Genomic DNA, 497479 nt, shown 5'->3' on the forward strand with positions numbered 1-497479 from the left:
ACTCTATATCTACCAGTACTGTAGATTCTCCATAAATCTTTTTTTACTTACATGTATGATAAGCAGTTAACAGATAACCCATCAGAGCGATACCAATATTGATCCTCTTCCTGGGAGCCAGATCCTGGGAAGTTTTTCCAGTGGGAAACTATCTGTACCAGGGTAAGTATGCACAATCCAAAACTAAATGATCAGTGTGTGCTTGTATGTGTGTTTGTGTATGTGTGTATATGTATATATCTTCACATATACTTGCATATGTATATGTATGAATATATATAAGCAACACTAAATGGACTCAGCAGGTAGTATTTATATATTATTCATTTAAACACACAAACACACATATATGTGGCAACAATAATTAAAGAAAAAAAGCCATGAGTAGGTGAGAAGAAATGTGGGAGAAATCTGAACTAGGAAAAGGGGAGAAAATGATATAAACACGGTACACACATATGAAATGCATAAAAGAATAAATGCAATTCTTAAAAGTGGATAATTTCTTTTCCAGTATCTTAGTATTAATAATGAGAGCAGGTATTGTGAGACATGGAGTTCTTTAGTTTGGAATTCTTAGTGTTCGTTTAGAATATGTAAGGGGGAAAGTATGCAGAAGGGCTGATGAGATAACGTGGTGGGAAAGGTGCTTGCTGCCCAGGCTGACGTACTGAGTTTAATTCCCAGAACCTACATGGGAGTAAGAAGGAACTGACTCCCACAAGTTGTGCTGCATTCACACACACCACACACACCACACACACACACACACACACACACACACACACACAGGCAAACCACCCAAGATTAAAACTTCTACAGGGTGTCATCTGGCCCATGGCTCTCTCTGCCTTCCCAAGGAGGCCAGGGGGGCCATAGGAACTTCCAGGATAGACCTCTCCCCCACCAATTCCCTGCCTTCTGGGTCCACCTGAGCTCAGACAGCAGAGGTGAGTAGCAGGATGTTCCCTGAGATTCACTGTCAGGCTCATGGCTCTGCCTTCCCCCCTGAAGAGTCTTCCTGTCATCAAGAATATCCAGCCAACAACAAGGAAAAAAAAAAAAACAGATGGCTAACGAACAATGTAGAAATATAATCAACAAGAGCCAACAATAGAGAACCACCAAACCCCAGCTATCCTGGGGAAATGAATAGATCACTTAATTAAAGAAAGAAAAATACAATCAAACAGGCGAAGAAAATGAATAAAACTGTGTAAGAACTGAAAATAGAAATAGAAGCAATAAGCAAAACACAAACTGAGGGAATCCTCGATATGGAAACTCCAGTGTAATGGCTGTTCCTGGCTGTCAACTTGACTATATCTGGAATGAACTACAATCCATTAGAGGACACACCTGTGATCCAGATCTTGAAGCTGGAAGACACAAGTTTCTGGCCTGGATCTTGGCATGAAGGTATTGAGGAAAAGTAGCCATGAAAAGCTTAGACCCAAGCAAGGTAGTACACGCCTTAATCCGAGGAGACTGAAGCAAAGAAACTGAGTTCAAGGTCAGCCTGGGACAAAGCAAGTCCCAGATCTAGGCATAGTGATATACATCTTTAATTTGGACCACACCTTCTGCTGGAGGCCTATATAAGAATATTGGAAGAAGGGAGATTCACTCTTATTCAACTGCTTACTCTTACATGGCAGCACATCTGTTGGAACCTACTTCTACAGAAGACCAACTTAAACAACTGGCCTTGTGGGACTAGCAACTACTAGATTCTTGGACTTCCCATCCATAGCTGCCCATTATTGGGTTAGTTGGACTACAGACTATAAGTCATCACAATAAATTCCCCCAATACAGAGAGACTTTCCACAAGTTCTGTGACTGTAGAGAACCCTAACTAAAACACCTAGGGAAGAGAATAGGAACTACAGATACAAGCATCACCAAATCTCAGGCATAGAAGATATAATTGAAGAAGCCAATACATTGAAAGAAAATGCCAAATCCAAAAAGTTCAAGACACAAAATATCTAAGAAATTTAAGACACTATGAAAAGACCAAACCTAAAAATAATGTAAATAGAAGGAGAAGAATCCCAGCTACAAGGCCCAGAAAATATTTTCAACAAAATCATAAAAATTTTTCCCAACCTGAAGAATATGCCTATAAACATTCAAGAAGGTTAAAGAACACCTAATAGATTGGACCAGAAAATAAAATTCTCCCACTGCATAATAATCAAAACACTAAATGTACAGAACAAAGAAAAAATATTAAAAGCTACAAGAGGAAAAGACCAAGTAGCATAAAAAGGCAGACATATCAGAATTGCATGTGACTTTCAACAGTCTATAAAAGCTAAAGGAGCCTGGATAGATGTCTTGCAGACTGACAGTTGATAGCTCAGATTACTATACCCAGCAAAATTTTCAACCAATAAATGGAGAAAAGAAAGCTATTATGAGAAAAAGTCAAATTTATACAATATCTATCCACAAATCCATCTCTACAGAAGCTATTAGAAGGGGAAAAAATCCCACTCAAGGAGACTAACTATACCCAAGAAATCACAGAGGATAAATAACCTCACACCATCAAATCAAAGGAAGGAAAACACAGAACACACCTACCACCACCACCACCACCAACAACAACAACAAAATAACATGAATTAACAATCACTGGTCATTAATATCTCTCAATACCAATGGGTTCAATTCCCCAACAAAAAGACACAGGTTAACAGAATGAATGTGAAAACACGATCCATCATTCTGCTGCATAAAAGAAACACATTTCAGCAACAAAGGTAGACATTACCTCAGAGTAAAGGGCTATAAAAAGATTTTTCAAGCAAACAGACCCAAGAATCAAGCTGAAGTAGCCATTCTAAGATCTAATAAAAGGCACTTCCAACCAAAATTAATCAAAAGAGATGAGAAGGTCATTTCATACACATCAAAGGAAAAATCTACCAAGAATAAGTTTCCATTCTGAACAAGGGCACCAACATTTGTAAAAGAAACATCGCTAAAGTTTAAATGATACATCTGACCCCACACAATAAGAGTGGGAGACTTCAACGCCCCACTCTCACTAATGGACAAGTCATCAAGACAGAAACTAAACAGAGAAATAATGAAACTTACAAACGCTATACCTCAAATGGATCTGACAGAGATCTATGCAACATTTCTTCCAAACACAAAAGATAATACCTTCTTCTCAATACTTCATGGAACCTTCTCTAAAACTGCCCATATAGTCAGTCACAAAGCAAGCCTCAACAGAAACAACAACCCCTTGTATCTTATCAGCTCACTACATTAGGTTAAAGCTGAAATTCAACAACAGAAACAACAGAAAACCTTCAAACTCACAGAAACTGAGCAACTCTCTACGGAGTGACCACTGGATTGGGGAAAACATAAAAAAGAAATTAAAAACTTTATATAATTCAATAAAAATAAAGGCCCAACATACCCACACTTATGGGACACAATGAGAGCAATAATAAGAGGAAAATTCGTAGCATTAAGTGCCATCATAGAAAATAAGGGAGATTTCATACTAGCAACTTAAAAGCACAAATGAAAGCTCTAGAACAAGAAGAAGGAAACATACTCAAGAGGAGTAGACAGCAGAAAATAATCAAACTCAGGGCTGAAATTAATACATTAGAAACAAAGAGATCAATATAAAGAATCAATGAGAAAATTGAAACTTTGAGAAAATCACTAAGATGGGCAAACCTTTAGCCAAACTAACTAAAAGGCACAAGGCAGTATCCAAACCAACAAAATCAGAAAGGAAAATAATAACAGAAACTGAGGAAATCCAAAGAATCACTAGGTCATATTTCAAAAGCCTATATTCTCCAAAATTGGAAAATCTAGTATGATTTTCTCAATAGATACCGCTTACCAAAGTTAAATTAGAATCAGGTAAAAAATTTAAATAGATCTATAACCCCTAAAAAAATAGAAGCAGTCATTGAAAGTCTCCCAACTACAAAAGCCCAAGACCAGATGGTTTTAGTGCAGAAGTCTACCAGAATTTTAAAGAAGAGCTAATACCAATTCTCTTCAAACTATTCTACAAAATAGAAACAGAGGGGTCATTGCCAAACTTATCCCATGAAGCTACAGTCCCCTTAATATCTAAACCACACAAAGAATCAACAAAAAAGAGAGTTTCAGACCAATTTCTCTTAAGAATATTGATACAAAAATACTCTATAAAAATACAAACTGACTTCAAGAACACATCAAAAACATTATCCATCATGATCAAGTCAGCTCCATTTCAAGGATGCGGGAATAGTTCAAAATACAAAAATCCATCATTTTCATCTAGCATATAAAGAAACTGAAAGAGAAAACACAAGATCATCCCATTTGATGCTGAAAAACGTTTGACAAAATTCAACACCCCTTCCTGTTAAAAATCTTAGAGAGATAAGAAATATAAGATGCATACCTAAACATAGTAAAGGCAATATGCAACAAGCCAATAGCCAATATCAAATTAAATGGAAAGAAACTTAAAGCAGTTCCACTAAAATCAGGAACAAGATACTGTCCACTCTTCCCCTATTTAACATAGTACTTGATGTTTTAGCTGGAGTTAATAAGACAACTGAAGGAAATCAAGGAGGTATGAATTGGAAAGGAAGAAATCAAAGTATCACTATTCACAGATGATATTTTAGTATACATAAGTGATCCCAAAAATTCTATCAGATGCTCCTACAGCTGATAAAGACTTTCAGCAAATTGATTGGATACAAAAGTAACTCAAAATACTCATCCCTCCTTTATATGAATGATAAATGGGCCAAGAAAGATATTAGAGAAGCAACACCCTTTACTCTAGCTACAAACAATATTAAAAATATCTTGATCTAACTCTAACCAAGCAAGTGAGAAATCTGTATGAAAGGAACTTCAAATCTCTAAAGAACAAAATTGAAGAAGATCTCAGAAGATGGAAAGATCTCCCAAGCTCATGGATCAGTAAGATTATCATAGTAAAATTGGCCATTTTTACCTAAAGCAATCTACAGATTCAATCTAATTCTCATCAAAATTCCAACACATATTTTACAAACCTGGATTCTCAACTTCATATGGAAAAACAAAAAGCCCCAAGATAACTAAAACAATCCTGAACTTAAAAGAACTTCTGGAGGTATCACCATCCTGATCACATATATACATATATACACACACATGGTATTGGCATAAAAACAGAGAAGTTGATAAATGCAATAGAATTGAAGACCCAGAAATAAGCCAAATACCTAACAACACTTGATTTTTTTTATAAAGAAGCCAAAACTGTACAATAGACATTTAATTGGGGCTGGTTTACAGGTTCAGAGATTCAATCCATTATCACCAAGGCGGGAACATGGCAGCCTCCAGGCAGGCATGGTGCAAGAGGTAACGGATGGTTCTCCATCTTGTTCTGAAGGCAAACAGGAGAATACTGGATCTCATGTGGTTAGGAGGAAGAAGATTTCATTGCCCACCCCCACAGTGATACAGTTCCTCCAATAAAGCCACACCTACTCCAACAAGTCTACACCTCCTAATAGTGCCACTCCCTGGGCCAAGCCTATTCAAACCACCACAAACAATTAATAAATGGAACTGAAAAGTTTTTGTAAGACAAAGAATATCATCAATAGGACAAAACAGTAGCCTACAGAACGGGAAAAAAATCTTCATCAACCCTACATCTGATAGAGGACTATTATCCAAAATATATAAAGAATTCAAGAAATTAGACAGCAACAAACCAAATAATCCATTAAAAATTGGGTACAGATCTAAACAGAGAATTCTCAACAGAGGAATATTGAATGGCTTGGAAACACTTAAAGAAATATTCAACATCCTTAGACATCAGGGAAATACAAATCAAAACAAGTCTGAGATTCCATCTTATACCTGTAACAAAGACTAAATTCAAAAACTCAAGTGACAGTACATGCTGACAAGGATGTTGAGCAAGGGGAACACTCCTCCATTGCTGGTGGCAGAGCAAACTTGTACAACCACTTTGGAAATCAATTTGGCCATTTCTCAGAAAATTGGGACCTAGATATAATACTCTTGGGTGTATACCCAAAAGATGCTATACTATACCACAACGACACTTGCTCAACTATGTTAATATTAGCTTTATTCATAATAGCCAGAAACTAGAAACAGACCAGATGTCCCTCAACCAAAGAATAGATAGAGAAAATGGGTTACATTCCTGACAATTGCTTTTATTCATGGCTTTCTTCTGTTCTGTTACTATAGAAAGTTCATTCAATTTACTCTGCTTACACATGGCATTTGGTGCAACCTGACTCCTTGTTTTCAGGGCACCATTAGTCATATTTGACATCAGAACTATCTCTGATTACCTTTATGGTGAGAGTTGTGTTTTTATATTGACATTAGCTAGTCACCTTGTTTCTAATATTTTATGACAGATGAGCCGGTGTTTATATTAAAACCTTAGGAATAAATTTTAAAAACTCCTCTGCTATTGTCCAGCTTTTTGTCAGCCTACTCCTCACAAATATCTGAGAAACAAGATCCTTGATATTTTCTTCATGTTCTCCACTCATTTTCAGCAATCCCTTTGAAACATTCACAAGGTCTCAGGATCATAAATTGATAATGATTGGGGAGTCTGGAATCTCATGTTCCAAATAAAGATTCCAGATTACTTTGCAAGTTTCCAGGTGTTTCTCTTTGAATCAGAAAACTCTTATATTACTGTACTGATCTGAGATTTTGACCAGTGGAAAAAAGAAAAGTAAAGACAGTATGATTAATAAGTCATCATAAGGCATTTGTCATTTTTTATCATTTTTAAGATAGAGAGTTAACTAATTAAAATGAAGTGTTTTTAATTCCTGTGTACAAGTATTTTGCCTGCATGTATATCTGTACAGCATGTGCATATGTCAAAAACAAATCTGACTTCCAGACCCCATTTGGATTTGCTAGACATTTGCTAGGAGATGTCCTGGGAAACCCTCACTCCCAACATCAAGAATTTTCTGCACAGACAGCATATCATACATGCAGCCATGACTGGCTACAAGTGCTTGAATATCCCACTAAGAAGGTAAGAAAAGAGAAGCCCTCATAAGATAGATGTTCATGGAAGCAACATAAGGAAACGTCTGTCAGATGACAGGTCTGTGGTAAAGGATTAGTTGGTTTCTGATTGAGATAAATCCTCTAATTAGAAAGTAGCCGATGGGAGTCGGTGTGCTCTGGTGAGTCCAGCAGGCCCCGGCAGGAGCCTTCAGGTGTCTGCTTCGGGATCTGAACAGCCTGGACCACAGCACTCGGTCTCCAGGAAGTGCAAGAGGCCTGGTGTGCACCCGGAGGCAGACTGGGAGCACACAGCTTGCTCCGGTGGGTCAGCACCACAGAGCTTAGGTTCCAGTCCTGAGGCCTCTGGCGGGAGCCTTCAGATCTCTGCTTCTGGATCCAGAACAACCTGGGCTACAACACCACATCTCCAGGCCCTGCAAGAGGCCAGAGGGGCACCCGGGAGGCCGGCTGGGAGGAGTCAGTGTGCTCTGGTGAGTCCAGCAGGCCCCAGGCAGGAGCCTTCAGGTGTCTGCTTCGGATCTGAACAGCCTGGGCCACAGCACCCTGTCTCCAGACAGTGCAGGAGGTCAGCTGTGCACCAGAGGACATCTGGGAAGAGGCAGCTTGCACTGGTGAGTCCAGCATTGACAAGACCAACTAACACCAGTGAGAACTAGATGGCAAAAGGCAAACCCAGGAACGTCACTAACAGAAATCAAGGCAATATGGCAGCATCTGAACCCAATTTTCCATTAACAGCATGTCCTAGATACCCCATCACACCAGAAAAACAAGGATTGGATTTAAAAATCACTGGTCATGATGCTGGTAGAGGAACACATGAAGGACATACTTAAAGAAATTCAGAGCCAGGCAGTGGTGGCGCACGCCTGTAATCCCAGCACTCTGGGAGGCAGAGGCAGGCGGATTTCTGAGTTCGAGGCCAGCCTGGTCTACAGAGTGAGTTCTAGGACAGCAAGGGCTATACAGAGAAACCCTGTCTCGAAAAAACCAAATCCAAAAAAAAGAAAGAAAGAAAGAAAGAAAGAAAGAAAGAAAGAAAGAAAGAAAGAAAGAAAGAAAGAAAGAAAGAAAGAAAGAAAGAAAGAAAGAAAGAAATTCAGGAGAAAATGGATCAAAAGTTAGAAGCCCTTACAAGGGAAACACAAAAATCATCGAAAGAAATTCAAGAGAATACAAAAGCCAATAAGGAGGAAACGCAAAAATCACTTAAAGAAATACAGGAGAACTTTGGTCAACAGGCTGAGGTCATGAAAGAGGAAACACAAAAATCGCTTAAAGAATTACAGGAAAGCACAAACAAGCAAGTGAAGGAGCTAAGCAAAACCATCCAGGATCTAAAATCAGAAGTAGAAACAACTAAGAAAACTCAAAGGGAGACAACTTTGGAGATAGAAAACCTTGAGAAGAAATCAGGGAACATATATGCAAATATCAACAACAGAATATAAGAGATAGAAGAAAGAATCTCAGACACTGAAGATACCATAGAAACCATGGACTCAACAGTTAAAGAAAATGCAAAAAGCTTGTAACCCAAAACATCCAGGAAATCCAGGACACAATGAGAAGACCAAACCTAAGGATTATAGGCATAGATGAGAATGAAGATTTACAACTTAAAGGGCCAGCAAATATCTTCAATAAAATTATGGAAGAAAACTTCCCTAACCTAAAGAGAGAGATGCCCATGAATATACAAGAAGCCTACAGAACTCCAAACAGAATGGACCAGAACAGAAATACCTCCCGTCACATAATAATCAAAACCCCAAATGTACTAAACAAAGAAAGAATATTAAAGGTAGTAAGAGAAAAAGGCCAAGTAACATATAAAGGAAGACCTATCAGAATCACACCAGACTTGTCACCTGAGACTATGAAAGCTAGAAGATCCTGGGCAGATCTCATGCAGACTCTAAGAGAACACAAATGCTAGCCAAAACTACTATACCCAGCAAAACTCTCAATCACCATAGATATTCCATGACAAAACCAAGTTTACCCAATATCTATCCACAAACCCAACCCTACAAAGGATAATAGGAGGAAAACACCAATACAAGGAAGGAAACTTCACCCTGGAAAAAGCAAGATAGTAACCTTCTTTCATCAAACCCAAAAGAAGTTAACCAATCAAATTTTAAAAATAACATCAAAAATGACAGGAAGTAATAATCACTATTCCTTAATATCTCTTAACATCAATGGGCTCAATGCCCCAATAAAAAGACATAGACTAACCGACTGGATACGTAAACAGGACCCTACATTTTGCTGCATACAGGAAACACACCTCAGTGTCAAAGACAAACACTACCTTAGAGTAAAAGGCTGGAAGACAATTTTACAAGCAAATGATCTCAGGAAACAAGCTGGAGTAGCCATTCTAATATCAGATAAAATTGACTTTCAACCCAAAGTCATCAAAAGAGACTCTGAGGGACACTTCTTGCTGGTCAAAGGAAAAATACAACAAGAAGGACTCTCAATCCTGAACATCTATGCTCCAAATGCAAGGGCACCCTCATTCATAAAAGAAACTTTACTAAAGCTCAAAGCACACATTATACCTAACACAATAATTGTGGGTGACTTCAACACTGCACTTTCCTCAATGGACCGATCAGGAAAACAGAAACTCAACAGGGACACAGTGAAACTAATTGAAGCTTTGGACCAATTAGATTTAACAGATATATATAGAGAGAGAACATTTTATCCTAAAGCAAAAGAATATACCTTTTTCTCAGCACCTTATGGTACCTTCTCCAAAATCGACCATATAATTGGTCACAAGACAGACCTCAACAAATATAAGAAGATCGAACTAATCCCATGCCTCCTATCAGATCACTATGGAGTAACAGTGGTCTTCAATAGCAACAAAAACAACAGAAAACCCACATACACGTGGAAACTGAACAATATTCTACTCAATGATACCTTGGTCAAGGAAGAAATAAAGAAAGAAATTAAAGACTTTTTAGAACTTAATGAAAATGAAGACACAACATACCCAAATCTATGAAACACAATGAAAGCAGTGCTAAGAGGAAAACTCATAGACCTGAGTGCCTCCAAAAAGAAAATGGAGAGAGCATACACTAACAGCTTAATGACACACCTGAAAGCCCTGGAACAAAAAGAAGCTATTTCACCCAGGAGGAGTAGAAGGCAGGAAATCATCAAACTCAGGGCTGAAATCAATCAAGTAGAAACAAAGAGAACCATACAAAGAATCAACAAAACCAGGAGCTGGTTCTTTGAGAAAATCAACAATATAGATAAACCCTTAGCCAGACTAACCAAAGGGCACAGAGACAGTATACAGATTAACAAACTTAGAAATGAAAAGGGAGATATAACAACAGAAACTGAGGAAATTAAAAAAATCATTAGATCCTACTACAAAAGCCTATACTCAACACAACTGGAGAATCTGGAGGAAATGGACAGTTTCCTAGACAGATATCCGACACCAAAACTAAATCAGGATAAAATAGATCATCTAAATAGTCCATAACACCTGAAGAAATAAAAAGGGTCATAGAAAGTCTCCCAACCAAAAAAAGCACAGGACCAGATGGCTTCAGTGCAGAATTCTATCAGACCTTCAAAGAAGACCTAACACCAATACTCTTCAAACTATTCCACAAAATAGAAACAGAAGGAACTCTACCCAACTCGTTCTATGAAGCCACAATTACGCTGATACCAAAACCACACAAAGATCCAACAAAGAAAGAGAACTTCAGGCCAATTTCCCTTATAAATATTGATGCAAAGATACTTAATAAAATTCTTGCCAACTGAATCCAAGAGCACATCAAAACAATCATCCACCATGATCAAGTAGGCTTCATCCCAGGGATGCAGGGATGGTATCAATGCTATCCACTACATAAACAAACTCAAAGAAAAAAACCATATGATCATCTCATTAGATGCAGAAAAAGCATTTGACAAAATTTAGCATCCTTTCACGCTAAAAGTCTTGGAAAGAACAGGAATTCAAGGCCCATACCTAAACATCGTTAAAGCAATATACAGCAAACTGGTAGCCAACATCAAACTAAACGGAGAGAAACTTGAAGCAATCCCACTAAAATCGGGTACTAGACAAGGCTGTCCTCTCTCTCCATGTCTTTTCAATATAGTACTTGAAGTTCTAGCTAGAGCAATTAGACAACATAAGGAGGTCAAGGGGATACAAATTGTAAAGGAAGAAGTCAAATTAGCACTATTTGCAGATGACCCAAAAACCTCCACCAGAGAACTCCTACAGCTGATAAACAACTTAAGCAAAGTGGCTGGTTATAAAATCAACTCAAGCAAATCAGTTGCCTTCCTATACTCAAAGGATAAGCAGGCTGAGAAAGAAGTTAGGGAAATGACACCCTTCACAATAGCCACAAACAATATAAAGTATCTTGGTGTGACTCTAACCAAACAAGTGAAAGATCTATATGACAAGAACTTCAGGTCTCTGAAGAAGGAAATTGAAGAAGACCTCAGAAGATGGAAAAATCTTCCATGTTCTTTGATTGGCAGGATTAATATAGTTAAAATGCCCATCTTGCCAAAAGCGATCTACAGATTCAGCGCAATCCCCATCAAAATCCCAACTCAGTTCTTCACAGAGTTAGAAAAAGCAATCCTCAAATTCATCTGGAATAAAAAAAAAACCCAAGATAGCTAAAACTATTCTCAACAACAAAAGAAATTCTGGGGGAATCAGTATCCCTGACTTCAAGCAATACTACAGAGCAATAGTATTAAAAATTGCATGGTATTGGCACAGTGACAGACAAGTGGACCAATGGAATAGAATTGAAGACCCAGAAATAAATCCACACAACTATGGTCACTTGATCTTCGACAAAGGAGCCGAAAGAGCCAGCAGAAAAAAGATAGCCTTTTCCACAAATGGTGCTGGTTCAATTGGAGGTCAGCATGCAGAAGAATTCGAATTGATCCATTCTTATCTCCATGTACTAAACTTCACTCCAAGTGGATCAAGGACCTCCATGTAAAACCAGACACACTGAAACTAATAGAAAAGAAACTGGGGAAGACCCTTGAGGACATGGGCACAGGGGAAAAGTTCCTGAACAGATCACCAATAGCTTATGCTCTAAGATCAAGAATTGACAAATGGGACCTCATAAAATTACAAAGTTTCTGTAAGGCAAAGGACACTGTTAAAAGGACAAAACAGCAACCATCAAATTGGGAAAGGATATTCACCAACCCTACATCTGATAGAGGGGTAATATCCAATATATACAAAGAACTCAAGAAGTTAGACCCCAGGGAACCAAATAACCCTATTAAAAAATGGGGTACAGATCTAAACAAAGAATTTTCACCTGAAAAATTTTGGATGGCCGAGAGGCACCTTAAGAAGTGTTCAACATCATTAGTCATTAGGGAAATGCAAATCAAAACAACCCTGAGATTTCACCTTACACAAGTCAGAATGGCTAAGGTCAAAAACTCAGGAGACAGCAGGTATTGGCAAGGATGTGGAGAAAGAGGAACACTCCTCCACTGCTGGTGGGGCTGTAAGATGGTACAACCACTTTAGAAATCAGTCTGGCGGTTCCTCAGAAAACTGGACATGACACTTCTGGAGGACCCTGCTATACCTCTCCTGGGCATATACGCAAAGGATTCCCCGGCATGCAATAAAGACACATGCTCCATTATGTTCATAGCAGCCTCATTTATAATAGCCAGAAGTTGGAAAGAACCAGATGTCCCTCAAAGGAGGAATGGATACAGAAAATGTGGTATATTTACACAATGGAATACTACTCAGCAATTAGAAACAATGAATTCACAAAACTTTTAGGCAAATGGTTTGATCTGGAAAATATCATCCTAATTGAGGTAACCCAATCACAAAAGAATACACATGGAATGCAATCTCTGATAAGTAGATATTAATTAGCCCAGAAGCCCTGAATACCCAAGGCACAAATCGCATAACAAATGACTCCCATGAAGAAGTATGGAGAGGGTCCTGATCCTGGAAAGGATTGATCTAGCATTGGAAGGGAATATAAGGACAGAGAAAAAGGAGGGAGGTGATTTGAGAAGGGATGGAGAGAAGAAGGTTTATGGGACATATGGGGAGGGGGGATCTGGAAAAGGGGAAATCATTTAGAATGTAAACAAAGAATATTGAAAATAAAAATATTTAAAAAAAAAAAAGAAAGTAGCTGATGTTATGTGATACATACCTGTAACCCCAGCACTGGGAAGGCAGAGAGAAGAGGGTGGCCAGTTGGCGGCTAACCTAGGCATAGGCTACATAATGAGTTCCAGGCCAATATAAGCGACCCAGCAAGAACCTTGTCTCAGGAGCAAAAAAAGTTAGCTAGTGGTTTATGCTTTGTAAGCTCTCTGGTTTCATTGTACTTTTCCAGTTAGTTTCAAGGAGCACCATCTACAACTCTGACCCAAGCTCCTAAACCCTGCTCCAAAGATTGCCTATTGAACTCAAGACATTGGAAGATAAGTCATGGGCACCTTCTAACCCTACAGAAGGTCTGTTCTTGGCCTCAGAATTTATACCTATCCCTAACTTAGCTAAGACCACTTCTGACACTCCATTTACACATCAACACAGAGTGCCCTGAAACTGAATAAGTGTCTCCAGCCCATTCACTCAGGATCCCCAAACACCGGAGCCATGTTCCTCTAATAGCCATCCACTTAAAGCTTTTTTTTTTTTTTTCATTTAGACAGGGTGTAACTATAGAGCTCTGGCTGGCCTGGAACTTGCTATCTAGACCAGGATGGCTTCAAAATCACAGAGATCCACTTGTTGCTGCCTGTCAAGTTCTGGGATTAAAGGTATGTCACAGAATCTAGCCAACATTTTCTTTTTAACAGCACTGAGTCTAAGTGCTTATTGGGTCCACTGGACAACACAGAGCGGCCTGAAGACTGAATACCAAACACTGTTCAGATAGAATGTAACCTGGCAAATAGAAGCGCACACTCAACAAAGGCAAGACGAAATATCCACAGTAAAGACATCACCAACGACCCAACTGCAGAAGCCTATGTCCCCATTACAAAACCCTAAGTAATATGAGCAACCAAAGCAGTGTCTTCTCCAGAAATTAGTGCCTCTATCATATGACATTTCCTAAGAATAGCAACTTGGCTGATGCACAAGACCATGATGTCAAAATAGTTATTATACATATGTGTCCAGAACTCAAAAGAAAGCAGGCGTGAGTTCGAGAAATGAAAACCACCGAAACACAAACCGCAGAAAGAAATAATGACAATAATTTGAGATATGGGAATAGAATTTAAGGAGAGAATATCTCAGAGAAGATGAGCAGAAGAAATCAAGCTTGAAATGAAAGCCTCCGAAGGGCAAATAGGAAACTCAGAGGGAAGCCTCACCAACAGAGAGAGTCAATCGGAAGAGGAGACATCAGGTCTTGGAGGCAAGGTAGAGGAATTATACCACCCATTCCAAGAAAACATTCAGTCTTAAAAAAAAAAAAACAGGAATGGAACACTGAGCACTACCGCAAGACTGCACCACAGAGTTATAAACATAAAAGGAGAAGTTCGAGCCAAAGGCACATAAAATATTTTCAACAAAACTATAGAAGAAATGTCCATAATTTAAGGAAAGAGATGTCTACCAAGGTAAGCAGGGCATAAAGAACACAGAACAGACAGGACAAGAACAGAAACTCAGACAGGTGATGGTGGCACACACCTTTAATCCCAGCTCCTGGGAGGCAGAGGCAGGCAGATCCCTTGAGTTCAAGGCTAGCCTGATCCACAGAGTGAGTTCCAGGACAGTCAGGGATTCACAGAGAAACCCTGTCTTGAAAAAAAGAAAAGAAAGAAACTCCACATTTACATAATTATCATAACAATAACATATAACATTTCAATGGAAACTTTTAATGACAGAAAGGCCTGGACTGATGTTTCACAATTCTTGAAAGACCATAGATGCCATCCCAGACCATTTAATCAAGACAATGAGTCATAATTAAAAGAAAAACATTCTGTGACAAATACAGATTTAGGGAATTTCTGACCATGAAGCCAGATCTATTAAAGACACTAGAAGTAATACTTCAGGCTAAAGAGGAAATTAAACATACCCAGGAGGGCACAAAGAATAAACAGTTCAAGAGCAGTTAATGAAAAGAGAGCTAAGAAGTAAATACAACAGCAAAATAATAAGAATTATTAAACATCCTTCAATAATAACTCTCACTATTAATAGTCTCCAGCCCCCAGCAAAAGACATAGGCTAACAGATTAGATTAGAAAATAAGATTCATCTTTTGCTGCCTCCAAGAAACAGATCTCACCATCAATTACAGATAGCACCTTATGATACAAAGATGAAAAGGGGAATTCTATTTGAATGGAATTGGGAAACAAGCAGACATAGCTATTCTAACATCTAACAGCAGATTCAATAAACAGAATTCAATAAAACTAGTCAGGAAACATAGGAAGAGACATTTCATACTCATTAAAGGTAAAATTCAACAAGAGAATTTTTTACAATTCGAAATATTTATGCACTAAAAATAAAGGCACCCAATTTCATAAAAAGAAACACTATTGGATCAAAAACCAAAGATTAAACCCAAGACTACTCGTAATAGTGATTTCAGTAGCTAACTTTCACTAACTGACAGGCCATCCAGACAAAAACTAAACAGAAATTTTGGAGATAAATGACACAATAAATCAAAAAGAGACATGTACATAACATCCAAACACTAACAAACACACTTTCTTCTCAAGCGCCCATGGAACTTGGTCCAGAATTGGCCATGTATTAGACCACACAACAAGTTTCAAGAGATTAAGAAAAATTGAAACAACATTCTGCATTCTATCTGGCCACAAAAGAATGAACCCGGAGTTCAACAAAAGTGAAAAAGACAAAAAGTACACAAACTCATGGAAACTAAACAGTAACTAATGAGTGAAAAGTGGGTCAAGAGAAAATTTAAAAAGAAATTAAAATGTTTGAGAATTAAAAGCAAATGAAAACAAGATATTCAGAAATCTATGGGTTACAATGAAGACAGCCCTAAAAGTAAGCCACTAAGTGTCTAAATTTTAAGAAAAAGGCTTGAGAGAGCTCATATTACTAACTTAATTTTATATATCAGTAGGCCTTGGAAAAAACAACAATAAACAATACCAACAAGTAGAAAAGAAATAACATGAGGGCTGGCATTAATGAAATAACAAAAAATATGATGATTCGATGGAATGAAGAGTTAGTTCACTGAAAACATTAATAAGATTGACAGACCTCTAACCAAATTAATCAAAGAAAGAGATTAGGACTTTTAGCCAAAGAAAGATCCAAATTGGTAAAATCAGAACTGAACAGGGAAACAATGTTACAAGGTCGTCCACTCTCCCACTTCTTGTTCAGCATGGTCTTAAAAGTACAGGGAACACAAGATGGAAAGGAGTTAAAATATTTGTCTATGATATGGTTCTGTTGACCATAAAAGAACTCTTCTCCCCCAGAAAGCCCTACTGCTGACTAATGCTTTTAGAAAAGCAGCAGGATACAAAATTAACACATACAAATCAGTAGCCTCCCTAAAGATATCAAAGAAACAGGCTCATTCACAATAGCCTCAAAAAAAAAAAAAACTTTTAAAAACTACCCATCCTACAAATACCTATTTACATATTTGATGAAATCCCCATTAAAACTCCAAAGCAGTTCTTCACAGAAATTGGAAAGAAAAGAAAAACCTAAAGTTGTTTGGTCAGAAGAGTCCAAACAATTCTGAACAGTAAAAACACTGTTACTCATATCACCACCCCTGATTTCACATTTTAACTATAGCAACCACAGTAATAAAAACAGTCTATATAGGCATATAGGCAAACACATTTAACAATGGAATAGAATTGAGAGCACAGTCCGTGCACCCACAGTAACATGATTCTTGACAAAGAAGTCAACCATACACACTGCAGAAAAGATAGCTTTCTCAACAAATGGTGTTGGTCAAACTGGATGGTTGTGTGTAGAAAAATGCAAATAGATCTTTGTCTCTTTCCAAACAGATAAAGGATCTCAACTTGAGATCCGGTATTCTAAAGCTGAGAGAGGAAGAAGGAGGGAATGTAAGACCCCCAAAAACCGAGGGTGCCCCAGCACCCCACTCCTCGGAAGGCGACACCCAAATCACTCGCGAGAAACAGTCTTGATGCAATAGCATGAGGATTTCTTTATTCCAGAATTCTGAGTTCCACAGCCATAGACCGAATCTCCAAATTGGAAGCGATGTGGAACTTCTCTTGAGTAGGCCTCCCGGAGCTGCTTCCACACTTGCTGCCTCACCCACTCGAGGGCCTTGAGCCTAGAGAACAAAAGCCTGAAGCAAAAAGGGTAGGAGAGCTATCTAATCATTAATACCAGTCTCTATGGTCAATTTGGTGAGGGTTTCTTTCATCAGGGTTCCAGCAACAGTTCCTGAAGCCTTCTTATACAGATCCAGTCACCTGTCTGGAAGCAGTGAGGAGTCTCTGGCATGCCTGGAGTATTTAAGGCAAATCATATATAGTGGGACACCTCCTGGGAGGGCCCCGTGGACACCAAAGGAGTTGGGGTATCAAAGAGGATCTCTAGGGGGGGGGGGTCAGGTTAAAATGGTAGGGGCTCTTCAGAAACAAGGGGAGAGGCACCACCCAGCCTGAGCCAGTCTCCAAGGTCAATTTAGTTAAGGTCTCTCATAGCGTTTTGTTTATTCTCTCTACCTGCCTTGAGCCCTGGGGACAGTACATCCAATAATGTTTCCAATTAGTCCCCAATATCTCTGTCAATTTCTAACTTACCTTAGAAACAAAAACAGAACAATTGTCTGATCTAATTACCTTGGGCACTCTGAAACTTGGAAAAATTTCTTCTAACCTTGGCAGCTGTTTCCTGCTTCAACTCTAGATGAAAGTGTCTATAAATGCTATAAGATATTTTATAACTATATTCTGCTGCCATAGCTTTTATAAAATCTCTTAATATACTCTAGGATGTTCTCTTCTAGGTCTTTTGCCCTGTTTACTCTTTACTGCACAAGCATTTGCTTGCTGGCATATCTTACACTGTTCTATTAATTATCTCTCTAGCCTAAAACCTGAGTCATAAATATATACGTTTGGTCCCTTAACTGCCAGGACAAAGTTTTGTTTTTTTTTTAAGTCCCCTAAATGAGTCCATCTGTGCATTTGGCCTAGTGTGTCCTTGGCTTACATTCTGGGGAGTATAGTTCTCCCTTCTTGTGTGCACCCTCTCTTGGTAATAGTTGGTAGGGTGGCTAGCAATCTCAGTCCTTTTTAAGTGAGGCTCTTCCTTAATTTTGTCCTATTTCCCAATGGGTGTCTCTTACAGACCCATAATCAGTATAGGCTCCTGCATATCCATTCCTGGGGCCACTTGCTCTGTCTGGCTATTGCCCATTGAGTCTTTTCCCTTTGCACATCCTGGGCAGTGAATACTCACAGTGGCTGACTTCATTAGGACATCTAAGAGGTCCAAGATTTCCTGTTGGTTTCCTCTGATGTGAGCAGTCCTCTTGGCATATATCCCTGTGGGTGTGAGCTGTGGCAAAGGCATACCTGTTATCCATGTGGCTGTTGATTTTCTTGCTGCTTCCAAGTTCCAAGGTCTTGGTGAGGGCAACGAGCTCCACTTTCTGCATTGACATGCCAGGGGGTAAAGATTCTTCTACCCAGATGACATTTGTGCCATCCACCATAGCAGCACCTGCTTCTATCGTGGAGAAAACTGCTCCTGTCTGTAGCAACTTTCAGCAGGGGTCAGTCTCTCTTTTTGTGCCAGTAAGCTGCAGCCCGTTAGGCAGGAAGCATATCTGCCCCCCTCCCCATTTTGGAGAGTATGTCTTACTCCAACAGAGAGTAGGAACAGCCTAGGGTGACCCTAAATGAATGGGCTACCCATCCCATCCCTAGGTCCACTGTTCTTTGGGTAGTCCATGAATACATTTTGGTGCCAGGGGCTTCTTGGATCCAAGATCTTTTCTTGGAAACAGCACCATTGGCTTGGAAGACCGAGTGTTGGGCCCCTGTGTCCACCAAGAACTGAGTGGGTTTCTCTTTCACTCCCACAGTTATCCTGGGTTGGGGGAGGTGGTCAGAAAACCCATCTCCCCTAGTCGCTGTCTTCACCCAGGGCTAACACCTGGGTTTGCCATTTGGGGGCACTTTTCCCAAGACCTGGGAATTCCTGCTCCCAACTTCTATTTCTTAGGGCACACTCTGGCTCAGTGGCCGCTTTCTTTATAGTATGCACATTGGTCCTTTTCTGTCTCCCTTTTCTGCTTTTCTTAACTATTATATCCAGGATTCTCTGTAGCTTCCTTGCTTCTCTGTCATTTTCTTTCTTTTTCTCCGTTTCTTCTCCTCCTCTGTCTCCCTGTCTCAGCAAACTACTAAATCTCTCTACAGACTTTCTCAATAACCTACACTACTAAATCCTTCTACAGACCTTCTCAGCAACCTACACCAAATCCCTCTAGCCTCTGAAGTTTTTTCCTGATATCTCTACTAGCCCTGTCTATAAGAGCCATTGTCATAGTAGCTTTATATTCCGAGCCCCTGTATTCATAGCATGTATATTGGCAGAATGCCTCTATGAGATGCTCTAGAAAAGCTACAGGTGACTCATCTGGTCCCTGCTTAACCTTACATACCTTGGTCAAATTCGTGGGCTGCCATGCCCTTGAGACCTGCCAATGGAGTCTGGTGTTGGTCTGTCAGATGCCTCTTACCTTTTGTCTGAGGGGGTAATCTTTTTGGCTTCTTGTATTACAAATAAAACAGTCTCAAAGAGATTAGTTTCTTGGGAAATATACCCTTAGTGAGAGAGCTACCATGGTATCAGGATAGGTTGTCTCAGGTCCTCTCCTGCTCCACTCTGTGGTCCTCTCCAAATATCAATTGAGCATAATTATAAATTATAAACTACAAGACAGACATAACACCTAGTTTATCATCCCTGTCAATTAAACAGAACACTTTTCATCTGTATTATCTTAAAAGACTGTCAGAATTAACACTTAAGAATTAACATTGTAAGAATTGACTCATGTCCTGCCTTTAAATTTTATGTCACCTGAAAATCATTTATTTAAATTTATAACAGTTTTCTCAAGATTAAATAGCTTGGGCTGTCTGTGAGACTAACAGTCTTCAACCCCAGAAATCTAAGAGTGACCAATATTAACTGAAAACATATAGAAAGCTTTACATAGCTTTTAAGACATAAACATCATATACCATGGATTTTTGACGTTTTTGAAAACCTACTATGTAAAGTAATGTGGACTGTTGTCTATTAAACTATCTTCAGCTATTTCTGATTAAAACCTAGAAAACACCCTAACAATAAACTCAGAGCCTTATATTTCTATTTAGCCCTAAACTCATAGGCTTAAACATCTCAGATCAGTAATAATAACAAAGAACTGGGTGTAAATCCTGTACTTTCAAATTTAGTATTTTTACCAATGAAAGCCTTGATTTTGTATCAAAATTAAACCTGTATCAAATAAGAACTTATGCCTTGAACTTAATAACAATTATAAAGATTTTAGTATCACAAAGACAGATTTTTTTCACTTAATATTTTAGAATCTAGTCTTCTGGAGGTCTCCCTTATTTTGACCTCTCTCCCAGAGGAACAATATAACCACAAAGTTTAACATCACATTGATCATAACAATTTAAACACGTTAAAATAAAAGAAATAAACCATTTGTACCAACTTAAACCCAAAATTCTCGTACCTGTCAGACTGAGCATCTTGTTAAGACTTGTTTTCCTTTTCAGGGGGCATCAGAGCCCAAGTATTTTTGTTCTAAGTTGGCGCGCTTGAGGCACGCTAGAGTCAGGTGACCTGATTTTGGCGCCACAGAGTTGTTTTTCAGTCAAAGTCAAAATAATATCATCCGTCTAAGTCCAAGAACACAAAACACGATACAAAACAACATCACATAGACAGCCTGACCCTGCCACCATCAGGCCTCCAGATTCAAGAACACAGAGCAAGGAAAATCACACAATTTGCCCCTAGAGGGACCCAGTTTCAGACACCTGGCGTCCCTGAACACATAGCAGGGATCAGATAAAACAGATTTCAGCAAAGCATGGCTTCCACCATTACTGACTTGCTGTTTACAGATGGAGGAGACCCTTATTCAGCTTTCTCCCGGGTCTAAAGCTTCCTCCAGACCCTAACGGTCTTGACTCTAGCAGCTGCCAGTCGAACGCACCACACAAGAAGCTTGCAAGCAAAACCAAAATTTTCAGAAAGGCTTATAGACTCAGACTTTGACACACAGTGAGACAGACAGAAAACAAACCGCAGCACCCGTCTAGTGGTCAAACTGTAGACAGAGACACACAAAACTGACAAGTATTTGCCTCCACTGAGACGGACAGAACTAGATCAGAAAGCCAGATGGCCAGGAGGGTGTATAAGTTCTCCAATTCAGTAGAACTACCGTGTCCTCTCCGAATTTCAGACGGGAATCTTCCAGGGTCTCTGGGGTTCCCCCAAAATACCCAAGAATGTCTCCCCGGGTTGCAGCTTGTGGTACAGAGCATGTGTGCTCACCACGATCCTCTGGTTCTCACGAACCCGAGAGGACAGCTATCTACTAAAAACGCGCATCTCCTCAGATACAGAAAACAGATCAGTACAGACATTCAGGACACAGACACCACCCACACACACACATTCCAGAGGGGATCCCCTTTACCTCTGAGTTGGTTCTCACATGTGAAGGGAAATCGCACTTCCCGGCCAATGCACCAAAAAATGTAAGACCCCCCCCCAAAATCGAGGGTGCCCCAGCACCCCACACCTCGGAAGGCGACACCCAAATCACTCTTGAGAAATGGTCTCGATACAATAGCATAAGGATTCCTTTATTCCAGAATTCTGTATTCCACATGCCATACACCATGCAAGGGTAGAGGACTGAGGACCCTGTGCAACTGAAGTCAGGGATATTTAAAGGGGAAAAATCACAAGACAAGGGTTGGAGGCCACAATTCACAAGGCAAGGGGTGGAGGACAAAACATGCATGCAAGGAATGGGGAAGTACAGAATGAGGAAGTAAGGAAGGTTAGAGATTATCTGGAGCAAACGTCCTTGGGGCACTGTATAATTAAACATTGAAACTAGAACAGGGTGGGCTATCTTTCTCAAGCTGAAAACAGAAAAACAAGTTACTCTGTGATGGGCTAGTTGCTTAGAGGTCTAAAACAATTGAGTTGGGGGGTCTCTCAGGAATAGTCTTGAACATACAAGCACTGGAAAAGATTTTTTGAACCAGACCGAGCAGTTGTCAAGAACAATCGACAAATGGAGACTATGTGAAACCATCATTCAAACGAAGAGGCGGCCTACAGGATGGGAAATAAATCTTTGTCACCTGTAAACGCAACAAGGCATTACTATCTAGAGCATACAAAGAACTCAAGGCACTAAACATCCAGAAAACAATCAATCCGATTTCAAAATGAGGCATGGAGCTAAGTGGAGGCTTCTCAGAGGAAAACAAATGACTGGGTATAGCTGTCCCGCAGCCATGGAGAACCACATATACCTGAAAGGGAGGTTGGAAATGAAAAAGGACAGGGGGGAAGGACAAGAGATGGATGAAGCCAAGACAAAGTTTTCTGATCAAGGCTCAAAGTTTAATTTTCAGCTCTGCAGTTTATAGAGGTGAAACCCACAGACTCATCCTTTGTTTCAGCTGGATTGAGCTGCAAATCAGCTCAGCAGGCAGTCTGCTCCTGTAGGCAAAAGAAGGTGTGGCAAGGCTGAAGAGTCTACCCTAGGTCTGCTAGGTCTGCTAGTTCTGCAAAAGACCAACTGTGGCAAACAATTAAGGTCTATTTAGCCTGTTCAAGACTGGGGGAAGGGACTGGGACACACTTTCGAGATATCCAACATCCTTAGTCATCAAGTTGATGCAAATTAAAACTGGTTTGAGATTTCATCTTAGCCCAGTCAGATTGTTAAGGCCAAAAAGACATCATAATAGCAAATGTTGGCATGAATATAGAGAAGAGGGGACACTGGTTCACTGTTGGTGGGAGTATAAACCGCTGCTACCATGGAAATCAGTGTGAAGTTTCCTCAAAGAGTTAGAAATAAATCTACCAAAACCCACTTACAGACATGGACCCAAAGGACTCTATATCCTACAATGGAGATACTTTCTCTTTGTCATTGCTGCTCTGTTTACAGAGATACTTGCTTATCTCTGTGTTTGTTGCTGCTCTATTTACAACACTCAGAAAATGGAAACAGCCTAGATATTCACCAACTGATGAATGAATAACAAGTGTGCTACATTTATATAATGGAATTTAACTCTGCTGTTAAGAAAAAAAAAAAGTAAAATTAAAACCTTTGCCAATAAATGGATGGAATTATAAACAATCAACCTGAGTGAGGTAATGCAGACCCAGAAAGACAAACATCATGTTTTCTCTTCATATGTGGATGTTACTTTGACTCTTAAGTTACATATGTTTCATTTGGAATACTCATTTGTTAGAAAACAGGTAAGGGCTGTTGGGAATGAATGGGATCTTTCAAGGGAGAAGAAATAGAATACAGTGATATAAAGAAGGGGAAAAGAAAAAAAAAGCTGGGAGGTGGTGGTCTATGCCTTTAATCCCAGCATTCATGAGACAGAGGGAGGTGGATCTCTCTGAGTTCAAGGCCAGCCTGATCTACAGAGTATGTTCCAGGACAGCCAGAGCTACACAGAGAAACCTTGTCTCAAAGTCCTGCCCCAAACAGGAAGAGATAGAAATAATGGATAGAGATGGATTAAATGATTAAATGGGGTGGAGGAGGGGAGGTGTGTAGCAGAGGGAACACAGGGAGGGAGAACTAACACTAAATGCCTTTTGAAAAAGTTGTACAAGCCGGGTGGTAATGGCACACGCCTGTAATCCCAGCACTTGGGAGGCAGAGGCAGGCGGATTTCTGAGTTCGAGGCCAGCCTGGTATACAGAGTGAATTCCAGGACAGCCAGGGCTATACAGAGAAACCCTGTCTCAAAAAAACCAAAATCAAAAAAAAAAGTTGTACAGAAACATACCATTGTAGTTCTATAAACTACCTAAATATATAAAAGTTTAAATAATAATGTTTTCATACATTATCATACAGCAGGGAAACAATACCCAACTAGGTACTGCATGATGGCAAATAAAAGCTTCAGTACCAGGAATAAGTTGCCTCCTTTGGAGTTGGTAGCCAGTTTGGTCCCATAGAACCCTTCCTCCCCTACAGCCCCCCCCCCCCAAAAAAAACCCATCATAGGCTATGGCCATTGCTCCAGAACCACACACTCATAAAAGATCCACTACCGTGGTACAGCTGCCCTCAGAGCCCTCCTGATGTCTTTACTATTCTCATCTGAGGTAAGTACAGTGGCTTAAGTACAATAAAATATTGCCTGTGGGCATGTCACTCCCCGGGATCCCCTCTTATGTAGTCCCAAGTTGAGTGGAGCGGTGTAGACTCTGGACAACCATGAGCTATATCAGGCTTTATACAGGCACTACCAGCACTTATTTTCTTACCAGTAAATCTTACCTGGGATTTCCCATACCCATTTCTCCCCTGCTACACCCGTGCACACCCATAGACATGCACAAGATAGGCCAGAGTTCTGATACAGGCAGCCTAGAACACAACTAGCCCCATGTAGCAAACGACTGGAAGCCAACGCCGGCAAAGACAATCAATGACTTAAAACAAAACAAGACATGATGACTTTTCAAACCCCATATGCTTTGATTTGGAGACCAGTACGTGTCTGGAGTATGATTTCAAACAAGTTGCTTAACCCCCAGGTAAAACTGAGTAATATTTATCTGCTTTTTAAGGTGGGTGGAGAACTGAGTTAGTCCTTCTAAAGTGCACTGGGCATTGCAAAAGTGCACTCATAACATTCTGAGAACCTTTCAAGCAATGAGAGATAGAGAAGAATTCTCACCTGGGGCTTCTTGAGTTTACCAACAAGTGGGAGGACAGAACAAAACAAAACAAAAACCTATTCACTGCCACCTACTGGCATGAAAGAGTTTGACATTTAACTTTTTCAATATGTTTTACCATAGAGTTGAAAGGATGCCTCTGGCCAGGAACCCCGAGACTACACATTGTGGGCTCATCTCCTTTGGCTTGATTATGCTCTTTTCTTAAATTAGCTTTTCTCTGCTTAGGATTCAGAACAAGAAAAAAGGCTGAGCAAGGTTGCAGAGCAAGACAAGACTCTGCTACCTACTTGGCGTTCGCACAGATTCCTACCATAGGCGTGACTGTAAGTAGAATCCAGGTGAGAAGGGAATCCGTACCTGGGCAGCCTCCTGCCTTACCTTTGCTCAAGGAGCAGACCATATCCTGCCAGATCGAAGCCACCTCCAAAAACCATACTTAAAAAATTCCATACAAGGAATTGAGTGTACAAACTCAATACACATCTGCACCTCTACAGAAATGGGTTAAAGTTATAACGTGAGAGGGCTGTAAGAGGGAAGAGGCAAGAGATATCAAGGAACTAGAACTTGGAATGAATTTCTGAAGTTGGAAGGTCACAGGGTAGACTGACGGAAAGGCTAGTCTGAGATAGCCACACTCCACAGAAGCAATCGCTGGTGACAAGTGTTGGAAGTCAAGGGGATAAGAGAGAAAACAGGTGCCTATCTACAAAACGAGGCATAGCCTTCTCTACTATGTTTCATGAAATGTACTCCGTAGTGCAGAATCGTGCCTCTGAGTACCAGCATGAGTGACAGCTAAGCTCTGACGGTACCACAGCAATGCCCTTGTGCTGGCCCACAAGAGTATGTCCAGTCTGTTAGCCTGTTCTCAGTCTAAGCACCCTTTGAGTAAAGTCTGAGAGTTGATGTACCCACACATTGAGCGTTACCCAACCTTTATGCTTCACCCTAAAGGGCTGCAAGGAAGCCGTGCAACACTCAGTGAAGCACGCCAGCCTTTCGTTCACAAGCATTAATGTAAATTCGAGAGTCACCCATCGCTTGATGGAGGTGAGTTATACACAGAGAAAAGAGCACGGGGACTCATGGGGACTTGCAGAGATCAGGGAGCCTGGAGGAGTCTGGGCTTAGTCCTCTGCATACACCTTATGGCTGAATAGCTTGCTGTTCTGGTGGAAATCCTAACAGTCGAAGCAGGCACTGTCTCTAACTCTTTTGCCTACTTGGGGTACCCTTTTCTTCCTACTAGGTTGCCTTGCCCAGCCTCAATATGATGGTATGTGCCTGGTCTTATTGTTGTGCTGTTTGGTAGATGTTCCTAGGAGGGCTGCTCTGCTCTAAGGGAAGGCGGATGGGAGGTGGATCTGAGGAAGAGGAGAGGCACACAGGGCAGGGGAGGCTGGGAGGAGGGGAAGGAAGGGAAACTGGAATCTGGATGGAATATATGGGAGAAGTATTTAAAAAGGAAGGAGCATTATAAATAAAATAATTGCTTTTGAAAAAGCAAGCGTTTAGAGTAGCAAGTCTGAATTTGTTTTAATGGGGGGGGGCGGGTGGGATAGACAGTGTATGGATCCATGCATTCAAAAATAAATAGGGTGCTATGAAGCGGAAAGAACAAGCAACTAAAGCAGCAGATCTGGGGTTTTAAAATTCAATGCAAAAGTGATTGTATATGCCTGACATCCTAGCACTTGAAAGGCTGAAGCGAAAACTAGTCTGGCTTACACAGTGGGATCTAGTCTCAGTTGACAAGAGAAGAGAGTAGTTGTTCAGAAAACAGGAGGGGGGGGGGAAGGAGGGAAGGAAGGAGGGAGAGAGAGAGAGAGAGAGAGAGAGAGAGAGAGAGAGAGAGACCAAAGAAGAGAAGATAATTTCCATCACAAAATACTTTCTATGACAAAGCTGGCATTCCTAACCGTCCCACCTTCCTTTCTAGCCTGTGATTCCATCCTGGTACAGAGCTTGAGCCATGAATTAGCCTTAAAATGAGACAGCACTACCTTACAGCATCCTGCTGAGGTCCACACCAGCCAGCAAAGGCTTACCTCCAGACTTCTTCACTACAAAAGAGAGGTCTACTTTGCCCTCAGGTCTATCCCAGGCTTAGAGTTTCTGTGTATATAATGGAACAAATTCTAACTCTATCCAGTGTGGTAGTCAATAACCACATGCTATTACGTGAAAATTATAAAATCCACGCCTTCAGTCGCACTGGCCTCCTTGTTAATGTCTAATTGCTGCATATGGTTGTGGTTGCTCTAACACACAAAGCAGAGATGAGCCAGTGTGACTTCTGAAAGCACCTGCTGCCCTACTTAATAAGTCACTCCCACAAAGGTTCCAATGATCTCATAAGGAACACTTAAAACTACTCTCTGAAATAGCAGACTAGACTACAGCTGTCAATGGGATTCACTGACAGACGGACATCCGACTCACAGGGGCATGAACAAGATGCTCCCTGAAGATCTGCAAAATGAAGAACTCAAGTTGGGTTCAGAGGAGTCCAATGTCATTGTTGTGGAGGATGACTGAAAAATTAACGGCCATTCTGGAGATGTTTGCAGGAAAACACTGACAGAATCACATACAAAGCCTGTCTCAATGTGCAACTTTCAAGACCAGTTTGGCCTATAGGCATGTCTTGTGTGAGGGAGTTTTTAATTAGGTTTTTCGAGGTAGAGACACACCCTAAATGTGGGCAGCACCAGCTCACAGACTGGGCCTGTACTGAATGAAACAGAGAAATGGAATTGAACACTAGCCTGCATTCATCCATTTTCTCTGCTCTCGACTATGCATGCTACTTGCTTCAAGTTCCTGACATCTTGCTTTCCACACAATGGTGCTCTGTTAGCTAGGGTTGTAAGCCCATTAAACCCTTTCTCTCCTAAGTAGCTTTTGTCAGAATACGTTATCACAACAACTGGACACTGAACTTGAACAGTGTGTGTGTGTGTGTGTGTGTGTGTGTGTGTGATACCTCATAACACACAATGAGGTATTATTCAGCCATGAAGAAGAATGAAGTTCTGTCCTCTATACCAAAATGGATGGCCCGTGAGAATACTACACTAAGTGAGATAAACCACACAGAGAAAAACAAGTCCTAATGTTCTCTCATACGTGAAAGGTTAAAATAATAAGCCAACCTGAATAGTATGGTGATTACTAGAGGCCAAGGAGCAGAGAGAGTGGGTGAAAGTTGAGCTAATTTGAGTGTATATTGTATGCAAATGGAAATACCGCACTGAACCCTATTAATGTGTACAATTAATATATGTCAATCAGAATGTTTTTATTTGCTGAGTCAAAATCGCCAAAATGTACGAGATAACTGAGAGAAAAATTAGATATAAAAAAAGTAAGGTTGCTAGAGATATGATCTCAGGATAAGTCTAAATGTGTGACACGGAAAAGAAACAGACAAGTTTGGAATGCTTGCATGGAGAAGAGGGGTCGTAAGTCAGAATAGGGAATTTTACAGAAGCCAAGAAAAGTTTTCAGAGGAGACAATAGTTGCACAAGAGGTAAGATGTTCAGAGACAGAGAAGACTGCGGAGATGGTGAGCAGCACTCACTGATGTGGTGAAGGTAAAAGAAAACTAAACAGGTGAGTTAGTGCTAAAGAAAAGCGCAGTGCTTTAAAAAGCTTTTAAAGCCCCCGATGTCATGTCGCACAGGTCCCTAGCTCTATTTCTCAGTGTTCATGTTTTTCTAGTTACATGATGCTAACAGATATCAAGACGTACTCAAGTGTCAAGTTGGGGGAGCATCACTTACAGGCAAAGCTGCCCCTCCCCCTGCCACTGTGCACAGAGTGTCTTATCAACATGTAAGAAGGCAAATAGGAAAAATAAACATCTGGTCATGGCTTTTCTTTAGAACCGAGATGGAAGGGCTTAACAAAGTTTATTTGTCCTTCAGTAACAGTGGTAATGTAATGAGAGAGAGAGAGAACGAGAGAACAGGGAAGCAGAGAGGAGGAGGAAGAAGGAGAGAGAGTAAATGAGGGAAGTAGAAAGGAAGGAAGAAAGGAAGGGAGGGAGGGGGAGGGATGGAGGGAGGGAAGAAGGAAGGAAGGAAGAAAGGAAGGAAGGAAAGAAGGAAAGAAGGAAAGGAGGGAGGGAGGGAGAGGGAAGGAGGGAGGGAGGGAGGAATGAAGGAAGGGAGAAAGGAAGGGAGGGAGGGAGGGAGGAGGGAGGGAGAGAGGAAGGGAGGGAGGGAAGAGGGAGGAAGGAAGGACACAGAGAATGGGGAAAACACACAGCAAGTTCCAGTGTGAAAGATCAAAATTAGATGACTTCGCATGCACAAGGGAGAAAGAAGATGATGTAGGGAGACAGTCTCAGGCCTGACCATCCTGGGCTTGAGTTCCTCTTATGAGATCTCCTGATTAAGTGAATATCTTACTGAGACATTGTACCTTTAACACAACTGACTTCCAGTTCTCTCCATCCCTGCCATATAACACAGCTCCGGCCCTGGTTCTCACCAGGTCCCCTAGCTTCTGGTCACAGAAAGTAAAATATTTAACCTTACTATCGCTGTAATGAAACTCCCCCATGACCAAAGCAAGCTGTGGAGGAAAGGATCTGTTTGGCTTAGCACTTCCGTATCACTTTCATTATTAAAGAAAGGGAAACCAGAAAAGTGAAGGCAGAAACCTGGAGGCAGGAGCTGATGCAGAGGCCATGGATGGGTGCTGCTTACTGGCTTGCTCCCCATGGCTTGCTCCCAGTTGACTCCTGTGGAGGCATTTTCTCAGTTGACTCTGATTGACATAAAATTGGCCAGCACAATTGACCCCTCGTTAACTTGATGCACAATGCTTTATAAGACATAGCCTTGAAGGGGGGATTAATAAGTATCACAAATATGAAGCATATTACAAACTTTCAAGTTCCATAATATTTGCCAATTCAAATACTTTAAAATTTTCTGTCTCTTTTAAAAATACCTTTTAACTCTCCTTTAAAAATCAAAATCTCTATTAAAATCCAAAGTCTTTTAATGTGAGCTCCTATAAAATGATAAATACGCTAAATATTTTCTTACTTCAAGAGGGAAGAGCCAGGGCACAGTCACAGTCTGAAGAAAGCAAAACCACACTCCAAAGGTGTAAATGATTCAATTTCCAATATCTGGGATTCAGTCATCATCCTCTGGGCTCTTCCAAAGGGCTTGGGCCATTTTTCCAGCTCTGTCCTCTGATGCACAAACAGTTAGTCCTCTAAGCTGAAGCCAGCTCCACCCCACCACTGCTGCTGTCCTTAGCAGTCACCCCATGGTACTAACATCTACAAAATTCTGGGGTCTCTGCGGCAACGGGACTGCACCATCACCAACAGCCTCTCCCGGCCTCTTACAGTGTTGAGCCTCAGCTGCTTTTCATGACCCCTTCATGCCTTCAAAACCAGTACTACCTCAGTGACTCTTTACCAAATTAAGCTTCCAGTGTGAGATACATACAACCCTGGCTGCCTCTGGAACACGACAACTGTATGCAGACTCTGAAGAAACACTTTCCAGAAGTTTCCTCTCCATGATGCTGGCCTCTTCTTAATCACTGCTAATTTCTTAGTGGTAACCAGCTGACCAGCATTCATTGTACAAGTAAAGCATTGTTTTTTCTTTTTGGGTTCTGATCTCTTGTTAATTACAGTCAATATTTCATCCCTACACAACCAGAACCACAGATTCTTAACTCAAACTCTGCAACATCGCTGATAGAGTCTTTAAGGCACTCTCGGGCTTCCCTCCATCACCTGCCTCTCTCCCAACCACTTATCTTCCAAGCTCCCTTAGAACAGATCAACAAACTCTGAACACTCAACGACTTTCAAAGGCCAAAGTTCCAAAGTCCTTCTGCCCCTAAAGTAGCATGGTCACAACAGTCACAACACTACCTCAGAATCCTGATAGCGATTTGTCTTCAAGTTACTATTGTTGTGATGAAACACCGTGACCCAAAGCAACGTGGAGAGGAAAGAATTTACTTAGCTCACACTTCCACAGCACTGTCCATCATCAAAAGAAATCAGGGGGCTGGAGAGATGGCTCAGCGATTAAAAGCACTGACTGCTCTACCAGAGGTCCTGAGTTCAAATCCCAGCAACCACCTGGTGGCTCACAACCATCTGTCATGAGATCTGATGCTCTCTTCTGGTGTGTGTCTGAAGAAAACTACAGTCTACTCATAGAAATAATAATACATAAATAATATTTTAAAAAATCATGACTGGAACTCATATGGGGCAGGATCCTGGAGGCAGGAGCTGATGCAGAGGCCGTGGATGGGTTCTGTTTACTTGCTTGCTCCCCGTGGCTTGCCAAAAGCCAAATACTATGGAGGCATTTTCTCAGCTGGGACCCTCTCCTCTCAGAGGACCCTGTTTCAAGTTGACAGAAAATAGACTACAGATCAAGTCTCTTATTTCTGGCACAATGTCGTACTCTTATCCTCTCACCTTGGCTGGGATCAGATGGCTTTGCCGCCCCATGCTCACCTTTCTTCTGTTTAAACTTACATAGTCATGTCTCGTCACTTTATAGATCTAATATGTCCTCCTTTTCACATGTTAAAGGAATTCTTAATGAGAAAGGAGGAAACAACCAGACATCTCTCGATTGCCTAGGAGCGTTTCTGGACTCGCCCTGCTACCTGTTCCTGGGCTGTAATGCATCAAACCCTACCTCCCAGCTGTGTAGGGTTGTGCTATGTGAATTTATAAACTATACAATGTATCCTTCTCTCTCTCACACACACACACACACACACACACACACACAGGATAATTATTCTTGGCCTTTCACTCCTTAAAAATATAATGGCAATTCTGGTCACACGCTTGGCATTATAGTACACATAGACACGGTTTGTGAATACTGAATGTTCAGGCACATAGGATTTCCCTGGCCCACCTAGACATGAGGAGTGAAATTGAGTAAGAAAAGAAACTCACCTGTATAAGCCAGGCGTTAGATCTTGAGCAATCTCGTCCTTGAATAGCCAACTGTAAGAGGCTCTGCTGATTTATTTTTAGCATGTAGCGTGATAGAAAAGTGAACAATAAGCTGTTGTCATGTGACCTTGCTGATACTTGAGAGCCAGCGTTTCTTAAAGTGGGATCTTGGACTAATAGTTTTGGGGAGCTTGTTAGAAACCCGAAAGCCCAGCTGGGAATGACAGCACACACCTCGGGAGGCTAAGATGGAATGTTTGTCCTCCCCCACTCTTCTTCCATCTCCAGTACTTCCAGCCCCATACTGAGCTTATAATAAGTGATTGTCCCAGAATAATTATGTACTAGGACATATTTTCCAATATAGAGTCAAGTATAAAGTTTATTTTATTTGTAAGAGTAATATAATTTCAAATGTCTATACTACAAGCAATAAATGCTGTCAAGTAGAATTCACCAATGCACACACATTCTCATTTGGTAATACCTACCAGAAAGTTTCCAGAAAGATTAAAAAAAAATCATCCAAATCTCACATATCCAAATGGCCAATTCAAATGTATAGTTTAGTCTATCCATTTTATTAATTATATATATATTTATTAGTATAAGTTGAACCATCCTTCTGCTTTACTAACAATTTCTATGAACACATATTTTACAGCAAATACACTTCCCACAGAGACATACGGCTTAACATACAATACCACATGTTTGACATGCATGTGTATTCTTCTTTCGTTAAGGGAACTTCAGGCAAATACATTTCCCACAAAAACAGAAAGCTAACATCCAATGCCACATGTTTGACACGTATGTGTATTCTTTTTAGTTGTTGTTAAGGGGGCTTCATTTCAAGGTTGGCTTATTTGCATAAATATAACAAGTTACTACATGCATATATTTTCCCAAACATGACAACATTTGAACACAAGGGCTATTTTGTTTACATAGAGATTAAAATTCAGTTTTTAAATACCTTAATTGTAATAAGTTCTTTTAGTACCCAGAGCAGAGAATTAGAAAAGTGACAGTTGGGTGTCTAGATGAGCAGTGTGACCACCAAGATCAATGTCTCATTCTACCCCTGTGATCAGAACTAGAGTCACCTTGCTAAACCCTCAAGGATAATAGGCAGAAGATTCGACTTGGAAATTACAAACACTGTAAGTGCTTGCTCTGTTCAGACAAGAGAGGAAGCCTGCAGATAGCCCATGTCCCGGTGACATCCATGGCCACAGAGGACTCTGCTTTCTTTAATGGCTACAATGAGAGTTTTCACTTCCTGCGTGTGACTGTTCAGCAGCTATGAACAGGAAACATTTTGAAAGGCTAGAGGCTCTTTGTAGATCAGTTGCAAACAATCTGCTTGTTTTTGTAAAGATCTGGACATCTCATGCACCTTGCTGTTAACACCAGCACTGTGTGTTTTGTTTTGTTTTGTTTTTCTATGCTGAGCTCCTAGAGGGGTTGCTGATCATGCTCACAAGCTAATTATGACAGGATACTAGAAAGTTCCTCTGTTCTTACAATCTTCTATAGACAGGACCTATCTTACACCCACAGTTCACTGTGGGAAGATCTGTATGTCTGATGCTTTATGTATATTTTCTTTCATTTGGAAACATCCTAGATGTCAAGTATCCAATGAAAAAAGAAAATACTAATTCCAGCACACTACTTCGAAATGGAACCTGTGAGCTGTAAGAGCTCATACACTTCGCTTCAGATGAAGATCCCAAACATGACAACATCTGAACACAAGGGCTATTCTGTTTACATAGAGATTAAAATGCAGTCAAGCATGTTCTTAAATACCTTAATATAAAGGTCAAGATTTGTAGCAAGTCATTTTAGCACCCAGAGCAGAGAATTAGACTAGTGACAATTGGGTGCCCGGACGAGCAGTGTGACCACCAAAATCAATATCTTATTCTAACTCTATGATCTTCACTGGCATCCACGCGGCTCTGTTGAGCACAGCAAGTCTCTTCGAATCCAAAAAACTGCTCCGGAACTGGCACGGGTACCCTTCCTTCATGTTACTGTGTGTGATCCCACCCATGTGGATCAGTTCTTTTAAATAACAACAACAACAACAACAACAACAAAAATCCTACGTGTTTTTTCAAATTTTACAAGAAGTTCTCCCATTTTTTTTTCCAGATAGTTCTTTTGGCCATTCTGGGAGGTAAGCACAGAGGTGGGCCCTGGAGTGGAGTGAAGGACACACAGCCAGGGTCGCCAGGGTTAGTGTTTGAGCTTGCATCCCTTTCCTCCACTCCAGACTAGAGAAAATGGTGTGTCTTTGTTGTGGGCCGGGCCTTTGGTGATAGCTGGAGGCAGGTTAAGATGCTGCAAAGTGAGGAACTCTCAGACACCAAGAGCTAGTGAATGACTATGTGAGAGAAAGCCAACTTAGGTTGACTTTGGACATGTGATAAATGGAGTGGGGGGTGGGGGTTGTACCTAGAGTCCCCGATATGACCACCCCCAAATTTCTTGGAAACACTGACTTGAGTCAGGATTAAGACAGTGAGAGATATGGAGGTTTTCACAAAACACAAAGCAAGGTGTTTAGCATAGAAGTTTTATGTCTGAGTAAATACAAAACTATGATGGACAGGAGTATAGGTAGCTAAGGTTGGTCCCCAGACAATTCTGAATGCAAGCCAGAAGCCAGAAGTCTAGGATATGTGAGCTGTCGAGACACCCATAACAAATAAAATGGAAGTCTCAAATAAAAAGGAGCCGGATGGCTCTCCATTCCTGAAAAGAACACTAAAGGTGCACCCTGCAAACATGGATCTCGTCATTAGGAAAGCTGAACCAAATGCAAAGGCCACTGACGGTGACATGGGCCTCCACAGTGTTTCTTTCAATGACAGCTCATCCAGGAGGTTCCGCATCTCCTCGGGTCACTTACCAGGTCAGGCAGAGGATGGTAAAACCTCTGAAAAATGGAATGGAAGTGGGGGCGGGGAGAGTGATCGAAAAGTTAAGAGACTTGCCACAGCCCAGGCTCACCATGGAGACAGTTCACACGTGCACACCCCAAACAGGCAACTACCAAACTGAGCTGCAAAGGAGATCAAGAAGAACACATTTGAGATCCTTAGCGACCTTGCTTATGCCCTGGGGAACCTAATTGACTGAGAGATGAGAGCCACCGAGAGGGGGAAGGCGTTTAATACCTGCCAAGGAGCCTACAAGTTCGCCTGAATCCGTGACAACAGATGATCTCCTTTAAGGTCCTCCGCATCTCTTGGCTGCGGAGGGCATAGATGAGAGGGTCGATCACAGAATTGCACATGATGAGTATGAGATACATGTTGAAGTAAGACATAAAGCAAGAGCAATAGACGTTCTGGGGGCACGAGATCATTAGGATAAGGTGAAGGAAGAAGGGGGACCAGCAGACAATGAAAATCCCCAGCAGCATGGTGAGGGTCATGGCACCCTTCATGCTGGTCCTTGGCCTCACGGAGTTGTATCTGGGGGAAGCTGCTATCCGCTTGACATGGTTCCGGGCCAGGAGGAACATGTGTATATACAGAGACACCATGAAGAACAGCATGGTGAAGAACATGGAGATGAGGCAAATGATGACATACTTGGATTCATAGTAAATGATGAAAACAATCCCGCAGCTTATGCAAAAGGTCCAGATGCAGGCGATGATCACCCCCGAGCGCCTGGCTGTCATGATGTAGTGATAGCGCAAGGCATAGAAGATGGTGATGTACCTGTCCACCGCAATGGCCAACAAACTACACATGGAGGCCACGACAGAAATGCAGATCATGGAGTCGAACACATTGTCGATGTGGCGCACAAAGGTGTCTGCTATCACCAGGTGCTTATTATTTAGCAAGTATATGGTGATGGTCTCCCAAGCGTTGGACAAGCTCACGAGCATGTCGGCCACTGCTAAACTCCCCACAAAGAAGTACATGGGTGAGTGCAGGCTTTTGTTCTTCACTATGGCCCCAATGACCAAGATGTTCTCTAAGAGGCTGACGAGGCCCAGAGTGAGGAACACCTCCTCGGCAATGCCCATGTCTTCACAGGCTGAAGACTTGTTCCTGACATTTGGTTCTAAAATGGTGTCCTCCGAGGCGTTCAGGGTAAGATCCAATAAAGTCAGGCGAGACGAGTTCATTGCTGGAAGAAAATGCCCCCACTTCTTGGCATCGGGTTTACTGTAAGACAGGTTTGTTTGCCGTTGTTATTATGATCTCAGGAAGGTAAGAGTATACCACAGCACAGAATGTGCTACCGTACCAAAACCAAGAGCACCTGCAAAAATGGCTGGATAGACACAAGTATACTAGGGTCGTGGCCCTGCTGTTCCTCGCTCTGATTTGTGCTCCTGGTACCTGGTGCTGGCCCTCTAACACAAGCCTACTGTGTTCACTACTGTGTTCACTAGTGTGTTCACAGGGCTGCTCCCACACACGCCTGACTTACAGTGCTTTTGTGAAGCTTCCATTTTTATGCAAAGTACAACTTTAAAAATGTCTGATTTTTGGCTCCTAAGTTTACTCTCAGAGGATCCCCGAACCCTATCCAAACTCTATAACGAGTCCCAGGCAGTGTCCAGATTTTCACATTATTGGGCTATTGCATCCAATTTTGCTCAAGGGAGCCCAGGTTTCTGAAGAGCATATAAACATTCCATCAAGGAAGGCAGATTTATCTGTGTTCTTACCATTAACAAGGACTCTCCTCAAATCCTCAATTCATACTCTCTGGGGTCATAAAGGACTGTAGCAAAGGGGTCGCTTAGCCTGAGCATAAACACAAAGTTACTGTCTCCGATAGATAAGCTTACTTTGCAGTACATTAAGTAGAGAAAAACAAAAATACTTTCCCCTCAATAAATATTTCTCTTCAACTCTGAATGGTTGAAATTCACTGAGTCTGAATGCTATTTTTATAAGTCCCACACTAGCACAGTATGAGGAAATAGTTATGAAGACACATTCAGAGAGCCATCATATTAGCAGTGAGGTAAAACTATCGGATGGTAATCATTTGCAATGCATTTTATTTACACCTCAGAGGTATAAATAGACCCATCCTACTGTCACATTAAACACCATCCAGCTGCTTTAAAAATATCTCTAAGCACAAGCGGGCTCACCCATTCTGCTCTGCTCCACGCAAAGGTAAGCATGGTTCCTCACAGGTTCCAGGCGGTTTCTGGGAGTTGAATGTTTTGACAGGGAGGGCTCTGGTCTTGCATCCGGGCCAGGCGTCCTCACTGGACACTTCGCTCTCCTTGGGCACCTGATGTCCACCTGGGCGCACCTCAGCGAGTGAGTAGAGCCATCGCCAGGGCGCAGTCTCCTAGTACCTCACCACTCTGCCTTTAAACAGCCTCTGCCCGCCCAGATCACCGCCTCTCAGACTTTGGAGCTCAGGTCTCCAGAAACTTGAAGCCACCAGCTTGGGAGCCTAGGAGTCGTGTTTGCAGTGCCACCTAGTGGTCGACCACTAGGTTGTCGCAAAGCACAGTCGTTAGTTCCGAGGTGCTTCCACTTTAACAAATCTTTCCCCTTAGGTGCACACAGATGGATTTTTCCAGCTAAAGATTCTCTTTGTCTTCCCTCCGCCCCGCCCCTTTCTTCTAACTCACTGATTTAAAATCTGCCCAGTTCAATGACCTATCTACCCTATTCTTTGTCTTTCTGCTACAGTGGCTCACCAGTGTTCCTGATACTTCTCCGGAAAAGCCAGAGCCTGGAAGCTTTACTGAGATTCGGACACACACACACACTGAGAGACAGAGACGGGGAGATAGACATAGACAGAGACTGAGAGACAGAGAGACTGCGGAGAAGTGATAGACAGAAAATTCAGGCTTTAGGGGGAAGTCATCGTGTCTTGGGATGAGACAAACTTTGAAATCTGTGAAGAGGTTTCCTAACTTCAGACTAATCCTCTGTACGTGCAAAAGAGACTGGCTGGCAGAAAACACCCTACAATCTAAGTATTATCCAAAGTCCCCAACTCCGAGATCAGAGAGGGATCTGCAAAAGATGCGGGCTTCACAATAAAGTGCTGAAAGTGGAGTCTTCACAAAAGCCAGTTATCTGGTCCCCAGGCATGATGGGGTTAATCTGTGAGTGCAATATGCAGGCGCTGTGTGGAGTGGAGTTGCACTGAACTGTTTTTCTTAATCTTTTAAACTACGGCAAGTGACTGCTTTTGTCATTCCAGGCAGAGAGAGAGAGAGAGAGAGAGAGAGAGAGAGAGAGAGAGAGAGAGAGAGAGAGAGAGAGGCGGGGGACTTGCTGCTGAAGTTAAAGTTATTATAACTTAAAACCAGGCATGATGATACTTCCAGACTTTCTATTTTTGGCTCAGGATTGCTTTGTCTCCTCAGGGTCTCTGTACTTTCATGTTTGTTTGTTGGTTTGTTTTCATCTCTGTGAAGCATATTATTGGAAATTTGATGGAAATTGCAATGAATCTGTAGATTGATTTTGGTATTATAGCAATTCTCACAATATGCTGATATATCTTCCAGTGTCTTCAACTTTTTTCTTCCGTGTTTTAAATGCTTCATTTCATAGATCTTTTACTTCCTTGCTTAGGTATATTTTGGGGAATTTTTTTAGTCTGTTGCAAATGGGATTGTTTCCCAGGTTTCTTTATGGGATGCTTTTTACTGTTGAAGGCTGCTGGGTTTGATATGTTAATTTTGTATACTGTCATTTTACTGTTTTTTTTCCCCTGGACCCAGATTCTTTAGGATCTCTTACATACACAAGTACATCATTTACAAACAGGATAATTTGATTTCTCCCTTTAAAAAAACTCTGTATCAGGGGCTGGAGAGATGGCTCAGTGGTTAAGAGCACTGGCTTTTCTTTCAGAAGTTACGAGTTCAATTCCCAGTAACCACATGGTGGCTCACAACCATCTGTAATGGATTCTGATGTCCTCTTCTGATGTGTCTGAAGACAGCTACAGTGTACTCATATACATAAAAATAAGTAAATAAATTTTTTTAAAGAAAATCTCTATCCTTGTTATGTCTTTGTCTTTCTGTTCTAGCTGAGGCCACAAGTATTGTATGAAATCAGTATGGAGAAAAGCAGTCACTCTTGTTCTTGATTTTAATGGAAATTCTTTGAGGTTTTCCCCATTTAATATGATGCTTACTATAAGCCTGTCATGTATAGCTTTTATTATGCTCATGTAGTTTCCTTGTATTCCTACTATCTTTAGACATTTTACTACAGAGATATTGGGGTTTCCCAAAAGTCATCTGCATTTATTAAGAAAATCAACTGCTTTTCTTTGATTCTTTGAGTATATAAATATACTATTTATATAGTATATTACACTTTGATTTACATATATTAAACCATCCTTGTATTTATAGGCATAAATAAAAAAGAATTTAGAGGGCATTTTGATACAATGTCTATTTAATAGAATATTAGCAGCAGGTCACAGTAGGACCTAACATCTATTTGGCTATGAACTCTTGATTCAATTAACATTATTACCAGGCATGAGTTCTGCCCTGTGGAACAGACCTTACATTAAATCAGAAAGAAGTTATTAACTCCCATACTATTAGAGAAGTTACTAACTCTCATACTATTCATGCCACCATCACACCAATGGACATGTCTTGCCAAGCTGGCTGATATCATAGCTTGCAGGACTCTCAGCTGGGTAAGAATGCTGATTATTTATTCTCCACCAGCAGTGGTGAACATTACCCTATGACAGCTAGCCAATAGGCAAGAAGCTTCCAGGTGGATGCAGGCTTGCTTTCCATTACTTGAGTATGTGATGTCTTCCACATGGTCGAAATACAATGGTCTTACCATCAAGTTGCGTTGACAAAGTCATGGCAATGGCTTTTAAAGTTTTATGGGAGTCTGTGAGACCCCACTGGCCAACAAGTAGAAGAAGGTAGAACAAACCTAGCATTGGATTTTGTTGTGATAGCCTATGGCATACAGTGGAAACATTATTCCCCTATAATGCATGTATATTTTAAGAAGTTTATAAAGTAGCTGGTTTTCATGTGGCTTTTTTCCAAAGGGCTCTAGAGTTAGTTGTTCTTTGCTGCACTCCCTCTTTGACCCTGCCCTCCCATCCCTCACTCCACTTAACACATTCTGTGTCATTATTCCCCTTCCCCTCTTTATGTTCCTGTGTTCTACTATCTCTCTTGAAATCCCAAGGCTTTCTAGCCTCCTGACTTCTACAGGTGCTCTAATTTAGACATGCATATCCAAAGAAGGAAAGCTAGATCCACACAGGAAAAAGAAATGCAGTGTTTCCTTCTGGATCTGAATTTGCTTACTCGGTATGACTGCTTCCAGCTCTATCCATGTCCTTGCAAATTTTATTTTTCATTAAAGCCAAATAATATTCCACTGAAATAATACATTTTCATTATCTATTCACTAGTTGATGAACATTGTGGCTGTGTTTATTTCCTGGCTATTGTAATTAGAGCAGCACCCAACAGTGAGGAAGAAACATCTCTGTATAAAATGTAGTCTTTATATAGCCAGGGAGAGTACAATTAGGTCACATCGCAGATCTACACTTAGTGTGGCAGATCCATACTAATGTCCTTAGTGGCTGCACCAATTTTCACTCCCAACAGTGAGTATTCCCTTTACCCCACATCCACACCAGCACCTGCTCTCATTTGTAGACTCGTTTTTTGTTTGTTTTGATATTAGTCAATTCTGGCTGGGGTAAAATAAAATTAACTTTCATTTTTCTGATGGTTAAAGATGTTAAACATTTTAAGAAATTCTTACTAGCCACTCACACAGTTGTGTGTTTTCTGTTTTGTTTTTTTAGTCTAGATATTGAATGTCAAATGCATAGCTGGTATTTTCCCCCCACTCTGTAGTTTGCCTAGCCACCGTTGATAGGGTTCTTTGCTGTACAAGTATTTCGGTTTCATGTGGTCCCATTTGTCAATTGTTAAGTCTTAATTTGTGTGCTACCAGGGCCTATTCAGCACGCCCTTAAGTGCACCCGTAAATTGGAGTATATTTCCTACCTTCTCCTCTTAACAGATTCAAGGTATCTTTGGTCCATCTGGTATTGAGTTTTGTGCAGGTAGTTATCCAGTTTGTCAACAATTGTTGAAGATGCTGTCTTTTTTCCCCAATGTGTTCTTTTTGGACTCAAAAATAAAAAACAAGGTACCTGTAAGATGGGCATGTCTGGCTCCTCAGTTCTATTACCAATGTGTGTTTTTCTGCCAGTAACACAGTTTTGTTACTACAATGTTCCCTCCAGCAGTTGTTCAGGATTGTTTAGCCATCTTGGGAGTTTGTGTGTGTCCATATGGAATTGATAATCATCTTTTCAATTGCTGGAGATTGTAACTGTAGATGCTCTAGGCAGACATTTTCATATTAATCCTACAGATCCATGAGTATAGGCAGTTTTTCATCGTCTGGTGTGAATTTTTTCGCCTTTAAAGTTTCCACTGTCTAACTGGTGCTCTAATTCTGCGATTAGGTATATTCAATATAGGGGTGAGGATAGAGGGGGTAGCAGCTATTTTGAATAGAACTGCTTCCCTGATTTCTTTCTTGATGTCTGTCATTGTTATCTAGGAAGGCTAGTAATTTTTCCGTTAATTTTGTATCCTACCACTTTGCAATACTTTTCTGGTGGACTCTTGGGAGTTTATGTATAGAATCATCGGCAAGAATATTTTGACTTCTCCCTTTCCTATTTGTATCTTTCATTATCATCTCTTGTATTATTAGTCTAACAATTTCAAGTATTACCTGGAACAGTAGTACAAAGGATGAATATCCTTTTCCTGATTTTAGTAGAAATGTTTCAGGTTTTCTCCATTTAGCATGCTGCCTGTGGTGTATTATTTGCCTTATATTAAGCTATGCTCCTTGTATTTCTGGATTTTCCAGAACTTGTATGAGGGAGTATGAGATTTTCCCAGCGGTCTTTTCTGCACCCAATGAGATGATCATGTGAAGACTTATGCCCTCAGAGTCCATGTATGTGGTATATTACATTGTTGACTTACATATGCTGAAGTACCCCCTGATCTCTGGGAGTGAAGTGATTAATCATAGTGAGTGCATTCTAAAATTTGGTTCATTCTTTCCAGAACTTTTGCATCTACTATCATAAAGGAGCTAGCTTGCTCTGTAATTTTCTTATGTTTCTTTAGCTTAGTGTCATTCTGGCTTCATAAAAAGAATTTGGAGGTATAATTTCTTTGTTTCATGGGACAGTGTAAAGAACACTGGTCTTAGTTCTTTGAGTTTCTGGTTAGGTTCTGTGGGAAATCAGTGTGGGCTTGGGCTTTTTGCTTTGGATGGAAGGTTTCTTAAATGATGTTTCAGTGTCATTAGTGACACGTCTAACTTAAAAAAATCTCTTCTTGGTTTAACTTTGGTAGGTCATGTGCAATTAAGAAATTCATTCATTTCTTTAAGCCTTTCTAATTTAGAATATGGGTTTTGATGTGTTCTTACAATCCATGGAGTTTACTGATGCCCCCTTTTAATACCTCTCATTCTATTAATTTGGGTCTTTAAGGAAAGACACTTCCTCCAAGGCCACACCGCCCAAATCCTTCCCCCATCTACTCAAACATGCATTTAAGTCTCCATTCTCATTCAAATCCCAGTTGGCATTATCAAGAATGTAGGGCAATTGAAGCTTCTAGGTAGCTGATAATATGAATTGGTGCATGTACTAAGACTCTGGAATCTTATTCCTAGTAGGAAATGTAGATACCTACACAAAAACTCATTTCCTGGATAACTGTGGTAGTACAGTTCCCAAGCTAAAAATGAATCAAACCACCACTGTGTAATGTTGTTTATTCATACATGGAATACTGTACAATCATGAGAATGAACAACGTACATCTATTGAGAATAAGATCTCATGAACACTGCCGGAGTGAAAGCCAAAGAACGTATTTTAAATTTTATTCACATAATATTCCAAGCCAGATGCAATGGGTTTTGCTTAGAATTGGATGATGGTTGTGATGACATAATAGTCAAAAGGGAACGAACTTCTGGCTTCTGTATTCATGTACGTTCTTTCTCTGAAGAATCCCTGATTGCCTGTATAGATACAACACTTCAACAGAGTTTAAGCAAGCAAATTCACATAATTAGGCCTGCCTAACTTAATTCAGAGACAGCATCTTAAGAGACTGTCTTGCACTGATATATCCACACAATAAGGTTGGGGGAACACCATCACCTCTAATGTATACATTCCTCTGGTTAGAGTACTAGGTCTCCACACCATGAAGAATAATCTATCTCTATTCCTGCCAGGGTACCTTATTTCCTAAAGCACTTTACTCAGAATTGATACACCTAAGTCAAGGTGCCTTAGTAATTAACACTCAAAGTTGCAGGAACCACCTGCTATACCCTTGGAAGTATGTGAGCATGGGATTTAAGGCCCACTACAGAGCACACATGTTAATGGGGCTCTGATCTTGAGAAATTTGTATCATTTCTGCCAGTCATCAGACAGGTCCACTATTTGTGAGTGACTCTACTCAGTCAGTCTTGCTGATAAGAGTCAGTCTCTAAAGTGCTTTGGGGCGGGGGGCACTGAAGTTGCATGTGAGCCAGCTCTGACAGGCTTGAGGATCTCTGTACAGGTTATGTTACCAGAAGGATGGGGAGGGACTGACAACTCCTCAGCTTCTCTCCACTATACACTGGACTGTTCTCAAGTGAATTCTAGACCCAAACAATTCCATGTCAGAGTTCTAGGTCCTACTGCAGTGTAGCTGTCCCCAAGCCAACTATCTCCAGTTTGAGTTGTGTCATTTCCAAAAATAGTCCACATGATCGTTATTTGATTTTTATTTATGTGTAGTTATCTGCATGTATGTGCAGGTGCCAGCAGAGACTGGAGTGCTGAAGTCCCTTTAATTGGAAGTACAGAGAGTTCTAAGCCATGATGTGTGTGCTGGGAACCAAACTCCAATCCTCTGATAGTTGCAAGCAAGCACTCTTAGGCTGTAAGTCATGTCTCCAGCCCCTGATCTTCATTTGGAAACAACCTGAACATACAGTGTGTGGCAGGCCTGGGCACATCTGAACAGCATCTGCACCATTTTCATCACTGAACCCAAGAGAAGGGACTCTTTCTGGATGCTGCAATAAAAAGCCACACCTTTCTCATCAGGTACTACAAGCCATGACATAATTAAACATTTAGGTTCCAAGAATGCTGGCAAGGTCTTATTTGTTGAAAGAAACAATGGAAAAGGTCCCCTTCCCATTTTTGTCAAGAATCCATCCTGAGTCATGAACTTCTACAAGGAGCGGTGGAGGGATGGAGGTTCAACAGATAAGGACACAGAAGGAAAAAGGCCGCTGCTTGAACTGTTTCTGTAGGGTGACATCATGGGAACTCTCCTGTCTTTGAGAGCAGGTATAATGACTAGAGCCCATCTCAGACCCAGGCCAGTTTTCTGAGTCCTCAGGGAAAGGCCTAGAAACACTACATTTCTCTTCTTGCTGCTTGGGACAGCCATCAATTAGTCCACCCTTTAAGGAATTCTTCTCTCCTAAAAATGACCCATGGGATGGAATGGGAAGGGCAGAAAGGACTAAAAATGACGTATCACCTGGTAACTAAGATGATGAATTGTGACGAAGCTTTCTCTACACCACATCATCAAAATACTTACTGGTACTTTCCCAGGAATACAATGAGCCTAAATTTCTAAGAGCAAGAACATTCCTCCCCACCCCACAACCCACAACCCCTGCACCAGAACCAAACCTACCCTCTAATACTAAGAACAGTGACTATATATAAACTAGATTATGCTTTTACTTTTTTAAATAATTATTTGTATTTTATATGTGTGTGTATCTGCCTGCACATTATGTATATGTACTGTGTGCACACCTGGTGCCCAGGGGGGCCAAACGATGATGTCAGATCCCCGGAACTGGAGTTACATGGAGCTGTAAGCTGCCCCGTAGGTGCTAGCAACTGAACCTGGTCTTCTCCACGAGTGGCCAGCACTCTTAACTACTGAGCCATCCCTTTGGCCCTGAGCCTACTTTTAAAGAAAGTACTATACATTTTTATAGAAAATGGCATCTTTGTACTTGCTCTTAAGTTTCTTGATGTATCTAAAGGCTGCAAGTTTCTTCAGTGTGGCCTCAATTCTAGAAGTCAGCTCTATAACTGACAAATCAATGACAATCGTGATGGCTGTGAGACAGCAAGTAAAGATCTGGAAGCAGCTATGCTGACTACTATACCATTAACGCCTCAACAGTGAATATTTGAAAGACAATTAGACAGTGGGGTCTCCCTTAGGGAGTCCTGAGAGGGTGGGAGCTGCGTGTTGGGACCTGGAAGGATAGAGCATTAGTGAGTTCTACTGGTGAGGAGCCATCTAAAATGTATCTCCCGTGCTATTCTTGTTGCGCATGCACACATCAGAAAACAACATGGAACAGAACTAGAACATGGCATTTTCACAAAATCTTAAGAAAATCTAGCCATGGAATCACTGTCCAATGAAGAAAGTTAATCGTACCTTAATCACAACCTCAATAATTGGATATGCTAACTGCTATGGTAAGAAATTCTAAAGAGAATATCAAACCATTCCACATTAACTCTATGTTGCCATCTAAAATTTTCTATAGAGTCTCAGAATTGCAGTGTATTAGCAAATAGATATTTTATTGAAACACAGTCAAAATCTAGCCAGGTAGCTCTTATCACAATCTAAAATCAAAATTTAATCTTATAACTTTAGCAATATATATTGAACACTTACATTCAAGTATATAGAACACAGTCTATTAAATCTTGAAAAACACTGTAACAAAACTTGAAATGAGCGCACAGTGGCAACCTAGCGTTCCTTTGCCAGTTCTACAGTATTGTAAAATCAGCTCTGTAAACACATTCAGCACATCACTGCACTGGAGAGGTCAGTCGCTCTGACATGCCTTGCTATAGTTTTGACAGTAGAGGAAAACAATTCTTACAACATTACTTAAAAATAGATTTTAAAGACAACTCATCCTTATGTACACACATTATGCTAACCTGTCACAGACAGTAAATGTCAAATTTATACACTGGACTTTGTTGGCAGCATCCTACACATTTAGAACTTACTATTAAAATAAACAAACAGCTGTCGAATGTCTCTGAGATGGTCCGCTCCGCCTGGAGGATGGAGCGCTGCTCTAAAGCAGCGTGCTCACTGCTGCTTCTCAAAGGCAAAAACCAAGTAGATGCCTGGAGAAGAAAGAGAAGGGTCAGTCCAGGGACTCATCCTCGGGACGATTCTCAGGCGGCACCAAGGAAAAAGCGTCATTGAGTCTCTAAGTTCTATTATTTCAGTAGTTTCAGGGGTAAATAAAGGATCACTTAAGTGTATTTAAAAACAAAATTCTACTCATCCATTTAACACCACTAACACTAGAATCCCCGATTTTAGATACACAATCTGAACAAAATAATTGAAAGTCCAGATACTACTGGACACTCGACAACAGTGACAGTAGTACTTCTCAAGACTTTGCTAGTTTGAAGCTCTAACTTTCAACTTTCCATCTACCTTTCTCCTCTTCAGCACTCATAATGTGTCTGTATAACACTTGTTTTCAAGCACATGCTTCATAAGAGCCGTCCTTACTCTGCTGTGATTACTGTTCTATGTCCCCTTTCCTGTCAACATCTGAGTGACCAAATTAAGTAATATCCATGGAAGTACTGCATAAGCCAAACAATTCAACAGAATCCTGAGAAGACACAGGCAGCTACTCATTAACAAGTATGTAGTAAAATTACACATGCTCATGAAAGTATGTTCGATAGGTATTTTCTCTTGTCACTACACAGAAGTGCAAATGGAGGTGTGTGTATGTGGTATGTTTCAATGTATCAGCATAAATACAAAATATATCAGAAAAACACCATTTTCAAGTTTTAATGATCCCTTAAAACAGAGTCACAGAGGTCATCAGTTAGCTAGATGATATACTCACTTGTAGCTTCCCATTCGGACTTACTTAAGGTTCCCTAGAATTACAGAAGAAGGAAAGCTTCAGATTCAATACAGTAGTAAACGTAAGCTTATTTCTTAATGAGGCCAGAGGCCGCAAGACCTCCTAACTTCAGTGTAAGAGCACACACTGCACACAGTGTTATGTATACACACCTAAGAACAGCTGTAAGATTAAAACTTTCTGAAGAAAAACACACATTTCCTTACTGGAAGTTAATCTCCCTGCCTAGTAGTGGCTGGGGAAGGGAGGTAAGAACGGAAACAAGTATCCACCTTACACTTGTAACTTAGAAATGAAAAACTGAACAGTGCACTTTACCAAAGAACCACAAGGTATGTGCAGCTTTGCACAGGACACTGACATCATAAGATCTAGTTTCAGTTCTAGAACCTAATGTTAATTTGGAGAAATTGTGAGTGAAGAAAACTATAAGACATTAAGGGAAATGTCTGCAATATTCACTGGGACTAGTATAGCTTGTCTTATCATCATATACTTAATTTTTTTAAAACTGAAGAGCCTATGTCTTAGTCAGGGTTTCTATTCCTGTACAAACATCATGACCAAGAAGCAAGTTGGGGAGAAAAGGGTTTATTCAGCTTACATTTCCATACAGCTGTTCGTCACCAAAGGAAGAACTCAAGCAGGTCAGGAAGCAAGAGTTGATGCAGAGGTCATGGAGGGATGTTTCTTACTGGCTTGCTCAGCTTGCTCTCTTATAGTACCCAAGACCACCAGCCCAGGGATGGCACCACCCACAATGGGCCCATCCCCCTTGATCCCTAATTGAGAAAATGCTTTATAGCTGGGTCTCATGAAGGCATTTCCTCAACTGGAGCTTCTTTCTCTGTGATAACTTCAACCTGTGTCAAGTTGACACATAAAACCAGCCAGTACACTCTGCATAAAAAGTCAATACAAATAAAAATATGCTATTCTCCCATCTCCCATTTAAGTTCACAGAGCTGAGTATTCTGTCTCTGGAACTCTGAGTTAGCGAGGATTTTGAAAACCAAGCCTGTGACTTTGACCCCCTTAGTGGCCTCATAAAAAGCTCTGTATGCTACTCAGTGAAATAAACTGAGTTTATGTTCTACAGCATCAAAAGTCAGCACAACTAAGGGCAAACAGATTATTGCTTGTCAAACCTGTAATCTAGGAAGCCCAAGAACTGCAGGCACGTGAAATAAGCCCACGCACCTTTGCTGTGGCTATCGAAGCTGGGACTTACCAGAGGTAATCTCACTTGACTGTTCTTCATGTAGTCTGCTGCATGTGCGTAGTCACCCACTTTTTCAGAGGCAAGTTTAGAGTTCTCATTTGCAGGGTATGACTGTGGAAAAATGCAAATTCTACTTAACAGACCTCGCAGCAATTTATAAGTTTGACAGAGTAAACACTAAAAAATGTGATTGCTTTGCTGCTTTCTCCGGTTGTACTCTAAGCTGACGACCTCACACCTGGATCCCAGCAGGAGTGGGAAGAGGACTGCTTCAAGTCTGCTCTACATAATAAAGCCCAGGCCAACCAGTACCACAGAAAGAGACCTTGCCTCATAACAAACACAACAAAAACAAAGAAAAAAATAAGAAAAGAATATTAATATTCTAAACTACATGGACGCCTTGAGTTTCGCCTGGTGTAGCTCTAGTGAGTCGCTAGCACATGCTACTCTATAGCTGTGTAATAGCGGGAAAGGGAAGCAAGCAGTGACTGCAGCCTCACTGCTCTCCTCACAAGCAAGGATTACGCAGCCCTGGCCTCAGTGTATGACAAATTACTAAGGTGTCACCAGAGTCCTCACAGAACAAAATTATACCTTGGTCTAAGTACTTGCTCCCTAGGCCTGGCCAGGAGGGCGCTAAACTGCTGACCCCGTCATAAGAGAACTGTTGTAGACAGGGAGGTCTCAGTTTTACCCAGAAACATGCCTGTCCCTGCAGGGACACAGCTACTCTATCAGACCTCTACTAGGCAAAGGCAGGAGTGCTGCAGACAGAGCGCCAGCACACAGACGGGAGTCTTTCCAGTCCACAAGGCCAGTAAGTCTGAGGCTGAGAAACCTTAAAGTAGGCCTGACTACACAGGAAACAGAACTAGATTAGAATCCCACTTATTTATGCACCAGGTGTTTACTGACCATCCACTAGGGAAGTCTCTTCCTAGCCTCTGTTCTAGAAGGTAGAGAATCGACAGCAACCATAACCTGCACAGTTCATCTAACTAGGCAATGTGTGAAGAACGCCAAAAAACACCCCAAATACCAAACATATTCGCCATGTCCTAGAATCTTTAGACATTGTCTGTATACTTACCTCCAGAGCTTGCATTCGTTTTAAGAGCATTTTGTTTTCATTGTTCTTAATCTTCTCTTCATAGAATTCCAGAAATGTTTTTTTATAGATTAGTTTCATATTATATTTCTTTGCCATTCTGTCAAAAAGATTAATTAATGGAAACACTTTCAGATGTTTGTAATTTATTTTAAGAAAATTATTTCATAACATTTCTGTGCCCAAGTTGAGGGCACTGGCTCTCTCTTTCCATGATGTGAATCCCAGGGACTGAACTCAGGTTACCATGCCGGGCAGCAAGGGCCTTCCCCACTGAACCACCTCTCTGGTCCTCTCTCATACAGCTTAGTTTTGAAGAAGTCTACTTTTGACATCTGGGTTTAACTAAAAAAAGCTATTTACTTATGTTAACTGAATAATAAAAATGAAGAATAAGTAATAGTTTTCATGCCCATGAAGAAAGACGCATTCTAAATATCCATAAGCTTGCAGACAGGTCTTCCTCTAGTGTAGCAACCAACCATTCACAGAAGGGGCATACAGAGTTCTTTCCTATAAATTCTACTTTCTTTGCATTTCCACAGCTGCAAATGATGCAGCATCTTTCTTAAAGTAGTTTCATTTCCTGCATTCTCTGGCAAAATAAATATTATATTTTTATCAAAAGAATATTTTGGGTGGCTTTGCAGACCATTTTACAGGTTCCCCAACTTCTTTCTTTTTTTTTTAAATGAATATTTTTTTAAAGATTTATTTATTTATTATATGTAAGTACACTGTAGCTGTTTTCAGACACCAGAAGAGGGTGTTAGATCTCTTTACAGATGGTTGTGAGCCACCACGTGGGTGCTGGGATTTGAACTCATGACCTTCGGAAGAGCAGTCGGTGCTCTTACCCACTGAGCCATCTCTCCAGCCCAGGTTCCCCAACTTCTAAATGTTAAGGCTTTAAAGTTTGTTCCAGATTCTATGTATTTCTCTGGATCAACCACATGGGCTGTTGGAAGCTGTCTGGAATTCAACTTCTTGTGATCACTGTTCATTCACTCTTACCCTGGATATGTCAGACGCTCTAACTTCCCATCCGAAGGGTGACTCTTACAAGACTGCTTTGTGCCTGTTTTCATCACTGCAGTGAATCCATCTACCTTATTCTATAGTCCTTGTGGTCAATACATCAGAGCTCTCCTTCTCTTACCCACGTGTCTACTTCCTACCATATTCACTCACTGCCATCCTATACTGCGGGGCCATCTCCTGCTTCCAGTCCTACTACCCCTCAATGAACTTTCCCAGGTACAGCCAGATTCAGCTTGCAGATATACAAGGGTGGTCATATCACTACCCTCTGCAGGTATCACTTGGCTCCAGGATATAATCCCAAAGACTTCAGCACTGTCTCCAAGCTATTTACTTGGGAGGTTGGGGGGGAGAGGGGGAAGAATACTGCCTTCTCTCAGCAGCTGTGTTTTGGTTCAGCCCCACTCTTCTTAGCTCAGCCTTTTTGACACTTCCTGAGTTTTGTAGGAACAGCCAGCCTTCCTGTCTTCTACATTCACATCCCATTCAACTTAAAAGCTATCCTTATAGTTCTCTTCTGCCTCCTGTTAGCACACCTGCATTTGCTAAGTTTAAGCAACCCTGAGACATCACAGGTAGTGGGTAAAGGAAGACAAATGAACATATATACAAGACAAGGCTTGAGTAGGAGGGAGCAGTTGAGGGAAGAAGGCTGAAGGGATGTCAGAGGCTCCTGGCACTGGGATACTGCAATCACACTTAAGACTGTATTGTTATCTGAGCTACCCCTTCTTGCACAGACAGTATGAACATATGTACTTCTTTGATTCAAGGAAACTAGCCAGGCAGTGGTGGCACACACCTTTAATCCCAGCACTTGGGAGGCAGAGGCACGAGGATTTCTGAGTTCTAGGCCAGCCTGGTCTACAGAGTAAGTTCCAGCTACAGAGTGAGTTCCAGGACAGCCAGGGCTACACAGAGAAACCCTGTCTCAAAAGAAAAAAAAAAAAAAAAAAAAAAAAAGGAGAAAGAAAAAAAGGAAACTAAATTATAATAAATCTCCAAAACAAGTCACTAGAAACAAAAGCAAGTTATACGCAAAAAAAGGAAAAAAATTCATTATAAAGAACCCAATTTGTGCAATTTGAATGGGCTTTTCAATAAGTTAACTACATTATTGTTTTGTTTCTTAATTAAATGGCAAGAAACTAAACCTCAACATTTTTTAGATTTAAGATTTAGCTCACCAAATGCTTACACAAATACATTTTAAAAAATGATATATTAGGCAGTAACCATGCATTTTCTTGGTAAAACCACTGTGCCTCTCATTCCACGCACACTGCCCTTCCTTTGACTGAGCCCCAGAAAGAAGGAACATAAGCAGGGTTTTCACAAGAGGTCATTCTCTGTGGTTCTTGCCCCTCCAATGTGACACACTGCTGTAAGGTCCCTTTTCCACTCCCCTCAGCTCCAGAAGTCAGCCCAGGACTGGCCTACACTTCTATTAAGGTTTGGATGCCTCAGCCACACCTGAACCTGTCTAGGGACCTCACTGAAGCAATCACTCCCAGTGAGTATAATTAATCAATTATTGAAAAACCTATATTGGAATCAGCTGAGCATCACCAGTCAAAAACCAAAATAGGTATTTCATTAACAGAACTATGCGCTGCTTCTACTTAGGCTGAAACCAACCAAGTTTAGTTAACAGCAAAGGGAGAAACAGATGCCCACTCTACATAGGCGGACTGAAGAAACTCATATCAAACACACAAACAAACTAACTCCAGCTCACTAAGTCCCAACACAAAACTCAACAGGAAAAAGCCAGGAGGGCATGGGCAACACTAAGTGGACTTAACTAGCAGCAGCAGCAGCAGCAGCAGAGAGGGATATGGCTTTGTGAGGAGGATGCCAGAGGAACATGGGAAGAAGTGGATATGGGAGGGAGGGATTTGATCAAAACTGCAACTCCTACATGAAAGTCTCAAAAAAATTAATGATATGAAAATAATTATATATTAAAGAATGAATCTATAATTTTCTAAGTTTATTGTGTTCAAGCAATTTAAGTAGAAAATAATGCTACATTTGCTCAGCACTGAACAGTCTTTCACATTACTCCTTTTTTTTTTTAGCTGTCTACTAAAGCTACTAATTCTGTTAAGTAGAAACATCAAGCTAACATAAGAAACAAATGAAAAAAAAGAAAACTAATTTTTTTTATGAAATTAAAGGGCACTCTCTTTCCAAACATTTTAAAATAAAAAGCACATTGATTTAAACTTGTAAGTAGCATGGATCTGTAACAATGTACAGTTTGCTCATGTCCTTTTACTTGATTTGCTCTTGCCTTCCTCCCACCCTTTCTCCACCTCTCTCTCCTGCTCTCTTGTTTCCTTGTTTTGAGGCAGTCTTACATTGTAGCCCAGGATAGCTTCTAACTCACAGTAGTCCTCCTGTTTGAGTGTGCTGAGCAGATGGAGACAAGCATGGCACCTGGCTTTGCACTGACTCGTGGAAGGTTTACAATGTTACAAGATGACTGAGTCTAGATTAAAACATTCACCAGGCAAATCTAGGTGAGCAAAACCCCTCCTGCTTCCTCAGTTAACATTCAAAATAGAAGATGTTTGCTTTCAAAAAGTACAAAATGAAATTCCATCATCTGTATACACCTTGATCTAAGTTGGCTTTTGTTATATTCTCCTGGCAGGGAAACCCTGCAGATTAAGGTATACAGCACAAAGTCTTGAAGCCACAGCACATCCAACACCTTCAGTTTTTCCTGTTCTCAGCTCACCAGATTCTCAAAGAATTAATGTGCATGAGAGAAAACACCATGGATCAGGACTCTAATCTAGGCATGGTGGTGCACACCTTTAATCCCAGCACTAGGGAGACAGAGGCAAACAGATCTCTGTGAGTCCAAGGCTAGCCTGGTCTACACAGCAAGTTACAAGATACCCAAAGCTACATACAGTCAGAGACCCTGTCACAAAAGAAGAAAGATAAGGAAAGAAAGAAAAAGAAAGAAAGAAAGAAAAAGAAAGAGACAAAAAATGACTAGGCTATTCCATGGGCAATTTCAAAGCTAAACTGAAATACTGACTTTTGATAATCTCTTTCAAAAGAAGATCCTGGACTTATGAATTCTCATCTTTATATTACCAAAGCTGTGTCTGCTTCCTGTAGGAATCATTATCTTCACCCTTGAGCAGAAACAGTTGGCTCCCTTCCCTTAGGAAAGTTATTAAAAGTGAACACCAATTCTGCAGCTAAGGTTTTTTCTTGAGGTTGCATTTAAAATACAATATGACTAGCAATACTAATTTTGTCCCCTTAGGACAGGGATGAGGGGAAAGAAAAAAACCACAGATGAAGACATTCTTACTCAGTCAGCAATGGAAAATAGACCAAGAATTCAGGGACATCCACAACACCTTCCAAGTTAAAGTCATATTTGCAGCCAAATAAAGGATAATTTCCTTTCTTCTGGAATTTCACAGTGTATATTTCATTTCCAAATGATTCTGTTTCTGAAGCTTCGAGGCGTCTTCTATTGGGTTATTCCACAGGCAAAATAAAAGAATTATAATTAATATTTTTCATCCTATCAATCATATGCATGTAAAAAACTATATGATACCATTTTAAAAGATACCAGACCAATTTTAACTGGATTCAAGTTACTTACATCAGTTCGAAGCTATTGGGAGTGGTACCAATAAAATAGCCGCCAGGGTTAAGCCTTCCACAGGCATTTCTAAGCATCATATCAGCCTGTTCCGAGGACTCAAAGGAGTAATGGCAGGCAAACTGACAGCTGCAGATGTCAAAGTACATTTCTGGATCACGGAATTTTTCAACCAAAAGTTCCTGTAACAAATATAAATGGGTCAGTATTTTAAACTAATTAAAACATAGAGCAAAAGGTATTTTTAGTAAATTACTAGAATTTGGGGCTCTTAAAGTAGACATTCCCTGACAGTAATCAATAGTTTTTAGCAATCTTGGACTTATTCTTTGTCATGTATATATTATAGCAAGAACCACTTAATAAAAGCATTCTTTCTTACCCTGACCTAAAAAAATCTACAGGTCTGGGTAGATAGCACAAGTCAAAGTGAGGGACAGAAGCCATACACAGAGCTCACTGGCCAGCCAGCACATCCTCATCAAGAATCCCCAGGCCCCTTCAAGAAACACTATCTCAGGAAAAAGGAACAGTACCCAAGATTCACCTAACACCCACCCACTGACCCAACACAAACACGAAATAATCAAGATTTTGATTTTCATGGTGATCTTTAAAAAGTGGGGAATTCTGAAATCATGTTAAAAATGTGTCCAGCCAGAGAGATGACTTGGTAGGTCAAAGTCTCAGGCCCTGCAAGTCTGAGTCTGTGACCTTGGAATACATGTAACTCGGCATGGCAGGATGTGTCAGGGGCCTGACCATTCATATGGTGGGATGAGGGGGACACAGGAGAATCCTCTGGAAGCTCACAAACCTGAGGTGTAAAGGACAGGAGCAAACAAGAGGGCTTCCTTCACATGAGGGGAGGGTGAAAACTAAGTTAGGGCTCCTGACCTCTGGTGGAAGCTGTGCCACAGACAAAAGACGCCAAACACACTAGGCTCACATTAAATAAACAAACAAACAAACAAAAGTGTTGCATAACATTCCAGTTGGTCTTGAGAGCTAAAATAAACCGACGTTGGACAGTCCCTTGGGTCACTCAGCCCGTAGCATCCAAAAGAAACAATACTTAATTTCAGCTGCAACACACATTCATCCTCGTTCTCAAGGCTGCAAGCAACGTATGACTGAACAGGTACTGTTTCAAGGTTCTTAAATACAATCATTGAAGAGGATTAATTCAGTTGAGAATCTCAGAGGAACAATGGAAGGTGAAAGTATGACAGGACACCGTCCTCATAAACTACAAGATGAACAAACAGGCGCTTAAATCTGGTCTATTTTGAAATAAAGCAGCCTTTCATATCCTCAGGTTCTGTAACAGTGAAGCCAACCAATAATGGATTCAAGATTTATTTTTTAAATGAATATGTAGACTTTGTTTGATACTTATTTCCTAAATAGTGTGACAACTAGTTACACAACATTTTCACTATTTTTGGTACCATAGTAAAATCATCTAAACATGCTTTTAAAGAATACATGAATACCTGTGTAGTTATCCACAAATATGTACCATTTTAGATAAGGGATTTTGAGCTTCTGTGGACTCTGGGACTTTAGGAACATTAAGGGATGACCATCTGAAAACAAATCTTACCCAAATCAAAAAGCAAGAGACTTCAAAATATCCATTTATTAAAAGTAAAAATTGCCTAAAAGTACCCAAGGATTATTATAACAGAATTTCTAATAGAAATTGAAAATGCATGCCTTAGGATTTTTAATGTTTGTCTCAAATCACAATTTAACAAACAAATCAATCTCAAAAATGGGAACTGCAGCATGTGTGAGGCCCTGCATTTTGATCCCAGCACTGTAAAAAGAAAACACACGGTAAAAGATGAGGCTGGAGAGATAGCTCAGCAGTTAAGACCACTTGCTGCTCTTGTAGAGGACACAGGTTGGATTCCCAGAACCATGCAGCAGCTTAAAACTGTCCTTAATTCCAGTTCCAGGGTATTTAATACCTCATCAGTACCAGGCATGTATGTGGTGCACACTAACACAAATGCAGGCAAACACTGATATACATAAAAATAAACCTAAAAATTAAAACAAAAAATCTGTACCTTTGAACAGTCAGCAGTTATAAATTCTGCACTAAAAATATGCTCATTATCACGACGACATCTCATATCTTCATAACGTTGCTGACATTGTTTCATAGAAATATCAGCCATATCTGGAAGGGTAAATAAAGGGTGTAAACGTGAACACAGAATAGCAACTCAGTTGATAAACTGTGGCGCGAGACCAGGAGTGTGCTAAGGACCAGGCTGTATGGGTCTGTCAAGTTCCTTTTAAACCGAGGCTTTGTTTCCTTTGTCCATGTAAATGTTCAACTACACTCCATACAGACTAGGAAGCGTCTCTGTTCCTGTAGAGCTCTCTTAATGGTACTTAGCCAAGGCTAAGCTCATCAGCTTTATCATCACTGCATGTGTGGAAGTCAAAGGACAGCTTTCGGGAATTGGTTCTTCCCCTCCATCATGGGTTCTGAGAACTCATCAGGCTCAGACAGCAAGGGCTTTTATACACCGAGCCAGGTTCTAAATATCCATTCAAATGGGAGGCAGAAAACTCAGACTCCAACTTGAACTATAAAAGCTAACAGCACCTATCAGTTCATTTTGTGAAACACCACCAAGTCATTGTTTTCATACTGAAATGCATCTGTCCTCCTTGCTGTGAGATTTACATGTGGGACAGAGAAGCAATGACGGGTAAAGACAGCCCTTAGTCACACATGCAGAGCAGTGGCACCAAGTGGTATACGGAGGTGTCCTGAGTTCTTCACTATCATACACCAGTGGGGAAAGCCAGTTTTCACTTAGAATGTCCTCCCTAAAACAGCAGAAACTCAATCTTGACTGATTCCCATCTCCGAGCACTACCACGGGGAAGTAAGGAACAGTCTTTTCCTGCCACTAGCCGCACCCAGCACGTGAGCTGACATTGTCCTGTGCTCAAAGAGTCACCTAACTTGAAAGAATGGCTCTTGAACTCTATCATACATGTATTTTTGAAGATGAACAGGGTCATTTCAAGGGACACAATAAATAGTGCTTATTGCCAGAGATAAAATTTGACATTCAAAAAAAAAAAAATCAGAAAAAAAATTTCTATCAACCACCTTTGTGGCTGGTGATAATATTAAGAAAATGTGATTTCTTGGTGTGAGTCACAAGATAACTTCAATAAACAGTACTTTCCAGGTATTCTGAAACCATTCTGAAACTTTAAGGCAGATCAACAGGTCTGAAAGTAAGGGAATACACAGTGTTTGCCAGAAGGCTTCAGATCCCACACCTAATTCCCCTTACAGAATTCCCTGCTGCTTGACTTCTCCCCAATAATGGATCCACAATTATCTGAGAAAGGCTAACACCACCTTTCATTTATAACCACTTATTCACCAAAATAATAAAATGACCTGGTAAATGTAGAGACAGTTCTCAAAGTCTACTTGCCAGAATTCCCATTTAACTTCATTTGTACGAATTAAAATTCATAGCCTCAATTTCTAACATGTTCAAGGATCAACAGTTTTAGCCACACATATAAAATTATCAATTCTTCAGTAATTGTTTTAGTATATATGACTCATCAAACAAGAAAAATTAAGAAAATGACTGGTTTGGGCATCAGACAGAAAGATGACACCCAATAGAATAATAATATAATAGCAACAATATATTCTTTTTTGGGGGGGAAGGTCAAATTAACATTAACTGTATTACAAAACCACCAGAAAAAAGCCTTAACTTTTGTTTTGTTTTGTTTGTTGTTTTTCGAGACAGGGTTTCTCTGTGTAGCCCTGGCTGTCCTGGAACTCACTCTGTAGACCAGGCTGGCCTCGAACTCAGAAATCCGCCTGTCTCTGCCTCCCAGTGCTGGGATTAAAGGCGTGCACCACCACCGCCCGGCCTTAACTTATTTTTCAAAACACCTATCTATGCAATGTCTAAGGAGAGAAGGTGCCTTCAGATATCTTAGCATCATATTGGCAAAGAGGCCCCTTAATTTCCCGTTCACCTAACTGACCAAAATAATTCTGATCGTTTAGTCGTGTCATCTGTTTAGTTGTTTCATTCTCTTTACTAGCCCTGTACCCGTGCATGTGTGTACACAAAGGGGACGGTGCAGGTACCACCCCCCCCCCCCTCCTCCTCCATGCAGGTCCTGAGGTGGTGAGACCTGCACGGCATGGGCTTTCACCCATGGAGCCATTACACCGCCCCCCCCAAACAGCTTTTACATCGTCAGCATCTATCTTACCTACCAGCGCACACGAGCCTGCTAATTCTCCCCTTCCTCCACTTGAGCAAGTCTCCACCTTTTCCACATCCCAGGTCCAAAACAGTGATGTCACGGTTTTTTCTTTGTCGTACCTTTTCTAAAATTTCCCCTAAAAGAGAGAAATCAATCATAACACATCTTCTCTATTCTATTCTACTGCAACTTCTTTAAAACCCACTAACTTCTGTCTCACAAATCACATGGACTATACCACACTTATGTAGAGTTAGTATTAAACTGGTATTCTAAAATCTAAAGAGGAAGTCACATGATCCTTTATTACTGATGAGTACACATGTCACTTTAAAGGTTAAAATGATTTCTTGAAGGTATTCAAAATGTGAATTATTAAGTAGGTGATATTTAAGCTCTAATTTTAAATAAAAGCTGGTAAGAGAAAAACTAACTTGCATTTCTTATACCTTTTTCCATTGCTTCCCATAGCCCAATGTCTACCTGGGACAAACTCAAACTAAAGCAGCTGTGGAATGATAATAGTAGGTGCTTCTTAGTCTTCAGTCAGCCTGAAGAACTGGCCAAACTACACCTTTCACCCCAAACATTTGACATAAATGAGGTATTCAGTCTTACTGAAACTTGATACAATAATGAGTCTTACACTTATTTCCCCTATTTTGTTACTTTATTTAATGCTTTATAATTTGTATGGATACTATTTGTGTGGCTAAATATTCACTACCAATATTTCTGCCTTTCTTTTTGGATTTGGTTTTTTCGAGACAGGGTTTCTCTGTGTAGCCTTGGCTGTCCTGGAACTCACTTGGTAGACCGGGCTGGCCTCGAACTCAGAAATCCACCTGCCTCTGCCTCCCAGAGTGCTGGGATTACAGGCGTGCGCCACCACCGCCCGGCTTATTTCTGCCTTTCAATATGTCTTTCTGTCATGAAAAAAACCACCAATAATCACCAAAACAACAAGGTGATTGTGACATGCAGAAGCACTTGTCAGAATTACCATTAAACTTTATTTATATGAATTAAAATCAGACAAATAGGAAAAAACAAAGAAACTTCACTATAAAAATCCTTAAGATATATTCCTAAAATTTCTCTAAACATACATACAAGTCTGATTTAACTAGACAGAGAAAGCAATATTTACATTCTAAGTCATGTGAGTGTCCATAGAGAAAACACTAATTCCAAAGCTGTATGTCTTCATCAGTCCTCAAGGGAAACACTGTCCTCAAGAAATCATGGAAGACAGACAAGCTCTGTAACCAACACTGACTCAGTAAAAGCACACAGGTAGAGTCCTACCGCTGTCCTTTTCTCGACATAATAAAAACTCAGTGTTCAATCCAGCATGCATGTCACTAAAACTATTATGTAATAGCCTTGAGTAACATTAACTAAAAGAATAAAGGTATTTCACTGCTGGGTGAAAACCTGTTTAACTTAATATTAACTAAACATTATAAATGTCCCATACAATGAACTAAAAACAAATAGTAGAATAATTTCTCCCAAGGGCCTATTTCTGACTCTGTTACCTTTTAAAACCAAGTGTAAGCACCAAGGGGAGAGGAAATGATGGCCTTCAAAGCTGACATGCAATTAAAGGGAAGACCCACAGCAGGAGAGGGGCTGTGGGTGCAGCTTAGCTGCACAGCACTTCCAATGTGTGCACCCTTGGGTTCGGTGAAAAGCAATGTACCCCAATAAAAATTTAGATAAAAATTTAAATCTCCCAACTAAAGGGCAAAAAACAGTCATACCAATAAGAATACTTTTAATCCAATTATTAAAGTTTCTTAGGTAAAAAATTCGACTTTGACTACGCTTCGCCAAGCCAACTTCCTGAAGCTCATTATAGTGGGCAGCCACGGCTGAGCTGTGTCCCTCCTCCAGCTTCTGAAACTGAAAGGAACAGAATTAAGGATTAGAAAGGCAGGAAAAGCCTCAGATCACCTGACTTATGTTACAGATCAAGCACGCGCAACTCAAGCGTGCTTCACAAAGCAATGGCTGGACCCACAGAATAATACCAATTACTATCACCCCTAAGAAGGATTGCCCTGATTCTTTATAAAAAGAATCCCCAGTTTAAGGTCCTGACTGTGACCTTCACCTATATAATTTAAGACTAAATGTTTTAAGAAAACTACTGTGCTTCAGAGTTTTGATTTATTCAACTTAATAAATTGAACAATGAATGAACTTACTAAAGGGGAGTGAAAAAAGTAAGCTATTACATTTTAGTATCAGTAGGGAATTACTGTTATGAATACATAATGCATATGCGTGCGCGCGCGTGTGTGTGTGTGTGTGTGTGTGTGTGTGTGTGTGTGTGTGTGTGTATGTATGTATGTATTTAGTAAAATCCTAAGCATTCTACAAAAATTCCATAGTAGGTAAAAGCCTTCAGCCTCTGCTTACAAAGCATCTAATTCTTTATTTTATATATCAAATTCAAGGGTCAAATTTTACTTGGGAAAAAAAAGTCTTCCAGTGTAAGTTTAAATACTCAAGTTTAACATATAAGATTGCCTTTTTACAAGGACACTATTGGTCAAAGCCTGGCCTGCTACTTTCTCTTTCAAACCTGATAACAAAATGTTACTAACTTGCAAAGTATTCTCTTTCCAATGGCAGATTCAGCCTCGGTATCCTTCCCAATATGACGAATGTTTGTTATGCCTTGCTCTGCATCAGCCTCTTGCATCAATTTAACCAAAATTATGATAACTAAGTAAACCAGTCTAGAAGCTGGAAATTTTTATACTTTAGCACATTAGTAAAGGAGACTAAAGCTGGGCACAGGTTTGACACTTACTACTTTAAGTCATCATCTGTCTACTTGAAACACCCAATGAAAAAGGGCAAGCGTAAAACAACAAACAAACATCAATAGGGGTTAGAGATGATCAGTAGTAACTCCCTACTGATACTAAAACATAATAGCTTACTTCCTTCATTCCCTTTTAGTAAGTTCATCCATTGTCCAATTTATTAAGTTGAATAAATCAACTCAGCACTGACTGCTCCTCCAAGGGTCCTGAGTTCAATTCCTAGCAACATGGTAGCTCACAACCATCTGTAATGGGATCCTATGCCCTCATCTGGTGTATCTGAAGACAGCTACAGTGTACTTATTTAAATAAATCTTGAAAAAAAATAGTAAAAAGCAAACTACAGAAACTAGCTTTCAAGGTTCTGGTCAAACAAGAGAACAAGGTTCACCTTAATAACATTTTAAGAGTTAAGAGTGTATTATACTTTAAGATTATACTTATTTAAAAGCAAAACATTCCTAAACTATTTGTTTAAATGTGTCTATAATTTCTCTACAGCTGCTCCATCCTCCTAGTTAAATTAGAATTAAACATAAACTACCAGCAGCGTACTTTCCGCGGTGGCCCAGCATCAGCATCCTGAGGCTGCCGTTTTCTCTCTCTCTGGTTAAGCCCTCCAGAAGGCTGGTCTTCCGCCACATCGCTCCTTTCCAGTTTGCTTCTATTTGAAGCACCTCCATCATCCTCAGAGTGTTTTTCCTCTAAGAAGATTTCAACATCGAGTTTTCTTTTCTTGGATGGAGAATCTTGTACATAACTCGAAGTTTGCTCTACAAGATCATCTTCTTTCGGAATTTTCGGCTGATCTACTTGCTGGCATGTAGGAGTCTTTTCAGAAAGCCTCTGCCCCGATGCAGCGGTGGTTTCATTAACACTCAGAGGAGATTCTGTTTCAGAATCTACAGATGCTTTTGCAGAACTTTCCATCTCTGGTTACTTGAACTGACAGCAAAACCTCATTAATCAACACTGGAATAGTCAAAATAATAAAGCATGATTTATACATACTAATGATAAGACTCTAAAAATAATCTCAGTCATGCTGCCCAAGACATTTACGACCATTCACTATAGACAGGAATGTAGCCCTGTACCACAAACGTCACAAACTGAACAGTACAGTTCTCAAGCACGAGCTTTCTAACGGCATTCTTTAATAATGTCAAAAGGCTGTACACACCAGAACTAAAACAATGATTATATATGCATCATATATGAAGCTATAAATATATAGTAGTATTAATTAGAATGCCTCCAAACACCTACAATTTTATTTATAAAGTCAATAAGTACATTTAAAAAGACAAACGAAGTTAACATACACAAATACAGGTTTGGCATTTAGACCTGAAGTCCTTGGATTAGCCATCAAGTATACACTCCATTACCAAGCAGCTTTGTTCAATCAAGAATTCCTTCTATTGTTATATGTATTAATTTTTACACAGACATAAACTTGTTAAGATATACTTATTAAATTATTGAGACTAAATTATTTAATTAATGAACCATTAAGGCATTGCTTTGGGTTGGAAATTATTTGAATAGGAAATTGTTTGAATTATTTGAATAGGAAATTGACACTCACAGGCTTGGGTGTCAAATGCATGGTTCCCACCTAGTAGTGCTATTTTGGGAGATTATGGAAATCTGAGAACATGGGGACTAGTGTGGAGCAAGTAGGTCACTGAAGAAATACCACTGAAGGTTATGTCCATCCTTGGTAACCTCCCCCTCTGCCTCTGTCCATCCCTAGGAAATGAAGCTCTTTAGTCACACACCACTGTTGTCATGATATTCTGCCCAAGTGCAAGGAGCCAATCAATCACAATCTGAAACCTCAAAAAGTACAAGCCAGAGCAATCCTTCATCCTTTAAATTGCTTTCTCTGGCATCTGGTCAAAGTGATGCAAAAGTAAGACTAGAAGCAGAGGTGGGTTGCCATGCTGTGACTACCTGACAATGTTGTGCAGATACCTTGGAACATGATCCTGAAGCAATGTGTGTATGTAGGCTAGTATGTTGTAACACAGTAATATGATCACGCTTCATGTTTCTGCCCTTGATTCTCACTGTAAAGCTGGTAAGATGTCTGAGCATGGTCTCGGGTGCTTTTAATCCCAGCACTTGGCTAGCCAAGATCAAGGGATCTCTTTGAGTTGGAGCCAAATTGACAGTGTTCTAGGCCAGCTAAGGCTACCCACTAAGAACCCATCTCAAAAAGCAAAAACAAAACACCAAGGAATGTGGTCATTTCTTCTACTAGATTAACTAGTCTGTGACAAAGCTTCACTGCAGAAATAAATCTTTACAAATTCTTTACCAGAGTGTAATATGAATGACCTGTAGTCCAATTCCCCAAAACATCCTTGTTCCTGTCTCAGACCACTAAGCCTGGCCTTACCGACTGTACTCCTGTCGACCTTCTAATCTTCTAATTTCCCACCAGAATTACCCTGTAATTTTTTTTTTTTTTACTTTACAGGGTCTCATAGCAAAGGGCCTGACTTGAGTGTCGGAAATGTTAACATTAGTGAACAGCAGCACTAAACTGCTGAGGACTGAAAGCGGGCTCCGTGCATTTGATTATCAAATGATCACAGACCTTTGGGGCTGGAGCAAAGTGTCACTGTGTGGGAAACCCTGTACAGGTTTGTGGTGAGTGTCTGGTTGATTTTTCAGCTAGTAGCACTATGTTGAGAGGTCCCAGAGACTTAAGGAGAAAAGGCTGTTTGGAGGAAGATTGTAAAGTATGTGTGGTTGCCAGTAATTCCTTCTGGGCTCCCTTGAGGAAAACTGTCTCCTCCCTTACACTCTCACTAGCATAATGCTCCACATTACCAAGAGCCTGGAGTGATATTCTGCCTTACCATGGGCCCAAAACACCAAAATCAAGTAGTATGGCCCGAAATCTTCTACATTATGAGTTATTCTTTTCTATAAGCTGCCCCCTTACATGTGTCACACAGGAACAACCGAGTCAAAGAACAAAGAAAAAAATCAACTAGGAAAATAAATTACAGAATAACTACTATAAATCAGTATATAAAGGAAAACTGGCTACAGAGTTATAAGAACTCTTACTTCCCCTCTGCCATTTAATGCCTAGAAGAAACTTAGTTTTACAATCATAAAACCACAAGAAATGTTATCCTTAGCTGTAACTATTGCCTAAAATTAGCACTAGTGTTTAAGGGTGAATTTTATTCATACAGTCTACACAAAAATAATACAGGAAGTCAAGATGTTGAAATCTTTATTTCCTAATGAACCCTGTAATTACAGAGAAAGTGAAGAGTGGGACTAGCTTTAGAACAGCCTGAAGACTCATCTTTAAATCTCTTTCAAATATGTTCTGGAGCATATGCGTAATTTGGGAGGAAAAAGAAATCTATAAGAAATGAATTGTTATGGCCTACATATTCATTCAACTACTATGCCAACCTACTACTACAAAAAAAATGCATGTGAACTATCTCCACCAAATTTACAACTTTAATACTTCTACAAAAATATTAAGCTGTGTTACTGAAATAAATGGCAAACAGAAATCAAAAGTCAAAACAGTAAGAGACCCTGAAATTTCAGGTCCTAAAAGTAATGAAGACATGTGGTGGTCTGAACAAGAATAAGCCCTTTAGGCTAATATATTTGAATACTTGATCTCCATTGGTGCTACAGTTTGGTAAGCATTAGATACACGGCCTGGGTAGAGGAGGTGTGCCCCATGGGTAGGCTTTGAAGCTTTCTCAAGGCGAGTTTATTCACACAGCACTCTGCCTTATGCTTGTAAATCAAGCCACACTCTCAGCTACTGCTCCAGACCCATGCCACAGGCCTGCCTTGCCTGCCTACCTGCCACCATGTTTCCCTGACATTGATACTCATGGACTAGATCTAACCCTCTGAAATTATAATCCCCAGATAAAATCTTTTAAAAGTTGCCTTGGTCACGGTGTCTTATCACAGCACTAGAAAAGTAACTAAGACAAGAGGTTAAATTAACATTTAAAGACCTTTTGCATAAAGAAAAGATGAAATTATTTATATGAACAAGTTAAAAACAAGTCACTGGAAACTGGTAAGGATTTCAGGGGACATTAACTTTCATTAACCAATACTCCAAGCAAAAACAAGAACAAACAAGCAAACCAAAATGTGTCACACAGGAACAACTGAGTCAAAGAACAAAGAAAAAAATCAACTAGGAAAATAAATTACAGAGTAACTACTATAAATCAGTATCAAGGAAAACTGGCTACAGAGTTATAAGAACTCTTACTTCCCCTCTGCCATTTAACGCCTAGAAGAAACTTAGTTTTACAATCATAAAACAATGTGAAATGTTATCCTTAGCTGTAACTATTGCCTAAAATTAGCACTGGTGTTTAAGGGTGAATTTTATTCATACCATCTATACTTCCACAGATTAGCCATCATAAAAAGCATTCAATACTACAAAATGGTTAAGAATGTCTAGAATCCTGTGACAAATGCCTCCATGATGGAGCACTTTACCTAGTACACAGGAAAGCAATGGCTCTTACCTCAAAGGAGACAGGAGATAGTTTATTCTGGAGTCAAATTTGTGACAATGACTAAGGGACTCTGATGTGGGTTACTAAAATCCCATGTTCTAACATAGTATCCACTCCATTAAGTTATATAGTAGCAGAAGAAAAAAAATCATAAATCCAGACACTTCTCAAATACATAATTGGAACATCAGATAGGTGGGTCACAGAAAGGCAAGTAAATCTCAGCTACAGAAACCAGACGCATCTGACAGAATCTTTTGCCTTTTAGTTGGTCAGAACCAGAAATCTGTACATTCTAAAGGACTTATCTTATGGTCACAAAAATGTCAGGTCAAATACAGAGCAAAATAAGTGCCAAGGGGACTAAAGATGGACCAAGATAATTAGGATCTGGACTTGCAACATTCCACCTTATCCAAATCACTCAAGTTCTAAAGACCACCAAGATTCTAAAAACCAATTTACTGCTCTGTAGTCCCAGCTTCTTTCCAGGAATTCTTCTTCACAACGGCACGCTCTAGGCTCTGGGTTTGATCCCTAGCTTTGTATCAACAACTGCAATAATAAAACTATCAGCAATGGAAATGAAAATTCTTAGGAGATGTCCCGATAGAACAATGCAGAAGGGAGTTTATGGTAAAAAGTAGACTGCCAGGAAGTTCAGTATTTTTACCTACAATCACACTGTAATTTACCTCACAGTGATCAAGATATTCTAAAGGGATACCTAGATCTCTTGAGCTGTCAAATTGTTGGAACAATGAACACCAAGTTAGAGAGGGAGGAAGTGTGGGAGGGAAGGAGGGAGGGAAGGAAGGAGGGGGTGAGGAGGAGGGAGGAAAGGAAAAACTGACTATTCCCCTAGGAACTTTATGCTGAGATGGGAAGGAAGCACGCCAAAATGAGTACGCGACGGAAGCCCATGTAGGCAAGACCACACTTTGACCAGGTTGCATTTTTCTTGCCTTCTATTTAAACCTCATCCCCATTTCAAGACCCACAAAGATGGAGGGGTTATTGGATGGATCTCTCTGTGCCAGCTCCCAATGTCACACAAAATAAAATCTTTTTCTGCTTTTTATTATTAATTCAGCTCTTCTAACTGGCTGGCGGAAGTGTGCTTGTTGGGGTATGCACAGGCCAGGACCCCTCCATAGTTCAGTGACGGCTCTAAAGCAAATCATTTTTCTTGCTCATCTCAGTTTGTGCCTGCTAGCTAATGATCAAGCATGACCTCGACGGACCACCTTGACTGTCTACAGCGGGGTGTAGGACAATGAAACAGAAAGGGGAAAGCAGCTCTCCGACTAAGTTCATCTGTTTCCATCCCCGGCCCAGCTTTCTACTCAACCTCTGGTTCAGGATCCTAAGGCAGCGCCACAGACAGAACAAACCCTCTATGGCTCCCAACATGTCTCCGGCCCATCCCTCATCACAGCCCTTCGGCCCGAGCAGAAAAAAGCACAGGAGCTTGTCCTCCCGGGGCTAGTGTGGTCTGGAGGAGCAACAGCACCCACCGTGTCCAGACAAGTAGTACCCACACTGCTTCCGGCTACGGGCACAATAAATCCCACCGAGCAAGAACCGGAGGCAGGAGGCTAACGGGGAACGAGCCCGGCCAGGAGTCCCGGCGTTCGGCCTATCTTTGCTCTTAACACACAAGATTAAAGACAAAGAAGCAAGGAAAGGCCAGAACGCCGAACGCCACACTCACCCACACAGTCATCCACGATTCTGTTTGCGGAAACGCCGGCTGGAGCCACGCGTGCCTTGTTACGTCACTTCCGGGGAGTGAGCCCGGGACTAGTAATTCCAAAGCCAGGCTTGGAGCGTGGCTTCCTCCGCGTCGGAACTACGAGTCCCATGGTTCCTCGCGCGGCAGCGTGCCTCTAGCCCTGCGAGCGGGCACGGAGGGTCGGAGCACGTTGCTAGTGGGCGCGGCTGGCCTGGGCCGTGGAGGCCTAGTGTTTGCTCGAGTCTTGCGGTTCGGCACCCTGCCCTACGCTTGGCCGGGTCGCCCTGCTGAGGCAGGTCCTAACGGCCCGTGCGGCGGGATTCCGTGGAGACGTCTCCACATCCTGAGAGGTAGCCTGGGTCCATGTTTGCTGTGGGGCTTCGGGAGGGGGCTAGAGGGCACCTTCACCGCGGGCGTGTGTCTGACGGCAGCGGAACGCGCCGCTGACGACCTATCGCGGCCTCCCTCCTGACGGCGGGAGTCGTCAGCACTCCGGACCCTCCGCCGGGAGCAGTCGAAACTAGTCACCCCGGTCCCGGGTCCATCTGTAGTCCTGGCAAACCTCATTCCTCCTGGTGCTGTTTTACACCCTCTTGCGTTATGACCCTTAATGCCCTGCTCTTCCGTCCTTGCTAGTTGGAGTGTCCTTTGGAAAATGACTAACAGTTTTCACCTTTGGCTGACCACTTCTGATCGCCTTGTTTTTAGTCGTGCGGCACACTCAAGGGAGGCATACTGTTGCAGGCTTTCACCCCAAGATGAGGGTCAGAACGTAGAATCTACCTGTGGATTAAGATAGTTTACGCGCCAACACGTTTAACTTGCCTATCTCCCCTTCAAAGTTGTGCAAAACCACCATCAGATTTGCAATGTATTCTGACTTTTTCTTCAGCAAATTTGGTCCTTCCAAAACCGCTTTGAAAATAAGTTTTGGTAATCCACCTATTTGTTTGTAGGCAATTTCATTAACGTGATCGGGGGTGGGGTGAGATAGATTTGCAACATATCCTTCCCAGTACGATCGCTTGCAAATTGTGGAGATTAGCCCTTCCCAGGTCGTAGACCGGTTTATAAACCTTGAACTAAACGACTTCCTTTTAACAAGTATGACAGTATGACAAATCGATTTTAGATAACTGGGATTGTGTAATGTATTATATGCCATTATCCAATTTGAGAGTTAATTTCAGTTCAAATGCAAAAGGATTGGTCCTAGAGCCCCAAAGCTCTGTGTGCATATTGAAACACTGGAGTTTGTTGTATCCAATGATTGAAGTTAGGGGCATTGGGAGGGTGCCCCACCCCAGATAATTGCTGTTGTCACCCTAGAGAAAATAAACCTGATTTTGATTTTGACTTTAAAAATCTTTAACGACAGAATTTCAACATGTAACACAGGCTGGATTTAAACTCATGATCTTCCTACCTCTGCCCTCCCTAATGCAGGGATTACAGGCTCACCTGCCTTAAATCTTTCTCTTAATGGATTTAAACCTTAACTACGTGTTTATTCGATTTCCACAATGTACCGTTGTTATGAGTTCAAACTTTACATATAGGTAAAGATAGTCAAACTTTGTATCTTTGTCCGAGTGGTGTCTGACTCTCCAGAAATTCAGTTAAAACAATGATAGCTAATACTTTTCATATTTTTTAGTACCAAGCTAATGTTTCACACATCTCTTGCTCATTTTCTTGTGTAATCCAGTAGAGTAGTTAGGATTGTTTCAAATGAGAATTAAATTTGTTTGCCAAGGTCAGTCTGGTAAATAGTGGACCCAGGATTTGGTCCCTGGACCTCTATCAAACAGGGTCTAGACTGAAACAGGGTCAGAACTGAAAGTCGCTTGGCATGTAAATTTTCAAAAATATTTTCATAATTCTTAAACTTCCATTTACCATGTTGAGTGAAAATAGCTGGTTAAGGGTGTTGCTTTGCCAGTATATGAGTTTGACCCAGACTGTAACCATCATTTTCCTCAGGTTCATGAGGAAAATGACTGATTCTCTACTGACTGATTATCTACTGACTGATTCTCTAAGGGGGGGAGAGAGACCATTTAATTCATATTTTTTTTTAAAAATGTAACACAGAATTTATTTGAAACCATTTATAAAAAAGTGAATATGTTTCTTAAAGGAACACTTTTTTTTTCCAAAGATTTATTTTTTATGTATACAATGTTCTGCCTGTGTGCTTGCATACCAGAAGGGGGCACCAGATGGTTGTGAGTCACCAAGTGGTTGCAGGGAGTTGAACTCTGGACCTCTGGAAGAGCTGTCAATGTTCTTAACTTCTGAGCCATCCGTCTCTCTAGCCCCATAGGTGCGCTTTTAAGGTGTGGTTTTTTTTGTTGTTTTGTTTTGTTTTGTTTTTAAATTGAGTGTAGGTTTTGAAACATGATACTGTTTTTAAGAAGTAGATAAGATGCCCCAGTTTCTTCTTTGTTTTTATTTTTTGTTTGTTTTGTTTGTTTGTTTGTTTGTTTTGTTTTTTAGAGAGAGCATTTCTTTGTATAGTCCTGGCTGTCCTGGAATTCACTCTGTAGACCAGGCTGGCCTCGAACTCAGAAATTCGCCTGCCTCTGCCTCCCGAGTACTGGGATTAGAGGTGTGCACCACCACTGCCCGGCTGGTGGCCCAGCGTTCCTGTTCTTTGGCAACAGTGTAGAGCTTACATCTCCTTAAAGCACAAAAAGATTCTTTTAAAATTGCTTTCTTCTAGAGTGACAAGGGATATTGAATTGGGGAATCTATGTGTGGTGATTATAGTACCTAATATTTAATCAAATACTAATCACAGGGTTTATTAGAGCATTTTGAAGGTTGACTTTCAGGGTGATTATTGTCAATAACAACTTCTATCTTAACGTAGATGTAGTTATAAATGTTTTATTCTTGTGTCTAACTTTCCTGTTGGTTTTATATTGCTGGAAAAACCTGACCATATAGATTTTGCACTGAATGTTTCCGGAGGTGACACTTAAGAATACTTTTTATTGATGTAAAGTCATTGTCATTATGATGGATTCCAAAGACACTTTTTAAACTTCAGTGTGTCTTTATATCCTCTACCTGTTCTCCTCCTACCTGTCCCCTTCCTTTTTCTAGGATACTCCCATTTTGGCTTTGATGTCATACTCTTGTTTACATACATAGATGCATTTCTCTATAAAATCTAGAATCCACACATCAGCAAAACCACAGCAATATTGGTCTTACTTAGTCATATTTTACGTAACATAGTGATCTCCAGTTGTATCCAGTTCCTTGAAAACGGCAGTATTCTGTGTGTGTGTGTGAGTGAGTGAGTGAGTGAGTGTGTGTGTGTGTGTGTGTGTGTGTGTGTTGCATAGAGTGCAGGAAGACATATGAAAGTCAGAATATAGCCTTGGCAGTCAGCCCCTGCTTTCCACCTTGCTGGAGACATAGTCTCTGTCCTACCAGTGGCCTGAGCGTTTGGGGATTGTCCTGTGTTCACCCTTCTCATTGTAGGGTCACTGAGATTCAAGGTGGGCACCGAGGGGACCAGTTTTGCCTGAGTTCCACAAGTCTGACTCAGGTCATCACAAACATAGGCAGACACTTTACCCGCTGCGCAATCTTCCCAGTTTCATTCTATTAATATAAAAGTATTCTGTGTATGTGCCCCATTTCCCACATCCATTGATCTGTTAATTTATACTTAGAGTGTAACAGGAGTTCAGAGTTGGCCACTGTAAGTAGTGATTCAGTAAACACAAATGTGGAAGTATCCTGTAGTGTGTTGGCTTGTAGCTTTTGTTTTGGTGAGAGAGTGTGTGTGTGTGTGTATGTGTGTGTGAGAGAGAGAGACTGTGTACATACATGTTTACATTGTGTGCAGGTGAGCATGTTTGTGTGTGAATATGCATGTAGAATCCCAAGGTTTCTATTTTCATTGAGGCAGGGTCTCACTCATGTGAGTCTGGCTAGCCAGCTTGCTCTGAGGATCCCTCTCTCTGCCTTCCTTCAAGGATGCAATTACAGATGGCACACCATGCCCACCCAGCACTCACATAAGTTCCTGGTATCTGAGCTCCAGGCCTTACACAGACTCAGCCCTCATCCAACTCCAGTGTTTGTGTTTCTTTATTGAATTCCCTTTTCATATCCTGTACTGTCTTCCTTAGTTCATTCATCCTGCTGGATACTTATATTCTCTTTGAAATCATTATGTCATCTTTCATTTTGTTGAACATTCTTACAATCAATCTTTTGAATTGTTTGAGATTCCATATACATCACTCACAGTGGAATTCATTACTATAGAATGAATATGTTGTGAACTAGAAACGTTGCTTTGATTTTTCGAGTTTCTTATGTTTCTGCATTGAGGATTTTCTGGGATGGGGTCCATGATTAGGTGTTTGAATCATCCCAATTCTTTCAAGTTGAAGTGTTTTCCATATTCAAGTAGAGCTGGCTTGTAGTAAAATTGGGATGTACTCAACAGTATAGCTTGGCTAACTCCTCCACTCTGCTCAGGACATAGCCCAATCCCCAGCCCTACTCTAACATAGAATACTATGTGCAGGGAAAAACTGTAACTGATGAAAACACCCACTAAGAAAATGTAGTAATAGGCAATTAGACACAATAACGATACTCTGTTAACTCCAGTGACTCAGAGAACAAAGGAATGGCCACAGTGTTGTGCATAAGAGGTATTCCTTACTAAGGGAAGGAAAGGAGAGAAACAAGTGGTGTAAGATTGATGCTTAGCGTCAAAAAAGGGAGGAAAAATACCTGAAGGGAGAGAGAAGCCATACAGATCTTCCGTCTGTCCTCCTGACTTTTTTTGATTGTGTTTGTTTGTTTGTTTGTTTGTTTGTTTGTTTTCAAGCCTGGCTTTCCCACAGAGCATAGACTAGTCTGGGCTTATCCTAGCCTCGGTCTTCTGAAGGCAGGATTGTTTTAGTTTGTCTGACTGGATTCCTATTCTCAGTCTACCTTTAGTTGGAACTGCTTTATCTCCTCCTTTCATCTGCACAGCCTCTCCCTTCAGTTACAGGATCAAAATCCCGTGGGAGGTGGGCCTTTGGGTACACAGTAGCTTATTGATTTCATTAATGAGTTGGAAGGCTGCTCCACTGTGGACTGTTCTCTTGCTGGGATCTTGACTGTGTAATGGAGAGAGGAGACTAACCAGCAGCACGCATTCATCGCATTCATCCCTCTCCTGCTGCCTTTCTCAGTAGTCAGCTAGGATCCCAGGAGTGTAGCCTCCTCCCGCCCCAGGGTTTTCCTCCTTGTCACCATAATTCCCTGGCTTTTAACTGAAGGTAGAACTCCATGATGGGGAAGACTTTGCAATGACGATGGTCTAGAAGAAGTAACAGAGATGTTGACAGTCATGGCCGTGAAAGAGTCCACGGTGGGATATAGCTGTTGGTAATGCCCGTGGAGATGTGTGAAGTCTTTACAAAGCAGCGTGGCTGGGGTGTGTCATGGGGTGATATTACTAAAGATAAGAAAAAATAAAATCTTCAGTCCTGATTATTTCTTTCAAAATAAATCTTTTTTTTTTTTTTTTTTTTTTTTTGGTTTTGGTTTTTTGGATTTGGTTTTTCGAGACAGGGTTTCTTTGGTTTCTCTGTATAGCCCTGGCTGTCCTGGAACTCACTCTGTAAACCAGGCTGGCCTCGAACTCAGAAATCCACCTGCCTCTGCCTCCCAGAGTGCTGGGATCACAGGCGTGCGACACCACCGCCCAGCTTCAAAATCTTAACATGAAAGTAAGAACCTCTGATTTTTAGCTTCTAAAAGTACCATTCCTACTTTAGAGAACTTAAGTTTTCTTTTTTGAACATACCAAATAACTTTGAAATGTGATATTCTAATGCATTGGCCCCTGCTCATTTTCATACAAATTGATTAACCTTTGTATTATCAAAAGACACAATGGTATTTTTTTATGTTTGTTTGGTTTTGTTGTTGTTGTTGTTTGGGTTTGTTTTTTTTGGGGGGGTGTTTTTTTGCTCTGTCATCTAATTCAAAATAGATTTTTGTCTGACCTCCATACCCTTTCTTTTAAACAAACTTTGGATAGTAGATTTCTAAACATTCTTTCCTTTTTCTTCACAATATCTACAACATAGTTAGACTAGCTTTAAAACTAAAATCATTCTATAAGCACTGATGAAATTCAAAATTTAGACAACAGGTGGAATTAATATTCAAAATAATCTTTAGTTAACTCGTATATAAAAGACTTCAAATCATAAATGTTGCTTAAAGAGTCTAGCAACTTGAATAGGAAAAAAGAAACAGATGGAAATGTTGTGTGTTTTGGAGCACCACAGAGTAGGTGAAAGCTTTTCTCACTCCTAGCTTTACCAGTGAATTACTTTCTGCTTCAGATAGTGAAATGGACTTAAGTTGGCTCTAACAGTAACAGTAACAAAGAGTTTAAAGACAAGGAAATACTTCATGTTCTAGAGCTCCAGTTCTGCCTTGCCCATGCTAGGTTGGCTCCAAGGCAGGACACTGAAAAGTTGACAAGATCTCTGTAGTCTTTTTTGTGTGTGTTTGGTTGAGAAATAAGGCCCCACAAACTCCAGTAAAGTGTCCTCTCACAAGTCCACTCTGAACCAGTAACAGTCATCCCATGTTAATACCCAGTTATGTATTCAGTTATAACTCTGCTTGGACAGAGCTCCAGAGTACAGTCACACCAATAACCAGTGGACTTTTTATTCCACACACACTGTGTGTGTAGTAATTTGCAAGGATCTTTCCATGCACTCTGTCAGTTCCAGAGATCAAACGTGGATCATCAGGCTTGGCGGCACGTGCCCTTAGGATTCATCTTGCAGGTCCCCCACCCCCATGTGAAGTTTTCATCAGAGCTGGAGAAAGTAAATAAAAAAATGGGGCTTCTAAGAGTAAAAGGGGTTTTGAGTTGGCAACTAATAGTGTCAGTTACATTGACTAACCAAGTAGTTCAGTTAACATAGTTACCTATTTTAGTTTTTAGTTGTTCTCTGAAGTTTTGCTGTTTATAATAGCTTCAGGAATCTGCGATTTTTTTTTTTTATTGTAATGCTGAAATGTTTGGTACTTTTAGTCACTAGTCAGGACAAGTGTTGAGTAGCCTGCCTGTGAATAGCACTAGTCTTATTGAACATAGTGAGTGTAGACCAGTGCCATTGTTCCAGGAAACTACTACACAGAGCTGCTCTAAGTTCTTCAGGTGAAACGTGTGTCTAAATGTTTAGCCACAGATGGACACACACAGACCAAAACAAAACAAACAACCCTTATACTGGGTTTTATTAGTGACTATATGACTAGGAATTTATCCCATTTGAGAGGTAGAGGTTATTCATGAGATAATGCGATGTTTGTGGTAATAACAACTTTTAAAGTAACTGGGCTTTTTAAAGCCCCCTTTTCCTTGAAAGAGTCCAAAACTGTCTTTATTATCCAGCTCTTGCAGATAACATTTTGGTATTGGCCCTTGAAGTCTGAAGTAGAGCTGTTGTAGTGTGATTTTGTAGGGTGTAGAGCCATGGTAATGGCCCTCCCACACTTGCTTTCCTGAAACCCTCCTGTGTTCTTGTATCATCTTAGGACTCTGTATGCTGACACATTCACAGAGAATTAGAACTACATAACTGAGTAGTCAGGGCCATAAGATACTTGCTAATGTTGTAATTCTACTTATAGATACTATTTAAAGATTTTTATAGATGGGCAAATTTTATGTAATAGAATGCTGTTTACAATGCATTAAAATTGGAAACTCAAGTTTATAAGAATAAGTAATTGATTAAATCAGTTCTGGGTTTTCAAAATGAAGAAATTTCTTATCTACTCAGGCTGATAATTTGAGTAACTTTTTATATATAAACAGACTAATAGTAAATAATATGCCATATCATGCAATACAGAAAACAGTAACCCGAAATTTTAAATTCAAGTCATTCTGTTTTGTTGTCAGCAGGTTCCTGTGTACAAAACTCAAAGGGTAAAGACCAAGTGGTTAGATAATTGTTTAGGACAGATCTCTACAAATAAAATATAGTCTCAGGAACTAGCCAGTTCAGTTCACTTCCCCCATTCTGCTATATTTTTATCTGAATATTGCTTTTAACATAGTATTCATAATTTCAGGTTGTTCCTTGCAAATTCAAAGTCTCTTGTAATCCTTTAATGCTAGCTTTAATTCTCATCTCCCTTTGTTATGGTTGGAGTATGAAATGTCCCCCATGGGTGCTGCATGCTTGCTGCCCAGCAGGTGGTGCTGTTTTGGGAAGGTAGTGAACACCTTCCAGTAAAAATAGGTCATTGTGAAAAGGCCTTTGACAGTTGTGCCTGGTCCCCATGCCCTCTTTCTTTGCTTCCTGTGTACCGTAGGTAAAGTCTTTCATATGCTCCTATTGCCATGTCGTTTTGCCTCTCCATGGTGTGAAAATCAATGGCTCCGAGAACTATAAGTAAATTTCTGCAGCTATAAGCCAAAAATAGCACATTGAAAGGGATCTTCCCTATGCATTCTCTGTACCTTTCCACCTGCCATTTCTGCCTGAATCAAAAGTAACCACTGGCTTTATCTCCACTGAGTCTAAGTTGTTCTCCTAAACATATCTTGGGTGATCATCACATGATCATCACGTGATCACTAGAGTTCACACCATTTTCTTATTTTCCTCTATTTTTTCCTTCCTTAATATCAAGTAGGCTTATAACTCATACTTGATAAGTATTTTTCATATCATGGCATACTTGCCTTTCATAACTAAATTGAAGGCAGTGACCATATTTTACACATTTGTTCTTCATGTCAAAGGGTTACAGCTCTGTATACTGTCCAGTGCTTGGTGAATAAACACACGTTAATTCAGTTTAGTTTCATGACTTTTCCTGGGGAGACATAAGCAAATACCTAAAGTGAGGACAAAGAAATGGGGGCCTCCAACTGTCTGAGTCGGAAGAGCTTTCTCCCTCTAGGAATGAATCTTTTATCCATAAATTAAATAGCCACAGGACATCTTATGACTATTTTATTTTGGTATAAGAGGCTCAACAGAAAACAGTGTGCTCTGGTCCATAGACCTGGAAGGGCTACAGGAGTGACTCTTAAGCAGTATGAAGCAATAGGAGATGCTTACTAAGTATTTCAGGGTATTTTGCTGTAGTGACTTAAAGCAGTAGAGGGCTCTACTGTAGGAGGTAGATAGAGGTAGGACAGCAGCCTCGGACTGCAGGACAGGAAAGCAGCAGGGCTGCTGCTTCGGCCTAGGATTCCATCTGCTCACCTGTACCTGCTCACCTGTACCAGCTCGTATTACGTCAACATGATATAAGCTAGAGTCATGAGAGAGGAGGGGCCTCAATTAAGAAAGTGCTTGCATAAGATCCAGTTGGAGGCAAACTTGTGAGGCATTTTCTTAATTAGATGTAGAGAGCCCACTCAGCCCATTGTAGATGGTTCCATCCCTGGACTGGTGGTCCTGGGTTCAATAAGAAATGAGGTTGAACAAACAAGTGATCAGCACCCTCCATGACCTTGGCTTCAACTCCTGCCTCCAGGTCCCAGCCCTGTTTGAATTCCTGTCCTGACTTCCTTAAGTTATGATCTATGATCTCGAAGTGTGAGCCAAAAAAACCATTTTTCCCAAATTTGCTGATGGAGGACATTACCCAAGTATTTTCAGGAACCAGGGATATGTTTGTACTAATTCATTTCAGACATATTCAGATTTTACATGCAGACACATGGTATCAATTATAGTTTAAGAAATGCTGTAAAGTTAAAAAGACCTTAAAGCAGTGGTCAGGAAGAGGCAGACTAAGGAATATATCATGATAATGTGAATAAAAATACTATGCAAAGTGACGTTCTTACCCTTTGTCCTAGTCAGGGTTTTATTGCTGTGAAGAGACACCATGACTAAGGCAACTCTTTTTTTTTTTTTTTAAGATTTATTTATTATATGTAAGTGTACTGTAGCTGTCTTCAGACACACCAGAAGAGGGCATCAGATCTCTTTACAGATGGTTGTGAACCACCATGTGGTTTCTGGGATGTGAACTCAGAACCTTCTGAAGAGCAGTCAGTGCTCTTAACCGCTGAGCCCTCTCTCTAGCCCTAAGGCAATTCTTATAAAGGCAGACATTAATTGGGTTCTAGATCTTGATCCAAAAGCAACCAGGAGGAGACTGCATTTCATATTGGGCAGAGCCTGAGCATAGGAGATCCTCAAAGCCCATTCCCACAGTTACACACTTCCTCCAGCAAGGCCACACCTCTTAATATAGACACTTCCCATGGGCATACACTTGAGTTTATGGGGGGTCAAACCTATTCAAACCATCTCATTCTACTCCCTGCTCCCCCGCACCCCCATAGCCGTAACATAATGCAAAGTGCTTTTGGTCCAATTTCAAAAGTCCCCATAGTCTATCACAGTCTCAACAATGTTTGAAGGTCCAAAGTTCAAAGTCGTTGCTGAGAGATTTATGCTATCTCTTAACTATAATCTCCTATAAAATCAAGATCAAAAAGCAGATCACGTATTTCCAACATCACAGTACATTACCATTCCAAACGTAGGGAAAGGAGCACAGTGAGGAAATACTGAACCAAAGCAAGACCAAAAACCAGCTGGGCAAACTCCAAACTCCACATCTCTGACTGATGTCAAAGCGCTCTTCAGATCTCCAGCTCCGTTCAGCTTTGTTGACTGCTGCACATTCCTTCTCTTGGGCTGGTTCCACTCCCTGTTAGCAGCTGGCCTTGGCAGGTATCCCAAGCTCCGCATTTCCTAACAGCGCGGGGTCTCCAAGGCAACTTTAAGTTTACAGCTTCATGCAGTGGCCTCTATGGTCCTCCATGCAGGGACACCCCAGCCAACACATCTGGCCTCTCTGATTTTCCTTAAGTAGCAGAGGGTGATTCCATAACCCTTTCTATTCTTGACTCTTAAACCTAGAGCCATGTTGCCAAAGCTGGCAGGTTTTTCTGCTTGCTGGGACTGGAACGTAGCCCTTTGTTCAATTACATCTCCACTTTTCTGTTTTCCAAGGTTTCCTTCACTGCCTAAGCTTGGCTGTCCTGGAACTTGCTCTGTAGATCCAACTGACCTTGAACTCAGAAATAAGTTCAATGCATGTCTGTCTGAGTACTAGGATTAAAAGCGTGTATCACCCTGTCTTGGCCTAAGCTGTTCTTTACTAAATCTTTATAATAGAAGCATTACCACTGTCCATCAAGATCTGGATTGAAAGCATGTGTTGATCCAGATCAAAAGCATGTAACATCCCACATCAAGATCTGTATCCAAGATCTGTGTCTTCCAGACTCAAGATTCGGATCACGGGCATGTTGGCTTCTTGCCTCAATATCTGGTTCACGTGTGTGCCCTCCATTTCTAGATTGTAGTTCATTCCAGTTATGGTCAGGTTGATAACCAAAATTAGCCATCATAATCTACCCCTTGTCAACTTGACACATACTTCCTTATATCCAAATGAAACATGATATAGCTTTCCCATACAACCACAAAGGCTTTGTAAATTTAGAATAGATGGCAAAGTCCGTTGGGGAATATCCTCTTCACTAGATGGAAGCTTAACTTGTTGGGAATTCCCCAAGGTTACCACTCCTTTAATTCCCTTTCATATCTTTAATCTGTTATCTCCTAGATCACAGGATTTAGCTACTTTTCCATTTCTTGCCCAATGCTGACTTTGTCTAGGCATAAAATCACCACACATGGTTTATACATTTGGGGATCAAATGTAGGGGTGGGTTTTGGTTTGGTTTGAGACAGTATTTCTCTGGGTAGCTCTGGCAATCCTGGAACATGCTCTGTAGACTTGGCTAGCCTCAAACTCAAGAGATCCTCCTGCCTGTGCCTCCCAAGCTTTATTCTACTTTATTGAGGTTTCTTCATAGTGACTTCTAGAGTGTCTGCACCACTTTGCACCCCACCAACAGTCAATGTGGGTCCTTTTTGGCACAGCCTGCCAGTATGTGCTGTCACTGTTTTGATCTTGGCCATGTTGACTGTGGTGAGATGAAATCTCAACCTTATTTATATTTTCCTTTCCCTGATTGTTAAGAATAATGAATATTTTTGAGCTTTTTCATAGCCATTTTTATTTCTTTTTTTATTCGATATATTCTTTATTTACATTTCAAATGATTTCTTCTTTTCTGGCTCCCCACTCCCCCGAAAGTCCCATAAGCCCCTTCCCTCCCCCTTATTCCCCCTTCCCACTTCCCTGTTTTGGTATTCCCCTATACTGCTGCACTGAGTCTTTCCAGAACCAGAGGCCACTCCTCCGTTCTTCCTGGACATCATTTAATATGTGGATTATGTCTTGGGTATTCATAATATCCACTTATCAGTGAGTGCATACCATGATTGATCTTTTGAGACTGGGTTACCTTACTTAGTATGATGTTCTCCAGTTCCATCCATTTGTCTAAGAATTTCATGAATTCATTGTTTCTAATGGCTGAATAGTACTCCATTGTGTAAATATACCACATTTTTTGTATTCCTCCTTTGAGGGACACCTGGGTTCTTTCCAGCTTCTGGCTACTACAAATAGGACTGCTATGAACATAGTGGAGCATGTGTCCTTATTGCATGTCGGGGAATCTTCTGGGTATATGCCCAGGAATGGTATAGCAGGGTCCTCCGGAAGTGTCATGCCCAGATTTCTGAGGAAACACCAGACTGATTTCCAAAGTGGTTGTACCATCTTGCAGTCCCACCAGCAGTGGAGGAGTGTTCCTCCTTCTTCACATCTTCACCAACACCTGCTGTCTCCTGACTGGTGTGAGGTGAAATCTCAGGGTTGTTTTGATTTGCATTTCCCTAATGATTAATGATGTTGAACATTTCTTAAGGTGCTTCTCAGCCATCGGAAGTTCTTCATGTGAAAATTCTTTGTTTAGCTCTGTACCCCACTTTTTAATGGGGTTATTTGGTTCTCTGGGTTCTACCTTATTGTGTTCTTTGTATATATTAGATATTAGCCCTCTGTCAGATTTAGGGTTGGTGAAGATCCTTTCCCAATCTGTTGGTTAACGTTTTTTCCTTTTGACAGTGTCCTTTGCCTTACAGAAGCTTTGTAGTTTTATGAGGTCCCATTTGTCAATTCTTGATCTTAGGGCATAAGCTATTGGTGTTCTGCTCAGGAACCTTTCCCTGTGCCCATGTCCTCAAGGGTCTTCCCCAGTTTCTTTTCTATTAGTTTCAGTGTGTCAGGTTTTATGTGGAGGTCCTTGATCCACTTGGAGTTGAGCTTGGTACAAGGAGATAAGAATGGATCGATTCGCATTCTTTTGCATGCTGACCTCCAATTGAACCAGCACCATTTGTTGAAAAGGCTTTTTTCCACTGAATGCTTTCAGCTCCTTTGTCGAAGATCAAGTGACCATAGGTGTGTGGGTTCATTTCTAGGTCTTTAATCCTTATTCCATTGACCCGCTTGCCTGACATTGTACCAATACCGTGCAGTTTTTATCACTATTGCTCTGTAGTAATGTTTGAGGCCTGGGATACTGATTCTCCAAGAAGTTCTTTTACTGTTGAGAATAGTTTTAGCTATCCTGGGTTTTTTGTTATTCCAGATGAATTTGAGAATTGCTCTTTCTATCTCTATGGAGAACTGAGTTGGAATTTTGATGGGGATTGCATTGAATCTGTAGATTGCTTTTGGCAAGATGGCCATTTTAACTATATTAATCCTGCCAATCCACGAGCATGGAAGATTTTTCCATTTTCTGAGGTCTTCTTCGATTTCCTTCTTCAGAGATCTGAAGTTCTTGTCTTATAGGTCTTTCACTTGTTTGGTTAGAGTCACCCAAAGATACTTTATGCTGTTTGTGGCTATTGTGAAGAGTGTCATTTCACTAATTTCTTTTTCAGTCTGCTTATCCTTTGAGTATAGAAAGGCTACTGATTTGCTTGAGTTGAGTTTGTGACCAGCCACTTTGCTGAAGTTGTTTATCAGCTGTAGGAGTTCTCTGGTGGAGTTTTTTGGGGTCGCTTAAGTATACTATCATATCATCTGCAAATAGTGACAGTTTGACTTCTTCCTTTCCAATTTGTATCCCTTTGACCTCCTTATGTTGTCTAATTGCTCTAGCTAGGACTTCAAGAACTATAGTGAAAAGATATGGAGAGAGGGGGGCAGCCCTGTCTAGTCCCTGATTTTAATTGGATTGCTTCAAGTTTCTCTCCATTTAGTTTGATGTTGGCTACTGGTTTGCTGTATATTGCTTTTACTATTTTTAGACATGGGCCTTGAATTCCTGTCCTTTCCAAGACTTTTAGCATGAAAGGATGCTGAATTTTATCAAATTCTTTTCAGCATCTAATGAAATGATCATGTGGTTTTTTTTCTTTGAGTTTGTTTATGTAGTGGATAGCATTGATGGATTTCTGTATATTGAACCATCCCTGCATCCCTGGGATGAAGCCTACTTGATCATGGTGGATGATCATTTTGATGTGTTCTTGGATTCGGCGGGCAAGAATTATATTGAGTATTTTTGCATCGATATTCATAAGGGAAAATGACCTGAAATTCTCTTTCCTTGTTGGATCTTTGTGTGGTTTTAGTATCAGCATAATTGTGGCTTCGTAGAACGAGTTGGGTAGTGTTCCTTCTGTTTCTATTTTGTGGAATAGTTTGAAGAGTATTGGTGTTAGCTCTTCTTTGAAGGTCTGATAGAATTCTGCACTAAAACCATCTGGTCCTGTGCCTTTTTTGGTCGGAAGACTTTCTATGACCCCTTCTATTTCTTTAGGGGTTATGGGTTTGTTTAGATAATCTATTTCATCCTGGTTTAATTTTGGTATTTGGTATCTGTCTTAAGAAATTGTCTATTTCCTCCAGATTCTCCAGTTGTGTTGAGTACAGACTTTTGTAGTAGGATCTGATTTTTTTAATTTCCTCAGTTTCTGTTGTTATATCTCCCTTTTCATTTCTAATTTTGTTAATTTGGATACTGTCCCTGTGCCCTTTGGTTAGTCTGGCTAAGGGTTTATCTATCTTGTTGATTTTTTTCAAAGAATCAGCTCCTGGTTTGTTGAATCTTTGTATGGTTCTCTTAGTTTCTACTTGATTCATTTCAGCCCTGAGTTTGATGATTTCCTGTCTTCTATTACTCCTGGGTGAATTAGCTTCTTTTTGTTCCAGGGCTTTCAGTTGTTCCGTTAAGCTTCTAGTGTATGCTCTCTCCAATTTCTTTTTGGAGGCACTCAAAACTATGAGTTTTCCTCTTAGCACTGCTTTCATTGTGTCCCATAGATTTGGGTATGCCGTGCCTTCATTTTCATTAAATTCTAAACAATCATTGATTTCTTTCTTTATTTCTTCTTGACCAAGGTATCATTGAGTAGAGTATTGTTCCTTTTCCATGTGTATGTGGGCTTTATGTTGTTTTTATTGTTATTAAAGACCACTTTTACTCCATAGTGACCTGATAGGAGACATGGGATTATTTCGATCTTCTTATATTTGTTGAGTTCAGTCTTGTGACCAATTATATGATCGATTTTGGAGAAGGTACCATGAGGTGCTGAGAAAAAGATATATTCTTTTGCTTTGGGATGAAAAGTTTATATATATATATGTGTGTGTGTGTGTTTATATATATATATATGTTTATATATATATATATATATGTTAGGTGCAATGTGTGCTTTGAGCTTTAGTAAAGTTTCTTTTATGAATGAGGGTGCCCTTGCATTTGGAGCATAGATGTTCAGGATTAAGAGTTTTTCTTGTTGGATTTTTCCTTTGACCAGCAAGAAGTGTCCTTCCATGTCTCTTTTGATGACATTAGGTTGGAAGTCAATTTTATCTGATATTAGAATGGCAACTCCGGCTTGTTTCCTGAGACCATTTGCTTGTAGAATTGTCTTCCAGCCTTTTACTCTAAGATAGTTTTTACCTTTGATGCTGAGGTGTGTTTACTGTATGCAGCAAAATGTAGGGTCCTGTTTACATATCCAGTCTATTAGTCTATGTCTTTTTATTGGGGAATTGAGTCCATTGATGTTAAGAGATATTAAGGAGTATTGGTTATTGCTTCCTATCATTTTTGATGTTAATTTTATACTTGTGTGGTTATCTTCTTTTGGGTTTGATGAAAGAAGTTTAATATCCTGCTTTTTCCAGGTTATAGTTTCCCTCGTTGTAGTGTTATTTTCCCCCCTATTATCCTTTGTAGGGCTGGGTTTGTGGAAAGATATTGTGTAAATTTGGTTTTGTCATGGAATATCTTGGTTTCTCCATCTATAGTGATTGAGAGTTTCACTGGGTATAGTAGTCTTGGCTGGCATTTGTGTTCTCTTAGAGTCTGCATGAGCTCTGCCCAGGATCTTCTAGCTTTCATGGTCTCTGGTGAGAAGTCTGGTGTAATTCTGATAGGTCTTCCTTTATATGTTACTTGCCCTTTTTCTCTTACTGCCTTAAGTATTCTTTCTTTGTTTAGTACATTTGGGGTTTTGATTATTATGTGACAGGAGGTATTTCTGTTCTGGTCCATTCTGTTTGGAGTTCTGTAGGATTCTTGTATATTCATGGGCATCTCTCTCTTTAGGTTAGGGAAGTTTTCTTCCATGATTTTGTTAAAGATATTTGCTGGCCCTTTAAGTTGTAAATTCTCTACTCTCATCAATGCCTATAATCCTTAGGTTTTGCTTTCTCATTGTGTCCTGGATTTCCTGGATGTTTTGGGTTACAAGCTTTTTGCATTTTGCATTTTCTTTGACTGTTGAGTCCATGGTTTCTATGGTATCTTCGGCATCTGAGATTCTTTCTTCTATTTCTTGTATTCTGTTGTTGATATTTGCATCTATGGCCCCTGATTTCTTCCCAAGGTTTTCTATTGTTTTATTCCATAGCTGCCTGCAGCTACTACAAACTGGGTTGCTGGAACAGAAGCTGAGGGATAGATGGGGAAGGGGCGAAAAGAAGGAGGGCCAGGACAATATTCTACTGATTGAGGCCCCAGCTTTAATGGTGGTCAGACCTTTTAACAGTTTGGGCAAGCCCTTCCCCCCAGACTCCGGGCTGAGTTCCAGCGGAAGTCCTCTAGATTCTCCTGGTGGTCCTTGTCTGGACTGCTCAGGCTGCTGGTTGGGTCACCTGCATAATTCAGGAATTTGTAGACCTTGGAGGAACAATGAGCTTAACCTTCACTCTGAGCTTCTCCACCCTAGGATAAAAATTCCTGCTGTAACCTACTTGTCCTAATGAAGCCAGGGATTGTCCTTGGCTAATATCAAGTTCCTACTATGTAGTATGACTCCCCAATACTGCTCTGTACATTCTATGTCCAAAGTTGTCTCCCTTTGTGATTTCTTAGTTGTTTCTACTTCTGTTTTTAGATCCTGGAAGTTTTGCTCAGTTCCTTCAGTTGCTTGTTTGTGTTTTCCTCTAATTCTTTGAGAGATTTTTGTGTTTCCTCTTTCATGACTTCTGCCTTTTGATCAAAGTTCTCCTGTATTTCTTTAAGTGATTTTTGCATTTCCTCCTTATTGGCTACTAACTAATGACCCATATTCTCCTGAATTTCTTTAAGTGATTTTTGTGTTTCCCTTGTAAGGGCTTCTAGCTTTTGATCATTTTTCTCCTGAATTTCTTTAACAGATTTATTTATGTCCTTAATGTGTGCCTCTAACAGCATCCTGACCAGTGATTTTAAATCCAACTCTTTTTTTTTCTGGTGTGTTGGGGTATCCAGGACTTGCTGTTGTTGGAGAATTGAGTTCAGATGCTGCCATAATGCCTTGGTTTCTGTCAGTAACGTTCCTACGTTTGCCTTTAGCAATCTAGTTCTCACTGGTGTTAGATGGTCTTATTGTCACTTGCTGGTGCTTCAACCTCCTGTGGACCTTTAAGGCTATTTCCATGACACTGGGTGACTGGGTTTCCTCTGGCACAGATTGCTGATGTGCTGCCTTCCTCTTTTGTGCCTTTGGAGCCCTGCTGAGTCTTGCCTCAAGCAATGTTATACTTGGTTAGTCTCTGAACCAGGTGTTCCCAGACTGCTCTGTCATGGAGCAAAGATGGCATAGGATAGTCACTCCCTCTGTTGATCCTCACATAGGACACAGGCCCCACGACAGGCTGGCTGGCAGATGAACCGCCTATGTGCTCAAGTCCTGGGCACAGGCAGATCCCTGGTGGTTTGCACCCCTAGAGATCTTAAGCTCGGGATAATACAGTACCTAGTGATGCTTTTCTGCCCCGGCAGGCAGCAAAGATTGCCATTTTTATGTCTTACACTTAGAATTTTGTGCCTGCTAGTCTGACAGCTTTGCTACCTGCTTAATCCTGTTGGCTTGTTCTTCACATGGGATCTCTTTGAATGGCCCAGTCTAGTCTGGTTGGTTTTTGTATAAGATGCTATTAGATGAAAGCAACATGTCAAGTTTGAATTGTCTTCTCATAGAAGATCCTCGTTCTTTTCTCTCCAGTGTTTATTTTGGTACCTGTATTAAGAATCAGACGGCCATAGATATGAAGGTTTTATTTCTGGCCTCTATTTTGTTCCATTTAGTTTTGTGGCTTGTTTCTTTTAGGCATTTGTTTAAGTTTGTTTGTTTGTTTGTTTTATATGAGTATTTTGCCTGTGTGTATGTATATAGACATATGTGCCTAGTTCCCATAGAAGCCAGAGGATGTGAGAATCCCCGGAACTGGTGTCAAGGTCCAGGAGTCACCATACAAACTTACACCAATCTCAGTCAGACAAGGATAGTTTATTGAATACATACCCTAAGACTGATTGTTCAGAGACTGAGCTCAGACTCGGGAGCTGAAAGCTACAACCCCAAATGTTTTTCAGGGTCAGTTCATATAGACAAAACAAAACAAGAGTGCTGACTGCTCATCCGAAGGTCCTGAGTTCAAATCCCAGCAACCACACGGTGGCTCACAACCATTCATAACAAGATCTGAAGCACTCTTCTGGTGTGTCGGAAGACAGCTACAGTGTACTTACATATAATAAATAAATAACTCTAAAAAGAAAAAAGATTAACAAACCTCATAACATAATAGGGTATGTGGTCAGCATGACCCTGCTCTGAATTAAGCTACCTTTCTGTGTCAGTAACAGTGTGAAATCACAGGTAGGCTTAGAACAAAATGGCTACAAACTATGTATACTAGGGAGGCAGGCTTCAGCAACTAGAATGACAAACAGCTGAGTTGCCCTGTGGGTTTTGGGAACCGAACCTTGGGTGCTCTGTAAGACCAATCCCTGAGGCACCTCTCCAGTCTCATGGGTGTCTGACTTTTAATGAAAGGATCAAGCTGTTCTGATTAATGCAGCTCTGTGTTATTCCAACTCTCCTTCTGTTGAGTATCACAGTTCCTGTTTTGGATCTTACATGTTTGCTTATGAATTTTAGGATTGTACTTGAGAGCATTTAGCAGGGAAATATTGGGCTTTTTTTAAAAATAGAGATTCCACTAAATTGTTTTAAGTGCTGTAGAGATTTTAACAGTGGTAATTCTGCTGGTCCTTGATAGAAGTCTTTTCTTTTGGTATGTGTTTTTAATTTCTTTCATTAAAAGTTTTATAAGTATAAAAGCTTTTGTTTTTCTTCCTTCATTAAATATATTCTCAAGTTGTTTGTGGATTGTTTAGAAATATTTTAATTTTAATTTTTTCATACAATATATTCTGAGCACAGTTTCCCTTCCTGTAGCTCTTCCATATTCTCTCCACCTCTCTCCACACCCAGCTCCCCAGTCTTTCTCTCCCTGCAGCTAGCTACATCTCTTGGGGGAGGAAGACAGGCAAGCAAACAAACAAACCACCTGGGCAGTGGTGGGGCACACCTTTGATCCCAGCACTCAAGAGGCAGAGGCAGGCACTTCTCACATTTCAAGGACAGCTAAGGCTGTACAGAGAAACCCTGTCTCGTAAACACAAACCAGAATAAAGAATAAAAAGAACAAAGAGAAGGCAGAAGAAAAACAGAGATAAATAGACCTGTGTGCGCATGCGCGCGCACACACACACAGACACACACACACTAGAAAAAGGGTAGTCTGGCTAATCTTAAGTGATACTACATTGGACAAAACTAATTTTTTCTTTGCAAACAAATGTCATTTGAAGACAGCTTCTTGGTTAGGGACACCAGCTCATGCTCATGTCCCTCTCTCTCAGAGCTGGGACTTCATCTGGCTGGATCCTGTACAGTCCGTGTGAGAGTATGTGTGTCAGTCTGGTTGTTTTTGGAAGACTCTGTTTCCTTCGTTCTGTCCTCTGCCCTTTATAACCCTTCAGCCTCCACTACTCCCTGAGTCTGTGTAGATTACATTTATTGATTTACACAAGTTGAACCATCTGTGTACCTCTGGAGCAAAAACTACTTGGTCATTGTAGATAATCACTTTGATATGTTCTTAGATTCTGTTAACAAATACTTTATTAATCTATTTTGAATCCATTTTCATAAGGTATATTGTTCTATAGTTTTTTTTTTCTCTATTAAGGCATTCTGTGGTTCATTTATTTGGGTAATTGTAGTCTTGTAAAAAGAATTAGGCAGGGTTCCTTCAGCTTCTACTTTAAGGGATAATTTGAGTAGTATTGGTATTAATTATTCTTTGGTCCTAGCTGACTCTATCTAGTCCTGAACTTTCTTTAGTTTAGTTGTGAGACTCTTTTTTTTTTTTTTTTTTTTTTAATATTTATTTATTTATTATATGTAAGTACACTGTAGGTGTCAGATCTCTTTATGGATGGTTGTGAGCCACCATGTGGATGCTGGGATTCGAACTCATGACCTTTCGAAGAGCAGTCAGTGCTCTTACCCACTGAGCCATCTCTCCAGCCCCCTAGTTGTGAGACTCTTAATTACAGCTACTTCACCAGAGATTATGGGTCTGTTTAATTTGCTTATCTGATTTTAATTTAACTTTGGTAGGTCTTATATGTCAAGAAATATATTCATTTATTTTAGGTTTTCCAGTTTGGTTGAGTACAGATTTTTTTTAAAAAAAGTATGTTCTTAAGTTCTCTGGATTCCCCCAGTTTCTATTATGATGTTTCCCTTTATATCTCTAATTTACTTATTTGGATCTTTTCTCTTCATCTTGTAGTTAATTTAGCTAATGATGTATCAGTATTATTGAGTTCTCAAAGAACCAACTCTTTCTTTAATTGATTCTTTATATTTGTTTCTGTTTTATTTATTTCAGCTGTTCGAATATCTTATGCTGTCTACTCTTTTGGGGTATTATTTCTTTTTATTCTAGAGCTTTCATGTGTGACATTAAGTTTTTTTGTTTGTTTGTTTGTTTGTTTGTTTGGATTTTGGATTTTGGATTTTTTGAGACAGGGTTTCTCTGTATAGCCCTGACTGTCCTGGAACTCACTCTGTAGACCAGGCTGGCCTCGAACTCAGAAATCCGCCTGCCTCTGCCTCCCAAGTGCTGGGATTACAGACAGGCGTCCGCTACCACTGCCCGGCATGACTTCTGTTTCTATCATTTGAAAATCTGGTCTTTTCATAGTGACCTAGATTTCTCTGTGTTTTATTCCTGTTTTGTGGGTGTTGTCGTTTGTTTATTTTGTTTTGTTTTTATTTAACATTTTCCTTGACATCTATTTCTTTTGCTTGGACTTCAACACCTACAATTCTCTTTTCATGTCTTGTACTCTGCTGGTAAATCTTATCTCTGAGAATTTTCTTTAGCTTTCTCAGTTTTTCATTTCAGCTTTCTCTCAGTTTAGGTTTTCTTTATTTATTCTATTTCTTTGTTTAATTCTTTTATGTCATGAATAGTTTTCATTATTTTGTTCCACTGTTTCTCTTTTCACAGACTTTAATATGCTCTTTTCATTTTCTCTTTAATGTCCTCGGCATATTCACAATTGCTGTTTTGAAGTCCTTGTCTTAGCTTCAGTTATATTACCTTTCTCATGGCCTAGTTAGTAGGGCTAATGGTTTCTAGTGGAAGCATTTTGTTTTGGCTGTTAATACTTCCGTTTTGGGGGCTATTTTCAAGAAGGCATCTTGTAGGTATTGATATATGATCTTATCTTGAGGTAGGAGAAGGGGTTATTACAGAGCTGCAGAGGAACAGTGTAGATCCTAACGGAGGACAGGAAGGATAATGTGAATTGCTGGCCTTAGTTCCAACTTGGTATGGCCACTTTGGGTTCCAGGTAGAGAGTGTGTCTTGGTATCTGGGGGGGCAAGAGGGGGTATGGAATAGGGGTTTTCAGAGGGGAAACCAGGAAAGGGGATAACATTTGAAATGTAAATAAAGAAAATATCTAATAAAAACAAAAAACAAAACAAAAGAGGGGTTTGACATAAAGGAATGGGAATGGCTAGAAGGGAAGGTCCACTGGAAGGAAAATCTGGATCTATGCCAAGGTTAGGTGTAATTCTCAAAGAATACATGTTTTTAATTGATAAAAATGGTAGACTTTGAATGTTAATTTTTGTATCATGCAACTTATTAAATTTGCCATTTCTGCAAATCTATTGGTAGACACTTAGCTTTTTTATGGATCATATCATTGCAAAGAGAGATAATTTTACTTCTCTTCATAAGCACATGCTTCTTCTCTCTTTTCCTTTCATAAATGCTGTGGCTAAAGTGCTATATTGAAAAAGAGTAAATATCGTTGTGTTCAGATATTAGAAGAAGCACTTTATAGTTTTCCTCATTTTAGCATGGCATTGGCTTTAGGTTTGTTATATGTAGAATTTTTGTTGACTATTGATTTTTCCATACCTGATCTGTTTGAGATATTTATTGAATACATGCTTTTCCTATATAAAGATGTCTATAAAGATAATCAAAATTTTCATTAATTTTGTTGTTAGCTCTTTTAAATTTTCATATATTGAACCATGAGTGCACCCCAGTAGTAAATCTTACTTATTATGCTGTATACTTTTTTGACTGTGGTTAGAATTGATTTTCCGGTATTTTTGTTAGGGATTTTAATGTTCCTTATTCATAAATTATACTAGTTGTATCCTTGTCTGGTTTTAGTGCCAGAGTAGTGCTAACCTTGTACAATGAAATCTAACTTTAATTGGAGTATAGTGTCCAAGTCACCTTGAAATAGAAGATATCTAGTGTGTGTGTGTGTGTGTGTGTGTGTGTGTGTGTGTGTGTGTGTGTGTAAGAAGAAAGGGGGTCACATATTTGGACACAGAATGTTGATTATGAAAGTAAGGAGAAGGGGGAACGGTGGTTTTATAATATTACCCCTGCCCTTTACACTAGGATTTTGCATGGGTCAGTGAAGGAAGTGGCCATGGTTTGAGCAACTCAGGGGGAGAAGATGAAGAAGGGAAGCTACAATATATAGTAATATACTTTAATCATCACAATAATTACTATGACAAAAATATTAGTAGCTACGTTTTAAGGAAGAGGATAAAAGCTAACAAAGGCCTAGAGCTTGATTATTTCTCATAGAAAGTTCAGGTTGTCATCAAGATGTTACCTTCCAAAAGTGAGTTGACTCAAAAAACCATCCATTACCCCAGAGGAGATAGTGTTTATTATGGATCCAAATAAGAGTGATGATGTCATGGGAACCCAGATTACATGTTCCAGTTACATAATGGCTTCTTATTAACAGAACACAGGAAATCGTAAGTCAAGACACTTTTCAAATACACTGGTAGAAACGTGTACCGCCTGTAAATGAGGTACAGAAAGTCTCTGTTGTTTGTACAACAAAGCAGAAAGTCTCTGCTGTTGCCTCAAATACTCTCTGAGGACATTTGCAGACTGGTTTCTACCTGATAGTTTTTACCTGATAGGCATAGTTTTTATTATATCACAAGGAATGATTAAGAAGACTAAAATTGGTTCGAGGTAAATTGTAATTAAACTCTGGACCTGAGACTGTTATTGGTAAATCAGGGCTTCCTTCTTGGTACTATTGAGGAGTCCTTGTGGTTGTTAATCTTGATTTTAAAAAAAGGAGAGAAATTTAAGTGTAACTTTAAAACAGGCTGAGAAAAGTTCAAGGGCAGTTTTGTTTTTAAAGATTTATCTCATTTATGAATACACTGTAGCTGTCTTCAGACACACCAGAAGAGGGTGTCAGATCCCATTACAGATGGCTGTGAGCCATCGTGTGCTTGCTGGGAATTGAACTCAGGACTCTGGAAGAGCAGCTAGTGCTCTTAACAGCCGAACCATCTCTCTAGCCTGGACAATTTTATTAGTTAAAAGGAAACACACACACACACACACACCCATGCCCCATGGGGCTAGAGAGATGACTCAGTAGTTAAGAGCTCTTACTGCTCATACAGAGGACCCAAGTTCAGGCCTCAGCACATATACTCAGAGCGTTAAGCACCTATAAGTCCCGCCCTGAGGGTTGTGGTACCCTTCCTGCTCTCTGCCCACAAGGCATCATCCTGCTTGCAGGGACATATGTATACACACACACACACACACACACACACAGAGATAAATAAATAATAAGGTAAGCTTTTAAAAGGAAAACCTCATCCACTTGCCATCTGTAAATCTTGGTACCTGCCCAGGGGAAGAAGGTAGAGAAGAGAAGGAAAGTGTGTAATGTGTGAGTAGCTCCATGAGGTAGAGGAAGGCTTCAAAGAAGGAGTGGGAGAAGCCCAACCGAGAGAAGAAGACCAGTGTCTGAGAGACAGAAGAGAAGAAAGGGAAAGTTACACCACACAAAGGAGGGCAGACTGAATAGACCTTGATGGTGGTTCTGTAGCAAATGCAGAGAGTAGGGATTCTCAGAAGGAATAATCATTCCTCACATCTCTTTAGCATGACTTAAAGCATATCAGACCTGAATGGTCCCTTGACTAGGTGGTGGGGTGAGGGGTAAATTAATGAGAAAAACTAAGACCAGACGCCTCTTCAATTTTAGGTCTTACATGGTCATCAAATGGCAGGTACATATCAAACCAAGAGAGAACAAAATTAGGGCATTAGGGGTGTCTATATCTAAAGAGAATTAACAAAGTCTGTCAAGTTCTGTTTGGCAACTGGAAAAAATACCCTATGTAAAGTTCTTAAATTCATCATCCTAAATTTACAAAAGGTCACAGAGTTTCATTGGGGAGAGGAACAGCAGACTCAAACATTAAAATATTATTTGTGTACCTTGTAAAACCCTAGGGTACAATTAAGGTTATAAGTCATTATAGCACATGGCTATTTTAGATCAAGGAACATACATACACAACACAATTTCATTCCACTAAGATTCTGGAAAGCTAAGTTCCCATAGCATCAAATAAATAATATACTTCTTGAAAAAAGTATATAGCTAATTTAGGAGGTATGGAAGGATGCAAATTGTCAAACAATAAGGTTTATGGTACTGTTGTTCTACTGGATAAAATTGAGTCCACAAGTACTGGCAGGTATCCAAATTGGCCAGAAACATGTTCCCCAGAAAAAGTGCTTACAAAGCAAAGATATTGACTTCAGGTCAGGACTCCATGGAGAGGGGATCCACAAGTGGAGATAGACTTGCCAGAATTCATTCCAAGGGCAGAACATACTATCACAACATCCGAATAGAGTCCTACCTGGTCAGATAAAACCCCTAGTGGGTATGAAAGCTAAAGGAAAAATGAAATGGAAAGTTGCAGCCCTCAGACCCCAGAATAGTATGGTCCTAGGACGTTGAACAACACTGCACTATCTTGCAGGATGCAGGAAGTACCACAGTAGTACTTCCAGCTAGACAATTCATAATTGAAAAACAAACCAAAATTTATAAATGCACAAACCGGGAACAGTGACAAATGGTTTAGCTGTCACTGTGGTTCCACAAGTGAACCCCAAAATTAGTGTGAAATAAATGGCAAAGACTTTTGGCCATGTCAATATTGAAAAAGATTACAAAAAACCTCAACTGAGTATAACACAGATAAAAGCACTAATAAGAACATAAACATCTGTTGCAAGATATTTCCTATCCATTCACATTGAGGCAGTGAGAGGCCAGTGATTGGAGGGGAGAGAGGAGGAGAAGCTAAGAGAAGGAGGGATGGAGAGAGGCTGGTGGACCGAACGAGCAGAGCAGAGGAGGAGACATGGCTATCCAGATGGGTTCAGACGTATTTCTGGTGTTTCAGAGAGGTTAGAAATACTGGGATAATACTTTATCATTGTAAATTGGCATTATGAAATTGGGAATTTCTTATACATAAATATATTTGGTTAACTATTCAAGTTAAGAGTCATGCTTTACCGGGCATTGGGATGCAGGGCAAGACCTGGGACTTGGTGAAGAGGCCTGGCAGGGCAGTACTTTCATAGTTACTACCCACTACAAACATTGAAGGCAAAACACCTGAAGTTAGTTAGGACAGCATTACTATAAGCACATTTCTACCCATGACTTTTACAAAGAGAGAACAGGACACACTGGTAATTCTCAAGGGAATGGATAGGAAGCGAGAGGGGAAGGGAGGAATGGACAGTAAAGACCTACATGGTAAGACCTCCACTTGAGATACTATGTATTCAAAGGGCATAAGGAATATATAAGTAGAAAACGGTCTGGAGAGATAACTGGGCCACTAAAAGTACTTGCCAATCTTCCTAGAAGACACATGTTCCCAGCACTCATGTTTAATGACTGAAAACTGCCTGTAACTCCTGCTGCAGGAGATCTGACAGGTTTCTGGCTGCACATACATATTGAAATACAAATAAGCCTTTAAAAAATTAAGTGGAAGATAGGTAGGAACCAGAAAGTCACGTAGCATGAGATATGAAGGGCATAAAACTCCTGTAAAAGTGTAAATTCAGAATTCTAACAAATAACATACAGGCAGGATACTTCTAACTTCATTTTGTAGATAGACTACAGAACCAGTGCTCACAAAAAGTATTCAGTAACAATGTTTGACATTTATTCAGGATAAGGCTTAGCTTTAGCAAGAGCTAAAGCAGCAGTCTTTACAGTTAGGATATTAATGCTATAGGATGCTGCAGCAGTACCCCTTGATGAAGGGAGTATATGGTGGAATTTTCATTTACCATATCTAATACTTGATGTAAAGTCATTTACCATATAATACTTGATGTAAGAACCTGGAAGGGAGTGGTGTTGATTATTAGAGAGGAAATAAGGATGATCTTATAAGCTGGATAAAAGCTTTTCATTAATAAAAGCTTTTATATGATGGCAGATTTTGCTTTCTCTGTCAGCTGTCTACTCCAGATAATGAATCTTAATGTAAAAGTAGATGTTAGGAACTACTGGATTATTATTGAAATCTTACTGACTCTTCATAGTAATGCAACTTAAAATATAAAATCATCTGTTTTCAAAATGTTAAAAGGAATAAGTCGCTGGGATGAAGTAAGGACTATCGTAGTAGCTCTTATAATTCCATCTCCTACTGAGAAACATGCACTTAAAGAGGCTAATTTGCTCAAAAATACTATTAAGCTAAGGCCTTTCTTTTTCTGAAGTCTACATTCTTTTAAAATTATATCTTACCTTTCAGTAGAGTAGAGGGAGGTTAGTTATCTTTGCATTATGGTATGTGTGTAAGCTGCAAGTGTAGGTGCTGGGAACAGAACTTAGGTCCTCTGGAAGAACAAGTACCCCTATCTGCTGAGCCATCTCTCCAGTCCCTTGAGTTCTTTAGACAGAATCACCCTTTGTATTCCAGCCTGGCCCCCATCCTGTGATCCTCCTGCTTCCCAAGTACCTTGTCATTTCTGAATTCAACACTAATTCCAAGTCAAATCATGAGACATCTTTTTTTTCCTTTCTCCTCTCTTGATGTAGGGGAGAAAAGAAGATAAATACCAGACTGTTATCAGGCGGTTTCTTATCATCATCAATAGCGTATGTGATTTACAACTTTATTATTACTTGTTTGAAGGCTGTTATAGAATAGTTGGTACTGATCACAACTATTCAAACCTTAACACTTGTGAAAGTAACTTATATACAGAGCAGCTTTATATCAGGAGTAGCACGTGGTTCTATAAGAACCCTGTTAAAGTAATCATCATTTAACTTGTTGACTTGGGCTTGGACTCTGAGAGCAGAGTACATGGAATTATGTCCCCAAAAGATCTGTACTCAGATTTGTGCTCCATTGATTCTTTGTATAATAGAAGAGTTGTTACAAATATCCCATTTGTTATAAAGGTGCTTGTTAATGTTACCCTCTGAGATGACTACTTATGTTTAAAGAATGAGTTTTATGAAGTGCTAAAATCCCAGTGCCTTAAAACCATATACCTTACCATTTTTCCTACAGGTTAATTACTAGTTTGTCTGTCTTTTTATTTCTAATGGACAATAGTTAACTTTTAAGTAGTTTGACTTAAAATGGAAGTCTGTATATAATAGAATTTTTTTCTAACTCTAGTGTCTGTAGAAGCTGAAACCCATCACTGTCCTTCAAAATGCAATGGAATGTACCACGGACTATGTCTCGGCTGGCTCTCAGGACATTCTTGGAAGCACAGAAAGCCAGGCTCTTTGATCGCCATTGGAGCATAAAAGGACCATTGCTTGTGCATAGAGATGAATACAGAGTGGTTTGGACACCACACCTTCGAAAGCAGTGGCTACATTTATCTGCTGTTCAGTGCCTTGCGAAGCAAAGGAATCTGTTAGATGCTCAGCCACCTCAGCTGGGGGCTCTTCGCCATGAACGATGGGAGCAGGATATTTTATTCAAGAGGGATTTATCTTCCAGTTCCACATCCCAGGAAACATCATCAGAAAACAAGGAAGAACCAGATCCTTTGCAAGACAAATCTATTAGTTTGTATCAACGATTTAAGAAAACATTTAGACAATATGGAAAAGTTCTAATTCCTGTGCATCTAATAACTTCTGGTATTTGGTTTGGAACCTTTTACTATGCAACTATAAAGTAAGTTTTTGCTTAGTTGACTGCCTCCCACATTTTATCACAATACTAATCTTCTTGTTTATACTGATAGCCTTAAGTAGCTTTATTTTATTACCTGTACTATATATATATGTATGTCGGCAAGCATGTAGAGGTCAAAGGACAACTTGCAGGAGTCACTTCTCCTTTTGCCTTGTGTGCCCAGAGCTGAGCTCATGTCAAACTTGCAGGCAAGCACCTTTACCCACTGAACCATCTCACTGATCCTTAATTTTTTTTTTTAAGATTTATTTTGTTTCTAATGTGCATGTGAATGCAAATGCCCACAGAGACCAGAGGCATCAGCTCCCCTAAAGATGGTATTATAGGTGGTTGTAAGCTGCCCTGTATAGGTGCTGGGAACCAAACTGGCCCTGTGCAAAAACATCATACACTCTTAACTACTGATCTCTCTCTCCATATCCTCTCCCGCCAGTGCCTTGATAGACAGAGGAAAAGTACTTTTTATAGCTGTTTTCGCATTTTCTTGAGAATACCGAACATTTATTTATGGGTACAGCTTTTAACTGCCATCTCATTTACTCTTCCACCAACTAAATACAGCAAATAGTGCAGTTCTTCCTGCTTGTGAATGTGGAAGTGGTGTGGTCAAAGGGAAATAAACTAATTTGCTGGTAAGGAGTGGAGCCCACACTGAAATTGAGTAGGTTTGTCTGGTCTTTGAGCCGTCTCCTGGTCTCATTGCTGACAGTGTTGCATGTTTAGGAGGACTCAGAAGTAAGGTCATTATTTTATTACATTTATTTGTTGTTGGATAGATGAGTGAATGGCTGGGCCATGCATGTGGAGTTCAGAAGATAACTTGCAGGAGCCACTAATCCACCATGTGGGTCCTGGGAACTCAGATTTTCAAGCTTAGCAGTAAGCCCCTTTACCCACTGAGCCGTCTCACCAACCCCATGAGTTCTGTAATGCTGCTTCTACATATGAAAAGATACTCTTTGCTGTATGTGTATGTTACTGGTGGAAAATTCACAGGATATCTTTTGCCAAAGCCTAGCTAACATGAACTCACCACAAGCTAAGACTGTGACTTATTCACTTAGATTCATGACGTGGTAAGGAATTTTGTTCTAACCAGAAGTGAGACTGGTTAGTGTACCCTCAGGATGTTCAATATAAAATTTCTAAATACATTTTTTGTGTCAGTTCCTGTCTTCTAAGATAAGTTGTATTCATCACCCTGCTGGAAAGCAGGGAACCCTGCAGTTCTGCCCTCGGGGGCTGTGTGCCTGAGGAGTGACCTAGGCCCGAGAAGCCACGTGTTTACTCTTCTAATCAGTCTAGAGTAATGTTATATTTTACAAAGTCCACTGCTTTTAATGTCAGGTTATGTGTAATGGCTTCTTGTTAAGGCATTAACAAAATATAACAGTTGTGAATATGGAGTTCACCCTGTGGCATAAAAGCTGGTGAGCCCGATGAATATAAAATAGGTGCTGGGGTGGTGCCTAGGCTTAGGCCCTGAAATACACCAAAGTCAGGTGACGGTGGAAAGCAGAGAAAGCTGGATTACTCAGTATGACCAACATGTAGGAGAGGAACAAAGAGGTCTAGTTAGCACCAGTGCACTCAGAGACCTGGTCCCACTCTGGTACTGATGCAGGGTTAGGTTCAAATGGAAGACAGGAGGAAAGTGTAACTGAGCAGTCCTGGTCCAAGTGTGGGCTCAGCACTGACCACCATTGTGTGGTTTGCTTCTGCCCTTCATCTAGTCTTTGGCTGGCCTCTGCGCTCTAGCATTTTCTTTTAGCCAATGACAGACAATTTCAGTCCTTGGGGATCACTGTCTTACCAGCTGAGTATAGGAGCACAATTATCTTCCTTTAGAATGCCTTCCCTCCTGCGGGGATGGCTATAGCCAGTCTCAAGATGGAGGATATGATGTGCTATTCCTGGGGAATTAGAGGGTTTGGATATTCTTCACTGCAGTTCTAGAAAAACAGGTTTTCTTTATGTAATTGATGCTATTTTGTTTGTTTCTTTGCAATATCGTCTTAGTTAAAGACATTTTCTGTACATGTTTAATAGTTGTAGAAGTTCTCAGAACTGCACTATTTTTGACAGAAGGTATTTGGTTCCTAAGGCCATGTAGTCCTGCTATCTGATATGTGGCTTGTTGTTGTTGTTGTTGTTGTTCTTGTTGTTGTTGTTTTAAAGCTTGGGGATTCTTGACATTCAGTATTGTTAAGATTATGTCTTCCAATTTCTAGTCATGGGGGAAAATCTTATATCTTTATGAGGTTCTTGTTTGGCCTATTAAATGAACTTCCTCCTTTTACTTTCTTGTTTTTTCTTTTTCTTTTTCTTTTTTTTTTTTTTTTTTTTTGATAAACAAATTATATTATTGGAAAAGGCAGCCCCAAAATAATTTGGAGATAGTTGTATTTTAGATTCCTTTAGTTCACCTAAGGTAGTGATTTTGTCACCCATGTCTTAGTCTTATCTTAACGCTTTTTCTGTAAGATGTTGGGTCAAAATATAGATGTGAGATTGCCTGATTCTAAATCATACACTTTGGGCATCACAACTTGCTCTGGTTCTGTTGGTAATCATCGGACTCTGCCAGCCAGAACTACCACCTACTGCCCAGCATCACAGCCTGTCCTAATGGGTGCAGATTATACTTGATGCAAACGTTCATTTATTTCAGTGGAAGACTTAATCACAAGTAACACTTAGAAATACTTTTATCTACAGAAGAAAACGATTTGACACATGTTCCACTAGGAATGGTTTACTGTTCAGTTGAAGTTTTTTGTTTTTTGTTTGTTTTGTATTGTTTTGTTTTGTTTTTTGTTTTTCGAGACAGGGTTTCTCTGTATATCCCTGGCTGTCCTAGAATTCACTCTGTAGAACAGGCTGGCCTCAAACTCAGAACTCCACCTGCCTCTGCTTCCTAAGTGCTGAGATTAAAGGCGTGCACCACCACTGCCCGGCCCAGTTGAAGTTATATGTGTTAAACTCAAGTTTTTCATCCTGCTAACAAAAACATTGTAGTTCTGTAATGGTAATCTGTTAAACCACACTGAGCTCCTAGTTGGTGATCGCACTTCTCGTCACCTGCCACCACCAGAGTTCTCTGGATCCCCAAAAGGAAATAAAGAAATGAATTTAATGTGTCCTAACACCACAACAGCTGGGCTTCTCCCTAATTCCATGTGGCTAACCCACTTTCCCCTCCGATATTCCTTAGTTAATATTTATTAAATCTGTATTTCATCTCTGCTACCCCAAGCCCAGTTGGAGGAGTGGCCCCTGGGGCCAATTTCCTGACTCTTACATGGATGGATGATTTCTCTCTGCAGCTCTTAAGTCTGATGTCTCTGCTTCTCCATCATGGTGGTTCTGCTCCTTCTACCTTATGTCCCTTGTCCAGAAAATCTAAAAGTCCCGCTTCCATCTCCCCACCCAACTATTGGCTGTTACTTTGTTTACCAATTATAAACCAATTGGGGACAGGGACCCTCAGTGACTGAACACATAGATTCCCATGTGATTTGGAGCCAAATTAAGACAGAGCATCAAAACCAATCCTCAACATCTTACCCTTTATGTCCAATAAAAAGGACTCTTCTCTGAGACATAAATGGAGCACAACCATAGCAATTACGTAAATTACAAAATATGATATACAGATAGCATCTAGTCTATATTTGTCAATTACATAAAGTACTCTACCATTTATCCTAACTTGTTTACAATTCTATACCTGAATTGTGTTTTGATTTTAACTTGTATTACCATCTGAAAACCATCCTTTCACATCTGTATCATCTTCTTCAATATTAAACAACTTAAATTTGATTATGAGACTATAACTAGTCTTCAACCCCATCAGAAATCCAAGAATGAATTAAATATTACCTGAATATATAGGAAGCACAAAGTTAGTTTCCAAAACTTAAACAAATTGTAGAGACAGCTGACTACCTAGACAGTCCCCTATTCCTCAAAACAGTTGGAGCATCTGTCTTCAGCCTTCTAGTACAGAACCATCTGACAGACCTTGAATGAGGCAGGAACTATAAAGGACTAGCTTACTCTGTCTTGGCAGAGCCAAGCTGCCAACTATCCTGCATTGTGTGACCTTTCTTGGACAGTATTTTGTCTGTAGATGAATTAGGGCAATTTTTGACCAGCAGCTACCTTGCCATAACTGGAGCAACTCTATAGTGAGGTTTTGATGCTTAGTTTCTTCTTTGAACCATGAAGGAAATACTGTCAGAAGTAGACATGTCTCGAGTCAAAATTTCTAATGATAATGAAATGAATAAATGTCTTTTTTTTTTTTTTTTTTTTTTTTTTTTTTTTTTGGTTTTTGGTTTTTCGAGACAGGGTTTCTCTGTGTATCCCTGGCTGTCCTGGAACTCACTCTGTAGACCAGGCTGGCCTTGAACTCAGAAATCTGCTTGCCTCTGCCACCCAAGTGCTGGGATTAAAGGCATGTGCCACCACCGCCCAGCTGGATTCCTTATATTTTTAAAGACTCTCAATCTATATAAAGTATAACTGAACTGTTAAACCTTGACTGCTCTTAACTATTTCTATTTAAATATTGATCTTATTTAATATAATTAGATCAGAATGTAATATAACCATGAGTTTACTGTCTGGTGCCTAAACAGTTTATAATAGCAGCCATTAGAAGTACTGAGTATAAGTATAACTAAGATGCATAGGTACAATGCCTATCTAAGCATAGCAGTATTAATTTCAAATTTTGTATCAATATATAAAGATCTATACCAATGAAAACCTTAAATCTATAACAGTATATAACTTCTGTACCAATGTAAGAAATTATAACTTTAATTTTGTTACCAATTATAAAGATTTTTATCAATATAAGATTATGGCTAAGCCGGGTGGTAGTGGCGCACGCCTATAATCCCAGCACTCTAGGAGGCAGAGACAGGCGGATTTCAGAGTTCGAGGCTAGCCTGTTCTACAGAGTGAGTTCCAGGACAGCCAGGGCTATACAGAGAAACTGTGTATTGAAAAAATCAAATCCAAACAACTAAAAAAAAAAAAAAAAATATGGCTACATAATGTTTTGTTTAAGACTAAATTTAGTAATCAATCCCATCTATGCCCTCCCTGTTCAAAATTATGACCATTTCCAAATTATCCCATAAAGGGACAACCTATCTATAATTTATAAAATAACCATAGCCAGACACCCAGACCCATGGGATCAGGATGGCGGTATTCTACAACTTTGTCTTGTTGAATAGGAGCGATGGAAAATTTTTAAAGGGGTGGGAACGGATAGAAAAATTAGAAAATTTGGGTTGGCTTAAAAAGGCTAGTTTTAGTATCTGTTATCTAGACTCTGTTTGATTGAAGTTTTGGGATCTGTCTGAAAGGCTGGATGAACCGAGTCCATCAGAAACCAGCAGTAATTTCTGAAACTGTTCTGGAAGCAAGTCTGTGGTCAGCATTAGGAACAGGGGCTGGAATAACCGGTCATTTCAGTGTCCTCGCAGGTGAGTCTTGTCAGAGCTGTAATCTCAAATTGAGTCCCTGCGCTCCTGGACATCTAAAAATAACCATGTCTGCCTTCTTCACCATCCAAGGTTCTGAGAGGCATCTCTGGAGAGGAAGAGACTAGAAAGGAAAGGAAATGGTGGTGTTCTGGGGCAGTTCTTTCAATTACAGATTTTTATATTAATATACTTTTTTATATTAAATTTCCTAGATATGATAATTATAAGTTTGTGTCGATGATTCTGTATCCTGCTTCATATTATCTAGAGTTATAGTCAGGAAAGATTAGGATAATGGGTTATAACTAAAAGAAGAAACTAAAATTATAAAAGTCAGTATTTACCAACTAGGTTGCTCTCTCTACCCTCTTTTCCTCTGAGAATCTGTTGCAATTTGTTGTAATTATTCCTTACCTTCCATTTAATCTGATAAGAAGCCTACAGGCATACTTTTAGAATATGTTAAGCTCACAGAATCACTCATTCTTTGCATAATATTGTAGAAAAGATATATGAAAAGTAAAATTTAAGATCCTGAAATGTGAATTAGAGTATTCTAAGGAACATGGCGATTGGGTGAGGAAACCAAGTTCTGACCCTGCTCTCCTGCTTGACTTAAAGCCATTGCTTTAACTGACAGGCATGTGCAGGCTCTAAGTAGTCTAACTGGCCACAGGAGAGAGAGGCAGCAGAACTACCTGAGCACGTGCAGGGCACAAAGGGCGGAAGCCTCCTGCAGAGCCAGCTAGGCTTTGGGTCTGGTTTGGTTTCTTGTTTGGTGGTAGTGGTGGTAATTTGATTTAGGTTTGTTTAGTTTTGTTGCTGTTGTTTTGTTTTTTGAGATACATAGCCCAGGCTGGCCTCCCATTCCTGAGCCCTCAGCCCTCAGCCTGGGGCTCTTGAGCAAATAAAATTTAATATACATTATCCAAATTTGTAGTTTATGTTTTTAGATAATCTTCTGAAAATACTGTCCTTAAAGGTTTGCTTAATCATGACTTAATTTGTGTTTCCTTTGCAGAGGTGTGAATGTCATCCCCTTCCTAGAGATCATTGGGTTACCTGACAGTGTAGTAGACATCCTGAAAAACTCCCAAAGTGGGAACGCACTCACAGCCTACGCCATGTTTAAGGTGGGTTCCTCACTTACCTCAGACTGCATACTCCTTGGAAAACTCACATTTTGTTCTGACTTGTTTTTCCTTTTTTTATCATTTAAATATCCTATTTTCACCTATTGTATTTCTAATGAACATCAAGTACAAGAATTAAACTCTGGCTTTAGGAAGAAGTACCCTGAAAACTGGTAAGTGATCATGTGCTGGATCAGGAGGCCTTGGCCCCTCCCTGACTTACTGTTGAAATGTAACATTTAAATTATTGTTATGACGGTTCATCCTGTCTCACTTAGTGGGATTCTGAAGGCTTAGTTCCCAGGGGTTCTCATCTTACACAGCTCTGTAGCTTCAGGATGTAGGCACTATTGAGTTCATAGAGTTTCTACACCTGAGTGTCATCGTAGAAGGGAAATCTCATTGTAAATCATTGAATTTAGCTATATTAATCTCATTTTTTAAAAAATAAAAGATTCCATGATATCTATTTCTAAATGAACTTTTTGGGAAAGTAGGTATTATGTTGCATAAACGTACATAAAATAATGACTTAATAGTCATTCAGATGTAATTTTTTTTTCTGTCATCTTTTCTGAATCATCTGAAATCTCAGGCAGTTTTTCTCAATACTTAATTGCTCTGTTTTTCTCACATTATGGTATGTTAAATTTATAGTGTTTATAGCTATAATAGATAAAATTTAACCATTATATATTAAGGTATATGATGGTGGTTTCAGTCATTTTTCTGACTCCTTGCCCATGTGCTAATAACGTTTCATATTATCTGTTTTAAGTTTTCTCTAGGTGCTTATGAACTTGCAGGAGTTCAGGGGCCTGTGTTTGTGGTTTTGCTCTCTTTGGTGTACTTCTGGATACATCAGTGCTCAGCTTATTTGTAAAGCTACAAATCCTGTGGATCCCCACCCCACCCCCCATGTCCCTTTGTGGGATAAGAAATGAGTATGGTCCTGTTTTCTATAACCCACTGCTGCAGACCAAACTCAGCCGCGGGATACCCAGGATTCTTTTGGTCCAGGAAGGCACAATTAAAATGACACACAGACACTGAGGTGGTTTTTGGATCTGAGTGTAGTTTTTGTTTTAAGGCATGAGCCTTTAAGCATGAGGGATTTACATTTACATATCAAAAGATGTTTCCTTTAAAGCTGGCCCAAGGAACAATTAGCATAACCATTCGGCACAAGGAAGTATAAAATCAATCAGGTAAAAACGTTTTTTTCTGTGTAACAAATTTAGAAGCTCGAACACAGACAACATCAATCTTCTTGATAGAAACTTTTAAAGAGACTTTAAAGGACATTTAGTCAAACTCCCTGAGTCTAAATGAGTCTCCGTGAGTAATAAGTATCCTGAATCACACCTGGATAAGTTAAGAATGTTGTTTTGGCCAAAGATACCCCCCCCCCCAGGTTGGGTCTGCAGGACAAAAGCAGTTCCTCACCAGCTTCCTTGAGGCAGCTCTGAGCTTTGCATCAGCTCAGCTCAAAAGTAAAATTCTTTCTACCTTGCCCAACACCCACCTGTTCGGCTAGGACGTTGTATAAGGTTCTTCAGATGTAAATATCTTCTAGTCTGGATTGTTTCAAATCAACCTGTCCTGCGATGGTGACTGTGAAGATCAAAAAACAAAAGAAACTTGTATTTTTCATGTGTCACTAGTTAAACTAGCCTCTTCTTAATAACATATCTTTTAAATTATGTCCAATGACTTACAAGCCAATATACAGCCAAGACACGTGAAATATATTTATACCACTGTGCTAATTAATGCTTTTCATGCCATAATGTCAGAACCATACTTCATTTACATACTGTTGGGAGGTAAAGGTAATTACTGGAGCAAAGCATTGCAGAATTTTCTGGCTAGTGACTTACTTCAAGATGGATTCTTTTACATCTTAATTTGCTTGGTTTTTCTTAGTCCCAGCTACTAAGAAGGGGGACAGTTGAGCTAAGCAAATTGCCAAGTGAGATTTTTGGCTTCTGAATAGAGGTGTTCAGAAGGGCTCCAGGAGACATTTCTCGCTTCAGTCTGTAAAACTTTGTCTTACAGAGTTTACTGGAGCCTCTGCGGCAATCCACAATACCTTAAATAGAACAGCAGAGATACCTTTTCTTCTTTAATCTCCAAGAGTACTAGGTGGCTACCTGGGTATACATCAGAGCTCCCTCAGATGCCCTTTATCATGCACCTATAGTTTACTGAAATATATCCAGCTCTGACTCCATGCCGGGGACCAGGAGGAATTCACTAATTACAGAAAACATTGTTGGGCCAGGTATGCTGGAGCATGCCTTTTAGTTCTAGTACTTGGGAAACAGGAAACAGCTCTCTGAGTTCAAGGACAGCCTGGTCTACATGATGAGTTCCTAGACAATAAAACCCTTTCTCATAAAAATAAAAGACAGGAAAGGAAGAAAATAAAACACTACCATGAAACCCCCACCCCCCACATAAAGCACGTATCCTAGGAAGTAAGAGTGGGAGGGGCCATGGACAATTGGAGAGACAAAGAAATGAAGGGGTTAAATAGCGCACACACACACACACACACACACACACACACACACAATGTATGTATATTTAAATTATTCTAAATGTTAAGAAAGACTATAGTTAAGAGTGCTTGACGCTCTTGCAGAAGAGCCCCAGATTCAGTTGTCAGCTCACAACCATTTGTAACTTTGGCTGGGGGGGGTCCAGTGCTGTCCTTTGACCTCTGCCGGCAACAGCTCACAGGGAAAAGACTCATGAACAGAAAATAAATATTTTAAAATAGTTTTTGAAGGAAAATCCATATAAAGAGGAGTTTTGGTGTGTGTTAGTTTGGGTTTATTTTTGGTTTTTTGTCCATCCTGTCCCTTTCCCTTCCTCCTCTTCCTCCCCTTCTCTCCAAGATTGCAAATTTAGATGGGAGGTCTTTTAAGCAGTTAGCAGATTGATCTGGTAACTCTTTTGGGGGTGGGGGAAGCAGGAGAGGCTGTGTTCCCAGCAGAGGAAGCTTAGAGGGCTGCAATGCTAGACACTGTGGCTGGAATGAGCCAGAGTCTTGCCAGATTGGCCTGTGAGCTACAGGGTCTGCAAAGCTATTGAGTAGCTTTATGCTTGTGACCTCTGTTTCAGCAAAATCAGCACAACTGCTATGCTGAGAACCTTTCCCATTAGGGCCAAGTAAAAACAGAAGCCTTGGCCTAGGCCTTCACATGTTCAGCACCCTAGTGCTGTCAGGAGAGGCAGAGGAGAGTGGATATGTTTGCAAGAAATAATGATATGCAGTCTTAATGATATGCATGCAAATTACGTTAAAGAAACTCATTAAGAGCTATTCATTTTGGCCTGAGCAGCTAGAAGAACAAAGTTCCCTGTGCTGAGTAAGATTTTGGAAGAAGCAGGATTGACTGGGACAACTGAGGTCAGTGAATTTGTGCATATTAAGTTTTAAAGTGGATTCGGATATGCAAGTGAGGTAGGTAGTAGCTATACATTATTAGAATTCAGGAAAGGGGTTCAATATGGAGATGTAAATGAAGAATTCTTAATATACAGATGACCTGGGCAGGCCTACATGGGCGTGAGATAGTGGAGAAGAGTCTCCAGACGTTGATGGACAGCTAGAGTGAAGTGGCCAGTGAGCCTGAAGCAGCTGCGCCATGGTCCTGGCACCAAGTGCGGGACTCGGGCCGTCTTAGAGTGGGCCCAGGCTGCTCATTAGGTAATGGTGTGTGTGGTTTCACAGAAGCCATTAAAACTTCTAAGAGCAGGTTGGTGGGAATAGAGGAGCAGTTGTGAAAGATTGAGGGAGCATGCTTGGCGCCTTGCAAAGGCTGCTTGCGTGTAGTGTGCCTGCTTGACTCCTGGTACCAGGTGGCCATTTGCTTCTGTGAAGCTCTTGCACTGCTTCAAGTCTCCTGATTCTTTGTCCTTTTCTGATCAAAACATAGAAACCTAACTGCGTAGCTAGGGAGCGGTCAGCTCCAGACCCTGCAGTGTGGGACGGGAACATCCACACAGAGAGAGCAAAGAACAGGATTGTCGAGGACTTGTGACTTGCTCAGCCCCTCCCACTGTTGGACTCTGAGCTGTGCAGTGGGTGGCAGCGACCTTAGGGCACCGCTGTGTGCACACTCACGCCTTCTTTCTGCCATGTGGGCAGACTGGCCCTGTGCTTATTCGTATTCAGTAAGGGGGTCAGTGCAGCTGTCTGTAACAGGTAACCCTGAAATCTGAAGTGGTATCGGCTGCAGGAAAAGACAACATAGGGTGCTATACTCACCTCAAACAATAGTCTATACTGATTAGTACCAAAAGTTTAAATTTCAACTTAATTTTATTTAGTCCTACCCAGATGTTGATCCACCTGTTTGCCTTTCTTTCCCTTTAAGATTGCAACGCCTGCCCGCTACACTGTGACCTTGGGAGGAACATCCTTTACCGTGAAGTATTTGCGCAGTCATGGCTACATGTCAACCCCACCGCCTGTCAAGGAGTATTTGCAGGGCAGAATGGAGGAAACTAAGGAGCTCATCACAGAGAAGATGGAGGAGACAAAGGACAGACTCACTGAAAAGTTACAAGAAACCAAAGAAAAAGTTTCTTTTAAGAAAAAAGTGGAATAAGGGTGCCTTATTACAGAAAATCCTACACTTTAACCCTCTGTAGACACTGGGCAAAGAAAGTGTTTCTGATTTTTTTTTTCTTTTTTTTTTTTTTGGTTACTTGCCTAAATGTATTCATTCTCTGAGGGTTAAAGAACAAAGATAGTTTTTTTTTTTTAATTAAACAATAGGTGGGAGGGAATCAATGTTTTCCAAAATGAAGAAATGACCCTAGCATACAAATTTTTTATGAGTTGCAGCAATAAGCAATAGTTAATGTCCTTGAAATCAGAGTTCTTTTTGCTTCATTTCTCCGACATCTGCAGTAAGTGTGTGCTGGTCAGTCCACTCCTAGAGGAAAAGTCATTAAGTACCCAGTTCTGTGGGATTGAACATACACCATTCAGACTCTGGATGAGGAGACTAGAGAAGTTCCCTCCCACTTGCCATGTAGACCTTATTTCAAGGAGGTCATGTAACAGTCTTGCATTTATAAATAAGATATATTGGCTATGTACTGAAATAGATCTTTAAAATGGGTTTTAACTGGAGCTTGTCAACTTCACATTTTTTTAAAGCTGATTCCTTTTCAATCTTGACTGTGCTTGGTGGATGGTCACATGGACTGCCAGACATCCTTGTAATGTGTCTTCTCCAACTAATCTTGGAGAAAGTAGAAGTTTTATACTATTATTGCCGTCACATGCATCCGCAAGTATCAAACTTTGAAAGACCACTGATGATTTTGGTAGGAGCAAAAGTCTGTGACAGAATGTGGACAAGATGGATGCTCATGGGTGGTGCTTGTAGATAACCGAAGGGCAGTGCTCCATGTGGTTCATTGGTTTCTAAGATCTCTCCTGCTGCTGCTTCAACTCCTTTGGGATTTCAGTCTTTATCCCTGATCAAAACAAAAGAGGCCTGTCTGTCATGAGTACCATTAGTGTTGTGGCTTAGGTTTCTCATATTGGAAGGGGAAAATTACTCCTTAAATATTCTGCTTGATTTTTTTATAGCAAAAAGCTCACTGCTTGTAATCATTCAATGGCTGTAAGGCAAGTGCCATGACTGTAGTGTCTTTCTGTTTGGACACTGGGGCAAGAAATGCCTCTTTAGAGAGCATTGGCTTTGACTTAGCATCAGGAGAATATCTGAGGCCTTGTCACATTGCTATCCCAGTCACTCCCTGCTTCATGCCAGAGTTTATGTCAAATGCTGAATTTAGCCAAATTTAGGAAATGGGGGAATAACTTCACACTCGAGGCACTCAGTCATTATATTGAAACACCATTTAAGTAAAAATGCTGGGGGTGAATTCTTTCTGGGTTGGAAGAATTACAGAGGGGAATTTGTCCTGTTCTTTTTTCTGTTGCCAGCATGATTAATCTGAGGCAGAATTCACTGAGTGCACTGGTACAAACTGACTTGCAAATACAATGTAAACCTGGCACCACATCGAAGCATGCTTATTAAATAGGAAGATACTAAATGCTCGTGTGTTCACATTTCCTCCCTTTTAAGCCACCAAGAATGCTATGCTAACATGTGGTGTTACGTAGAATTATTTCTCCTAAAACCTTTTATCTGTTATAGCACATAATTGGACAGCTCTTAAGACATTGCTAATAATCATAAGACGACAGCTTTCTTGTCCTGAGTTGATATCTTCTACCTAGTCCGTTGGAGACTTATCACCGTCCAGTTTTATGTCTGGGTCATGTGTACTCAGTGCAGATGAGGAAATGCTTGTGTGTGCTTTTATATCCAATGGAAACATTTCTAAAGACCTCTGAAGTTACATTGTTACAATTTGGCATCAGTTATGTCATAAAAATGTTGTTGCCGGTGTATTATCTTTAAGGCAACCCTGTAATGTGTTGATAGCAGACAACAGTAACATCAACTTATCAAAATGTATAATGTATATAGATTTTTGTATATGCTGAACTATATTTATTTAAAGTAGATTTTGCATTTCTCTGAGCTGCAAGGGAACCCAGACAGCTCCATGCCTGGTGAGCACACCCATCCTTTTGAAAGATATACTCATGTCATAAATGGAGCTGTGACTGAGATTTAATGTTTTAAATATGAACAAAAAGCATTTGCCTAGCAAATTAGGTTCAAATGAAGGCTTAGTCTGATGAAGAATAAAGCAAAAAACCAGCCTTTTAGAATATCACATCATTACTCAGAGCCTTTTGTGCAAAATGGGGTGCAGTTCAATCTCACCAAAGGGAGAAGATGTATTGGGATTAGCTGCCTCCCCCAGTGAAATAACAAAACTAAGCCTTCAGTACATTCCCCTGAGTTTCCCATCATAAATCTGCTCTCCCTCCATCATCTTCACAGAGGACGGAGCTACATGCTCTATGCTCTGGGGGAAGAAGCTGGTTAGTTCCTTCTTTCTGTGGTCTTCAACCACGATTCTAGGAATTTTAAACATATTTATACTTTGGGCAGAAGAGGTGTTTGAAGAAAAGAAAGCTGTATTTTAGACACGCTGCTTCTTTTACTAGTCTCTGCACCGTGTGCAGGTCTTCAGGATTTCACAATGGCTTCAGATAGAAAACAAGCCATTATAGATGGTAACAGCAGGGAGGGGCTAGAATAACTTTACAAATCAGGGGGAAGTGGGAGCTCACCTTTTCTAGTTCTTTTTGAAATAAAGAAGATTTTTTTGCAATATATCCACACATTTTTTTTAATTATTAAAGGGCTCCTAAATAGAGGTTGTTATAAAATTAAAGGAATAATTTTCCTGGTAGCTGCAGCTCATTTGCTTGTGTATTTCAGATTTTCAAAACTTGAGTCTGCATATGGTAAATTTAAATGGTTGGAAGTTCTCCCTGACCTACTTAAGGGCCCTTTCTGCACACCATTTAGTTGTGGCATCAAGAAGTCACTGTTTAGTTGACGTAAGCAAGGACTTGGTGTCAAGAGTCATGCAGGCCTTGGCCTTGAGCCTGACTAGCACACTAGCATGTGGGGAGGGATGTGTGGGTCTCTGAGTTGAAAATTTGCAAACAGGGTCCGGGGAAGCAGTGAGCAGGGTTCTTCAGATAGTAACTGTGCTTGTCTCCATTGGCCCATGTGTATGGTGTTGGCCAATTTTGAACTGAGTAGGGTATCCATTAAAAAAGAGAAAGGGAAGGAAAAAAAGAAAAGTCATACACCCAAAGGACAGCAAGTCTGGCCCCTGGGTCTTTCCTGATGATTGGAATGGTCTCTGGACACTTCTTTCCCAGAATTCCTCTTTCACCGTGAACTCTGGCATGGCCTTTTAAAGAGACTGTTCTCTTATACTCTGAGCTTCTCACAGGAGAATGCTGAGTTAGGCTCTCTGGCTTGATTTTCCCTAGGAGGTTTGTTGTTGTTGTTTTTTTTTCTTTCCCTTTGTGACATCTGTGTCCTCTGTTCCTTCTAACCAGTCAAAACAAGTCGATATCTCCTGTGTCTCCAGGACTGAGCTTTGAAAATTAAGCTGTATTCTTCCCTTTACATCACTGATAGTCACTAACTGTAATTATAGATCCTGAGTATCCTGTGGCATTTATTTGGTTATTTTGATAAGAATGATCTTCTTAGTAGGAAGAATACACCCTGACTGTAGAACCCTTGAGGGCAGAGTGGGACCACACTTATTCTCTGGATTTGCTTGAATGGCCTTGATAAGAAGATTTCAGTCTCAGAGTGTGGCTTCATAGGAAGTGATCTATGGGGAACCACAGCCTGGCTGTTTTCTCTGGGAAATCAGTATAAGAACAAATGTCAGGACACCAGCGTGTGACTCTTCCCTCCTCTTGGCCACCTCCATTGGTCCAGTCTTCTCTGTCTTGAATTTTGCCCGATTTAAATATTAGTAAACAGTCCCCTGAACTGAGGAGGACACGTGCAGAGAGTGTCCCATGAAAGTCTGCTCAGCAGGGCTCAGAAGCTCAACTCCCATCCATCTGAGAGGGGCCTGAGGCGTCCTGCTGCAGTTTCTAAGGCAACAGCACTGAAACCTAACTTTTTTATTTTAACATACATATGGTAAAAGGCACTTTTTGTCATCTTTTGACAATTCCATAAAGATGCCACACAAACTAACAGCATCTCTGTATCATCCTTTTCCAGCTAAATATTTACTCTTAATCCTGGATTTGATTTTAGGAAGGGTAACGGCATGTTTGTGTAAACATAGGTTAGCTCTTGCCTTGTTTGCTCCTCTGAGTACTAGATTGAAGATTCTGTGACAAGTGTGTTTTTACTCATTTGACTTCATATTTCCTTAGGACTCTTACTATGGTGGCCAACTTGTCTCACGGTTGCTTTATTTCTCTCACACAAAGGGGGGCTGGGTGTCCTTACCTGCTCGGTATCTGGTGATGGCAGCGTAGAGTCATAGGGCTCTGTTACCCAGGATCTCAGTCAACATGTACACTGTTTCCTTGGAGAAGCAGAGGCAGGTTATTGCAGACACACAGCTTGTACTCTTTACCTCTTTTGACCAGTAACAAGCAAAGTAAAAAAATTATTGTCAAACAACTATGTCTACAAAACCTGATGCAGTGTTTGTTGAACGAGTGAGCACCTTCGTTGGTTGCACTTTAGGGAGGGGGCATTTTAGATTGTCACCTTTTACTTCTGTTCATACAGATAACTCCAAATCCAGGCTAAGGGAGCTATAGAATTTGACTCTTGAGGAGGTCATGTTAGGACACTGAAGCCAAGACCTGGGTCTGAAGTTCAGCCAGTCGCTATTCATGTGGTCCCTCCCCCCTTGTGGCGGGTACTTAGGTATGCCACTGAAGGGACAACTGAAGTCAGTAATACAGGGCCTGGCTTCTGCTGATGCCCTTCACCCTTTGGAGTTGAACTTCGCACCTTACTTTCTTTAGACTGACTCTGTTTATCTTATTTTTAGAGCGGCCTGAAAGGGAAACAATTAAACTATCCTGTGACCTTACTTTAGCTTCATTTTCCCTTCAGTGTGGGGTTGTGATGAGGTGGGAGTGAAAGACTAAAGGGCCAGTCTTACTCTGTCCACTGTGGCCATCTAGTAAAGCTGGCCTTAGCAAAGCATTCGAGCTGCAGCTTTCACACAACTCACCCATACGTGAGACTCTAGTTTCTCTTCCAATCATAAAATACCTTTTTGCCTTTTCCTAAATCCACATTTGATAGCAGTGAAAGAGAAAACCTCAATCAAATCTAGATTTTATACATATAAGTAACGTGAAATATTAAACATTAAATATCATGGAACATTTGGCCTCATGAAATTTTCAGTGTCTACTTGATTCAAAATGTGTCCACCTTTTTCTTCCTGCCCGTGTGTAACACCAGACAGTGGCCATGGTGTCTGAAGCTCTGTCATAGCATGCCTGAAGCCAGCTGAGACTTATTTTCCATTTAATTGCTGCCAATTGCCAGAACATCAGAAGGCACTGGAAACTGGTATTTATGGAAGATTTTGGTATAGTGAAGATCAAGATATCCTCAGGAAATACTAGGTTTCACCAAAAGAAAGTGTTTCCCCTCTGTGAGTCCCATGAAAACGAAGTTTAAAGCCTATGATACATTAAGAGGGCAGATTTCCCATGAAGTATTCCCAGTACCATAAAACGAAAACAACTGTGCAGCAAAGCCTGTGTGTTCTTCTCCGCCTTGGCAGATGTGTGCCTTGTGTACAGGGGACAGCATCCGCCAGACCTGCACCCAGAAGACAGTGTGGCTAATGTGCCCGTTCCTTCAGGTTGGAAAACAGGAACAATGGGATCTCATTGGCTAGCAGTTGTCACTTCACGTGGACACTGAGGATGCGGTGGGCTGCTGCCTCCGCCTTAAGTGGCCCCTGGCTCTGCTTGACTGAAACAACCATACATGCTCTGTAAGTGAGAGTTTGGAACTACCTCCAGCCCAGGACATTAATTATCTGAGGTGAGCTCTTGAACCACCTAATGCCTGCTGAGCCCAAGGTCTGAGCTGCTCTTTGCTGAATATAGGAAGCGTTTACAAAACCAGGCCACCTCAGAACCCCATGCCAAAGATGCTGTGGCAAATAGCATGTCCCAACTTACCTCAGGGTAGCATGAGATTCTCAGCACATGAGGACCAAGGTGGGCTGGCGGTCCCGGAAGAATGGGGTGGCATGGTTGTGCTTGGGTTTCACAGCCACACTTGCCGTTTGTTCAAGTGATTGTTTTATACTCACCAGTGGTTGACAACTGAAGAAATGCTAAGTGAGAACACTATCTGAAAGGTTAAATTACAGGAGCCACTGAACAGAACTGCTGTGGTATTGAAAGATCTTAAGGGAATTCTCAAGGCCTTTGGGGTGTGTAGTGTAGTTATCACTGGCGCAGTCACATTAACAGAACCGGCTTTTATTCTTACTTTTTTTGGAAGTAAAACAGCAAATGAAATTTGCGTTCTTGAGGCAAAAGTTAAAGTCTTGACAAAAATACAGCATTTGAAACTGAATTTCCAAATACAAGGGCTTTACAGTAGGGGCTGACGTTTCAAAGTGTGTGTTTTAATGAGAATCTATGTAAGCCAAACAGATGAAGACATTATAATGAGGAAAATGTAATGTGTTTTAAATAATGTAATTTAGGTAATAGGTTCTTATAAACTGTTAATGCACGTATTACCACCAAGAGAATTTCTTTTCAAAGGCCAGTGTGAGCTGCTGTCTGACCGGTCTTTGTTTTCTGCATCAGGTCTTACCAGAGGTCCTCAGAGCTTGCGAGGTCCTCAGCCAGGGGACCTAGGCAGAAGATAGTCTCACAAGGCATACTCCATTGTGAACTGCAGTCCCAGCCTCCTGCTCTGGGGCTTAGCCTTCCTGTTGTGTCAAAACCTGTTACTCAGCAGTGCCTCCTGGTATCCTCCTGCTTTTCCTGAAGCAACTGAGAACCTGGGTTAGATGTTTTTTTTTCTTTGAAAGGAACTCAAATCTGCCAGTACTGAAGTGATCTGTACCAGTGGTAAACTGGGCAGAAGGGGGAGCCTGACACCTGTCCCCCCTTGCTCACACCGGTGTTAGCTTTGGGAGATCTGGAGAGTGTCTCCAATGAGCTGCTGAATTGAGAAATTCCCTGAGAGCATAGTGTGGTTTTACTGGAGACTAAGGATGAGAGGCCCTATATTTGCTTAAGTTTTGTAAGCCCTTCACCAAAATAACCTCACTCTGAATCTAAGAGGATGTTAGGACTAGTATTTGGGCCCAACCACTATTCCAGTAAGGTCGTGGAATTTTGTTTGTTCATTAAAAATTTACAGAAATGGAAAAAGCATTCTATTCTTATGCTAAATTCCCCTTTTCTCATTAAGTGGCAGGTTGTGTGGGGTTAGCGCATCCTGGTGTCACTCGGAGCGCACATCAATACTGTCCTCTCAGTGTAGGTCACTGCACATCTGAAAGCCTCCACCATCAGGGAATAGTAAGCGTTTTTTGACAGGCCTACTTAGCTTGCTGTGTGACAGCCACCTGAAGCCCCTGTGGGGTCGATGTTCTCAGGAACCAGTTCTGAATGCCTTGTGTTAGAACTCAGGATTGAGAACCTGTGATTCTACCCAGGTTTCTAACACACAAAGTCCTTTTAAAAAGTCAGCGACAGACCTGTAAGAAAGGGACTGAAGGTGTTCACTGCCAAGAATGCTCTTGGAAGTCAGGTGGTAGACAGACCTAACCCGAGCAGGCTGTCCTCACCACACATGAGCTCTGACACACGCACACATATGTGTGCAGACACTCATGGAAATAGTTTAAAGCCAGTAATTAGGGACTGTTGAGCAGCAGGCTTGGGGTTGGTGTGTAGCCCAAGAAGAGCTCTCCCTTGGATGCCATCTCCACTACCACAGACAACAGGCATTTTCTGAGACTGATCATACACACATCAGTTTTTATGTGTTGTATCTGAAAAGTGAACAAACAACCCCAGGGAACAGATAATTTGTCACTGATTATTTTTTAATGATTTTGTGCTATGATTTGACCATGGCATTAAGAACAAGCAGAAAACCTGATTTCATAACTAACAAACAGCACTTGTGCAACATCTTTCATCAAAAGTATTGCAATTACAGACCTGAGGTCTGAAGCACATCGCCGCCTGAGCAAAAGACGCAGGTGGGTGACAGTTGTGAATCACTTCCCACATATTAGCAGGAGTTATGTTAAAGAGTAAGCATATGGTTGTTTAAACACAAAAGGACTCCGACTTCTGATCATCATAGCTCACAGAGATCGGAAGGTTCAAATACAATTGTATTTTTTTAGTAGATTGCTTTATAATAAAAATTAAATGAACTAAATGCTGTGGATACTGTTGTATATATTTTAAAACAACTTTAAACTCAACAAGGATATGAATTGAAATTGAGATTTCTGAAAGGCAAGCACATCAGACAGAACCAGCATCATTGAGAGGCTGGGTCTGTAGAAAGGAATCTGGTTGGTCACACATCTTACTACTGAGCTGAGAACATTGACAATCACTAGAGTGCCCATTTTCTGACAGTGATCAAGCCTCAGGTCTTGACCCTGGGACCCTCAGGGTGTGCCCTGTAGTAGACAGAGACATTACCTTGGATTTGGATAAAGACATAGGAGGTACCCACTGTCACATTTGCTCTGCTCTGTCAGAAGTGTTAAAGAGCAGAGTCAGAATTGTCACACAGTAAGCATCATTAATACCAGCTCGGAGCTTTTTTCTTCCTTTTTTTCCTGATTGGGGGATAGTTCTGTTTCTGACTTTGAAAATCAGCACATACCACAGAACAAAGAAAAACCTGGAATTACTCAAATGATCACCCAGCGACTTAACTAGATTAGCTTGGACTGAACGGGCAGGATTCCATGGATTGCCTTTATGGATAGCACTTAGTATCCATGGTGGTTTAATGGTCACCAAAGCTTCTGTGCTTAAAAAAGAAAAAATAGACAAAAATGCCAAAGCGACAATTGGATAATAAAGACTACACTGGGAGAGATATGACTTGACATGCACCTTAACATGAAACCTGATAATTAAACCTAATTGTCTTAGTAGTCAGGACTACCACAGAACACAATAGAGAATGGACCAGTCTATTCTCAACAGACAGTTCCCTAATGACAACTCAAAACATTTTTCCTGCCTTAATCATCTTCCCCAATGGGTCTTTTTTTCTGAGACACTCCCTACAAATTCCAGACAGTTCATTGGCTCCATAGCTTCCATTTACAAGACAAGGCACTAAGAAACATGGGACACAAATGGTCACAAGTGCCCTTAGGCTGAATAGCCTCTACTACAGGTTACTCACTTTCCTGACACCACGTGTGTCATCAGAGATTTGCACATCCCACTGAGGCCTGACACTGAACAACACATCGAGGGAAAAAGCCTGCACATAGATCAAGCTCAAAAGCAGCTTCCCCCCCATGACTAAAATAGAACCAAACTGGTCTAACTATTTCTAAAGGGATTAAAATAAAAATATCTTAGAAATTGCCAAAGTGTTTTCAGAGCATAGGTGCGACTTAATTCCTATGTATTTGCTGGTCATAAACGGCTGCTTCCTCCTTCAGACGTCATTCCATGGTGTTAATACGGTATTTAATAGGAAAATAAACTACATAGATTTTTATCTGTATGTAATCATTTGCAAGTTTCCTTACAAAAGATGGAGTACATAGGCATTCACAAATTCTATGCCATTTCTGTTAAAACTGGTATCTGTACAATATATTACAGTATTAATTTCTTGTTCTACCCATTGGGTAGAGTATGTGCATATGGTCAATGTATATACAGCACCTTACAAATAAAAGCAAACAGTTGAAGAAGCACCATTTCAAGTGAGGCATAACAGAGGAGAGCACTACACGCTGGGGCTGGGCCCTGTATCTCCTGACATCAGAACAAGGCACCTCAGCTACTTAGAGATGGACTTCCCGTGCGAGGGACCAAGAGCAGATGTGCTGCTGCATCACCTGACTAGTGCTAACCTTGTCACGTTACAGTATCTCCAGCATACCTAGGGACAAAGATGGGGTGTGGGGAGAAGTCCCTTGCTCAGATGTCCCTGTGTTGTGACATCAGCCCTGTGCTAGCCATCCAGCTGACAAAGCCAGCTATTAAGTGACATCTTTATTCCTAAAACCTATAGACTGGGGGGGAGAGGGGAGGTTCTGAGAATGCTGGAGTGATTTGTTCCTATCTCCAAGGCCCATGAACACAAGGCCCTGGAAGCCACACAACAGGGTTTGTTGCATTCTGTACAGTCTTAAGCCTTGAAGCTGCTTGTAATTTTAGGGTCCAAGTCTTGATGGGCAACCGACAGGGCAGAAAAGCAAAAGGTGACAAAGCAAATATCCTTTCCGGTTTGTTCCCCTCGCCTCTACTGCTGGGAGTTTTAGGAGGTGTACAGCTGCCATTCTAACCAAAACACTGGAAGCACAATCACTGTGTCTCTGTGGCCCAACTCCTGGAGTCCAGCAATGCCCATGTTCTGTCTAGCAGAGTGTCAGCAGACCTCAGTGGAGGCCACATGGGTTTCCTCAATAATATAGCCTGAGGGCATTTTAGGGATCGACCCCAGGAGCCTAAGAAGAACAGTTGGGTAAGGGATGTAAAGCCTACACCCGCGTGGGGAAGGCCAGCCTATGAATGGATCCTCAGATCAAAGCAGCTTTCCGAGTACTTCCTTTTGGTCCTGATAAAGATCAATTGGAGCAACTTAGAATTTAAAAAAAAAAATACTATTTTTCATATATATGCTCAAGTCCCGTTTTTGTGGGAAGAGACAGTCATCCCAGCTTATCCTCATCCTTGGCTCTCGAGTTTGAGCTAAAAATTACTAAGGAAAAGTGTAATTCTCACAGTATGCCTGTAAGTTTGAGTCACTGCCACCCTGTGACCTCTTGTGGGCTAGGTGTGTGTCTATGGTGGCGAAGGCATGGGGTGTGTCTTACCCAGTAAACATAATTGGGTGAGCCGTTGGCTTCATATTCTCTTCTATTAAATATTGCTGCTATGTTTATAGAATTTTGGAAGAAGCAAATAGCTGATCTCCAGGAGATGGATTTGCAGGCCTTATGTTTCACAGTCCTGGAAACTGTGAGACAACAGATGAATGACCTGCCCAGGACTGCTCCTTCTAATAATGTAAACCTTTCCTCAAGTGCCCCGTGGGAATAATCTGTCAGCACAACCTACAGTCAGTTGCCTAAATTCACCGCTTTCCAAACTGAACACAAGATTTCTAAGCACTCAGCTTCTTGAAAGACAACAAGCCCCACTGTATGAGCTGTGTCTTTACAGTAGCTGCTTAGTCAACATCTTACAGCCAGGAGATAGCATGGCATGGGCAGTCAGCTAGAAGGCTACAACCTAAGCCTCTCTGTGCTGAGAGAAATGGACTAATTTTTATGACCTTTGTGTGTTGGCTTTTATACTAATTTCCTTAAAGTGGCCCAGCCTCAAAATCTTATTGTGTGTATGTGTGTGATGATAAGAAAGCAACTTCTCCTTTGAAACATAATATACTTGAATTAGTTGTTTTGCCTATACTATTGGCATCTACAAAATATCTTTGTGCTTGCCGAGTTCCAAAGTTATTTACAAGTCTCTGATCTCAGTTCATTCTCACAACTGGTAGAAAAGGAAGGAAGAATAAAAGGAAGGACTGAGAAGCAGTTTGGAGCTGAAACTAAAAGCTGGATCGCCAGCTTCACCAAAAACTAGTTAGGATTTGGAATGACAAAACCATAACCTCGCCTTCCCCTGGTAGCCATCAATGCCAAGTCCAACCAGTGAGATCCCAGGGAGGACGGAAACCTCTCCTCTGCCACTGTGTCTCAAAACCCTCACGAGGACATCCTTCCAAGCAGCGTTTAAGACAAGCTGATGACTCCTACCTATCTGTTCTCTCTCCTTTTGGCTGTGATTATTCCTGTGGGTGCTACGGTGTAGAATTGAGGGATCCAATGGAGATTTCGAATCTCAAACCAAGCCAGCGGCCTGCCTACTAAGACAAGCAGAAATGCGGCCTGGGGCCAGACAGGACTCCAGCTTTGAACAATTTAGTTCTCAGGTAAGAATACAGAGTTAATTCACGAAATCACTTCTAAAAACAGTAACACACCACAGAGACAGACTGATTTGGTGTTAAAGCTGCCACCGAATTTCCATTCCTGTTCATTGTGTTGCATGCAGAGGCCAGACTTGCAGAAAGCAGGCCTGCCACTGCAGATGCCTGCCTTAGTGCTAAACCAGCTCTTCTATCTGCATAAGAAAGTTGTTGGGTATTTTTAATTCTACATTAGAAATATTAGAAATCATAAACTGACTTCAAATACCAGATGCAACTTTGCCTGCCATGCTTGTCCTGAGTCACACACCCTGACCCACCACCTCTAACTTACCACGGTACAAACACTGGCTATGCAGAAGTGAGTCTTTGGCATGAGTGTTGGTAGGTCTGTGCCGGATTCCCCTAACATGCAGCACTGGAGATATCTAAGTGGCTTATTATGCCAAATTTGTTCCTTTGTCAAGTCCAGGGGCATATTAAACATTACCAGCACGGCACTTAGAAAGCCAAGTGGCCTTGGGGACACCTGCTGGTGCCAGGTGCTGAACAGAGTACCCTCGCAGAACTCAACAGAGCTGCCTAGGAAAGGGGAGGGGCAATGGACTTGCTGTGACCCATAGTTCAGCAGTACACAAAATAGCCAGCTTGCATTTTAGATGATTTATTGCATAAAATAGGGTTATGTATCTGAATATATTTCATGCTACAGTGAAAAAAAGACTAAATTGCTGACCCTGCTGGGAATAAGACTAGCTTCTGCGTGACACTCGGTACACAATGCAAGTGTCCTTTTCGCTAACCTCTCCAAATACCTCAGTAGTACACTGCTTCTGGCTGCAAATTCTTGCGACATAACCACTTTTTAAATGTACGTTAATTTGGTAAACCCCAGGGTACATTCCCAAATGCCTTTCTTGCATGACTCTGTGGACACTCAGGAGTGCTCCTTGGGCCTGGTAGCCAGCCACAGGTGACACGACAACATACGGAACTTCACACGGCACGGTTCCCTCATCCATATTTTAAACATTGAGATAGTGCAACTCTTAAAACATACCATCGCAATACAAACCACTTCCTCTCAGTCGTCTAACTTCTCCAACTTTAAACCTTGGCACACAAAACAGGAGTTTTGACTCATATTTTTAAAACAAAATAAGTTTCACACCTTTGGAGAAAAAGCAAACTGGCTGATTCTTCCCCAGGATAATATATAATAATTCTCTTCCCTCTTTATTCAGTTAATAATAAAACGAGCCATTGTGGCCTCATTTATCCGCAGTCTCCTTTTGGAATTAAATATGTCAAAAATACCTCTGTGGGTCTTACTTTCATGATGTCTTCAAAGCAGCCTTTTCGGTTTCTCTGCACACCCCTCCCCTCAAGCTCAATACCATCTCTAGCCCTGTCTCCACCCCTGCCCAAGATGAACACTGTTTGTAGTCAAACCAGATGGAAGTTTGCATCGTGTTTCAGTCTTGTTTGCATGCAATTCCCGTGAAAGGAATCAGAAACGAAGACCGCGCTTGCACATTTGGTTTTACTCAGCTGAACCACCATGGAAAGCTGGACAACACCGTGGCAGCGGGGCCAATGGGGCGAGCGGGCCTCTCTCTCCCTGCTGAGGTTTCTCTCTCCTTGAAAAGTGCACTCTGGAGGGAATCAGACCAGGTCCCCAGGCTTCCTGTCTTTGCCCTTGACGGGTACTATTGTGCCCTCTGAGTTGTTCGGCTGGAACTGTGCTCTGCTGCCCCTGTGTGCGTTGCTATGCTGGTGATGGAAGAACGAGGAGCCTGGGTAGTGGCCCATCACCTCGCTGTAGGTCGGGGGCGGCTCCTCCATTCTTCCGTTACTGCTACAGGTAGCTGCGCTGATGCCCGAGTGGCTGCTTGGTGGGCATGGTCCCCCGTTGTACATAGAAATGTCTATCAAGTCACTGTCAAAAATGGTTCGGTTGGGCGGGGCCCTCACGGACTCGCGGTTGAGTTCCATCTGCTGCTCGGGGTCCCGGAGCTGGAGAGTGCAGGGTCCTTGGTAAGGAGGCGGCTCCTCCCCATCTGACAGGGAGATGGTGGGAGGCAAGTCAATCTCGTGCTGCACATAGGGGTAGGTGGGCTGGAAACGACTGAACGGATCCCGCTGGATGAAAGATGGGGTAGTAAACCTATCCCTGCCCCGTGGGGCACACATGATCTGGAAGGAGAAGAGAAAAGGTCTGAGGATATTCTCAGAACAACCATGACTGACAACAGTACAGAATGAGGGAAGCTCAAGCTTGCTCTGTGTTCCGCCAGTTTTCACACACACCACTCACACCATTTCCTACCTAAAACAGAAAAGAACATGTCCAGTGTGGTGGTTTGAATATACTTGACCCAGGGAGTGGCGCTACTAGGAGGTGTGGCCTTGTTGGAGTGGGTGTGGCCTTGTTGGAGGAAGTGTGTCCCTTTGGGGATGGGCTTTGAGACCTTTCTCACAGCTGCCTGGGAGATAGTCTGCTCTTAGCTGCCTTCAGAACAAGATGTAGAAGTCTCGGCTCCTCCAGCGCCATGCCTGCTTAGATGCTGCCATGCTTCACACAGTAGTGAAAATGGACTGAACCTCTGAAACTGTAAGCCAGCCCCAATTAAATGTTGTCCTTTATATGAGTTGCAGTGGTCACGGTGTCTCTTCTCAGCAATGAAACCCTATATATGACACTGAGATTCATTTTGTTGCATGTTTGTTTGTTTGTTTGTTTGTTTGTTTAAGAAGGGGGCAGGGCTAGACCTAATGTGTATTAGCATATCTGGGAAGTGGGGAATGATAACTAACTGAAGACTTGGTTGTACTGGAGGTATTTTTGGTCAGGAAACAAAGATGAGACCTCAGGGAGTGTAGAGAGCAGGGAGTGGGGGTGGGGCAGAGACCATGGTGCAGTCCTCTAGAAGCCAGGTCACAGGTGACTTTATCCAAGCCTCCTTGGCTTTACCCATAAAATGTAAGGCGATGTAGAGCAAGTCTCTTGTTTTCTTGGGACCTGACAGCTTTGGAACCCAAAACTGAGCAAAGGGATAGGGATCTCTGAGGTTAAATGTTCTGCAAAAAAAACCCTAAATAAACCAGAAATGTGACTTTTCTTCGGGATTTCTATACTTTTATGGGCATTTCAATATAAGTTTACTACAGTTATTTTTAGTTATTGATATGAAAACCTTTACATTTCAAGGTAAATATGATCGTAGTTTTTTTTCCCCCCAAAATGAACTCAGAACATATATTTCTTTAAAATTCCTCTCTTGGGAGACTTCTTGAAAATGGTCAAGTGTAGGTTGCCTCTGTGTAAGCTGGTGAAAAAGAAAATCAAAATGACAGGAAATAGACATTATCCCAAAGACAGACAAAACTTCAGAAATCCACAAATGATATCAAAAGAAGGGGGGGGGGACACAACATGGAGAAGAAAGTGTAACAGAGCCCCAGCTGCTTGGTTTCCCGGCTGGCACAGGAGGGAAGCTAGAGGAAGACTGGTATCACTACCCTCAGGACAAACCTCAGCCCCCGCAGGTCACAGATGCGGCTGCAAGCTTTGCCGAGCTGTGGATTCCTCAAGTGGTCAGATCATCATCAGAGAAAAGACCCCACTCAGTCACACTTTACAGCTCAGGGGACAGCACTGCTACCACACAGAGATAGGATCTACTGTTTAAAATGGAGCTGCCCCTGGAAACCAAGACCAGGGAACAACTGCAAGTCAGCCAACCTCAATGTGACCTGACCTAGGCCCTGGATAAGAGAAGACACAAAGAAGCAATTGTGGACATCAGGATGGGTAGACGAGGTAGGGAAGGTGGTAACGTAAGGTTAGGTTCATGCTAGGATGTATCTAGAAAGAGACCATTTCACCCTAGATGGCCTGAAAGATCTCTCTCTCTCTCTCTCTCTCTCTCTCTCTCTCTCTCTCTGGTTTTTGGAGACAGGGTTTCTCTGTGTAGCCCTGGCTGTCCTGGAACTCACTCTGTAGACTAGGCTGGCCTTGAACTCAAAAATCCGCCTGCCTCTGCCTCCCAAGTGCTAGGATTAAAGGCATGCGCCACCACCCCTGGCTGAAACAGATATCTTGGTGTCAGGAGCCATAATGGGACAAGCTAATCACTAGCAGGTATTGAGAACAACCTTAGACTTTAATCATTCTGATCACAAGGCAGGTAAATGGATAAAATGTTGGATCCACCTATCTGCCCTTTACTGCTATAAAGTTGCAGAGCTCTGAGGTTGCAGGGGTGTATGTGACACTACAAGCTGCAATCTTCCAGCAGGGTGAGGACTAGGAGATCTTGACGGGAGAGAACATAGATCCTCCACCCGGGGCCAACCTCAGTATTCTTGCTCATTTTCCTCCATTTCAGAGCGCTGGGGAGGCACACCCCAGTTAAAAAATTAAGCCACCCTAGGATTATGATCAGAGACTCGAGGGGGTGTTACAGCCTGCCCAGCCCTCCACTACAAAGCTAACTATGGCCACCAGAGACTCCAAGTAAGTAAAGACAGACTGACACGATAAAGACAGCTCTGTCAGACATCCTACACTTGTCCAGGACAGACTCAGCTGCCCCTGCCCACCTGTGCATCTAACTGACGGTCTCCAGTTTTCAAGGACCCAGAAACATGTTCCAATGTCATATCTTTATTCACCTTTGGGATTCTTTTTATAAGTCAAAAATTATAAATTTCATTTATTTGGGGTGGGGGGAGCAGTATGCGGACCTCTGCACATGTGTAGAGATCAGAGGACATCTTGGGAGAGTGCATTTTCCCTTCTACTATGCAGGGTGTGGGAATGGAATCAGGAGTCAGGCTTGACAGCAGACACCTCTACCCACCATGCCGTCTCATTGGCCCATGGTTCCCCTTTATCACTACACACACTGGGGTTTTTATTTGTGTCATGTTTTTAAAAATGTCCCATGCTTTTATTTCTCCCCTATATACGCTCACCTATTTTATTTGTCTTTCGATTATTGAGAATGTTTTCTCTTTCCTTTAATTTCCTTTTATTTTTCTTGTTCAAGTTTCTCCCTTCCCCACTCTATATTTAATAGTAGTTTGACTTCATACTATTTTAATGGTTTTAAAGTTATTATATTCCCATTACATGCGTACGCTCTTGTTTACACAGAGTCCACATTGGGGGGGGGGTCAAGAAAGACACTTCACAGGAGTTGGTTCTCTCCTTGCCATGTGGGCTTTTGAGACTGAACTCAGGCAAACACCTCTACTGTCTGAGCCATCCTGTCTGCCCGTAAACCAGTGGTTCTCAACCTGTGGGCCATGACCCTTTTAGGGGGTTGAACAACCTGTTCATAGGGGGTCACATGTCATATGTCCTGCATACAGATATTTACCCTATAATTTATAACAATAGTGAAATTGCAGTTATGAAGTACCAACTAAATAATTTTATAGTTGGAGGGTCACTACAACATGAGGAGCTGTATTAAAGGGTCACAGCATTAGGAAGGCTGAGAAGCACTGCTAATCACCTCCTCCCTCCCCTGCACTTACCTGAATTGGTTTTGAACTTATGCATTACTGAGAAATCTGTATTTTCCTCCTCCTCCTCCTCCTCCCTTGCTCTTTAATAACATTTTTTTCCTCACCTCTCCTCTCCTTCCTCTTTTATTTGATCTCGCTTCCTCTGGTTCTACCTTCTCCCTGTCTCCTTCCTCTGCCTCATACACTCACTATTTCTGTATTTACCCCAAGGAATTTTAAACCCATAGCACACTCATACTGTAAAGTTTTAGTGTTTTAGCTTCATATGTGGTCATTTAAAAAAAAAAAAAAGACATAATCTCTTTTCATAGCCCCAGCTTTCCCGAAACTCAGAGATCTGACCATCCCTGCCTCACAAGGCGTGCACCACCATGCTCAGCTTATATGTGGTCTTCTCAGTGATATATCAGAAAGCTATCAGAGATGTTAAGTGTATTTCTATATCGAGTATGACACGTTACAACAGGTTTTGTTTTTATTTTGTCCTGAATGGTGCTGGGGATTGAGCTCTCAGGAAAGGGTTGTTTGATGAAGACAACACAATTTTCCACAATGGAAATAACATCTAAACTAATATTTAGATGAAAAAGCAAGGCAGCATGATTCCACAAACCATTTTAACTCATCAACTGCTGAACTCAAGGGTACAGAACTATGCAAAATGCTGGATGAAGATTTTTACATTTTTTCTGGTAAAAGGGAATGCAGACAAGAAGATTAATACATTCTAGAACCCGGAAAGGAAAGTCAGCATCATAGAGAAAAAAGTCAACAAGGTGGACAAGAAAATCAATATATTTTTAAAAAGTCAACAATGTAGAAGAAAACTTCAAAAGGAAGCTGAACATTAGAGAGAAGGGGAAAAAAAGCTCCTAAATGATGAACGGGCAAAATCCAAGAAATCAAATGAAAAAACACAATAGAAATCTTTACCAATAAACTCACTCAAGCAAAAGAAAAATATCAGGTCAAGGTTGATGAAAAACTACTTTCAAACATAAATAAGATGGAAAAAAATGAACAAGCATGACAATAGCTAAGAAAGCTAAGAAAAATCCAGAATCTCCAGGATAGAAAAGATTTGAAATGAACACTAAAAGCACAGAGTATTCAGAGAAACAGAAATTGTCCAAATCTGGATAAAGAGACAAACATTCAAACAGCACAGGCATTAAGAACTCAAAACAGACATGACCAGAGAACTCCAGATATTTTATAGTCAAGACAGCAAAACTGCAAATTAAAGAAACAGTATTAATGGGGCTAGAGAGATGGCTCAGCAGTTAAGAGCACTGACTGCTCTTCTGGAGGTCCTGAGTTCAAATCCTAGCAACCACATGGTGGCTCACAACCATCTGTAATGAGATCTGATACCCTATTCTGGTGTGTCTGAAGATAGCTACAGTATACTTACATATAATAAATAAATAAATCTATTTTTAAAAAAGAAAAAAGTAAAGAAACAGCATTAAAAGGGAAAGATACAAACTCACCTACAAAGGCAGGAACATCAGACTAACATCAGATGTTTCCAGCAACCCTACAAGCCAAGAGATCGTGGGATAATAGAGTTCAATCCCTGAAAATAAAGAATGGCAGATTGGTATATCCAGAAGTTCTATGTTTTAAGATTGCCAGAGAAATAAGCACATCTCAAGACAAGTACAAACTAAAGCAGTTCGGATCTTTAAGCCAAACTACAGAGGAGACTTAAAAGGAATGTTATGACAGAAGAGGAAGAAACCACAGAAAAGAATCAACATCATGAGAACCAACAATAACTAGCTTGAATAACAACAGAAATGGTAGTCAGGAATTAGTAAACACCTCCCAATAACAACCTTAAATGTAATTGATGTAACTAATGAAGATGTAAAAACAAATATGGATATAGATGATAGATAGATAGATGCCCAAACTTCTCTCATCTCCAAGCAACATACCTCACAAGTGAAGGCACTCACACATTTCAAAGCTGAAGTCATTTTGCCATGCATATGGAAATCAAAAGCTGGTGTAGCTCTTCTAATGTGTGATAAAGCAGACTTCAAATCAAAATTAGAAGAGATAAAGTCATCATTAATAAAGGAAATATTAAGAAGATATAACAATACAGGGGGGTGTCCTAATTTCATAAAACATACAAAAAGTCAGAGATTGTGATACATTTCTTGATGATTTCAATACACCACTCGCATCTCCAGATAGTGCATCTAAACTGAAAATCAGCAAAGAAACCTCAGAGCTAAAGCATGCCACAAATCAATAGCCCATGCAACTGATACAGAATAAGTACTATTCTCAGGAGTCCACGAAATCTGCTCTTGATAGACCACATTATAGGTTACAAATACTAAGGAACTGAAGTAATTTGTTTCTTACCAGATCATAATGCCACGAAAATGGAAAGCAATAGCAAGAAAAACTACAAAACCCACACAAATACATAGAAATTTCTCTTTCTCGTTCTTTCAAAGAAAAGCTAACATCAGTGCTCCTCAAACTGCTCCACAAAATAGAAAAGAACACTACACCAAGCTCATTCTACAAGGCAAGAAATATCATAAGAGCAAAAGTATATAGACTCAACAGAGAAAGTAAACTATAGACTGATTTTCCTGATGAACAAGGATGCAAGAATTCTCAATGATATTCTGACAAGCCAAGTTGATTTCATGGCAGACACAAAATTAGATTAACAAATGCAAATCAGGGCATTTAATTTAGCACATAAATAGACTTGAGAACAGAATTACATCACCTCACTAGATGCAGAAAAGGCCTTTAACAAGGTCAACATTCCTTCATGACTGCAGCCCTGCAGAAACTAGAACTGGAAGGATCATACCTCAACATAGTAAAGGTTATATATGACAAACCTACAGCCAACATTATTCCAAGTAGGGAAACACAGAGAACATTGCCTCTAAAATCTGGAATGAAGCCAAGTGGCCACTCTTTGAACTTGTATTCAATATAGTGTTCTAAGTCTTAGCTAGTGCAGTAAGACAAGAGAATGAAGTAAAAGAGATACAAACAGGAAAGAAGCTAAGCTCTTATTTGCAAACAACATGAGCCTGTACTTTAAATAAATAAAACAGAAAACCCCTTTATAAAGAAACCTCTGAGGACTTGGTAAATACTTTCATCAAAGTAGCAGGTTACAAAATCAACATATAAAATATTAGCATATATATGTATATGTGTGTGTGTCATATATATATATATGTCACCCACTACAACAGTGGCTCCACCCCTCACCTAGGACTACCTGCGTAATTGAGGTTGCTTTCCATAGATTTCTGGGAGCCTGTAGTAAGAAGGTTCCAGGAAAGTTAGCTAGCTCTTATGCTCAGAAGCAAGCCCTAACCCTAGCCCCCCAGGTGATGTGGGACCCCATTTACACACACATCAACACCTAGTAGCCCCAAGACTGAACTCCAAACACCATTCTGCTGATCTATAAGCTGACAACCTGGGGTAACAGCAAACAAAGATCCAAATGTCTAGTCAACAAAGTTAGAGCAGATACATACCAAAGCCAAGCCAAGACAAAGAAACAAACACACACTACCAACAGCCTAATTCTGGGTACCCAGGTTCCATTGCAAAGCACAAATACCAACCAGAAATCAACAAGACACTATGTCTCCTCCAAATCCCAGCATTCTCACAGTTATGTTCCCTTGGAAAGGAAACTTACTTCAAAACAGTAATTATGAACACGCTGAAGACTGACTCAAAGGGGATATGTATAAAATATCAGGATGAAATCTCATCAGAATTACAAAAGCACAGTTGACAGACACAAAGAAAAATTCAAAGTTTGAAAATGTAGTCTAGTAAAGAGCATTTCTGAAGACCCAGCAGATAAAATGGTGAAATGAAAACTTCAAGCGAGCCAAATAAAAAAACTTGATGGAAAGCCTTTCTAACAGAATGATCTATTAGAAAGGAGAATGTTAGTGCTTGAAGAAAAGGGTAAGCAAATCAATCCTGAGCAATAAAAGAACTGCTGGAATTATCACCATCCAGATTTCAAATGATACTACAGAGCTATAGTAATAAAAGCAGCATGGCACCGACATAAAAACAGATACACCAATGTGGAGAGCCTTTGGAGGGGGCCACTTGTCAGGAATCTGACATTGGCCAAGGACAAGGATTCTGTGTAGGCCACAGAGTACTGGAGACCAGAAGGGGAGCCACCAGGACACCTTATTGTCCTACAGATGGGTACTGGCAAAGAGAGAGATTTGGTTTAGTCTGACTGCCAATACCTATGATGGGTCCCACAAATTTCATTGTTTCATGATCTTTGTACATCTAAGTTTTGTTATTCTTATATTTAGACTGAAATACTTAAAAATTCAGATAAAAACTTAAAAATTCAGATCCTCAGAGAACATTATGGCACATGCTTTCACCCCAGCTTGGGAATCAGAAACTGCTGCATCTCTGTGAGTTCAAGGCTGGCCTGATCTGCATAGCAAGTTACAAGGCCAAACCAGGGCTACGTGATGAGAACTTGCCTCCGAAAACTCATATTATTAAATTGTATATATGTGAAGAAGCCATGCTATCTGCCATGCATAAACCATGCCTATACTTGCAAAACTCAGTCGGTAGCTCTAAGAGAATCCAGTGTTCAGCAAAATTTAACCTATTCTCTGTATAAAGCTTAGTCACATGATTCTAAAGGGAAATCCTTATGTCCCTTTTAAGCAAAGTTAGAGACAATGACTTCATCCTTAAGTTGATTTTGAATCCAAGGCTGTGGCCATGACTCCTCCCCCCAGCCTCCGTCTTACCTCTGAAGCCCCTGGCCGCTGCACGGAGCTGTCAGAAGGCCACAGGGACCCTTCCTGGGGGTGGAAGGAGAGAAGAGAGGAACATGAGTTGAGAAAATCATGTTTTATAAGAAAACAATGTGCTTCATACAACTGCAGCAGTAGCCCCCCCCAAAACTTTAAACTCATTTCTTTTGAAACAAAAGTCACTTTGCTCTTTGGACAATAATAACCCACTTGTCTAAAACACAGAACAGGAAAGAGCTGACCTCATTGCATGCCTCACATCTAAGAGGAAGGCTGTAACCCAACAGTAAAATTAGGGACCTTAGATCCTGGTCTAATGGGGGTGAGGCCACAAATACTGGTTCATCTATGTAACCATGTGCTTCAAATGGCCATAGAACTACACAGTTGGTGCCTACACGCAGATAGTCCCTGGGTTAGACCAGCCTTGAGAGGTCTCCTCAAAGGAATGTATCATCGTGGCCTGCCAGGACCAAATGCCATAGCCAACCATCGCCACATAGCCTAAAGTCTGTGAATGCCACAGAGACATTACCCCCAATGCAGGTCAGCTCTCAACATTAATTGCAGTTTCCAAAGCCTGGATGACCTTCCAAGGTCTTCTATTGACTTTATTTTTTAGCCTGAATATTCACAGACATAATTTGATAAATAAGAGCTGTCTGAGAAGTGTGTGGCAAGGGCCAGCCAAGATAGGACAACATTTACTGCCAAGCTTAAAGACCTGAATCAGATTTCCAGAATCCTCTGCACATGCACCAGGGCACACAAACTTGCACACATACATACATACATACATACATACATACATACATACATACATATATACATACATACATACAAGAAAATTTTAAAAATTGTTTGGCTAGACTATCAAGGTGACAAGCATTCATTATTAGGACAGCTATTCTCCTATACCATGTTTATAAAGCACTCCATAGTGATATGCCTTTTGAGTTCAAATTATTGGCTATTCGCAAGAGTTTCCCAGTTTATTGTCATTGTTATTGTCAGAGTAAGATCTTCTGCAGGGGAAGACGCCTATATTTTTAGACTTCAGGGAATATGTATAGTTGGTCTCTGGAGATCACTGAGCTTCCCCAAACTGCAGAGTCCTAAGTAAAAACAGCCATGGTGAAATACCCAGACCCTCAGATGAAAGTGCACACTGTTCTTTCCTGTGGTCAGTGTTCCAACAGAAATACTCACTTCATTGCTAACCACACTGTTTTGTCCAATACATAAAACCCGTTCCTAAGATACTCCAGGACATCATGGACTCAGTAGCAAAAATATCAGCTGACCCAGCTGCTCGGAGGAAGTGTGGGCATAAGGGTCTGACTATAAAATTATGTAACGAACCATTGCAGCCTGTGCCTGGCAGCAGGCGAAGGAGCAAACTTAAATCAACTGATGTGATTGATTGATCTATCCCTTCCCCAGTACAGCAAAGAAGTGTCAGCACCAGATTCCAGAGCACAAGTCCACGGGTATTTCCGAGATCCTCTAGCCACTCTGCTCTTAGCCACTGCCACCTCTCTTCCCTCCCACAATGCTTAGTGTTGTCCAGCTCCAATCATTTAATGGCACCATCAAGAACTCAGGAATGGGGGCTCAAGTAGTCTCAATGGCAATGATTATTCCTGGTGGCTTCATTTTCCTGAAAATTGTCAGATCTGACCAAAGTGCTTGCGGGAAGGAGCCCCTAGCAGCCTCTCAGACATCCCTCCTCACTTGCCCGGCCATTGTAGGTGTTTGTTAACCTACAATGGAATTACTTAGTGGGGTCACTACCTGGGGCTCCCACCTGTGAACCATAATGGGTGCCTAATAACATGCTGACAGAAGGCCGAAGAATCTGCTTTTCTAGACTTCATCCTCTCCCACCTCACCGTTCACCCTGCCTAATCTTCTGCAACCATGGCCTCCTTTGTCTCTGAGGATAAATAAGGCCTATCTAACATAGGGAACTCAATGGCTTCTCCTCATTGTAGACATTCCTGCATGCACCCTTCAGAGCATCTGCTGTCCACTAAGGATGACCACGACCATGGACCTCAGTGTGGAATCTGCACCCATGCAAAGCTCCTGGGAGCAGGGGGACAGTGGACAAGGTCAGCTCCAAACATCGTCGCCAATTTGAGGCTTCTGGTATGCTTTTTTGGTTTTGGGGATATTTTTCTATGATCAAATCTGCACTGTGAATGAACACATTATTTTTTTTTCTCCAGATAATATGGTAAGATAGTTCCTCACCTTTGCTCACCAGAGTAGGGGAACAGTTTTCTTCCAGGTCTACAAGGCTCTGTGTGGGGAGAGCCTGAACAGTTATAAACACACTAAGTGAGAGGCTTTCCTGTAACAATGCCCCTTGGTCTATGTGTATAAAAGGCCTGTGAAAGAGATGTGTGTGTGTGTGTGTGTGTGTGTGTGTGTGTGTGTGTGTGTATGTGTGTGTGTGCGTGCGCACGAGTGTGCGCGTGCGTATGCATGCACACACAAGTGTGTGAGACAGACTGTACTTTCTGTACATAGATACAGCCTATACTATTGTTTGAATGAAAGATGTCTCTCATAGACTCATGTATTTAAATACATGCTCTCCAGCTGGTGGCGCTGTTTGAGAAGGTTATGGACCCTTTAGGAGGTAAAGCCCTGCTGGAGAGAGTGTGTTACTAGAGGTAGGCTTTGAGGAGTTACAGCCTCACTTGACTTCTTGTTCTTTCTCTCTGCTTCCTGTGTGCAGATGAAATGTGTCCTGCCAGCTCATTCTTTCACCACCATGCCGTTCCCAGCATCACAGAGCCCCTCTCAGGAGCCATAAGCTGAGCATTGTCGTCCTTAACTTTCGTTTGGTCACGGTATTTTATCAAAGCAACAGATAAATAACTAATACAGGTTATACTCTATAGTTTCCATATAATAAGCTATATATGTATGTGTGCACCAGTGTGCATGTGTGTGTGTGTTAAGCACACTTTGAATTGGTCTAGAACAGTGATTCTCAACTTTTCTCATGTTGCAACCCTTTAATACAGCTTCTCATGTTATGGGGACGGGACCCCCCACACACACACACACACACATACACACAACCATACAATTGTTTTGCGGCTGAGCTCTGGAACTTGTCTCCATGGACAATCTCACAGAGCACAGCGCGAAGAGTGGCTCACAAGGGCATCCTGGGACTTTGAACTTTTTATTCACATATCTGTGAAAAGAGATACAAGAAGTTTGCAGGCTTAAAGACACACATCTACTTTCTCCTTTATATTTGAGAAACCAGTTTCATGTTTTCTTCTTTCTGGTTGACCTCAAAACAGAAAACATCGATACCATTCCCCAGATCCCATCTGTTTGACACAAAAGTCTCAGCATCAGAGAAGATGATTATCTGATCTTTCAGATCTATGTCTTTATTATTAAAAGAATAAAAATGTGTCATTTGTAGATCTGGAGCACAAAGACTAACTTTTCCCCATCTGACACATTTTGGATGGACTGTGAAGAGGTAAGAAATGTTCCCAGTGTGGTGGTATCTGGAGAGGCAGAGACATAGTCAAGAGAATGGGCTCATTGTGAACACACGATCAGATATCTTATAAGAGGTCAGAGAGCTAGCAAGCTCTCCTGCCCAATACAAGAAATTATCCACCAGTCCAGAGGCAGGGGACACTAAGAGCCTGACCATGGTACAAGTTTCACAGTACTATGAACTCTGACATCCAAAACCCAGGACTGTGGTAAAGGAATGTCAAGTGTCTATAAGCCATGGTGGTGTTCTACAGCAGCCAAACCAAGACAGAATTTTAAAGTTTTAGCTCTAACATTGACATTGTTTAGAAACACATTTTAATGTTTAGATGTGCTGTAAGATCAGAGCTCCTTACTACTGTTCTGCGCATGGAGACCCAGCCTCCTACTTCGGTTTTGAAAACCCTGTTCTCCTCTAACTAAGAGCTTGTGGCATCCCTGCTGGCAGGCTCTTGGCCATCTTTGCTTCAGAGCTGTCTAATCTACCTCACCGAAGCACACATCATCATCCTTTATCCCAGTATCACACTGTTTTAATTATGGTTGCCTTCAGATTGATTTTTGAGGTCAAAAATTATAAAGCCAGTTCTTGGATCTGTTGTTCTCCTTTACAATATTTTTTAATATTGATGGCCCCCAGGGATATCATGGAAGCTGGTCAGATGGATTTGGTTTGATTTTTTTTGGTTTTTCTTTGCTTTTGTTTTTGTTTTTGTTTTTGTTTTTTTTTTAGTTTCTTCAGAAAAGACTGTAGATAATATATGGAATCTAAAGACTTTCAAAACCGTCACGATGTCGGTATTTTATTCATCTATACGGAATGCCTTTCCATTTCTTTGCATCTTGTTTATATTTTCTGCAGCAATTAAAATCACTGTGGATTGATGGGGTTATAGACAATCTTACTAAAGAATACATCTTTAGTCTCTTCTGTTAATTCTACTTTGAACTATTAGTAAGTCTTTTGTAAATGGAAATGTTTTCTAAAATTCCTTATAAAATCAGACTATCCACTGTTAAAGAAATGCAGCTGATTTATGAGCGCTAACTCTGTATCCTGCTACTCTGCCCCATTTTACTTATCAGTTACAGCGTTTTTCTCTTTGTTTCGGTAGACTCCTCAAGGTTTTCTACGTGTAAGATCACGTCATCTGATAACAGGGAACCTTTCTTCATCTTTTCTTCAGCATCCTGCAATGCTGTACTGGCTACTTTTTTATAACATATTGACACAAGCTAGAGTCATCTGAAAAAAGGGAACTTCCATTGAGAAAATTTATCCATAAGCTCAGGCTGCAGACAAGCCTACAGGGTATTTCATGATTAGTGATTGACAGGGGAGGGCCCAGCCCACTGTGCATGGGACCTGCCCAGGTGCTATAAGAAAACCATGATAAAGCAATGATGGAAACGCCTACAAACAGCTTCCTCCACAGCCTGCATCGGCTCCTGCCTCTGGGTTCCTGCCCTGACTTCTTCAGTGATGAACTGTGATATATAAGTGTAAACAAAACAAAATCTTTCCTCCCCAAGTCACTTTGGTTACGGGTGTTTCATCACAGCAATAGTAATCCTAACTAAGACAAATGTCTTTTATTTCTTTCGGTCAACTTTAGCTAGAACGTCCTTCAAATACTATGTTAAATAGATAAGGCAAAAGCAGTCATCTTTATCTTGTTCCTGATCTTAGAAGAAAGTTTTAGTATTTTAATACTGATTTTGATGTTGTCTGTGAGCTTCTCATAGATCAACAGAAGTTAAGATGTTGAGGGTTCCTTTTCCCGATTCACTTCATCGAGTAATTTTTATGTAAGGATATTGAATCTTATCAAATAATTCCTCTGCACTGAATGAGATTATCAAAGGCATTCTTTACTGCCTCTTCGTTATGTTGATGTGGTATTTAATATTGACTGATTTTTATATTCTTTTTTTTAAATATTTCTTTTTTTAATTTTATATATTCTTTAGTTACATTTCAAATGATATCCCCTTTCCTGGATTCCCCCTTTTCGACAAAAGTCCCATATGTCCTCTTCCCTCTCCCTGTTTCCCAATCACCCCCTTCCCGTTTCCCTATCCTGGTATTCCCCTACACTGCTGCACTGAGCCTTTCCAGGACCAGGGGCCACCCCTTCCTTCCTTCTTGGGCATCACTCAGAATAACCAAGAAACAATTCACATATCAAATGAATTTTATATTCTAAGCCAGCCCTACATTCCAAAAAAAAACCCAAATTTGGCCATGGTATAAAATTCTTTCAAAATGATGTTGAAGTCAAGTTTCTGTTATTTTATTGAAGCCTTTTATGACAGTATTCATAAAGGATACTGGTCTTTGCTTTGTGTTTTTGTTGTCCTTCAGTATTGGGATTGCTGGCATCTTAGACTGAGTCAAGAAACTGTACCTACTTTTTCAGTTCTTTGGAGGGATTTGAGGAGAGGTAGCAAGACTTTCATATTTGGTAGAGCTTCCCAGTTTATACATCTGACCTTCCTTTGTTAGGAAGGTATCTTAATTAAGAATTCCTATTGCTACAATTAAAAAAAGACCAAAGGCTACTGTACTGGTTGGTTTTGTGTGTCAACCTGACACAAGCTGGAGTTATCACAGAGAACTCCCTGAGGAAATGTCTCCATGAGATCCAGCTGTAAGGCATTTTCTCAGTGATCAAGTGGGGTAGGGCCCATTGTGGGTTGTGCCATCCCTTGGCTGGTAGTCCTGGGTTCTATAAGAAAGTAAGCTGAGCAAGCCAGGGGAAGCAAGCCAGTAAGAAACATCCCTCCATGGCCTCTGCATCAACTCCTGCTTCCTGACCTGCTTGAGTTCCAGTCCTGACTTCCTTTGGTAATGAACAGCTGTGTGGAAGTGTAAACTGAATAAATCCTTTCCTCCCCAACTTGTTTCTTGGTCATGATGTTTGTGCAGGAATAGAAACCCTGACTAAGACAGCTACCTAGGAAGAGAGGAGTTTATTTCAACGTATAGTTCCATATCATAGCCCATCACCGAGGGCAGGCAAGGCAAGAGCTCAAGGCAGAAACCCAGAGTCAGGAACTGATGCAAAGGACATCAAGAGGTGCCTCTGACTGGCTGCTCCTCATGTCTCAGCCTGCCTTCTTGTAGCACCACCTCCAGCCCAGGGGTGGCACCACTCATGGTGAGCTGGGCTCTCCTAAATCAACCATCAGTCAAGAAAACACACCACAGGCTTGCCCACAGGCCAATCTGGTGGGACTGTTTTCTCAACTTGGATTCCTTTTTCCCAAATGGTTCTAGCTTGTCTCAAGTTGACATAAAATTATCCAGCATCGGAAGTGTTTGTGTTGTTTTTCTTGGCTTAAAGAAACTTAAGGAAGAAAGATGTGCTTTTGGCTTGTGTTGTAAGGGGAAACATCCACTATAGCAGGGAAACTATGACAGTAGGATCAGCCCATGCCTATGTCAGTGAGAGCTGGCCCACACTGGGAAGCTCAGGGAAGGGCCCAAAGCAAGTCTAGGCTATAAAATTCAAGAACCACCCACAGCAAACCACTTCCTCTTTCTAGGTCTCACCTAAGGAGTTTACAGCCTCCTAAAAGTATCAGCAGCCAGAGACCTATTGCTCTAGAGCACCAAGGAGACCATAATAGGAGGCTTTTACTCAGCTCCCCCACCTTCTTACTGCTTAGAGGTATGTTCCGATCTCTTCTTTCTTCACAAGGCAGTTTTGGTAAGGTGTTTATAACCATTTGTCTGTTTTATCTAGAGAGTCCTGGCTGTGGCTACATATTTACCCATTGTCCCTTGTCATTCTCTTCATCTCTATACATCTTGGATAATGCTGTAAACCAGGAGAAGGCAGTCTGTCGTCGTTTCTTGCCTTGAGCTGTGGATCAGAGCCTGCTGCTTGTGTCCATGCATGCTGTGACCCCGTGTGGGGCTAACCTTGGACTTGCTTGCTCCTGTGTTCTCTGCTAACCTCTCCTTACCATCTGCAGACAGCAGTGGGGACCACCAGTGAGAACACTGCTTGGCATTCTGGCTTCTTTCTCAGAGGCTCCTTACCGTGATTGAGTGTCCCTATGGCTTCAAATCATTGCATATCTGTTTTTCTATGTGCTCCACGGTGAGAATTTCAAAGCAAAGGTAGAGGTGGTCTTCAGACAGTCAGCCACATCTTTACTTTCTGATAAGATAAATTCTTCCTGTTTTTTTTTTTCCCCATAGACCTTTCTACAACCCAGATAGGGCCATGCTGCCTTTTCCCCTCTAGGGGGCAGTAACAGCTTAGAACTCAACACCTCTACACAGCCACACATATTCTGGCAGCCACAGCCTCCTTTATTCCTCCTTGGGAATCTATCATCAGACTTCTTAAGACTCCTAACTCTGCTCAATCTAGGGCACATCCCTTAAGAGAACAGACAAATCTTCCAGGAAGATCTGTTGGGAGGAAGAGAATGTGGATCCTCCCCATTTGTAGAATAATGCAGCGGATTGAGAAAAAAAGCTACCAGATGCTTTCCCCCACCCCAGCCTAGAGGGAGAGGAGGGGGAGGACCACCACCCTCCAATAAAATCCAGGCAGAAATAAGAAAGCTTAGGGGACAGGAAGACTTTTCGGCTTTGGCAGGTTTCCAGCTCCAGTCCCTTCTTTGCCCAGAGGGGAAGGTTTCACTCATGGCATCGAGTTAACTTCTAGCCAGAAACCAGCCCTATTAGCATGGAGGCCTTCAGTAAAGGACACCTAGAATTTCAGAATAATTGAGAGACCTTTGAGACCTTTCCTACAACCATACCAAGAAAAAATTACCATATGATTTATGGCATGCCTTATAAACTTAAAAAGGTTACTAAAATCTTGTTATTTAATTGGAGGGGTGTGTCAAGTGGCTCAGTGGGTAAAGGGGCTCGCTGTTCAGGTGTAAGGAGCCGAGTTCTACCTCTGAAACGCACAGTGGCAGGAGAGAACGACTTCTGAGAACTGTCCCCTCACCTCCACACACGTCGTGGCATATGATCCTGCCTATAATAAATACAATTTGAGACTTTCACAAGTATTCTTTTAACATGTTATTTTTAAATACTATTGCGTCAGTGCAAACCAATGCCAAACTAGTTCCCTGGGATCTAAAGATGATCAGAACAGTATTGGATTTGCCTTCATCTTTTGTTATATGAAAAGAGGGTTTTTAATTTTTAAAAGAAAGGGTCTCTGTGTGGAAGTCCAGTTGGTCTAGAAATCACCATACATATATTTCCCATCATGGCTGGCTTTAAGATTTCTTTTTTACTTTTATTTATGTGTGCATGTGTGCATGTGCGTGCGTGCATTTGTGTGTGTGTGTGTGTGCTGGAAGAAGTATATACCTTATATGTATAGGTAAGTAGAAGTCAGAAAAGGGTATCAGATCCCTGGTGTTGGAGTTACAGGCAGTTTTGAGGCCTGCTTTGTGAGGACTGGAAACAGAACCCAGCCAGGTCTTCTGAAGAACAGCCAGTGTTCTTAAGCACTGAGGCTCTTCCCAGCCCCTCATCACGGGACAATGCAGCTGAGGTGCCATTGTCCCCGTAGCCTTCAGAAGCAGCATTAGTTTGCTGTGGGTCCTTTCTGACCCTCGTGTGGCTCGCCTCGTGGAGAGCATCATCTTCCCAAGTCACCTGGCTTCGAACCAGCATGCAATCTTGCACCATCACATGATCATCCACAGGACTTGTTCTAAATGGATTGTAGGTGATACCAAAGCTCAAATCTATCCTCAGAAAAGGAACAGAAAATGAAGATGTGCCATCATGGAGAAGAGGAAGAAAAGAGGTTTCCTTGATATGAAAACTGGAGGCCTGTAAGCCCTAACGGGAATGCTAAGGCTATTCTGAGCAATTAAGAGGAGGGTGTGAGTTACTCACGTGGCTTTCAAGGTAAACCAGGATATTAAAATGTCATGTAAGCTGCTTCACAGGGGAACTGGCTGCATCCCCACCACACTCTGCTTTCTACCCTCCCATACTTGAAGGGATGCATTGTGACTTTGAAGTAATCTGTTCTAGGGCTCCAGACAGATAGACCAAAGGGTAAAACCCTTTCGGTGGCCACCTGAAGCTCTTCCTGCTAGACAGTGTCACTAGAAAGAGGAAGCTGGTGCTGAGAGTGCGGGGTAAATGCTGACATGCCCTGCCTCGTGCCCTGCCTCGTGCCCTGCCTCGTGCCCTGCCTCGTGCCCTGCCTCGTGCCCTGCCTCGTGCCCTGCCTCGTGCCCTGCCTCGTGCCCTGCCTACCTGCTCGGTGCTTAGAGAGCAGAGAATAGGGACTGGCCAGCGTGGACACCAGCTCCATCTGGTTTAAGGGTGCAGGGAAATCCCTGTCAGGGAAGCTACCTCCTGTCATCATCTTCCATGCCATCAACTCCACCAGACCATCCTCTGCCTCACTTTTTAGGACCATAACAATGGCATCATTTAGTGAATATCCTACAGTAAATAGTTACTTCCTTCAGTTTGCGTATACTTTTCTAAACATGGTCTAAAGTAGGTAGAAAAGGAGGAGACATTCTTTGGTCACTTCGGGGTAAAATAGAGATGTGGTAGCCAGCCCCCCACTCCCTGTTCCCTTCTCTGTGGGTTTCCAATATCCCTATGGGTATGGGGCCCGCCTCAGAGCCTCTGCCTAGGGAGGAGTGATGGCGGCACAAGCAGGTTGAGACAGGCGCGCGCCGTGCTGAGCATGCCTGGAAGGCCCTGCTACTGCGACTGCTGAGTCCCACAGCTCTGAGACACCCCCGGGCTGTTAGCTACTGTCCAGCACTTCTGTCTTCCATCCACCTTTACTTCCAGAGGCTGCTGAGGCAGGATGAGCTGCAGGCAGCTCCAGAGCCCACAGTCCTTTGTTCTTACTCACAGGCTTTAGCCTGGGACAGAGGGGAAGGCCCTGTCCCAAGAAGATGACTAAATGGCCTGTCAGGACAGTCACGGGACGTGCCGCACTCTGCTGACACACACACACACACAAATGCGTCACTCCAGAAAGAGCAGAAATGGCCTTTACCTTCACAACAGCATATGTGCTGTTTCACTTGTTTTTGTTTGTTTCTGGAAATCAGAAGCCCTCTTAATTCATTTTTTGTTTTCTTCCTGTGCTAAACACGGTTTTCTTTAAAACAAAACAAACAGACAAACAAAAAAATAGCTCCCATGCCAGGTGTGGCGGCTCATGCCCATGATCCCCAGCACTTGGGAGGTTGAGGCAGGGGTGGCGAGCTCAAGTCCAGACTGGACGACAGTGTGAGAACCTGTCAAAAATAAGTGTTGAAGACCAGGAGTGAGAACTCGGCGGTTCAGAGCACTTGATGCTTTTACAGAGGACCAGAGGTCAATCTGAGCACCCACATGGTGGCTTACAACCGCTCACAACTCCAGTTCCAGTTCCACCTCTCATTTGGCCTCCTCTCACACCAGTCACACACAGGCATATACATATATATGTGTGTGTGCGTATGTATATATGTATATATGTGTATATATATGTATATATTATCATGTTTATGAGTATTTGCCTAATTATATATGTATATGTATATGTGTGTGTATATATATGCAGGCAAATACTCATAAACATATGATAAAAAATGTTTTAAAAACACTTCTTAACACGCCCCTACATACACACCTACTACAAGGCTGCAAGCCAGTAGGTAGCTACGGCATGGCTACAGGACTCAGGATCCAAATGCAACCCAGGATTACAACCACAGGTGTACACTGGCCCATTTCCTGGGACATCTGCTACAGAGCCCATCCTGAAAGGCCAGGACGGCCCAACATGGCGGAGAAGATTTAAATTCCACAATTTGTGTGATATCGCCCAATTCTTAACAATTGGGTCAACTTTTGTGTCAGAGGGGCACATGGCAGGCACTGACCATGCTCCAGGTCACATATATAATTTCCAATGTATAGACCTACCCCACAGCAAGGTGCCTGGGAGCTGAGGAGCACATTGCATTGACGGAGGCCTATAGAGGCCTGCTTCTCTTTCCCAGCATCCAGAGAGACAAAAGAAACAGCCTCGAGTAAAGTTGGACTGGTAGGCCGATGCCTGTCCTTCCCAAGCTGCTGGTGCAGAGTCCCTGTGCCAAACCCCAGGCATCTGACTCTGGACAATTGATCAAGCCCTTGTAGCAGCTGGAAATGAAGAAATGTGTGCCGTAACCCTGCTCATTAACTTTTAAATTGGAATTTATGTTTTTGCAAGCCAAGAATGGTTCGGTATATATTATCTCATATGGCTCAAGCGGAGTAAAACTCCTGCCCCTCCTCCGAAGCCAGCCACAAACCCGGGGCTGCCCGGATGTGGTTAGCAGGACACACCAGGCAGGAGAGCAAGCAGCTGTCAGAAAGGACCCCTCAGACCTCTCCAGCTGGAAAAGCTTAGACCAGCAGCTCTCGACAACAAAGGTCATGACCCCTTTGGGGATCACATACCAGATATTTACATTATGATTTATAACAGTAGCAAAATTATAGTTATGAAATCACAATGACATAAGTTATTGGGGGGGGGGTGTCACCACAACATGAGGAGCTGTATTAAAGGGTTGCAGCATTAGGAAGGTTGAGAACCACTGGCCTAGACAATTCTGGTGAATATCTCTTAGGGTTGGGTCTGGAATTCTAGGCCCTTCTATTGTTAGGGAACTGTTATTTGGTAGTTTAAGATAATGGAAAGCAATCTAGACGGTCTCTAAGCTCTAAGCCATACCAACAAGGCACTTGTAAACATGTTGAGGGTGCCCTGAGAAAAACAAATGAGATTCCTGTCACAAATCTACCTCCTGCTGCTGGTCATCCTTTGAGTCTTTACTTTCCCCTTGAATTTAAGCCTGAGCCACCTCGTTTTCATCTTCACCCAGTGACTTTCAGTGGCCAGTGTGATCCCATCCCCAGGCACACTCATTTCAGAGGGAGGCGGACAGGCCTCAGGGACACGGAGCCCTCCTCAAATGCCAAACCTGCATTGTATCACTCAAAGAATGAAGGGACGAGGGTTGTTGGCCATGAGAGAAAGGAAAGTTACAGAGGTAGGAGCAGCATGTCTCATCTCTGTGAGGTCCCTCAAGACTGTACTATCCAGAGAGGGGAAACTCATGGGCAGAGCACAGCCGGACTGCCAGCGTCTTCTCACAGGACCGTCCCCAGCAATCAAGACCAGTCAAGCTTTTGAGACCCTATTCTCTTCATTTTTCTAGTTTGATTTCTGCTATTGTTAAAGCAAAACAAAACAAAACAAGACCCACTATGTCCAAAAGCAATTCGGGGAAGAATAGGAGTAATGTGCCACCCACTTCCTGGTCACAGTCCGTCACTGAGGGAAGTGTTGGGGCAGGAACTCCGGTAGGAACTCGAAGCATGGAGGACTAGCACTGCTGGTTCTCACGCGCTCATGCTGTTAGCATTCATACACCCCGGGACCATCTGCCTAGGAATGGCACCACTCACCATAGACCCTCCTACCTCAGTAATAATCAAGACCAATCTGCTCGAGGCAATGCCTCAGTCCAGGATTTCCTCTCAGATGACTGACACTAGGCTATCAAACTGGCAGTTAGATCTAAGGAGAACAGTAATTTCACCCTGGCTTTTCCTTTGGTCCAAGCAAAATACGCACTAACGAGAAGAGAGGTGCCTCATGCTCTCTCAACCAGTTTAAGATGAACACAGCATTATGATTCCACTAAAGATCTCACATGGGTCTGCAGCATGGGGGTGAAAGACCCCAAACATTAAGTGTCTCTGCGACACACTCAGGTTCCCCGCTGAAAGGTTGGCAGGGACCTTTTGCACCTACATGCAGCCAAGAAGCAGGGTGTCTGAGGTGCTTGCCCATATTACTAGGGGAGGTGATCCTGGGGCTGTGGGTGCTAGCAACACAAGGGTGCTTCAGGATCTAGGAACAGGGCCTGGATGACAGATATGACACCACAGGACAGAGGCACAGTGGGCATACACATTCATCTTCACTTGTCACTCTGTCCCAAGTCCCACTAACCAACATCCCATCCAGGGGCAACCTGGCCAACTGATATGAGAACAGAGCATCCTCGCCTCTGTGATGTCACTGCCAAGCTTCTGCTAGCTCTTGGCAGGAAGAAGGTGAATACAGACTATCATATTGAGGGCCCAAGGGAGGCACCCTGGAAAAGCAATTAGAAGCTGTCCAGACTGGGCAATCACTGAAGTAGAGGAGACAATGGGTTCTCACTCACACTTCATTAAACCCAGGGACTGCTTTGACCTAAGCATTTCCAGTAGGATCAAGAAGGTGGTAGTGGAGACCTGACCTCAGTCAAGGATGGCAGTTGGCTGCTCTTGCCTGGTCGCTTTGCTGTCCTGGCTATGAGGAGGTCCGGGGAAGGGTGGGGTGAACAGAGGTGGATGGAAATGACTAGGGAAAGTGTCTACAGGCAGAGTCTCCTAACAGTTATGTCCTGGTGATTCAGGAGAAGCATGCCCTTTTCTTTGTGGGCCCATCAAAGCAGCCAGGAGCACTGTGTTCATGAGACTGTGGCCTTGTCTACAGTGTGCTTGGAGCACTGAGAGGTCAGTTTCTCTGTGTCACCTGTTGTGGAGACCCAGCGCACTATAGGATGATCAGACTATCTCTGGAGCATGGCATCCTGGGCTGTAACACCATACCAGCCTCTATAGAGAGTCAGACATATAAAGGAGTAGACTGCTCTGCCAGCCCTCAAAAGGGAACAACATTCCAAGAAAGGAGATGGGAGTGGGAGTAGAAAGGACAGAAACTGAGGTGTGTGGGGAGAGAAGGAAGGTTTCTCTCTCTTTTAGAACCATAAGCTATACAGATAGTCCCACCCAGGAAGCAGAGCTACAGTCTAAGACCAAAGCACATCCCCTCTCCCCCACCCCCTCCCTATTACAGTGTTGAGACACACCTGGAATTTTATGAACACGGAATCAAGCCCAGCCCTAAGCCGGCCAATATCTACTGTTGTGATTAACAGAGAAAGAATAGGGAAGCCCTGGGGAGGGATGGCACCCAGCTCTGGATCACTCAGAAGAGTGAAAAGAGTTACATGGGAGCTCAGGAGAACAAGCACACTAGCCACTTTATAAACACAGGTACAAAAGGCAAGCCTCTCTCCAGGCTCGCAGAACCCAGATCTCAGAACACAGAGATCTGAGATCTCTGCTAACGGAGCCCCCCTTGGTGGATAACATTCACCAAATAACTGACCATCTTCATTACTACTCAGTGTACATCCTGGAAGGACCTCTCAAAGTCTCCTTCCCACTTTCCAGAAAGGGAGGCCCTGCCAGTCAGCATGCTACCACTTCCTGGCCCGTGGTCCCCACACGTCCCGAGAGCCCAGCATAGGGTAGAGCACCAGGTAAAGGGGCAGCCCCTTCCCAAGTCAAGCCACACGAGAGCTTTGCTTCTTGCCCTGGCCAAGTTGTCTTCCTGTTTTTCCTCGTAGGAAATGCACAACCACGGTGCTTACCACCAGGATACAACACCTAAGGGTGGTGGAGCAAGAGAACACGGGGCCGGGGCTGCACTGTGGAGATTCAGAGTCACTCGGAAGCTGTTGTTACCCTCAGTCTAGACAAGTCCAAGACGACAACCAAGGGAGGGGCCTAGGCAAGGGACCCCCGAGTATCTGGGGACTCCTAGAGCACAAAGTGCAAGACGGGAAGATGGGACATTTTAGAGCTAGAAACTATGCTACATCTTAATTAGGGACTAGAGCTGACACCTGGGGCTGAAGCAGTGCTGGTAATTCATACACACCTGAGTGCACCAGCCTGTTGTTTGGTGGCAATGTGAGAGAGCGGTACCACCACATCTGCCAAGTCGTGGCTGGCACCCACGACAGTTATATAAAGGCAAAGACCCTGTGTGGCCCTGTAATGACTGCAGCCATGAGATTTTCCTCGTCTTCCTTTGAGCTCAGGATGTCAGATTTGCTCTCTCTTCCGAGATCTGAACTGCCCTTGCACAACGATCCAAGGGTCAGGGATGGATACCAGAGGACAAGCCCCAGAATGCCACATGGCGTATAAAGATATCAACCCAGCAGGCCCAAAGGAGCTGGCAGGCAAAACTGGGAACCAGGAGACACTGAGGAAGGCAGCAAGAGAAAAAAAGAAGCTGACAGGAAGAGGGACTGTCAGGTCAAATCCTGTCTGCCACCACTGTCCCAGCCTGGACTTCAGCTGTGAGGTGGATACAGTGCACACGCACATGCACGCGCACACGCACACACGCGCGTGCACGCACACAAATACACACACACATACACAGCGCACACACTCTCTGTTGTGCTTCCTCTGCCCCCCAAGAACCACCAGGCCATTAGGCTCCCTGGGCAAGAAAGATGCTGCCCTCTTGAGAGTTGGACAGGTACAACTGCCCTTCCACATTACCCATTGCAATGGTTATACCCCACACTCACAAAAGCCTTTCCTAAAGGCTTCCCTTAGGAAGTGATCAGATACCCCTGGTCCCTAATAAAAGACATTCCACAAAGTATGTCTCTCCTGCTACTCATAAAAGGATGGAAGAGGAAAACTAGAGGCCTCCTATGTCCTACACTGACATTAAGAATCTAAACTCAGCTAAAGGCACTATTTCCATGTCTCTTGCTAAAAGCCAACCAAATTTATGTACAGATTGCAAAACAGGTGGAGAACATGATGTCCCAGCAGCCCCTGGCCTCCCAAGTTTGATTATGGCTTAGCCATACCCCACACTGTTTTACTAAGGAAGGCAAGAGGTTGAGGACAAGAGATACAAGTCTCTAAAAGAGCACAAACTAAATGGCTTGTGGCACCCCGCATGCCTGGTTCACCCCATTCCATCTAAGGAGGCACACATCCCACTGTCCTCTCCAGCTGGGTCGCATTCGAGAACTGCTGCTAATGTATGAGGACACTACTTATCCCTGGACCAACTCCAGGACCTGATCCAAGCAAAGATCTCTCTATATAACACAGGGCTGCCCGGATGAAACCAGACACACAAGAGAAGGCCTGGGTGTGAAGGCCATGGCTAGCAAAACTAATTAGGGCTAATGGCCAATAATCAGGCAGTGGAGACTTTCACAGATGAAAGACCTGAGCAAACTATCAGAGTGCTTTATGTCACTTTCCTGGCTGGATACTGGTTATATGTGAGAAGTCACTTAGCCAGCCGTCTGCGTCTGCATACGATGTGTGCAGCAGGGTGCATGCTTTTCCCCAGTTAACGGTCAACCCAAATTCCTGATACCTCTGTACCACAGTGAGCTGACAGGTAGGCTATCCTACCCTCTAACCCTTGCCATACCCTGTCTGGGGGCATTCCCCATGGGCATTCAGATGGCCCAGGCCCACACACTTACCGGCTGCAGCCCGTCCTCCTGTCTCTGGCTCTGGCTGGGGCGGTTGATGAAGGAACGTGTGGAGACTTTGTAGTGGTTCAGTAGGCATACAACGACCACTACCATCACCGTCACCACCACGACAATGATGAGGACCTGTGCAAATTCCAACTCAGCTGCAAGGAAAGAAGAAGGATTGTGAGCAACGGCCCCAGCACCTGTGTGATGTTCTCACTACAGCGCCTGCAGCTGCAGGCAGTCATGACCCCTCCCAGACATCCGTGAGGGAGACAGAAGCTATGGCTACATTTTGGAAGAGAAGAAAATGCAGTCATAAACTGGCACGTGGCTGGGCCAGGGATGACACTTGAACTCTGCCTGCAGAGGCCCGTAGATCACTCGCAGGGCTTTGGTATTTTAACTTTTTTGGACAAAGGGAGATTCTGGGTGTGCCCTGTCCCACAGATCTCTGTCACTTAGCTTGGTGAAGTTCAAAGACTTCGTCTTCAAACTTTAGGCCTTAAAGAAAATGTTTTGCTGGCCCTAGCAGACTGCCAGGATTTTGGCTACAACCTCCCTCACTGACACAGTGGAGCTCAAGGTCAGCCCTGTGAGCTCACCACAGGCGGCTGTTAAACTGGCACCTGTTCATGCTGGGCCAACCTCAGGACAGCTCAGACTGTCTCTTCAATTCCCTTCCTGTCTGACAACACCCACCATCTCTCCATTCCAGCAGAGCTGAGAAAGTCTCTCATGACTGAGGCTGTCCCCACTATCACATCTGCATCTCCAAAAAAAAAAATGAACTCATCTCTCTACTTATGCCAAATTTCTCAGAGCACAACTGTGCATTTAAAGAGAAAATAAATATTAAGAGGCCAGCGTCGGCCTCCAGTCCTGGGAGGATAAGCCTTTGTAAGTGACTTAGAATGCAGAGCCCCATCCTGCAGGCTCAGTGTCTTAGTGGTAAGGTTCCCAGTTCCAACACTAACATTACAAATGAGTTCCTCCCATCTAATATGCCATGTATATGCATGTCTGGAGTCCCTCCCTGATTCAGCATTTCTGCCACGATATTGAGCCAAGTGTACAGTCAGTATTTCTCTCGACACTATGATCACAAGTCTGCCCATGGCTTGCATTGCGTTCTCAGTATCTAGCAGGTGGTGGTGCCCGGCAGGTAGTTTAATGATTTTAACAGGAAAAGGAAGAACAAAGAGTTACTCAGGGATATACTCAGGCCCAGAGAAGGTACTCATGGCCACGACTCCGAGGGGGCCCTTCCCTAAGGACAGCAATTACTAGCAAGGCAGACCTTCATGGCTGCAAGGGACAGTAAGTAAGAGCACCATGCACCCAGTCAAAAATCCAAGGACAGACACCTCTGTACACAGCATGAAGAAGGCAGGGAAGTTCAGGCCAAAGTAACTTTAGAAATGAAGATGGAATTCTAAATAATGTTCTGGTTTGACCAACTTTGCATTTTGTCCCAAAGGAACAACAGAATGGTCACAAACCGCCCTTCAGGGTAAGGCATGCCCCTCATGTTTACCAGTGTTTCCTTTTTGTCAAAAGATCATGTTGCTTAGCAGACTCAGAGCAGAAAGGGATTACAACCACAAGACGGCCTCGAGGACCTTCACTTGACAGCTTTCTACCTTTTCCTGAACGTGGAAGCCTGCTAAGGCCCAGCAAAGAAAACCAAGTTGTGTTTTCATAATTCCATGGGCCTCTCTGTGGGAACGAATCCTATCTGAAAACAATCTTATTATAGAAATGTTTAAAATACTTTAAAAGACTGAAAGCTTAAATATCATAGAAGAAAGCAGACTACTGTGGCTGAAGCCCTGCAGTCTTCCCTGACTGTATCCACTCCACACCATCCTGGTGGGAAGTCAGGTCTGGTTAGCATGCTTAACAAATAAATACTGCGTCCTTTTAATTATGACCAAATTACTGGGGGTGGAGAAGGAGAAGGGGAGAGCAGCTATGTGTATATGTGAGTACTGGCACAAATTTGTCAGTAATCTATCAAGAAAAAAATCCCTTCAAAGTGAAATGTCACTTCAAATGGACAACCATTTTTACGATGTGGTTTAAGAACCACCTTATGGAAAAGCTGGTCGTGTATGCCCTATACTCTCATTATCTCTGATAACTTGCCCTTTTCTTTTTAAAAAAATATTTCATTAAAGAATTATGTTTAAGTCGGGCGGTGGTGGCGCACGCCTGTAATCCCAGCACTTGGGAGGCAGAGGCAGGAGGATTTCTGAATTCGATGCCAGCCTGGTCTACAGAATGAGTTCTAGGACAGCCAGGGCTACACAAAGAAACCCTGTCTTGAAAAACCAAAAAAAAAAAAAAAAAAAAAAAGATTTATGTGTATATGTCTGTGGCTATGTGCCTGTGAGTACAGGTGCCTTCAGAGGTCAGAAGATGGCACTGGATGCCCCGGAACTGGATCTACAGGTGGCTGTGAGCTATACAACTCGGGTGCCAAGAACTGCCCTTTGGTCCTCTGCAAGAGCGTGTGCTCCTAACAAATGAGCCATCCCTCCAGCCCCTTGCCACTTACACCAATTTAATAGGCAAACCTGTGCACATTGCCAGGCAAGATGGTCAAACCAGGCACCAACCCGCCCAATGCTAGAGAGGACAAGGCAGGAAGATGCCCAGGTGGGCCAGCCTCCACGACTATGATGCGGCCCTGAAAAAAACCAAGCACCACCAACAAGCACCTCATCTCATGTTTATTTATTTTGATTTTGTGTTGTCTCCTCCAATTGCTGGCAATTTCTGATCTTTTCCTGGACTCGTGGTAATTCATGCTTCCCTTTCTTAAAATTAATTTGCATTAGTCTGTTCTGTGGCTGAAGCCCTGCAGTCTTCCCTGACTGTATCCACTCCACACCATCCTGGTGGGAAGTCAGGTCTGGTTAGCATGCTTAACAAATAAATACTGCGTCCTTTTAATTATGACCAAATTACTGGGGGTGGAGAAGGAGAAGGGGAGAGCAGCTATGTGTTCTTTTTTTCATGAACTTCTGATGCATTTATGAGAAATATTTATATTTTACGGCTACAAGATTTTGTTCCATATGTTGCAAATACTTTCTCCTTGTCTCTTATTTCTGTAAATTCTGTGAGTTTCCCTACAGGTGATAATTTTTATGGTACCAACGATTCATATTCTCTCTCTCTCTCTCTCTCTCTCTCTCTCTCTCTCTCTCTCTCTCTCTCTCTCTCTCTGTGTGTGTGTGTGTGTGTGTGTGTGTGTGTGTGTGTGTGGCTAATATTACCCAAACATTTTTTTCCCTTGAAGAATGTCTACTTTGTTTTTCCGTGTTTAGATCTTTTTGTGTTGTATTTTGTACTTCGGGTCCAAGACAGCACAGGGCGTTCTGAATGAAATGATGTAATAATGCATTACTTCAAAATCCAAGCAAGAGTGAGCAGGATCTCCACTGCACAAGCAGTACACGGCATCACTCCCTTTGAAAGGAAGAGTAACCCCTTCGGCCTTCTCCTGAGGGCCGACATTTCTCAGCCTCCATCCCAAGCTCTCCTGTGAAGCTGCCACTCGGACTGACTCCCTGGAACTGCCCTGCCCTGCCCTTGCTGAGCTGTCTGCAGTTGCACAACTTGCCCCAGGGTTTCAAACATGAGCTCAGAGTCCTGGCAGGGACATCTAAGGCACCAGGGCTTCCCAGCACCACCAAGAGTCCGCAGGTACCGGAGCATCAGGAAACTGAGGCATGTGTGGTAGGATGGGGTAACAGGTTTACTCAAGGGCTTTAGAAGCATAAAGAGGGTCCCTGGAGGTGGGACACTGGCTAAGACAACACCCTAACACTAGTGCCCAGGGGCACCCTGGGGCAATAGGAGACTGATGGGAATCTGAGCCACTCAGCCCAGGCATGAGCGGAGGCTCTTCCAGTTGACAAGAATGAAATCCAGGGTGCCCGGTCCCTAAGGCCAGAATCTTAACAAGTCATGGCTAGCAGCAAGGACATGTCAGAATCCCTGCCCCACCAGTTTACATAAGAGCCTTTAGGTGCAGGACCCATAGCGCGGCACCATAGGTACAGGGCTGGGGTGTGAAGGAAGGCTCAACGAAAGCCTGCCGATCTGTTGATCCCTGGAGGAGAGAACTGACTCCTCAGAGTTGTCTTCTGACCTCCATATGTCTGTCATGGCATGCACGTGCTGACATAGACACCCTCATCACACATATGCAATGCAGGAGATAACATCAAATTAAAATAGTTTAAAGCCTATCTACTCTTTGAAGTTGGGGCAAAATAGTCAATGAGAACAGATCGTCTTCTCATTTAAGTTGCAAGAGACAGAAAACTAGAGCTGGGCCGGGCGTGGTGGCACATGCCTGTAATCCCAGCACTCTGGGAGGCAGAGGTAGGTGGATTTCTGAGTTCGAGGCCAGCCTGGTCTACAGAGTGAGTTCCAGGACAGCCAGGGCTACACAGAGAAACCCTGTCTCGAAAAAAAATAAAATAAAAAAAATAAAAATAAAAGAAAGAAAGAAAGAAAGAAAGAAAGAAAGAAAGAAAGAAAGAAAGAAAGAAAGAAAGAAAGAAAGAAAACTAGAGCTGGGAAAATAGGAAGAATAAAAATATCTAGCGCTAGGGGATTCTCAAAGTGAAAACCATTAAGGGGGGGGGAGCTGAGCACAGTTCAGGGTCCTGCTCTGTGAAAAGCTGCCTCTGCTGCCCTCAGCACCTTCCCCTCCCTCCCCTCCCCCTCCCTAACAAGTCAGTCATGCCATTTATTTTAAACAGGAGCCTCTGCCCTAAATCTGCACAGCTTTTCTTTATGTGGTGGGAGATGGGGGGGTGCAATGTGAGGGAGCCCTGTGAGCACGCCACCAGAAGATGTTCTGCTTTTGCTGTTGTTTAGAGGGTGTCAGTTAGGAAAGGGACGTTGAGAAGAGAATGAATTCTGAAAGAAATACTGAGACGGGAATACTTTTTAAGCCCACAGGAACAGCAGCATTTCGAAAGGTAATAGGACGCTTTTGAGGTTACCAAGTTTTCATGTAACCAACTACAGATTCTGAGCACAGCCCCGTTGGTCAGGTCTCCCTTGGTTTCAACAGTTATGGATAGCAACAGAAGTAAGGCCACACAAGTAAAGGACTAGAGGTTAAACCAATTTTCTGAACTCGTGTTCCTTTTCCAGGACTGTTGTTCAAGGTGCAGTGCGTGAGTCATTACCACCCAAACACCAGAAACTTAATAATAAATTCAAAGCTTACAGGAAGGGATTACGATGCTTCGGTTTATTATCATAAAAGCAGTGCCGATGACGATAGTGATGATGGCATCTCTATCTGTATAGCAACATCTCCAAGAGATTCTAGGCTGCACAGTGCTGGGGACTGCAGGAACAGGCCTGTGTGGAGTAGGCTGGTCTGTTCCTTGGTCCAATGGGGCCCTGGACTGAATCATCCTGGAGGCGTGAATGTCTGGACTATTTTTAATGAACTCTGGGGAGATGTGTTTGTACTACCCTTGGGTTCCTAATATAACACTCACTTCTATTTGCGGGTGGCTAGCACCGTCTTCCATTCAGCCTTTCTTCCGTGAATACGTCCCCATCGGCGGAGGCTGAGGCTTCTAAATGTTTAATTAGTTTTAAGTTCCAGATGTGTGATATGTTCCCTCACAGACATCCTATTATGGGAGAACATGTCATGGGCTCCGTGGTTAGCCCTTCCTTCCACTAGCAAAACAGACGCCTTGGCAGCATGTGGGAAAGCAGCCATGACAGACACTTATGTCATTGCCAGGACCGGCCACTCCTCACAGATCTCTGAGTGATTCCACTCCTATCTTTACCAACAGCAGCCTCTCTAACTCACTGCCTGTCCTGCTCAATCTGGGAACTCGGAGCCTGGAAGAAGACAACCAGCCTGCCACAGCATCGCACCCTCTAGGCGGCCCCCTTCCCAGTAAGCCCTTCCAATTCCCTGCCGCTGCGGGAGACACGGGGACACACAGACCAGCCTCCTGCCTCCTGCCGTTGTACTGGTTTTGGTTGGTTTATGCATAATGAACTTGTGTCTGCATTTCCTTCCTGTGTCTGTCCTGCTCAGCAGAAACAGGTGTAGAGATAAGATGACAGCCATGGGGGCGGATGACTCTTTCTTTGTAGTTCTAAGACACCTGTAGAAGTCTGGAAGTTTCTACAGTCTATAAATTCTTTCCAAAACCCTAGAACCAAAGAGCAGTGGTAGCAGGAAGGTGGATGGGGCAGGAATCGGAATCTACTTAGCCTATAATTGCCTTGAGCTCGTGAACTATTAGGATAAAAATACTCTTGGCGATTTTAATGGTTGAATGAAAATTCACACTCATTAAACAGCACAGCTGAGGGGCAATCATCAGCCTCTGTGACAAAAATGACTTTACAGCTAAAAGTTTAGACGGCAAAACAATAGGGGCTAGAGCTTATGGTCAGATCACAATTTTTACACATTCATTTTCCTTTGTGGCCAGTCGGTTACTCCAATTTATTTTTTAATGAGAACAACAAATGGGAGAAATTAAAAATAGAAATAGAAAGATAGCCAAGTTTTTGCAACTGCTGACTGTATCTTCCATTATGAATTCCTCTCGGACCCGGTAATAACAGGCTTCTGACCTTTACTTGCTTCCTATTTGTGTGGATCCCATCCTGTACTCACCTTCTCTCATAGACCAAGCCCTGGGCTATAGATCTTGTCCGCCCATAGCTTACGGATGTGAAATTACTGTGTATTACATACAAGGTGATCAGGTCCAAAGAAAGGACTTCAGTTTCCTAATCTGTTTGTACACTGTCTCTCAAGGAACCATATTCTGGCAAACACTCAGTAACAACTTTAATTAACGCTAACATTTTTCAAAGATTTTCATAGTTTGCACCAAGTACCCAGCACAGATTGTTCCCAGAAAGAGGAGGCTCACGGTTGCTCTAAAGTACCTGCTTATATTCCTATTGTATCCCGATATGTACACAAGGCGGTTTACATACATAACAAGAATGGAAGTGGTATCCTATATTCCATCAGTGGAGAGGATAACAAGAGGACACCTTCAGTCCCAACCATGCACGGGTTGGCTGAGAGCAGAAGGCAGGGATTAGAGTAAGGAATCCCCAGAATACAGACTCTGCAAGTCCGTCCAGCCAAGGTAGCATCAGAGGCTGAAGTTTCTATCCAGTACAGCCACTTTCCTCTACATACATCATAATCCAGACTATCCTGATCTCTTTAGGATAACAAAAACAAACAAAAAATAACATGTTGCAATCAAAGATGGGTGACAAATTTTTCTTTAAAAACAAAAACAAAACAAAGCAGCAGACGAGGAAGAATATAAGTGTTAGAAACCTTTAAAAAGTAACCCATCCCCTGCCTTGCTATAAATGGGAACTGAAAGTACCTAGAACCATGATCCCCCTTAGAGGAGTCATTTAAAATCCACCCTCGCCTCACCTCCACATTATTAATTAGGAAGGTGTCAGAAGAAATACGGCTGCACATGTAACTGTCACATTCACGGTTTCAAGCGTGGCTCCTAAGTGCTGGCTCGCTGGCAGTCTCTCTAGCTCCCCGTTACTCTTGGAGTCCATTTCTGTTTCCCATTATCTCCTATTACCTTGATAACCCAAAAAACTCGTCAACAATCCAATTGCATGAAAAGAGATGCATTTTTTCTTTTCTTCAAATGTTATTTTCAGCAACTTAGGGGGGAAAAAACCTATCAGCCAAAGAGGGAAATTTTAGGGTATATGAAGGGGGGAAATATATATATTTCCTTCCCCTGAGAGTAACAAGCTTAATTGCAAACCAAAGAAGACAGAAAAAGCTCCCTTGAGATTCCCTCCTGACAGAGCCAACAGACTTCTCTGAGGCAAAAGAAACTTTTCTTTGAGGCAAGGTCTTGTGTATCCCAGGCTGACCTCTAATTCCCTCAACTCATGAAGCTGAGGAAAACCTTGAACTTCTGCTCCTCCTGACTCCACCTCTCAATTTCATGGGATACACCACTATTGCCAGGTTTGAGAAAAGAACGGCCTGAGAAGGACTTAACTGCTCTGTGTACACACACACACACACACACACACACACACACACACAACAAGCCCCAAGGACCCTGCACCACCCACAGCCACCCTTTGCAAATGTACCTTTTTTAAAGAACAGGTCTTTCAATTGAACCTCCTTCAGTGTGCTGTTGTTCAGCAGGTCGATGGACATAATCAAGTCCTTTGCAAGGGGGACTCCAACTGTGCCACAGCCCACCCAGTTCAAACCATCCTCCAACATCAGCCAATCTCCTCTCCAGGCAGCTGAGAGAGAGAGAGAGAGAGAGAGAGAGAGAGAGAGAGAGAGAGAGAGAGAGAGAGAGAGAGAGAGAGAGAGAAAGAAAGAAAGAGAGGTGGAGGGAGTTCTTATGTCTCTTTCTATTCTATCAGCAGGGGCCCAGCCCAGGTGCTAGACTCAAAGGCTGTGGCTCCAACCACAGACTATGACTACCAATTATCAACTGCCATCAACAGCAATCAGGAGGTCTGTGGCAGGAAACTGGCAATGTCACAGACAGTAAGCCCGTGAGCCTCCAATCCCAAGAGCACTCAGTGCTGTTGACGACAACATATATCAGTGATTAGTCTGCATTTCTCTGGGTTTGGCCTCACACCCAGACAGGTCACATCCAGACATGTCACATCCCAACATGTCACACACACACACACACACACACAGGCAAGCAGAATGTAGCTAGACAATTCACCTTATTACTAGTACATTTACTCATTTTTTTTTTTTATAAGAGGCAACCAGGCAAGCCAGACATAGAAGACAGAAGGATCTGAAAATCGCAACATAGTATCTTTTTCTTCCCTCTCTGCTGCAGGCTTTCAGAGTTGAGGACATACAATGTGAGCTTACCGAGGTAACAGGGCGAGCAGCAACATCAGCCTTGGGTATCCAGCTGCCAGCACCCAACACATCTCTCCTCTGGAGGCCAGACTACAGGCTATCGCGCTTGATCCTCCTCGCCACAAAGTCCCCGCCAGCTTACACCAGCTCTCCCAGCACTGACAGCTGGCAGTGCCTTACCACAGCAAGAACTGCTCACAGTCTCAGATTCCTATTCTCTCTTAGCAAGCTCTCGTGGCGAAGCAGCACAAATACAGCACAGAGAGAAGCCTTTAAAACCAGAACTCTCGATTTTACTATGCAGTTTGAGTTCAAGCGGTTCCGAAATTACAGAAAAATAACCCAAAGGATACAAAGGAGTCATTCAAACAGGAAAGCAAAGGCCTATCTCAGGAGGGCTCTTCCTTTTGTACAGAAGCCCCTTTTCTCTTGAGGTCTAGACAGTGGTTTTCAAATGTCCTTAAAACCTTTCTTATGCATCCTGAGGCTTTGTGGAGAGGTTGGGTGGATGGCTGTACTCTGTTACAGTTTTCAGAAGAAAGGAAAAAAAATCACCTGGCAGCCACAGTGAAAAGGCCCAAGTGCCATGGTCACACTGTAAATAACCCCAGGCTCAGGCACTGCACTCTGCCTAGAATAGCTTTTGTTTTTCCTTATTTAGGGTAAATAGGAATGAAGTGTGGGCCAGGACAACAGTGCTGGCTGTAGGAGTTGTCAAAGCAAAGCTAAACTGTTGGTTACCACCAGAGTTAGAAATAAAGACAATTAGGGCCAGCAGCCAGTCCCTGCCAAGGGGGGGGGGGGGGAGGCAGGAATGTCACCTGGGGCAGGACAGCAGGGTCCAGGCACTTCGGACCCCTCTCTCTCCTGGTCTAATTTTTTGAAGCAGGAAAGGAACCTGAGACCCACCAAGATCTTGGGGCTGTTTTCCATAGTTCAAAGAAGCAGAAGGTTCAACAAGAAAATTGGCATGAGATCAGATGGTCATGTCAAGGCGACAAGACAGTTCTTGAGTCATTTCTAAATGAAAAACACAGCTCCCTCCCTTAGTGATACTGGTCTTGACTTTTCTCAGGGTTACACTGCTGAGTGGAGAGTGGGGGGAGGGGGAGTTTAAGTAGATTCAGAGAGTCCCCAGTTCATGGAATGTTCTAGAACAGCCAGTTGCAAGGAGAATTAGAAACTGCTTCCATATTAAGTCAGCTTCTCTGGCCTTCAGATATCTCTTGTTCCTAGAGCCTGGGGATCCTTCAGTCTAGGGACAACAGTTTCCAGTCAGAGGCGGTTGGCATGATGGCTCATGGTGACACCACTCCACACAGGAGAGAATATGATTGCTAAGTCTCTTGTAATATTGGGGATTTGACAAGTTTCATGGGGTCTGAAACTCCCTTCTGTTTTTTTGCTATCAGATACATTTGCATTTTGAATTACTCATGAATAATCAACTTTGGAGTTTACATTTTCAGAATGTTATAAACACCTCACGTATCTAGAAATCTGTGGGGCGTTAGGGGCACATGGCAGGTGGATCTCTGTGAACTGGAGGGCAGCCTGATCTACCCAGCAAGCTCCAGGCCAGCCAGGGCTACATGGCAAGACCCTATCTCAAACAAAACAAAAGCAAATAGAAAAAGAATCAGCATAGTTGTCATTTTAATAGACACACGTTTGTGATGTCCAGTTGACTCTTATCACTGGGCATTTTGGTAACCAATTTGAATTAAGTTCTGATCATTCTGTTTAAAATGAAGCTAAAGACTTTTGACCTTATAGATGGATATTTATTTTAAACTTGCTAAGACAGACAGACAGACAAACACACACACACACACACTACTGTCTTGTATTCCTGTGGGATAGTCACTACAGACTGCTGAGCACAGTGTCTGTAGAAACAGGCTGGCTCTGCAGTGTGCTTAAAGCACAGCCTGGTTAATGTTCCGCAGAGCCCCACCATCCAGCATTTGCTGAGGGATATCTGTGTTGGTTCCACAGGTGAGGTCCTTTCTCTTGTTTTTCCTTCTTTAAACACACTTAAGGAAGTTTCTCCTGAGAGAAAGTTCAGAAGTCAAATCATACGAACCATAATGGAGGGGTGTGGCCTGTGACAAACATCTCATTCTGGCTACAATATGAAAACACTGGCCCTTTTCTTTTTTAATTACTTTTGTTTTTGAGAGTCTAATATGATTACATCATTTTCTACCCTTCCTTCACCCCCAAACCTACCATTTAGCCTCCTTACTTTCCTAAAAAAATTTGTAGCCTTTTTCATTAATTTTTATTATATGGTCACATACATGTTATATGGTCATATGCATATATATACATATATGTATATGACTATATATACTATATCCTGTATATATGTATACATATGTATACATACATATATGTAATCATATAAACACATTACATATGTGTATATAAATGCATATGACTATACATATATACATATATTCATATATACACATATACACATATATTCCCAAATACATTAAATACAACCTGCTTGGTCCATATAATGTTGCTTATATGTATGGTTTCAGGCGATTTGGTCCTAGATAACCAACTGGCGTGCTCGTCCCTTGGGAAGACTATTCCTCCCACTCTGGGTATTCCTTAGCTGCCTGTAGCTCTCTGCACAGGCTCCGGCCCTCGTGAGCTTTCCCTCAGCCATGCTGGCATGTCTGCTGAGACTGCCCTTGCTCAGTTCATGTGTGGTTAGCCGTGTTGGCGAGGCTGTATAGGTGCTGTGGAACTACTATGTGCAATGTTTCTTTTCCCTCAATTCTGAAGAGATGGCAGCACACAGAGCTGAAGGACATGAGAAAGACTAGAGTGCTGGCCAAAAGGGCACAAGTGTGATATAGTGCAAAAAACCAAAACAAAACCCTCAAAAACCAATTGCAACCACATGCTCGCCTACTGCAGCTTGGAATGACAGCTATACAGCAAGTGCTCTGGAAGGCTTTGCGGATGGATACTGGTTTTCTAGCAGACTTTGAAATGACCTATGAGCCTTTGCTATGCTCAGCAGAGGCTTGGAGCACGGTGCCAGGTGGGGTTCCCTCACACGGACCTTCCACGGAGCTGGTTGGCAGCAGTGAAGACACGTCAAAGCAGCACTAATGCCCTCATCATAGCTTCCTCTAGAGAAGTCTTCAAGCAACATAATCCATCTGACAAACACTTGTGAAATGCTTGCAGCCCTTCAGAGAAAACACGCAAGCCTTGACTATAATCCTACATATAGAGATGCCTTTCTAAGGCACCGAATTGTCTCCGGTTCCAACGGTATGTCATTGTGTCTTGAAGAACTGACCCTACTCAGAAGACTGGCTTTCAAACATGATCTGAATAGGACAAATCAAGGGAGCTGGAACCCAAAGAGACAGGGAGCTAGTATACCAAGCAGTATGCCTAATGGCTCAGGGTTGGGCTGGGGGAAGAAAGAATCCCTCCTACCCAGGAATATTTGTTTCTATAATAGCATTTAGCATGTAACCTACCCAGCCTCTCATTTATTTTTTTATTATGGGCTCCTTTGCCATTTCTGTTCTCTGCTCTACTCCGCGCACAAATTTTCACAGCCGAAGATCATTGAAGAGGTACAAATCCCCTTTCCAAGTCTATGGAACAGGAAACCAGCATTTATGAAAAATCTAGAAACTTCTAAGTTCTGTACATTTTTTTTATCTTCACACCCAAAAAGCATATTTTCTTGTTCCCAATTTGTTGATGAGGGATCCAGGATTCAATGGATGGTAGAGGTAGAGGTGGGGTAGGAGACGGACTATAGATTTGAGACTTCCTATGAACCCATCATTTTGTTTGGTGAGCAGTAAACTAAATATCATTCTTCAATATATGTAAAACTTCCTGAAGTAAACCAAAGGATACAGCAGATTGATGAGTGCTTGCTTTGATTTTTTTTTTACATCTTGATTGCCCATTTTAGACATTAAGAAATATATTATAACTCATAAATCCATTTCCACAAGGCTCTTAGGACCATTTTGTGTTTCAAATGCTTGCAGCCCCATTAAGAATCAATGGCCCTGACCAACATATTATATGTTCTTAGTCTTTGGGGGTTTTTGACTATGCAGTAATATTTTGATCTGAGATGAGTTTTTCCACATTAAAGTCATACCTTGGAATTTGATCTTTACAAACTGAAACTATATTTTAAGAGTTTGTAATGTTCAAAGGTTAAGGAATTAAGGTACTTTAAAGGAACATAAATACTATGTCCCTAAAAACACAAAACTAATAGTTTGATATTTGTGGGTATTAGCTTGCAGCCTGGAAAATTTTACTAATATATCCTTCGTGCTCAAAGAATGCAACACAGAGAGGTCTTTGTATAGAAACCTAAATACTGCATGTGTGTCCAACTAGGTCTATATTGGTATAAATGTAAATACATGTAAAAGTGTGTGACTCTATGTAGCCAGCAGGCCAATGAGATGGTTTAGAAGATTATTAAGTAGTCAAAATCAAATACCTATAAGATAACCTCTTAACAGGAAATGAACTCCATGTATTAACAAATTTTGGAGTTTACCTTACATATCATCGGTGCAACCACAGCACTATTTCTCTTCTAAGGAAAAAAAATTATTCCTGTTTATGGTGGTCCAGATTTGTATAATGCTCAAGCCATTCCCTTCTAAGTGGGATATACACTTTAGTGTATATTACTGTTGTAAAATTACTTTTCCAAACAGTAGAAAACACATAGATAGTTGAGATAGTAGCTAAATTCAGGTACCAGTTGTGCTTCCAGGGTTGTTACCTTACATTTTTAAGCTGAGCTGGATCCATTTTCTCTTCTGTAAAATAAGACAGAATAGTTCCTGCATATGGTGCTTGGGAGATGGAGATGCAAAAACTCCACTGATCAGTCAGTGCCTGGCCTCAAGGATCTGTAGCAGCTCTTGAAGCTCATCAGAAAGTCAGAATCTCAGTCTGAGTTTAACAAGGTCTTAGGCTCGGGCCAATGTGACGGCTCAGTGCGTACAGGTGCTTGCATGCAGGCCTAGCAACCCGAGTTCACTCCCTAAATCCTACAAGGTAGGCTGGAAGACCTGGCTTCTTAGGAGAGATGCCCCTGACCTCCACACTTACACACACATGGATGCACATGCATGCGTGTGCGCACACATACAAAATTCGAACAGATTAACTTTTTAAAAAAGAAAATTACTTTAACTATAGGATGACTCATCAGTATACCAAAACCCAGGTCTGTTTCCTGAGGTACGGGGGAAACTGTGTTCATCAGAGTGACGAAATGAGAACAGAATCCTAGTCTCCGGTTTTTCATGATAACTATTCCACGATGACTTTAAAGAACAGCAGTCAGCCTGCAAGTGTTTGTGTGCACATGGGTAAGGCTGCCTTCCCGGCCTGAGGGTAATATCAGTATCACAGGTGGGTGCTGTTCCCACTCACTTTGGGAGAACCAGCAGGGGTTGACAGTGCCACAGGGTCCAGGGGAATCGCAAACAAAGAGGCTCCTGTTGAGAGATGATTTCTTTGTCTTTGAATGCAGACTTTTTCATTTTATTTGTGTGCATGTGCCCATGAGGACTCAGAAAGGCATTGGCTCTCCCCAGGAATGGAGTTACAAGTAGCTGTGACCACTGGAAGGTACTAGGAGTTGCTGTGTGCACCAGACAGGCCACGTAGAAGCATAAAGGAGGGGCACATAACCAAAATAAATTCAGTCATGGCTAACACCAGCACAGTACTCATAAGGGGTCAGCTGACTGACACGTCAGAACTATTTGAGCTCCTGCGACTAGGTCGTTTAATTCTTATAACTACTACCCACTGATCCAGATGTTATCATCTTAAATATGAGTGAGGCAAAAGCACAGGAAGGTGAAATATGTTGACTGAAGACGCATTGTAAGTGGCAATGATTCCAGCAGTACAATCTGTTACTAACGACATGATCAGATAATCATACACATAGGGGGTCGCAGTATGACCCCAGAGCCAAACCCTGTTTCTAAAAGGAGTTTTGGTCTAGAAATATATCCTTTAAAGGAATCAAAGAATGACCTATTTCTCTAGGACAAAGGCTCTTGGGAAGGACAGGGCCATTAACTACACCATTTAGAAAGTTGCTTATCTTGGTTTCTTTTCTGTTGCTGTAAAAGAAGACCCTGGCCAAAAGGAACTCGGGGGAGAAAGGGTTTATTCTGGATTATGGTTCCAGAGGGGATGCACACGGTCCTGGCAGAGGAGTGTGAGGCAGGCCTGGCAGTCAGGAAGCAGAGCAGTCACGGTTCATATAGCCTAGAAAGCCTCGAGGCCTGCCTTCAGTTCTTCCCCCTAAGAACTGAAGGCTCTCTAGCTTGAAGGCTCCATAACCTCCCGAAGCTGCATCACCAGCCAGGAACCAGGTGTCCACGCACATGAGCCTAATGGAAACATGTCGGATTCAAGCCACAGCAAAGGTCTTTCCACCTCACAGAAGATGCTCTTGATACTATACAAAAAATTTTTTTAAAAAAAATCAATAAATAAAATGTTGGTTGAAAAATCAGTTTTCTCTGGTAGAACCACTCTGGAAATTAGTCTGGTGGTTCCTCAGAAAACTGGTCATGACACTTCCGGAGGACCCCACTATACCACTCCTGGGCATATACCCAGAGGATTCCCCAGCATGTAATAAGGATGCATGCTCCACTATGTTCATTGCAGCCCTATTTATAATAGCCAGAAGCTGGAAAGAACCAAGATGTCCCTCAATGGAGGAATGGACACAGAAAATGTGGTATATTTACACAATGGAGTACTATTCAGCCATTAAAAACAATAAATTGATGAAATTCTTAGACAAATGGATGGAACTGTAGAATATCATCCTATGTGAGGTAACCCAGTCTCAAAAGAACACTCATGGTATGCACTCACTGATAAATGGATATTAGCCCAGAAGCTCAGAATACCCAAGACAAAATTCACATATCAAATGATGCCCTAGAAGAAGGAAGGAGTGGCCCCTGGTCCTGGAAATGCTCAGTGTAGCAGTGTAGGGGAATACCAGGACAGGCAAGTGGGAAGGGGGGGATTGGGGAACAGGTGGAGGGAAGAGGGCTTATGGGATTTTCGTGGAGGGGGGATCCAGGAAAGGGGAAATCATTTGAATATATCAAATTAAAAAATCAGTTTTCTAGAAGAATAAAATCTCCCCTTTCCTTTGGTAGTATTTGTAACTTACTATATCCACAATGCTTTCTGACTCTAAGTTAGGGCTCAACGGAGCCTATTCCAACGCTCAAAATAACGATGTACCTAAATGACTGTTCAAGTCCACCTATTTAGAGAGGTGAGAAGTAATGAAAGCCAGAGATAATTTTTAAATCACTCTGATGCTTGGCATCTTTGTTTCTAATCTTTCTCCATGGCTGATGATGGATCAGCCGGCAAAAACTGGAGAAAGCTTGGTGTAAACACAACTCCCTTCATGGCCGCAAGATAAACATCCAGCCATTGAAAGTAATGCAAGCCAAGCTGGCTAGTGGAGCTAGGAGCATGCTCACCGGGCCGTGGGGGTGGGGGGGGAGGGTGGCCCTATTACTCAAAAGTGACCTTAAGGCTGCTATTCTCAACCACATTCACATTAGGAAATAAATGAGGCACAGAGAAATGGAGCAGCAGTTACAAAAAATGTCCAGAGTTTTCACAAAGGGCTTCAAAATTTAGAAGGGCAGACATGGTAATGCTTTTACCATTTTTTTCTATAATATACTTTCAGAGAAATTTCAAAATTAGTTTCTCCCATGAATGTTCTTTTTCTCTTCTCTTCTCTTCTCTTCTTTTCTCTTCTCTTCTCTTCTCTTCATCCAAGACAGGGGTTCTCTGTGTAACAGCCTAGCTGGCCTGGAATTCACTACCTCTGCCTCCTGAGTGCTGGAATTAAAGGCATGTGCCACTAGACCTGGTCTTCCCATGAATGTTCCTTTTTTTTTTTTTTTTTTTTTTCCTGAGACAGGGTTTCTCTGTATAGCTCTGGCTGTCTTGGAACTCACTCTGTAGACCAGGCTGGCCTTGAACTCAGAAATCCACCTGCCTCTGCCTCCCAAGTGCTGGGATTAAAGGCATGCACCACCACTGCCTGGCTTCCCATGAATGCTCTTACAGAGACAGAAATCCTGGCCACCACAGGCTGCAGAGAGAGGCAGTTAGTTCGGTTACACACACTTTTCTTGGCAACTGTCTTACTTGAACACATAAAAAAGGAAACGGTGAACCTTTCAGATTCCAGATACCTGACTTACATATAATTCACAGCTGAGCTGCTCTCCGCTGCTGTCCCACCACCTCCCAGCCACAGCTCCCCAACTAGGGGCTATGCTAACGAGAAGACGAGGGGACCAGGTATCAGAGGCTCTTTTCCTACTCGGGGACACCCAAGGTTTGGAACTGCTCACCTGTCCTCTCATTTGACCATTGGGATGAAATCAGTGTTCTGAACACTCTAATCATACCCTCAAGATGTTTTAAATGTCTGGATGTTACGTGTACTAATATTGACGGAACATAGAATTCTTTTATGGAATGTAACTACATTTTATAGTATTTATTCTCTAAATAAACATATCCATGAATAGGCCACCTCCCTGCCTCCCAGAGATCAGGCTATGTCCCCTCCCGTCTATCGTTTAGGGTAAAGAACTGACAGACAGGTGCCTGCTTTGACTCAGGTCTCCATGAGGCAAAGCAAAGTCAATCCCATGACCCAACCCAGAACACCAAGGCAGCTTGGAATGATGGTCCCCACTTAGTGCCTGCCTCCATGGTCAGACTCCTAGCCAGCCCATAGGCTAGGTCATTCCTTCCCCAAACCCTAAAGAGTCAGAAGCCCCTTTGTTCTCTAGATCTGAAGGGATGGCTCTTTCTCTCCCCCTTCAAGACTCCATTATGAATGTCTGTGATATATGATATAACACGATACATATAGTATGATATAATATATGGGGTAGTATGATACAATATCTCTCCCAATGTTCTAGAAACCACATTTCTCTCTCCCAGTAAAGCACATCTTTGGGTCTGAAGTCCTCTTTTTCCTCAGAATACCATTGTCTAACAAAGGTCTTCCACATGTTACATTGTGTCAGTTCCTCCATATAAACCTGCAGGTTTTTTTTAAGCTATCACATGTAACAGGTTTGACATGCTAAAGTTTTTAAATAACACCATTTTCCCTAGGTAAGTAAACTATTAAAAGTTAAATTTCAATGTAGCCTCTAATATTATAAAATGCTAGAAGTTTCTGTTGCCAATTCTGAAATGTTTACTAGACATAAGTTGGTTTCAATTTTGTAAGGAAAAATACTCATTCAACTGTGTTACACAGTGTTAAAAACAGAACATTAAAAATAGGCAAACTCACTTAGAAGAATAAATTTAAGAGCTCCACAGACCTATTAACAGGAAAACAAGCACAATTGGTAAATAAATAAATAAATAAATATAAAAAAGAAACTAAATAAAGTCTCTGAAATTTGTCTAAAGCAATTCAGTAGATTAACAAACATTTACTAAAATAAATCTATGACATTTTCATAAGAAGAGTGGGACCCTGAGGCACATGAGCCATAGCCCTTCCCAATGCCGACAGCACAGAGTTCACTCACAGTGGCTATGGACACAAAACAGTCCTCAAACCCCCAGACCTTGAGGCAGATGGTGGTACCCTCATGTAAGACCAGGCGACCGAGTAGCCTTTGACACAGAGTAACAGGTGACTTGTCAAGAGGCTTTCTTTGCCCTGTCCTCTTCCTCCTTCCCAACTCTTAGGAAGGACTTCACTGAGCATAGCAGGCTGAGAACATCGGGGACTCAGCATCACTCAGCCTGGTTGTCAATCAGGTGGAAGTTTGTGTTAGGAGAGGCAAGCTCAGAAACACTATCTCCGCCCATCTCTACTTTGTGAAGCAGGGCATGGGGTGTGGTGTGGTGTGGTGGGGTGTGGTGAGGTGTGGTGGGGTGTGGTGGGGGTGTTCACTGTGAGAACTGGCCCAGGGTTCCTTTGTCACCTCTGAAGTAGTGACTGAAAAGACCTTGTTCAGAGTGGAATTAGACAGCACAAGAGAGGGCTACACTGCCTCAGAAACAACTTATGTAGAAGAGAACAAGAGAAGCTCAGGCTTGAAGATGAATCTATTAAGAATAGAAACTTCAATAGTAAGTGACCAAGAAGTAGCTGTAACCTTGTAGCCAGAAAATTCTATAGAGAATGAGGTTAGACCACACCTCAGAGGCTAGCACAAAAATGGCTATTACTTAATTGGCTTAATTGAGCAATTTATAACCTAGCATAGTGAAAACAAAGCAATCAGCTAACATAATTAGTGGATATTTAGTGGAAATTATCAACCGGGTGTAATACCACTAGTGTAATAGGAATTTGGGATAAAATAAATGAAGGTCTCCCATGACTGTGGTCACTTGTGACTGAAGAGCAATGGGAGAGGTGTCACAATACAAGGTAGGGTTGAGTCAAACACTTCAGCCAAGTCCCTAAGTAAATGAGAAAGCAGGAGGTTTAGGGGGTGTGGGGGACTGGAATCTGCAGTTACTATAATGTTATCAGAAAATGTCCATGTCCAGTTTTCAACAAAATATAGAAGACAACACTTGACAGAGAGGCATATAGCAGTAATCCCAGCATTTGGGAGGCAGAGGGAAGAGGCTCAGGGGTTTGAAACTAGTTTGAGCTACTATGTTTCAGAAAAAAAGATGGGGGATATGCAAAGAAAGAAACAAGGAAGTGTGAGTGAAACAAGGCAGAAGGCAGACAATAGAAACTATGTATTGTCTAAATGTCAACTCTTAGCAGCAGACTGGGTAGCACCCAGCACTATTATGCTCAAAAACCTAATGGAAATGATATTTACAGCAATAAAGTATGAGCGTATAATATACATATACTGATGTGAGGTCATGTGCTGCTTAAGTTTATTGCAAGTGAACTCTGAAGGTGAGGAGGTCTCCTTATGTCTCTTTGAAAACCCCAAGTTCTGGGCCAGGCTGTGCCCTTGGCTCGGCAGGGGCAGAGAGAAAACAGCCAACAGATCAAGAGTAAAAGCTTGGGCCAGCTCACTAAACAATTTGCTTTCTCTAGGCTCCTTCTCATGACTCTGGTGTTGAAATCTTTTCTACCTGGAGATACACTGTAATGACAAAGGACACATATACCTTTAGGTCTACCATAATTGTCTTCCAGACAGCATCTTACTATATAGTCCTGGCTAGATGAGAGCTTAGTATGTAGACCAGGCTAGCTTTGAACTCGAAGAGGTCCGCCCGCCTCTGCCTCCTGAGTGCTAGTATTAAAGGCATGTGCCACCACACCCAGCGTCATTTATGAGGAATCCAGACCATTTTGATACGAACTTGTCTAAAAGTTAGGTACTTAAATATCTCATTCTGTGCAAATAGATGCGTGTGCACGTGTTTCAAAACTCTGAGGCTCTCCTTAAAATAAGACCATCACAATCATATGATGACATATTTGATTAAGAGAAAAAAGGTAAAATATCATAGCTCGGACTCAAGAGTCCTTCTCAGTTTCTATTCTTTGTTAGGTATATTTTCACCCTCTAAGTGGAAGAAATTACAGCATCAAGGAGTTTCCCACACATGGTTTTAACCCACGTGCTCATTTGCTGTATTGCATTGGGTAGCTTATGCATTAAGAAATGTGTCTGATCTTCTGTACTTTTCTCCTGCCCCTTCCAGTACAGGAAACTGAATAGAAACATGTAGCAGAGAGGCATGGGGATCTGGGGTAGCCACTAGAAAGCCCCAGACTCCAGGGAAGCAAGAGGCTCCCAGGAGCCAATGGCAATGACATTAGCTGAAATACCCAACAGAGGCAAGATGCAACCTGAAGAGACCATCCCCAGTAGATAGGGATGACCCCCCCCCAAGTTGAGGGATGGGGCTACCCATGCATCTCAAAAATTTTAAACCCAGAAATGTTCCTGTCAAAAGGAAAGTTAGGGACAAAAAAAAATGGAATAGAGACTGAATGAAAGGCCATCCACAGACTGTCTCACCTAGGGATCCATCCCATCTGCAGACACCAACCAAGCCCCTCTACTACTGCTGATGCCAAGAAGCACTTGCTGACAGGAACCTTAAGAGGTTCTACCAGCACCTGACTAATACAGATGCAGATACTCACAGCCAACCATAGTACTGAGCCTGGGGACTCCAATGGAAGAGCTAGGGAAAGGACTGAAGGAGCTGAAGGGGATTGCAACCCCAGAGGAAGAACAATAGCAATTAAATGGACCACCCAGAGCTCCCAGGGACTAAACCGCCAAGAAAAAGGATACCTGGAAAAAGCCAGGACTCCAGATACATATGTAGCAGAGGGTGGCCTTATCTGACATCAGTGGGAGGGGAGGCCTTGGGTCCTGTGGAGGCTTGATGTCCCAGCATAGGGAGATAGATGATAGAGGAGTGAGGTGCGGGTGGGTGAATGGGTGGAGGAGCACCCTCATAGAGGCAAAGGGGAGGGGTGTAAAAGGGGTAGGATGGGGGTTGGTGGAGGGATAAATGGGAAGGAGGATAGCATTCGAAATGTAAACGAATAAAATGATTAATTTTTAAAAAAGAAATACATCTGATCTTTTTCTTTAAGGAAAGAAGCTGGGGAGACCTGTTTCTTTAACAGTCAAGTTCACTTCGGAGAAATTTCATAACTAGCCACATTTCAGTTTTCCTAGTTGTTTTGTTTCCCTGGCTTGATTGATGAGATTCCCCTCCCCCACCCCTACCCCTGTAACACACAGGCTTAATATTTTACAGTGTATCTGCATATAATATGATCTCCATACAATTCCACACCAGTTTGTGTTAAGTAACAGTTTGCTCAGTGGAACAAGTGTGCTTACATTTGGAGAAAATCAGGGAAAGCAGTCATCTGCGCCAGGAAAAGCCATCACTATAATTAAATGCTTTAATTTTCCTAATGGGTTTGGAGGGGGGGAGGGTGGACCAAATGTGTGCTAAAAGATAATCTCCTGGAAGAGGAAGTCTGGTTGGAGGCTTAATCAAATCTGGGTCAGAAGTTACATTGCCCAAATCACTAACCATCAAAATAGCTCTCTTTCTCATTGGTGCATTAGTGAGTCTGGATTTCCTTCACCTGGAGCACGCTAGTAATCCCCCTGCCTAGGCATAATCTTCTTTGTATTCCTCAATATGAAAGGTTCTTAACAGACTCCTTAAAAAAAAAAAAAAAAGCTCATGAAATAAACTTAGAACCACAACAATGAAAAATTCAGAACATGCCGTTATCACCAAAAATAGCTTAGGGGCTTCCTGTGCTCTCACTGGACTAGAGAGAGCTGGGAACAGATTTCTTCCTGATGCGAAGCGAGCTCCTGTTTTCCCTCCAGGAAAGCTGATGTATTGGCTAGACAGGTAGACATTAGGTACTCAGGCTGTCTGGATGCTATGGAAACCAAATCGAGTGCATTTGACCATGGGTAACGGGGTCAGACAAGCATGAGGTTCAGTCTTACCCCAACCAGGGAAGAGGCCTCATCTGCATTTGCTTTTTTTTTTTTTTTTTTTTTTTTTGCGACACAGTTGCCATGTTTGTCAGTTCTGATATAAGACAAGTTCTCTCCTCGTTATCTGGTATTTTATCAAGCAGTGGAAGCAATGGATGAGGACAGCCTTTTTTTTTTTTTTTTTTTTTTTGTCTGCTCAGCCCAGCACAAAGCCTAAAGCCTGGGCAACACATGATTACATGTTTATAACAGAAGTTTAATCACTGCATTGCAGAGGGACGCTCTGAGGGGCTGAGGCAAATATGTAGGATTTATTCTGGGCCCAAAGTGAATCTGGAGAAAGATACTGGAATCCTCACCGCGGGGTTATTTTCACACAACATAACTTTCTTCACTGTGACATACTCTGACTTCTAATTTACCCTAGGTTCAGACACAATTAAAAGGAGTTGTAGGATATAAATATTTGTCCAGCATTATGAGGAGTGGATATGAGGAAGACGGGTGAATTTTGAAGGCATTCCTCTACCTAACCACACAAACCATCTGCTGGGTGTGTGGAGAGATGCTGGGGGAACAGGACAAACAAACCCCTGGAACTGCTTGGGGAGGAAGAACATGAGACACAAACTGATGTTTATCTACTAATGGCAAAGGTCTATGATTCAAATTTTACAGTCAGAAGGAGATACGGCTGGGCTCTGTGCATGTGGTGTCCATTGGTCCTGCCACATAGCAGGGCTGTAGAATTGACGATTACCAAAAGGCTAAAGGCAAAGCCAGACATGTTACGATGTGTCTTAGGGTTTTCCTGCTGTGAACAGACACCGTGACCAAGACAAGTCTTACAAAGGACAACATTTAATTGGGGCTGCCTTACAGGTTCAGAGGTTCAGTCCATGATCATCAAGGTGGGAACACGGCAGTGACCAGACAGGCATGGTGCAGGAGGAGCTGAGAGTTCTACATCTTCATCTGAAGGCTGCTAGCAGAATACTGGCTTCTAGACAGCTAAGATGAGGGCCTTAAAGTCCATACCCACAGTGACACACCTACTCCAACAAGGTCATATCTACTGCAACAAGGCCACACCTTTTAATTGTGCCACTCCCTGTGCCAAACATATACAAACCATCACATCACGCCTCAGCGTTTGTCTATGCATGAGCTTCTGAGGTCACTGCTGTGTTCTCAGCGTCTCAGGCAGCACTAGGCAGGTATGAAGTACCAATGGCGGTTTACTAGGTGAAGGAATGCATAAAACCACACTAAGAGTCAAGAGCCCAGTTTCTTACTCTGTAAGGACTCACCTTCATGCAAGTAATAGATATCAAAAAAGTTATCTTCTCAGCTAGGTATAGTGGTGCATACCTGTATTCCCAGGGTTCAGGAGGATCACGGCAAGCTCAAGGGCAACCAGAGTTACACAGCGAGCTACAGGCTAGCCTCAGCTACATGGATATGGGTATCTGTCTCATACTAAAAAAAAAAAAAAAAATTGATAGATAATTAGTCAGTTTATCAGTTGAAAGTGGTGGTGGTACTGTAATCTCCTAAAAGTGCTGGGGACCAAAATATTTTCTTTCTCTTTTGAAATTCAAATAAAATAAACTCTTTGGGTTTCCAGTTCAATGTTTTCTAGGAGTATTAGCTAGATTCTAAGTATCCAAAATTCAGTATTGAGTTGGAGAGCTGGCTCCATGGATACAAGTGCTTGTTTTGCAAGAAGACTTGAGTTTGAATCCGCAGAACCCACCTACATAGCAAAGCATGGCTATACATGCATGTAACGATAGGACCTTGGGGCAGGGTAGGCAGATGCAGAACACCCACTGGCCAGGCAGCCCAGCCCAAACAATGAACTTCCAGTTCAGTTAAAGAGCCTGTCTCACAGCAACTATGGGAGGAGCAATAGAGGAAATGCCCAAATCCTGCTCTGGCTTCTTCATGAGCAAGCATGAGCACACATGCATATAACACACTCTCTGCGTCTGCCCCTGTCTGTCTGTCTGTCTGTCTCTGTCTCTCTCTCACACACACACATGTACACACATACACACACACACACACACACACACACACACACACACACACACACACAGTGCATGGGCCTCTCCTTCTTTCCAGAGGTCTCAGTAATAAAAAGCAATTACCAGACACAAAGAGATCAGGAGAACATACCTATCTTATCATCCCGGGCTGGCTATCCTCGGTCAGCCAGCCTGTCTTCACCTCATATTGTCATTTGCAAACATTGTCATGAACAATATCTGACCTATACATTTCATAAAGCTATTTTTAGAAAAACAAGATAATACAGAAGGAATGCTACAATAGTAAATGATATGGATTTACATGATTCTGTGATAATATTACAACAGTATTAATCTTTAGATGACCACTCCGGTTAGATCATAAACCCAAGAACTACAACTCATATATATGGTGTGGGTCAAATAATGTGAACCATCTATAGAAGCGAGAAACCTTCTCCGTATGAAAGAATATCAAGCAATGATTCAGATATACATGAAAATGAAATAAAGCCATGTGCAGGTGGGCACCTAGGAGCTGGAATGAGGGTGAGGGCCAAGTCTGCCACCTTCTATGCTGTGCCTTTTCTGGGTCCCATGGACAAAGCAGAAGAGCTTATTTATATAGCTTGAGCACCTTGCCTGCCCTCTCCAACCTGACCAGCGTGACTGCTGGCTTCAGGCCACTGCCCTGAAAGAAAATTACATTTGTTCTGAAATAGCAAGCTCCCTGCAGGCAATTCACACCCAATGGGCAGCTCAGATGTCATTCTTCAGTTAATAGTGATGCTTTGAATAATAAGTTAATAGTAAAACAATAATTCAATATTAATACCATTCATAATTATATTTTATATAATATATAAGTATATATTCATTATATATCACATAATTATTAATCATGTCAATATTAATAAGTTAATAATGCAAAATAATTTAAGAATCATTCAGCTTTGAATGAATTAAATGTGAAACTACAACTATGCATCTATTCCTTTTCCTGTTCTCCTATGAAATGCTTGCCCTTCTAGGTAGTTCAAAGGTGAAGGGATCTGACCATTGCTGAAAACCTCTGGATTTGTTACTTTTCTGCTGCTGGGATCAAACGCTATGACCCAAAGTGATATATGAAAAAGAAATTATTTTGGCTTATAATTCCAGAGGAAGAGTCTGTAAGTGTGCGGAAGGCATGGTGGTGGGCGGGTCACAGGCTAAGAGTTGAAGGCTACATCTTCAACTGTAAACATGATACAGAGGGTAAACAGGAAGCAGGGTGAGGCAGTGAACTCTCAAAGCCTGCCTCCAGCGAGGTCCTTCCTCCAGGAAAAGGTCTACCTCCTAAAGGTTCCACACACTCCAAAAAGAGCGCCCCCAACTGGGGATCAAGTGTTTATAAGACATGCACCTATGAGGGGCATTAAACATTCAAGGCACCACAGCCTCTCCATGTTGGGCCTTGTGCTGACCAATGTAGACTTCTGGGTTTCCCTTCCCTTGTGGCAGAAATCACAACTGTTTTTTACAGAAGTAAATACCAAGGCTGAAGTGGGAGAATGCCACTTGATGAAAGATCACGGGTAGTAGGTGACTGGTTCCACTTCAGCCTAGTAAGGACTCAGAGGCCATGCTCAATGAAAAACTCTGACTTGATATATTTTAAAGCCATAAACCATCAAATGCTGCAGTACACTTTCTGTCTGTGCCCTACTACATATATAGGCCTGCAAAGTACCCACATGTGCATACATATGTACACATATGCACATACATGCAAATATGTGTAAAAATACAGTCCTGGTAAACATTGCTACAGAGCTTAGAACACTCAGATCTAGCGGTGTGATAAGTCCTTTGCCCATGTCTACGCCAATGCCTAACAGCACAGGCTCATAACTGATATTTTCAGCCCCCTGGTAAAGATCTAGGAGCCGATAGAAACCACAGAACTAAAATTACTAGGTTCAAGTTGCTGGGCAACCTTTAGAAAAGGATGACTAGAGAATGAATGGCAGACAAAACAGAAGCCAATGCTTAGAAGCGATTTTATATTTGGATGATCGCTAGTTTCTTTTTATAGCAGCATAAGTCCCCCTTTTCACATTCACAAAAAGAACTCTCCAAAGAATCTAGGAGAATATATCCAGAGCAGACAGAACACAAGTAGCTCAGACACTGAAATATGCCAGACCATTTTCCGGACAGTTCAGGAAGGAGATAGAAAACTAGAGACAGGCCTCTATAAAGATTGCATCATACGGGCGGCAGAGATGTCTCAGTGGTCAGAGAACTGACCGGACTTCAGAGGGCCCAGGCTTGATTCCCAGCAGCTCACACGCATCTGTAACTCTGTTTCCATGTAATTTGGTGCCTTCTTCTGGTCTCCATAGGCAACAGGCATGTACATGGTACACAGTAATGCATGCAAGCATTCCTACACATAAACATCTAATCACATAATTACGTGATGCTGCTTTTCCTTAAAGCCTTGCTTTTTAAAAAGTAAAGAATTCAGTCTATATTTTAAAACATCTTCGTGGCTTCATTAGCCAGGAAAACCCAGGATCCTGATTCTGTAACCTTCCTTGGGTAAAGCAGTAAGACAGTCAAGCAGGAGATGGGCGATCAGCCAGGAGAGGTCTGTGTTCCACCTCAGTGTTAGCTGCCCTTGCTTTCTGTAAGAGCCTTCCTAACTGTAGGAGGTGGGATCTTATTATTGTCATTCAAATGTCATCCAGTGAGGGGCGGGAATGCTCGCCCTGCAGCCACTGACACTCAGAAAGGACCATCTTATCTTCTAGGCTTCCCCGTTGGAAAACCAAGCAGATTAAACAAGTTCCAGGCCTCCCCTCCTACCTGAAGAGATGCGCTTCTATACTTTAAGGGAAGATACCCACCAACTAGCTCAGAAATCTTAGGGGACAGAGTTAGGGAACAGAAATAACTACCAAGTTCAAGAGAACAGACAGGCTACAGGAGACCAAGCAAGAGGGAAAAAATAAAAATAAAAATCCAGTCTTCCAAGTTGGGCTTGCTTTCTAGAATGGTGAGAAGGGCTATGCTCTGCCTGGGTCTGGGGCACTGCGGGCAGGGAGCTGGAGCCATAGCCTGTTGTCAAAGAAGAGCTGGGATATAGGCTTGAGGTTCAGAGTGGAATGGAGAACCAGAACTAGGAGGCTGTCAGATGTTCCAGAAGTTATCCTGAGAGTAGTTTCAGAGATATTAGACTCAAAGGGACATGCGTGAGAAAGGGATACTGCAGAGTTACTCACAGGTGGTGGTAAAGCAAGAAGGGAAAGACAAGAGAGAGTGGTAGAGGCCACAGGAAGACCTGATGAGCCTCGGTAGCCCTCGGAGCCCAGCAGCAGCCCTGTACAGGAACACTGACATTTGAACTTTGGTCACGAACCTATACAGCCACAGGTAAGACGCATACAGAATGCCCCAAACATTGTACAGAAAGCTCCGACTTAGAGTTGAGAACTAACTAATCTTTTTATTAAAAAATATTCACAACTGGTAGGGCGGATCCCAGGCTACCCAACACAACTCCCTTGATTCATGTATAGCTGAAAACAAAGGTATACACAAGTCTATTTACACACAGTCTTTTGTGACTTTGCCTGGGTAGCTAACTCCATATTATCATGTCTCTACTACTTGAAATCTGAAATTAATAATGACCCAGGACCCTTTGGCTAAACTGGCATGTACTCTTCCTAGCAATTACTAGCCACGATCATGCCCTTTGGCATATATATATATTTCCTTCTAACAAAGAATCATCACCCGAAACACTTCCCATGTGCAATTAGATGACTATGCAAAATATCAAATACTATAATCATTATTTGATGACAATACATAAAAATCAAGTGGTCATAGTTGGGTAATTATTTCTCTTGAACATGTTTTCTGGCTATTTCCTATATTCACCAATTAGTGTTGTTAATATAAACAAATGTCACTGTGTTGCCAACCCATAGAAACTTGGGATCCACTTTCACGACTGGGTCAGAAACAAAAACCAGACAAACCCAAATTGTACTTGGACATCTCTTGACCCACTCACTGTATTTTTGTGGCTTCTATTTGACCGACTTTGAATAATAAATACAAATATACTGATTCTTGTTGAGTTTCAGGTTGCTTTTCATACTATCAAAACCTGAAAGTTGAGGGCTGGAGAGATGGCTCAGTGGTTAAGAGCACTGACTGCTCTTCCAGAGGTCCTGAGTTCAATTCCTAGCAACCATATGGTGGCTCACAACCATCTGTAATGAGATCTGATGCCCTCTTCTGGCGTGTCTGAAGACAGCTATAGTGTACTCATATACATAAAATAAAACCTGAAAGTTGGGCCAGGATTAGAGATCTCAGAGGTAGAATGGTGTCTTCGTCTGTGTGAAGTCCTAGATTCATCTCCAGCACTGAAACAGAAAAGTTGCTTCCAGGTAGAGATATTCTAATTGGATAATAAGCCAGTATGAATCTTACTCAACTATTTCTATGTTGTGCAATGCCCGCCCACAAACTCTGTATCACAATCATCATCAGGAACGTGAATGTCAAAAAAGGCTGATGAAATGTGACAAAAAGGGACCTCTATACACTCAAGTGTAAATTAGAGTGGCCATTCTGGAAGTCAGTCTAGAAGTTTCTCCAAACACTGGAAATGACACAGCATATGTCAGAGTTATATCACTCCCAGACATATACCGGAGGACTATATATTCTGTTTTATCAATCTAAGTGCCCATCAAAAAATAAACAAGTATGAAAAGTATGGTACAGATATATAACAGAATATTATTTCACTGGAAGGACAAATGAAGTAATGAAAAATTCCAGGAAATGGACAGAGCCTCCCTTCCTTTACCCCCATGGCAATTCTAATTTGAGAGTTGGAAAGATGTAGTCTCTACTTTAAAAGCAGAACAGGGCAGCCCGCTGGGAAAGGTTACAATAGAGAAGCCCGGCGTGTGGTACCAGAGCAAAGGAAGAGTAGCAGGGAAAAGTGCAACACTGTTGCCACCTTTCCACCTAGAAACCAAGCGCCTTTTCGGGTAAACTGGCTTGCTTTCCTGAGAGGCCCGGCTCCAATAGGCAAATGATGTTAAATTAGCCTACCGCAAATCAATCTGCAACAGAAAAAGTGGTGAGCAATTTTCCTTATTAAGGTTCCATTTATTCATTAGAGAGAAGCGACATTGTGAGGAAATGAGACCTTTGAAAGCCCCTTTACTTTGCTTTTTATCATGATCACCAGAAAGGAATTCATGTTCTAGGTTTCTGAGAATAAAAACATCTCCATTTTCTTTGTTCACACTTAGGGCTGTCCTCAAAGGCTACTCTTTTTCCTAACTATAATCACATGAGTCATAAGTCACTCTGCCTACTTCTATAACATCAGCACATTTAAAAAAAAAAAAAAAGACATTGACTCCAATGTGCCAGCTCTTGTCAAAGGGCATTTCAGGTGTTTCATGGGAGTCTGTAAACTAATTCTAAGGCAAGCCCCTCAGTCTCAGGACTGTAATACAGAGCATCTTCACTTAGTTACCTCAGGTCTCAAACAGCAGTGAGAACACATCCTTTTCCCTCTTCCTTGCCCATTAAACAACAATCAGAGCACTAGTCTCTTTGCTCGAAATAATTAAATTCACATGGAGCAGCAGGTCCAAGGGTGTACTTTCCCGTTGTAAACTGAATTTATTTATCATGTCTGCTTCATGCCGCATGATCTGCAACCTGCAGAACCACAAAGTTAATATGTAAACATTTTTAAAATGTTATATACCACGGAGCCAAAACAAACAAACAAAAAGGTATGAGAAGGGTTATCACTGAGAACTTAGCTTTTTATGAGACTGGTCAGGAGACTCGAGTGACTTGATTTTTTTGTGTGTCTGTCTGGTTGGTTGGTTAGGTTGAGTTTTTTTGTTTGGTTGGTTAGTTTGTTGGATTCTTTGTTGTTGTTATTGTTTGTTTGTTTTATTTTTTGTTGTTTTGTTTTGTTTTTTTCAGTGGTCCTGGGGTTGAACCCAGAGCCTCAAAAGTATGTCAGGCAAGACTCAACCACTGAGCTATATACCACAGGCCTCCCTGTGTTGTTTTTGGTTTGGTTTTAAGAGTTAAACTCACTTGAATAACACAGTTCAAAAATATCTTTTAATTAGCATTCGAAGGTTAAACTTTATAATACATGGAAAGACCATTTGGTCAGGCCTAAAACTCAATAATAAAAGATGACAGAGACATATATAAAATATATTACACAGGGTTCAAACAAGTACATGATTACTTCATAGTTATGCCACTGTTTGAATGCCTCGTTTAGATGACTCTCTTTAACATTTGTCTGTAAGCCCACTAAGATTTAGGTGCAATGCTAAGAACACTTAGAGTGGTGTACGCCATGACGGGAATGGACTGAACCTCTGAGACTGTAAGCTACCCCCAATGAAATGGTTTCCTTCATAAGAGTTGTGATGCTTATGGTAACCCTTCACAGCAGTATCTTGGGAGAACTTTTCCTTACACTATATGAAGGGGTGTCCCTGTATTTTCAATTGTTGATTGCTATACCAGCAGAGAGCTAAGTGCTGGCAGGATTTTGGTTTCGTCATTTCTATGGTCCATCACCGGTTTTCTATTTGTAAATGTTTGTCCTCCCTCACCTGCCCAAAAGATGAAGGTCAGGCAGCCCTCAATGCCCGAAGGCAACCTAAGAGATGGAGCAGGTGTTGTCTTATTGCCACTTGGTTCAGACTAGGATGTGGCTTTTTTTGTATAATAAGGAGCTGATGGTCCAGAGCTGGAGCAAGAAGCATATAGGGGCAGGATTTCCTGGCAGAGAGTCAGAGAGATGCAGGCAGAGACAGTGCAAACTTGGGAGATTAAGGAGAGGCGACAGGAGACAGATGGAGGAAGCAGGCTGGGAGAACCACATGGGGAGACAGAATGGGAGTCAGGATAAGTTAGTAGCTAGCTGAGAGACTGCCCTAGCAAAAGACCAACAGCTTTCAACTATTTAGGAGTCTCTGTGCCTTAAATCAAAAGCAGGACCCGTGAAAGTCAAGCAATAATAGAAACCCTAAGACAGAAGTTGGTACCAGGGACTGGGGGATGGCTGTAATATGCCTGACTGTGATTTCATTTATAGAAATGTGGGCATCTAGAAACGTAGATGACAGAGGGCTTCAGTGGGCCATACTAGTAGGCGCCTGGAAGACAGTGTTGCTGAGGGTGATTTGAACTGTGGGAGCCGGACTCCAAAGGTTTCAGAGGTGAAGAATATTAGTATATGGCCTAAAGACAGTTTGTTCTTGTGATATTTTGGCAATGAATATGGTTGCTTTCTGCCTTTGTCCAAAAAGTCTGCCTGAGGCGAAATTGAAGAGTTATGGATTAACCATTTTGGCACAGGACATTTCCAAATAGCCTAGTAATAACTGTGTTGTGTGGCTACTAATAGCTACACTTAGGCAGATTCATAATGAAAAGGAGCAAGCAGAGCAAGGAAAAATACAAAATGTACAACCTGAGGGAGGGGGCACCAGGAAGTGGAATGGGGATAAGCTGTTATCAAGGCAGTAAACAGATTAAAGAAAAGCCTAACACTAAATGGGATAAAGGGGGTGTCAACCAGCAAGACCCCACCCACCTAAGCTTCCAACCTTTGAAAAAGAATTAAAGAAAAGCTTAGGGTATGATGGTGCACACATTTAATCCCAGCACTCTATAAGCAGAGGCAGGCAGATTTCTGAGTTGAAGGCCAGCCTGGTCAAATAGCCAGCTTCAGGACAGCCAAGTTTAGGCAGTGAAAGAAACGACTGCAAACAGAAAGCTCATGAAGATGCAGATGTAACTGAACGAGGAGGCTGTGTTCCAGCCCCAGCAAGCAGCAGAATTTGACAGCTTCAGCCACATGGCTTTGGCTTTAGAATCCTGGATTGAATAAAGGGGTTGTGGAATCTCCCTCTGTGACTAAGGAAAGCCACTGAGGCTGGGCATGTGTCAGGGGTGTCCCTGCATGGACGCCTAGAGAAGCCATTGTGTGAAGCTATGAAGGTGTACCCTGGATTAACCTTGGAGAGACCCCAAGATGTTAACGATGCCATAGCCATGAGATACCTGCTAGGGAAAGCTGCTAACAGGGAATGGAACTAACCCAAGAGAAAGAAGTGTGTTATAGTCAGCAAAGCTAAAAGGAGTGGCAACCTAAAGAACACTTGTACATCAGACAGAGATGCAGAGTTTGGAGTTTACTCAGCTGGATTTGGGTCTTGCTTTGGTCCATATTTCCTTACTCTGTTCCCTTTCTTCCAATTTGAAATGGTGCTATATATCCTGTGCCACTGTATGCTGAAAATATGTGATCTCCTTTCCATTTTGATTTTACAGGGAGTTACAGTTAAAAGATTACACACATCTCAGAAGAGACTTTGGACTTTTAAAAAGCATTGAGACTATTATAGACTATGGGAATGTTTGGAGTCAGACTGAATGTATTTCTTCATTATATTATGGCTACAAACCTATGGGGGAGGCAGGGAGTAGAATGTGACCGTTTAAATAAAAATTGCCCCTAAAGGCCCAGAGGGAGTGACATATTAGGATATGTGGCCTTGTGGAGGAAGTAGGACTCTATTCTTCCTGCTGCCTGATAATCCAGATGTAGAACTCTAAGCTCCTCCTACATCATGTCTGCCTGCATTCAGCCATGCTGTCTGCCAAGACAATAATGGACTAAGCCTCTGAACCTGTAAGCCAGCCCCAATGAAATGTTTTCCTTTATAAGAGTTACCATGCTCAGGGTGTCTCTTTACAGCAATAGAAACCCTAAAACAGTAGGACAGCCATTTTTTTTTTTTACTTTTTTTAATTAGATATATTCTTCATTTACATTTCAAATGTTGTCCCCTTTCCTGGTTCCCACCCCCAAAGTCTCATAACCCATCTCCCCTCCCCCTGTTCCCCAATCAACCCTCTCCTGCTTCCCTGTCCCAGAATTCCCCCACACTGTAGCATCAAGCCTTTCCAGGACCAAGGGTCTCTCCCACCTTTGGTGTCTAACAAGGCCATCCTCTGTAGCCTATGTGTCTGGAGCCATGGGTAACTCCATGTGCACTCGCTGGTTGATGGTTTTGTCCCTGGGAGCTCTGGGAGTACTGGGTGGCTCATATCATTGTTCCTCCTATGGCGCTGCAAACCCCTTCAGCTCCTTGGGTCCTTTCTCTAGCTCCCCCATTGGAGACCCTGTGCTCAGTTCAATGGCTGCCTGAGAGTGTTCCCCTCTGTATTTGTCATGCACGAGCAGAGCCTCCCAGGTGACAGCTATATCTGGCTCTGGTCAGCAAGTACTTATGGGCATCAATAATAGTGTCTAGGTTTTGTAACTGTATATGAGATGGATCACTAGGTGGGATAGTCTCTGGATGGTCCTTTCCTCAGACTCTGCTCCATACTTTGTCTTTGTATCTCCTTCTGTGGGAATTTTGTTTCCCCTTCTAAGAAGGACCAGAGTATCCATACATTGTTCTTCCTTCTTCTTGAGCATTATTTGATATGTGAATTGTGCCTTAGGTATTCCAAGCTTCTGGGCTAATAACCATTTAGTTTGTGTTCTTTTGTGATTGGGTTACCTCACTCAGGATGATATTTTCTAATTCCATCCATTGGCTAAGAATTTCATTAACTCATTGTTTTTAATAGCTGAGTAGTATTCCATTGTGTAAATGTACATTTTCTGTATCCATTCCTACATTGAGGGACATCTGGGTTCTTTCCGGCTTCTGGCTATTATAAATAGGGCTGCTATGAACGTAGTGGAAATATGTTAAGAGATATGCTTTTACAACTCTGGCCAATCTGCAGTTTTCTTTATGCTCCAAGAAGAGATGTGAGAGCTTGGACCAACAGCAAGTTTTGGACCTCTATAAAGACACCAACAAATCCTGCTTCTTCCAGTGTCTTCATCAAATCCCCAAAGACTCAAAAGCAAGTATCCCATGTTATCCATAAGCCCACAAGGTCCACACTGTTGGTAGGTGATGCACTCTTAGATATGTCTAGGAAGAAGGAATCACAATTGAGAAAATGTAACAAGTCTGTGGGGTGTTGTCAGTATTAATGACTGATATGGAGTCAATGGTCACTGAGGGTGGCCCTGCCCCTGGACAGGCCGTTCTGGGTGCATAAGGGAGCAGGCTGAGCAGACGGCAAGCAGCAAGTGGGCCATAAACAGCGCAGCACTCCTCCATAATTTCTGCTTCAGTTCCTACCCCCAGGTTCCGCCCTGGTCTTCCTCAGTGATACACTGTAACCTAGGAGTTGTGAGATGAAAGCACCTTTCCTCCCCTAGGCGCTTTTAGTCACATTGTTTTAGCATAGCCATAGAAACCCTAACCAAACAATTGCCAGCCTGGAAAAATCATGGCCTTCCTTTTCCCAAACCTCCTGACAGGGAAAGATGGCTACGAATGAGAAGGAGCACTTCCACATAGAACCCTGTGCTTCTATTTCTGCAAAAGATCCAGACTGCTTATATGTCCATTGCCTGAAGAAGTAAAGAACACCTGAAATTAGGTGAGACGACCGTCTTCTGCTGTAACTATGCCTAAAATACCAAAGCAGCGGCTCTCAACCTCCCTAATGCTGCGACCCTTTAATATAGGTCCTCATGTTGTGGTGACCCCCCCCCCCGCCATAAAATTACTTCTATTGATACTTCATAACTGTAATTTTGCTACTATATCATAATGTAAATATTTTGGGAGACAGAGGTGTGCCCAAGGGGTCAAAACCCACTGGTTGGGAACTGATGGACCAGAGTCAGGCATGGCAGAATTCACTCGTGATCTCTGCACCAGGAGGCAGGAGGGTCACAAGTTTCAGGTCATCCTTGGCTATACAACAAGATCCTATCTCAAAACTCCAAACAACAAAACAAAATAACCTATTACCCTCCACCTCAATCTAACAGACACTAAATTCCCACTGAGGATTTCTTAGCTTTCACACTGTCTTTATTTTGCCTATGATCTATGTCTCTCTGACTTTAGTTCCCATTCTCTCAATATCTATTGTTAAGAATGGTTGAGGAAAACTGTCCAGGAGAATTAGCGTGGAGCAAACTTTTTCAGAGGAGCAAATCATTTCCAAATGAACGTGCCGCTGTCTAATAGCTTCTTATGTGCACAAGGCAGCAAGAGTAACCACATAAAGACCACTCACACCCCAGACTGGTGGGGGTCTTCATATCTGATCTGGGGTAGTTCATACCCTTCATGTCTGTACTGTTATGTTAGATAAGATAATGCATGTCTTTCAGCTGCAGTTCCAACCACCGACACTGGTAAATGTCCACATCCCACGAGAGCAACTCCCACCTGTTTGATTGTGCCTCAGTGTACACTAAAAGAATCCAAAAAGTGAAAAAGGGGTTGAAAGGAAGTCGATTTGCTAAGAATCGCCTTATGCTCCCTAGCTCTTGACATTTCTGAATGCCTAAAGCCCATGCTGTTATGCTGGAGCCACGGAGCCCTGCCAGTGAGGACTAAAGGTCCCCAAACCTAGAGAAATAGAGAAATGAGTAAAAAGGCCAAAATGCCTTCTTTCTATACTAAACCAGAGTCTCCTTCTATCCCAAACTCAGGCTACAAAGACTGTTTGCTGCTGAGATCACTAAGGAGGAGGAGGAGGGGGGGGAGGAGGAGGAGGAGGGGGAGGAGGAGGAAGGGGGGAGGAGGAGGAGGAGGGGGAGGAGGAGGAGGGGGAGGGGGGAGGAGGAGGAGGGGGAGGGGAAGGAGGAGGAGGAGGGGAGGGGGAGGAGGGGGAGGGGGAGGAGGAGGAGGAGGAGGAGGAGGAGGAGGAGGAGGAGGAGGAGGAGGAGGAGGGGAAACCCTGTTAAACTTTCAGCAAACACTCATGAGAGTCAGCTGAGAAGCATCCACATAGACAGCTCAATAGACGGTTTGGCTTCTGTTCTAGAAGCCATCAGAAAGCAGTGTAACCTTTCGCTCATTTCGCCACTGCTGGCTTAGGCTAGATAACTAATCTCCAATATCCTTAATCTGCATTAGCAATGATTAGTTAATTACTTATGAATAATTTTAGTGCGAGCGCACACACATACACTCCAAACCCTCTAAGCAACTGACTGAGACTTCTCTGACTGCTAGTGATGGTGCTGTGGTGTGCGAGGGGCACTGCTATTCAGCAATCTCTCTATCCAGGGGCCACAGGTGGACAGAGATAGCATTCAGGAGACAAGTCTAGCTTCCCTTGAATTCCATGGGGCTTGGGAAGTATATCCAGAGGTATATGAACTCAGTTCTTCAGTTTTTGTTTTTTTTTGTTTATTTTTTGTTTTGCTTTGGTTTTTGGTGTTTGTTTATAACCACAAAGAGTTAGACTGGAGCTTCGGTGATCAGGAGCACCAAGCTTACACGCTTGCAAACAGCAATGTGTGTTTTTCTTAGGATGAGTGTGGCCTTCCCCCAGCCTTAAGCAGGCTAAGCAGACCTTAATTGTCTGTCACTGACGGTCTTCCCCTGACCTAGCCCACTAAGGATGGAGTTTTCTGAACTAGGAGGAAGTCTTCCTTGCCGCACCTGCAGTTCCCTGCTGAGCTTGCTTTGCAACATGGTCAAGCAGAAACAAATCAGCATAATCCAGTTGAAACAAAGGATGGGTCTTTGGGTTTTTCCTTATTTAAACGCAGAGCTGAAAATGAAACTTTGAGCCTTGATCTGGAAACCTTTGTCTTGGCTTCATTCTTCTCTCGCCTGCATTCCTTTTTCATTCCCAGCCTCCCTTTCAGGTACCAGTTCTCAGTGACTGCTGGACAGCTACAGATGAGCATGTACATTGTTAGCAGCAGATGTGGAAGGGAAAGAGGTATTCATCACCACCTACACAGTAAAACTCCGAAATAACCAGGTAGTGGTCACCCTGGTAGTCCTGGGCACAGCAACTCTCTAGACCTTGACTGAGGTGCCTGTTACATTTCCCTAGCCACCAAGAGCTCTGTGCTTATCAACAAAATCAGTAACATGTCCTTTAAATATCTAAACTATGGCTGTCATGAAGAAACTAAGGATGCAATGACTGAGACCATGTTCTTTCCTAGAAGGCACCAATGTGCCAGGGGAGGCTGGGTGGCACTACCCCCATTCCCACTGGAATCAGCTTCTCTCCTGGCTCTGACATACGGCACAGACCAGGATGTCTGAGCTCTCACATTGTAGGACTCTAAGCAAAAGCTGAGGGACAAGAGTGTGACACACTAAGGCAAGGCAGTATCTTTGAGGAGATGGGCCCCACAGAAGGGCTGGGCCACAGTATTCATGTCTGAAAGCCCTTGCTGTCCAAAACAAGGCATGAGGGTCAGTTTGCTGAATAAATAAAAATATCATCTTCTATCAGTTTTCCAAAGGCCTAAGAAGAAAACCACATGTATAAATCCTAGCCCTTTACCCAGTGCCCTTCCTAAGCTTAGATAGACACCAACTATCTTGCTTTCCTTATATACAATAAAGAATTATTTTATTAAAGTCTTTATTTCCAACTGTATATTTGCTCATATCAATGCTCTGAAATCAGTGATGTCATATGTTTATACATTAAGTTCCCACAACCAGCATCACACTGAGGGGAACAAGAAATAAAATGTACACACACACACACACACACACACACACACAAACACACAAGTTCCTGCTACAATTATCACTTTATATATCAAAAGATTAATGAGCCCAAAGCAATGCTAGTCATTAGAACTACTTTGTTTAAAGACTATTTTCTTCCCCCAAAAGATCCACTGAATAAATTCCTTTTCAAACAGGTAAAGATAAGCAGTCTCCATTTACAAATTCATTTGGTTCATTTATAAGAAATCTATCTTGCGAAGTATTTTTTACAAAAACAAGAGTCCATACAGCGGCATAGCCTGTGGATAATGACCCGCCCACTCATTCAGATATGAGTTTGACCTTCTAGTCCTATCAGGAGACCGGGTAGTCTGTGGAGGGCAGGGTCGAACTGAGCAGGATAAGTCAAAGGTCGGAGGTCAAGAGGGTGAGGGTGAGATTCAAATATGCTTCTTTGGTCAGTGTGTGCCAGACTTTTAGAAATTCAAACACTATCTAAGATGAGCATCTAAGAGAGCATCGAATTGCTGGTACAACTCTTACTTTATTAAAGTGTTTATTTCACTCGTATATTTGCTCATATCGATGGCCACAACCAGAATCACACTGAGGAGAACATGCAGTGACTCAGTTAATGGACTGGACCCGTGCAGGGCATGATGGTCTTTCCAAATGTGCTTGGGACAGTAATGCAAACTGATCTGATGTTACTTCCTGGATTGATGGGCTGAATGAGCACTGTAACTTTTTTGTTTTGTTTTGTTGATTTTTTTTTTTCGAGACAGGGTTTCTCTGTATAGCCCTGGCTGTCCTGAAACTCACTCTATAGACCAGGCTGGCCTCGAACTCAGAAATCCGCCTGCCTCTGCCTCCCAGAGTGCTGGGATTACAAGCGTACGCCACACGGGCCCGCTACGCTGTAACTTTTAAGGAGTCCACAGAGGGAAACAGGCTTTAGAGACAAAGCCTAGACCCAGTTCTCGCCGAACACGTTCTTTTATAAAACGTGGGACTGACATCATAATTAAGACATGATTTGATGTGGTATAAATGTCATTGCTTTTAGTTCCAACCCCTGCCCCTCCTTATCAAGGATGGACATGGTGCGGCTTCTCTTGTAGGTCGGTATGGCGATATGGCAGGGTCCTGGCCATGAGACAGTGACAGACATGTTGATTTGACTTCCAGGAGGATCCTTTGGAAAAGGAAAGGTGTACCATAGTTCTGCCTTCTGTTCTTACTCTAGGGTCCAGCTTAAAAGGTAGATGTTCTGGGGGGAATGCCAGTGGGAGACTCTGGACCATGAAGGAACTTCAAGTTTGGATGTCAAGTGCTGGGTAGCCGGAGACAGGGCGGGTAAGACCCTGTGTCTCTGGGGACTCTGTAGTCTACTCTGCAGCCTGCACTGCCTTTGCCCAGCCTTCGATGTGAGAGGCTTCGATGTGGCTTTAAGGTACTAGGCTCAGATGTTTGTGACTCACAATTACTAATATCTACACCCAACCCATAGCAATTCCACGTGTCAGATAACAAGGTATTTTTCAAGCTACAGCATAAAAAAATGGAATTTATCATTGTTTAATTCAATTTTTTAATGAAAAAATATTTCACTATTTTGGAACAAAAGACCTGTCGTTTCCATTTTAAAGGGAGAACTCTGCCTTTGCATAATAATTAGAACTTGTCAGGATGAGTGGCTAGCCACTAACAGGGCAATTTCGTCTACAATAAGGAGAAATAGAGAAGTAGCCAAAGCAAACTCCCTGCTTGGCTCTGGCCCTCTCTTAACCTTCACATTTGAGCACTGAGAAAATGTTTAAAGCTGTTGATAGTTTGTGGGATTTTGAATGGTCGAGTCTTCAGAATAAGTCCAAATTCCTCAGAACTGCTGCCATGTTGGGTGCCAGCAGTGTTTCTGGGCACCTGTGTCACACTGGCCACTCGGTACACAGCCTAGAACCAAGCAAGAAACTCATCCAATATCGGGGTACCAGTTCCTCAATTGATAAGTCCCCATGAAAGCGTCATTGTTATTCCTAGTATGTCTTACCAGGGATTTCAGGTTATCTAAGTACCTTCAGAGTCAGAACACAGAGGATGTCCCCTCTGCCTTCTTGCATAACATTGTCTTAGCAGCATGCATGGTGCCTCTCTGTCCCTCCAAAGTACTCATTGCACCCAAAACGGTGATCTGGAGGCAATCATCGCCAAGCGAGATGGAGCAAAACAACAGAAGATGGGAGAAAAGTCAGCAAAAAAAGACTGAGGGACATCACTTCCCTGGGGAGTGTGGGATGAGCTCCAGCTTGGTTTCTGACTGAAGACACACTAGGTCCTCTTCTTTTTACAATCACAAACTCATAAAACCATGGCATTTGTAATCCTCATTGTGCCAAGACATGTCTGGAGTCATTTGATGTGTGATAAGCATGTGATAACCTACCTGTGCTACCGAAAAGAGGGAAACCTCAAACCCATCGCTCTGGAAGGAAGCTTAGGGCTGAGTTTTGCTCTATTACGCAGGACAGGAAAGGAAAATCCTGGCCCTTGTAGTATTGTCCTAGACGCCTGTCCCCTCCTATCAGGGACCACACTCCTGAGGGCTGGGGCTACAAAAGACTATTTCTATATCTCTACAATGAAATCATGGAGGTCCTAGAAAAGAAAAGCACAATACAGATGCGCTAAGTGATTCAACCAACTTAGCGGGTCAGAGGGTAGTGTCAGCGCTTGGCTTTAAAGCTGCAGGGAACAGCACCAGATAGCTCACAGCCACGTTCAACCTCTGATAGACTGTTTCCCTCGAACACAAACCCATATCCAACAGAGCTCCATTTCAAGTGTGTGACTCTGCACACAAGGAGGAGGTCTTGTCTCAAGGGCAACCAAATCCTAAAACAATAAAAGTTCCTTACATTCTAAAACAGTAAAAGTTCCTTACAAGTTCCTTACATGCACTCCTGTGAGCCCAGCACTCTGGGAGGCAGAGGCTGGCAGATTTCTGAGTTCAAGGCCAGCCTGGTCTACAGAGTGAGTTCCAAGACAGCCAGGGCTATACATGGAAACCCTGTCTCGCAAAATCCAAATCCAAAAACCAAACAAACAAAAAAGTTCCTTCCTGGTACAGGGAGAAAGTTTCTGAACAGAACACCAATAGCGTATGCTCTAAGATCAAGAATTGACAAATGGGACCTCATAAAATTACAAAGTTTCTGTAAGGCAAAGGACACCATCAAGAGGACAAATCGGCAACCAACAAATTGGGAAAAGATCTTCACCAATCCTACATCAGATAGAGGGCTAATATCCAATATATATAAAGAACTCAAGAAGTTAGACTCCAGAAAACCAAACAACCCTATTAAAAAATGGGGGTACAGAGTTAAACAAAGAATTCTCACCTGAAGAACTTCGGATGGCGGAGAAGCATCTTAAAAAATGCTCAACTTCATTAGTCATTAGGGAAATGCAAATCAAAACAACCCTAAGATTTCATCTTACACCAGTCAGAATGGCTAAGATTAAAAATTCAGGAGACAGCAGGTGTTGGAGAGGGTGTGGAGAAAGAGGAACACTCCTCCACTGCTGGTGGGGTTGCAAATTGGTACAACCACTCTGGAAAGCAGTCTGGCGGTTCCTCCGAAAACTGGGCACCTCACTTCCAGAAGATCCTGCTATACCACTCCTGGGCATATACCCAGAGGATTCCCCACCATGTAATAAGGATACATGCTCTACTATGTTCATAGCAGCCCTATTTATAATTGCCAGATGCTGGAAAGAACCCAGGTATCCCTCAACAGAAGAGTGGATGCAAAAAATGTGGTATATCTACACAATGGAGTACTATTCAGCCATTAGAAACAACGAATTCATGAAATTCTTAGGCAAATGGATGGAGCTAGAGAACATCATACTAAGTGAGGTAACCCAGACTCAAAAGGTGAATCATGGTATGCACTCACTAATAAGTGGTTATTAACCTAGAAAACGGGAATACCCAAAACATAATCCACACATCAAATGAAGTACAAGAAGAAAGGAGGAGTGGCCCCTGGTTCTGGAAAGACTCAGTGAAACAGTATTCAGCAAAACCAGAACGGGGAAGTGGGAAGGGGTGGGTGGGAGGACAGGGGAAGAGAAGGGGGCTTACGGGACTTTCGGGGAGTGGGGGGGCTGGAAAAGGGAAATCATTTGAAATGTAAATAAATTATATTGAATAAAAAAAAAAGTTCCTTCCGCAAAAATAACCTGTAGGCACAGAACTCACTACAAATGAGCAAACTGTCCTTCTGTCTGCTGGAGAGGGTTCTGCTCACTGAGCGAGCCATTACGCCATCCCTCTGGTTTATCCGCAGGTTGAGAAGCAGGCTTGGAGGACGGGGAATAAAGAATGAGCAGTTGAGTACAGCTGGGCTGGCTCCCTTCCACAGGCCCAACCGGGCGCCAGGGCAGTCCAGCTGTGTGGCGCTGTTCATGCCAATGTCACAACGCTGCCACTAAGAGACTGTTCTTTCCTTCACCCTAGTGAGTGGCAGCCCTTGGCTGAGACTCCGCAGTCCCCTTTGCCTGATACCCTGGATGTCTGCCCAGGCTACTCTGAGACCAGTACCGCCAGGCTCTGACCCGGCTTTGTATGAGGACGCCTCTTCTTCTTTCTGCTTGGCCCCACACAGTACAAAGACTTGACCCAGGGGCTGTCTGGAAGACACTCTCTCTTCAGCTGTGGCTTAGATGTCCCTTGCCTAGCTCTCGATTACAGACGAGGGGAGAATGCCTTATTATTTTACAGAACCCCTTAGAGACATAACGACCTGGAAACTGTTTGTGTCTTAAGGGGAATGCTAACCTATTTCTTTGGTGATATCGCTTCGTTTTTACATTGTTGATCTGAGTACAAATCATAATGGGGTGTAATTGCTTTATTCTTCAGGCCATGGGATTCTGGGGAAAACGTTCTATGTCTCCAAATCAAAACATAAGGATCATTGACGGGTATGGGCAACTTTCACAAGTTTCTGCCACCCCGAGTGAGACTGGGGCTCGAGGGGGGTATTGAGGGAGGGTCTCACTCACTCTGTATCTTTCAGGCGGGCCTTGAACTCATGGAGATCCTGAATGCTGGAATTTGAGCAGAAAGCCCTCAGACTCAGCTCAGAGCCTCACTTTTTAAAATTACTTATTATTTATTATTTTATTTACTCCCGAATGTGGCTGCCCTCCTGGTCCCCCCTTGCAAAGTTCTTCCCCCATCTCCTACCCCCCCATTCACCGCTAAGATGGTACCCCCACTTCTAGCTTCTCCCTTCTCTGGGTTATCAAGTCTCTATAGGATCAGGCACATCCTCTCCCACCGAGACCAGACAAGGCAGTCCTCTGCTCCGTGTGTGTGTGTGTGTGTGTGTGTGTGTGTGTGTGTGTGTGTGGTGGGGGGCTTGGACCAGTCCGTGTAGTCAGAACCTCACTTTTAGTGTCTTCTGTTTCTGTTTGGTTTTCTTTGGAGGGGCAATGCATGCAAGAGACACAGGAAGTAAGAATTTAACACATGTTGCACCAAGCTTAGAGACTTCTAAAACACACCAAACTTTAATGACCCCCTAGAAGCTAGAAGCAAATTTACCAGGGGGAGCAGGTGACTGGAGGGCTGCCACCGAAGTGAAGGAAAAACACTTCATGCCAAGTCAGAAAGAAGGGGTGACATGGAGGACCAAAGAGAAGGGGCAGGAGCTGGGGACACTGCCTTTATCTGCCTTGACTGACAACACCAATCATGGACCATTTTTCTCTACATTTGTATTTATTTACTTTTGGAACTGTTCACACATTCTCAAAAATAAAACAAAAATGAAAACAAACAAGCAAGCGAACAAACAAGAGCCAGTAAAGGGGAGGCTGCTGACGCACTACACCCTGAGGTACCCGTGGGGAGGGCACTGCATTCTGCTGCCGTTTTCTAATCCAGGATCCTGACCCAATTAAGGGAGGGAGAAGGGAGAATACGATTTCTCTAATTATCACCAAAAGCCATAATGGGGGCAAACGCGGCAGTTTGAAAATGGCCTAGGGATGACCAAGCCACCCGAGTAACTAGAAGGGTTTCTAATGGCCATTCGTTTAAGAGTCCCTGAGAACGAGGATGAGCCCTCTGGCTATGATGGCTCCCTTGGGGCTCGGCAACTACTAAGTACTTAGGTCCTCCGTGGTGCAGAGAACTAGGGTCCTTTGTTGATCAGAACCAGCAGCTACTGTTCAGATCCCGGCCCCCTCCCCGGCCCCCTTCCCGGTCCCTCCCCCCCCCCCCCCCCATGATGTAGAATGCCAGGTTGAAGAGGCTTTCTGTAAGGAAACTGTATGCCCTACAATTCTATGGAATTGAAAGAATCCAGTGGAAAGTACATAGAAAAAGTGGCACTTATTTTGCCACTGAGCCCTGCACTCACACCGCCCCTAGCCACGCCCCCACATCGCCCCCTAGCCACGCCCCACACTGCTCTCCCTTTCACTACCTTGCTCTCTCATCAAGGTCTCCCTGGTTTTGTGCTTACAGGCCTGGAGAATGAATCGGGGTACTCTGCATTTGCTCTTGCTGGCCTCTGATCCAGTCAGTTTCCCCTTCTCTGGCACCTGTAGTCACAGCTTGAAAGTGTTTCATCTGAGGTACCTGGAAGGCATCTCTAAAACTCAGCAGGACCTAGCTACCTGCCTTTAAAAGGGGGCTATGGATTTTGTTTTAAAGGTTAATCCTGGGTTACGATCACATCCCACCCCCAAAATGCATTGTCACCACCACAAACAAAAATGTCTGTCATTCCTATAGATAAAAAAAAAAACAAAAACAACAACAACAAAAACATGTCTTACTAAAAAAGGAGAAAGACAAGAGACAGTAACCCTCGGGTGCATCTGTGGCCAGCTCCCAGGTCAGCCCGCAGGCAGTCAGAAATGGGAGGCAGGGAAGAGGGCCACAGTGTTAGATTTCTTCCTCTCCCGACAGTCTGCGTAGAGAGAGCACAGTTGCTTCAGAGTTCTCTCTTCCTTTCTCAGTCTGTTCTATTTTAAGGCTGCAGCAGAGGCGCTTGGCAGCTCAGTGTTTCCAAGTTAGTATGTCACTTCCCTACTTCAGATCACGTGTGAGGCACAGCCTGGGAAGGGGGGGGCGTGTCCTGGGGGGCAGGAGAGCAGGCACCATCTCAAAACTCCTGTATCTCAAAAACTCACCAACTCCCTGTTAGGCACCTTTATGAAGACTTTTTTCTTTTCTTTTCTTTTTTTAATCTCATTTATCTATGGATTCTTAATAAGTCAAGTGCAGTGCACACAGAGAGAAACTGGTTGCCAGGGGCTGGATTGGGAAGTGCAGAGACCCTGGAAAGACTCAGACTTTCAGCGGTGAGTTGAACAAGCTCTACAGACAGACTCACAGAGTAGGTGGCAGGGAATGTGTTAATTGTACTGTGGTCATCATCAGAAGATATACAATAATACGCTATCAAATAATCCTGTTGTATACCACAAATATGCACGGTCTTCATTTGGGAAAAAAACAGATACTTCTAAACATTTTTGAAAATAGAATTATTGATAACAAATTTGAAAGTAAAAGGCCTCGTTGGGGGGCTCGCAGGATAAAACAGGCTGAGGTTTCACTTGGGTCAGCAGAGCTGGCTGAGGATGATCTGGGAGGAGGGGTCAAAGGGCAATGATTTCTACGACAGTCCCTCAGTCAAAGAAAACACTGACTCTTACAACAAACACAGCACATGAAGGCAAGACATGGAAACTCATATACATGAAGGGATGTCTTAATCTACATGACCATAGGGTCCTCATTAACCCAGCCACCCAGACAGGGGGACTGCAATGTTGGGTGGCTATGGAAAATTAGGAAGCTCTATGACCTTTATTGGACACTGCAGGCTATAATTTATACCTTTTTCTTTTTATGTTCATCACTGTCCAACATCTGTTTTAAAAAATTTTCTCTAAAGTCAATAAAACAACAGTTGATATTACTGAAGGAGTCAACAATCAAAAAAACCGTTGAGATTCGACTTCTCCAAGATTGGGTCCAGTCCCAGTCCCACACTGAACGTTCCACAGTGGGAATATCACCAAAGTAAACGTTTGGCATCATAAAGTTCAGGAGCCAACCGCATAAGTCCTGCATCGAGTACAAGGTAAGATTGGGTGTCTTTGTCCGTGAAGGATTACCACGTTCTCCTTTGTTGGAACGGGTTCATGAACGACAATCGAGACGCCACTCGGGACGATGAAGTACACTCCCAGCCAATGGCTGCTCATCAAAGCTGTCAGCTGCAGCGCTTAATCACACAGGAGGAACTGTTCATTTCCTCACGCACGTCTCTTTCTAGCAATCTCTTAATTATCTCATTTGCTCCCGTATGAAACGGGTGCTCCAAAGTCAATTGAGTGGAAGATCTCAAGGAGTTTTAAAGTGTGTGTCTATTTCTCATTGAGAATTCCCAAAGGATGACATTTCTACGAAGTAAGAGCTGGTATTATGGTAACGGACAATAAGATGCACCAATAGAAGAGGCCCATTGTGGACGAAGAACAAATAAAACAGATTATCTACCTATTGCTGTTAAAATAATTTCACATCTTTATTTTGTTTTAAAACAAAATATTAAAATCTTTCAAACCGAGGCCGGAGAGAAGGCTCAGCAGGTAATTTTGCTCCTCTTCTAGAGGACCCCAATTTGGTTCTCATTATTTCACAGCTCATAAATCACTTTTAACTCTAGTGGCGCTAGCGCCTTCTTCTGGCCTCTGACAGCACCTGCATGCATTTGTGCATACACACAGGCACACAGGTAGGCATACACACATACACGTACCTTTCTAAAATTAAAAAAAAAAAAAATCTAACTTAAAATTTAAAAGCCCGAAGAATAACTAGGGCAGAGTTATATCTACATAGGATGTTTCCTGAGACAGTGGGAGGGAGAGCTGACAGTGGCCCACTCCATTCAGGTCATGTGACACCATCACAAGTAAGGAGGCAGAGAGCCACAGCTCCTGGGGTAACTGCTGAGACCACACCGGTTGGATGTAGAGAACTCAGGGCTATGTTTGTTGTTCACATTTATTTCACACAGTTTTAACTACAGCGCTGCACTGCCTTCCCTGAATGCTTAGCAGCCATATTAGCAAGAGCTCTAGCTTCCTGGGTACCTGATGATAAAACAGAAACCGGAGTTCTTCTCATTATTATCTTTAACATAGAAGGCTGAAGCTGGAAGTAGTCACACACCCTTTCACAGCAGGTGAAGTGAACTTTGACGGCAAGCTTACACACCCTATCTTACACAGTGGGGCAGCGTGAACCCTGAAGTCTGGTCTCTCAGCAAAAGATCAGATTCCAAAGTTTTAAAGTTTAAAAATTTTACAACTGAAAGTTCAGATTTTTTTTTTAAACTTTTTTTAATGAGAAAGAAATTGTCAATTCTTGCCCCTTCACAGAGGTAAAGCTCAGGTCTTTCACAAAGGCATCTCAGACATGTCTCAGACGCAAGGCCAGCTCACTGGCAGACATGTTAGCCTCATTTCCTCCCAGCAGCACCGAGGGTTCCCATCTCACGGTGAGAGGAACATCACCAGGCAATATTTACAGTCTAAAAGGTAAGAACATCTCATCCTTCAGGCCTGAGGATTTCTGTCCAGCTATGTGTCACACCCGGTCAATCAGCAGCCAGCCTGACTCGCAGTGATGCAGGTTGTCATCTAGTTCCTGTTAGCCCTCACCTATTTGGAAGCTGACTCATGCAGATATTCCTCAAAGCAGAGGGCCACTTTATATTTGACCTCCTGAGGGCCTGAGTTCACTGAAACACATCCCCTGGCTCCTTTATTTCTTTTGAACAACCTGTACTTTAAAAGAAAGAAAATGAAAGCAGAGAAGGAACTGGGAATTGCACATTTTCTTCAAACAGTGACTGGTAAAAAAGCTACAAAATAACAACAACGATAAGGAAACAGTATGTAAACAGCAACAGTAAAAAAAATGACCAGAACCAAGGTCCTGGGGGGGGGGGCGGGGAAAAGGGGGGAGGAGTCCTCCTTACTAGGTTTCAGATTATGAAATGGTAAGTAGGATACCATATACCCAAGGCTCTCCATCCCGGCTGGAAGGCAGGTAGTTAAGGCCCTGCCCAGACAACACACACAGTCTGCCCAGCTTACCTAATCCTGGGGCTGGAAGAGGCAGCACACATTTTAAGCCAACAGCTATGATTTGGAAAATGAGGTCAGAGAACAGGGGCTGACAACCTCAAGGTCACTAAAAGGGCATTTGCATAGTTCAAATGGTTTGATTCTGCAAAAATAGGAAGCAGTATACAAGTGTGTGTGTGTGTATGTGTGTACTGTGTGCATACATACATGTACATATACATCTGCGAACATTTACACAAATATACAAGCACATTCAAATATACCCAGATATGCACATTCACGAAATATCTAGATTTAAGTTCTAGAAAAATAGAGAGAAATCCTGTTATACTTCGTTTAGTCATTATATGTAACTAGCAAATTATATAAGTATCTTGGCTTATATATCCATTTCTCCCATGAATGCTTGTATACTATTTCCCAAGTAGCTAGCAACCTTTCAGGGACCCCCGTGATCAAGTGGCCATATAGACATTGTTTAATCACCTGACAAAATATATGTGTTTGTGATTCTTTATTTAACTACTATTTCTTTTCTTTTCTTTTTTTAAAGATTTATCAGCTAGGCAGTAGTGGCTCACGCCTGTAATCCCAGCACTCTAGGAGGCAGAGGCAGGAGGATTTCTGAGTTCGAGGTCAGCCTGGTCTACAAAGTGAGTTTCAGCACGGCCAGGGCTATACAGAGAAACCCCGTTTTGAAAAAAACAAATCCAAAAAACCAAAAAAAAAAAATTACCTATTTTACGTATATGAGTACAATTACAGCTGTCTTCAGACACATCAGAAGAGGGTATCAGATCCCATTACAGATGGTGTGAGCAATGGTAATTGAACTCAGGACCTCTGGAAGAGCAGTCAGTGATCTTAACTGCTGAGCCATCTCTCCAGCCTTTAAGTACTATTTCTTGAGGGGAAAAATGTCAGAAGAAATCTCCTTTTCCCTTAAAATGCCAAAGCCACCTTTATGGTCTCTAGTGATCGGTGACTGCCATCCTGTTTGTATGATTCATTTGTATCTAAAATGTTACATAGTTTGCATTGATAGTCTATAGACAGCCGATGCTTCTGAACTCTTCTCTCTCTCTCTCTCTCTCTCTCTCTCTCTCTCTCTCTCTCTCTCTCTCTGGTTTTTTGGATTTGATTTTTCGAGACAGGGTTCTCTGTGTAGCCCTGGCTATCCTGGAACTCACTCTGTAGACCAGGCTGGCCTCGAACTCAGAAATCTGCCTACCTCTGCCTCCCAGAGTGCTGGGATTTCAGGCGTGCGCCACCACCGCCCGGCTTCTGAACTCTTCAATGGTAGCTGACAGAAACGTACTTTAGTTGCTGGCCCCAACAGGAATGTCTGACAAAGTATTAACTGGATAGCTGATGTGCTTCCCAATGGCTGGCCCACTTACAACACCCTTGTGTAGCCTAGGGAGAAATCAAGATTATAGTATAATGTTTATTTTTTGACTAAAGTTGTTAATATAAAACATCAATGGTATAAGTTCCTATTCCTGTATTATACCATTATATATTTTCTAAGTTATAATATGTTTAATATAAAAATATTTTGCACTTCTAAGCAAATAGTGCTAGTGTAGAATATTACTCAGAAAGATATAAAGACCTTATGGGAGCCTTTAAGCTACCCCAAAAGCATTGTTTACTGAAGTCATATACCTACCCTACTAGAGAAAAACATTTGCTGTTCTCATACAAGGGAGTCCCTTGTCTGTTGATTAGTTGTCTATCTATAGATATCACTTTCTTCTCTGTTGCAGTAGCAGTGTCTGTGTGAGTCAGCTGGGGTAACTGTGGTTAAGGTGTTAGGTCTCACACTAGCCTTGGGAGGTGTTTCCTCCCACATTGCTTTGACAGCTTGCTTCTGCTTGTCAGAGAAGCCAAATGAGAAGGTAGAGGAGGGGGTGGGGGAGTGGATCTCTCAGAGATGTGTCTTCCTTCTGGGCAGAAATGTTTCCCTCTGGCACAGTGACACCTGCTGGGAAGTATGTGGGGAGCACAGCCTGTTCCTACAGTCTTCCTGGCCCACAAGCCTAAGGCTCTGATCAGCTGGGGTGAATGCACAAGTTATATGGCATGTAGATAAATTTGGCATTGGCTGTCTAGGAACTGACAGCATAATCAATAGACAACCTTCCAGAGGGTCACACTCCAACACCTTTCAGAGGGCTAACTAATATGTTTGCAAAACAGTTCATTTCAATATGTGAAATAGTCCTGAAGGCCTGGGTCATATCCTTATGCCTTTAAAAAAATGATTACATTTATTTCTGTTTTAATTTTTTCCTAATTCAAAGTGAAAACAGGGAGATTGACCACCAGGACTTTGAAGTACTGGTGTCCGGTCCCTGGGTGCTTCAGCTATCCAAGCTGGAGGAATGGGGTGGGAAGGAAGGGCAGCGATATGGTAGCTGAACACATACAGCAATTGTGTATTGCTGCCAAGTATCTTCTATTCTGAAACTCGATCTGTAGTAATTTTTGGTCTCTACATAGCGTGGGCTGGCCTGAAACTCAAATTCTGCAGCCCTGGTCTCCCTAGTCCTAGATTGTGGGTCTGTCCCACCTTACCCAGCTAGGAAAACACCTTAGGGGCTAGTTTTTGAGATCGGGCTCAGATTAAGGATACCTTTCACAGCATAGGCCAAGTCTAGCAGTGTACCATTTTCTTAAGCCTGATATACAATGTAGCATTGGCCGTGCCTCTCATCCCAGCACTTTGGTAGTGTATATTAATGACTCTTTAATAGGATAAACTTAGCTTGTTTCCTTGTTTTGTTTTTATAAAGTGTAAGGGACAGCAACAAACCCTGTAGCATCACAAGGCTGGTCGCAACAGTAATAAATCATGTTGATAGATGCAGCCTCAAAGATATGATTCATAAATGCCAGGATGTGATCAATAACAAGCAACTCCCCCATCACGGACCATTTTAAACTATCTCAACACGTTCTCCCCTTCCCTCAACCATATCCTCTACTTCTGAAAACATGGGTACTCTGTGACAGGATTCAAGAAGCTTCTTTGTTCTCTAAGAAAGAAGTCATTTTTTTCCTTCTTCAGCCAATCTGGTTATTTGAGCTAGGCTCACATACTTCATTTGATTTTTAATAAAGAGTCTCTGGACTTAGTCAATGCTAAGCACCATGCCTTATTTTCCTAGTACATAGACCTTAAATTCTCACCTATGAATTTCACATTATTAAAGAAAGGTATGTTGAATTAACCATGTGCCATTCAGGTGGCACACTTTAATGTTCTTTTCATCTGTGCCTTTGTCTAACTACAGTGAATTCATCCGAGACATGTTTGGCTTGTCTATAAGGACAGGCCTGACATCCATCACTTTCGTTTAATCATGAAGGGAAAGAATCAAACAAATCCCAATACAAGAGAATTCTACAAAAACACCCAACCCCTGAGGTATCGGGTGTACAAGAGGATGACTACAAAGTCTAAGTGCCATGTCACCACACCGTGTCACCGTAACATATGTGCAGATATTAACATCACTCACCGGTGAGTTAATGTGCTCTTTGATTATCTGCATTTATAACAGGGCATGTCAGGCTTCCCTGATGCTAAGCTCATCACCCCCATCCCCCACCTCTTTTCATTCTTTGCACCTGGAAGTCACTCTGTACAGCCCACCCCTAAAGCCAAGTCATACTCTCTCTCCGCACCAGGCACCGGAATATCCACAAAAATTACGGATCACCATTTGAAACTGTACAAATGTAGAAGTTATTCCCAAAGAGTCTACTCCTAATGATAAGATTCCTTAATGCTTAAATTCTAGTATAATAATCCTTGACAGACTGGTTTGTGCTAAAGAAGTACTATTAAATGGGAGAATAGTCATGGTAGCCCAAGATTACATAGACCAATTTGAGAACAGTTTTGGACTTTATCATACACAGAGTTACATGTACCTACACATTCTACACATAACCCCTTTAGGATCAGACATGATCACTTGAAGAACTAATGAGAAAAGGCCCTACTTAAAGTCACAATTCAAATGAAATAATTAACATAATGCCATTGAAATACTCAACACTTTATCCCACATTTCTGGACTCCTTTAACAAAAGCTTATAAAAATGAACCCATTAAGTTATCCTAACACAGAGATACTGCTATAAGTGAATTTTTTACTTTGATCTAAATTTAGAACAAAACAACTGATCTTGAACAAGTAGGTAAAATGTAAAACTTCTGAAATGTTTTATACTACATATGAATTGTTTGTTGGCCAATTGATATAATATGCATTTACAGAGTGCCCAACTGTGCTTCAGACATCAGAGGAGACAATAATATCATTATTTTATCTGTTCAGGTACAGGGCAGACAGAAAACAAGCAGGATAAGACAAAGGCACTATATACTCTAGCTGTGTGACTAGAATATTCATAAGAAATAAAACATACTGACGGAAAAAAATTGGGCCCTGAATAGTAGGCTTACTAATTCACTGAACACATGACAACTGCAGTAAAGAAATATTAACTATATTGTGTAAAAGGAGCAGTTCAGTAACAGGAGTAGTACCTGTTCTCAGGCAGGAGTTCTCAAGCTTGCTAATGCTGTGACCCTTTAACACAGTTCCCCATGCTGTGTGGCCCCTAAGCATAACATTATTTTTGTTGCTACTTCATAACAATAATTTTGCTGCTGTTATGAATCATAATATAACTATCTGTGTTTTCCAGTGGTCTTAGGGGACCCCTGGGAAAGGATCATTTGACCTCCCCCAAAGGGGTCATGACCCACGGGTTGAGAAATGATGCTAAGGTCAAAGCAGACACTTAAAAGACCAACCTCCATTGCCTCGTCTGTTAACACCACAGCAGAAAACTTGCATTAATCACAAACCGCAACACGCTGGTGCAGGGCCAACACTTTCATTTTCCTATGAGCGGCAGGCACACACTACCATCAACAGGATCTCGGTAATTAAGGTATCAAAGGACGAGAGATTAATTAAGACCCACCACTATTAATGGGCATCATCCCCTGTTCTTGGCATAGCTCAGGGAACATAATGTTTCAACTTCTGACGAGGGAAAGATAATGCTCAAGTTGTGCAAATAATTATTTTAGAAGAAACAAATGCTCTTAATTCAGAGCTTTTCTAGCCTCGTAGCTTATAAATTCTTAGAGTCTGCAGACATATTTGATGCCATTTTTAAAAGACTCGTCTCACATCTTCAGACATTTTGTGTCAAGATAGCCGATGTCTAGACACCCAAAGTAGGTGCTGTAAAGCCAGCAACAACCAAGATGGCCTTTCCTTCTGCTTTAGACGATGCATACACAAGGTCACAAACATGCAAGTGTACAAATATTTCCACCATGCACTCAACAGGAGACTGTTATTTACAGACAAAAATATTGATGTTGCTAGGTGATACTGAACAAATCACAAGCTGTCTTTTTTATTTTTTCTCCCATCTATTTCTCGCTCATAAACAATTTTAATACCGCTCCAGGTCTGCCCATATTTTGTCGCAACTAGAATATCGAGCTTACTACCCCGCAAATGTAATATCAAGACAACTTCGTTATCATTTTTAGGTCCTTCCTAAAATCTAAATGGGCTGAGTAAAGCCACAGTAAGCAATATATAAAGTAAATGAACAAGGCAGAATGATTATTAGCCAGCTTCAAGCTAACCCTATGCTTTTTTTTTTTTTTCATAGCAATTCCTCTGTCTCAGCCAAGGAGAAGCAAAAGTAAGGAAATAAAACCCAAAAGGTCCCAAACTGAAACTTAATAAACAATTACACACAGACATTTCTCATGAAGAGAGCGGCACACTAAGTAAGATAACCCAAGCTAAGGCTCTATCTCTTCCTTTCTCCTTCTAAAAGAGCAGCATCCTTTGGAATTGAGGCGACACAGGGACGAGGAGGAAAGAACTCAAAGGGCCTCCAGGTGCCACCCGGGCAGCTGTCAATCATCATGAGCTGGTGGGAGAGACATGAGCACCCGGCCTCCCACGACAGACACCAAATTATAGAGAGCTACAAGAAGACAGAGGGGGAGGGGAGCCTGGCCATAGAATCAAGATTCCTCAGGGGCTACAGAAAGTTAAAGATATATTTTTTTAAGATGCATAAGTCCAGGTCAAAAGATAGTGTTCAGTCCTTCCAGTCCGCCCAAGAAAGAAGAGACTGGAAGGGACTAGACAGAAGCAGTGCAGAAGGGGAAAGCGAGATGTCTCCCCACATCCCTGGGTCTCTATCCTATCAGTGGCTGTACTGTGCGAATTCTTACAGAAAGGGCTTGGGAGTTCCCTCTGCTAGCCAGTGGACACTGTGGACCTGGCTGTCACCTTAGCAATTGGTCTCACTCACCTACCCCCCACCAACCTTCCTAGTCAGAGGCTCCTTGGTCCGTTTGAAGAACATCACCATTGAAAGTAGGTTCTTCCCATTTTCCCATTTTTCTCCTTTGATCAAGAACTCCTGTCTGTCTCCATGCTTGTCCACTCCCCCCCCACACCCCCCATGCCCTTGTCAAGCACACTTTGATGCCTACTTCTGTTTAATCATTTTCCATTACTCATTTCCCGGAATGAGTCCATACTTTTACCTACTTGCAAATATCTCTCTTCTCTGTCTCTTACTCTGTCCACAAACCAGAGCTGTCAGACCATCTTCTGACCCCCAGCTTTGTCACCCGTGCTCCATGACAGCTATGGACTGGGCCATGTTCCAGCATTCACCCCTCTTCATCCACGACGAGTCATGGGCTGGAGCATATAAAAATGAACTTTGCACAGTGGGAGCAGAAAGCACACCTTCAGAGTAAGAAAGCCGGCAGCAGTTATTTATTCCATGCACCTCAACAAGGTGATATGGGATAGATCTGCCTCAGGCCGGATGGGACCTGCCTCAGTGCTGCTCACTGTAGAACAAGAGAGCCTTTGGGTAGCATAGGACGACCTGTTTTTTTCATTATCTACAGGAGGTGAGATAAAACAATTATATCCTACTAAGAGTTATGTGTGTGATTTCAGTGGCAGCAGAAATAGTTGGAGACACACAGAAAATGTATGTTGATGCATGTGGGAGATAAGAAATGTCAAGTGCTTTGCCAAGGCCAACTCTTAGACTAGGTTGGAGAGGAGGAGAAGGAAGAGGAGGAGGAAGAAGAAGAAGAGGAAGAAGAGGAGGAGGAGGAGGAGGAAGAAGAAGAAGAGGAAGAAGAGGAGGAGGAGGAGGAGGAGGAGGAGGAGGAGGAAGAAGAAGAAGAAGAAGAAGAACAACAACAACAACAACAACAACAACAACAACAACAACAAGCCACATTTAGATACCACTGAAAGGATGGAAGGAAGGGCAGTGTGGCAGTGTCCTTGGCTCAGAGTGACAACATTTTTATATCACAGGAGACTTGAAGATGGCCAAGAATGGGACATGTCAAAATGGAAACCAACCCAGGCTGGGTCTCCGTCATCTGGAACGCTTCCTTTTTTATCAACCACGGCACGTTTATAATATCCAAGTCATTCCCAGTATCCTCAGGCTTTGATTTATTCCAGCCACTCAGTAGCTCCCAGTGTTAAGTGTTTTTGCAGATTCATAACAAACTCAAGAATTTCATGTTTTTTTTAATCCATTACAATTCTATAAACACATTATTCTCACGTTCTCTTCATTACAGAAACTAACGGGTTCTATGAATGAAACCACTTGCTTATTAAATTTGAAGTGTGTTTCTTCAGGATTACATGTCTCACAAACCCATTGTCTAACTATTCATTTTCTCGCTGCTCTAACAATTTGTTCTTCAGCTCAAAACCAATGAGGAAACTTTTTTCTTTTCTAAATTAGAAGTACACAATCTGAGGTGGAGGCGGAGGCTCTGACTGATCGATCAGTGGGTCGGGATTCCCATCTTGATTTTATAGAAATGAACGCAGACCAGAAAAGTCAGGACACTGCACAAGTTTCTCCAGCTTCAACACGGCAGTTCCCAAACTTGAGCCTCACTAAGTGTAAGGTCAGAAGTGTCTTCTTGATCATTCTGTAACTGGTTTACACAGCAAGAAGAGAAAAGTCAGACACCTGTAAAGTCCACAGACTCACTAAGACCCTTCTAGCTAACCCAAGTTGTGGTTGGTGTGAATAACTTCCATGCAGGGATGCTACTGGCTCTTGCTTGTCTAAATTTCTTCTCCATGATCTCTGTTGTCTGTAGGTGGCCGCCCTCTTTAAAGTTTCCTTGTTACAGCTCAACAGCCCTGGTTTCTTCAGATATTGAAAACAGAACTATGAATTATTAAATCTAAATGCTTAGTAAGTACAATAAAGTGTTTTTGTTTCGGTTGATATTGCTGGGTTTGTTTTTGTTTTTGTTTTTTTGGTTCCTCACAAGCAGCTCCTTCCTTGGAAGCACTAAACCTACTGCTTGGATGCCTCCAGCGCCTTCCCAGCAGTGAGCTCCAGCCTGTGGCAAGGGCTCAGTCCTTCACCCTATGCTAATTTGCCAGCTGTGAATACTTTGGCTGTTCTGGAGAAATGAAGAGAGGTGTTTTCATTATGGTTTCAGCCTAAACAAAACTCCAACTTCTTATTAAGAATGTTTAATAAAATCAACAGGGTGTTAAAATCCGTCAGCAGGGAGCACAGTAAATTAGATGTTACCACTGCGCCTCCCTGGGCGCCTCAATGCAAATGCTTCTCATCTTCATAACTTCTCTGAAAGCCCCCACCCCAGCTCCACAAAAGATGACATAGCAGCCCTAAGGCACACACCAGCATCCACTGAGGAAGTGGAGCTTTGCTTTGGGAAGCTGGGAAATGCCAGCATTTGCTTTAGGACTCGGGAGGTAATGAAGGAATCCCCACTTCAAGATACCAGTGCCAGTATTTATTAGGTATTAATAACATAGGCCCAAACTGGTGCACACTAGTGGGTTTCCCAATAAACTAAAGGCACTGTTCTCATTCTCAAGTGTCTTGTACAAGAGTTTTCAAAAAGAAAAAAAAAAAACCCTCAAGAGTTCAATTCTAACTTCAAGGTATAACAAAGAATCACCTGAAGGAATGCTAAGCAAGTACAAGATCGAGAGCCACCTTTCTCTCCTTCCACCTCAGAGAACGACACAAATGAAGCTAGTAACAGAAGTCAACAAAAGAGAAGCAGAGCATTTAGGGCATTAAGCCCCCAGGACTGCTGGAATGTTATCCAATATCACAAGATTTCAAAAGAAAAGATGCAAGATGCACAACTTTACCTCACCAACCAGGATTTCAAACATTTCTTCCTCAGAGGGCCCCCTCAAGAAGAGTATAGCCAACAACTGCATCACCAGCCTGACTGACTGTGCATGCAGTTTTTATGGCCCTGCAGCAGCACCAACTTTGTGATATCCCATAATCCCTTCAGCAAGTCCATCACCGAGTCAGGGGGAAAGCGCCTGTACCCTTGGCTAAGTTGGGTCAATGGTTATGTATGAAGGGGACCACATGTCCCGCATACTGCGACCATATGCCCACACTGGGACCACATGCCACCCCACTACTAAATTCTATGCCAGGTCTATATGACTCCTGGGCAGTAGGCACAATGCTGGTCTTAGAGTAACTGCTACCATGACTTTCCAAATGAAACCAACTCCCTCTTCCTTACCAGGACCTCACATGCCCAGCCCCACTTCTGTGGCTTTCCCAAGCTGTCAGGATGAGGTCTTTGTATTCCGAGCACCTCTCCCTGTCTCACTGGTACTGTGACCAGAGCACATCGGGTAGACATGATGTCATACATTTATAGTTTTAATCCCCTAACATCTCCTGTGTCTTTCCTGTTCCACTGTTCTCCCCACAACTCATTTAGTGGTTCACACACTGTGTACTCTGAAGTCATAGAGAAGGGGGACCAATGTTACTTCTGATGAGAATTGCAACACAAAAAAAGGCATTACATTTTAACAGAAATTAGACAGACTTGCACAGAAGATCCATTCATTAGGCTACACAGGGTCACTGAGTAGTTCCTAATATACACACTTAGTACTTAGATTCAACGGAAGGTTGAACATGAGTTATATAGTTCTGCCAACGTGATTTGTTTATGTAGAAGTTTATACTAAGGATCAAGGGCTCCAAAAAGTCTCCTTTTTTTCTTTGTATATAAAGCAAAGTTCTTGGTCTCCGGCATCTAACTTGCTGCATAGAGAGACATTGAGAAAACTTTCCATGCCTCTGACCATCTTCCCTCACAATTTGCAAGCCCAGGCCAGAATTTATGCATGGAGGCAATCAATGGGAACCATTAAGAGATCGACATTAGTGCCACTCTTGTCTCTCAGATAGGGAAACTCTTTGGATAAGTCTGAATTGACTGGCTATTAAAACTTTAGAGCTAAGAAAGTCTATATTCAAAGAAATTTGAATTAAAGTTTTGTCTCATTATGCTTTCCACTATTAAAAAGAAATGCCTGCTCAAACAGAAATGTGGAAGACCCAAGAAGCTCATAAAGATGCACAGAACATCCACATCCACATTCTGAAGTGCTTTGAATTGTTACAACCTGGATCTCAGGCAGTCTCTGAAGCTGCCAAACCAATCCCTTTCTGTAGAGAATGTCACAGCCATACACAACCACTCTGTCCTTTAGATGCTTACTGGTTTGTTCAGACATTAGCTTAAATGTCAGCTTGTCCCTTTAAGCTCTGACGACCCTTCCCTTCCAGTCCACTTGAGAGAAAACAGTGTTTTGTTTTGTTTTCTGCTGGAGGTGTTCTGTAACTGCCTGTGGACTTCACCGCCACTATCACCAATCAGTCCTTTCTAAGTGCCACTCAGGGTGAAGACCAACGACCTCTGTGCTGACTGCCAGGCTCGGTTCACAATTTTCTGTCTCCTGAAAACTTGTCTTTGTTTTCCTGTAACTGCATTAAGTTCTAGGCCCGATTCCTGCTTCAAATATCTGCCTTGCTTAGGAGGTGGGTTGAACACAGCTTCTGCTATTTATAGTGTCAAAAATGTATGTTTATCCTGTTAACAAAATCAACAACCGGGACTCCATGGGGCACTAAAATGTCTCCAGCCCACTGCACCACCCTTGCAGGAAAACGGGCCCAAGGTAGAATAGTGTCTCAGCAATAGCTATGTGTTCCTGTTGCTAGGATGAAACACCATGCCCAAAAACAAGGTGGGGAGGAAAGGGTTTAATTTGGCTTACACTCCCACATTGTAATCAGGACAGGTACTCAAAGAGGGACAGAACCTGGAGGCAGGAGCTGATACAGAGGCCACAGAGGGGAGCTGTTTATAGGCTTTCTTACAGAAACCAGGACTCTCAACCCAAGAGTAGCCACACCCTCAATGGGCTGGGCCCTCCCCCATCAATTACTAAGAAAATGCTTTTCAGCAGGCTCTTCTGGCAGCATTTTGTCGATTGAGGCTCCCACCTCTCAAATGACTCTAGCTTGTGTCAAGCTGACCTAAACTAGTTAGTATACCATGTTTTTACTAAACATATATAATATAAAACTTTCTATAATATGTATGTCCAGCTACCATTGCTGGCATTCACCTAAATCCATGTTTTCTTTATTAAGATAACAACTTAAACCATTTTAGGTCTTGTGCTTGACCCAGGCAGGTAGTAAAAGACACAAAACCTGATTGTCAGTGTGCTTGTTACCCAGACCTGTTGTAGTGAGCTTTCTTAAGTGTTTGTCTCTGTGAGTTGACCTAAACCTCTAGTGGAATAGCATGTACATATTAATACAATAATACATATTTCCCCAACATTCCCAAAATGGTAGCACCAACTTAATAATCTGACAGGGATGCCTGTTGATATCTGACCCATGTTAGGAGTGTACAATAGGTCTCAGATACGCGCTTTCTGGTGGGACCATGCTGCGACATTAGAGTTTCTAATACAGAGAGTGAAAGTTCTGTAAATCTAAACCCCTCAGTGCTCACTTGCATTCATGGACAATGGAGCAAACTCAGCAAAGGGACCAACCATGAGCTTGCCTAGTGCCCAGCAGGCTTGCCAGCGACCCCACGAGAAGCGAGAAGAATGTGCTCTGGAGACAAGAATCTTCCTTCTTAACTGTTATCAACAACCCAGTAACTATTGCTACAGACTAACAAAGAGGCAGTGCTTAGGTCCCAGAGAGCTCTCAAAAAAAAAAAAAAGCTATAAATAAATTTAAGAATTTCAGAGCACACACATCGCCAGATCTCGACCAGAATTTGTTACTTAGGGATAAATCTCAAGAGGGGGTTTCTCCATGGTACATTTGAGTGTGTATTTTATTTCCAGAAAATATGTGTACTGCTGCCTGTTTCCCTTGGTCCTGTCCTAACACCTGCAGACATCTGCAAATACCAGCACCCTACGGATACCAGACCGCAAGCCTATTGAATATCCATTTGACTTCAAACACAAATCTACTTTATCTTGGAAACTAAACAAAGTGTTACAGAGATCTGAGTTCCTTGGCTCCTATCTCATACTAAGTTTTGAAAACTTGTAGTTTTAACAAAAGTCAGGCCCAGATAAACCTGAGAGATTTGCTACAAAAACAAACATAACAAAGCATCTTACCCAGCAGCCTCCGCCACAGTCTGCCGTGTGCACGTCAACTGCATAGCTACCTTCTTTGTTCTCAAGCCAAAGGAGTGTTAGCATGCAGTGCTGCCTACCATCCGGTCTTCCCAACCTCAGGAGGTCAGGGCTTCTAGAGCTGTCTGGCAGGGGTGGTGACAGTGATCTTCAAGGTTCCCGTTGCCCATGCCAGCCTGGGAGACAACCACCTGGCCCCGTGCCAGGATGTTCATTTGTTGTTCCAGTTATGATTTTTCAGTACTAGACATTTGGTGGTTTGCTTTTTTTTTTTTTTTTAAATTGATATAAGGATCATTATTAGGTCATGGGTGCTTTCTCTACCTGTTGTAAGCTCTAGGATTTAAGGAGGCAATATGCAAATGTTGATCTTTCCCTTAACCCTCAGAGTTCTGGTGCAACATTTTTCCTTCCACTGAGATGTGACTATCCTGTTGTCAGCTTCATTTGTAATTTCAGGAAAGAAGAAAACACCGACATTATGTAACAGTAGTAAACACCAATTATCACAGGGTTGAGCATACTGCAGATTATCTTGAAAATGGGGGCAGAAAAATAATGTTTATCTGTAACACATTCTTAGGGGCTTTCTTCGCTTTCTGGAGTGAAGGAAACAAATTCAAAATGAGCTCGCATCTGGCTTTTGCAACTAGCAAAATAGAAATATTCACCTCTCCACATTATAAATCCTCTCTCAAAGAGATACATTTTTTTGTGCACATTTTAAAAAATGAAATCAAACTTACTTAATGAAAGGAATATTACTCGAACAAATTCTTCTTTCAGGCAGTCGATCTTTAAACACATGCACAGCTAACCCACAACATGGGCCACTGCGTTCATTCAATTAGTTCTTGGACCTCAATTCTCCTCAGAGGCCTCTGAATGAAGTGTTTGGGGGAAAACGTAAAATGATTTCCCAACAAGCTGTTAGTACTCCAGCAAGTGCACATGAGCAGGCCTCTACTTGGAGGAGTTCTTGGCAGGAGTATGTGACTTTTTTTTTGCTTTGTAATGGGGAAAGGAGAAGCCAAGCCAAAATCAAAAGTTATACCATTGTACACCAGAAACATGAGAGTAAAGGTTTCTTCCTAAGAACCCAAATAGGTCAAAGGAACTGCACTACTAAACATCATCATAGAGATGAACATGCCACTATTCTGCCAAGATAATAAGTATCAAAATATTAGAGGGCAATAAGAGTAAGTTCAAAGGCCATCTAGTTGCCTGGTATAACGCCTTATAGATGAGCTTATCCCAATGTTAGCCACCTGCTCCCATTCCCACACTCTAGAAAATATTAAAGACAATGATTCAAAATATGCCACTATTGCTTTCTTCCCAAATTATATAGTCTAAGAATAATAGCTTGATCAATATGTTTGGAGGTGAACTCAGACTACTCAACCACGGTAACTGATGGACATATTTCATAATTATCTTTTTCTCACTATAGATAGGGTTGGAAATTCCATCCATTTTAGCCAGTATTATAACACTGCAAGAATAATGCCCCACCATATCTACAGTCTCAGTACACTCTGAAAAATATTTCAGGATTTACTCAAAGACTATTCATTAAATGGCTACAGGATCCCATAAGAGTTAAAACCAAGGGTAACTTAATTGTCTTTTATATTCGCATACAGTGTTTCTCCTTCCTGTTACAGCTCTGTAGGTACACCATTTCCATGTCCAGCTCCTTGATTTTTATGAGTTTCCCTTCCCTTGGTAACTCCACAGATCACCTTTTAAGGAGCTTGAAGGCACACCACCAGAATCACGCGTGAAAGGCAAATCCAATCCTTTTTTGACTTGGAGTTTGTTTGCTTAAGAACTTGAATCCAAAGGACACACATTTGGGAATGAGACCCTTAAATCATGTGAAATGGTGCTGGAAAATATCTCAGTGGGTAAACGTACTTGCTGCCAAGCCTGTCAACAACCTGAGTCCAGTCCCCAGAAACCACATGGTAGAAGGAAAGAATTGACAAGTTGTCCTGTAACCAAAACATGTATCCTGTGGCAAATATGTATACATACTCTCCAGATAATAAATGTGTGCATGATGGCGTGCATGTACACACAGCACACGTACTCTCTAAGTAAATGAAATGTGCTTGCTATGACAAACATGTTTACACAATACTCTTTCTCTAAATTAATAAATATAATTGTTTTTAATTATTTAAGATATTTCAAAATAGAAATCGTACCACTAAAGAGAAGAGCACATGTCTTGCATGCAAGAAGAGATTCTCTGCATGTGACAGCGCTTCAGAATGAAAGCTATTGCATATGGGTGGGAGGATCTACAGTTTGTTTCTATAAATAATAACAGACTGCAATGCGCACAGACGACAGGACCAGTGTGTGCCAGCTGACAACTGTGGATGAGGCACACAATTACACCAGAGGCTTTCATTACACCTAGACATTCAAATGTCATGCCAATATTCAGAGAAATGACTTCTATTGATTTAAAGACTTTTTAAGAGAATAGAATATAGTTTATTTTAGATGATAGATAGAGTATGTAGGTAGATGATAGATATGTAATAGATGATAGATGACAGACAGACAGATAGGAGACAGAGACAGATGAGAGACAGAGTATGCCTAGTCATCTGCATGTATTTAAGAAACTCCCCAATTTTTCTTCTAATAATGATGTTACTGTGATGTTGGACATATACTATTGCATATATTTCAGGAAAAGTTTTCTTGTCCTTGCCAAATAATAAAAGCATTATTGGTAAGTCCCATGGACAGCAGGCTCCTCAGAAAGTAGCCAGTTCTGTGAGCTGCCCCCATCCCAAGGACAAGCGTGTGGAAGGCCAGATGAACCGAAACCTTGGCTCAGAAGCACACTTGCATATAAAAGCTCTTCTTTCCAGCCACATGCAGCCAAGAGATTACCACAGGCTTGTAGACACAGGGACCCTGGGAGGCTCCCTAGACAGTTCTGCTGCTCCAGGAAGTGGGGAAGAAATGAAAGTGCAGAGAATGCATCTTACACACTTCCTATGAAAATGTTTTGCTTATAACAGCACCACTCATATTCCACAGGAAATGAGCTCCTCCCACCTTCAAAATAACATAAATTCCCCCAATGTGATTGGGTCCATGCTATTTCCAGCACCTTCTAATCCTGCAGAAGTGCCCTGGGGTAGAAAGGGCTACTCTGCCACAGAGCAAAATGTACTTTGGACAGGGCTGCATGTGCTGCAAGTTAATACCAGTAAGTGGTTCTCTTATCAATGCTGTGCCCTGGGTGGCCTCGGGCCATGGTAACAGCAGCATGAGACACAGGGGCAAAGAATGTGCCCAGACGGACGCTAGGTAGGCAAGGTAGCAAGGCATTGCTGGAGGGAGGCTGTAGAATTTAGTGAACCTGGAGGAAACCCTGATACCTGTCGTGCTGTGGGTGTGCAGAATAAACTTGTTTGTGACACTGGGAACAGCCCCAGAAAGCATACCTGAGAATATTTTATTCCAACTCTAAGTGGACTAAGACGGTCTCATTAGGAGAAACTACCAGTCTCTATATCACTTCTTCCTGACACAGTATTTCCCGCCCCTCTGCATCCAGCTCAAAGATTTCAGCTACTTCCGGGTAGCATTTTAGACTTGTAAGCCTAATGCCAACACTCTAAACATTTCCTAGAGCAGGGAGGGGGAAAGACTGGCTTCCTTATTATCCTCCAATCCGGTAGACACAGCAGCACCTAACACAGTTTGGGAAAGCACACATTTAGTCCTTGGCAGCCAGGACATCAAAGCAGCATGCTCCCTGAGACGTGGCCCCAGCTAACTGCAATTCTGGTCTTTACTTTGTGCTCAGAGTTTCTACTGTTTTATACTTCAGCCAAATTGAGAGAGGTCTTTTCCACACTAGACATCAAGACCCATCCAGACACGATGCAAGCCTGAAATGGTACCCTTGTCAGCTGACACATTCACACTTTCAGTAACTTTTGTACAGCCCATTAAATTTCCTGATGTTCCTGTTACCAAGGTATTGTGAGGGATAACCATTATGTTTTAAGTTTTAATTACTGTGCTTAAGAGACTATAAAACAAAGATATCTCTAACCTGTAAGCCCTACTTGTCCAAAGACAGATAACTTCCTAGAATGCCATAAGAAATAAACCATGTGTTTTCACTTCTGTAAACAAGGTTGGTTGCTCCAAATGCACAGGATGTGTGTGATCACTCATAGGAGGACGTACATCAGGATGTATGCTTGCCCATGGTTGGACTAAGGTTGGACATAGCATTGTGCGAATCATTTTCTGGGAGTCCTGAGTATAGACCTGGCCAGTGCCCAGCATCCTGGCCAAGATTTGATAAATAAAGCTTGCTTCAAACTTGGCTCAAAAGTTGCGGTAGTAGCCAGGCAGTGGTAGCACATACTTATAATCCCAGCACTCATGATGGCAGATTTCTGTGAGTTCAAGGCCAGCCTGGTCTATAAAGCAAGCTTCAGGACACCCAGGGGTGTTACACAGAGAAACCCTGCTTTGAGGGAAAAATGTGGTACTGGTCTTATTCTCATCTGATGTGATTAACACTTTTATCAAGATGCAGAGGTTGTTCTTGGGGGACTGAACACCAGAGACTAAACTAACTTTTATTGTTTAATGAAAGTTATAAAAGACAAACTCAAAGAGCTCAAGCATGTTCCCCAAACACTATCTGTATGGCAAGGGCAGTGCTATATCCTTCATTCTTCCAGGAAATGTTCATTTCTCCACGTTACCAAGGGACACAAAAGCTCTGTGACATCAAATCACTTGCTGAAAATCAAAATAATAGTAAGAGGAAGAGCCAGGACTCAAAATGCAGGCCTGCTAATTCCCAAGCCTTTTTACTCCCTGCCAAAATGCATAGTTTGATGATTCTAGCCCATAGTGTACATGTGTCTGAGTTTGTGTGTGTGTGTGCACACGTTCATGTGTGAACTCACAACCCATTCAAAGACACACACTCCCAACCAATCTTAGGGATTGTATATAAGCTCTTTAACACTCAAGTACTGTGAGAATAAACAGCTTTAAGTAGGGCATTCTTAATTTAGAACTGGGGCAAAATAGACATGACAGAAGCCAACTTAATTGGCAGTTTAATTCTTTTTAAGATAAAGTCACATAAAATTGATGAAGTGGAGACTAAAATGTGAGCTTGGCTCAGATCTGGAGAGGAATGTGGCCCCACTTTAAGCCACAGCTTCATGGCTAGGGCTACAGCATAGGCCGCACGGCTCCATTGCTATTGCTTTCGGTGACATGGGCAGCTCTGAGAGGGGAGGAGTAGGGTTTATACAGCAAGAACCAGTGGCTATTGTTTCAAGCCACTGAGCTGCAGTAAGGTTTGTTACACAGTAAAACTGAGCCTTTAGCTGATGACCTCAGTCTTACCTTCTGAGTCATACAGGACCGAGAAAGTTAAGGTCTTCCTCAGACTCTTTGAGCAGCTAACAGAATAACTACTCTACTTCCATTTTTTTTAAATCTGGCTCTACTTTTTCCTAAGGAGGGTGTGAGGGTCTCTCTATTTAAATCCAGCCAGCCTAGCGTTCACTATGCAGCCTGGACTGACCTCAGACCTCAGACTGGTGGTAATCCTCCTGCCCAGTCTCTCCAGTGCTAAGATTGCAAGCATATACATTACACCTGGCTTAACTACACATTTTTTTTAAAAATGTGTTAAGAAACAGTACAGTGCTTTTATTTAGAGGGGGGAAAAACATAGGATGTAAAATTCTAAGTTTCAAAAGAAGCGTCCAAGTGCAATGAACAGGATGTGTCAAAGCAAAGGCAGTCCTCAAGTGTGTATCTTCTAAGAAAAACATAAAATATAACAAGCAGCCAGCAGCAGTCAGGAGACCCTGCAATTCTTCATGCTAAGCACAGCAGCCACAGTAATGCCATGAAGGTTCTCTGGGGCTCACTCATAGTCCTAGAGAGAAAGAGAGTCAGAAGCATACTCATTACCACCTGTGGTGTGAAACAGTCAGGCTCCCTAGAGCCCTTCTCCAGAGAGCAGCGTGCGGGAGCCTCAGTGGGACTGCTGTACTGGATGAGAAGAGAACATGGCCAAAGCGGAAGATCTGGGTGACAAGGAAGACCCAATGGAGTCCGATGAAATGGAAACGCAGACACACTGCAAGGGAAAGGGGTCTGTGGAGGAGAGGGTCTCTCCAATAAGAAGAAAAGTGGCCAGTGAAAGAAAATGTACCATATGTAGACTGGGGAATGTGTGGGAAGGTGTTTATTCCCAGGGAGTAACCAAAGGACTGGCTTTTCTTGGCACATCACAAAAAATCACCACAAACTCAACAGCTCCAAAACCACCCCTGATTTGTTCCAGGTACCTAAGTTAGAAATGCAACCTAGATTGACTTGGTTCAGTGAGCAGAGTCCCATGTGGGTGAAATCAAGCTTGTGACAGGTATGTTTTCCTCTCTATCAGAATAGTGGCAGAGGTTGTCTCTCTCTCATGGGATAGCCCTTTGTCTGTTTGTTTGTTTGTTTTCATGAAGTTCTAGGCATATTTGGAAGATGGTTTCTACCTCTTATGTGCACCTTGGCCAGTGAGAGGGATCATGGGATGCCATAAGCCCTTCCATTGTCGATTGCTTCGGGTGGCAAAGGTGAAGGTGTCTGATCCACTGCTCTCTTGGTGAAAAACACTCGTGCTTGCTTCCTCGCTATGTGTCCCACTTCTCACAACATGGCTGTTCATTTCTTCAATGACCGCAGGACTAACAATGTCTTAAGGATGCATCTGATTAAGTGAGACCTTCCCAGACAACCTCCCATTAAATCACAAGGCTCCTAAGGGACATCTGCAAACGCCTTCACCTTTGGAAGGGTTTATGGTGTCCCAGGATCCCTCTCACTGTACGGAGAGAGAACTGGCCAAGGTATGCACATGAGAAAGTAGAAACTGTCTTCCAAGTATGCCCGGAACTTCATTAAAACACACACACACACACACACCATCCCACAGGAGAGAGGTAACCCCTGATACTATTAATGATACTCTACCACGCTTTCAAGCAGGAGCCCAGCATGACTGTCTCCTGAGAGGCTTCATCCAGCACCTAATGGACACAGACGCAGAGACCCACAGTCAAATATCAGGCAGAGCTTAGGAAATTTTGTGGAAGAGTAGGAGATAGGATTGAGGGAGCCAGAGGGTTAAAAACCTACAGAGTCCATTAGCCTGGGCCCATGGGGACTCACAGAGGCTGAACCACCAACCAAAGAGCACGCAGGCACTGGACCCAGGCCCCCTACACATTTGTAGCAGATATGTATTTTGGTTGTCATGTGGGTGCTTTAACAATCGGAGGGGGTGTTGTTTCTGACTTTGAGGATTGTCATTGGATCCCCTTCCCCTAGCTGGACTGCCTTGTCAGACCTTAGTGGGAAAGGATATGCTTATTCCTGGGCAACCTGATGTCACAGATTCATGTACCAAAAAAAAATCGATCTGAATATCATTATTATTGATAAGGCCCTTTACTAAAAAGATCCCATAGCTGTGCACACATAGAGAGTTGTGTCATTAACCAAAGTCAAGTAGGTATTCTGACTTCCTATGGCAGTAATTCAACAAGCCACCATGAATAGTGAGTCTTCAAGAAGGCGAGTACAAACGGCAACAAGTAGCCTCCGGGGATACACAAAGCACCTTCCATCAGTAAGACCACACCATATTTCTCAATGAAGGCCTTCTCTGGCGTCTGAACTCACCTAAATTCATATACAGGTACTTTTTTTTAGTCCTTCCTTTGGCTGAAGGAAGAATACCTGAAGTTGGAATAGAATATCAATCCTGAAGTGTAACGGGTCTCAGACTTCCTGTATGGACAGGAAGCAGCTGGAGCCACGCCCACAATGTCCTCCCGACCTTTCAGGGTAAGGGATTTTCTTTATCTCACAATATCTCTTAACATCTCAGAAGAAAGAACACAGCAACATGTGGCACACGGTCTAGGGGGAAAATCATCAGACTAGTACTGTTAAGGGTGTGGCTATTCATTTATGTACCACAGCTACGCGAGGGCCACGTTTCTCTTGGTGACAGAAAACCAACTAGGTCCCTACCAGATGGATATTGCAAGAAAGCTTTTAGCATACTTAGCAAGTTGTTCCCAATTAAAGGAGTATATAAAATAGACTTCTGCCCTTTTGAGGATTTCCAGTAATGTACCTCATCACCCAAGTCTCTACTGAGAAGAGCACCGGTAAATTCTGGAGCCAATAGAGAAGATGCACAGGTTGTGACCTATTTATTCCTTGCAAACACACAGGCATCCACTTCCATCCTGTCCCCAAGTGTATTAATTATTTAAAAGCAATGTGCCTAGTACAGATTTTACCTAGTAAATTCCAATTTTGTTTTCATGGCCAACCTTTCACAGGTAGCAGCACCTATTTTAAACAATAAGTACTGAGCTATAAAATATCCCACAAATAATTTGGAACTAAAAAAATTGAAAACCTTGTATGGCTGTCAAACTAGAAGTTTTGAATGTGCTTCAGAATAAAATGAAGTACGGTAGAGAAGTTTCTGCTAACTTTTAGAAGAAATGGTTTTCCTGGAAGAGATAAAAACCATTTGCGGAAATTAATCAAGGGAAGGAAAATCTAATGCAAACAAACAAAGAGGCTAACTTCCTTTGCTCCTGAGAGTAGGAAGAGGATGTGTTCCATTTCTGACAATACAGTGAAGGACATCTCTGAATGATCTCTCCTGGAAACACCTCAAGTGCTAGGTAAAAGAAACAATCTTTAAACTAAAGGAGCAAGAAACACTAACAGACCAAAAGCTAGAAGAAAGCAGAAACAGAGTTAAGTGGGCACTCCAAGTTTTCACTTTTAAAGTATTTGCCAAAGCAATGAACTTGACTTTCAGTGGTGATATGTTCTTGCAGTCTGTAAGGCAGGGGCAAAGCCCAAAGCATTTCTGTTGTGTGGACAGAAGGGACGCTGCTGCAAGATAAAGCTAGGATCTGCAAAAAACAAAAACAAAAACAAAAACAAAAAAAACCCCAAAACAAAACAACAACAACAACAACAACAACAACAACAAAAAGCTGCTCTTGAGGCAACTAGGAAGCAGAAATAAACATGGCCTAATTCCTACTACCCTGGTGGCCTGTAGTGAAAGCATTATTCTTGAGGTGATAGGAAAATTATCTCCATTATAAAAATGGGAAATTATAACCGTAAGCCTGTCCCTAGGTAGATTTCTATCCTAAAATCAATCTTTCAGAGAGCCAAGCCAGTATAGCCAGTATAGAGAACATTCAAAAGTTAACGATGCTTCGGTCCATCTGATGAGGGCGTATATCCACTGGGGGAGGACACCTTCACTGGAGGCTCTGAATTCCTATAATGCAGCTCCATGGAAATAAAGTTCACACTATAAAAATTTTAGCAGAGATCATGGGCAAGATTCAGTGGGCTCATAGGAAGTTAAACAAGATTCAGGAAAACTTCAGATACGAAGCATATCTGATACAGACAGTAAAATTGAATATATTCACTAAAGGAAAAGAAGGGATTGGAAATTTCATATAAGGAATAACTGATCTTACGGCTAGAATAAAGGAGGTGCAGCAGAGAGATAATATTTAAGGAGGTAATGGCTGGGGATTTCCTTAGAACTGGTAAAAAGCCAATTGATAGAGTAGAAATTTCACAAAATACCAAACAGAAGTCAAGAGAGAACTAAGTTGTGCAAAGACCTTAAAAGCAGCCTGAGAGAAATATGAACTACCCAGGGGTCCAACCAGGACTATACTCTTGCTGGAATTCAGGCATTCACCAGAGGTCCTCTCCCACACACAGATTCATACTGAGGGTGGCTTAGGAAATACAGACACATTTGAGGCAATGGCACTAATAAATCATGTAATTCTCAAGCAATTGGGGAATGTTCTCCAAAGAGAATCTACCCTTGGTTCTTCGTGGGCCTTCATTGCAGGGAAAAGTGGTTGATTATTTTGCATGCGTGACCAGGCAGATGCCGCTGGTCATCTAGCAAAGTTAATTTCTGAAACTTAAGTATTTAGTAACATTGCCATGTCTTTGAAAAACACTCAGGCCAGCCTCAAATTGCAAGCCAAAGGTGGTATAGAAGTTAGGTCTACCTGCATGTGGAGTGCAAGCTTGTGATTCCTGTAAGTAGTCTGAGGTGACCTGTGAAGATGGTTTGCTATCTCCTGACCCAGAAAACCCTGCAGACTCATGCAAATCAAGAGGTTCAAATCTTCGTGTTCACTGTAAGAACACCAATGGAAACTGTCCAGGTCATCAAGGGTATGCACATCCAAAAAGCCACCAAGTGTCTAAAAGATGTCATTTTAAAGAAGCCATGTGTGCCGTTCCAACAGTAGAATGGTGGAGTCTGTAGGTGCTCCCAGGACAAACAGTGGGGCTGGACACAGAGTCAGTGGCAAAAAAAAAAAAAAATAAAAAAAATAAAAAAAAAAAAAAAGAGTGCTGCTGTGCTGCTCTTTTGCTTCACATGCTTAAACATGCAGAGAGTAATATTGAACTTACGGGTTCAGCTGTAGATTTTCTTGTTGTTGAACGTATCACATGAACAAAGCACCTAAGATATGCAGATGAGCTCACAGCTCATGGCAGATTAACCCATCTATGAGCTCCCCCATGCCAAATGAGATGATCCTCACTGAAAGAAACAGATTGTTTCAAAACCAGAAGAGGAGGCTGCACAGAAGAAAAGGATATCCCAGAAGAAACCGAAGGAACAAAAACATATAGCATGGGAATAAACTCAGCATAAAATATGTGCAGATAGAATAAGAGAAGGAAGGGAGGAAGGAAGGGAAGAAGGGAGGGAGGAAGGGAGGGAGGGAGGGAGGGAGGGAGGGAGGGAGGGTAGGGTAGGGTAGGGTAGGAGGTAGAGCAGTGTGCAGAAGTTATTTCTCTCCTATTCCACAGGTTCCTCCCTTCCACCATGTGAGTGCTGAGCATTGACCTTAGACCATCAGACTTGGTGGCAAGCACCTTGCCCACTGAGCCATTTTGCAGGCCCACTGTCTAACTTTCTAAGACCTGTCTTGATTGCTTCTGGGATCTCTTCAGTCAGACCAGGCTCTGAGTCTGGAAGGGAAGGGCAGCAGAGGTCAGTGCAATAGTCTGGCCTTACTCTGCTGCGATTCTCTCAATACCCATCTTTGTTATGGGTATGTAAGACAAGTCAAATGGATTTGGTTCTAATCTGTCATGGGTAATCAAATGGTGAATCAGTGGTAAAAATTTCCCAGCTACCCAGCTGGTGTTGCAATGCAGCATTCCATGGGTATCTTATTTTTACATATCTTTTGTATTCTAACTTTTAATTATTTATTTAGTGTATGTGTACATGTATATGGCTGAGCATGCACATGTGCATGTGTACACACACACACACACACACACACACACACCCCACAGCCCATTTTTACAGGTTGGAAGGCAAATTGTAGAAGTTGGTTCTCTCCTTCCACCACCAAGAACTGAACCTGGGTCACCAGGTTTTGGCAGCAAGTGCCTTTAATTACTAAGCCATCTTGCCCGTCCCTGCCTCCCTACCCCTTTCTTTATTGGAGTCTATAACCCAGACTGACCTGCAATTCACTATGTAGCCAGCCTAGCATTGCTCTAATGACAATCCTTTTCATTCAGTTTCTTGACCGCTTGGATTATAGGTATGGGTTGTTAAGGCGTGGCTCTGCACATCTTCAAGAAAAGATGCTGCACTTCCTGTCCCTTCACTTAGGATTATTACTGTTTCCCTCAGGAGCAAATGTGTAGTTTGTTTCTTGCATCATAATTAAGACAATGTACCCTCAAGAACAAGGACAGATATACTTTCTAGCTAAAATTTTATAGAGTCTGCTCCATAAACACAGGGTTCTCTACTAGAATTCAACCCACAAGCATTCATTTAGACCCATCTGCACCCCTGTGGGTCTCTGAGACAAGAACTTGAATCCAATCCTAGAGTCTCATATGTTCTTTCAACATCATAAAAATGTGGCAGGCTAGATTCTTAGTTTGCAAGGAGGGTAAAATTTCAGATACTTCACTTTCAGATACAGACACAAACAACCTAAGACAAATAAGAAAGAAAAAAAAACTTGAAGAAGCAATTCACAGAATAAAACAATATTCTATTCACTGTTTGGAAGTTCCCTCAAATTCTGCTCTTCTAAGTGAGATACTGACAGGGGCCTCGGAGGAGATGTTGGCAGGAGCAGTGATCCAGTGCAGCCTTGGGGTCATCATGGGGTTCATGCTTCACAGACATCAGTCTGTAGCAACACTCAAGCCTGTGACATTTGGGTAAGCTGAGATAGAATCCCCATTTCCTCAAATAAATTATACGAAGAACCACACTTGGAATTTGAACAGAATCTTAAGGAAATCAATGGTAATCAGCTAGAGATGCTTTGGGCAATATGATATAAAACTTTCTTATTTTCTGGATACTTTTTGAGAATCTAGAATCTTGTCATTACAATGAAATAACCATTTCCAATCTTTCCAACTTCCCAATTAGAACAAGAAATCTTGAATAGAAGGTAGGTGTGGTGGTTTGAATATGCTTGGCCTTGTTGCAGGAGGTATGTCACTCTGGGCATGGGCTTTGAAACACTTCTCCTAGCTCCTTAGGAAGCTAGTCTTCTATTTGCCTTTCGGAACAAGATGTAGAACTCTCAGCTCCTCCAGCACCATGCCTGCCTGGACACTGCCATGCTTCCCACCATGATAATGGGCTGAACCTCTGAACCTATAAGCCAGCCCCGATTAAATGTTGTCCTTTATAAGAGTTACCTTGGTCATGATGTTTCTCCACAACAATGGAAACCCTAAGACAGTGGGTGAGGGACTGCTCACTGGACTGCTGGACTCCTCCTATACCCACAGTTCCTTTGTCTGTGACCATGCGCCCTAACCCTCTCTGTCTTGTTTGCTTTTCTCATCACTTCGACCAGATACTTGATTTCAGCAACTTGAGGGAAGAGAGGGCTTTTTCTGGCTCATGGCATCATGGGATACACTCCATCCTAGCAGGAAGGGCACGATGAAGGTGGCTTCTCGGTTTCTGACAGTGCAATTGGGTGGCCAGACTTCAACCCACGCATCCCACATCTTGATAGATAAGGAAGTAAACAGCTGGGAGCAAAACCAGGCCACTTACCACAAAGGCCTGCTTTCAGTGCCTCAGCTATCTCGGGCCCCACAATCTAGCAAGACAGCACCACTGGGTAGGAACCAAATGTGCATATACAGAAGCCTACGGGGAAGGGGTCATATTCAAACACAATGTTCTGCAAGTGGCTCCAGTAGGGTCATGGCCATTCCATGATGCAAAAGGCATTCACTCGACCTTCAGGAGTCCCATAGTCGTAATACTAATACTATTTAGAAGTCTAGAGTTTACATAGATGCAAGTAAATTCTAAGTTATTAACACCTTTAAATATAAAATCAACCAAATAAGCTATACTTCCCATACACAATGACATAGAATAAATTCCCACTCCATGAGAGTAATGGGGAAACAATGAAAAACCAAATCCAACAGGACAAGCCTTAACTAAACCATGCTCCCCACATCCAGCATCTGGAGTTCGTATGGCGGCATCATGTGAAATCCTGCGCCAGCTCCAGCTGAAGCTGGCAACTTTGCTCAGCAGATGTGATGTGAAGGAAGCCACGGTGAACTTCCTGGAGTCTCCGTGGCAGCTTAGGTTCACGTTCAAAGCTCCAAACACATCCAGGAGGATCTGCAGGAACGAAATCTAATCTTGTTGCACATTCCCCCAACTTCAGCAGCTTTTTTTTTTTTCCTGGAACCTTGCCACAAGGCTCCATGACCCCACTCACTCTTGCATTTTGTAGGTGGACAAAACCAGGGATGTAGAAAGACCTCCTTGGGCCATGGCTGCAGGGGCCTCTGGGTACCTGTAGGATAGAGCTGGGATAAATACTTCCCTAGGTAGCCTTGGTCTGGGATTCCTGAGAGGCTCCATCTTCTCAGGTATGTTCGCGTTCTCTCTCTCTCTCTCTCTCTCTCTCTCTCTCTCTCTCTCTCTCTCTCTCTCTCTCTCTCTCTGGCACCCCCACTCTCTCTCTGAAAAGTTTCTCAGTGGCTTTCACTTTTACACCCTGGATTCATGAGTGGGTCACTTTAGTCTCAATACGAAGCTCTTCATTTCTCTCTTTGTCATATAATATCTTAATTACTCCTTTGAGAATTTCATACATACACACAATATATTTTGATTATAGTCACCCTAACTCCTGGATATAATGCACCCTTTACCCTCCTATACATCCAACTTCATGTCCTAATTTTATTTTTCAGTATGGACTCCATTAAACACAGTTCTGTTAACCATGCTAACCTCCATTAACCATGCTGACCTCTCTTAACCATAACTTTCATTGACCGTGTTAACCTCTTAACCATCCTCTCTATCAATTCTTCCCACTTTGTCCCCACCGGCTTTTCCACAGCTTCTGACTCATTCACACTCGCTCCTCACCAAACTCCACAGTTTTCAACATTTCTCCATCCCACATTTGGCTTGGAACTCTCATTGTAAATCTAACTGAAGGCAGCCAGCCAACCTGGATGCTGTATGGAATTTTCTCTGCCAAATAAATTGGTCCATCATCCTTTTAATCCACAGGCCTTCAGGGAACACCCATAACAGCCAGAGTATTGACCACAAGTAGCACAGATGGCCTCACACCAAATTCACAGGAGTCTTCATCGCCATCATAAATCTGGTGATGTGCTGGTGAGATGGCGGAGTGGTTAAGAGCACTGACTACTCTTCGGAAGGTCATGAGTTCAAATCCCAGCAACCACATGGTGGCTCACAACCATCAGTAAGGAGAAACAAAGAACCTATGGGCTGGAACAAGCTGGGGCCAGAGTGAGTGGGAGCCGGAGCAAGAGCAAGAGGGAGAAAGGGAAGGGGAAAAATCTGTGACTCATGGCCCTCGCTGTCCACCCGTCAGATCCTCTTGATACACGCGCTCAGCAGAATGGCCTATTACATCCTGTGCCAGGGTTTCTTTAGCTTGAAGATTGACATTCTGTATTCCTCAACAGTCCAGGTCTGAAAGTCCATGAAGCAGATGCTTGGGTTTATCACATCAAGGACCCCACTTCTCAGTACTAATTTTGGGTCAGCTACATTTTTGAACACTGTAAGCTATAACTAAATACCTGACAGAGGCATCTAAAAAGAAGAAAGGTTTCCTTTTGGCTCCTGGTTTGGGGGGCACAGAGTCCATCGTGGAGGAGAGGACTGGTAGCTAGGGCTACCCTTTGTAGCACTGGAATGTACAGTAGCAGCTCCTCACATCTGGGCAGAGCAGGAAGCAGGAGGAATGGCGTCAGAGGCAGAGACAATGGAGAAAGAAGCAGGACATGGCTGTCATTCAGAGGCCATGAGACAGGGAGAGACGGCTAGGAGGTTTTCCCAGGGTCATCCATAAAGCAGGCCAAAAGAATTTTACTTAGTAGTGTTTGTGGTGACTTAAGCTGCCAAATCTATTTTCAAGTAAGTATGACACTCCAAAACATTAACAACAAACACAACTGGTAACACCCAAGACAATATTTAAACCTAATTATTTCACAACTGCAAAACAGCTGGAAAATCACAAAGTAAACCAATGCTGAATACAGATCTGGTTAACTAGAAGTGGCAAGCGACGAAGTATCGAGAAAGAAAATAATTTCCAATTTCCTCAAAGGAAATGCAGTAGTCATCAGTGTTCTAAGGCTACGAAGGGGAGAAATGATCACTCTGATTTAACACAGGACTACGGAACAGAGAAAACTGGGTGGTGTACCTAGAGAAGTATTCATCTAGAATATGAGGAACAAACAGAGTGAGACTATTAGGAACATAAGACGTGTTTATAAAGAACCTAGCACAGTGAGTCCCCAGTATTTCCCACCTCATATGCTCACGACAGATTCTACTTAACCCTCCCAGGATGTTCTTTGGAGGTGGGCACTAATAGTTATAAACTTAAGAAGCAAAGCTATGGATGAGTAAGTGACTATTAGTCATGTGGGGATCTATAAGGATAGCTCATACGAGCCAGTTTTTGCCAATAAAGATGTGCATGAGGGATTTAAAAATAGTATAAATATGAAAACAGAAACAGGGCTAGCTCAAAAGGAGACGGGTAGCAGGTGGAAATGAGAGAGAGAGGAGAGGATAGCAAGAAGCAGAAATGATAAAAATAACTATAATGAAACACAATACTATTTATAATTAATATATATTGATAAAACATTCTTCAATAGCATAGCTATCATCACCTTTCCTTGTTAACCTTCTATGTACATCTTACACGTCCAGTGCAAGATAAAACCCCAAAGGGGCTAGAACAGAAATATTAAAAACAAAATTAACTTGACTGCTAATCCAGTCTTTTTTCTCCATCCCAGACAAAGAAGCACCACAAGCGCTCAGTGTTTTAACCTTAATTTGTATGTACAAAGAGCTTTAAATACACAAGCCCACTGTATGGTATGTACAGCCTCAGATATTTTACAAATTCTCTGTAGACTCTGTAGTGGGACATTTTTCGATAGAACCAATGACACTAAAAATGACAGAATTCTTGGGGACATTTCTTGATACAGTGTGCTTTAGACTAATTAATTTGAACAACAACAACAACAAAGTGGCAATTAGACTTTTCTCTTTAAGGCTAAAGACGATTATTCTTCATAGGAGTCGACACTTGCTAGAGCATCATGGGTCAAAGCCTACCATCATCTCTCTTGTCCCTGAATTTCCAAGTCCTTTAGGGAAATCCTTCCCCATTAGAAAAGATTATGGAACTCATGGAAAGTACTTGCCTTACTCACAGTTTCAAAGACACTCTGGTTTTGTAGCAACATCCGAAACTGGTAAGAAGTCCTAAGCATATTTTGCAGGATTAAAAAGCATGATGGGAAAGAGACCTCTGAGTTTGTACTCTTCTCTCCTCTGCCTCTATGTCCTGATGGTGAGGATCTACAAAACATAGCCAACATTTCCAGGGAAACCTAATCCGAGCTCAAAGGTCTTGCTCCCTGGAATCATTGTGGTTACATTGTGTCCGTTTTTCTCTGGAAAACATGAACTTAGTTTCTTTTTCTTCCAAGCAAATGGAAAGGTCGGTTTAGCGCCACCTTGACTGTTTTCTGTTGTCTGTTTTTTGTGACATCCTCTTTTTTCCTCCATCCCAGCCATGTCAATTCAATAATTGTTTCCAACACTACTTCTCTTTTATCTTGTAGGTTTTCCATCTCAGCACCTGGTTTCTGGAGTGGAGATGGTGAGTGAGTCCTTTATCTCCAGCACTGGGGTGTAGGAGGCCCCTCACAAGACCCTGAGGGGGGTCAGCCGGGATCAAGGAAGGAGGCCAGTCCGTCCTCGTATTTTCAGTTAGTTGTCCTTGTGACATTCATTGGGTCTCTTCTCCCTCTCCGTCTCTCTCTCCCACCTCCTCTCTTTCTCTTGTATTGTACCTCCATACCATACAACTATGTAGTGGTCAGAAACATTAAGGTTATCTGACCTTGCACAGAAGAGAAATGAAGGCCCAAAGAGTCTGAATGTTTCGCAGAGTCTAAGCTCCTTAATATACTTTTAACTAGAAATGCCAGCGCTCAGAAACCCATCTTTCAGCTATGTGCTAACCAAGTATGGTCGGCATCCTTGGGCTAGCCAGGTCAGATTTTTAGGAGTCGTCATGGTTTTTGAAATATTTTTTTTGAGGTTACACTGTAATTATATCACTTTTCCTTTCCTCCCTCTACATCCTCTAACATACCCCAGCCCCACCCCCCACTCGCTTTCAAATTCCTGAAGGTAGAACCCAGGGTTTTGCCAACACTAAGCAAGTATCCTACCACAGTCCAGTTACTATGATTTAATCAACAAACACCTCTCCTTGAACCACATGGTTTGAATTCCAGTTTTCACGGTATATGGACTTCGAGTAACTAAAATGCATACTTGACAGTCTGCCCTTCTGCCCACAGACCACACTGTATGAGTAACAGATGAGCATCGGGTCTTTTCTTTCCAAGTCCCTTGGCAATTTGACTCTGTATGGCTGGAGGCTGGAATTCACCGTCAGACAGCAAAGAGCATAGCTATATTGTTCTCGGTCTCCCTAACACATCATAAAGATTAGCAATCAAAAGAGGAAACTGGCCAACATAAATATAAGCATATCACGGTGAGAAAGATGTCGTAACACTGGCAATGGTCTGTCAAGTCACTCTGACATAAACGTAGCTATAGAAACAGTCACCTCCAGGGCAATAACCTGGTGCTCTCAGAACACTCTAGAAGTGTAGTGTAGCCAGTGGATGCAAGCTAATGGCATACAAAAAGAAAGTTAGCAAGGCGGCTTGGTGCATGAAAAGCCTTCTGTGCAAGCATGAATACGGGAGTTCAGATCCCTTGCACCCATGGAGAAGCGATAGCTTGCCTGTAATCCCAGTGCCTAGGAGAAGTAATAGGGGTACCTGGGGCAAGCTGGCTGCAGAGATCCTGCCTCGGTTGATGAAAGTAGAACATGCTTAAGAAGGACACTCAGTGTCAACCTCTGACTGCCACACGTACACACACACACACACACACACACAGAGACACGCGCGCGCGTGCGCGCGCACACGCACATGTGACCACACTTGAACATATTTGTGCACACTGTTAACCGAGTCAGCTCTCTGCCGCTCTTCATCCCCAGTTAATCCCTACCCCCCCAAAGTCTTCCCATCGACAGGTATTTAATACATCCACTGACTTGTAACAACCATCAGGACATAAAAGTCTCTATGAAAAAACATGAGTCTGTGGCCAGCTGTCTAGTGAAACAGACCACAAATGCAAGTTAAGACTGCCACGCACAACCACACAGGCCACGAGGCCCTCTCCCAGCTGAGATGCCACAGAGTAACTGAAGAAAAGAGGACTCTTGACTCCAAAATACTGCATCTTGCATAGCTCACCCTTCTGCATCCCTATGTGTTCAGCATTAGAAAACTTATTAATGACTTGGTAGCTCACATGAATTCCATGTGTTTGGTAACACACGTGCCAAAATCACTATTCTAACCTGGGGAATGTCAAGGGATTTTTTTAAGGATTTACCTATAAATAAGATCTTTCTCTTCAAAATGGGGTCTCGCTATGTTGGCCAGGCTCTGTTGGCTCCCACTTTCTGGAGTTAAGAGATCTTCCTGCCTCCCTCTGAAGAGTTGGAACTCTGGGTAGGTACCACCATGCCCGATAAGAGTAAGAACATTTTTTAAAAGTATTCATTAAAACCTGAAGATTTCAAAAAGAATTATCATGAAATGTATCAGGCTAGTGGTTAGTTAGTTAAGGCCAACACAGAACCTGTTTATTCTAAGATAGACTTTTTTGTAATGTGGCACCGATTGATAAGGCATAAGCCATACCATATTATATTATACTCTCAATAACTAAAGAAAACAAAAGATATTCCAGCTGAAAGGACTTACATAAGTAATATTTAGTACTTTAATTCAAGGATGTCTGAATATTTGAAATATTTCCCAATGACGTTACCATCTAACCTAGCCATGTCAATAATATAAACCCAGAACTTCTATACTATAGAGAACGATGATTTCAAAGAGGTTTGCAGCCATGACATAAAAGGATTTGGAGTGTTATGGAGTAAACTCAGTGATAGACCACTCTCTTGACAGCACAGGGCCTTGAGCTCCGACCTTGGCAACCACACTAACAATTTGCATGTTACACTTCTTGGATTAGAAGTGTAGAGAATATTTGATGTTTTAAATATTATTTCATTTGCTGAAACACAACCTCCTTAAAGGATAATTCTGTATTCATTATGAATTAAACAAAACCAAGAAACCTTTTCACCCACATTTTCACAAATGTGTGTGTGTGTGTGTGGTGTGTGTATGTGTGTGTGTGTGTGTTTGTGTGCGCTATGCTCTATGCATACAAACACAGGCACTTTTCTTCCTTCTAACATTTTGAGTTCCTGTGTACAAACACCCACCCACTTAGCTAGCAGACCTTTTAACAGTGTGCCCTTCAAGGTTTTAAAAAAAATAATAGCAAAAGAACTTGAAAATGGGCAAAAATTATCTATTGCGGGCTGGAAGAGGAAGGAAGGGTGCAGGGTGAGACGGAGACAGTCACACACAGCAGACAATGCTCAGGAAACTACTTCCACCCTGAGTCTGGGCTGCTCCGCTCACCACGCAGGTATTCAGCCCTCCGTGTCTGCAGACTTGCTTAGCATTGCAATCGGCTGTCTGCCCAGGAGGATGAGGTAATGTCTAGGTTTAATGCCAAAATCTCTCTAACTGGCAGGACACATCGGGTAAATATTTCTACTGTAGGCGATTGCATTCATTTGACATCGCTGCCAGTTTTATTGTTGTTATTTCCCTCATTTACATTAATTCTTAGCCATTGTATCTGTTTAAGATTGGAGGTGGAAAAGGCAGGTTTTTTTTTTTCCTGGAATCATGTTAACAAGAAGGGGAAAGGGCTCGGACTCCTTCCTCTCCCCAGCCCTGACTTTGCCCTGACAATGAGGGCTTGCAAGGCCTCCTGCAATTCCTTCAAATATCCTTGGCTTCACAGACACCTCCCACAACTTACTCACTGGGTGGCTGTAAATCTGGAGCTTAAGAGACAGGTTAAAGGGTAGGCAGCAGGCAGCAATCTGAAGCCTTTCTTCAAGCCACCTTTGTTAGTGGCAATATTTAGAAGCCCAGAATATTCAGGTTGGTTTCTTCTGCCTTCTACAAAACACCTGCTCTGCCTCTTCATTTTGATCCACCATTTAATAGACTCAGATTATAACTCACAGGAATCCGCTGTGGTTACTGTTAACAGTCTGCAGATTATGTTACAGGCATGCTCAGGGCCTTTTTCCTTGCACTTAGTTTCCTCCCTTGTTACTACCTTAAAGACCTCTGGCAACAGCCTCCACTTGGTTTTAAACAACAAGACATTGTGGGTTTTTTGATTTTTGTTTTGTTTATCTTTGGAATCATTAAGAATAGTGAATTTACAAGTGTTCACAAAAGACAAAGGGTGGTCACAAACTGTCCCTATTTTGCTCACAAAGGTTGGGAATAATACTGTCCCTCTCTCCAGGCATCGCTCTGGGAAGGGTTGTGAAAGCATGATGTCTGTGTAAACTCCTCAGAAAGACAGTATTGTGAGAGCGGAGTTACCTGTGGGCGATCCTAGAGACCATCTAAGACTCAGCATCACTCTGCCGTGGAGGAGGCAACAGAGAGAGAGGGGACCAGAGAGAAGATGCTTCCATTCTCATGGTCCCAAGGCAAGGGAACACCGTAGAGGATGAAACTCAGTGTGCCCAATGTGGGGAAATCTATGAATTCTCTGCTCCTGTGCCACAATGGGAATGTTAAGGTCCTTGCAAACATTCTAATCTTATCCCATGGTATGAAAGTACTTCCTCCGTTCTCCAAGTGGTAGTTATTAGCAATAATAAAAGTGCCCAGTTGTTCCAGGTATGGTAGTATTCAGTAATCTCAGCAATGGGTGTTGGGACCAGAAGCTCAAGAATTCAAGACCAGCCCAGACTATACCACACTCACCAAAAAATAGAGTAGTCACCCATTTAAAAAGGTTATATCACATCTTTTTGTTTTAATAAAAAGATAAATAAGATGTCTCACTGCTAAGCTGTTTCAACTTTATTTTTATTTAAACTAGAGAAAGACCATTAGGAGGCAGGCTATGATTTTACAAATTACTAATTAATAGATGAAAATTACTAATTAATAGAACACTCTATCCTGAAAACACATGAGTCCACCTTGCTGGATTTCCTGAATACATGCATGTTTTAAGTTTCCACTGAGCTAGTAAATACAAATCTTTAAAGATTATTAGTGGAAAAATTCTAATTCCCATGCTTCTTGGCTGTCTATCTTTCAGTTCACTGAGGCACTTTGACAAATATTGCAACAAAACTATGACTATATCATTTATACTTTGTCATTTTGATTTGGTTTACCTTAGTACAGTGGCTTTTGTACAATGGCCACAAACCATGAAATCACACTCTTTTCCCTTCCATCTCCCAATCCCTCCGCAAACCTCAGGTATAAAGGACTTTAGCCAAAACAGAGTCAAATTTCTATGATATGCTTGCTTCCCTCTGAAACCACTGAATGATAGGGCCCAGTTTGGTGCCAATTCCTACGTCCTCCAAATCCAGACATGCAAAATGTAACTGAGCACCTTATAGATGATCTTTGAGTTCTACTGTTCTTCCTCTCTACAGGAGCCGTAGTTTAACAGGAAGTCTCAGGTCAGCTAAAAAGAGGGCATTAGAATCGTCAACAAAAGATTTGTTAAGCATTAGACTAATAGTACTGACAGAAGACATCTCGAAAATACCCTAAAAAGACTCAAATATAGGCAAGAGAGGAGACAGAGGTAGTCCATCTCCTAACTTCAAGCATGACCCTCAAAAATCACAGACGATGCCTCACTAATAAGGTGTGGCTCATGTCTTCGCAGACAACCCTATCTACCATCTTATTAAACAGTCTACTCTAGTTCCTGCTGTCCATGACTCAACAGGAATCTCCACAGCTCCCCTGGTACTCGTCTCTTCTGGACTGCTCACAGCACAGGTTCCTATGAAGATTAGCTGGAACTATCTTTTGAATAATGATATTTCCTTTTCCTCCATACTCAACTGATCTCCTCCAGATAAGAACCAGAGAGGTGTCAGTAAAGCCTGGAATGGAGTTTTATTACAAAGTGAGTGGGGCTAGGCACTGTGGGGTGAAAAGACAACCAGAAAAAATTCTACCTAAGAGCTGACAGACAATGGTGATTTGAACTAGGAGATGGTTGGAAGCCTTCATATTCACTGAATCCTGTGACACAACAGAGTGTCTACGGTTTTGCATCTGATCAAGATGAGGTACACACTCCCAGAGGAAGTCAGCTTCCATGTCTGTACAACATGGATAACTGCTTAAAGAGGGCTTAATTGGATAACCTCTGAGGACCTTTCTCAGTCAGGAGTATGATTTTTATAAACTTATTCTCAACTTACCTTAGACTCTAACAGATAATGGCTGAAGTAAAGTTTAAGTGTCCTTGATGCCTTCCATGCCTTTTTACTAAGCAACATTTTTAGTAACATTCTCTTTCAAGAATACCATGTTAGATTCCAGAAAATGGAAAACATATGCTCTTAATTCCCTCAGAAAGACATACTCATTTGAAGTGATGGTAGCAGACGACTTCTGTTGGCCAACCAGCAGAGCACACGTTGAAGAATCACAATTTTATCATTTCAGGTGCCAGTAGAATTTTAGCCTCAAGACTTTCCATTTTAAGATAAAAATCAGGTTTAATTGTTTTTCAGTTCCATAATACATTCCCCCATGTTCGCTTCTTTGACATGGGAATTGGAACTATTCTCCAACCTACAAAATGAGGCCATTAGAACAAATGATTAATGCTTTCTCTTCCATAGTGAAACTACTTTTATGGATAGTCAGTGGAATTTAAACAGTGTTTCCCCAGAGCCCCACTGTGTGACCCCCTTTGAGGGTCCCACAGATTTCTATTCATAGGCCATCCATCCTCTCGGGCAAGGATTTATTCCCTCTGAAAAATCCTTCCATATTAATAGTCATTCACTCTAACTTCCAGGACAGTGGGCGGAGTTCCTAGGATCCAGATGACCTTACATTTATTATAAATTCATTAAGTTCTTCCCCATATTTGTAAAAATATGGAAAGGTGGCTTTGGAAGACATGCATTTCATAATAAAGCCTTGCTTAGCAATAGTTTAGCAATTCATTGATAAAGCCTTGTAGACAATGGGTGAAGTGTGCGCCCAAACTTATCACTTAGATACTTTCTTTAGGTTCTCCAAAATGTCATTCATTTTGTATATTTTCTATAACACATATATGTCAACATCATATGTGCAATATGTAAAAAAAAGATGCATCTTATGTGTTTGGTGACACAGATAAAGATGTCAGAAAAGTAAGAAGACAAAACTTCAGTAGACACGCTGCATGCAACTTCATTAGAGAAATGTTCTTATAGGTTTCAGTTCTTAATCTCTCCAACTACAGCCACATTGGAAACAAATCCTATTAACTAAAAACAAACAAAACAAACAAAAAAAAAAAAAACCCCAAAGCTGCTTCAAACAAAAGTATGGTATTTTATTTCCTTTTTAGAGAATATATGCTTTGGTGTCAGATAAGTCAAAGCAAACAGTAAGCGTCAATATTTTCTTTTTCCATTTAAAAGTACACTGGCTAACCAGTGTGATTAATAACCTCCATCCATCTCTCCAGCTGACTCGAGCTCTTTTCTGTTGCTAGGTAATGTTTAGAGTCAGTTGTCCCTCAAACATAGGGTAGACAAGCCCTCTGGTGGCAGGAAAAGCAGACTCCTGACACCCAGTGCTTGATAAGCCCTTCAAGCCAAACATCGTGGGTCTGGGACCACACCAGTCTATACTTCAAGGTACCCCAGCACTTTCTCTAGAAGCAAGGACCTCCTAGATGACCACTCATACAGGAAGGAGACCCAATATAGCACCCACCTTTCGTCCTAGAGATCATCGGGGCAACAAAGGACAAAGGGGGAAAGCAAGCTGAGTTCTCACCCCTCACCCCTTTGCCTGTTCCAATGTATCCTTCTCTCTAAAACACTGGACAAAGCAAAACATCTCTGTTTGGATTCCAGGCCTAAAGATAGGATTTCTTTGTTTAGACACAGAAAGCTTTCATTTTCTGTTCCCCTCAAATCTTGAGGTGGGAAACAAAAAACCTCATCCCAAAGATAAGACAGATGGCCCTGGTGCTAAGACACTGGCAGTTCTACATAAAGTAAAACCCCACAGCTCCTCAATCCTCACATCTAGCTGACTAGACAGTGACTCCCAGTGCATGATAGGTCATCCAGGGACACAAATCCATTTTGTCCTTCTCTATGTCTAGGAGAGCTGGGACCAGGCATCATCTCGAGAGAGAACATATTATTTAAGATTGAACTACTCTGGGGGCCTAACATCAAGGGACAATCACAAGTCAGAGAACTTAAAGTCACTCTGTCGTGACTATAACAGGAGACAGACAGCCATGGAAGGAAGCCATGGGGAGGCAGCGGGCTGGGATACTGCCATAGCAGATAGTCAGGAAGCAGGAGAACTGGGTGAGGAGTAATGGGAATGGTGGGCTCCAGCCCACCTCCTGGAGTAACTGTGAGACTCAGAGGCATAAGCTGAGAGTCAGTGGGCAGACCAGCCACCAGCGCTGTCTCCCTGTGCTGGATTCACTGCAACTTGTACTAAAAACTCTAGCAGGCTTTACAGGTACAAAGCCACCTTAACAAATGCAAACAACTGGAATTTTCTTCTATTCTTTAGATCACAGTGAACTAAAACTAGAAATTAATAGCTAGAGAAGTCATAGAAACAATAGAAATACAGAGACTGGACAATATATTACCGAGAAATCAGTATATTATTTAAGAAATTAAAAATCAAAAGAAAACTAAGATTCAATTTATCCAAACCTTTGGAATACAGGGAAGGCAATCTAAGAGAAAAGTAGACCGCTAATAGTACTTGCTTGAGAAGTCAACAGAAACAATAGAAATGCAGAGACCAATATACTACTGAGAAATCAGTATTATTTAAGAAATTAAAAATCAAAAGAAAGCCAGGTGGTGGTGGTGCACACCTGTAATCCCAGCACTCCGGGAGGCAGAGGCAAGTGGATTTCTGAGTTCGAGGCCAGCCTGGTCTACAGAGTGAGTTCCAGGACAGCCAGGGCTACACAGAGAAACCCTGTCTCGAAAAAACCAAATCCAACTCCCCCCACCAAAAAAAAAATCAAAAGAAAACTAAAGTTCAATTTATCCAAACCTTTGGAGTACAGAGGTTATTTTCTCAAAGAAATAACTATAATACCATAAATTAATTCAACAGAAAAATAAAACCAATAATTTTCCTAATGCAAAATTCTCAATGAAATACTTGCAAAACAAATTCAACAACTGGTCAAGAAGATCATACAACTTAATCAATTAGATTTCACTATCGAGAAATGCAAAAAATGGTTCAGCATTCATAAATTATACACACATACATAAATGTTGTATAATACAAAGTCTCAAAAACATTTTAGTTCATATAGAAAGGGTCTTTGTAAAATTCAACATCCTTTAAAAGCCACAAAGAAACTAGAAATAAGTTCTTACGCTAATCAGGCAAGAAACTTTTTGAAGAATAAAAATAGGAAAAAAAGAAGTCCAATTAGGCCTATTTTTAGATGACATAATCTTATATTTAACATATTCTACAGACCCCATAGAAAACCTCAACATCTGATAAACACCGTCATCATACTTTAGGGATATAAAAAAAAAATCAATGCACACACAAATCAGTAGCTTCCGAATACCAATAATTTGCCAAGAAAGAATCTTGAAAAACATTTTCTATTCACTATACCTTAAAACTCAAACAAAAAGCCCTCAGAATAAACCCACTACCTAGAGATTCTAGGAACACTACAATGAAGAGGTCACTGAAGGAAGAAATTAAAGAAAGCATTAATCTTGGGTCAGCAAGATTAATAACTGTGAAATGGCTGTGTTACCATGTGCCGTCCACTCATTCAATATCGTCTCCACCAAAACTCCAATGACTTACACACACACACACACACACACACACACACACACACAATCCGTATGCATTTGGAAGCACAAAAAAACCCCAAACTACTAAAGCTATCCTAAGCAGAAAAAAGGCAATGCTGGAGGATCATCATGTCTGGATATAAATTATACTTCCCAGCCATAGCAACGAAAACAACCTGGCACTGAGACTGCTGACCCAGATGTAAAGCACGTGTTGGAAATCACTGTGAGTGTTAATGATAAGTTAGGTTTACACTGTAAGCACACCTCCTGACACTCATTTCCATACACATTAGCAAAAATATTGAGCATGGAGTAATTGTGCTCCCTAATTAGTGGGTGTTGAACTCTCCGTTGCTGTCTTGGCTGCCTAGAGCAAAAGGGCTATCGCCCCAACAGTTATCTGGACAATTATGCCAGAGCCAGCCATCTTGAACACAGATGCCTCCAGGCAACTATGCAAAGATTGTTGATGAGTCTCTGGCTCTTCAAAGTGCCACTTGGCAAATGCTATTTCGAACAGTTTGTGTCACACTTTCCACTCTCCCAGAGCTCCATGAACCTTGTCTCCCTCTTCCAGAGGAAGAACACGTCCTTGATGGAAGCCCTGATTGGTAATAGGTAAAGCGATGATTGGCCCCACATGAACACCCACAGCTGATCCAAATACCACTTCTCTTCTTGGGGTCAGTTATGCAGGCTGCTTGGGCTCCCTTAGTGAGAGGCTTGGGAGACACTCTTCTGAGCTACCTTCCCTGATGATGCACTATTCAGCCAAAAATGGACTTGTCCAAGTGGCCCTTGCTTTCCTGTTTCCAGTAGGGCAGGCTGAGCAGGGACCAGGATACAGGTAGCAGCGGAGACAGGACAGAGCAGAAGCAGCAAGGATGCTGGCTCACCATAGCTTGACAGCTGAAAAAGTACTGACAAACTTGGAGTGACCTAACAGCTGAAGAAGCAATGGTGTGCTCCTGGACCAGGCACTTGGCTTTTGCCTGTGGACTGAACCCTTCTGGCATTGCCTGGGGGACCCACAGGGGATACTCATGCCCCTGTGATCCCTATCAGAGCCAAAGATTGGTTCCAGAGCAGCCCCATAAGTCCTGAGCCCTGGTGAGTGCCCAGTCCCTCAATTCAGTCCCAACGAGACAGTACTCTGTATCGTCCCACAAGCACAGTTGTGGAAGACGTTGAGCAGCCAGCTGTCTGATGGCTACAGGAGCAGCTGAAGAGTTCCAGAGTGGCCAGGATAAAAATAAGAAAGGAAATTGAAGGAGAGAAAGAAAACCCAGACAGCTAGAGAGGAGCACCTGCAGGCTCCCCTGTTGCCAAGCAACTTCAGTGGTGCTGTTAAGGGGAGGGATTTGTACGGGCAGGACTGGGAGGAGAGGAGGGAGGGGGCTGTGATCAGGATGTAACATGAATAAAAAAGTAAATTACGGGAAAAAAATCTTTAGAGCTAAGGGTCTTAGACTCGGACGAAAGTTATAGCATTGACTGCTGTCAAGAGCTGAGGGTCCAGCACCCAGGGCCTGCACAGGTGCTATTACCATTTACAGGCCTAAAGCCTACACAGGAACTACCACTTCTAGGGCAAAGGGTCCTCACATCTGTGGAAGGATCCCATGGCACCGCCTTTGATAACAAGCCTGGGCAGTGATATCTGCTCGTCCACTGCTCGGACTGGAAGGGTTAAGAATCAACCTGGGAAGTTCTTCCCCCAAGCCCCACCTCATGTGTCTTCCTGTACTTTAGGTTACTGAACTTGAGTCACCTTAAAACAGTGACATAAGGGTTCCCAGAAATGATCCGGCCTGGGCTCACCATGTACTGTAAACCCGGTATAACCAAGCTCAGAGTACTCAGCATCATCCCACAGTCCCCTGTGTCTCAGTCACCGGCGACACTATCCTGCTATGGGCTCAGGCCAACTACCTGAGGACAATTCTTGTCCCCTCTCGTTACACATGTGATCACCGGCAAGTCCTGCTGACTTTATGTTCAAAGTGCACCTTCACAGACCTTCTCCACTGAGGTCCACACCACCACTTCCTCCTGCTTCCACAGCCACAGCCAGACTCCCCTGTTCCCGCTCTTGCCCCCAGACAACCTAAGCTCAGCACAGCAGCCAGACAAATCTTTTAATCAGGTCACATCATTATCTTTGTTCTGAAACTTCTGATGTCTCATCTGAAAGCAAAACTCCATGCAGTGGTCTATGCAGCCTTGAATGATCTAAGTCCCACCTCTCCCTACAATGCAGCTGTTTCTCTGACACCTCTGGCTGATTCTGGACAGTTTGCTTTCCATTGCAGTGACCAAACACCATGGCCAAAAGCACTTGGGGAAGAAAGGGCTTATTTCGGCTTACGGTTTACAGCCCATCATTAAGGGAAGGGAGCCAATGTAGGGGACTTGGACCAGAGACCATGGGCAAATTCTGCTGGCTGATTGGCTTCTCCTGACTCGCTCAGCTACCTTTCTTATAGGGTCCAGGACCACCTGGCCAAGGATGGCACTGAATACAGTGGACTGGGTCCTCTGCCCATCAATCATTAATCCAAAGACACACCCACACGTCAAGCTAATGGAGGCAATCCCTTAATTGAGAGTCCTTCTTCCCAGGTATGTCTAGGTTTGTGCCAACTTGATGAAACAACTAACTTTGAAAGGTAGCCACTAGGTTGGCATCTTCTTACAGTCTGGATCCCTTCCCTGTATTCCTTGTACATGAGACGCATTCCTCCATTGCCTTGAGTTATGATAAATGCCACACCCTCTACAGGGCCTTTCAGGATGGCCTGTTTATAATTGGAACACCCTAAGATTCCTTATCCCCTGTTCTTTGCTTTTTCTCCAAAGCATTCATTAACTTGTAACATGCCACTCAATTTATTGACTCATTCTCTGCAGCAGAGGATAAAATCATGAGGGGCAGGTTATCTATTTTGAGTTTAGCGCTGGCTCATGGTGAGGTGCTGGGTATTTATTCCCTGAATGAATGAATAAACATTTTTAACCTGAATTCAACTCCACAAAGAACTTGAATACTCCTGTATTGCCAACTTCCAGCTATCTTTTGAACTCTCCCCAAAGCAGAGTCTAAAGGCCAGATTCTTCAACATTTTCAATCTGATACCTAATTGATTTTCTTTCCACCAGTGTCCATCCTTCTCTGGTCCCACCATTCCAGCCATCTCAACAAAGACAGTTCCCAGCCTGTATTTTCATTGGATATTGGTTTCCATGATTTCCTGACATACCTGCCCCCGTTTGAGAAAGCAAGGAGCTTTGAAAAAGCTCTTCAGAATTATTCATCCTTACCAAATACCTTAGAGGAGAAATGAATTAAGTCTTCACACACACGCAGGCACCTACACCCACTTGTTAGCAACGATGAATTAATTACTGATTCTTTTGGTTGAAAAAGACACAACTCCTGATCCCTGGGAAACATCTACAAGCCCTTCAGGCTTTTGTGAGGAGTTTACACCGAGTGGATTGAGGGGGGGAAACGACTACTTGCGCGGTGTTGACTTCTCTGAAATTAGAAATTGCAACCCAAATTGCTTTGAAGTAACTGCACTAACTGGATTTAAGACAATAACTTGGCCTATTACAGATAGACAGCGATCTTCAGTGTTCCTCTAAAGCATGTGTCTTGAAAATACAAAGCAGTTCTTCTTTCTCTCAACTCGCCATCATTTTGTTATTGGCCTGTAACCTACTTCAATGCCAAGGGCCCTCCTCCCAGGGCGGTCTCTCTGGCCTTCTATTACTGTGTGTAACTTTTAAATCCTTGCAAAGCCCCAGTCGACAGGTATTTTCCACTTTTGCTCCAATCTCTTCCGGCCTTTTCCTTCATTTCCATAACGTCCCTTGTCCCTTCGTCCCATTGAGCTACTCACTAGCCTCCTAACAGCCCTCAGGATCCGGGCCTCGTCCCCACTGGAGCACAGGGTGGTGCAGCTCATCTTTCTGCACTTTCTGGGCAAGGCAGACATTTCCACTGGGAGTCGAGGGTTGGCGACAGCAGCCCTGGCCCAGGCTTGTTCTCACTTACCTCTTGGGAAATGCTAACAAGCACTTTCTCACCTTGAGCTGCCCAGCAATCCCTAAAGATGCCACACAGCCACAGAGGTCACCCCACAGGAACTTCCGCACTGCACTGTGCAAGCTAACTGGCTGCAGTTCCCACAGGAGCCCTCTGGCCTGGTGCTGCTCCAATGCTGCTATGTTTCTTCCCATTTAAGCAACTTGGCACTGGATTTCTACTTTTGTATTTAAGGGGAGAAGATAACTAAAACATTCAAATGTTAACTAATGCTCCCTGCTTAACTGTTCAATGAATTCTGCTAAAGAGAATTTACTTACACTCTTTTTGTTAATGGGAGTCTGCATAGATGGATATTAGAAAGGCATTGTATAAAGGATGCAAACATGATGCAGTCAAAGCAGGTCCCCGCTTGGTTAGAGGTACCTGGGCTCCTCCACCAGACCTTATCTGTTAGGGGAAAAGAAAGGAGTCAGAGAGGGGATGAGACTAGGGATGGGGGAGCCTGCAAAGAGCAGCAGGCATCTGTGGGCAGGTCAGTCTGGTTCTGCTTCTCCCCTTAAGGTTGACCTCAGACACTGGTTCTTCTATTCAGGACCCTCACCACAGTGCAGGTCTCTTCTGTTTCTCTCCTGAAGTAGTCTAGACCCCTTGGAGTCTAATTTGCCTCTATCCCCTCTTCAGCTCAGCCTTAGTCTTTCTCATTGTCCTTCCTCAGTCTCTGAGTTCCCAACAGCTCCACGTCCAGTAGTGCCACCAGCATCACCATGGTCTTTAGCCACGCCCCTCCCACAAGACTCCACCCACTGGCACCACCATCCCTTCCTTCATGCCTTCTGAATTCCACCCTGGGCACTAGCATACTCTATTCTCTATTCACATCTCAGTCCCTGTGATGGTTTGTATATGCTCCGCCCAGGGAGGGACAGGATTAGAAGCTGTGGCTCTGTTGGAGGAGGTGCGGTCTTGTTGGAGTTGGTGTGTCACTGTGGGTATGGGCTTTAAGACCCTCATCCTAGCTGCCTGGAACACTGTGTGTTCTCCCTCCTCTCTTTCTCTCTCTCTCCCTCCCTTCTCCTCCTCTCCCCTTCCTCCCTTCCCCCCTCTCCCCCCCCCCACCTCTCTTTCTCTGGTTTCCTTAACTAGGCTTTTCCTCACATCTTACCACACTACCGAGGGACAGAATACCTTACCCAGCTTCCACTTAACCAAAAGCACTTTTCAGCTCACACCTGTGGCTCTGCCCATGTCTGTCACTAAAGCATATCCAGGCATAGCATCCATGTCCTATATTTCCTAGGAAGTGGGTTGCGCATTGCTAGAATGCTGATTGACATTAGATGCTTTTTAGATGCCCGCCCACTAACCAAGATCTCTGATAGCCAGAGTATGGCTTTTCACAGAGGGCCACGGTGCGGCTGGCTTGTCTTACTAATCTTACTCCGTGCTGGTTGTTGCTTTCACTCACATTACTGAACTCTAGTAATGGTCAAGACTTTTTTTAAACCTACGTTTTAATTTGAGAGGAAATTTCAGGAATCCCTGCTCCTGACACAAGTTGCACCTCCCCTTTATCAATACCGCCGTCTTAGTAGAATTAGTTACCACAATCGGTAAAACCACATGACATCTCACCCCAAGTCTGTGATGACAGGTGTCTACATTGTCATGCAGACTAGCTCTGCCCTCAGTATCCTCTTGCTCTGCTCAGCATCTCTCCTTCCTCACTAGACCCTGGCAATCACCTGCTTCACTGTCCGTATAGCTTAGCCTTTTCCGGAGCATCAGTGCGTGTCATACAGCACGTAGCTTCTCAAATGGTCTTCGTTCACTTCATACTAGGGATTTAAGCTTTCTCTGTGTCTTCGCATTGTTCGATATCCCATTTCTTTTCAGTGATAAGTGACATCCCATTGTCTGGATGAAACCACATCCTTTACCAACAGTGGGGATTTTGGTGGCTTCCACGTTCTGGCCATTATTAGAAAGCCGTGATGAACATATGTGAAGGATTTTTTTTTTAACCAGATTTACATTTTAAGAAAACATCAAACAATATAATTAACAAATCATAGGACAGCAGTGTACTCTTTGGGTATTCCTCTTTGGTTGGTTTTGGTTTTAATTAAAGCAATTGTCAAACTACCTTCCAAACATCTGTATTTCCACCAGCAACAGATGTGGCTCCTTCTTGCTCCCCATCCCTCCCAGTGCGTGGAATTGTCACTCTTAGATGTAGAAAATGTTTTCACGAACTTATTTTCTTTAGTGATTGTGATGGGCCTTAATGATTGTTTAGTTTGTGTTTTTCTTTGTTCAGATGTTCGACCACTGTACTCAGTTTTTGTTCCTCTAGTCAAATTTTACAAACTCTTCACACATTTGCAGTAATGGGCCATTAAGTTAATCTTTGCAAACATTCCTTCCAAGTCTGTGTGGCTTGTCTTTCCATTGACTTGCCCATGTTATTTCACAAAACAGAACATTTTCAACTATAATGAAGGCTAATTCATCAAGTATTTTCCTTTGGTGTTCCATTTAAAGCCGTCACAAACCCAAGGCCATCTAGATTATTCTCCCCTCTATTTTCTGGGAACTTTGTATGATCTTATGCTTTATATTTATAATTTGTGATGAATTTCGAGTTGTTTTGGGGTAAGATACAGGCATATCTCAATTCTTTTTTGTCTTTGTACCCAGATGTTCACTTGTTCCGGAATCATTTAATAAGACCACCCTTTCTCCACATGCTGTCTTGGCCTTTTTGTTGTAATTGGCTAATGGTATTTAGGAACATCTGTTTGTAAACACTGTTCTGTTCCATCCATCCCGTGATCCATACCATACTGCACTGATTACCATAATTCATAGTAAACCCTGAGGTCTAGCTGTATTAATCCTCTCATTTGCTCTTGTCCTTAAATACCATATTCCCTATATTGGATCTTCTTGATGACCCTGTAAACTTTAAAGTTGGTTTGTCAGTGGGTACAAAATAACTTGCTGGGTTGGTTTTAGTGCTACACAGATCTCATTTAAAACAAAGGAAAACCAACGTCTAGAGGTTCAGCTCAGTAGTAAAGCACGGCATTAGCACGTCTGATTTTGTTCATTCGGGCCTGCTCTTCCCTTACGTTAGATTGGCTAAGTGTTTTTGATATTGGTTTTTCCAAAACCCATCTTTCTGTTTCACTAATTCTCTGTATTATTTGTGTTTTCATAATTTGCTCATTCCTATCTCTTTATTTTTCAACCCATATTTTTTATTATTTCTTCTTAGCAACTACTTTTGGATTTGTTTTGATCTTGGTTGTCCAAAACCTTAAGAGGCATCATTAAGTTATTAATTTGAGATCTCTCAACTTTTTTTTTTTATGTAGACAAAAGTGCTGTGTATTTTTCTCTTAGGAAAATTTTATGCCTTTATTCTGCTCCCAAGATTTTGGCAGGTTGGGTTTTCATTCTTATTCAGTTCCAAAGTTAAAAAAAATTCTTTATTTCTTCAATGAATCAATTATCATTTAATAGTGCACTATTCAGTCTCATGTACTTTCTATGACTTCTGCTGCCCTTGAGAGTTTGTTGTGTTCCTTTATGGTCTGACAGAATGCAAAGAACTATTGAGAGTTCCTTTGTGGCTTCATATGTGGTCAACTTGACAAAGTTCTCTGACTACTGAGAAGAAAGTGTCTTCTTCAGTGTTTGGATGGAATGTTCTGTGGATATGTGTCTGTTAACTTCATTAAGCTATGATTTAACGCCAGAGGTTCTCTGGCTTCCGTCCTGATGACCTGTCTATCTCTGGCTTCCGTCCTGATGACCTGTCTATCTCTGGCTTCCGTCCTGATGACCTGTCTATGGGTGAGAATAGAGTACCTAAGTCATACACTATCACTGTGTTGGGATTAATTTGATTTTACATATTGTATTATTTATAAAGTTGGGTACTGTGTGTTTGGCACATATATGTTTAGAATGGCAATATACTCTCAGAGAACTTTTACTTTAATGGGTAGGACTTGAACTTCCATATCTTTTCTGGTGTGTTTTGCATTGACGTCTATTTGGTTCAATGTTAAAACAACTATGCCTGCTAGCTTTCTGGCTCCCTCTGCTTGGAATATCTTATCTACTTTTGCTCTAAGTTGGTATCTGTCGTTGATGGTAAGTTGTTTTTTTCTGCAAACAGCAAAAAGCCAGATTCTGTTTTCTAATGGTAATAGGAGTCCATTCTTACCATAAAATTCAAAAGCATTTAAGGTATCCACCATTTAGCATAGAACATTGTATCATTTAAGAGCAACCACTGCTAACCGGGCATTCCTTTACACTGGGAGAATGAAGAGCAACCTGGTTTAAACAAAAAACTCTAGTTATGCTAGACCCAAATAGGACATTACTCTCTCCAGACACCATGGAATCCTCAGCCAACCACTCTGCCTGGAGTTGTGGGCTATTTTCCAAGATCATCTTCAGTCTGCTCTAACTGCCACTAGGAAAACATGACCCAGACATATCCAACCTCACCTCAGGAACCACACACCCAGTAGGGCTTTCAACTGTCTGGCATGATTCATTCATTCATAAACACCTGACAGGAACACCTAAACCACTAAGATAAATTCCCAAATGGCTGGAGAATCTAGAACTGTCACAAGAATCCCTTACAATCTAGTGTACCTTCCGCTCTAGGATTGTTGTCTGGAGAATATGAAGACACGTTTTTAATGCCTTCTTTAGAGTGCAGAAAACTTACCTGGAATTCAATCTTTAAGCTTTAATTAGGTTTGCTTTTTCTAGCTTCAAGTATTTAAAGCCATCTGAAACCTGGCAGGGGCAGGGAATTCACTGTATTCATTTGAAGTATTTTCAGTGTAGCTAAGAAGGTTAATTAATGTTGATTTTTACAAATAAATGCTTTTTTAAAGATAATAACATGCAAAGATTTTTGAGTAAATTTAAAGTTGACAGTATTTTTGAAAGTTTGCCTGCAGCCTTCTCTCCATATATTAATAATAAAATAATATAGCTTATATATTCCCACTGTGAACCATGAAATGTGCCTATTTTCATATAAGTAAAAGAAAGATGTGATATGTTTGTAGGGCAAGATCATTCATGAGACCGTGTAAAATCCTGTAGTGCCAGAGACGTCTGTGATTCATATTATTTATGAATGGCCTTTTGGGCCATCTGATTACACTTGACCTTAAATTGTTTCTCTATACCCTTTCTGCCAACTGCTAAGGCCAGGAAACTGCAAATTAAGGTAAGAATATAGAGAGGACAGGGGCAGGATAATGAGGGGATGCAGGAGCCTGTCAGGAGGAGTTTTCATTAGCTCAGAGGATGCCCAAATCCTCAGACTTGGCTCAGTGCCTGGCGAGGGTCGGGTCGGGATCCTGCAGACTCCACAGTGTTGCTCCTTTGTTCTTATTCTAATGTGTTTTGCAGCCCAGAACAGAAGCTACACTGTTATAGGGAACATTTCATGAACCTCAAGTCTTTTATCTGAAACTGAAGCCTAAATGACTTCCTTTATCTGCCTGGCGTGCCAGCCATCCCCTTCAAGTACCTGCATGAAAATGAGGAAGGCCTGTGCGGTGCTACACTTGCTAGTTTCAATGAACTTACACAGAGCCAGAATCTCAAAGGGCAAAGGGGCTGATTTTCATACCGGGGCCTTTGGCCTTCAAAAGATAGCTCGCTCTGCAGAAGGCTGGCTGCACAGACTGAAGAGAGGGAGCCGCCAGCAGGAGCAGGGTCTTCTTTACCCTCTGGCCCAGGGGCCGCTGGAAGGTGGGCAGCTTCAGTTTCAGTGGCTAAGATAAATTTTCCCCGAACTAAGACTTCCACAAAACCAAAACCCCAGTTCCTCCATACAGGTCAAAATCAGTATTTTTTTTTTCTACTCATTAATCTTCTTTTGTGGGATGTATGTCTTCACTTGGAGTAATAAGAATTAATTATTCAGCAAAGTTTTTTCTCTAGTGCCTAAGACAGACAAACAACAGCACCGTCCAAGCAAAACACGGCATCATCCGTGAGTGATTTATACCGAACAGAGGGATTTCCAGTCTACTTGCGTCCACAGGGGCTGAGGCGAGCCCTACTAGGAAGTGTGCACTCTGTCTGGAGCATTCTCCTCAACCTTGCCCTTCCTTTGCTGCCCTCATAGCCTACCCAGGGAATGGTATCTCCTGTCCCACAGCTTCTATCAATCCCACCAGGTGAGAATAAGACCACTACCATAATTTTGACCTAAATTTGAAGCAAGCTTTAATTAGAAGACTGGCCAGGATGATGGACTCTAGCCAGATCCATCCCAGGATTCCCGGAAATAGGCCATGAGCTACATTGGCCAGGTGCTTACAAAGACAAACCCACAAGGCCACATACTTCCTGCCTTTGTCCAATCTGGGGCAAGCATACATCCTGACCTACTTCCTGCCTATATATGATCAAACATCTGTTAGAGCTGGGTCAACCAAACTTTCTTAGGGACAAGAAATCATGTGACTCATTATCTTATATGAACAGCAGCCAGCAGCATTTCAGAAGTACCCGTCCTTGGGTGAGGGGCTCACAGGTTAGAGACATTTTTATCCTCTGGATCTCTTGGGCACAGGAATCAAAACTTTGAACGTTACTTTGGCTCTTACACTTCCTAGTGCTTCACACCAGTGTTTTCAAAGTCCAGCCTATGAAGCAGCAACATCAGCCTCACCCTTGCAAATGCGTAAGAAATGAAGACCCAGAGGACTAAGCCATATACACACATAAACCTTCTGAATCTCAACATGGAGTGCTTTAATGGACAAGCCATTATCTGAACCTTTGTTTCCCCCTTTTTAACATAAACAAAATGCTGCATTTGGTTCTAACGGTGCTCCCTATGAAATGTCATATTAAGTGTCCAATTAATGCGGTATTCCTCACAGAAGCACGTGAGGGTGTACTGCAGAAGAGGAAAGGCTTCATAAGGCACGTGACTGCTATTCACATACAGTCCCAACTAAACCAAAGCCTTGACTCTGATCTTTAATGGCATCCACTGACCATTCTGGCGCCACAGATAGCTTGTCCTCAGTCTAAAGACATTCAGTGGTCTTTAAAAAAAAAAAATCAAAAAACAAAACACAAAAGCAAACAACCAGGCAACAGGCTGGAGAGATGACTCCATGGTCAACAGCATGAATTTCTCTTGCATAGGACAAAAATTCTATCCTCAGCACTCACATCAGGAGGCCCACAAACCTCCCATAATTTCAGCTCTGAGAGATGGAGCAGCCACTCCTGGACGCCAAGGGTACCTTGCTGTTTACATGTTCACATATCCACACACAGGGGCATGCATATAGATAGACATTATTAGTAATAAAAACAAAATCTTAGAAAACAATAGCCTGGCAGGATTGTTATCCAATCAGAGCAAACGAGTCAGAAATGCCGGGGGATGCACTGGGGCGCACTGAAAGTGCCACGTACGAATTATGACACCACTACCAGCATCTCCGTGGCTTTTCAAGGGGGAAAAAAGTCTCCATGTTTGATAATTCCATCATACACAACACACTATGTGCAAACAAGCTTCTTTTAGCCATGTCGACTCCATCATAGAACGTGGTTTGAATCATTAACAGTGGCTCTCTCTCTCTCTCTCTCTCTCTCTCTCTCTCTCTCTCACACACACACACACACACACACACACAGAGAGAGAGAGAGAGAGAGAGAGAGAGAGAGAAAGAGAGAGAGAGAGAGTGAATGAATGAATGAATATTAAATTGTATTGCCACATTATCTAAAGAGTGGTCTCAAAGGGACTCAGGATATCCAAGACACTGGGGATGGTGGGGACAGAAGTTGAGGGCTGGGTGAACACTGAGGGATGAAGAAGACAAAGGATCCTTCCTCACCGGTGCACCTGATACACAGGCTGAGAGACCCTGAAGAAAGAAAGGGGAGATGCCGTTCCTGGGCGCCAAGGGTTTCAAGCCTGGTGTGCTGCCCCCAGTCCTCTACTCTCCAAGCACATGCTTTTTAAAAACAAAAACAAAAACACTCAACTCCTCAGAGAACAACCATGAGGAAATTGTGGTTTTAACAAGAGGACCACCCCAGGCATCAGATAGGCCGTCTATGGTGAATATGGAAGGTCAGGTAGATACAAGAGCTTATCACATAGATTATGGCATAGCGTTCCACCTGTACTGTGCAGTGCGATTCCAATCATGCACTGTGAGAACGCCACACAGGTGACACAGCTGGCTGCAGGACAACAATCTTCACGTCAAACTGACAGGAGTGTTTGTTTGTTTGCTTGTTTTATTCTCTATTACAAAGAGATTTCTTTTTTTTTTTTTCATAGAATACATTCTGATCAAGGTTTGTCCTTTCTCATCTCCTCCCAGATCCTCCCCCATCCATTCCCAACTCTGTGCCTTATTTCTCTATCTCTTTAAGAAAATACAAACACCAGAATAGAACAAAACATAAAAAAGACAAATGAGAAGCAAGAAATGAACACAAGAAACACAAACACCCGCAGAGTCGCACGTGAACACACACACACATGTATATATAGAGGCAAAACCTGTGAAAATACAAAATCAGAAACTATAATATATAAGCAAAAGTCTAGTGAGGGAAAAAAGTCTTCATGAATTCATTTTGAGTTGGCTGTGTGCTGCTGCGCACAAGGCTGGCCCTCAAGTGTGATGTGTGAACAAACCGGTGAGGTTTGGTTTTTCTAACCCTTCTTATATATAATTGTAAAGTTCTCTAAGCTATTTTTTCATGAAATACAACTATAGGAAAGATTAAAAATGGAGGCTGAGGAAATACATGAAGAATGCTTCTTTTCCAAAGACACTGTGTGTGTGTGTGTGTGTGTGTGTGTGTGTGTGTGTGTGTGTTGGAAGCCAAGACACTGCAAACATCTGGTAGCCACATTTCTGGAAGGCTGAGAAAGCCTGAGGATGCTTCCCTTTGGGTACGAGGGGTCTCACAGAATTCCATTTTCAATTGCTGCCTAGTCCTAGCAGGGGAAGTCCCCTGCACAGAGCGTTCTCTAACGAGGCTTCCAGGACACCAGACTGGGCAAAGAGAAGGCCAACTCAACAACTTGAATTCCTTTCCAAATAGTTCTACTAATAATTAAACAAAAAGAATTATGGTAAACTACAATGAGTTTTGTCCCTTTGGCCGTTTGAAGTGTGACACTCAATAGCATTAGTCACATTTACGCTGCTGGGCAATCGCCACCATTAGATATTTTCAGTCCCAGGATGCCATCTCAGATTTTAGCAACCTGGGTCAGTTCTTGCCTCCGTACTTGCCTGTGTTGGGACATCTCACACTAGCTTGCTTCATGGAGCCAATTCCCCGCCGTCTGTGCAAGCTCTTTCTGGGGATGGGCACTGTATCCCTGCATGGGTGTGCTCCTTATCTGCATGTCTGTGGGGTATGTAGGTTATGGCCAACATTTTTAAGTGCTTCTTCACATATCAAATGCGAGCCTTTGGAGCAGATTCCCAAGGGCTATGGGGATTCTGTGCTTATAGCTTTGAGGAAGCACACTATATAGTACCTGTTCCTGTTCCTACCAGTAATGGACTTATGCACCAGTTTTTCTACGGTCTTGCTAAAGCTCATTCTCAGGCTTCTAGAAGACATTTTCAATGACTAACTTTGTTATTCAACAGCTTCATGGTTCTATTTAACGTGTTCTGGTTACTCCTCCCCTCTTATCTCCCCTTCCATCCCTGTAGATTCACATTTCCCACACCCCCTCACCAAGCCCCATCCTTCCAGAATTTATGACTCTTGGCTTTGTGACCCATTTAATTTAACCAGAGCCATCTACTGGAGCCTGAAAAGGTTACCAGTGGGCACACAACGGAAAGCAACACTTCTCCCTGCATTCAGTAGCAAACACTTCAGCAGGGAGGGGGTCCTCTGAGTCCCTCCTCCACACATGCCTGACTTGAGCTGATGGCCCATTCTTGGCAGGTATCTGCAGCTGCTATGGATCTGTGATGGGAATGACTCAGTCTTGCCCAGGAGGTAATATTTCATAGCCCTTGTCCCTATTTCACAACGCTTACGTTCTTTCTGCCCCCTTCTGCCTGGAGAGGATGTTGTTATAAAGGACTTGTTGCAAGCTAAGTGCTCACTCTCAACCCTGCCTCAGTCACGACTCTCTGCTTCACCACAATGCTCAGGGAAGAGAGACTTCTGGTTTCCTTCAGATCACTGTTCCTCTAGGGATGATGGTGCTTCTAGGTGTGAAGGGATATCTATTCATTATGCGTTTAATTTTCATTTCCCAAATGACTAAGGATGCTAAGGATTCTTTTATATGTTCAGCACCCATTTGCACGTTCTCTTTGGAGGAATGACAGCTCACCTCCATTGTTTACTTTGGAATTGGATTTTCTTTTCAATATTGAATTTTAGTAGATTTTTTTTTAAAAAAATTATTTAAACCTCTTTTTTTAATACAATATATTTTGGTCAAATCTTCCCTCCTTCAGCTCCTCCCAGATCTTCACCACCTCCCAACCCACCCAACTTCATGTTCCCTCTCTCATCTCCCATCATTCTCAAGATGACTCTTATCAAGAATATAATTTGCAACATCTTTCCTCACTCTTTGGAGTATCTTTTCATTTTTTTTTGAAAGAATATCTTTGCATGCACAAAAGTTTTTAATTTTGACAACATTATTTTTATTTTGCTGCACATATGTTAGCATCAAATTAAGAATCCACTGCCGAATAGAATGTCATAAAAAGCTACCCTATGGGTAACTCTGATATTTAAGTCATTTGCTCTATTTTGAGTTAAATTCTGTATGTAATATGAAACCAAGGTCCAATTTTATTCTTCTGATATGGAAACCCATTCGTATTCCTATTTGTTGAAAAGACTACTTTACTTCCCATTGGAGTGGACTTGGCATTGCTCTCAAAAATCAATTGATCACAAATATATAGGTATACACTGTAAACTGACAGCTCAATTCTTTTGTCTATGTATCTAACCTTATGCTTAGATCACAGTGTAAATTTTGAAATTGAGATGTATGACTCCTTCATCTTGAATCTTTTTCAAAACTTTTTATATATTGGGTTTTGTTTTTATTCTGTATGGAATTGGAATATTCCTGTGCCACCATTTACTACTCTAGAGGTAATGGGACCTGAGAGAATGGAGCCTAAAGAAGAGATAGACAAAAGTTTCACGAAACAGTCAACTTTATTCAGAGCATCAGACAATTTATACTCTGAGGGTCAGGAGGAGTCGTGTGAATAAAGTGTACAACCACAAGTGCAAGCCACATGCAGCAAGAACATATTTTTCCATCAAGGCTTATAAACAAACAGCAATACCCAGCTGCAATGAATAACCTGAAGTAAACTCACTCTTATCTGCTACTCTTTGGAGAAGCATGAGAGCATAATCCAAGAATATTTTTGAGTTTTTGAAGAAAATGAGGTCACAAGACTCTTGTCTTGGTTACTTGGAGTTTTAAATCTCCTCACACAACTCCATTCTTGGACCTTGTTCTGACACCCAATCCCAAAGTAATCCTCTTAGAAATTTGATTAGGTCTGAATTAAATCCATTGATTACTTGAGGTAACACTATCTTCTTAGCAATACTAAGACCTAAAGTGTTTCCATTTAATTCTTTTTAGGATTTTTTTTATTTTGTAGTTTTCAATGAATGATCTTTCCTCCTTGGTTAAATTTACTCAGGTATTTTAGTCTTTCAAATGCTTAATTTTTATTTTATGTATATGGGTATTTTGCTTACACATATGTCTGTGGAAGCCAGAAGAGGGCATTAGATCCATGGATATGAGTTATAGATGGTTGTGAGCTGCTATATGGGTGCTGAGATTTGAACCTGAGACTTCAGAAGAGCAGCTTACCTGATGAGCCACCTTTCCAGCACTTCAGATACTATTTCTAGAAACAGTTTCCTAATTTCTGTTTCAGACTGTTCCTTGCACATGAAGAGAGAAAGGCTCCATTTTCACATTTTGTTTTAAAGATTTACTTATGTAAGTACACTGTAGCTGTCTTCAGACACTCCGGAAGAGGGAATCAGATCTCATTACAGATGGTTGTGAGCCACCATGTGGTTGCTGAGATTTGAACTCAGGACCTTAGGAAGAGCAGTCAGTGCTCTTAACTGCTAAGTCATCTCTCCAGCGCCCCATTTTCACATTTTGATCTTAGTCCAAGAAACTTTACTAGATTTCTTATTAGCTCTAGTAGCTATTTTATGGACTCTTTGGAATGTTTTCTACATAAGATCAATTCATATGTACACAGAGTAACTTGTTCTCTTTGCAAGAATACCCTTTTTCCCTTTTTCTTTTCAACTTAACCCTAGCTAGAACATCCAGAACAACACAAACTATCAAGGGTAGAAGTGTGTACCCTTGTCTCTCCTGACCTTTCCCTACTGGATATAGTGTTAGGTGTAGAGTTTTCATAAATGTTGTGTTTTGTGTTGAATGCTTGGGCTTCCTCCAAATTCATAGGTTAAAAAAATGATTCCTTTAGGCAAATGAACTAGGAGATAAGGCCTTTGAGTCAAGATTAGATCACAAGTGTTATTTTTAAAAGTGAGGCTTTATAGAGCTATTTGTACCATGGAAGGATACATAAATGCCCTTTCTACCACGTTAAGGATACAAGAAGCCACTGTCTATGACTCAAGAATGAGTCCTCATGAACAGTGGATCCAACAGAAACCTGTTTAAGGCTGCCCAGCTTTCTAAGCTATGAGAAATATATTACTATTATTTACAAAGCTTCCAATAATACTACTTTGTTACAGCAGCCTGAATGAACTAAGATAATTCCTTTTATCATACTGAGGAAGTTCCTTTCTATTTTTGGCATTTTGATGCTTCTACCATAAAAGAATTCGGGGTTTCAACACAAGTGTGTCTATTAGGATGCCTGGGATGAGGGATTCCCCTACATTCTATCAGTGTCACATATTATCCTATTTGACTTTATATTGAATCACAATCTTTCAAAAAGTGTCTTTTAAAAGATAATTGCAAAACATTACCATTCAAAAGTATTCCCTAGGTGCCACTTGAAAGCTTGGTTGATTATTGCATTCAGCAGGTGTTTATTATATGCTCATAGGTACTAATCAGAAAATTAAAAGCATGCTAGTGAACCAAATGATCAGCAATCTCTACCCTGCTGTAACAACATTCAGGAAGCGGGGGAGAGAAACTAAGCAAGGCACTGGAAGACAAGAGTAGATTCATGGCTGGTGAGGATAATAGGGAAAGCAAGCAAGAAACAGAACAGAGAGCATGGAGACCTCATTTTGGAAGAGAGGAACTTTGGTCTTGTGCTATGACTTACACATAACTCGTCATACATATGTAACATGTAGCGCTGTGTCAGAGATAAGAAAAGCTTTATTAAAGATTAAGCAATTGCCAAAGCTGCCTTTGCTACAACAGTCCTCTGCCAAACCACAGCCTAATCAGGAAATCCTATTTCCTTTTGGCTCTTGGTTCTGCACCAATAAAGATGGCCCTGACGCCATATACAATGTGGATTTAGTGCTGGGAACCAATGAAGGCATAAATCGAAGAAAATACGGCCTCTTGGAGAGCTTTTCCACTCCCTCAAGCAGTAAGTAGAATTCCAAGATCAACTATGGCAACATACCTGTCCTTTCTAATTTTCATTTTTGAGAGCAAGAGGCTATTCAGGACTGTGTATCTGTCTGTCCACATCTTCTATAGACCCCAGCCTCTTAAACTACAGGTTGAATAAATTAATCTAAAAGTCACAGAGAGTCGGTCAAAAACTGAAGGTCTCTGAATATACATTGTAAATGTACAACAACCAAAGTTTATGTAAATGTGTGTAATGAACCTGTGTGTGTGTGGCAGCACTCGCCTGAGACTTCTCTTCAGCCTTGGTTATGGACCTACAGCCTGCGTTCTCTGTAACAAATGTGCCTCATGCCACACAATGCTAACAAATGCTGCTGAAGGCAACAGAACCCAAGGCCACTGTGTGTCATAAATTTCAGTGATCTTTACTGTCACCACAAAGTTGTCTGCTGTTATAGAAGCATAACAATGACTTCATTAGATAAAGCAAAGCCTTTTAGTATTTCCTTACTTTCATTCAAATGATATGTATGAGTCAAATGAGTAACATTTTTGGATTGGATTGTGTTAAAAAAAATGTTTGATTTTTTTAAAAAATTGCCAGAGTTACTGACCAGACAGAGCTTTATAGAAAAACTTGTTAAATGAGTTTTGGCTTGGGATTGAAAAACAAATTTCCAACAATTTCTCAATTAGGCCTAAATATAATTCTGCTGTTTTTAGTATATACTTATGTAAAGCTGATAGCATTGATGATAAAAATAAAACTGCCCATCACCCTGAAAAACTAAGGCTCTATGTCCCACAGCATCAAATACTCAGATAAGATTCCACTGTCTATGTGAAAACATATCCATCTCATCAGGATAAAAAACTTGTTTTCATTTCTAATAAATGTGAGAATTATGTGTGCCAGGGTTGTTTACAAGTTTAGTTTCGATATACTATCAATGCATATTTGATCTGCATACATCCTTTACATGCCTACATGCCCAGGGCTGTGTAAACATTTCTTGGGTGAAAAGGGATCACGAGTGGACAAAAGTTTAAGCAGCAGAAGAAGCACTGCTGTGGAGTCTGTCATGTGACTACAGATGTTACAAGGGCGGAGGTGGCCCAGGTGGCCCAGACCTTGCTGTGCAAGCATGGGGACTCAGTTGATCCTTGTGTAGAAATCAAAACATGCCAGATATAAACTGTATTTCTGAAATTTAACCCTCGGGACACAAAGAACGGAGCCACACCAGTGAGCTTCAGGGTCAGCAAGAGACTCTGTCTCATAAGTGAGATGGAAAGTGATTGGGGGAGATATCTGACTTCAGTCTCTGACCTCCGCGCACATGCACACTAACACATACACAGGCACAAACATGCTTGTGTGCTTATGTGTGTGTACTTGCACACACACATACACCACACAATTACAAAAGGGTGGTCAGTTTTAGTCCAATGGACTAACAGAACCTGAATATATCCGTCTGACCCTCAGGACGAGTTGAAGGTATAACAAGAGACAGGAAGGAGGGTGTGCCACTTGGTAACTGGGCCTCAACATGGAAGCAACCACTGACTGGCGTTCAACCAAGTAACAGGAATCTAAAGAAACTATACGCAAGTTTTTTTTTTTTAAAAAAAAATCAGATATTCCATACATTTTTAAAAAGATCAATTTAAAAATTTGAAGAAGCAGTATATTTATTATCAGAGAGCTCTCCAGAAAACATGGCTTGACTTGGCTTCTAAGAGGCTGCCTTCCTGGGCTTGAGCGGGATTTCTTTCAGCTCCGTTCACTCCATTTCCCTTTATCCCACCCCAGAAGACAGGAAGCCCTGTCTGAGCAATAGGGAACCTGAACTTCCTTCTCTTGTGCTCCAGCCAACCAATTAGCATGCCACCATGAGGGGCAGATGCACATGAATATGGAACATAGACCCTCATTTTTCTGTTCAGTCTGTCAAGCTATGAATCCACTAATCCTGTTTTATCCTAAACCTGAAGCGTTCACGTGGAGGTTGAAGGGAGAGACGACTTTGCAAGCTCCATCTACAAGGGCGTGAAGTTCAAAATGCATAGGCCCTGTCAGCTAGCAAAGGGCATTCCCGAAAGCAACGGCATCCTACACCCAGGTATGCTTCCTGGTAGAAAATGTTAGATTCAGCGACCTCTCAACTCATCCCATGTTACAGACAATGTTAGCGTCATGTCACTTGTTTATATTACAAAGGGGAAGGCTTTGACATAAGCGCTTGACATAAACCTAGAAGACAACAGGTACAATCAAGTATTCAAGAAGAAAAACTGCTGAAATGAAATTACTGGTTTCTGTGAGCTCGGATAGCTGGTGGGGAACAAAAATTATGTGAAGTACGATTTTATTTATCACACCAGAATAATTCCTATAGGAAATTACTGTTCTCTGTTCGGTCAACACCGTTTAAGAAAATGTAAACATACCCCTAGGAACCAGTGTTCCCAAATAACTCTCCTGAGCTAACAGCCACACTTTCCTTTTTACAAAAAACAATAGACAATGTAGCCAAACAGATAGATGGGGGACTCCCAGCAAAATGGGAAAAACAGTTGTATTTTGCAGAGACTGCTCTTTCAAACCAAAAGACTTCCAAAGCCAGTCTTTTTGTTAACCAGTAAATAGCTCATTCATATTCTACAAAGAAAGCCTCTAAATTGGGAGGAATAGTCATATTTAACATTAGGTAGGGGAAATGGGGCTGAGAGGAAGAAAAGAGGTCAATGATTTTCCCATTTCTTCAGCTAGATTAAAGCTTCCCTTGATTTAATGGTAGGGGGATGGGGGTCCATTTTTCCACATGTAAGAATCAAGGCTGATGACAAGCACTCCCCACAAATGCAGAAATGATGCCAGAGAACAAGTAAAGCAAGACATTTTAAGACAGAAATCTTGGGTCTTTTTCTCTTATTCTGCAGTACAGATTTCTTAGCTGGACTACTTCCCACAAAGATGGAGGGCGGCTGTCAGTGTAGTCCCAAACGCACTCTGTTCATGCCAGGACCATCGCTCCGGAGCACAAAAGTGCCCACCAGAATATGAGCACAAAAGTGCCCACCAGAATATGAGCACAAAAGTGCCCACCAGAATATGAGCACAAAAGTGCCCACCAGAATATTTTGCAATGGCTAAAACATGACTTCTACTTAATTACTCAGAATTAGCAATAAATCCCAGACATGTGTGAGCAGGGTGGACACTATATGGAATGGATTAAACCCACTGAAAGGAACGATGTGTTCTCCGCCTTCTCCAAAACAGTGACAAGCTAGGAGCTGAGAAAAATGTGTTAACAACTGTTCTTAAGCTTGCTTGTTTGGGCAGAAAAAGAACAGAATGGAGTTAGAATGCTAACAGGCAACAAAAGGGAATGGGTCCTGCTCCCGGAATTAGTCATACTTCCACGTGACGTTCATGAGCCAGCCCCTTCCTTCCGAACCCTGGGTACAGGGAGATGCGAACACCAGAGAAGTGGGTCTCAAAAGCAGCGCGTTCTTTGCAAAAGGTGAAAGAGAACTAGGAAGGATGAGAGAATCTGTATCAATTAAGAGCAACCCAAGAAGGCCATGAGTGCTGTGGACATAGCCCTGAGGAAGTACTTCACATATCATGCCTCAATCCAGAGACCCTGCCTGTAGGGAATCGTCAATTCTTTCATTGAGACTCTTGGACATGGATTTCTAGAGTGTAGACACAGATAGCAAACAAAGTACCCAACTCCCTTTAAGGTCATCCACAGTTGCTGTTACAGGTCCCTGTCTGTTAAGAGCCCAAGGAACATTAGGATCTTCACATGTTCTTGCCCTGCTCCATCCCTGACAGCCATCTTTGATAAGCCTTCCCTGGATTTGGGGATCATCTGCTCTAAGAACATGCTACCACCTTGGGAAGCTTTTGGAAAGAGAAAAGAATTTTGTGTCAGGTAAGTGAAACAGACACATGAACTAATTACATAGTCCCGGGGGCTGGAGAGATGGCTCAGTGGTAAAGAGCACTGGCTGCTCTTCCAGAGGTCCTGAGTTCAATTCCCAGCAACCACATGATGGCTCACAACCATCTCTATAGCTCTAGTGTATTCATATACATAATTACATAGCTCCCAATTGAAGTACATATATTATAACAATCAGCTCCAAGATCTAATAGTATACTGGACACAAAACATCTCAGGGTCCTATCTAAAATTCTCCTTATTTAAATCACATTTACCATCTTAACAACAAAACTAATCCCCTTTAGGATTATCAGCACTATGCACCAGGCTTGATACCCAAATCCTAGAGCCCCACAGTCCATCAAACATCTAGTCTCAAACATTCTAAGAGCTCTGATTTGGGGAACTTACTGAGACTGACCTTACACCTAACTCAACAATGGTATCTTCCACATCCAAAAGGACCAGAGTTGAAAAGACTGCCTATCTCCTCTGGGAATGGAGAAGTTCTCCACGGCATTGGTAAGTGTTCCAATGCTGTTGTAGATACTGAGGTACGTGATGTCAGCAAGCACTCCCTACTTTCTTTCCAGTTTCCACACAATGAAGGACAAACTGCCTCTCCAGAATCACACCTCTTTCCCCACAAGGGTCAACCCTCCCCTTCAGATGGGTTATTGTTGCCGTCCTTCCATTCTTCCTTGCTTTTCTTTACTTCTGTTCCTTCTGATGTCTCTCACAGTTCTACAATTCTTCAAACTCCGTATGTTCTTCAGGGCTGCCTTGCTGCACTCTCTGTACCTAGCCAAAGGCAGCTTTGGCTATTTCTAGCTTTTCAATCTTCTTCCCCAGGTTTGAATCCTCCCTCCATCTTCTAACTCAGCAATAGTGGGTCATGTCCTTTTCATATTACAGCTCCATGACCTTCCTTCTACTGTCATATTTCCTCTTTGGTCACACACAGGGAAGGCTCTTCACTTTGGGCATTCTTTGCATTTTGGCCTGTCTTAATAGAGCAGGGGGACCTTCATCAATGTCTTTAGTTGTATTTGTAGATGGCCTTTGGCTAAGTGTACCAAGACAAACACTCTAGGACTGAAATGCATTCATCTATTCTAGGACTGAAATGCATTCATCTGTTCATTCTAACACTAAGTATCAGTCATAGTCAAGACACTGTGGACAATAGAAGGCCCTCCAGGGTTCAGAATGTTGCCTCCTGTATCCTTTAAACCCTGGAGGGCAAAGAAAATAAGGAGTGAAATAAGTAACAATGAGGGAAGTAGGTAACAATAAGAGGTGAAATAAGTATCAATAAGGAGTGAAATAAGTAACAATAAAGGGTGAAATAAGTAGCAATAAGGGGTGAAATAAGTAGCAATGAGTAAAATAAGTAACAATAAGGAGTGAAATAAGTAACAATAGTAGTGGAAATAAGTAAATAAGGCCAGGGAAAAAGGTAGCTCACCAGGGTGAGTTGAAAAGGTAATTCTCACAACAAAGAATATGAGTGATGGATACTCTAAGGGACTGGTTAGAGCCAGGCCACTTATGAACACTGACATGAAGCTGTAAGAACTTAGAGGAATTTAATATAATTTTAAAAGTATGAAAAATTAAGGTGTATCTAAAAAATTAATCACCATAACTGCTAACCTACAGGTTTTTTTTTTTGTTGTTGTTTTTTTTTTTTTTTTTTTTTTTGGATTTGGTTTTTTCGAGACAGGGTTTCTCTGTATAGCCCTGGCTGTCCTGGAACTCACTCTGTAGACCAGGCTGGCCTCGAACTAAGAAATCCGCCTGCCTCTGCCTCCCAGAGGCTAACCTTAAGTTTGCTGCTTAAGATAATGGTCTAATAATGTAGATCTGGACCCAATACCGTTTTGATTTTCTATTTCTCTGGAATACTCATTTGAGTCTTACATAGACCAGTCTGCCATCTTACTATGTTTAGAATTCTTAGTCAACATCCATCATTGTGGCAAAACACTCAAGAAAATCCATTTAAAGGGATAAAGATTTGTTGTGATTTGTGGTTCCAGTCCATATGCAACTCATTTCATTTCTAGATCTGTAGCAAGGCAAATTTATTATGGCAAAGTAAAGTTGCTTACCTCATGGTGGCCAAAGGGGAAGGAGACAGAGACATACATACATACATAGAGACAGACAGACAGACAAACAGACAGAGGCAAGAAAGAGAAAGATATGAGGCAGGCCCTTTGAAGGCATCTCTACCATGGCCTCCTCCCTGCAACCAGACCTCACCCCTAATAGCTCACAGAGTTTGAGTTCATCAAGGAGACCACTAATAATCTAATCATCTTGAAGCAATGCCACAAGCTTGGGGCCAAGCCTTCAACATCAACACGTCAGCCTTCCAAAGAACACTTCATATTCAAACAACTATTTTTAAAAGTTAAAATTATTTTGGAGAGATGGCTCAATGGTTAAAACACTTGATGTTCTTCCAGAGGACCTAGCAACCTAATAACTATCCATAACTCCAGTCCAAGGGATCGATGTTCTATTCTAGCTTCACTGGGTACTAAGGACATACATGGTGCAGAGGCATACATGCAGGCAAAACATTTGTAAGCATGAAATATATAAACCTAACATTTTAAGTAATACTATAAAGCATTCATATCATTGCTTTGTATGTAGAGTCACATACTGTATAATCGTAATTAAGTCAACAATAGAATTAATCTCATAGACAATGATACATTTTACACAACCTACATACACAAAGACTGTATCATTTGTTTGCATAAGTTCATCCTGTGACAATCACACTACAGCAAAGTTGTCCAGCAGCATACTTCTTTTTTTTGGGGGGGTGTTGGATTTGGTTTTTTCGAGACAGGATTTCTCTGTATAGCCCTGGCTGTCCTGGAACTCACTCTGTAGACCAGATTGGCCTCTAACTCAGAAATCCCCCTCTCTCTGCCTCCCAGAGTGCTGGGATTACAGGCGTGCACCACCACCACCTGAGAACAAGCATACTTCTTAGAATGTATTCCAACCACAAAGAAGCACATAACTGCATGTTTGTGCACATACATGCATGCACATTACAAATGATATATCAAAATCAATATGCTTTGAAGCATACTATTGTAATAGCTTTGTCATGGAAAATAAGGATCCAAAATGCATAAAACCCACAGTAGCAGAAAAGAATTAAATATTTATTATCCATCTTATCAGAGCCAATCATTGTTCAATTATGATTTAGACCACCAAAGATGACATTAGGTGTGGGACTGACCATAGGTAAGGGGAAATGGTGCCCAAGCGCTTCCCTTCCCTAGAAGCTCTACAGTGGCAGGATGTTCCTATCAACTCAGGGTGGATGATGTCCAAAGGCAAAATAATACATCAGAAGTCATTCCTGGTGTTTATTATAGGAGTGTTGTCTATTCTCTAGCTTACTGTGCATAAAGCTAGGCCCTGTCTCACCTCACCCATGCAGGCCACACACACCTGTGGCAGGTGAGTTCCAGCCTGGGTCAGACAGTCGTGCAGACTCCCTTCCTGAAGAGACAGTTCTTGTCCAATGTAGATAAGTAGTGCCAGGTCTGTATGGCCAGATAGTTCTCTGAATATGTACTTCATGCTATTGATTTCCACACAGTGAGTGCACAGGAAGAAGGGAGGGAGGGAGGGAGGGAGGAAGGGAGGGGGGAGGGAGGTGGGGGGGAGGGAGGGAGCTGGTGCCTCAACACGGAAGAACATACTCAGATAAAGAGGCACGTGTCAGGTGCACAAGGAAACTTCCAGCTGAGAAACCCAAAGGCCCACTTATTTGTCATTTTGTATTAATAAAGCCATCCTTTTGAATTTGGCATGTTGGATTTGCTTTGATATATCTAGGATCTCCTTTTAGCAGCAGCTCTACCTCAAATGATAGATATGAACCACATCTAATTAATTTTAATTAGCTGACCGCCTTCTAGCATCACCACTCTCTCCTTCGTGTGCACTGTGTTCTTTGTGCTGACTCTCACCAATCCGCTTAGAGTTTCTATGTCATCAGAACCCCCAGAGGCAGTGCACTCCAGAAAGCAAGTAGCAGCATGCTCCTTTGGAGACCCTTGCAACGAAACCAAAGTCAGTGGAAGGCTCTGGGATGAGAGCAGCATCCTGCTCTCTGTCCCCGCACTCCTCTCCAGAATGAACATCTGCAGGGTAGCTGCTGCGCCCACTAGTCCCTGCTGCCGGTTAGCATATCTGAATGCCGTGATCACAGTTTTCTATTTCTATCGAGGTGCTACAAGGTGCCAGACTCTGGATTCACACATTGCGTCATTACCGTCCCCAGTGAGCAGACGACACAGCAATACCGGGGACAGGGTTGAAAGGTAATGAGAAGGTTAATGGGGGGAAAGACAAATGGAGCACCTGGTATCCTGCAAAGACTAGATGTGCTGTAGCAAGGGGGAGGCTCTGGTTTTAGCAGGCTCTGGTAGACACTGTGTGCCCTGATGATGAAGATCTCTCTTGAAAACTCTTAAAATAGCCACACTATTTACACAAAAAGCATCCCTCTCAGCTAACTGTTCCAAGCAATATTTATCTTGTTTAACTTAACAGAAGCAAAGCCCCTGTCTCAGAATGATTTTGGAGTCACAGGAGAATAAATCTAGGATCCAAAGCGCTTTCCTTGTCAGCAAACCCCAGCCCAAGGTGTTAAGTTAATGAACCAAGGTTACCACAGAGATGAGAGTGGCCGGTTATTAATCTTAACTCATTCTTGTGAGATGTAAAGAAGAAAACAATCATAAATCGGGTGTAATCCTTCAAGGAAAACATCAGTGAGGATTCCTCCTTTGAACTTCACTTTCAGAGCTCAAGTATAACACCAAGACAGTCCAAGTATCTCTTGGTTTTCATAATGCAAATATATACTCACCGACCCATAAACAGAAGCAAACCAATCTGCCGTCATGACTTCTCAAAGGGCAGATGCTGGAGCCCACATCTAACGACTATTTTTTCCACATGTAATAAATATTTACATGTCCACTCACAAACAGAAGCTGTTCAGCATCCCCTCTGACCACAGTGTGCGCATCTAGAAACAAGCCACAGCTGTCCCCCAATGAGGAAAGAAAAAAACACAGAGGAAAGGTGAGTAGGGAGGGAGGGAGGGAGGGGAAAGGAGGGGGGAAGAGGGAGGAGAGGAAGAGGGATGGGAGGGGAAAGAGGGAATGAGGGGGTGAGGGAGAGAGGGAGAGAGATCCTTCTGGACTCAACACAGAGGTAAGACTGGGAAATACATTGTCTTCAGGTGCCAAATCTGCCAGCACTTGGATTTTCGAATTCTAGCTTCCAGAACCATGAGTAAGCCATCTCTGCTGTCTAAAGCCTCACAGTCAGGGGTGGGGCAACATCTCAGTCAGGGAATTGCTTGCCTGGCAAGCGTGAGGACCCAGGTTCAAGCCTAGAACCTAGAATTTCAAAAGCAGATGTGGCAGGTTTTGTAATCCTGGTGCTGGGAACACAGAGAATATGGGCCCTGAGGACTCGCTAAACAACCACCCCAGCCTGTTTGGAGAGATCCAGGCCAGGGAGAGACCCCATCTCAAAGCACAAGGTGAAGAGATGGCTCAGCAGTTCGGGGTACTTGCTGCTTTTGCAGAAAAACTGAATTCAGTCCCTGCACCCTGAATTCAGTCAACCGCATCAGGTGGCTCCTAATCCCCTGAGACTCATGCCAGAAGATCAGATACCCTCATCTGCCTTCTGTAAGCACATGAAACACTCTCTCTCTCTCTCTCTCTCTCTCTCTCTCTCACACACACACACACACACACACACACACAGGGGAACATACATACATACATATTTAACAGTTTTGTTTTTTAAAAAGGTGAACAGCACCTAAAGAATAACATCTGAGGTCCTCTGGATCCCTAAGAACATACCTGCATATGCATGCACACCCACACATATGTGCACATGTTCACATACGTACACACACACACACACACACACACACACACACGGTGCCACAGTTAAATCAGTCTGTTAACACTGGCCCAAGCTATAAAACCTATTCATCAGGGTTACCATAGTAAAGCATTTTGGCTCTCTGGGTTTCTGACACACATAGCGTGCTAGGACTGGCACTTCTCTCCTGTCTCTTCCCATACCTGATCCTGTCCCCTCTTTTTCCCTCTGCCTCCACCTGTCCCACTCAGGTCCCTCCCTCCTTCTGCCTCCTGTGATTTTTTTTTTTTGTTCCCCTTCTAAGTGGGATTGAACATCCTTACTTGGGTCTTCCTTCTTGTTTAACTTCTTAGGGTCAGTGGCATGTGTCATGGGTCCTGTGTACTTTTTGGCTATTATCTACTTACCAGTGAGTACAAGCCATGCATGTCCCTTTAGGTCTGGGTTACCTCACTCAGGATATTTTCTAGTTCTATCCATTTGGCTGCAATATTCATGAGGTCATCCTTTTTAATAGCGGAGTCGTATTCCATTGTATAAGTGTACCACAGTTTCTGTATCCATTCCTCCATTGAGGGACATCTGGGTTTTTTCCAACTTCTGGCTATTATAAATAAGGCTGCTATGAACATGGTGGAGCACGTGTCCTTGAGACATGTTTGAGCATCTTTTGGGTACATGCCCAAGAGTGATCTTCAGGTAGAACTATTTTTATTTTTCTGAGGAACTGCCAGATTGATTTCCAAAGTGGTTGTACCAGCTTGCAACCCCAGAGTGTCATTTTAAAATATGGTTCCACGTGACTCTTCCCCCTTTGTGTACCGAACACTCAGTATTTCAACCTCCTAAGCAAACATGCCAGGAGAACCTCTCCGCAGTGCCTTCTCTTTGGTTGACTCCCCATGGAAAACTTTCGTCAAGTGGCAGACAGGGTCAGTGTGTAAATACTTTTCCAATAGACTCAGCCTCTGCCCCTCAACAAGGACACAGCTGGACTGAACCTGCCACTCCAAGGCCAGCGCATCCTGGCCAGACAGGGTGGCAGCAGGCACACCCATTGCACTGTTTCCCTTCAATAGGAACTACCCAGGCCACAGTACCGAAGGAGTAAAGGTTTAACTTGGCTTTTTTTTTTCCCTCTCCCAATTCTTAGAATGCAACAAAGCATCCATATGAAAGACAAAGACCAATTTTCAATGATGGCTTTTAAGCATCTTAAGCTTTTAGCCCACCACCCACCAGAGGTAGTAGGAAAGAAAGGATATAGGGAAAGTGGACCTGTTTAGAAAGGTTCTTTGGGGCGACTGTTGGTATTCTGTCTAAGCTCCACCCCACACTTACCTGGCAACAGCCAGGTATGAAAAGGAGCTACTTGCCCCTCCTCCCTCCCTCCCTCCCCCCCTCTCTCTCTCCTCTCTCTCATTCTACTCTCACCTCTCTGCCCCTTGGGATCTCCTCCCCTCCCCCTCTCTCCACGTGGTCATGGCTGGCCTCCTCTACTCTCTCTCTCTCTCTCTCTCTCTCTCTCTCTCTCTCTCTGCCTTTCTCTACTACTAACTCCCAACCTCTACCCTGAATAAACTCTATTCTATACCATGTCTGTGTGCATGTGGTCCCTGAGGGGGAAGAGGTGCTTGGACATGGGCCGACCTGGGCACCCCCTTCCCCCACACTGCCGTGCCACACTCCCTTAACCCCATTCTCTCTTCCTTAAGCCCCCTTCATTGGTGCATTGGCCCTTCATTTGGCCTTTCAGCGACTCTTGTCTGTTTTGTCTGTGTTGTCTGGGAATTGGCAGTTTGGTTTAGAGGTTAGTAGCGTCAGCTCAAGCCATTTGCAAACACGTCATGGATACACCAGCAGTCCAGCTCAGTAAAGATAGCATTGCAAACACGAATCAGCAGCGTTGGCGCTACCCAGCAGAGACAGCCAGGCCTCAGCCTCGGCAGGAGGGACCAGGAGGAACAACAGAAGTTCTCGGCTGTGCCTCTCAGGGAAGTGAAGATCAGCCAAGACTCAGGACCCACAAGTGTTGCACAGCTGGCTCTCTAATCAAGCCAAGCTCAGCCTCCATCACTGGCCATCAAGTCCTCTTTATGCCGTCCAAACATCTCGCGTCCTCCATGGGTCTCGCTCAGCACGTGCATCTGCCTCAGCTGACATCACTCTGACAATCAGCCCAAGTCTTCGGAAGTGGCAAAAAACAAGACAAAATGAAACAAAAAACTGCAGCACACCACCAGTTTTTTGGCGCATCTCTCTCAAGGGGATCCTGACAAATGCAGCTCAACTACATAATGTGAGGCGGAACCAATCCATGTGTGTTGTCAGCAAAGAATCTTTCACCACATGTCCTTCCACGTGCCTGCTGTAGCAGAAGATCCTTTTGCCTGTGTCTGCTTTAGTGACACGTTCCTTCACGAAGGTCTGCCTTAGTCTTTCACCTGTGTCCACTTCAGGAAACCACTCCTTCACGTGTTTGCCCTAGCAAAACACCACCCACCTGACTGTCCAAAGAACCCTTAAGTTTCAGTAACATCCACAGTAGAGTCATATATGACTCTATTATATATGAGTTATGTATAGCTCATATCAGGTGCCCTCTGTGGAACTGATGTGTATATATATAAAAGCATACTCTTTCAGTGGGTCAGGTGGGGTACCACTACAGCCTATGGCCAAGGCACATATGTGACGCGAGGCCTCTCACCTACACAGCTGACCTCACTGCCACAGACATTAGCTACAGGTCATCTCATGGGTGAGAGAGTTTATGTGCTAAGTGTGAGAGAATGCAGACAGCAAGAGGATTTAAGAAAAGAAGCCTTTCTGAGAGGCTGTTGCACGTTCTGGACAATTCTGCTGAGATTTCTGACAAGGGCCATCTGGGAAGCAGGTCTTGCTCACGCCTGAGACCTGCAAGCTCTCGAAACTTACGGTATCTTTCTTTCCTCTCCAGTGACTGTCTACACGAAGACTATTTTCAGCTGTCAATTTCCTTTTGCTTTCTGTGAAGGAAAAGGCAAAGAACATAATCTTTTCCCCTCTGTGAGCAGCTCTTGGCACATAACAGGATGCACAGAGAGAAATGGTCAACGCCAAATTTAGGCTGTTGTCTTTTCCCTCATTAAAAGCCTTATGCTGTGTGTGTGTCTTCATGAGACATGACTAACAATCTATCAGCTCTGATGGCTAACAGGGAGGTCCTCCCTCCAGGGTGGCTCTCATCTCTGCATTTTATCAGTAATCACATGATACCTCTGAATATCAGCTTCCACAAAGATGGTCACTTACAAACTTTATTGTATTCCATTGTACAGAATTTTTCAAGCAAAATTTTGACCAAACGCCACCAAATCAGACAGTGAGATGCTCCCAAGCTGAGTGGAAGCACACCTGGTTAGTGGAATCTAAGCTTTACCCTAAGGTTCCCCCAACGCTGTTTTTACATAAACACACTGCAGGACAGATACACACTGCCAGCATCCTATAAATGTCATTCCTGGCCCAGGAAACAATGAATAAAAGAGCCACGACTGTGCTTCTCCAGCAAGTACAGCCAGGCATGGGGCTTATTAGGATTTTACCTTATTTCCTACTGCACAAAAGTAAAGCTGCTTTGAAGGGACCCTGCTCTGGAAGGGTCTCAGACATTCATAAGGTAAGGCTAACCAGGTGAGTCTCTAAACCCTTCCAAATTAAAAGCTTCAACACTGGAGAGTGAACAGTCAAGTCTGGAGCACCAGTTTCCGCCAGAGTGCACCAGATTCTTCGATATCCATAACAGCACAGGCCTACATTCCCTTTTGATCAAAGCTCTTCTCTGCGGTTGGGGCTTGGGTCTGAACGCTATCAGGGGGAAATGGACGTTCTGTGACAAAGCACATTTTAAATTGATAATGCTACCATACTACAACGGTGATTTCATGACGTCTCTACTGCTTAATAACTGTCAAGCTTGCACTAAAATTGATCAGTAACAGGGGCCTTGCCTCTTAACACCCCCTCCCTGTGTAACCTCTCACCCAGTCCTCCTTGAGGAGGCAGGCTCTGCATTGATTTCCAGCTGATTGCAGGAGAGCTTGCCCTGACTTTCCCTGTTACTTAAGCCGGCAGGCATCTCACTGTGAGTCCTTGGAGACCAGCGCATTGCTCAGGCAGAGTGTGTCTAGACGGTATTCATGACCCATCTGTCTGGCAAGGCCCAGCGGATGGCAAACTCTATTAGAACTGAAACCATTTCTCCTCCTCCTCCTCTTCCTCCCTTTGCCCCTCCCCCTCCCCCCTCCTCCTCTTCCTCCTCCCATGCCTTGTTCCCTTTGCAAAGCAGGAATCTGACACTGGAAATTACTATCATTGTTGCAATTTTCAAAATAGCACCGTCAGACTTTCATCAACATCCACGCTAGACTACTAAATATTTAAAGAAGTGGATAAATTTCATCTGAAGTAGGACAGCCCTGTACACAGGAAAGGACCAACAGAATCAAAATGTAAATCCTAAGAGGTTGTTTTTATCTGAGTGAATCTTGTGCCACAGCAGGAAGAAATGACGCCTATCAGATTAAGCTTTCCCTCCCATTTCTCCTTTACCTTTGTCTGTTTGAAAAGGCAGAACTGCTTGGTTCTAGACCCTGTAAGTTGCTAATTGATCTGAAAACTGTCTTGGAGAAACAAAAGTTGCAAATAAAAGGGGGTATGGAGTAGGCCTCACAGACCAGTGTCTCCATACATTGTGGCTCACCACACACACATACACACACACACACACACACACACACACACACACAGGCATGCACAAGTACCCAGGTAGAAGTTTGCTGCCAACAGCAACCTACTCCAACTAGACCCAACATAATTCTTATTCTTTTTTTTTTTTTTAAGATTTATTTATTGTTATATGTAAGTACACTGTAGCTGTCTTCAGACACCCCAGAAGAGGGCATCAGATCTCATTATGGATGGTTGTGAGCCACCATGTGGTTGCTGGGATTTGAACTCAGGACCTTTGGAAGAGCAGTCAATGCTCTTAACCGCTGAGCCATCTCTCCAGCCCCATAATTCTTATTCTTAATTCAGCCCAGAGACTCACACACCCTGGCCCACCCCTTGCTTTAAATCCATTCTTGGTTTACTGCCACATATGCCTGTAACTCTTTTTCCATAGATTCATTTTCTTTTTTCTTAAGTTGAAAGAGGGGACAGCTATCCCTGGCAAAGAACGCCCACTGCTCTTATAGAATAGCCTCTGCTACTGGCCTTGAAGGAGGCATTCCACAATTAAGCATTCAGCATGAAGAAACTTTACAGCCCCCTTGGTAACCATGATTGGATACAATGCAACAAACCAGAAGACCCTGCTCAGAGTTCTCTACTCCCCCCCCCCCCCCACACACACACACTGAAGAATGAAAAATAGCATAGCACTCAAGCAAGGTCTATACTGAAGCACCTGCTTGACCAGGTCGACTTTAGGGGAGTGTAATGATTGAAAGGGACTTGGCCCAACAGACTAGCTCATCTTCACAGCCTGGCTTCTAATAAGTTAGGCCACAGAGAAAGGGAGCTGGCTCTCCTGGGCTACATAACAATACATGGATGGCCAGAATCCAGGACAGGTCAGTACACCAATGATTCCTAACAGGCTGTGCCTGCTGGGTTAATTTTTCATATTTTTATTTGAAAATCCAGGATGAGGCCAAGATAAATAAAAAATCCATGTATTAATTAAACCTTATTATATAAATAGCTGTTCTTGGAGCACTCCGCTCAGGCCCTTCAGGATAGTAGACTGTTTGATCTCTGCCCGGTAAATCCTCCAAATCCTTTAAGAACTAATTAGTAAATCCCTATCTTAGCTTTGTTTTTGTTTTTGTTTTTTTTTTAAAAACACCGCTAAGAGGGAACAAAACACAGGCAAAAATAAAAACACAGCTGAATTCAATCTCCCAGCTGCAGCAACAGGTTCTAGCTATGGGCCTGAAGCAATTATCTAATCTCTCCAAGCTTGGCGTTCCTATGAACGCCTTCTAGGATCATCTCAAGAGATATGAATGAGAGGATGTGAGCCAACAGGTGGCCCTCAGCGAATGGAGGTTGCCTTGCCACTTCACTCCATACCCCGGGAGGCTGCGGACCTTCCAAGAGTGCGCTGCATATTTACCATGTGCCAGACTTGACTCTAATTGATTGCTCTAAACTATTTCATTAGAGCCTCAAAACTTCCTTCTGAGTGAGATATCGGCATTATAATCCTCACTGCATAAAGGATAGAATCGAGGTATGCAGAGAGTCTTATTGAGGTGCCACGCCACGTGGCAGGAACTTGACATGGACCAATGTGAATTTCCTTGCCCAGCCTTTGAACAAGAACTCCTGTGTTAGCCATAATCCCCTCCACCTAAGGTGGAGTGCTCAGACCAAGGTGAAGGCTATTTTTCAATGACCTGCAGTTTCCTGAGAAACACTAGCCACTTGTGGAGCAACTGAGAAGCTTCCAGCCTTTGGGGGAAGGGTTTTCCCCGCCTATATATTTGGAGTTCATTAAACTTTGAGACCTTGAATAGCAGGTGTTGTCTTGGTCTCCATCTCTTTTCACTGCCTTCCCATACGTCCCCAGCTTCCCTGCTTCCTTTCCAGGTAACCCGTTCCGTGTAACTGCGGGCAGTTACAGAGATACAGGAAACTCATCAGCTGCTTTAAAGCCCTGACCAATGACGACTCTACAGTTGGCACTCAGGGCCTAATGCTTGATGTTGAGGTACTGCCTGGGCCCTGAGTCATTGTTTAAAATGACATTGTTTAAAGAAAGGGTTTTCTTTCTTTTTTTTTTTTTAAAAAAAAAAAAAAAAAGCACTGGCAGAAGTGCCTGGTAGGACCATCAGGGCCCTGAGGCTACAAACACTCACACTCATATAAGCACGCTCCACACAAACACTCTTACCTTCGTCCACTCATGCACACACACACACATTCTCCCACAATCATACACCACAGACACAATTGAATACCTACTACATAGACTTACACATGCAGATACTACATACACCATATATAGATACACATACACACACTTCTTTATGACACTGAGAAACATTCCACATTTTTTTTCTTGGCATGAAATAGTCCTGTGTATATAAGCACTGACATATTTAAAAAAACAAACAAGATTTGACCCTCAAGGTTGCCTGGTTGAAGAGTCTTCTCACATTATAAAGCACAAATTCTGCTATATTCTGAGTCCTAGAAAAAAATGCTGGCACCAGAGCAGGCTTATACTTTGGCTAGTTTGTTATCTATAGTAACTAAATACACATTTAAGGACAGATAACTTGGCAAGGCTGGACCTTGTATCATCTTTGCTTTGTCTTATTATGTAGTTTTCCAAGACAGTATGGATATTTTCAGCCCCCCAGTCCACTAGCTGTATACCACAGCATGCAAACAACAGCCTTTCCTGTCTCTGATCAGACTCAACTTGTCTAAAATAATTCATGTACTGACTCAGCAAACACTTACAGGGGGACCATGCCCTCTATTCCGCATATGCCACGGGATATGCTAGACAAAGCTAGGACTCCAGCGGAAACCTTATAGACCTGGTACTCTGAAGGCATACAACAGTGCATTGGGTAGAAGCCAAGGTAAGATACTTTCCAAGTGTCAATCAACATGTACAGTCAGCTCTCAGGGAGAAGCATCAAACATACAAAGTGGTAAGCATCACTCTCCATTCTAAGAATGTAATAATATCCTTTGAGAATTGAACCCATGAATGTATTAACAGACACTACCTTAAAAGGGCACAAAGTGCCCACTCCAAATAGGATAACACATTTCTGGTTATAAGGCAGGGTCAGAAAAGAGTGGCCCACTCAACTGACAGGTAGCCCATGCACTAAGTCAGACAACAGAAACACAAGGGCTGGACTAGGGGTGAGAAAGAAACGTGCAGTCACACAGAGTCTGTGGGTCTTGTAAAGAGGCCTTAGGAGTGGTTGCAAACATTAGTCTTGGCTGTAGATAAGGACAAAGGAATGGCCAGAACCCTATGGTATTGTCTGGGAAAACCTAGAGCAAGGGAGAATGTGGGAGAGCCAAGATTGACAGCTGCAAAAACCGAAGCCTGTGATCCCAGGAAGTAGAGAGTTTAAAAAGAAATAGGAAGAACTGTCTACTTACTGGATGTGGCGACGAGGAGGTGACTGCAGCAGAAGCAGCTCTGAGAGAGCTGTGGTGTCAGGGCATGTGACACGGGAAGTGAGTGGTGGGAGCCGGGAGACTTGAGAAGAGCAAAAAAAAAAAAAAAAAAAAAAAAAAACCCTCAAGAGGGGCGGGAATAGGACACTGCAAAGACACACAGTGGTCCTGTGAAGGACAGAGGCAGGGCAGAGCCCACCCAGGAGGAGGCAGCCATGGGCCACTGGGGAGAATCTGGACAGGTAAGTGCAGGGTCTGCCAGGTAGGCCCAGCAGAAGGCGGTGAGCTGAGAACCAACAGGCTCTAAGGAAACAAATGCCGTAAATGTGAAATTGCACAGGAGACGGGGTGAGGCCGTAAGACCTGGGAGTCAGCTCCTGAGGTGGAGTAGGAAGGATCACTTCAAAAGCTGAATTCAAGCAGCCAGCTGTTTTAACTGTTCGCCCGATGACAACGAAAATACCATTGGTTGTAACTGAACAACAGATAAATTGCTCATACTTAAGTTAATCCATCCAGAGTGACATAAACCTCAGGGTTGATTGATCATATTGTTGATAGGGGCTTCTCTTCATAGATAACTGGGAAAAACTACAGAAAGAGTTTATGGCTGTTTTGAAGCCAATAGCAGCACATAAAGACAACCAGACACAAGCCTGCTGAGGAGAGAGGAGACCCCTAGAAAGTAGTTTTACATATGCATACAACAGTCACAAGTGACCCTCCAGATCCAATCAGCAGAACTAGCAAAGCCACAGGAATGGAAAGAACAGACACACATATTCATGGATACCATGGAGAAATGCAAAGTCCAGCTTGAGAAGTGAATTAAACAGCCCCAACCATGGGAAGTCACGAATTGGGGGGTGGGGACAGGGAGCGGGGGGGGGGGGGGGGGGGGGGGAGAGAAGGAAAGAGTTTGGGAGGGAATCTACAGAGTGAGAGAATTCACAGAGCATCACTACACCACCACACACACACCATCACCACCACACACACCACCACCACCACCACCATACACCATATACATATACACCACCACCACACACACCATCACCACCACACACACACACCACATATACACCACACACATCACATACGCTATCAACACCACACATACCACCACATACACCATCACCACCACTACCACACACACACACCACCACACACACCATCACCACCACTACTACCACAGACCATACACACATACACCACTACCACCACCACACCTACCACCACCACATATACACCACAGACACACATCACTACCACACACCACCACACCCTATCACTACCACACATACACCACACACACTATACACCACACATACACACCATACCACCACCACATACACACCACGTACACACCACCACCCCACACATACACACACACACTAACACATCCCATCACCACCATACATACACCACACACACCATCACCACCACATACACCACTACACACACCACCATCACACACATCACACACATCACCACCACACATACCACACACACATCACTATCACACATGCACCACACCCACCATCACCACCACACACACCCCCCACACCCATGTACTACCACCACACATACATCACACCACCACATATACACCAACACACATGCCATACCCACCACACACACACACACACACACACACACACACCACTACCACCCCCAGACTTGGGTTGGTGCACTAGGCAAAGGAAGAGAACCATCAGGAAGGGCAGCAGGAGCTGGGAGGCAGAGTAGGGTGCAAGAATCAGCAAGCACACCGCTGTATGGAATGGCCGTCGTGAAACCCATTACTTTGCAATGCTAACAAAACTATGAGGAGAACAGAAACCCAGACGCAAATGAGACAACCAGTGCACACTCTATTGGGATATTTGATGGTATGGAGAACCGTTCTTAATGTTACTGCAATAATTATAGAAAAAAATATGTAGGTCTAGCAGCTGTAAGGCCTGGTCATAGTAGGTTTCTTGTAGAGTCCAAAGTTCTCACGGACAAAGATCCCTGAAACTTAAGGTATATTAGATAGTAGCTTCTACTTGACTTTGGTTCATTTGATTGCAAAGTCGGCTTTACGAGGACACCAAAGCTTCCAGTGAGGATGGTGGCTGCTGTGACTCCCACTTTTCCCTGAGTCGGATCCTTCCGGTTAATTGGAAATTCCACCGGAACTCAAAGTGAGAAACCCTTCCTGTTGACAGCTGGTACTTTTCAACTCCAGGCTTCCTCGAAGGTCAGTGGCAGAGGTTCCTCAGTAGGGGTTGAGTGCAGCCCTTTCCAAGAGATATAGACTATAGTGTCAAGAAAGCTGTAGGAGCTCAGTTCTCCCTGCCCCCAGCCCCACTGAGCTACTGTGACAATATAGTGCTCCAGGAAACTCCCAGCTGGACAGGGACACTGAGGTGGCACATGACTGGTTTGCTATGGAGAGCGTAGAACACAGATACCAGCTCGCTTCAGGCTCTGGGACACAGCAGACCATATACCGAAGACCTGTATAGCAACACATGCAGGCTCCTCCCTGGCCCCAGCCCAGTTTCCAACTCTATCTCCCAGTGCCCTTCCACCCCCAGCCACCGTAGGGCCACTTTCTTGGGTCAGGCTGCCTTGTTCCTATCCAGGCTGGCACCACCCTCACTGCTATTCCACGGTCCTGCTGGTTGACGCCCCAACTGTCTCCTTCCCTAATCATTCAGAACGCTTCCTTCCTGAAGTCACAATGATTAGTGCAAGCAGACTGATTCTGTCTTCACTTCTAAACCACACACAATGGACCAATTGCCCATCACTTCCGATGTTCCTTTGGAGTTATCTTTCTCTGTGTTTTCCTTCTGACTCTCAGCACTAATGACAGCAGGATCTGCTTTCTTCATTCTGCCGTAATGGCTGCTACAATGGCCACAGAAGGCACTTAATAACTAATCTTATCTGTATACTAAGTGCTCAGGAGTACTACAATGTTTTGATAGAACAGCCGAAGTAAAGAAAATGAAAAAAGCCAAGAGTTTGGTCTGTCAGAATATTCTCTTCTCCACTGAAAGGTACATCTGGAAGCTCTCCCTTGAGATAATCAATGCTAGTCTGGCTTCCCACATCTGTACAAAACTCTATGGTTTTATAGAAGTATAAACTAGCCTCAGTTGATGAGAATCTGGTCACAGTTACCTGAGTGGAGAGGGGTGGGGGGAACCAGATACGCCTGGGTCTTGGTTCCAAAACATATACTGAAAGGAAAAGTTATTTAAAGGCGGTATAAAGACAGTTCATATGGCTGACCAACAAGCAACAGTGGGATTTTCTGTCTAACCTGAATTCATGCTAAGCATTATCAAATGAAAAACAGATATATCTGAGCTCTCCAAACACTGGTGAATACCTGAAGCCAAGGACAAAGGCAAAAACTTGATTTGGTTCGTCTGGATATCCAGAAGGTCCCACTTTGCTCCACTTTAAGTATCAAATGTCCGAATATTCAACATTTTCTTTAAGGGAACAGAGCAGACCAAATGAGCCAACTGTTTCAAATTGTTTTAAAAAATAACAACTACTAGGTTTGTTTTGTCTTGTGTGTGTGTGCATGTATGTATATGTATGTGCACATGTGTGCATGTGTATGCAAGCGCATGTGTGCACATGTGTTTATGCTCACGTGACATGCACCACACAAGACAAGAATTACTGCCATACTTTAATCTATTCAAGATGGGAAGGATGGTAAAATTAATTTATGGAGTTAGTCCTCTGCAAAAGGCACACTGTCCATCTGCTGGAATGTACCAAAGATGACGCAATAAAAGGTACGAGCTGCCCACTGAAATCTCACAGAGAGAAATACTTTAGGACACAGTATGCAGATGTTGGTAGAAGTCTGTTGCAAGATATTTCCTGTCCAATCACACTGAGGTAGTGAGAGGCCTGTGATGCAGGCAGAGAGGGAGAGACAGAGACAGAGAGACAGAGAGACAAAGAGACAGAGACAGAGAGACAAAGAGACAGAGGCAGAGAGACAGAGAGATGTATATCAAGAAGGAATCAGACGTTAAACGTTAGATTATCTAAAGGTTAGAAATTGGGGTAAGACTTCTATCATTGTAAATTGGCATCTTATAATTGTGTTTTTAATATCGATAAATCTATTGGCAAACTAAGATTAAGAGTCGTGCTTTATTGGGTAATTAGAATGAGTGGGCACTGGGTGGAAGAGAGGATGAACGTGCAGGAACAGCACCAGTAGCCCGGGACCTCCGCTGCAGAGCTGGCCAGGCTGGCAGGACTGCTGGGAGCTTGGGTCACGCAGAGCAGGACCCTGCTGGGACATATAGTGCTAGAAATTGTCACTACACAATGATGGCGGGGAGGTTCCTTTTTAATAATTTCTGCTACAGAAGTCAAATCTAATTTGCGTTGAGTTCTCTTTGGGTGAGATATGACGGGTATAGGGGATACATACATTCATTCCATATTAGATTCCCCTCTTGGGTGGTCTGAAGGAAGAAGAACAGAGAGACAGCTACAACCTCTCTAGAATACCGAATCCCAAAGAATAGACCAGCCAGCAACCAGGTCAGGGAGTGCATTCCTTACAGGACAAATGCCATTTCCCCTTGGGTGCTTCAGGGAAGTAGCACACAGGTAGTCCCCGCCAGCCCACAGGCACCTCCAGCTGACACAGTTCCTGGGGATTCTTTCCAAGGAGACAAAGTGAGCTGGAAACGTCCCTGATTTGGGGGGATGTGCTTGTTCTTGGACACCTAGAAACATATTACATATGTACATATTACATATGTGATGACACTGAAGACAAATCATATAAAGCTACAGTGATTCAGTTCCCCCAAGGGATGGATACTCAAGCCATATTTAAGGAAGAGGAAGAGAAAAGGGGGAGGAAGGAGAGTGGAGAGGAGAAGGGAGAAAGGAGGGAGAGGAGGAGAAGGGGGAGATGGCAACACAATTGTGTAGTTCACACTTTCCATGTCTTCCATTCAATCAATCTGTGTGCAATCTTACACAGCAGAAATTATGCCCATTTCATAAATACCTAAATCTAGGTCTTACGGGGATTTAGTCACTTCCTTATGCAAAAACAACATACCTAACTGAAAAAAAAAAGTCCTAGAACCAGGATCCTCACACACTCCCACCCCCAGTCCATCTTGGAACAAGTTCATATTCACCAAGCACTTAAGCCTTGGAAGGTTTGAAGCGACTTTCTTGGATTACCTGTTTCCCCTGTAGTGCACATGAGAGCCATTCTTGTATCCTAATTGCCCAGATGTGGGCTCTGGGGCACAGGTAAAAACAACCTGCTGACTGCTAAGAAAGCTGTTAGTGGGGCCCCACTCGGGCAGTCTAGTTTGAAACAAGGACACTTATTCAAAGCTCATTTAACCAGGCTTGGTGATACACGCCTGTAATCCCAGTTAGTTGGGAGGCTGAGGCTGCATAATTCAAGATTGCTGGTTCAACACCGACCTGAAAGACAGTGTTAAAGGCCCACATAGGAAGCTTAGTAGCAAGACAGTATCTCAGAACAAAATGAGGACTGGGGATGCAGCTCAGTGGCAGAGTGCTTGGCTGGAGTGTGTAAAGTCCCAGATTTCGTGTCCCAGTAAAGAAAAGGAAGAAGAAGGAAAGAAAATGTTTTACGCTTTTGATGTGGTGCTCAAAAATATTTTTTCAGGTTCATGTAAAAGGTAGAGAAGACGGTCCTCCGTGCTCTTGGTCTTATGCCACGTGCCTGCTTCAGGGAGATCCAGTTTGCAGTCCTCTTTCCCTCCAGTACCCTCCCCACCCTGTGTCCTCCCTATGCCACCAACAATGTATCAGACTATTCATAAGCAGAAGGAGAGAGGCTGGACAAGTCTATATAGCAAACAAACAATCTAAGGAAAACCAGAGTCCAGTGCTAAGGGAGGGGCAGAGCCCATCCTAACCTTTGAAAAGTGTCTTATCAACATATAGAGTTTGAAAAGCAGTCAATATAAAGAAATCCAGGAGCTGGAGAGGTGGCTCAGTTGGGTCAAGGGCTTAACTGAACAAGCAGGATCTGATTTGGGATTCCCAACATCCACATAAAAGACAGATGTGACTGTTCACATCTGTAACCCCAGTGTTGTGGTCAGGGGTAGAGATAAGCAGAACTCAGGAGCTCACTAACCAGTTAATATAGACAACATGACAGACTCGAGGTTCAGGAAAAGACACTGGAAAAAATGAGTTGGAGAAGTAATTGAAGAAGACAGCCAGTATCAGCCTCAGGCCTTCCACAGGTGCCTGTATGGCTAAGCATATCTACTCTTACATGGGCCAAGTACAAACACGACAAGTAACCATTGTGTTTTAAAATGGAAATAATGTTCAAAAAGATAATACAAAAACAAAACAAAACAAAACAAAAAAACAACCTTGAGAAAACAAACACTGAGACTCCTGAATTTGGCAAACACAGTCGGCTTAAAATTTACCAGAGCAGAGTTATTTTTACATTAGAGCCATACATAGTTTTCTCTTAAAGTATTATAATGCTGTAGGGATAGAGAAAAATGTTTTTTTTCCTTAAACCCTCTCTAAATTTACAGTAATTGCATTTTGCAGTCTAATTCCCACACAAGAATTTAAGTTAAGAAAGATTTATTTTATGTGCATGACTATTTCAGATGTCTGTGTGCATACTGCATACATGCCTGGTATCCATGGAAGTCAGAAGGGGACATCAGAACCCCTGACACTGGAGTTAAAGATAATTGTGATCAGCCGTCGGTTCTGGGAAGAGCAGGCCCTCTGCAAGAACAGCAAGTATTCTAAACCTCTGGAGCCATTTCCCCCGCTCCCCAAAGTTAGTGTTTGTCAAACATAACACCTCCAAATGATACCTACAGTTATGAAGAGAGGCTGAGTGTATACTGAAATGATCGACCTCAGTAAGGGGACGAGAAGGGGATTATACCTCTTAGTCTCACATCACCATGACAAGCACTTTAGAAATAACAACCCAAAGGACAGACAATGTTTATTTCAGCTCAGTGTCCAGAGGTTTAAATCCATGGGCAACTGGCTCCATAGCCTTTGGGGTTGTGCCAAGGCAAACACCCTATTGGAGAGCAAAACTGTTCACATCATAGCAGCAGGGAAGGAGAGCCAAGGAAGCTGGGCATGCTAGCTCATATCTGTAAGCTAGACACAGAGGATACTGAGCAGGAGGACTGCTGTGAGTCTGAGGTCAGCCTGGGCTACATAGTGGAAACCTGTCTCAAAACAGTAACAATAAAAGAAGCCAAGAAAAAAAGAGGAGGAGCCAGGGTCCCAACATCTCCTTAAGAACAGCAGAATACCCCTAACGAGGTTCCGGGTCTGTAAGTTTAGCGCTTCACAACAGGACCGTGAGTGAGCAGGAGACCAAGTCTCAATGCCAGACCTGGGTCTTGTGTCTGAATACAGCAAGGACAGCATGCAATCATTCTCCCTAGGTAGGCTGATATGAGAAGAGTCTTACCCTCAACCTGCTTTATTTGATTAAAAAAAAAAAAACACTACCTCTTCTAACAGAACTGAGTAGTATTTCTAACTGCACTTCTCCTCTCCTCTCTCCCCTCATAATAATCATGAGATCCAAAAACAATGAATTTCAGACTTCCGGTCTCACATTTTCAAGTGCAAGACAGTGTTCCAAGCTTCTGCTTGAAAATACCTGATGTTTTAGTTCCATTTGGTATTTAATAGCAAAATGTATGAACAGAACCTTGAAGGTCTCATGCAAAGACCTGTCTTCACTTATTTCATAATATTCCTGAACTTATACATTCAGAAGGGTCTCTAAAGCTGTATGAAGGACCCAGACGTACAGCTTCTTGGAATCAACTGAGGTTTCTCAAATCAACAGCGAAGACCCACTGCAAACCAAGGCTCCAGCACCCACCTGCAAGAAGGCACTGAGTTCTCCTCCTCATACCTGCTAATCCTCCATCCTAAAAGCAAACCTGGGTGAAAACAAACGCCTCTTTCCTTAGTCAGAATGCACGAGACATGTCCACCTCCCGTCGGCTTCAGAACACCCAATCACCATCAGAACTTCAGAATACCATCAGACACAATGCCACAAGGGTGCATCAGAGGGACTTACAGTGGAAGATGCCAGGCGGTGGATGCTCAGTCACCAGGAGGCAGTTCTCTTCGTCACTGTTGTCCCCACAGTCGTTCTGTTGGTTACAGACCAGAGAACCAAGATACAAGCATTTACCGCTGGTGCAGGTGAATTTGCACTCTGGAAAAGCACAAGACAAAGCAGGAGGCAATCAGTGCTCGCTCGCTCGCTCGGTGCTTACAAATTCTTCCCGCCATTCCCTCCAACCCCCACCTCCCCAGGGCCCCGGTGATTTGAGAACTGAGATTATCTGGAGGTCGCAGGAAACTGGACTCAGAAGGGCCATCTAGATGAGGCTGGGCTTGCTTCCCACCATGGCACTGAGGCCTGCCTATGGCACAGCGCTACCCACAAGTGAGTACACAGTTGCTCTCTTCCTTATGTTATTCTACAGCAAACCAACCTTGACAGCTTCCCACAACCTAACAGCATATATATGACAAAATCTGTGTTTTATAATTTAAGACAAGGAGGTGCTCTACTACCTAAGAAGCATGGGTGTGGAAGGCCAAACTGACAGATCATAAAATCATATAGAGCCCACCCCCACATCCCTGTGGGTTGTTCTGAACACAGGATATCTGAGCTGTACAAATCTATATTTGGAAATAAAATTCACTGAAGCAAGACTTTAGAATAAAACTCCCAACTTCAACACTTTTAAGCAATTAAAGGAGATTTTTAATTAAAAGAGATTTAAGCAATTAAGAGAGAGATTATACAACAAAATATAATCAGTTGTATAAACATTCATGGATATCACCTTGCACTCTTAGGTACACACAGAAATTAAGAGGAGTCACACGGGGTAAATGCCCACTACAAGGAGCTTCAGGAAGAGTCACAGGCTCCCAGTGATGACAACTATCACACCCACGCCAAGGCCTCTTCCTGTCTCAAATGAGAGCAGTAGACCTGGATTAAGTGTCAAGTCATTTCAACTCCAACTTTCCATTAAAATAAAATTCCAAATAGAAGACTGTGCATAGCCCACCAATGTCTTCCCAGCTCTGCTAATCACCAATAGGGTTTCTCTAGCTGAGACTAGCTGACGGGACAGCTTCAATCTGAGAGAAATATTACCTGTCGCAAATAACGGAAGTCAAGTAATTTTTGTGAGCCTTTATGAGAGGGGCACTATAATTTTTCCATTTGGTCACAATATGAGAGGATAACAGAAAAAAAAAAAAAAAACCACTCAGCTGTTGATTGTGTGTAAAATAACAGGGGAACCAAGTCCAAATGCATTCATTCCACGAGCTTTTAGTTGGCCACACCTAAGTCAGAAACTCTGTGTGCTGAATGTGATCAGGTTCCATGGTACAGATGTGGCTAGAGCTGAACGCTATCATCCCATACAGTGAAATATTAAAATCCAGATGTTTGAAATCTCATTTATGAAGTGACAACTTTTAACTTAATGGAAAAAAGGAAATGTCAAGGAAAGAATTTATCTTCCTTTCCAAAAGAAATATTGGACTTCAGATGAATGCCAAGCATGAAAAGAACATTAGCCAAACACAAGTGCTCTAGTGTTACCGAAATGGCCAAACACTTAAGGAAGACTGCCATTTGTTCTGGTTTAAAAGGCTCCAAAGCCAGACCACCGTCTTCAAGTTCACATGGAGCCTTAAAACAGCGAGAGAATGTAACAGTATGAGGTAGACTCCTTTGCTCCTATGATCAGTACATGGAGTTGGCACTCCAGACAGGGCATGCACGCCTACCATCTAAGCACTTGGGAGAGTAACACACAAGGACTGAGTCTAAAGCTAGTTGGCTACATAATCAGAATCTGTCCTAAGATAGACAGACAGACAGACAGATAGATGGTAGGTAGGTAGAGGTAGGTAGATGGATGGATGGATGGATGGATGGATACCAGGGAACTATCTGCTATAAAATTTACAGCATGAATTCTCAAAAAGAATATGAAGGGCTCAAGCTGGGGGGTGGCTCAGTGGGTAAAATGTTTGCTGCCCTTGCTGTCAAGTGTGACCACCTGAGTTTGGATCCTTGCAGCCATCTACAAAACTGGGACTGATACCATGTACCCGAAATACCAACAAGGGAGAGGCAGACTCTGCTTGCTGAGCAGACAGGCTTCAGGCTCAGTGAGAGAGTCCATCTCAAAGTAATTAATAATGATGATGCTAATAATAATGTAGAAGGTTCAAGGAAGATATGGAATGCTGGCCTCAGGCCTCCACACATGCAAGCACGTGTGCATGCACACTGTCACACAGAAGTGGGAATATACATATGTGCACACAAATACACACACACACATGTGTACATGCATACACACCAAATAAAATAGAAATGTGAACTGATTCTTCTTCTAACTCCAAGGCCATACATTTTCTTCCATACATCCCTTGTAGGGCTAGCCAGTCTGTAACAGGTACTCTGAATACCAGATGTGTTTGACAACTGAATAACTGTGAATCTGAGCCTCACAAGAAGCCCTTATGTGGGACATCCTGTTTGTTAGGCTGCTGTCAGAAGGAGCCTAACACTCAGGAAGAGTGTCAGGCCTCCCACCAACGTGATCACAGCCTCCTCAGATCCCCATTTACTTCACTCTCCCTTTTTTTCCAGGCTGTCTCTGCCTCCTGATCTGCTTTCTGAATGTGTGGGCCCCACCTGTGATGAGCACACCTACCCGTATCAACTGTCAAAACAGCTGGTTTTCTCAGGTAAGCCTCAACTTACCTGGAAAGGGCTTGTGCTGACTTGCTATCTAGACTTGCGATGACTAGCTCTTCCTTACTAGATAACAATATCAACCCATCAACTTTCACATTCACATAATCCCAAACGAGTCTTTAGTCAGCATCAAACTAAAAGTCTAACACATGATCACTTGAATCAAAATGAAGAGATATCTGAATTTATTAGCTCTTCAGGTGTTGTAGGAAAATACTTTAAAAATATACTATAAAGCAATTAAGTATTAAACTTTAATAGGAAAGCTGGGGTGAAATTGCAGAGCAGAGCAGAGCAGAGCAGAACATCTGTTGAGGTTGGCAAGTCCAGCATTGATAGAGCCCAGCTTCCAGCATGACCCAAGCTCTCCTACCGGGGCCATCCCCACTACACATTCCTATCCCAAACCTCACATACTCTGATCCTCTAACAAATAGGCACTGTGATATTCCAATCCTAAGAGAAGAGTCTCACCCCAGCTGCACATTGGAATCACATAAGCATCTTTTAAAAGTACTGATACCTGCGTGCCCGCCCAGGCTACTGCTCTCATTGGCTTGAAGTGTAGCCTCAACAGCACATGTTTTCAGAGTTTCTTTGAGTGATTCTGATGACAATCCAATTGTGGCCCCCCCAAGAAGTGGACAACTTACAGGAAGCCCTCTCTTTGGCTAAGAATATTTTACTAAAATATTTAGGGATATTTCTAATCACTAATTTTTAATAAATTTAGTTAACTTATTAAAAAAAACACGTAAATACTCAAGTACTTAGGTAATTCTTGGATACAGTGTCCAGTCTCTTTTCTGATAGTAGGATATTTCAGAGACCTAGGAACCTGACACTTTAGCATTCCTGGGGCTGAAGTACGGGAACTAACGCATTTTGGTTCCCAAACTACACTCACACATCAGAGCTAAGCTATATTTTCAAAGGAATAAAACTCAAACCAAATAAACAAGCCAGGTTATAGCTGCTTGTGTTACGAATGCTAATTATGCCCCCCCCCCCCCAAAAAAAAAACCCTGTTTGTCTGAGAAGATCTATACAAAGCTTCTGGGAACCTGCCCCTAGTTGGTTCTGATTGGTAAATAAAGATGCCAGTAGCCAATGGCTGGGGAGGATAGACAGAGGCGGGGATTTTAGGAGTTCCTGGGCTCAGGACCAGGAAGAGGGGAAGGAGGGCAGCAGCCATGCTTTAAGTGAGTGTGAACAGAGGAGAGACTTAGAGGCCATCACGGATTAAGGAAGCGAGGAGATGCCCCGGGCTCTGGGCCTAGAAAGCTCAGCCCAGAGGGCTGCACAAATGGGTCTGGGGTGGCCAAGATGGACGTAGATGTTAGTAGCAACTCGGAATTTCCGGTGGAAGGTAGATGCTAGAAACATGGAGGTTAGGCAGTTGCGCAGCTACTGTGCTGCATGGAACATATTAAAATATAAAGGTTGTGTGTGTGTCTTTCATTCAGGAGCATAAACCATTGAGTCAGGAAGTACCGCACAACAGGATTTATTAATTATTAATTCAACAATAGACGAAGTACTTTTTAGTGTACCATTTCACCTATTATTTCGAGACCTTGTTGAGTATTCCTACCAATTTATAGTTTAGAGAAACAAATGATTATTAAATATTAGAAACATTTGGATGACAAAGCCACAGTGATTTCATAGGTAGCATGCAAAATGAACCTAGAAACCAGGATAACACTCAGAAACCAGTGTTAAAAATCAATGATGATATGTAAATAACTCCTCTTCTTTATAAGAGAAACAAATTTTCAAGTGAAGAAAATAAAATTTCTTTGTGCCACGATTCTCTTTGATTTCTTATAAAAATTGCTAAAATGGGTGCTGGCAAGATGGCTCAGTGGCCAAAAAAGCTTGAGGATTTTTTGATGACCTGAATTCAATCCCCAGAACCCACATGGGAGGGAGGATGGGAAGGACAGACAGACAGAGAGGGAGGGAGGGAGCGAGAGAAGGATCGAGAAAGACAGGGAGAGAGCCAACTCCGGCTGTCACTGCATGCACACACACATGATCAACAACATAAAACAATAACAACAATTTTAATTGATATAAGTGATATAGTAATAATAAATTCTTTCCAAATCTGGGATCTTTTCTATATCTCTATATAAAACTTTGATAAGTTCTTTTCAGGGTTTTAGGTCCCTCAGAAATTCATAGTTTAATATTGACAGGGACTTAAAAGATACCCTGGGCTCTCCAAAGTTGAAGAACAATTTTTCAATCTAATTGAGAAAAAAACTTTTTTAAATGATGGATGTCATTCTAATTATGCATAAACTCAGTAACCATACCATGTAAGGGAAAAGAAAGAAAATGTACAATTAGGAGAAGTTTTTCTAATATTTTGCCAACTTTGAGAAAACAAGGGAGTTTAGATCATGACATCAGAACAACCTAGGGTTTTATGTGAATTCCAAAATACTGGGGAAAAATAGCTTTTTTTTTTTTTTTAAAACAACAGGATCAGAAGCCTATGAGTCTGAGCATTCTAAACCCAAATGCAGAACAGTGAAGAAATTTGCTTTGCAGGACTGAACTTAATCCATTTGGTAGAGTCAACTTTCTAGTAGTCAAAAGGCAACAAAGTATTTTTCTTGATTTTTCTCACATTCATTTAAAGTCTCATCTTCACAGATAAGATTCTCAATCACAAAATAAGCACCTATATGCAGCATTAGCTCTCAGGTGTAAAATCAGCCTTTTCCACGAATTGCAGAGGAATCTGTGTGAGCCACTCCTGTTAAAATTCATACAGCGATGCTGGCTCCCTTTCAGATGCCTACCATTCACAGACCAGCAAACAGTGATTCCTTCCCGCTCCACCATTCTGACCTCAAAGCCTGCAATGTGTGAGTAAGGGGACCTTCTCGGTGGTCTCGCATTGGGAGGGACAAAGAGGTCACACAGTTGTTAGCTCAATGCAAGAACTGATAGGTTCCTGGGCTGGCAAGATGCGTCAGTGGGTTGAGGTGCTTGTGGCCAGGCCCGATGCCTTTAAGACCCTGTACCAGGTGGAAGAAAAAACGGATTCCAGCAAGTTGTCTTCTACCTTACATACACACACACAGAGAGAGACAGAGAGACAGACACACACACATAGACACACACACACACACACACACACACACACACACACACAGAGAGAGAGAGAGAGAGAGAGAGAGAGAGAGAGAGAGAGAGAGAGAGATACAAAATTTAAAATATCTAATAAGGTCCTAAAGTTAACCTGAATAATTTTACCATAACCAGTGCATGCTTCTCACTTACTACAGCAATCCAAATATCTCATGGGCTTTAATATAAAGTCTACACCGCCTATTCTCATGCAAGGCAGACAATTTCCTATAAAAATAGAATTCAACAATTAAGGCAAATGATGAATAAAAGACAAACAAACCAAAACCCAAGGAAGAGAAGGAGGTCAGCCACTGAAGCACAGGCCTCCCAGGACACGGTCACAAACTCTAACTCAACCCTAGCAATAAGCATTCCGATTAATCAGAAATAGACATTTTTTCCTACTTCTACTACTTCAGAGGATCTGCCCCTCTCTTTATTAAAGGGAGCTGGACAGGAACATGGAGGTGATCTTACACACTGATTTTATCAAATAAGGCTGGCTATATCATTACTTCCTATGACAGTCTTCAACGAGGCTGGAGTGTCACAGTAGTCGCTACGTAGGCAGGCATAAGAGCAGCTCCCCGCTGCCACCCTCGGTGATGAATGAGCTGAATTTGAAGATGAAGCTTTGAGAATCTTGAGAATTGAGAAGGTATCCATCCCTAGGGCAGAGCTTTTTAACTGCCAGCTCTCTGTAGCATGCAAAGAGCAAGGATAATCACACACACACACACACACACACACACAACTGTCAAATATTTTATTACAATGTATGCTTGAACATATACACACTACACACACACACACACACACACACACACACACTGCCGTGAAATGTTTTAATAGGAAGTATGCTTACTAAGAAACATGGCCGAGGTCTAATACGCGGTATGCTATCAGCAGTCACCTCTCTAGCAACACAAAAGAAAACAGAAGTTACCACACCTCAGCAAAACCTCCATCCTGCCAGCACACACCACAAAGACAGCAGTATCCCTACTGACACCAGCCTCACTCAAAGACAGGCTTCGGAGGGGAGAACTTAACTCCCTTTGTGCTTGTATAATAAATTAAGTTTCCCCACAAGCATTTAATAAAAGTCCTATCATTTAACACTACTGATGACATAGTGCCCCTTCGGGAAGATGAGTAAAATATGCTGAGACAGCATTTGCCCGTTTGGTGAGATTGGCAACAAAGCCTCACAGAAGAGAAAACAGGGGGAGGAACCCCTCAAAATATTTTACAGTATATTGGACAGTATAATGACTGGACAATCATTCACACTATGATATTGAAAAGAGTCCCTTAAGGTGACTAAAAATATCTGAGGTTAAGTGAAAGACCACGTGTGGGCTCCGGAAGGTTCAAGGCTCAGGATTTAGGCACCTAGCCCTGCAACTGCCCTTCAGCAAAAAACGAAACAAAACAACAACAACAACCCCACACCCAACTTTCCACCAAATACCATTGGTCATTATGTCACTAACAGTTCCTTATGATTCAACACAGCATGGGACACTTTCCACATCTCAAACGAATGAATGAATGAATGAATGAATGAATGAAGTCATTTCTGTGGTTTTGTGTACATGAAGTGTGAGGAGGTGTTCCTACTGACTTTTTTTATGCCGAGTAGTACACAGTTCCAAAAGCAAGTAGGTAATAACAAGTCGTCAGCTCTATGCTTTCGGTAACAAAAAAGTACACCAGTATCTATAGGGAACACAGGGAAATGACTTTAAAGTGTGTGCCTGACACTTGAGCCTGAGCCACCATCTCTGGGTGCTGAGTCAGAGCTGGCTTTGCAGTTTCTTGAGACTCCTCTGGTCTTAGAATTAGGAGAAACAAATTACCACTTTGGGTTAGCAGAATCACTGAAAATTATTGTTTAATTTCTTAATCCATTAAGATAGCGGTTTGGGGCTGGCTAGAGGGCTTGGTGGGTAAATGTGCCGAAAGTCAAGCCTGATGACCAGATTTCCTGGACCCACACCGGGGAAGGGGAGAACCGACTCTAAAGGTCAAGCCCGCTCTTCACATGTGAACCACAGCAGGAAAATACTCACACACATACAAATAAATAATTTATATAACTTTCTAAAGATGATCACTACAAAAGCAAATGATAAAGTATGTGATTTCTTATGGCGTCATCCAAATACAAACCCAAGTTCATCTCACCCCACTTCCACAGAAGAAATGCTATGTAAGTTACATTTCCAGCAAGAGAATGGATATGAGCCATTCCTGTAGAATCCTGTGGGGCAGGGACACTGGTTGAGTAGAACCAAGGAGCTGAGGCAGCTACGAGGCCAGAGAGGCAGGGAGCCTTTCAGTGTAACCATTCTGCTTTTACTCTGTCTAGGACGGGAGGAAGATTGAAGATCGCTACAATGTGACCCTTAAAAAAAATGCATCCTTTTTTTTTTTTTTTTGTAGCAATGTATCTTTTTTGTTGCAGTGTGTAGCATGGTGTACCTTTACACGATGATATATTTGTACACAATTGTGCACACTTGACACGAAGTTCAGTGTGTGCAAAGAAGAAACTACATACCCAGAATTATGCACAATATACAGAAAAATCATAGGGCCAGGATCCCAGAGTCCCCTTTGCATTGTTACAAGATTGTGTTTGCCTTGTGGGAAACAGACCTCCTGGGGGAGGGCCAGGCAACCACTGTGTGAGGAATCCTGAATGCCTTAATGGGAACAGTTAATAAGTTCAAAGTAAATGTATTTGAATGTAATGAGAACTAGGAGCATTCAACACCCATCTATAGAGATTAACCTTGAAAGAAATCTCCTGTGGTTGCTCTGCAAAGGAAAGAGTGGATATCATGAAGTACAATGAAAGCCCAGAGTCCATGGACAAGTGTCTCTTTTTTTGTATGTATTTGAGGACCACACCCAGGTAGTAGGATCAGTCTATAGATGCACAGGCATTTACAGAAGGAATCTTGGTTCTTAAGTGAGGCCCATACAGTGTGTGACAGTTATCCTCTGGCCAGCAACCATGCATCAGATACATATTCATGGATGCATGAATGGCCCATGCAGCACTGACAGCTCTGGGCCAGGAGTATGCTCTGGGTACTAGTGCAGCAGACAGAATCGTAGCCTGAGACTCGGGAACCTGGCTTTTCTCCAGCTCTCACGCTAGATATTTAGTTTGTCCTCAAGTAAGACCATTGGGAAAATGGAGTTCCTGGATTAAATCAGAAGCCTGGTGTTTGAGTGAGAAATGCTATATCCAATGCTCTCTGCACAAATACTCTGCCTCCTCCAGTACCCTCCCACTGTCTAGGCATAAATCACTGGGACCAAAATGGAAGCCAAGACAGTTCTTTCTTCTCCAATTTTCCAGTGACCTTCATGTTGCTCAAAGTGAAACTCCAAGTGCTCACATCCTCCAACTTGACCTTTGACCCCTCCCTCCTTCCCTCCTCCTCTCTTCATCTGAGAGAACCTACTTGTACATGAATCTAGGATGCTGGCTTCCCTGCCCATGCTTTTCCCGCTGCCTGGGGCACGTCTTTCCAGAACCCAGCTGACTTATGTCCTCACTTCCCCCATGCCTCACACAAATGTCCTCAGTGAACTCAACCCAGACGCCTGCCCTTGTTCCCCTCTTTCCATGTCATCCTCCATTGCCCGCTTGTCTGTCTAGCTGCACAGTTAAATAAATGCTTAATGTTCTGTCTGTCTGCCTGTCTAACCCTTCTCTATCTTGACACCAGAACAGAAACACCACAAGGGGCAGGGTCTTTTCTTGGCCTAGTTTTACTGATGAATTCCCAGAATCTAGACCAATAAACATTCAGGAAACAGTGGCTAAATCAGTGTCGAAGCCAAAGCTGTAGAAACAGTCTCATATTAATTACTGATGTCCCCTTTGAGTGAAGAAATTTCTCTTTAGCTGAGTAAATATCTTCTCTAAGAAAATATATATCTTATTATACATGAAAAGGGAGGAAAGGGGGGCAGACAAAAGAAGGAAATAAAACAAAAATATTAGCAAATCACAAAAGGATGTTAACGTAAATAGCCAAACAGCTTTTTAAAACCATGTTCTTTATTTACAGAATCATTTCCTCTCTAGCCCACCATGTCATAAATATTTAGTCTTTTTCCCATCTGTCCCTTCCCAATGAGCCTGGCTTAATTCCTAAATCACAATGTTCCCTCTCGGTAAGGCACTCATGTGTTACTCAGAGAAAGCCCATTGTCTGGCTAAAGTGCAGGACTGTTCCCTCAGGAAACAGCCTGCAGCTCCTTTCTTGGCAGCTTCTAGCACCCTGAGAACTGGGTGTCAACACTCAATACTCAAATTCTCCACCTGTCTCTCCTCCTCTACCAATAGAAACAATCGGATTGATCAGGAGCTGGACAGACTCGGAGCCAGGAAGAAGATGGTTCTCCATCAATCCATGGGGTTCTAGTAGCCAAATGCTTATTTTTATCTTTTTGGAGTTTGGATTATTTTTTAAAAAATCACTTTTTTTCCCACTTTGAGCCTCCCGTAGCATCTACTTAGTGTCCTTCATCTGTCACCTACCCTTTATAAAATATCCTCTCTTGGAAATTCCTACTTTCTGAGACATAATTAAAACTGGCCTCAACATGCCAAATGAATAAACTTCCATGTCCTGCTGAGAGAAGAATGCTGTTTGTCTCAAAACAAGGAACGTTTGCTAAAATGAACTGTTTATTCATCTCTAGATTGGGATTCCTGAGAGCATAAAAGAATGGTCTCTGCTGTCTGTAACTAACCAAATTAGAGGGACGAAATGCGTGGAAAGCCATACCAAGTGCTCATGCTTTGGGAGGCAGGAAAGGGAAGGCGGATGCTCCACCCTTCTTAGTGTTAGCAGAGGGTAGAGCTTCCCCGCTAATCCAAACCAACCCCGACTGTGAGTTGTGCACAGGGACGATGTGTCTTAGGACCCCTATTACTGTGATGAACCACCATGACCAAGAGCAACTTGGGGAGAAAAAGGTTTCTTTGGCTTATATAGCCTGAATCATAATCCAGTGAGGAAAGCCAAGGTAGGAACTCAAACTGGGCAGGAACTGGAGGCAGAAGCTGCTGCAGAGGAAGCAGGAGGTGGGGTGGGGGGTGGGGGGTGGGGGGGTGGGGAGGGCTGCTGCTTGCTTGCTCCCCATGGCTTGCTCAACCTGCTTACTTACAGAATCCAGGACCATCCAAGGGTGGTGCCACCCACAATGGGCTGGACCCTTACCCATCAATCAATCACTAAGAAAATTCTGTACATATCTGTTACAGCCCAATCTTATGAAGCAGTTTATGAATTTAGATTCCCTCCTCTCAGATGACTATAGCTTATCAGGTTGGCATAAAACTAGCCAGCACAACATGTAACTCTATTGTCTTCTAGTGGAGTTATATCATAGACACCACTATATTGGGATAAATTGCTTACAAATGACAACATACTAAAGGCAAGAATTTCAGGCTCCACAAAAACAAAAAATATATATAATTTGTCTTGAACATGCCCTTTTCAGATATAAACCAAATAAGTATTTCCTAGTTTATCTATTTGTCCAATGATCAATGTTTCTGATAAACAAGAGATTTCAAGACAGTTTGATGATCAGTTGTAACACTGACAAAATTATGACCTTCTAAAATTAACAGCCAACACCTTTCTGCTCAATTCTTACCCAGGGTAAAGCCAAGCACTGAGGTTATAAAAAGCATCCTCAACAACGGCTTTCAACTTTAAAAATGTAGCCCTGGGCTACAGAGATGGCTCAGCGGTTAAGAGCACTGACTGCTCTTCCACAAGTCCTGAGTTCAATTCCCAGCAACAACATGGTGGCTCACAACCATCTGTAATGAGGTCTGGTGCCCTCTTCTGGTGTGTCTGAAGACAGCTACAGTGTACTCATATGCATAAAATAAACAAATAAATTAAAAAAAATTTTTAAAAAAAAATATAAACTAAAGTGCAGCCCTGTCCCTATTCCCATGCCCCAGACCTTGTTCTTTGTTTTCATTTTTCCTGTAACACCACTTTTCACTCAATCATAAATTAGCCTTTTGTTTTGTGAATAGTCTCTTCTCACTAGCAGGTAAGTTCTATGTGCAGGTGACTGTTACATCACAGCTAGGATGCTTTCCCCAGCATCTCCACCATCACCCAGAGTTAAGTATTATTGCCTGTGTTCCCATGACAACCCATGCATTGACATGCCTTCATCAACTGTCTGTCTCTCTGTCTAGCCCACTGGCAAAGTTGGTTGAGCCCAGAACACCAATAGTGTATTTTGCATCACATGCCTAGCAAAGGCTGTTACTAATAATTGGTTTGATTTAATGCAAATCAAAAAGCACCAGAGAAGAGAGCAGTCTGTGGACTTTGAGGGTGAGCTTTATGTGATTTGCCTGGACTTAACTATCTATGCTTTCACCATGGGTGAGCATACAGGAACAGGAACTAAAGGAACAGATCTGCCATGAAGAAGGTTCAACTGAAAGAGAGGAAAGCCATCAGCCTGCGTCACCATGGCTCAGAAGGGAAAACACCTGGTTTATGACTGAGAGAACAAGGGATGAACTAGAGAAGGAAAAGAGAGGACCTCCATGAAAAAACAAAGTCTAGAAATAATGTAGGTTAGAGCTATAGCTCAGCTTCTTTAAGATCTCAGACTGAGAGCCCCCTCCTCTAACCTTGCCCCACATAGGGCTGTGAACAACACAGGGATGTCTCCAGAAGCCATGCACACAAACCAAATGAGCATTGAGACTTTGAAGCAGCCACTGTAAGGTGTGTCTGCTGGCCTTCCCTATGTCCCAGGCTGGGAGGGAAGAGGGGACCATCACTGTGAAGCTGCACTGTTGCCACACCCGGCCCCCTTCTTTTTCCATTTTAACTATTATCACCTTTAGCTTCAATAGGCTTTAAACTAAATTTACCACAACAGCACCCTGCCTCCTTCCTTCCCAAGCCTTCCTGGGGATGTAACTGAGGCAAGCAAGTATCTTTAACCTCATTTGATCCCGGACTTGTCTCAATTCCGTCGCTTCTGCCTGATCGCCTCTTCAAGTACTAGAAATGGACCATCAGCCCAAGCGTAGATTATATGCAACAAAACACCCAGCAGCAAAGATACACATGCAAGGACACACTGTCCCCTTGCCTAACTCTTGGGTATTGAAAAGCACAAGTGGGAGACCCAATTAAGCAGCACACAGAGAGGAGGTTCTGGGATGCAGGGTGTGTGTGTGTGTGTGTGTGTGTCCTGTGGAGAAGACCTTCCTATGGGAAGTCAAGGCTCGAAGGGAGTCATCCCTTTTTAAATCAGGGGAACACTGGCATCTCTCTCTCTTTTCACCTGTACAGTCAGCATCAAAGGACAACACGGGCGGGGGAGCCAGCCTCATTCAGTAAAGGAGAAAGGGGACAGCCACTCTCCTTTCAACTTACATCTTAATTTTATCACATTTTCACTAGTAACGTTACCACGGTTTAGTTTTTCCCTTTTATATTTTAGTTCTTTTTGTCCTAGCATTCGACTTGGGCGAGCAGACATTTAGGCTGCTCCTCTGACGTCAGCCCCTGCTCTCCGGTGCTTTCTGTATCTGATCTCTACCCTTTCCCTCCACCCTCCTCATTCCCCCTTCACTATCTCTTTCCCTTCCCCCTCCTTCTTACATTTTAATTATTATCAACATTAGCCTTAAAACGCCATGAACTACATCTTCCACAGCAGTGCCCTGCCTCCTCTCCTCCCAAGCCTTTGCAGGGATGTGACTGAGCTTAAACCAGTGTCTTCCACTTCATTTTACCGCAGACTCGTCGCATATTGGATCCCTTATTTCTGTGTCTTCCTCAAATGTTAGTAGTGACCATAAGCCTCAGGGGAGATTATATGCAAAAAGAGACTAATATAAAATAAAAACAAACATGCACAGGAGAGAAAAAAAGGAAGCAGTGGAGGACCCTTCCATCTCAAACGCATGAATAAAGTACAGGAATATCATCTTCCACTTATGTTAGCAGTGTGCATGTCACTAAGGTTGACTGATCAGCAAGAAGCTACATACAGCCCAGTGTGGTGCGACAAATTTAACAAGACATTTAGACCTGTTCAATGTGTTAAGGCAATTGTGCTTAACACACTAAAGTACTCTTCCCAGTAAAGGCTGGTACATTACTAAGGAAAAAGGGAAAATATATACACATACCCAGACCACCCGGAAAGGATGGTCTTGCAAGCATCATGGCTACACTTTCAAAAACACGTCTACAACAGTGTCCATATGTGCAAACAACAACCAGAAAGACTCCGTCCAGCCCAAGAGGGAGGATCTTTCTGTCCCTCAGGAATCAAGGTGCTAAAGTCCATAATCTCCACTCTGCCCCTGATGATGTCAGGTCATCCCCACCACAGGCTAAGCACAGAGCAATGCAAGCCCCACACGACTGGTGCACTGTTTAACAGTAATTCATTGCTTTTGAAAAACCAAAATATCATTTACTATAATTAAAGTATTTCATGTTACAAATAAGCCACATTTTATTATAAAAAAACATATTCGGTTACTAAAGGTATAATAAGGTAACAAGATATTATGAGCTGGAGAGATGGCTTTGTGGTTAAGAGTACTGACTGCTCTTCCAGAGGTCCTAAGTTCAATTCCCAGCACCCGCTTGGCAGTTCTCAACCATCTGAAACTCCAGTTCCAGGGAATCCAAAGCCATCTTTTGGTCTCCATGGGTTCTGAACATACATGATCATAGACATACATACATGACGACAAAACCCATATACATAAAATAAAAATAAAGGTTAAAATTTTAAATAATTTATCAATAGATAGATGATAGATAGATAGATAGATAGATAGATAGATAGATAGATAGAGGATAGATAGAATGATTGATTTGCCATTCAGTAAAATAGTATATAGGCAATTTCTGGTTGAAAACAATTTCCTCCACCAGCTAGGAAGTTATGTATTCTGTCTACAGTGGGTACCAGCGTATGTATGTGTCAGCCATTCTGTTGGGATAAACTGGTTGGCTTTATTGCCTAAGGCTCTGTATCTAAAAATATCTCAAGATATTCAGCAGTCATAACACCAATACAAGTGGAGATGTGCCTCCCTCATGCTAGGGCAGGACATGTCTGTCCCTAGTGCCCATGTACTGACAGGTCTGCAAAAGCTTTTCCTGCATGAACTGGGTCATGTGAATATACACATTTCTGATTTTCCCGCGTCAGCAAAGATACTTTCAATTCTATAAGCAACAATTAAGGAAACAATGAGGTAGGTGTGGCAGATTCTCAGAACAGTTACAAGAAAATAAGGAAGGCTGAGGCAAAAACATTGTCAGTGGCAGAGAAAGAGACTAAGAAAAAAAACAATAACATTCTGCTATTTGGACCAAGACTAGAAATGGGTACTATAGGCACTCAAGTTTTCTCACCTATTAAAAAATGGGGTACAGAGCTAAACAAAGAATTTTTACCTGAGGAATATTGAATGTCTGAGAAGCACCTAAAGAAATGTTCAATATCCTTAGTCATCAGGGAAATGCAAATCAAAACAACCCTGAGATTTCACCTCATACCAGTCAGAATGGCTAAGATAAAAAACTCAGGGGGGTAGCACTTGGGAGGCAGAGGCAGGTGGATTTCTGAGTTCGAGGCCAGCCTGGTCTACAAAGTGAGTTCCAGGACAGCCAGGACTACACAGAGAAACCCTGCCTCAAAACAAAAACAAACAAACAAACAAACAAAAAAACAAAAAAACAAAAACAAAAACAAACCAAAAAAGCCAAAACAAAACAAAACTCAGGAGACAGCACCAGGTGCTGGCGAGGATGTGGAGAAAGAGGAACACTCCTCCACTGCTGGTGGGGTTGCAAGCTGGTACAACCACTCTGGAAATCAGTTTGGCGGTTCCTCAGAAAACTACGCATGCTACTACTGGAGAACCCTGTTATACCACTCCTAGGCATATACCCAGGGGATTCCCCAGCATGTAATAAGGACACATGCTCCACTATGTTCATAGCAGCCCTATTTATAAGAACCAGAAGCTGGAAAGAACCCAGATATCCCTCAACAGAGGAATGAATACAGAATATGTGGTATATTTACACAATGGAATACTATTCAGCTATTAAAAACAATGAATTCATGAAATTCTTAGGCAAATGGATGGAACTGGAAAATATCATCCTAAGCGAGGTAACCCAATCACAAAAGAACACACATGATATACACTCACTGCTAAGTGGCTATTAGCCCAGAAGCTTAGAATACCCAAGACACGATTCACATATCAAATGATGCCCAAGAAGAAGGAAGAACATGTTGTCCTTAGTTAGGGTTTCTATTGCTATGATAAAACATTATAACCGAAAGTCACTTGGGGACGAAAGGGTTTATTTCAGCTTAGCGTTGTAGTCTGGCAGGGCAGAAATCCAAGGCAGGAACTGATGTAGGGGCCATCGAGGGATGCTGCTTAGTGGCTTGCTCCACATTGCTTGCTCACTGTTTTCTTATACCATCCAAGCCCACCTGCCCAGGGGCCACACACCACCTACAGTGGGCTGGGCCCTCTCCCATCAACAAGCAATCAAGACAGTGCCCTGTAGGCCAATCCTACAGAGGCATTTTCTCAACTACTGGCCCTTCTCCCCAGATGACCCCATTTTCTGTCTTTGGCCTAAGAACTAGCCAGCATGTACAAGTAGCTCCCCCTTCCAGGCCTGATACAGCTTCCATGCAGTTCAGATTAAATTCCATTCAGTTCAATTAAAAATGAAAGCAGTTACCTCTTCTGTTCTACAGGTCAAGCTTCAGATCACCCTTTCGCTTTCTCATTTGGATTTGTTATCCCTGCCGCTTCTTATCCAATTATTTATTATTCAGTCAACAAACCTTACATGCCGGATCCTGTGTTAGGGGTTTGCTACACATGTGTACAGATGGGAAAGAAAGCTTAAAGGAGCAAACTTGTCACCTAAGGGAGAGCGGGAAATCACTTACCCCAGCCATCATCTCCCAGGCCTATGCCTTGACCCAACACCTGCGGTGCATTGGCAGGAATAGGAGAGAAAGAGTGATGCCTCTATGACAGACTGCAGCATCTTCGGCTCAGATTGTTTTCCTAATTTCTGTATGTTCCCTGCGGGCCCACTGGTTCTGACACATCCCGGGACACCGATGATACAGAAATAAAGAGCCAAGACATAAAAAAGTATTCACATGAGACTCATAAACGCACATACAGGACGGAAGGGTGTTAAAAGGAGCAACTTACATAATCCATCATGGGGAATTACCCCTCACCTCTACACAGACGTAAAACTAATGTCTGTGGTACTAAGTGCGTAAAGATATATCTGATCCTGTCAATAAGCAATATTTATTCCCCTCAATAACTACTTCATGCTTTTCTCGGTATAGCATTGAAATGAATCCTTAAGCAAATCCTCCATCCTGTGCCTCACTACGGTTGGGCAGCATCTTAGATGAAAGCATCGTTCTGACACATTCCCATCAGGCTGCACTGAATCCCATATATACCTGGGACCTCAGATCCCAAGGCATCTTCTAGCAGCAACGGAAATAACTAACGCCCATGCTGACATTACCAGATTCATCTATCTGAGCGTTTCGTCTGCCCAGCATCGTTCCCACACAGCAGAGGGGCCAAACAGGGAACCACAATAAACTACATTTTTTTAATGCATAAAAAAGAGAGGCAGTACAAGGATATAACACCTTGAATGTACTCTGACTAAACAAGGCCTCTAGGGAGTACTCTTATTAGTGTCATTTTCATTGGTGAACTGATTTTATTTTCTCTCATTATTATAATTTACTTCCCATAAATCTCACCCTTCATGCTTAGCTTAAGGTAGGGTCTCAGGAGTCATAACAACTATGTAGAAGGTAACATTTCTGAATGGTTGCTTTTGGTATATCTGTTTTGCCTGCATGTGTGTGCAGGACTTAGATCCTCTGGAACTGGAATTAGAGACAGCTGTGTCTTGACACGTGGATGCTGGGACGTGAACATGGGTCCTCTAAAAAGAACAGGCAAGACTCCTAACTGCTGAGCCATTCCTCCATCCTGCATATCAGATTTACATCATGATTCCTAATAGTAGCAAAATTACCATCATGAAGTAGCAACAAAAATAATTTTACAGTTGGGGGTCACCACAACATGAGACTGTATTAAAGGGCTGTATTATTAACTGTATTAAAGGGCTGCAGCATTAGAAAGGTTGAGAACTATTGATCTTGGGTATCATAGTATCCTTGAGGCAGTCGGACTACATAGTGAGAACTTATTCCCAAACAAGCATAATGATTCATTAGCAAGCATTACACATAGTAAGTATTACACATAGTATGCAAAACCTGCAAATATTCCAGAACTAATGATGAAATTCGAGTTCTACACAGACTTTTAAACGTGTTTAAGGTTCCACATAAGATATAATTGGCCAGTAGTTAGTTCTAGCAGTAGCTAAAAGTCTTCCCACACGTATTAATAAACAAAGGCAGTCATTTAATAATCTATAGGCAGGATAACCACAGATGTTACGATAAATAATCATCTATATTCAGGGACAGATCCCTAGGGGGCATAAAGAATTTACACACATTCCCTACAGTGACCTCACATGACTTTCTACCCTCTGAGCCTCCCCACCACCACTGGACGGCTGATGTGCGCCCCCCCCCCCCCATTTACTCACTATGAGAGGCAAGGTCCCCTGGGTACCTTGACGACAATCCAGTTATCTCCTTAGTGAAAGAAACAGTGTAATTATTTCATGTCAGAGAGATAAAGCAGCCCAAGTATGGTAGCACAGGTCTGCCCCCAGCACTAAGTGGCTAAGAAAGAGTGTAAAGCCAATCTACACAAAGCAAAGAGAAAGAACCCAGCCCATCAGAGGCGACGACTTCCCCGGGCAGAATTTCACTGTGTGAACTCAGACAGTTGTTGTGCAGTCTGACACACAGTCATCATGGTCAAATGCAGTCCTTAGGCTGGAGCCTAGCGGTCGAGCACTGGGCACAAGTCCTCTTTTGATCCCAGCAATGAAAATTACACAATAATTATTTTTAGTAATGTGTTATTAGCCTAATTTTCTGTGCTAAAGCATTAGCTCACACTCAGCACAGAATTTACAGAACTAAGACAAACATTCTAAAAACCAAAGGGGAGAGGAATAAGGAAGGAAGGAAGGAAGGAAGGAAGGAAGGAAGGAAGGAAGGAAGGAAGGAAGGAAGGAAGGAAAAGGAACAGAAGAGGGCAAGTCAAAGGGAGATGTAATGAACATCTTCACTCCTGAGCCAGAAGAAAAATACAACTTCACATTCAGCACCCTTCAAGCAACTGGAAGCCACATGCCTGTTCTGTAGATGTGGAAACCGAAGAAGGGATGCCTCAAATTAACTAGTCATGGTTTCCTTAACCCCCCACCTTAATAAAAATGCTTGCGTGATTTGAAAGTGCCTGGCCCAGGAAGTGGTACTGTTAGGAGGCGTGGCCTTCTCGGGAAGTGTGTATCACTGTGGGGGTGGACCTCTGAGAGCTTCCTCCTAGCTGCCTAAGGATGCCAATCTTCTCCTAGATCCCTTCAGAACAAGATGTAGAACTCTCAGCTCATTCTCTGGTACCATGCCTGCTGGGACACTGCCATGCTTCCCACCTTGACGATAATGGACTAAATTTCTGAACCTGGAAGCCAGCCCCAATTAAATGGTATCCTTTAAAAGAATTACCTTTGTCATGGTGTCTCTTCGCAGCCATGGAAACCTTAACTAAGGCACCCAACATTTAGTGAGGAGGAGTTTGGGAAGACCAGGGATATCCACGTGCATGGAACTCTAAAGCCACTCCCCACCCTCCACCTTTTCAGTCACTCTCAATGGCTGAAAGCATATGTATATGTATATGCATTATGGCACTGGGAGTCAAACCTAGAGCCTCACAAATACTAGAATAATATTCTTCCAAAGCCATTCCCCCAGGACCTGGTTTTATATTTTTATATTCGCTACCAACTTAGCCTTTGAAAGTTCACTCATTTCAACAACTTAATATTTATTGAGCTAACTTCTAGGAAGTATTGGGGCCCCTGCCCACAATGACATGGTCAGAGGTTACAAGGCTATGAAAGGATCTGGGAAGCACATCCAGGTAGGCATACAGCCAAGGCAAATCCACCATCTCAACACATGCTGTTTGTATGGGAAGCTGACCAGGTGCATCCTGCCATTTGGCTAGGCAACTGTTCACATACATCTCAATGTATGGATTGGATTGTTCGAACTCTTGTTTAGAATTTTTGAGGTCTTTGTATATTCTGGATACTAATCCTCCACCAGATGTACAGCTAGCAAAGATCTCCTCCCAGTCTGTGTGCTGTCTCTTCATTCAGTAAACTTTTGCTGTGCAGAAACCTGTTCATTTTGTGAGGACCCAATGAGCCCATGTTGTCATCAGTTCCCAAGCACTTGGGATCCCATTCAGAAAGTCCTTGCCTGTGCCTATTCCATCAAGGGTTTTCCCTGCTTCTTCCTCGAACAGTTTTGAATTTCAGGTCTCACATTAAGGTCTTTGATCCACTGTATTGATTTGGTACGGTAAGAGATGGGTTTCTTCATTGCCTTCTATATGTGAGAAGGAAATCGCTTTCTCAATGCCATTAACGAGGCTGTCTTTTTTCCAATGTATTGTCTGGCATCGCTGCTGTCAACAATCACATGTCTGCAACTATGTTTATATTATAGTTATTCTATTCCATTGGCCTACATGTCTGTTTTTGCTAGTACTATGCTGGTGTGTGTATGTGTGTGTAAATGTGGTATACGGCACGTGTGGATGTTTGCACACAGAGAGGCCAGGACTGTCTCCTCCATTACTCTCCACCTTGGATTTTGAGGCACGGTCACTCAAGCCAGACTAGCTGGCACACAAGACTCCGTGATCTTCCTGTCGCTGGCTCTTCACTGCCAGCCTGGAGTGCCACACCCAGCTTTTAAGGTCCTTGGCCTCTGGGCTCATGTCCTCATCCTTGCAAGGCAAGCACTTCTGCCAACAAAGCTGTCTCCCAGGCCCATGATGGCTTTGTTTCTATGGTTCTGTAATAACTTATAATCAGACACGGTGGTGCCCATAACATGGGCATATTATTCCAGCCCATATTTGCTCTGGAATGTTTTGGTTAACTTGACTCCTTTTTGCTTCCATATACATTTTAAGATTAATTTTTCTATTTCTGTGAAGAATATTGTAATTTTGATAGAAATTGTATGGAATTCTTAGATTACTTTTGATAGTATAACCATGTTTGCAAGATTCTTTTTTCTTTTTTTCTTAGATATATTCTTTATTTACATTTTAAATGTTGTTCCCTTTCCTGTTCTCCCCCCCCCATGCCAAACCCCCTAGCCCATCCCCTCCCTCCCCCTGCTCACCAATCTACCCACTCCTGCTTCCCTGTCCTGGTGTTCCCCTATTCTGGGTCCTCTAGCCTTCTCAGGATCAAGGGCCTCTCCTCCCTTTGATGTTCAACAAGGCCATCCTCTGCTGCATATGCATCTGGAGCCATGGGTCCCTCCGTGTGTACTCTTTGGTTGGTGGTTTAGTCCCTGGGAGCTCTGGGGGGTACCAGGTGGTTCATATTGTTGTTCCTCCTATGGGGCTGCAAACCTCTTCAGTTCCTTGGATCCTTTTTCTAGCTCCTCCATTGGGGACCCTGTGCTCAGTTCAATGGCTGGCTGAGAGTGTCCCCCTCTGTATTTGTGCACTGGCAGAGCCTCCCAGGTGACAGCTATATCAGGCTCCTGTCAACAAGCACTTGTTGGCATCCACAATAGTGTCTGGGTTTGGTAACTGTATTTGGGATAGATCCGTAGGTGGGGCAGTCTCTGGGTGGTCTTTCCCTCAGTCTCTGCTCCACACTTTGTATCTCCTTCTGTGGGTATTTTGTTCCCCCTTCTAAGAAGGACCAGAGTATCCATACTTTGTTCTTCCTTCTTCTTGAGCTTCATTTGGTCTGTGAATTGCATCTTAGGTATTCCAAGCTTCCGGGCTAATATCCACTTCTCAGTGAGTACATACCATTAATTCTTATGACACATGAACATTGGAGTTTTCCCTATAAGCCTTTTTCAGTTTATTCTAAAGTCATACTTTCTTTTTTCTTTTTTTTTTTAGAGAGGCAATGTGACTATTTCCTGTTTTGTTTTGCATTATGTTTGTTATTGATATATAGAAAGGAGATGGAGTTTGTTATGTTCTTGGTATTCTCAGGCAATGACTCTTTGTTTATCTACTCCAAAGGAGGTCAGAACTTGCATTGATACAGCTCTACTAGGTACTGTTACTCTGGGGTAACATGAAAAAAAAATTTAAAAAGTCATTAATGTAAGTAATGAACTGAGACAATACCTTGCATCCGATTACAACTCCAGAGGTGCAATGTAGCTCTGGTCAGATGTATGCCAGATAATCACAAGCTCAATTAATGGAGGAGGGTTATATTTTCCCACAAGATGCTATATTTGTGTGACTCTTATAGGAACAGAAATCAGAGATTCTCTGGGGTTGTGTTCAGATCATCATTTGAGTCAAGCAGGAGACACTGAGGGGAAATGGAGCCCGGGTCCTCTTTCACATTAATTCTTGGGTTGTCTAAAATACCATGCCAATAAAAATCAAAAGAAAATCTTAGCATCAACATCACGGTATTGCCATGTTCTTCACGTCTTAGATGAATGCACAGCGTATCAGACTGTCATGTTAAATTTATAGTGATCTTCAAAGAGCCAAGGCCTACAGCCCTGGCCTTAGACTGCTGCTATAAACAGTCATTTTATTTTATTGCTGGATCACTGTCTGGTGTTCAGAGGTCAAGGACTCAAATCCATTTTCATTTGTCACCTGCCCAACCTTAGCACCCAGACAACTGTATTTCCCCTCATAGTCATCATGTAGGGGATACATGCCTCATCCTGCCAGGGTGTAGAAGCTCCTGGGTAATTCCTTTCAAGTCCTCTCATCGGGCTGCCCAATGGGAGCAGCATGCTGAAATCTCACAACACTGGGAACAAGATGCTTCCGGGTGTGAGTCAGCCTCCAGCCACATCAGGAGAAACTGTTCCTTGCATGACTAGGTCTGCCTCCTACTCTGTCAAGATTCCAGAGCCCTGCCCCGCCCCCGCACCGGTCTCTGCTTTTGGAGGCAGACAGAATGATTAAGCAAGTCTGGGAATTCTAGAGTAAGCAGGTTTAGCACAGGGGTGAAGTTACCTTCTCCAGTAAGCTACTGAAGCATGTCACCAAAACCAAGGGACAAAGAGGACACTTGTCTTCCTTTTGTGGGTTCTCGTGATAACAAGCATTCCACAAAGGGAATGCCCAGGTAGTATCATTCATGCTGTTTCTTACTATATAGGGACCCTTGGTTTCTCATTCATTCATAGGTCATTGTCACAAAGCAATGTCAGCAGCAGCAGCAAAACCCAAAATTCCTAGTGTTATCAGTACTGAGGAGATACCAGGGCTTGGATACAGGTTGTAGTCAGGCATGCTTGGCAAATGCTCTATCACAGAGCTATATCCCGAGTCCTATAATTCTGGGAACACACACTAAAATTTGATGCAAAAGTACAGGTAGATTTTATCAGACACACACACACACACTTTTAAAAATCACACAGAAAGAACTATGGGGAATTCATTACCCAATCTAAAGAAAAGAGATGAAGAAATTGTCTCTCACAACAAAGAAAACTGCTCTTTTTTGGAGAACGGAAGACTAGAGGCCCATAGAAGAGTGTCCAGGAGGTATTCAGGACTCAAGTCAACGGTACCACACATTCTGCATCAAGGGTGCACACTAAAACTTTATTGGTAAGGCAGATACTTGTAATGGTTAAAATACTCTTATCTACACACATAAACTCTTCTCATTCAAATCACCTTCCATGCCCAAAGCACAGATGAAAGAAATTTTTAAAAGGGAGGGAGGGACTTTGTGGCCAAGATGAAACTGTTGTGATAGTGTGTGTTGTTTAAGGAGATAGTCATGAACTTGTTAGCTTATATCTTTCCTTCCTTGCATGGTACTTTTAAGATTGTATATTCTTTATGTTTAGGACATGATTTGGGGATAACCTGGATACATATCTCAATTCTGACATAGAGTTATACAGTTTCTTGAAGTCTTTGATTTTCATGTCTAAAATGAATTAAATGCCCACTTCTTTAAAAAATGTTTTTGTGACAATTAGATACTTTATATGAAGTGCCTGGTACTGACCCATGTAATACAAGTAAGTGGTAGCTGATAAAATGGTTTGTCACTATTATCTCATGGTCCACGACATTTCCCAGGGGTTCCCGGGGCGTCATGGACAGGCAATAGCACGCCTGTGAAAGAGAGAACACTCAGGTTCATGTGGTTACATCCACTTTTATATCGAGGTAACCCCTAATTAGGTGTCTAACACACTGCATCTTACTTTCATTAGGTTCGATTTCAGTTCTTTGCATGTGTTTTTAATTATCAATGACAACCAAACAAATATGAAAATGGAGCCTAAATACACATAATTAAAAAAATATTAACATACATTTAAAATAACAACAAAACATGCTTGTCTACTGGTGAGAAAACCTTGCTTGAGAGGTCACTTCAAAAGAATTAGGAAGGTGATTTTTTTTTTCTTTTTCTCTGAAAGAATCTCACTATGTAACTTTGGCTGTCCCAGACCTCACTATGTGGACCAGGCTGGCCTTGAACTTACAGAGATCTGCTGGCCTCTGCCTTTGCCTCTCCCTCCTGAATACTTTTTTTTTTTATTCTAGTTGTATACACTGAGTGTAGGCCCATCTTCCGTGTAAGGAGACCATGTCTCTCCAGCCCATTCTATGCTAGGCTTAATTCCTGGCACTAAGAGACTTTGCTGTGCCAAGATTGAGAGATGGTGTAGAAGATTCATGGGTTAAATCGTCCAAGCACAGGGACCAGGCTATGGTCACAGTGTCATCGCACCTCAAGCCTGTACATATCTAGACACCCATCTTAGGGCAAATAAACCAAGCAGATGCAGAACAACCTAACCCAGAAACTTCCAGAGGACATTGTAGCCAGACACTGTCCAGAGGAGTTGTCAAGCTCAGGACTTAAAACTACACGTCCAAGATGCTCTGTGATGATTTCCAATCTCCTGGTTCCAGCCGGGCAGTGGTGGCGCATGCCTGTAATCCCAGCACTCTGGGAGGCAGAGGCAGACGGATTTCTGAGTTTGAGGCCAGCCTGGTCTACAGAGTGAGTTCCAGGACAGCCAGGGCTATACAGAGAAACCCTGTCTCGGAAAAAAAAAAAAACCAAATCCAACCAAACAAACAAAAACCAATCTCCTGGTTCCTGTCAACCTTATAGGACATTAGTCTAGAGGCAACAATAACGTGGAATGCTGATCTATCACTAAACCATACTCATGAAGAAAGGGAAAGGTACTTTTCTAGGACACAGTGGCCCAACAAGATGGAAATAGGACTCAGATCTCACACGTGACTTCCTCATCTGTTCAGTGGCTCATTCACCTGACTCAAACACCACTTTCATTTCCCAAATCTGCGTGCTTTCCCAGAGCAGGGAGCGTCCAGATGTTCGTTCGTTCGTTCTCTCTCTCTCTCTCTCTCTCTCTCTCACCTGAGCATCCTCCTCCAGCCTCCAATTTTACTTTAGTAGAGAAAAATTGGGAAGATACAAATGAGGAAATACAAGGAAGTAAAATTTACTACTTTCAATGTTACTTGATCCACCTACATTCCTTATTCTCTGAGTATTAAAAATTCCTTTTTGGCTGTTTTATGGCAAGCTGATTTATTCGTTTATTTATTTATCAGTTCTTCAGACAAATTCTGACTATGCAGATAAGACCAGTCTACAACTCAAGATCCTACTGCCTCAGACTCCCTAACCTTAACCCTAACCCCCTAACCCTAACCCCTAACCCTAACCCTAACCCTAACCCTAACCCTAACCCCTAACCCTAAGGGATCACAAGTGTGCATCCCCCAAATTAGGCCAACTTTTTTAAATTATAAGAGTCTTTCAAGGGCAAGAAAACTCTTCCCAGATGTCATTTAATGACAGCTACCCAGCATTTCATCATAAAGATGTGCTATTATCATTAGCCATGTGTTATCTGCGGAATGCTCTGCCATGGTTTAATATTGCTGTCTTGCTAAGTTTTGATGGTATCAGCCAATGTGTAAGTAATCCCTTGTAATTTGTCACCTCTAAATGTGATAAACCTGACTCCTCTTTTCCCAAATGCTCCACGGAAGCATCTCGATAGAACCACTTCTTTCTTGCTTGACACTAACCAATCCATCAGCATACTGAGTTTGCCAAGTCAGAATGCAAATTAAGGGAAAGTTCCCACATCATCCTAGGTAGCTGGTTGTTTCGTTCTTTAAATAATGTTTACTAAGTGCTATCTACAAAACTGTCTTAGCCAACAAGATGGCTCCGTGAGTAAGAGCATCTTGCCTTGTTAGCCTGACCTGAGTTCAGTCCTCAGAATCTACCATAGGCCAGAACTGACCTCCAAATACTCTGCATAAGCCTACATGTCTGTAATCACGGCATCTCACAATTTCTCTCTCTCTCTCTCTCTCTCTCTCTCTCTCTCTCTCTCTCTCTCTCTCTCTCTCTCTCTCTCACACACACACACACACACACACACACAAAATAAGATTCCCAGCACCCACACAGCAGCACCGTTTCTCCAGTTCCAGGGAATACTGCACCTTCATACAGACATATACGCAAGCCAAGTACCAATATACATACAAATAAAAATAAAGGACTCATCCAAAAATTTAAAAATAAATTATCTGCAAGTTTTTAACAAATTATGTGAGAACATCTTCTTTTATTCACAAAAATATATGTAAACTTTTTTTAATCCCTAAAACTGCAAAAATCCAAGAAATTTAGATTTAGTTTTAAAAATTCCCTACAGTGCCCAAAATATATTCTGGTAATATATCTAGATTGTAAACTTTTTTCATTTTCCAAGAAACAAACACTCCTGTGGTTTGAGAGTTCTAGATCCTGTGGGTAGCACTAATGCTAGATACATAAATTTCTGGTAACAGGATTCTCATAATAAAAGCACACGTCTGGGTTGGAACAGCCAGCTCCTTTAGGTTTTGAGACAAGGAGCAGGAGAGGGTGCCTCACTTTACCGCAGAAGCCAGGAAAAATCACAAAGGACAAGAAAACAGCTCTAGTGGCCAAGAGCATCAAAGGATGATGGGAATAGAGGGTTGAGGGGGACAGTCACTGTTTTTTGGTCTTATCTGAGAAGCAGTATTTAAGGCTGAAAATATGATTAAAAACTGAGTCAGATGTTCTCATTCTATGTGAGAGGTGACAAGTATATGAATGTTGAAAACTGCCTTGGCAACGAACCACTGCTTTGTCATTAAACTGTTGCCCCTGAATGAGGACAAACTCCCCCTTGGAAACTGTGTTTGCAAAGGCGGCAGGTGTGTGGATAAATTCTGATGTGGACTGGTAGTGATGTCACCCACCAGAAGAGAGGGGAATAGTTTTTCCATTAATTAATTTATTTATTCAGTTTACATCTGGATCCCACCCACTCCCAGTCTCTCCCTCATACAGACCCTCCCCCCACACACCCCTTTTATATCTACATGCCATTTCTCCTGTAGTGCAATTCCTCCTACAGTGGTCCTTTCAACTTCAAGGTATATCCACTAGTGTAAAGATAATTCAGCACTGCTAGTCCATTCTTCCTCCCTATGCCTGTCTCTGTGGAGATTTGGCCACAATTATGAAGGAAGGCTGATACACCATGCCCAGAAAACGTGGCCTCAACCAAAACACCAAGCCTCTTGTGGGCCCCAAATCAGGAGTCGAGACTCCACAGATCAAGACAGGCAAGGTTGGACTTTTTGCTTCAAAAACTTCTATAATCCTCCAAGAGTCAGGGGAAGGGCTGGTGAAAAGGCCCCCAGAAACAAAGGGGTACACATAATTGAAGGTGGAGCAGAAGCAACCCTGGAGAACCAAATACAGCTTGGGCTGGCATAACGCAGAAGTATGGGCAGAGAGGGAAGAAACAACACAACACTATAATCCTTGGCTGAAGTTAAGTTTCAATGTCTCTAACTCCACTCCTACTTGTTAAGAAGAACCAGGTTCTGGGATAGACAGGTTAAGAAGTTACCCAGGATGCTGATCTATGCCAATCCAGGGGCCAAACACTTCAATGAAAATACATACCAACATATCAATTTAAACACAGAGAAGTTAGGATGGTGTATAACCAGAGCTTTCACCCTTACTGACTACTGCTCATGCTACAGAAGGAACAGGGTAAAGCCAACCCAGCTGTAAACCCTTCACTCTACAATGCTGACCTGACCGGTCTGTATGGCATGAAACCATGGCACAACAAGTTATAAGAGTAACCAACCACTACCTGATTAGATTTAAGACTCACTCCATGAGCTAGAACCCATGTCTGATCCTGACCAGGAACCAGAGACTAGATAGACCATGTGCCTATGGGAAATCAAATGCTACTGTTGTGCCAAAGTTAATCCCATCCAATGACATTCTGTTGCACTCATAGATCAGTGACTTGCTTAGTCATTACAGAAGCTTCCTCCCGAAGTAGACGGCAGCAAATGCAGAGATCCACAACTGGAAAATGTGGAAAGAGAATGATCTTTAGAAAACACTCAGTCCTGAATGGGACTCCTCCCCTAGGGTTTAGCCAAGGGTGGGAAAGAGAAGGCTAGGAAGATTGTAAAAACTAGTGAGGCTGGAAGACACTAGGGGAACTGTGCCTTCCAGACACAGCAGGATTGACACACATGTGACTTCACAGACACTGTGGCAGCATGCACAGGCCAGCACTGGTCCAAACCTGATGGGTCTGTCCAGTGCTGAGAGAGGGGAACAGGACACAAACTCTCATCCCCAACTCAGATGCTATTGCAATTAATAATCACATGCCAAAAAAAAATCAGTATTCTACAGTAGAGTCTCATACATTATATAACAATAGTTAAAGGCAGGTCTGTGTAAATGGCCAACACAAAAAAATTCAATGGTATTTTTGGAGATGTTTTCTCATAATGCTTTGTTTGGCCATTTTTTTTAAACCAAGTCTTTTTCTTATAGTTTCCAATTTTGTTTTTTTAATAGATTTTGTGTTTGTGCATATGCATATGTACATGTGTGCATGCAAATTTATGTGCTTCTCATGTTATTTTTTCTGGGTTTTTTGGTTTGCTTTTTTACTCTGGTTTGATTTTTAATTTACCTGTTTGATTTCTAAAGAGAGAAAGAAGGCATGAAAGCAGACAGGGGGGAGGTGGGGAGGATCTGGAAGGAGATTAGGGACGAGAAACTGAGCAGAATATATTGCATGAGAAAATATTTTCCATAAAAATATAACCATCCCACCTCTCCACCCCACCCCCAAAATCATCATGATACAGAGGAAGCTGTTCCTGTGTGAGCCGTCTGTGAGACTGAAAGAAGCGTGACCAACACTCTACAGGGAAGCCGGCCTCATGCTGGACTCAGGTGGACTGGTCACCTGAAGGACTTAGGCTAGGCTCAATGAGAGACACAGGCCTGATCAGCAGCAGGCAACTGCCTGTGCTCACAATGAGCCCCAGAGCAGCAGGGACGCTTGGTTCGGTGACATATCAAATTGTTGGGAGAAACTACCCACTTCCTTCCAAACACACCACGAAGCGAAGACAAAACCCTTGTTCTTTGTTCTTCCCTCAGAGCGCGATCATTTCCACATTCCCAGTCCCCTTTCTTCCCCTCATTGCTCCATAAGAACCAAGTTAAAATCTTTATCAAAATAAGTTCAACAGGATTGGTTGAACTTTCACTGGGGAGCATGTTTACAAAACTACTCTTACTGTGTAACATTAGCATGCACTCTTTCAATCACACAAATGTACTATTGTAACCAGTTTTACATAAATGGTGGCATTAACCACATTCACACCGCTCTGCAGCCTCCCCCCCACCCCCACCCCACCCCCGTTCACTTTTATTTCCAGCCCCTAAAATAAACCCATTTTAAACCTAAAATAACAAGAGTAACCAGGTTAAGATAAAAGTAGACACAGAAACGTCTATTTCCAGGTTAATATGCAGTCTATACAACTCGGTCAGACACACGCTTAAAATCCAAGCTCACTAGAAGCTTCTATTCCTATTATCTTCTCTGCCCATCCTTCCCACCCACACCGCCCCCCATGACCTGAACTAGATTCTCAGACACAGCCCAATTCTCTCTCCTCTCCCTGATACCATAGCAGAATGAGGGAGCCAGGATTTGTGGCTTCTTCACAGATGGTCCTGCATTTCAAGTCTAGCACTGCCAGACGGGGCTCTCTGGGCCTCCATTACTTCTAATCCCCAAATGGTGTATGATGCCTATCTTAGTCGCTTTCTGTTGAAATGATAAACACTATGATCAAAAGCAATTTGGGGTGGAGAGAATGGTACCTATTTGACTTATAGGTTAGAGTCTATCATCTAGGAAAGCTAAGAGGGGAGCACAAAAGCAGGAACTGAAGCAGAAGCCGGTGAGGAACACAGCTGACTGGCTCGCATCTCCTGGCTCGCCCAGCTTGCTTGCTTGCTTACACAGCTCAGGACTTCCTGCCTGAGCCGGCTGAGCATTAACCTTTCACCAAGAAAATGTCACAGATTTCCCTCAAGCCAATCTGACGGAGGCGTTTTCTCCACTGAAGTTCCTTCTTCCCAGATGACTCCAGCTTCTGCCAAGTTTACAACAAGAAGAAAGGAAGGGAAAGAAGAAAGGAAGGGAAAGGAAGAGAAAACCAGCACAATGCCATCACCTCCAGGACTGTCTCAAAGATCGTTTCCAAGACTGCATATATGAAAGGTACCTATTTGATTTACAAAGTCTCTTGGTACAAAGCCTCTTATATCAACTCTGTGAGGAAAAAAAAATACATGTTATGGTCAACACTAGAGGAATTCCAGAAGGACAAGGAAACACCTTCAATGTTTTGAAATTCTATCACAAAGTAAAAGGAGATGATAGTACCAGCACATTTTCCCCGCTTCATCCCTTATAAAAGGGACACTAGGCCATTGTTGGGTCATGCTCAATACCTGACCATGTCCAGTCCCCTAAGCAATGAAGCTTCTAGTAAGCACCAACACATGACACTCTTTAGGATCTCACAGACTAGGTAATGGGAAGGAAACCACAAGTCTAAGTTCTAGTCTTGCTCGTGGGCTCTGCTGAATCAGAACACTAGAAGCAAAGGCTACTCTGCCCCTTAGGGCTGCAGACACTGACAAGCCTGGGAACTCCCAGAGGAAGGGTAGCAAATGTCCCCTTCTCCTTAGGGCAGTAAGAAGGCTGGCTGCCTACTTGCCAACTGGGGCACAGTTCAAAGATCTTTGTCCAAGATGTAGTCTATGAATGTCCTCTCATGGGCTCTATTGAAAAGCAGTTTGAAGGATCTTTTCAAAGAAACACTCTAGGCAATGTTGGAAGGTGTGGGCTTCTGTGGGTCTTCTATGTCATCCACGGGTCTTCCCAAAGGCATGGCCTGGAAGTCTCGAAGAACTGGAAGCTGAAGGTCTGGGGTGTGCAGAGGGGGCTGTCAAAAGCAGAACTGTCGTGTGTGTGTGTGTGTGTGTGTGTGTGTGTGTGTGTGTGTGTGTGTAACGCTAGCCACACCTCTTGGAAGACCAATTCCACCCACTCAAGAGACAATGAAGAAGAGGAGGCATCCCAGCTCTTCCCTTTTGGGCAGTAGTAGCTAAGCACATATGGCCATCAGCACCCATAAAGAGCTTCATTTCAGCTATCTGAAGAGAGCTAAACTGACTCTTATCCTCCTTATGGGTAAAATACACATGAGAAAGGCTTGCTGTAAATTCTACAGAAATCTGATCCTTTTGCATAGCTGTTCATGGTTAAATGGGTTTCCTCTTATCACTGAAATAGTCTGTTTAAGCCTATAAAAATTATGCAACACCTCTGAGGTATCTAAGTTTGGTATCAGAAGCAGAGGAGACACGTATTCTCAACCTTGGCTTGGCAGGACGTTTAGCAACTCACTCCTAACTATAATAAGCTTCAGGCCATCTCTAACAGTATCAGGAAGTCTAAAATAGAGCCAGGCTGAACCCAGCCTAAACTTCTGTTTCTCTCTGCCCAGAGACACCAGGTCTTTGTTTTTACCACAAATGTCTTATCTTCCAGGACTTTACTACATCAATACACAAATGCCTCAACAAACTTCAGCTGGGAATAAAGGCCACCAGAGAGAATCAAAACAGTATAATTAAGACCACCTAAGATTTAAACCAGCCCACATTACTAAATACAGAGGTGATCAACCTCACTTGTGGTATTGGGCCTGCCTGTAGAACAGCATGCTCCAGAGAACCTTGTATGTGGGAGGCAGACAATGGTTTCTCCTTCTCAGCTGAATGTTGAAGATCAGACCACTGATTCTGAACACACTGCTGTAAACAAGTAACTGGCAACTCAAACTGATGTTAGCACAGTCTCAAAAGTAAGGATTAACCAAAGTGCTTTGTCAATTGTATCATAAGCTTTAATAAATTTCACTACTTTAGACCCTTAATTCTGTCTTAGGGGCTTATCCTAAGGAAATAAGTCTACGGAAGGGCTTTTATGCATGAAGATATTCATCAAGACAAAAGGTATTATATTCAACAAAAGGGGATACAATTTTACAAGTCAAGTATATAAAGGATATTGTGCATTAATTTAAAAGCATAGTTATAAAGAAAATGTTCATAGTGTAATACTAAAAATAATCTACTTATAAAATCGAACAAGCATTATGAACACAATCTTTCTGAAGAAGTTTGCTCAAGGAAAAAGATTGAAAGACTCTAAGTTAGAATGTTAACAAAAAGAAAATTTATATAGCACATGCACACATCTGTACGCGCATACATCTGTAACTCATTTTCTTTTCTTGACTTCTCTGTCGCTTTCCAAATATTCTTACAATGAGCAGATGTTACTTACAAAGGGAGGTGTCTGTCTTAGGGTTTCTATTGCTTCGATGAAACACCATAATAAAAGGCAAAGTGGGAAGGAAAGGGTTTATTCAGCTTACACTTCTGAGAATCTTGGAAGGAGTCAGGACTGGAGCTCAAGCAGGGCTGGAACCTGGAGGCAGGAGCTGATAGAGAAGCCATGGAGAGGTGCGGCTTTACTGGCTTGCTTCCCTCGGCTTCCTCAGCCTGCTTTCTTATAGAACCAGGCCAGGGACTGCCACCCACCAAGAGCTGGGCCCTCCCCCATTGATCACTAATTGAGAAAACGCCTTACAGCTGGATTTCACAAAGGCATTTTTCTCAACTAAGGCTCCTTCCTCTCTGACGACTCTTGTGTCGAGCTGACTCACAAAATCATCCAGAACAGTGGAGATTTACCTTTGTTTTGTTTTTGCTACAAAGTATCATCTAACAACTAAACTATTAGAAACAATATATCAATTCCTATGTACAAAGATAAACCAAAGAAAAACACCAGTGGGAAAGTGATCTGCATCTATGGGTAGAGCTATATTCACTCTGAACAAAAGATGGAAGAGTTGACTTCTAACCATGTGGTGGGGGAAAGTGAAAGGGTTTTTCCATCTTTAATTTCACACACAAGCCATGATTTCCTTATCCCAACACAGTTACAGAGCCACCTATTCTTCCCACAGTCAGTCTGCAGTGCTTCAGCCTCCAAAGGAAAGATTCAAAAGTGACAAGGTGACAAATTCTTTAAGTTGAGGTATGGCTAATGGCATAGTGATTTTTCCTTGCCCCCAAACATGATTTAAAGCTAAAGACAAATGCCTTGAGTAAGGCACCATTTAAAGCAACATTCTCTCCGAGTAACCCTGACAATTAGCCAACTGTTGCAAGATATTTTATCACAATGTGAATCTTTAGATGGTGAACTGAAAAAACCTGTTTCTTCTTGTGGTGTGGCTCAGCCCTGGCACACACCTTTAATCCAAGAGCTTTCTGTTAACAGAATAAAGTAAATCATAGGTCAAGAGGCAGAGCAATCAACCAACTGACAGGGAGTGAACATAAAAATAAAAAAATAACATAAAAATAAAAATTTTCATTAAAAAAAATAATAAGCTTGGGAAAGAGACTAAGGACTTTGATTTGAAGGGTATTTGAAACAGCATGTTGATGTGAAAGAAGGAGGAAAAGGAACTTTTACCTTCTGAGACATCAATGAAGTAGGAAGGTCAGCTAGGTGCTTTCTCTGCCTCTGAGTTAGCAAGCAGGCTTTCACCACATCACCTGGCTCCTGAGTCTTCAATGGTAAAATCAAACATTTGGGATTTTGTTTTTTTTTTTTAAAAAAAAAAAAACCAGCAAAGTTACTGCTACCTTCAAATCCAGGAGCATATGGAATGATATTTGGGATAAAACTAAAAAAAAAAAAAAAAGAAAGAAAAAAGAAAAGAAAAAAAAAAAAGAAACCAATTAAAAAGGTCAGCAACTATCTTCCCTCACCTTCTTGGAAAACAGCTTCATTTGGTTGCTCATGAAACACAAAAGAAAACTTATCCCTTCCATCCTATGTCATTGAAACTCTCACAAGTGACATGAAGAAGAGAGGAGATATGAGCTAAGATGCTGAGCCAAGGAGAAACCCTCCAGGACAGCCCTGTTTCTTACTTTTCCTAGTACTTGATAGAATGCTGTAACAAGAGCAACTTAAGGGAGAAAGGACTCCTTTTGGCTCACAGTTTAAGGGTAAAGTCCATCACAACATGGAAGGCATAGCAGCCAGGAGCCTGAAAAAGCTGGTTACATGGCATCCACAGTCAAGAAGAGGCATGAATGGCAATTCCTGATGTCCTTTACACACAGTTACTAAATCCTAGCCCAGAGTATGGCATCACCTACAGTAAGTAGGTGGGTCCATCCACCTCAATCAATCTAATCAAGGTAATTCCAGCAGGTTTCCTAACCCTAACCCTCACCCTCACCAAGTGGCAATGAAATTAACCATCATAATTCTGCCTGGGGTCCCCTTGATCACCAACACACCATTTCATATCACAACTTTCACCCCCCAGTCTCTGAAGTGTCATGTTCCTTTCATACTACATTTAGGCTACCTTCCTTCAGGTGAATTTGAATCCTCACAGGGTGGACCTGTTGGTAGATGGTTTTTTTTGTCCTTCAGATGCCTTTCTTATTGTCCCAGTGCAGTGCAGTCTTCTCTTCCACAGAATTGACCTCTTTATCACAGCTGTTTTCTCAGCCCAGGCCTGAATCATATCCTGTCTCCAGATTTTTTTCCACCACACAAGTTAGTCTAACACTTTAAAATTCAGCTTCACTCAGGTTCTCAAGACACAGAATGAAACCAGATTTTTTGAAAAAACAAAAACAAACAAACAAACAAACAAAAAACCATTGCACTTGGAGACTGGTGAAGTGGTATAGTGGGTAAAGATGTTTTCCATCAAGACTGATGACCTAAGTCAGATCCCCCTGGACCTAAAAGGTAGGAGAAACCCAACTCCACCAAGTTGTCCTCTGACCTCTACATACATCCATGGCATACATGTGACTACACACAAACATGCATGCAAATAAATAAATGCAATTTTTAAAAAGCATGAACGGCCTCATCTCAGTTTCCAAGTCTTTGTTCTCCTCTAAAACCTTGCAAGGCAGGCTCTAAAATTTACCTTTCCTGCCATTCTTGTCTTCTAAGATCCACCAGAACCACTCGTAAGCTCTGTTTACAGTACGCAACAGCCCAATCCCTTCCACATTCCTCCCTGAGAATCATAAAGTCTATTACAGCAGAGGCCTCATTTCTCACTACCAATTTTCTGTCTTAGCTGCTTCCCTTGTTGTTATAATTAAAACTTTGTAGCAAAAGGAACTTGAGGGAGATAGGTCTTATTTTGGCTTACAGATTATCAGTGTGTATAACCCACTGTGACGGGAATCACAACAGCAGAAGCTTGAGGCAGCCAGTCACATGATATCCACAGTCAAGAAACAGAGAGTGAAGGATGCTGCTGCTTAGCTCCTTTATAAATAGTACTGATTCCTGGCCAAGGGAATGGTGCCACCCACAGTGGGCGAGTCTTCTCACCTCAGTCAATATAATCCCCCCACAAAAGCATCTCCAGAGGCCCATCTCCCAGATCTTATCAGTTGATAGTTGAGATAAATGACCAGAGCCAAGTACTTGTGTAACATTTATTTTTATCACTAGTTGCTTCCCAGAAATGTGCGGAAGCTAAAAAAATAAAAAATTAAAATGAAATAAAAATAAAATGAAAAAGCTCATCATCCTGAATGTGTTATCATATTTAGTATTAGGTACCTAATAGCATCTTATAATGAGAAGATTCATTAAGGAAGGTACAAACAAACACCACACCTTTGTTTGAAACTAACTCTCCCAACACATCCTTGGCCTCTCTTGAAACACTTGCTGTCTATATGACACTGGCTTTTGTGCTTCAGGCTTTAATATATACAAAAATCAGAGGTCTTGATAGACTAAAGGTCCTGATTTAGCAGATTTAGATGTTGCTGAGAATAACTAAATTCTAATCTCTGAAGGCAAAACCCAAGTAGCTGTCTGGTTCCCCAGTGAGTCCAACATATAGCAAGCTTTTTAAAGGTCACTGAAGGCTGCCAAGATGACTCAGTGAGCAAAGGCAGTTTGCCACCAAGTCTGATGACCTGCGTTCCTGTCTCGTGTGATTGTTCTTGAAGTAGGCCAACACAACTAGGAAGAGATCAAAGGATAAAGAAAAAGTTCTGGAGAAAAGGCTGAGATAAGACAACGTGAGCTAGGGAGGAGCCGTATGAGAGTGGACTGAGCCAGGCTGTGGTGGGTAGAGGGAGCCTCAGGGAGCAGCCATCATTGACTTGGGCCTTAATGTCTGAAAAGCCTTGGGTTACCTATCTGGGGTTCTCCAGGTAGAATATGGGGATTCTGCTTGTTCCTTCACACAGAGCCTCAGGTTGGTCTGTCTTCCTTTGTCCTTGGGGTAGAGGAGTGGGGAGGGCTAGATGTACCTTAAGTGGAGACCATGAGGAACCAGAGCGGCTTATGCAGGATGGCAAGGCAGGCATGAAAACAGGCTCAGGAGTCAGGAAGGAAATGGCAGCTGCAGGAACTGTTCACATCCTAGGAAGCAGAGACAGCCTCTGGACTAGGCCAGGGTAACAAACCCAATGCTCTCCCTCTTGTCCCAGTTCCTCTCCTGTTTTTATCCTTGTCCCCTCCTCTTCTCAGAACTGCTCTTAGGACCCTCTTGACACACATCTCTACACACCTTTCATCCCTAGTTGCCTTCTGGGTATCAAGAGGTTAGGTGACAAATAAGTCACTACCCACCACAGGAAGTGAAAGGATATTCACAAATAAGCAGGTTTTGAAACCAAAACAACCAAAGGTACACGGGCTCAGAAATAATCAGAAGTCCGGGATTGCTGTCTAAGCTGATGAAGATGACTTTGTTCTATGCCTTCTGAGGGAATGCTTAAATATCTTTTTAGTCACCATCATTTGGGGATAACCTTCCCCTCATGACGGCTCCAGGCAGAAGCGCTTTTATTTCAGGCCTCCAGGTTACATCCAGGGATGCTGAGGCCTTTAGAGTTAACCCACGTTCCCACAGTGAGAATGGGGAGCAGACAGGGCTGAGCCTGGCCACCTAGCTCTACAACACAACTCTGTGGGCTCAACATCTCCTGCCAGTCTTCTTAGCCTTCCTCAGAGCAGAGCAGCGGAGCCCTGGGCAATTCACTCAGAGAGAGAAGGAAAGGAACTGAAGGTCTTGTCAAGGAGCTGAGATCAGCCAGAAAAGCGTCCCTGTGGCTCTCAGTGCTGAGCCTTGATCCCTGTGTTGTCCAGGCATCTCAACAACCGACCTAGTCTCCATACAAAATGTGAAAAGTTTAAGATTCACAGGGACCTCCACACAGTCACGCTCCACTACTTCTCTCATCTTTTCTTCCAAGTAAAACACCCAAAGGAAGGGGCTCTTTTTTCATAAAAAACATTTTCCTCCACCCCTTTTTAACACAGAAACATTTTCTCTGTACTCTATATTGTTCCCAATAAACAAGGAACCATAAGCCCAGGAGATGAAGTCCTTTCCCAGGATGCTAAGTGAGTCAGAAAAGAGTCAGAATTCAGCGTCTGAGGTCACTGCACCATCTCAGGCCATGGCTCCAGTACTAGCTGGGCACAGCGGTTCCTTGAAAAATGTCCAAACTGATGGCTAGCAGGGAAATCGACAGCAAATCCTCATGTCATGTTTACTCATTTATGAGCGCGTGATCCTAAGTTCTCTCAGCCACCGTGGCCCCGCCACGGCATTAGCACGCCGACAACATTGAGGATGGAAAGGAAAGATGGGAAGAGAAAGATTACTGGTGAGCAATGCGTTTCCTCTTTTAAAAAAAAAATACTAAGGCATTGTTTTGCTAATGATACAGCCCTATTTAGAGAAGGTAGAGTATACTGTTATTTCATCAAAATCCATGACCATGGCAGTCTGAACCCTTAAGTCCGAATAGCGTTCAGTTATAAGTTTAAACACCCCTCCATGCCATGTACAGTGGTTTGCTATTTTGTTACCCACGACCTAACAGTGACATCAAAGCCTCCCAATTAAGTGGAGGGTGCTCTCACCTGTGAACGCATTTGTGGCCTGAAAACCAGCTTCCGGCATACTGCTCCCCAGACAAGCCTGTGTTTCAATTCTTAAGCTGTCCTGTGGTGAAGAAACTGCCTGGGCGAGGCCTCAGGTCACTTCCATCTTAGCCTGTCCAAGTCCATCACTCTGCTGGTCCAGCTTTCGGGAGCATCTGACGCCCACTGGATGTGCTCCCACACCCCGTGAGCAGGCACTACCTGGATGTCACGCGGCCCGATGGCATGTGGGATGCACGGTCACATCAACCATCCAGCCAGAGAGTTGAAGCCATGGTGAGATCAGGAATGGGAGAAGCTGTCCTGCCGAAACCTGTTCTCCCACCTCAAAACGAAGGGTTCCTCAACCTTGCAGTGGGCGACATCTTCCACACAGGGAGCAGGGTCAGCCTCACCGAGGTCTCTCAGTCTGCTCTGATCTGCTGTTCTGTGCTTTGCTTCTGTTCTTGCTGAAATTAAAAAAAAAGATGTCACTTTCTTAAGGACCTTGACTAGCTGTACATACTTATCCCACCCCCGGGGAGGCTGAGGCAGGGCAGGCATGGGAGCCAGACTCGGCTACATAGTGAGATCTTGTTTCACATCAACAGCACAGCAGCAGATTAACAGGCCTACAGAAACATAGAAACAAAAACCGACTCACGCCTGACTATGACCTTTCTGTGAACACTAGGATAAGGGGTGAAGGGGAACCCCATTTACAACCCTCAAACACATTATCCATTTTCTAAGCCACTCGATTAACAGACATAAGACCGCAGTCTCCAAGTGTTTTTCCTAGGGCTACTTAGAACTCACACTCTTAAGAAATTAAGTTACCAAAGTTGAATCCCAAGGTCTTGGAAAGTGGATCTCTTTAGTTCATGCCAGCTGCCATCGGGTCCTATACAAACAAAGTTAAGCTTTGGAAGAAGCAGATTTTTAAACGTGACTCTGACGCTATGATCTAGTGGTGCTTATCCGAGGGATAAAAGATGACTCAGCAGATATCACATGGCACAGCCCACCAACAGGAGGAGGGTGAATCCAAACAACTACCTAAACAGAAGCAGAAGAAGCATTTGATAAACCTCAGCATCTCCTTGTGACATTAGATACAGAAGGAACACACCAGCATAAACAGGCAATATAAGGCGGAGACATATACAAAGCCAATACCATACCAATGGGAAAGGCAGAAACATTTTTATCTAAGACTGGGAACAAGACCAGCATATCTACCAACACTGCTGTCACTCAACACAGCATCAGAGGTTCTAGCTGGAGAAAAAAAAAAAGGCAGAGAAAAATACCGGTGTCTAATTTAGAAATGAAATCAAACTGTCTTGCTTGCCAATATCTGGTTTTTTGTTTTTGTATATAAATATATGACAAGAATACAGTAGCCGTCCTCAGACACACCAGAAGAGGTCATCAGATCCTGTTACAGATGGTTGTGAACCACCATGTGGTTGCTAGGAATTGAATTGAACCCAGGACCTCTGAAGAGCAGCCAGTGCTTTTAACCGCTGAGCCATCTCTCCGGCCCACCTGGGTTTTCATAAGCAGGAAAACATAGATACCCTACTAAAGATTGCTAGAACTGATAAAGTTAGTGAGGTTGAAACTGAAATTATCAGCCCTTTATAAAAATAAGGACAACTTCTAAACATAAAAGTAAAATCATTGAGAAAGAAATGAAAATATTACATCTCACACTGACTACAAGAAACAGGAGGAGGAGGAAGAATGAAAGGCAGGAATAAAGGCAAAGAAGGGAAGGGGAAGGGGGAAGGGAAAGGGAAGAGGGGAGGGGAGGAGACAGGGAGAGGGGGGAGGAGACAGGGAGAGGGGGGAGGTGAGGGGGAAGAGAAGGGGAAGGGAGGGGGAGGGGAAGGGAATGGGGAGGGAAGGGGAGGAGAGGAGAGGGGAGGGGAGGGAAGGAAAGGGGAGGAAAGGAAAGGAGGGGAGGAAAGGGAAGGAAAGGAAAGGAAAGGAAAGGAAAGGAAAGGAAAGGAAAGGAAAGGAAAGGAAAGGAAAGGAAAGGAAAGGAAAGGAAAGGAAAGGAAAGGAAAGGAAAGGAGAGAAGAAAAGTAGTATTGGGAGCAGAGAGCAGCAAGGGCCCGTTTATGTTTAAACAAGATCAAGCTGATGTGGACATCTGATAAACTATGGGTCAGCACAAGATGGCTGATGCCACATGTCTGGGGAACCCCAAAAGTAAAGAGTGATGCACTTTGCTGTGTAACTATTCCTCACAGAATGTCATTTGTGTGTGAATTCTGTATAAATATGGCCTCGAGGTCAGAGACCTAAGCTTCTCACCTCCGTCTCTGCCAGCCTGCCTGTGTGTTTGTCTACGTCCATGTGGCCTGTGTCCCAATCTGTGTTTGTGCTTACGCCTGCCTGTGTGTGGCCCATGTGTAACATCACGTGCCTGGGTACCAGCCAGCAGCTACTTGCCTGTGACCTGTGGGCTGGTAAATTAAGTGTGCCTTAGGTGCCTGAAGCGCCTCACATCTCCCCCAAACCCTCAATTCCCAGCCTCCATGACCCTCCTTCTGCTCCTGACCTCAGAGAAGCATACTGAAGTGGACACACACACATAGAAAAATGGCCATGTTCATGGATTAATAGAATTACTATCATTAAAATTATCATACTGCCCAACATGATGTACAGATTAAGCATAATACCCATGAAAATACCAATATTATTACTCCCAGAGATAGAAAAAATAATTCTAAATCCATATGTAATCGCCATATGGATTCTCAATACAGGGCTGGAGAGATGGCTCAGCAGTTGAAAGCACTTGTTGCTCTTCCAAGACACCCAAGTTCAGTTCCCAGCACCCACACACCAGCTCACAACTTCCTGCAACCCTAGCACCAAAGTAACTAATCCTCTCTTCAGACTTCTTAGGCTACACACAAACCCATGACACACACACACACACACACACACAAAATTGAATCTTTAAAAAAACAAAACAATCCTAAGTTCAACTGCAAAGCAACGGTGAGCAAAAAAACCATGGGCCATCAAGATGCCTAAATTTCACACTTAGTGCCAAGCAGCATAGCACCAATGTGCACTAGCACAAGGACCTACGCAGCAGAAAGGAGAACCCGGGTTGACTGCACATTTACAGCCAGCTAATCGTTAACAAAGGCACAAAAACATACACTGAAGAAAAATCAGTCTCCTCAATAAAAGGTACTGAGAAGCCTGGAGATACACATTCAGATGCAAGAAATGACACCCCTGCCTCTCACCACACGGAAAAATCAATCCCAAATGTGGCAAAGTTAGAACTATGAAGTACTCAGCATGTGTTAGCATTGCCTTTTGTTTCGTCTCCAATGCCCCTAGAAGCACAGGAAGCAAAAGGCAAAATTAACAAATGGACTTGCATCAAAGTAAGACCATCTTGCATATTATTGACATATTCAATAAGGCAAAAAGACAAACTATACAATGAAAGGAATACCCACATGTTCCTCAGACCAAGGAGAAATATCCAGAATATGTATCAGGAAAATCAAAACAAAACAAATATATACATATAGAAAAAAATAAATATATATAAAGATACATTCTGTACATAAAAGAACATATTACATATATTTATTTTATATAATAAATTTATTATACTATATATAATAAATTGTATATAATAAATATATTGCAGGCTGGAGAGATGGCTCAGCAGTTAAGAGCACTGACTGCTCTTCCAAAAGTCCTTAGTTCAAATCCCAGCAACCACATGGTGGCTTACAAACATCTGTAATGAGATCTGACACCCTCTTCTGATATGTCTGAAGACAGCTACAGTGTACTTACATATAATAATAAATAAATCTTTGGGCTGGAGCAAGCAGGGCTGGAGCAAGCAGGCCCAGAGTGACCATAGGTCCTGAGTTCAATCCCTAGCAACCACATGATGGCTCACAACCATCTGTACAGCTACAGTGTAGTCATATACATTAAATAAATGAATAAATAAATAAATCTTTAAAAAATATATTTCATTATATTATATAATAAATATAATATATTATAAATATAATTACACATATCTATTTTAAATGCATAATAGATTTGTCATAGTATATATAATAAACTGTATATTTATTATGTGATATGATAATATATTATATATGTTATATATTGCATAATGTATGCATGTAATATATAAAGAAAATCTTTATATAAAATAAAGAATATCGCCTGTAATCCCAGCACTTTGGGAGGCAGAGGCAGAGGCAGGCAGATTTCTGAGTTCGAGGCCAGCCTGATCTACAGAGTGAGTTTCAGGACAGCCAGGGATATACAGAGAAACCCTGTCTCGAAAAAACCAAATCCAAAAAGCCAAAAAAAAAAAAAAACCAAAATAAAGAATATATAATTTATTATACATTTATTTATAAAGAACAGCCTGAAGACATGAATAGAAAAGTTTATAAACAGAGAAGATTTACTAACAGCTGAGAGTATGTGGAAAAATCGCCTATGAGGAGTTCAGAGCCTGGCTCCCTGTCCTCTGGCTTCCCAGCAAGTCACACGATCTACTCCACATGGGGTCCTGATCACAGTGCCCACGTTTCTATCACTGCACTGTAAGCAGCAAGGATAAGGGCACTGACTATTTGAGTCTCTGAACTTCTGCACACACAGCACCGCCGTTGCCTGACAGGTGCTCAGTGAAGAGACACTCATTGAATGAATATTTGACTGAATGGAAGTAGTTGTTTAACACAATGCTTCCTGAGTACTGTTCCTCACACAAGGCAAATGGGTGCACGTGGAAGGTTCCAGCAAATATCTGTTATATAGACCCAGCCTCAAGTCTTGAACTCACAAGTGCTATGCACCAGGTGGAGAAGCAGTCTGTAGCTCTGCTTAGCTCTGACCCTTTTGCATATGGGTGTGGGGAGGACAGTTTGCTCCCTAGTGAAGACAGAAGGCATGAGGGGCTGCTGTGGTCACAGAGTGTCCTATCCAGTAAAGTCCCTTAGAGGAGGTTGACTTGAAGTCCTCTAAACTACAATGGGTAGTTAGCAAGAGTTACCTATCAAGACTACAGAGAAAGACAAGTCTATCCTACAGAGGTTAACTAGCCCAGATGTCTAATATGTTGGAGAAACACTCTAACTTACACATGTCTCCAGTTCTCCCCAGCTTCCGAACCTGGAGCAGTTCTTTAAACCTAAATACCTGAAGCTTGAAAATAATAATAATCAAGGAGGGAGGAGACTTACCAAGTACAAAAGGTCACAGACTCAGCCTGAATACACACATGAGATCACATCCTCTATAGAAAGCCCATTGCACACACACACATACACACACACCAGAGAGAGAGACAGACAGACAGACACACACACACACACACACACACACACACACACACATTCATACATTTATGCCTGCTCTGGTGTTCTATTTATCCTGGAAAGATGGAAAGGCCTAACCAGGAAATAAATTAATTTAATACTGCACTTGAAAAAACGTCTTGAAGCACTTCCATAACAGAGCAACAGTAACTAAGGAAATAGAGCACACTCAATGGAAAAACACCCCCACAGGAAGGGACATTTTTAAAAACATAAACACTCCCCAAACCGAACCAAATAAGTTGTAGAATAAGTTTGCCTTCCTAGCTGTTCATAAAAACTTATGTGAGACACAGTCCTCCTGGGACTCATTCAAGAATGAAAACTTAATTTTTCTTTTTAGCTTTCCTGCCCCCCCCCACAGCAATACGTGATAAAAACAGATATGCAGTCCAGGAAGTAGGAAGGTCACACAGTGGGCACAGGGGCCAGAGCCCAACAGAAAAGTGGCAAATCCTTTCTTTCGAAATCAAGTTAACATTCAAAAAAAAATTATAGCATACAAAGAATCAACACTGCGGTTGTGTTTTTATTTCCTTTCACTGTGGACAGACTGTTTCGCTGGCAGAGTGTCGGTTACCTAGGTGACGGCTAGACGAGGCAGCAAAGAGCTGCAAGCCATCCAGCGCCTCAGAGTCCAGGACCTGGCTTGTGTCTAATGACCTCTCGCTCTCTGCCCACCAGAAAAGTTCCAGGAAGAAAAATAACACCAAAATAAAATAAAATAAAAATGAAGAGGTGGTGCCTCAGGTGGCAAACTGAGGCAAACTCTTGCTAGACTGGAAAACACTTGAGAATTCTACCGTGACATTACCAGAATATATCAAATGCTGGTTCCTTTAAAACCCAATGTGACAAAGGATTTTTATTGAGGCAGATGTGCAGAAAAGAAAGCTAAGGGCTCCTTATCCAACTTACTTAGCTCCTCTACCCAAAGGGCAGATGGCTGAAACTTGAGCGAGGGCCAAGCCAACTAAAAATTAGGGGGGGGGGGAGGAAATGTGGAGAGAGGGAGGAGAAGAAGAAAGAAGGGGAGGGGAATGGAGAAAAGAGACAAGAAAGAGAAGTGGAGAAGAAAGAGGATGGCAGACAGTGAGGAGGGAGGGGTGTGACTTGATTAGGAAAAACACAGGGAGTGCCCCAGGGACAGTCCTACTCCTGAATTCCAACCCCACTTCTCTAGTGCTCAGGTCGCTTGCTCTGTCTAGACTCCCATTTCCTCATTTGTAAACTGAGGAGGTGAAATTCAAGATCCCGTCCAATCTGAATATCCTATTCCCCTGTGGCTGTGTGCCTAGCGGAAGGAGACAAGGCTAACACGCCTGCGGATGTGGTCGCAAGCACAGAGGATCTGCACAGGTGGTCAAAGATGCTTGTGCCAGCCACTAGGGGAGGCTGAGTCACAGGGTGAGGAATTACTCGTGGCACTTTCATTTCCGTGACTTGGGGGTGGAAAACACAGATTGTAGCTTTTGTATTACAATCTCAAAGCTCTCCTAGCTTGGGGTAGCTCAGCAGGTGCTGGTTATATCTTCAGAATAAAGGAGTGCCTTCTTTAGGCAGCCGGTTCAGGACGCGAGTGCTAAAGATACGGTGCCTGATTCAAACACACAAATAAGCTGCAAGCAAGGAGAGAGATTATTACAATATCCCTTGGAATGTTGCTTCAGCTAACAGAATGCTGGAGAAAACACAAATAACGTGCAGTCTAATGCTCAACTTCAGCTTGTAAAGGGGGCAGGGCAGCTGCCAAAAAGCAGCAGAGGAAGCCATGTGGAGCCATCTACAAGGTCCCTCCACCTCATGGATGAGAACACTCCCAGAGAGTCACAGAAGGTAGGTACTAAAAAAAAAAAAAAAAAAAAAAAAATCAGAAGTTAGTATGCTGTTGGATGCAAAGCCAGGACCGGAGCCAGGGATTTGGATCCAGGTCCAAACTCTAACTTGCTTGGTACATGCACACAAAACCAAGGAAGATGATGGCCCCATGAGGGAGGTACCCAAGAGGCCGAAGGCGCAGATTACATACCAGTACAAACCTGCTCACTAAGAACCGGGAACGCTGACACGCTCTCTACTTCCTAATGCCAAAAGTGTTCATGTGGGCATGTCTACAACACTCACCTGCGCAAGGAAAACGGTCTGGGCTTGCCAAAGAGTCAGAAAGTCCTCAGGTAAAGGTTCCTCTAAACATCACCTGACCTGTCACCAACACCTAGACTGGGGGTGCCAAGCAGAGGGTAGTGTGAGACTCCCCCACTCCCACCCTGCGCAGGGTTCTGCTCCCACTTCCAGCCGAGAGGACACCGCTTATCTGCAACAAAAGTTTTCCTAAGATAAAACTGTCTTAAAAATGGGCAAGGCAGACAAACCAAAGGTCACGAAAGGGTTATCATTGTACCAGAAGAATGGGAGAGGTGTCTCACTCTTTACAAGTCTAAAAGAGAATATGGACTAATAAGTCATTTGTACAAGACCAACTTTGATCCCCGCCCCCACCCCTGGTAAGCCACTCTCGATGCTAGCTTACACCAGGCCATGATGGACAACTATGACTGGCCCACAATACATCCTGCTCTCTAGGCTACTGGACATCACAAAGGCTACATGTACACAATGAGTATTTCGCCATCAATTTGTGGAGACCATTACCATGACCACAAATTATACAAGGTGCAGGGAAGACAGGAGTGAGCTCTTCTGTCGCATCTGTCTGTGGTGGTGCTTCTGAACATATAGTAACCATCTCTGGCCCTGACTATGGAGACTGAATTACAGCAGGTGCCCAATCCACTCAAGCTGGACCATCCTGAATCTTATCTTGAACACATTGGTCATTTCTCCAATCTCCTGCCTCAGCCCTGGGGCCATTGTTAGGAGGGCTGATGGTCAAGAGGACTCAAACACTGGAGCGATCCTGGGTGGTCTCTGGACCCTTCACCATTTAAAACACAAAAGCTTCACACACAATGGGTCCAAGGGTAGAATTACAGGCTCTGGGTCGGACCAACTTGTGTTTGTTTCATTCTAAGTGTGAGTGTGGCTTCACACTTACTTAATGCCCACACCAGATGACAGCCTCAGTTACTTCAGGTACAACAGACAAATAAGGAGAGCGTCTGCCCTGTGAATTCTTAGACATTTAAACAGAAAATGAGTATGAGACACTAGTACCCGGTTAGCGCTAAGGAATTCCAGACCTGCACTCACTACCCACTACTTCAGCAAATGACATAGATCAGGATTTGGAGGAAAAAATGGCCAGATACCTCCACCTCCGGTCCATATGCAACCCAAATGGATGCAGAATGATTTTCATTTCACCATTTGTCAGTTGTCTTCGCTTGGTTTTTTTTTTCTCTCTCTCTATCTTTTTTAAAGGTTCTCAATAGACAAAAACCAAAGCTCGAAATCATCCCATGTCACCTAAAATTAACACCAGGCAAAAAGCAGAGGAGAGCGTACAGAATTAGAGAAGATGTGTGGGAAGGATTAGGAATGAAATGTGGCAGAAGAGGAGAGAGAATTTTGCCTTTAAAAGGAAAAAGCTTCTCAATATCCATTTTTTTCATGTTTTCATACCAAAATATTAGACTGTGAGAACAGCTCTGGAAAGAGACTTTAGCTGTGGTTTTCCACCTCCTGTCAGAAGCATCACTGCAGGCTACTGTGACCCTCCTTCCTCTTCACTCTTGGACTCACTGGGAAACGCTGGCTCTTTTAAGGCCATCATGTACATTTCACAAGCTTTCCCAAGTACCCAAGAAAGGAACAATACCATCTATACATCCTACCAACCTCCCCTGAAGAACAGAGAAAGACTGTCCCAGAGCCCAAACTCCAGCCTCCCTGACCCCCACAGCATCCTCACACTGGCTCGCAGTGAAAAGACATGAGTAGAAGAGGAACAACCAATTCTCACACCACCATTGCCCATCTGGCTTCCAGTCACACACCCATGCTATCCAGGATAGAGGCCTTCCGACCATTCACAGGGCTCAGCCTTAGCTGTGGTAAATGCAGTATTTCTCTGTAGGATGTTAGAGCAGAACAACCACCTAATATGGAGTGCAAAATAATTGTAATCAACAAGTTTGGTGTGCTGACCTATACCCATTGCTTAATCTCTCAGTCTCTCTCTCTGTCTCTCTAATACACACACACACACACACACACACACACACCCTTCAGGGTTACTTAACAGCCTGTCTTCTGGCAGAAAGACTCATGAGAGTCCAAATGCCTTTTAAGAGAAAAATCAGGCAAAGTCTTGCTAAGCACTGGGAGAACACAGTGCACACAGATATGCCTTTCCTCTTAGAACTTTCACTCCCATTCAGTCAGTCTGCTGTCTTCTTATCACTTATAGAAACCAGAAGAAGAAATATGAAATTAATAACACACCATTCTTCACCCGTTTGGGAAAAGTGTGGGTTCTCATACAAAACCCCAATAAAATTGCTAGTTCGGTCTTCTAAGTGAATGGCTTGAAATTCAATGGGTGAATCTCACACCAAGTTCTAAAATCAAGTCAGCCTCCATTGGGGGAAACACTTAATCAGATCTCAGAAATCCAAAGAAATGAGTGGTTAAGCGGATGTCTAAATGCTACGACACATAATGGTATTGTCTGAGGTTGACTCCAGAGCTGATGCTAACAGCAACTGGGCCCAAGAGTGTAACAGATGAGCTCTCACTGGCCAGTGCTCACAATAATGGATGATAATGCTGCATCTACAAGAGACCTTGCCACACCAAACCAGCTGATGAATCACCCTGACTCCACATATCTTAGGGAAAATATTGATATGGTTTCATATGTTCCCGGAAGGTTGAGTGTGGAGGAGCTGTGAATCTGCATGTGTCGTGAAGAGCACCTGTGCTTCCACACAGAATCTGGAGGGATCAGAGAAGTCTCTCATGCTCCCACACCACGCACCTGCTACCTTGCCAAGCTACCAAAGCACCATGAAGCAGCTACAGAGGGGCGATTGCATTCTTAAGTGTACTCCAGCAAGAGACTGATATATACACTCAATATTCAATTAGTGATGTCTCTTAATGCATCTAAAAGCAGACCTCAGTAATAGAATTCCTAGATACCAACAAGAGCTCCAAAAGCAAGAGGCAACTACCACCAAATGCAACACTGAGATCACACACCAGCCATGCCAACATGGACCCTGCTAGCCTCACAGCCATCTTCCTCTATATTTAAAACTGTCATCCTGAGATTGGAAGGATGGCTCAGAGGTTAACAGCACTTGCTGTTCTTCTAGAGAAACTGTTCCTTTAGTGGACACCTGTGTACAAGTCTCTCTGTCTGTCTGTCTGTCTCTCTCTCTCTCTCTCTCTCTCTCTCACACACACACACACACACACACACACACACACACACACACACACGCATGCTTCTTAAAAACTATGCCAACTTTTAGCCTAACAAAATATAGCCCTTATTTCTTCTTTCCTCAGCTCCCCTGAAGTCACCACATAAAAAATGACTTATTTCTTACTCCTCAGTAAACTCCTAAAGGTGGAGGCCAAAGGGTTGAAAGCCCTGGGCAGCCAGATCAAACAAGCAGGTGTAAGGGAAAGACCAGGGGACACATGAATAGAAGGAGACTTTATTCCCATGTACAGACACTTCTTCCCATGTTGCTTCTTCCTGCAGTTTTGAAAAGTAAACACAACTTCTCAAATCACACCCATGAAGACCGGCTTTCAAGCCTCACAGGAAAGCAAGCCACTACTGTTCCTCGTCAGTCTCTTGTGGCCCAATGTTTCCCAAATTCCCCAACCCACCCCTGCAATCACCAAAAATCTACTGTCTGTGTTGAGTTGAAAACAAAATACATATTGATAAATATGAGTGAGATAAGAAAAATAAAGAGGGTGAAGGGGCAGGTATAAAGGGGGCTCTCCTTAGACGACAAGTACCCTACAGATTCCTTGGTGGCAGCACAACTGTCCCCACGACGAGGGTGTGGTGACCACAGGGACAGGCACAGCTTCGGAGTCATACACCAAAGTTAGAGTTCAGCTGTGCAGTTCACCAAAGCCTCTTCAGACATATTGCATAGCCTGTGCATATAACACAGGAGGACCTTAATGATCCCTTCAGAGATGGCAGTCGTAGAGGGGGGTTGAGATAACATTCCTTGATGTCATTAGAATCTCTGAGGAGGGGCAGCGTGGTCCTTTGAATTGTACGTGGTTGGGGGCTGGGGGGCGAGAAGCTGCTTGTATAAGGGAAGGAAAAGAGAAAGTCGGGTCATGAAGGCCCTGATGGATTTCTGTGCACGACTGAACACTCAGCGAGTTAAACCCAAGGCTGTGTTTATTAGAATTTTAATAGTGTTATCTTTAAATAATTGCTTACATACGTCAGTACTAGTAGTTTACTGCTAACCAAAGCATCTCCATGTAAATCACTCCTGGCAACCTGGCCCCTTATGTGTTCCTTGGGGCCCCGCCCTCCTTCCCATTCCAACCAAGTGAGCCAGTCACCAGTTAATGCAGACTGACTAACAAGTGACAAGGGGTTCCCTGCATCAGAGAAATCACTCTCTACTTGAAGTGACTCATCTCCACGCTTCCTTTGAATAAAAACATGTTATTATGTTCAATAAAACTGCACCAAAAAATAATAGATAAAGACAGTTTTTAAATAACTTATACCAACACCTAAAAATGGTTTCCTGGAGGAAAACGAAAACATTGGCAAGGATATTTTAAGAGCTTCCTCCTACTCCCCCTCCCTTCCCTACAGATAAATATGGCCACATTTAGAGAAATAAGAACTCTCCTGGCCTAGCTTTAAACTTGGGCAAAGTGGGCTTTACAGTGAGGACAGAAGCTGCCATTGAAATTTAAAAGCAGTCTAGTTACTCCTGCTACCATCCCTTTCCCTTCTAGTTGCCATGGAAACAGACCTTCCATCACCAAAAAAAAAAAAAAAAAAAAAAAAAATGGGGTAAAGATAGTACCATGCCCAGTCTCCACACCCTCCCCCATCTGTTTCCATGGGAACTGAAAGAGAAAAGAACGGAGGTTGGGTATCTAGACTGTCTGAAAATATCTAGCCATGCCCAGAGCTGTGCCCACAGGCCTTGATGGGCCCTGTAGAAATGCAACAGAACCTCAGAGAAAGGAAGCCTGGCTAGACTACATGAGTAAAACCAGCTGTGACTTCCTAACATACTGAGAAGGTGGCTTGACTTCTCAAACATCCCTCCAGTCAACCAGAGAGGACTCAGATCCCAGCAGTGGGTCTATACCTAAGTGGACAGCAGATTCACTCCTGACTTCATGAACTGATAACCACCCCCCCCAAGAAGCTTGCACCTCAATTCTGTACTGTTTTATAGCTCCAATGATGACGACTGACCATTTGGGAAACCCAATGTCCTAAGCGGAGCTTCCCGGAATTTAACACACTTATGAAGTCTGTTAGGATCTTGATAAAGCAGAGTCCAGCAAATCTGAAACAGGACTGAGATGATATATTACCAAACGACCCCCAGGGGATGCTCCACCTGAAAGCTACTTCAACGATGTCTGAGTGGTGAGGTTCTAGAATCCACTGAATTTCACCCTAGTGCCTTTGCCACATGCCAAAGGTGGAGACTTTAGTAGTCATGTCGGCAGTAACACTTCACCAGGCCTACCCATCTCTGGCCTCTGAAATAGACTATGCTGGTGTCAGAAGCTGATGAGGAAATCAAGTTCTGCCTCCTATTATTCCCCCTTAAGTGCCTCAACCCCCTAGAGATCACCATATTGATCAGAAGGTAACTGAACATTTAAAAAATATTTAAGAATATAAATGAGAATAGCAGCTATGGAAATCAATACAAATGTGTCTCAAAAAACTAAAGATATGATTATTGCCTGTTCAGGCTATCTATACCACTTGAGAGTTTCCATCAAAGAGTCAACATACCACAGAAATACCTACACAGCCATTTATGGTGACAATATTCACAATAGTCAAAATATGAAATCAGTTTTCCTGTCAACCGATAATAAATAAAACTTGACAGATGCTCACAGTGTCTTGTGACCTGACTTCAAAAACAAAAACATGTCATTCTGCAGAAAACGGGTAGAAGTATGGATCACCATGATAAGCTAAATAAAGCATATTTTCTCCCAAGGGTAGAATTTAGATATTATAAATGTGAATGTTATGAAAGCAGAAGGAACCATCTAGAGGAGCCAGGGCTAATGAGAAAGAGTATAGGGGTGAAGATAAAAACTCCATGCTATCAAAATTATCAACCGCTATAATGAAAGCCTATGTAAAGATGTGTTGATTGACGGGAAACCCGCTGGGCATGTGGGTGTGTGCCTGTGACTCCAGCACCAGGGATCCGGAAGCAGGTAAATGTGCTTGAGTTTGAGGCCATCCTGGTCCATACAGTGAGCTCCAGGCCAGCTGAGGCTACATAGTGAGACTGTCACTAAAAGAAGGGGAGGGGGATGGATTTGACCTCACAGTCACCAGATAAACATGATTATCTCCATCAAATCTGATTTCTCAAACTTCTCAAATGTCTCAAAACATAAAAGCAAATTTCTCATGTTTGAGGGCCAAACTGGTGGTTGGAAATGGATGAGATGTCCAACAGGCTAACAAATGTTTATAAATATCTACACATTACCAAAGAAGAATGGGACTTTCCATGAATCGCTTTGACAGAATTGGGGAAACCCTGAGATTTTATTATTAAATAAATATTCAACAGAGAGCTGGCCCGGCGGCTCATGGTGTCTACTTCCAGAGAAGCTAGGCTTGGTTCCCAGAACCCACCCTAGGTAGATTACAACTGCCTGTAACTCCAGCTCCAGGGATTCAAGTCCTTCTTCTGACTTATATGCATTCACACAGACACAAACATACCTAAGAATAAATGTCAAATATTTCTAAATAAACAATTCAAACATTCCTAAAGTCTCTGTTCTAAACAGAAATGTCCATAGCAGTGTCACCGTCTCAGCTAAAGGTATCAAGTTAATAAAAAAGCAATCCTAATTTCCACCTGAGCCATCAAATGGTTTAAAATTATGCAATATGTTCAAAGCCAGGTTACTATTTCACTAAATACACTTTGTATTTCATTCAAAAAGTAGACCATATTAATCTTTGAAATTAAAACATAGGCAAAGATTTAGAGTCTAGATCATTGAATGTCATAATCCTTGCTTGAAAATATAATATTCTGATTCTGAGGGAACAAAGTGGGGGGGGATTATTTAATCAGTCAGCACACAATCGAAAATAGCTAAGCATTTTTGTACAGCCCCACAACTGCAGGCAGAGTCTGTGATAGGCATTTTCATTCTATTGATGCCACAATATGCCTTTAGATATTTATATTGTATATAAAATATCCTACATAAACTTCTCTTTAAAGATGTGAATGAATATCGCAATCCAGTTGAACTTTTAGATTCTTGGAAAACCCAGTACCATGACTGCCTCAATGAGACATTAAATCCAAACACAGGATTTGTGTTCACTTAAAACACACATACATGCGGCACGTGTGCGCACACATGTACATACATACACACACACACACATACCATGAGTGCACTCAATAGTTATGATAGAATATGATAAAGGAATATGAGCTGGTTCTTAAGTGCTCCATTAAAAAATAGTAAAAATAATTAGGGATAAATGCAGAGACATGCTTCTACCCAGAACCACTAAAATCTGTTAGTCTGTGAGACCCAAGCCAGAAAATCAGTTGTCAGTATTTACTGCCTACATGTGTTTACTTTCTGTTTGCACAAAAAGGCAATTGGAAAGTCAGCAAACTGTCTACAGAGGGCCAGATGGTAAACAGCTTTGTACACAGCTATGCAGTCTCTGTCCCTTACTTCGGAACCCTGTCGTGACAGTATCAAAGAAGCCACACAAGCAACACGTAAACAAACTAGTGCAGCCACGTCTCAATAAAGACTTCACTGATATAAATAAGCACCGGCCACTGTGTGGACCGTGAGCCATCACCTGTCAACAACAGAATATACATTACTTATTTTCAAGGAAATGTCTTATTCAACTTGGATTCCACAGCTTCAGGAAAAGGACAGAAAAGACTTGGCAAGTCAGATTCCATTTCTGTTTTTCAGTCAGCCTGAACCCACAACAACCCAAAATATTCTGACATGTCAAGTACTTACGCACCAGCTCAGCACAGCTGCTACTAATTAACATACAATCGTTATTTTTCTTATGTTTGTATTCTTCATATTTTTCTTGCACATACTGTTCCCTTCGTTTCATTCTAACAGTTGCGAGGGCAAGAGTTTAATTTGCATTTTGCCCATAAGGTTTAGCTTAGTGTTGAGCATGAAGATAAATACAGTAAAGATGCTTGTCTTAGATTTCTACTGCTGTGAAAAACACCATGACTAAGAACAATGAGGGGGATCAAGACTTTGCTTCCTCTTATCCTTCCAGGTTACAATGTATCCTTCCAGGTTACAATGTATCCTTCCAGGTTACAATGTATCACTGTGTGAAGTCAAATCAGGAACTCAAGCACGGCAGGAACCTAAAAGCAAGAACCAAGTCAGAGGCCATGGAGGGATGCTGCTCACTGGCTTGCTGTTGTGGCTTGCTTAGCCACCTGTGGCTTGCTCAGGACTAGCACCGCCCACATAGGGCTGCGCCCTCCCACAACAATCATTAATACGGGAAAATCTATTTGACACTAAAATGTATTTCCTAGAAAAACTTGATGCTATTGCATCCAGAGGGGTGCCTATCACAGAAAGTCGCAAGGATTTTCTAATTGGAATGTACGCACGCACACAGAAATCTGCCCCCCCCCCAGCATCTGTCTTTAAAGAACATTGTTTTAAAAGGCAACAATGATCACTGTGGAAAAGAATGAAAATATTAATAAATTCATACTTGTAACTCTCGCAGCTGAAATTAAGGAACACTTCAACATGTAGTTTGGATCAGATATTCTATACATATTTTACCAAAAATAATCTCCCATCGCAGGCACACTTACATATTTACTTAATATGTAGAGTAAAGATCTTTTATATTAGTTATACTTCTTCTTTGGGATATAACATTTATATGATCTCATATATGCATGCTGGAGACCAGCCTCCTAAAGTTCAGAGTTTTCTATGTTCACTCACTTAAAGCCTTCTGACAATGAGGTCAGACCTAGCACAATGGTACCCCAGGGTTACTTTAGAGACCTCTAATATCGGTAGGCAAAAGTTTACATCACTGTTCCACTTGAATGAGAGTTCTGCTGTTAATTTGTCAATTAGAATGTTACACGTTTTCAAATGAGAGTGGTTATCTTTATAAAGACTTCAGGCACCCATGAGAGCACAGGCAGCATTTATTTGGTGACAGTCCCACACCTGACACTCCATAGTTTATAATGGACAGGAGGACAATCAGCATTGCTGGTGTTAGCTGTCCAAACAGTGCCAGAAATCCAAGGTCATACACTAAATGTAATTCAAAAGCAATACCATAGTTACAAGGTAAAGCTGTCCTCGGACAGTCCTCTGACCCACCGCCATATAGAAGCTTTGGCTCTAGAGACCCAGCTCTTCAGGGTGCTAGAATAACGGAAGCACGCACGCGCGCGCGTACACACACACACACACACACACACACACACACACACGTGCTTAGCAACCTAGTTTATTAATTTCTACCCTCATTTTCTCTGGTAGAGTCCTAAAGATGTCCATCTTAAAAGGGAACTTGCAGCTTCCCCAGAGACCCTCCCTGTGCCCCCACCATGGTCTCCATTCTTATTGTTTGCCTTTGCTGCTGACTGACATGTCATGATGATCCTGACGACTACAGCATGTTTCGAGATAAGATGAATTGGGCTCCTGTTTCAACAAAGAAATGGTTTTTCCAATTAAGCTCTGCTCTGAGGACATGGAAATCCAGTGGTCCCCTCCTCCTTGTGCAATTGGCACAGAACCTCCTGTCTGTGATACAAACAAATACTTATTCAAGTATAATGTATGATGCCTGTCCTCTTTGTGTTCCTTTTCTTGGTTTTATTAAATTGCCATTGGGCCTGTCGCCTGTCCTCTCTCCTTGTACCTTGTGGTTTTTCTACATTTCTTATTGCATTTGTCTTAAAAATGTGTTTCTATTGCTATCAAGTCCCAGCTTGGAGTACCTGGTTATAAATACAAGGAGACAGAGTAAGTTGTTGCCCCATTGGCACAGGTATTTCACATCAAACAGAGCAGCGACTGACCCCGTGATTCCTCAAATCACGCCTGGCCCATGATGTAAGGTCTCTCTCACTACAATGAATCCTAAAGCTCCATATATAGTATCTGTGTGCTTGGAGTGCAAAAGACCTTGAACAATGAGGTCACTGTCACACGGAACCAGTAGTTTCATAGACATTCTGAGCCCTATACTAAGCCGGAGGTGTCGAGCCATCAGTGACAAAGAAACACTAATACAGGAGGTTAGCAGACAGAATAGCTTCAAACACTCTTACAGAAACCACACAGCACTTGTTTACTTTTAACTGAAAGGCTGGTGTGAAGGCACAGAAAGTTCAAGCTCAAAAGATAGTCTCATATTCATTCATTCTCTCTCTCTCTCTCTCTCTCTCTCTCTCTCTCTCTCTCTCTCTCTCTCTCTCTCCCCCTTCTTCCCTCCCTCCCTCCCTTCCCTCCCTCCCCCGGGGCAGGGGTCCAGGATCTCACTATGTAGTTTTGCTGGTCTGAAACTCACTATAGAAAGCAGGACAACCTTGACCCATGCTGATCCTCCCACTACAGCTTCCTGAATGATGGGGTTAAAGAAGTGCACACCACTGTACCCCACCCCATCTGTGTCTATCTGTCTCTCTGTCTCTGTCTCTTTCTTATTAATACTTCTGTTCACATTCCGTTCTGAGGATGTCATTGCCACACAGAATTCACTGGGTACAAACTCAATCTTTTGGCTCCCGTGAAACTGTCACGGTCAAGCCTTGCCACCTTTAGTCAACTGCTATTGGAGGAAATCATAGCGGACATGCCTCTACCTGCTGCAAACCGGCTCAGATTAGCTGGGGACAGCCCCCTCTCAATGGAGGTACACTGTGCAGTTACTGAAGCCAGAGAGGCCCTTACTTGGAAACACACACCTCATTCTTGTGCATGTAACTCTCTTCTCGGTTCAGAGTTAAGAACATCTGGCAAGGATGAAGACAGGCGATGACGACATCTAGACCTCCCAAAAGATGACATCACCAAGCCTGATGAAAGAACCCACAGCAGAGGCCCTGAAGGCTGACGCCCTAATCTCTTAGCAAATGGAACAAGACAGTCTGACACGGTCCCAAGATGAAGTTGGCTATCCCATTGAGAGCACTGTGCTTAAAGCCATGGAAGCAACAGCCAACGTGCTATGCAACAAGAATTAGGCATAAATTTTATATATTCACACAGACACACCCTTCTCCTTAAGTTCAACATTTTTATCATAGAAGTTATATATGAAAAAGATTGGCATCCTCTTATCTGTAATACAAATATACTGTATATATTTAAATGACTTTTTAAAAAATGATTTATTTATTTATTGTATGTAAGTACTGTAGCTGTCTTCAGACATCAGAAGAGGGCATTAGATCTCTTTACAGAAGGTTGTGAGCCACCCTGTGGGTGCTGGGATTTGAACTCATGACCTTCAGAAGAGCAAGATGGCTATTACCCTCTGAGCCATCTCTCCAACCCCTTAAATGACATTTAATATGCACATTATACACTTGCGTGCAGAAGCATGCCTGGAGGAAACAACCCAGAAAAGCCTTGCAGGCACATCAAGAGTCTCCCCAGTGAGCATGAGTTCTCCCAGCGGCTGCTGCTTGTGTTCTTAGAACACTCAGCATGCACTGCTAACAAACCAAGCCATTCATGCAGAGAGGGCAAGTGCTACGGCACATTGGAGAAGTGCAAGTCTTAAATTCTTCATTAAAAGTTAGATGGGATTTTTTTTTTATGCCCATGAGTCTTTTGCCTGAGTGTATGTCTATGTACTGTGAGTGTGCCCCTGCCCAGGGAAGCCAGTAGAGGGAGCCAGATGCCCCTGGAACTGGAGTTATGAGTGGTTGGAAACTACCACTTGGTACTTGAGATCAAACCCAGGTCCTCAGGGATAGCAGCCAGTGCTCTTAAACACTGAGCCATCTGCTGAGATCTTTAGATTCCGTTCCTAACCATCTCCCATCCTTCTCTGAGGAAAAGGGTGTATTTTGCAAAGATCAACGGAGGTGAAGGCAAGAAAAGTGAGGCAGAGAATTACCAGAGCATCTCCCTGGAGCCAGGAACAGGGGCCTGCAGAGTACCTCCTCCTGGCATTGTGAAGGAGCATATGCCAGTGCTGTGTTACCCAGTTTGCACTCAGTCTAAGACTAAGTATGAGATGTGAGATTGTCCAGTCTATTGTCTGTCTTAGGAGTGATAGTAAGTTCATTTTTTAAGTCATATGATCTCAGCAAAAGATTTAGATGGCTAGAACCTTTAAAGGCAGAAACAGACAGTCCACATTGTTACCTATATCCCCATCCACCACGATGTGTCCTTAATATGCATGATCTGGACACATCATAACATAAAAGGATGCAAAAACCTTTTGTCACATTGACTTTTCAGTATGGACACCATACTGAATGGATGCACAAGGATCCATGGGGCAAAACATAGAACATTGAAAGCAAAAGGTAAGCAGGACCATCACTGATAAACATTACCAGTTTTCCTCCCTTGGTTAGAGTCACATGCGTAGCTCCTGTATTCATCTCACTGCATCCACAATTAGATTACAACCACTATGAAGGAAGGCGGCATGCTTTTCTAAGAGAAAGCATCCCTCAGTCTTTCTCAGTATGACTCTGAAATATACCTGTTTCCAAAATGGTTCAGGATGTGCTAACAAGAGCAAACAGGGCATCTGAAACCTTATCCCCGATGAAGGGAGTCTGGCTGAGATCTTAGGTGCCCAAGCACATCACCCTAACAGACCTGCCCTTTAAGACTCACCATAGTTTGAAATTCAACATCTATTCATTCTACAACTCACCCAGAGCTCAAATCCTCCGTGTTCCATCAGAAGCTGAAGATAGCTTATAGTTGTATAATTTCAAAAACCAAAGACTGAAATGAATCTAATCAATCCTCCAAGTTGCACTTGGCCAGGTGCCTCATGGCTGGAAGAAATCTCCGAAACACACAAGCCAAGACTGGCATCATCTGAGGACAAAGCCAGTTGGAGGAACCTGTATCCTCTGTAAATCAGTCAGGGACATTCTTTCTGATCAGGTACCAACATTTAAATCATTATCCACCTTACTAGACTCCTCAATACATGTTTACAATCATGTCGATCTGTCATTTAAAATAAATGTAACCCCTTTCTTTTGTTGACACAAATGAAATGGAGCAGCAGAGGACTGAAGTTAGCAGTTCTTCATAAAGCCTGGCTTTATGATGGCTTTAATAATTGTATAAATGCGACCATCATTACCTGACAGGCAACCTTCTGCTCTCTTGGACAAGTTCACCTCCATATCTTATAATTACAGAGTTTCCTATTACAGGTTAAAGGTGACATTCACCCCCAAAAGGCTCATGCACCTAAAAGTTTAGTCCACAGCTTAGGGCACCGTCTCGCCAGTTCTGGACATCGTGCAGGTGGCGCCCAGCTGGGGGCAGTGGGTCACTGAGAGGTAATGTCCTCAGCCTGACTTTGGTTTACATCACTCTCAGGTAATGTCCTCAGCCTGATTTTGGTTTTACTTCTGTTTCCTGACCCACTGACCTGGAAACAACCCTCCTCCCACCAGCCATCATCACATCCACAGGGTACTATAAACCCGGCCATACCTGCATTACCATGATAGACGGACAACACCCTTTCAAATCATGAGCAGAAATAAATGCTGCATGCAACGTGCCCACTTTTCAGGTAGTTTATCATGGTGACCAAGCAACACTGGAAATTGGTACCAAGAAATGACTGTTGTGACAAGCATGACCATATGTCTCATAGGCCACCAAAACTGGTTGGCAGAAGAATCTGAAAGCATACAAAGCTACAGAGAGCTTTAGAATGCTCTAGAATGCTGTGAGTTTAATGAGCAGTTGTGGTGGGAATTCAGAAGACCATAATTCCAAAAAAAAAAAAAATGTGGACAGTGAAGGCCCAGCTCACAGAATTCTGGGAACAGATCTGGAGATAGGCTATAGTAGAGGTCATTCACGCTACATTTGGGCAAAGTACCCAGAGGCATCCTGTCTGTGTCTTGGAAATCTGAGTAAGGTAGAATTCAAGAGAAATGGATGAATTAGTTACAGGGAGGAAATTTTGAAGCAGCATCCCTTTCAGCACACAGCATAGTTATCACTCACTACCTTTACCCAGACTAAAGAAGAGAACAAGGAACAGAAAGATTTAGAAAGCTCGCCGCCATTAGAGGAACAGAGCATGAGCTTAACCTATACTGCAGTACAGCGGGTGTGGCTGTTCAAGAGATCAGCACAGCTGAGGAGATACTGTTCAGTTTACACTGGGACAGCAGGAGTGGTATCTTCAGCAAGACCTCACCCATAAAAGGCTCTGGGGTTGTACACATTCACTTGAAATGCAACGTAGCATTTCATGCAGCAGTCATGCGTCCAGCATAGCACTCCTGAGTAGACTACTCAGCATGCATGATACTATGAAGGTTCAGCGCAAGTTATAAGAGACCTCAGGATGCTAGAAATGCACATGCAATGAGTGTTAGACACCTATTAGGAACAATGCAGGCACTGAGTGAGGGCAGTCCAAGTGTGGTTTAGGTCAACAGCTGTATAGCTCTAGCTCCCCAGACGGATAGCACTCAGATGATGCCACTAACATCACCAGGAACTGCAGTGTTTGATGTCTGTCCTAAGGGTTCAGTCTTTTTGGTCCAGTCATTCGTTTCCATCATTCTGGTCCTCTCTTTTGGAATAGCAATGTGAACCCTGTAGTATTATATATCCTTCATAAACACAAACTCAAAAATCATTAAGTCTATTCAAGTCAAAGCTGTAATGAGATAATAGTTCATATACAATAGAGTGGCTCTTATCAAGGAAAGAAATCCAAAAAGAAATTCAACAAGGAGTTGAATAGATACGTACATTTGCATGTTTGTAGCAGTATCCATAGTGACCAAAAAGTGGAAATAACCCAAATGCCCATCAATGCGTGGATGGATGATAAACTAGTAAATATAAAATAGAATATTGTTAAAAAGGAAGGAATTTTGATTCATGCCACACTATGAATGAAGATTAAAGACATAACCATAACTAACATAAGGCCATCACTAATGAATAAACAGGGAATAATTCTGCTTATACTGTAACTGATGTAGACAAGTCCAAAGGCAGATAGTAGAGTGGTGCCTTCCAGGAGCCTGGCCTCAGGACTTGGTGTTTGACAGGTGTGGAGTTTCAGTTGGACAAACAAGGAAAGACTCTGAAGACAGGTTGTGAGGTAGGATGGTTACCTAAAGAGCTGTAGCATGTCTGGAAGCATTTTGTTTGTTTATACATATATACACACAGGTTAGACACACAAATCTTAGCAGTGACTATGCTGTCTTGACCCTGTGTATGTCTAAGTGTTAGAGTATTCACCTGTTCTATCAACTATCCCATTGCTGTGACAAAACGCCATGATCTAAGCCACTCACAGAAAGAAGTGTTTGTTCTTATGGTTTCGGGGAGGTAAGAGCCCATTACCACCTCAGCAGAGAAGTGTGTGAGCCTAAAGCAGCAAGCTGTGGGCTCATGTCAGATGAAACACAGTGAGCTAAGTAGGGATAAGGCTGGGGCTTTGAGATCTCAAGGTCTACACCACTTCCAGTGACACAGTTCCTTCAGCAAGATCACACCTCCTAAACTGGCTGACTGGAATTGTCACGAACTGGAGACCAAGTAGTCAAATGCCCTAGACTCAGGAAAGGTGGGGGAACATCTCATCAAACTACCATACCGAGAATGAGGGAGGAGGCTCTGGGCTTCAGCCCTATTACTAGATAAAAATAAAAAGACTATTTGCAGGAAGTAAGTGGTTTTCCTGTTGGTTGTAAACTGCCCTATGGTCTAATTTTAAAAACTTCTTCAAAACATTTTATTATCATTTCAACAAAAAGGGAAAAACCTTTTTAAATTGTTCCTTCAAAAAAAAAAAAAACATCAACAACAACAAGAGTTATCACCAGTGTACTGGGACTGTAACTATTCTGGACTTATGTTTCTATGTTTCTATGGTAATACCTTACCTTTACATATAAAAAAAAAAAAACACCATGTAATACATTAAAAAAAGAAGAAAAACATTTAAGACATTGTGCTTACCATATAACACAATTTTTAAAAACCTATTACTTTAGTGAGTGAATGCATTCTTACACTACAAAGAGACCTAATCCCTAAAATGTGGTAAGTAAAAGTACCAACTTCCTCCCTCTTCCTTACCATGATCTGCTGTTACTGGTTCAAAGCCCTAGTCTCACATGAAGCATTAACAAGAATGCAAATCATTTTAAGAGTTTTCACAGACTGCCTTTCCTCTCCTCTACCCTCACAGAGAAGCCACAAAGCCCTCCCCCAGCCTCACCTCTGCCTTCAGTGCCAGCTCAGTCGATGGGAAGTGCAATGCCAACGCCCTTTTCAGTCCTTATTCAGCATCTCTCACAAATCCACCCAGGTGAAAACCAACCAAAAAATGCATGCCCAGTTCACATGTGGACCCCTCAAACTCCAAGAATCTTAAACTTTAGCAATTAAGCTAACTTTCTGACATACAAAGGAACAGCCATGAATAATTCTTAGAAAGTAATGTGCTCTTCATAAATATCCAAAGACAGGCAGCCTGGTGCAGCTCAACAGGCTTTTCACCATAACCCTACCTTGCCAGAGTAAACATGTGTGTGATAGTAACCTTTACACTCTCAGCACCATTTCCAAACAAATCCGCCTACGCCATATTCAATAAGGGCATCGTGGTGTTCGTGGCTGAGGGGCATCTGTCAGAGTCAAGAGCAGCGGTAACCTTTTAGATCCATTTCAGGAAGTTCAACAACTATAAACATGTGAACTAGACAGGATAAGAAAAAAATTCCTCCTCTCTAAGTGTATAACTAGAAGAAGAATCCTTGCACAAAGCCAGGGTAAAGCATACCTTAGTAGGTACCATTCTAAAATGGAGGAAAAAAAAGAGTCCAGAAGGGAGGGAAGAAAAAAAACGTACATGATGGGAAGCTACCTGCCTTCAGAGAAGTTATAAAAGAGATAGCAGGTTCCAGAATATGACTGAGCACCGATTCTAGGCCACAGATGTGAAGAGAGAGGGGACAGAAGATAATCAAGAACTGGACACACGGTGGGAAAAGCGAGGAGACAAGGCAAGCTGAAAGATGAAGAAAGAAAACAAGGATTTCAAATCCATGTATCTATTATTTGAGAATATCATAAATGTATACAGTGCACTGCCATTGTTACTGTTCACCAAATGATGGCTCTTTTGTTATGCTACCTTGCCAAGCAGATTTGTTAACAGCCATGACAACTGCATCAGCATCAAAGCTGCTCTGCCTGAGTAACTCATCTCTACTGTGGTCAGTACTAAAGAAACTTCCTGGTGTAGTGGAAAGCAAAGGTCTCAGACTGGCAAGGTCAGGTCTCCTAATCTGTAAAAAAACTACCTTCGCCGTCTTCAAAGTGGACATTGCAGAGATCCTCTTCCTTCTCTGCATATTGAGGCAAAGGTTCCATGGAATTTTTCGACTCCATTTTCCATGGAACTACAAGTCATACCTAAGTGGTTAGAGTCAAAGTGTCTGAAAGGATGTCTGGAGGGCTCTGACACTTGAAAGGAGACTGCAAAGGGAAACAAAGAAGTGAGAGACAAAAGCAAATAGACTCTGGCCACCACTGGTAGAACACGAACTCAGAGAACACAACCAAGGCTACGGCAAAGGGTTGGGATGAGTGGAGCTGGTGGCCGTGGCTCTCTAAGACCTACACAGTTTCAAGGAATACAAAGTAAAGTCTGTTTAAAAGCCTCAGCTGAATCAAGCTTGCAGGAAGCATCCCTCTCACTAAGGTAGCAGGAACAGACAGACCTAGGCTGTAAAGACTAGAAAGTTGCCCTGAATTCTCTCCACACCACATGACCTCTTAGAAAAATACAGTAGACAGCTATTGAGGAAGACACTTGACATCACACTCTAGCCTCTACACATATGTGCACATATACATATGAACACATATACACACATATAAATGAGAAAAATAATTTTAAAAAATGTGTTCTATGAGGAACTAGAGAGATGGCTCAGCAATTAACAGTACATGCTGATCTTCCAGCAGACCTAGATTCGGATCCCAGCACCAACATCAAGCGACTCCCAACCATGGGTAACTCTAGTTCCCAGGGATCTAACACTATCTTCTGGCCTCTGGGGGCACCAGGCATGCATGTGGTACACACGAATTCATAAACACACATGCTTGTATGTGCATACACACACAAAGAAATAAATCTGAAAAAATAAGTTCTTCTACAAAAAATAAATGTGAAAGAAAACCAAAGAGCTGACCTACAGACAAAAACCACTCTCTAGGATCAGATTGCCTTGAGATCAAAGTCATGAATAAATGACGTGGAATAAGTTTTAAAAATGGCAGAAACAACTACCATTCAAGGAGAGAATGAAGAAAAAGAGAAAGCTGGGGAGAGAATGAGAGAAAGAAAAGGAAACTATATGGGAAAGAGAAAGAGCAGTGAGACCAAGCTTAAATATAAAATCCAGGGGGACTGGCAATAAAGAAAAAACTAGAAGACGACGAAAACATTCAGGAACATAAGTGTCACAAAAAACTAGATGCATTCTACATGGACATTTGTCACAATAGATATACAGGAAACAAAGGACGAAGCAGAAAATGTAAGAACAAAGAAATGGAACTAAACCAAGCTACAAAGACTAAGGAAGAATGATAGATTGTTTTCCCCAGCATCCCACACATTCTAGGGAAGTACTCTACTACAAAGCTATATCTCCCTAAACACCACCCCCAAGTTATACATTTTGAAGAACGAACGGTAAATACGATTCAATATATATATAACTGATCCCTAAAAGGTGACTATGAACATAAGTCTACTATTCAAGAAATACTTGAACAAAGAAACTTAACTCTACAGATTAATAGGGTCCTGAAACTTTACATATGACTCGCCAAAAGCCACCAAGCGTGTCCTAGTAAAATGAAGCTCAGGGAATTTGCTTTTCCTTCCCTTTGGTAGTAGAGATCACACCCAGGGTTTTGCACAAGGTAGAGGCACACACACTACCACAAAGCTACAGCTCTGTGTAGAATCTTTTCATTTGCTGACAGTATCTCACTGAATTGCCCAGATTAGCCTTGGTATCTCTCCTTCCTTCCTCCCTCTTCCTCTCCCTCCCCCTCTCTCTTCCTCCTCCCTCTCACCCAGTGATACCCTTCATGTGCAACCTTTCTTCCTTCAGCCTCTAGAACAGATGGAATTATAGGTCAACATCACCACTGAATATGACTTTAGATGTGAAGAACAACTTCTGAGGCACATAGGCAAAAAGGAAAGGAAATTAGGTGACCTGTGAGAGGAAAATTTGTCAAGCACCCTTTATACCGTACCTTAACTCACTAGAATATTTCTTCACAATACTTAAAATCCTTGATCAAACTTGGAGTCAATGAACTCATAGACATATGAACCTTCCTTCAAGTACAGACAGAGCAGAGCAGCCATTAAGAGAGGTGTTGGGGGCTGTGATACAGTGACTTCACAAGATGAGCAGAGGAGCTCTGCACATGGTGCCTTCAGTGAGAGTTCGTGGGGTCTAGTCCAGCGAAGGCTCTCTTGGCTAATTTAACTCTGTCCTCAATCAGGACCAAGCCTTAACAGAACTCCTAAGGTGTTTACTGGGCTAGGCACTCCAATTTTGTATCCCAAGTCCTTGGTGCTGCCAACTTGGCTTCCTGGCCTTAAAGAATGACTTTCTCTTTGCATATTCAAGCTGAGCTCTTCCCAGTGCATTCATAATTAAAACCAAGTTCTGTCTCTCGACATGACTTCCTACCAAAGGCTTTATTCATGGCCCCAGGTTTTTAGAGGCTGTTTTCTATCTGGCTTCTTTATTCTCCTTCCAAGTCCCTTAACACCCAGCAAATACCTGGAGAATAAAATATCAGAGTTAAATTCCATCTCTACCCCTCTCTTGTCTGCCAAGATCCTGGTCCCTCAAGTACTAGATACCACTCTTTTCTGGCTCTGTTAATTTTCTTTGTGGAAATATTAGTATATAAACTACTCAAGTTAAAAGCAGAAATACTTTTATGGTGAACTGAATTATGGCTTTCATCTCTGGAGACTAGCAGAATCCATATAACTTTTTTTTTTTCTCAGAAGCTACTCTAAAAGCCCTTAAAGGCACTTAGTTAAATAGCAGCTGATATAACAGCCCAGATAAGCAGCATTCCATTATCCCAAATATCCAGCAGATTCTTCCCACATGTCCCTTCCTCATCCACGTCCCTGTGAGTTCCTGGACTTTGATCCACTTGTATTTGGCAACTCCCACTTCTGAGTGCCTCATTGCAGGACTTCCTTTCTGTTACAGAAAAGCTTGCCTCCTGAGCCTGCCTGGCCCACACTCCCAGTCACCCCAGACAACTTTATGCTGCAAATCCATCGATACCATCAGATCTAGGCAAGTGAAGGTCAAGTCATGTGCCTCAAGTTTCCAAAGCCTCCCTCACTTTCCTAACTCTCATCTTTAAATTCTGCCAATAACAGAACCTCACTTCCAGAGGCAGAAAAACCAAATGCTCAAGCGTACTCCTAAAGCAAGCTAAGCTCTCCTTATCGGCTAACTATTTAAACCTTCTAGAAAATGTGGCAAAAGATACCGTTACATATATAACGGTTTGTTGTTTGCAGACTTCCCACACTGATATATCTGTCTTCAAGTGGCTCCTCTGCATCCTCTTCCAGATCAGGGTTACCTTGTTTCCTCCACCACCCAATCATGACAAAGGAAAACAAACTTGTCAACTATCTTTTAGGGTTACTATTGCTGCGAAGAAACACCCAGATCAAAAGGCAGCTGGGGAGGAAAGGGTTTATCATGGTTCATCTCTGAAAGAAGTCAGGAAAGGATTTCAAACAGGGGCCTGGAGGCAGGGTCTGTTACAGTAGCTATGGGGAGTGGGATTCTGTTTACTGGCTTGCTGAGCCTTCTTTCTTATTGAACCCAGGATCACCAACTCAGGAATGGCCACACTCACAATGATCCAAGACCTTCTTCATCAATCACTAAATAAGAGAATACCTCACAGGCCTGCCTATAACCTGATCGGATTGAGTGATTTTCTCGACTGAGACTCCCTCTTCTCTGATGACTTAGCTTGTGTCAAGTAGACAAAGTAGCCAGCACAGCAACCAGAATGCAAAACAAACAAACAAACAAAAAACACCACAAAGTGGTTTTACTGTTAACTGTGAACAGTTGAAAAAGACATGAAGTCTTTCCCACAGAAAATAGAAATGTGAGATATGCAGGCTAGGAAGATGGTGGCAATACCCTCTCATGGTCTGCCAGGGTCTCCAGGGATGAAAAGTCGAAAAGCATCTACAAGAGAGGTTAAGTAATGCCCAAGTAATTCTAGCTCCAACAGCAAAATTAAATAAGGAACTTTATAAAGCAGGAGAGGAAGTTCAGAATGTATCCCAGAGGGATTAGCTTAGTTTGGTAAGTTCCCTACTCCCAGTAAGAGGGACGCCTACAGCAGAGTGCCGTGGGAGCCAGAGAGAAAAATGTAAAGTGTGCACTCAGCTAAGAGAGCAGCACCAGCAAAGGGAGATGCCTGGAAACCCTTCCCTTTTTGGGGCTAGGCATTCAGCATCCAATGGAACAGCCATTGTTCCAAGAAGCCACTTCCAAAGGACCACTGATAAGGCTGGGACTGCATGTAGCTCAATGGTAGACTGCATGCCTGGCATGCGTGAGGTCCAAAATTCAATCCCCAACACTGGGGGACATGGGAGATCCATTGCTGTGTCAATGGCTCAGCATCCCAAGACCCTCTTTGAGAAGTATTGTCAAGATACTTAGAACAAGTGTCAAAAGATCATATCCTAAATCCTAGAAAAGTAACTTTGTATCAGAACAACACAGAGTAAGCTGAAAACCAGAGTTCTGCAGGAAAAGCCAGAGTCTGCAGGAAAACTTTCACATCATCACACATACTGGATCACGGCAAGCACCACACAACAGAGAGGTCGGCATAAACGACTCGGCTCCTGAAGGACTGCCGGAAGATGTAAGTGGCATCTAAGACTCCAGCTATGAAGAACGGCCCACTGACCAGATCACATCTGTTTCAATCTCCCAAAGGAAAATTTACAAAGGAAAGAATTTCCCTGGACTCACAGCGCAAACAGGTTAGAATTGATACAGTGTAGCAAGGGAAATTTACAAAGGAAAGAATTTCACTGGACTCACAGCGCAAACAGGTTAGAATTGATACAGTGTAGCAAGGGCATGGGGCTAGATGGCTGAAGAAGCATTAGATGTCTTCCTGTCAACAATGGCCGGCTTGGCGGTTAGTCATCATTCTTGTTACTTTAAACAATTTCAGTTTCTTAGCTGTGATGGTTTGCATATGCTAGGCCCAGGGAGTGGTGCTATTAGAAGGTGTGGCCTTGTTGGGGTGGGTGTGCCACTGTGGGTGGGGAAATAAGACCCTCATCCTAGCTGCCTGGAAGCCAGAATTCTGCTAGCAGCCTTCTGATAAAGATGTAGAACTCTCAGCTCCTCCTGCACCATGCCTGTCTGGATGCTGCCATGTCCCCGCCTTGATGATAATGAACTGAACCTCTGAACCTATAAGCCAGCCCCCATTAAATGTTGTCCTTATAAGAGTTGCCTTGGTCATGGTGTCTGTTCACAGCAGTAAAACCATAACTAAGACACTCACCTATGAAATGATAGTTTTGATAATATTATTGCTAAGACCTTGACGACTTTTACAACCTCTAAACTAGTAGACATTGTGGTAGCCCTGACACCTCTTGGTCCTCCACCACACATTTATGAACCTTCACCTAAGAGGACCTGTGTGTGCTAGGGGACATACACACACACACACACACACACACACAACTGAGAATAACAGCCACATTACAAAATGTTTTAAGAATACAACATAAAAGCATTCACAAGGGGTCAACAAGATGGTTCAACTGGCCAAAGTACTTCCTGCCAAGCATGAATTCAGTTCCTGGAATCCATATGGAGGAGGAAAAGCACTCCCCAAAGCTGTCCTGTTACACACACACACACACACACACACAGGATTTTTTTAAAAAACTTTAGTTAAAAGTTTTTTCCAGAAAACAACTCCTTCCTGCTTTTAATTCATAAAATATTCCACTGCAACAGACCACAGTGTTTCTTTGAAAATTTATTTATTCAGTCCCCTGTTCTGAGCCCACTTCTGTGTATTGAACCCAAAGTCTTATGCATATCAAGCACTGAGCTTACACCTTTAGTCCAAACCCTCTTCTCTGATTTATCACCTAGCTACTATTTGGCCATTAGGAGATGTGTCAAAACCACTCCTTACTGTATGGAGATAATTCAAGCCATACTGATTCCCAAATTCATCTCCAGGATGACTGTCTCGTTTCATGATACAAACAACTTAAAAGTAATTTAGATGCTGACTTTGGAGCTCCATCCACCTCTCCAGTAAATGCAGGGGTTAATGGGAGCACATTTTAGTAGCATCTAATTTACAACCGTCTGAGTTTGCTTTCTATTGCTGTGATAAACACTTTGACCAAAAGCAACTTGAGGGAAGAAAGGGTTTATTTATCTCCTATATCTCAAGCCACAGTCCACCATTAAGGGAAGTCAGGGCAGGAACTGAATTAGGAATATGGATATAGGAACCGGAGCAGAAACCCTGCCAGAACACTGCTGGCTGGCCCTTGTTGTCACAGCTTGCTCAACCTTTTTTACACACCTCATGGCTACCTATCCTGGGGCAACATGGCCCACAGTGGGCAGGGCCCTCCCACATCAATCATTAGTCAAGAAAAATGCCCCACAGACTTGTGTACAGGCAAATCTGATGAAGGCAATTCCTCACGAGGCTCCTCCTTCCCAGGTGACTCTAGTTTGTGTCAAGTTGACAAAAGACTAGCCAGCACAATAATAAAATAATACTTCCTCCACCCCCCTTCTTCTCCGGCTTCAAAATGTATAAAGCAAACGCCTCTCCTCAATCAAAAAAAAAAAAAAAATGACATTATCAGTCAAAGAACAGAGAAGGCCACCTACTGCGCATGCTTGCCTGGGGATGCTCACTGTGCTAATTTTGCACGAGGGACAGGTTCGTGTTTTGTGGGTAATGAGTGGAAAAAGCAGAAACCAGCATTTTCTTCCTTTTCCTCGAGGTCCTTCAAGCTCAGGAGAGAAAGGAAATCAGCTGAGACAATTAGAAAGCACTACATCAATAAGCACTAATCATCCCTTCGCAATGCAATGTACTAAGACCACAAAGAACAACAATATTCCATGCAGGACAGCCTGCCTAGAGAGGAGGTTCTAAGGCACAGACAGGGCCAGTGGGTGCATGTTTTAACTGTTTACCACTGGGGGAAGTGAGTTCACCCCAGAAACAAAAAGTGACCCGAACCTGCACTTTTTTGTAACAGTTAGAACCCTGTCCGGGGCGGATCTGAACAGTTTGAAGCCCTGTTCTCTCTGTTGATTGCACCTGGGTATCCCTTGAGAAAACTCTTCCTACTGCTGCTGTGTGTGCTCACTGGCTTTGGGGAAGGCAATCTTTTTCTTACACATTCAAAAGTAGGGAATAACCAACTTTACCTTCTGCTGTGTACCCAAAACAAGGCTGGTGTCTTAATCCAAGCAGGTCTTTTTTACTGCCATCTTTTATAAAGTTTTAGTGGGTCAGGAAACCTCAGATGATCCATAATGGAACTGAGGAGGTCACCCTTGGAACTGAGGAGGTCACCCTTGGAACTGAGGAGGTCACCCTTGGAACTGAGGAGGTCACCCTTGGCGATTTCATAATTGCATAGTTCTGATTATTTAAATATCTCACTCATGTCACTGTAATATTATTTATGTGTGTGTGAGTGTGTGTGTGTGTCTCAAGTATTTACTTTAAACTTTAACTCCTTTTTATGTTCTTTAGGCATTTTCTTGAGTCTTGAATTCCAAGGGAATTCTGCAAAGCAACCTCAAAATGTAGACCTCTTCCAGTCCTAAAATTTACAGACATTATCTTGTCCACATCCAGGCTAACTCACCACATTCTCTACAAAGAACAACAAAACTCCAACGACATCACCAGTGAGTGCTTACAGTGAGTAAGACATTGATGTATTCCTGTGAAATCTCTCCATAATAGCCAACTGGATGGAAACATCATTCTGTCAGGGGTAATCTGCAGATAGCACTGGCAAAAATGTTAGGGCAAAGGATGGTGAGACTACTGTAGAAAGACTCAACAGTGCTTCAGAGTCTGGTGAAAGCCAAAACTTGAGGGATAGTCGAGCTGCTTGGGATAGACCCATGTCTCCAAGACTGTAGTCAGAACACAAGATACTCTCTCGTGTGAAGGATGGATCTGTGGACCTATATGGGTCCCTATGGGTCACACTCAGCCAAGTTACTCTGAACTATCCAAGATTCAAATCTGTCCCTTTGTGACACTGTGAGGGTGAAATGGAATCATATTTGCATGTATGTCTATCCATTAAATGTTCTGGCATACAAGAATGATCCAATAAACTCTTGTTGATTCAGCAGTTCAGTGGAAGAATGGGTGAACATATTTGAAATATAAAATAATAACAGTTTTGTGAATCCTGTGTCGTCCCCAGTAACAGTCATAGCTTCTAATTTCTTAGTCTTAGAGCAACCCCTTTGAGGGTTAGAAGTGCCATTCTTTCAACTGTTCAGAGGAGGGAACTGATTTTTAAAATTTGACTATGACCACAAAATACTGAAGGGCAGAACGTTGTTTCCAGAACCTATACCTCATAAGAAATCATTTCTTCAATGGAAGCCTAACTCTCGAAAATCTTCTAAACAAAACTGTAAAATAGGATAAGAAATGTTTTTAAAAAATCTTTCAACTATGAGTATAGTCATTTTTTTTGATTATGCACTTCAGATGATATAAACCAAAACAATCCAAGCCAAGCCAAACTGAAGAACAAACCCATCTGGAAGCTGTTATCCCAGAAGGAAAGAGCAAAGGAAGCTCAGAAACCTCAAACTGAGAGATGCAGAATGAAGGTCAAGGCGGAAGGAAGAAGAGTTGGGCGGAAGCAAAAGAAGCCAGGCAGCTGAGGGTGGCTCAGAACACCCCCTCTGGTGTGAGGTGAGCCTGCGTCTCTGAAGTTTCCACACATCCCGTGGGAGCGTAGCTACCCTCTTGGACCACATTATACTATGGAGTGAGGATGCAGGCTGCACGTTCTCACTTTTGTGTCTCATCACAGGGAATACAAGCCTCCCTGTTTATTTTATCTGAATGCACACTAAAGTAGTAAGTACTAATAGCTCTGCCTTTGGTTCTTGTCCTAGGGTGCTCTCCGTTGCTATGATAAAATACCATAACCAAAACAACTTGGAAAAGGGGGTTTATTTGACTTGCACATTCATGTAACAGTCCATCCCTGAGAGAAATCAAGACAGGCACCTGAAGGAAGAAGAAAATGAAACAGAAGGCTATTTATTGACTTGATGTCCATGCCTTGGTTTGTTTTCTTATATAAATCAGGACCAGCACCCCTTTGGTGGTACCACTAACTGTGAGCTAATCCCTTCTATATCAATAATTAATCAAGAAAATCCCCCCATAGACTTGCCTATAGCCCAGTGGATCTCAACCTGTGTAATGTGACTCCTTTGGGGCGGGGGAGGGGGCTATCAAACAATCCTTTCACCAGTGTCACCTAAGACCATCAGAAAACAGATATTTATATCACAATTCATAACAAAAGCAAAATTACAGTTAGGAAGTAGCAACAAAATAATGTTATGGTTGGAAGTCACCCCAACATGAGGAACTGCATTAAAGAGTCGCAGCATTAGGAAGGTTGAAGACCACTGCTCCAGATCAATCTGATGGGGGCCCTGTCTCAAGTGAGGTTCCCTCTTCCCAGATGACTCTCTAGCTTATGTCAAGTTGACACAATCTAAGCAGCACATCTTCGAATCACAATTCTACTGTCTCACTATTCACCTAGCTCTATGAGTTGAAAGGTTACATTAGTCTTATCAACTGTTTCAAGCTCAGTGATGTAAGAAACAGAAGAAGGCAGATGCTATGGAATGAATGTTGAATGGCTTCGGTCACAAGGAGACAATATCCCCGCCATGCACTATTACTACCCCACCCCACCCCACCCAGCTCATTCTTAAATAGCCTGATAACTCTCAAGCAGAAAATGTCTTAATATTTCATGTTTGACAGTGAGTTGGGAGAAGACACCTGGAAATGTACATAGTAAAGCAGGGAATGGTGAAGAAAGAGACAAGGAAGATTCAGAAGAAGACAGGCCTTGGGGTTAGTCTTCACAGTTTTGTAGCTGGCAAAAAAGTACAAAAAAAATACAACTGTGAGCAGAATGCAATTGTGCCAGCCCTTCTCTTCGAGAGGAACTCAAGGTTTTCCCTTAAGTTCCTTTACTTTGTCATTGTATTTGCCACTGCTTACAGACAAGCACATCAAGATAGTGTAGCCACAGCTGAAGAGAATAATACCAGTGCAAATAGGTGAGGCAAAGTCTCCGCCACATCCCTTTTCAGGAAGGCAAGGTAGGTGGCAATCGAGTGCTTTTCAGATCACCCAGCATGTGTCTCAGACCAGACTCTAAGCCTGGCTCCCAAGTCACGGAAAACGCTTACTAAAATGCCATCATACCCGATGTCTATCTAATTCAGCAATCAACACTGGCTCAAACAGTTTTCAGGCTAAAGCTAATTTCCTAAAAATCTCTAAGAAAGATTATTTTCCACTTCAAAAGAGATGTTATTACTCCTTAATTTCTTCAACATCTTTACTGTGTAATCATTATCATTCTTAATACATAATTCTGAATACAAAGTTATCAAGAATGCTGTAACTGACTGGGTGTGGTGGTACACACCTGTACCCTCAGCACTCAGGAGGCAGAAGCAGATGGGTCTCTTGAGTTGCAGGCCACTTGTGGCTGCATGGTGAGACCCTGTGCCCCAGACAGTGCTAAACCTGGGAGGCCATCTTCACAGTATCAGCCACACTACACAAGCATATACTCTGGACTTGACAATTCCAATTCTGGAAAAATTATACAAAAGCTAATCTTGAACATTTACAACTTGAAATTGACTAAAATAAAACACACAATTAGTTTTATTTTAAAATTAAAAATTTGCAAATAAATAAAGTTTTCATCTGTAAAGGGCTACCTTTGTCAGTGATGTGTATAAATTAAATGAGAGAAGGGAAATGAGAAGGTAGGCTGAAGTATTAGCTACTTTTCTCTTGCTGTGATAAAACACTATGACCAAGGCATAAAATAAAAACGTATTTGGTCTCATGGTTCCAGAGATATTAAGAGTTCATGGTATGAAGGCACAGCAGCAAGCAGCAGGCGTGGTGGTCGGAACAGGAAGCTGAGAGTTCACATGCAAACAAGAAACATAGGAAGCAAACTTCAAGGAGGGTGAGACTATACATGATCTCACAGCCTGCGCCAAGGGAGATGCTTCCTGCAAGAAGACTGCACCACCTAAAGCTCCCTAAACAGCACCACCAAGAACAAGAAACCAAGTGTTCAAAATCCTAGCTTGTTGGGGACATTATTTAAACCACCACAGGAAATGAGGGTCTTTTTGATGAGTTAACACTCTTTTTCTAAGCATGGTAGAGGGTAGCTCCTACTTAATCTTCATTGTGCTGCATAGAAATAGACCAGGGCCATCAAAAAATAAAATAAAAAAAAATAAAAAACATGGTAGAGCAAAATGCTATGGTATTTTTTATTAAATGTGGAATTATGATAGCAGATGATATAGTTTTCTGGGTGTTTTTTTATATAGCATAAATTACATAAACTCTAGAAAGATATAAAATATGATAGCATAGTTGAAAGATATGATAAAAATAATAGCATAGTTGAAAGAAAATGTCTTCCAAATGAGTGCTTAATAAGTGGGTTTAAGTTGTGTGACAGTGTTGCCTAAACAACAACAACAACAAAATTAACAGAATACCATGCTGTCTGTTCCCCTTTCCAGACTCTACATCTATATCCAGAGGCAGAAGTTCAGAGTCCCTCTGCCTTAGATGATTCTTTTGTCTCCTGAACCATTTACTTTGTCTCGGACCTTAAAGAATTATTAATACCATCTCACAGTACAGAGGTTGGCTGTTCTATACCCTCAAGTCTGTTTTCATGATCAATGGTTTTAGGAATGGAATAGCCCAGAAACTGAAACAATAGGGCTTAGGTTCCTAAACCTGCAGTAAAGTAAGCCTGGGAGGCCAAGCAATTATGAAATGGACTGGAGCCCCTGGGTCTAATGAGATGAATGCAATTGCTGAGTACATTACTCAGGACATCCACATCTTCTGCCTCTACAACAGCTTTTCCTGGTGGTCTGACATATAACCTGTCCTGTACAAATGGACAACAGCCCATTGTCGGCCTGGGTAAACCTATGCCTTGGAAACCACCCAAGACACAAGGCCATAATTGCCGGACCTTGTGTCAAGATACAGACCTGACATACATACCAAGGGATTCACTGTCTCTGAGATCTTCGGAACATGGGTAGGGTGCCCTAATGATTCAACTTCCTGCTCGGGAGACCATCCTTAGAATTCCTCACTCCTCTCCTGCTCACCTTGACCATTCAGTCATTTCAGAAGAGGATGACAAGGAACCGGGCTCCCACACATCTAAGATCCAACTCCTTGACTACAGTGAGGAAGACTGGACCAGAGCGGAAAAGCCACCAGAGGCGTGAGACTCTCTGCACTGGGGCCCATAAAAAACAAAAATGACAAGATGACTCGCTTTCCGCCAGAACATTAGATTTTAAGGATTCTGTATCAACCCTTACATGACACAAAACTTGCACAGTACAAGATCAGGTCCAAATCCTTTCTTTAAAAAAAAATGCATGGACCAAGAGTATCCCAAGTCACCGTTTTTTTGTATAATTGTCCAAAGACAGACAAGAAAGAAATCACTTTTCTTTGGGGACTTTTTACCCCAAAACAATTTCCCCCTCCTGTCTCATCGGTCCCCACTCTGAGGAAACAACCCCAACTACTGGCATGGCAATGGGGCAATGAGCAATCTGGTTTCTTCCAACTGAGCGGGTGTCATCACCATGTGATATGGAGCAACTGGACTGCAGTACTTCACCCACTACAGAATCTGGTGTGCATCTGACTTCTTCAGTTGAACCAGATGCAACAATACATGTACTATCCACGCACAAGAGAGTTTTAATTTATTTGGGTTTTGTTAGTTTCTTTTCTATGATTTGGGAGTGGGTGGGGAGACTAGTTTAAAAGATGTAGCTCGTGTATTGGAAAATACCTTCCTCTTCATTTCAGCGGTATTCAGAAAGCAAAGGGGATCTACTTCCCTTTGATGGGTATGAAAAGACTTCAAGAGGACATGAGTGATCCTCATCATGCTCAGCATCATCAGGGTAAGCATTGTCCAGCATCTCCAGTGTGTGTGCGTGTGTGTGTGTGTGTGTGTGTGTGTGTGTGTACCAGTATCACCAATGCAAGCATGACCCAGCATCCAGCATCACAAGTGTGTGTGTGTGTGTGTGTGTGTGTGTACCAGTATCACCAGTGCAAGCATGGCCCAGCATCCAGCATCACAAGTGTGTGTGTGTGTGTACCATTATCACCAATGCAAGCATGGCCCAGCATCCAGCATCACAAGTGTGTGTGTGTGTGTGTGTGTGTATGTGTGTGTGTACCATTATCACCAATGCAAGCATGGCCCAGCATCCAGCATCACAAGTGTGTGTGTGTGTGTGTACCATTATCACCAATGCAAGCATGGCCCAGCACCCAGCATCACAAGTGTGTGTGTGTGTGTATGTGTGTGTGTACCATTATCACCAATGCAAGCATGGCCCAGCATCCAGCATCACAAGTGTGTGTGTGTGTGTGTGTGTGTACCATTATCACCAATGCAAGCATGGTCCAGCATCCAGCATCACAAGTGTGTGTGTGTGTGTGTGTGTGTGTGTGTGTGTACCATTATCACCAATGCAAGCATGGCCCAGCATCCAGCATCACAAGTGTGTGTGTGTGTGTGTGTGTGTGTGTACCAGTATCACCAATGCAAGCATGGCCCAGCATCCAGCATCACAAGTGTGTGTGTGTGTGTGTGTGTGTGTGTGTGTGTACCAGTATCATCTGTGTAATAAGCATGGCCCAGTAGCAGCAGTCTAAGCATGGGCCAGCATCATTAGTGCAAGCATGGGCCAGCATCATTAGTGCAAGCATGGCCCAGCATCATTAGTGCAAGCATGGCCCAGCATCATTAGTGCAAGCATGGGCCAGCATCATTAGTGTAAGCATGGCCCAGCAGCAGTATCAGAGTGTACTTGGCAAGTAGTTGACTGGTTGCTGGAAAATCCAAAGAATTAGTTCCTTAAGGACTGATGGCCCCAATACATCCTTCTAGAAATAAAGAACCAAATGCTTTCCTTTCGGACCAAGGCCAATCTCTCATCTTAGGCCCCTACACTCCAAACCAGGAAGGCTCTGCATTTTCTTATCCCTTTATACCTGGAAAGCATGTCCAGAGCCCCACAGAGTCCAGCAGCTCCAGGGCTCCTCTCCCTAGGTCACTACAAATAGCCTTCTTTCAACTGAGGCAACATCAATTTCAAAAGACGTACGTGTGTGCCTTTGGCTTCCGTTAGATCAGTAAATGTTTGCCTGTCCGTAATACATCCACTACTAACGATGCAAAGTGACTCCCGTGAGCGACACCAAAACCAGAGAAATGCAGTAGGCAGTAACCTACCCCATATCAACCTGGGGCTCCTTAATATCTTCCTCTTCAGGTACTAGCAGTCCTTCCTGCAGCAGTTGCTTTTAACAGTTTTCTCTGAAACTAAATATCATCCTAGCAAGCTGTTACTCCCCACCACAGAGCACAGAACTGCTGAGAACTAATAACTGAGCTTCAAACACCAGGCTTGGCAAACGCTGGCTACCAAAAAAAAAAAAAAAATAAATAAAAAAAATAAAAATAAAAAACCAACATTAATCTCATGATGACATTTTAGAGGTCTCCACAAAATCACATTTCCAAGTGAAATAAATCCAGTCCCCCTAAATTAGGCTGCATTGGAACAAGGAAATAAGCAGCCAAAGCCAGAGATGAATTACACATGGCATGCTAATTACTAGTTTTATCCAGAAATAGCTGAAGACTGCAGGATTTTTGTTGTTGTTGTTGTTAAAATAACTACAGTCTTTATTCAAGGGTTGAGCAAATGCATCTGATTTACTCGCTTGCTTCAGCTTCTAAACATAATCACATCTATATGTACTTGTTAGAGAGAGAGAGAGAGAGAGAGAGAGAGAGAAGAAACCTCAGAAACCTCAAGGGCTAGGATACAGGTAGCCAGGGAAGACAACGGGTGGCCAAGAGCCTGTAGTGGTGGTGACTGGATCAGCTCCTCAGACACGCCACATGGGTGTGAAGCTGCTTCACTGCAGTTTCCTCTGCTGCCTACCACCCAGACCTCGCTGAGAAACAGGACAGAGCAAAAATGATTCCTTAACATCATCTTTAGCATCATCACCATTTTTCCCACAGGTAAAGGCTAAAAACGGTGCTGAGGAAACCTAACAGCCACAGAAAGCATCTTACCTTAGACACACTTAGAGTGCAGGACTAAGAGGGTTTTTAGCCAAGTGCTCGACATGCAAGTGTAAGGACCAGAGCTCAGATCCCCAGGACACACGGAAAAGCTTGGCAGAGTGGGCCGTGCCTGTGATCCCAGCCCCGGGGAGGCAGAGATGGAGGGATCCAGCCAGGCTAGATGAACTGAAGACCTTCAGCTTCAGTAAGATGTCAAAAAAGAGGAGAGCAATTGAGGTTGACACCTAAAGTTGTCGTCTACACATGTGCACCCAGGTGTGCGCACACCTGTACATGTACACACATACGTCACAAAGGAAGAAAAAGGTGGGGAGAAGGGAGTAAGGGAGAAAATTAGCTAACGTACAACTTGTGAGGGTTTAAATGAGAGCAGCCATGAATAAAATGGATACGTGGATATATTTTACCACCGTCCCGGTTCCCTAGCAACAAGGCAAGCATCTTTCCATATGTGTGTGTTTGGTCAAAAAGATTAATATCTCAACCCTTAGAAAGGCTACACTGTGGACTACAAGGTTGAATTTGGAGACTTAGTCCTGTTTAGAAATAATCCACGTCTCATCCACTCCCTGCCACTTCTAAACATGACCCAGTTTTTCTCCATCACCACATACCCAGGTCTCATAATAGTCCTATTTCTATAATAGTCCACAGAGAAACCCTCCTCATGGTCGTCGGCTGTATCATAAGCTCTTCTGGGATTAATGAAACTGTGGGAGAAGACTGCACTTGATCAGTAAGTTTAGAAAATTTCAAGCTAAATGACATTAAGGGTTTGTTTTTTTTTTAAATTACAGAACTGTTTCTAATATGCTAAAAGCACATTAAGACTCTTCAAGAGACACAGAGAGGTAACAGGCATAACTAATAAGCACCAGTGATTGGAAAGCCTTTCCTCTGCCTCCTAACATGAAGTTCCTCTGAACATGCTGGCCAGGTTCTGGGCTCACCTTCCTCCTCAGCTGGCAGCACCCACTCCGCCCAGGACGTGGAAAGTGCTAAGGACACGAAATGAAAATGATATAAATATTCCTCAAGCTACAAAGCACAGAGGATTCAGAGACACTAAAAGGCAAGCCACTCCGGAAGCTAAGTTATCGATGATGTTTTAGATGTGTTTTAGAGCATGAACCAGTTGGCAGCTGCCAGGTCACCACGCCATCTCTGATCCTCAGAGGTGCCCTGTTCAGACTTAGAAATGTAAGCTCAGAGTTAGTCTTTAAAAGGATGTTATCCCAGCCTGCACTTCGGCCCCATGAACATACACTAGACCACTGGTTCTCAATGATTCTTTTGCAAGGGTTGCCTATGACCATTGGAAAATACAGAGATTTACATTATAGTTCATAACAAAATTGCAGTTATGAAGTAGCAATGAAAATGATTTTATGGTTGGGGGGATCATCACAACATGAGGAACTATATTAAAGGTTGTGGTGTTAGGAAGATTAAGAATCACTGCACTATATCCACTTTAATGACCCTGTTCACTGTTAATGAAACCGAGGAATCCTTGGATAGTGGTGGTTAATAAGGATGGTATAAAGATACCAGATCCCCTCATCTTGCTGACACTCAAGTCCTCGGCTCATGGCTAATCCTCACACACACACACACACACACACACACACATACACACACACACACACACATTCCTGCCAAATGAACAAAGCGGAAGAAGTATAGGCATCTTCCCTGTAACAGGCTCCAGAGGAAGGAAGCTGACCAGCGGAAGCACCAATAGCAGGTCTCCCCTTCAGACTAGAGGTCAGAGCTCATCCCATGCATGTCACATTCCAGAGACAAGGCCAACAGAACACAAGCTGTTCCTCATCCCGGGACCTACAGAGGCTTGGGTCCTTACAACACCATCTGATGTGCCTTTGGAGGTTGGCCTCATGATTAGAATAGAGCTACAGATGGGAAGGGGCCAGTGGGATTATTAAGAGAGGCTGCTTCCCTCCATACTGGTCACTCTTCTGTGGCCCCACAGGTTACATCTGTACAAAAAAACTGTTGACCTTCCATTCCAATCAGGCCTCTCCACAGACAAGCAAGGACCTGAAGTTGAGGAAGATAGAATTCCCTAGGAGCAAAGATTTTTCAGGCAATAGACAGGGATACACATCCTGTGACCAGCTGTTGTTGATCCAAGTACACTTTTGAGCTCAAGAAATTGAATTATGTGAGTTCTAGATAAACATAGGTAGACATAGAAGCCACTTGGCGGGAGAGTTCCTTGGTCTCAACACCTCCCCTCCCATGAACATTCATTCGCCCATGGGAACAACTGGGGTCTCAGGATTCCTCTTGTCAGAGAAGGCAGTGATTCTTCTCATGCCATAAAGCAGACTTACAAATACACGGACTAGAATACAAGCCAGCAAATGGTGTGTGATAGAAAAACACAGAGGAGCGACATGTTCCTGAACTACATCTCTTAGAAGAAGCTGTGATCTCTCCTGGCAGATAAAGAAAGGGCGGGTGGAAGAGACTCCCAAAACCATGTGATGAGAAAATGGTAAGTCCAAAGGACCTAGCCTGAGCCTCTCACCTAGAGCATTCATACATTTTCCCATAACCATATGATTTCAACCTTGCATCTATTAAATATATAAGTATATATTAATTTATATATTATATTATATATTATTGAAATAAACTGAAAGGAACTACACAGAGAGGAAAATAATGGAATCCTGCGTGACTTCTGTCTTCCTGTCTTTTATTTTATTGTTAAGGATGTGAATTAAATAATAAATACTGCTTGTAATTCAATATTGCATGTGTGTCAGTAAAAGTATAATTTCCATGACTTTTATTATAATCTCTTAGGAAAACAAAATGAGAAGGCAGGTAAGGTACGTGCCTGCAATCCCAGCACTGGGGCCACTGAGGTAGGAGGGTTATAGGTTCACAGGAGGCCCGGACTAAATGGGTTCAGGCCAGCGAGGGGTATACAGCAAAAACCCTCCCTCAAAACACAAAGGAAGGGAGCAGAGGCAATGGGAGGAGGAGGAACATAGAAACAAATGAAGGCAGGATGGAGGCGGGATACCCAGTGCCAGCCACTGACAGGTAGGCGGAGGACGGAGCCCTAAAACGCCACGTGCTGCGTGGTTAGCCTCTAGCACGGGTCAGAGGCTTGAATTATGGGCTTGCCAGAGTGCACCTCCCCTGCTCTTAGAAACCTTCGAGCTGTTTTTGGAGATGGAGCTTCTATTAGCTTGGCTCCCACAGTAGCAGGAAGGGGACCAGGATGGTTGAAGACCCGTTCTACAATGCTATGGAACACGGCTAAAAAAAATAAACCCTTGCTTCTGTGATTCTAATAATGTTATACTGTATATCTTTTTCTTACATTTATCCTTTTTTATGTGTATGAGTTTTCTGCCTGCGTGTGTATTGCGTTGTGAACATGAGGGAGGGACACAGGCTGGGTAGGAGAGGGCACCAGATCCCCTGTACTGTAACAACAGGCAACAGCGAGCACCACAGGGTTCTAGGAACCAAACCTGAGTCCCCAGACAGCGCTCTGAGCCATCTCTCCAGCTCTTCCTTTTCACCCTTTAAAACATTTATATGTTTATCTGTGTGGGGACAGGCACACGCGCCACCCCAAACATAGAGAAGTCAGAAAATGACTTTTGGGAGTCAGTTCTCTCCTTCTACCGTGTGGGTTCCAGGGATCGAACTCAGGTCAGAAAGGTTGGCTGCAGGCATCTCTACCTTCTGAGCCATCTCCTCAGCCCAAACTGTTTCTTTATTCTAGGCCTGCCTTCATGACTCCTTCATAAAGGAGGATAAAGAGACGAGTCCATAATGAGATACTTAACAAACCTCAGTCTGTCTCCTCAAAGCTGGACTACCATGCTAGAGATCCAGCACATGTGGAATACTGCATCCCTCTCTGCCTCAACCATACTGTTCAACTGTTAAGGCTTTCCACCGGAGAGTATTTGGTAATTATTCACTGAATGAATTAGTAAGCGAATGCACTGGTTAGTATACAAAGACCACCACTCGGTCTTCAGGTGGCCATCTTGGTTATACAGGGGTTGCTGGTTTTACCATTTGGTTTTATGGAGCGCCACAGATTGAGCCTCAGCTGGAGAATGTAAGGCTGTCTGCCAATGCAGACTAGCTGGGGCAGAGAGAGTGGCGCGGAATGGAACACAACCACACAGACATTCTCTCAAGGGGCTATTTTGCTGTGACTCAGAGGCCCAAAGCCCTACTGGTCCTGGCACTTTGCTTTAGTTCCCTGTAACTTCTTATTGCCTGTAAACAGAAAATTCCTCACACTTAGTCAGCCTCAGGAAATTCAATTCCCTGTGTGTCATAACAGAGCAGCATGCAGGGCCCTTGTGCGGGACTTTTCCTCAGGCAGCCAAGATGCAGAGCAGGGTCTATAGGTCTGTTCATGAGTGCTAGAAAGGGTGCACATTCTTAGTCCTCCTATCACAGGGGCAAAGATTTGAAGGTAAATAAACAGCAGTTGGTGAATAAAAGCGCTTTCTACGTTTGATGCACTCAAATTTCTTTTTCATCTAATTTAATTTTATTTTTTACTTATTCACTTTACATCCCATTCACTGCCCCCTCCAAGTCATCCCACCCCTTTTGTTTAATACTCTAATTTCTTAAACTTTGCCAACTATTTTATTCCTTATTTTGATAGCTCACTAGATGTATTATTGCCACTGTACTGGCTGGTTTTGTGTGTCAACTTGACACAGGCTGGAGTTATTACAGAGAAAGGAGTTTCAGTTGGGGAAGTACCTCCATGAGATCCAACTGTGAGGCATTTTCTCAATTAGTGATCAAGGGGGAGGGCCCCTTGTGGGTGGTACCATCCCTGGGTTCTATAAGAGAGCAGGGTGAGCAAGCCAGGGGAAGCAAGCCAGTAAGAAACATCCCCGATGGCCTCTGCATCAGCTCCTGCTTCCTGACCTGCTTGAGTTCCAGTCCTGACTTCCTTTAGTGATGAACTGCAACGTGGAAGTGTAAGCTCAATAAACCCTTTCCTCCTCAGCTTGTTTCTTGGTCATGATGTTTGTGCAGGAATAGAAACCCTGACTAAGGCAGCCACCAAAAAAAAAAAAAAAAAAAAAAAGATATCTGATAGTGAATAATAAAGTTCCCTCGAGACAATCTGAATTTGTATCTTCACAAAAATGAGGATATGCATATTCCAGTATATGAATAAAGGACCCCCAAAATGATAGACAGATGAAAGAAATTATCCGTTCTTCTGGTCGAGCAGAAATTCTGACGATTTCAGGGTAGGTTTTCCCAAAATAATATATAGAAATACTTGGAGGAATGCTTAGTATCCTACACAAACAAAGGTTTAGCTGGAAAAGATTGCTTCTAAACTTCTTAAACTAACTTTTAAACTAACTACAAGCTAACCTTTCTGGGCATGCAAAGTGTCCACACTTTTCTATTGGGGACAGACAGGAATAGCCAGTGTCTTTAAGGAGCAGATGCATGAGATCCCTGGGAATAAGGAAACAAAGTCACCTATACTCTGATGGCAATGAGTGGAATGGATATGGCACCAGTAAAGGGGGTAGAACTCTGTCTCTCAGGTACACACAGAGAGTCAGGCGGCAGGTCTTCCCCCAGGGGTGCGACCCACCCATGTCTGCTCATGCATTAGATTATAAGGACCAGACAACAGCAGCTCTGTTCAAATCTCTAGGCATGGAGCATTTGGGGACTTTTAGCAACAAGACCTTGGGCTCTGTCCTGATTTTTTGTTGTTGTTGCTGTTGTTGTTTACAAATCAGAAGGCCCCATGAATAGAAGGCTCATATTCAGTGTGAAATGAGATTGAATGAATTTTATGGTCCATGTCCTATAGGTGTTGGTTAGTAACTGCATGCCCTAAAATGAACTCCAGGATGCCCAGCAGCCACTGAACCCCTCCCATGATGCTCTAGCATCTATAAGAAAGTCATGGATACAGAAATCCTTCTTCAAGTAAGAGAAACACGATCCATTCCTAGAAGGCTGGCTACCCAAGTTCAGCAAGAAAGCATCTATGAACTATAACCCAGTCCCTTAAATATTCTCTCTCTACTGCAGTGCCAATGGCTCACACAACTAGATCTGCAGCTGGGCAGAAATCCCTGATATGGGGACAGACAGTCTCTAAATGATTTTACCAAGGTATTAGTTGGTATTAGTTACTTGGACTGCTGTGATCACTGTTTCTGATCGAAATAACTGAAGAAAGATTTGGCTTAGTTAATGGTTTCAGAGGGTCTTGGTCTATTACAGTAGAGAAAACAAGGGTAGACTACCAGAAGCACACAACAGAGGTTGTTCACACCATGGTGGACCAGAAGCCAAAGGGGTGAGAGGAACCCAGGGTGGAGCTAAAACCTTCAAAGACACCTACCCCACAGTGACCTACTCTAAACTATTCTCCAGATCCTAAACGTTCGGCAGCCTCCAAACATAGGACCAGATGGAAAAATCTCTGCTCAGAGTATAAGCGAGTGGGATGCATTTCAGACTCAAATAACAATCTCTCCCACTTTGCAAAGTACTTCATTCAGCCACATAGCAATTTTTTTATTCATGTGTCTGTGTGATGTACACGAGTGGGAGTATGCATGTCCACATGTGTGTGAATGCACGTATGTGTAGGTGGGTACGCGTGCATATATGTGCCTGTGAGGCCCAAGGTTGACAGGAATCTTCCTTGATTGCTCTTTCAGCTTATTGAGAGAGACAGGGGCTCTCAACCCCAAGGTCACCAACACGGCTAGTCTAAGCTAGCTGGCTGCTCTAGGGATCTCATTTCTGCCTTCCTAGGCTAGAGCCTGGAGCCACAGGGGAGCCACCATGCCAACCTGGCATTTACATGGAGTCCAAACTCCTCCACCCCTCCTGCTTGGTCTTAACTACTGAACCAGCTCCCAGGACCCCCAGCTGGCAAATCTTAATATCAACGTGATGTAGGCTTTCTCTACCAGTCACCCAAAGATGGAGTCAGAACCTTTCATTCCACTGTGATTGAAAAGTAGGCCACCCTCCCGGAAAAGCTTAGACTTAATTGATTAAACAACCAGATCAGCTACATGGCACTACATTCTACCTATGTATTCCCAACTCCTTAAACAGCTCAATGTCCTGTGATCGCCTTTAATCTCTCCTAACACTGTACACCATTGCACACAAGTTCTTGGTTAGGGTTTCTATTGCAGTGATAGAACACTATGACTAAAACTAACTCAGGGAGGGAAGGGTTTATCCATGCCTCAGGTCACATATCGTCACTGAGAGAAGTCAGGGCCGTACTCAAAGCTGGACCCTGGAGGCAAGAGCTAAGTAAAGGCCATAGAGGGATGCTGCTTACTGTGTTTGCCCCTCTGGCCTGTCAGTTTACCTTTTCAAACAACCCAAGGCCACTGCCTGGGGTTCCTCCCAGTGGACTGAAGTCCCCAAATCAATTATCAATCAAGAAAATATTCCTCAGACTTACATCCGGGCTAATCTGCTGGAGGTGTTTCTCAGCTGAGGTTCTCTCTTCCCAGATGACAAGATCACAGACAAGCACAAACACGACAGTAAGGCTCACACATTCTCACACTGCCTCATTTGTAAAATAAAAAAAAAGATAAATAAATAAAATAATAAAGTGAAATCATAAGATTTGGTACCTGAGATATAAATTGCACACAAGTTCCCAATTGCGCCCTAGAACTCAGATACTGGTTAAACAGACTTGGGGCACACCTGAAACAATTACTGGAAAAGGTGGAGACTGGGCCCCTTACAGAGATGTGGAAAATGCCTAGCAGTAGAACCTTCAGCATCAGTGCAAAACAGGGCAGGGCTGCAGTCTCTTTTAAGACCCAACTGGTATATCTAAAAGCCCTAATGCGAAAACATCTATAAACTTACAAGAGGCTGGATTTCCACACCACTTTAGTTCTTCTGCCAAAGCTGCATATGTCTTTGCTTTTTTTTTAGGTGTGTTTTTAATGCTTCTAAGTAAAACATTTACATCAATAAGTCCTCATGTTTGTGTCTCAAAGTATACAAGGAATGGCCTACTGCTAATGGTTACAAGACCGCTATTATGACCCTCAACTCACCTGGAAGCAGTGGTTTTTAAAGAGAGCTTCATAGTCAGGCAGTGGTGATGCACATCTTTAATTCCAGAACTCAAGAGGCAGAAGCAGGTGGATCTCTGAGTTCAAGGCCAGTCTGCTCAATAGAATGAGTTCTAGGACAGCTAGGTCTATACAGAGAAACCCTGTCTCAAAAAAACAAAACAAAACAACAAAAACAAAGATTCATTTGCAGTATAATATTGGCCACAATATTATACTAACTCCTTTATGGATTTTTTTCTTTCTTTTTTTTTTTCTGTTGTTCACATTACTAATATTTCAGTAATATTACAGCAAAAGTCGGGTATTTTGTCCCTTCAGCAACTAAAACGCCCAATGCTGTAAGATCCTGTTAGTTCATACTGCTGTTAGCAAGCCCTGTTAGTCCTTACTGATGTGACTCTGAGAAGCCAGAAACAGATGTCAATCAAGGCCTGCCCCATTAATTAGAAGCAGAACAACCCTTTATTTGGATTTTTGGCTCAGCTGATGGAAGTATCTAAGAAGATACTTTGTTAAGCAAAACCAAGGGGGAACATTTATTTGCTAATGGGTTTTTTTTGGGGGGGGGGCTGGGTTATATTTCACTTAAATTTAACTGGAGGGTTATCAACTACCTGCTGTAGCTTTACTGTCTTAAAGAACCCACAAATCACAAAGTCTAACTGCCACAAATTCTTCAGTTCAGAATGTGAGACAAATCTAATTCCCATGCCACAGTCTCCAGGGAGTCTCCAGAATTCTCTTTGGGGAAGGTGACAGTGATGGCTGGTCATTTACCTGATGGGTTGTAGGTCTACATGAGATTTAAAAAAAAAAAAAAACACCTCAAATTAATAAACTCAAACTAGTTAACAGATATGTTAAATTCCATCTCTTGGTCTCTTTTGATAGCACATTTTAAACAGTTTCTTTCTTTTCTGTATTTCATCAATGCTATTAGCATTTCTTCAACTGCACAGCCCTGTCTTCTAAGCCACAGCAGTCAAGGTCCAAGAAAGAAACGCAGGTAAAATGTAGAAAATGGTGGCAATCCAGACCCCAGGGGAGGGAAGAAAAACTGTTCCATACACATCTGTTTGAGCCTAGACAAACCTCAGACACCTAGTGTCAAGAAACCTCTCCCAGACACCGTTTGTACTCATCAGCTGAGCATCAGCAAACAGTCTCGGACACAAAGAAAGACCACGTGAAACAAATTAGTCGCTAGAAAGACTAGAAAGCCAGCTTAGAGACGAGTTGACGTTCCTGTTTTGATTGACCATCTGCTATTTCCTTTGTGTATCTTTACATCATTTCTCTCCCCTCCCCCCAACCCGTTCCATGTCCTCTCCTCCCAAATCCAGGACCCCCTTTCCTTCAGTGTTACATATACATAAATGAGAATAAAGCAACACAAGCCGCTGAGTTCAGCCCGTGTGGCTAGTGTGTGTATCTGTTTTACCAGGTGACACGTCTAACCGTCTATTTGTGTTGTTACATCACACAATCTACAATCCCTTCCATCCTCCCTGCCTACCTTGCCTAGATCATCCTCGGCCCACACTCAAGACATCTACATCTGACATCATTAAAAAGATTTCTCTAATGGCCCTCACACCTCATGCCCGAAAGTGTTCCTACCTCTGGGGAGATCAGAACCTCACTGAGCATCCCTTCAAAGACCTAGTGTTCTCCCATGGATATCTCCATGGATATGATACTGTGGAATTCAAGGATGCCTCCAGGTTCCCAGGAGTCAAAAACATTATCTTTGGGACAGGGAGATGGCTTACTGGGGAAACGCATGTATCGCTCAAACACAAATACCCCAAAACTCATGAGAATCCATGCATAGTAATGCACATGTCTGTAATGTCAGTACTCTCACAGACAGACAAGATATGGTGACAGGCAGATCCCAGAGAGCCAGCTAGCTGGGGGTTGGCAGCAATAAGCAAGAGACCCTGTATCACAGTGGAAGATTACGAACAATATTCAAGGCTGTTCTCTGACTCACACATGCAAAACTGTGGCATGGGTATTCCCACACTAACATCAACACACAGCACACATACACAGATTTTAAAAAAACAACAACAACTATTTTTAGGTTGCTCCATCTTCCTGCCCTTTCTGTACTGGATCCAAAGAGAACTTAGCAAACTACTTCCATCTGGAAGAATCTGTAATAATTATGCAGCTCTGTGGTGACACTTTTTGACAGGGTGGTCCGTGTACACCAGCAACAACAGGGCTTTAGGAGGTCATCTTCTTTGAAGGGCATACTCGCCTTCCCAGCAAATGCCTTCCCAGATGCACCAAGTGTGACTTTGCTGGGACCGCTGAGACACAGTCTGTTACAACTGGCACCGGTTGCCACGAGCAAGCGCTAAGAACCTGACCCTGGCAAGGCACATTTTACACTCCAGTGCCGCTCATCTGGGTGATACCAAGTGGGGAGGCAGGGGGGCAGGAAGGCAGAGGAGGAGGTACTGGAGCCCGATGCCATGCACTGTGCCCAAGACACCCTGCCGCAGGAACGACGTCGCCCACACAGACAGACCAAACCCACGAAACCAAGTTTTCAAACTGCGCTGAGCATGCCATAAAAAGCAGTTCTATTTCTAACCTCCCGCACCGTGGAAAAATACAAACGGCACCAAGCAACGGAGAATCTCTGAAAGTCTTATTTTATACTCTTTCCCCACACCCACACCCAAACCTCCCCCACACACAAAAATCTTAGGTGGAAAATTTGCTAGCTTTTTTCAAAGTTTGACAATACTGTGATGAGCTGACGAAGCTGCTGGCGCACTTGGATGTAGAAGAAGTTGCTCAAGGCATTTTTCTGTTACAATTGTGGTTGTCTACTTGATGAAGGGGGAATAAAAATGTCATTTGGTAAGAGAAGGAAGGGCAGAGGACTGAAGAGGCAGTTCCGTTAGGAAGTGCCTGCCCTGCAAGCATGAAGACCTAAATTCAACCCCCAGAGCCATGTAAAAAATTCTAAATTAAAATGTTGAAAAGGTGTCCCCTAGTACTGTATGCTTATAATCCCTGTATAAAGAGACAGAGGCTGGTGGATCCCTGGGACTTGCTGGCCAGCCAACCTCTTCTGTGCGGCAAGTTCCAGTCCAGTGAGAGACCATGTCTCAAAAGAAAAGGTAGATAGATCATGGCTGAAGGACACTCAAGGTCGCTCTCTGGCCTCCACAAACACAAACGTTACGGAACAAAATAATGGATGGTGAGTGAAGCAGACAGAGAAATCCCAAGGTCTCAGGCCGAGGATGGAAGGGCTTGTGACATGTCCCTGAGGTTTCTTCCTTCTAGCCTTCACATTCCCCAGCTTTTCAAGGATATACCCAGTGTTCCTGACCCTTTCGTAGTGTTTCTGCTTCTCTCAGTTTCTGCTTCTCTTAACCCAAAGGCAGAGAATGGGAGAAGGGGAGGGAGAGGGGTGCTACGGCCTCCTGACTCCTGTTCCACAGTCACACAGTTACAGGATGGACAGACAGGCAAAGGGAGATCCTGATGGAGCCCTGAAAGGATTCAGGAGTCCTCTGAGAACCCAGGAGGACAGTGAAGGGATCTCCCCAGGACTCCTACTTCTGCTACCTTTGCTCTCACCTCCCAAATAACCAAGCTGGAGGAAAACCCATCACCGCCCAGCTTCCGGTGCAGACAGAAATCACTGCAGCTTCCACAGAGATTGGCTGTTCCTTCAAGTGGACGCACCTCAGGCTCTTGCTACAGTGAGCTCCAACTGCTCTTATTTGGTCCCCTTCTTACCATCCAGCCGTTTCCTTGTGCACCACAGAGATCATTTTGTTCACACACCTCACTTTATTTAGCAGGCACAGATAACGGAACACAAATGCTTTTCTCAGTCCTGCTGGCCTTTGATCTTGATTTTTTTTTTTTTTCTTTTAACATGATCGCAGGAAGTTCAGGTCAGAGAAGCACAGTGTTGAATAGGGTTGTTGTTTAATTGCTAAGTGTTTCTCGAAGTGGCTGCCTGTCCTCACCATTGAACAAGGAGCTGAATGTATGATTTAATTAATGATTTCCTCACCTACATCTCAGCAGCCCTGTGCTTTGCCCATTTCCTAACACCTGGCTCTATCAAGATGCTGCTTCCTCCTCCTCCAGTGTTTTAGGAAACCTGCTCAGTCCTGAGGGAAGACAGACAGCACTTCTGTCTGTCTGCTGCCACTTCCCATATGCGTATGAACCATGATGGACAGCTGGCTAATATCAGAATAGAAAATGACAACTGACATTTTACTGACCGTTTAATGTGTATCAATGCTGAAATTAACCTTTTCAAAGATAATTCTACAAGATAAATCTCCCATAAGATAAGAAAAACGGAGACTCCAGGTGACAACTTGCCCAGGGTATAAAATGAATAGACATGGCAGACTGGAACTCCAGGCAAAGTCTGTGCGAATGCAATAAGACCAAGGTGCACATGCCTTCGGAGTCTTCGGGAGGACTGAACCTTTTAACTACTTAACAACAGCCTAAGCACAGAGACTCAATCAAACCCACCTTCAAAGCCAAGTCCAAATAAATCTACGGCACCCAAAGACAGACGCGGTACAATGGAGGCAGAAACCCCCAGAGAAAGGAAGCAGAGAGAGGAAACGACACCTGTCCAGGGTGCTCACCGCTTAGGAATGTCTCGCAGTCCAGCTGTGAGCTTTACAAGTAACAGAGCAAGTATAAATTCCAGGACAGCCAGCTGTAAGAGTCTATTTTAAAGTGTGAAAGTCCTGACAGCACCTCAGAATCAAAAGTCTGTGCTGGAGAGTGCCGGGGAACGCTGGAGCGACATGCACTTGTGCAGTGAGCTTGGGCAGTCCTTCAACGACTCCCGTGGCGGCGGCGGGGAAGAGAATTTTGCATTTAACCTAAAAGCCACATACGGTACTGTAGTCAAGAGAAAGTTTTCCATTACCAATTTTAAAGTTGCTTAAAATAGTTGACAGAATGAGGTAATCCCATATAAGGAGAGGAATCAGATACTTATGTAATTTTCAAGAATTATTGCTACTTTTACCAAAATTTTGTAAATCAAATTTCACAGTCCTTTGGGGTATAATTCAGTGGTATGTTCGCTTACTTAGAAAACGACATGGAGACAATTTTAGGCTTGGGTGGGCGAATGTAAGGAGGATGCACGTGAAATACAGACGAATGTTAAACGCACTCACACTCGCCCCACCGGGCCTTGGGAGAAGACTTCCTCGTACTTTAAGCTGGTAGTAAGCATGCCAAATTACCTTAGGAAAACCACCAGCAATCATTACATCAGCAAAGACGAGAGATCCTCTAGCATCTCGTTGTTCCATCCCGTTAATAGCGAGATCACACAAATCTACACTGGCAGCAGAAACATCCGGAGCACCGAGCACTCCGAAGAACACTCGCCAGCCACCCTGTGAGACAATTCCCTCAGGAAGGAACTATGTATAAACTCAAGTCTCCCATAGAGAGATGAACTGAACGCACCCTGAAGTAGAATACAGTCTGCTGAACAATTCGTGATGTTTAGCACTATGGAAGGTGGAAAAAAGTCCATTAAATTGAGGGATCTGTATAAACAAATGAAAAGGTACACAGAATCCTTTCTCATGATGCAAATCTGGATCCTCGCTGAATCCCAACCATACTTTGTCTTTTAGAGCCCAGGGATATCCTTATCAATTAATGACATTTGATGTAAATTTAATTGAGTTGGGTTAGCATACCAGATAGTGTTCTGGAGCAGCCACACAAGCAAGCCATCAAAAGAGAGGATGGAATAAGAGCCCAGGGTCTGTCCTGGACCCTAGAGAGCAAGTGTAGAACTTGTTCTAATTGATGAGCCTACCTTCTAGCAAATTTTTAAAAAGAAAGAAAGAGGGGGAGGGAAAGAGAGCAAGAGGGAAGGAATACTTTGAAACTTTGTAGAACACTATAGAACTCCTTACCTTTTTGAATATTATCAAACATCTTCATTTGATGCCAGGAAACATCAAATGAAGACAGTCAACTAGGCATGACCAGAATCAATAAAATCACTTAAAGTCAACATAACAGACGTAAAGGGACATTATTGAGTGACGCGCAAGCAGCAGACAAACCGGAGCCTAGGGGCAGAGCTTGCATCCTGACTGACTTCCCCAGGACTAGCTCTGAACCTAGCTTTACACCAAACGATGTCCGAGTTAGCAACACATGTAGTGACCATCTACATGTTACCTCCAGGTATCCCAAGTTTCTGTCACTTAGACACACAGACAGAAAACAAAGGCAACTTAAGGGCGGCCAACCACCTCAGACAGACCAGCACCATCAAACTCTGCTTCACAAACATCAAAAAGAACGCAGCTCACCTCTGAACTAGACGAAGCCTGAGGTCCGTTATTAAAAGCAGTCCAATAGAAGAATGGGGTCTGGTGCTGCAGATGTAGAGCCGGAAGTGCTGGAAGAAATACAGAGAAGTTTGTTGAGTTGATTCTTGATTTCTCTCAGTTCAACCCAAGTTCCAAAAAACTACTTGAGAGCTGTCACAAAACAAGGCACACATATCAATAAAATGAAAAGGCAAACATAAACACTAAGTATTACATTGGGGGGAACAGAGAGATTCATAAATCTGGGGTGAAGGATATGACTACATTGGGATCTTTTCTAAGAGCCATCGAGGACAGTAAGTTCCCATCTCTACATCAAAAGACACACTTGCCCCTCCAATGACAGAAACTTTGTCTTCAAGAAGAAGTCACAAATAATGGACAGTGTCTTGCTGGACTGTTTCCTTTTTTTAAAATTATTTTATTTATTTACATTCCATTCATTCCACCCCTCCCGTCCCCTTCCCTCCACACAGTTCCTCATCCCATTCTTCCTCCCCCTTCCCTCTAAGAGGGTGCTCACACACACACCAGGCCTCCCCTTTCCCTGGGACCTTAAGTCTTTTGAGGATAAAGCACATCTTCTCCCACTGAAGCCAGACCAGGCAGACCTCTGCCACATATGTGCCAGCCCAGCCCATGTATGCTCCTGCTTGGTGGCTCAGTCTCTGGGAGCTCCCTCAGATCTGGGTTAGTTGAGGCTGCTGGTCTTCCTAGGGGGTCGCTCTCCCCTTCAGCTTCTTCAATCCTTCTCCTAATGCAACCATAGGGGTCCCTAACTTCAGTCCAATGGTTAGGTGCAAGTATCTGCTTCTGTCTTAATCAGTTGCTGGTAGGGTCGCTCTGAGGACAGCCATGCCAGGCTCCCGTCTATGTCTTTGGCTACTGCCGACCTCCTGGGAGGCACGCAGGCTATAGATATGGCCACTGATCCGGCCCAGGTAAGGAAATGGACCGGAAGGAAGGTCGACTGTTTTCTTCCTGGAGATTTTCTTTGTACTATGGAATGTAGGGACCAAACTCAGGCTCTCAGACTGATGAAGCATCAAATCGTGTAGGTGGCAATCTCTCTCTCTTTGAAATAGGGTCCCCCTTTATAACCTAGGGCTGGCCTCTGATTTGAGACAATCCTACTGTTTTAGCCTTCTGTGTAGTCTGGTGAAAAGACCATTTTCCTTCTTAACAATCCAAGTTACCTTGAGATAACTCAGAGTGTGCACCTAATATTCAACAGTAAAAGGGGGCAAACCTAAGTACACCTCATCCCTTCTTGGAAACAGGTATCTAATTCTGTTTCCAAGTGAAACTCTGACTAGGAAGACACTGTGATTGTACCCACAAGGCTGGCTTTCTGTGTCTTCCATCCTGAAAGTAAAGCATCTTTGGTGCTTCCAGGGATTGCCTGGTTCCCACCATCTACCATTAAAACCTTTATTCCCAACTTAGGGAGCAAACTCTAGGTAATGCCATTCTAGGTGGGATCACTGTGCGGGGTGGGGGGGGGGAAGCCACCTCACCCATAGGCGGCTCAGTGTGATCCACTCAGTGACTTCCCGTCTCATGAAGCCATTTCAGGTAAGTCTCTGCCTTTGACAAAATGTATACTACTTAACACCCAGCCTGCGGGTCCATAGGATACCCTCCGTCAAAGGCAGAATAAGCAGCCATCTGTGGCATTTGTGTGCCACACTGCACTTCCCAAGAGATTTGTCCCTCAAATCATGTTCCTACCATATGTCACTCGCTAATGTTCAGCCAATGCAAAGGTATGCAGATAAAAAGTGACTGATAAAGGACATTGTGAGACTCCTGTGGAAGTCTACTCCAAATACAGGAGCCAAACCCTCCCTGTTATCTATGCTCTTCCTATCCATATAGGAAATGTACAGAATCTAGAGCAGGCTACTGAGGCCTCAATCTTAGCGCCTTATGTAAGATTCTTGAATTGTAATGGAAGAGAGGCTGCCTCGCTGAGGAACTGGGGCTACATGGAAAGACCCGAGGAGCCTCTAGGACCCGAGAACAGTCCTAGCTGACAGCAAGCAAAGGAACAGTGACATCAACCCTATAGTTAGAAGAAATCTAATTCCGTCAACCATCAACAAACTTGGAAAAAATCTTTTCCATGCAAAGCACAATCTACCTGACATCTTAACTTCAGTCCTAGGAGAACTGAACAGAGCACGAGACAGCTCAGCCATGGAAACTGAGATAATAAATAACTGTGCTGGTTTAAAACACCAAGTTTATTATTTTAAAAAAAAGACTATTTTATTCAGGAATATAAAACGAACGCATAGTGGGGCATGGTGGCACACTCCTGTAATCCCAGCACTTAGGAGGCACAGGCAGGCAGATTTCTGAGTTCGAGGCCAGCCTGGTCTACAGAGTGAGTTTCAGGACAGCCAGGGCTATACAGAGAAACCCTGTCTTGAAAAACAAAAACAAACAAAAAAAGAATGCATTTTATAACATAGATATGTGAAATACGTATTTATATATTAAACACATGGGCAACTCCATTGATGAGGATCCATCAACCATGAATAATATTTCTCACTCCACTAGGACCACCCTACAGGAAGGAACTACATTGCCAGTATCCTGCACTCATTGGTGATCTCTAACCATTGTTTGCATGTGTGGCCATGTATGTGAGTATATATGTGAGCAGGTATTTGCACATAGAAGCCGAAGGGCAACCTTGGGTGTCATACTCAAAGCTGTCTGCCTCCTTTGAGACAGATACTCTCAGTGGCCTGAAAATCATCTTAGCTTGGTGAGCCAGAGAGCCTGGCGGATCCTCTTCTCTCTGCCTCCCTAGCACTGGACTCATAAGCAGCCCCTGCCATGCTTAGGATTTTTATGCACATCCCGAGGATCAAACACAAATCTTCATGTGTGTGAGGCAAACACTTTACAAGGAGAGCCATCCCCTCAGGACTAGTTTTTAATTTCAACAATTATGATTAGTCAACTTCCACAAAACGCAATAAGGTCATAACACCTGAATCTAGTCAATCCTTCAGAGCAGGAGTCAAAGATTCAAACTTAATTTCAAAATAAGCTGAAAGATAGTTAGCCTCACAGTTTTTGCCCGTGAACCTGAGTCAGTGCTTAGGAATGTCTCGCAGAAGGTGGCAAGGTTAAACTGTAGAGAAAAGTAGTAGATGTGCAGAGAAGGCTGGACTTGATCCAGGGTAGGATGCATGCCTATAAACAAAGAGACAGAAGGTGCCAGGCAGAGTGAAAGGGCAGTTCTGACCCCGGGTACAGTGCCAGAGGGCACAAAAACCCAGCAAGGGCAGTGGGATCAGGGATCAGGCCAGCAATGAACTAGAGTAGGGTGCATAGGAACCCACAACAAAAGGCACAGGTGAGAAGTGGACCAGACTTGACCCTGGGGAAGTTTGCCCAGGTATGTGGGGACCTGCAGCACACATCATCGACTGTGAGAATAGGCAGCTGGATCTGAGCCAGGGTCTGAGTCTTCTCTGAACATCGCAACTGCCTTCATGCAAAGAAGGTTAACTTGAAAGAAAGGGGGGAAGGAAAGAAAGGTAGAAAAGGAGAAAGGAAAGAAAATCTCGATAAACTGACTTCCCCACAGCAAAAGGGCAGCATGTTTCCTTTAAAAATTACTGACGCCATAGTGATGAGCCCCAATGAGAGTGACTTAGAAGGACTGCCAGACAAAGAATTCAAAGGAGGGATTACAGAGAGGTTCAGACAACTCAAAGAACGCACGAATGTACTCCAAGAGCACAAAAATGAACAGCCAAATGAAATAAAGACATCAATTCAAAATATGAAAATAGAATTCAATAGAGAGAACTGCTAAAGCAAAGTCAAAGGAAATGATGGTGGAAACACGAACCTCTATCAGCCAAATACCAACAGGACTAATTGATCACGTGGTGAGCAGAGCATCAAGGTTGGAAGGCAAACAGGAGAGAATTAGATCATTAGTACATGAACAGAATATGGGCAGGTTTGGGATACCATGAAACCACCAGTCATTGAATTGTGGACATACAAGGAGGCAACTTCCATTCCAAAAGTATAGAACAAGCTTTCAATAAAGCCAAAAGAAAAAATTTCCCAAATCTAAAGAAAGAGATGTCCATCTAGGGGAGGAGAAACTGGAGATAGCCACTGGAGGGTCCCAAACACCAGGGAATCAAGAGGCTCCCAGGACCCAATGGGGATTACTTTAGCCACAATGTACAGTGAAAGGAAGACAGACAGCCTCCAATAGATAGGCATGGCCCCAGTTGAGGGGTGGGGTCATCCACCCATTTCAAAGTGTTTAACCCAGTAATGTTCTTTTCCAAAGGAAAGACGGGGACAAAAAAAAAATGGAGCAGAGACTGAAGGAAGGGCCATCTGGGGAACGCCCCACATGGGGATCCATCCTGTCTGCAGATACCAAACCCCAACACTGTTGCTGTTGTCAAGAGGCACTTGCTGACAGGAACCTGGTGTGGCTGTTCCTTGGAAGGTTCTGCCAGCAACTGACCAATGCAGGTGTGGATGCCTGGAGCCAACCATCAGACTGAACTCAGGGAACTCAGTTGGGGAAGGACTAAAAGAGCTGAGGGGGATTACAACCCCATAGGGAGAACAATGCCAGCTTCAGGACCACCCAGTGCTCCCAGGAACTAGACCACCAACCAAGGAGTGTACAGGGAGGGATCCATGGCTCCAGATACATATGTAGCAGAGGATGGCCTTGTCTGACAGCAATGGGAGGAGAGACCCTTGGTCCTGTGGAAGTTTGTTGTCCCAGAGTAGGGGGATGCAGGAGAGGTGGGGCAGGAGAGGGTAGGTAGGTGGGGGAGCACCCTCATAGAGGCAAAGGGGAAGGGTAGAGGGCGGATGTGGGATGGAGGGTTTATGGAGGGGGATATCATTTGAGATGTAAAAAAATGAAGTGATTAATAAAAAAAAAGAAACATACAGACTATTAAGTAAAAAGACCAGAAAAGAAATTCCCCATGCAATACTATAATTAAGCCACCAAAACCTAGACTAAAGAAAGGTTACTGAAAGTCACAAAGAGAGGGGCAAAGTTACACAGAAAGGCAGAGCAGTCCTTGCAACAGCTGATGACTCAGTAGAAATTTTGAAAGCCAGAAGGGTACCCAACCTACCCAGACTGTCATACTTGACTCTATCATGACCGAAGGAGAAATAAAAACTTTCCACAACAAAAATAAACTAAAGGAATTTATGACCACTAATCCACAGAGACACTGGAAGGATTCTGGACTGAAGAGAATAAACACTCCCCAAAGGCCACAAAGAGAAAAGACCAGGACACAGTTGGTCAAAAGGAGTTTAAGAAAACACCACAAAAGCAACGTCCGGAATCAAAACATATCTGATTCTCAACAGTAAGTCTGATTATTAATGGCCTCAATTCTCCCAACAAAAAAGACCTAGGCTAACAGAATGGATTGGAAATAGGACTTATCCTTTGGCCTCCTTCAAGAATTGCTGCTTACCCTCATAGAGAGACAGACATAACCTAAGGCTTAAAGTTTAGAATCCAAGCGAATGGAACGGGGGAATGAGCACATGTTGCTGTTGACAAGAGCGTGCAGCTAGTGTCAGCTATCTGACAAAATGGACTTTAAATCAAAATTAGTCAGAATAGATAAAGAAGGTCATTTCATGCTTACCAAGGGATCTATCAAGAAGATATCAAAATTCTAAACATGTATACCCGCCAAATGCAGGTACACTCAATTTCACAAAGTAAATACTACCAGATGTAAAGTCACAGGTTAACCCCAGCACCTTAACAGTGGGTGACTTCAACATAACCCTCCCACCAACAGGCAGGGAATTTATACTGGGCTGGGGAGCGGGGGATGAGGAAAGTTAAATAGTATCATAAAATGAATATACCTGATGCGTATCATCAGAACGTTCCACTAAAAGTTTTTTGTTTTTTGTATTTTTTTAAAAAAAAATCACATTTTCTCAGCAGCACATGGGACTTTCTCCAAAACAGATCACATACTGGGACACAAGGCAAGACTCAACAGCATAGGAAAACTGAAATAACATCCTGTATCCGTTCAGACCACAATGAGATAAAGCTAGCTATCAGCAGCCAAGAAAGACTGCAGAAACAACACAAACTTGTAGAGATTAAACAACGCACTAGTGAAAGATAAATCACAGAGATCCAGAAGGAAGTAAAAATTCCTAGAATTGGATGAAAACGAGTCAGCAAAGGCAATCCTCAGAGGAAAGCTCATAGCACTGAGTGTCTACATCTGAAAACCAGAAAGAACCCAAATAACTGACTTCATGATTCAAGAACAGACCTAAACCAAAATCAGTGGATGGGGGAAGTCTTTAAGATCATGGCAGCAATTAATGAAATAGAAATTTTAAAATGCCAAAAAATTAAACAGCTCAACAGACATTATGATACCAGTAGAATTCATAAATATCACAAAGATAAACTTTCAAAAAATCTATGTCCCACTAAACTGGAAAATCTGAAAGAAATGGATGAGTTTATAGAAGCATGTGACCTACCAAAATTAACCCAAACATCAACAATTTAATCAGACCTATAATCAAAAATAAGATTGAAGCAGCAAATAAAAATTCCCCTAAAAATTGTCAAGGACCAGATGAAATCACTACAAAATTCACTCATACCTTCAAAGAATAAAAATTGATACTATTTTTTTCTGTAAAATTGAAAAAGAAACAAAGCTTCAAACTGTTTGACAAAGCCAGTATTACTCTGACACCAAAACTAGATGAAGATACTATAAAAAAAAAATGAAATAACAGCTCAACCTCCTGATAAACCTAGATTCAAAATTCACAGTAAGATACTTTTTAACAGAATTCAAGATCAAATCAAAAACATCATCATCATCATCATCATCATCATCATCATCATCATGCCTGACTTCCTTTCAGAAGTATAGCAATGGTCCAACATACATAAATCAATAAATGTGCTTCATCACATATCTGGACTCAAAGTTAGAAATCTCATGATTACCCAGTCCTTTGACAAAACCCAACATTTTCATGATAAAAGTAATGGAGAACCAGGGATGGGAGGATCACATTTAACAGGATGAAGGCTACAGATAGCCAAACTATAAAGTAATGCTGCCCTAGATAGGGGAAAAACTCAAAGCATCCACTAACACTAATGTGCCCACTCTTCTTACTTGTACTCTAATACTTGTAGCCTTAGCTAGAACAATAAGACAAAGGAAGGAAATAAAGGGCATACAGACAGGAAAAGGAGTACCCCCCCCCCCTACTTGTAGATGACAGGATTCTGGACATGCAGGGCTCCACCAGGAAACTCCTACAGCAGATAAACTATTGAGCAAAGAAGCAGGATACAAAAATGAGCACATGAAAATCAGAGACCTTTCTATACACCAAAGATAAACATATTGAAAAAGAACCCAGGGAAACATCCTTTCACACGGATTCCTTTAGCTGCCAAAGGGATAAAAGATCTAGAAATAAGCCTACACAAGGAACCAAAATACCTCTACAATGAAAACGTCAAGACACTGAAAAAGACAATGGAAGACAGAAATATCACCCATGTTCATGAATCAGAAGAATTAATACTGTGAACATAGTTATCCTACCAAAAGCAATTTATAAGTTCTATGGATCTCAATCTAAGTTCTGGGGCCATTCTTTACTGACACAGAAAGAAAAAAATATCTTGAAATTCATATAGAGACACAAAAGACTAAAGCTAGCCAAAGCCATTCTGAGAAAAGAGAATTCTGTGGGAGGTTATGACCATACCTAATTTCAACTTACACTACAGAGCTACTGTAGTAAACACAGCAGGAGTCTGGCAGGGCTCAGAAATACCACAATACACACAGGAGAAAAGACAGCATTGTCAACAAATGGTCCCAGTATACAGGCGATCACCATGAAGAAGAATGAAAACTGATTCACACCTTTCACCTTGCACAAAACTCAACTCCCACCAACTCAAAGACCTCAGCATAAGAAAGGATACTTTGAAACTACTAGAGGAAAAAGTAGGGAGTGTGCTTCAATAACAGACAGAAGTAAGGACTCTCTGAACAAGATGTTACTGGGAATTCACTGTCTTCAGTGATGTAGCCACTGGTCAGTTACCTCAGTCTCCAGTGAATAGCTTTCCATCCATTCCCAATCATTTGACCCTAGTTATACCCAGTGGGTCACAAAGTAAAAACAAAAGGCATGAACACGGCATAGAAACTCAATGGGAGAAGTGGGGTTCAGTGGATCCAGAGCAAGATAAGAGAGGGTATGTCCATGATCAGACTATTTTATATATACATATGAATATATGTATCAAGGAATATCAATTTTTAAATATCAAAAGAATCAAAAAATAAATCAATTTTTAAAAAGAACCATATCCATGGATGGGTCCACGGCTCCAGCTACATATGTAGCAGAGGGACTGCCTTATCTGTCATCGATGGAAGGGGAGGCCCTTGGTCTTTTGGAGGCTTGATGTCCCAGTGTAGGTGGATGCTAGAGGCATGAGGCAGGAATGGGTCAGTGTAGGGGGGAGCACCCTCCTAGAGGTAAAGGGGATGGGGGATGGGGAGTGGGATGGGGATTTGCGGTGGGGAGACTGGGAAGGGAAACATTTGAAATATAAATAACCATAAATACATACATACATACGTACATACACATACATACATACATACATACATACATACATACAAAACAAGCAAAAAAAGAACCATATCCCAGGAGGCCACACTTTTGCCAGATATCATCTCTGGAATTTTATTATCTAAAAAGCAAAGTTAAAAACAAAAGTTGCTTAAGAGAAAGTCTAAAGTAAGACTTCATGATTCATTTTCAATTTTCCACTAGTATCAGTAAATCTTTAATTCCCATTCAAAATGACAAAATCCAGTAAAGGTCAACAATCTGGTTATAATTCTACAACAAGATTCTGATACAACCTCTTGAATAACCATTTTAAAAATCCATTAATATCTTTAAAAATAGACCATTTTAAAATCTGTTAATTAAGATTTTGTTTCAATTCTGTTTAAAAGTTGTGTTCAGGGTTGTTGAGAAAAATCACTGACTAGGGGCACTTCCCGCCAAGCTGTACAACCTAAGTTCAGTCCCCAGACCCCAACAGTGTAAGGGGAGAACCAACTCCCACAAGTTATCTTCTGATTTACACGCATACTCACTCTGTGGTACACGCCTAACCACACGCATACACATACCACATAAATAATTTTTCATTAAAAAACAACAAAGTTGAATAGAGGGGTGTCTCAGAGGGTAAAGGTGCTTATCACACAAGCCTGACAACCTGAATTAAATATCCAAAACCTACAATGGAAGAAATTTTGTACTGAAAGAATAGAAGAATCGACTCCCAAACACTGTGCTGTGACTTCACATACAAACTATGGCATGTGCACACCTGCACCCACACAAAAATAGTAAAAAATGTTTAAGTTGAATGTATTAATATTTTCAGTGGTCATTACCCTCAAATAAAAGGTTATCATTTTTTACTGTAAAGAAAAATAACCATGACTTAAGTTCTATCTGTTGTAGGTTTTGAAAGGGTTGATTTTAATATAGTCAAACTGCTTCAAACAGCGAAAATATACAGACTTCATTCATTACAGAAACATATCACAATCTCCAAAACTGTATACTCGGGAACTTATTACGTATTCCCAGTCTTTCATAAATCACTCAGTAAACATGAATGCTATCCTCTCAGACAGCAGGATTCTCATACCCAAGCCAAGAAAAACTAAAAACATCAGTTCCATAACACAAGACTGAGAATTTCAACAAACTCAACTCTTCATCCCTGCAGAATTTCAACCCTCCTGGGTCCATCTCTAGCTATGAAAACAGCAAGGACCCAGGATTAGGACCCTGTTATGCAGGAGCCAGGTGGCGAGCTGGCGTGGAACCAGCGCCAAGCTTACACAAAAGATGATCCATCCCAGGTTAGAACACAGACATTACATCGACCCAGGTTTTACTGTTCCTTCTAGTGAACACATGTCTTTTTTCATAAGCCCACAGAGCACTCTCAACACAAAAACCAAGACTCCCAAGCAAAAAGACTAAACATGAATATTTCGTCTTTACAAAAGGAAAGTTCAGTTTCAGAAGAACAGTTTGCTCAAGAGAAAGAATGGGGAAACTAAGCACAGCCAGTCACAGAAGTGCTGCACCGGAAGTGCTGCACCAGAAGTACTGGCTGGGTCCTCATGCACATTCCCTGCTGCTCATAGTATTTTGAGGAATCTACACATGACTTTCTAATGAAATAAAATAGGGTCCTGTGAGACTGATAATCTCACTAACCCCAAAACATCTTCTGAAAGACATGTACCAGGATGGCTTGGTACTTCTGAAAATTAACAGGTAGTAAGGACTTTCCTTGCCACAAGAGGAAGACATGTGGAAGAAAGAATACAAAAGCAACAAAGAGAAGTGAGCCCCACTCTCCCTCATCTTTCTGTTCATTTCTTGGCTGTGCCTGAAACAGAACCCAGGACCTCACACATGCTAGCTAAATACGCTGCTTCTGAAGTGGACCATGACTCTTTAAGTTTTGTGTTGGTGTCTTAGTCAGGGTTTCTATTTCTGCACAAACATTATGACCAAGAAGCAAGTTGGGGAGGAAAGGGTTTATTGAGCTTACACTTCCACATTGCAGTTCATCACTAAAGGAAGTCAGGACTGGAACTCAAGCAGGTCAAGAAGCAGGAGCTGATGCAGAGGCCATGGAGGGATGTTTCTTACTGGCTTGCTTCTCCTGGCTTGCTCAGCCTGCTCTCTTACAGAACCCAAGAGCACCAGCCCAAAGGTGGAACCACCCACAAGGGGCCCTCACCACTTCATCTATAATTGAGAAAATGCCCCACAGCTGGATCTCATGGAGGCACTTCCCCTACTGAAGCTCCTTTCTCTGTGATAACTCCAGCCTGTGTCAAGTTGACACACAAAACTAGCCAGTACAGTTGGGTTGGTGCCTTTTCTGTTTTGTTTTTGTTTTGCTATTTTGTTTGTGGTTTTGTTCTGTTTGGTTTTCAGAATAGCCTTGGCTAGCATGGAACTTTTTCTAAAGAGCAGACTAGTCTTAAACTCACAGTGATCCTCCTGCCTCCTGAGTACTGAGGTACCGGGTGGGTACTTGGCAGATGTGGGGTGGAGGTGGGGTATGTCCTTGCCAGAGTTTAGGTGGCAGTTAGAGAGTAACTTGTAGGCATTGGTTCTCTCCTTGCGTAAGGAGATCAAACTCCAGTTTTGGAGCTCAGTGGCAAGTGTCCTTACCTATCAAGCCAACCTGAAATTTATTCTTGAATTTTCTCAACATTCTCATTCCATCAATAACGAAGAATAAAAAAGAAACTTGGTTTAGAGTAAGATTAAGAGAGGAATCCAGCAGACTTCCTTCCTTGCTCTGAAATGCGGTTTGTTCTACCTGACAACCCTATCTCATGAAATAGAGCCTTTTATGATACAACGAGGCCTTCAGACAAGAGAGCTATTTCATAAAATTTTAACTTCGGGTGAGGGGGGCTAAAAGCAATTTCCAGAATCATTAAGAGTTACAGGAAGATGAAGGAAAAAGAGAAGTGTCCTTCCCCAAACCATTTTTCCTTGATGCCATTTTTTCCAGAAATATTAAAGAGAAGCTCTGTAACGTCCTATCTCAGATACAGCAACACATCTGACTTTTGTGTCAGACACAAATGCATATATGGCACCGACTTGGTTCACTGGATCCACACATGCTAGATACCTTGGACTAAAGCATCTTCTTGAACTGATCTAGAAAAAATGCTCACCAGTTTTCTCTCATGGGGCTGCATTATTTCAGAGTGAACTAATGTTGAGAAATATTATGGGCTCAACTTTTCTAGGACTCGAGCTGTGCAGGGCTCCTACACTAAGCTTTGCCTCAGGAAGAAGACAGCAGCTGAAGGGTTCCAAGTCCCAGAGCAGTAAGAAACACTGAAACTGCCTCAGGGACCTCAGCCTAGTGCACAAGGGCATGCAAAGTAGTATGACTACGCAGGCTGTACACCCAGCTGATCATCCTTAATGTGATTACCAGTTTGAACACCTGTTTTGTTTTGTTTTTTTAAAGATTTGTTTATTTCATGTATGTGGGATACTGTAGCTGTCTTCAGACACACCAGAAGAGGGCATCAGACCCTATTACAGGTGGTTATGAGCCACCATGTAGTTGCTGGGATTTGAACTCAGGACCTCTGGAAGAGCAGTCACTGCTCTTAACCGCTGTGCCATCTCTCCAGCTCCAAAACACCTGTTCTTAATAAAGCAAAGGCAACTATTTCATGATACTCTGATACTTACTCCATTACTATATACATTAACATACTACATATATCCCTTAATATACAATAATATACAACGTGACTGCTCTGGGCAACTAACAGACACTAACCTGATGAGGGAAAACAAGAGTGAGTTGAAGGTCAAAGGTCAGACACATTTATCTGTTCTAAATAGAGTTTTTATCCCCAAATAGAAATGAATGGCCTCCTCAAGGCAGATACTGTACTGAAATGTCCCATTTTGCCCTAAGATAAGGAATAGGAGATGGCAAACACTCTCACAGGTTGTCTCTCCTGTATCTCATAGCACTGGACTTAGGATCTTTTCTGGTAGCCACAAGGGCCCAGTGTCATCAAAAAAATCTTGACAACCATTTGGAACTCTTGTAGCTGAACCTATGAAGCCAGGGCACCATAGGGGCTTCATTGGCTTCAGGGGACCAGAGTGTCCTCCCAAGTATATGAGGAAGACAGAATCAGGACAGAGGCCTCATGCTGGAAGCCTCTCTGGCTCTTCTGCCCTCTCCAGTCAACCACTATCTTTCATCAAGGAAAATGCAGGCCATCTACCCTATGCAGGTGCCTACAAGGAGGAGGACAAGAGCATGGTGCCTTTGTGTTCTGCCTTAAGCAGTCGTGTACTTAAGTATTGTGTGGGCAGCACATGTATGGATCCTAGTAAGCTGGCTGAATACCGAAGATTCATTCTAGAACCTTCTCCAGTCCTGCTCACTTCTTCAGCATTCACCAACTATCTGTACATTTGCCCCTTAGGCTCACTTGAGACTCTCCCACCGGATCAGGTTCCATTCCCTTCTCTGCACATACCCTATCCCCCCCTCCCAACATAACCACATCTTCATAACTGGCATTCCTAGGGAGAGAAACCTCAGGAGAAGCCTCAAATACCCAGCTAATACTTAAAAAGCCCAATTCTTGACCTCTTGATAGGATAGCAGACCTGTCCCAATATATCAGACTTCACTAGAATGAACCCACTGATCCATTAGTGATGTCTGAAAAAAAATAGGTATACATATCCCACCCATTCATATAGAGTTATGACACTAAATGCATATACAAACATACAAGCATAACTATTTTATGTTTGGGAAAACATATTTAACCTTACAGCCTAAAAGATAGTCTATCTGTGATTGCAGGTGCCTACTTCAGTGCCAGTTATAATCTGTTGAAATGATTTCCTAGTCAATGAGTTTTGACCTTCAGAGAAGGATAAGCTGTAGCCTACCTGAAAATTGACTTATCTCTAGGCTCGACCTGCATGATTCAACACTACTCAGAATAACAGAACTCACTCATCTATACTATCTGCATGTGGATTTTTCAAACACATTTGGAATCCAATCTTCTGCAATAGCTTAACACTTTACTGGCTTTCCCGGTTTTAATAGCTTGTAAATGGTCATTCCAGTAGGCTTAGCAATAAGCTCAACTGTGCACACCAGCAAGAGCTAGTTGGACTCTGCAGTGAGTCACAAGGCTCTGGGTCCGTAACAAGCTCCCAGGAAATGTGAGGCACAGATGAGCCCCCTAACAAAGCACCCTAGAGCACAGGTTAGATTGTAGGTGGGGCTGCCAGCCTCAGCTTCCCCAGGAATGTGCATTCGGAGCAGCAAGAGCCTGCTTTGACAGAAGCTTGGAAGTGGCATCCACAGACCTGCTCTGTGGAGGCTCCTTGATGGGCAGGGTCATATGGGAAGAGTAGGGTGCAGAGGGAGCCTGCAGTGAAGACACCAGCTCTGGACGTGACCAGGTCCAAAACCCTTAAGCATTCAGAGGGTGAGAAAGACGCATATGCATGGAAGGAACTCGGACGCAGCCAGTTCTGTTGGACTAAAGGTGGAGGTGCCTTATTTCCAGCAGTCTAGTTTGGGCTTTCATATAGAAACATACTGATGTCATTCAGCATTCATTCGTCATGCCTTTACCACACGGGGGGACATGATCATCTACCCTACTTTCGTCAACAGCACAGTTTCCAAATAGCCTCATATCCACTGATCATTTTAATCAAACTTAGACACATGCATCTCCCACCTCACTAAAGAGTTCCAGAACACAGCGTCTGACTGTCCGAGACTAGCAAGCACTTTTTGGCAGGCTCATTTCTGTTCCGTCACATGGGTTTGTTTGGTTTGTTGTTGTTTTTTTCTTTTGGCATTGTTGTTTTCTTTTTCTTTCTTTTTAATTACCAAGTTTCTCTCGTTTGTATGATGTTCTTAGAAACATTTCCCAGTATTTCCTACATTGGACTATGGAAAAATAACAGAGTTAAAGCCCTTCCCCTCTCAGAGGCCACTGTTAGGCAGCTAGAGCCTGGACACGCTGTTCCATGTGCTATAGAATCAAAAAGTATAAAAATAAACTTCCAGAAAAGGGAATGCCTACCAGGCAGCCTCTTATTCCGACCTTTCCATGAAGCCTTTCCTCATTCTTGTGGGTTTCATTAAGCTAAGAAGCACAGAGCACTATAAACCGGTTTGCTAGTTTCCATACTTCCTGCCAATTTTCCACTTCTGCAAAACCAATTTCAATTAAATAAAAAACAAAACATACAGTAAAATTCTCACAGTCTGAATTATTTGGGGTGTGGGATAAGATGGTGGAATAAAAAAATAAAGTTGGCAAATAATGTCACTGTTCATTTATTACTTTTATCCTTAAAATCACTACTTAGTCTCAGACTCATTTCCTTCTCCAAGGTCTGGAAAGTTTCTAGAAGGTAGACACTGCCAAACAATTGTCCGGAGTCCGGTTATTTTCAGGCAGTTTTACTACCTTGTAGCTGAAAATGTTCTCATGGAAATCCATTCAAACCACTGCCTGTGTTAAGGATTTACACAGATTTATGATAAAACAGTGCACAGCTTCTAAGTATCTGCTCTGCTCTGTGTGTTACGTTGGCTTCAAATATATGTAAAATCTGAAGCCAAAGACAGGGAAGAAGTCAAGAGGGGACCTCGCAATGATTGAAGGCAGCACTCCAGGGGAAACCTAACTCGAGAGCAGAATGTGATGTGTCAACCACCCAATAATACCTATGAGCAACAAACACATAAACCTGCATGTGCCAGCTTATTAAAATATCTCCCTTCCTCAGGGTCTCCTGTATTAAACTCAGATATGCAGATAAATACCCAGATGCGTCAGATTTTCAGGTCCTCCCCAGAAATTTGCCCCTACTTGGCCAGAATCCGACAGTGGTGCTACTCAAACCACTAGAATTCATACGAGAAATAAGATAGTTATGGCCACAAGACCTTGACACACGATGTGGTTGGCCAACCTGCTAGTGACAAGAGATGCTAAGGCCAAAAGGAAGAAATGGCAGGCAAGGAGAGAACGGGAACAGATGAGGACAGAAGGAAAAGGAAGGAATGAAGCAAAGGAAAGAGAATCCAGAGATTCATGACTGGGAGGAAGGCAGAATCCAATTGTCTCCAAACCGTCACCACAAGACTGCAAGGGATGCTACCATGAGTCACTGTGAATGAAGATGTTCAATCCAGCACTGCATACAATACTGGACTTAGGGAGAAATTACCTCTCCATGTCTTTTAAAATGCAAGGATTAAGAAAATTAACAGATGAATGCACTGAACTGATAACATTATCTTAGTTTCAAGGAGCAGTGGGGGTGGGGAATCTCAGAGCATGTGCCAATTCACATTACATCCTAGCTGCTATTGCTAGGGACCCCTAAAAAGTGCTGCTTGATGGTCACATGGTTGGTTGTCATCCAGTGTGACACCTACTCCTCTGGATAAAACCTTGTGGGAAAGCAAAAGATGAGAAGGAACCAGGGGAACAGGTGAGCTCCAAGCCGCTTCAGAAATGAGCCCTTGCTCATTGCAAAGTTACACGGCAGGAGGAGCCGGGTCTGAGTGAAAACAGACAGCTGGTCTCCGGGATGGGAACACTGCACTGAGTTGTTTTTAGAAAGTAAATTAACATACACAAGCTCTGCCCCTGGAAAACTTCACAATCCTGATAAAACTGTCCTCGTTCTTCTCAGATTCCGCCATAAAATATGACAGGTGGAATTGGTGCTGTTAGTTTTTAAAATAAATAGATCAGACCACTCTTGAGATAACTGCTAATGCTGTAGGCCTGAGCTCACATGTGTGCATACCTACACGTGCATGCGTTATGCACACACAGACAGAGTTATGCAGTTCCAATTATCATAACTAGATTCTACTCTGATGATTTAAAAGTATGGGTCAAAAGAATTTAAGGGCATAGCTCTGCACACCTAACTATATGCAGTATTTCTAATGGATTCAGCCCTTTCAAGCAAAGGTACATTTTGCAAATACAGATAGAGTCTGAGAATACTTCAACATCAACTCCACCATTTTTCTGTTGACTGTAACCAAAATATAGGCCAAAAATCAAAAAAAAAATTATTTTGTGGCATGATCAGATTACACGTAAATGTATAAGAAAGATTGGTCCAGGCAACATAAAAGATTGTCAGGCTGGTTGAGACATTTAAAAATGCAGCCTTTGGTTTCACTGATGTACTTCATCTACTGGGAATCAGTGGCATGCCACCCTTTGAGGCCGACAGCTCCAGAGATAAGGGAAGAGGCGGTGTCCAAGCACAGGTCAGAGTCTGGCCATGACTGCAGAGCTTGGGAAGGCAAGTGTCCAGTGCTGGGCTCACTCGTGAAAGCTTTCCCACTGTAAAAGCCCCCTTCCGCTGCTGTCCTTTGATTTAAGATGAAATAAAATAACATTTCAGCCACGCCCACTCCCTCCCTCCTCTAGGAGTAGGAACATCATGCCCGGAAGAAAGGAGGGGAAAATAGCCTCCCCGAATCTGCCCTGTTCCTCCAACTGTGGCACATGTCCCCAAGAGTGCCCGCCCTCTGAACAGTGTAGAGCTTCGTGCAGGGTGGGAGACATGCCGGCCAGGCCCTTGAGGGAGCAACCGTGACACGGGAGGAACACAGCAAGTTAAGAGGACTGGCAAAATGGCTTCTGTGTTTCTGGGTCCAGAAAAAGAATTCGGGAAGAGTCCTAAAAATAGAGCTTTGGAGAAGATGGTGGGAAAGGACTCAAAAAAAGGTAAACATAAAAAAAAAAAAAATAAAAAAAAAAAAAAAAAAAACCTCAGTTGAAAATAATGACCAAAGAATTAGAGAATTTGCCAAAGAAGAAATGCAGATAGATAATAAACACTTTTAAAAGTGTTCAACATCCTTAGCAAACAGGCAAATGCAAGCTAAAACTATTTTGAGAGTCCATCTCATTCCCATTAGAATAACGAGAGAGGAGAGAGAGGAGAAGGGAAAGGAGGAGAAAGAAACAACAACAACAACAATAATAATAATGCAGGCAAGAATGTGAGGAAAGAGGAATTCCCATTCAGTGCTGGTAGGAGTGTCAGTTAGTGAGGCCATTAAGGAAATCAATGTGGGAGGTTCTCAAAAAGCTACCACATGACCCAGGTATACTACCACTGAGCATATACCCTAAAGACTCCACATTCTAGATACCTTCTAAGTCACGTCCATTGCTACTCTGTTCACAACAGCTAGGAAATAGAATCAGCCTAGATGCCCCTCAACTAATGAACAGATATGAAAATGTGGTGCACAGTGGAATTTTATTGAAGATTTCAGAGGGAAGGAAGGAGCTGGGAATAACCTAAGGGATGTCACCCAGATCTAGAAAGACAGATTTCTAATATATGATGCAAATCACAGCTTGGTTTGTGTGTTTAACTTAACAAGAAGCACTTAACAAGAAGGGAGAAAGGGGTCTTTTAGAGTGGAAGCGAGGAAAGCATGGTGAACAGGATAGCCCACTGTGATACGAAAGCAGTGGCAGGGAAGGTTGCAAGTGGAAAGGTTGGAGGGAGATGGGAACGGGCAGATGGTGAAGAAGGGCACAAGTAGGTGATATACAAGTCTACTATTTAAGAAAATAACTTTTTAAAAGCTAATTAAAAAATGTAAGTTAAATGTGCAGCCTGAGGGAAGGTATGCTGCATAGACAGGCAGTGCTGCTCCAGAAGCGGTCGGATATCAGCCAAAACTGTGTAGACGGTGGGATCCCACCCTGGAAAGTATTCAAGAATACCCCGAAAGTAATGACTAATATTGTTCTTGGTTGTCCTCCAAAACTAGATAAGTCTCTACTGTTGAAGATACCATACACACACACACACACACACACGTGTATATACCACATACACACAATGCATACACACTCTCACACATATGTACACACCACATACACACATGCATATACTCTCACACACACTCGTATACACCACATACACATACAGTCTGAAAACAGGGAGACAGCTTGTCAGAAGGAAAAAGGAGCTTGGAGGGAGAAGGCGGGGGAGGGGGAAAGGGATCATGGGGGTAAATGTGATGGCAATATCTTACCTATGTATGAATTTGTGGAAGAATAAAGAAACTTCTTTAAATTCTCCCAAAGGCCTTTGTTTTTAAAGTCTAGGAAGGTGTTATCCAACTCAGTCCCAATTATGTCCAAAGGGCCCGGTGGCCACTGCACAGCTGCGTCATACCTGACATGTTTGGCTTCTTCTGAGGCCTAGTGTCTGGGGATAGTGTAGAAATCTGAGTAAGAAATGTCCCCCATGGTCTCAGGCATTTGAACATTTAGATCTCAGTTGTCTGGAGAGGTCTAGTCAGTGCAGCCTTGCTGGAGGAAATACATCATTGAGGGCACACTCGGAGATAATAAAAGGCCTGGTACCACTTCCAGTTTGCTCTCTGATTCCTGCTTATACTTGAAAATGTAAGCTCCCAGCTTCCTGCTCTGGCCAGCATACCTGCTTCTTGCTGCTATGTGGTCTCTCCATTACAGACTCTAACCTTTTGGAACCATAAACCAAGAATAAACCCTTCCTTCTTTACACTCTCTTTGCTTATGATGGTGTTTTTTATTAATTTTTTTGTTTTGTTTTTTTAGGGGTTTTGGTTTTTTCGAGACAGGGTTTCTCTGTATAGCCCTGGCTGTCCTGGAACTCACTCTGTAGACCAGGCTGGCCTTGAACTCAAAAATCCACCTGCCTCTGCCTCCCAGAGTGCTGGGATTACAGGCATGCACCACCACCACCCGGCTATTAATTTTCATTATTGTATTGTTTAATTATGGTGTGAGTGTTTTGCTTGCATACATGTCTTTGCACGCCTGGTACTCAAGGAGGCCAGAGGAGGGTTTAGGATCCCTTAGAACTGGAGCCTGACAGTCGAGAGCTTCCGTATGTGTGTTCAGTCCTGGGTCCTCCGGAAGAACATCCGGGGCCCTTGAACACGCAGCCCCCACGCTCATGGCATTTTACCACAATAACAGAAAACTAATATTGATGGCAACTAGGAATCTGCATTTTTAATGGGTTCCTAGAACAATTCTCAAAACATACCAACCTCTGAAAATTATGGGATTGGGCTCCTTTCCGACAGGAAGAAGAGGCAGAGAAGGCAGAAAGGATTCAAACATGGAGAGGAGAGAGTCAAAAGACAGGAAGGGAGGGGTCCTCAAGAGAGAGATGGGAGCCAGCAGAGGACATCACAGGAGGCTTGAGTTCTGAGCAGCTGGGCCAGGGTTCTCCAGGATTAACTGGACTAGGGCCGCCCCTAGGGGAGATGACTTCAGCCAAGTCTAACCAGCTGCCAAATAAGCAGGACCTGCTGCCAACAGGAAGGGTATGAGAATGAGTGACAGTTCCTTCAGTGTCCTCCCATGGAGGAGGGGCACCCCCCCCCCATGACTGCCAGGTGCCCATCTTGCCTTTCTAACTGAATCACAACTCAGATGAGATGTGCTTTAACCGCGCTAGAAAAACAAAGGGTATGGCGTCTCTTGTCTCTGGACACCATGGAACAGCTCAGTCTGGTTCCAAGTCTCCACAAATGACAAGAAGCGCAGAAGAGTGTGCACCTCAGCCAGATGATATCTGTGCCACACAGCAGTGGCGGCAGCCACACTAAAAGGCAGGCCAGAAGGGCAAGGTCAGGAAAGCCAGATCCTCTGCGTTACTACAGACAGACGCTGGTGGGGGCAGCAGAGGGAGGAGGAGCTGGAGACTCACCCCAGGCCACACAGACAGGTGTGCCCTTCACTGGTGAGGCCTGGCAATGACAAGCCACCTCTGCAGGCAAGAAGGCTGCTGCGGTGAGTCTTGGAATGAGCACTTGACCAATCCGAGAAACACTTTGTGATAGGCAGCCCTGCGGGGGATTCTGACTACACTACAGTTGGAGAGCTCTGTGCTAAAAATACATTTGGAAAAAAAAATCTTTTTTTCTTAAAAATAAAGTCACACTGGAGGGATAGCCATACGTCAAGGAGAGATGAAAGCACGGGTCAGAGGCAGAGCTACCCATTCAGAGGGCTGTTGCAGAGATCCAAGCCAGAAATGTGGAAAACGGAAAGCGGTAACCAGGAGAATGCGGAATGGAGTCATGGAAAAAAAAAATAAAAATTTAGCAGTTAAAATGCAGAGCTTAGCGACATGGAGAACAGATTGTGTAAAGTGGGGGCGGGGGCAGAGCTCCAGCGTTGTGTTTTAGACGACTTAGCTTTACATCAGGTAAAAGAAATGCGAGCTCTTATATAAGTTACCGATCAATTTTGCCATCTGTCTCAAACTTGAAACGCTCAAATCTGTTTGTAAGCCAACTCAGACTCTCCCAGATTCAGGAAGACAGTATTTTAAATACTTTTTTATGAAACAGCACAATTATGAAACACATCCATGAGCTATCTCCAACTACTCTTTTCCAGCGATGCATCTCAGAAATAGAAATTAGTCCCAAATCTGAGAATCTGGGAAGAGGAAAAAAAGCTAGAGAAAATTACTCCAAAAACTCAAAGCACGGCCATTTGCAGAGAAGAGTCCTAACCACACGTTAGCACCCAGAGTGCTTGAGTGGGAAGAGCACATTGTAGAGTGTCCAATAGGAAGTACATGCTGAAGACTTCTCTGCCCTAGAGTGCTCTTTAAGTTATAGGACTGAGGGTAATTGTGAGGAAAAGTCCGTTTTAATTAGCTATAGCAAATTCTTTCAGAACTATTCCTTTTTGCTTCATATAGGGTGGTTTTATACTTATTAAACATGGGTGTGCCTGGTATGTCAGACGTTTCCCTTTGAGAAAAGCAGAAAACCTCTGAGGATGTGACTCAAATGAGCTGGGAAGCCGCCCAGTGTCTGGCCACACACTTCAGTGGCTGGGAATGTAGAGTTGCTTCTGGCAGGGCTGCCTCGCCACAACCATGGCTACTCATCCCTCTACCTGGCCTCTAAAACAGCGCGCAACCAATCAGCTAACAGAAATTCGGGGCTAGGCGGGGATGAGTTTGGCCTTCTTTTGACCCTCACAACACCCTTAAAACCCAGCTCCCCTCCCCCAAACACACTGTCCTATACCTAACTCGTCCTTTGAAGTCCTTCCAGAGTTCCATTACAGTTCCCCCAAATTCAAAGTAATACTGGCTGTGCTTTAGAGGAAAAGGTGTAGAAGCTGAACCCTAGGTGTACGTAACACAGCCAAGAGCTGTTTGCAGCCAATACATAAGTAAGCCTCACTTACAAAGAGTGCAGGCAGGACTGGCCGTGTTTTTAAGCACTGAGTATCACTGATGGTTTTAAACTTCATGAGCACTCCATAAGGAATGTTGGAGAGATGGTTCAGTGGTTAAGAGCACCAGCTGCTCTTCCAGGGGACCCTGGTTCAATCCCCAGCACCCACATGACAGCTCACAACCATCTATAAAATCCAGCCCCTATAAGATCTGACACACTTGCCTGGCCTCTGCAGACATCATCGAGCATAGACGTGGTGGCCAGAAATACATGGCAGGAATCACACTCATAATTTTTTTCACTTTCTCTTTTATTCACTTTTCATCCCAATCCCAAGCCCCTCCCATCTCCTCCCATCCCCACCCTCACTTCCAAAACCCCTTTTTCTCCTCAGAGAAGGGGAACCCTTCCGCCCCATGCCCACCCCATCTCCATGGGTACCAGCCCATCTTGCTACATCAAGTCACAGCAGGACGAAGCACATGCTCTCCCATTGAAGCCCAACAAGTCAGCGAAGTTAGGAGAAAGAGATCCAAAGGCAGGCAATGGAGTCATAGACAGTGCCTCCCCCCTCCCCAAGAACCCACATGAAGACCAAGCTGCACATCTACTATGTAAGTGTAGGGGGCTTAGGTCCAACCCAAGTATGCTCTTTGGTTGGCTGTTCAGTCTCTGTGAGCCCACATGGGCCCAGGTTAGTTGACTCTGTAGGTCTTCTTGTGGTGTCTTCTTGACCCCTACAGCAGCTCTCTTAAACCTTCCTCCCCACCCCCAACCCACAGCTACTCTTCCACAAGACCGCCTAATATTTGACTGTGGGTCTCTGCATCCGTTTCCATCAGCTGTTGGATGAGGCCTCTCAATGGACTGTTATACTAGGCTCCTGTCTGCAAACACAAGAGTATCATTAATGTCGGGGGCTGGCTCTCTCCCATAGGATCAGTCTCCAGTCAGGCCAGTCACTGGCTGGCCATCCTCTCAATCTCTGCTCTAGCTTTATTCCTGCCCATCTTGGAGGTAGGAAAAATTTTGGTTTGAAGGTTTTGTAGGTGGGTTGGTGTACCTACCCCCTTGCTTCAGTGGGAGTCCCGCCTGGCTACAGAAGGTGGCCACTATAGGCTCCATATCACCTGCTGCTAAGAGTCCCAGCTACAGTCAACCCCCATGGACACCAGTCTCTGGCTTGCCCCAGTCCATTCCCCCAACTCCTGACACCTGATCCCCATCCCCATTCCTCTCACACCCCTTCTCCCACACAGTTTCCCCCTCCATCTACCTCTGATGTCTATTTTATTTCCTCTTCTGTGTAAGATTCAAGCATCCTCCCTTGGGCCCTCCTTGTTATTTGGCTTCTTTGGGTCTGTGGATTATAGCATAGTTATCCTGTACTTTATGGCTAATATCCATGTATAAGTGAGTACATACATACATGTTCTTTTGGGTCTGGGTTCCCTCACTCAGAACAATCTTTTCTAGTCCCATCTATTTGGATGCAGATTTCACGATATCTTTGTTTTTAATAGCCGAGTAGTATTCCATTGTGTAAATGAACTACATTTTCTTTATTCATTCTGTACTTAAGGGACATCTAGCTTGTTTCCAGTTTCTGGTTATTAAAAATAAAGCTGCTTCAGCATAGATGAGCAAGTATGTCCCTGTGGTATACTGGGACATCTTTTGGGTATACGCCCGGAAGTGGTATAGGTGGGTCTCAAGGTCAAACTATTCCCAATTTTCTGAGAAACCACCAAATTGATTTCCAAAGTGGTTGTACAAGTGTTCAGTCCCACCAGCAATGGAGAAGTGTTCCCCTTGCTGTACAACCTCACCAAAATGTGCTGTCACTTGAGGTTTTGATTTTAGCCACTCTGATGGGTGTAAGATGGAATCTCAGGGTCATTTTGATTTGTACTTCCCTGACAACTAAGGATGTAGAACATTTCTTTAAGTGTTTCTCAGCCATTCAAGATTTCTCTGTTCAAAATTCTGTTTAGTTCTGTACCCCCATTTTTAATTGTGTTAGTGTGTTGGCGTCTAATTTCTTGAGTTCTTTACATATGTTAGATATTAGCCCTCTGTCAGACGTAGAGTTAAATTTTTTCCCCATTCTGTAGGCTATTTATCCTATTGAAAGTGTCCTTTGTCTTATAGAAGCCTTAGTTTCATGAGTGTACTTGTTATGAGTTTTGGGTGTCAACTTGACACAGGTTGGAGTTATCACTGAGAAAGGAGCTTCAGTTGGGGGAAGTGCCTCCATGAGATCCAGCTGTGGGGCATTTTCTCAATTAGTGATCAAGGAGGGAGGGCCCTTTGTGGGTGGTGCCATTTCTGGGCTGGTATCTTGGGTTCTATAAGAGAGAGCAGGCTGAGCAAGCCAGGGAAAGCAAGCCAGTAAGAAACATCCCTCCTCTGCATCAGCTCCTGCTTCCTGACCTGCTTGAGTTCCAGTCCTGACTTCTTTTGATGATGAACAGCTGTGTGGAAGTGTAAGCAAAATAAACCCTTTCCTCCCCAGCTTGCTTCTTGGTTATGATGTTTGTGCAGAAACCCTAAGACAATGAGGACCCAACTTATCAACTAACAGGCCACAGTTTAAGCAGTGAACATTACTGATGGTTTTGAGCTTTATGAGCTCTCCAGAAGGAATGGTGACTTTCAAAATCCTGAAGCTTCTCTCTGAACTGGACAATGGGTAGAAATATGACAGTTTCTAACAAAACTACGAGTCCAGTTCCAAGGTTGACTGAACAACTCTGCTACTCCTTAGTTCTGCGAGCCTCCCTAGCTCCATCGACACCTCACTGTGTATAAAGACCTTCTACTCTGAGTATACATGGTATTTTTAACTTGACAACCAGTTGAAATTTTGACTTTTTAAAAAAATCTTTTCTCCAAATGGAGATACAACCATAGGCCTTTCTCAGTGTTGGGCACTGGCAGCAGCTACAGCTCTTGGTCTACTCCGGGATAGGGGTGGCAAACAAGGGACATCCTGCAGTGTGCTGGACCACTATGTCCACGTTCAACTGGCTACATGAATTCAGTGCATGTCAACTTACAACAGATTTACAGGTGGGCCTTTGCAAAAAGTGTCCACAGCTGAAGTTGGGGCCACAAACCCAAAAAATGATAAAAAAAAAAAAAAAAATTTGAAGTCCAAGGTTGGGATTTTTAAAACCGAACCACAAGGCTTCTTAGTCCACAAGTTAAACTAAAATAGGGTTTTTACAAACATTTGCTGAAGTCATCTCTGTTCCAGACACTCTGCTGAGCATTTTCTCAAGACTGTCTTTTTCCATAGATGAAAAAAAAAAAATCTCAGAATACTCCGAAACTGTTCACCAGGAACCAGGAATCCAAGGCCTTGGCTCAGAAACCACATTCTTTGCTAACAAATAAAGCAAAAGAAAACTCACCATCTAGCAAGCAGAACGGCAAGAAGCCAGCCTATTTTTTTTTCACCAGTAAATGGACTGGAGGGGAGGGAGTTGTGCTGTTCGCCAGAGCCGAGCTGATGTGTTGGAGCGCTCACACTTGCCAGCAAGCTCATCTCATCTCGTCTTAACGCTCGCTCGCCCGTTGTGCTCTGCTTCAGCCCCTCCAGCCCAGCTCCACAAAGCTCTCCTGTCAGTCTGTGGTGGGCATGGAATAAAGGAAGCTGCTGTGTGCCAGGGAAGAACGGAGAAAGCACATCGGGCCTTCTAACCTGGAAAAGCGGTTCCGTCATGGGCATCAGAATGAGGACTCCAGGCTCCGCCTGGCCTCAAGCCTGAAATCTCAGCACTGAAGGCAGGAAGACTGCCAACTCAAGACCACCTAGGGCTACACAGACTTACCAAAACCGGACCTTTAAATATTAAAATCGTCATAATTTATAAAGCGTACTGAAGGCAGCCCAGCCAAAGGGAGACAGTGAGGAGTCGGTTTCTACTATGTTAGAAAAGATTCCCAGCAGCCACGGGGAGCTCAGCCTGGGTCATAAGCTCATTCAGCATCATGAAGTCCCCAGGGCTGTCCCCATGATAGTCAAAGTAGACTTAGTCAAGGGTGAACTGACCATCGTGTCTATAAGACAGAAGTGGGGGAAGGGAAGGAACGGGTAAGAGAAAGAACAACAAATCCGTGAAATCGAGAAGTCAGCTGACCAGAGAAGCGCTGTACTGCAGAATCCTGTCACTTTCTACAAAGTGCTGTATGCCCCAGACGTCCCAGACTTAAGCAGCTTTGCCTAAGTTCAGGTCACATCAAGGCACTCAAAGAGAGGACCTGTGGAGCTAACCCACATCACTCATGACAGCACACAACAGAACATGTTCAAAAGCTGACATCTTTTCAGCCACTGTCTGGCCACTGTAAGTTTACCTAGTATCATCCATCTACTAAAACAGGCAATTTTGTTAAAGCACAGTTTCTCTACCAAGGAGTTACTAACATCTGGGCCTGGACAAACCCCAGCATGGTGCTATCCCATCAGTACAGGATATCAGCAGTGCCCCGGGGCCTTGCCTTCAAGATTAGGATAACCAAAACTGTCTACATTGTCAAATGTCCTCTGGGAACGAGCCCTCCCTAGTTGAGAACCACTGCTGGAAATCATCCAGAGCCATAAAAAAGAACACCCTACACGTTTCAGGTCCCACTGTCCGCGACCACGGGCTTCGACCTAGACCCAGATCACCGTCTTGCACAGGTTTTAACCCGGTACTAGGCAGAGAAACCCGTCACTCTTCGTGGGAAAACAACCACGGTCTATGATCGACCAACGACGAACTAAGAGCACCACCCAGAATGGCACAGGTCTCACACACACACAAAAGAGGTGTGACGCCGAGTTTCTATTTGTACCATCAAAAGAATGACTGTCTCAAACTTATGCTGTAAAAAAATGGGGTTTCTGAAGATCCTTAACATGGACATGATTTTCAAAACAGGATCTCTGCACAAGAGCCGGGTATTTTCGGTCCATGTAGAACATGTCACTGCTTTTAAAAAAACAGACCCACAGCATACAGACCTGAGACTTCAGAGTAGCAGCCTACTGGCTGTGCGCATGCGCAGATTTCTCCGCTGCCTGGGTTAACAGCAAGGAGCTTTAGCTGGAAATGATCTGTGACGGCTCATAAACAGCTCTGAATACAAACCATTCTCAGAGGAGGTACTAACACCCTTTTACTTCTTGAGATCCCACACGAGTAATTTTTCTCATCACTCTGACAAGAGAAAAAATGCTTAAAGAAAAAGCAACAAAACACTTCAGAAATCTTTGGGCAATATTTTCCAAATAAGTGCGCCACCATATTATCAAGCGGCACTCAGGACAGTCCAAATCTCTGCCAATAACTGCACCTGCTCCACAGCACGGGGGCGCCTGGGCTAGCCAACCAATCCCATTTTTATATTTTAGTTACTTGTTTGTATTTTTGTAGTAGTGGTAGGTAAGGCTTTTCCGCCACTCGCACAACTCCCACTAACTCACCCTTTTCTTATAAATGAGGCGGAGAAGGGGATTTCTGCTCCATGCCAGCCTACATACCAGCTTACAAGGTGGAAGGGATGGGTGTTCACAGCATTATTGAAGGGGGCGCTTATGGGGTGCTGCGTTGGAGGCAGTGTTAAGGTTGATTTGTAACCCGAGTATCCAGCGCTGCCCTCAGTTCACACCTGCTAGCATTCATCGGATTTAAACCCAGCTGCCCCCAATAAAATGCTGATCCCAAAGCCAAGTACACTTCAGACACCTTTCAACCGCTTTAACCCAATCCTCCTCAAACTTTAAAGTACCCAAGAATTCTCGGGGTGGGGGGGGGTGTTCAAAAGCAGGTTATTGATGCAGAATCAGGACTGGTATTCAGATTCAATTTCCAACCTGGACGAACAAGGGCGAGCTGTGATTCCATGCAGAGAGAGCTCAGAGAACAGAGCCAGTAAAGAGAACTTTTTAAAAGACTACTTATGGCCCAGTCTGGGCTTAGGTGATTCTCCTACCTCGGTGTTCTGAATAACTGGGAGAATGGGGTAGCACCACTGTGTCAGGTCTGAGGACCTAAATGAGGAGATCAATTTCTACACCTAAACAGCAGGACTCAAATATCAAGAGAGTATACTCAAAGAAGATAAACTGTCTGTATTTGTCCAAACTTCCTGCTGTATTCAGAGCAGTTGGTGCAAGCTAACATATTTAACCACAGCCCTATAATTTCCAAGAAAAAAACTGCTTGCATGCACACAGAACTCCTTCTCCTAGAAAAAAAAAAAAAATCAAACCTCTTTAAGTCAAACCTTTCCTGCCAAGAAATTCAGTTTGGTTTCTGGATGACCATGAACACCACCAATGTCCTCGTCCATAAGTGGCGAGTCACATTTTCTACAAGGTTACTAATTGCAAAGGGGACATGCTGAAAGTCAGGCCAAAAACGGCTATAAGACAGACATCAGTATTCTACCACCTTTTTACAATTAAACAGTAATGAAACCTGCTCCTTCCCCCTTTATCATAATGGACAACCAACCCAGGTACTGAGGCAGACTCAGATCCGCCCTCCTCTTCCACACCAGACATTGAGGTTCCTAGCTCTTCCTTTGACTCCCTGAACCTAACCAGCCTAGCCTGAGGGACCTGATGCAGCGGTAGCCCTCACAGCATCCCTTCATGCCCCTGTCTCTCTGTGGAATATTCCCCAGACACCCTTTCCTACACCACTCCTTTCCCATCCCACAATGTCATTTCACACCAAGTCCTGCATGACCCGCAGAATTCATACACAAACACATGTACACACCAACTGTTCACTTACCTTGGCTCCTCTCCAGCCATGTGACCTTGAATATTCCAGGCAAGCTTTTATCTAAGGCCTTTACAGAGTTCTTCTGGCCTAGAAATCTCAGTCTACCCATGTGGGTCACTCACGGCTTATATGCCACCTTATTAATGAAGGGTTCCCTGACCCCTACATAACAAACTCCATTTTTCTCAAGAATAGAACTGTCTTCTGGTGTGTTCTTGTTCCCTCTCTTCTCTTTTCTGCCCACCTCAACACAAACCTCAGTACCCAGTCATCAGCTCTTCTCAGATGTGAGCACATGGAGGCAATTCCAGAGGGCTCCTGCCAAACAGCCCCAGGGCCTGGTACCTTATACAGGTGTGTATCTGTCTCTCAACTCAGCTGCTCATAGGTCCAGCTACTGATCACAGACAGGGCCAGCAACTATCCCATGCAGAGTCTGACACCAGGCCCTTCTCTTCTGGCCGCAGAAATGGATGTATCCAGCCCTAGTGTCATAAATCTTAGCATCACATCTTGACAAGTTCTACCATTGATATTTTATTTTGCATTGAATTTTTGAAGGTTTAATTTTTTCACTTTGACAACTGGCTCTGTGGTGTTGCATAAACCCTGAGCTTCATCCTCCCCAGGCAAGTGCTCTGTCACTTCACTACATCCCTGGTCCCCTATTTTTTTTTCTTAGTGCTTATTACATTTGAGCACTTTTAGTTCCTCACCTTTGCTCAGAGAAGAAATGTTCCTAACTCTGGAATCGCCGTGAATAGCATACAATATTGAATTTATCTGTAGGAGTAGATATTGGTCCCTGAGCTTGTAAGAGCAGCTATCATCGAGCCGAGCTATACAGAGATAGTCAATGTAGAAGGAGGAAAGCCCCATTTGGTTCTTAGTCTCAGATGATCCATCACTGGCCCTGTCGCTGTGAATCTGTCACAGCAGAGTCATCTCTGCAGAAGCAGAGGATAGCCTATTTGTGTTACAATGGCCAGAAGGCAAGAGGGGAGAGTTGTCAGACATCTCAGTGAGCAGATGACCTTGTTGAGTTTACTTGAGTTCAACCTCTGGAACACACACACACACACACAGGAAGAGAAAGGAAAGAGAGAGGGAGGAAAACAAGAGGTAGATGGAGAAATATGTCCCATTGTGCCCTTAAAGGCTATGTCCCCAATAACCTAACTTAATCCCAACTAAGCCCTGCCTCCTGGATTTGACAAATCCTGAACGCACACGTGCCTTTGAGGACATAATGAGCTGGGTCTCAGAAAACCCTTTCCCTGCCTTCTGGGCACTCCCTCCTCATCCTCACCAGCCCTGGCTCGCCATGCTCCCTGCTCTCTGTTGCTCGCCCCAGGAAGCCTCTCCCCTTCACCATGAAGACCTGTTTCATTCAGCACACAGTTCCAGCACATGCATTCAGAAATCTCAGCTTCCTCGCAGAATACACTATGGCTGGTGTTCATATTCCCCCAACCACAAGTTTGAGTTCCAAGGCTTTCTCCCAGCTATGGAAGAAATTCAATATTCAGTACTGAAATAGCAGTTGTGCATGTATACCTGAGTCCTCAGTTCCTTGGAACCTTCTACCGCTCCAGAGCAAGTTGCCAAGCAAACTGACTTTCAGGGCTGCAAGCAAAGAGTCAGGGAGAGAGGTTGACACCATCCTTCCTGGTGGAGATTTGCTGTCAAAACCTCGCCCACAGTTTGATGTCCATAAACCCCTAAATATAAAGAGGCAAGGGCAGCCTTGTAACCAGAGATATTCCAATAGGGAAAGCTTGTGTTCAACTCTTTTTTAAAAAGGGCATACATGGAGAGCCCTGACCACTGTGCCCTTAAGGGAACACAGGAAAGATTTTTCTGCATTCTCAACTTTCATTTTCTTTAAGCACATTCTTATTTCTACTCCAACCTCCGTTTTCCTGAAAGTTCCTCTCGTGACAAATTGACTCCCATTAGTGCCATGCTTCCTAATGGATCCAAAATTGAGCCTTGCCTCAGGGTACCAAACAAGCCAGAAGACAGCATTATTAGCCATCCGGATCTTAGTAACCCTTGGGCTTAGGAAGCTCAAGTGGGTGGGAAGGAGGAAAGGAAGAAGGCATTTAAAGTTATCACTCTTCCTAGATTGAGTTTCTGAAAAGAAACTGAGCACAAGACACACTTCCCCAAGGAGTCTAAGCACTTGTTGTGTCTAGAACATCAGAGCATGGCAAACTATCATGTGCCCCACAAGAACGGCCAGTCACACAGCAACTCCTACAAGGGCCCCAATCGGGCCCCACTTCCTCAGACTGTAACTCCTGGCAGAGTGTGGGCAAGTGTGATGCCTGACACCCCACTCCACTTCTTCTGTCAACTCCAGTGTTCAGACCGTTCACAGGCACAGAGCTTCTCAGAGCACAGAGCCCAGACCCCTGGCTACCACAGAAAAAAATCCTTCAAATTGGGAACAGGAGGTGTGTGCCAAGCGTGAGGCAGGCCTGTACCTTGATCCCTGGGGCCACGGTTTTCCAAGATCATGCGTCTGTCTCATGCCATCTGTTCAATGAAGCCTTGTGGTATGGCCAGTGGTTCGGAAAACTAGCAAAAGGTCCAAGATGCAAAATAAACAGGACAGAGCAGCACAACAGTATGGATATTGTCCTAGGAACAGGGTGTCCACTCTGCAGGGAGCGCACAGCCAGCTAGCCCTACCCAGAAACAACTCTGGACATCCAGGGATAATGACAAATGTGCCCATTTCTGAATGGCCCACACGGGAGCTCATGATGTTAACACAAACTAATGTCATTTTCGTCTCTCACCCTGGCTTCCTGAATCCTTGCCATTCATAACAATCCCATCAAGCCAGACCTCAGTCAGGACCCGCTGACAATGGGTCGGTCCTTCCATGACTAAGTATCCCTCCCACCATTACTCTCCTCGTTTCTACTTATAATTATCCTAATAATGACTACTGGAAATAGCAAATGCTGAGGTCAGTCCCTGGATCACAGACAACAGGCCTCAGACCCTTCCCGAAAGCTTCCTACACCGATCCTCGCACCTGCAGAGTGTGCACAGTACATCATTGTTGGAAGAGTAAATGCATATATGCATTTGAGCTTTGGCAGTAATGCCACGTTTTCATGAAAATATTTAACTTATGGCAAGGAGACATAACACTGGCTGGAGAAGCTAAATCCCCTTCAAACAACCACACAGATAACGGAGAGTGTGTGTGTGTGTGTGTGTAGTCACCCACACTAAACTATCAAATAAGCTACTAACATATCTTGAAGCTCAATGAGAAGGATCCTCTCCATTTGAATTCTGCTCCTTAAAATGAAAACAAAGGGCTACCAGGTGGAGCCACTGAAAGCACGGTGGGAAGCAGCTTGACAAAAGGGAAGACTGAAGCCTGTTAAGAGGCTCGCAGGAGCAGCCAATAACTAGCAAGACACAAAAATGGGAACTTGTCTGAGTCAAGCAGAATGTGCGACACAAAAGCAAACCCTAAAAGTGTTAACATCCCGGAGGTAGCGTAGGACCCCGACATCTAAGGTCAGGATGTAGACTAAGATAGTCTTTACCATTATCACGATTCACTTTAGAATGGCTCTTACACTCCTCTCAAAAGTACTGGGGTGATGTGGAGCTGGAGAGGTATCCCCAACCACCGAAGACAACTAAATCCACCCATCGACTCAAAGGGATGAATCAAGACGCTGACAAGAGTTTTCCAACAAACCTGATGATCTATCTCTTAAATCTGAGGCATTTTTTCCAGCAACTACAACACACCCAGGTAGGAAGACCAGACACGAGTCCCACCGTCACGTGTTCACACTTAGTCACTCGAGCAGGTTATCAGGGCGACGGTTATCAGACAATGCCGAGGCTCGCAAGCAGGCATGATGACCTTACATCCTAACCAGCTCCCTCACACTGCTCACCGCTCTGTGCAGCACCCCTCTGCAGGCTCTGCTTCAGTTCCTGCCACCGGGTTTGTGCATAGACTTCCTGACTTTTCTTTGTGATAGACAACAATCAAGGCAAGGTAAATTACAATAAACCTTTTCTCTCCAAGTTGTTGGGGTTTTTTTGTGGGTTTTTGTTTTGTTTTGTTTTTTTGTTTTTGTTTTTGTTTTTGTCATGGCATTTGTAACAGCAGTGGAAATCGGAACTTGGAGAAGGTTCCACTCTACTGTCCTAGCCACCTTGGCTCACTAAAAAGAGTCAATGGCTTAGGGCAGAGAAGTGAGATCAACCATACTTCATAGAGAAAGACATCAGCTGGGACTCTCTTGAATTCTCTCAAGAGCTTGAGATTTTACCACAGATGTCAAAACTAAAGTTGTATAAAGAGTAAGATATACAATGACTGAGTTAGGGGTTCCACCGCTGTGATAAAACCCCACGGCCAAAAAAGAAGCAATTTGGAGGAGAGCAGGTTTATTTCAGCTTACATGTCTTGATCATAATCCATCACGAAGTCAAGTCAGAGCTAGGGTCTAGACGCTGACCTGGAACTGAAGCAGAGACCACAGGCGTGTGCTATTTACTGGCTTGCTCCTCCTGCTTTCTTCAGCCTGGTTTCTTATAGCCTAGAACCATCAACCTAGGGTTGGCTCCACCCACAGTGGGTTGGGCCTTCCCACATCAATCACTAATCAAAAAAAAAAAAAAATGCCCAACAGACTTGCCCATAGGCCAATCTTAAGATGGTATATTCTCAATCGATAGCCCTCTTCCCACATGACATCAAGATGACATAAAACTAATCAGCACTGTGACTAAATGCAGTGTGGTGCATTAGACTTCTCTAAGAACAGAAAAGGGGACGCTCATGGAAAAAACAAAAACCAAAGTCTGAAACACACCTGTGCTCTTCCTCAGCGGCTGTCTGTAATCGCGCTGCTTTCCTGTAACAGATACACCTGGGTAAGTTAGATGCTGGGATCAGAAGTGTGAGGTATGCAGACAACAGGGTTTCCTGCATTATCTCTGCAAGTCTTCTATAAACCTCACAATTTCTGAAGAGAGGTTGTTGGTTTTTTTTCTTTTTCTTTTGCATGAGGCTTATTAGGGATGAAAGGGGAGGCGGTTATGTTTCAAAATACACAAAAAAAGTCATATATATGGGAAAGATTTGTGGGGAGAACAGGAAGTTGACGGGGTGAGAGGGGAGAAGAGTTAGCATACATTTTATACAGGATGAAAATATCAAGGAACAATTTTATTTTTTTAAAGTTTTCTAAAGGAATTTCCTTTTTTCAATTTTACAGCCACCCTGAAAGTACTGCCCCAAATATCGGCTGCTAGCAAGGGGCTCTTAAATCCCTTCCTCGCTGTTCCAGCTGTTCCTCCCCTCAAAATATAAACTTAGGAGTTCTCTCACTTTGCTTGCTACTAGTCCCATGTCTGTCCAATTCCTTTTTCCAGAACACAAGGGACCCTCCCAAGAGGTCCCCACGGAACTGCAGTACCCACTGGCACCAGTTTGCAAACAAACCACTTGAGGACCCAGAGACCTTGTGAACCTGTGAAAGACCTAAGTTGTGTTTTGATGACGGGTCAGGGAGTTTTACCGCAGACACCTTGAAAATGAGCGGTACCCAGGAACGCAAGAAGCGGGAACCAGCCAGAACTGACCCGAAGCTCAGATCCTGAATGACTTTAGGATTTCAGCTTCAGAGAGGGTGTGTGCTGGCAGGTGTCCTGTCAACCTGACATAGACCAGAGTCAACCAGAGAGGAGAGAGCCTCAGTTGAGAAAATGCCTCTGTAAGACTGGGCTGCAGGCAAGCCTGCAGGGCATTCTCTCTTCATTAATGACTGACGTGGAAGGGCCCAGCCCATTGTGGACAGGGCCACCCCTGGACTTGTAGTCCTGGTTCTAGAAGGTAAAAGGCTGAGCAAGCCCCAAGGGACAAGTCAGTAAGCAGCGCCCTCCATGGCCACTACATCAGCTCCTGCCCTATGTGAGCTCTTGTCCTGACTTTCTGACTTTCTTCAGTGTTGGACTATGGATGTGGAAGTGGAAGCCAAATAAATCCTTTCCTCCCCAAACTGCCTTGGTCATGGTACTTCATCAGAGCAACAGAAATCCTAACTAGGACAGGGAGAAATAGTTAGCTAGATAGTGATAAATTCACCTTGGAAGCCTTGAAGGATAGAGCCCTCTCACCTGGTCAGTTTCTTTCCATTTCCTTCCTTCCAATGCCAAAAGGGAAACATCGCTACAGCCCCCTCCTTTGAATTTAAAATGAATGAGAAAGGGGCGATATGAGAGCTTTTTTGGACTCGTTATAGGGAGGCTACTACTTCCGGGTCAAAACAACGGGATGTCAGTTCCACCACTGGCCCTGTAAGGACCTGATCTGCTCCACTGATGAGAACACTGTATGCTGTCACCCACTTCCTTAAGAGTTAACCCAGCTGGGCCTGTCCATCACAAAGCCGAGTCACCTGAAGACATTCTAAAGCGAAGGGGAGTGGAGAATAATTATCCCTGTAGTGACATAATGTAGCGTCCAGAAGTTCCTCCCCTATGGCAGCTGCTTGAGGAGCACATTTTCAAGGTGCTAACTCAGAGAGCATAATTTTTATTCCTTTTTATCTTTTCAGACACCTAATGTCCCGCTTCGATTCCCTGTTGCTATAATAAACACCAAGCAAAACCAGCTGCAGGAGGCAAGGGTTTGTGTGGCTTACGAGTTACCATCCATCCCTGAGGGACCCCTACAACTGAAACCAAGACCACGAATAGCCAGCCCTGCCCCTCCAGGCTCACTGCCAGCTCTCTGATACAGCCCAGGCCCACCTGCTCAGAGATGGTACAGCCAGCCCTTGGTGGGCTGGGTCCTCCTATATAATTAGAAATCAAGAAAACGTGCCCTCACAGGCATGGTCACGCGCCAATCCGATGATGGTGGTTCCTCATTTCAGCGCCTGCTTCCCAGGTGTGTCAAGCTGACAACCAGGGTTAGCCATCGCACCCGCCAAAGGCTTAAGCGTTCTTTCCTGGTAGACAAGGCTTTCTCATTCTCTGAAGTCTTCTAACGCCTGCCCCTTCCCAATGTGTAGCTGTCTGCAGACCTCCAGTGCTGCACCTGCTGGTTTCCTTGGTCCCTAACTCAAAAGGCATGGCTTTCTCTCTTCTTCTCCCCTAGACTAGGAGCTCACTGTCTTCCCATCTCTCAAGCCCCAATTTATAATCCCATAATAAAATTCCTTCCTAAACATGCCTTCCTGCTCTCTGTAAATTCCATTCTCTGAGTTCCTGGGACTGAAGACCTGGAAGTCACCTGTCCTGGTGTTGTCTTGGTAGTTGTTGATTTATCCAGGACTCTAACAACCCTTCATCTCCTCTGTGGAGATTTAAATGATGCCCCTTCCACAGGTTCATATTAGGAACATAAGTGAAAGCATTTTGTGTGAATCGAAATAAAGTAATGCTTGCAAAATGTGTCAAGGAGCTAGCCACAAGGCAGCTTCAATACGATCCAAACCTAAAGCAGATGCTCATATGCTAACAAATCACCCCAAGGTGATTCTGATATAATAATGAACCAGCCCTAAGCTGTAAACCCCCAAACCATAAAACTGATGCCTGTTAAACAATACAAAACACTGGGATTTGGGGGTAAAGCCTAGGGTGGCATTACCGTGCTCCTGAGACATGACATCTCCCGCCTCAGGACGGATGCACACCAACAAGGGTAGTCTGAGACTGGCCGCTGTGGGACTCTGGCTTTGGCAACTGTTTAGGTGCCGGCACTACTGCTCAATTCACAGGAGCCCATCCGTCAGCACCAGCCACAGACTGACTTCTCAAGGAACCTCTGGAGCTTCCAATGGTGCCTTCTTCCCAGCTTGCCACAGCTGAGCACCTCAGAGCAGATGTGGGTCGAGCCTGCTCCCAAAGTACCCCCACCGGAAGTCTGCAGCATTTTCTGCCCAGCCGACCATTCCTCAGTGGGTGAGATGTCTGTTTATATGAGGTTACCATAACCCGTTATAATAGTAAGGGATGTTTGTGTGAATAAACTGAGCATATTCAAAAGGCACATCTTCTATGAACATCCTAGCTGGCGCACCCCATAGCCCGCTAGCCGTGCTCTCCAAAGCGAGAGTTTGAACACTTGGTTCCCCGATGGTGGCGCTGTTTGGAGAAGTTTTGGAACTTTTTGGAGGCAGAGCCCTGCTGGAGGACGTCCTAGAGAGCAAGTTTCCACCCCACTTCCAATCCACTCCCTGATTCCCATGTGACTAAATGTGGACAGTCAGTTCCGGCTCCAGCACCTGTTGCCTCTCCACCCCCACTATTATGGACTCTCCCTTTCTCTCTGCAAGTGGTTGGAGGCGTGGTCTCTTGGCTTCCTGCTCCAGACACCTGCTGCCCTGCCTCCCCTACTCCAATGGACTCCTCTCTCTCAGAAACTGTAAACCAAAATAAATGTTCTCATATATAAATTGCTTTTGATGGTGGCATTTTATCCAACGCTAGAAAAAGTAACTAATGCATCCTCTTGACTCCATTTTTCCCACATCAACCACCTTCTCTAAAATGTTCCAAGAACCTCCACTCTGTAGCTTTCCTCCTTGCTGCTGGGGTGTTGTCTCGGACCAGTGTGCGACCGTTCGTGTGCTCCCTTCTGTATGGACCCATTTTTATCAGCTGTTGTGGTTTAAATTAGCAACATCCCCCTTGGGCTCATGTATTTGAGCATTTGGTGTCCACTTGGTAGTACTGTTAGGGGAGATTGTGGAGCCTTTGGGGCTTGGCTGGAGGAAGTGCATCATTGAGGGCAGGCATTTTGAGGTTTTATAGTCTGCACCACTTCCTACTTTCTCTCTGCTCCCTGTGTGTGGACAAACTGTGGCCACTCGCTTCCTGACTATCATGCCTTCCCCACCATGATGGCCTGCAATCCCTCAATAACGATAATCTAAAACGAGCCCTTTCTCCCTAACTTAAGATTTATCAGGGTCTTCCATCACAGCAGCAGAAAAATAACCAATACACCTGGCTTATCCTGATCTAAATAAAATGAGAGCCACCAGTATGATTTTTTTTCTGCTGCCCAAACAACATTACTCCTGCACTCAAAAACTAAAATGATTGGCCAGGCATATCATCAGGCATAGTGGTATATACCTTTATCCCCAGCAGCACTCTGGAGCCAGAGGAAGGTGGATCTCTGTGAGTCTTGGGCCATCCTGGTCTATACAGGAAGTTCCAAGCCAGCCACAGTTACATGATGAGGCTCTGTGTAACCACCTGATGGCCCTAGCCATACTAACAACTCAAGAGGGAGCTAATGCTCCAAGAGAAAAGCTGTTGTCTCTTCTGGGATTCGGCAGCCCGGACTAAGCCTGTAATGGAGGCATTCTGGCTCCAAGGCATACAGATCCCCCTCTCCAACCAACAGGTGGCTATGGAAAGAGAGTGTCACAGTTCTTCCTTCCTAGGCAGCGACTGTGTCCCTCAGTCGCATGGGAGCAGGTAGAGAAGGTGAATCATAATCCTTCAGCTCCCCTAAAATATTTCTGGAACCACAGCTCTCAGTGGTGAACTGAGGGTAGAAACTAGGACAGAGAGTAAGGTCCAAAGAGTCTTACACCAGGGCGGTAAAATTAGCATATATTAAAAAACAGTTGGCAAAAAGAGAAGCTGGGCGGCCCTTCCTCACCTCCCGTCCATTCCACATCTCACCAAAGTCAGCCACCATTCGGGCACAAAGGCATTTCAGAGCATCTGAATGTAACCTATGATTCATTGCACTCCTGGGTGGAGATTTAAGATGCTGACAGACATGCATACAGTTGTATGTAGAACCACATGAATCAGAGAATGCACAAGAAAGTTCACACTATGCGCTTGAGCCAAATGTCCTCACTAGGAGCCTCCACCCTGTCTACAGCATGGCCATTCAACCTCCTAAGTCTGCTCCATCCCGCTTGCTCCCTTTAAAGTGTGATCTTTGTTAAGGGATTCTCTCAGTTTTGCTATCTACAAAACAAATAAGTCAAAGAATTAGGACGTTAAAAAAAAATAAAATAAAATAAAGGTTGTTTGAAATGGAGGCCTTAAGTAGATTCAAAATCATTCTTGGTCTTCACATGCCATCCCTATATCAGTGTACAATGAATATTCACTTTATTTTAGAAATTTTCAAAAGAGGAAAAGTATAAATACAAAATTACAGACTACCAGCAACAAAACCAACCTAGCTTTGGGTGCGGGGACAGGACGGGGTGGGTCTTAACTTGGAGTATTCCTAAGACGACAGATAAGCCCTAACAACCGTTCAACTTACAATCTGTCAACTTCACAATGATGCTAAAGGAAAAACTGGCTTTCTCTTTTCCAAGGCTAGCCACACACAGTACAAGTCTTCTGTGATGACAGCTGGTGACAAGAAACCAATGACTGCGTGCTAGGATGCTAAATGTCCCATTGCAGCAAAAGCAGCATCTGGGTTTATTTAACTATGAGGTCAGGTGCTAGTCTTCCTGACCAAGCCAGCTCAGTCAGTCAACGGGGTCTCAAGGGAGGGAGGATTGAAAAAGAAAAACAATTAGACAAAATTATAGCATGACTCCAGCCTGTACTGAGGCTGAAGCAGCTTTGTCTCTGCAGCCTGCTTTTATATCATTCCAGGTGTGTCCAAAAACCACGGTCAGTTCTTAGATCAAAGACAAAGTAATCAAATGTGGCAGTAAACAAAGAGATCACATAAGATAGTAAACAAAGAGATCACATAAGATAGTAAACAAAGAGATCACATAAGATAGTAAACAAAGAGATCACATAAGATAGTAATTAAGTAAAGTAGTAAGCAAAAGGTAGCACACAAGGTAATAATTAAGTAAAGTAATAAACAAAACCTCATGGTCACTGTTTCTATTCTTCTTAGCTGAACCTACTTCCTTGTCTGAACCCAGTGACAAATGCTGCATTCCTAGAAGTGGCTTCAAGAGCTCTCAACATCTTCCCAGGTCTCTGCATGGTTAATAGGAAGGGTGACCTAGCCACCAAAGTTTCCCCCTAGTCACATCAGTGTCACAGAGGGCTAAGACAGACTGGGACCAGGCCTGCTCTGCAGGAAACACCTGGAGACCAGTTTCCAAGTCATTGGCAAAATCAGGGAATTCTCTGCCACTGATCACACTTCCTGCACAATCCTGCCCTGCCCAATCCTGCCCTGCCGTAGCCCATACGCAGCTAGCCTGGCACCCAGTAGGGCTACGGAGTCTTCCCTTTAGGTGACAATTGATTACCTGAAGAAAACAGATGTAGCACCCAAGAACTACAATGCCTCCGCTTCAATCAATCCCTTTACAAAAACCTGACCACAACCTCCTGTAGTGACATCCCATACCATGATGAATCCCCAAATCAACAGTGCCGAGATGTATCAGTATGTGCATCCCTAGAGTCCAGGGACCTCTGAACAGAGCGGTCTCAGCACAGTGAAAAACTGATGGAGTGAGGTGTCAGAAATGGCTGCAGACTATCCAGACGTCCACAGGCTACCATTAATTCTGCAGTGGATGCTTAGCCGTGGATTCGGACAGGCTGGGGTCAATGTATTTATCATTCATTGGTCATGCACTTTGATTAGCCTCTCAAGACACAGGGACCCAACCTTCAATGCCAATCTCTGTTCACACATTGAATCCATTTTTAACAAAGCTCTTAAGCATCCACTCTTACATATGCCTCGTAATTCCAGGGAAAGACCAGCTCCACAGAAAAGAGGAATAAGAGCTTCTTTGAGCCCTGATCCCTTATTCCGTGAGACAGGGGATGAGCGTTTTACACATTGGTTCCCATATCCTGTGCAGGCAACCTTGAACATCTTACTTCTCTTCACTCCCCTGGATGTAGAAATGACCTATGCTCTCTATTGTTCCTCTATTGAAAATTGCCGTCCAGATTCCCTGAGAATCTCTCAGCCACAGCAACATAGATAGAGAGCTAGGGTCAAAGATACGGACTGGAAGTTGGGGAGATCACTCAGGGGGTACAGTGCTCACTGCACATGCAGAAGGAGGACCTGAGTTCAGATTCTCAATGTGCTGGCACAAGTCCATACCCTCAGCCCTGGAGGGCAACCCCAAGCCTACACATTCACTCACACAGGCAAGCACACTTTCACACATATATATCCATACAACACATACAAATATACGTACACATATACACACACATATATCTATATATACACATTTACATATACATACATCATATATATGTACAACACACATATATATGCACATACATATATATACACATATATATCCATACAACATGCACACATATATACACACATACATATATATATACACATATACATATATAATATATAAACACACACTCACACACACACATATCCATATAACACATACATATCCATACAATTCACATACACACACATACATATATACACACACAAAACACACTTATATATATCCATACAACACACACACTCACATATATATACACATACACATGTACACATATATATACATACATATATAATATATATAAACACATACTCATATACACACATACATATCCATATAACATATACATATTCATACAACTCACATACATACACACATACATATATACACACACAAAACACACACACTCACATATATATGCACATACACAGGTACACATATATATATACATACACACATATATTATACACATACAACACACATGTAAATATTTATACAACACGTGTATAGCCATATAACATACACATGCATATCTCCATACAACACACACATTTACAAAAGCCGGAAGGAAGCCCAAATCCACTGCAGCTGGGTTGACTTGGGCCCATGACTTAATCCCACTGAGTCCCAGATTTACATTTCAAAAGTGAGGGTGGCAATAATGCACATTACAGAAAACATCTGGCAAAACCTGTGTGAATATTAATTCATTTTCTACTGTGATACATTCAGCAAAACCTGCTGGCAGCCCCCAAAGTCGACATAACTTACACCCAGTATGAAAAAAGTCTCCCCTCCTCCCTGCCTGTCTCATCTCAAATCTTCCCCATTAATTCTGTAATCAATAGATTTTCAATAATGGGAGCGCCTTGGGGGAGTTCTGTGGACACCCTCGTGAGCCAGCAGCCCCTGAGTTCCTTCTAGACTCAGAACCAGCCCTACTCACTCCACTGGTCACCCAGACGTGTCTGTATTGACTCGGAGCCCCCAGTTAGGCAAACCCACCATTCCCTCAAAAGGAAGGTCGGGATACCAAATCGGTCCCTCTGCCTTCAAAGACTGTCACATGTATGCAAAGGCATGCCCCAATCAAGTTCCAGAGATCACAGACGCTGTAATTCACGTGTTCACGTGTACTTGTCTGCTTCCCCAGAAGGCCTGCCTGTGTTGTTAATGAGGTATATAGTGCAGATGTTCTCAATATTTATTAAATTATAGTTTCGAGAGAGCAATTCTCTCTGTCCTAGAAGACAGAAAATCCCAACTCTGTGGTCAGTCATGTGATCTGCCAGTCCGTATCCTCTGCCAAAAGCTCAAACTCCACACAGAAACATTTGGAAAGCCTACTGGGGACAGGGGGGTCTGTGGGCACCCACTCATCCTCTGTGATAGGGAAGCGAGGAGGAGACACCTAAGCTCCTGGTGACCACATTTGTAGATGTGAATGTAAATGAGTATAATATTTAACCACCACATGAATCCACGTGGATCAATAAATACGCTCAAAGACTTCAAAGGTCAATTAGCGATTACAAAACCCAAAGAAAGGCACAGGCAGATGAGAGGGGGGGGAAAAAGCAAAACTAAGGGCCTTTATCTTAACATTAAGTCAGGAAATTAAGTGATACGTTGGAAGATAAGATTGGGCACATAGACAGACAGACAGACAGACAGGAGGGGAGGAGGGTGGTGAGGAACAGAGAGAAGTTAATATAATGATGACCCCATTATTTTGTCTTAGTTTCAGATGTATTATGTCCGCTCACAGACAGTTAAGAGTCAGAGGTGGGAGTGGGAAAGACAGCTTCATCCCTCACCTCTCGTTTCATGCGTGGGGCACTGCCTTCACACCCCAGGGGCAGGAGGCTTCACTAGAGCTCTCCGTGAACACGATCTGATAGCAGGGAGAGGGTGCAGGGGAAGGGGGCAGACACAAACTTTCTCAGTACTTTCCATATGAAAGCGTAGACAGGGGCGCTGGTCTGAGCGAAGTAACAAAGGCACAAGATCATAGGTGTGCCAAAAACACTGGCAAAAAGAGGGTCCTTGTACAACGCTCCCACCCCGCCAGCAAGACAGGGAGATTATTCAGATCTGACCTTGGTGCTAATTGCTTAACAGCTGAAAGAAACCAGGTTGGAGCCGTAGGGGTCGGAGCTGTGTGGGAGGCCGAAGCTGCTGGATATGATTTTAATAACCGCTTGGGAAAGACTTTTATTAGAGGCTAAGTAAAGAAATATGTTTTCGGTGTTTCTTCTTTTTCTATATACCATTCAGACTCCATACCATATTAAAGAGCAAAATTGTATTAATCTCCATACTATCCCAAAAAAGTCCATTGCTGCAATGAAAACCATCAGTAAGTATTTAGAGGTAGTTTTTCTCTACCAGGGAAAAGTCTATAAGGTTCTTGTCAGCCCTGCCTAATTAGTCACCAATCACCTGAACACAGTTCCGGGCATAAATCAAACACACACACACACACACACACAACCTGTAAGAATTAAAAGCCTGTTTGCAAGCTTCCAAAACCAAGTTCCTCACCAACACAAGGAGAGCCTGCAAAGCAAGCAGCTGGGTGGGCAGCGACACCGTTGCCCGAAGCTTCCTACTGGGGAAAACTTGGAATGCTGGACGTCCAAACAGAAACATTGCAGTGGACTTCCCTGCACGTGTGGAAATAAATGGCTCTAGGAAGTCAACGCATCTAAAAACCTCCCTTCATGTAACCAAGCCCAGACGTACGGTCACTTCCTGCTGCTGTGGTACAGCATCTGAGAAAAGCAACTTACAGGAGAAAAAGGATTCTAGGGAGGATTCAGTCCATCATGGCGGAGGAAGGCACGGCAGCAGTATGAGACACGCATATAGGAAACAAGGAGATCACGTCACACACACACACACACACACACACACACACACGCGCGCGCGCACACACACACAAGCACACATGCACGCACTCACACACACACATGAAGCAGAAAGAGAAAACAGAAAGTTTGATGACCAGGTTATACATCATCAAAGCCCAATCTGGGAATGGCGCATGCCTTTAGTCTCCGCACTCAGGAGGCAGAGGCAGGAGGACCTCTGTAAGTTTGAGGCCAGCCTGATGAATTGAGTGAGTTCCAGGACATCCGGGGCTACACAGAGCAACCCTATCTCAAATAACCAAAAGAAAATAAAAACAAAAACAATCAAAGACCACCCACAGAGACGCAAGTTCTCCAAAGGCCCCACTCCTAAAGGTTCTATAACCTTCCAAAAGAGCACCACCAACTAGGGACCAAGTGCTCAGATTCAAATACATGAGCCTCTAAGAGACATTTTTCATGCAAGCCAAAGCATCTGTTAGGCTCACTTTGTCCATTTGTCCTGAATATTTTCTTATTACCCTGACATAGGTACTTCCGCCGTAGTTTTCACCAGATTACTTCCAGAAGGAGTTGAACATACAGAAAGAATCAAACAGGCTGCAGTTGAGGAACGAATACATACATCTCAGATGGGGTCTGTTCTCTGCTTTGACACTGGTCTGAGCTAATCTTATACACACACACACACAAACACACAAACTCAGGCCTGAGCCCACTCCTTCAGCTGAGGATAATCAGCCCAGACTACAGCAGTCATTTCAACAAGGTACCCTGCCTCCTGCAGGTGGCAGAGAATAGGAACATGACAGTCTTCACCTTTCCAGAAACCCACCCAGTCACCGCCCCTGACGGAGATGAGTCAGTGTTTATTTTCAATATAGGAAAAGATGTTAAATCACGCTTGACGATAATACAGTCAACTAACTCAGGATCGAGGATGCAGAACATTCTTCCCAAAGGTCCTTGTGAAAGTAGCATCCAGAATGTTGTGCTTTGAGGGACACTGGGAACAGGCACCAGGGAGCAGGGCTTCCCTACCGAGAGGAAATCATAAAGGGCTGAGTTAAGATCAGGTGCCCTGCCTCACCAGCACTCCGCCAGGAGGAAGCGATCCTGCCCATCAAGGCCACAAGCAGTGGCTTTCGTCACGAGCCTTTACCTACTGCCCCCCGCTCCCACGCACGCCAAAGACACGCCTTGGTTTCCAATCCACTCATATGAGTGTATCCAGAGTTCGCTATCTACCTCCAGGCATGATCTCTACCCCACCTCAAGTTCCCAAGTAGCAGACGGGGCTTTTGTCAAAGTGATGATGAATTTCAGAATTGCTAAGACAGTGCAGAAGGAGGTCACTCTAGGAGAATACTGAATGGTTTTTGGGTTGGTGGTGGTAGTGGTGGTGGTGGTGGTGGTGGTGGTGGTGGTTTGGTTTGGGGGTGGGCGGTGTTCAGAGACAGGGGTTTCTCCATGTAGCTGTCCTGGAACTCACACTGTAGTTCAATGAGCAGTTCAATGTGTAGTTCATTGGAGTTCAGCAGGCTAGCCTTGAACGCACAGCAATCTAACTGCCTCTGCCTCCCTAGTGCTGGGATTAAAGGCATGTGCCACCATTGCCCAGCTGAGAACACTGGATTTTGGAGTAGACACAAATGATACCAGGAGGCATATATCAAGCATTAGGAACAGGGCTAAGCTGGGTGCATCTTTGGGTCTTCGTAAACCAATATCCTTTGAGGTGGCATATGACATAGCATAAAACACAGTTTTTTTTTCCCTAGATAGACATATGTACATGCAACAGCATGCATGCATGCATCTGTGCACAATCAAACACACATGTGCACATGAATGCATGCACACATACATATGCATACATTATGAACAAACTCAAAGAAAGCACATAGGGGCCAGAAGCCAATACTCTCAGGTAGTAGAGGACACAGCACCTCCCAGTTCAGAGAAGCTATAGGAAGGCCAAGAGAACCCCATGAAAAGGCCGGAGCTGTGATTGGCTCACCAGAGGGTGGGACAGTCTAAAGGCACCTCCACGCCCATGCCTGCAGGGACACAGGACCCTGCACTTACAGGCTGGCGGCCCCTGCTTAACCAGAGAGCTGAACATTCAGTGGGACAGGGGACATCCTGGCTATTCCACTTGTAAGTGAACCTAGGACCCTTTGTGAAAGACCCCAGCTGGTATGTCCACAGACAAAATGGGTTAAGAAATTGGCTTTTCCAATATTTTAGTCATGAAGGAATGAATATGTCTACAGTCTGCTCTAAAACATAAAAATATTCAAAGAAATATGCTTGACAATGCCTTTCATGGGCCAAGTGAAAGTGAGATCCCCAATGACTGGCATGGGGTGAATGGGTCAGCACACTACCACACTACCTTCTGCAAACCCGTGTGTGAATTCTCAGGACCCTGATGAGGCTGGCCCTGGTGAGATGGCTACACTCACTTCTTTTGGCTCCGTGGTGTGATAGCCCAGATACAGCCCACACGCAGGAAGCACGTCACAGGGCGTCTGCCACGGAGTGTAAGGATAAATCCCTGCCAGCAACAAGGTCTGAACTCTGCTCTTCCCAGGACCACCCAAGACACTCAGGGCATCTTTATCCTGTCCTCAGTCCACACACTGAACCCAATGAGGGCTTCATAAAGGTAGACAATAGAGTATAAAAGACAAAGAGCCCGGGGCTGGAGAGATGGCTCAGCGCTTAAGAGCACTGTCTGCTCTTCCAGAGGTCCTGAGTTCAATTCCCAGCAACCACATGGTGACTCACAACCATCTGTAATGGGGTCTGATGCCCTCCTCTGGTGTGTCTGAAGACAGCTACAGCAAGCTCATATTAATAAAATAAGATAATAATAATTTTAAAAGACAGAGAGCCTTTCTTAGACCACTGAAAGTCTCTCGAGACCAATAACCAGGACTTTCATTTACTTAAATACAGTAATCATTAGTACCACTGTAAGTCATTCTGATTAATCAGAACTCATACTAGTTAATTCGCTAGCTAATTAGAATTTTAAGGGTACTGTTGCCATTCAGGCAAACTCATTTAGAGCTAATCAAATTCCTATACAATATTTAGGTGAAAATGGGAGTGAGTCTGCTTAAACATCTAAGTGGCCCCTTCAATGCTCGGTTTTTTTTTTTAAATCCCCCATGCTCAGGAGGCTAATCTCACTGGGTTAACATTTCTGGTTCTGACCTAACACCAGTCCCCAGTCACCAGCAGCAGTGCCTGCCTATGTCTGGAATGCAAATGTTCCACCACAGGTGCAAGCAGCTATCCTCAAGCCAACCTTCTGATGAGAGATTCTACAACCCTCACAGCCAAAGCAGAGGCTGCCTGTAAGCCTCTAGTCAGAATGTGTCTCAACATACTCGCCCAGGGGTCAGTTTTACCAATGTGTACTTCCATGTTGGTAACTAACATACTAATGTGGTCATCACTCATGGTGCAGTCGCCCTACACAGGCCTCTTCCAGGGCACCATTATGTAGAATCTCTCTCAGCTCCTCACAAGGAATACACCTTGACCGAAGATTTTTCAGAAGTGTAAGGCCAGGTGGATAGAGTTTAAAGCCTCTCCCCTCTGATACTATCTCTCAGAGCTGGGATATATCTGGTTCCATGTCCTCTCACCTGTTCGCCCTTTTTCTAAAGGAAAAAAAAAAAAAAAAAAACCAGCTCAGCTTATAACAGGCAGTCAGCATGCAAAGTAAAATAGAGAAGGTTTCCCTTTAAAATTGCTTGTGTTCCATCCAATAGCACTTCACAGGTTAATTATGTAATAGTGTCCACTGAAACAATGGACCCTAAGTTGTTCATGTTACACATCTTCTAAATGCTTTTCCCAATAAACAGGATTATCTCTCTTCCATGTGGCTTTAGGGATGGAAGCAAACACATCACGTTTGCCCCCAAGACAATAAGAAACTGATGTGCGCCAGGTGGTGGTAGCACACACTTGTAATCCCAGCATTCTGGGAGGCAGAGGCAGGTGAATTTCTGAGTTCGAGGCCAGCCTGGTCTACAGAGTGAGTTCCAGGACAGCCAGGGCTATACAGAGAAACCCTGTCTTGAAAAAAAAAAAAACAATTCCAAAAAACGAAAGAAAGAAAGAAAGAAAGAAAGAAAGAAAGAAAGAAAGAAAGAAAGAAAGAAAGAAAGTAAGTGACGTGCTGGCACTCAGCCTCCACAGGCCTGCTGTCCAGCTTCCTTGGTACCAAGCATTTGAGCGGCTCACAGCCTTAGCGGCAAACAGCCCACTCACTCACTCACGAGTGCTTTGTGGTGCCTCTTCCAGTCTGCACACAAGAGGAAGGGGGCACAAATGGAGCGAGGAGAATGCTCAGTCGTCTCCATTTCAGAGAAACTTCTTGCCGTTCCATCTCGTGGTCATAGTTGTGCTATAAGCCATGCAGATGTTATCCCCCACCCTACCCAATTTTCCAGGTGAGGAAACAGAACTCCGTGGTCTAAGAACACACCAAAAATGAGACCGAAGACTTCACTTATACAAGAATCCTTTACAACATGCCTTCACTGGGCTTTGGAGAAGACTCACGCATTTGGGGGCCTCCTTTATCCCATATCTACGACATGAGTACCACACGAGTTATTTCTCCAGGAGTACCCTAAGAGCCACAGACTGAGAAGCCCCGCTGCTTATTCAATGCCTGAAGCCTGGCAGTCCAAGTCTGTACCCTCACCCAGTCTGTCCTCTAGCTCTGCCTCTCAGGCCGCTCACCCTGCTGTCTGCCACTCAGCCCAGCCATGACCCAGCCATTAATATGTGGATCTCTAGCTCTGAACCACTTGAACTGTTCCCCAGGTTTTCCACGTCATCTCTCTATACCCATCTCTATTCAACAGAAAGCCTAACTTCTGTAATGCAATATGCCCCTAGTCAGACTCCCAGGACAGTCTGTTACACCCTGGCCCCCAAGTGGATGACGATGGTTCTAAGCAAGGGTGTAAAGGAAGGAAAATGACATCACGATTTCAAGGAGCAAAGAGGCATGAAAATATCACCTCCAAGAAAAAAGTATCAGTGCTTGTGCAAACGGATCTCAATTCCAAGTCTGATCCTGAAATACAGGGTGGACCATCATAGCCGGGGAACACAGCAGAGGCTGAGCCTTCCAGACAGCAGACTAGCCTACCAAATCACACAGGTAACCAACCATAGGACACAGAAGAGTCGGCCCAGAAAAAGAACTTGGAACCTTTCCCTATTACTAGACCAAAGCTAGACGGCAATCTCAGGGGAAGTATGGAATAATAATTTGACATGTAACTGTTTCCCCAGCTCATAAGAAATTCTATCCCACGTAGGGCTGCCCTGCTTGGCTCCAGGAGCAAGACAGGGCCAGATGGAACCACTCTGTGGAAAGCAAACCTTTCTACCCCCATAGCAACCTCATCCCTGCCTCCAAAACACTTAAAAAGATACACATCTAATTGTTTTCCACAATTTTTAAGAAACTGACTTTCGGTTCCACACCCTGTACTGGGCATGTTCTCATTATAAAAACAGAAACACGAGATCATTTTTTTTAAAAGAATTTTTTTAGATCATCCTTAGCACCACATTTCAGGCATCTATTTTTAATGTTTATGTATATTTCCTCTCAGTCTGTCTTCTGGGTGTGTGGATTGCGGATGAGGGAATATGATTCAAACCAGATTCTTAGCAAAGGTAAGAACAGCTCAGCTTTTGCTCATGCCTTCCCTGCTCCAAGCAAGACTGTCTCCTGAGTGAACAGACAAAGAAATCACCTCATCTGGGGTCACTTTTCTCCTAGAGAAGCCTGGCTAACCCTATGGTCTAATACTCATGCTGGAAAAGCCATCCGTGGCTCGAACCCGTGGCTCCTTAGAACTCAACCTTCTCGAGTTCTCTTCCCCTTGTCCTGTTATGTAGTTTATTTTCACAATCTCTGTGTTGATTTTAAACCCAAGACAACACAATAAATAAATAAACTCAGGAAAACACCTGTCATACCAGAACACAAGCACGGTGAGCTTAGAGAGTGAGTCAAAATTCCAGGAAATAATGAAAGGCTTCGTCTGCTTTGAAAAGATAGAAAAACAACGATTTGTACACCTTAACCGTCTCCCACTTTGAACTTTTACTGGTAACAGAGGATGTCTATAGAAAAAAATACCTTCATAAGGTGATTTCTAGAACATTCACAAATCTAATTATATTTCACGGCTTGATGGACTTGTTCTAAACGTATAAACAATATTTAACTCACCCATAATTGATACAGAGATTTAAGTCTGACAGAGTAGAAAAGGAAGGCAAGAATTGGTCTGGAAAAGAATTGCTTCTCCTGACCTCTGGAAAGTAGTTTTCTTTGTGTCTGGTGGTGGTAGGGAATAGAAAATAAGAATTAAATGTAGAGACTGGGAGTGGAGCTCAGTGGAAGAGGGTTTCTTAGCATGGATGAAGTCCCAAGTTCAATCCCAATCCTGGGGGTGGGGGGGAATAATATAAATAGCCCTGGGAAGGGGGAGGGGGTGAGAGCATTGAATGACATGTCCCCAAGCCTGTCCCTGTCACCTCCGCAGCTGTACTTTACCCCCTTTCATTAGAACTTACTGTTTGCATTGAGGTCTGACCCAACCCACAGTGACAGAGGTGAGATGGCCTTGTATTCACCCCTGCAGCCATCTAAGCATCAACAGACAGAAGTCCATGAACGGCTCTACCTCAGCACCAGAGCCTCCCCAAGCCCTGGGAGTCTCGATGCCCATCTCTGTAGTCCTACCAGACAAGGGCTCCTAGCTCCCATGCCCACTTGTACTGCGGCACAGTGGGAAGGGCAGTGTTCTGTCTGCTCTCAAGAGCTTTCTCGGAAGAGGTAACTTCCAACATTCTATCATAGGATGCCAAAGACAGGAAAAAGCACAACCGAGAGGCCACCTGACCCAAGGCAGGACACCTGCCCAAAGGCCAGCAGTATACATACATCAAGGTTTCAGACAGGGAAACCACAGAGGCCCTGGGACGGGAACTACATGTGAGGAACTTTGAAGAGAGGCAGCCAGGCTCCCGGGTGGAGCACACACAGAGTGCATGCTGTGAAGGGAGGATTTATTCAAAGACTGGACTTCAGGGGATTAGAGATGCCAGATGTGAGGCCTGAATCACTGGGCAGGTGGAGTCACCAGTGATCAAAATAAGACAGTGAGAGACTGAAAGACAACAGGGAGAAGACAGGGGGACATTAGAAAACACACAGGAACTCCATGGGACAATGATGGACAGGAGCAGGGTCAAAAGGGACCTCCATATGGTTTAAAGTGAGAATAATTTTTGTGTCTTCCTTCCTTCCCTTCCCCACTACCTACTTTCTTCCTTCCTTCCCTCTTTCCTTTCATCCTTCTTCTGAGGTGCTGGGGACCAGACCTGGGGCCTTGTTCATTTGTGGCAAGTGTATTACCTCTGAGCCACACCCTACTCCAGTTCATTTTTGTACACCCTAACTGAGATACTTGGAAATGAAACTACCCAGCAGACATCCTGAGGTAGGAGCTCTGAACCTGAAAACAAAACCACTCCAAACTACAAAGAAAGGATTCTGCCTCCATCTAGAAATATCTCCAAACACAAATAAGGTGGAGCCCCTGTCCCCTCCTGGCGCTGATGCCAACTGTGCCTCACAGGCAGGGTTCATTGGCCTGCCAAGCTCCCAACGGAGACCCAATACCCAAAGATCGCTTTGCCCGTCTCCCTTTAGGAGACAATGTTCTCCTAAACGACACTCAAAGTGACAACCAGGTCCTCGAAGGAATATGCTTCAAGAAAGAGGGTGCTAAATTCTCCTGCCTGCTTCCAAGAGTAGTACTTAAGTTCTTTCCTGGCCTCGATGAGACATCCCTCTCTAGCACCTCCAGGAGCAAGAAGAAATGCCCCCTTGATGTCTTACCATATCCTAGCAACAGTAAACAAGAAACCAAGCGAGCCTCGTCAATCACAGTTGCTGCCATGTCTTCGGGCAGGCGGTATATTTGAAAGGTAGACAAAATAACAAGTTATCTATTAAGGCAGCCTATACCCAGCTTCTAAGCAAATGCAAAGAGCGTGTTTCATCTGCAGTGTCCTGCAGGGCAGACCCCTTCATCAGGGGAGTCTCCCCTACCCCCCTTTTTCCATTACAAGCCCTACACCAACTCACAATGGGTAACTGCGAAGAAAAGCCCTCTGCAGAAGCTATTCAGTACATGTTGATCACACAAACTGATTACCAGAGACCAGAAAGCACTTCGTTTGCCACCTAAAAGACTGATCAGTGACCTCAAGCACTTTTAGCAGAAGTACCTGTTGTTGTTCTCTTGGGGAATGAAGAGGAGCTGACCCAAGGGAAGCCAGCAAAACAGCCAGACTTTAGACTTTATTATCAGCGTCAGAGGCAGGATGGAGTCTGCTGTAACCCTCCTGGCACTGAACCCTTCCTCAGCAGCTCCTGGGGCTTGAGGGGAGAGAGCAGAAAACTGTGGCCGCAAAACAGCATCGTGAGAGGCTTACACTTGGAGCCCAGGAAGGGCCTTGGGGTACTTGGCAACAGTAAGGAGGAAAGCAGCATACACAGCAGGATGATCAGGGGAAAGGATGCAGCCTCTAGCAGTACAGACTCTTCCAGGGCTGGACCAGGGAGTGGGGCCACACAGCAGGCAGCGGGGACAGAGAACAGAAGCAGTTTTTGCCAAAAGGGGAAAAACAGAGCTTAAAAAAAAAAAAAAAAAAACAGAGCTGAAGTCAACTTGTGTACTTGTGTCTCCACAGCTGAACATGCTGTACCCAGTCAGAAGCCAAAAATATGTTGGGGGGCTGGGGGTGGTCAGGGGAAGAGGCTAGACTGTGGACGGAAGTCAGTGGGAAGCAAACCCAAGAAGGGGGTGTGCTGCCCAGCTCCCATGTCACCGCCAACAGCAGCGTGAGTTCGTGAGTTCGTGTTTGTCCGACTTTCTCTGAGGCCCTTTGAAGAGCTACCAACTCCCCCAGAAAACTGTTGTTTAATATGGAAAGCAGAGGAAAGCTCACTCAGTGGCCCCGACTCACGCCTGCAGCAGGGATGTCTCTGTCCTCGATGAACGTCCTGGAGAGGGCTTCACAGTCTGACTCCTTTGCTCACGTTGGTTTAACCATGTATACTTTCAAATTTAATTTCTAGCGTTTTGCCCTCCTTGCCTCTCAACATTGCATAGACTGTGTCTGCTTTACCACCAACTACAGTTCCTCAGCCTTGATGGCCCTCAGGAAGCAGCCTGTTGTGTAGCTTGCACAGTAACAAGAGATTGCCTTCTAGTATGGTTTTTGTACATTAAAACTAAAAAAAAAAAAAAAAAAAAAAATTCCACTCTCAGCCAGAAGGTACACTGTAGAAGGAATGAATCTATTAATTACACTTCTATGTACATTTCATGAATTATTTGTTCCATAAAGCCAAGAAACACAAAATTAGATGTCTGTGAAAAGCTTTAAAAAGTTACAAATGTTTTGCAAATAGAAAGTATTATTATTCCCCCACATGAAAGTGATCGATCTGGCTTCCTCACGTGAACTGTCTGGGGTACGAAATTTAATCATTTTAGAAAGTGTGAACAAACAGAAAGTCTTAAACAACCATGGTCAAGCACATAGTGTGACTAAGTAGGTATAGCCAAGGTAACTTCCACAGGGAATGCCTACTCCCAAAGGCTCGGTCTTCAGAGCGGCAGGGTTGGAACACAGTGGGATGTGCACTTTGCACATGCCATGTCTTTAGGTCTTGGTGCACTTTCCCTCAAAGGCAATAGTCAAAGCACATTTCTTCTTCACCTGCACTCTCTGGTTATGACATGAGCTGCTCTGTTCTACCACATGATCCCTTCCCATGATGCTCTGCCTCTCCACAGGCCCCAAACCAACGGTCTAAAGCCCTGGGCCAAAGTGATTCTTTTCTCTTTATGGGCCAGTTATCACAGAGGTTTGCCACAGGGTAGAAAGCTGGCCAGCACAGTGGGTATACAACAGGCTCAGGGGTTTTTTTCGGTTTGGTTTGGTTTTTGTCAGTCTTGATGTGGTTGGGGGGGGGGGGATGGGAAGAGCCACATCAGAGCCAGTCCCATGTTTCTATAGTCCCCACCCCAAGACACAATATGAACAATGACCACAGTGAGTGCCAGTCATGGTTGATGTTGACTGTGAACATGCGCCCGTCTCCTTGTTTAGTCTTCCAACAAAATTCCTCACCCTGGGGGCCTTTGAGAACTGGCCCATCCTTCACCTGTGGCATTTATCAACTACACAACCTGCATGTCCCCCTCCATGCCTGGTCTATCCCAGGAAGACTTTGCCCCTTTAACACCTCCAAGGCTAGACTGTCTCCCACCACACTTGTCTTGAGCACGAATACCCACAAGTGTCTCAAATTTAATTCTCTTGCATCTTTCCCATGATGCCTATTCCGTGAAGCCAGTGAAAGAACATCTCTCTATGCTTCATGTGCCTTGAACCTGTGGAATGAATGTGCCACCCTAAAACACCCCATTCTCAGAAGCTAAAACAGGGTCAGGGCTCCAAACACGGGTAAATAATCCCGATATTCTGATGACTGTTTCTTTGGGTCAACAACGTACTAGCCTTTCATGTTACCTAAGCTGCTGTCACCGTGTGTCCCTTTAAATAAAACTTGGGAAAGGAGTCCTTAAGTGTCCATGCAGCAAAACAATGTTGAGTTGTTAACACATAAACACTACAGACATGGAAGCTGAGGTTGTAGCTCAGTGTTTTATTTAGCTTGGTAGAGACCAAGAATTTGTTCTCTAGAACCTAAAAAAAAAAAAAAAAAAAAAAAAAAACCTTAAACTTTTACATTTCAGGAGCTGTACACACTGACCACAGGAGACACCCACATCACCCTTCCCTACACTGAACCAAATACTCCTGGCCTGTGCACTAAGTTCTCTTACTGTACTTCCTGCACTTCCCCATTACTGACCTAATGACCCCCTAAAGCAATGGTTCTCAACCTGTGTGGGTCACGACCACCTGTGGATCAAATGACCTTTTCACAAGGGTTGCATAACAGGCATATCAAATATTTACTTTACGATTCATAACAGAAGCAAAGTTACAGTTATGAAGTAGCAACAAAAATAATTTTATGGTTGGGGGTCACCACGGCATGAGGAACTGTATTAAAGGGTCCCACATTGGGCATTGGGAAGGTTAAGGACCACTGTCATAAAAGCTCTGGCTTTCAGTACTGTCACACTAGGGAATATACTTCAATGTGTGAACAGGGTGGTGGGAGACATTGATGAGGGACAGTCAGAGCACAACCTTTAGCTCCTCTTAAGATCTCCCTGCATTATCCAAAGCCTCCCTTTCTCCCGTAGTGGGGCTGTTACAGCAGTGTGCGCATCTGTCTTCCAGCGCTTGGGGACAGTGGTATTTGCCCTCTTGGTACCTAGTGCTTGGACAGATTATGAGTTCTAGAAAAATAAGGGAAGATGGCGAAAGAAAGACTGACTGGGAAAGCACTCACGCACGCCAGCTCTGGGCCTAGTGGCCTTGCTTTCTTCCATGTACAGTGCTTTTCTGAAACTAGACTTGATCATAAGCCAGCTCATGGAACTGCCCTGAGTCACCAGCTGCTTGTTATACCATATTCCATTTACTCTTCCTCTCTCAGTCCCCAGAGAACAGGAATTGGGCCCCTGACCACATTCCAGTTCTGGGCGGGCACTTCACAAACACTTCATCTTTGGCTTAATAGCTTCCATTTAGGAAGCAATGTGTACGTAATGAGCCTCTCCCAACTGGTTCCACACGCCCTATCTTATGTGGTCCTTCCAAAATGTAAGAAACGGGCAAATGGTTATGTTGGAGAACCACAAAGTAACGTATGGAGCCTAGAAACTCACTGCAGTCATAAAACCTCCAAGCCCTTGCACGAGCAGGACAAGAGCCCCAAGAGAATGGCTGGATTTGCAGCAGGTAAGAGCAAAGCCCAGTGGTGTGACCTATGGGGCTCCCAGAGACACAGGTCTGCCTAATCCTCCACATGCCCTGTGGGCAGTTACCCCAGGGCCTATGCTCAGCTCTCTGTGACAGCTCAGCTTCCCCAACAGATCAGGCAGAGACAGCCTCATCCACCAAGAGAGGGTCCTTCCTCAGTGATCAATCCAAGTGTGCCCAGATCTTAAAAAATGGGATACATACACTTTATTGTAGCAATTAAACAACAAATTGCATTGCAGGCCAAGTCACTGAGAGTTCTATTAAATAATTCCACCTGAGTTTATTTCTCACCTTTATCAAAAATGAATTAACACAATTTTCCTGTACTAAATATACTTATATTTATATATGCTTATATATAATATAATTATGCAAAGCTAATTATAACTACATAGTTATAATTACTATTATAACTAGTTGGGGTTATGTTTACTACTGCTACTATGAAACACCATGACCAAAAGCAACTCAGGGAGGAAAGGGTTTATTTGGCTTTTGCTTCCACACCCATAGTCCATCGCTGAAGGAAGTCAGGACAGGAACTCAAACAGGGCAGGAACATGGAGGCAGGAGCTGATGCAGAGGTCACCGAGGGGTACTGCTTACTGGCTTGCTCCTTATGGCTTACTGAGCTGCTTTCTTGTAGAACCCAGGACCACCAGCTCAGGGAAGACACCATCCACAATGGGCTAGGTCCTCACCTATCAATCACTAAATAAAAAAATGTCCTGGAGGTGGATCTTAATTTAAAACAAAACAAAACATTAATTTTTTCAGTTGAGGCTCCCTCCATTCAAAGGACTCTAGCCTCACATAAAACTAGCCAGAACACCATATATGTACAATACCATCCACACTGCCCAGTACCCATGAGAACATGTACCTCAGGGCGTATTTGGCACTCGCTGAGCCTCCAGACACACAGAAGAAACCACCCTAAGATCCAATGCTCAGGCAGATGGGACAGGGTGCCTGCAGGAGCAGCCAGCTGCTCTAGCTACATGGTAGTCTGTCCTTACCATGTTTGTATCCCCTCGAACACTTCTGTGAAGGCTTCACGTGAAACAGAAACTGCTGAAACAGTCCCACGGGCCCTGCCAACTGTCTACCAGGCAGCAGGGCATCCTGAGTCATGCCCCCCAGCACACACCCACAGAACAGATGACTGCTTCACACTGTGCAGATGCCTAAGAAGACAGTTACGTCACACTAATTACAACCAGCCCTGGGATGGTGATGTCTTCCTGCATGTCCTGTATCCTTCAGCTACTTAAACAGTCTGCCACTCTAGGTTCTAACCTCTCAATGAAGGCTGACTTTGAATAAACAGACCCCACTAAAATGGCTTTCATTTCTCTCAAGATGTCGGAGCAGTTTGGAAGACAAGGCATTGTTGAGCATATAGGTCTGGCAGTATTGAGACCTTTGTTGAACACTTGAGTACAAGCATGGAGAACATGAGGTGTCTTGGCAGAGGACACAAATATTTAACCCCAAGAAGTAAACATCAATTGATAGAGTCAAATGCATCTTAAGCCTATATCCTTGGAGGTAGACTCAAGCACACTGGATCTACACTGGATCTCAAAAAGTGATCAAAGGTGACTGACTATATAAGGTACTACACGGCTATGCCAGGAGTCAGATGCTGAATCCATGTCTTCTCCTGGCCTTCATCTCTCTACTGTGACTCCAAGTGCATGTTGAGAGAGAGAGAGACAGAGAGAGAAAGAGACAGAGACAGAGACATAATAAGGAAAGGCCAAGAGCAGTCTACTGCCATGAAATCCTATAATTGTTGATTGATAGATAAGATAGATAAATAGATTGATAGGTGATAGATGGATAGATGATAGATACATAGATAGTAGAAAGATTGATAGATGATAGATAAGTAGATAGATATACAGACAGATAGATGAGATATATAATAGATAAATAAATAGACAAATATAAATTATTAGTCTGTTACTGTGCCCTTAATCTATCTGAGTAAAATTAACTTCACATTTAAAACATCATTACATTTGCCCTTAACAATTATAATAAGGTCTGCACCAGGAGCTGACCCTGTGACACAGCACTCTATACCCAAATACCACCGGGAAAGAGCTAGTCTCTCAGGAGTACTGACACACCTTTGAGCACAGGTAAGACCACCACTTCTGCTCAAATTCCTGGCCCAAGAGGAACCCACCCAGAGCCATCAGGACACAGGAACCAAGGGGACAGGATCTTTCCAGTTGCCAGCTGCACTCCTGAGCTTACCCTGTGCCACAGCTCTCCATACCTAAATTCCTCCCAGAGAGAACCCAGGAGTACTGAAACACACGGACTTGCAAGACAGACAAGCCACAGTCAGAGACAGCAAGCCCAGCTAATAGCAGAGATAACTAGATGGCAAAAGGCAAGGGCAAGAACATAAGCAACAGATATCAAGGCTACTTGGCATCATCAGAACGCAGTTCTCCCACCACAGTGATCCCCAAAACACCAGAAAAGCAAGACTCTGATTTAAAATCACATGTCATGATGATGATAAAGGACCTTAAGGTCATAAATAACTCCCATAAAGAAATACAGGAGAATGCAGACAAACAGCTAGAAGCCCTTAAAGAGAAAACACAAAAATCCCTTAAAGAATTACAGGAAAATACAACCAAACAGGTGAAAGAATTGAACAAAACCATCCAGGATCTAAAAATGGAAATAGAAACAATCAAGAAGTCATGAAGGGAGATAGCCCTGGAGATAGAAAACCTAGGAAAGAGATCAGGAATCATATATGCAAGCATCACCAACAGAATGCAAAAGATAGAAGAGAGAATATCAGGTACAGAAGATATCGTAGAAAACATTGACACAACAGTCAAAGAAAATGCAAAATTGTAAAAAGTTCCTAACCCAAAACATTCAAGAAATCTAGAACACAATGAAAAGATCAAACCTTGGGATAATAGGTATATAAGACAGTGAAGATTCCCAATTTAAAGGGCCAGTAAATATCTTCAACAAAATTATAGAAGAAAATTTCCCTAACCTAAAGAAAGAGATGCCCATAAAGATACAAGAAGCCTACAGAATTTCAAATATATTGGACAGAAAAGAAATTTCTCCCATCACAAAATAGTCAAAACACAAAATGCTCAAAACAAAGAAAGACTATTAAAAGTAGTAAGGGAAAAGGGTCAAATAACATATAAAGGCAGACCTAACAGAATTACACCAAACTTCTCACCAGAGACTATGAAGACTAGAAGATCCTGGGCAGATGTCATACAGACCCTAAGAGAACACAGATGCCAGCCCAGGCTACTATCTATACCCAGCAAAAGTCTGAATTAGCATAGATGGAAAAACCAAGATATTCCATGACAAAAACAAATTCACACAAAACCTTTCCACAAATCCAGCCCGACAAAGGATAACAGATGGAAAATGCCAACACAAGGAGGAAATCTACACCCTATAGAAAAAGCAAGAAAGTAATCTTTCAACAAACCTAAAAGATAGCCACACACACATAAAAACAACATCAAAAATAACAGGAAGCAACAATCACTATTCCTTAATGTCTCTTAACATCAGTGAACTCAGTTCCCCAATAAAAAGACAAAGGATAACAGACATGATGTATAAACATGACCCAGCATTTCAATGCATATAGGAAAAACGCACCTCAGTGTCAAAGACAGACACTACCTCAGAGTAAAGGGCTGGAAAACAATTTTCCAAGCAAATGGTCCCAGGAAACAAGCTGAAGTAGCCATTCTAATATCTAATAAAATCAACTTTCAACCAAAAGTTATTACAAAGGATAAGGAAGAACACTTCATACTCATCAAAGGAAAAAAAAAATCTACCAAGAAGAACTCTCAATTCTGAACATCTATGATCCAAATGCAAGGGCACCCTCATTCATAAAAGAAACTCTACTAAAGCTCAAAGCACACATTGCACCTGACACAATAATAGTGGGAGATTCAATACCCCACTCTCATCAATGGACAGATAATGGAAATGCAAATTAAACAGAGACCCATTGAAACTAAGAGAAGCTATGGACCAAATGTATTTAACAGATACCTATAGAACATTTCATCTTTCTCCAAAATTGACCATATAATCAGTCACAAAAGAGACATCAACAGATACAAGAAGATTGAAGTAATCCATGCATCCTATCAGATCACCAGGGACTAAGATTGATCTTCAATAACAACAAAAACAACATAAAGCCTACATATACATGGAAGCTGAACAACGCCCTACTCAATGATAACTTGGTCAAAGAAGAATAAAGAAAGAAATTAAAGACTTTAGAAATTAATGAAAATGAAGGCACAACATACACAAACTTATGGGACACAATGAAAGCAGTGCTAAGAGGAAAACTCATAGCTCTGAGTGCCTACGAAAAGAAACTAGAAAGAGTATACTCTAGCAACTTAACAGCTGCTCTAGAACAAAAAGAAGCAAATACACCCAAGAGGAGTAGATGGCAGAAAATAAACTCAGGGCTGAAATTAACTAAGTAGAAACAAAAAGAATTATACAAAGAATCAGCAAAACCAGGAGCTGGTTCTTTGATAAAATCAACAAGATAGATAAACCCTTAGCCAGACTAAGCAGAGGACACAGAGACAGTATCCAAATTAACAAAATCAGAAATGAAAGGGAGAAATAACAACAGAAACTGAGGAAATTAAAAAAATCATCAGATCTTACTATAAAAGCCTATATTCAACAAAACTGGAAAATCTAGATGAAACGGGTAATTTTCTAGACAGATACCAAATACCAAAGTTAAATCAGGATCAGATAAACCATCTAAACAGTCCCATAACCCCTAAAAAAAATAGGAGTCATTAAAAGTCTCCCAACCAAAAAAAGCCCAGGACCAGATGGGTTGATGCAGAATTCTATCAGACTTTCAAAGAAGACCTAATACCAATACTCTTCAAACTACTCCACAAAATAGAAACAGAAGGAACACTACCTAATACATTCTGTGAAGCCACAGTTATGCTGTGCATTCTCCCTTAGAGATGGAACAGTTTCTGTCTAATCAGGAACTTGTCACAACTTCCTTTCATAGAGGACTTCATAAGAGCTTTTTTTCATCATATTTAATGTTCCAAATAGGTTTTAAAAATTGGTTGAGTGCATATTATTTTTAGCTTCAGAAGATACTATGTATATTTAAGAGGCATTTAACTATTATAAATTATTTTGACTACTTAAAAAATGCCAGCTGGGCAGTGGTGGCGCACGCCTTTAATCCCAGCATTTAGGAGGCAGAGGCAGGCGGATTTCTGAGTTTGAGGCCAGCCTGGTCTACAGGTCCAGGACAGCCAGGGCTACACAGAGAAACCCTGTCTTGAAAAACCAAAAAAAAAAAAAGTGAAATAAAATAAAATGCCAATACTGGGGCTAGTGAGTTGTCTCAGCAGTTAAAAGCACCGACTGCTCTTCCAGAGGTCATAAGTTCAAATCCCAGCAACCACATGGTGGCTCACAACCATCTGCAATGAGAAACAAAGAAGCTATGAGCTGGAGCAGGGCCAGAGCAAGAGGGAAAAGGGGAAGGGTGAAATGTCAATGCTGAGTTGCATATTTTAAAATAAATTTTATTAGTTTAATATAAAAATTTTAACCCCCCCAATCTATTATAATAAATAGACAATTTTCCACCTATAACTCAAATGATACAAATCAAGATCTTTAACAGTAAGAACAAGGGATAGAAACATTAAAATCAAATTCTTTTACTAACAAGCATCCAAAGACCTTGACACTGATAGTCAGTGTTAACATGGCACAGTTACCCTGTAGCCCCTGTATCTATCTGTCAGGGTGTGAACTGCCACACCCATTCTGAGAACCAACTGGCCAACTTTTGGATGACCCTCAAAAAGTCTTTTATCCATTGGCTCTCCTTTTAGAAAACTACTCAACATCTACATGTAATACAGAAATGTTTAAGTAGTAGCTCATACCTATAATCCCAGCACTCCGGGAAACTGAGGCAGGAGGATTTCCATGAAATTGAACCCAACCTGGCCTACAATAGTAAGTTCAAGGCCAGCCTGAGCTACTGAGTGAGATCTTTTTTTAAAAAAAATTTTCAGTAAAATATTATTTATAATGGAGAAGACTAGTGTCAGTCTCTAATACAGTTCTTTAAAAATAACATTAAAACCAGAGAGGAGGGGCTAGAGGAATGGTTCAGCAGTTAGGAGCAAATACTTCTGCAAAAGACCTGAGTTCAGTTTCCAACACCCAAGTGGTTTGGCTTGCAACCTCCTAGAACTCCATGTTGAAGGAACTATCTATAACCTTCTTCTAGCCTCCAAGGGCACCTGCACACATGGGAACATACCCACACAGAGATACACATAAGCAATATTAATCATAATTTTCTAAAAATTCATAAAGGTGAATACTATATACTATACCAATAAAATTATAAAAACATTTTGGAACAATACTTAAATCACATTTTAAAACGTTCACAATTGAGTGCAATGTTTTGAAAGAAAAGAATATGCAAATTTTACATGTGATTTTGCAACCGATCAATAAAATTCTCTTGGTATAAGCTTATACCAAGCTAATAAACTGAACAGAATCAACTAAACTGTTTATACTGATTAACTCTAAAGATAGTAGAATGGTAGGCGATTTCAGTCAATTTTATTTTTCTTCTTTCTTTCTGTTCTTTCGATTTTCAGGAGCAAGTGAACAGAGAGGGAAAAATCTTATTTCTACCCAGATACTGACAGATTGAGCTACTCTAGGACAGACTCAAGTTCTAGGTGCCCACAGTGTTATGGATATAAGGAAGGCAGAGGCTAGACCAGGATAGTCACTGAGAAAGCTCCTCTCCCCACCCAGAACCTTCCAGACCAGCCTGTGGACCAACCCGACAGAAGCCTTGAAATCATACAGAAGACGGCGCACATCCCATTACACCAGACCCAAGGAAACGTCTGCTGGGTGCTGAGCTTAGAAGGTGTCCTTTCCTATCCCGAGGTCATGAGAATACTTCCAAACACAGCAAGAGCTATTCAGTCCGGCCCAATTTTATAAGCACATCCCTTGTAAGCTTATGTATTTACATGGTGTATACACATATCTCTGTGTGTGGCTAATTGATTGATGCCCTGTGGTGCCCAGTCCAGAATCTTCATTGCAAGTTTCTTCAAATGTAAACCAAAGGGAAACGTATAGTACTCCATGATCCTTCTACATAAATAGACACTGACATTTCCCAGTCTCCCCTCAATCCCACACACCCTCCTGTGAGCCTGTTTTATCCCTAGGAAGTAGGCAGTCAAGTTCCTCCAGACCACTATGGAAAGACAATGTACATAGATAGTTTTGAAGGGTATGAAAAAAGCACTCAGCTAATGGGGTTTGTGTCTTCCTGTTAAGGAACTGAAGGTACAATGTAACAAACACAAAGCTGCCGCTTGCCGGGTTCTCAGAACTGAGGCTCTCCCCACAGACCAGTCAGCAGAGAGCACAATCAGAACAAGGAGGGTACTAAGACAACATGGAGGTTGGGGGAGCAGACAGGAGGACCCTGGGCATGCCAGCAATCGAGAATCCCATTGGCAGAGAAATGGCGGAAGATTCCTTCTCAGACTCATATGGCCTCTGATAAAGAATGTGAGGCCCACCTGGGTAGCCCTTTTCCAAAGTGTCAAAGCCACAGATCTCTTAGCCAGATGGCCCGAGCGGTTCAGGACTCTACTGTTTTGTTTACATGTTTATATGACTTAGGATAACGTCTTGACTTGCGTCCATACAACTCAGCTGTGTCTGTCTCCAGAACTGCCGTGGAGATTATATCAGCTTTTAGACGCACAGCACTGAGAACTCAGCAGAGAACACATGCCCATAAGTGAAATTCCTGCCACAGAGATCTGACCAAGAACCAGGGTCCATGCAGGTCTGACCAGGTTCAAGGAGCCCTCTGGCTTTAGCCTTAGACGGAGAGCGAACTTTTACTACAGATATTGCTGCCCTAAGTCTGTGTACAGGTTACCAGTCCCCAGGGCACAGGCAATAAAAACAATACTGAGCTGTGCCTGCCCCAGAAACTGCCTGCATCTGGAGAGAAGTAGCCGGCTAGCACACAGGAACCAGCACAGTTGGCAGGAAGCCTACATTCTGCAAACCCCAAGGGCAGGAAGTCCACGCACACCAAAGGGTCCCCCACCACACCCTATGAGAAGGAAGGGCCAGCCAGAGGGGATGGGATGGGTTATTTCCTTTTCCAAGTAAGGCTTTGAAGAGTCGCTGCAGGGCAGTTCTAGAAACAGGGTAGCTAAGAGCACACACATGTTTCTCACACCCACCCGATTCCTGACCTTAATGTCACTTAATAAGCCAGGCCTAGAGTCCTATCTGCAAGGAGAACTGCAAATCACTTGGCCGGGGCTCCGCATATGAGGTGGCTTTGTAATATGAGCAGTGTGTCCACTAGCTAGAGCAAGACCATTAGGTCCATTACACCTGTCACTCTGCCAGCTGAGTCGCCAAACTGCCATGATAAAAGTACATTATGCCCAAGGAGTGCCACCCAACCCCCTCCCAGGCGGCACACACTCATCTACTGCACAGACAACACACCACTGTAAACAGCTTGGATCTTGACTGTGGAATACCTCAGGCTCTCAGCAGATACGATGCTTCCCTTTCCTGGGAGGAGGGACGTGAGGATGGACCAGAAGACCCAGATGGAAACAGAGGTGGGCAGTCTAATAAATAATAATAATAATAATAATAACAACAATAATAATAATAAGGGAGGTAGGGAACAGATTATTTGGTAAGTGGATTCTACCATAAAGCCCAAAATAAAGGTGAGACACACCCTTTTCACCTCCGAAGCAGGTCCCAGTGCTGCCGGCTGCAGGCAGAGGCCTTCTGCGCAGCGGTACTTCTACCAGGCCCCAAGAAAAGCACATATCCAGCTGGGCTGCTCAGTGGGTTTGCAGTGCAAGCGTGTTGCAGACAGCAGTAATTTATTTATCCCTGTCATGGAACATTAACAATCTGTCTGGAGCTTGGCAAGCACCAACTTGCACTGTCATATAAACTGTCTGACAAACCTAAAAGTTTCATAAATGCGTCTCTTTTCCCAGCAGACAACAAAACATCATTCTTTTGAAAAGTTGTCACCTTCTCTATTTCTCTCTTTCTCTCTGCCTCTTCCAAAAACTAAGGAAGGGAAAAGAAAGAGGAAACCAGTGATGGAAAAAAAAAAAAAAAAAAAAAAAAAAACGCATGCAGCCACACATGATCTGCCGGTGTTCTCAAACACCTCACTGTTTTCCCATAGCAAGTAAATAAATGAATGGGGCAGGGGGGGTGATGGGAGGGTCAGCTGTGAGGTTACTGGGGTACTGAAGCAAAATCTGCAAAACAAAAATACAGTCATTAAAAATTAATAAAGGGTGTGGACATACGGCCCCCACCTCGTTCCACTCATGGGAATTTGAGCCAGACATTCTGAGTCCTCATTAAGTGAATGCTGGCAGGCTGGCGGGGTTTTAGTGGGTTCTGGGAATGCCAATATATTAACCAGAAGACTTTTTGCATACCCTTTAGAGTTTTTATTCTAGAAAAGTCAACCATTTGGCACAGTAGAGCCTTATTTTTTTGTCCAGGAAAGCTCTCGGCTGCCAATCAAGGGAGAAATTACAGCTACATCCTTCATAATTTCCAAGACCTAGGTAGAAAACAAACTTGATCAAGAGAGAAGCCCTCAAAAAAAAAAAAAAAAGCCTAAAAAGGTCAAAGTGCCATTTTTACTGGGAATTCAAAGAAAAGCAAGCTATCTTTAAATCAAATGGATATATAACAATACAAACATTATTCTCAAGTCTTCCTGTAACAGAGGAAAACCAATATTCATTGGAAATTAGAACCCAATATATCTACATCCGGGAGCAGTTCAGGCAGCGGCTTATTTCCTTCTGTTGTCCAACATGAACACAAGCAATACATACATGTACACATGAGCACGAGCACACACACAGTCCAACCCCAAAAGCGGCAGGTGCTGGGGTTGTAAAATTCAAATAGTGTGCAGGTTCCTATTGCTATTTGTGTGGGGTGAGATGTGTGTATGTGTATGTGTATGTGTACGTGTATGTGTGTGTGTTTATGTGTATATGTGTGTATGCGCGCGTGTGTATGTGTGTGTGTTTATGTGTATGTGTGTGTGTGTGTGTATGTGTATGTGTATGTGTGTGTGTGTGTTTATGTGTATATGTGTGTATGCGCGTGTGTGTATGTGTGTGTGTTTATGTGTATGTGTGTGTGTGTGTATGTGTGTGTGTATGTGTGTGTGTGTGTGTGTGTGTGTATGTGTGTGCATGCATATGCATGTGCAGGCCAGAGAGCAACATCAGGTCTTTTTCAACCTCTCTCCGCTGTATGTTTTGAGGCAGGGTCTCTCTGAATTTAGAGTTCACCAACTCAGCCAGACTGGCTGGCTAGCACGTTCCAAGTATCTGCCCACCTCTGCACCTTCAGCACTGGCTTCCTCATGGGCATCGAGGATGCTGACTTGGGTCCCTGGACTTGCACACCAAGCATCTTACTGACTGAGCCATCTCCCCGGGCCCTTATTTTCGTATTTTAAAACTCACGGTTCGCTTTTTATGTGCCCTCATAATAGAGGCCAAGATGGACTTCCCATCTAACAGCCCATCTTGGCAGTAAGTAACTCTGACATCAAGAAACAATGCCTTCTGGGAGATTTTTCTACAAAAGGGAATGGCTTAGCAGTTAAGAGCATTCACTGCTCTTTCAAAGGTCCTGAGTTCAAGTCCCAGCAACCACATGGTGGCTCACAACCATCCATAATGAGATCTAACGCACTCTTCTGGTGTGTCTGAAGACAGCTACAGTGTATTTAGATATAATAATAAAATAAGTAATAATTTTGAAAAGGGAATGGCTGAAGAAGCAGGGAACAAGCGCACCAAGGAGAGATGGGGAAACCAAAAACGGAGAGGGAAACGGAGGGACTCTTCAGTTTGCCACCATTAACATGTAATACACGTGTCCACGTGAATAGCGTTGAATATCTCTGACATTTACCAGATTAAAATGCTATACTCCTTTCACAGCTGTTCCTTTCTGAGCATTCCCTATCAACTCTAACCCCAGAAGAGGCACATATTCTAGAGGCCCCAGACACCCAAATTCAGAAGAAAGAGAAGGCATGACCAGGATTTCTATAAAGATTTAACTAGTCTATACACTTACAGGTTTTCCTCCCTAGAATCCTGTGGGCCTTGGCTTTATTTAATAACAGGACAACTTCACATACCACTATAAAGTGACCAACTTAATTTGGGATACATGCATAGGATCCAGAGTTTGAGGATCTTTTCTTGCCAGCCAGTCAGAAACTACCCACAGGGCACAAAAGTCATCTTTCCCTCTCTGTGTCTCTGCCAGGCTAGGAGTCAACTCCAACAACCCGGATAAAAAACAGAAAGTGACCCATGAGCCACAGGACTTCTCTGCCAGGCTGTTAAGTCAAGCAAGACTACAGCACAGTCCCAAACTGTAAACACCTCTGCAGACAGGTCCTTGCTCTAAACATGCCTGGCAGGAGAACTATTCTTGGAACAGTCTGAAGTCGGGGGAAATGCTGGGGCGTGAGAATAAATGTTTGCCTGTGGATGTATGTATTCTAATGGAGAGGGGTGGGGAAAGAACTGTTGAACCTGAAATGATGGGCCAGCCGATTGCCGCAAAATCCCGTAAGAAGCAGCTGGCCCTGGCTGGACTCCACTGCAGGATCATGGTCATGAAAGTCAAGCACCCAAGAGGATTCAAGACGTAGCCTTAAATACCTGCTGGCAAGAGGCTTTCCAACACAAATGCAAACTTACAGGAACTGGAGCCCTAGACAAGGGCGGCGATCTTTTCCAGTGGTAAGAGCGGAACGCTAAGAAACTAGAGAGGTTTTCTGTTTTAACAAGGGGAGCGGTTACCTACAACTCAGTAAATCCATGACATTTACAGTCCCCGCCTCTAACTCTTAACTGTGTTCTACGTTAACCGAAACGTTAATCTGTTTTTAAAAATTAAGCTCTCACTGCGATGACAGAAAACAAATATTAAAATTCAAATGCAGATAATATCCAAACCTATTACTGTCTGCGTAACAACACAAGTTTGGTATTGTTCCTGTGCTGAACACATATTCCATATTCCAAAAAAGAATGTGCAAAGGCAGATTTATGATGCCAGTAAGCTGAATTCAAACCACAGGAAAGACTGTAACTTCTTCCACACAAAATGAGCCCCCCCCCCTGCTTGGTAAGTGCTCACCTCATAGAACCTTCCATGAAATCCAATAGACTGTCCTGAAGCCCCAGGGTAGATTCAGACAAGGGTAAGGTTTGGGGGTACCCAATAGAAACCAATAAAAAGAGCTATTCTAAGGTGGGCCTGGTGGTGCTAGCCCAGCACAGTCCCTTCCTTACTTTATGTACCTGATTTAGGAATGAAAGTCAGGGACTCAGCAGGCTCAGAAAGGCCACCACTCCAGCACTCTACTTTGAAGATCCAGTAGGGTTCACCATCTCTACCCTTCACACCCAGCAATACCTAACACGCAGAAGGTCACTAATAAATATCACTGTCATAATTAAGTCTAACTTTTAGTGAGGCATTCAGGAATGGCAAGATGGTCAAATAATGAGAAAACAAAACAAAAGGAAACAAACTCAGAGGAAAAGAAAGGCCAATCCTAATAATCCATTCTAGCTCATTAAGAGTCTCTGTGGAAAAACAAAACATGATGTTGACTGATGCAGCCCCTGACAATCAGCAGTCACTCCTGTGCCGGGGCAGAAGCTAGGAAGCCCCGCTTGTTTTAACGAGTTTCTCGCTGTCCTGACTGGCCATGGAGATGCCTCTCCAGGTAACCCGGAACAGCCGCGCCTGGTGCGGGCTCTTGGAATGACGCCCGCCCACCATGCGTCCCTGTGGTCCTGAATCCTTTGCTCACTCGAGAACACTCCAATTAAGAAAAAGAAAGAAAGAAAGAAAAGAACGAAAGAAGACAGAAAAAAGTTTAAAAACAAGCAAGCAAATGCTGTCTGTGGCACCGCAGCTAGTTAACACACAGAGAGCCTGCTGTCTCCCAGCAGCGTACTCACAGGGCGCGCCCCCAGCCGTGCCCAGACGGTACACCGGGCAGGGGTCCCGGGAAACCTCCTTCAGTCTCTTGATCGCAGAGCCCACAACAAAGGCAAGTGCAGGGCCCTTCGGCTGGGTGCTCTTCGCTTCCTGTTTATTCCACCGTGAGGGTCAAAGAGAAATTCAACACACGCCTGCTTCCTCCCGGCCCGGAGACCCAGCCTAAGTGTAACAGCAGCCACCCCAGACAATCGACTTTGCCAGCCAATGCCAGAAGCCCCGGGCAGCCCGCGGCCGACGTCAAAGCGCGGGGGGCGGGGAGGGGGGGGACCCGGGAAGACAGTCTGAGGTCTGGGAAGCCTGGAGCCTGAGCGCCGGGGCGCAAGGTGCAGGGGGAGCCTGCGGTGCCTACTCGGGCAGCTTCCGAGCCGTCTTCTCGCTGCTGACTTCCAGCCCCCCAAGACTGCCTTAGCTCGCACGCCGGCCTAGGAGGTCGCCGCTTGGGACAAGCAACCTTGCGCCCACCCGGGCGCTGGAGGCTGCAGGATGAAGCAGCTACAGCGGGACACTCTAGAGCACCGGGTCCCGGTCGGTGGGCAAGACTCCAGCCAGCCGAGAGCTCGGAGGATGGGCAGGCGCCGGGGCAGCCCTCCGCACCCACCCGCGACACAGGCTCACAGACCTGGTGCGCGGGTCTCGGGGACGCGGGCACTAGGAGAGCACTGGCCACCGGCGCAGTCTGGCGGGCATCCCGGCCCGTTCCCCGCCCCCCTCCCCCGCCCGCCCTAGCTTAGAGGTGAACTCCGGCCAGACGCGGAGACCGCGGCGGGCGGCACTCACCTGCCGCAGCCCCTGGATGGGCGAGCCGGACCGCCCACCGCGCAGTTCGGCCACCGGTCCTGTGGGCTGCGGGGGAGGGGCAGCGCTCCGGGTGGCGCGACACGGCGCGGCGTAGCTCTTTAAGAGGGACCTGCCACCGGGCTCTCGGAGCTCCCCGCCCCCCTTTCGCCTTCTCAGGACTTGCAGCCTGTCTGGCGGCCGCCGCAGCTCCTCCCCGGCTCGCTGGGGATCCCCGCCGGCTGACGGAAGGGAGGGAGGGAGGGAGGGAGAGCGCCGGTGCTGTCGGGCTGGGGCCGGCGTCCCGCCACCCCGCCGAGGCCGAGACTGTCTCAACTCAACCTCGGCCGCTCCTCCCCCGGCTCTGCGGCGAGGACCCGGCGTGCGGCCAGACGGCGGGGGCGGGGGGGGGGCGCCGCCGGGGATGCGGCCCCGCCCAGGTGCACACACCCCCACCCCCAGGCTGCGGGTCTGGGGCTCCGGGAGGAGGGGGGTCGCAGCACACCCAGGACGCTGAGCCCTGTAAAGAGCCTGGAGCTGGGGCCTCGCTGCGGGTAAGCCACCAGAGGTTTGAGGAGTGGGTGGGCATCTACTGCTTCCCGGGCTGTGAATGCCCACCCGCAGGAGAACTTGACCTCTGGTCTCAGGCACACAGTAGGACCACAGGACAATGAGTGGGAAGGGTTAAACGTCTGGGGAGCCCCCTCCTCCAGGCTGGAAAGAATCCTCAAGACTCCGCTGGTACCATGCCCTCGTCTAGGGAAATGGGTCTGGACTGGACAGTGGAGTGGATCCCCTTTTCCTGGAGCTATGACCCTTTGCCCTTGAAGAAAGACCTCCAAGTCCTACGAAAGTCCTGGCCAGGACCTCCACTGAATGCAGACAATAAATAGGTCATCGGTTCTCCTCCGGAAGTACGAGCGCAGACTCTGGGCTACCCAGCCATGTTCCATGGAGACCGAGTGCTGCCACTGCCGATTTTATTGCAGTCAACACAATTAGAGAGTTGAGTTCCTCTCTGTCGAAATTATCCTCCCTGCAGACCGTCGAGATACAGGAACCCAAGTTTCAGGTTTGGTTTAAGAGAGATGGAAATTATTAAAGGAGTAACAGTTTTCAACAACCCCCTCCCCCCATTCCCAGCTCATACTTGTATGAGACCAGAGAGATGAATATTTTTGAAAACCTGCCGTTAATTTATCAGTAACTTTTCCGCTAGTGAACAATGGTCTTCATTCAGTTTTTTTTTTTAAGTCTTCAGCCATCATAATGACCCATGTTTGTATGTGACCTGCCACGATGGAGAAGCACGTGATAAGCGTTTCTCGTAGATTGCTTTTACTTAATCCTCATAATAATAGGGAGCCATTCTTCACTCTACAGATGATGAAGTTGAGGCTGTGAAACATTTGGTGATGTGCCCCCATCCCCAAAGATAAAGGTTTAGCGTTGCTAAATAACCCCATCCACACCGGGTGTTGAATCCGCATACTACACTGCCACCTATCTTCAGCGATTTTAACATCCAGTTCTGTGGAGCTCATCCCAGGATCAGCTAAGGCAGCTGGCTCTGCCAGGCACGGCTCTGGTTCCCACTGGTAAGATGCTCAGGTCCCTGCTAAAAGAGAAGCAGTTTAAAGGGAGACTGGGCGGGGCTTGGAACCCTGTAGAATGGACTCAAGGCAAAGCAGGTTTGTCCCTCCTTGTAACTCCACACTGCATGACCCCCCCCCTCCACTTCACAGTTCCTCATCCCACCAGTCAGCCCCCACCTCCCTCAGCAAATCTAGTCCACATCTTTTACAAAGGTTCTGCTTTTCTGATCAAACTATGACAGAGTACTGTGGCTGTGTGTCTGTCTCCTGTCTTAGCTGAAGACTGGATAGAACCTGCCTCTCGGAGTGTAGTTCCCCTCAAGGGAGGGTGTCCCATTAAAAAAATGGTGAGCTACTTAAACAACAAAGAATTCTAAATGGCTAATAAACATGTGAAAACACGCTCAACTTTCATCGAACTTTTACTCACAAAAGTAAGAAAAAATGCTCACAAAAAAGATAAAATTTCAAAACATGACCTTTCTTTGTGCGTGTGTTTAATTTTTTATTTTGTTTTGTTTTGTTTTAATTAATCATTCCATTCGTTTATATCTCAAAAGATATCCCACTTCCCAGTTACTCCTCCACCAACCCTCCCATCCCACATCCACCCTCCTCCCTCCCCTTTGCCCTGTATAAGGGTGCTCCCCCACCCACCCACACCCTCCTCCCACACCCCTCCAGCATCCCCCTACAATGAGGCATCAAACCTCCCAAGGGCCTCCTCTCCCACTGCTGTTAGACAAGGCCATCCTCTGCTACATATGTATCTGGGGCCATGGATCCCTTTGGTACCCTCCTTGGTTGGTGGTCTAGTCCCTGGGAGCACTGGGTGATCAGGCCAGCCAATGTTGTTCTTCCAGTGGGGTTGCACTTCCCCTCTGCTCCTCCAGTCCTCTGCCAGCACCCCTACCAGGTTCCCTGAGCTCAGTCTGATGGTTGGCTTCAAGCATCCACATCTGCATTGGTCAGTTGCTAGCCAGACCTCCCAAGGACCCACCACACCAGAAAACCTGACCTTCCTAAATATCAAATAAATTGGGGTCCATCAGAATGTGCATGCCCGGCAGTTCCTCTTCCAGAGTGGATCAAGAGAAGTGAATGCGGAGGACCAAGAAAAGACAAGAGCGAGGAGCTTTTTACCAGTCGGTTTGTTAAGATGCAAAAGGAAGCCTGAAAGCAAGCCACTGTCCTAAGTACATGAAGGATGAGTAGGTTTAGGCACATTCATATAATCAAGGATTAAGTGCAGCTTAATCCAGAGCCACTGATAGACACAACATGGATAAATGTCCCAAATATTTACATGTCTCACAGCAGACAGGCCGAAAGCATAACACATGTGATTTGATTTGATTTAGATGATGTTCCAAAGTGTAAGAAGATAAGAGTTAGTGGTAGGAGTTAAAACACTGGGGGCTGGGAGATGGCTCAGTGGTTAGGAGCACTCACTGCCCTGCCCTAACGGAGAACCTGGGTTCAGTTCCCAGCATCCATACTGTGACTTACAACAGCCTGCACCTCTGTTCCCAGGGATATCCAACGCCCTCTTCTGGCCTCCTCAGGGCACTGCACGTACATGGTGCACATGCATACAAGTAGGCACATACATAGACACATATATACATTTTCTTAAATTTTTTAAAAAGAAGTAAGAAAATTGCAAGTGGAAAATGATAAAAAAAAAAGGTAATCTATATTTTGATCTCAGTGTGGACACAAAGGCATATGCATATCTAAAACTCCAGCAGTTGTATACTTAAAAATTGGGGGGGGGGGGAGATTTACTGTGTGTGATACAATAAATGTTTTAATTGTGGGAAGGAGGATTCATTAACTGGTAGGAAGACCTAATAAGATGAGGACACTGCAGCAGGTTCAACGCTCTCAGATGGAAGAACGGCAGAAAAAACTATGCAGGCAGCTCTGGTCTGGACATGGAGTATCCCTGAAGCTTCATTTGTTAAAAGCTTGGTCCTTAGCCAGAGGCACTAATGAAAAACAGAAAAACTTTTATGAGGTGGGGTCTAGAGGGAAGAAGTTAGATCCTTCATATCAGATATTTATATTGCAATTCATAACAGTAGCAAAATTAGAGTTACAAAGTAGCAATGAGGGCTGAAGAGATGGCTCAGCAGTTAAGAGCACTGACTGGACTTCTGAAGGTCCTGAGTTCAAATCCCAGAAACCACATGGTGGCTCACAACCATCCGTAAAGAGATCTGACGCCCTCTTCTGGAGTGTCTGAAGACAGTTACAGTGTACCCACATATAATAAATAAATAACCCTTTAAAAAAAAATAGCAATGAAATAATTTTATGGTTGGGGGGGTCACCACAACACGAGGAACTGTGTCAAGGGGTCCACAGAGTTAGGAAGGTTGGGAACTACTGCTCTTTGCTTCCTGGCCACCTCTATCACATGCTAACCATGTGATATACTGTGGCTGCAAGGCAAAAAGCAATAGAAAGCTACCACAAGCACCCTGCTGCACCCCCAAATACCTGGCACCTTGTCCCCCTTGCCACAAAGAAGGTATTGACTCATTTGAATGCTGTGAATCAATGCTGGTGCTGCCAATGATTGAAGCTCATGTGCTAGTACTATGCATTCCTCATGGCATTAACGTCTCCTTTCCAGTCCATGCCAACACCATGTTACTGAACCTGTTTCTTGAGGTTCCCTTGGAAGCTTCATTGGATTTTTCTTCTACCTGGTTGTAGCAGGAACAATGGGAGGGGGAGGGGGCTCTATGTAAATGCCATGGGGGGGGCGTAGCCTCGAAAGTATCTCCTGCAAAAGGATCTAATTAAGGACTGCCTGAGAGACCAAGGCTTGCTGGTACAGACAAGGCCAGACAATCAGGAACTGCTGTTTAGGAGAGATGCTTTCTTGGGCCAATGGGGGCGTGGATGGAGGGCACTAAAGGAGCTTGCGGCAGTGCTCAGAGGGCATTTCTCACCTGTTCCCAGAGTCTGTGTTGTTGACTCTGTACCACCTCTCCTCCAATCCCCAAGGGCAGGTAGAATCAGGAAAGATGGAGACAGAGACGTGTAAGCCTACAGTCTGTGTCACAGCCTCCATCCTCAGGGTTTCCATGATCTGTCTGTTTCATGGCAACAAAACTCAAGAACCATGTGTTTAATTTAATCTTGAGTTATACATTGGCCATCGGTTACTGTGTCAGTTAGGACAAATATATGAAATAAAAAGTGCCTACCATAAGCAAATATATCAATGTTACTCATATATATGTATAGGCTGAGCATCATAGTTTACTAACACTACCATATCAAAATCCCAAAAGTTGCATAGCTTATAAACTGAAAAAAAAATTTTTTTTTATAGTTCTGGAGGCGTAGAGGTTCATGATTGAGGCACCAGCAGATTTGATGTCTATTGATGGCCTGCTCATCATAGATGACACCTTCTTGGTCTTCACAAAGTAGAGAAGGCTAGAAGAAATTGAGTTCCTTCATCCAGCCTCTGTAAGTTCAGTAATGCTATTCATGTGAACAAAATCCTCATGTCCTGACAGATTCTGCATGGGTCTTCCTCTTATCATCGATAGTGAGAATTAAGATTCCATGTAAATTCAGAGAGACACATACTCCCAAACCAGAACACTGACATATTTATATTATCATAGCTTTTACTAGAATTATGCCCACAACAGTCTATCAGATAGATAGATAGAGAGAGACAGACAGACAGACAGACAGACAGATAGACAGATATTAGTGTCTTAGTTAGGGTTTTATTGCTGTAAAGAGACACCATGACCAAAGCAACTCTTATAAAGGCAAATGTTTAAGTAGGACTGGCTTACATTCTCAAAGGTTCAGCCTATTATCATCATGGTGGGAAGCAGGGCAGTATGCAGGCCGACATGGTGCTGGAGGAGCCAAGAGTTCTACATATTGATCCAAAGGCAGCCAGGAGGAGATATTCGTCCACACTGGGCAAAGCCTGAGCATAGAACAGCTTAAAGCCCAGTTATACAGTGGCATACTTGCTCCAACAAGGCCATACCTCCTCCATTAAGGCCATATACTTTTCCCTTGTCTGGGTATCCTCAAATGTTCCTCTAAGATTTTGCAGACCAGAAGCCAGGGAGAAAGGCTCTCGGGCTATTTTCTTTCTCCCACTCCAAAAGCCTTGCATCTAAGATTTCAGAGTATAAAACAAGTTGTCTGTTTGGATGAAGAAGAGAAAAAAAGAAACTACAGGAATGTGTTTGTGAAGGCCGCATGGTTGTGGGTGAACACCAAGTGATATTGGCCCTGTACCTGCACACCCTTTTATGTGTAAGTGGAGCTGACAGAAAGAACCAGAGCACAGCTAGTAACCACATTACTACACCTGATTTTGAGGTACCTGAATTACTCTTCTGAGCCTTTAAATATCCGGCTGGTAGGAGGCCAGAGAGTCACAACATAACAGTTATTGAAAGCAAAGTAGCTCTTCTGTGTAGCCTTTAAGGACAAAGGGCTACCCATAGGCAGGAATGAGGGCAGCCTGTGGGATCTAGGAGAAATCTCAGGAGTCACCTAGTGAACATCATAATGATGGCTCAAAGGAACCACGTCAGCCTTGAGATCTATACCTCTAAGATGTCCCTGGCCCAGCAGGTCCCTTGATTGCAGCCTAAGGTGAAAACTTGAGCAGATGATCAAGCCAGGGCAGACTTCTACAAAGCCATGAGCTCATCCATGATTAACACTCTCTTAGGTCACTGACCTGCTGGCAACTTGTTACTCCACAATAAAGACCAATATAAAATAAGTTAGCATATAAAAATATTGTCCAGACGAATGATTTTGTCCTGCCTGCTTGGATCCTGTGCTTCCCTCCATCCATCCTCCTGATCATCTCCCAAAAGGAAAAGGAAGATAAGGTGAAACCCAAAATATGTAGCCTACAAGACGTCAGCTATAAAGACACTCAACCAGCTCCCAAGTCAATTGCTATTGATTCCCAGAGCCCCGGCCTTCTGCTGATGGGAGGAGATTGATTTGTGTGTAGTGAGAAGTAGACCCTCCATGCAGAAAACAACACCTGAGAAAGCTCACTATTCTATTTAGGACCTTATGTTATTAAACTTTCTGTTACCATGACAAAATACTGGAGATAATCAAGTTAACAAGACAAAAAGTTTATCTTGACTCACAGTTTGATGGGTGGCCTGTAACAATTTGACCTGGTGTGTCCAGGCTAATCCAAGGCAACACTTGGTGATAGGAATCCGTGGCAGGATACTTCGTTCATGTCATGACAGATAGGAGTCTAAGGGGGGGGGGGGGGAGACACTGGATTTTCACAGTTCCCCTGGCACAGGAAAACCTCAGGGGCTCTCTCTCTCTCTCTCTCTCTCTCTCTCTCTCTCTCTCTCTCTCACACACACACACACACACACACACACACACACACACACACAATTTCTTACCTTTTACAGATTCCATCACCTGCCAATGGTAGTGACCTAATACATAGGCCACAGAGAAATGTTCTGGATTCAAACTATAACAGAGCCTGCAATAAAAAGGAGAAAAGTGAGAATCAGAAACCTCAGCTCTGTCATTAACTAAATATGTAGATATAGGTGTATTACCTCTGCATGAGGCCTGTAGCAGCTAGAGTTTAAGCAAACCCCTTCAATTCACTTTGCCACAGAAGGTGAAATAAATACATTTAGAAGCAAGGCCAATTTTTTTGTTTGTTTGTTTGGTTGGTTGGTTTTTCAAGACAGAGCTATTCCCTTGTAACATTCTTGACCATCCTGAAATTCAAGTTGTAGACCAGGTTGGCCTTGAACTCACAGAGATCCTCCAGCCTGGGATTAAAGGTGTGTGCGTGCCACCACTGCCTGGCTCTGCAAGACCAAATCTTGTTCAGGCCAAAATGGTTAAGTAGGTTATTTGTCCTCAACTGACCATGCTTCTCAATTAAGGCACAGTTTTGGAATTTTCTGGGTGTTGTCCAAAAGGTCTGTAACTACATTCTTATCCAGTGGGTTTCAACTTCCTCAAACACCTTTCTAAGAGCAACCCTGGCCACTAGGGAGCCTTGCTGAGTTTGGGAAGTTTGGTCAGACTCTGAGCCAAGGCCTGGGTTTTGGTGAGGTTCAGAGGAACTTGGCTTGCTGTTTGTAAAGGCAGAGAAACTACAACCTTCTATCATTTGGGTGCTCCAGCTTTTCCAAGCCTGCCAGCCGTGGCTTTGCCGGCCTCTCTCCATGCATTTTCTGTCTCTCCATGCACTTCCTATCTCTCCATGTACTTCCTGTCTCTCCATGTACTTCCTGTCTCTCCATGCACTTCCTGTCTCTGCCATTCCTGCCATTGGCCTCTGAACACTGGCAGTTGCCCAGCCCCCTCCTTATACCATGACCCCTCAAAGTTGGTACAATGTCATGAGCAGGTCCTACTCTTTATAAAATGTAGGGGCTTACCGTGGTGGGCGTGGCAGCTTTGTTTAATGTAAACATTTCCATGATTCCTCTCAGGAGTCAACCTTAACCCAAGTGGTTAAAATAACCACTGAAAGCCCAAAGCCCATCTTTAAGAGTCTTTTGTTTACAAACACCAAGGCCCAGGGCTGGCAAGATGACTCAGTGTGTAACTGCCTCACAGGACCAATGATCCAAGTGACTTCTCAGAACCCACATAAAGGTAGAAGGAAAGAACCACCTCCTCAAAGCTGACCTCTGACCTCCGACCTCTGACCTCCACACAGGTGACACGGCATTTACCCACTTCCACAGTAATAACTGGTTCATTAATTTAAAGAAAACATTCAGTTTTTAAAAAGTCAAGATGCCCCTTAAACTGAGGCTGGAAGAGAATCTCTTGGCTCTGGCTCTGGCTCTGGCTCTCTCTCTCTCTCTCTCTCTCTCTCTCTCTCTCTCTCTCTCTCTCTCTGCGTGTGTGTGTGTGTGTGTGTGTGTGTGTGTGTGTGATGTTTATGTGGTATGTGTGTGGTTGTGGTGGGTAGTGTGTGTTTGTTTATGTACCCAAGAGGTTACTCTCGGGGATTTCTCGGGTGCCACTTACTTTTCTGTTGTTTCTTTGTTTTTGTTTTATTTTGTCTTTTAAGACAGTGTCACTGGCCTAGAGTTCTCCAAGCCAGTAACTACTAAGGACCCCCATCTGTCACCACATCCCCAGTGCTGGCATCATAAGTACACACACAAGGTCCAGCCTTTTCACATACGTTCAAGCAATCCAACCCAGGTCCCATGTTTGCCTAGCAAGCTCTTTACACAGCCCCTAAAGCCAGGTGTTAAATGAAGTTTCCACTTCTATTCCTGCTCAGCCAATCTCCACTGGGTTTGATTCTCAGCTTGGACCTCCTTGTGGGTACCTCCAGATTCTAGTCTCTTCCCTGCAGATGGATTGGCATATCCAATGAATAACCACTTTTTTCCTAAGAAGTCTGGCAGGAAGGTCTGCAGGAGAATTTTAACCTGGAAGGGAATGTCACATTCACCTAAGATCTAACCACCAAGGGAGGAAGTAGGAGCTGTAAAGGATCCGGGCCAAGTTCTTTTCTGACCCTTGCCTAACTCGTTCCTGGAAGAAACACACACACACACACACACACACACACACACACACACACACACGAAGGCAGTTGGAATGCTGGTTAAGAGGGGCAAAAGCTACTCCTGATACACCTGCCCTATTCAAAGCTTGACCTCCCAGCTGCCCATCCTAGGCATGGAATCAACACCACCCAGAGCCTGTCCCAGAGAAAGAACAGCCTCTCCTCAGAGATGTATCCACTTAATATCATAAAGGAAACATTTTATCAAAGCATCAAGAATTTTTGACACAATTTCTAAATCTGAGCAGCAGCCTGTGCTGCTGATGTGGCAATCCATGGTTAACCGTTTCTTCTCTGTAATCAGGCACACACAAATATTTGTTTAAAATGCCTTACATTGGGTAACTTAATGCCACAGAAATTTGTTGGCTACAGTACTAGAGACTGAAAAGTTTAATACCAAGGTGCTGGTAAATCCAGCATCTGATGATTTACTTCCTTGTTTCAAAACTCAGGCCATCTTGCTGCATCTTCACTCCTAGAGGGCCAAGGGCACTCCACAGCCTCTTTCACGAGAGTCTAAACCTATCAGGACACCAGAAGCCTCAGGACTTAATCAGTTCCTTAAGTGGGCTTCCGTGAAGTCAGTTCCTGTACTCACGGAGAGCACGCAGGACCCCTGCCACACTACCCTGAATATGGCTCACTGGCTCAGATGCAGGGTGGAGCCTGGTTGGTAGCAGGACAGTGGGATCCAGAGTCCTGCATTGGCTCAGTATTTGTCTCTCCACAAAGGTCAGGAATTCTTGGAAAGTCACTGATGCTACATTAAGGGTAGTGACGAGCAAGATGGACCTGGCATATCCGTGGCTGGCAGAGAACATTCTGTATACTGTGATTTATTGCTAAATAAAACAAAGAGCTCATTCTAACCAAGCTGTATATCAGAAACGAACATGTCCATTTTAATACACTGGCACACACTAAGTCCATAAGAAATTATGAACCCATACTTAATTCCAGGTAAGAGTTAACAATTTTTACTAAATCAATATCAGTAATGTCCAAGTTATATAAACAACATAAAAATAATTAGGGTAATCTTGAAATATAGTCAGTATTTGTGTCCTTGAAAAATTTTAGGGGGAACCATTGACGCTATGAGGATGAAGTGACCCCAAGACTAAGAGAAAGACACAAGTACAAATGGTAACTAAACAAAACTTGTATAAACAACTTTTAAAACGAAACTGCTCTTACCATATGATCCTGCATCTGCTTCTCAGTATTTACCCAAAGCATCTGAGTGTTTACAGTACCTTTATTCGTAATGCAAAAACTTGGAAGCATCCAGGATGTACTTCACAGGTAAAAGGGATCTAAACTATATCACATCGGACAATGGGATACAGAGATGGAGAGAGAAATCCACATCACTAAGTGAAAGGACAGACTCTAGCAGACTGTGTCTGTGCAACTCCAACTATGACATTCCGGGAAAGGCGGAGCTATGGAGAAAGCAAGGAGATGCACAGGGGAGAAAAGAAGAGAAAATTTGGTGAATACCAGAAGTCGGGGCATGGGAGGGCTGAATGGGCACAGCCCAGAAGGCTTGTGGGCACAAAATGAAATACTATTCTAAAAAAGACAGAAGCTCCTAGGTGCACGTGGATGCTGTTTGACTGTAGATAAGAATCCATGTGGTTGAAAGAACTCAGACCTGCCCGAAGGTTGCAGTGGAGTGCAGGCGGCTGGGCGGTTACCTAGCAGTGCAGTCAGCTTTGAAATCCCCAAGTGGCCTCAGAAAATGACCCTCCCCTGCCAGCATCAGAAAGTGCTGATGAAAGAAGGCAGACCCCTGATGACCCCACAGTGCCGTTCACTGGGCAACGAAGACCAACGCTAAAAACCCAAAGCTTCCGAGGCCCACTCTTCCTTATAAGTTTTTTTAAATTATGAAGTGTGCCGTGAAATAAAAGCATAACAGCAGCTATATCTCCAGCAAATCAAAGACTGATACTGCGCCTCGTGTTCTTGTTTTTATTGTTTGTAACTATCTGCGTATGCATGTTTATGCGCATGCGTACAATAGCAAGCCAAAAGGGGGCGCCAGATAGCCCAATACACAACTCAGAAGGCAGAGGCAGGCAGATCTCTATGAGTTCAAGGCCAGCTGATTTACACAGTGAGCTCTAGGACAGTCAAAACTATAGAGAGAGACCCTGTCTCTAAATAAATAAATAAATAAATAAATAAATAAATAAATAAATAAATAAATAAATAAATAAATAAAAGAGTGGGGAGGGAATGGGCACCTGGATAGATTGGCTCAGCAGTTAAGGGCACTGACTACTACTATTCTAGAGGACTTGGATTCAACTCCCAGCACCCATGTGACAGCTCACAACTATTAGTAACTCTAGTTCTAGGGGATTCAATGCCATCTTCTGGTCTCTGCATGTGTCACGCACACATCAGACTTACATACAGCCCAATAAGAGGTCTCCATGCCTGGTACTGAACACCTAGCTAACTAATCAGTGCTAGTGAAATCATGATTATTGGAGGAGAATCTAGATCCACAACTAACTAAACTTTAACAAGTATCTATAAAGATTTTTTTTCTTATGCCCATAGATAAGTGTGGGCTTCACCCCTTGTCAAGGAAATTTCTCTTTACAACAGAGAGACCACTACAGAAAACTACAACCAATCAATATTCAGAGCTGTAAGCCCAGTGCCAATGGATACATCTACAAAACACTTCCACCGGCACCTCAGGCTCAGGAAACATTGTGGAAGAGGGGTGGGAAGACTGTAAGAGTCATGAGATCAGGGAGTTGGCTGTGAGGTTGCGTCCCCTAGTAACATCAGAAGCCGCACCTATAAAGTCTCACCAACAGGGCTGTCCAAAGGAGAGTTGAACAAGGATGACACAAAGAGACATGCCAAACCGCCAGGGAAGAGCCCACAAGGTCCCAACCCTACATGCAGAACCACAGTCCGTTAAGGAAAACTGGGAACGAGAGAGGCGGTCCTCCCCAGGAGACTGAACCCCAACTGGTTGTCCAGTGCCAAATGACTAGACCTGAAAGTATACATACAAGCGACACAGCCTACATACAAGCAACTCAACAGGATATATTCAGAGATATATGCGTATGTACAAATACATATGTACAGGCGCTCACAAGCCACGAAAATAAGCCTTGAGTTTGAAGGAGAGTGGGGAGAACCTATGGGAGGGTTTGGAAGTGAAGAACGGGAATGGGGAAATGTTGTCCTTAAAAGACAACCTCAACAATAAGCAACAACAAATGTATAAATAAGTTTTAAAAATTGGATGAATGGAAAAAATTGAAATTTGAAAGACAGAAGATGTCAAGAGCAGCTGAAATCTTTCTTTCTTCACAGGGACGTGTGAGCATGCAGCTGGCCTCTTAGTGCACATTTCCCCATCCAGGGACAACCTGAAATGTGGCTTTGTAGTTTTAACGTATGCGAATGGTATCATACAGGACATGTTGCCCCCGTCTTGCTCTGTGTACTCACTGGAACATGTCTGAGATATTTTCCACCAAGGGATGAAGAATACCCTTTTAATTACTGGAGAGAGCTGCCGGCCCACTCCAGGACACCCTCTACATTCAAATAGCCCTTGCCACTCCCAAGTAGCCTTCTGCTCCTCCTGACTCCATACCCGTGGTGCTGCAATCAGCAGTGTGTCTCTCAAGAAACAGACAAATTCATTCTTGTCTTTCCACAACGTAAAAGTTTACTGAATGACAGTAAGTTCACAAGTACAGCAGACTTCAAAGTTTTTAATATTTCATGTGTCATGGGTGTTCTACCTGTATGTATTTCTGTGTACCACCTGTGCACCCAGTGTCCGCAGAGGCCAGAAAGGGGCATCAGATTCCATGGGGCTGGAATTACAGATGGTTGTGAGCCACCATGTGGGAGCTGGGATTCCAACCTGAGTCCTCTCAGGAAGTTGCCCACGGTCTGAACCACTGAGCCATGTTTCCAGCCCCATGAGAAGATTTCAATATGCCTATGTGTGCTGCAGTCTCAGTTCATCCTAATGAATCTGTATCATAGCACACTTTCTCCTCACAAGAACAAACCATTTGTCAGTCTGAGCTGCATAGCTGGTGCCAGACAGGCAGTGAGCGACCTTCCCTTATCCACCAGATGCACCATCACTCTCCAGCCACTGGCAAAAAGCTTCTGGTAAAAAAAAAAAAAAAAAAAAAATGGAAATGGAAGAAGGCCAGAGTGACTCAGAACAGACACGGTGTCCTCTCAACAGGGTTCTCAACTAGGTTCATGCAGTGCTGGGAATCCAGCCAGGGCCTTGTGCAGGCGAGGCAGTCAGTCACCAACTAAGCTGACCCCTCCCCCTGTATACAGCCCTATGATATATGACCTGCTATGATATCTAGGAGAAAACAAGTCACAGAGAAGTTAAGTAAATCTCTCAAGGGCACACAGCCAATATTTGAATCTGTGTTATCTTTTAAACAATTATACTATGCTAAAGAAGTTTTTTTTCCAGGTTTCCATTATTACGCAGAGTGCTACATCAACACCTTAGAATAGATCTTCTTGTGTAAATATGAGTCTCTCTAAGGCCGACAACATAAATGGAACTTCTAGGCTGCAGAGTAACTTCCCAGTTAGTACAGTGAGCTGACCAATGGCCCCCAGAGATAGTCGTGTCCTATTCTGCACAACTTATGGGTGTTATTTTTACTTACCTATGGAAAGGAATTCTGAAGTTGCTGTTACTTTGACATGAGATTAGCCTGGATTATCTGGATTGGCTCAAAGTAATCATAACGGACATAACAGGAGAATCAGAGTCTCTCTCTCTCTCTCTCTCTCTCTCTCACACACACACACACACACACACACACACACACACACACACCACAAGATGATGAAAAGAGTGATTTAGGGAGACAGATGGAAGATGCTAGGAGCTAGCTTCGAATATCCATGAGCTGAGAAATACAGGCAGGTTCAGGAGAATCAAAAACTGATAGAAAAGAAATGAACGCCTAAGAGAAACCTCCAAACTTGACATGGAAATTGTTATACCCTTTGAAGGGTGTAATATTTTACATTATTTGTGAACTAATATATTAGCCTGGTACTGGTTTTAAGATGCTGGCAGAAGACATGGACTGCAAGGTCAGAGAAAAAGGATAATGTGCTCTGAGCGACAGCAGCAGCAGCAGCAGCATTGCAGCCACACTCTGTGTTCCAGCTTCCATCGAGCAGTGGAAAGTGGGCCAGGTGACACCTGCGCACACAGAGGAGGTATTAAAAGAAACAAGCCCTGGACTTGAGGTCTTTGTTCTGGTCAGCAAGCATGCCTGAGCTTTGCCTTGGCAGAAGACATATTTTAAATGTTCTAAGTCTGCTGTTGAATATACAAATAGTCTTCAAAGAAAGTGCTCCCTGAACAAAACTATCACTGACTGTCTTGCAAGACACCCTGACGTGCAAAGCCCAAGGGAGAATCATCTCCAAACATTAGCTTAATCCTTTCTCCCATGCTTGTTTTTTAATGCTGCATATAAATGTCTTAAATCATATGGTATCGCTCTGTGTGCTTTTAAGCCCTGTATGTCGAGTTAATATACATTTTACCTTTTCCCCTTTTATGACACTGTCAAAACTCAAGTTGAGACTGGAAGCTTTAGTCCACCACATTTAACCAGCAACAGTGTCTCACTGTGTGAATGTATCACAATGCATTCTCCCAGTTTCCTCTGGCTAACATGAAACAGAAACAAAAATAAACAACAGAGATTGCTCAGTGGTTAAGCGAACTTAGAATCAATTCCCAGCACTACATGGAGACTCACAACTAGTTGTAACCTCAGTCTCAGGGGATCTGACACCCTCTTCTGGCCTCCACTGGCACTGCACACATATAGTATATAGATATGTTTGCGGTCAAAATACCCATACACATAAAATAAAAATGAAGTAGGGGTAGGGACCCACAACAAAACATGAATGCAAGGAGGATGTTCTTTGTACCCAAGTATGACAGTTTTACTAGTATCTTACTAGAATGAGATTTCTGTACCTTAAGATGTAGTCATCCCCAGCTTAAAAAAATTTTATTGGCAATTATTATAAATGTTAGTGTGTGTGTCTATACCACCGTTGTAGAGGAAATTTAATCCAGCAATAAAGTTGACTCTGGAATCACACCTAAAGACATGAGCCAACTAGAATACAGACACACCTTGGATTACAGTATGATCTGGCTGGAATACAGACCCACTCTTACAACACACCTTTAATCCCTAACAATAAAGGTAAGGTTAGTTTGTAGAAAGAAAAAGCCATATTTGAAAGTGAAATCTGATTGAGGGACAAAGTGACGAATCAGAGAAATATTTTACATAATGAGTCACAGATATGATACACCCAACTCACAAAAGAACAGCAGAGAAAGAAAGGCTTCTTAAGGAGGGTGGGGGCAGTTTTACCAGAACAGGTTTACGGAGAGAAGTTACAGAGAGAACAAGCTAGACACAGGTGAAGACAGAATGAGCTAGAGAATGAGAAGGAAGCAGAAGATTAGAACATATTGCCAAACTTTTATTTTGTACCCATCTTAGGTAAGTTTGAGCTGCACATGGGCCTCCAACCACTAAATGCCTGGCAATGTGGTTGGCTATCTGATCTACTTATGTATTAAAACTGTCTGGCCCTAGCCCTTTGGGGCAGGGGGTGTTGGTACACGTTAAGTTACTGCTTCTATTTCACTAGGGTTATAGATCTGTGTAAATTGCTTATCTGATCTTGATTTAACTTTAGTAAGTGTTATGTATCAAGAAAAGTACCCATTTCTTTTAGATTTTCAAATGTGGTAGAATGTAATTTTTTAAAGTATATCCTTATCATTGTCTGGATTTCCTCAATATCTGTTGTTATGTCTCCCTTTTGACTCTTCTGGAAAGGGTCCATCATTCTTATTGATGCTGTCAAAGAACCAACTCTTTGTTTCACTGGTTCTTTGTAATTTTTGTATTGTTTTTCTGTTCATTTCTAGTTTATTGGTTTCAGCCTTGCGTTTGCTTGTTTCTTGTCATCAACTCCCTTTGGTGGGAGTGAGGTATTACAGTCTTCCACTTACGGGTGTGCGAGGGTCAGTATGTGATTTTAGCTGCAGTAGTGTTTCTTTTATAAACTTGGGTGTTTTTGTGTTTGGTGCATACATGTTAAGAATTGCAATATCCTAGGCTGGGCGGTGGTGGCACATGCCTTTAATCCCTGCACTTGAGAGGCAGAGGCAGGAGGATCTCTGAGTTCGAGGCCTGGTCTACAGAGTGAGTTCCAGGTCAGCCAGGGCTATACAGAGAAACCCTGTCTCAAAAAAACCAAAACCAAACCAAACAAACAAACAAACAAAAAAAAAGAATTGCAATATCCTTTTGGCAGATTTTTTGCCCCTGATAATTATGTAGTGTCTTTCCTTATCTCTTCTGATTAGTTTTGCTTTGGAGTCTATGCTTCCTTCTTAGGTCCTCGGCTTGTACTATCTCTTTCCATCCTTTTACCCTGCAGTGACATCTATCCTTGATGTTATTGCGTGTTTCTTGGTTTTGCATCCATTCTGTTAGTCTCTGTCTTTTCATTAGGGAATTGAGACCAATGATGCTGGGAGTTATCAATGAGCAGTGTTTGTTGATTCCTGTTACTTGTTGTGGTATATGTGGTTGTTCACACACACACACACACACACACACACACACACACCCACCTTGGTTTCCTAGTCTGAGATTATTTGTTCTTTGTGCTTTCTTGGGTGTACTTAACCTCTTCAGATTGAACTGTTCCTTCTAGCACCTTCTGTTGGGATGGATTTATATACAGATAATGCTTACATTTGATTTTTTCATGGAATACCTTTTTTTCTCCATCTATTGTGATGGGAAGTTTTGCTAGGTACAGTGATCTGGGTTGGCCTCTGTGGACTCAGAGCTTGTAGAACATCTGCCCTGGTTCACCTGTCTTCTATAGTCTCTGTTGAAAAGTCAGGTGTTATTCTAATAGGTTTGCCTTTCTATGTTTCTTGGTTTTTTTTTAATCCTTGCAGCATTTAATATTCTTCCTTTGTTTTGTACATTTGATGTTTTGATTATTATAGGATGAGGGAAATTTCTTTTCTGATTCATTCTATTTGGTGATTGTGTGTTTCTGTACCTTGATAGGCAGCTCCTTAAGATTAGGGAAATGTTCTTCTATAATCTTGTTGAAAATACTTTCTGGGCCTTTGATCTGGTTTTCTTCTCCTTCCTCTATCCCTATTATTAGTCTTAGATTTGGTCTTTTCATTGTGTTCCAGATTTCCTGGATATTTCATGCCTAGAGGTTTTTAGATTTAACATTTTCTTTGACCAGGGTATACACTTCTATTCTGTCTTCAATGCCTGTACACCACAATAATGCATCACCATTCATCACTAATATCAATGCATTAGAAAACTTAACACGGTTGTTATTTCATTCAGAAACCAGAAGCCATGGTATCCTAAAATAATGTATACACATGTGTCTTACCACATGCACATGGGTGCACAGGAGGTAGGGTTCTTGTGACCCTGGGAATCAGAATTTAGAATAACAGTGAGGTCAGGGTGTGACTAGTCAGCCTCAGAAGGGCATCAGTCGTTAGCCCAGGAGTCTCTAGCTGTGGATACTGAGGCTCAGGTTTCCATGTGACACAGAGTAGCCCATGAGGCACTAGTGGACCAGTCTGCCAAGGCTGATCATCATCTGAGATGGGGATTGACCAGAGACACTGTTACAAAGTCTCATAGTTAGGGTTTTATTGCTGTGAAGATACACCATGACCATAGCAACTCTTCACAGGAAAACATTCAATTTGGGGCTGGCTTACAGTTTCAAAGGTTTAGTCCATTATCAAGGCAGGAAACAGCGGCATGCAGGCAGGTGCTGGAGAGGTAACTGAGAGGTCTACCTCTTGATCAAAAGACCACAGAAAGAAACTGCAGAAGAAGAAGTAACTTGGGTGTTACTTGAGCATATATGACCTCAAAGCCCACCCCACAGTTACACACTTCCTCTGACAAGGCTGTACCTTCTAACAGAGCCACTCCTTATGACCAGGCATTCAAACTCGTGAGTCTACGGGGGCCATAGCTATTCAAACCACCATACAAGGAGTCGTGAAATCAACACAAAATACATATCCCAAGCAGAAACATGTCTGAGCTCTATAAACAGAACCCTAAGCCATGAAAACAATAAGAGAGAGTATCTAGGTTTTTGGGTTGACCTTGTCGGGACCTTGTCATTAGAAACATGGATCTTTCTGGAAATCTCTTTAGTCCAGATCTGAGAATGTCAGATCCAGTTCTCTAGAGTCGGGTACAGTGATACACATGGAGGTGGGCACAAGATCCAGGCCAGCCTAAATTATGTAACTAGGTACCTGGACCCTGACTTCCTTCCTCCAAATATATATGTAACTAGCTTGAATGGATGAGTGGTTGGAATATAATTTTGTCTGATGTAATGCTGTGAACAATATCTAATGCCCCCTCTCTCTCCTGCATCTCTCCCTCATCCTTTCAATTTAACAGACTGTGCTTTCCTAGGACAAAAACATCCTTCAACATCATATTTCCAATTATCTAATATTCATGAACAAATACTTTTATTGAGTTTCTCTGTTTTAATTAATATCTTTCAGAGAGATTCAATAAGAATCCATCTTTCTCTTTGTCAAGATATAATTGGACAAATTGGTCGTGATAAAATTGCTTGCCTTTGGCTAGGCAGTGGTGGTGCACGCCTTTAATCCAAGAATTTGGGAGGCAGAGACAGGCAGGCAGATTTCTGAGTTCAAGGCCAGCCTGGTCTACAGAGTGAGTTCCAGGACAGCCAGAGCTATACAGAGAAACCCTGTCTTGAAAAAAACAAAAAGCAAAAAAAATAAAAATAAAAATAAATAAAAAAATAAAAATAAAAATAAATTGCTTGCCTTGAGTTTCTTAGAATTGCCTTTTTGTAGAATTTCATTTGATTGGATGTGACGAACATCACTGAAGGACAAAGGTCATACTTTTGGGTGCAGTATTCATGCCTCTAGGGCCTGGCCTGTGCCTAAGGTTGTAACTAAAGTCTAGATACATTCGGGGTAACAGCTGGAAATATTTGAAATTATTTGCCTTGAAAAACAACATGCAGGACATGGGGTGCATATAGACACCAGAAGACAACACACAGAAGCGCTGTGTGGGTAGCTGGGATCTAACCCAAGTCTTCAGTCTCAACAGCAAGAATCTTTACCTGATGATCATCTTTGTCCATCCTTGACCACCTGTTTTATCTCATCAACTCAGGTATACTTCGGAACTATCTTCTTCATTTATGTTCTCTGTAGTCCTTTGGAGAGGGTTACCGTCACTGTGGTACTTGTGGCTATTGTAAAGACAATGAAGTGTGACTTGCCTTTAGGGAGGTTCATACTCACTTGCTCCAGGACCCTTACTCCTCCCCTGGGGGCCCTGCTCTCTACCTTGAGCCTGTGCTGAAAAGAACAGCTGGGGGTGGGGGTGGGAGAGACATTGTGGAACAATGGTTGTCTCCATCCCATTATTACTAGTGAGAACCATATGTACCCCTTGATGAGTTCGTGTACTGTGCACCCCCTCAGCATGGTGCTACAGCTGGCCTAGCTGCCGGTGGGCTTCTGACCTCTAGTTCAAGAAGAGAAACCTTTCCCTCTTTCTGCCTCTTTCAGATACCAGTCAACATCCTTAGGCAAACCTGCCCTCACAGTCTGGCCATTCTGACTCCTTTTTAAGATGCCCCACCCTTCCCCCCATGAAGCTGCTCCCAAAAGCATCTCGTCCTCTGCACCCTGCTCTCAGCAGCTGCTGAGAGTCGCTCTTTTGTGCCATGTTGTGCACCTTTCAAGCTCTAATAACATGGTGTACACACTTCCTCCTGAGTGCTTCTGTTTTCATTGTTTTCTGTTTTGTTCTTAATTTTTTTTCTTAAAGTTTTCACTTTGAGACACCATGGAAAAGAAAGAGACATGGCCACAGAGGAAAAAAATTATAGAATAGAAGCATCAATGCCTGTCAGACAGTGTTGAATGTGAAGCTGTGGGAGTCTGAAGTGCTACAGGGGCTCAAGGGAATCCTCACCCTCTCCTTCAACAGAATCCGCACCAACCTCCTCATCAACTGCTCATTCTCTGGGTCAGCCATGTCCTCACAGGCTTCAGAGAACTCTCCTTTCTCCGTGCCTTCACCCACATCCCACTGCATAAAAGCACACAAGGTATACATCAGGTCAGACATACGGTCTAGGTAAGCCCAGGCCCTCAGCAATGGCTTTGGTATTTTGGGGGGGGCGGGGATTTGGATTTGGACAGGGTTTCTCTGTATAGCTCTGGCTGTCCTGGAACTCACTCTGTAGACCAGGCTGGCCTCGAACTCAGAAATCCGCCTGCCTCTGCCTCCCAGAGTGCTGGGATTATAGGTGTGTGCCACCACCACCCAGCTGTTCTTAGTCTTGATGATGACAATGGCATCATTGACATCTGTAGGTACCATATCAACAAGGTACAACACGCAGCAAGTCATGTAATTACCATGGCAAGGGTCATACTCTACCATCTGGTTGACTGGCTCAAAGCAGGCATTGGTGATCTCTGCTACAGAAAGCTGCCCATGGTAGGATTTCTCAGCTGAGACAGGAAAATATGTGGCCAGAAGGAAATGGATACAGAGGTCAGGCACCAGGTTCGTCTGTCAAGTCAACATTCAGGGCCATATAAAATCTGAAGGAAGCAATAACAGAGGACGTAATCTGGCTAATAAGATTACCGATTAGTGTAGTTAGGTACTCAGTATCAAGGTTTCTATGTCAGATATCATAGATGGCCTCATTGCCTATCATGAAGACACAGAGTGTTCCAGAGTGGTATGGGTGATGAAGATGGACTTGTGAGGCTTAGCGACATTTGCAGGAAACTTCAGTGGTGGGCTGGGTAACTAAATGTTTTTCCATAATCAACAGAGAGCCTCGCCATCAGCGGGGAGGTGGACCCAGAACCAGTTCTCCTGCCAAAGCTATGGAAAACTATGAAGCCTTGAAGACCCGTGCCTGTGAATTCAGTCCGAGGCAAAGCTAGTGACTTCCCTGTCAGTGGTGTAGTAGCCACAAGCATAGTTTTGGCAGCATCTTCCTTGCCTGTGATGAGCCACTCAAGATGGAAAAGCTAGTGGTAGGTACCAGGGCGAACTTCATCGACAGCTGTGGGTTCCAGATCTATGAAAGCTGCCATGGACACACGCTTGCTAGCATACGTTGCTGTCTTGTTAAAGAAGGTGCTGAAGGAGTCAGCTCCTCCAACAACGGTCTTGACACTTGACATCTGGCCATTGGGCTAAATGCTGTGTTGTAAGCAGTATAGTTCCAGCTTGGCCAACGTGGATGAAGATGCACTTACGCTCTGGGTTAGGAGGCAAGAGTGAGGGAGTAGTTACCTGGCCCCAGTTGCCACCCCAACAAGCTAAGAGGTGAGTAGTCAACGGAGGTTGGTTTTTCTAATCGACGTGTAGTGTATGTCAGGGGTGGGGGCACATGTGCCATCCAGAACCAATACTGTGTCAATTCTCTCCTTCCATCTTTAGGTGGCTTCTGTGAATTCAACACCAGCCACCAGGTTTGTATAGCAAGCAACTTTGCCTGTGGAGCCATCTTGCCAGTCCCTGAGTCCATTTTTAAAATCTATTTATCAACAGAGACTCAGAAGTCACAAAAGAGAACCCAGATCCCCTGTAAGAACAGAAGGGAAGATATTCTAAGGAGAGACACTTGGACCCTCTCTTTGGTGATCAGACTGTTGAAATAATAGTCCTAAAAAAATTGGAATCTCACAGTGGGAGAATTAAGGGGTGGAGCCTACAGCCAGCCCAGGAAAAGCCATCTCAGAGGAAGAAATTTCCTACAGGTCTGACTGGTCAGACTAACTTGCAGGACAAACTGAACTGAAGAAAATGATGGGTCAGTGGTGGGTAGGGCCACTCCTCGGCAGGACCTGCTTGTCACACACACCTCTTGCCTTCTGTTTGCTTGTAAACCTCATGTTGGTACCATGAAGATAATACTTGGTGGGTCACAGCATCTCTGCATTTAATAAGGCTGCAAAGTCCACAACGTTATAATAACAATTGGAAAGTCCATTGTCCAAGTAACTTTTCCATTGCTAATGAACTGCTCCAACAGAAGCAGTTTAAGGAATGAAGGGCTCATTTTATCTCACAGCTCAAGCAAGATACAGCCTGTCTTGTTGGGGAAGTTAAGATGGCAGGAGCTGGAAACAGTCGTGTCCAGCCCACAATCAGGGGGAAGGGAGAGAAGGTGCTTGAGCATGGATGGCCCTCTCCTGTTGATGCAGTTGGAGATCCTAGCCCAGGAAATGGTACCGCCCAGGTAATGGTACCGCCCAGGTAATGGTACCGCCCATTTTTAGTGTAATCGACATAATCCTTTATAGACTTAACCGGAGTCTATGTGATGCTTGCCTCCTAGGTGATTCCAGGTTTTAGAAAGCAACATGAATCCCCATCACATTCATCTGATACTTCTAACCTACCAAACATCACAGCTTCCCTTCACGGGACACTGCAGGGTACTGGTTGCGTATTGCTGCTATCACACGGCTAACGACAGAGCGGTGCGAATCTCAGCCATGCCGGTGCTGGACTACATGTCACTGCGCTAGAAGAGGCGGAAATTCAGAGGTTTAAAGAATGCATAGCATTTTCAGACCTTAGTAGGGAACTTTTCACTCAAACCCTTGTAATTTGGGCATTGTCTGTACTGTGTGTGCTTGGAGGACACGGGGCAGTTCTATCCCGGGAGACCTGTAGCTCCACAGACGCACGCTAGAGGGAGCAAGAGATCACACGCTTCTGAAAGAAGCCTGAAAAATGCTCTGGTGGGTAAAACTATACCATAAACCCACTGATAGCGCAGGTCCCCAAAGGTTGAAGAGCCAGACCGGTAAAGGCCTTTCCCTTACGAAGCTGCTTTCAGGACTGTGACAGATGGCTGGTTCTGTTGGATTAGTAAAGCAAACCAGAACCCAAAATAGGTGCAGTAGCTGAACCAAAGAACCCAATCAGCTCCCAGAAACCGACACCGGCCTGTGAAGTTCTCGACAGTTCAGAATGCTTACTTCAAAGAAACATAGCGTGCAAGAGACAAGAGATGAGTTGCTCAGGAAAGTAATGGGAAGATAAAGTGGAATCATTAACCCAGAGACAGAGAACACCATAAAGAGAAGGAAATAGGAATGCACTAGCTATGGAACACAGAAAATGACATGCGTTCCTCCCAGCTCATCTGATCAGCAGAAGAAGAAGTCAGAAAAGTCACCAATAAGCCATTTGGGATTATTTAGAAGAAGAAGCAGCAGCAGCAGCAACAACAAAAAAAAAAAAAAACCAGAGAAAAACCCAAGGAAACTCCATGATAACATCTGAGAGACCAATATGTGCCTCATGGGAGTCTCATACAGAAAGAGAGAGAGAGAGAAGGGACAGAGACAGCATTTATTTAAAGAAATAATGCCTGGAAACTTCTAAAATCTGAGAGACTAAACAGACATCCAAACCCAAGAAGTTTGAAGGAGTCTGACAAGGCTGAACTGGCAAAGGCCCGCGTTATCTGGTAAGAGTCAAAGTTAAAGAGGCTACCAGAAATATCGAGAAAAGGTGACCAGCCACACACAAGAGCACTAGACACGGATGCTGTTAGCAGGTCTCTGGACACAAGCGTGGGGGGGGGGGGGGAGATGGCTCCTACTGCTGTGTGGGAAGCCTGAAGTTCAGTTCCAGCCTCCACCTATAACTCCAGATCCAGGGAATGCAGCGCCCTCTTCAGACCTCCTTGGGCATGGCGCACACAGGTGCACAGGCATATATGCAGACAAAAGCCTATGCACGTGCAAAAAGAAGAGGAAACTTTAAAAAATAAGCATAAAAAAAGATGGTAAAACAAAGATTTTAGAAGATAAATAAACAGGCCGTCCTTTACCATAGGCCCTCTTGCTGAGCATTGCCAGAGTATGTTCAAGTTAAAATTATAGCAATGCAAAACATAAAGATCTCTGCCAGGCACAGATTTTGAACTTGTACAGGCTACTGTGATTCTATAGTGATGGTATGCAAGTATCATCTGATTCTGGAAGCTAAAAATACAAAATAACTTTAAGTATACATTTATGTTAAGAGGTACAATTATGGAAAGAGAGTATTTGTGGGATTCTCTTTCTTTGAGGTGGGGTCACTATAGCCCAGGCTGGCTGCAAACTGTGTAGCTAAGGATGACGTTAAACTCCTGACCTACTTGTTTCTGCATCTCAAATCCAGGGATCACGGGCATGGGACACCAAGCCTGGCCAATTTGTGATATTGGTAGCACGGAGAAGAGAGAGCAGTACATTTTGCATGTGGTGACAATTAAATTGTTTTCTTTTACAAACAGATTCATTGTAGTTAGGAAACATTGTACTAAATCTAGGTGTGGCATTGCAAGTCTGTAATCCTAGCACTTAAAGGCTGGGACAGGAGAATCATAAATTGAATGTAGCCTGGGCTACAAAGTGAGACCTTGTCTGAAAGCTATTGATGTTATTTGGATTTCTGTCTGTGCTAAATAAGCTTAAGAAGAGGAAAGGTTTATTTTAGCTTATACTTTCAGTCCATGGTCAGTGGACATTTGAACCTTTGGCTTTTGAATCTTTGGGGGTCAGACTTCACAGTGAAAGCTGTGGTTGGAAAAAAAAACTAGTCATCTCATAGTGTGTGAGAATGGGGGGAGTGGTGATTGCAATATCCCTTCAAAATCACAGCCTATTGGAATGAGAGACCTTCCAGTGCATCTTCCAGCCTCACTATTCCACTGTCCAACAGCTTCGTGGGCTAGGGACCAAGCCTTTCGCACATGGGACTTTGAGGGACATACCCAACTCACAAAAGAGGTTTAGGGGAGTGGGGGGGGGCTAGAAAAGGGGAAGTCATTTGAAATGTAAATAAATTATATCGAATAAAAAAAAAAAAAAAAAAAAAAAAAAGAGGTTTAATGTAATCCTCCTGAAACACACAAAAAATACTGAACAAGATAAAAAACATACTATATGTACGAATCAATACAGCATAAGGCACATGGAGAAGGAAAGGGAAACATAATAAGGATAAAATAACAATCATATAGAAAGCACTGATAGGCTCTATGTTATTTCTAGAAATTTAAGTAAGTAATATCTTCAGTCAAAAGATAGAGTGTGGAATGGGTTAAAGGAACCCATGCAATAGTGTCTACTGCAGACTGCCTTTAGAAAGAAGGATGAATGAATGAGAGTGAAGGGCTGGGAAAAGATAATCACGTGACTGGTAGCCATGGAAGCATGGCCATTAGGAAATCAGGCAAAGGGGTATATTTTTCAGTTTCATAAATAGACACAATGTATTGTGATTGTATCCACCCCATTTCCCTCTGGTATCATCCCTTCCTTTCCCTCTGAACTCTTTCTTCCTCTCGATTAATCCTCCAGTGTCTACACCATTGAAGAAAACGGTGTTGCTTCCTGTAAACATTAACAATCAATAAATCCTCCGGAAGGATGCTGGCCTCGTAGGCGCCTCCTCTGTCCATGCTGGAAGGGCACAATCCTGTTCAGGTATCCATAGCTGCTGTGTGTTTGTGAATGCAACAGCCTTATCATATCTGGATTTGATATGTCGTGATATTTCATGACATTCTTTTCCTCCCTCTAGCTTCAAATTAATTTTGCTCCCTCTTCTGCAATGTTCCCTGGCCTTGGGAAGGGGAGGGTGATATAAACATTCCATTTAGAGCTGAGCATCCGACGGTCACTCAGAATTTTCAGCAGATATAAATCTTGGAATTAATCATTTCCCTTTGCAAAAGGGAGCTTTGTTGGCCCAGCCTGAGAACGGCATTAGTCTAGGAGTATAAACATAAATCTGTAGGAAGTCGGATGGTATATCTAGGGAAATGTATGGAGAAACAATGGCAGTATAATCTCTACTTGGGCCCAAGACTCTCAATCCCAGGCTTTGGACCAGGTTTAAAGTAGGTGCATATTCCCTCTTATGCACCAGGTCTCCAAGGCAATCACAGATTGGTCGGTTACCTCAATATAGTTTTGCCACTATTGCCCCGGTTGGCATATCCTGCCTGGTGAGTCAGTATTGTAGCCAGCATGGCCTACAGCTGGATGAGGCCACTGAGGGTTTGGGGTTTTTTTTTCTCCAACACTCTGAGTAGCACCTTCAGGTACTATGAGAGCTAACAAGCAGAAAAGGCATTTCTAGCTTTGCTCCAACTTGATGCATCTGTAACCAAAGTTGTGTGGCGTCTTCAGCAATAGTGTCTTGTTATCTAGTTTTGGTGGGCAGCTAAGAGGGACACCAATACCCTGTACTGTTTTGAAGTCCATGAGATCTCTCTGGCCAACAACTCATAAGGAGGTATATCCTTCATCCTTCATCTGACACAAGAGCTTTTATTTAAAAGCCTCTGAGTTCTGGGAGCTGTGTTATAGACCATTGACGGAGATTGCCATTTCAAACTCTTCTTACTGGTTTTTTTTTTTTTTTCACTTAATTAAGTTTTTAGGCTATAAAATTAGTAAGATTCTTTTTATGGATTTTTTCATGACCCCTAGTTTTCATTAACCACCCTCAGTGCCCCTAAAGCCCCCCAAACTCCCACTCCAAACCCATTCAACTTTCTATGCATTTCCTCTGCCCTGCTTCCATTTATCTCCCTTGTGTGTTGCTACCTCTTACTCCCCCACCTATGGCCTCCCCTTCCCTCCCTGATTCCTCTTGTTTTCTGGACTCTCTATTCACTCTGGTTTAAGTATAAAAATCTATAAACTTGAAGCTAGGGTCCACATATAGGAGAGAACATATGGTGCTTGTCTTCTAGGCCCGGATTCTTCACGTTGTATAACTTTTTCTTCACTTCTGTCAATTTTCCTGAGAATTTCACTTTGCTTTAGAGCTTCTGTTGTTGTATAACTTTTTCTTCACTTCTGTCAATTTTCCTGAGAATTTCACTTTGCTTTAGAGCTTCTGTTGTGTATTCATGGACTGTTGTTTTTAGTATTATTCTTTCTTCAGTTGATGGACACCAAGCTGGTTCCATTTTCTGTTGATCATAAATAGAGCCGCAAGGACCGCGGGTGACTAAGTATGTCCACAGTAAGATATAGGATCCTTTGAGCATGTGCCCAGGAGCAATGTAGTTGGGAACTACACTTGGCAGAACTAATCTCAGTGTTCTGAGGAATCGCCACATCAACTTCCTCATTAATTATACCAATCTGCATTCCTGCAGCAGTGAATAAGGGTTCCTTTCCCCCACTTCCTTGCCAACCTGTCATTATTAAATAATCCCATGAACTTTTTAAAGTGTGTGTATGAGAGAGACAGACAGACAGAGAGAGAGAGAGAGAGAGAGAGAGAGAGAGAGAGGTAAGTGTTGAGAAGGCCAGAAGATGGCATCAGATTCTCCTGGAGCTGGCGTTACAGGTAGGTGTGAGCTGCCTGACATGGTGCTAGGAACCAAACTCAGGTTCCCTTCAAGCATCAAGCTCCCACACACACACACACTTGTTTTTTTGGGTTTTTTTTGTTTTTTTTTTTTTTATTGATGCAAAAAGCAAGAGGAATTTTATTTGATTCAGCACGCTAGGGGCGCCCTACACGTGGAAAGAGAGCAACCACGCACAGCCCGCTCAGGGGCCTTTATACAGTTCTCAGGGCAGCAGCCATTAGGCACAATGTGATTGGCAGAGCAGTGTTACCTTTCAACTAATTGGTTGTTAGGGAATGAGTCAGCTGGCCAATAGTCTAGGAATAACTCTGGGCCTCCACTAGCTGCAGGGACCTCCCTGTGGTCTGAGAAATGTAATTTAGCCTCTCCCTTCTGGGAAGGGCAAGTGTTTCATGATCTTTCCAAAGTCCCTGGACTGACCCTTTCATTCCCCCCTTTTCTTTGTGCATGCTTCAATCCTAAAGCAATTGCTGGTATTCTGATAGCTCATACTCCTGGTCTTCTGTATCTAGTTCTTTGTATCTCTGCTTTAAAATCATTAGCTGTACTGTTCCTAAGTGTTTCTTAACAACAGTGACCAATCAGTCCAAAATGTAGGGGCCAAAGGTCAACAAGCACTCTTAACCACGGAGCCCCCTGTCTAGCCAGAATCTCATGAACTTTGAAAGAGAACTCAGAACCTTGTCCAAATTCAAGCAATGATATTTAACCCAGTGGTTATAATTCAGTCTTAAGTAAGTGAAGGTCAGAAGGCTCAGCTTAGAAAGGGAAATGGAAGGGCGAGAATGTCATTGTCTCAGACTACGCCTTCACAGACATGGCATCGTTTTCAACTGTGACAAATACTGAATCAATGGGAGGAAACTGTTCAGGATCTGGTGCACAGATGGGCCTCAAAACACACAATGACTAAGTAAGCTACTGACTTATTCTATTCAGTTTCACGTCTTGGTAATTACTTTAAACTCACTGCCTTTAAAAGTTATTGCCAAATACAATATAAGAATAGCTACTTTTAAATGGCCAAGCAGAATGAAAACCAAAAATTTTATAATTTATAATTCTTATATATCTGAGTGCATGCTTATGTGTGTGTCTGAAGGTGAGTGGGGGGGGGGGGGCATGAGCATATGCATACACGTATATGTGTGTGTGCCTCTGTTGTTTGAACCGTGTGTAAGTTTGTCTTGCAGCTATAGTTGAGAACCAGTAATCTTGTTAGTCAAATCACATACCACTGAGACTTTGAAACCCTCATGCAAGCTGGGCAGTGGTGGCACACACCTTTAATCCCAACACTTGGGAGGCAGAGGCAGGTAGATTTCTGAGTTCGAGGCCAGCCTTGTCTACAGAATGAGTTCCAGGACAACCGGGACTATATAGAGAAACCCTATCTCCGGGGGGGGGGGGGTGGAAAGAAACCCACGTGCAGGTTTCATGGTGGACCCTTCATTGATTACATAAGGGTTTTACTGCCCTTTGAGGTTTATAGAGCCTGGGAGCTCAGCACCTAGTACTGCACCTTCAGGAGCTGGAGTCTATGTGCAGTTTCTTTCCCTCTTCTCCTCACTGAGCCTCTGCTTCAGATTGGATTGCAGAACAGCAGGGTGGTAGAGTTCCAAAGACAAAGTGTCCCAGGGCCAGCACAGCCTCTGCAGCATCTCAGACCAGTCAAGCCTGGTGTCTTAGGCTTTCTATAGCTCTATACACCTTGACCACAGCAACTCTTATAAAGGAAAACATTGGATTTTGGCTGGCTTACAGTTTCAGAGGGTTAGTCCATTGTCATCATGGTGGGCACGGAGGCAGACCTGGTGCTAGAGAAGGGGCTGAGAGTTCTCTGTCTGGATTGGCAGGCAGCTGGAAAAGAAAGAGCCACGAGGCCTGGCTTGCACTTCTGAAACCTCAAATTCCACTTCCGTTCCCAGTGACACACTTCCTCCAACAAGGCCACACCTCCCATAATGCCACTCCAAACTCCCCATTAGATGGTCTATGGGGGCCATTTTCATTCAGTCTGCCACACTTGGCAGAACATTTTTTGTATCTTGGCCATGCCTTGGGTTACCAGCCCAGCAGCTGCAGGAAGGTCAAAATGCTGTGCTTTTAGCTTAAAATGTCACCAAACAAATGGGGGGAATTTTCTTATCCCTTTTCAAAGTTCAAGGATTGAATGGGGTGGGGGAAGAAGAAGGGTGAATTAGATTGCCCATTCTGGGAAGGTGTGAACAGATAGTCATTCATAAAACCATACAGGTCCGCAAAGAAGCTCTTTCTCTTTCTGCCTTCTACCCTGTGTTGGTTAGTTTGTGTCAACTTGACACAAACTGGAGTCACAAACTGAGGCATGGCCTCCATCAGGTTTGTCTATGGGACATTTTTATGAGTGTTGTTGGCTGATAGTGAAGGGTCCAGCCCACAGCATGGGTCCTGAAGGGTCATTCATGTCAGCTCTAGGCAGGTATAAGGTTACACATTACACCTGCCAGACCTAGGCTGTATGAGACAGAATGCTGAGCTGACTCGGAGAAGCAAGCCTACAGCAGTGTTCCTCTGTGGTCTCTGCTTTAGCGCCTTCTTGGCGTCCCTCAAAGATTATCCGTAACCAATAAGTCAAATAGACCCTTTCCTCCCCAAGTTGTTTGTGGTCTAAGTGTTTTTTCCCAGCATCAAAAAGCAATTAGAACACACCTGTCCGCTCACCTCCGTGGACGCTGTCCCCTGAACCACTGGAACTGTCCTGTTTAGCAGGCTCCTTGACGCCATGTTTGCTTGCCCTCAAGTCTGATGTACTGTGGTGCCTTAGAGAAGGCAAGATGTGTCTGGCTTCTCGCCACGGGACCCCTGCAGTATGGCCGCAAGCTTCGTTTGCTTCTGGCTTTCAGAATGAGACAGCCTCTTTCAAGAGTTGGGAATGAGGGCTCCTGGAGAGGCAGAGCCATTCCCACTGCGGTCCTGAAGGTTGGTCTAGAGCTTCTGCATGCTTTTCTATGGCTCATCTGCAGTGTTTCATTGAGGCCATGACACCAGGGAACATTTTGTGGTCTGTTACGTCCCAATGCACTTCAGAATATGTCAGAAAGTCAGGGCCATTTCAGCTGGACTGACAACCCCTGGAAGACTGGATAGGTACCTAGGGCATGGCCATATTCGCTAGCTCTTCTACCCCAAGAGTGGACAGCAGTCAGGGGTTCCCTCAGTGCACAGAGAGGAGGGCCCTTCAGTAGGAAAAGCTGCCCCTCCTGTCTGAGCACTGCTACAAAGCCCTAAATGGGACCCCTGTGGGGTTTTGTCTGTAAAACCCACAGAGAATAAAAGCCCACGAGACTCCCAGGAGCTTTGCAGCTGGCTCCTGGTTCACTGAGTCTGTGTGTGGTTCTGACACTCACATGAGTTCAGCCACCGGAAACTTTAGGTTCCCAGCTCCAAAGTAAGAAAAGGAAAGAGTGAGGCTCACAGGGCTGAAGACTGTGATAGACATGTGTGTGGCGCTGAGCTGCCAGCATGTCCAGGCTGCAATGAGGAGATTCGCAGAAATCCACAAAAATCAAGCAAGCGGCCTAAGAGCAGCCCTTGGTGCTGTGTGGGTCTGGTTTCTCTCTTAGCTCCCAGAATGGCAGGAGTGGCCTCTGGAACAGGCAGAACCCATCTGGGGAAATGTGTCACTCGCAGCTAGGGACAGACCATTGGCCCAGGTATAGAGATTACACTGGATCTTTTCCCAGTGAAGACTGGAGCAGGAAGAGATTTTATTTCTGAAAGCCTGGGTCTCTTTCTGTGACTGAATTTCCCTTAATACTAGAAAATGAGTTTAATGGCTTCCTGGAGGTGGCTGGCTGTAGGCTGCTTTGTGTCACTTTATTCTTTCGACGTACCAGTTTCTTAAAAGCTACCACCCCCAACAAGCATGTTCCTTTTGTGGGGCGAAGTGTGGAGGGAAGTTTCGGCTGGTCTGTTGCTCCTGTGAAAGTGGGGGGTATCCTGCAGGGGCCTGCCAATGTCCTGCAGAGTGGCAGTTCAGGCTAACACACTCTCAGCCCTTCCGATGGGTTGCTGGATTGCGTGGCTGGGCTCATTCTGACAGCCACAGGCTGGGGCTGGAATGTCTCAAAAAGGCCAATGCAAATGGTCTCACTGGAAATAGTTATCCGGTATTCATGTTACAAAATGAGCCTCTGAATATTTATTATGAGCGCTCTGCATTTTTTTCCCCTGTGAACATACAAAGATCCCGTACCACAATTATCTTGTTCCAGCCTTAAAATATTAGCTGTCACTTCTTTCACGGCCCTAGTGAAAAAGGATAGTTCTTTCTTTAAATCTCTTTTTTCCCTCTTAACACAATTACGTCCTTATTCACAGATCGCTTTGTGGCCATCTAATCTTGCCGATTATGCTGGTGACACGGTAACAAAGCGGCATGATTGACAGCTCTGGCTGGTGACAGGGTGGCCACAACGTGGGACAGATTTGGTGGGATGAGTCCCACCACTTACAATCTCTCCTGGGAAGGAGCAGGAAGGTGAGAACAAGAAAAGGTGGTACCAACACTTCATCTTTACCTTTGGAGGATCTTGCTTTTAACTTGAGAACACTGACAACAGCAAGGAAAAGGAACACTTGGCACACCTGCCTGATGTCTCCACTGTCGCCCAAACAGCAAGCCCGGGCTGCCGGCTTGGCTCCACAGGCTGTGCATTTCTCTGCCTCCCTAAGGCTCATCATGTGACCTACATTTGTCAAGCTGGGTGGGCAGCTTTATATTCCCTAGCTGAGTCCCCGTGTATCCTGTATGCAGTGGCACTAGGTACAGACACTCTGCATACCAACTCTATACAGGTTACTATGTGCAGGTATGTTACACGCAGACATGGCCTGTGGAATATGCAATATGCAGGCACAGACACACTTCTTACAGGCCATGTCAGCAGTAGATTCTGTATAGGGACTGGACCTCTCAAAGAACTCACAATATTAGGCTCTAGGCCCTGATCCCACTCCTCAGAACTGCTAAACTTGGATTAAGACTTTAGAAGGAGCTGGGTAGTGGTGGTGCACGCCTTTAATCCCAGCAGAGGCAGAGGCAGGCAGATTTCTGAGTTTGAGGCCAACCTGATCTACAGAGTGAGTTCCAGGACAGTCAGGGCTACACAGAGAAACCAAAAAAAAAAAAAAAAAAAAAGCAGACTGGGTTCCTATCCTTCTAATTCTTCCAGCTTTATTAAGGATTCCCAGTACATCAATCAATCTTATAGCTTGACTTTCCATGATGTTCATATGTTTCTTGCTAATAATTTACTTCCTGATAAATGCAGGCACGTTTGGGAAGAGGCAAGAGTGCATGCAGACAAAATTCACCAAACAGACAGAACATATCCAATCAGGTCTGAGGCAGTGCCTGACCAGGATCCCCGATGGAATTACAATTCCACAGGTGGTATTTTAGCCAGAGACAGGTTTATTATATACCTTCTGGCTGGTCTTAGAAAAGCAGCCTTAAAGCTAGTAAATTTTGAAAAACTCCAGGAAGTTGTCCAGGACAAGCAGGAGAATCCATCTTGGTTTTTAGAACACCTTACAAAGACTTTATTACAATACACTGATCTGGACCCTGAAAATCCAGAAGGTAAGCAACTTCTGATGACCTACCTTTTTCCCAGAGCCAGCCCGACATAAAATCTAAACCTAGGTGCTTAGGTGCTTGGAGAGGGGGCCCCTAACTCCACAGGCAGAAGTCTTGGCGCTGGTCTTCAAGGTGTTCCATGGGAGAGATGAGAAAGCCCGAAAACAAAAACCCCACATGCTGGCAAAGGCTGTCCGACCAGCTCCAGCTCCTACCCTGGACCTCTGGCCTTCTAAGGTTCAGAAGCCATCAGGTCCCTGCTATAGATATGGTCAACAAAGTCACCCGGTGAGGGATTGCCCTATCTCCCCGCAAGCCAAGAGGACCATGTCCTAAGTACGTACCATCAGGAGGGACATTGGGCTGTCGATTGCCCTCATGTCACACAGAACAGAGGGACATCCCGTCCAGGTACTCCTCCAGATGACCTCCAGGCTTGGCTATGGATGACTGAAGGGGTCGGAGCTCACTCAACCTGAACACGCCCATCACCAGCAGGGAGTCTCGGGTAGCTATCATGGTATGTGGGCAGCCCATCTCCTTCCTCTTGGACACTGGGGCCACTTACTCAGTCCTGATGGAGTTTTGGGGACTCACTTCACATTCACGTTTTCTTATCAATGGGGTAGGAGGACAACCTTATCTTCCTCATCAGATCCCACCACTTAGGTGAATTTTTAGGGGTGTACCCCTCACCCATTCCTTTTTAGTAGTGCTGACTTGTCCTGTTCCCTTATTGGGAAGGAATCTTTTAGCTAAGGTGGGAGCCTCTATTTCCTTTGCTCCCTGCCCCCCCCCCACTTCCCTGAACCCCAGCTCACCAGCAGTCTCTCTGCTCCTTCTTCTAGCCAGTCAACCTACTAACACTAACATGTTGATTCCTTTACCATTTCTCAGGTGGACCCCAGAGTTTGGGATGTTCAGAACGCCTCTGTTGCTAAACATCTTTCTCCTATTGTCATCCAGTTACTGGACTCTACCAGGTACATCATCCAAGCTCAATACCTTCTCTCTCCCCAGAGCCCCAGGGGACTTAAGCCTATCATTTCTGACCTCTTAAGAAAAAAAAATTCCTTTGCCCCACTTCTTCCCCCTTCAACACCCCTATACTAGCAGTTAAGAAACCCAATGGAGCCGGGCGGTGGCAGCGCACACCTGTAATCCCAGCACTCTGGGAGGCAGAGGCAGGCAGAGTTCGAGGCCACCCTGGTCTACAGAGTGAGTTCCAGGACAGCCAGGGCTACACAGAGAAACCCTGTCTCAAGAAAAAAAAAATCCAAAAAAAAAAAGAAAGAAAGAAAGAAAGAAAGAAAGAAAGAAAGAAAGAAAGAAAGAAACCCAATGGAACCTATCGGCTGGTTCAAGACCTCAGATGCATTAATTCTGCAGTGGTCTCCTCCATCCTGTTGTAACTAACCCCTACACTACCCCCTCAGGGACTTCTCATTTCTCAGTCCTAGATCTCAAGGACACATTTTTCTCTATCCCTCTCAATGCCCAGTCAAGAATATATTTGCCTTTACCTGGACAGATCCTGACACCCACTTTTCTACCCAACTTACCTGGACTATTCTGCCTCAGGGATTCCGAGACAACCCGCACCTATTTGGCCGGGGCCCTGACTTCTGACTTACTTTCTTTTCTCTCCCTAAATCTAAGATTCTTTTTTATGTAGATGATCTCCTCCTCTGTAGCCCATCTCTAGAGATTAGCTGAGCTGACACCTGTGCTCTTCTAAATTTCCTTTCCAGTGGAGGCTACAGGGTCTCACCTTCTAAAGTCCAACTGTCCACTCCTCAGGTTACCTATTTGGGACTAACAATTACCCCAACCCACAAGGCTATTAGTACCTTAGATAGAAAGAATCTGATTCAGTCTCTAACTGTTCCTTCTAAAAGGAACATCATTCCTAGGAATGGCTAGCTTTTTACGTTCCTGGGTTCCTTCCTCTTCCCTCCTTTCTTGACCTTTATATGAAGCAGCGTTAGGCCCCACCCATGAACTTCTTCTCAAACCTGTTACCAAGCCCTTTCAGAGGCTCCAACAGGCTTTCCTCAAGGCCCCAGCCTTACATCTCCCTGACCTGACTTGCCCTTTTTCCCTCTATGTAACTGAAAAGGAGGGATTTGCCCTTGGAGTCTTAGGTCACCAACTGGGATCTTCCTTTGCACCTGTAGCATACTTGCCAAAAAGACTAGATTTAACCATCCAGGGATGGGCACCTTGTATTCATACCTTAGCAGCCTCTGAACTCCTTATTTGAGAGTCAAAAAAAAAAAACTAACCTTGGGGTCACCCATGACTGTCCTCTCTTCTGATAACCTGTCACAGCTCCTAACTTACAAAGGCTTACAGACTCTCCCTCCCTCCAGAGTTCTTTCTCTTTAGGTAGCGCTAATAGTAGATTCCATACTCACCTTCCAATCATGCCCCCCTCTTAATATTTCCAATCTTCTTCCTCTATCTAATAACTAACTATCCCTATCTCACTCCTGCACTTTAGAGCAAGTAGGAGTAACATAGAGCACTCCCTATATCACTCCTGAGACTTTAGAGCAACTATTATTACCTCATCCTGCACACATACAGGAGGGCACATTGCCTCAAGCCATTTATACTTGGTATACAGATGGAAGCTCCTGTCTATATGAAGGGGCTAGAAATGCTGGCTATGCCATAGTGTCAGACACCGAGGTGGTAGAGGCACAGGCCCTTCCTGTACACACCACTAATCAACAGGCTGAGGTGATAGCTCTCACCCGTGCCTTTCAACTGGTACAGGGACAATCCCTCAACATCTACAGATTCCAAATATGCTTTCTATATCCTCCTGACCCATGCCGCTATCTGGAAGGAGTGTGGGTTACTTACCACAAAAGGAGGATTGGTAACTAATGCAAACCTCATTTTGGCCATGCTAAAGGCCTCCCATCTCCCCACAGCTATTGGGATTGCCCACTGCAGATCCCACCAGACGGATGACTCTATTGTATCCAAGGGAAACAACTGAGCTGATGAGGCAGCTAGAGCTGCGGCCCTTGGGGGCCTGGACTCATCTCACCTTCCCCAGGACATCTGTCTTAGTCAGGGTTTCTGTTCCTGCACAAACATCAAGACCAAAAAGCAAGTTGGGGAGGAAAGGGTTTATTCTGCTTACACTTTCACACAGCTGTTCATCATCAAAGGAAGTCAGGACTGGAACTCAAGCAGGTCAGGAAGCAGGAGCTGATGCAGAGGTCATGGGGGGATGTTACTTACTGGCTTGCTTCCCCTGGCTTGCTTCCCCTGGCTTGCTCAGTCTGATCTCTTATAGAACCCAAGAATACCAGCCCAGAGATGGTACCACCCACAAGGGGCCCTTCCCTCTTGATCACTAATTGAGAAAATGCCCCACAGCTGGATCTCATGGAGGCACGTCATCAACTGAAGCTCCTTTCTCTGTGATAACTCCAGCCTGTATCAAGTTGACACACAAAACCAGCCAGTGCAACATCTTTACACTACAACCCACATCTCTACCTTCACCCCCTAACACTCGCCAAACTCTGTTCTATCTTCACCAACTCTTTCATCCTAACAGCTAAGCATTGTCTTCTTTTGTTAAGACCTACCTACAGCCTACTCCTGAGAACTTAAATTTCTTAACATCTATCACTGCTTCTTGTAAAATCTGTCAGATGTCAGACTCCAACTCGAGATATCATAGCATCCCTTTTCCTACCCATCAGGCTAGAGGTTCCCTTCCTGGAACTGACTGGCAGCTTGACTTTATCCACATGCCCACTGTCAAACATGCCAAGTACCTCCTGGTCTTGGTGGACACTTCTCGGGGGTGAGTGGAGGCATTTCCCACAACTAACAAAAGGGCTCAGACAGTCTCTGATCTCCTCCTTTGAGAGATCATCCCCCAATTTGGTGTTCCAGCATCCCCCCAGTCAGACAATGGTCCTGAATTTACTTTCCAGATTTTGCAAATTCTATCTAAGACTCTAGACATCCCCTGGCATTTTCACATTCCCTACTACCCCCAATCTTCAAGTAAGGTAAAAAGAACCAACCACTCCTTAAAAACCACTCTTGCAAAGCTGTCACAGGAACTTCACCTTGTCTGGGTAAAATTTCTACTACTGGCTTTTTTCAGGCTATGAGCTCTCCCCCAAACAACCTCTTCTCATCTCACCCTTTGAACTCAAGTATGGACATCCAGTCTTAAGCCCATTACTCTGCCACCTCCATTCTCTCCTATGGAACTTTGCTGGCCACCATCTACCATGGCCACAGACTGTCGCCTGTCTACTACCTGTCAACATTGGAGACCATGTCCTTTACCCACTCCAGATCATCAGCCCTCACCTCTCTCTCCCAAATGGCAGGGCCCTTTTAAGGGGATTCTCAGGACCCCTACAGCTGCTGAACTCGAAGGGCTCTCTCATTGGGCCCACCTGTCTCATCTCAAACCTTTCATCCCTCCACCTAAAAATGACTCTTCTTCATACACGTCAACCCCAACAGGGCCATGCTTTGTTAAGCTCTGGGGGACATCAAGACCACCCACCTTGTCCCAAATCCCAGAAAATGAGACTCTACTCTGGCAGCCGAGCTCCACCTCACTGGATTAGACATGGGTTTGTCCTACCCCTGCTGTTCTTCATTTCCATCCAGGGCAGTCCTTACATCTGGAGATTCGAGGTTCAAGAAACCCCCACAGATAACAAACAGTCTTTTCAAATAGGGTCAGGAAACTGCTCCACAGACAGATGCCAGGAACCAATCCAAATCGCTATCATCCCTGTATCTGTTATCCCATCTAAATATTATGACCTCTATATTTGCTCTCTCTTTGACAAGACAAAAGATTATTGTAAAAGAGGCCAGACAAATATGGGGGCTGCCCATATTGGTCTTGTCAGATACATATGCTAGGATCACGGATCAATCATTTCTTCTGTCAAGACTGCAAAACACTTTTCTTCTACATACAAGACCCATGGGATTCCAACCTGGAATCCCATGGGAGACACGAGTTGTTGGTAAGCTCTACCGAAAAAATCAGCCCAGTTCCCCAGTAAGTACTATCCATATTCAGAGAAAATATGTCTCAACTGTCCAGCCCCTAAATATTGGAAAAGTAGGGGAGATAATCAAACACTTTTCCAAGGTCTTTGACAGCACCCCTCATAAATGGCACTAACTTGTCATTTCACCTTTTGCTTCAGACCTTGAACTCGGCATACCAGCTCCTTAATGTCACCAGGCCTGGTCAATTTAAAGATTGCTGGTTATGCGTACCTTCTGGAATCGACTCACAATTATCACTTACAGCCTCTCTGGTGATACTGCCAAGTAACCTTACCTTTAACCAAGTAACCTTTTGTCAGCTTTCCTGACTCCGATGTCACCATGACTCTGTACCTTACCTCTGTCCCTCTCTTTGGCATGGCAAACTGTTTCAAGACCTCTGGGACACGTTCTGTAGGAACACCAGCTCCCTAGACTGCAATAGAACCATAACCCTTGATATATCATCTCTGCCACAATGCCCTGCAGTCCAGAACACGTCAATTCTTTATGGCACCCAGGTATATCATCGCCTACCCACCAGCTGGTCACGAGTTTGCACACTGATACTCCTTTTCTCTGAACTGGGAGCAATCCAGGGAAACAACCCCCTGCCAGTTCCAGTTGTAGATATAATAACTGCCCAGCATAAGAGGGCAGGTTCAGGTCGTGCCACTCTTGGTCACTACAGGAATAGCCATAGGTGTTGATACTGGAGTTGCAGTGATAACAACTTCCATGACCCAATATGATACATTCACTTCCCAGTTTAAAAGCAGTCTTCAAGAAATAACTGAAACTGTGCTTACTATCCAGAAACAGATTGATTCTTTGGCAGCTGTGGTGCTTCAGAACTGACAGGGCCTAGATGTCCTGACAGCTAAAGAAGGTGGTCTTTGCCTGTTCCTTCAAGAAGAATGCTGTTTCTATGCCAACCAATCCAGGAAAGTGAGAAATAAAAATTCAGGAGCTACAGTCAGACATAAAGAATTTCAGGGATCATGAGACCTCCAGTTCTGGGATTTTGGAAAACCCTATATGGAAGTGGACACTCCCTTTTGTAACGCCTTTTCTTATCATCTTCTTGGCATTATTATTTGCTCCCTGCCTCGTTAATCTTGTTTCTACATTCCTCCAATGGCAAATACAAAAAATTTCTAACCAAACTATTAATCAGTCCCTGTTACAGGATTACCAGCCGCTGCCCACGGAAGAGCCATTGTCCACAGAAGAGCCGCTGTCCACAGAGGAACCTGATGTGAACATTTACCAAGTGGATCCCGATGGTGAAAATCAGCTACACCCCAAAATTGACGACGCCCCTAGAGAGAAGGAAGCAGCTTAAGAGACAGAGACATTCCCTTTTCACCATCAGCTTCCCTCTCCTCCTTTTCTTCTCTCTATAATAATAAGAAAGGAGGAATGTTGGTACTGGGACCTGTTGCCAAGACAACTGGCCACCATATTCCCAGAATCCATTGTGCTCACCTTTACTTGTGACCACATCACCATCCGTGTATATCTAAGAGGAACTCCCCTCTCTCTCCACCCCTTCTCTTTCTGCTGCCACCTTTGCCCTTTCCCTCTCAATAAACCTCACGTGGAACTGTTTGGCCTGGTGTGGTCTTTCTGGAGCCACCGCCGCCCACTGATTCCAACAGCAGGTACCTGGTACCTAGTCTCTCTTCCTGGGATGTCTATGGGTAGGACATCCTCATGTCCTTCACCATTTGGAGAGATCTCTCCACATACTTCTCCAGATATCTTCCTCACCAATTGTCCAATCATGTTCTTTCCAAGTCCCTGACCATCCAGCCAAACTATTGGCTACATCCCATGAATCAATAAACAATCACACATCTAGCTATTTCTCTTTCCAAGAAAAATATATAATCATGCATAATGCTTGATATTTTGCCCACTGAAGATTTCTAAAGTCTTTCAGAGTTGTCCCAGAAAGGGATTATAACAGTGCAACTGTTCACTTCTTTGTGATGTCTGCATATCCTATCATGGGGAACCATTAGTAAGACAGGCCCTAGTATTCTCTATCTCTGTGATAGTCAGCCTGTCATAGAGCACAGTCCATGAGGTGGATGCTTGGAAACACAACGTACTATAACGGGAGTAGAAAACATAGGTATTTGGGCAACTTCATGTAACTTGCTTGTGCCCTCAGGATTTGATAATGGATTGCTACTGTGCACGTCCTAGTTTATGGCCTGGTGGCTCAGCTAATGCCCAGCTGACGATGGGCAGCTTAGGTCACATGGTAACTTAGCAGCCCATTATCAAATGTTCACTTTCCACTAATGCCCAATAGCAGGCCAAACGCTATCTCTCAAAGGTAGAATAGCCATCTGCAGATGATGATAGAGCCTTGCTCCTAAATCCCAAGAGTCTCTGCTGTGATTTAGCTATAGAATCCTGACAAAACTTCCAAACAGCATCTCCATATGCCATAGACACCCCAAGTACCATTGGGTCTGTTAGATCAAATGGTCCAAGTGGTAAAGAAGCCTGCACAGCAGCCTGGACCTAATGAAGAGCCTTTTCCTGTTCCAGGCTTGCACAAAGCTAGCAGCTTTCTGGGCTACAGGGCAAAGTAACACTCAAGTGAGGAATGTGCTGTCTCACTAAACCCACTTAGCATTGTGCTTCTTTCATGGTGGCAGGAGGTGCCAAGTACAATAACTTACCCTTCAATTTAGAAGGACCATCTTCCCATGCCCCAAAACACTGGAATCCTAGACATTTGTAAAGGGAATCTTCTGTGCCATGTGTGAAAAAATTCACCTGTCAATAAACAAGCTTATGGCCAATGAGATGAGGTAGGAAATAGGAGGTGGGACATCCAGGAGAGAGGGGGGAGGGAAATTCCAGAAAAAGAGTCTGATGGGGATGGGGGAATGATTCGCCTGGAACTCTGAAGAGGAGATGGTCACATAAACCTGAAGAAAAGCAGCCAGCCGTGTGGCACTCACAGAATAGAATAAAAGGGATAAAAGTTAAAAGCTAGTTGAAGAACAAGCAGAAGCTTATGGCCTAAGCAATTATTAAGAAACAATTAGTCTCAGTGTCATTATTTCAGGAAACTTGGCAAGGGTGGAAAAGCCCAGCTACAAAAATTCCACTGAGGTAGAAAGAAGGTCCTTGAATTTTTCTTGGATTCATTTCCCACATAGTGATCAAATATATGTTATCAAATAAGTCCAAAATGCCCGAGACCTCCTGCTCATTAGACTAATTAGCATAGTGTTGTTGTGAGGTAATTCCACCAAGAACATACAGACACTTTGAGGTCTAATAGAAAGTCTTTATTACTCAGTGATGACTGCATGGGGGTCTTTCCCAAATCATGTAGCTCACTGTTAGTTGTTTACTACATCTGGAATCAACTAGAAGCCAAAAAGCAGAAACATAATGGTTAAGATACATAAATAATATATTAATATTTATTAATATCAATACAATAAATTGTATATATTTTATATATGTTATACATATATAAAATGTCAGAAAGGTCAAGAATCTGAAAATTGTTCAGCCAACTAGGCTTGATTTCTTAGTCTACTTTGGAACCCTGAAGTAGGTTCTAATACTGGCAAAGAAAAATGAACTTGCCAGCCAGAGTGAGGGCAAGCAGGCAAAAAAGCAAAAGCTACCTTCTTCTATGTCTTTTTATGTAGGCTACCACCAGAAGATGTGTCCCAGATTTAGGGCAGGTCTCCCAACCTCCAAGGACCCCATCAAGATAAAAACAAAAAACACAGCTGTGCCCAGCTCCTTGGGTTTTAGTTGGTTCCAGATGTAGTCAAGTTGACAACAAAATAGCCGTCACACTAAGATATGACACCAGGCTTGGAGAGTAAAGTTTGAGGTAACACTTTAAAAATACACAGCTCGGGGGGCTGGAGAGATGGCTCAGTGGGTAAGAGCACTGACTGTTCTTCCAAAGGTCATGAGTTCGAATCCCAGCACCCACATGGTGGCTCATAACCATCCGTAAAGAGATCTGACAGCCTCTTCTGGTATCTGAAGACAGTTACAGTGTGCTTACATATAATAAATAAATAAATAAAAAAGAGATTTTTAAAAAAAAAAAAAAAAAAAAAAATACACAGCTGGCCCTGCCAGATGAAGAAAGATTGCTTCAGGTGGTCCTTGGGAATGAGTATTGGCAGCTGGGGAAAGCATTTCCTAAGTCAATAGCTATATACCAAGCATCCAAAGATGTGTTAATCTGCTCAGGTAAGGACTCCACATCTGGCAAAACAGCTGCAGTCAGAGTCACACCTGATTAAATCAGTGATGGTCAACTCTCATTCACCACTGTATGGACCAAACAGAAGAGTTAAAGGGAAATGCTGGAGTCCCAACTTGTGCATTCTTCAATTCCTTGATGGAGGCATTGATTTCTACAATCCCTCCAGGGATACAATATTGTGTTTGGTTCACTCTTTTCCCAAGGAAAGGCTATTCCATTGGCTTCCATTTTGGCCTTTCCAACCATAATAGCCCTCACTCCAGAGGTCAGAGAAATGATGGAGGGATTCTGCCAACTTCTAAGAATATCTACCCTAATTATACATTCTGGCATGGAGGAAATAACCACAGAATTTTAGAGATCAGCTGGACCCACTGTGAGTTGGACTTCAGCCAAAACTTCATTATCACTTGACTTCTGTAACCCTCTACTTTAAACAGAGGAGGCTTGCTTTCATAGTCTCCTGGAGTCAATGTCAATTCAAAACAAGTATCCAATAGACCCCAGAAAATTAATTACTTCCTTTTTCCTAATATACAGTTACCCTAGTAAAAAGACATAGACTCCTCTGGGGAAGGATAAGGGAAAGGCTAACAGTAAAACTATTAGGTGTTTTAGAAAGAACTTCTGGGGACTCGGCCTCGCCTTCATTCAAGAGGCTCTGGGTCTAAAACTGACTCAATGCTTGGTTAATGGGCTGAGATTCCCATTGTTATAATCAATGTAGCCTTCCTTCCTTTCAGTTACTGAGAATTTTTTCCACATGTACAGATCAAACAAAAACTTAGTAAGAATCTTACATTTTATTCCTAGAAACAGCACAGAAACAGGATAGATGAACTCACCGGCAAGGGTGGAAGCAAGCAGACAAACATCAAAGCTTCCTTCCTCCATGTCCTTTAAGGGGCCTGTCACCAGAAAATGTGACTCCAGAGTTCTATAGTACATCTCCTCGATTCAAATAACCTGAGAAAATCCCTCACAGGTGTGCCCTGCAGCTCGGCTTTTAGTGGATTCCAGATGTAGCTGGTAACTGAGTAGTCATCACAACAGCTAAGCAATCGTGTCCCCATTCAGTCCTACTGTCAGTCCTGCCTTGTCTCTTCGGCAAGTGGTCTGACACGCTGTTAGAACCTATGATGTCTCTTGTCAGAAGACAAGCTGCCCCTCCAGCTGCCATCAAGCCTCCAGCCTTTCCCCTGCAGCATGAAATGCCTCAGGAAATTCCAGTGTATTAAGCTCTGAAGTTACAATAGTGTGATAGTCAAAGCGAGGGACACAGAGACTCCTTAGGATGTCTTCCTTTCTGTCAGGATGGTAACTGGTCTTGAAAAAACAGATGGGTGGGAGTTGGCCAGGCAGAAATGGGCCATGGAGAGAGAGAGAGAACTGTAGAGCTTTTACAACTTTATAATTTTATAGAATAGTTTTAGAATGCTGTAATGGAAGAAAACAGTTTTTGGTGAGAAAAAAACTGCTTTACATTATTGCCAACTTTGTTAGAAATGTTAAGAAACATTAAATTAAACATTTAAAAAGCATGATAAATGCTCTCGACTGCACAGAGAAGCTTCTCTGATTAAGACATTTGTTTATGAATATGTTTAGAAGGAACTTGATGCTGTATCAGTTTAGATAAACAACAAAACTATGCTCTCCTGTAGGGGTCACACACTGCCCAGTAATAGATTTTTTGACTGACTTTACAGTACCAGGAGTGAATTTCCTCCTGCAGAGCAGGCCTCAGATCCAATCAGAGAATGGTTGTGATTGAATAAAGTAAATAAAGATTTTTCACATGAAGAACTTCGGAGGGCTGAGAAACACCTTAAGAAATGTTCAACATCATTAATCATTAGGGAAATGCAAATCAAAACAACCCTGAGATTTCACCTTACACCAGTCAGAATGGCTAAGGTCAAAAACTCAGGAGACAGCAGGTGCTAGCGAGGATGTGGAGAAAGAGAACACTCCTCCACTGCTGGTGGGGCTGTAAGATGGTGCAACCACTTTGGAAATCAGTCTGGAGGTTCCTCAGAAAACTGGGCCTGGCACTTCCAGAGGACCCTACTATACCACTCCTGGGCATATACCCAGAGGATTCCCCAGCATGTAATAAGGACACATGCTCCACTATGTTCATAGCAGCCCTATTTGTAGTAGCCAGAAGCTGGAAACAACCCAGGTATCCCTCAACGGAGGAATGGATACAAGAAATGTGGTATATTTACACAATGGAGTACTATTCAGTCATTAGAAACAATGAATTCATGAAATTCGTAGACAAATGGATGGAGCTGGAGAACATTATACCAAGTGAGGTAACCCAGTCTCAAAAGACCAATCATGGTATGCACTCACTGATATGTGGATATTAACCTAGAAACTTGAAATACCCAAGAAATAATCCACATATTAAATGATGTCCAAAAAGAACAGAGGAGTGGCCCTAGGTTCTGGAAAGACTCAATGCAACAGTATAAGGGAATACCAGAACAGGGAAGTGGGAAGGAGTAGATGGAGGAACAGGGGGAGGGAAGAGGGCTTATGGGACTTGCGGGGAGTGGGGACCCAGAAAAAGGGGAAATCATTTGATATGTAAATAAAGAATACATCGAATAAAAAATAAAATAAAATAAAAAAGAATAAAGTAAAAAAAAAATACCAGTAAGTAAATTAGATACTGACTTTTTTCCAGTGATTTATTTAAAGCACTGCTTGTCAGTGTCTATTTGACAAGCATAACATCACTTGCCACCTAGAAAAAAGTAGCCCAGAGAAGTTGCTGAACACTGGGTACATTGCCTCTAACAGCACCTAGGTGTCTATAAAACCCACCTTCTGGTTTAGGGTGTGAAATGAGACTTTCAGGAGCTGTTCTGGCTTAGGTCCTCCATGACAGCTTGTCCCTTCCACTCTCCTTTGTGTCAAAACGTTTCTGGAGAAATCTCCTTCACCAAAACCCCAGTTTTTGCAGAAAGGCTGCTGCTCCAGGGCCTCCCAACCCAGATCTATGGATCTGGGAAGCTCATTCCCCCAAAGGAATGCCAAGGTCCCTTTCTACGGCCAAGGGGACTGTGAGACCCAGGACTGGAGTCTCCATGTAAAAAAAGACTAGACCATGCTGGTTGTCTATACACAGTAAGAATCCTGAGGGAGAGCTGGAGAGGTGGCTCAGTGGTTTACAGCACTAGCTGCTCTTCCAGAGGATACAGGTGCAATTCCCAGCACCCACGTGGCAGCTCATACTTATCTGTAACTTTGGTCCCAGGGGATCTGATGCCCTCACACAGACAGACACCAGTGAGCATAAAATAAAAAATAAATTATTAAAAAAAAGAAGAAGAAAGAATCCTGAGGGAGATAGGAAGATCCAGCAGGGGCTTGATCACCCTGAAGGACAATGCCTCTGAAGCCTGGATGGAATAACCGAGGTGGCACTGATCTCAAATTTAATTAACTAATTAATTAATTAATTAATTATTTAATAGAAGAGGAGGAAGAGGAGAAACAGCAGCAGCTTCAAAGGGATACCAAAGCACTGGTATCAGTCTCAGAAAAATAGATGAGGAAATTTAAAATGAAAATGTATAACTTCTGAATAAATGATAGATGCGTGTATAGATTCTTGCAATGGTCCCACAGTTCTGTGACTACAGGATGTGATGGGGCCTCAACCTACAGGTTTCGTTTCACCGGAACCCGAACTCACATCCGGTAATAGGAGATGACTGAACACAGGGATGTGTGAGGGGCCCTAAGGTAAGATTTCTTACATTGCTGTGACGCAGCCGGCCAATGGGAGCACTCATTTGAGGTAGAAGCTGGTCTTTTCGACCCTATCCTATGCACCACACAGTGCTTGGTATATATAAACTCCTCAACTCCTGGTTAGGGAACTCTTCTCATGTGATCTGCACAGTACAGATGTGAGACCTGCATAGTTCTATAAACCATGCCTGACAACTTTAAGAGGATTTACTGCTAACTATGAATAAAGATGAAGCCCTCCAAATTAAGACTCACTGTGAAACTGGCCTTCCCTCAGTGTTGCCTGGCCGTCCGAGGTTAACTACAGCTCTGACTCTGACAGAGTCCGAGAAGTCTGTAAGGGATGCTTGTTGTGTCTGTTGGCCCAACATCCTTCAGGATGGCTTTGCCATATCGGCTGCTAAGACTAAGCAGTGGATACAGCTTGCCTGGCAGGTTGGTGTACTAGATTACAGAATGTAGTGAGAATCTTGGTTTCTTTAAACAACACAGACTATTTTGTGGGAATGTGTTTTTATTTTAATCCCAGGTGTGGGATATGGGGCTGCCTGATTGTCCACAGCAGCTGACTATGATTTGTCTTGTGCTCCGGCAGGGGCATGATTCTGCCAACTGAAGATAGTTCACATTTGGAAGTCTTGGGACTCTTCAGAGGACATAAAAATGCCAGCGCACCAAGACGCTGCAGCCCCTGGCACTCCAGCTGCTGATCCCCCTGCTGCTGCTGTTTCTTGCTGCTGTGGTTCCTGCTGCTTTAGTTCCTTTTGTTGTGGTTTCTGCTTTCGCTGTTTGCTGCTGTTTGCTGGTTGGAGATATCCTGATGACAAGGATTGAACTTGCCCCAAGGAACTCAAAGACCCTAAATAGGCGGAAGTCGTCTAAAGAGATCTGCGTCCTCTTTCCACTCTAACCTCCTTTCTTGTCTACCTAGTATTGGAAGGGATTGAAGTGTAGAAGGGTGGTAGATAAAAGAACCCAATAAAATAGTCAAAAGTATGGTTACAACAGGGTTCAAGGATAAGACTTCTGGGGCCTTTCCCCCCAACAGCAGTCTGTATGGTACCCCTCCAGAATTAGGAGAGTAGCCAACTGGGAGAAAGACTCCAGCTCATGATCAAGGTATGTACTATCTTCAGCAATAAGATTTAATCATCTAGTTCTGAAGGGCAAGCAAGAGGAACACCAGGAGACTTCATTGTCCTGGAGTGCTCTGTAGTCTCCCTGACCAACTATAAAGAGGTATGCTATACACAGCACCGGGATTTTCATTTAATAACCTATGGCTTCTGAGAATATTATTATCCAACCATGCAAACATCTCCTTTCTAAATCTTTTTTTTTAAGTTTATTTTTTTAATCGGCCCACAAAATACATTTCAATATGTTTTTTTAAACCCCTTATTCTGGTTTTACCCTCCTCGCCTCCTGCTTACCTCCCCAACCCCTCACCCCACCCCATCTCCATCCCTCTGCTTTCCTATCAACTCTGCTATGGCTTCTACTGGCACTCCAAATTAAACACACAAATCTAGACATTCCACGCTAAGATTTCCATATGAGAGGGAGAACATGTGGCATTTGTGTTTCCAGTTCCATCCATTTTTACTGCAAATGTCACTATTTCATTTTTCTTTATTTGTTTTGGGCTTTTTGTTTGTTTGTTTTTTTGAGACAAGGTTTCTCTGTATAGCCCTGGTTGTCCTGGAACTCATTTTGTAGACCAGGCTGTCCTAGAACTCAGAAATCTGCCTGCCTCTGCCTCCCAAGTGCTGGGATTAAAGGCATACACCACCACTGCCCGCCTTCATTTTTCTTTAGATATTAATATAATTCCATTGTGTACCTGTGCCACATTTTCATATCCATTCATCAGCTGATGCACATCTAGGTTGACTTCATTCCCTAGCTCTTGTGAACAAAGCATCAATGAATGTGCCTAAGTATCTCTGGATGGATATAGAGTCCTTTGGGTATTGTCAGAGCGTGGTTTCCTGTGCTGGGATAAAACTCTAATGGACTTATAAAGGAAAGGGTTTATTTCAGCTTACGTCACAGTCCATCATGGTAAGAAACCAAGGCAGGAACTCAAAGCAGGAACTTGGAGGCAGGAACTAAGGAAGAGACCATGGAGGAGCACTGTTTCGTGGCTTGTCTCCCCTGGTTGCTCAGCTAGCTAGCTACCTTTTGTATATAGTCCAGATCTACCTGCTAAAGATGATACCACCCAGAGTGCACTGAGCTCTTTTATATCAATTAGCAATCAAGAAAACATCCCCTACACTTAACTGCAGGCCAATCTGATGGAGGCAATTCCTCAGTTGAGGTTTTCCTTTACCAGGTAACTAACTCTTCACGTGTGTCAAGTTGACAAACATTAACCACAGTAAGTGTACACCTGGGAATAGTATGGCTGGGCTATGGTAGTGTGTGTCTGTCTAGCTTTTTACAAGCCTTTGTATCAATTGATACGTGACTACACCAGTTGACTCTCGCACCAACAGTGAAGTAGGGTCTTCTTTCCCCAAATCCAGCATTCATTGTCATTTGATTTCTTGATAACAGCCACGTTGAGTGGGGCGAGATGGAATCTTAAAGTAGTCTTAAATGTTATTTCTGTAGTAACTAATGATGTTGAACACTTTTTAAAAATGTTTATTGGCTACTACTTAACTCTCTTCAAATTAGATTAATAACATATTTTTAATTGGTTTGTTTGTTTCCTAGAGTTTTGGTAAGTTCTTTGTGTATTCTAGTTGGCAAGGATTCCCCATTTAGTAGGCTACCTCTTCCTTTAATTTTGACTATTTCCTTTGCTGTACAGAAGCTTTTTAGCTTCATGAGAGCCCATTTGTCAATTGTTAACCAGAGTCCCATTTAGAAAAATCCTTGTAATGTTCTTCCTACATTTTCTTCTACTATCCTATCGCCTTTGTTTCTTCTTTGGATGTGCTTTATCCTTATCTTCAGAGGAAAATAGTATTCTCTGAAAGTTAGGCTTGGCAGCCGTAAATGTCTTTAGTCTATTTTTAGGGTGGTAAGTTTTTGCTTTCAATTATGACAGTTTTACTGGTCTGGGTTGATATTTATGGTCTTTCTTGAAATGCATTGCTCCATGTCCTTGTAGGACTTTAAATTTCTGATGCTAAATCATCTGTTGGTCTGATGGGCTGGCTTGTATGTGACCTGAGTCTTCTCTCTGGCAGCTTTCAATACCCTTTTTTTGTTCTGTAGCTTTAGGGGTTTGGCTGTGATATGGCATAGGGACTTTCTTTCCTGGCTCTGTTGTGTGCCTCTAACGCCTGAATGGGCTCCCTTTTGCTAGCTTTGGGGAATTTTCTTCAATAATTTTATTAAAAATATTTTTATGCCATTGATATGGAATTCTTTCCCTTCCTCTATACTCATGACTCATAGGCTTAGTCTTTTCATGATGTCCCAAAAGTCCTGCGTGTTCCATTTGGATTTTTAAAATTACCTTTCTTAATTGAATGATCTGATTCCTTTACCTTACCATCAGGCCCAGATGTTCTGTCTTCCACATGATCCAATCTGTTGGTGCGGCTTTCTACTGATCTTGTAAGACCTATTTCCCATCCTTTTACATTGACACAGTGTCTGTCTTTGAAGGTGGGATGTGTTTCTCATAGACAACAAAAAGTTGGATCCTGTTTTCTAATCTAATGAGGTTAAGTTATTTCTAACCTCATTTCAGTTGGGTTTTCTTTAGTATTTCTCTTTGTTAAATTCTATTGTCATATCCTGAATCACCTTTCTTGTTTTATTCAGCTGTTTGTTTTCTTGGACATAAATTATGAGTTTATTCATATTCTCTTTAATTAACACCATCATTTAGGTGGTGTGTGTGTGTGTGTGTGTGTGTGTGTGTGTGTGTGTGCTTAATTGTTTGAACTTTGAAAGTTTATTATTTTTCTTTTAAATTCTGTATCTTGAGTTTCATCTTAAGTTGTTCTCAGGGGAGGTGTAAGGAAGGGGCCAACCAGCAATAAAGGTAGCTGAGAGTCCTGGAAAGCAGTAGAAAGAAGGCTCTATCAGCAACATGTGCAGGAAGAGTAATGGGGAGGCAGCCAGGGATGAGATGCCCAAGGGAGAACAAAGAAGAAGCTCCTTCTGGCAACAAGGGTGGCAGGGAATACTATAGAATTCTGTCCCCCAAAAAAATGATTCCAGAGAGGATTAAAGTTTTGTTGGCCTAGCCCTTCTTTTACCTTCATGACTGTTTATGATAAAACTTGGTCCCCAGGAAGGACCACTGATAGGTGCTTAGGTCCCAAGGATCTATCTTACCAGTAGACTACTCCCACTTATGGGCATCATCTCTAGAGGGGTGCACGAATGCCACTTTGGCTCTCTTAGATAGTCTCTTCTAGTTAGGGTTCTTACCAACAAGGAGGCCTTAATAGGATGTAACTCCAATTCTCAATACTCAAAACTATAGGAAATAAATTATTTTCCTTTATAACTTATCCAGTCTCGGGGATTCTGCCACACTAACTGTAAATGGACTAAATAGAGCTCAGTACTGCACAGCTTTCAGCTTCAGGAGTTGAAACAGCTGCCTCTGAGGGGCAGACTGCCAGAGTGTGGGTATCCCATATCTGTCTTCTCTGCACAATCTAACCCTTTGAGGCCAAAAGTGAGTGACTTTTATGCTCAAACCAGAGCTGCTCTTGGTATTTAATAACCTTGGAATGCCTACAGACCTTAAATTGGAGCTCAGTTAAAACCAACTCACGGGGTTCTTTGTTCCACAATTTTACTTAGGTATAAGTTAAAAATATTTTTAAAGACTATTTTATTCAAGGTCAAAGGGGTTTTTCGAAGTTTTTGTTTTGTTTTTATTTTGCTGTTGAGGATTGAGCCCATGACCTTTCACATATAAAACATGTGCTCTACCTAAAACCCATGTGAAGGATCCTTACTCACAAAGCCATCAATCACTGTTAGATCATCACTAGATTTTACATACAGTTCTTTACAGTATGGGTGACATTGTCATGACTGAATAGTCAGCATAACTAGTTTTTATCTTTAAATAAGTACCCACTGTGTTCTATGTTGTTGCACAGCAAATTACCATAGACTTCATGGTTCAAAACAACCACTTATTATTTTTGAACATTTTGTTTAGGTGCTGCTCAGAGTTCTCCTTCTGCAAGGCTGTGAACATAGCATTTCCTGGGACTGGAGTCTCACCTGAAGGCTCACCAGGGAAGTTCATTTACTGGCTGATAAAGTAGGATCTGAGCCAAGAGCTTCAATGTGTTTAGCTGTGGGACACAGCCCACCCACAACCACCCCAAGATAGTAACTTGCTTCACTAAGGCCTTCAAGGAGTCTGTTAGCAACATAGCAAACAGCACTCTTGGGAACACGACTACCAATGTGGAGGCATTCTACTGGAGGAAAACCAGTTAACCCTGAGGAGGAGATTACATAATGCTGTATGGGTAGGCAGCTGGGATCAGTATAGGCCATTACAGAAGCTGTCCAACATGCCCACCATACTTTATGGTAGTATTAAACAGTACTAGTAGATTGTTACAGTTCTGAACATTTTTAACATCTGATTACCCTCCTACCCAAAATAAGGTAATTCAGGAGACAGTGTACAAACAAAAGTGGAATAAATAATTCTTCACAGAGAAGTGAATTTAATACTCTATTTATCTTACTAATGTAATGTGCATAGCAAAGAAGAGTAGAGGTTCCTTGAGAATTCTGGATGCAGGAAGAGGTTTGGGAGACAAAAGGTCCCAAGTGTGGAAGGTAGAGAGACCCATGCAAGATAAACTGGCAAGGAGCCAGATTTGGGTAGAAATTTCCAGAGCAGCATTTCAAAATTCAATAAAAGCCAGCTTGGAAACTACAAAAGATAAAAACTTGCATAAAATTTGTAGTCACTTGATCAGATGCCAGGGTGTCTGTGTCTAGTTTATGAAGCAGCATCAAACACATTCATCCAAGGCTCCTCATCTTTAAAGGACACACAGAAAACAGTGCCACTCTGGAAGAGGCTGGGGAAACCATTTCTGGCTTCAGGTCAAGACTGTCATCAAAGCTCTGTAAAATAAAAGACTCCCCCATGTTTAATATCAAGACTCATAAACTGTTGAATTAAAAAAGGAAGAAAGCCACTTCAGAAATAGCAAACAGAACAATTTCAGAGTCATAAGAAGCTGCCCAGTATGATTCTCTCCCTAAATCCATAAAATGTTCCCATTATATATAAAGTCATCCTGACCCAGAGTTCAGCTAAAGACTGAAAACAGATGCCCTCTTACCCAATCACATTCTGAACTAATTAAATCAACAATGATACACATTAATCACCGAGGTAAGGGCTGCAGAACTTCAGGTCTTGCCTGATTGACAAGATCATCCTTACTACTGTGGACTCTAATGAGCTATGCCAGGAGAACACATTACTAGGCAATCTTAAAGCTGCTTTATATTCATAAGGAAATATAACATTTAAGGTGATAATAAAATGCAATGTTTTCACTAATTATGTCAAGAGTAGCCTCTATCTATAACTGGGTATTCAAGTTATAAAAATTACGGTTTGGGTCCCAGTTCAACCTCTGTAGCTATATGACTTTTGGCCAATTAACCTCTCTGAATTTAGTTTGTCTTTGAAAGCATCAACTCTAAGCTAGACCTGCTCCCATAAATCCACCAGTTAAGATGTTCCTTTAGTAACAGAAACCATGGCAGGAAGAAGGGACCTGCTCCAGCCTCCCCACATGAAAATCCCAGTGTCTGCCAAGCCATTTAGAAGTATGACAGAGGTACCAGTAACACTACCTGGCTCTTGGAAGGCGGTCAGTTATCAACTAACTCTGATGTGACATCTGCACTGTGTTCCAAAAGGACTCTGAGAATTATGAATAAATGCCTAGGCCATAAGCTTTGGCTCATACCCCACTAACTCATAACTTATATAACCTGTTTAGTCTATGTCTGCCATATGGTTGATTCTCTCTCCTCAGTTTCATACGTGTCCAACTGCCTCCGAATCCAGGGTGAATCCCTGCGCTTGACTCTTTCCCAGAATCCTCTCTCTCTCTTCCAGATGTCCCACTGTCTATTTCCTACCTCAGCTGATAGGCCATCAGCTTTTTATTGACAGGTTATAGTTGCACACAGTACATAAGAGATTCTCTCTACACTCTAGTGGTAAATGTGTATGGGAAACTAGAGGAAAGCTAAGAAGCCTGGATGAGGGGAGGGCAGTGGTGGGGGAATCATGCATCCCAGCAATGTGTGTGTGTGTGTGTGTGTGATGGCCAGGAACAGGCAATGTGCATGTCCTGTGAATTGCTGTCCCGGGGTTAGAGATGCCCCAGGAGCAAGAAGCCCAGGCTTCTACTTCCCGTAGTTTACATCCTCCAAACAAAGCAGGCTAACCAGGACACACCTAAGATCACATGAAGAGGAAAGGAAGGATGCTGTGCGGGAGAACAGAGTAAGGAAGACAACCCACCACTCCCACACCCCAGAACTCAGATAAAAGTAGTCAGGAAAGGCCACGGAGGCTTCCAAGAGCTTTCGAGATAAGCAAGGATGGCTCAGCTATGGGAACCTGCGAAGCCAGCTGGAGATCAGTGAGCAGTGGTGCTGCGAAGAACACCCTGAGAAGCAAAGCAAGCAGACACATGAACCTGGAGCCCAGGGAGATGAAGACTGCAATGTGGACATGGGGAGAGCAGAAAAGGCCTAGCTGCAGCTTCCACAGGGAAGAGACATCAGGAGCCACTGCCCTGAAAGCTGGCCTGTTGGACATGCCCACAGTTAGTGACTCAGATGAACTCAGCAATGCATTGCTATTGCTTTAGCAGTATGGGACAGGCTCAGGAATCAACTGTCCTATTAACTAAGATCCCAAACATCATGTTTCTATGACAGTGAGGCACAGGAACTAAAGATCCAGAGGGGAAAAAAAAAAAAAAAGATGGTCTGTGGCAGCAGTCACTTGTAAAGTGTCCCATGTGTGGAGGCAGAGTCACTTGTAAAGTGTCCCATCTGTGCAGGCTGAGTCTCTTCTAAAGTGTTTTGATCCTTTTTCTTTTTCTCTTGCTGAGTGTAGCAGAAGGCGAAGCAGTAGTTCCACAGAAACAAACAGCACAAGAGATGAAGAACCAGGGGGAACGTTAGAAAACATATGCGATTCTTAGCATTTTTAAAGCTGAATATGGTCAAATGGCCACCCAAATGTCACATCTGTGACATAAAATCCACAATGAGCTGGATCAGGAAGAGCACTACCTGCTTACCTTGTTTAAAATTCTTTGCAGAGCCCCAAGTGTGGCAGTACATGCCCTGAATCCCAGCACTTGGGAGGCAGAGGCAGGTGGATCTCTGTAAACTCACGGCCAGCCTGGTCTACACAGTGAGTTCTAGAGCAGCCAGAGCCATATAGTGACACTGCCTCAA

At 43.0% G+C, this 497479-nt stretch overlaps 4 protein-coding genes and 1 long non-coding RNA gene across 9 annotated transcripts; 1 reads left to right on the top strand and 4 right to left on the bottom strand.

Moving 5' to 3' along the window:
• Window positions 1-17346: 17346 nt before the first annotated feature.
• On the bottom strand, window positions 17347-21574 carry LOC127664002 (uncharacterized). Its single transcript, XR_007973082.1, has 3 exons — window positions 20934-21574; window positions 18629-18727; window positions 17347-17492 (listed from the first exon to the last, which is right to left on the bottom strand). It is a non-coding gene; the product is annotated as an uncharacterized LOC127664002 (long non-coding RNA).
• An 11181-nt stretch (window positions 21575-32755) lies between these two features.
• Mc5r (melanocortin 5 receptor) lies at window positions 32756-36730 on the bottom strand. The gene has a single exon (XM_052155942.1). The coding sequence runs from the start codon at window positions 36311-36313 to the stop codon at window positions 35339-35341; it is 975 nt and encodes a 324-aa protein (XP_052011902.1). The 5' UTR covers window positions 36314-36730; the 3' UTR covers window positions 32756-35338.
• A 6263-nt stretch (window positions 36731-42993) lies between these two features.
• Window positions 42994-67682, bottom strand: Rnmt (RNA guanine-7 methyltransferase). 2 transcript variants are annotated; one of them, XM_052155738.1, is made up of 11 exons: window positions 67604-67682; window positions 61904-62320; window positions 60275-60416; window positions 58519-58644; window positions 56306-56418; window positions 54228-54409; window positions 53925-54089; window positions 49529-49646; window positions 48445-48546; window positions 47193-47226; window positions 42994-46440 (listed from the first exon to the last, which is right to left on the bottom strand). In XM_052155738.1, the coding sequence occupies exons 2-11, from the start codon at window positions 62276-62278 to the stop codon at window positions 46403-46405; spliced, it is 1395 nt and encodes a 464-aa protein (XP_052011698.1). In that variant the 5' UTR covers window positions 62279-62320; window positions 67604-67682; the 3' UTR covers window positions 42994-46402. The 2 variants fall into 2 exon arrangements, with proteins under 2 accessions (XP_052011698.1, XP_052011699.1); XM_052155739.1 differs by lacking the exon at window positions 67604-67682 and adding an exon at window positions 67407-67509.
• A 106-nt stretch (window positions 67683-67788) lies between these two features.
• Fam210a (family with sequence similarity 210 member A) lies at window positions 67789-116091 on the top strand. The gene is made up of 4 exons (XM_052155744.1): window positions 67789-67974; window positions 96013-96525; window positions 103075-103186; window positions 107575-116091. The coding sequence occupies exons 2-4, from the start codon at window positions 96050-96052 to the stop codon at window positions 107806-107808; spliced, it is 822 nt and encodes a 273-aa protein (XP_052011704.1). The 5' UTR covers window positions 67789-67974; window positions 96013-96049; the 3' UTR covers window positions 107809-116091.
• Window positions 115727-442857, bottom strand: Ldlrad4 (low density lipoprotein receptor class A domain containing 4). Of its 4 annotated transcripts, XM_052155742.1 has the most exons (8): window positions 441686-442373; window positions 372551-372639; window positions 359004-359051; window positions 317587-318056; window positions 278884-279024; window positions 147126-147280; window positions 130203-130256; window positions 115727-122049 (listed from the first exon to the last, which is right to left on the bottom strand). In XM_052155742.1, exons 4-8 carry the CDS (start codon window positions 317624-317626, stop codon window positions 121519-121521), a joined length of 921 nt encoding a protein of 306 aa, XP_052011702.1. In that variant the 5' UTR covers window positions 317627-318056; window positions 359004-359051; window positions 372551-372639; window positions 441686-442373; the 3' UTR covers window positions 115727-121518. The 4 variants fall into 4 exon arrangements, with proteins under 4 accessions (XP_052011702.1, XP_052011701.1, XP_052011700.1 ...); XM_052155741.1 differs by lacking the exons at window positions 359004-359051; window positions 441686-442373 and adding an exon at window positions 442506-442857; XM_052155740.1 differs by lacking the exon at window positions 359004-359051.
• Between the last annotated feature and the right edge of the window lie 54622 nt (window positions 442858-497479).

The sequence above is a fragment of the Apodemus sylvaticus genome, chromosome 13, assembly GCF_947179515.1.
Source record: "Apodemus sylvaticus chromosome 13, mApoSyl1.1, whole genome shotgun sequence".
NCBI lineage: Eukaryota > Metazoa > Chordata > Mammalia > Rodentia > Muridae > Apodemus > Apodemus sylvaticus.

Coding starts and splice junctions, on each gene's coding strand:
- Mc5r (XM_052155942.1), bottom strand. CDS start 36,313: ATGAACTCGTCTCGCCTGACTTTATTGGATCTTACCCTGAACGCCTCG.
- Rnmt (XM_052155738.1), bottom strand. CDS start 62,278: ATGGAAAGTTCTGCAAAAGCATCTGTAGATTCTGAAACAGAATCTCCT. Junction 56,419..58,518: donor TAGCAGGCTCGTGTGCGCTG/GTAGGTAAGATA, acceptor TTACCCTTCCAG/ATATGGCTGATATTTCTATG. Junction 48,547..49,528: donor AACGAATGCAAGCTCTGGAG/GTAAGTATACAG, acceptor ATTTTTCCACAG/TCATACCCTGCAAATGAGAA.
- Fam210a (XM_052155744.1), top strand. CDS start 96,050: ATGCAATGGAATGTACCACGGACTATGTCTCGGCTGGCTCTCAGGACA. Junction 96,526..103,074: donor TTTTACTATGCAACTATAAA/GTAAGTTTTTGC, acceptor TTTCCTTTGCAG/AGGTGTGAATGTCATCCCCT. Junction 103,187..107,574: donor CAGCCTACGCCATGTTTAAG/GTGGGTTCCTCA, acceptor TTTCCCTTTAAG/ATTGCAACGCCTGCCCGCTA.
- Ldlrad4 (XM_052155741.1), bottom strand. CDS start 317,626: ATGCCGGAAGCTGGTTTTCAGGCCACAAATGCGTTCACAG. Junction 279,025..317,586: donor GGCCACAAATGCGTTCACAG/GTGAGAGCACCC, acceptor GTGCTTTTCCAG/AGTGCAAATTCACCTGCACC. Junction 147,281..278,883: donor ACCGCCTGGCATCTTCCACT/GTAAGTCCCTCT, acceptor CTTTCCTTGCAG/CTGAGTTGGAATTTGCACAG.